The following is a 566,073-nucleotide window of genomic DNA, read 5'->3' as shown; positions in this document are numbered from 1 at the left end:
AAATTAAATTACACACACCCGAAACCTGCCCCCTGTTTCTTTTACAAACAGCTCTTACACAAAATGCCATTATCATCATTTTCACAATTTCAGTGTTACTTCAACCTCATAGTGTGGAAATATACAAAAATTACAGTAAAACATGTTTTATTAACTGCAAACAATGATCTTATGTGGGACTTTCAGTACTTCAGCATAACGTTTCCTCATGGTTTTATTTAGTCATGTTCTCAAATTGTTCCAAGATCGTTCAGAGAACGTTCTAAGAATGATATTTCAAATCATATCCCTTCTGTTCTCAGCATCAACAAAACTCTTATCTTGTTAAGTGTGATCAGGTGTGTTGGCCGCACCCACTGGTGCTTATTTCCTTTGAAATGGGGTCTGTTTGATTAGACAAAAATGATCAGCTTTGTATTCGTAAGAAAACCTAGAATGCTATCTCCATCCTGGTGGTGCAGTGGACTAATTCCATGACTAGTGAACAAAGATTATAGGTTCAAGTCTCACTGATGCTGTGTCACAATAATAAAGAAATGTGTGGAAATTAATTTCCATGTGTGCTTGGGGGTCAAACAAGTTAACCCATAAAGCTAAGCAATGTTATTAAAAGTCTTATTGAAACATTCAGTGAACACTTTAAGGAAGTTATCCAAATAACCTATCATTTCTGTTCTCAAAGCATCAATAAAACAGAAACCTAAAAATTAAAGATCTGTGATTGAAAAGGATTCAGAACTCCAGTGGAACAGCATCCTGTTACCCCCTCTCATATTTGTATTGCAATCTGAATTAAATGCGAGACATTGTCATAAAAACTTAAAACAATTCTAAGCATAAATCCTTACACATGAGGATTGAGACAAAGTAATATGACAATGTTGATTCAAATAGATTTCTAAGCAAACGTAAAATAGAGTATGATATTGGTATCTTTTCTCATCTAGTCAAAAAGTGCATTTGAACGCGGGAGGGTAATTATTTCGTTTCATGCTGACTGAAATAGCATCTGATAAATAGCCGTACCTTTATGTCCTGAAAGAGAATTTCTCTCTTGCTCTATGCATCTCTTCATTGGGGTTAGGAGTTCTAAGTTAGTATATTCATTCCAGTTATGTGGTTCTATCCACCTATTTACCATGGTGATGGTGGTGTCTTGTTTTTTCTGACCCCTATGTCGCTCACCGTGAGAGCTCTAAGGGCTCGATTCAATCGGTACCGCTGCGTTTACCGTGGATCAAGACTGTATGAATGGTGGGTTGACTAGAAATACATGAGAAAATTGATTTAGGGTAGGACGCAGATCTTCCCTGACAGTTCATTTCCACATAACACGACGGGGGCGATGACACAACTGAGGCCATTCATTTTCAATGGAGGGAAGCGAAGTGGGCGGGGGGGGACTGTTGGGTGATGCAAGCATAGACGAGAGAGTGTGAACAAGGTGGGAACAAAGTTTGAGAAAGCTGAACTTTATGCAAATACTCTGCAATATTGCGACACTATTGACCAATTGAAGCGCACTAGTGATGCGCGGGTTGACTCATAACCCACAGTCCCGCGGTTATATCTGCGGGGTTTAACTGTTTAACTGTACGCTTGCCAAGTAGCCTACACAGCAAATGGTCAAATAATGCTTTTGGGAAGAGCAGAAAAGGTAAACGTCAATCCACAGAGGCAAAAAGGACATGGTCGAAGTTTCATTCAATAAGATAAACGCTGTGAAAGGACAGTTGAAAATAAAGAGAAGGGAGGACCAGAAAAGTCATGTTTGGGAAAGATTTGGTGAAGTGGTAAAAGAGGATGATAAGCAGTGCCAGCGATGTTATGTGTGATGATTATGAGGCTCAATTAATATTTGACAGTCACAAGATGGGACTTCCCCTGCATCTTGAGAGAATGCAATGCTCAGTTAGATACCATCTGTAGAGGTGCTGTCTTCATCATAAAAGCATCATAAAAGCTAATAGTATTTCAAACACATAAGATTTCAGTTTGGCTTCGATTAATATTTCATCAGAAACACTTTGGGTCGTTTTCACAGCTTACCTTTTCCTTACAACCTGTAAAATTGATGTAATTTGGATATTTTGCACGAAAATCTTTCCTGTTTTTTGTTGTTGCTTTATTGTATTTTCTCCCCTGTCCCTAAAAATCTTTGCTTCGTGAAAGATGACAGAGAACTTCACCGATGTCAACTAGATTGAAGCATTCATTCAATCGATCAATTACATTCTGTTGAGTATGGGTTTATTTAGTCTTCTAGGGCAACATACACTGCTCAATAAAATAAAGGGAACACTAAAATTACACATCCTAGATCTGAATGAATAAAATATTCTTATTAAATACTTTTTTCTTTACATAGTTGAATGTGCTGACAACAAAATCACACAAAAATTATCAATGGAAATCAAATTTATCAACCCATGGAGGTCTGGATTTGGAGTCACACTCAAAATTATAAAGTGGAAAACCACACTACAGGCTGATCCAACTTTGATGTAATGTCCTTAAAACAAGTCAAAATGAGGCTCAGTAGTGTGTGTGGCCTCCACGTGCCTGTATGACCTCCCTACAACGCCTGGGCATGCTCCTGATGAGGTGACGGATGGTCTCCTGAGGGATCTCCACCCAGTCCTGGACTAAAGCATCCGCCAACTCCCGGACAGTCTGTGGTGCAACATGGCGTTGGTGGATGGAGCGAGACATGATGTCCCAGATGTGCTCAATTGGATTCAGGTCTGGGGAACGGGCGGGCCAGTCCATAGCATCAATGCCTTCCTCTTGCAGGAACTGCTGACACACTCCAGCCACATGAGGTCTAGCATTGTCTTGCATTAGGAGTAACCCAGTGCCAACCGCACGAGCATATGGTTTCACAAGGGGTCTGAGGATCTCATCTTGGTACCTAATGGCAGTCAGGCTACCTCTGGCGAGCACATGGAGGGCTGTGCGGCCCCCCAAAGAAATGCCACCCCACACCATGACTGACCCACCGCCAAACCGGTCATGCTGGAGGATGTTGCAGGCAGCAGAACGTTCTCCACGGCGACTCCAGACTCTGTCACGTCTGTCACATGTGCTCTGTGTGAACCTGCTTTCATATGTGAAGAGCACAGGGCACCAGTGGCGAATTTGCCAATCTTGGTGTTCTCTGGCGAATGCCAAACGTCCTGCACGGTGTTGGGCTGTAAGCACAACCCCCACCTGTGGACGTCGGGCCCTCATACCACCCTCATGGAGTCTGTTTCTGACCATTTGAGCAGACACATGCACATTTGTGGCCTGCTGGAGGTCATTTTGCAGGGCTATAGCAGTGCTCCTCCTGCTCCTCCTTGCACAAAGGTGGCGGTAGCGGTCCTACTGCTGGGTTGTTGCCCTCCTACGGCCTCCTCCACGTCTCCTGATGTACTGGTCTGTCTCCTGGTAGCGCCTCCATGCTCTGGACACTACGCTGACAGACACAGCAAACCTTCTTGCCACAGCTCGCATTGATGTGCCAACCTGGATGAGCTGCACTACCCGAGCCACTTGTGTGGGTTGTAGACTCCGTCTCATGCTACCACTAGAGTGAAAGCACCGCCAGCATTCAAAAGTGACCAAAACATCAGCCAGGAAGCATAGGAACTGAGAAGTGGTCTGTGGTCACCCCCTGCAGAACCACTCCTTTATTGGGGATGTCTTGCTAATTGCCTATAATTTCCACCTGTTGTCTATACCATTTGCACAACAGCATGTGACATTTATTGTCAATCAGTGTTGCTTCCTAAGTGGACAGTTTGCTTTCACAGAAGTGTGATTGACTTGGAGTTACATATTTTTTTGAGCAGTGTATAATGACAAAAGAGAAGCTACATGTATCTATTATAGACAAATCAGGAAAAAGAAAAAAATCCTGCACCCCCTGTCAGAAACTTTCTAAAATGTTCTATATTTGCGGGTTAGGGTTGGGTGTGGGCCTTAGATTTTCACTTTAGAGCATATAGTTGGGCTGTTGTGGATGGGTTATTAGAAACTGGGTTATGGATGGGTTATGACAAACCGCTGACCCGCACTCCACTAAAGCTTACTATAGCTTCCAGCATCTACTGTATTGGCTGATGATACAGTACCTAGCACTACCTAGCCTGCTTGCTAGCACCCACATGAGGGCCGAAATTAGCGTGGCTTTCCAAATTATCGTGTTATGTGGCCTGCTGGAGGTCTTCACTGAAGACAATGTGGCTAGTGAAACTACAGAAAGCCAGAATACTTATATATATATATATTTATTTTAATTTTACCCCTTTTTCTCCCCAATTTCGTGGTATCCAATTGTTGTAGTAGCTACTATCTTGTCTCATCGCTACAACTCCCGTACGGGCTCGGGAGAGACAAAGGTTGAAAGTCATGCGTCCTCCAATACACAACCCAACCAAGCCACACTGCTTCTTAACACAGCGCGCATCCAACCCGGAAGCCAGCTGCACCAATGTGTCGGAGGAAACACAGAGGCCAATTGTGCGTCGCCCCACGGACCTCCCGGTCGCAGCCGGTTACGACAGAGCCTGGGCGCGAACCCAAGGACTCTGATGGCACAGCTGGCGCTACAGTACAGCACCCTTAACCACTGCGCCACCCGGGAGGCCCTGAATACTTATATATTTTAATTGGGAACAGTAAGAGAGCGGTCGAAACGTGAACAATTGTTTCCCGGTGGAAAATGGGGGTCATTCTTATTCAATTTCAATTAGCGCTTATTTTTTTATTTTTTTTTAGTCCGGGGGAGGGTCATGTAATTTAAAATAAATTAAATGCCATATTGCTCAGTGTTTGACAGTTAGTTGCTTATTATATCTTGATGTGTGCTTGATGCTGCTCCTCATTCCTGATTCTCTACTGGGTGCGCAATATCAAGTGGTCTCAATCAAATAGCATGCTCAGAGAAGAGTAGCACAGGGCAAAGTTATATTTCTAATAAAATGTACTTCCTTCCCGAGTTTGGGATGGTGTATTTAATACTAGGCTACAGAGAATTACACGCTGCAATCAAATCAAATCAAATTTATTTATATAGCCCTTCGTACATCAGCTGATATCTCAAAGTGCTGTACAGAAACCCAGCCTAAAACCCCAAACAGCAAGCAATGCAGGTGTAGAAGCACGGTGGCTAGGAAAAACTCCCTAGAAAGGCCAAAACCTAGGAAGAAACCTAGAGAGGAACCAGGCTATGTGGGGTGGCCAGTCCTCTTCTGGCTGTGCCGGGTGGAGATTATAACAGAACATGGCCAAGATGTTCAAATGTTCATAAATGACCAGCATGGTCGAATAATAATAAGGCAGAACAGGTGAAACTGGAGCAGCAGCACAGTCAGGTGGAAGTTGAAACTGGAGCAGCAGCATGGCCAGGTGGACTGGGGACAGCAAGGAGTCATCATGTCAGGTAGTCCTGGGGCATGGTCCTAGGGCTCAGGTCCTCCGAGAGAGAGAAAGAAAGGAGAGAATTAGAGAACGCACACTTAGATTCACACAGGACACTGAATTCGACAGGAGTACTCCAGATATAACAAACTGACCCCAGCCCCCCGACACAAACTACTGCAGCATAAATACTGGAGGCTGAGACAGGGGGGGTCAGGAGACACTGTGGCCCCATCCGAGGACACCCCCGGACAGGGCCAAACAGGAAGGATATAACCTCACCCACTTTGCCAAAGTACAGCCCCCACACCACTAGAGGGATATCTTCAACCACCAACTTACCATCCTTAGACAAGGCTGAGTATAGCCCACAAAGATCTCCGCCACGGCACAACCCAAGGGGGGGGCGCCAACCCAGACAGGATGACCACAACAGTGAATCAACCCACTCAGGTGACGCACCCCCTCCAGGGACGGCATGAGAGAGCCCCAGCAAGCCAGTGACTCAGCCCCTGTAATAGGGTTAGAGGCAGAGAATCCCAGTGGAAAGAGGGGAACCGGCCAGGCAGAGACAGCAAGGGCGGTTCGTTGCTCCAGAGCCTTTCCGTTCACCTTCCCACTCCTGGGCCAGACTACACTCAATCATATGACCCACTGAAGAGATGAGTCTTCAGTAAAGACTTAAAGGTTGAGACCGAGTTTGCGTCTCTGACATGGGTAGGCAGACTGTTCCATAATAATGGAGCTCTATAGGAGAAAGCCCTGCCTCCAGCTGTTTGCTTAGAAATTCTAGGGACAATTAGGAGGCCTGCGTCTTGTGACCGTAGCGTACGTGTAGGTATGTACGGCAGGACCAAATCAGAGAGATAGGTAGGAGCAAGCCCATGTAATGCTTTGTAGGTTAGCAGTAAAACCTTGAAATCAGCCCTTGCTTTGACAGGAAGCCAGTGTAGAGAGGCTAGCACTGGAGTAATATGATAACATTTTTTGGTTCTAGTCAGGATTCTAGCAGCCGTATTTATCACTAACTGAAGTTTATTTAGTGCTATATCCGGGTAGCCTGAAAATAGAGCATTGCAGTAGTCTAACCTAGAAGTGACAAAAGCATGGATAAATTTTTCTGCATCATTTTTGGACAGAAAGTTTCTGATTTGCAATGGATAGGCTATCCCAAACATGAGCCCTGGCCTGCCCTACTCTTGCTGATGTAAACCCTTTTGTGCTACCTAACTAATGGCTGTTCCGTGTACGGTGGCACTTCAGGAAGCGAATCAAAGGCTTCTTCTCAAAATATGTTTTTATTTGTAGAAAAAATATATATATATCTGTGCGCACAGACTAGGCCTACTGATGTCCTGTACAGTTTGAGAGAGCGAGAGAGTGCGAAGATGAGAAGGAGGACCGGAGGTAAGCTTGACAAAGCGAAAACAGATTTTTAGACATTTTTGCTTATTTGTAAAAAATAAACAGGATTGTGTCGAGGCACAGATCTGGGGAAAGTTACCAAAAAAATTTGGCAGCGTTGAAGGTCCCCAATAACACAGTGGCCTCCATCATTCTTAAATGTAAGACATTTTCCTAGATCTGGCTGCCCGGCAGGGAGGTGAACAAGAACCCGATGATCACTCTGACAGAGCTCCAGAGTTCCTCTGAGGAGATGGGAGAATCTTCCAGAAGGACAACCATCTCTGCAGCACTCCACCAATCAGGCCTTTATGGTAGAGTGACCAGACAGAAGCCACTCCTCAGTATAAGGCACATGACAGTCTGCTTGTAGTTAGCCAAAAGACACCTAAAGGACTCTCAGACCAAGATTCAAATCTTTTATCTGAAAGCCAAGCGTCATGTCTGGAGGAAACCAGGCACCATCCCTACTGTTAAGCATGGTGGTGGCAGCATCATACCGTGGGGATGTTTTTCAGCGGCCTGGGACTGGAAGACTAGTCTGGATCGAGGGAAAGATGAACGGAGCAAAGTACATAGAGATCCTTGATGAAAACCTGCTCCAGAGCACTCAGGACCTCAGATTGTGGCGAAGGTTCACCATCCAACAGGACAACAACCCTAAGCACACAGCCAAGACAACGCAGGAGTGGCTTTGGGACAATTCTCTGAATGTCCTTGAGTGGCCCAGCCGGAGACTGGACTTGAACCCGATCGAACATCTCTGGAGAGACCTGAAAATAGCTGTGCAGCGACACTTCCCATCCAACCTGACAGAGCTTGAGGGGATTTGCAGAGAAGAATGGGAGAAACTCTGCAAATACAGGTGTGCCAAGCTTGTAATTTGGCACACCTGTATAATACGTTATCAAGAAGACTCGAGGCTGTAATCACTGCCAAAGGTGCTTCAACAAAGTACTGAGTAAAGGGTCTGAAAACTTATGTAAATGTGATTTCTGAGTCAATACATGTTAGAATCACATTTGGCAGCAATTACAGAAGTGAGTCTTCCTGGGTAAGTCTAACACTGAACCCAAACCAGCTGCGTGCGTGCGCCATCGTGCATACATTTATTTTGTCCCCCTACACCAAACGCGATCACGACACGCAGGTTAAAATATCAAAACAAACTCTGAACCAATTAGCTTAATTTGGAGACAGGTCAAAAAGCATTAAACATGTATGGCAATTTAGCTAGTTAGCTTGCACTTGCTCGCCAATTTGTCCTATTTAGCTAGCTTGCTGTTGCTAGCTAATTTGTCCTATTTAGCTAGCTTGCTGTTGCTGGCTAATTTGTCCTGGGATATAAACATTGAGTTGTTGTTTTACCTGAAATGCACATGCTCCTCTACTCCGCCAATTAATCCACACATAAAACAGCCAACCGAATCGTTTCTAGTCATCTCTCCTCCTTCCAGGCTTTTTCACCTTTGAATCAAATGGTGATTGGCATCTAAACTTTCATAGTATTACCACGACTACCGGCAAAACAGTTAGTCTTTCAATCACCCACGTGGGTATAACCAATGAGGAGATGGCACGTGGGTACCTGCTTCTATAAACCAATGAGGAGATGGGAGAGGCAGGACTTCCAGCGCAATCTGCGTCAGAAATAGAAATGAGTTCCATTTTAGCCCTTGGCATCGCAGACGCTCGTTGGCGCGCGTGAGCAGTGTTGGTGCAATAATTGAATAACATGGATTTCTAAATGTATTTTGCGATGCTCACGCACGCGACGTGTCCGGTCTGGTCAGCATGTAAGAGCTTTGCACACTCATACATACAATACTTTTCTTTCCTTCAAGTTCTGTCAAGTTGGTTGTTGATCATTGCTAGACAGCCATTTTCAAGTCTTGCCATAGATTTTCAAGCCGATTTAAGTCAAAACTTTAACCAGGCCACTTGGGAACATTCAATGTCATCTTGGTAAGCAACTCCAGCACAGGAGCTTGGTGGCACCTTAATTTAGGAGAATGGGCTCATGTTAATGACTGGAGCAGGATGAGAGGAATGGTATCAAATACATCAAACGTGGTTTCCAGGTGCTTGATGCCATTCCATATGCCGTTCTCCCCTCAGCAGCCTCCTGTGTTCTCCAGTGTATATTTGGCCTTGTGTTTTAGGTTATTGTGTCACGGTCTTCCTCCTCTTCATCTGAAGAGGAGAGGCGAGAAGGATCAGAGGACCAAAATGAGAAAATGTGGCGTGGTATGTGTTCATAGTGAATTTTAATAAAGAAAACACTGAACACTGAAACACTACAAAAACAGTAAACAAAATAACAACCGTGAAGCTACTGCGAGCTGCGCTGAAACAAGCCATCAACATAGACAATCACCCCAAAAAAAACAGTGCAACCCAGGCTACCTAAGTATGATTCTCAATCAGAGACAACTAATGACACCTGCCTCTGATTGAGAACCATACTAGGCCGAAACATAGAAATCCCAAATCATAGAAAATCAAACATAGACTGCCCACCCAACTCACGCCCTGACCATACTAAATAAATACAAAACAAAGGAAATAAAGGTCAGAACGTGACATATTGACCTGCTGAAAGGTGAATTTGTCTCCCTATGTCTGTTTGAAAGCAGACTTAACCAGGTTTCCCTCTAGGATTTTGCTTGTCCTTTAGCTCTATTTTGTTTATTTTTATCCCAAAAAACTCCCTTGCAAATGACAAGCTTACATGATGCAGCTACCACCATGCTTGAAAATATGAAGAGTGTACTTAGTGATGTGTTGTGTTGGATTTGCCCCAACCATAACGCTTTGTATTCAGGACATAAAGTTAATTTCTTTGCACATTTCTTTTGCAGTATTACTTCAGTGCATCTTTTAGAATATTTTTATTCTATACAGGCTTCCTTCTTTTCAATCTGTCATTTAGGTCAGTGTTGTGGAGTAACTATAATGTAGTTCGCCTATCACATCCATTAAACTCTGTAACTGTTTTAAAGTCACTACAGGCCTCATGGGGAAATCACTGAGCATTTTCCTTTCTCCCCAGCAACTGAGTTATAGTAAGGATGCCTGTATCTTTGTAGTGACTGGGTGTATTTGTTGGTACTGTTTATTGTTTTGTTCTGCGTCTTTTTCTAATAAAAAGAGAATGTATGCTCACCACGCTGCGCCTTGGTCTTCTTCTTTCAACGGCCGTGACAGAACTTCCCACCACAAACGGACCAAGCAGCGTGGTAAGGAGGAGCAGTGTGTTCAGGATTCATGGACTTGGGAGGAAATCCTGGACGGGAAAGGACCCTGGAGGCAGGCTGGGGAATATTGACCGTCCGAAGGAGGAACTGGAAGCAGCTAAAGCTGAGCGGCGGTGCTATGAGGAGGCTAACCATCGATGCAGGCACGAGAGCCAGCCCCCCCCCCCCCCCCCCCCCCCCACACGGGGAGTGTGGCAGAGTCAGGATTCAGACTTGAGCCAACTCCCCGTGCTTACTGTGGCGAGCATGTGACTGGTCAGGCACTGTGCTATGGGGTGATGCACACAGGGTGTCTCGAGTGAGCATTTACAGTGTGCTCTGTGCCAGTGTCCCGCATTTGCCAGGTGGAAGTGGGCATCCAGCCAGAACGGGTTGTGCCAGCTCTGCGCTCGAGACCGCCAGTGCATCCGGTGCCTCTGCCAAGGACAAAGCCTCCTGTATGTCTCCCTAGCCTGGTGAGTCCTGTGCCTGCTCCCAGAGCCAGGCCTCCTGTGTGTCTCTCCACTCCAGTGATGATCCATGGCAAGAAGCCTACAACGACGGCCTCCAGACCAGAGCCTCCAGCGACGGTCTCCAGTCCGGGGCCCGCAACGAGGGTTCCCAGTCCGGGGCCCGCAATGAGGGTTCCCAGTCCGGGGCCCGCAATGAGGGTGCCCAGTCCGGGGCCCGCAACGAGGGTGCCCAGTCCGGGGTCGGCGACGAGGGTCCCCGCACCAGAGGTGCCACCAAAGTGGGGTGAGCCAGTGGTGGAGCGGGGTCTGCGTCCCGCACCTGAGCCGCCACCGTGGATAGATACCCACCCAGACCCTCCCCTATAGGTTCAGGTTTTGCGGCCGGAGTCCGCACCTTTTGGGGGGGGGGGGGTACTGTCATGCCCTGACCTTAGAGATTCCTTTTATGTCTCTATTTGATTTGGTCAGGGTGTGATTTGGGGTGGGTATTCTATGTTCTATTATTTGTATGTTTGGCCGGGTAGGGCTCTCAATCAGGGACAGCTGTCTATTGTTGTCTCTGATTGAGAACCATACTTAGGTAGCCCTTTTTCCCACCCGTCTTTTTGGGAAGTTGACTTTGTTTATGGCACATAGCCTTTAGCTTCACGGTTTGTTTGCTAGTGTTTATTGTTTTGTTCTGAGTCTTTTTCTAATAAAAAGAGAATGTACGCTCACCACGCTGCGCCATGGTCCTCTTCTTTCAACGGCTGTGACACAGAGACTAGAAAATAACTGTGGACCAGTATTAAACCTTATAATGCATATATTGCTAATCTGTGGTCCAGGACCCTATACATGTAGTGGGGGAGTGTCTTATAGCCTTTCCCCTTCTATTAATACAACAATTTGGAGCAGCCCCTATCATGACCCCAAGGTGACCCCCATCATATTGATACACCTTAAAAAATGTCATTAATAAATTCACCAGTCCATGTAACTTATTAAGCACATTTTTGCTCAAGACATTTCAGCTTTTCATTTTTCATTCATTTGTAAAAAATAATTGAAAAATAATCTAAAAACATAATTCCACTTTGACAATATGGGTACTGTCCATTGGCCAGTGACACAAAATCTAATTTTAATACATTTTAATTTAAGACCGTAACACAACAAAATGTGTAAAAAGTCAAGTGGTGTGAATACTTTCTGAAGGCACTGCATTTATCAGAGCTTTTGACCTCACAATAATCTATATTATTCCTTCAGTCTCCATGCACTCCTTTAATATCTCAGTGTGAGTGAAGGGCTTGGTTTATGTGTTAAGTTAAAACCAGGGCTCGAATTGAGGGGGTATGTGAGGGTCTTGGCTTTTGTTAAGGAAAATGGCTAAAAGCATAGGGCTACCCCTTGTTAGCTTAAGACAATTATGTACCTGATTTATATAGTCATTTAGGTTAGTGAATTTACTTTTAGAAACATGAGTTTAGCCAGTCTTTGGTTTGAGGATCACGTGATGAGCTATGCATGCCTAGTTTGTTAATTTAGCTTAGTAGACCATATTCTATTCCTGTGCCCTAATCACGGTCAACACAAATCTACACTCAGTGTACAAAACATTAGGAACATCTGCTCTTTCCATGACATAGCTTTCACCTGGATTCACCTGGTCATTCTATGATCTCATATTAATGTCACCTGTTAAATCCACTTCAATCAGTGTAGATGAAGTGGAGGAGACAGGTTAAAGAAGGATGTTTAAGCCTTGAGACAATTGAGACATGGATTATGTATGTGTGCCATCCAAAGAGTGAATAGGCAATAAAAATATTTAAGTGCCTTTGAACGGGGTAGGTGCCAGGCTCACCGGTTCGACCGTGTCAATAACTGCAACGCAGCTGGGTTTTTCACGCTCTACAGTTTCCCATGTGTATCAAGAATGGACCACCACCCAAAGGACATCTAGCCAATTTGACACACCTTTGGATTGGAGCATTGGAGTCAACATTGGCCAGAATTCCTGTGGAACACTTTCAACACCTTGCAGAGTCCATGCCCCCAAAAATTGAGGCTGTTCTGAGGGCAAAAGGGGTTGCAATTCAATATTAGGAAGGTGTTCCTAATGTTTTGTACACTCAGTGTAAGTCCGAAAATCGATTTAGCAACCTAAGGATTTTAGCTTTAAAGCATGAACCGGCGACTAGATACTCTCGGTATAAACACCAACACTTGATTGTAACTCCTTGGGTGCCTGGTATGTATTCAGAACCCGTACAAGCCACACAAACATGATGTCCTTATCAACCCCTCCCCCTTCCCCTCCCAGTCCTGAGTGATGGAAGAGCCTCTTCTCCGACTGCTGCTCTTGCTCCCCTACTGATTATTATTAAGACAACTGTTGTGGACAGAGCATGGCAATCAAACAACTCCCCGTCTGTTCCAGCCAGGCCTGAGCTGTCCAGATAGCCGTTCCTCTCAGACCACCACGGCATAATTCACCAAGGCACTGCCTATTATTTGCTCTAATGTTGGCTATGGGTCGCCCATTCAATTATAAACAGGGATGCACAGCAGAAGGATTGTTTGTTGTTTCTCACTGGAGAAGTGGGTGTACATCAACACTTCATCAAACAAAGAGACTTTGTGCGAATGGTTCTTAATGTTTCTCAAACACTGCTGCTTCGATCATCCCCCTGAGGTATAATACGTTATTTATTTGGCTGGAAGCATTAAGAGTACATAATTGCAACTGATAAACAGAAAATAAATACAATAACAAACAGTACATGGGATTATAAGGAACATTTATTTATTTCAAAAAATGTGCCTATTACCACAGTTGGAACTACATGATAATGTCCCTTTAAAGATTTCCGGGATGACACTGTGCATAACAAAAGAAGGATCCTAAGAAAAGTGGAACATTACAGACCTCCTCAAAGTCAAGGTCAGAAGGAAGACATACAGGGCCTTCAGAAAGTATTCACACCTCTTGACTTTTTTCTGCATTTTGTTTTGTTACAGTGTGAATTTAAAATGAATTACATTTCGATTTTTTTGTCACAGGCCAATGCACAATACCACATAATGTCAAAGTGGAATTATGTTTTTCAAACGAATAAAAAAATAATAAGATGAAATGCCTTGAGTCAAAAAGTATTCAACCCCTTTGTTATGTCAAGCCTAAATAAGTTCAGGAGTAAAAATGTGAAACACATCAGTTGCATGGTCCTGCCCACTCTGCCACTCTAGAGAGACCCAAAAATTGAGCAACTACGAGAATAGTCCCAGTAAGCAAAATGATACTGAATGAAAAGGTGAAAATATGTATTTCCCAGATGATGAAATCAGGTACATTTTTGGTTCTGAATGAAAGTTGAACATACGTATTTTCCGAACATTGAAAATACTTATTTTCAGGACTGTAAATTAAAAAGACGTAATTTATAGACGTCTATGTTTGGGCCAAATCAAGGCTTGTCCAGACCGAACAAAATCTGAACTAAACATAGACGTCTATCACTGGTTCACATTTGGGCCGTGCTTACAGGGGTGTAGACTACCATGTCGGCCGTAATGGAATTTTATGAATTCCCATCTATGTAGTAGGGCCACCGTCTGTAAAATAAGCCATTGCATTGTCTTTCTTAGTCCTGATTCCTGTGACTAATCAATTTAGCTATTTAAGCTCTGAATATCAGCTATCCAACTTTATCAGTAGATGTAGCAATGTGTTTACACAGCAGGAAGTGCAGAAGTATTTTCTTTTTCGCTATGATCAGCTTTTACAAAATGTACGGAAACAAACTTCAAACCATTCATCATGACAACTTAGCCCACGGGATGACACTCCTGGATTTCAGTTGTGAGTAGCCTGATTGTCAATTTCATACTGTCCAGTTAACTTTGACATGTCCTGTTTTTAGGATATGTTGTTTGTGACCATGTCAGTCCATTTTGTATTTGATTGGATGCCATTTAGGTTGGGCTATTTGATTGGATGTAAAAAGTTTTCGTCTTATTACATTTTCATACATCTTATCTCCAGCCTGTAGGCTACAGAAAAGGCCACATATTCTTTCTACCATATGCTATATCTGCTTCATGTTAGATCATTTTTTTGACGGAATGTTGGTGGAGCACTGCAGCGATGTGTCTCTACAACAGCGCCTTGGAGAGGCGCGCTGGGAATGGACAAGATAAATAAGTGGGCACTGCTTATCCCAGGGCGGCATCAGCACTCATCTAAAAAGCCCATGTGCCACTGGTTGAGAGAAATTGACATTGTTTTTGGGCAGGATTCTGTGAAGTTTTATGTGTTGTTGGAGGTGCGTCTTGGTCAGTTTAGCTCAGAAAATGCAGCCCTTGTCAATCTGCCGCCAATCCTGCCTGATGAGTGGCCAGCCCAGCTCTGTGTGCAATAATAGTACTTAACATGATTTTAGAATGACTACCTCACCTCTGTACCCCACACATACAATTATTATAAGGTCCCTCAGTTGTGCAGTGAATTTCAAACACAGATTCAACCACAAAGACCAGGGAAGAAAGGCACCAATAGGTAGATGGGTAAAAAAAATGCAGACATTGAATATCCCTTTGAGCATGGTGATGTTATTAATGACACTTTTGATGGTGTATCAATACACCCAGTCACTACAAAGATACAGGCGTCCTTCCTAACTCAGTTGCCAAAGAGAAAGGAAACCACTCAGGGATTTCACCATGGGGCCAGTGGTGATTTTAAACAGTTATAGAGTTTAATGGCTGTGATAGCAGAAAACTGAGGATGGATCAACAATATTGTACGAACCTAGTTGACCGAATGAAAAGAAGGAAACCTGTACATAATACAAATATTCCAAAATATGCATCCTGTTTGCAACAAGGCACTAAAGTAATACTGCAAAAAATGTGGCAAAGCAATTAACTTTTTGTCCTGAATACAGTGTTGTGCTTGGTGCAAATCTAATTCAACACATTACTGAGTACCACTCTCCAAATTTTCAAGCATAGTGGTGGCTGCATCATGTTCTGGGGATGCATGTAATCATTAAGGACTGGGAGTTTTCAGGATAAAAAAGAAATGGAATAGAGCTAAGCACAGACAAAATCCTAGAGGAAAACCTGGTTCAGTCTGCTCCTCACCAGACACTGGCAGATCAATTCCCATTTCAGCAGGACAATAACCTAAAACACAAGGCCAAATCTACACTGGAGTTGCTTACCAAGAAGACAGTGAATGTTCCTGAGTGGCTGAGTTACAGTTTTGACTTAAGTCTACTTGAAAATGTATGGCAAGACCTGAAAATGATTGTCTAGCAATGATCAAAAACCAATTTTACAGAGCTTGAAGAATTCTGAAAATAATAATGGACAATTGTCGCACAATCCAGGTGTCGAAAGCTCTTAGAGACTTACCCATAACGACTCACAGCTGTAATCACTGACAAAGGTCACAAGGTTTTGACTCAGGAGTGTGAATACTTCAATAAATGAGATATTTCTGTATTTTATTTCTAAAAATATATCTTCACTTTGTTGTTATGGGGTATTGTGTGTAGATGGGTGAGAGCTTTTGAAATATTTAATCAATTTTGATATCAGGCTTTAACACAAAATGTGGAATAAATCAAGGGGTATGAATACTTCATAAAGGCACTGTAGTTCTGGAGAAACACAAAGACCTGTCTCAAACCATCACATTTTTTACTCTCAGCTGCTGAAAGCATCATCCTAATCGTTTCTATTTCAGAGCAAACGGTCGGTGGGCTTCAAAAAGTGTTTCCCTCACACTCGTTGTCACTGCAACCATCCCATCCCCCTGGTCATCGACTGACCTGTGTGGAGGCCAGGAGATTTAGCCCAGATTTGAGTTCAGACGAGGGCTGAGCTCATCAGAGGAGCTTGCTGCCCTCATATGGGTGGGTGCAGACACTGGTGCTGCCTTCTCTCCTCTGTCTGGATGTGGCTGGAATACTAAGAGTCTGTTTCAATAGAGACGGACCCCAGCATCTTGATTGCCCCTCTGATCCCGTCTCCCTTCTTCCCTCATGAATCTTTGAAGTGCTGCTATAGCCAAGGTAAATTCTAAACAAGACACATCAATCTCCCCACGGCAGCAATTGCACTGATTAATCAAGGATGTCATTCTTCTTCTGTTGGATGTTGGCTAGAGTGGATGAGTGACAACACCTCACACACACTGCGCTCTTAATATGCATATAGAATAGTATGGTAGTAAACGTATGTCGACTTAACTATAAGATGAAAGATCTGCTGATGTCAAAATAACTTTCAAAAGATAAATGGTTCAGCAACAAAATAAATAGAATTGTTTGACCTTGGTTTTATGGCGGACCGTTGATATAAGAGCAGCTCAGATCTCAAACTGTCATGAAATTGAAACATGTTTACTTCCATGACTCGGAATATCAGTCAGCATAAATGTACTTCTCCAGCCATGTGACCGCAGGCTTTTGCGAGAGAATGGTTGATAAAAAATGCCTTGTCATAAAAAAAAAGTTTGCCGCATGACGACAACAGAGTTTGGAACGCTCTAAATTCATTCCACTCTGTGTCACACCTGCTTTGAAAAACTTCTCCCTGGGCCAAAGGACCGCATGCATATTTTCAAAGGGAAAAAACAATCAATAAAACTACATCTCTGTATCATGCTCCAACTGTTGTGGTTATTTTGCCATTGGTATGTGTGGAGTCCAAGATGTATTGGCACTGCTTCACTTACTTTCTCCAAGCACACATCGAGAGGTTCCATAGAGAGAATGGAATGGAATGGAGACTTCATCTTTGAAGGAATCATCCACTTCCAAATGATATTAGCCCTTATCTGATTGAAAACAGTACCACATCAAACAACACATGAACAAATACTATAGCATACTATGGTCTAAATACTGTAGTATTACTATATTTATATACGATAGTATTCACTGTAGTGTTTTTGCAAACTTTACTCCTATATACTAGATTATTCACTGTAGGGTTTTTGCGGACATTACTTTAGTGTACTACAGTATTCACTGTAGTGTTTTTGTGGACTTTACTGTAGCGTTTTTGCAGACATGACTGTAGTATACTACAGTATTCACTGTAGTATTTTTGAAGACATAACTGTAGTATACTATAGTATTCACTATAGTGTATTTTCAGACATAGCTGTAGTATACTATAGTATTCATTGTAGTGTTTTTGCAGACATGACTGTAGTATACTATAGTATTCATTGTAGTGTTTTTGCGGACATGACTGTAGTATACTATAGTATTCATTGTAGTGTTTTTTCGGACTTTACTGTCGTTTTCACTGTAGTGTTTTGCGGACATGACTGTAGAATACTATAGTATTCAATGTAGTGTTTGTGGACATTACTGTAGTATAATGTAGTATTTACTGTAGTGTTTTTGTGTACATGACTGTATATTGTAGTAACACCTGCCGACTAGGGTTAGCTAAAATGGCACAACTACCAGACTATGCTAGTTACTGTTTAATGAAGGGAACACCTCACCCAGAGCATATTTATTTGTTAATTTATTTGTATCCCCATTAGATTTTGCAGAGGCAGCAGCTATACTCCCTGGGGTCCACAAAAAACGGAAAGTTTTTAAGTAACAAAACACTGATGTACTGATAGTATCACGTTCGTCGTATAGAGGAGACCAAAGCGCAGCGTGATTAGAATACATACTTCTTTTAATGAAAAATAAACACTGAACAAACTATACAAAACGAATGTGAAGCTATGCGACATGAGTACTGACAGGCAACTACACATAGACAATAACCCACATACTATCCAAGTCATATGGCTAACTAAATATGGTCCCCAATCAGAGACAACGATAAACAGCTGCCTCTCAGAACCAATCTAGACAACCATAGACATAAAAACACCTAGACCGGAAAACCCCCATAAACATACAAAAACCCCAGACAGGACAAAAACACATATCACCCTCGTCGCACCCTGACCTAACCAAAATAATAAAGAAAACAAAGATAACTAAGGTCAGGGCGTGACAGATAGACAAGCACAAACACAAACTTAAAAAACAACAATGCTAAATATATATACAGTTGAAGTCGAAAGTTTCTCTACGGCTGGCCATGCTTTCCACCTGGCTACCTCAACTGTCCGGCACTCTCCACAGCAACCCGCCCAAGCCCCCACCGTTTCTCCTTCACCCATATCCAGATAGCTGATGTTCTGAAAGAGCTGCAAAATCTGGACCCCTACAAATCAGCCGGGCAAGACAATCTGGACCCTCTCTTTCTTAAATTATCTGCCGAAATTGTTGCAACCCCTATTACTAACCTGTTCAACCTCTCTTTCGTATCGTCTGAGATTCCCAAAGATTGGAAAGCTGCCGCGGTCATCCCCCTCTTCAAGGGGGAGACACTCTAGACCCAAACTGCTACAGACCTATATCTATCCTACCCTGCATCTCTAAAGTCTTCGAAAGCCAAGTTAACAAACAGATTACTGACCATTTTGAATCACATCGCACCTTCTCCGCTATGCAATCTGGTTTCCGAGCCTGTCATGGGTGCACCTCAGCCACGCTCAAGGTCCTTAACGATATCATAACCGCCATCGATAAGAGACATTACTGTGCAGATGTATTCATCGACCTGGCCAAGGCTTTTGACTCTGTCAATCACCACATTCTTATTGGCAGACTCAACAGCCTTGGTTTCTCAAATGATTGCCTCGCCTGGTTCACCAACTACTTCTCTGATAGAGCTCAGTGTGTCAAATCGGAGGGTCTGTTGCCCGGACAGGCAGTCTCTATGGAGGTGCCACAGGGTTCAATTCTCGGGCCGACTAACTTCTCTGTATACATCAATGATGTTGCTCTTGCTGCTGGTGATTCTCTAATCCACCTCTACGCAGACGACACCATTCTGTATACTTCTGGCCCTTCTTTGGACACTGTGTTAACTAACCTCCAGATGAGCGTCAATGCCATATAACTCTCCTTCGTGGCCTCCAACTGCTCTTAAACGCAAATAAAACTAAATGCATGCTCTTCAACCGATCGTTGCCCGCACCTGCCTGCCCATCCAGCATCACTACTCTGGACGGCTCTGACTTAGAATACATCGATAACTACTAATACCTAGGTGTCTGGCTAGACTGGTAACTCTCCTTCCAGATTCACATTAAGCATCTCCAATCAAAAATTTAATCTAGAATCGGCTTCCTATTTCGCAACAAAGCTTCCTTCACTCATGCTGCCAAACATACCCTCGTAAAACTGACCATCCTACCAATCATGGACTTCGGCGAAGTCATCTATAAAATAGCCTCCAACACTCTACTCAGCAAACTGGATGTAGTCTATCACAGTGCCCTCCGTTTTGTCACCAAAGCCCCATATACTACCCACCACTGCGACCTGTACGCTCTCGTTGGCTGGCCCTCGCTTCATACTAGTTGCCAAACCCACTGGCTACAGGTTATCTACAAGTCTCTGCTAGGTAAAGCCCCGCCCTATCTCAGCTCGCTGGTCACCATAGCAGCACCCACTCCTAGCATAAGCTCCAGCAGGTATATCTCACTGGTCAGCCCCAAACCCAATTCCTCCTTTGGTCGCCTTTCCTTCCAGTAATCTGCTGCCACTGACTGGAACGAACTACAAAAATCACTGAAGCTGGAGATTCCCATCTCCCTCACTAGCTTTAAGAACCAGATGTCAAAGCAGCTCACAGATCACTGCACCTGTTCATAGCCCATCTGTATACAGCCCATCTATCTACCTCATTCCCATACTGTATTTATTTATTTTGCTACTTTTGCACCACAGTATCTCTACTTGCACATCCATCTTTTGCACATCTACCATTCCAGTGTTTAATTGCTATATTGTAATTACTTCACCACCATGGCCTATTTATTGCCTTAACTCCCTTATTTGACCTTATTTGCACTCACTGTATATAGACTTTTTTTCTTTTTTTTCTACTGTATTATTGACTGTATGTTTTGTTCATTCCATGTGTAACTCTGTGTTGTTGTATGTGTCGAGCTGCTATGCTTTATCTTGGCCAGGTCGCAGTAGCAAATGAGAACTTGTTCTCAACCAGCTTACCTGGTTAAATAAAGTAAATAAAATAAATAAAAAACACACACCTTAGTCAAATACATTTAAACTCAGTTTTTCACAATTCCTGACATTTAATCCTAGTAAAAAATTCCCTGTCTTGGGTCAGGTAGGATCACCACTTTATTTTAAGAATGTGAAATGTCAGAATAATAGTAGAGAGTGATTTATTTCAGCTTTTATTTATTTCATCACATTCCCAGTGGATTGTATTTATCATCATTAGTCATTTAGGTCAACAATGGATCATTCAGAGATCCTCACTGAACTCCTGGAGAGAGTTTGCTGCACTGAAAGTAAAGGGGCTGAATAATTTTGCACGCCCAATTTTTCAGTTTTTGATTTGTTCAAAAAGTTTGAAATATCCAATAAATGTCGTTCCACTTCATGATTGTGTCCCACTTGTTATTGATTCTTTACAAAAAAATACAGTTTTATATCTTTATGTTTGAAGCCTGAAATGTGGCAAAAGGTCGCAAAGTTCAAGGGGGCCGAATAATTTCGCAAGGCACTGTACATACACTAAATTAGTATTTGTTGGCATGGCCTTCAAATTGTTTAACTTGGTCAAACGTTTCTGGTAGCCTTCCACAAGCTTCCTACAATAAGTTGGGTGAATTTTGGCCCATTCCTCCTGACAGAGCTGGTGTAACTGAGTCAGGTTTGTAGGCCTCCTTGCTCGCACACACTTTTTTAGTTCTGCCCACAAATGTTCTATGGGATTGAGGTCAGGGCTTTGTGATGTCCACTCCAATACCTTGACTTTGTTGTCCTTAAGCCATTTTGCCACAACTTTGGAAGTATGGTTTTGGAGCAGTGGCTTCTTCCTTGCTGAGCGGCCTTTCAGGTTATGTCGATATAGGATTAGGTTTACCGTGGATATAGATACTTTTGTTCTTCTTTTGTTTTCCTCCAGCATCTTCACAAGGTCCTTGGCTGTTGTTCTGGGATTGATTTGCACTTTTTGCACCAAAGTACGTTCCTTTCTAGGAGCGGTATGACGGCTGCCTGGTCCCATGGTGTTTATACTTGCGTACTATTGTTTGTACAGATGAACGTGGTACCTTCAGGCGTTTGGAAATTGCTCCCAAGGATGAACCAGACGTGTGGAGGTCTTGGCTGATTTATTTTGATTACCCATGATGTCAAGAAAAGAGGCACTGAGTTTGAAGGTAGGCATTGAAATATATCCACAGGTACACCTCCAATTGACTCAAATGATGTCAATTAGCCTATCAGAAGTTCCTAAAGCCATGACATAATTTTCTGGAATTTTCCAAGCTGATTAAAGGCACAGTCAATTTAGTGTATGTAAACTTCTGACCCACTGGAATTGTGATACAGTGAATTATAAGTGAAATAATCTGTCTTTTAACAATTGTTGGAGAAATGACTTGTGTCATGCACAAAGTAGATGTCCTAACTGACTTGCCAAAACTATAGTTAATAACAAGGAATTTGTGGAGTGGTTGAAAAATGAGTTTTAATGACTCCAACCTAAGTGTATGTAAACTTCTGACTTCAACTGTGTGTGTGTGTGTGTATATATATATATATATATATATATATATATATATATATATATATATGTGTATTAGAGTGTGTCTCTGTGTGCTTGTGTTTACATGTGTTCCCTCGCAGTCCCTGCCGTGAGATGTTGTTTAATCTTTTTTTAAAGGTAATTTTGCTGTTTGCTTGAGTAATTGGAGATGGAAGTGAGCTCTGTATAATACTGTGCGTTGCCGTGAATTATTTTGGACTTGTGGACTGTGAAGAGAACCCTGGTGACATGTTTTTTGGGGTATGTAAGGGTGTTTGAGCTGAATGTTATTTGATTATACAGACAATCTGGAATTCTCATCAACCCTCAACCAGGAAATACTGGTATGCATGTTGTTGGTTCTGTATGTGCAGTTAAGGGCAAGGTGTCCTGCTCTGTTTTGAGCCAGCTGCAGCTTTGCTAGGTATTTCTTTGCTGCACTTGGCCACATTACCAGACAGTAATCAAGATGGGACAAGACCAGAGCCTGAACAACTAGTACAGTTGATTTTTGTGTGCAGAACATACCCCTCCCCATCTTCACAACAACTTTGTTAATATGACTTGACCATTATAATTGTCCATCCAATGTTATACCAAGGAGTTTAGCTTCGTCAACTTGCCCAATGGTCACATCCTTTATACACTCCAGTTGAGAATTAGGTCTTAGCGAACGTTTTAAACCAAATACAATTGTTTTAGTTGTGGATGTATTTAAGACCAGTTTATTATTAAATCACCCATTCTGATACTGTCTGTAACTCCTGATTGTGAATGTCAGTGAGCTCACTGGCTTTGGGTGCTGACATGTAGAGTGTGAAATCATCAGCATACATAGTCATTCTAGCTTTGTGTAAGACCAGTGGCGAATCACTTGTAAAAAATAGAGAAGAGTAATGGCCCAAGGCAACTGCCCTAAGCGACACCGCACTGTACACATCTGATATTAAAGAAGCTTGCATTGAAGAACACTCTCTGGGTTCTATTGGACAAGTAACTCTCCAACCATGTGATGGCCGGTCATGTAAAGCCATAGCAATTTATGATCAGTAACATCAAAGGCTGCACTGAAATCCAGCAATACAGCTCCAACTATCATCTTGTTATCCATTTATTTTAACCAATCATCTGTCATCGGAGTCAGTGTAGTACAAGTTGAGTGCCCTTCTCTATGTACGTGCTGAAAGTCTCACAGTAATTGTAATTCACGTAAACACGTTTAGCATCTCCAGGCCTCCATGCATACAAGCTGCTGATGCACGCCTTTGGAACATCCTACATTAAAAAAAGTCATATAAATCAAATAATGTACACCATCACAATAAATCCATTATTTATTTTAGGCAGGTCTAAAGAAACAATATGATATGAAGGAAATGTATTTCAGAAGAACAGAATATGAGTTGGCCTACTGTATGTTTTCTGGCTATGTGCCATGCCATAGGCTGTAGGCTTGTTCATTTAGCAGACAAGATATGTGTATATTTGTGCCGTTATTTTATATTACATGATTTTGAAGTAAGAATGTAATTTAACTGAGATTTATGAAATAGAAAGGATTTTTTATTTTTTTTTGCATTCCAGTGCAAGGTCACGCGTATGAAGTGGCTATGTTGAGCATAAAAGTGGTCATTTGAAACTTGTCCTAAACTAGATTTAGAGTTGTTTGGCAACTTTAGTTGTGAATAATGCAAACCTTTGAATGCCTTAGAAATCAAAAGATATATGGGCTTCATGATGCGACTTTAGGCTATTGATGATTTGAGAAAGCAGCAAAAATAGCTTGCGCTCGGTTCCTTACCTCAGGCTGCACACACAGTTTTTTTCTCTCTCTCATGAAGTGATCATATTTTCACATAATTTAAGCTTGTCTTTACTAATGTCTGAAAAATAGTTTTCATTCAGAATGTCCCATTATCAAATGGGCAGGAACCAGGGCAGGGGGGGGAAAAATACATGTCATCATGTCGGCCACTTTCCCGCAGGTAGGGTGACCACATTTAAAATACCAAAATGTGGGACAACAGGATGATTTTGCGGGACAGTGCAGCCTACATGAATTTTTCTGGGGCAGCAAACACAGAATATGCACTTAGAACTTCTTGCAATTGAATAACTGTTTTGTGAGCAAATTAGGGCAGATGGTGTTAAGAAACTATTTAGCCTTCCTTGTATTTTGTTTCAATCAAAGCACATTCTGCCTAGTAGCCTACATTTGGGCGCGGTTGAGTTTTCGCTGCATGAGATTTTGTTGTTGTTGGACTATTCATTTAACCATCCTAAATCTCATAAGAAATTAGCTAGTGTTTTAGGTGTCACAGTAACACTATACTTTGCTATTATATTTGTTTCTGTTATATAGAATACTAATGAATACATGTGTGATCTTTCAAGACATTGATTTAGCTAACTTTGGGCTATTAGATGAGTGAAAAGTGGCGGAGTGACACTCAGGTGCGCTCTGGCAACCCTGCATTGAACAAGCTAATTTAAGCGCACCAGCAGCACCTAACCTATTCTTTTTACTCTAGTGTAATTTGGTGACCTCGAAAGGAGAGACCACAAGTGTGGCTGTTTTTATGAAAATCTGGAAATATGTGACCAAATAAACACTTCTGGTTGGTCTCAGGGAATATAAAACAGTTAGGATGAGAGACATTTAAAACAGGATTGAGTGAAGTAGCAGCAAATATGTTGAATGAGCAACTAATGAGCGTTGAGAGCCTAACACATTTGACGGAATTAGTTTTGATTCAACACTATTACAAAATATAAATCCTGCTTGAGTAGCCAAGTGTATCGATAGCCCTGCATTTGTATTATTGTTAGCTTGTCGTGTCTATAATAATATGAAAGGAATATTTCACTTTTTCTGGTCATAGGAACAACATGAATTTGTGCATGAGGCAGATGTGGTGCGACTCGAGTTTCGCCATCAAGTGGAAGACAGTTGCTGCGCTCAAAGCAACTTTGAACTCAGAAATCTCTAACTTCCGACTTCAGTGCGTTCAAGGCAACTGGGAATTCAGGAAAAAAAAGAGCTCCAACTGGGAAAAATAGTTTTGAACGGTCATCCAACTAAGTCGGAAAAGCTGGCGTGATTGGACCTTGTATTTTTCCGAGTTCACAGTTGTCATGAAAGCAGCAATAGTCAGTCCTGGTCATTCTCACCAGAGGACAGGAAGGAGATAGCAGGGACCGTAAGAGGTGGACCCTCTGCTGCTCTTTCCCGCCCTCCACTGAGACTAATAGCTTGTTCCAAACAACTGGGAGCTCGGAAATCTCCGACTTCAGTGTGTTCAAGACAACTGAGAACTAAAAAAAAAAGAAAGAAAGGGATCCAGCTGGGAAATTCGGAATTCCAAGTCGGAAACTCAGGCATCTTTCTAGAGCACCGACTTTACAACCGGAAGATCACTGGTCATGATTTGACGCCCCCCCCCCCCCCCCCCCATGAACATTAGGAGGTACCATCAGTACAGTAAAATAAATAAGCTAATTATTTCAAATTATGCTCTGTAGTGCCTCTCAAGCCCTACACCAACCGATCTATTTTGTTATCAAAGCTTGAGCTTTGAAATAGCCTATAATATGATGTGAGAATAACAATATTGGCAGGCTAGGCATATAGCCAATATGCTGTGATAATGTTTTAGGCCTACTGCCCAAACCTCTTTCCGAAATAACTGTTTTTATTAGGTTAATGTTTTTTATTTTTTATTCTGTCATATTTGAAACAAATCTGAGCGGTAGATCTCTGCTTGTTTTTGACTGTGAAAGTGATCTCGACTCAGAAAGGTTGGTGACCACTGCCCGAGGGAAATGAGCGGCAAACCAGCAGACAGTTACCGCCCACCTTATGTTCTCAATAGAGAGCAACAACACTGCGTCTTCAGCTCTGTGATTTAGTCATCACTTGGAGGCAAAGCTTTTTGAGATGTCAGTCTGTTTGTGGCCCTCTAGGAAAACCTGAGAAAAATGGTTTCAATTTGGTCACTGCTTGAGGAGGAGGGGAAATATGGGCATATCCCCTCAGGCTAACTCTCAAAGCATTTCATGATGCTGTTACTTAGAGCAGCCACAGCATGACCAATCACTAGATAGAAAATGAGCACAATTTCAAATGGACTTAAAACCGTTTGATAAAGCTGCAGGGAGCTCTTATTTATGTGACTTTTACTCTTTCAATCACAATGGCCTCCACAGGGACATACGCAACTCTTTTATTTGGACAAAAGCCAACTTCTAAAGTTCACAAGGCGATTGATTAATTTGTGAAGTTTAGAAGACAAGAGATGGATACATCTGAAACACACACACACCAAGCACACACACACACACACAAAACTACAGGATTTGATTATGTTGTAGGGTAGAGTGGGGTAAGGTGAGTCAACCTTGTTTCTAGGAAACCATACACAAAATGTATAGTTTGACCAAATATTTAGAAGAGGTCATCATGAGTCTGTGAAGGAAGAAACCACATGGAAAAAGTGCTAATCAAGTTACCACTTTTCACCAAGTCAAAATGTATTGATTGTGTTGAGGTTTCATGATGTTGGTATCTACACCAAAGTAGATACTTCTAAGATTGTTCTGTACATCAACTGTGGTCTTTATAAGCGTCAACATGAGGTCCACTATGACAGTGCATAATTTGGGCCAATGGTTGAGCCAATGGCAAGTTAAGCAAATTTTAAAAAAAAAATCCCTTAGGTATAATGCAAGGCATTATCTCTGGAATATGAGGTAATAACAGGGCAAAGTACAAAGTGTTTGTGTGGTGTTAAAATATGCTTAAAAATGATTAAAAGCGATTGTGATTGTGTTGAATTGTGTTTGGGAAATAAAGATAGACATGGTTTAAAAAAAAGTTGTTTTAATATTTCATTCGGTATAGAAATGTGTAAGGGTCAAACTACACCACAGAAACAAGCTATGTTTTCAAAACTGTAATGTTTACATTAATTCAGATTTTTACAGGAATACACAATATTCTGAATTATATGTAGATATCTTTATTAGAAATAATAGTTATATATTTCCCTTGACGGAGAGATACTGAATGTAAAAAATGGCTCGACTTACCCCACTCTTCCCTAGAGACAAAGAAGTATGTTGCTTGTCAGTGAGGAGAGTAGGCCAAAGGGAGGGACTCTGGGGAGCTGCATGACAGAATGTGATAGAGACACTGAAGTCTGACTGTAGGACAGACACATGCAGTGGCAACAGCCCGTGTTGTTTTGAAGTGTGTTTACGTGCATATGAGCCTCTTTTGAGTGATGGGCTCTCCCCAACAGCCTGGGGTACATGCTGCCCTTATGACATTTTGTCGTGCTGTGGAAGGAACTGTATCCACAGGCAGAGTGAGATTTTCCTCATCAGTCACTTTACAGAGAGACACATGGTATGCATCCTAAATGGCACCCTATGTGGTGCACTAGTTTTGACCAGAGCCCTATGAGCCTGGTCAAAAGCAGTGTACTATAAACTGAATAGGGTACTATTTGGGATGGGCCCATTGTATGCATGAAGAAGTCCTCCTCAGCCAGCACAAACTCAGATTCAAATGGCAATTATGAATCAGCTCAAAGTTACAATTGGGATAATATATCATCTGTCCTCCATAAAGAAATGCATAAGCAGCTCCACAATTACTAGTTTGCAGTTGCAGCTACTTTCGATTGAGGGAAATTAACTGTAAATCTCTGTTTCTCTGTATAGGTGGACAGATACTCCACCCACACAGAGAACGCCTTGGATAGAAAGACTGATGATTCATTTATGTATTCCAATAAGTTGGTTATTTTCCACAGCTAGTCATTATGAAGGGATAGTGCCAACATCAGAGTAGTTGTAAATTACGTTCCATCTTTTATCTCTCACCAGAGAGTTAATTAGAAGAGTTGTGGAACCCCAAGTAAATGGCCTCCAATTCCCTACGGACCCTTCAAAAGAAGTACACTGTAAAGCAAATAGGGCGCTATTTGGGATATAGGCATGACGGAGTAAGCTTGATGGGTTTGTTTCCTGTAAGTTTCTCCATCTAAGAGACTGATCTCTGGTGTGGCTCACTCCTTCTTGTGTCACTCCAACGCAATAACAATGCACTTTGTTATAGAAATATCCCCACATTACCATGGTTTTAAGAGGACAGCCAGTCAGAATGAAAGAAGAACACACATGAGTTGAAGTGGTTGTTGTCATTGTGGGCTCAGAATGGCTCATGAAAAATTGTGATCATTTAACAGTAGCCTGGGCTCATTTGTGGTGCTGGAGGCATCTGGGGGAACAAAGAGGACTGCCCCTTGTAAATAAAAAGAGGGGCTAATGAGACAAAGAATTTCTTAGGTGCTGGAGAAGCAAATATTTTTATGAGATGAGTGGATCTGATGCTGCTGAGCTGTGGATCTTATATGGAGCTCAGTGATAGAGAGAGAGAGAGAGAGAGAGAGAGAGAGAGAGATGTATGACCACATTAAAGACACATATTTCCCACAGATCACACAGACCCACAAAGAATTTGAAAACAAATCAAACATTGATAAACTCCCATATCTGTTAGGCAAAATACCGATGTGTGCCATCACAGCAGCAATTTGTGTTCTGTTGCCATGAGAAAAGGGCAACTAGTGAAGCACACACATTATTGTATATACTACCTATATTTATCTGTTTATTTATTTTTCCTTTCATACTTTACCTATTTGCACATTGTTACAACAGCCAATAATATAACATTTGAAAGGTCTATATTCTTTTAATGTTTACAGATTTTTTTTATTTCCCTTGTTTATTTCCATTTTCTTTATCGTCTATTCCATCTGCTTTGGCAATGTAAACATATGTTTCCCATGCCAATAAATCCCTTAGAATTGAATTGAGAGCGAGAGAGAGCGAGGTGAGAAGGTGAGGGAAAACCCCACCCATCCTGAGCCTGCCTGTTCACCCCTCAAGCACTGTCTGCCAGGCTAAGGTCAAGCAAAGGGCAAATTTCCAAGATGCATTGTTGTACAAGTTATCTCAATTAGATGATATCTAGCAAGCTGAGATATGATGTGTCAATCAATGATGGGCTGCTGGTAAAGCCTGAGGACCTGTGTGGCTAAATGATTTGGCATTCTATACCATGCAGAGTCTGGGTCTTCAGGCTAAGCTCAAACCCTACATCCCAACCGACCATTCCGTTCCCCCACCTCTAGTCTCTTGGTCCTCAGGAGATTGGAGTCCATGCCTATCTTTCGAAAACCTCCGAAACCCTACCTCTTTGAAGAGTATCTTAAATAACTATCAAGTTGCCCCCCCCCCCCCCCACACACTTGATATTTAAGAGGGTGTCATTTTCTTAATATTTGTAGTTGAGACATAGTTAAAAGCATTAAAAAGCAAAAATGAATCCCTTTTTAACCATTAGATACCCGCATTTGGCGTGTGTTTTCTTTTGCCCTGTGTTTGATTTGTGTGCTTAAACGTGAAATGATGGGCAGGCTTCTGTTAAACATGAAACAAAGTAGTAGACTAAGGAATACGCCATTTGCCTTCATCAAGACAAATGTTTTTGTTGCATATTTTAGTCTGGAACCTGCCTAGGTTTAGGGGGGCGGGGGGGGGTTGTAACCTATTCTAAATGGCCCACTAGCAGTTTGCCAAAAAGCCTAAAAGAGACGAGATGCAGCTATTACTCCAAATCTGCAGCTCGTGGTTGGAACACATATTTCCCTACTTTAATCATCCAGTCCATTTAGAATGTTTGATAAAAGTGGCGTGATTTGGCAAGGAATGTAGCTTGTCTTGTTTGTGTATCTCATCAGTTAGATCTGTTTTTATAGGCAGTAATACCTGCAGATCTAATGGAAGGTTGGGTGCGCAGCACGTGTGTGTGTACGGGAGAGGTCGGATCGAAATTGAGGGGGGTCAGCACCCACTACTCAAAACATCTTCCCGCGGCTATGCACAGGTTTGACAACATACAACCTATAATACAGGTATTCATAGAGAGCTTATCATGTATGATGCTATATCTTATTTTGAATAACCATACCATGTTTTTGTTTGTGCGGTTGACTGTAGAGATCAAACAGTAGGGTATCCTTTTGATTCATAAACATTTCAACCTGTAAATACCTCTAAGTGAAACACATCCATAAGTTGACATGGTTGCCCCCACCAACCATAAACCTCAATTAGTACACTTCTGACCCCTTAACCATACTGCAGTGGGCTAAATCAGGGTCACACAGAGTGTTTCTTGGTAGTCTTAAACACATCTACTTTGAAACTAAATAATACACCTCACACACATATGGATATGGGTTTAAAAAATAGATAGAGTTGAAATGTATTGAATTTTTAGTTTGCATCCCAATATTACATCACAGAAGACTGAAATATAACAAAAATTGTTTGACATAGAAACACCGGATTGTACACTGTAGTTGATTAATTAGGAAACATTTGAATAACATTCCACCCATGAGGCCACTAGGTCATTTAACTACAGGAAAGGGCTACAGGCACATCCCCATTCAGTTCGAGTGCTCTGTTTGTGTCCTAAATGGCACCCTATTCCATATATAGTGCACTACTTTGACGCTAAAATAGGGTTCTATTTGGAATGCCGCCTCTGTCTTTACTCGTCTCCACCCTGCCGTTGTGTTCTTGAGCAGTCTAATTTATATATCTGCATACATTGTTAGTGCTCTCTCCTAGAGCTGGGACGATGAACCAAAATGAATTGACACCGACCAAACTTACCACTTATCGTGGACATTTAGCTGACATCTTTCATTATGATAAATAACCTATCGGGCCCTACTAGAGAAATGTGATGTATAAATGAATAAAGTTTGCTAATATGGGTGATTGTTGATGGGACAATTGATAGCTAAAACATTTAAAGTAGTAGTAGTAGTAGTAGTAGTAGTAGTAGTAGTAGTAGTAGTAGTAGTAGTAGTAGTAGTAGTAGTAGTAGTAGTAGTAGTAGTAGTAGTAGTAGTAGTAGTAGTAGTAGTAGTAGTAGTAGTAGTAGTAGTAGTAGTAGTAGTAGTAGTAGTAGTAGTAGTAGTAGTAGTAGTAGTAGTAGTAGTAGTAGTAGTAGTAGTAGTAGTAGTAGTAGTAGTAGTAGTAGTAGTAGTAGTAGTAGTAGTAGTAGTAGTAGTAGTAGTAGTAGTAGTAGTAGTAGTAGTAGTAGTATAGTAGTAGTAGTAGTAGTAGTAGTAGTAGTAGTAGTAGTAGTAGTAGTAGTAGTCGTAGTAGTAGTAGTAGTAGTAGTAGTAGTAGTAGTAGTAGTAGTAGTAGTAGTAGTAGTAGTAGTAGTAGTAGTAGTAGTAGTAGTAGTAGTAGTAGTAGTAGTAGTAGTAGTAGTAGTAGTAGTAGTTTAAGGTTAATATAAAAAAAAGAACCGTGTTAATGTTATTAATAACATTAATAAACTTATCGTTAAATATATAATTATCGTGATAATTCAGTCAATTTATCTTAATATAGATTTTTGTCCATATCACCGTGCTCTACTATGTCCTCAATTAGTTGAGTGAGGACTGAGGAGCCACCGCGAGCATGTGGTAGCATACTGTAGCCAGACTGGAGCATAGAATAGGAACAGGGCTGCCAACTTTTCAAGAAGGCTTGGAGTGAGATTTGCTATTTGAATTTCCTTGACCCCCCTGGCACAACCCCTAGATGGGGGACTGAAACATTTGACTGTTTTAAAGCTAATTTTCTGCAATAATACGTCATTTGACACGGCCTAGGCCTATGACCAGGTTGGATTTAAAAATGTTTTTAACCACAGGTCACCCCAGCTACCTTAAGTAGCCTATACGCAGCCAAAATCAGAAAGATGTATGTGGTCAGAGACCTACTAAAGCAGTACCGCCCCCTCAAGATTCTGAGCCTGCCTGGCAGGGTTGGTCTTACAGGAAATTGTCAAAGCTCCTAATGAGAACCTTGATGACCTTGAACCTAGCCAATGGCGATTTCGGTGGGTGCCACCACCCAGGCAGTGGCAGTACTGGCAACACTAGCTGCAGTAACCCATGGGGAGGGGGTCACACTTGAACATTCAGAGAAGGGGCATATTATTGTGGCTCTGGTGGCACAAAATCATCAAAGGTTTGACTGCACAGAGATGCTCGGGAATATGGTCACAACGGGGGGACCGCGTGTGGGTGTTTCAGGGGATGGGGGTAAATCTGATCTCCATCCCCTAGGGGGGTATATCTGATCTCCATCACCTAGGACTTGACAATGGTTTATCAAATCTCCCCATTTTTGCACATTTCTACTAGATTTGACATGCCTTCTCATACAGCTTCAACTGTATGTGCATTACTAAATCAAGGCCTTTCTTGAGTTGGGCTCTGGGAGGAAACAACTGTTGAACATCTGAGTTTATGGTTGTTTGTGGGGGAAAGGGGTTGAGTGTGTATGAATGTTTGTGTGTGTGTGTGTATGTAGCCCACAACTGTTGCTAGGGAGTAAAAATGTTAGGGACAATATAGGATGAATCACAATCATTGTTTGCAAAAATAATAATTGCTTGCCAAAATGTAATTTTTGTGACGGCAACACTGGTAAGAGGTAACAATCGTTTGCATGAACAACCTACATTATTACAAATATGAATTGTTAATTATGGAAATTAAGATAAGCAGGATTTTATAAATATATTTTTCTTAATAGCTATATATAATAAAAATCAGGGGTCGGGGGTGATCTCCCGGTCACTGGGATGACAACCCAACTCGGGATGGGGAGGGTTTTAGCGGGTGGAATAGTGGGGACCAGTTGGAGGTTTACTTAGTAGCAATGCATATATCATGGCATAGATATATGGACACTCAATCACTATGGTACTTTTTAATGGTGAGTTTACAAACATATATGATGAAAAATCGATTTGAAACTTGTATTTCATTATGTTAAATGGTGTAATAAGTATAGCCAGTTATAATTGTCATGGCTTAGCAGATAATAAGAAAAGACGGGCCAAAAGAGAAGGAATATAATATATATTGTTTACAGGAAACTCATTCAACAAAGTTGTGTGGAAAAAGGACTGTGGGGGCAAAAATATATTTCTCCCATGGGCAAAGAAATTCAAAAGGGGTGATGATATTAATTAACAGTAATTTTGATCCAAATGTACAAATTGTCCAAACAGATCTTCAAGGTACACGTAGGTTGGAGTCATTAAAACTTGTTTTTCAACCACTCCACAATTTTCTTGTTAACAAACTATAGTTTCGGCAAGTCGGTTAGGACATCTACTTTGTGCATGACACAAGTAATTTTTCCAAAGATTGTTTACAGACCGATAATTTCACTTATAATTCACTGTGTCACAAAAAAGGGGGAGACATGCAAGCCGAAGAACACCATCCCAACCTTGAAGCACGGGTGGCAGCATCATGTTGTGGGTGTGCTTTGCTGCAGGAGGGACTGGTGCACTTCACAAAATAGATGAGGGCATCATGAGGGAGGAAAATTATATGGATATATTGAAGCAACATATCAAGACATCAGTCAGGAAGTTAAAGCTTGGTTGCAAATGGGTCTTCCAAATGGACAATGACCCCAAGCATACTTCCAAAGTTGTGGCAAAATGGCTTAAGGACAACAAAGTCAAGGTATTGGAGTGGCCATCACAAAGCCCTGACCTCAATCCTATAGAACATTTATGGGCAGAACTGAAAAAGCGTGTGCGAGCGAGGAGGCCTACAATCCTGACTCAGTTACACCAGATCTGTCAGGAGGAATGGGCCAAAATTCACCCAACTTATTGTGGGAAGCTTGTGGAAGGCTACCTGAAACATTTGACCCTAGGTAAACAATTTAAAGGCCATGCCAACAAATACTAATTGAGTGTATGTAAACGTCTGACCCACTGGGAATGTGATGAAACAAATAAAAGCTGAAATAAATCACTCTCTACTATTATTCTGACATTTCACATTCTTAAAATAAAGTTGTGATCCTAACTGACCTAAGAAAGGAAATCTTTACTAGGTTAAATGTCAGGAATTGTGAAAAATGTATTTGAAATGTATTTGGCCAAGGTGCATATAAACTTCCGACATCAACTGTAGATGGATGATTTGAAATATGTTATTGGACCATAAACAGATATGTCTAATTAACCTATACAGTTCAAATAATGATGATCCATGTTTCTTTGAAAATATATATAAGAACTTTTCAACCCTACAAGCAATACTACTACTCTATTATTATGGTGGGAGATTAAAAATAAATACATCTATGGACCGTAAAGGAAATCACACTACAAACTATCACCCTCATGCACTTAAGGAAATGATGAATGTCATGCATATATTGGAATTAGTGGATATATGGAGGCTTAAGTACCCTGACCTAGTGAGAGACATACATAATAGAGGCTCAATCAAGCTAGTCGTCTTCAAATCAACGTTTATTTGTCACGTGTGCCGAAAACAACAGGTGTAGACCTTACAGTGAAATGGTTACTTACAAGCCTTAACCAACGGTGCAATTTTTAAGTACAAAATAGGTATTAGGTTAAAAAAAAATAGATAAGTAAAGAAATAAAAAATAAAAAACAGTAAAATGACAGGGAAAATAACAGTAGCGAGGCTATATACAGGTGGTACCGTTACAGAGTCAATGTGGAGGCTATATACAGGTGGTACCGGTACAGAGTCAATGTGGAGGCTATATACAGGTGGTACCGGTACAGAGTCAATGTGGAGGCTATATACAGGTGGTACCGGTACAGAGTCAATGTGGAGGCTATATACAGGTGGTACCGGTACAGAGTCAATGTGGAGGCTATATACAGGTGGTACCGGTACAGAGTCAATGTGGAGGCTATATACAGGGGGTACCGGTACAGAGTCAATGTGGAGGCTATATACAGGGGGTACCGGTACAGAGTCAATGTGGAGGCTATATACAGGTGGTACCGGTACAGAGTCAATGTGGAGGCTATATACAGGGGGTACCGGTACAGAGTCAATGTGGAGGCTATATACAGGTGGTACCGGTACAGAGTCAATGTGGAGGCTATATACAGGGGGTACCGGTACAGAGTCAATGTGGAGGCTATATACAGGTGGTACCGGTACAGAGTCAATGTGGAGGCTATATACAGGTGGTACCGGTACAGAGTCAATGTGGAGGCTATATACAGGTGGTACCGGTACAGAGTCAATGTGGAGGCTATATACAGGTGGTACCGGTACAGAGTCAATGTGGAGGCTATATACAGGTGGTACCGGTACAGAGTCAATGTGGAGGCTATATACAGGTGGTACCGGTACAGAGTCAATGTGGAGGCTATATACAGGTGGTACCGGTACAGAGTCAATGTGGAGGCTATATACAGGTGGTACCGGTACAGAGTCAATGTGGAGGCTATATACAGGTGGTACCGGTACAGAGTCAATGTGGAGGCTATATACAGGTGGTACCGGTACAGAGTCAATGTGGAGGCTATATACAGGTGGTACCGGTACAGAGTCAATGTGGAGGCTATATACAGGTGGTACCGGTACAGAGTCAATGTGGAGGCTATATACAGGTGGTACCGGTACAGAGTCAATGTGGAGGCTATATACAGGTGGTACCGGTACAGAGTCAATGTGGAGGCTATATACAGGTGGTACAGGTACAGAGTCAATGTGGAGGCTATATACAGGTGGTACCGGTACAGAGTCAATGTGCGGGGGCACCGGTTAGTCGGGCTAATTGAGGTAATATGTACATGAATGTATAGTTAAAGTGACTATGCATAGATGATAAGAGAGTAGCAGCAGTGTAAAAGAGGGGTTGGGGGGGGGACACAAAACAAAAAGAAATGTAGGAACTTATTCGAGAAACATCCACTGTAATATATTATAAAAAACAAAGAAAGATAGATGGAATATTGGGGAAAATGCACCAAATGATTATCTTCAACATAGAAATGCTACCAAAAAGAATTTACTGAAACTTGTTACAAATGATGGAGACACCCATGATTCACCAAACAATATTTTTAAAGAGGAAGTAAAGTACTTTAAGCATATGTTTTCATTTCAGTCTCCTCCATCTCCACTAACCGAAGCTAATTGTATGGATTTATTTCCTATTAATAATGTAAAATGAACATCTGTACAGATACTCATGTGAAAGCCAAATTACAGAGGAGTAACTTCTTGATGCCTTTAAGTCTAGGAAAACTCCAGGGCTGGATGGCATACCAGTGGAGGTATACCAAACTTTTTTGCATTAGCATGTTTTAAGAACTCCTATATAAATGGTAGATTATCGGACACTCAACAAGAAGGTCTGATTTCATTATTACTGAAACAGGATCCAAGTGGTAAATATAAAGATCCTGTCCATTAAAAAAATTGTAGGCCTCTTAAAAATTGGAGGCCTCTTAAAAATTGGAGGCCTCTTAAAAATTGGAGGCCTCTTAAAAATCGGAGGCCTTTGATAAAGTATGACTGGAGTTTATACATATAAATAAGGAAGCACAATATATTGGTGAGCATATCGGAATCGGACGATATTAGCTAAAAATGCCAACATCGGCTCGATGTCTAGTTTAACGCCAATGTGCAAAATCGATGTCAAAGCTTACGTATATAACGTCAGTAGATTACGTATTGATACCACGAAAAATAGTGCTACACAGAACAAAAGAAGAAAAAACACTAAGCGCACACTTCCAACAACTAAACAACTTCAAGTTGAGCAGTCATTTGAAAAAGTAACAACATTTCAGCGAGATATCTCAAAGGCCGAAATCCATTAATTCAGTATGCTACTTGCTATGGACGTCACGACTGATATTTGGACCAGAGATGTCAGCCCCATGAGCATGCTGAGTCTGACAGCACAGTGGGTCATATTGCATGCAGGAAAGCCATATTGCATGCTCAAAAATGTGCTGGTTCTCATACCGTTGCTGCCATTTCAATGGCATTTGAAAATATGTTTGAAATTTTGGAAACATGAACACGCTCCTAGCGCCATTTGAACTACTGACTCGAGAAATAAGCTAATCAACTGTATCTGCAGCAGATGTGATACCCTCTGTCATGGCATTGAAACACCTGCTCAACAAAACTGCCGACACAGACCGTGGGGATAAAACTTACAAATGACTCGAGGCTGTGAACAAGCGATTCGGTGGTATTATCTCTGAGTCTCTTTACTGTGTCGCCACCATGCTCGATGCTACTATAGGTACAAGGACCACTACTTCGATGCAGACAAGAAACAGAGTTTACGTGAAATGCTACAAACCCAGCTGGACAAGATGGAAACGGACAGACAGAGCTGAAACTTCACTGCTTGACATGTGTGATGAAGTCCTGGTTAAGAATGAAACAACTGAACAAATGAACAACGAAACAGCACAACAAGTATGTGAAAGAAATAGGTTTTGATTATGTTTTACTGGTAATAGGGACACATGTAAATGCCAACAAAATAACCTTTTTTGTGTGTATGTGTGTGTGTGTGTGTGTGTGTGTGTGTGTGTGTGTGTGTGTGTGTGTGTGTGTGTGTGTGTGTGTGTGTGTGTAAAACCTTTATTTAACTAGGCGGTAATTTGTTGGTAATTGTTTTCTTGTAATGCTTAGTCACGGTATGCTGGTATTTACCGGGTTTTGTTTGACCCATTTATTGTATTGTTCTGTTGACGGTGGTTTATGGATATTAAACAACACCGTTGTAAATCAGTTTTCGCTCTCCTGCACCTGACTTCTCTGCCACCTGTACGCACCACACTACAGTATATATAGAACTATATGGGGGATTGGAAATGATGCAGACAATTACATTGATGGAAGCTACAATCTATCCGCAATATTAAAGCTGATCCACCCCCAAAAATAATAATACAAAAAAAAGATGTATAAAAATGTGTGTATTCAAGATGCTTTGAACATTAAATCAACACAACAAAAAAAATTACGACTTTGTTACTTTGAGATTTTTGGGGGATGCAATTTGAAGCATGCAAATATATATTTTTAACATGTTGTTTTAGGTGGTTTGACACTTTATTCAGACAGTAAATAAATGAGATTGGGAGACAGGAAAATGATAGAAACATTGAATATCTAATGAATATCAATATTCAGGTGGGTTAGTTATGCCTACTAGTTGAAGATCCTTGCCATTACCTTACTCTACATAGACAAAATATGATGTGGTTCTGAGTCCCCTTACCATCTCTGCCTAGTACGCGCGCACTACTAACATTTTAAAAAATTGATTTGATTCCTGGAGCATTTCATATCCAATGCATATTTTAATGACTTATTCAAAACTGTCCATGAATGGCTGCAATAATGCATAGCCTCATATAATTCATTTTGAAAGACACAAGTAGGCATATCATATTTCAAACCTGTGATTACACTGGCAAAATTGTGAATAAGTGGAACAATAAAATAAGTGTGGGGAATAACTAGTGTTCTTGCTGACAAGCACAGTAATTATTCTACATTTTAGCCCATTGTTAAGAAAAATGATTGTTCCACTGATAAATAAATAAATAAAGTAAATAGATAATAAACTGAAGACAAGATGACAAAATCTGCCCCTACATCCTAACCAAATAATTGTTCTATTCATTGTCCTCCCTCTAGATTCAAATGTACACTTGACAAAATACTATTTGACAAAATAATTTTCATAGTTACAAATCAAGTCACCCTGCCAAATCTCCCTGCTAAAAAATACTACTGTAGGTATGTCTGTCTGCTTCCTTTTCGTTGTCACAGCCTATATGCCAATCACCAAACGAGGGGACTAATGAAAGTGTGGATTAAATTGACTTTAGTACATGCTGTCAAAAGGTACATGCTGTCAACCCTCCCTGGCCTTTGTGGTTGAATCTGTGTTTGAAATTCACTGCTCAACGGCGGGACCTTTCAGATAATTATAAACTCAGCAAAAAAAGAAACGTCCCTTGTTCAGGACCCTGTCTTTCAAAGATAATTTGTAAAAATCCAAATAACTTCACAGATCTTCATTGTAAAGGGTTTAAACACTGTTTCCCATGCTTGTTCAATGAACCATAAACAATTAATGAACATGCACCTGTGAAACGGTCATTAAGACACTAACAGCTTACAGACGGTAGGCAATGAAGGTCACAGTTATGAAAACTTAGGACACTATAGAGGCCTTTCTACTGACTGAAAAACACTAAAAGAAAAATGCCAAAGGTCCCTGCTCATCTGCGTGAACGTGCATTAGGCATGCTGCAAGGATGCATGAGGACTGCAGATGTGACCAGGGCAATAAATTGCAATGTCCGTACTGTGAGACACCTAAGACACCGCTACAGGGAGACAGGACGGACAGCTGATTGTCCTCGCAGTGGCAGACCACGTGTAACAACACCTGCACAGGATCGGTACATCCGAACATCACACCTGCGGGACAGGTACAGGATGTCATCAACAACTGCGAGTTACACCAGGAACGCACAATCCATCCATCAGTGCTCAGACTGTCTGCAATAGACTGAGAGAAGCTGGACTGAGGGCTTGTAGGCCTGTTGTGAGGCAGGTCCTCACCAGACATCACTGGCAACAACGTAGCCTATGGGCACACACCCACCGTTGCTGGACCAGACTGGACTGGCAAAAAGTGCTCTTCACTGACGAGTCGCGGTTTTGAATCACCAGGGGTGATGGTTGGATTTGCGTTTATCGTCGAAGGAATGAGCGTTACTCTGGATGGAATGGGCCTGTAGTCTGGAGCGGGATCGGTTTGGAGGCGGAGGGTAAGTCATGGTCTAGGGCAGTGTGTCACAGCACTGAGCGTGTTGTCATTGCAGACAATCTCAACGCTGTGCATTACAGGGAAGACATCCTCCTTCCTCATGTGGTTCCCTTCCTGCAGGCTCATCCTGACATGACCCTCCAGCATGACAATGCCACCAGCCATACTGCTTGTTCTGTGCGTGATTTCCTGCAAGACAGGAATGTCAGTCTTCTGCCATGGCCAGCAAAGAGCCCGGATCTCAATCCCATTGAGCACGTCTGGGACCTGTTGGATCGAAGGGTGAGGGCTGGGGCCATTCCCCCCAGAAATGTCCGGGAACTTGCAGGTGCCTTGGTGGAAGAGTGGGGATACATCTCACAGCAAGACCTGGCAAATCTGGTGCAGTCCATGAGGAGAAGATGCACTGCAGCTGGTGGCCACACCAGATACTGGCTGTTATTTTTTACTTTGACCCCCCCCTTTCTTCAGTGACACATTATTCCATTACTGTTAGTCACATGTCTGTGGAACTTGTTCAGTTTATGTCTCAGTTGTTGAATCTGGTTATGTTCATACAAATATTTACACATGTTAAGTTTGCTGAAAATAAATGCAGTTGACAGTGGGAGGACATTTCTTTTTTTGCTGAGTTTATGTGTGAGGTACAGAGATGAGGTTGTCATTCAAAAATCGTGTTAAACACTATTTCTTGCACACAGAGTGAGTCCATGCAACCAATTATATGACTTGTTACTCCTGAACTGATTTAGGCTTGTCATAACAAAGGGATTGAAAACTTATTGACTCAAGACATTTCAGTTTTTCATTTGTAATTCAATTGTAAAAAATATAATTCTACTTTGACATGATGGGGTATTGTGTAGAGGCCAGTGACAAACCAAATCTACATTTAGTCCATTTTAAATTCAGGATGTAACACAACAAAATGTGGAAAAAGTCAATGGGTGTGAATACTTTCTGAAGGCCCTGTTCGACCATTTTAAGTGCATTTATAAACCATTATTCAACCAAGATTAATAGGCTTACAATTTGGCAAAGCACAAATGACTATCTCACAATTTGAACCATAACTGTTTATTAATATGTCAAAAATAAATACATTTGATGGTAAAGTCATTGACCAATTGTCAAATGCAATGTTAAATGATTTAACAATTTAACGTTTTTTGTTGTTGATGTGAGCCGTTTGTGAACCCGTTTTTGCAATTGGGCCTGGGGATCATACTCCAGATCTGTATTGCAGAGTTGTGTCAATGAGGTAGTCGGTTTTCAATTTGGTAACACTTATCATGTGGTTTGTGCAGGCGGAAATATGGCACGTTGGGATGCTATTAGAAACTTGGTAAAATTTGTAACAAGCATTCGTGGTTACACCGCTGTAATTACAGACTGCAATTATCACTAGTTACATGTTGTTATTACAGTGTAACTATGAATTATTACACTGAATAACAATACTTGTTAGTGAAATTAAATATCTAATTACACTGTAATAATGACCCCATAAAAGTACATGTTACACCACAGGCTTTGCACACACTCCAGTGATTTTATTCAGTATATTCTGGGCTCTTCCTTAATCCACATATAGATTGCATTCGGAAAGTATTCAGACCCCTTCACCTTTTCCCCATTTTGTTACGTTACAGCCTTATTCTAAAATGGATTAAATACATTTTTCCCTCATCAATCTACACACAATACCCCATAATGACAAAGTGAAAGTAGGTTTTTTAGAAATGTTTGCAAAAAAAACCAGAAATACCTTATTTAAATAAATAGTCAGACCATTTGCTATGAGACTCGAAATTGAGCTTCAGGTGCATCCAGTTTTCATGAATCATCCTTGATGTGTTTCTACAACTTGGAGTCCACCTGTGGTAAATTCAATTTCTTGGACATGATTTGAAAATGCACCACGTGTCTATATAAGGTCCCACAGTTGACAGTGCATGTCAGAGCTAAAACCAAGCCATGAGGTCGAAGGAATTTATCCGTAGAGCTTCGAGACAGGATTGTGTCGTGGCACAGAACTGAGGAATGGTACCAAAACAATTCTGCAGCTTTGAAGGTCTACAATAACACAGTGGCCTCCATCATTCTTAAATGGAAGAAGTTTGGAACCACAAAGACTCTTCCTAGAGCTGGCTGCCTGGCCAAACTGAGCAATCAGGGGAGAAGGGTCTTAGTCAGGCAGGTGACCAAGAACCCAATGGTCACTCTGACAGAGCTCCTTCTCTGCAGCACTCCACCAATCAGGTGGCCAGACGGAAGCCACTCCTCAGTAAAAGGCACATGACAGCCCGCTTGGAGTTTGCCAAAAGGCACCTAAAGGACTCTCGGACAAGAAACAAGATTCTCTAGTCTGATGAAACCAAGATTGAACTCTTTGGCCTGAATGCCAAGCGGAACCCAGGCACCGCTCATCACCTGGTCAATACCATCCTTACGGTGAAGCATGGGGGTGGCAGCATCATGCTGTGGGGATGTTTTTCAGCAGCAGGGATGGGGAAAATAGTCAGGATCAAGGAAAGGATGAACGGTGCAAAGTACAGAGAGATCCTTGATGAGAACCTGCTCCAGAGGGCTCAGGACCTCAGTCTGGGGTGAAGGTTTGCCTTCCAACAGGACAACGACTCAAAGCACACAGCCTAGACAACGCAGAAGTGACAAGTCTCTGAATGTATGGGACAATTCTCTGAATGTCCTTGAGTTGCCCTGCCAGAGCCTGGACTTAAACCCAATCGAACATCTCTGTAGAGGCCTGAAACTAGCTGTGCAGCGATGCTCCCCATCCAACCTGACAGAGCTTGAGAGGATCTGCAGAGAAGATTGGGAGAAACTCCCCAAATACAGGTGTGCCAAGCTTGTAGAGTCATACCGAAGAAGACTTGAGGCTGTAATCGTTGCCAAAGGTGCTTCAACAAAGTACTGAGTAAAGGGTCTGAATACTTATGCAAATGTGATATTTCAGTTTTTTTTATTTTAATACATTTGCAAAAATGTCTAAAAACCTTTTTTGCTTTGTCATGTTATGGGGTATTGAGTGTAGATTGATGAGAGAGAATTTTAGAATGAGGCTGTAATGTAACAAAATGTGGAAAAAGTGAAGGGGTGTGAATACTTTTCGAATGCACTGTAGTCACGTAAGGAAGGCCATGTTTACTCCATAAATGTCAGCGCTATGCTCATCTGCCTCTGACGATGTATCACCAGCATACAACCTCATTCTCTCAAAGCAGTGAGCTGGACAACCACATAAAGTGAGATCCTGAAGAATTCCTGTTGACATTTATTCTGCAGTTTCCCCGCTTTGACTTTTGGATAGGTCATTTGGTGATGGGAACTAATAAAATGTCACTCAGAAGTAAATTGAAGAGAGAGTGGATGTGAGGGAGAACACAACCCAACAAGACAAGAAGCTCTGAGTGTTCTCACCATTTCACCATGTCTTTGCTTATTAACATATTCATACAGCGTCAGAGTGGAAGCAAAAGCCCAAAATTGCTTTAGATAAATTAAAACTGAATTCCAGCATTTGGTGTCATGCTCGCTCACTAAATTGAAAAATCTAATCATGGGGATTCCGGCAGTGGTCATTTATAGCCCAGTTTGCAGGACGGCGAACGTCATTTAGTGTCAGACACAAAGAGGGAATAGGGCACAGTGGTGGAGAGAGAAGAACATTCTTATTAACGAACTCTTGTACAACATCAATTAAGACCGATTAGTGCCGTTTGTGATCTTCTAACCAAACCCTGTTTTTGAAGAAGCATTTGCCCACTAATTCATGTCAAGAGTGGGCCAATTACAACACATACTGCCTCTGCAACAGTTTAAAAAAAACGTACTGGCATCATAATACCCATTTTGGAAACATAATGTAAAATGTAGTGCACTTATATAGGAATAGTGTGCCATTTCAGATGCAGCCACAGTGCCTGTTTTCTATGGGGAACAGCAGATCATGCCATTACAACTGTGATCTAATGAGAATAGCGTCTGTTTCATTAGGGTCGTGGTGAATCATCCAGGCAGCTTTAAAACACAAAGGTCACAAACAGACACATGATTATTCTGTCGGATGACTTCGTGCATTATTACATTTCCCCTCAGCACTAATATTGGACCTTTACACAAATTAAATCAAACTGTCTCTCTGTAAGCCACACAGACAAAGAGGTTTGAGTGTTAAGCCTGGCGTATGCTGCCCAGTCAAACAATTTTGTGACTTTTTTGCTTGTTTTGGTGTTCCACAGGTTTTTTCCCCGGCTGTTACTGCACACCAATTTTTTTCTTGTGGCAAGCCGAAGTTCGGTAGCCGAAGACTATGTCCCTTAGTCGGTAATTAGTCAAGAGTACTACTCCTAGTAGGAGTAGGAACTATGGATTGGATTCTTCAAATAATTGTATGTTGTCAATCAACGAGACTAGTTTTCATGCACATTTTTTCACTTCAGAAATACTGCACCAAACATCTTAGTTAGATGCAACATTGCACGATTAAGACCTCCCCTGCAAAAATGTCCAAATGAATTGCAGATTTCTTGACTTATCTTAGATTCATTCTGACTGTCACGACTCCGACCGAAGGACACTCCCCTTCCCGTTCGGGTGGCGCTCGGCGGTCGTCGTCACCGGCCTACTAGCTGCCACTGATTATTTCCTCCTCCTCCTTATGTGTTTATTGAGTGCACCTGTTTTGAGTTAGGTAGTTAGTAGTAAGGCTTTATTAGTCAGCCGGCCTGCATGGTTCCTTGTGCGGGATTAATTATTGTGACCGTCTGTTTGGTGTACTTGTGTGCACGTCTATGGGTTTTGTGTTTTCCCATTTTGTGGGTTTTTTCTGGACAGTTTAAGTCCCCCTGTTTGGGGCATTTGTTTGTTCATTACGCCCTGTGTTTTCGTGAGGGTTGGCTTATGTTCGCCGTTTCTCTGTGCATTAAAAGCACTCCCCTGAACTCTCTGCTTCCTGTGCCTGACTCCTCACCCACTACACTCAGACCGTTATACTGACTATTTTGAGGAAGTGTATACTGGCTGGGTTGTTGTTATGGCTTCTCAAGAAGGACCAATGGTAATATTGCCACTTTTTTCAAATTTTTCAAGCAAAGTGCTTTTAGGTGAGTTATGCGAGGTACAGACATTTGCTTTGCCATTTTTCCTTGAGGCCCACATTATTGGCCAAATAATGATCATTTTGAGCAACCCCACCAATTTAGGCAGGCCCACAGAGCTAAAGATGGACCGGCCCATCTGGCATTTGCCAGAACTGCCTTCTGACCATTCCATCTCTGACTCTGAGCTAGACAGCACCCGAATGCACCATCTAACGCACAGCTCTCTGGAGTGGACAGGAGGTTAAGCACACATTAGTGTGTCACATGTCAGTCCTCCAGAAGAACATGAGTTCCATTACAAGAACACTATAATGTACAAGGTTCCAGTTTGGAAGTCACGTTAGCACACAACAGGTCACTTAGTTTTTGTAATTAGAATGACATTTTCGCACTTGGTCTATACACCCTGTACTAGCTCTGGTCCAGGGTGTTATGTGAGGCTTGCTGAAGCTGAGCCTTCCTTAGTTTCAACAAGCCACACGTAACGCCCTGGACCAGAGCTAAACCTGTATCAGACATTCTAATATAATCGATCAATAATCGTTTGATTTCCTAATAATAACTATCCTTAGGAGTTACCAAAGAGAGGCTCAGAACTGCTATTACCACAACCATTCATTCAATGACGTGAAAGACGTTCTCATCCTGGGACATATTCTCACAACATGTTAACCATTGTCGGCTCAGGTGTGCACAACTGAGGGCTCTAGTCCTACTGGTTTTAATTTCTCCCTGCTGGAACTTAATTGTCACAAATTAGCGACAAGATGCCAACACCTGGTTTCTTTGATCTCAATCAGTCACCTGTTGAAAAGTAAAGGTGCACTATGCAGAAATTGCTCTTACCTTTTCCTGGTTGCGAATTATTTTAATAGTTTGCCTAATTTCAATTTAGGTGTCAAAACAAGCAAGGATAGTGCAGACAATCATTGTACCATCTAAACCGCTGTGAAATATATTTTCCATAACCAAAAATATTGTATTTTCTTCTGTTTGAAGCTGGTGTACAAAACCGAAAGTAAAAGACGTAAAAGCGAAAGTTAATAACGGGAAGCATAGAAATAGCACAAATAAAACAGATCTACCGCTTCTTAGACTTGTTTTCAATGAGAATGACAGATTGATAACTCACACTTCTATGTGAATTTGGTTGGGTCACCCAAAAAGATTCATACTGCAGCTTTAAGAACCAAAACCCAACAGACACTGACTGCTGAGTTCTACAGTCATCGTGGAGTATCCTTTTAACATGACTTATTGTTCATTACTTCGGATAACTGCAAGCATGCCAAAGAATCAACACTGTTTGCAGTGTTGACCTCCATCCATAAATCCTGATAATATTCCTCTTCAATATGACCCAGTGGGGTGTGGAGAGCTAAGGCGGACCCCTCATTACCTTACATGAAGACTGATAGACATGTGTAGCTTCTCCCGAGTACCCTGACTGTGGGCAATTCCTCTTTCACTGAGTGCATTCCAAATGGAACCCTATTCCCTTTATATTGCACTACGTTTGACCAGGGCCCTGGCCAAAAGTAGTGCACTATCAAAAGTAGTGCACTATAAAGGGAATAAGGTGCCATTTGGGATCCAGATACTGTGTTCTACTTCCACTAAGATGTCATATTTCAGCTTTATGTTGCTGTAGAGGGAAAATAATTTTGTCATCTTGGTGGAGATACAAAAACATGTAAAATGAAGATGAATGAGGATATGTCGGTCAAGTTACGCCTTTCCAAAATATATTACATTAAATGGGGGAAATGCATGGTTGGGTTCCTCAGTGATTTTTCAATGTCTGTATTATGATCTGAACTATACCTATGGGATTCTTTATTACAGGTGATGTTCTAGCATTCTGAAATCAAAGTTCGGATTAAACCTTGTTTCACAGGCCAGAGACAGACTTGATATCGCAATGCCATGAAGTTCAGATAAGAGTTAAGTTCACACCAATATGAATGTAATTCACATGACTGTAATTCCTACACACCAGTACCTCTGGTATAGATCGTCACACGTTTCATTTACTTGCTATCAAGCGTGACGAACGTGGTGGATCAGACGCTGTCACATAAATTGCACTAACGTCATCGCCACAACTCAGGTTGACGTGGGTTCTGGGCTCAAGGTCAGTGCTGTGATCTATGACATAGACCCAGGATGACTTCAACATAACAACCCTAGAGCATTGGCGTAAACCAACCGGGGACTGCTTTATGACTAAGTAAGAGGGATAACTACTAACCTTTTAGAGACAATGAGTAAGTGATATACTGTATATAAGAGTTTAGAGAAGTACAGTACAGTGCTTCTCCCCTTTATTGGCCTGTGCAGTATGTTTTATATACATTGAAGCCTTTGGTTTAAGATAACATATATAAATATATTTATTCCTTAAATTATTCTAAAAATAAATATCTCTTCATCAATGTATATTGAAACTTTGCAAAGTAAAAATACTTTGACCTTTTTTGATCACATTCAATTGACATTTGCTCTAGGTTAATAACCCTCTCAGTGACCCCTAATGAATGTGTTTTTAATGTTTAACTCAGGACGGTAATAGCTTTGTAGTAATTAAAAAATTAGAAAATACATTAGAGTTGATATACAAAACAGCTGCCAAATAAAATCAGTGATCTATTATGTAAAACCGAACAGCATCTGGAACAAGCAGACATAAATTACATCAATGACAGGGCAATGACATCAGTTTTATGTTAATCAGGGTTGCAAAAAGTTCCACTGGCCTTGGAGTCATCTACTATATTTAATCAGCTCAGATAGCAATTACACTATGTTAAAGGGATAGTTCACCAAATTACATATTGGTTACCTTACTCTTTAAGCTGTCTAAAGCCAAACCAAAACCAATATGTCATTTAGTAATTTGAGTGAACTATCCCTTTAGGTTACAGCCTAATAATTACTGCATGTAAAACCTTGATGAAAAACATGTTTTAGAGGAGCTATCTTTTTCATCATCAACATTATATTGAGCTTATAGCCTAATTGATTGAACCTTGATATAACAGCTGAGATGAGGGAATAATTTAGGCTATGTTTACACAGGCAGGACAATTCGGATATTTTTTTTCACTTAATTGGGTCTTTTGTCCAATCAGATCAGCTCTTTTGCCAATAATTGGGAAAAAATATACAAATTAGACTGCCTGTATAAACGCAGCCTCAGTGTCTCTTGTATGTAGAGGTTAAATACTCTACTCTGATAGGAGAGTATCTGCTCCACTTGACACTGATCTATAAACAGAGCTGGCTGGTGCATGCAACTCTAGGGCTACGTCCCAAAAGTCACCCTATTGCCTTTATAGTGCACTACTATGGGCTCTGGTCACAAGTAATGCACTATATAGGGCAGTGGTTCTCAACTGGTTTTGCCTCGGGACCCAAATTGAACCAGGTTGTCTCAGTCGTGATCCAATATTCACATAGCATATTGTTTTTGTCAAAATGGAATATGGAAAACTATGTTTAATACTATATCTATACTATATGGTAAATGTACCAATTATATGACAAGGGAACAACAGTCCCACTTTTTTCACTGTCAATAATTCCATTTTGTACATATTCTTGATGAAGAATTTTAAGCTCACTGTTACGTGTGCTCCCTCTCCTGCCTCTAGGTCACCAGGCTGCTCGTTATGGCGCACACCTGTCACCATCGTTACACACACATGCGCTTGATCAGATTCATCTGGACTCCATGACTTCCCTGATTACCTTCCCTATATATGTCACTCCCTTTGGTTCCTTCCCCAGGCATTATTGTTTCTGTTTCAGTTTCATGTCGGTGCGTTGTCCGTGTGTTCTTGTTTTGTATTATGTTACGTTTATTTATTACAACACTCACTCCCTGAACTTCCTTCCCGACTCTCAGTGCACTCGTTACACTCACTGGTTTGAGATCCGCTGATTAGCGCTTCTAATGACTCTATATTGAAAAAATACTGTGATTGAAGAAAAACTTTGTAAAATTATACTGAACGCAACATGGAACAATTTCTTAGTTTTTTACTGAGTTACAGTTCATATAAGGGAATCAGTCAATTGAAATAAATTCACTTGGCCCTAATCTGTGGAATTCACATGACTGGGCAGGGGCTCATAGATCCACCCACCCACTGGGGAGCCAGGCCCAGCCAATCAGAATAAGTTTTTCCCCACAAAAGGGCTTTATTTATCACCTATGTGAGAATGCTATTCATTGACTACAGCTCAGCATTCAACACGATAGTGCCCTCAAAAATCATCACAAAGCTAAGGACCCTGGGACTAAACACCTACCTTTGCAACTGGATCCTAGACTTCCTGACGGGCCGCCCCCAGGTGGTAAGGGTAGATAACACATCTGCCACGCTGATCCTCAACACGGGGGCCCCTCAAGGGTGCGTGCTCAGTCCCCTCCTGTACTCCCTGTTCACTCATGACTGCATGGCCAGGCACAACTCCAACACCATCATTAAGTTTGCTGATGACACAACAGTGGTAGGCCTGATCACCGACATAGATGAGACAGCCTATAGGGAGAAGGTCAGAGACCTGACCGTGTGGTGCAAGAACAACAACCTCTCCCTCAATGTGATCAAGACTAAGGAGATGATTGTGGACTACAGGAAAAAGAGGACTGAGCACACCCCCATTCTCATTGACGGGGCTGTAGTGGAGCAGGTTGAGAGCTTCAAGTTCTTGGCGTCCACATCACCAACAAACGAATATGGTCCATGCACACCAAGACAGTCGTGAAGAGGGCACAACAAAACCTATTCCCACTCAGGAGACTGAAAGGATTTGACCTGGGTCCACAGATCCTCAAAAGGTTTTACAGCTGCACCATCAAGAGCATCCTGACGGGTTGCATCACTGCCTGGTATGGCAACTGCTCGGCCTCCGACCGCAAGGCACTACAGAGGGTAGTGCATACGGCCCAGTACATCACCGGGGCCAAGCTTCCTGCCATCCAGGACCTCTATACCAGGCGGTGTCAGAGGAAGGTCCTAAAAATTGTCAGAGACTCCAGTCACCCTAGTCATAGACTGTTCTCTCTGCTACCACACAGCAAGCGGTACCGGACCGCCAAGTCTAGGCCCAAGAGGCTTCTAAACAGCTTCTACCCCCTTGCCATAAGACTCCTGAACAGTTAATCAAATGGCTACTCAGACTATTTGCATCACCCCCCTAGTCACTTTAATAACCCTACCTGCATGTACATAATTACCCCAATTACCTCGACACCGGTGCCCCCGCACATTGACTCTGTACCGGTACCCCTGGATATAGCCCCGCTGTCGTTATTTACTGCTGCATTTTAATTATTTGTTTTTCTTGTCTCTTACTTTTTTGGGGGTATTTTCTTAAAACTGCATTGTTGGTTAAGGGCTTGTAAGTAAGCATTTCACTGTAAGGTCTACACCTGTTGTATTCGGCGCATGTGACAAATAACATTTGATTTGATTGCAGACAGAAATACTCCTCAGTTTAATCAGCTGTCCAGGTGGCTGGTCTCAGACTATCCTGCAGGTAAAGAAACCGACGTGGAGGTCCTGGGCTGGCGTGGTTACACGTGGTTTGCGGTTGTGAGGCCGGTTGGACGTGCCAAATTCTCTAAAACTACGTTGGAGGTGGCTTATGGTAGAGAAATTAACATTAAATTCTCTGGCAACAGTTCTGGTGGACATTCCTGCAGTCAGCATAACAATTGCATGCTCCCTCAAAACTTGAGACATCTCTGGCATTGTGTTGTGTGACAAAACTGCACATTTTAGAGTGACCTTTTAGTGTCCCTAGCACAAGGTGCACCTGTGTAATGAGCATGCTGTTTAATCAGCTTCTTGATATGCCACATCTGTCAGGTGGATGGATTATCTTGGCGAAGGAGAAATACAAGAAATCTGTGGACAAAATTTGAAAGAAATAAGCTTTTTGTGCGTATGGAAGATTTCTGGGATCTTTAATTTCAGCTCATGAAACATGGGACCAACACTTTACATGTTGCATTTTTATTCAGTGTATTTAAAATATAGGTTAATTATTTTTTCTACACACTTTCATCCTGGTTTTAGTCATTTAAGTTCAGACTGGAGTATTTCATAATTTTTCCAAATTTGGGTTGCAACCCACCTGTTGAGAGTCGCTGATACAGGGATGCCATTTGGGACGCATCCTAGATGTGACCTCTAAGATATCAGGGTAATCCTTCAGGACATGGCCAATAAAAAGGCGATACAGAGAAGTAGAGAGGCCTGTGTGTGTGTGTGTAGCTGCTACATGACATTTGGGTCATTTTAACCCTAGAGGAAGAGGATAAACGATCAATCTTCAAGGCGCTGGCTGGTTATAACCTGGATATAACCTTGGTTAGTATCTAGAGTCAGATGGGGGATTAATCAAAGCTACACATTCATCACACATCACTGAAGCTCCCTGAACAAAAAGAAAAGGTGGACTAATGAATCATAAATACACATCGAAATGTCAGCTCTGATGGTCTATTCATTTAGTTTTTTGATTGTTTGGGTGTCCTATTGTGGCACAATGTTACAATTTAGAAAATACATTGTTTGGGTGTCCGAAACATAACCAAGCAAGACATCTTGATGGTAAAATATCTAAACAAAATTGTACTTTGGCATCACTCAAAGTTAGCTTGGAGCTCACACAGGGCAAGCAGAGGATACAGGTAGAGAGGATGGAATTTTATGTTAAACCTCGTTGAAACAGGGAAGTTAACTGGCACGATTAAGGGTCTCTTAAAAAGTTAATTGGATACCCCCCCGGGAAGAAACCTGGCGGTCTACATCACTAACGTGGATCTGAGAGATAAGGAGCACAACTCGAAGAAGGCGAACACACTCTAGGACTTGCTCTTCTATTTTGTCACAAAGCCCTGAGGGATTAACAAGAAATCACAGGAGGTTGGTGGGACCTTAATTGGAGAGCACAGGCTCATGGTAATGACTGGTTTCCAGGTGTTGATACCATTCCATTCCATTTTCGGCCATTATTATGAGCCGCCCTCCCCTCAGCAGCCACCTGTGCAAGAGATACAAGCTCAAAGCACCATGACACACCTGTATTTAAGGCTGTAGGTTATTAGAGGGAGAAGAACAAGTGAAATAATTGCAAATGAAATGTTCCAAGTTTCCACAGTTGCAGTATTGCTTTAAATCAGAGCTTAGGCTACTTCCTTACCTGATTATGTTCTGGTGTCCATAGCATTAGCTACATACTTAGCTTGTCCATGCACACTGTGCCTCTCCAGGGTGCTGTTGGAGAGACACAATGCTCCATCAAATTCATTTAACATAAATGATGTAGCCTACGTTAGAAAGAGTAGTAGCCTGTGTGTTTTTTCTGTAGCCCAAGCCCAAACCAATTGCCGACCCCTGCTGTACACTATTCTAGTTTAGCGGGGATAGGAGGGGGGTGGCAATTGTTAGGCCGATAAATAGGAGGTCACATACCGGGAAGAAATTAAGTCTACTTTCACCCCTGCCTATAGTTCAGTGTTCTATGTAATTATATGGAGTGTGCCTTAACAATGACACAAGTAGCAACCATGCACGTATTTGGCCCATAGAGATGTGTCTTATCTTAGTGCCTTGGCCATTGCATGTACATATGTGTTGAGGTATTTCTGCCTGCCTCCATTATATTTCTGTCTCCCTTTGAACCAAGACACATCACATGTCTAGGCACATAAAATAAGTCTGTTTTTTCGCTGCAGGCGGATCCCTGCCCTTCTAGCAACAGGATATGAAAGATGAGGAGATCACAGGCAGTGAGGCAGGCAGGGACACAGAGACAGAAACAATGGGAGTGATGCCTATCAGCAGAGCCAGGGCTTCTCAGAGCGAGAGAAGGTCATTCACCATGCACCGCCGTAAACTTAGCATACGTCCCAAACCTGGGCTCTGGTCAAAAGTAGTGTACTATATGTGGAATAGGGTGTCATTTGGGACGCAGACTTATTTTGTGTTTTGTGGCCATTATTACACTCAAAAACAAATAACCTGGAGTCCGAGGCAAGCAGAGCAGAGCACATCACAGGCAGTCTGCCTCGCCTTCGCTCCACGGCAATTTATGAGAGGATAACGACAGTGGGGACTGGGGAGGAAGATGCAGCACTGACACCGCAATGTTATTCAATAATTGCATCCAAACTGCTCACGCACGTCAACAGGCTAAGTGTAGCCAGGCGCTAAAATAGAACTTGGTTCTATTTGTGACGCTTGACGCGCTGCAAGTCCCGCCTCTCCCATCTCTTGATTGGTTTTTAGGAGCATATACCCACGTGGGTGATTGAAAGATGAACTGAGGTACTCACTCCAGTCCAGTTGGTGGTAGTAATGCACCTCAAAAATGGTAGCCAACCGCCATATAAAGTCCAAAGAAGAAGAAGAAGACTGAAGGAGGAGAGATTACTATAAACTACCTCAGTTTACCCTTTTATCTGTGGATTAATTGTTGGAGTAGAGGACCTTGTGCATTTCAGGTAGAATAATAACCCAATGTTTATATCACAGGACAAATTAGCTAGCAACAGAAAGCTAGCTAGCTAAATTGCCATGACTGTTTAATGCTTTTCGACATGTCCCCAAATTAATATAGTTGGTTCAGAGTTCGTTTTGATATTTGAACCAGCGTGTCCTGATCATGTCTGGTGTGGATGGACAAAATCAAAGTGCACGTGATGACGCACGCGGACGCTCCCAGTCTAGTCAGCATGTAAGGCTTGAGTTTAGACAGGCAGCTCGATTCAGATTTTTTTTCCACTAATTGGTCTTTTTCACATAAGATATTTTTCAGAGCTGAGCTTATTGGTCAAAAGACCAATTAGTGAGAATAAGATCTGAATTGGGCTGCCTGTCTAAACGCAGCTTTATAGACCCTATTCAGTCTGTCCACAGAGCCATCGCTGCTATGCACTGAAGTGTGTGAATTCCTCTCCCTCCCTAACTAAGCAAATTATGTCAGACTCTAACATATTTACTAAGAACAATTTGATAAGTGATGCTTTTAATCAGCAATTAGACTTTTTATTTGAAAGAAATTGTACTTTAATTGACCCTGGTCAGTCAAACGACCACTCTTCCCTCTCCCAGCCACGATGGAAAATCTGTCAATTTGTAGTGAATCTTTGTTTTCCTTTCAACAACTTTATACTTGTGATGTGCTAGACACTCTGCTTGCTAACCCCTTAAACTCGGGGAAATGGGCCTATAAGAATATGGCAAATGTAAATGTTTCTAACAGAATAACTATTAAAAGCATATGCATGACCATGGTATCAATTGAAAGAGAACACTTTGGAGATTATGGGGAAATTATCAGACCAAAGTGAGGACACAACATTTAAACTAACAAAAGAAAAGAATCCAAACTGTACATTTCAAAGCATTTGCCCATAACACAATTTAAAAAATACTCTGGATACATTCAATAAACATAAGAATATTCGTTGACATTTTGGAGTAGGTGCAAGACAGGAAAAAAAGGGTTTGAGTGAGAGGTCTAAGTGGGGTCTCCAAGTGGCCACAAACCTCTCCTATTGTTATAAGTGACCTTATAAGTGTTAAACTTTCAAAAGCCTACTTCAGACAAACATTGTCATTTTGATGCGCATAGAATGGAGTCATGAGTGCGTTCACGTGAGTGTTCTGCAGGTCATTTTTATTCACAATACGACAAACATAGGCATTCTCAAACATCTGACATTCTGTTCAGCACAACCCAGGTTATAACGCATGTCATCCTTGTAACTGTGGATCATAAAAGTTGATACTGTAAATTACATGAGTTTTCAAACGTGGAAATGTGAAGTGCACATTTGGACTCATGGGTGTGCGGTTTGCTTGAAGACATCAAAGCGGTATTTATTATAATTCTCAACATCTCATCTTTCAGAACACATCGACTCCTCTCGTTTTATAGCATTTCCCACACTCAGACAACAAAATATGTGTAAAGGTAGCCCAATTAGCGGGAAGTATGGGGACATCTTCCTATAATAAAAAAATATTTAAAAAAAATGATGTAGTAATGAAGTTTATAATGTCTGTCAGTCAAAACCAATACAGTGCTTTATTCAACACTCGGCTTAAATCTTTCTTAACCTCAAAATCTATTTGAAATGTGCATCAGTCGGGCTTCAGACCATAGCACCATCTCAGCAGCAACACTGGTTTTAAATGTGGTGAATAGTTTGGATAGAAAGAAACAGTGTGCTGCTCTATTCATTGGCTTGTCTAAAGCGTTCAACACTGTCGACCACTCTTTAATAATTCAAAGATTGTCTGAAATTGGCCTGGACCAGGCATCTTGTAATTGTTTTAAAAACTACCTGACAGATAGGACGCAATGTGTACTTTCTGATGGTGTTAAGCTGATGGTGTCTAGAACAAGATCCTTTATATTACAAAAGGTGTCCCACAGGGGTTGATTTTAGGTTCTGTACTTTTTACTGTCTATATACTGTATATAATAGTGGTCTATATGTAACAAAAAAAGTCACATATTCCTGTACGCAGATGAAACAGTTGTGTATGCTATTGCACCCAATCAATCATTCAACATTTATTTTATAAAGCCCTTTTTACATACAGCAGTTGTCGCAAAGTGCTTATACAGATATCCTGCCTAAAATCCCAAAGAGCAAGCAATGCAGATGTAGAAGCTCAGTGGCTAGGGAAAACACCCTAGAAAGCCAGTAACCTAGGAAGAAATCTAGAGAGCAACCAGGCTCTGAGGGGTGGATAATAAAGAGTACACGGTTGACCAGTGTCACGATCGTCGTATGGAGTAGACCAAAGCGCAGCGTGGTTAGAATACATTCTTCTTTATTAATGAAGAACACTTAAACAAAAACAACAAAACCACCGTGACCGCTATATAGACAATGTGCTAACGTGCAACATAACATAGACAATAATCCACAAATTAGCCAAAGAAGATGGCTGCCTAAATATGGTTTCCAATCAGAGACAACGATAAACACCTGCCTCTAATTGAGAACCAATCTAGGCAACCATAGACCAACATAAACACCTAGATGAAAACAACCCCATAAATCAAAAAAAATAACCTAGACAGTACAAACACCCTAGAATAAGACAAAAATACACATATCACCCATGTCACACCCTGACCTAACCAAAATAATAAAGAAAACAAAGAACACTAAGGTCAGGGCGTGACAACCAAGCTTTTTTCGGGAGCTGCAATCTGCTTTTGCTGCTTTGCAGAAAGCTTTTGTGGAAATGAGATTGGTACTTAATACAGATAAAACCAAGTACATGATGTTATCCAATTTACTTAAAAAAGTATCCGATGATTTATGTATATGTATATTGGATAGTGCCCACATTGATCACAGATAACTCATTCAACTTTCCTGCAAGTGCTAGCCTGTTATGGCAAGGCAATCCCCTAGGGGAACTCCACCCCCCCATTCAGCTGAAAAGGTGGCGCAGGGAATTCAAAAATATTCTTTTGAAATATTTAACTTTCACACATTAACAAGTCCAATACAGCAAATGAAAGATAAACATCTTGTTCATCTACCCATCATGTCCGATTTTTTAAATGTTTTACAGCGAAAACACAACATATATTTGTTAGACCACCACCAAATCAAAAAAAAAAACACAGCCATTTTTCCCAGCCAAAGATAGAGTCACAAAAGCAGGATTAGAGATAAAATGAATCACTAACCTTTTGAAAATCTTCATCAGATGACACTCATATGACATGTTACACAATACATTTATGTTTTGTTCCATAATATGCATATTTATATCCACAAATCTCGGTTTACATTGACGCCATGTTCAGAAATGCCTCCAAAATATCCGGAGGAATTATAGAAAGCTACGCCAGATAAATAACAGAAATACTCATCATAAACTTTGACTAAAGATACATGTTCTACATATAATTAAAGATACACTGGTTCCTAATGCAACCGCTGTGTCAGATGTTTTAAAAACGTTATGAAAAAAGCCTACCATGCAATAATCTGAGACAGCGCTCAGACGTAAATATATTTCTCCGCCATGTTGGAGTCAACAGAAATACGAAATTACATTATAAATATTCCCTTACCTTTGATGATCTTTCATCAGAATGCAGTGCAAGGAGACCTAGTTCCACAATAAATCATTGTTTTGTTCCATAATGTCCAATACTAGTGTCCAATTAGCTGCATTTGCTAGCACTTTCAGCTCACGTGCCCAAAAGCTGACGCTGGTCCAGGAGAACTCGGATGAAAACTTCAAAAATATATATTCCAGGTCGAATAAACTGGTCAAACTAAGTAGAGAATCAATCTTCAGGATGTTATTTTCATATATATCCAATAACGTTCCAACCGGATCATACGTTTTCATCTGCAGCCAAATGGAACGACGGTGACATCAACAGACAAATGCGCCACAGGGAAATTGCATTCTGCCAAGACAGTGACTATTTCCTCTCCCATTCGGTCAAAGTTCACACCAGAGGCTCCATTCCACGTTCTACTGAATGAGGACATCTAGTGGAAGGCGTAGGAAGTGCTAACATATCCATGTCTTATTTGGAAGTGAAGGGGCGATGACGTCAAATTTGACCCACATTCAGAATTTCACTTCCTGTTTGGAAGATTGCCTGCCCTATGAGTTCTGTTATACTCAGAGACATAATTCAAACAGTGTTAGAAACTTCAGAGTGTTTTATATCCAATAGTAATAATAATATGCATATATTAGGAGAGAGTAATATAGGACAGAGTAGGATGCAGTTCACCATGGGCACGCAATTCATCCAAAGTGAAAATACTGCCCCTATCCCCAACAAGCTAGACTATGGTAAAAACCATTTTTATGAATGCGAAACCATCAGATCCAGTTTACCACAGAACACTTTTCTTTATTACGGGCGACAGGTTTAGTACACATTATTACATCCTATATCAGAATGTAGGCTGGCCATCTCAAGTCTCATAGATTGGTCACTGCTCTCGTTTTTGTTAATAAAGCCCTTTTGCACCAACTTCCACTGTACCTTACTTCCTTGTCAAACTAAAGACTCACCAGACCCCATCACAGGGATGGCTAACTCTAGAGGTCCTGTTGATCTCTACAGAATTAGGTACATCTGCATTCAGTGTTTTTGCACCCGTGTATGGAATTATCTGCAGAGCTCGCTGCAACTTGATCTCCTGTTACCTCTAGGGCAGTAGAAGTTGTTGATGGAGGACCTCCGTGTTGAGGAATGTGATTGCTTTTCTTAAATTGCTTGTAAATAAATATTGTATTTGTAAATGTGTATGATTTCTCTACATCCCTTGAAAAAGAGGCCCTGCTAAAATAAAGGTTAAATAAATAACTAACTAAAACACTAATAGTAAGTCAGACTTAGGGTATCACTGCTATAGAACACAACAGTAAGCCAGACTTATTGTATCACTGCTTTAGGACAGGGGTCTTCAACCTTATCTTGCCCAGGGACCACTTCCCAGGCAAAGTGGAGACCAAGGGACCCCCATCATACGTTTTCAAGTCTTTTGTTATCATCAGGTGACTGATCGTGGAAAGAAGTAATCAACATTTTCAAATGAATAGATTTGGTAGATCATTTTTTATTCTTTTGACCTCCCCACATTATAATTGGAAGAGGAAGTGTAAACGCTAACATAGCCTATTAGCTAGAAATACATTTTTGCTAAGAGCCGCTGTTTAGATGGTAAAATGGCCAGTGCAGTTTCCTGTGTTTTATATATATTTCCACACTATGTGGTTGGAATAATACTGTGAAATTGTGAAAATTATGTTAATGTCCTTTTAGTGTAAGAGCTGTTTTTTTCAGCCTGGTTTGGTGGGATGGAGTTCTGGCCGTCCATGGTGACCATGCGGTAAATTGGTTAATACGACAAATAAGAAAGGGAGGTCCAAACCACTCTGCCAACGACAACTAATTTTCAGTTTTCCCCTCCCCACTCAGGCCACTCCCATACAGTCATAGCAAAATTCTTGCTTGAGAAATTGCTCTTTGCTAAGAAGCAATTTTTGTTTCTTTTTGACCATTTTAATAGAAAACAACCTCAGTAAGGTACCCAGAAATGATTTCACACAGAAATGATTTGATATTGACATAAAAAACAGCTGCATTGGACCTTTAAACAAAGGTTAGCCATGTGTTGGCAAAAATGTATGCGCAAGTCAAGAAAGCTTACCAGCAGCACTTGCCGTACTGGTAGCCTATTCACAGGTGCTTATTCAAAGCCTATGTCAGATACTCCAGTGACTGTAATTGGCTCCAGTGAGTGTAATTTGCTCAATATTAAGAGTTGAGAAGTTTACATAAGTAGAAAGACATTCTCCTCGTTTCTACTATAGGTATGTAATTCAAAATTAGTTTATTCTGTTGTTGCTAGCGATATTCATCAAAACATTGAGAGAAAAAAATCCACTGGCAGTAGGGGCAGCGGAACCCTGGTCGAATACCCCTGCTATCGACTTACAATAGTAAAAACAGTAAGTCAGATTTACTCTAGTGTTACTGATAATTAATGTCACTGACAATCTATACAATCATGTCTTAAAACTCCCTAGAGTCGATATCTGTTGTCGTGTCTTTGGCTATGCCGGATTAAGTGATATGACATGCTATTGTATAAAATCCTTTCTCCGTAATTAATATGACCTGATTGAGCTAACCATGTAAATGTAATTAACTAGAGAGTCAGGACACCACAAAATAATATTTATAGAGCTGTTATCTTCCGAATAAACTCTTAAAGACCTGGTAATATTTTACATCAATAACAGTCAATATTAATCGTCACTTTAATTCAGTCGTTGACGTTGCAGTCCCCCCTCTGGTGGTCGACCCGGGTAGGGTGTCTGCAAATGAAGAAGTCCGCTCCATGGCTGGGCAGCGGATGTCCGGATTGGGATCGCCGTTCCGGACCCGTCGTCTGGACGTCCAGACTGGAAGATCTAGGCAGTAACTTAGGCAGATGTTAACAACACACACACACTCATGAAATATATAATTACATTTCCTCCCAAATGAGCGGCGTTGTGGCACTAGCTGATTTTTGTATGGGGAAGTTGTTTATGGCTCTATCACTTTCTACGTGCCGAAGAAAATGAAACTGAAAATGAATGAAAGCATGAACAAAACAAAATATAGTTATGCCCCCTTAATCATCTAATTGGACTGTATTCTATCTACGTCCATGGTCTTGGCAAAATGACCCTATCATGGCATTGTCTAATGTCATATCTAGGACTTTCCTCATTTGCGGTGTGTTGCATAGGGTACTATCCTAAGTTGATAACTATATGATAAGTCTAAGGCACTAATTTTGGGTAGTCTACAGGGATGACCTATGGACTCCTGGGAAGAAAACTGGTGAGTGCTGTAGCTGTAGAGTTAAAGGCCTCAAAATAAATGTTCAAGTTTACTAAGGCTGGTATTTTGCTCGGACCCTTAAGTGATCCTAGCATAAATCCTAATTGGATGTTCCGTTGTGCATGTGCATTTATGCTTACGCAAGCGCACATGTCAAGGGAAGGAAACCAAGTATCCTGGCAGATTACAACTTGTTCAAAATGAGTCTGACGTAGCCAGGTAATTTTCAGGTCAATGCCTGGAGGTCAGTCAGAATGTGTCGTGATATCGTAATATCTCCTTGGATCGGATTCTGCAAGTGTTTTCTAAACGTCTTTTTCCCAAGGGGTGCTTTCGATAGATACCCCTCGTGAATGACTGCGTTGCAGCTAGCGTTAGGGGTAGACAGTGTGGTTGGTGGAGAAGGCACTGTAGCCTGTGACCATACCTGGTTGGTTTTCCAATCCATCAATGGGAGTAACCGATCCATCAAGTCTGCTCCAAGTAGCAGGGGAACAGTTTCGAGGCTGGTAACATACACAGGGTGGACAAGCGATACGTCCTTGAAGTGTAGTTTCAGCATGACTCTCAATGTGAGAGGAGAGATAGTCTGAGTGACCCCTCGAAGTGTAGTGTCGCATCGTTCCACTTTTAACCAATGTTTAGTTGGCTTCAAAGCCCTTTTTTAGATCATCAAACAATGTTTGAGAGATGAGTGATATTGTCGCACCCGAATCAATTAGAGCATGACAAGTTAAGCAGTCCTCCAGGACTGTTTCCAGCTATGGTTGTTTCAATTCGTGTTTAGTGAACATGTTCCCCACAAAGTGGAGTGGTCGTTCACAACGACGTGATGTGTCAATTCTGTTCAAGGTGGAAGCAGATCGACTTTTCAGATTTTGAGTGGGCTTGGCTTTAACGAAGCGTTTGACCTTTTTCTTCGCAACCTTTGTATCAGAGTCTGTAGACAAAGCCCGTGGGCTTGTTTCTTGATCAAGCGGGCCCTGGATAGGGTCTCGAGTGAGAGCGGGAGAGATTTTAATTTTAACGTCCTTGCTATGGGTGTTAATTCCTGCAAACCTGGTGTCCGGTAATTCCCCGTCTAGTCCTTGTGACTTATCTTTGACCCTCAAATGTTTCTCGCTTTAGTTCTTCACGTAGTGGAGCTTCTGGAGAACATTGGTCTACATTTTGATCATCCTTCAACCCTTTGTTACCCTTGTGCTCTGACACTTTGTGTGGGTTGGGTGCAGGAACGTAGTGAACAGGTCGATTGTAGCGGTAGTCGTTTTGATGGCGACATACTCTACAGTTATTTAGACCGCGGTGGTTATTGGAATTATGGTTTCGTGGTAGAAACTGTTGTTGTGCGTCATCTCTTAACGCTCCAATACTTGATAATGCACCCTCTGACTGGAGTGAGTGCTCCTGGTCAAACTTCAAAACCGAGTGGTCAGGGCTCTTAGCTCTTCGAGCTTTTGATGCCTCAAAAGCTGTGCTTGCAAGCTCTCTGAGTTGTAAGATAGGCAAGCCAACGTGGGCTGCAGGGTCCAAGTAGGTAATGAAGGTGGAATACATGTTTGACAGGAACATTTGTTTAAATGGTAACAGGTCTTCCATGCCTGTTTCAGTGAGTAGGCCAAAGTAAGCTGAACGAAGCCTATGATAGTAAGCTTGTGGGTGTTCATTCCGAGCTTGTTTGACCGTGTTAGCCAATCAGCTATCATGTTTGCGAGTTGCAAAACCACTGAATTCTAATTTCAAAGCTGTGGAAAGTTTAGTGTAGTCATTTAGCACGTGTTGCTGTTGTAGGCGAATGAACCTTGTCATGTGTCTATTCAACGGTCGCTTCAACAGGTAAACCCTGTCAGAACCCGTAGCGTTTGGGTAGCCATCCAACGCGTCCTGTATGTCAGCAAGGATCATCTCAGTATCGTTTGGCTGACCTGGGATGGGGTCAAAGGTGGGGAAATTCTTGACGAGTTTGTCAAGGTATCCCGCGTCAAGCGGGCGGAGAGGGTTGGCTTCATCCTGTGGGGAAAGTGGGGCCGAAAGGCCAAGAGGAGAAGCAAAGCTTTGGCTTTGTTGGCCAAGAGGCGCCATATTACTCAGAGCCGAATGGCCAAGAGGAGAAGACTAAGGGACACATGATGGAGGCAAGGTCTGAAACCTATCATCTTCACTCCTTTGAGTACCGGGCTCCGGTTGCTTGGATGGATAGTCACGCTGTAGAGCATCTGGATTTCCTCCAGATGGTACCTAAGGGTGGTATTCTGCTGCATTGCAGAGTCCACTTGAGCGCTTAGAGTAATGATTTTGGACACGTGAGTGTCGCACTTGTTCCTTTCGGTCTCAAACTTATCTGTCATGGTTTGCAGATAGAGGTCTTGAGTACGGAGCGAGAGATTCAGTGATGAGATTTCTACGGCTTGCTTAGAAATCAAGATTTCCATCTTCATCACCTGAGTTCTCTCATCATTCATTTGGTCAGAGACTTCAATGAGTTCTGCTGATTTGTCATCCAACTTAGTCATTGTGTTCATCAACTGATCGTCTTTGGTCTGCAGAATTTGGAGTAGAACATTGTTACTGAGTAAAGTTCAACAAAACTGCCTGCATGTTATCAAATTGTGCGCTCCTGTATGTAGATAACTCAACAGATTTATCTAGTTTGGAGTGGACTACCTCGTATTTAGTTTTGGCTAAATCGATTTGTTGCTGGAGACAACGATTTTGTTTAAGAGTTTGTGCTCGTTCATCGTCATAAGTATTTGCAATTACTTTTAATTGTTCAAATTTCAAACGCAGTTCCTCGACTAGCGGAATGTTTTCATTTGCTGCTTTTGTCAATAGTTGCTCAGTTCTCTCCATGAGAGATGGCATAATTAGGGTTGGTATTGCTGCTGAGGTCAGAGATGAATCCTTTTATGGGTGGAGGTTCACTAATTAGCGGAGGAGTGGTGACCACCTCCTTTGATAGCTTGCACATTATTAGAAAAATTTAGAGGAAAAATGTTCCTTGAAAATCTTTTTTTTTTTTCAAAGTTTGGGTTTGGAATTCATTGGAAGCTGCAAAGACAAGTTTAATCTATTTATAGATGTTGACGAACTAACAGTATCGTACCAGTAATGTGGAAGTTGGACGTGAATGAATTTGCAAAAGCTAATTTTATTAATTAATCAATGCCAATGATTAATCATACCTGGGTAGGCTATCTGGGTATTAAACTTTAATTAACCTGAGAAGTTGCTTCATCCAGGTTAATATGAGAAGTTTAAAAGTGTCTCATTTGATTGGAAGAACATTAAGTTATGTTCAACAATTTAATTGATTAAATTGAATGAGATGATAATCCATACAATCTCCATTGATTGGATATCATAAGTGTAAAATGTGTCAAATGTGGGGAACATTCACCACCACTATGGTACACTTCTCCCTAAGGCTGAAGCCACATGGGATTCCCGCTGGGGTGGGGCTTCTGTCAGTACTGGATTACTGAATGGTTTTGCAAAAACCAAATTTTACTGATTGATCAATTTAATGATAAATCAGACCTGTATAGGCTATTTGGGAATTAAACTTTAATTAACCTGAGAAGTTGCTTCATCTAGGTTAGTTTGGAAAAAGTTTACAATGTCTTATTTAGAAAACTCATCAATTTGGATATTATTTAAAAGATCTATTTCAGAATGTAAATGGCCAGATTTACACGTATTAGTTAAATTGGATAAGACATTGATATCCGTCTGGACATCATAAGTAATGACTTGAGTGTGACCTGAATAATTATTCATGAACGAATATATTAGGGCACACGTCAGCGGTCAATGATTTCACACGCTGAAATCAAATGGAAGTACCCGGTCCGGGACTTCCGTTCGGCAAGGCGGAGGAATTTCAACGTGGCTCAAGAAAACCAAAATGGCTATTTTCCCTTGTTAGCTTTAGCATCTGGTGCAAGCTAAACCCTCCGTTGTGCCTGAAAATGCAGCACATAGGATTCCCTTGACAAGGGAAAGGTTTTTACTTATAACGCATTATGTTCAAACCCTTTTCGCCGTTATTTGACGATGTTCTTCACAGGGGCGGGCCACTGATTGAGCAGAGCCCTAACCTTATGAATACCCAAATCTCTCATTTGGAAGCTAAAATTACATTTCATCTCTTCACCAATAATTTTATATTCAAACACTTAAATTGAACAACAATTCCATGTGAATCCGATAACTACAATGTGCAGACTTTCCACTGTAGAGTTTGTCATCTTATCATTGATGAGAATGTCTCAGATGACAACCGAACTGACATCATATGCATTAAGTACCACCGCATATGTTCAATTGGTCGGATTACCAGAATATAGTTAATTTCCCCCCACCTTCTGATGTTCCCAGAATCTCTATGTTAACCAAGGGATTTTCAAATTTCACATCAGTAGGGTAGAGAGGAAAAAGGGGGGAAAGAGGTATTTATGACTGTCATAAACCTACCCCCAGGTCAACGTCATGACACTGTGCTCCCGTGGAAATCTAATTAGCATTATAAATAGCAAAATCGGTCTGTTATCTGATTTTTTGCATGGGCCGCAATTCAACCCACCGCATCTGCGTTGGAAGGTGGCAGAGCTACAGCGGTGTTTGTCAAACCAGGAAACATCCCAAAAATCATCTTCTCACAAAAATGTCTGTAGCGTCGTAATGGTTTGGTGTACAAATTAATAACGACCCCTCTACTGAATGATGACTCTCACGAACACGTGTTTTGCTCTAGGATGCCCAGAAGCCTCACAAGACTTGTCTGAAGGTAGCCCTGTACCTTCAGTAAAAATTATGGAAGTACAGTGCCTTCAGAATGTATTATTCTTATTTTTTCAAAATTTTGTTGTGTTACAGCCTGAATTTAAAATTGATTACATAAATTTGTGTCACTGATACCCCATAATCTCAAAGTGAAATTGTGGTTGCTGAAAATTTGGGAAACAAAGCTGAAATGTCTTGAGTCAATAAGTATTCAACCCCTTTGTTAAGGCAAGCCTAAAGTTCAGGAGTAAAAAATTCATTATAAGTTGCATGGACTCATTCTGTGTTAAATAATAGTGGTTAATGAGGTTATGATTATTATGTTTTTTGTTATTGTTGTACTTTAACTCCTTTTTCTCCCCAATTTCGTGATATCCAAGTTGGTAGTTAGTCTTGTCCCATTGCTGCAGCTCCCCTACAGTCTCGGGAGAGGCGTAGTTTGAGAGCCATGCGTCCTCCGAAACACAACCCTGCCAAACCGCACTGCTTCTTGACACACACCTCGCTTAACCCGGAAGCCAGCCACACCAATGTGTCGGAGGAAACACCATCCAGTTGGCAACCGAAGTCAGCTTGAAGGCGCCCGGCCTGCCACAAGGAGTCGCTAGAGCGCAATAGGACAAGGAAATCCGGGCTGGCCAAACCCTCCCATAACTCTGTCGACGCCGGGCCAATTGTGCACCGCCTCATGGGTCTCCCGGTCACAGCCGGCTGTGACACAGCCTGGGATGCAGTGCCTTAGACCGCTGTGTCACTCGGGAGGCCCCTGGTTAACAAACATTTAATGCTTACCCCATCTCTGTACCCCACACATACAATTATCTGTAAGGTCACTCAATCGAGTAGTACATTTCAAGCACAGATTCAACCAGAAAGACTAGGGAGGTTTTTCAATGCCTCGCAAAGGACACCAATTGGTAGATGTTTCAAAATTGTAATAAATTAACAGATGCTGAATATCCCTGAGCATGGTGAAGTTATTAATTAGGCTGTGGAAGGTGTATCAATACACCCAGCCACTACAAAGATAATGGTGTCCTTCCTAACTCAGTTGCTGGAGAGGAAGAAAACTGCTCAAGGATTTCACCATGAGGCCAATGGTTATTTTAAACAGATACAGAGTTTAATGGTTGTGATATGAGAAAACAGTGGATGGATCAACAACATTGTAGTTACTCCACAATACTAACTTAAATGACAGAGTGAAAAGAAGGAAGCTTGTACAGAATAAGAATATTCCAAACATGCATTCTGTTTGCAACAAGGCAAGTAATACTGCAAAAAATGTGGCAAAGAAAATAACTTTTGGTCCTGAATACAAAGCGTTATGTTTGGGGAAAAAATCCAGGACAATACATCACTGAGTACCACTCTTCATATCTTCAAGCATGTTGGTGGCTGCATCATGTTATGGGTATGCTTGTCGCCGGAAAGGACTAGGGAATTTTTGGGCAGATAAAAATAAAAGGAATATAGCTATAAGTACAGGCAAAATCCTAGAGGAAAACCTGGTTCGGTCTGCTTTCCAACAGACACTGGGAGATGAATTCTTTCAGCAGGACAATAGCCTAAAACACAAGGACAGATCTACACTGGACTGGACATACCAAGATGACGTTGAATGCTCCTGAGTGGCCTAGTTAGTTTTGACTTCAATTGGCTTGAAAATCTATGGCAAGACTTGAAAATGGCTGTCTAGCAATGATCAACAATCAACTTGGCAGAGCTTGAATAATTTTTTTAAGAACAATGGGCAAATATTGTGCAATCCTCTTAAAGATTGTAATTTCCGCCAAAGGCGCTTCTACAAAGTATTGACTCAGGGGTGTCAATAATTATGTAAATTAGACATATGTATTTAATTTTCAATATATTAGAAAAAATGTCAAACATGTTTTCAATGTGTCATTATGGGGTATTGTGTGTAGATGGGTGAGAGCTAATCTATTTAATTTATTTTTTATTCAGGCAGTAACACAACAAAATGTGGAATAAGTCAAGGGGTAAATACATTTTGAATGAATATGGAAGCCCTTAAATGCCCAAAAAAGGGTTAAAAATGTGTAAAAAAATTGATATACTAAATTCCTGAGCTTTATTTTTATTTTTTATATATCTCAGATTTAGGACAGACACTTCAAAACAAACTTCAATTTTATACATTTTTGGACTATCTGTTTTGCCATGTATGAATGTTATTCAATGCGTTTCTATAGGCTAATAGCAGTTAGGCCAAATTCAGTGTTTTATGAAATTATTCATAAAACGTTAAAAAAATAATGCTAAATGTTCGTTGGTATTACCATCTTAAAACAATTCCATATGTTAGCTTAGTAGAATCCCAGTCCAGGGCCCTTCTGTTTGAGATATTACAATTCTGACAATAGAGCGATGTAAAATACAAATATTTTGGAAAGATCAGGTAAGGAGCAGGATGTTGCTTTTAAAATGTTAAATATATCAGCTAATACTTCCATAAACAGGTCTAATAAATCAAAGTCTAAAATCCAAAATATTTACATGGACTTTAATCTGTAAAGTGAAAGGGGAAAATCTGGAATACAAACATTTAGGCTTTTTTTCTATTCAAGTCCTTTTTTTTAGTAAAAATGTTGCTAATAGAATCAACAAATTAAAACGTGGATGTCTAAGCACAAACATTCTGTACATTCCTTCCTTACAGTAATATGTTCCTATAAATAGCTGCTCATACAATACTCAGCATGTTAATTCTACATTTACAGTCTGTAAATAAAAACTAATTAAAAATGTAATGCTTTTTTTCTAATGTCATCCACTGTAGTCTTTCTCACATTGCCACACAATAATAATTGGTTTAGCTTACTATACGAGCCACAACACTATTTTTAGATTCTTCCGAGGAGAATATCAAATGGAGCCACCACCTCATTCTCCAGCCCTGTCAAGTCCTGTCTTTTGATTCCTGCTAAGTTAGTCAAATCCTCCTTGACTAACTGCACCAACTTCTGCAGCCCTTTGAAGTAGAAAGATCTGGAGGTGGAATTACACGCGTGTGGCGGTGCCGCGTTCGTTCCTGGAACGCCAGTCTCAGGTCTGGGTGTTGTTGATGTTGGAGGGGGCGAGGAGAGCCCCTATCCGCCACATGTAGAGGGAGTACAGAGGGAAATCATCGGACAGGAGCAAGACGCTATGCTCCAGCCGGCCCAAAAGGGCCCTCTGCTCTGGGCTCCAGTGGTGCCCAGTTCCCCCTGTGGCCCCTGGAGGTCCTTGTCCGACCTGAAGGAGCTGCTCCAGGAGCCAGAACAGATAAAAGGAGTTCTCATACAGGGATATGTCAAACTGGCCGGGCCCCTCGCTGCTTTCCCCCTGAAAAACACAAACATCACAGAGGAAATTAAAGTAAACTACCTGGCTGGAATAAATACCAACAGCATCTCACACTTAATATTTGAACTCAACCTGCTCTCAGGTAATTTTACAGGCTTCTAAAAAGATAAATGAAAAATAATTATATACACTCAAACGAATTTAGAGAAAAACTGATGACAAAAAAATGGACTTGTGTGCAAAAAGTGTGCTTTGAAGCCTAATTCCAGTTGACTGGTATCACTGTGTGCGTGTATTTGTGTATGTGTATGAGTGCCATTTACGCTTGTGCTGTTTGTGTGAGTGTGTATGTGTGTTTGTGTGTGTGGAGTGAAAATGAGTAGAACAGCAGCCAGATGGCTGTCAGGTGAGGCTCCAGGCTGCTGGCTGTCTCCAGAGAGCTGACAGGATGTGAAATAGTCTCTCCTGCCTGACTCACTCGGACCCCATCTGGGTAGATCACGAACATACACCTCCTCTCCCTGGGGTGCTAATGGTATAGTCTCAATATGGCTGCTGCCATGAAAACTAAAATAAATAAATAAGATGGGTACAGTGAAATGTGTTGTTTTACAGGGTCAGCCATAGTTGTATGGCGTCCCTGGAGCAAATTAGGGTTGAGTGCCTTGCTCAAGGGCACAGACATATTTTTTACATTGTTGGCTCGGGTATTCGAACCAGCGACTTTCCGGTTACTGGCCTAACGCTCCAGCCGCTCGGCTACCTACCTACCTGCCTCCCGCTCCTCAGGTTCTGAGGCTTGTGTCACATCTCAGGTGGGTCCCGTAGTGTTAGAGGTGTATTCCCAAACCACAACAACCCGGGAACGTATGATCAATTATCTACGGTAATCATAAGGCTTATAAAGGTTATAGGTTATATCACAGAAAACAAGATCACACATTTTCCCATTAATAATGCAGCAGGTTGGGAAATTAAAATGTAGAGGAAGTCCTGAAATGAACTGCAAGACCTCTATTGGTGGCGGTGGGGGGTCTGGGTTCCTCTCCCCTCAGAAGTAACTTTCCACTTAGGTCCCATGGTAAATATCCCGCAATTATAACAGAGGAAGCTATTCAATGAGCTGACCAATACCACATGGAGAATAGCACCGAACAAGCACAATAAACAGCAGCAGATAATGCCTTCTGCTGGCTAACATTACATGAGTATTGTGCCAACATTGCAAAGACAAAATACGCTGAGGGGGCAAACTAAAGTAGCCTAGTAGTAAACATTTCGTGTAGCTCACAAACCCCCAGAACACCGATGGTCTGCAGATAAGAGTCCTCCTGAAGAAGGAAAACAGCCCAGACACACTGAGTCTAAAACAACTACCTTTTGGGCACCTTACAGCTTGAAGAGATTTTCAGAAGGAAAAGAGCCTTAGTCGTTTCTCTTTGGAGACCAATGTCCTCTAATCTTTGTGTCACTAAAACAACTCCCTGCTTTTTGCGCATCATAACCGATATACAGAGAATAACGTAACGGTGTAGAAAACCCATACAGTTGCTCCTGAACACTTCTCTCAGCCTTCTCTTACCCTATGTCAGAGACACAACTCCAAGACAAAAAAATACCGTCGGCTACACATATTACTCAAATGTAAGTCTAGATCGCTACGACACTCGCCCGACAGTTGGCCCCCTTGAAACAAGGCAGTGTAAACAGAATTGTCTCATTGACTCAACACTCATACAATATAAATGGTAATAGCAGAGCAATGTTTTTGAAACAGCTGAATTTTTTTTCAAATATTTGAAACTTTTATTGAGATTTTTTAACCAGAAATTTCAGTAACAGCCTGTTACATTCTGAAATTGTCGCAGTAGCTGCCGGCTGCACTGAGCCATGTGAAAGTATGGAAGCCCATCCACACCACCAAAAACGTGTAAAATGTTGGTCATACAAATAGGATATGTTTTTTAATTTGTAACATTGTGTGGTGATTTCAAAAGGTGGCACTACAGGTTCCCGAGTGGTGGAGGGAAATCGTTTTCCTGGGGCCCAGAGTTTTTCCTTATCTGGTACCTAATCAACTGCAGACCCTTGTTACAGTGTATGATAAGGTCATATGGTAAAAAAAAGAACAATCCTGGAAAAACTCCTAACCTTAGGGAGGATGAAAACATGAAAACCCTTTACACAGACAGTGACAACTGTGATCGGACAAAAACAAACATGGCTGGCTCACTGTATGCATGGTTGCATCCTGTAGGCCTTTGCATCTGTAATAAAACAGATACTCATACAGTATGTCATCACAATTGTGTTGATTGATTAATTCCAGCCAATTATTTGTGATTAAAAAGGACTAGGTTGCCTAGCCACCCGAAGTGTGAATATAAACCAAATTTGATCATTCACATTTTCTCAGAACACAAATAAATGGGCCTATTTTAGGCTATAAATACATAGCTTAGGCTATAAAAACAGGACGTTATTGTTACCGAAAAACAAAATACAAAACGAACGTAAAGTTCTGCAGGCTACACAGCAACTATACAAAATCAAGATCCCACCAACTAAGGTGGAAAAAAGACAACGATAGACAGCTGCCTTTGATTGGGAACCATTCCAGGTCAACATAGAAAATACAACAGATTGCCCACCCTAGTCACACCCTCACCTAACCAAATAGAGAATAAAAAGGCTCTCTAAGGTCAGGGTGTGACAGTTATGTTTGCCCAGATGCGTATATAGGCTTCTCTAGGTTACCTGCAGCTGTGGTTGTTATCAGTAGGCTACAGTTGGTCAGATTGAAGCACAGACTAATTGTGCAAGTTGACTATGGAAGTCTGTTCCCACCACAAAATCTATTTGATTTAATCTGACTTTGAGTTATGAGATAGTAAGTCATAATAATGAGATAGTAAGTAAAAAATAATGAGATAGTAAGTGAAAATAATGAGATAGTAAGTCATAATAATGAGATAGTAAGTCATAATAATGATACACGTTCAGGCGATCTGTATCACATTAATCCAATGTGCACTTTGCATCAGGCCCTCAACTTTCAAAGGACAGCCTTATGTACTGTAAATCCTATAGTCAATCACAGTGTGTGTGTGTGTGTGTGTGTGTGTGTGTGTGTGTGTGTGTGTGTGTGTGTGTGTGTGTGTGTGTGTGTGTGTGTGTGTGTGTGTGTGTGTGTGTGTGTGTGATATGAGTTGGTGCCTGCTTGATGACATCTGGTTCACATCTGATCAGATATGACTAATGCATTAATTCAATCCAATCTGTTAAAGGGGCAATCTGGGTTTGGTATATATAGCCATTGATTCTTGAAGAATGTAACTTAGAAATGCTTCATGAGCAACGTTCTTACTTACGCCATCAGAAACCAAAATATAAGCTTGTTTAACTCCATTGTTTGTAAACAATATAATTGTAAACAAACACTGTATAGCTTCAAAACATGGTTAAAACTATCATTTTGATCTCATGGATGGTCAGTCCTTGCATCCCTATGTGAGAGTCCTTGAGACTATGTACATATTTGAGAGTGGTTACATTTCTCCAGCCCCATTCCTCAGCTTTTTTTTGTTTTTCCTCAGCGGGACCACTTTATTGTTTGAATCACAGATTACTTTTCAAGTCCATGATCCAGACTCACTATATCATAATTATGACTTACAGATCTCATAATTATGATTTAGTATCTCATAATTATGATTTACTATGTCATAACTCGCAGTCAGATTCTTTTTTGCGGGGGGGGGGGGGGGGGGGGGCTTCCATAGGCTTCCACCGCTTATCGTGGTGAATTCACTTATATCCATGTTGTCTGATTTGTAGTAATGTAAGGTAGGCCTACTGTACTTTTATATTGGCATGAGAGGGTTAATCATTCATTTTTGATAGGCTAATGTTACTTGCTCTTTTAGCAACTCTGTGCTTTGGTCTTGAAGCTAAATGTACGAGAAAATAAATTGTCTGCACATACATGCTTGTGAATTGCTGCATTATTCAAGTGTAATATGGTTTGGTTGTATTATTCAATAGTGTCATACGTTTTAGAAGAACATGTTCTGCTATTGTTGAATTGTTTGCGTTTACTGGCTAGTGGCTACTGTGCCATTTACAGTCAATTTGAGCTGCAGACCAAGAATGTTGTGTTACCAGCCAGAACGAAAGGTGAGGGAGGCAAAGACTCTCCTTCATATCTCGTAGTGGGAATAGGACCTTTATTACCCTAGCAGAGAGCAGAGGTACTCGGGGAATTGGCTTTCCATTGTTTACAGGTCTCTCTGCCCCCAACCTATTCACACCTCTTCTGGATCTCTCTCCTGGTGTGGGTCAGCTGACCTTGGCCAGCCAATCAGCGGTCTAACCTGGTGGTGGTAACAGGCCCCCAATTCCTGCTGGTGCTTTAGTTGTTCCAAGGAGGGCAGGTTGAGTGTCTCTGTCCTCCATCACAATTCAGCAACTGGACCTCTCCCCTTTCCACATGGACAATCCTCTAATCTGGACTTCCTAACTGTGTGTTAGTGCAGTGGTTCCCAACCGTTTTTGGTTACTGTACCAACAACTGAATTTATCTCTGCCTGGATTACCCCTGAAGTACCCCCTCATGTATTTTACCAGACACCTATGGTCTCATGAGGCTTCTCATGTACCCACAGTGGATAGGCCAAGTACCCCCAGGGGTCCTAGAACCCCTGGTTGGGAACCACTGGGTTAGTGCATGGAATGACCATGTAAGTGGACACCTAGTGGGTTAGGGTTCAACTGCTGCATGTACCTTATCTATTCAAATGTAACATGCTACTGTATTACTGCCTAATATACTACTGCTACATCTCATTCAATGTAGTGTGTTAGCAGGCTAATGCATATCAGTGTTATAGCTAATGTTACATAGACCACATCTTCCCTACTGTTCCCCTTAGATTTTTATTTAGTCACATGCACATGGCAGATTTAGTGGCAGGGAGGAGAGTACACTCTTAATGGTGCTTCTGTAGAAGACTGAGGGCCCTTGGGGATAGGCCACATTTCTTCAGCCTCATGAGGTTAAAGAGTCACTGTTGTAACTTCTTCGCCACGGTTTGACCATTTTACGTTTTTTTGACGTTCTCCACGGTGGCCCCGTTCCCCCTGAAGTCCACAATCAGTCCCTTTGTTTAGCTGACGTTGAGGGAGAGGTTGTTTACCTGGCACCACACCGTCAGAGTGCCTACCTCCTCCCTGTATGCCATCTCACTGTTGTGGGTAATCAGGCCTACTGCTGTCATGTTGTCAGTGAACTTGATGATAGAGTTGAAAACGGTGTGAGGCCACACAGTCGTGGGTATGCAGGGAGTACAGGAGGAGACTGAGGACGCACACTTGTGGGGCCCTAGTGTTGAGAATCAGTGTGGAGGAGTTAATGTTGCCTACCTTCACCACCTGGGGGGTGGTGAAAATCAATATTTGCTGCACCCTGGAAGTATTTTGTTTGCAGAACTGGGGGGGGGGGGGGGGGGGGTCCGTCAGGAAATCCAGGACCCAGTTGCATAGGGAGGAGTTCAGTCCCGGGGCTGTGAGCTTTGTGGTGAGCATAAAGGGACACTGTGGTACTGAAGAACCGAGCTGTAGTTGATGAACAGCATCCTCACATATGCATTCTGCTTGTCCAGGTGGGTGAAGGCAGTGTGCAGTGCAATGGTAATTGGGTTGTCCGTGGATCTGTCGGGGCGGTAGGCAAATTGGAGACGGTTCAGTGTCGGGAGGGAGGCGCTGATGTAGTCTGACTAGCCTCTCAAAGCACTTCACGATAACGGAAGTGAGTGGTACGGGTCTGTAGTCATTCAGTTCAGTTACCATTCTTGGGCACAGGGATGATAGTGAACATCTTGAAGCAGGTGGGGATAACGGAAAACACAACAGGATATCCAAAAACACAACAGCTAGCTGATCTGCACTTGTTCGGGGGGCGTGGCTAGGGATGTCATCTGGGCCAGCAACATTGCGAGGGGTTAACATGTTTGAATAACTTGCATGCATCCTCCGTGGAGACGTAACCCTCATTGTCCTCAGAGGCTCTCATCGGCAGCTCAGAGTCGTTTTGCTTGAACCGTGAGAAAAAGGTGTTTAGCTTGTCCAGTAGGGCGACATTGGTGTCTGCAACGTGACTGGCTTTTTTTTTTGTAATCCGTGATTGTTAGAAGCCCCTGCCACATACGCCCTTGGGGTAGTTCTGGGTACAGTACAGTAGGGCTGGGCGATATGGGCAAAATATCACATCAAGGTATTTATAAATAAATAAATACGTATGCCATCCAAGGGTCAGCACATACATTCTAAGTGATTTCAATGGATCTTTCTCCATTCTGATTGTTTTAAACTGTTCCAATTAAACTGCAAGCTAAAACAATCCTCCAGGACTGCGGCGCAGAAGAAATGCCAGGCTGCGCAGAACTTCACCGAGTTCGCCTCATTAGTTTGCACTATATAGAGCAATGCTTTTTCTGTGATAGAATCAACATTATTTCAGCCCCCTTTCAATGTAACAAAACAAATCTAACTTTGTAAGATTGAGGTGGATTTTATTGTAGGCAGAGCCAAATCGTAAAGGAGTGGAATTCTATTGGCAGGTAGTTAGCCCACAAGCGGTCTTTCAATCTTCAATCACCCGCAAGTGAATGCACTTTTCAGATCAGCTCAGATCAGAGCCGGAGCATGTGCACATTTGTGGATATTCTTTGCTAGTTAGTGCGTTATTAGCCCAGTTATAGGTAAGTATAGGTCAGCAATAGGGAGTTACTGCTTCCTACTCAAACACAAAACGTGTAGGCTACATTTCAAGCTGTCTTTGAAAAGCAAGTCAGGCAAAAAGATTTTGTCTTAATTAACAGGGCAATGTTGTATTTTGAGACAGGCTTGAATGTACAAATAAGCCAATATCCTGAGGGGTAGCCTACATTGTCTAATTCTCTGTATGACCATAATAATCAATTGAATTTTGTAAAGTGGTTTCTTACATCATACAACACAATACAATGCAATTTACAGTCACCTATTTGGCCCATGGTGTTATAGACCAAAGAAAAATAAAAAATAATGAATTCATGTCAAGCTTTGCATAATGTAAAAAAGTCTAATGCAATATAGGCCTGCATTGAACACCACATATAGGCTGTAGGCTATATCATAGAAATCAAAAACTATTTACATGTGAAAATGTAATGGGATTTTCTCCATTGGATTTGTTTGTTGGCCACTCTGATAAGCCTACATTATGCTCAAATTGCAATAATAGCCTATTGGCTACTGTCTAAAACTGTAAGGGTACAGCCTCAGAGTTCACTGTAAAAACTTGCCGGAATTTGCACAAAATTCGAACAACGTTCAAGTTTCCATTCAGAAGATCTAAAATTAGCTAAGAAAAGACAAATTAGCCATTTACAGATGTAAGAAACACAAACTCATAGTGTAATTATAGAACGCTAGTGGATTTATATGAAGAAGCAAAGTGAAAACAGCATCGTTGTCACCAATATTGTTGCATGTGCTGTATTGACAATGCAGACTGAACGAACAAATGCGCCCCTTGAGTGACAGGGGGCGGGGCTAGGTCTGTGTGGGAAGCGGCATGGAGAGAGGAGAGAGATGACTCGAGTAGCTGAGCAAATTATAAAAAGGGACGTTACATACTGCGTATCACATTTAGCAAACCAAACATTCAAAAACTGTTATAGAAGGTAAAGTAAAAATGCAAACCGATCCGTTCATCAATACTGGTATATTGTAAAACACAGTATACCGCCCAACCCTACAGTATAGTATCCAGGCCATTAGCAGTATTCTCTCCACTGTTACTATAGGCCTGAAGATGGCTGCGGTGTTGTTATGCAACCCAAGATGGCTGCCTCCATGGCTTTTCCCTAGCATTGCTAGCCTCCAACTATGCTACGCTACTACATTAGCTGCTGTATTGCATATTGTTATTTAAATAATATAGCAGTACACTGCTATTATACAGTTATCTGCTGCTACTGTTATTATTACAAGTAATGCCACTGTGTAATACATGCTTTCCTTCTGTCCAATTACAACTTCCACTAGTCCCTTCTCTTTGTAATGCTGTTTGTGTGTGTGTCTGTTTGGTGTGTACTAATACATGTGTGAATTTTTTGTTTTTGTTTTGGGGGGTTGGGGGCCCCCTTGTCAAACATTTTCTCTTAGCCTCATGACATAATATGTAGAATAGCATAATAAAACCGTACATTTTTCCTACACAAAATGTGTTGAAATGCAGGAAGTACCCCAAATGCGGTAGTCCGGCTCTGCCTTCAGTGGTGTCAGGGCCTCCTGTACTGGATCTATCTGTCTGTCTGCAGGGATTCTAATCACAATGTGCTGTGACCTTGATAGCAAAGGTTTGAGATAATGAAGTGGACCCTGAACGGAATTCAATTGGCCGTGTTGATTAGACCTGCGGCTCGTTAAAGCTAGGAGACTACATACAGTCCCACTCTCTGACTGGAGAGTCAGCCATCACAATCTCAGAGATTGGGAGAGAAAAAGTATAGACAGCATGATAAAGCTGTGCTAAGAGGCCTAAAGGGGTAGTAATATAATGATGGACAGAGATTGATTCGTTGACAGAGCGGAGGCGAAACAGAAAAGCCCACAGTTTGATTCAGACAAGGAGGAAAAATAAGGGAATATCCCATTTTCTCCCTTCTCCAGAGCAGAGCTGCTCCCCTTCTCAGTGCTCACTAACGCAACAATACTGTGTACAGACTTCCAGTCAGCGGGCAGGCTCAGTATTAACGCTCATCTAAATGCATAGCCTGCGATCCACCAGGACTTTGGTACACACTGTGGTTGTATCCAAAATGGCACCCTATTCTCTATATAGTGCACTACTTTTGACCAGGGCCCATAACTATGGTCAAATGGCCTGTGCCTGCTAAGTGAGGGGTAGGGGTTAACTTCCAGTTAGCTCTCTTCTTCTGCGAACCTGCCCAGTCATGCTCTGCGCCCCTGCCCACTCTGAGCCCCTGCCCAGTCATGTGAAATCCATAGATTAGGGCCTAATGAATTTATTTCAATTGACTGATTTCCTAATATGAACTGTAACTCAGTAAAGCCGTTGAAATTGTTGCATGTTTTATATTTTTGTTCAGTATATATAAAAGTGTAATATTGGTATGCAAACTAAACATTTTCTACATTTCAACTCTATATTTAACATGGTACAGGTGTCTTTTTTTTAAAAGCCCATAACCATAGGTATGAGGTGTATATTTTTGTTTCAAAGTAGATTTATTTAAGACTACCAAGAAACACTGTGTGACCCTGATTTAGCCCACTGCAGTAAAAGGTTATGGCTCCAGTCTTGATTACTGTCTGGTAATATGATCAAGTGCAGCAAAGAAAGACCTAAGCAAAGCTGCAGCTGGCTCAGAACAGAGCAGCACACCTTGCCCTTAACTGCACATACAGAACCAACAACATGCATACCAGTCTTTCCTGGTTGAGGGTTGATGAGAATTCCAGACTGTCTGTATAATCAAATAACATTCAGCTCAAACACCCTTACATACCCCAAAAACATGTCACCAGGGTTCCCTTCACAGTCCCCAAGTCCAAAACTAATTCAAGGCAACGCACAGTATTATACAGAGCCAAGACTCCAGCCACCCAAGTCAAAGACTGTTCACTCTGCTACAGCACGGCAAGCGGTACAAGGGCGCCAAGTCTGGGACCCAAAAGGCTCCTTAACAGCTTCTACCCCCAAGCTATCAGACTGCTGAACAGTTAATCAAATGGCTACCCAGACTATTTGCATTGACCACCCCCCCTCTTTTGCACAGTCTCTCTTACATTGGCTCTATGCACACTCACTAGCTTCTACCCACACACTTATACATACGGCTGGTAGCCTAGTGGTTAGAGCATTGGGCCAGTAACCGAAAGGTTGCTGGATCGAATCCCCGAGCTGACAAGGTAAAAATCTGTCGTTCTGCACCTGAACAAGACAGTTAACCCACTGTTCCTAGGCCGTCATTGTAAATAAGAATTTGTTCTTAACTGACTTGATAAAGGTTACTTTGAAAAAAAACACACACTTTCTGCTGCTGCTCTGTTCATTATCTATCCTGAATTGCCTAGTCACTTTTACCCCCACCTACTTGTACATATTACTTCAGTTACTCCCTGCACATTGACTCGGTACCGGTACTCCTTGTATAAAGCCTCGTTACTGTTGTTTTATTGTGTTACTATTTCCTTTTGACATTTTTGCAAATTAGTTTTACTTTTTAACTCTGCATTGTTGGAAAAGGGCTCGTAAGTAAGCATTTCACGGTAAAGTCTACACCGGTTGAATTCGGGGCATGAAAAAAATACAATTAGACTTGATTTGATCGCATGAAACTTCTTTCCATCTACAATTACTTAAGCAAACAGCAAAATTACCTTTAAAAAACAGATTAAACAACATCTCTCATGGAACGGCGGGACTGTGAGGGGACACACACACACACAAATACACGCACACACAGACACCCTGGTAGTGTTCTTTGTATATCGTGTTTTAAATGTGTATCAATGTTTTGTTACTTGTCATGTTTTTGGTTTTTTTGTATTCTGTGGACCCTAGGAAGAGTAGCTGATGCTTCTGCAAAAGCTAAATGGGGATCCTAGTAAACAAATACATTAAAGGCCTTCAATTGATAGAGAAGGACAGAAAAAGTAATTATTTGGTGGTTAATATGGGCGAGGGTAAAACAGCCTCCAATGTGGCCTGAATGGAATTAATATGCACTGCGGGTAGACCACAGATAATGTTAGTGATGCTAAGATTCTAATATTACAGGTACCTGATCTCTGCACAAACTCAGTATCAAACTCTGTCCATGATTATTGGTATCCTGGATAAAGATGAGCAAAAAAGACTGTATAAAATAAATACAAATTCTGAGTTATATTTATACTAATAGAATTGCTCAGAGAAAGAGATTTGGTTTAACAAGTAATAATGAAAAATACATTATTGGCACCCGTTATCCTACCCTTGTGAGGATAACGACACTGATCCTTTCTCTAAAATGTTTAATGAGATTGGAGAACACATTGGGAGGGATCTTAGACTATTCCTCCATACTGAATCTTTCCAGATCATTGATATCCTTTGTCTGTTCTTATGTAGAGTCCTCTTCAATTCAAACCACAGGTTTTCAAAGGGGTTCAAGTCTGGAAACTGAGATGGCCGTTGCAAAATGTTGATTTTTGTGGGGGAAAACTCATTCTGATTGGGCCTATGCCCTCCCATGGCTGCACCCCTGCTCAGTCATGTGAAATCCATAGATGTATGGCCTAATGAATTCATTTAACTGTAACTCAGTAAAATATAATAAATTGTTGAATGTTGCGTTTATATATTTGTTCAGTATAATTTCAATTTTTTTGGGAGCATACAATATAGCTCAGTATTTGTATTACTTACATCATACAGTCTTATTTGCTCATCTTTATCAATGGTGCCAACAATTATGTACCTGACTGTATGCACAGGTGTCTGTTTGTATTGGAGGTTGGACAATTTATCCATGCAGTGTTTGCTCATTTCAGTACAGAGCCAACGACACTAAAGCAAATATAAATTTGCTCATCACTAACACTGTTCACTTAACTTAGTAGCCAGATCCTCAAAACACCAACCTTTGCGTGTCTGTGACAGATTGGCTGAACAAACCAAAATGCTAGAGTTAAAATCAAATGTCAAACAAAACCTGCCTGCAGGCAACACATTTGGAGGGTTGATCTTGGAAAATGTTTTAGCACTTGGAGTCTGAGATATCAGCAGCCAAAAGATGACGAGTACCCATTTCAAATCATTTTTAAAAAGGTAACTTTTGAACTCAATTTCAATCCATTTATTTGATGAACATTGTACTGTACTTATTTGCAAATGATGTTATGCAAGTCACTTATAAACACTATAAAGCAAATCAATGATCTGTGCAGGACATGTTATGAGGTGTAAAAAAACCAAAATCCTGGACCATAAATCAGGATAAGTTTCAATAAATCTCTTTCAGTGGAAACAAAACTACTGCCGAAAAATGGGTTCTTCCCAGGACTGTTGGTCCGGTATTTGTAATCCCATTCTATGTCACGAGGTCGGTGTGTAAACTGTGGAGAGCAGAGCCGAGCAGATGCTCTTAGTGAATCTAATATTTTCTGATAGCCATCTGACCGAAGCCTATTGTAGCCAGCACTACAAAGGCAGACAATACTAGCCCACACAGCCGTCATCACCTTGGCTCAAGATAAGGAAAACAACTCCCCAGAATTGATTTGTCTTCTGCCTCAGAGAAAGCTACAATGTGTTTCATAGCATCTCATTCAAGGCGGTGGACTGACAATACACTGATTTCTCCGACAGCTAATCGATCCCATCTCATCCGCGAGGGAATTCTCCGAGTTACATCTGACTGCATTTTGACCGCTTTTAGTGTGAGGACATATACCTTTTGTTACAAGATAAAAGAAACATCAAGTTCTTCAAGCTTGCCTCAAAAGCAACACCATTAAAATCTAGGCTATTCTCTTGAGGAAGAAAAGCATTTTGTAGTTCTTCAGAAAACTGTCTCTCGAGGTCTTTCCTCAGTCAGAACCATTGTGATGTAGTGAGTATACGGACGCTGACTCACTGGCACATTCACTGCCCACTACACTCATGAAGAGACCAAAAGTGACATCAACCTTCAGAGAGATTTATTACTTCACCTGGGTTGAACTGCAATATTCTGTCAATTTCCCCAAGAAATTTGGTTTGACAGACAGAAACCCCACAGGCTACAGCCCCCTCTGTCCACCCGCCCGCCTTGGGCCTGACACCACAGTATACCTTCTCCCCAGTTACCCATCTCCCCAGCCTGTCCTTGACCAGGCTCCTCTCTGCTCTATTTACCAGGTCTGTTTTTTGGGGGGTGTTTTTTAATCCATTTTTCTTTGTCCAGAGGGTTTACTTGTACATCAAGATGCCTCACACTACAGACACAGGAGATAGACTCCTGCCCTGTGGGGCGTTCTGGCTCAGATAAGGCTTTATTTTCTTCATCCCCAGTACCTCTGTGTGTAGGTCAATGCTGATGACACAGAGACGCTTGCTGCTGCTACGTGCTAAGCTGAAGGACAAAGAGGGCTGGTCTGCAGAGCATTACCATATCCTCTTCCCTGGTGGCTTCCTAGTTTAGGATCCCCATTAGTGGTTGCACATGTAGCAGCTATTCTTCGTGTAGCCCACATAAAACATAAAATACATGACAGACTACAGAACAGTTATAGACGAGAATAACATAAGAATATTATTACAATTTAAATAAAATGTTATATTGTCAAGGCACCAAAAGACAACAAAAAATATATACTATTTGTATACTATGTTCCATCTCACAACACAGACGTATGTAGAGCCTCCTGAACAGAATGCAAGATATCACAGAGATAAAAAAGTTGTCTACCATGATACACATTTGTTTGCCATCAGCAGAGTGTGAGAGTCTGTCGAAGGAAGTGGAAAAATGAGGCGATTTACCGACGCACTGGTGGCTCCTGGCTTTGTTTCATCATAACATGACTTTGATCAAACAGCTTCATTTTCCCTCTCGGTTAGAGATCTGTGCTGCTTTGAGGGGCCAAGTACGACTTTGATCCTTGGCTATTTAACGGTCCAGCAAAACCTCTGCTGCAGCTCTTAATCTGATCTTCCTTGAAACCGGTCACTGGCCCAGAAGGGAAAGCACCAACCGTGGAGAATAAGAGAGAATAGGAGAGAGCACAAAGAGAGAGGCGGCACTTTGTTACACACACACACACACACACACACACACACACACACACACACACACACACACACACACACACACACACACACACACACACACACACACAATCTCGTAAACGCACTAGGCAGATGTGTAATGAGAGACATAGCTCAGTCAGAATGGCCAGGGTTTTAATGAGCATCAGTATCATGAAGTGCTGAGAGCCATAAGTCACGTTTCCCTCAGACTCGTAGGCTTGCTGGATACGATATAAGCTCGGGTGCATGTCAGCTGGGGGGACATAAACAATGCTAGAATAAAATGACTTTTATGAGAGAGACTCACTTGGATATGAATGAACACACATGCTCTTTTTCTCCTTCTCTACATTCCAGGATATTCTGTAAAGGATAAATTGGCAAAGAGTGTTGTTTTTCCTCAGGTGCACTGCACACCACCCATTACTAGGCTATAAGAGTTTGACATCCTCATGAAAAGTCTACTCGTCAGTTTTTCCTTCTACCTTTTCCCTTTAAAAAGGGCAATTCCGACACTTTCTAACCAGTTATTACATTTTTTGTATACATGCACTACTGTAAGATTTGATACACATTGATGTTTTGTTTTTGTTAGTCATACCACACGATTCCTTGTTTACAGCATACTACGATTGCCAGGGTGCATTTCATCTCTCATGATGCAATGCTCCTCCTAGTTAGCCTGCAGTTAGCATAGCAAGCTGGCTATCAAGCCCAGACTAAGCTTAGTCTAAATCAATCACCGAACAGTCAATCGCGATCGACTGGTTGATCTCCAAGGCATTCCTAATCGATCGCAAAATATTTCTATAAAATACCCAACGATAAAGGCTGCTGTTGGCGGTAGGTGCACTTGTTTCAGCTGCCTTGCGCCGGGTAGGCAAAGTGTTCCCATTTTTAATCATTTCATGTGTCTGAAGGTAAACTCTGCCTACTCAGCATACCCGGACAGCAAATCAAATACACCTATAGCCCAACCACAACCCAATCGGATTGCTCAGATCAGTGTCTGTACACGGCAGCTTCCTCGAACAAACAGCAAAGGCAGTTGATACTACTGTGATTTTAAAATGTCTAGAACGATAAAGAGAGAGACTGTCACATGTCAATGAATACAGCTGTTATGAGTGAGTTCATGTTTAAGTCTATAAAGAAAGTACATTATTTCTCACTCAGCTGTGCCACAAATTATGATCTATTACCAGTGTGATCATAGAACTCAAGTTTTGAAATATAATTTTAAAATGATCTGAAAAGAACAACATCGGCAGGGCAAGCATAGCAGTGATAATGTATTTGGCCTATAGTATACTGCAGAAACGTAATCGCTACAGAACTGCTTTTAATTGGTCAATGTTGCAAAGGCTTACAGTGTATTCGGAAAGTATTCAGACGCCTTGACTTTTTCCACATTTTGTTACGCCACAGCCTTATTCTAAAATTGATTAAATTGTTTTTTCCCTCATCAATCTACACACAATACCCATAATGAAGAAGCAAAAACAGCTTTTTAGAAATGTTTGCAAATGTATAAACAAAAATGGAAATATCACATTTACATAAGTATTCAGACCCTTACTCAGTACTTTGTTGAATCCTCTCAAGCTCTGTCAGGTTGGATGGGGAGCATCGCTGCACAGCTATTTTCAGGTCTCTCCAGAGATGTTAGATCGGGTTCATGTCCAGGCTCTGGCTGGGCCACTCAAGGACATTCAAAGACTTCTCCCGAAGCCACTCCTGGGTTGTCTTGGCTGTGTGCTGTGTGCTTGTCCTGTTGGAAGGCCCCAGTCTGAGGTCCTGAGCACTCTGGAGCAGGTTTTTATCAAGGATCTCTCTGTACTTTGCTCCGTTAATTTTCCCCCTCGATCCTGACTAGTCTCCTAGTCCCTGAAAAATATCCCCACAGCATGATGCTGCCAAGTTTCCTTCAAACACTTGGCATTCAGACCAAAGAGTTCAATTTTGGTTTCATCACACCTGGGAACCTTGTTTCTCATGGTTTGAGTCCAATAGATGCCTTTTGGCAAACTCCAAGCGGGCTGTCATGTGCCTTTTACTGAGGAGTGGCTTCTGTCTGGCCACTCTACCATAAAGGCCTGATTGGTGGAGTGCTGCAGAGATGGTTGTCCTTCTGGAAGGTTCTCCCATCTCCACAGAGGAACTCTTGAGCTCTGTCAGAGTGATGGAGGCCACTGTGCTTCTACACCTGCATTGCTTACTGTTTGGGGTTTTAGGCTGGGTTTTTGTACAGCACTTTGAGATATCAGCTGATGTAAGAAGGGCTTTATAAATTGATTTGAAATTTGATATGACTGTGTTCTTGGGGACCTTCAATGCTGCAAACATTTTTTTGGTACCTTTCCCCAGATCTGTACCTCGACACAATCCTGTCTCGGCACTCTACGGACAACTCCTTCGACCTCATGGCCTGTTTTTTTTCTCTGACATGCACTGTCAACTGTGGGACCTTATATATACACACAGGTGTGTGCCTTTCCAAATCATGTCCAATCAATTGAATTTACCACAGGTGAACTCCAATCAATTGTAGAAAAATCTCACGGATGATCAATGGAAATAGGATGCGTCACTACTGTTGTGTCTTTACTATCATTAAATTGATGACGTTTTTAATCAAAGATTCACTGTAATTAGTAATACGCAATCAAACTGATTAATCATGTAACTGTAATTAACTAGGAAGTCGGGGCACCAAGGAAAATATTCAGGTTACAAAGTTATAATTTCCCAATATAACTTTTCAGATATTTTCATATCTGATCAATAGTCTTCTGATTAATGAATTATTTACTTTACCTCACGTTAGTCTCATTCCAAACGTCGTAAATTGTTGGTTATCTCCACGAACCCAGTCTTCACTATGAGTCATCCATTCATCAATTGTCTTAAATCATTTATTTATTACTAACTAAGTAATTCACAGAAATGCATAAACAAAATAACAAAGTAAATATGGTTACAAGAAATTATAGGAGAATGTGCCCTAGTGGGCTAAACCGGCATGGCGGCTTGTTAGACAAAAGGGAAGTGAGGGTCGACAAAGAAGTCACTACAGAGTTAATAATTATAACAATTGAAATGCTAATCCTTTACACATGAACGCTCACTCATTCGGGAACAATTGCAATCAATATATATATATATTTACACTCAGTGTGTCGTCTTGATCGCTGTTGAAAAGTTCATTTCTTTTGTAGAATTGTCCTTCTCTCTCTCTCTGTCGCGGTTACAGTGGATAGTTCAGAGTGACATTGTAGAATGGATGTTTCGGCGGTTGTCGTTCTTCGCGTTCAATGATACCGAATTCCTAGCTGCAGACTAGTAATTAATATCAAAGACTTGTTCTTATTCTGTCGGTATCGATAGTCTAAGAGTTTAACCACGTGGTATGGTTAAAAGATTCAGCAATGGTCTGCAACCTTTGTCCCCTCCTAATGGAGGAAAACATGGTCTACTGAGAATTTCTCAAAGTTGGGTTTTATTCGGAATTGCAGAAAAGTGTCTGTCCCAGGATGCCTGACCGTAACTGGGCTCATGGGCGGTCCTCTGATTTAGTTCAACTCAAAAGGGAAGCCTAGTGGTTAGAGCGTTGGACTAGTAACCGTAAGGTTGCAAGTTCAAACCCCCGAGTTGACAAGGTACAAATCTGTCGTTCTGCCCCTGAACAGGCAGTTAACCCACTGTTCCTAGGCCGTCATTGAAAATAAGAATTTGTTCTTAACTGACTTGCCTAGTTAAATAAAGGTAAAATAAAATTAAAATAACTATCCAAAATCACATTACACCATTTTACAAACAGTATCATACTCACTCATTCATCTTATACAACAATTAGATATAAACCTCATATCCGAGTCTATTATATAAACAGCATTATGGTAATGTGGCCGCACCGTCTCCCATGAGCTTCCCAAGTTGTAACAAACGGACCAGTTGCTGGATTCAAACGGACCAGTAGCTGGATTCTTCACCAATCTTTTATACCTTCTCCGGAACATGAAATTTGTTCGGACCTCAAGTTCTGTGAGGTGGAAGAAATTCCTTTGTTCTCTATGAAACTTCACTCTCTCTCTATACTGTGTGGCCATGAGGAGATCCTCTCCTCAGGAATTTACGACCTCTCTCTGACCACAGCAGCCTAGTTGAAGGAGGCAGGGAGAGGGGGGTGGGGCTTGCTGTACCCAAAGAGGGCAACTTCATGACACTACAGACCCGAGGCGGCGCACAATTGGCACAGTGTCGTCCAGGTTAGGGAAGGGTTTGGCCGGCAGGGATGTCCTTGTCCCATCGCGCTCTAGAGAACTCCTTGTGGCGGGCCGGGCGCCTGCATGCTGACAGTCGCCAGTTGTATAGTGTTTCCTCCAACACATTGGTGCGGCAGGCTTCTGGGTTAAGCGGGCAGTGTGTCAAGAAGCAGTACGGCTTGGCAGGGTCGTGTTCCAGAGGACGCATGGCTCTTGACCTTCGCCTCTCCCGAGACCGTAGGGGAGTTGCAGCGATGGGACCAGACTAAGTACCAATTGGATATCACAAAAAAATAGTTAAAAGTACCAATTAAAAAAAATATATATATCTAAAAACCTGTTTTTGCTTTGTCATTATGGAGGATTGCGTGTAAAAAATAATGCTGTAATGTAACAGAACGTGGAAAAAGTCAAGGGGTCTGAATGCTGTAGATCGCTGAAAATGACTAACCATTTCTTGCATTAGTCATCTCAGAGATCCTCCATGAAAACGTCACAGATGAGCACTTTCCTGTTTTGCTCATCACTAAACAGTCAATAGACGTTAAATCATACAATTATACAAAAATTGTGTATGACACCACTAAATACTTTGGAGTTATCCTTTAAGCAGTCCACATAGCAGATAAAATAACCTGTTCTTACTAGAGAAGAGTTGTGGGATATGTGGTATTGTCATCTACTGAAAATGTAATAGATCGGCCTGTAGATCTCTATGATCCCGCCGAGAGAAGTTCAACAGGCCTGAGATTGCAGTCTGCAGTCTGAGGAGCTATAAATAGTGTGACTGGTACGGAAGCTGTTCATAGACAAAGGTGTCTTTCTCCCGCAGAAGAAAAGCCATCTTCACTGGTCACTTTACCGCTGACTCAGTGAGATGTGCAAAAAAATTCACATTTACAGTGGTAGAAAAACAACAACGATGACCTCAATTGTTTTAGTACAAAAGTACTGTTATTAGTTTCTCTCTGATAAGAATAATTCACACAGAAGAATCATTTTTCTGTCTTTATAGGGACACCCTTTGTGTGTGTGTGTGTGTCACTGTGCATGTGTGTGGGAGAGAGGAATATTTGTCCTGAAAAGGCTCTTTGCAGTTAACCCAAGGCAGAAGCAGGGACGGTGTCCCTCAGAGGACGGCTGTACAAATATCCTGATACACTGAGGGTACAGGATGTCCTAAGCAGGGTCCTGACCTCACTCTACCACTAACTAATGGAGGACGGGTGGGGGAGCAGAGCAGGCATGAGTGTGTGATTCTGTGTCACTATGTATGTGTGTGTTGGGCTGGAATCTGAGCTGCTGACTCTGTTGTGGTAGGGCAGGCAGTGTCCCTCAGCTGAAATCTCTCATGTACATGTGCATTACTACGCCACAAATTCTCCAGTGTTAAATTAACACAATGCTTAGTGTAATGCCCTATTTGCATATTTCCCAGAGTGCCATGCCTTTTGAGTGAATTGTAGAGTTACGACCCCATGACTGTATTTGTCAGTGACATGGTTGTTGCAATTATCCATTTTCAGTCCTGTGATGAGATCCTAAGCAAATATGTTATCATTCAAATTAAATTATTTCACACAATACATATTTCATAAGGCTTATTTTGAGAGCTTTAGCCTAATAGAGTGGCCCGAAACTCATGATTTACAAGCCACATCGGGCCTGCAAGTCACATTATGATGGTGTGCAAAGTGATGTACAAGTCTTATTGGAATCCAGCCAGAGTGGGGATATCCAACATTTAGAATTTTAAATCACCCGCAACATGCATTCCGAATGACTGCCGGGTTGGGAAGACTAAGATATGAGACTACCTAAGCATCTAAACTGGTACAACCATTTCAGTAACGGGTGCAATAAATTGATGTAACAGATTGGATTAGTAGAAACATTTATGTTATTTATATTTGAGATGCATAAGATGAATTAATCAATGTACATGCAAACACATAGCATGAAACAAACCATTCTAAAAATCAACCTGCAACAGAGCATGCTGGGAAATATGATAGGCGTGGTCTTGGTTTAACAATGGTTATTAACACCAACACTAGGGTTATTTTACACCAACTAGTGTTAATTTAACACTTGAATCAACACTACATGTAACCGAAAGATTGCTGGATCGAATCCCCGAGCTGACAAGGTAAGAATTGGCCATTCTGCCCCTGAGCAAAGCAGTTAACCCACTGTTCCCCGGGAGCCGAAGACGTGGATGTCGATTATGGCAGCCCCCCGCACCGTTCTGATTCAGAGGGGTTGGGTTAAATGCGGAAGACACATTTCAGTTGAAGGCATTCAGTTGTACAACTGACTAGGTATACCCCTTTCCCTTACATGTTATACTGAAAATCAACACTAGGTAATACCGGCCAATTTGCAGTGTATACATAGGCCTTCAGGCTGCCATGGCGACATACAGGATGTTATGATGACGAGAAGGTGCTTTGCATCAGAAACTAGTCATTGATAAATGGTGAAGTGGGATGCAATGACATTTCTTTAAAAAGTCTCTAAATAACACATCTCAAACTGACAATGATCACATATAATTACGCTCTCAATTTTCAGTGTGCATCCTTCCCAACTCAGGAAAGATTAGCATACTCTCTCCAGAAATGAAAGGGAAAGCTGATTCTACTGAAAGCTTTGGCTAAAAATGTACAGATACAGATATCTCACTCGTGACATTTAGGGATGAAAAGTAAGTGGTCTGCTTACTGTAGATGGACAGCGTAATCCGGAGTGAAAATGTTCCCCCGAGCATTACACTGCAGTTTTCTGAGGCTAAACAGAACAGTTTTAGCTGCCATTGCCCTTTACAAGCCTCAGCTCTGACACTCATTTCCTCTGGCTCTAGCTGACATGATAGCTGACCGAGCTCTGCACATCTGATACCTTTCATTCATCATCCTGGAGCCAAACTTCATATTATTAAAAGGTAGTCATCCCTGACAATCCCTTCCCTCCCCAGACTTAAGACTGGGCTAGCTAGCACACTCTAATTAGACAATAAAAAACAGGTTTGCTGCTTGGACACCGAGTCTGATAGATCATATTCATGCTATGGGTTTGTCCTTGGAGTACCCCTGTGTAAGATGAAAAAGACAACCATCAGTAAATAGCATAGCCATATATCTAAATATATGGCTCCGGTAAAGTGTTTTACTAATTACAAAATGGCAGGGCCAGGGTGATAAATTGCTTCACAATAGCCACAGAACAACCATGATTTAAACTTGACATAAAGCACAGTCAGAAAAACAGTCCAGATTTGAATTTTTACTGCCCAGTGTTATAGTGTTATTGGAGAAGTGAGTGAGTGTTTGTACCATTTGTCCTATGGGCTGTGTGGGTTGTTTGTCTGTTTGGGTTGGGTGCTATGTGCTGTGACTGTCATGCCCTGTCACAGTGCAACACGGGCCCCTGATGGCTGGGCTTCTCTGAATGGTCCAAGGGCAGTGGCAACCCGCCTGCCCACCACCGGAGCCTGCAAACCTGCTGCCTGGCTGGGCTAAACTCTGCTTATGGAATAGTCACTAGGGTTGGGAGATGTCTGGAATGACACATCGACCTGTCCAAACCTTGTTACTATACAATTGTATCATCAGCATTTTTTTTTTTACCTCTGCATTTGTGCAAAAAGTGTTCGGTCTGAATGTGTTTTCAGTGGGTCTACATACAGCATGCCACTCCAGAGTCTATTAAAGCCAGAAAAGGTGAACATGCTTGTGTTCCTTGCCAGTAACCTTTAGGTAGGTTAATATATGATGAAAAGAAAAATAGTCAATGGTTCTTCATTGCATTATTTGTTTAATTTTCAAAGCCTGTATTCACAGATGTGTCTTATTCAAAATAAATGTAGCCTAGGCTAGAATACTCTGTTGTGTGCTTTAAGACTTATTTGCACTTTCATTTATTCGGTTCATTTCATACTTATTTTGATTACTTGTTTCATTTTGTAATTTGTAGCCACTCTTTTTATAGGCAACATACATTTTTTTATTTGTGCTTATCAAAAGCGCTGCTGCAGGTGGTTATGTAATGCCCGTAGCGCAATTCAAGGATTTGAATAAACACTTCCACAATAATACAAACATCTATTGAAACTTGTACTAGTAACGTTAACTGCTCATTTTATTGACAGTAGCCTAGTGTAGGGCTATATTATTTGCTGTTAACTTGGTTACTGGCCTCCTGGATTAATTTCAATGTTGATCGTGAAATGTATGCTTAGACTAACAAGTCACATGCAAATAAAAAATGGGGAATGGAACAAAAAGGGAAATGAAGATTTCAGAACAAGCCACACAATGGAGTGTCTGCTGCAAAAGGCCCATGATCATCTGACATTGGAGAGGTGAGCGAGAGAAATGTATCTGACGTTTTGTGCAGCTTTTGGCACTCTCCGCTCCGTCTACATTGCAGGCCTACTCGTGCGTTATGTTAATAGTAGGCTACCTACATAATTCATGAAAAAGGCTACGGCAAATAGGAATAGGTAGGTCATTTGGCGTGTCGCCAGGCTGTGAGCTGCACTGTTGTGCGCTAGCCGACTTCTGCTGTGCCAGTCATGTTCAAATAGGTTAAACTATCGTCTGAAAAAAAAAAAATGTAAACATATAAAAACTATCGTCTGTCACATCGTGATGTCGGTGCAATCGACAATGTCTGTCAAACGTCGTTGATTTCCGATTGTGTCGTAATATCGCCCAACCCTAATAGTCACTACTCCCGATTAAATAATAATGGCTTAAAGAAAATACTACTGAAGTAATCATTCTTTAATTGGTTGTCATCACTAGAGACTTGAGGCAGCACCACTCTTTAGTTCAGTATTAGGCTATATGCAGCCTACAGCATGTCTGTAGAAAAAACTATTAGAAATGCAATCATTCTCATAATAATCATGATTACAATGTCCATCGGGCAACAAACCAATTATACAACAATTTGATCCTAAATTACTTCTCAGAATACAACCAGATCCAATAGAGCTCTGACTGACTCATCGTTAAAACAATTTGGCATAATTGAGCATCCTCTCCATGTTGTCCTTAGAACTGTCTTGTTATTAGGTGTTACCAGACCGCTACATTAACAGAGAAGCAACTAGTGACATGGTTTTAAAAATGACATTTTAGGCCAACACACAGATCTTGTCCCATATACAACCATTACCAAGTCCTGACTTATTTGTATTTTTTTTTACCATGGGAAGGGTCTAGCAAACAGATGGGGATGCCTATCTCACCTCTAGCGGCCAAGGTTGTGTGTGTTTATGTTGCTGCAGTGTGTGTGTGTGTCGGTGGACTGAACTGATCATCCCGACCTCCATCCCAAAGGAGCAGCCCCCACAGCGTTACCCCTTACTGAGTGCATGAAGCTACAGAGGCAGGAGGAAACCATGTGGCTCTGTCACTCTGTGTGAAGGGTTAACGGAATCTTAATGCTCACATAAATCACCCTAGAAATACACCTCACCTGACTGGTCTGCCTTTATCACAGTCCCACTGCAGATCTGGGGGAAAGACAGGGGTAACACGCACAGACACATGGGAGGCTCAAACGCACAGGGAGGCTATCAGTCCGAGGATGCTCCCTGCATACAGTACCGTGCATTACCCAGCCACGAGGACGGAAAAGAAGAGACTGATAAATTAGTACTGTTTTTTTTTCTTCACAAGACCTTCGAGCCACGGCTAGCCTAAAGTGTGACAAGCAGGGCCTAAAATGAACACCCGCCACCTGCCAAAAGCGAGTTTTGGCATTGGTGGGTAAGAATGTCAGATTTACCAGCCACGTTACCGCGTGGTAACACTCCGGGTTCTACAGTGTGAGCAATTGGGAAAAAATTGTAAAGTATGGCCACAAGTGCGAGTTGTGATTTAGAGCAAAATAAATGCTGCTGTAGCTGTTTTCAAAGTATTTCTGCCGTTTTGTTTCATATCTAGTAAGGCACAAAGAAATCTGAATCCTAACGTTGTAGCTATCCCACCTCATGCAGCAACACTGCCTGTCTGGGGGGCCGTGAGTGCCCGAAATATTTGTTTTTAGAAGCATTGGGCACAGGCATATAAATTGGTCTAATTTACTCAAGTTTTCCTTGTGTTTCTTGGCTATTTACATTGTTTTGTTCACAAGCTCGGTTGCTTTTCAATGTTTGAGTTTGCTCCCACTGCTAGAAAAAATAGACATCATAGGTCACAGAATATTAAATCAAGCAATATACCACATTACTTCTTGATAGTAATACATTTAATGCTTAGAAACATTAATAAGCATGCTCATCTGTTTTTTGTGTGTTTCTTTGTGTAATTATGGCCCCAAAAATATTTTGGCTGGTAAGAAAATCAGTGTGGCTGGAAGATTTTATTATCTACAGTACCTGCCACTAAAACTAAAAAGTTAGTTTTAGGCCCTGCTGGCAAGTCTTCAAACTTTATTTCCCAGGACTCGACCACAGTTCTCGAAAATCATACAGTATTAACAGAAACTGCCCCACTGCATTGCAAGGCAAGATGCAGTAACAGAGGCTTGATGCCTTATACAATCCCACTCGCTGTGTTTTGATGGGCAAATCAGGGAGCCCTACTGATCCTTGACTTTGGCGATGTAATTTACAAAATAGCCTCCAACACTCTACTCAGGAAACTGGATGTAGTCTATCACAGCCTTCCGTTTTGACACCAAAGCCCCATATACTACACACCACTGCGACCTGTATGCTCTCATTGGCTGGCCCTCGCTACATATTCCCCGCCAAACCCACTGGCTCCAGGTTATATAAGTCTATATAAGTATTTGCTAGGAAAAGCCCCGCCTTATCTCAGCTCACTCCTCACCATAGCAACACCCACCCGTAGCACACGCTCCAGCAGGTATATTTCACTGGTAATCCCCAAAGCCAACACCTCTTTTGGCCGCCTTTCCTTCCAGTTCTCTGCTGCCAATAACTGGAACGATTGCACAAATCACTAAAGCTGGAGACTTATATCTCCCTCTCTAACTTTAAGCATCAGCTGTCAGAGCAGCTTACCGATCACTGTACCTGTACAGAGCAAATCTGTAAATAGCACATCCAACTACCTCATCCCCAAATTTGTCACGACTCCCACCGAAGGTGGCTCCTCTTCCTGTTCGGGCGGCGATCGGCGTCACCGGTCTACTAGCTGCCACCGATCCCCGTTTCCTTTTCTGTTAGTTTAGTTACACCTGTTTCTTGTTTGGGTTTTGGTTAGGGCTATTTAAGCCGGTTAGGCCCGTCTGCTTTTGTGCAGGCTTGTTCCTCTGTTAGTTTGTGGATGTGTATTTGTATTTTATTTTCTCCGGACTGTTTGGGTCCTGTTTTTGGGCCGGTCAGTTTTATGCGCCTAGTCTTTTTGGCGTGGCCGTATTGTACCGGAATAAATACGATTGTCCTAACCCTCTGCTCTCTGCGCCGGACTCCAAACCCACTACTCCTAGAAAACCTGACAGAAGTCCGCACCACTACATGGAGTCAGCAGGAGCAGCGGCCACTCCTCTTCCATCTATGGAGTAGCTCCTCTTCCATCTATGGAGTAGCGCATCCTCCATCATACGGCCATCCTCCATCGTATCGGGTCAGCGATGGACCAAATGATGGACCGATGGGAGAGGAGTGGTCTCTCTACCTCGCCTCCAGCACCACCTTCGACGACTCAACCCACTCCTCCGGTGGCGTCTGGCCCCAGTGCACTTCGTCTGGGTGCGACGGATTTTTGCTCCAGCTCGAGCTATACCTGGCTACCGTTCGGCCGACTCCCTCGGGTGAAGAGAGTGTGAGCGTCCTCGTCTCCTGCCTGTCGGGCAGAGCCCTGGAGTGGGCCAACGCAGTTTGGAATAGCCCAGACTCTGCAAGGGACCACGACACAGAGGGCCGTGTTCGACCACCCTCCATAGGGCCGAGCGGCGGATGAACAGCTGTTCCACCTTAGGCAGGAGACGAGGAGCACACAGGACTTCGCGCTGGAGTTCCGGACCTTGGCCGCTGGGGCGGGGTGGAATGACAGGACCCTGATGGACCACTACCAGTGTAGCCTCCGGGAGGACGTCTGCAGGGAGCTAGCTTGTCGGGACGCCAGTCTTTCCCTCGATGAGCTCATAGACATGTCGATCCAACTGGACAATCTGCTAGCTGCCCGTGGGCATTCAGAAAGGGCCCTGTCAGTTCCACCTCCTGGCCCTCCCGCTCCCATACCTATGGAGTTAGGGGGTGCCGCAGGGAGGGGGACCGGAGGAGGTGACTCCTCCTGCACTAGCTGTGGTCGGAGAGGACACACTTCCGACCGGTGCTGGAGGAGCTCGTCTGGGAGTTGAGAGGGCAGGCAGAACACTTCTCGATCACCCCAGGTGACTCAGCACCAAACTCACCCAGAGCTCCCTGTTGGTCATATGTTTTTATTAATTTCGTTTTCTGAGTTTTCTCCCTCTCTCCAACATAAGGCGCTAGTAGATTCAGGCGCAGCTGGGAACTTTATGGATCGCGGACTCGCCCGTAGGTTGGGGATTCCGCTGGTGCCGATAGATCCACCCTTCCCTGTGCACTCCTTAGATAGCCGACCGGTAGATCCAGGGCTGGTCGGGGAGGCCCACTGGACATGGTAACGCAGGGGGATCATAGGGAGTGGATTAGTCTCTTCCTTATCGATTCACCTGCGTTTCCAGTGGTGGTGGGGGTTCCCTGGCTGGCTAGTCACAATCCTAGGATTTCATGGAAACAGGGGGCTCTCCAGGGGTGGTCAGAGGAGTGTTCAGGTAGGTGTATAGGAGTTTCCATCGGTGCCACGTCGGTGGAGAGTCCAGACCAGGTTTTCACTGTGAGCATTCCCTCAGAATATGCCGATTTGGCTATTGCCGTCTGTAAGAAGGGGGCGACCAAATTACCACCTCATCGACGGGGGGATTGCGCGATAAAACTCCAGGTAAACGCTGCACTTCCCAGGAGTCACGTGTACCCATTGTCACAGGAGGAGACGTTGGCTATGGAGACATACAGTGGGGCAAAAAGGTATTTAGTCAGCCACCAATTGTGCAAGTTCTCCCACTTAAAAAGGTGAGATATGATGAAAATTACAGGCCTAGGTACACTTCAACTATGACAGACAAAATGAGAAGAAAAAATCCAGAAAATCACATTGTAGGATTTTTAATGAATTTATTTGCAAATTATGGTGGAAAATAAGTATTTGGTCACCTACAAACAAGCTAGATTTCTGGCTCTCACAGACCTGTAACTTCTTCTTTAAGAGGCTCCTCTGTCCTCCACTCGTTACCTGTATTAATGGCACTTGTTATCAGTTTAAAAGACACCTGTCCACAACCTCAAACAGTCACACTCCAAACTCCACTATGGCCAAGACCAAAGAGCTATCAGAGGTCACCAGAAACAAACTTGTAGACCTGCACCAGGCTGGGAAGACTGAATCTGCAATAGGTAAGCAGCTTGGTTTGAAGAAATCAACTGTGGGAGCAATTCTTAGGAAATGGAAGACATACAAGACCAATGATAATCTCCCTCGATCTGGGGCTCCACGCAAGATCAAAATGATCACAAGAACGGTGAGCAAAAATCCCAGAACCACACGGGGGGACCTATTGAATGACCTGCAGAGAGCTGGGACCAAAGTAACAAAGCCTACCATCAGTAATACACTACGCCGCCAGGGACTCAAATTCTGCAGTGCTAGACGTGTCCCCCTGCTTAAGCCAGTACACTTCCAGGCCAAAATAGTACATGAAACCAAAATATAACTTTTTGGTAAAAACTCAACTCGTCATGTTTGGAGGACAAAGAATGCTGAGTTGCATCCAAAGAACATCATACCTACTGTGAAGCATGGGTGTGGAAACATCATGCTTTGGGGCTGTTTTTCTGCAAAGGGACCAGGACGACTGATCCGTGTAAAGGAAAGAATGAATGGGGCCATGTATTGTGAGATTTTGAGTGAAAACCTCCTTCCATCAGCAAGGGCATTGAAGATGAAATGTGGCTGGGTATTTCAGCATGACAATGATCCCAAACACACCGCCCGGGCAACGAAGGAGTGGCTTCGTAAGAAGCATTTCAAGGTCCTAGAGTGGCCTATTCAGTCTCCAGATCTCAACCCCATAGAAAATCTTTGGTGGGAGTTGAAAGTCTGTGTTGCCCAGCAACAGCCCCAAAACATCACTTCTCTAGAGGAGATCTGCATGGAAGAATGGGCCAAAATACCAGCAACAGTGTGTGAAAACCTTGTGAAGACTTACAGAAAACGTTTGACCTCTGTCATAGCCAACAAAGGGCATATAACAAAGTATTGAGATAGGGTGCCTTGCGAAAGTATTCGGCCCCCTTGAACTTTGCGACCTTTTGCCACATTTCAGGCTTCAAACATAAAGATATAAAACTGTATTTTTTTGTGAAGAATCAACAAGAAGTGGGACACAATCATGAAGTGGAACGACATTTATTGGATATTTCAAACTTTTTTAACAAATCAAAAACTGAAAAATTGGGCGTGCAAAATTATTCAGCCCCTTTACTTTCAGTGCAGCAAACTCTCTCCAGAAGTTCAGTGAGGATCTCTGAATGATCCAATATTGACCTAAATGACTAATGATGATAAATACAATCCACCTGTGTGTAATCAAGTCTCCGTATAAATGCACCTGCACTGTGATAGTCTCAGAGGTCCGTTAAAAGCGCAGAGAGCATCATGAAGAACAAGGAACACACCAGGCAGGTCCGAGATACTGTTGTGAAGAAGTTTAAAGCCGGATTTGGATACAAAAAGATTTACCAAGCTTTAAACATCCCAAGGAGCACTGTGCAAGCGATAATATTGAAATGGAAGGAGTATCAGACCACTGCAAATCTACCAAGACCTGGCCGTCCCTCTAAACTTTCAGCTCATACAAGGAGAAGACTGATCAGAGATGCAGCCAAGAGGCCCATGATCACTCTGGATGAAGCTGAGGTGGGAGACTCTGTCCATAGGACAACAATCAGTCGTATATTGCACAAATCTGGCCTTTATGGAAGAGTGGCAAGAAGAAAGCCATTTCTTAAAGATATCCATCAAATCAAATCAAATTTATTTATATAGCCCTTCGTACATCAGCTGATATCTCAAAGTGCTGTACAGAAACCCAGCCTAAAACCCCAAACAGCAAGCAATGCAGGTGTAGAATCCATAAAAAGTGTTGTTTAAAGTTTGCCACAAGCCACCTGGGAGACACACCAAACATGTGGAAGAAGGTGCTCTGGTCAGATGAAACCAAAAATTGAACTTTTTGGCAACAATGCAAAACGTTATGTTTGGCATAAAAGCAACACAGCCCATCACCCTGAACACACCATCCCCACTGTCAAACATGGTGGTGGCAGCATCACGGTTTGGGCCTGCTTTTCTTCAGCAGGGACAGGGAAGATGGTTAAAATTGATGGGAAGATGGATGGAGCCAAATACAGGACCATTCTGGAAGAAAACCTGATGGAGTCTGCAAAAGACCTGCGACTGGGACGGAGATTTGTCTTCCAACAAGACAATGATCCAAAACATAAAGCAAAATCTACAATGGAATGGTTCAAAAATAAACATATCCAGGTGTTAGAATGGCCAAGTCAAAGTCCAGACCTGAATCCAATCGAGAATCTGTGGAAAGAACTGAAAACTGCTGTTCACAAATGCTCTCCATCCAACCTCACTCGAGCTGTTTTGCAAGGAGGAATGGGAAAAAATGTCAGTCTCTCGATGTGCAAAACTGATAGAGACATACCCCAAGCGACGTACAGCTGTAATCGCAGCAAAAGGTGGCGCTACAAAGTATTAACTTAAGGGGGCTGAATAATTTTGCACGCCCAATTTTTCAGTTTTTGATTTGTTAAAAAGGTTTGAAATATCCAATAAATGTCGTTCCACTTCATGATTGTGTCCCACTTGTTGTTGATTCTTCACAAAAAGTTTTATATCTTTATGTTTGAAGCCTGAAATGTGGCAAAAGGTCGCAAAGTTCAAGGGGGCCGAATACTTTCGCAAGGCACTGTAAACTTTTGTTATTGATCAAATACTTATTTTCCACCATAATTTGCAAATAAATTCATAAAAAATCCTACAATGTGATTTTCTGGATTTTTTTTCTCATTTTGTCTGTCATAGTTGAAGTGTACCTATGATGAAAATTACAGACCCCTCTCATCTTTTTAAGTGGGAGAACTTGCACAATTGGTGGCTGACTAAATACTTTTTTGCCCCACTGTATGTCACTGATTCTCTGGGACAGGGGTACATTCGGCCCTCCACGTCATTCGTCTCCTCGAGTTTCTTTTTTGTGAAAAAAAGGAGGGAGGTCTGCGTTCGTGGATTGATTATTGAGGTCTCAATTCCATTACAGTGGGGTTTAGTTACCCCCTACCTCTCATCGCTACAGCGGTATAATAATATCACGGGGCGTGTTTTTTCACAAAACTGGACCTCAGGAGCGTGTATAATCTGGTGCGTATTCGGGAGGGAGATGAGTGGAAAACCCCATTTAGTACCACATCTGGCCATTATGAGTACCTCGTCATGCCGTATGGGTTAAAGAATGCTCCAGCCGTCTTTCAACCCTTTGTAGACGAGATTCTCAGAGACCTGCACGGGGCAGGGTGTGGTGGTGTATATTGATGATATCCTTATCTATTCCGCCACACGCGCCACGCATGTGTCTCTGGTACGCAAGGTACTTGGGCGACTGCTGCAGCATGACCTGTACGTTAAGGCTGAGAAATGTGTGTTCTCCAAACGAGCCGTTTCCTTCCTGGGTTAACGCATTTCCACCTCGGGGGTGGTGATGGAGTGTGACTGCGTTAAGGCCGTGAGTAATTGGCCGACTCCGACCATGGTAAAGGAGGTGCAGCGGTTTTTAGGGTTTGCCAATTACCACCGGAGGTTTATCCGGGGTTTTGGCCAGGTGGCGGTTCCCATTACCTAACTGCTGAAGGGGGGGCCGGCGCGTTTACGGTGGTTGGCAGAGAGGGACAGAGCTTTCAATCGTTTGACGGCGCTGTTTACCGACGCTCTTGTGTTGGCACATCCTGACCCCTCTTTGGTGTTCATAGTGGAGGTGGACGTGTCCGAGGCTGGGGTTGGAGCCGTGATATCACAGAGCTCGGGCACGCCACCGAAGCTCCGTCCCTGCGCTTTCTTTTCGAAGAAGCCATTGGAGACATTGGCTTGAGGGGGCCAAGCACCCTTTCCTCATCTGGACTGACCACCGTAATCTGGAGTATATCCAGGCAGCGAGGAGACTGAATCCTCGTCAGGCAAGGTGGGCCATGTTTTTCACCAGATTTAGGTTCACTATCTCTTATCGACCGGGTTCCCTCAACACGAAGGCCGACGCGCTGTCCTGTCTCTATAACACCGAGGATCGGCCCATCGATCCTACTCCCATCCTTCCAGCTTCAAGGCTGGTGGCACCGGTGGTATGGGAGGTAGATGCAGACATCGAGCGGGCGTTACGGTTGGAACCTGCGCCTCCAGTGTCCTACAGGTCTTAAGTACGTGCCGCTTGGTGTCCGGAACACTACGATCCTGGTCCTGCCGTGTCCTCCCGTTGCCCGGTCTCCCTACGGCCCTACAGACTGCGGAGGCCCTGTTTACCCACGTCTTCCGGCACTATGGGGTGCCTGAGGACATCGTTTCTGATCGGGATCCCCAGTTCAAGTCCAGAGTTTGGAGGGCGTTTATGGATCGTCTGGGGGTCTCGGTCAGCCTGACCTCGGGTTATCACCCCGAGAGTAATGGGCAGGTGGAGAGAGTGAACCAGGAGGTGGTTAGGTTTCTGCGGTTGTATTGCCAGGACCGGCCAGGAGAATGTGCGAGGTACGTCCCATGGGCGGAGGTAGCTCAGAACTCACTCCGCCACTCCTCCACGAACATGTCACCATTTCAATGCATGTTGGGCTACCAGCCGGTCCTGGCACCGTGGCATCAGAGTCAGACCGAGGCTCCTGCGGTGGAGGAGTGGGTGCAGCGCTCTAAGGAGACCTGGAGGGCCATCCAGGAATCCTTACGCAAGCTGGTGGACGGCAGAAGAGGAGCGCTGACCGCCACCGCAGTGAGGGCCCCGTGTTCGCACCAGGGTACAGGGTCTGGCTCTCGATTTGAAACCTGCCCTTCCGCCTGCCCTGCCGGAAGCTGGGGCCACAGTGTGTGGGGCCATTTAAAGTCCTGAGGAGCATAAACGAGGTGTGTTATAGATTACAACTCCCTTCTTACTATCGTATTAACCCCTCGTTTCATGTGTCTCTCCTCAGGCCGGTGGTAGCTGGTCCCCTGCAGGAAGGTGAGGTGCCGGAGGTCCCTCCGCCCCCTCTGGACATCGAGGGGTCCCCGGCGTACACGGTACGTGCTGTTCTGGACTCTAGACGCCGAGTGAGGGGCCTGCAGTACCTTGTGGACTGGGAGAGGTATGGTCCGGAGGAGAGGTGCTGGGTACCGGTGGGGTACATCTTGGATCCGTCACTGCTAAGGGATTTTCATCGCCTCCATCCGGATCGCCCTGTACCTCGCTCCCCGGGTCGCCCTCGAGGCCGGTGTCGGCGCGCTGCGGGAGCCGCGCGTCAGGGGGGGTACTGTCACGACTCCCACCGAAGGTGGCTCCTCTTCCTGTTCGGGCGGCACTCGGCGGTCGTCGTCACCGGTCTACTAGCTGCCACCGATCCCCGTTTCCTTTTCTGTTAGTTTTGTCTTATTGGTTACACCTGTTTCTTGTTTGGGTTTTGGTTAGGGCTATTTAAGCCGGTTAGGCCCGCCTGCTTTTGTGAGGGCTTGTTCCTCTGTTAGTTTGTGGATGTGCATTTGTATTTTATTTTCTCCGGACTGTTTGGGGCCTGTTTTTGGGCCGGTCAGTTTTATGCGCCACTGTTTTTGGCGTGGCCGTTTTGCACCGTAATAAATACGATTGTCCTAACCCTCTGCTCTCTGACTCCAAACCCACTACTCCTAGAAGACCTGACAATATTGTTATCTTTTTGCTCTTTAGCACCCCAGTATCTCTACTTGCACATCATCATCTGCACATCTATCACTCCAGTGTTAATGCTAAATTGTAATTATTTCCACCTCTATGGCCTATTTATTGCCTTACCTCCCTAATCTTCTACATTTACACACACTGTACATAGATTTTTCTATTGTGTTATTGACTGTACGTTTGTTTATGTGTAACTCTGTGTAATTATTTTTGTCGCACTGCTTTGCTTTATCTTGGCCAGGTCGCAGTTGTAAATGAGAACTTGTTCTCAACTGGCCTACCTGGTTAAATAAAGGTGAAATAAATAAAAAATGACAAAAGCCCAGCCTACAGCTCTCAATGCACTGGCCTCTTCTCCACAGTTGCATTCATGTATTATTGTATAGAGAGCATATTCCAAGACTCTAAATCAACCAAAAATAAGTCTGTTATGTCACAATTTTCATGCAAACGTTCAACAGCACAGACAAGCTTGTAGAGCAAATTAAGCCTGTTGTTGTAATAATGTACCACAGTGCGACTGCAAGCCAGCAGCCCATTCTAAGTTCTGTTAAATGCACCTCAATCCTTTCAACCGCATCATTGTGGATGCGTTCCAAATGGCACCCTATTCCCTATATAGTGCACTACTTTTAACCAGAGCCCTATTGGCCCTAGTCAAAAGTAGTGTCTTATAAAAGGGTGTCATTTGGGACACAGACAGGGACAGCCATTCTCTGGGGGGTGAGGTACTATGCCGAGTAGAGCCCGACTGATGTGTTTTTGGGGTCCGATACCGATTCCAATATTTTGGGGGGTACAAAACTTACCGATACATCTGCTGATATACTGTTTTACGTGTAACTTTTCCACACAAATTCTCAGAAATTGCCATCCAAAAGACCAATTGTCCAAGAAATATGCTTCAAATGTTGATTTCTTGCATTGTGACAATAATGAAACATTGCTATCTAAGTGTTCGGATAAGCATGAGATTCCCTTTTTTCATCCTATTTATTGAATATTGGTTATCGGTGGAATTATCGGCCGATACCAATATGTTTGTAAAAGGCCAATATCAGCCGATATTGGTGAACCAATATATCGGTCAGGCTATACTAATTAGTCAGTCTGGTGGCTAAGTCTTCAAACGGTAGAGGTCTTTACCAGCAATTTATCCGACACTTTTTCTACATTGACAGCAGAGGGGTCAAGTGCAAGGGCATAATGGCTTTGAAGTGGCACAAGTACTATGAAGTATCAAGACCTCAATGTTAGAGGGGTACGAGGCAAGTCAACAGCCCCAAAAATTAAGTGAACAATTACAGGTCATCTGAATACATTATAACCAAATGACAGTGGTCTACAGTAGCAGCCACAGTGTAAATACCTCAACAACAATGGTCTCAGCAAAGAAAAGGTCCTATAGTATTTAATAAACCAATGTCTAGGACTTTGCTTGCAGACAAAATTATGTGACAGAAATTCTCTTTTCTCATTCACTTGGTACAGCAGCACTGTGTTCTGCTTTTTGCTCAGGGCTGCTTCAATAAGGGCTTTTCTCAATAGGATGAAGGAAAAACACACAAACTGTCTCTCTACAGTGGGAGTTGAGCGCCACGAGAAGGGAGAATAATCTGCTTTCAATTCCCTATTCATACATTTCTATTTTGCATGAGCGCTGGCGGCTGGGCTGTGTGTATACACAGGCTTTCAGAGGAGACGTACCAGTCAAACAGCATCACCCACCACACCTTGTAGGCTACCTGAGAGCAATGTTGTGACATGTAGGCCTGTGCAATATGCCCTGAGTGAGAAAGTTACAGACACTCAAATATCATACCACCAAGACATGCTAACACTATTACATTAAGAGGGGAGGTTAGCATTTTTTTTGGGGGGGGGGGGTATGATAGTTGTGTGTCTAACTTTCTCATTCATCATTATTCACAATTCATTCAGGATCCGTAATCATGGTGGCATCCACATTAATGAAGAGTTTAGAAACATATTCTATTACTATTTACAATAAAAACTGACTCCAAAATGACACAATACATTATATACCATTAATTTCGATTGGGCACAAAATAATCTGTTTGATGTAGTCATTGCGTGCAATGAATATGGGATGAAATACTTAACGTTTTACTACTTGAAGTACATTTGTGCCAATACTTTTGGTCCCCTAAAATGGGGGGAATTTGTCTAAAAAGTAATGTAATCCTTAACGGTTCACCCGATATGGATGAAAATACCCTAAAATTAAAGCTGACAGTCTGCACTTTAACCTCATAGTCATTGTATCATTTCATATCCAAAGTGCTGGAGTACAGAGGCAAAACAACAAAATACATGTCACTGTCCCAATATTGGCTCACTAAACATCATTAAATCCAATGATTTAACTCATCCTATACAAACCTGTAACATCCTCCCTTCCCCAACCCCAGGTCTGTGTGGAGAGCGCTGGCAAACAAGAGGTGTGTGTGTGTGTGTGTGTGTGTGTGTGTGTGTGTGTGTGTGTGTGTGTGTGTGTGTGTGTGTGTGTGTGTGTGTGTGTGTGTTTTTGTGTGCGCGTGTCCTGGTCCTTACCTGGCAGGTGATCCAGAGGTGTTCTGCCAGCCGGTTGATCTCAGACAGCACATGACGGATGAGCAGGGACCTAAGCAAGTTGCTCCCTCCCAGCAGGATCAAACACTCCGTCAGCCTCTCCTGAACCTGGAACTGATGCAGACCAGAGGGAAACACATCAAAAAACAGCACGGTAACACCACCAACCCCCATATTCCTTCACTTAACTAGGGCTGTCCCCAACCCCCAAAAAATCTTGGTCAACAAAAAGTTTTGTTCTTTCGACCAATCAATTGGTGTATTTTTGCATATATAGACACACCCTATGTGTTTTAATAAAACCAACTATATATATTGAGCTTGTCTGATGCTTTAAGCCGGTAATAGACTATACTAGAAGTCGGTAACCTTTCTCATTTTGCCAATATATCTTATTATTTATACTGATCTGTGTGCCAGTTATGGTTTTCATATGCACATTTTCGTGGAACATTTTCATTTAATTTAAAACATCGTCTTCATATCTCCAAATCATTGTTATGTGGTTAATTATAATTCTATCCTAATCTAAATGAAAATGATACAAACCTAAAAAGTGCCTTCTATTGCCATCGTCAACTATGTAAAAATAGCCTATATAAGGCAACAAATAAAACATTGCAACCTGCAGGTAGAAAATATCCTGATAAAGAAAAAATATCCTAAAAATCACATTTGCTATACATGGCCTGTCTGCAACGAACTTGAAACATTGTATCAATTATTAACTTGGATTCAGCCAGAAGCTTGCACTAGCGAACTTGCTATATAAAATATTCTGGGCCCTCAGTTTCCCATGCAAGTGAGTTTGAGACAGACACAGCTGTAGGCTATTTGCGCAAGGGATAAGAAGCAGTGCTTGACTTGGGCAGGAGCTCACCGGAGCTGAGCACTGGCACCTCAAATGTTCTACTCCTGTTCCTCTTATAGAATATTATCTCAAAAGTATTGTGGAGTTACTACATTGAGTAAATATTGTCATTGTCAATGGGTGGTCAAATAGCCCTTACACAGCCTGGAGGTGTGTTGTGTCATTGTCCTGTTGAAAAACAAATGATAGTCCCACTAAGTCCAAACCAGATGGGATGGCGTATTGCTGCAGAATAAAATCGCAAATTTGGACTCAGATTTCCACCGGTCTAATGTCCATTGCTTGTGTTTCTTGGCCCAAGCAAGTCTCTTCTTATTGGTGTCCTTTAGTAGTGGTTTCGTTTCAGCAATTCGACCATGAAGGCATGATTCGCGCAGACTGTGTGAATCATGGTTGAATTGCTGCAAGAAACCACAACTAAACGACACCAACAAGAAGAGACTTGTTTGGGCCAAGAAATATGAGCATTGGACATTAGACTGGTGGAAATGTGTCCTTTGGTCTGGAGTCCAAATTGGCGATATTGTGATGTGGGTGAACGGTGGTGTGGGTGAACGGGTGACACTGAATGGTGTAGGGGTGCTTTGCAGGTGACACTGTCTGTGATTTATTTAGAATTCAAGGCACACTTAACCAGCATAGCTACCACAGCATTCTGCAGCAATCCTCAATACATCTGGTTTGGGCTTAGTGGGACTATCATTTGTTTTTAAACAGGACAATGACCCAACACACCTCCAGGCTGTGTAAGGGCTATTTGACCAAGAAGGAAAGTGATGGAGGGCTGCATCAGATGACCTAGCCTCTACAATCCCCGGACCTCAACCAAACTGAGATGTTTTGGGATGAGTCGGACCGCAGAGTGAAGGAAAAGAAGCCAACAAGTGCTCAGCATATGTGGGAACTACTTTAAGACTGTTGAATGTTGAAAAAGCATTCCAGGTGAAGCTGGTTGAGAGAAAGCTATCAAGACAAAGGGTGGCTATTTGAAGAATCTCAAATATAAAATATTTCATTTGTTTAACCCTTTTTTGATTGCTACAGGATTCCATATGTGTTATTTCATAGTTTTGATGCCTTCACTATTAGTATACAATGTAGAAAATAGTCAAATTAAGAAAAAGCCTTGAATGAGTAAGTGTTCTAAATCTTTTGACCGGTAGTGTACACAATCCATGTCTCAATTGTCTCAAGGCTTAAAAATCCTTCCTTAACCGGTCTCCTCCCCTTCATCTACGCCGATTGAAGTGGACTTAACAGTAAGGGATCATAGCTTTCACCTGGATTCACCTGGTCTGTCTATGTCATGGAATACACTCAGTGTATAGCTAGGCTACTGGCAATTTGTTTTGAACAGCGTACAAGAACGGTTGTACTATAATATCATCCCTGCACAGTATGCAGGGCTATGCTATGCAATAGGCTACCGTAAACACTATGATACAAGATGTATTCCGATTTCAGACTATAGGCCTAAGGTTTTTCGATATCACAATGAGAACAAGCTGGACAAATTGTAGGTCTTCACATAAGATACAGGTAATAACTGAGCACTCTAAGAGAAAAGGGAGCCATGATAATAAGTGAGACTACTATGTGACCAGACAGAAAACTAAACTTTGTGCTATTCTCAGTTGAAATAAAATACTGTCATGAAATAATATCACCTTATAGTCTTGAGCCTTTTACGCTATGAGAGTGACATTTGACTGGTGCCTCTGGGGAGTCACGATATTCCATTTAATCTAGGCTAGAGTAGACTGGCCCCTAGACAGCTGTGAAGCCATTACAGACAGACAGGGTCAGGTAAAGATTCAGACATAAGGGCCTCAGCATTAACCATAGAATCTCAATCTAGTTCTGTCTTCTGTGGCATTACCATCATCACCCAGGTTGAGGGCTGCAGTCGGTGTAAATGATATCGCCTACCTATTTCACGTCTCCAGATGAAATACCCAGTCCAAATTATTTGACAGTATGTCAGCTATTGAGAGAGGCCTCTATAGCGTATTTCATCATCATCGTCTTGATGGTAACAGTTCATCTCTTTTCACATTGCTAGGGAATGAAGCGTGCATTTGAAGTCAAGATAGAGATTTAAGCCTAATAGAAAATTGCAGGCAGATTCCCAGGAGGCCTAAAGAAGCACAGTTTAGAACAGGAATAAAAATACAACATATTTTTCAATTAAGGATTTCCTCCTTGAGGATGCTGATAACCATTCAAGCTTTTGTTAGTTGTTATAAACCAAACCACCAATTCATAACATAGTAAACACATTAACATGTGTGAAATAGGAAGAAAAAAAATTATGCCCACATTTAGTTACTCAGCAGAATTAACTAACACAGCTCGAGCCAGCAATAGGAAGGGATCTGGTTTAATTTACAGTTTTTTTTTTAAATTGAAATTAATCAACTTGAATGAAATGAGGGTTATAAATATAAAGTCACATCACTGAAGGATCCTATTTCCACAACTGCAAATGACATCAATAAGCTCCAGTAGCATCAGCGTCATCCCAAAGCAGAGGAGACAGCTCCTATTACGCTAATTACAGGATGGAGCTGGAAATCATTTAAACAACTCCTTCGGTATCTCTGATGCCTCCATCTCAAAAAAAGAATACTCTGCAGCAGTGATGCTCCTCCTGCTGAAACGGCATACAGCCTACTCTTCCTCAGTCACTCAAGCTGTGTCAGTGATCAGCCTTCTGAGCAGTGAGCAGCCTCCATTTGCATGGAAATGACCCAAAGGCCGACTGCTGTTTGGCTTGATACAGGCAGCCGGAGTAAAAATTACCTGGCTAATGACTTTATTCACCGGCAATATCAGTCAGGCATGAGGTGAATAGAATTGTTTTTCTTTACAAACACAATCAAGGATGTCTGGAGTGATGTGAGTCACAAAAGGCACCCTAAGGACACTGGTCAAAAGTAGTGCATTCTATAGGGCAGTTCTTAATCCTGGTCCTGGGGAATCAGCAACAGAATGACAGAAACTGCATCCCAAATAGAACCATATTCCCTATAGCAGTGTTTCTTAATCCTGGTCTTGAGGACCCAATGGGGTGCACATTTCTGTGTTTGCCTTAGCACTACACACCTGATTCAAATCATCAAAGCTTGATGAGGAGTTAATCATTTGAATCAGCGGTGTAGTGCTAGGGCAAAAACAAGAATGTGCACCGCTTCGGGTCCTCAAGACCAGGATTAAGAAACACTGCTATAGGGAATATGGGATGTAGCCTCTGTTATTCTGCTGCTGATTCCACAGTCCTACAGACAGAACAGGGCTGAGGAGCTTAGTCCCTGTCACAGCAGTAGAGGACATTGCATCATGCCCTCCTGTCCCAAAGCTACAGCCCAATTTCAGCAGTCTGTGATTCATACACACAGAGGCACAGAGTGCTGCAGGTTCGTCCTGGTCCGGATCATTCACTGTCCTGTAAATGGCCATGTGAAAGAGAGTTACAGCGGTATTCTATGGTGCTCTCCTCCGAACAAGCCACTTTAGTTCGGACTTTCTTATTGTCGTATTTTACACCAGAAACTATTGGACCAAAGGAGTGAGGGCACCCGCTTAGAGTGAGTTTGAGAGCCTCCTAAAATTGTTTCCCTGGGCACTTGTTTGTCCTGTTTTCATTATAAGTGACTTAACAATCAATGTATTACGCAGTCCTAAATTGCAGGTCCACTCAACCATGCTGCACCACTTCACGCCAACATGTTGGCTTGTTGCTGATGCCCATGGGCACATGACAAGTTTAAAATATTTCAGAATTGTGATAGTTTGACACAGCCAATTGATCTCTATATTAAGATAAATCAAAGTTAGCTTTCCTCCCTTTTCTTTTTATGAACATGAGATTTTAATAGTCATGGCATAATGGCAAACATTTTACAGCAAACATTGATCCTATTTGTCAAAGCATTACACTTTGCCAACACTCAGCCAAACACCAGCTTAGTGCACAATGGAAAGGAAACTCTTCTCAGGGACTTTGTGAGGAGGGGTTTCATAAGGAAACTTTATGTCAATTAATTTGATATCATAACTTCTCTAACCTTTCAACAAAGGTCATTATTGAGTAGTTTGCACTTGAGAATAAACTGTCCCAGACTGCCTCAAACTGTGTTGTGTACCGTGAATACTGGTGATGTCACGCCCTGACCTTAGAGATCCTTTTTATTCTCTATGTTTGGTTAGGTCAGGGTGTGACTCGGGTGGGAATGTCTATGTTTTCTATTTCTTTGTTTTTGGCCGTGTGTGTGTGTGTGTGTGTGTGTGTGTGTGTGTGTGTGTGTGTGTGTGTTTCCCAATCAGAGGCAGCCATCTATCGTTGTCTCTGATTAGGGATCACATATAAGTTGTCATTTTCCTTTTGGGTTTTGTGGGATCTTGTTTTCTGTTCAGTGTCTGTACCTGGCAGAACTGTGCGCTTTCGTTATTTTGTTTGAGTGGGTTTTTTAAAATAATAAAAGTATCATGAACACTTTCCCCGCTGCGCTTTGGTCCACTCTTCTACCAACGAGAGCTGTTACAGGTGATGCAGAAACCATTGCAATGATTTAGGCTATTCCACTCTGAAATACTGGTGGCAGGTACAGGCAACATGGCTGTGAGGGTTTTGTACACACTGTATTACGATTGGGAAAACATTCTGTACTCTCTAGACTAGAGCAGCCGTGACTGTTCCTCCTTGACTGACATTAAGCTGACTTCTAGCTTATATGTTTTCCCTCTTGACTGACTGGTCATCAATCTACCGTCCCGCTAAATAACAGTAACCTTGAGGACATGCTAAAGACGCAGAGACCAAAGCGTGCTAGGTGTCACAAATGCTACTCTATTTCCTATACAGTGCACTACTTTTGATCGTGGACACTGGTCAAAAGTAGTCCACTAAAAAAGGAGTAGGGTAGCACTTGGGATACAGTGTTTGCAAATATCTAACGGAACTTTAGCCAGACATGTTTGAGAGCTCCCAATGGAAATCATTCTATACATTATTTACATTATACATTATTTACATTTACACTCACCCTCGGATCAATCCCCCCCACACACACACACACACACACACGAGTATACAAAATATATATTTTTTTTTTTACTCAGTTCGGGTCTCAACTTACTGTTGCGAGTTAGAATAGTAGAATACACAAGGTGCAATTTCGAAATTTGTGCATCAGCAGTTTTTCTCTTGTTATGTCAATCACCGAGAGTCACTCAACTAGCCCATATCAGCTAAAATGTTTAGATTGTTAGTCTAGCGGCCATATATCTAAACATAGTAATCATGGTCAGGGCATGTTGGCAGCACAATTGCAGCCCCTAGTGATGAATTCAGATTAATTGTGGTTCCCACCCCCATCAAAGTTGCCCATCCCTGACCTAGCCTATACGGACGGACAACATACTGTCTATTTGGGGATAATGGAAATGCTATGACACATTAGTCTCTGGTGACAGATTTGTTTCTGGGTTCCAGCCAAGACTAACATGCAAACTGCTGGCCATTCATATAATCTGGTAACCAAAATAACTATGATTCAGCAGCCTCTCAACCAATGGTCCAACTACTGGAAGTTGTTTGGTACAACAATCACCATAATGCTTTACGCCAGGTAAGAATCTTTCAAGCAGTTTTTCAGGAAATCCAAAGTGACTTGTGGCTAGATTTGTAATAACAATTGGCCTAAAAGCAACATATAACCTCCCACCTATTAATCTTCATTCGGAAAGGGACAACACGCCCTTCACAACTCAACTGTGACAGCATTTATTCAAGCCTGCTGACACTAAGGTGATTGTCTGTCCCCTCAGAAGCTAATAAGTATTGGTGCTGCCAGTCATATCTCATGATTAGTCATAACAGTAGGTGTGGTGGCGTTCCCCATTTTATCTCACTTGTTTCTCCATGCTCTCATTTCCTTCATCCTACAGTCTCATTGTATATTAATGTTACTGTGCATTAAAACAGAAAATTGTCTGTCTTCAATTTACACTGAACAAAAATATAGACGCAACATGCAACAATTTCAAAGATTTTACTGAGTTACAGTTCATGTAAGTAAATTAGTCAATTTAAATAATTTAATTAGGCTCTAATCTATGGATTTCACATGGCTGGGAATATAGATATGCATCTGTTGGTCACAGATACCTTAAAGGTAGGGGCGTGAATCAGAAAACCAGTCAGCTGGTGATATGATCATCTATAAACCTCAATGCCACTTTGATGACTGTCATTTCTTTCTGAGGGTAATGAAACATACAGGCTGTTATTCTGGACTGCATACTAAGAACCACTGAACTCATCAATCTCCGGTCAACTTGATATTACATTTAGCCATGCTATGATCATCCAAAATGTAAGTGAGACTAGGACTGAGAACCTCTCGCTTTGGAATTTAATGTCTGGTGTTACCTCCTAAAGGAAGTATATTTTAAACACCTACACAAATATAGTACTGTAAAATATATTGTCATTATTACACTACGATATGCATCATGTTCTCTTACCCTGTTGAGCTGGCCGTTGCGTAATAGAACATCAGTGAGCTCTTTCAGGGAATCTTCCATGCCTGTCACAAATAGCTGGGAGGGCTGTCTGTGGGAGAGCCAGTGATCCACTGCCTGGGCCGCCACCCGGGACGCCTGCAGGAGCAGTGAGCGTGGGGGCAGGGGTCTGTCATCCCTACTAGCAGACACCACACAGGACAGCAGCTGGCACACCGAGTCTGCCACCACGGACCTGTCCTTGTCCCTGTCCAGGCTAAACCCTCCAGCCTCCGCACCCATTGCCTCCCACTCCACCCTTTTCAGCCCACACAGGCTCTGGAGAAACTGCATGTGGAGCAGCATGGCCTTCCCACGAGGGTCTGCCTCACACAGGCTGGAGAATGGGATCTGGGGGGGTGTGGTGGTGACAGGTGGGAAGGCGGGCTGGGCACTGGGTTCTGCAGAGTCTTGAGTGGGCAGAAGTGTCTCTGTGTTGTTCTCCATCCCACAGCCGGAGTCCATGTCTGAGTTGAGCGGATCTTTCACCAAGCCCGGCCCCATGAAGTCCTGAGAGAGCAGGTCCATGAAGCCATCTCCTGCAGGTTGCACCAAGTAGGACATGAGCTTCATCATTATGCATATCTCATTGTCAGCTTCATTATAATCTGTGTCACTGAATTAAGCATTAGGCCCTATAATTAAAACACCCTCAGTTTTCACACAATTAGCTTTGTCATTAAACTCCATTCAATTATATCTCTCTCGCCTTTTAAGTAATTCACCACCACCTTGTGTAATTTCATATAGGTCTAATGCTTACTTGTTTTGCACATCAACAGGCCTTGTTTCCAAAGTAACCTTGTGTGTCCATGATGCTCAACTTCATTAATGAGCAAGCCGCTCATTGGCCACAATGGCCTTCAGTTCAATAATACAGTCGTGGCCAAAAGTTTTGAGAATGAAACAAATATTAATTTCCCCAAGTCTGCTGCCTCAGTTTGTATGATGTCAATTTGCATATACTCCAGAATGTTATGAAGAGTGATTAGATGAATTGCAATTAATTGCAAAGTCCCTATTTGCCATGCAAATGAACTGAATCCCCCAAAAACATTTCCACTGGATTTCAGCCCTGCCACAAAAGGACCAGCTGACGACATGTCAGTGATTATCTCGTTAACACAGGTGTGAGTGTTGACGAGGACAAGGCTGGAGCTCACTCTGTCATGCTGATTGAGTTTGAATAACAGACTGGAAGCTTCAAAAGGAGGGTGGTGCTTGGAATCATTTTTCTTCCTCTGTCAACCATGGTCACCTACAAAGAAACACGTGCAGTCATCATTTCTTTGCACAAAAAGGGCTTCACAGGCAAGGATATTGCTGCCAGTAAGATTGCACCTAAATCAACCATTTATCGGAGCATCAAGAACTTAAAGGAGAGCGGTTCAATTGTTGTGAAGGAGGCTTCAGGGCTCCAAAGAAAGTACAGCAAGTGCCAGGACCGTCTCCTAAAGTTGATTCAGCTGCGGGATCGGGGCACCACCAGTACAGAGCTTGCTCAGGAATGGTAGCAGGCAGGTGTGAGTGCATCTGCATGCACAGTGAGGCAAAGACTTTTGGAGGATGGCCTGGTGTCAAGAAGGGCAGCAAAGAAGCCACTTCTCTCCAGGAAAAACTTCAGGGACAGACTGATATTCTGCAAAAGGTACAGGGATCGGACTGCTGAGGACTGGGGTAAAGTAATTTCAGATCTCAGATGAATCCCCTTTCCGATTGTTTGGGGCATCCGGAAAAAAGCTTGTCCAGAGAAGACAAGGTGAGCGCTACCATCAGTCCTGTGTCATGCCAACAGTAAAGCATCCTAAGACCATTCATGTGTGGGGTTGCTTCTCAGCCAATGGAGTGGGCTCACTCACAATTTTGCCTAAGAACACAGCCATGAATAAAGAATGGTACCAACACATCCTCCGAGAGCAACTTCTCCCAACCATCCAGGAACAGTTTGGTGACAAACAATGCCTTTTCCAACATGGTGGAGCACCTTGCCATAAGGCAAAAGTGATAACTAAGTGGCTCGGGGAACAAAACATTGATATTTTTGGTCCATTAATTGACAGCAAGCCAGGGTGAATTGCAGAGGTCTTGAAAAAGAAGGGCCAACACTGCAAATATTGACTCTTTGCATCAACTTCATGTAATTGTTAATAAAAGCCTGACACTTATGAAATGCTTGTAATTATACTTCAGTATTCCATAGTAACATCTGACAAAAATATCTAAAGACACTGAAGCAGCAAACTTTGTGGAAATTAATATGTGTCATTCTCAACTTTTGGCCACGACTGTACACCCCACCTCGGCTGATAGCTAAGGTATGAAATCTAGGCTCCACTCCTCATGTAGACATTGTAATCCAATCCATGCAGAGCAGTCCTTTACTAACTGAAAATATGCTACATTTAAATGAGCATGAATCCTACTGTTCTTCAATTGAACAAAATAATAAAACTGGGAGGCTATTTACTGTGACAATACACTGCTGTAGCCCTATCCAGAGGCACAGATATCTCATTCTAAATGCATTGCTTTGGACCTATCCAGCAGACCTAACGTACAACGGGCCTACTGAGTATACTGTATTCACATGTGATGGACCAGAAGACACATTTTTATTAAATTAAATGTCTAGCATAGGGTATATGCTATTAGTCACAGAGGATGAATGAGACCCACCACCAGCTTCTGTTCCACTGGTGTTCTTTGGCTTTGAGAGCATCTGGGTGAGAAGGAGCTTTTGACGCATTCTGAGCACTTCCTCCTGCAGCCTCTGAGCTTTGGTCTTCCAGGCCTCAGTCTGGCTATTCAGCTTGTTGGCCAAATGTTCCGCATGCTTCCGACCACTTATCCCGGGAGGTTTACTCTTTATTATGGCAACAGCCACGACAAGTTTAGCTTTTCTAAGACCCCATTCCGCGGTGTCTGTCCCTGAAAGCAAGGGGAAACAATCATGTTGTTGTGTTCATTTAGCTAGCTAGCTATGCATCTTCTAGTCTCGTTCGACACCAGACACTCCTGCCTATGCGCAATTAGCCATCTTCCTCCACAATATTGGCGCTAACGTTAGCAGCTAACCGTCTGCCCAATGTTTGCAAGAAGTAGCTTAACTAGCTAGCCCATCAATGTCACGATAATTGGCTGCCTAACATTGGGGAATGGTAAACACACTTTGCGTTAAAACGAACAAGCAGGCAAACACAACATCACACTAACAAGCTAGCTAGCCAAAGTTAGCTATGCAATTTTACCATTGGTAGCCGGACTTCGCTCAATTTTGTGATCCATCATTCAAGCCGAGTTCATAAAAACCTGAGGCGGATTACCCCAAGGTATTGGTATTTTTACTAACTTCATATAGTTAGCTAACTTGGCTAGTCACCCTAGTTACTCTTGTTCTCGTTGTGTTGTGAAAATATCAGATATGATGCCTGCCTGAACGAGCACTTTCGGTGGCTAACTAGGCCATTGTTACCAGTAAGTTAGCCTCTCGCGCATGATGATCGCTGTCAATCATATGAAAGCGGGTGTGCATGAGACTGACCAAACCTGCGATATGTTTTACTGAACATATCCAGTACTTTCAATTTATTAATTGAAGTGTGACTATGAGTCCTGGATTTTGGCCCTTTGTCTCGCAACCGAACATCAAACGCCACTAATTTAGAACAAAAATCTATATAATTTGTCCTGTATTTCAGTCAGACATTCAGACCTCTCTTGCAGTCGCGGTGCGCATATTAAAATATATATCATAAGGATGTGGTAGCGTAAGCCAACTGGTGATGTTTAACGCATCTCCAATCTTTGTTGAGCTCTGATATGCTGTGCAGCGCAAGATGAGACGTAGGCCAACGTCATAGGTCTATCGTCAACCAATCATATTTCTCAAATCCTTTAGGGCTAAATTCCAGCTAAAGTTGGAGAGGACAGTTCAGCCTAACTAGTGTGCTTTTAGTGAAGAGCTACAAAAGTAAGTAAATAGCCATATTAAACTGAAAGATATGAGGTAAATTAGTCAAACATGTGAGGCTCTCCATGCTTATTAGATGCTCATTCAACATCTTTTCTGCTACTTCACTCAATCCCTTTTTTAAAGTCTCCTTTCCTAACTGTTTTAAAAACAACCAGAAATGTTTCCTTGGCCAAATATTCCCAGATTTTCATAAAACAGCCACACAGCTGGTCGGGCAAAAGAGTAGGCTAGGGGCGCTTCAATTGCTTGTTCGGTTCAGCGGACTGCGGGGGTGTAGTGCTACCATAGCACCCGCCACTTCTCACAATGGTGCTCGTTTAGTAAAGTTAGATCAAAGCTGAATCAATGTCTCGGAAGATCACATAATGATTAATTGGTGTTCTACATAACCAAATATAAAGGTATGACGTTACTGTTACACCAAAAACACCACCTTATTCTTATTAGGTTTAAGGATGGTCAGCTGAATAGTAAATATATATATATATGTATATTTACTTACTATTCAGCTGACCATCCTTAAACCTAATAAGAATAAGGTGGTGTTTAGACTCATTATATATATAATGAGTCTATCGGTAACATCTTTGAGAAATGATAGAGGTGGGACTACTATCACTATTATTCGAGTCACAAGAAAGTCACAAGACCCGAGTCTCAAGTCGAGTCCCAAGTAGAACAAACAGGTCAAGACTCGAGTCAAGCCCAAGTCATGCTTTCTAAGAGTCTCAAGTCTAGTAAAAAAATATATATATACATACAATGACTTGTTCAAATACACATCTTTGTCTATTTATTGAGGCTACCAGACAGCCCATTTCATTATTTTGTCTACAACACATTTTGATTAGCCCATGTCATTTTAAAATAGGGACCTTGTAACAGTCGTAAGGGCATGAAATCAGCAGAAGGCAATGCAAGTTGACGTGTTCATAGTGTAAATGTATTTATAGGTCTTGGTGATCCAATGGTAAAAACGCCATTTCATTCAAAATATACAAGTAGATTTACCAAATATACAAGGGCAATAGCCCAAAAGAAATAGCCTTAGGACAGGTTAAACCGGATACAATCTGAACGGACATATCTAGAGGGCAAGACTGAACAGCCTCCCCTTGAGAAACCAAATCGAATCTGTCTAACAGGAGCTCAAACAGGTAGGCCTGCATAATATAAGCACTTGGCCCCCAGGACCACACAAGTACCCAATTGACAATTACAACCAATACATTGGTTCTACAATGTAAAAGGCCATTTCCACATCCACATACATTGGTACATTCGTCTTAATCAGACTTAATGATTATTCATTATATTTCAACACCATGCATACATGGAACAATAATGTTCTCTTATTCAACTTTCTGACACCAAAGCGTGGAGCGCAGGCCACGCACTGAGGAGCGCGCTCCTTATGAACAACAACAATTACAGAATGGACACAGACGCACATAACTCTGGCATAACCCGGGAAATATAAACAAAGGAAACCATACATTGAATAATATAAACGTAACTTTTACCTCATGGGTCTTAGGAATGTGCATGTGCACTATAAACATCGAGCCCACTCAGAGCAGGGTAACAAATGGTTGGCTAAATGGAAATGTGTCGTAGGCCTATCAAACATGAAACAGAAATGTCTATGTAGGCCTATTAAAAATTGAATAGAAATATGTTACAATACACGGTACTGGGATGGAATGATGAAACGCTAGCAATTATTGTAGTATTAGATGGAACATAGATTCCCTATGCATTTAAAAATGGAAAGCAACAGCAAACATTTCAACAAGAGCACATAAAGCACCTTCCAGTGGTGGAAGTTTGGAGAGTGCATGTGAAGAGCCGCGCCTATGGTGCATCTTCGCCACAGTAATAATTTTAACAAAAAATGCCAAAATGTAAGCTTCATAAGTAAATGATCCATTTCAAGTAATTGTTACATACCAAATGACCAGTGGGTATATGCTAGTAATTGTTGTCCCATTGCTGGTGCGTTTGCAAAGTAAACAGTTAATATTCTTGGTCACCAATTTGTTTTGGAGCTGCATATTTCATTATTATGGCAATCCTTTCTTCCTACAATTTGACGTTTGTGCTGCAATGGAAATAGATCCTATAGCTGTACAGCAAATCAGCAATCTGTTCGCTAGCTCACCCGACCTGTGTTGATTGACAGTTTGCTGGTCCATTCAGACAACCGAGTGTGCGTTACACCAGCCAATCTGTTTTCTTTGCAAGGACGATGTTGCTGGCTACTGTCTCTGGCTGCATGTATAGTTATCCACGTAGAGTCTGTGCCACAAAATTAGTTACAAAACCTGGCCAGATAGTTTTTATTCTTAGGCTACACTGACCCTGAAAATTCCTCCTTATTGTCCTGCATTTGGGTATTTTAAATGTGTTCACCCTACTCTTGACTGACAAATCCTTCTCATGGACAGAGGAGAGCAGCAAGGACACTGTCACTGTCATACCAGAAAATGATGGAACAAGACCGTGGCCAGCTTCAGGTAGACCTTTTACAGTCAAATACATTAACATTGTAATCAAGTGAAGAGATAAAAGATGGCCTTCTCAAGTAACACAGAAGACTTTTGTCCCAGTCACAATGATGGTCTAATTTAGAGTAAATTGATCTGATGAAAGAAACGTATTGATTTGATCAAATAAATTAAATCAGTGATATTTAGGGTTCTCAGCACAAAGAAAGGATTCTAGGACATGTTTCAAACATTCAATCTAGCTTTGATAAATACGAATGATATAGCCTATTTTAATACAGATTCACTCGATTATGATTAATAATAAATTATTTAACTTGTATAGCACTTTACATTAGAGAAAATGATTTCAAAGCTCATAAAAAGCAAAACAAACAAACAACACATTTCAATTGAGATGGTAGAGACACTGAATGTCTGTATTTGGCTTAGGCTGAAAGCCTGGGAGTTAAGGCAGGTAGGATTGGAAAAGCATAGCTTCGACGGCGGAGGTACAGCCAGGAAGAAACAAAGACAGACTGACAAACAGGTCCTAAATGAGTACTTAATGATAATGTACAGTCACTATACATTAGTCATAATTAGCATTTAGGCTCACATCAATATCACAATCAGCTTTCGTGTTGCAAAGGCTAATTCTACACGATTGCAAAGTGTCTCTGTCAATAGAAATACAATAAGCAACCGCTTGACCTTATTTTTCTCACTAGCAGATAAGGATGATTATTCTCTTCAGCAGATTTCACCATCCTTGACTCTGTTCAAGACCTGGGTTGGGGAAAGAGAATGAACCCCAGATATAATTTCATTGACAATGACTGCCTAATAAAGATTAATAATGACCCACTTAAAAGTTAAGTTGAGTTTAGAATGAAGGTATAAAATGGAGTAAAATCCAAGAAGCTTAATAAACTATAAAATCCCCAGTTGGTGTAGAGACATAGTTGCTTCAACTTCTTTACACAAAGATAACTCAAACCTTTTCAATATGCATTGCACAATTGATTTCCCCTATTATAGTGACTTGAGGGATTGTGAGGATAACTCATTTGAACACTAATAGAGATCGTCTTCTATAATTTATGCACCAACATATTAATCATTTACAAAGTTAATAACAAAGTTCACAAAGCCCATCTCAGTCTCAACTCTCTATTTTCATCTTGTGGAGATACAAAAAGACAGACAGAGAAAGGCTATGTGCCATACTCAAAGATATCCAAAAAGACAGGCAGATTGGCAATGCCATTATGGTTTTACATTGATTGATCATAGGATACATCGTTAGATACAAAGGTCTGACTGGACGACCAATTATGCACCCAGTGGCCTAATGCAGACGTGTAGCCCCAGATCTAATCTCCAGGCCAGCAGACTTCACCACTAGCCGGCCTCCGCTCAGTACCCTGCCCTAAACTTTAGTCACTGTTACTAGCCAGTTACCACCCGGTCCTAAACCCTGCACCTTAGAGACTGCTGCCCTATGTACATAGTCATTGAACACTGGTCACTTTAATACATACTGTTTAACCGACTTTAAATGTACAGAATATACTGTGTTCTAGTCAAGGCTCATCCTATATAACTACTGCTGTATACACCTTTTCTAATCATATACTGTCCGTAAAGTCTATAGACACCATCATATACACATATATTTATATTCCGGATGCTCATCCCCATCTTTCTTAATTACTTTATTTAAATGTTTTGTATTTGTGTGTATTGTTTTGTATTGTTAGTTAGCCTATTACTGCACCGTTGGAGCTAGAAACACAAGCATTTCGCTGTACCTGCGATAACATCTTCAAAATATGTGTACACTACCAATTTGATTTGATTTTGATTTGACATTGGTATTCATTATACGCCCTACAACACCTGTATTTTCATTTTCTAAAGAACAGAGCACAACCAGTATCGTATAGACTATAATAATATCACCAACAACATGTCCAAGTACTATATAATCATCACAATGCGTGGCTTTCCTGGTTGAACTGATGACATTGTAACAAACTTCCGAAGAGGAGCTGTCCAAAGGTCCTTGCAGCGGACCGCCTGTGTGGAGCTATCCAAGGTGCTGATTGACACTTTTCTGGCGTTGCACTGCATCTCAATCAATGTTATGTGGCGGAATGCATTTGTAAATGTAAGATTTGTTTTATTATGTTATTAGTTAGGCCTATTTCAGATACCATAACAATATTTGCATGTCAAAATAGTTTAATAGCCCTTTTCTGGCTATGATTAATACTAAACCCAAGGGCATTATGACCCGGTGTATGAAACCACTTGCTCAGCCTTGAGAGACAGAGAGAGGAGGACCAGTGTGATATCTGTAGGGTTCTGCCAGCTCGAGCGTTCTCTATAAAACCAAGTGTGAAACCTCGCCCGCGCCCAACTTCTGAAGTGCCGCAGATCCAGCACAGTGGCTAGAAGAGCGGATTAACAGACTCAAAGAACAACAATAAAGAAAGCAAACTACTACAGATCATTATCATTCTTTAAATGTTTTTATCAATACTGTGATAGGCCTACATAATTAATAAATGCACGATTTATTGGGCAACCTAACGACAATCAATAATGGATAGAATGGGAAGGTTCTCATATCTACATTCCATTCAAAAGCTGAATGTATAACAAACAATAAAGTACATTAATGGGAAGTCAAGGCAAAGGATATTTCAAGAAGAAGGGTTCATATTTTTTTCTTGTGATTTTTGGATAATCAATGTGCGTCTGTCTGATGGACACCGAAGGGGATGGAGCTGCGCATAACCTGGAAAATGACAATAAATGCGACGTTTACGTTGGATAAGCAGTCCCTGTGCTCCTTTTTATGAAGGGTTTTCCTTCAAAGCTCAATGACATCTGTCAAAAGAGTGTGGAAGGATGGAGCGCGCCAGTCAGTTGAAGCCAACTTCTTTTATTTATGGAGAGTTCTGGAATATGTCAACCAATGATACCAATGTAAATGTTACGACTGAAGGAGAGGAGGTGGATAGTTTGGCTTTCCAAGCCGGTTTAGCATTTACATTATCTCTGATAACCTTTGCAACAACATTATCAAATGCATTCGTTATTGCTACTATTTATCAATCTAGAAAACTGCATACGCCTGCAAACTTTCTGATAGCATCACTCGCCCTGACAGACCTTCTAGTGTCCGTATTGGTGATGCCAATCAGCGCACTATACACGGTGAGTCAAACATGGACTTTGGGACAAGTTATGTGCGACATATGGTTGTCTTCAGACATTACGTGTTGCACCGCATCCATTCTTCACCTGTGCGTAATTGCACTGGACCGCTACTGGGCAATAACAGACGCGGTTGAGTACACCAAGAAGCGCACACCAGCGCGCGCAGCGGGGATGATCGCCACTGCCTGGGTGATTGCCATCTCCATCTCACTGCCGCCCTTCTTCTGGCGTCAGGTGAAAACGGACGAGGTTACCACTTGCAACGTGAATACTGATCACATTTTCTACACGATTTATTCCACTTTTGGAGCCTTCTATATTCCCACTTTGTTACTCATAGCCCTTTACGGTAGGATCTACGTGGAAGCCCGAAAGAGAATCTTGAAACAGTCGTCTAATAAACCGGGGAAAAGACTCACTTCTGCCCATTTGATAACAAACTCGCCGGGTACACATTCTGTGGCATCCACCACCTCTCTAAATTACGGGACGAACGAAGCCTCTTCTTGCGACGCTAATAGCTCAACTGCCAATGTGAACCATGTGAAAGTCATTGTATCCGACGCGCTCCTGGAGAAGAAGAGGATCTCCGCTGCCAGGGAAAGAAAGGCGACAAAAACTTTAGGGATCATTCTTGGAGCTTACATCATATGCTGGCTACCGTTTTTCATTTACACTTTAGTGGTTTCAGTCTGTGCGCCATGTTTCTATCCAGAATTATTTGACATATTCACTTGGTTGGGTTATCTTAACTCTTTAATAAACCCCATCATTTACACCATGTCCAATGAGGATTTCAAAAAGGCTTTCCACAAACTAATACGCTTTAGATGTTGCAGGTCCTGAAAATAAGCTACCTACCAGACAAAGGGTGCCAAACCCATTTCATTTTACTCAGCTACGTCAGCAGCACCACAAACTGCAGCTCTTCAATAATTACAGCATGTTAGCCTATTGCAGTATTGTATCTAGTATATTTTCAAAAAGCCCAGGAACATGATATTATACTTCATAAGCCTATCTACATGGCCTGCAGGCAAGTTTGGAAACTTGATTATTTTGCAAAGCAAAAATGTATTAATTAATCACTGACACCTATTCAGAAATAGGCTATATACAGTCTGCTACCTTCCTTATGATTGGCAGTCAGTCATGAGATTACCACCCATCCAGGCTAAACAATTCATATTCCAACCTAAACCAGCAATAACTTTTTTGCGTTTTTGGTATCAAGGTTAATATGTGTTGGATATCAATAGCTCTTTGACTTGGAGGAACAGAGGCTTGATATAACGTTTAATATTTAAACATTCATGGAATGCCTGCTGTATGACAGATTTAGAATCCGTCCCAAATGGTATCCTGTTCCCAACATTGTGCACTACTTTTGGTCAAAAGTAGTACACACTGTAGGGAACAGGGTACCATTCGGGACATATACTTATTGTAGGCTAACTCATGTGGGAATGATAAGCACAAATAGGTTCTGAGCCCTCTGGGAAGGCCCCTCCCCCTTAGGAAAATAATAGTCAGTCACGTCAAAAATCTTGGTGCCAACAGAGACCTTTCCTGTATGTTTACTATTGTTCTAACTCTTTAATGAGATTAGCATGGATTTTATGATTAAACACCATCTCTCATTTAATCTCATGGTCAATGTAAAAATAATCATTTGACTATTATTTTTATTGTGAATAAGGTTGTTTACTTCAAACTGGACTATAAGCTGACTTCTTGTTTTATCAAACAAGCCTCAATCAAAGTATCTATATCTGTATGCATTGTAACGTGTGTATTTTTTTGTGTGTGTAGTTTTTGTTATATTTTGCTATGGAGCTGCTTAAATTACCTGTGAGTTCACTCTGCTGCAACCTTCTGGGTATTACAAAATACTGCTGTTGGTAGAATTATACCAATCAAAGTCAAATATGACAGACAAGAATACAGACACCTAACGCATTTCTTCACCTACAGTGCCATTTCTCATAATGATAATGTTTCAAAGATGTCTCAGCATTGCCTTTACATTCCAGGCTGCATGTGTTAAGTGCTAGATAAAATTGAAAGAATTTACAGAAATAATAAGCTGTTGAAGATCCATTGAGATTTGATTGTTAAACATCACATTTTGACGAATACAACCACAGTAAACTACAGAGATGCAACAGCTAAGTACTCATGTAATGGAGGTTCTATTTGATCCAAATTAGCTAATGCTGTACAATAAAGCTTCTCTGCTCATAAGCAATGCACTGTAATTGCATTGGCTCTGCGAGTAGAGGTCCATCCCAGTGGAGTACAAATCACTTCTGCTATTGTGAAACACAAGAAATAAAACCTTCAATGGAATCTAAGGGTATGGCCATTTTCCTTGGGAAAAAACAAGATGGTAGAAGGATGGTAAAAAGGATGAGTTTGCACTTCATACGTCAGATGGAAATGCAACTAAAAAGCCCAAAGTATTAGATAACATAGCAGGTTATAATTCAGAACAGACTGTGGTAAAAAAAATGATGATGCTGGTCAACCGCTATATTCCAGCCAAAAATCTTGTAGAGGTGTGATATTGTTAAATCATGATGTTGAAATAGTAATAACATTTGTTTGCTGTATCAGTTTCTCATAATTGTGGAGAGGAGATAAAGCCATCTTTTGAATGCTGTAACAAAACAGATAACAAACTTAAAGGGATAGTAGAGTGTGTTATGACATACGCCAGGTGTTTACGACCTCCTTGAACACCCTGAACAACCATTTTAGCGGTACGTTAATAAGTTAATAATCTAACACAACTTTAAAGACCATTTGAATTATTGGACATCATTGATGAAAATGCTCCAGATGACATTTAATGAGGTTCACTATCACTGTTGCTTTTTAAAATATTTCTGTTCTCATCACTTCAAGGCACTTCTCACAGCTCGTTATTGCAAATCCTAATTGTTCAAAATAATATAGGCAATCATTCATTCATGTGAAAGTCAGAGACCGGATGTGTGGATGGTGGTGCATCCTTTTCTTTATTTTTTGCCAGAAGCTGCCCACTGTGTTCGTGTGTTTGTGTTTGTGTGTGTGTGTGTGTGTGTGTTCGCGTGTGTGTGTGTATAGGAGAATTAAAATACGCTGTGGGCACCTTCTAAATTGACCATTTTAGAATCGCACTGGGATTTTGGATGGATGGTGCCTTCTGTACATTGGATTCAGTTGTATTATGATATGAAAAATGTCATTTTCCCCCTTGTGGTACATTTTGCTCTCAGGTCAAAGCCTCTTTGCTTAGGGGAGACAGACTCTATGGCAACAATATTATTCTTACCCAGTCTAAAATTAATATCCTGCTCTGCCTCTGAGATCGATTAGGCCAACTTTGACACATTTAAAAGTCTGCACTCTGATGACTGTTTCCATGGTTCCTCGCATTGCTTTATCAAACAGGAACAGAGGTTCAGTGGGTAGTTGGTTATTTTGCTATTGCCAAAAAAACATATTGAACGGGATATGGATGAAGAAAGATGAAGAGGGGTGGACTTCAATTTAGAAGAAAAGGTACGCTCCAAATGCATTTTTCTACATCTGTACTTTTTGTTATGTGAATTTTGTGTAGATAAACCTCCTTTGCAGAGAGGAATCTGTATACATTTGAAAGTTAGATTACAAAGGCATCTAATTTGAATGTTTCTCTGGGTGGTGTGGAATGAGAAAGTATTGAGATATTGAAGGTTTCTCGTTTGGTATAAAATTGATATGAACAGAGTGAGATGAATCGAGAAACATTTCTGGTTACATACTGTATTTGATCTGAAGTTGATATGAAGAGGGCAATATTAATTGCTGCTCCAGATTCAATCCTGCCAGGAAGTTATTAGTCTCTGCCTTTAGTACCTATTTCTCTTGCATGGTCTACAAAGGACTCAGTTCATCGGGCTGTGATAGGAGTGAATGGTGGCTTGAGGAGTTTAGTTTCCAGCTCTGTACCCCGCCGATTGAATGGGAGCAAGGCTGCCTCCACATCAAACAAACAAAACACAGCTAAATCTTTTTGAAGAGCTCACCTTGATCACTGCCAAGATAGATATATACAGTGCTGTGAAAAAGTATTTGCCCCCTTCTGATTTCTTTTTTTTCTTCACATTTGTCAAACTTAAATGTTTCAGATCATCAAACAAATGTAAATATTACACAAAGATAACCCAAGTAAACACAAAATGCAGTTAAGTGATAATTGTATTTATTAAGGGAAAAAAGCTATCCGAACCTTCATGGCCCTATGTGAAAAAGTAATTGGCCACTAACAACTGCAATCAAGCGTTTGCGATAACTGGCAATGAGTCATTCACATCGCTGTGGATGGATTTTGGCCCACTCTTCTTTGCAGAATTGTGTTAATTCAGCCACATTTGAGGGTTTTCGAGCATTAACCGCTTTTTTAAGGTCATACCACAACATCTCAATCGGATTCAAGTCCGGACTTTGACTAGGCCATTCAGAGGTGGACTTGCTGTTGTGTTTTGGATCATTGTCCTGCTGCAGAACCCAAGTGCGCTTCAGCTTGAGGTCACGAATTGATGGCCGGACCTTCAGGATTTTTTGGTAGAAAGCAGAATTCATGGTTCCATCAATCATAGCAAGTTGTCCAGGTCCTGAAGCAGCAAAGCAGCCACAGACCATCACACTACCAGCACCATATTTGACTGTTGGTATGATGTTCTATTTCTGAAATGCTGTGTTACTTTTACACCAGATGTAACGGGACGCACACCTTCCAAAAAGTTCAACTTTTGTCTCGTCAGTCCACAGAATATTTCCCCAAAAGTCTTGGGGATCATCAAGATGTTTTTTTGCCAAAAGTCAGACGTGGCTTTATGTTATTTTTGGTCAGCAGTGGTTTTCGCTTTGGAACTCTGCCATGGATGCCATTTTTGCCCAGTCTCTTTCTTTTGGTTGAGTCATGAACTGTCACGCCCTGGTCGAAGTATATTGTGTTTGTCTTTATTTATTTGGTCAGGCCGGGGTGTGACATGGGTTTATTGTGGTGTGTTTTGTCTTGGGGTTTTATTAGGTATTGGGTGTGTGGCTTAGTGGGGGTATCTAGCAAAGTCTATGGCTGTCTGGAGTGGTTCTCAATCAGAGGCAGGTGTTTATCGTTGTCTCTGATTGGGAACCATATTTAGGCAGCCATATTCTTTGAGTGTTTTGTGGGTGATTGTTCCTGTCTTTGTGTTTGCACCAGATAGGGCTGTTTCGGTTTTCACTGTTTTGTAGTTTCTTCATGTATAGTTTTTTCCTTCATTAAAATATCATGAATCATCATCACGCTACATTTTGGTCCGACTCTCCTTCACCACAAGAGAACCGTTACATGAACACTGACTTTAAATGAGGCAAGTGAGGCCTGCAGTTCTTTAGATGTTGTTGTGGGATCTTTTGTGACCTCTTGGATGAGTCGTCGCTGCGCTCTTGGGGTAATTTCGGTAGGCCGGCCACTCCTGGAAAGGTTCACCACTGCTCCAAATTTTCTCCATTTGTGGATAATGGCTCTCACCGTGGTTCGCTGGAGTCCCAAAGCTTTAGAAATGGATTTGTAACTGTTTCCAGACAGATGTCAATTACTTTGTTTCTCATCTGTTCCTGAATTTCTTTGGATCGTGGCATGATGTTATGCTTTTTGAGATCTTTTGGCCTACTTCACTTTGTCAGACAGGTTCTATTTAAGTGATTTCTTGATTCAACAGGTCTGGCAGTAATCAGACCTGGGTGTGGCTAGTGATTATTGAGCTCAGCTTTCCAAAAAATATGATTAACCACAGTAAATTCATGATTTAACATAGGACCATGAAGGTTCGGATAATTTGATTTAAGGGAAAAAGCAATCACTTAAACTGCATTTTGTGTTTACATGGGTCATCTTTGTGTAATATAAAAATGTGTTTGATGATCTGAAACATTTAAATGTGACAAATGTGCAAAAAAATAAGAAATCAGGAAGGGGGCAAATACTTTTTCACAGCACTGTATATACAGTTGAAGTTGAACGTTTACATACACTTAGGTAAGAGTCATTAAAACGTGTTTTTCAACCACCACTCCACAAATTTCTTGTTAACTAACTAGAGTTTTTGCAAGTTGGTTAGGGCATCTACTTTGTGCAAGACACTAGTCATTTTTCCAACAATTGTTCACAGACAGATTATTTCACTTATAATTCACTGCATCACAATTCCAATGGGTCAGAAGTTTACATACACTAAGTTGACTGTGCCTTTAAACAGCTTGTCAAATTCCAGAAAATTATGTAATGGCTTTAGAAGCTTCTGATAGGCTAATTGACATCATTTGAGTCAATTGGAGGTGTACCTGTGGATGTATTTCAAGGCCTACCTTCAAACTCAGTGCTTCTTTGCTTGACATCATGGGAAAATCAAAAGAAATCAGCCAAGACCTCAGACATTATTTTTGTAGACCTCCACAAGTCTGGTTCATTCTTGGGAGCAATTTCCAAATTCCTGAAGGTACCACGTTCATCTGTACAAACAATAGTACGCAAGTATAAACACCATGGGACCACGCAGCCATCATACCGCTCAGGAAGAAGACTGGTTCTGTCTCCTAGAGATGAACGTACTTTGGTGCGAAAAGTGCAAATCAATCCCAGAACAAAAGCAAAGGACCTTGTGAAGATGCTGAAGGAAACAGATACAAAAGTATCTATATCCACAGTCAAACAAGTCCTATATCGACAAAACCTGAAAGACTGCTCAGCAAGGAAGAAGCCACTGCTCCAAAACCACCATAAAAAAGGCAGACTTTGGCTTGCAGCTGCATATGGGGACAAAGATTGTACTTTTTGGAGAAATGGCCTCTGGTCTGATGAAACAAAAATAGAACTGTTTGGCCATAATGGCCCTCGTTATGTTTGGAGGAAAAAGGGGGAGGCTTGCAAGCCGAAGAACACCATCCCAACCTTGAAGCACGGGGGGGCAGCATCATGTTGTGGGGGTGCTTTGCTGCAGGAGGGACTGGTGCACTTCACAAAATAGATGGCATCATGAGGTAGAACAATTATGTGGATATATTGAGGCAACATCTCAAGACATCAGTCAGGAAGTTAAAGCTTGGTCTCAAATGGGTCTTCCAAATGGACAATGACCCCAAGCATACTTCCAAAGTTTTGGCAAAATGGCTTAAGGATAACAAAGTCAAGGTATTGGAGTGGCCATCACAAAGCCCTGACCTCAATCCTATAGAACATTTGTGGGCAGAACTGAAAAAGCGTGTGCAAGCAAGGAGGCCTACAAACCTGACTCAGTTACACCAGCTCTGTCAGAAGGAATGGGCCGAAATTATTCACCCAACTTATTGTGAGAAGCTTGTGGAAGGCTACCGAAATATTTGACCCAAGTTAACCAATTTAAAGGCAATGCTACAAAATACTAATTGAGTGTAATGCAAATTCTGATCCATTGGGAATGTGATGAAAGAAATAAAAGCTGAAATAAATCATTCTCTCTACTATTATTCTGACATTTCACATTCTTAAAATAAAGTTGTGATCCTAACTGACTTAAGACAGGGAATTTTTACTAGGATTAAATGTCAGGAATTGTGAAAAACTGAGTTTAAATGTATTTGGCAAAGGTGTATGTAAAGCTCCGACTTCAACTGGAAATATAAATCATACTATCCAAACAATCACATTTTTCTGACGAGGCAAAAACAATCAATACCAGATACACTGCAACAGACCAAGTCAGGGGCCTTGTGGTTAGTGTCCACCCTGGGATTGGAAGGTTGGGAGTTCTATCTGGCCAAGTCCTACCATAGACCTTAAAATGGGACCCGATGCGTCCGTTTAGCACTCAGCATCAAGGAAATAGATTGGGGCTAAGGCCCTGCGACAGACTACCGTCCTGCCCAGAGGGTAAACTTGTACATTAAACTGTCTCATGATACTGAAACCGGCTCCTGCTCCTATGAGTATTTCTGGCTCGCACAAGCCAGCCAAGGCTACTTTTACTTTATACTACAAAAGACACTGAAGGTGTGAATGCAGAGATGGATGTGAAAATGGATTGATGTACTGTAGCTAGGTCCCGCTCCATAATATCCCTCACAATTACATAACTTCCCCATTCATCTTTCACAGCGGATTATCCTGTTAGAAATGGACCAGTAATCGCAGTGGTGTGATTATTTAGCTGGCCCACATGCCAAGCCTCTTCTGCCATAGTGACAGACAGCCAAGATTCAAACCCCAGTCACAGAAGCTCATGTAGGCTCGTGCAGCCCATCTATCACATGTGCGCCGAGCTCAATCTCTTCAGCTTCGCTGTCATCCAGCACTCAGTGCCTGTAAGAGATGTCTTTATCCTCCCCCCTCCTGCCTTGGGACGCTCGGATCAGCAAGAGTCATGCTATCGCCTCTTAGATAATCAGCTCCACTATTAGCCTACAGTATATAAACATTCATTAGCAGTACACCACCTATACTTGCTGTATTTTTCACACAACATGGTTGTTTACCATTTCCTCCAACTCATCACAAGTTCTAATTGCAGCTCTACATAACAACCAGGGAAATAACCACCTGACAGAGCAACAACACCTGCCAACTCTGCCACTCCATCTTGGGCTCTGAGTCACCACACAGGTGCATCGCTCACAGCAGACAGAATCTCTCCTCTCTGCTTGAGTGTTCCTATGTCACTGCTGGGCTGCATGGTGGACAGGGCTATTTTCTGCCACAGCACAAACAATAGCGCTCTGATGAAGCCAGGGAGGGGTCGGCTGAAGGGTGAGGGGGGAGGAGGGGACGAGGTAGAGAGAGAGCGCGCTGGGCTGCCAGAATGCTGACTGGATTTCTCTCCTCAGATCCCCATGCCTGTTTTATCTTAGGAAGGCCCCCGAGTCGTTGTAATGAGACCTTCGCCAGCAGCGTCGGGTCGATCCATCTGGCAAACAGAGCCCAAGCCCCTTCTATATCTGGCACCGCCACTCTGTGTGTGTCCCAAATGGCACCCTATTCCCTATTCAGTGCACTACTTTTGACCAGGGCCTGGTCAAAAGTAGTGCACTATATAGGGAATAGCTTGGTAAAAAAAAGTAGTGCACTATGTAGGGAATAGGGTGCCTTTTGGGATGCAGAAGCCTCTCTGTCCCACACAGCCTCTCTGATCCATAGATCAGTTAGAAGAGGCTGCCAACTCCCCACTCTGCAGCTCGGACATAACTTCCATAATTCCTCACAATTTATGAGGACTGTTCAAAAGTACTGATAGGAGTGTTTTGGAGGGCTTGTAATGCCATCATAGGGAGGAATCCCCAAATGTAAAGGCTTAATGCAGCCTATTCTTTCTTTGGAGTTGATAACAGGAAAAAAAGCAAGTTCAGGCTGAGGGTAATAGCAAGGCCAATGTGATGGTTTATTTACATCTTGCAACCTATCAGATAATTTTTGTTCCCAGATTTGTCAGCCGGCTGAAAGGCAGTCCCAAATAGTACCCTATTCCCAAACAGTGCACTATTTTTGACCATAGCCCAATCCCCAAAACAGCAGAACTGTTGTCAGACATCAAACTATGTGTATGGTAGAAGTGCACCATTTAAGAGCTTTAAGACAATTCAGCAATGTCATCTGTATGACACTAGTGTTTTGCAAAATTATTAATTTCCCTTGCCATTTTTCCTATTTTGTTGTATTACAACCTGTAATTTAAATAGATTTTTATTTGGATTTCATGTAATGGACATACACAAAATAGTCCAAATTGGTGAAGTGAAATCAAAAAAATAACTTGTTTAAAAAAATTCAAAAACTTTCAAAACGGAAAAGTCTGAGCACTGATGGAGGGATTGTGCGTTCCTGGTGTAACTCGGGCAGTTGTTGTTTCCATCCTGTACCTATCCAAGGAGGTGTGATGTTCGGATGTACTGATCCTGTGCAGGTGTTGTTACACGTGGTCTGCCACTGTGAGGACGATCAGCTGTTTGTCCTGTCTCCCTGTAGCACTGTCTTAGGCGTCTCACAGTACGGACATTGCAATTTATTGCCCTGGCCACATCTGCAGTCCTCATGCCTCCTTGCAGCATGCCTAAGGCACGTTCATGCAGATGAGCAGGGACTCTGGGCATTTCTCTTTTAGTGTTTTTCAGAGTCAGTAGAAAGACTTCTTTAGTGTCCTAAGTTTTCATAAATGTGATCTTAATTGCCTACCATCTGTAAGCTGTTAGTGTCTTAACGACCGTTCCACAGGTGCATGTTCATTAATTGTTTATGGTTCATTGAACAAGCATGTGTTTAAACCTTTTACAATGAAGAGGGACACCATCAAGCAAGCGGCACCATGAAGACCAAGGAGCTCTCCAAACAGGTCAGAGACAAAATTGTAGAGAAGTACAGATCAGGGTTGGGTTATAAAAAAAAATAAAACTTTGAAAATCCCACGGAGCACCATTAAATCCATTATTATAGAATGGAAAGAATATGGCACCACAACAAACCTGCCAAGAGAGGGTCGCCCATCAAAACTCACGAACCAGGCAAGGAGGCCATTAATCAGGGAGGCAACAAAGAGACCAAAGATAACCCTGAATGGGCTGCAAAGCTCCACAGCGGAGATTGGAGTATCTGTCCATAGGACCAATTTAAGCCGTACACTCCACATAGCTGGGCTTTACAGAAGAGTGGCCAGAAAAAAGCAATTGCATGATGTGTTCGCAAAAAAAGACATGCAGGAAATCCACCAAACATATGGAAGAAGGTACTCTGGTCAGATGACACTAAACTTGAGCTTTTTGGCCATCAAGATAAACACTATGTCTGGCGCAAACCCAACACCTCTCATCACCCTGAGAACACTGAAGCATGGTGGTGGCAGCATCATGCTGTGGCAATGTTTTTCATCAGCAGGGACTGGGAAACTGGTAGAATTGAAGGAATGATGGATGGCGCTAACTACAAGGAAATTCTTGAGGGAAACCTGTTTAAGTCTTCCAGAGATTTGAGACTGGGACGGAGGTTCACCTTCCAGCAGGACAATGATCCTAAGCATACTGCTAAAGCAACACTCGAGTGGTTTATGGGGAAACATTTAAATGTCATGAAACGGCCTAGTCAAAGCCCAGGCCTCAATCCAATTGAGAATCTGTGGTAAGACTTAAAGATTTCTGTACACCAGCGGAAACCATCCAACTTGAAGGAGCTGGAGCAGTTTTGCCTTGAAGAATGGGCAAAAATCCCAGTGGTTAGATGTGCCAAACCTATAGAGACATACCCCAAGAGACTTGCAGCTGTAATTGCTGCAAAAGGTGGCTCTACAAAGTATTGACTTGGGGGGAATGAGTAGTTATACACGCTCAAGTAAAAAAATGGTTTGTCTTATTTCTTGCTTGTTTCACAATAAAAAATATTTTGTTTCTTCAAAGTGGTATGCATGTTGTGTAAATCAAATTATACAAACCCCCCCAAAAATCTATTTTAATTCCAGGTTGTAAGGCAATAAAATAGGAAAAATGCCAAGGGGGTGAATACTTTTGCAAGCCTCTGTATGTGTAGCATGCAGGTGAAATTATGTGTGGGCTATAGCAGGCACACCCGCAGTAAGTTCATTTCCCATGTTACTCATCTCCCAGTGACTTTGCTGAGGCAAGATGAACCTGCCATCTTGGTAAATTAAAATAATCGACCCATCTACACTGTGCCGTAATCACGCCACTGAGATAGCTTCTGAGACTTATGAGTAGGCTAATTCTCATGTGACGCACAGCCCAGTGCCCTCACGGAGGCAAAATGAGCTCTCATCTGGTACATGACAATATTCTACCTGTGAACCCAGCCAACCAGTTGCAGCTATATATACAGTCAGTGTTATATGGCAGATTGCAATGCTGCAAGAGAAAAGCAACATAGCTACTAGACAGTCATGGCAAAATGAGCAATTACTGCAGGACCTCCTCTAGGCGTCCACGATCTCAGAACATTTAATCAAATGTAACGTACACAAGCAGCAGAGGATCATCGGCCCATAATCTTCAGGGTGAAGCTGGGACCGATTGCGAAGCAGTAGCAGCACCCATGCTGGAGTGAGTGGTTACATGTGGTTCATGTGGTTACATGAAATGCGAATGTGCCCTAGTGGGCTAAACCGGCATGGCGGCTTGTTAGACAAAAAGGGAAGTGGGGGTCAACTAAGAAGTCAAAGTGATAGTTATAACAATTGAAATGCTAATATTTGCACTTGAACGCTCACTCATTCAGGAACAATTGCAATCAATATATATATTTACGCTCAGTGTGTCATCTTGATCGCTGGTGAAAAGATCATTTCTTTTGTAGAATTGTCCATCTCTCTCCCTGTCGTGGTTATAGTGGTAAGTTCAGAGTGACATTCATTCGTTTCGTTATAGAATGGATGTTTCGGCAGTTGTCGTTCTTCGCGTTCAATGATACCGAATTCCTAGCTGCAGACTAGTAATTAATATCAAAGACTTGTTCTTATTCTGTCGGTATCGATAGTCTAAGAGTTTAACCACGTGGTATGGATAAAAGATTCAGCAATGGTCTACAACCTTTGTCCTCCTAATGGAGAAAAACATGGTCTGCAACCTTTAGCAGAACTTACCTCGTAATTGAGGTAAGCTCGGTCTGCTGATCGAAAACCCGAGTGGGGGTTTTATTCGGAAGGCAGAAAATGGCTGTCCCAGGACGCCTGACCCTAACTGGGCTCAGGGGCGGTCCTCTGATTTAGTTAACTCCAATCCCCTTTTTGAGTTTTCCTTCATTAAACAGTCCAAAATCATATTACACAATTTTACAAACAGTATCATACTCACTCATTCATCTTACACAACAATTAGATGTAAACCTCATATCTGAGGCTATTATATAAACAGTGTTATGGTAATGTGGCCACACCATCTCCCATGAGCTTCCCCAAGCAATCAGTTCATAGCTGGATTCTTCACCGATCTTTTGTACTTTCTCCGGAACATGAAATTTGTTCATACCTCAAGTTCTGTGAGGTGGAAGGAATTGCTTTGTTCTCTGTGAAAATATACTCTGTAACTGTAGCTACAGATTGTTACAACAGATAGTGTATTAACCAAGGAGTCTGTTTGAATATAGAAAATGCATTATTAAAATAAATACTTTTTTTGCTCTACGAAGAAATCCAACCGTGTTCAAATCTTCTCTTGTTGATCGAGACAGGTTAGTGTCCATCCCAAAGTTCCGCATGTCATGATGACAAACACCTGTCTCGATCAATGAGAGAAGACTTGAAATGGACAAGATGGAGGCGTACACATTGTTGGATTATTCATGGGGGAAAAGCATTTATTTTAATAACTGAGCATTTTCTCAATTATAACTGACCCCTTGCAACTGGGCACGGACATTTTATGAGAGGTATGTTTCCATGAATCAAGGAAAAAGACAGCTAAGGTTGGTTGAAAATGATGTGCTACACTAAACAATACCTATCCTGTAACTCCCAGTAATGGATACCAAAAATCTTTGGTTAAATCACATTATCTGGTGTAACAATCTTTAGCTAAGAGACCTGGTGATTAGCAGATGATCGGAGAGGTGGTCGTGATGGAACTGCCATTTCAAAGAAACATACAGTAAGTTCAGGGAACACTTGTTCAGCTGTGGAAAGAGTGTTGTTATGACCAAACTGCCATTCAGCTTCTCTTGAGTCATCTTCTACTTGAAATCCAGCATAATGTCCAATCCACCGAGAGGGATACAGTTCACGGGATACAGTTCTGCTACAATGACACACGCAGGCAAAGGAATTCTGTATCTCTCAAAGAATCTACTCCAGGAAGAAGCCCAGGCACAACACGGTATTGTCTACTGTCATTATCATAACCAATGTCAGCCCTCATTAATTATGTTACATAACTAGCTAGTAAAACTATTTGCAGTTGTTGATGTTACACGTTTGCTAAAAAGTTACACATGGCGCATAGTAACAAGTTAGCAGGTGCCAGGCTAACGAGTTAGCCAACTCCAGTCATGTGCTAACAGTTGCTGCTAAACCTATCTTTAAGTGGCTGGTTTTAATGTTATATCTTGTTGTTTTGTAGCCATATCTACGACTAAAAATAAAAGAGGTTTTACAATCGAGATACAATAGATCTCTGATTGTAAAACCTCTCCTATATTTAGCCATAGATAAGCCTACATGTTGTTGTTTAGCTAACTTAGCTAGCTAGACTAGCTAGCTAGTTACCTCGCTACCTAAGTAAGCAAACCGAAAATAATTTGATTTCCCCCACTGTTTCACAGTAGTATGTTAGCCAGCAATTCACAATATATCCGTCATAGGGTGAATCATTCAGTGAGCGAAGACCCGACCTGCCTTCCCCCTGGTCAATTATGTGTGAAACAAATCTTACTGACCAAGAAATGCCTCGGTCATGATGAAAACAAGCCCAGATTACCCCAGGGTGAAATTCCCCTTTAAGACCAAGGATATTATAGATTTGTGTTTTTATGTTAGTTTTTATTTTTATTTGAGATTCAGTTTAGATTCAGTTATAATTCAGATCTTATTTACATTTTTTAAAATTAAATTCTATAAAAACATTTCTATTTTGTTTTTATTATTTAGTTTTAGTTTCAGTGACAAATGTGTTGTATAGCTATTTTGTTTTTTGGGGATGTCACTTCTTGCCACTGTGGGGCAGTATCGCATAAGGTGATGGGTCAGGTCATACGTTAAGTTAGATTTAAAAGACCTACACCAGTCTCCTTTCACTTAATTTATCACCTGATTTTCTTAACAAAAGACACATCTCAATATGTGGTCCAGGTATGTCATGACATGGCACAATTGGGAGGTTGGCCTTTCCTCTTTTGTTCTTTTGTAACGGAGACGCAAGAAGCAGGTGCAGTTGTTGAGTTTAATAATAACAAACATAGATACAGAACAAGAGAAACGAAGCGTCTGGATAAGAAAACAGAACCAATACTGTCTGATGAGTGAGGCTACAGAGTGCCAGATAAAGGGGAAGTAATCAAGGTAGTGATGAAGTCCAGGTGTGTTTTTCAACAGGAAAAGTAATTTTTAAAATAGCTGGGGTGCTTCTTTAAAGGTAGACTCAGCGAGATGTCGTAAATGCAAAAAGTAACCAGTAGTAGTGGGTCAATTTCCGCAACAACCAGGAGAGTTGAAGCACGAGACTAAACTTCTCTGCTGTTTTGGTCCCGCAGATTTTCACATTGTAGCAGCGTGAAGAGCACCCGTGCATATGAGCAGATACTCTGTGTGACTGTGAAAGCAAAGTCTTGCATCGTGCTCATCTCAATGGGTGTGTTCCTCTGCTCAGATGTCGCTGACGCCTGCCAGATCTTACAACATCTGGATATGTATTTTACATTTAAAAAATAACTAAAACGTAAAACATAATTCATGGGGATTTTTGTTTTAGTTCGTTTTGGAGCCAAAGACAATAGTTTCAGTATAGTTTTCGTTTTTCAAACCGGTTGGTATATTATTTTATTTCAGTTTACAAAATATGTTTTTCATGATTAGTTTCAGTTTTAGCTTACCATAAAACCTTGGTTAAGACGTCTCAAGACATGTCTTGATGATGATGGCTGGCTGGCTATGACTGTGATTTATAGCCTAGTAGGCTCATCTTGACTAATGAAGGACACTCTTAGTCATTTTTGAAAGACATTGCCTCATTTTGGCTGTGCACATGTATGCCAAATAGTCTGATGAGCCTTTTGGAGGCCATCAGACCAGCAGAGGAGAAAGGGATAATTAAACATTCAGCTGGGTCATCACACCTCAGGAAGAGGTTTTTATGCTATGGTGGCTCATGAATTGACAACATAATTATCAGTGTTTTCATATGGAGAAGCATCAATGATCCATTGATGTGAAATCATGAGTCACGGCTGCCTAATAACAAACAACACTTTCTCTGCAGATGATTAAACTATTTTTAAACGATAACTAGATAGTTAATTAAAGTGAATCAAGAAAATACATGACCTATTTTGCTAGGTGGACAGTACTCTACAACCCTACAGCCAGAAGAGGCCATATGGATTAGTTTTGATTGATTTAATTTATTAGAACATATTTTAAATACATACATAAGGGCGCTCCAGCCGGTGACGCTTCAACAAATATATATTTTTAAATAATCGAGGATAACACAAAGCTTAAAAGCTTATTTCCTTTGTGGTCATTTTGAAGAGGGAAGGGGGAATGCAACAAGGTTAGATGGCAATTGTAGAGGCAACAGACAATGACAGACGGCAGAGTAGCCCAGTGGTGGCAGGGTAGCCTAGTGGTTAGGGTGGTGGACTAGCAACCAGAAGGTTGCAAGTTCAAACCCCTGAGCTGACAAGTTACAAATCTGTCATTCTGCCCCTGAACAGGCAGTTAACCCACTGTTCCTAGGCTGTCATTGAAAATAAGAATTTGTTCTTAACTGACTTGCCTAGTTAAATAAAGGTTAAAAAAAATACAAAATTGTTGTTTGTTTCATAATATGAGATAATTAGTACAATTCCCTTTCCTAATAAACAACTATGAACAGGTACATCACCCTTGTCTCACATACTTTTAATATATAAAACAATCAATCCCTAATACAGTTGAAGTCAGAAGTTGTGCATGACACAAGTCATCTTTCAGTCATCTTTCAAATTGTTTACAGACAGATTATTTCACTGTATCACAATTCCAGTGGGTCAGAAGTTTACATACACTAAGTTGACTGTGCCTTTAAACAGCTTGTAAATTCCAGAAAATAATGTCATGGCTTTAGAAGCTTCTGATAGGCTAATTGACATCATTTGAGTAAATTGGAGGTGTACCTGTGGATGTATTTCAAGGCCTACCTTCAAACTCAGTGCCTCTTTGCTTGACATCATGTGAAAATCAAAAGAAATCAGCCAAGACCTCAGAAAAATAATTTTAGACCTCCACAAGTCTGGTTCATCCTTGGGAGCAATTTCCAAATGCCTGAAGGTACCACGTTCATCTGTACAAACAATAGTACGCAAGCATAAACACCATGGGACCATGCAGCCGTCATACCACTCAGGAAGGAGATGCGTTCTGTCTCCTAGAGATTAACGTACTTTGGTGCGAAAAGTGCAAATCAATCCCAGAACAACAGCAAACGACCGTGTGAAGATGCTGGAGGAAACAGGTACAAAAGTATCTATATCCACAGTAAAACAAGTCCTATATTAACATAACCTGAAAGGCCGCTCAGCAAGGAAGAATCCACTGCTCCAAAGCTGCCATAAAAAAAGCCAGACTACCGTTTGCAACTGCACATGGGGACAAAGATCAGACTTTTTTCCCCCTCTGGTCTGATGAAACAAAAATAGAACTGTTTGGCCATAATGACCATTGTTATGTTTGGAGGAAAAGGGGAGGCTTGCAAGCCAAAGAAACCATCCCAACTGTGAAGCATATGGGTGGCAGCATCATGTTGTGGGGTGGCAGCATCATGTTGTGGGGGTGCTTTGCTGCAGGAGGGGCTGGTGCACTTCACAAAATAGATGGCTTCATGAGGGAGGAAAATTATGTGGATATATTGAAGCAACAAGACATCAGTCAGGAAGATAAAGCTTGGTCGCAAATGGGTCTTCCAAATGGACAATGACCACAAGCATACTTCCAAAGGTCTGGCAAAATGGCTTAAGGACAACAAAGTCAAGGTATTGGAGTGGCCATCACAAAGCCCTGACCTCATAGAAAATGTGTCAGCAGAACTGAAAAAGTGTGTGCGAGCAAGGAGGCCTACAAACCTGACTCAGTTACACCAGCTCTGTTAGGAGGAATGGGCCAAAATTCACCCAACTTATTGTGGGAAGCTTGTGGAAGACCTTCTTAAAATAAAGTGGTGATCCTAACTGACTTAAAACAGGGATTTTTTACTATGATTAAATGTCAGCAATTGTGAAAAACTGTGTTTAAATGTATTTGGCTAAGGTGTATGTAAACTTCCAACATCAACTGTATATACAAGACAATCACAATATGATACACACTAGGCACCAAAAGGCAGACCATATGCTATCCCGGGCATTTCCTTCTCAGCCACGTACTATAATCTTATGACTCACTTTTGAGACATGCTACTATTTAGCCTTTTTTTTTAAATGACGTTTTTGCCAGTTACCTACGTCATAGTCAAATGTTTATGAACTCTCAGGCTTATATTGGGCTTCAAGGACATTTACGCTCCCTAATAACTTCTCTCAGATGGTCTTTGAAACTAACTATAGGCCTACAGCCAATAACTAAGGATAGTTTTGCCTTTATAGTTTAGTTGCCAAGGTATAGACTATACCATACCAACTCCCATACCGACTCCAAAACCATCTTTACACAATATTTTCAGTTTAGGGAAGCATGATGAAGACAATCTAGAGTTGTGCTACATTTTATTGGTCACCATACATGATGTCAACATAAAAACATTATGGTGATGTGTAGAATAAATAAAGCATTTGAATTTCATTGAATTAAATTATACTTTCTTAAATTCAAATTCCTGTAGGGTGTGGCCAATTCAAATTCAAGAATTTATTTGGAATTAGAGAGCAATATCCAACTCAATTCAGAATTGACCCCAACCCTGATCACCAGACACTTCCTCGATCTAAAATATAATCTTATTCTGTCTGGAAAGTAGCCGAATTTGGCCTTTACTATTATGCTGGCCAATGTGAAATTCCTCCTGAGCTTCAATAACTCAGACAGCTTTTCAGTCTCGACATTTACTCAGACATCACTTACAAATAATATGAGAGTACAAACAAGATATTTTAAATGTCAAATCATTTTCATACATGGGCTATTTTGGTTGTACAAATCCCTCGCATGTACATCTCTGTATCCACAAGATATGATTGTCTCTCCATTTTTAAGTGGTGCTCCATTTTAAAGCTCAAGAGGTGGCAGGGTAGCCTAGTGGTTAGCGCGTTAGACTTGTAACCGAAAGGTTGCAACTTCAAATCCTCGAGCTGACAAGGTACAAATCTGCCATTCTGCCCCTGAACAGGCAGTTAACCCACTGTTCCTTGGCCATCATTGAAAATAAGAATTTATTCTTAACTGACTTGCCTAGTTAAATAAAGGTAAAAAAAAAAAAAATCATAGTTGCAAATCTACGTAGGGACTTTGAATGTGATTAACCACTTTCCTTCATATAAAATAAATAGTGAATTGGTCTTCCCAAGTGTATCTCCAAGTTGTTATATGTAGGGAGATTTTCAGAGATGTACAGTACTCATTTTCCCACTTTGAGAAATAAGTGTCTCATGGGTGGTTCATGAATTTCATAGCTTTGGGCCTGGAATGAAGAGTGGATCCATTGCCCAGTGTGCTCCGACTGAATCCCAAATTGCACCCTATTCCCTTTATAGTGCCCTTCCTTTAACCAGTGTCCATAGGGCTCAGTCAAAAGTAGTGCATCATATAGGGAATATTGTGCCATTTGGGATTCGCAGAGCGTGTTCTGGCTGCTTCATTTTCTATCTCTTCTCCTGCTTCACTCAGGAGAACTGTTGGCTTTGATTGCACTGGGCCAGAGATTCTAGACATAAACGTTGCCTCTTTTTGGCTGTGCACATGTATGCTAAACAGTTTGATGAGCTTTTTGAGACCCTCAGACCAGCATAGGAGAAAGGGATAATTAAACATTCAGCTGGCTCATCACGCCTCAGAAAGAGGCTTTTATGCTATGGTGGCTCAAGAATTGACAACATAATTATCAGTGTTTTCATATGGAGAAGCATCAATGATCCATTGAAGCGAAATCACGTGTCACAGCTGCCTAACAACAAACAATATGTTAATCACTTTCTCTGTGGATGGCTAAGGGGAAAGATTAAACTACTTTTAAATTATAAATACAGTATGTGTGGGCGTTCTAACAGGTACTGTACAGTGTGTCCTATTCACACTGACCTCCTGGGTGATGTACAGTATTTGGGATGTTTTTGTTTGAGAATTGCCTCGTTTTAATCCAACTCTGAATCTGTTTGTCCAACAGCTACTAGAAATACATCAATTGTATGTCTTTATGCCAAATCGTACCCTATTGTGCACCGCTTTTGACCAGGGGCCACATATCTCTGTTCAAAAGTAGTGCACTATGTAGGGAATAGGGTGTCAATTATCACCTTTTCTCTCTCTCAACCAATTGGCATAAATCTTGGGATGTATTTATATGCCAACGCATCTTTGTTCTCTCACTTCTTGTTTTTCAGCAATAGACAACTTCTCTCTCCGACTCGCTTCTTGCAGCAGAAGCACTCCGTCGAGTCACCCACTCGATCTTTGTTCAGGCACATTGGCATGCTTTTGCCTAACGTGGCTAGTCGTGTAGGCCACCACGCTTCGGAGAACACTTTTTCTGTGGGGGAATTATTGCTCTGTCAATTAGCCTACCTTCTTTTCTTTGCACTATATAAGCTGAAGTTATATTATCTATGACCATGGTCGGCAAGCTGTGAACGGTAGGCCTATTCAAACAAGTGAGAATGTTTTTCTTAACTCCGGTTACCCAGATGTTTCAATCTTGGTGGTTTTCCGACCCTCCTAATACAATTGCTGGGGAGTTCGCATTGTCCTTCCCCAGTCAAGGGTGCATTACTGTATGCGTCCCAGTCAAAACAGTTTGTTTGTGATGTTCGGCAGTTCGAGCACACATTCTTTATTGAGGTTTGTCGAAATTGGGAGCCGAAGTCTACGGCTCTTCGTCCCTGTGATTGGTCAACAGTAGGTATTCTTCAATAAAATTCAGATGTATTTTTATTTTTTAGGGGGTAGATCAGCTTTAATATTGCAGACAGATTGAATTAGATTAAAATAACAACCGTGGCAACAAAAAAAGTCTAAAGTAATTACAGGTTTCTTGATTTATCTTAGATTAATTCTGACTATTTTGAGGAAATAGTTTGAATTAGTATGCGAAGCACAGACGTTCGCGTCACCTAGCCGAGTTCTGCTAGGAGCAAACCGAACCTAGTACGCAGACATATTTAGTATCTCTGTACTTTTGTTTTTTAGTACTGCATCGCATGTCACGTGGTCCACTTTTTCACTCAATCATGCTGCATGGTCATCCGACGTTGATACATTTCATTAATCTCAGCTGAACCAGATGGATTTAGCTTTGTGATGTTGAAGCATGCACCGAACAGTGCGTTGAAAGCATTATTATGGTTGTATAATAAGGTGTGGCGGACTGGGGTGATACCAGTTATAGGCCATCGTATTGACATCCAAGGAAAAGATGATAGTGAGTAGGATAATGTATTTCTTGGAAGTTAGGGATTTGATGAGCGTAGCACAGAGTGAGTTCAGGAGAGGGAGGTCTGCCATGGATGCCCTGGTGACAGTTAGTACAGAGATAGCCAAGGCCCTGACAAAAAAAATAGGTAATGAGTGATGTGTATTTTGACATTGAGAAAGCTTACGATACCATGTGGAGGGAAGGGTTGTTGCTCAAGTTGAGTGCATTGGGCATTGAGGGTGGGGTCAGAATTGTCAATGTGGATTAAAGTAGACAATGGTACTCCTCAGGGAAGTGTGGTTAGTCCAGTGTTGTTCACCCTGATGAGAGATTACATATTTAAGGCGGTGGGACAGGCAGGGGCCTTGCTTGCTGATGATGGGGATGTATGGAAATATGAATTTGAAATATGTGATGAGGAAGATGCAAGAAGCTGTGGGAGTTGTGGAAGATTGGTCTCTGACAAGGGGGTTTAGAATGTCTATGGCCAAGTCCTGATTGATGGTGTTTTCTAGGAGGAAGGTTAAAGATGTTAGGCTGCATATATACAGTAAGGATAAAGGTTGGGTGTCTGAACTTAAGTATTTAGATATGTAGTTTGATAAGAGGTTGAGATTAAATTAAGTGTAGGAAGGTGAAATTGATTGAAATTAGGTGTAGGAAGGTGCTAAACATCACGAGGGCAGTGGCAGGATATGATTGAGGGTCAAATCAAAATAAAATAAAATGTTACTTGTCACATACACATGGTTAGCAGATGTTAATGTGAGTGTAGCGAAATGCTTGATAGACAAACGATGTTGTATATGTATCAGGTATTGATCAGGTCATCTTTGGATTATGGTTGCTTTGTATATGGATCGGCAGCCAAAATGGTACTAGAGTGCCTGGATAGGATACGGTCAAGGGCCCTTGAGATTGTGTGTGGGTGCCTTCAGGACGACACCTGTTGAGGCATTGCAGGTGGATAGTGGGGAACTGCCATTGAGGATAAGGAGGGACAAACTTGATTTAGCGTACTGGGTGAGGTTGAAAGGGAGTTCAGAAGAACATCCTGTGGTCACAGCAACTGGGGAATGCTGGAAGAAAGGAGTGTGTGAGCAGAGGGCATACGGGTGGACAATTGGGCAGAAAGTGGTAGAATATGGACTGGGCAAGAGAGAGAGATAGGGCCGGCAATTGCATTCGGGAACGTACCTCCATGGCTGTTTCCGAAACCAAGTGTAGATGTGGATATGATTGATGGTAGGAGAGAATGGGGTGAGGAAGTGAGACGGTGTGCGGAGAGATATCTTGATAAATCCGTTTTATTCATTTTTTAAAGAATATATACAGATGGCTCAAACGATCCAGTCAGTGGTAGGGTGGGTCAGTGGTGTTTATCCCAGATATCAATGTTAGAATATGTAAGCGGTTAACTGATTATGTATGCGGCCGAGTTGGCGGCCATGATTATAGGTCTGAGATGGGTGGAGGTGGTGAAACCACTCAGAGTGGTGATCCGCTCTGATTTGGCTGCAGTGTTGAGTAGTGTGAAGACGGGCAGGTCGGATAGGGGAAACTTGTTTGTGGATATGATGGTGCTGTTAATGGGATTGGAGTGGTGGTAAGTTTTTGCTGGGTACCCGCCCATGTGGGTGTGGAGGGTAATGAGAAGGCTGTTGTGGTGGCTTAGAGTGTGGTGAGGAGAAAGGGAGGAGATATTCAGGTCCCGTTGGGCCGCAGGCAAGTCAAGTCCTTGATCCGGGCAAAAGGACTCGATCTTTGGGATGCTAGTAGTAAGGGGAGGTAATTTGATCGTGTGCACTTGTCAGTAAAGTAAGATGTGGGGAGTATGGGATGTAGGACAGAGGAAGTTGTGTGGAGTAGACTACGGTTTAGGGACACAGGTTAGAATGTCACGTTGTGGATGATGGGCAGACATGATCAAGTCTGTGTGATGAGTGTTTAGTGGAGGAAACTGTGGAGCATGTGTTGATATTTTGTTAACTGTATGATGTAGATAGGGAGAGATTGTGTGAAAGGGTTAGAGAGGCTGGACAGGCTTGGGGTTTGGGTGGTTTAGTGGGGGGAGGAAAGTGGTGTCTAGGGCTCTATTTCACTTTCTTAGAGGAAGAGGACTAATGAAGACAATTGAATGTACTGTTGGTAGGTCGTGACTGGCCTCACACTCCAGTATGGTAGGTGGCGATCCGCCAACCCAATCTCAAAGAAGAAGATTTGGCTTTGTAAATGCACTGTTCATGCATTCTCTCTCAGGCTGTTTAATGGAATACACACGAGCATTTAGGTTCTCTTTACTTTCGGGATTCATAATAGGAATAATAACAATCTGCTTGTTAAACAATATGGTGCTTTTTGTCAAACTTTATTTTGCAGGGAGTGAATGGCCTAATATTTTCTCTGCAGTCAGACAGGAGAGCACAGGCTACTGTTAGTCGCAAGTATAAATCATGTATATATTTTTCTGATGACATTCATCTTCATATATTGTCACATTAATTCTAGGAAATGCATAAATACAGCTATAATGATTACATTATAGCTGTTAGGCTATTGTAGTGGCGTTTGTACATAATTGGTGGCACTTTTATTCACTCATTATAGGGCTACGTCTGTACTTATCATGTCATGTTGAATGAGCATGAATAGCACGCATTTGCAGTTTATGCATAATTCATTTCAGGTGTATAGCCTGCAAGCTGGTTACACCTAGGCCTCTCTCCTGCTTGATGTGTTTGTGCCGTTTCTCTACCCTGTTTTGCTCTTGCCTCTTTTAGTTCTGTCCTAAATGTATAGGAACGCCATAAATCACCAGTGTTAATTTCCATGAATTTGCCGTGCCTGGCCTGTGAAAGCCCCGACCGTGGGGCTGCGCAGGTGGTTTTGCTGCAGCTGATCTATACATGAAATGGAGTGGACTTGAACTAAAGTCAACCCGAGATCAGATCATCGAATGGGCATCCCTGAAACTCCTTGAACGCGTGCACGCATTCAATTCCTCATTGCTGCGACTTGCTTGCTAGTTGAGATTTCTGATTTTTTATGTCGGTTTGATAGCGGGGCACTAGTAATGTCTGCAGTTTTCAGTTTGGCTATTTGTTTCAAGTGTATTAGTCTGTAAATAAATCTCTTTGACAAAATTCAGCATCTCTCCCATGTCTTATTCGACTAGTAGTTGTTCTGAAATGTTTATTATGCCCTCTGATGTGTGCCACAGGAAGTATTAGACTCTAGTCACAAAAGGAAGTGGTTATTTTCGCAATAATATTTTTCAGAGCCCTCTACTGTTCTCTCTACCCATCCCTCAATCCCCCATCCCGTCATCTTCCCTCTTATGGATTTTCTTACTTTTTTAAAAACACTTTCTGTTATAGTTAAGAATGTAGGTACAGTAGTAATAATAAAATAATAATAACAATAATAAATCTAACATTTGTAATCTGGGCCAAAAAGAAAGTTATATACAAGTCAACATGAGTGCATATCCATAATCACAGTAAACTGTTGTAATAATAGAACAAAAGGGAGAAAAAAATAAATGTACAATAATATAATAAACAAAACTATGACTAAATGTGCCTCCATGAAGAATCCCCTCTCTCTTCGCCCTCAATAGGACACCCCCAGCACCTCCACCATCAAGCCTCAATAGGACACCCTCAGCACCTCCACCATCCCCATCAACCTCAATAGGACACCCCCAGACCTCCACCATCAACCCTCAATAGGACCTCCCAGCACCTCCACCATCCCCATCAACCTCAATAGGACACCCCCAGCACCTCCACCATCAACCCCCCCCCACCCCTCACCCCTCAACCACAAAACACAATAATGATAATAATAATAGAAATTTAAATACAAAATATATACCAAGATATAAACTCAGCAAAAAAAGGTACTTTAATTGACTCAAATGCGTTTATTTTCAGCAAACTTAACATATTTAAATTAGAGGAATGGCCGATTAATTAGGGCCGATTTCAAGTTTTCATAACAAAATCGGTAATCGGCATTTTTGCACACCGATTATATTGCACTCCACGCGGAGACTGCCTGGCAGGCTGACTACCTGTTATGCGAGTGCAGCAAGGAGCCAGGTAAGGTGCTAGCTAGCATTAAACCTATCTTATAAAAAAACAATCAATCAACATAATCACTAGTTAACTACACAAGGTTGATGATATTACTAGTTTATCTAGCTTGTCCTGCGTTGCATATAATCGATGCGGTGCCTGTTAATTTATCATTGATTCACAGCCTACTTCGCCAAACAGGTGATTTAACAAGCACATTCCCCAAAAAAGCGCTGTCGTTGCACCAATGTGTACCTAACACATAACACATAACAAGATTCAACAACTGAGACATAAACTGAACAAGTTCCACAGACATGTGACTAACAGAAATGGAATAATGTGTCCCTGAACAAAGGGGGGGGTCAAAATCAAAAATACCAGTCAGTATAAGGGTGTGGCCACCAGCTGCATTAAGTATTGCAGTGCATCTCCTCCTCATGGACTGCACCAGATTTGCCTGTTCTTGCTGTGAGATGTTACTCCACTCTTCCACCAAGTCACCTGCAAATTCCCGGACATTTCTACAAAAAAAAGGACGTTTTCGTCTTTTGAGCTTTTAGTCATGAAATCTATGCAGCCTACTCAATCACTTTTTATAGCTACTGTTTACAGGCCTCCTGGGCCATATACAGCGTTCCTCATTGAGTTCCCTGAATTCCTATCGGACCTTGTAGTCATAGCAGATAATATTCTAATCTTTGGTGACTTTAATATTCACATGGAAAAGTCCACAGACCCATTCCAAAAGGCTTTCGGAGCCATCATTGACTCTGGACCCACTCACTGTCACAGTCATACTCTGGACCTAGTTTTGTCCCATGGAATAAATGTTGTGGATCTTAATGTTTTTCCTCATAATCCTGGACTATCGGACCACCATTTTATTACGTTTGCAATTGCAACAAATAATCTGCTCAGACCCCAACCAAGGAACATCAAAAGTCGTGCTATAAATTCACAGACAACACAAAGATTCCTTGATGTCCTTCCAGATTCCCTCTGTCTACCCAAGGACGCCAGAGGACAAAAATCAGTTAACCACCTAACTGAGGAACTCAATTTAACCTTGCGCAATACCCTAGATGCAGTTGCACCCCTAAAAACATTTCTCATAAGAAACTAGCTCCCTGGTACACAGAAAATAGCCGAGCTCTGAAGCAAGCTTCCAGAAAATTGGAACGGAAATGGTGCCACACCAAACTGGAAGTCTTCCGACTAGCTTGGAAAGACAGTACCCGTGCAGTACCGAAGAGCCCTTACTGCTGCTCGATCATCCTATTTTTCTAACTTAATTGAGGAAAATAAGAACAATCCTAAATTCCTTTTTGATACTGTCACAAAGCTAACTAAAAAGCAGCATTCCCCAAGAGAGGATGGCTTTCACTTCAGCAGTGATAAATTCATGAACTTCTTTGAGGAAAAGATCATGATGATTAGAAAGCAAATTACGGACAAATTACGGACAAATTACGGAGTCTGCACAACTCTGCCAGGACCTAGGATCAAGAGAGACGCTCAAGTGTTTTAGTACTATATCTCTTGACACAATGATGAAAATAATCATGGCCTCTAAACCTTCAAGCTGCATACTGGACCCTATTCCAACTAAACTACTGAAAGAGCTGCTTCCTGTGCTTGGTCCTCCTATGTTGAACATAATAAACGGCTCTCTATCCACCGGATGTGTACCAAACTCACTAAAAGTGGCAGTAATAAAGCCTCTATTGAAAAAAACAAACCTTGACCCAGAAAATATAAAAAACTATCGGCCTATATCGAATCTTCCATTCCTCTCAACATTTTTAGAAAAGGCTGTTGCGCAGCAACTCACTGCCTTCCTGAAGACAAACAATGTATACGAAATGCTTCAGTCTGGTTTTAGACCCCATCATAGCACTGAGACTGCACTTGTGAAGGTGGTAAATGACCTTTTAATGGCATCAGACCGAGGCTCTGCATCTGTCCTCGTGCTCCTAGACCTTAGTGCTGCTTTTGATTCCATCGATCACCACATTCTTTTGGAGAGATTGGAAACCCAAATTGGTCTACACGGACAAGTTCTGGCCTGGTTTAGATCTTATCTGTCGGAAAGATATCAGTTTGTCTCTGTGAATGGTTTGTCCTCTGACAAATCAACTGTAAATTTCGGTGTTCCTCAAGGTTCTGTTTTAGGACCACTATTGTTTTCACTATATATTTTACCTCTTGGGGATGTCATTCGAAAACATAATGTTAACTTTCACTGCTATGCAGATGACACACAGCTGTACATTTCAATGAAACATGGTGAAGCCCCAAAATTGCCCTCGCTAGAAGCATGTGTTTCAGACATAAGGAAGTGGATGGCTGCAAACATTCTACTTTTACAAACAGAGATTGTTGTTCTAGGTCCCAAGAAACAAAGAGATCTTCTGTTGAATCTGACAAATAATCTTAATGGTTGTACATTCGTCTCAAATAAAACTGTGAAGGACCTCGGCGTTACTCTGGACCCTGATCTCTCTTTTGAAGAACATATCAAGACCATTTCAAGGACATCTTTTTTCCATTTACGTAACATTGCAAAAATCAGAAACTTTCTGTCCAAAAATGATGCAGAAAAATGTATCAATGCTTTTGTCACTTCTAGGTTAGACTACTGCAATGCTCTACTTTCCGGCTACCCGGATAAAGCAAGGGGTGATTGCAAGGTTTTACTGCTAACCTACAAATCATTACATGGGCTTGATCCTACCTATCTCTCTGATTTGGTCCTGCCATACATACCTACACGTACGCTACGGTCACAAGACGCCGGCCTCCTTATTGTCCCTAGAATTTCTAAGCAAACAGCTGGAGGCAGGGCTTTCTCCTATAGAGCTCCATTTTTATGGAATGGTCTGCCTACCCATGTAAGAGACGCAAACTCCGTCTCAACCTTTAAGTCTTTACTGAAGACTCATCTCTTCAGTGTGTCATATGATTGAGTGTAGTCTGGCCCAGGAGTGGGAGGGTGAACGGAAAGGCTCTGGAGCAACGAACCGCCCTTGCTGTCTCTGCCTGGCCGGTTCCCCTCTTTCCACTGGGATTCTCTGCCTCTAACCCTATTACAGGGGCTGAGTCACTGGCTTACTGGGGCTCTTTCAAACCGTCCCTGGGAGGGGTGCGTCACCTGAGTGGGTTGAGTCACTGATGTGATCTTCCTGTCTGGGTTGGCGCCCCCCCCCCCCCCCTCCCCCCCTTGGGTTGTGCCGTGGCGGAGATCTTTGTGGGCTATACTCGGCCTTGTCTCAGGATGGTAAGTTGGTGGTTGAAGATATCCCTCTAGTGGTGTGGGGGCTGTGCTTTGGCAAAGTGGGTGGGGTTATATCCTTCCTGTTTGGCCCTGTCCGGGGGTGTCCTCGGATGGGGCCACAGTGTCTCCTGACCCCTCCCGTCTCAGCCTCCAGTATTTATGCTGCAGTAGTTTGTGTCGGGGGGCTAGGGTCAGTTTGTTATATCTGGAGTACTTCTCCTGTCCTATTCGGTGTCCTGTGTGAATTTAAGTGTGCTCTCTCTAATTCTCTCTTTCTTTCTCTCTCTCGGAGGACCTGAGCCCTAAGACCATGCCTCAGGACTACCTGACATGATGACTCCTTGCTGTCCCCAGTCCACCTGGCCGTGCTGCTGCTCCAGTTTCAACTGTTCTGCCTTATTATTATTGGACCATGCTGGTCATTTATGAACATTTGAACATCTTGGCCATGTTCTGTTATAATCTCCACCCGGCACAGCCAGAAGAGGACTGGCCACCCCACATAGCCTGGTTCCTCTCTAGGTTTCTTCCTAGGTTTTGGCCTTTCTAGGGAGTTTTTAGCCACCGTGCTTCTACACCTGCGTTGCTTGCTGTTTGGGGTTTTAGGCTGGGTTTCTGTACAGCACTTTGAGATATCAGCTGGTGTACGAAGGGCTATATAAATACATTTGATTTGATTTTGATTTGAATGGCCCTAGCCCTCACCCTTCGATCCAACAGGTCCCAGACGTGCTCAATGGATTGAGATCCGGGCTCTTCACTGGCCATGGCAGAACACTGACATTCCTGTCTTGCAGGAAATCACGCACAGACCGAGCAGTATGGCTGGTGGCATTGTCATGCTGGAGGGTCATGTCAGGTTAAGCCTGCAGTAGGGCACCACATGAGGGAGGATTATGTCTTCCCTGTAACGCACAGCGTTGAGATTGCCTGCAATGACAAGCTCAATGCGTGACACACTGCCGCAGACCATGACAGACCCTCCACCTCGATCCCACTCCAGAGTACAGGCCTCGGTGTAATGCTCATTCCTTCAACAATAAACGCAAATCTGACCATCAACCCTGGTGAGACAAAACTGCGACTCGTCAGTGAAGAGCACTTTTTGCCAGTCCTGTCTGGTCCAGCGATGTTGGGTTTGTGCCTATAGTTGAAGTTGTTGCCGGTGATGTCTGGTGAGGACCTGCCTTACAACAGGCCTAGTGTACAAGCCCTCAGTCCAGCCTCTCTCAGCCTATTGCGGACAGTCTGAGCACTGATGGAGGGATTGTGCGTTCCTGGTGTAACTCGGGTAGTTGTTGTTACCATCCTGTACCTGTCCTGCAGGTGTGATGTTCGGATGTACCGGTCCTGTGCAGGCATTGTTACACGTGGTCTGCCACTGCGAGGACGATAAGCTGTCCATCTTGTTTCCCTGTAGCGCTGTCTTAGGCATCTCACAGTATGGTTATTGCAATTTATTGCCCTGGCCACATCTCCAGTCCTCATGCCTCCTTGCAGCATGCCTAAGACACATTCACGCAGATGAGCAGGGACCCTGGGCATCTTTCTTTTAGTGTTTTTCAGAGTCAGTAGAAAGGCCTAATGTCCTAAGTTTTTCTCACTATGACCTTAATTGCCTACCGTCTGTAAGCTGTTAGTGTCTTAACGACGATTCCACAGGTGCATGTTCATTAATTGTTTATGGTTCATTGAACAAGCATGGAAAACAGTGTTTAAACCCTTTACAATTAAGATCTGGTGAAGTTATTTGGATTTTTACGAATTATCTTTGAAAGACAGGGACCTGAAGAAATCATACACATACATAAGTCAAAAGTTTACATACACTTAAGTGTAGTCATTTAATGAGTCATTAAAACTCATTTTTCAACCACTCCACAAATTTCTTGTTAACAAACTATAGTTTTGGCAAGTCGGTTAGGACATCTACTTTGTACATGACAAGTAATTTCCAACATTTGTTTACAGACAGATTATTTCACTTATAATTCACTGTATCACATTTCCAGTGTGTCAGAAGTTTACATACACTAAGTTGACTGTGCCTTTTGGAAAATTCCAGAAAATTATGTCATGGTTTTAGAAGCTTCTGATAGGCTAATTGACATCATTTGAGTCAATTGGAGGTGTACCTGTGGATGTATTTGTTGTCGCAACCCCTATTACCAGCCTGTTCAACCTCTCTTTCATCTCGTCTGAGATCCCCAAGGATTGGAAAGCTGCCGCAGTCATCCCCCTCTTCAAAGGGGGAGACACCCTGGACCCAAACTGCTACAGACCTATATCCATCCTGCCCTGCCTATCTAAGGTCTTCGAAAGCCAAGTCAACAAACAGGTCACTGACCATCTCGAATCCCACCGTACCTTCTCCGCTGTGCAATCTGGTTTCCGAGCCGGTCATGGGTGCACCTCAGCCACACTCAAGGTACTAAACGACATCATAACCGCCATCGATAAAAGACAGTACTGTGCAGCCGTCTTCATCGACCTTGCCAAGGCTTTCGACTCTGTCAATCACCATATTCTTATTGGCAGACTCAGTAGCCTCGGTTTTTCGGATGACTGCCTTGCCTGGTTCACCAATTACTTTGCAGACAGAGTTCAGTGTGTCAAATCGGAGGGCATGCTGTCCGGTCCTCTGGCAGTCTCTATGGGGGTGCCACAGGGTTCAATTCTCGGGCCGACTCTTTTCTCTGTGTATATCAATGATGTTGCTCTTGCTGCGGGCGATTCCCTGATCCACCTCTACGCAGACGACACCATTCTATATACTTTCGGCCCGTCTTTGGACACTGTGCTATCTAACCTCCAAACAAGCTTCAATGCCATACAACACTCCTTCCGTGGCCTCCAACTGCTCTTAAACGCTAGTAAAACCAAATGCATGCTTTTCAACCGGTCGCTGCCTGCACCTGCATGCCCGACTAGCATCACCACCCTGGATGGTTCCGACCTAGAATATGTGGACGTCTATAAGTACCTAGGTGTCTGGCTAGACTGCAAACTCTCCTTCCAGACTCATATCAAACATCTCCAATCGAAAATCAAATCAAGAGTCGGCTTTCTATTCCGCAACAAAGCCTCCTTCACTCAAGCCGCCAAGCTTACCCTAGTAAAACTGACTATCCTACCGATCCTCGACTTCGGCGATGTCATCTACAAAATGGCTTCCAACACTCTACTCAGCAAACTGGATGCAGTCTATCACAGTGCCATCCGTTTTGTCACTAAAGCACCTTATACCACCCACCACTGCGACTTGTATGCTCTAGTCGGCTGGCCCTCGCTACATATTCGTCGCCAGACCCACTGGCTCCAGGTCATCTACAAGTCTATGCTAGGTAAAGCTCCGCCTTATCTCAGCTCACTGGTCACGATGGCAACACCCATCCGTAGCACGCGCTCCAGCAGGTGTATCTCACTGATCATCCCTAAAGCCAACACCTCATTTGGCCGCCTTTCGTTCCAGTACTCTGCTGCCTGTGACTGGAACGAATTGCAAAAATCGCTGAAGTTGGAGACTTTTATCTCCCTCACCAACTTCAAACATCAGCTATCTGAGCAGCTAACCGATCGCTGCAGCTGTACATAGTCTATTGGTAAATAGCCCACCCTTTTCACCTACCTCATCCCCATACTGTTTTTATTTATTTACTTTTCTGCTCTTCTGCACACCAATATCTCTACCTGTACATGACCATCTGATCTTTTATCACTCCAGTGTTAATCTGCAAAATTGTAATTATTTGCCTACCTCCTCATGCCTTTTGCACACATTGTATATAGACCCCCCCCTTTGTTTTCTACTGTGTTATTGACTTGTTAATTGTTTACTCCATGTGTAACTCTTTGTTGTATGCTCACACTGCTATGCTTTATCTTGGCCAGGTCGCAGTTGCAAATGAGAACTTGTTCTCAACTAGCCTACCTGGTTAAATAAAGGTGAAATAAAATAAAAAAAATAAAAAATTTCAAGGTCTACCTTGAAACTCAGTGCCTCTTTGCTTGACATCATGGGAAAATCAAAAGAAATCAGCCAAGACCCCAGAAAAAAATTGTGGACCTCCACAAGCCTGGTTCATCCTTAGGAGCAATTTCCAAATGCCTGAAGGTACCAAGTTCATCTGTACAAACAATAGTACGCAAGTATAAACACCATGGGACACGCAGCCGTCATACCGCTCAGGAAGGAGACGCGTTCTATCTCCTAGAGATTAACGTACTTTGGTGCGAGAAGTGCAAATCAATCCCAGAACAGCAAAGGATCTTGTGAAGATGCTGGAGGAAACAGGTACAAAAGTATCTATATCCACAGTAAAACCAGCCCTAAATCGACGTAACCTGAAAGGCCGCTCAGCAAGGAAGAGAAGCCACTGCTCCAAAACCGCCATAAAAAATTCAGACTATGGTTTGCAACTGCACATGGGGACAAAGATCAGACTTTTTGGAGAAATGTCCTCTGGTCTGATGAAACAAAAATAGAACTGTTTGGCCATAATGACCATCGTTATGTTTGGAGGAAAAAGGGGGAGGCTTGCAAGCCAAAGAACAACATCCCAACCGTGAAGCACGGGGGTGGCAGCATCATGTTGTGGGGAGCTTTGCTACAGGAGGGACTGGTGCACTTCACAAAATAGATGAGGAAGGAAAATTATGTGGATATATTGAAGCAGCATCTCAAGACATCAGTCTGGAAGTTAAAGCTTGGTCGCAAATGGGTCTTCCAAATGGATAATGGCCCCAAGCATACTTCCAAAGTTGTGGAAGAATTGCTTAAGGATAGGTATTGGAGTGGGAAAGTCAAGGTATTGGAGTGGCCATCACAAAGCCTTGACCTCAATCCCATAGAAAATTTGTTGGCAGAACTGAAACTGTGTGCGAGCAAGACCTACAAACCTGACTCAGTTACACCAGCTCTGTCAGGAGGAATGGGCCAAAGTTCACCCAACTTATTGTGGTAAGCTTGTGGAAGGCTACCCGAAACATTTGACCCAAGTTAAACAATTTAAAGGCAATGCTACCAAATACCAATGTAAACTTCTGACCCACTGAGAATGTGAAATAAATAAGCTGAAATAAATAATTCTCTCTACTACTTCCTCACCCATGCCAACTATATGTTACTTCTTGTGGGGTCTTTGCCTTGAAAGTAAGTATGAGAGTATAAGTAATGTACAATTAACCTACTGAAAGTATACTGACTGAAAGGCAAAACAGAACTGTCAAATTATATCATAGCTACGGACAAAAATGTTAACACCATGAGAGAAGAAATAGCAGTCACTCTCCTCCAAAACACTGGTATGTTCAATTTATAATTTAATATAATTGAATATGTATAGACTACTTGACATTATGTTTTGCTACCTGAGCCAACTGTGCCATTTCTGTGGGGAGGTGGACAATAATGAGGAAGACACTAACGGGGTAATTGCTTGTTCACTTCTAAAAGAAGGGGGGAGGAAAATACCCTTGCCGAACCCCCTGCTAATTTCCTTAATTTTGTGGATCGGGTCAAAAACTTTATGTGGCACACACTACTGGTCAGCCTTGCCGAAATTCTCCCCCCTCTACCTTTGGGGACAACTTTACCGGGGTGCAAGCACCAGTCACAACCATATTCACCATTGAATTGCTTACAGTAACGAAGGATTGGCCTGGCAATTGCATCTGAGGAACAAATCAAGGAGAAGACCTTTGTCCTCTTCAGAATCCAACTGTTATCTCTCCAAAGTAATGGGTTTTGGGCTAAATCGCAACATTCATCAATAAAAGGTTTTAAGAAGGTATCCATTCTGGGATTTTTCTGGGCCAAACCAAAGTCCTGCATCACATTTTCTTTCCGTTGTATGTAAGGCAATTCATTCATGGTAAATTGAAAGGGCCAAACTGAGTAATTTGAGGTGTTAAAAATGGGTACTCCTTTACAGGTCCAGGTTAATGTTAAATCGTCAGCAGATAGCCTCATCTCTTTCAGTAATGTCTGGTACATCTTTCCATCCACGACATCCTCGATTTCATATTATTCTTCCTTCACCGTTTTCCTCAAAATATATATTCCATGGTTCTCCAGTGTATCTCACAGAAGGTCCCTCAAAAGGTATTGACAAAAAATTAAAGTTTTGTTTCTCTGATGAAGAACATTCCACAATGTGAGCAATTTGTGTCTTCGGGTTGCTTCCAAAGTAATTTTGCCAGTTCATCACAAAATAAACAAGAGACAGCTGTCAGGGCTGGATTACGTTTTGAGGAGATATTTAGACGTTGGAACCAAGTTGGGGACAAGCAAATTCAGCAAGGCAAGTAGGTATATCAGGGAAGTTCCAGTCAGGTGATGAAGCAGAACAAAGGACATTATTGCCATAAGGAATTGCCTCTTTGTTACTGATGCTCCAGGGTAAATTATTTCTTCGTTCTGAAAAGAGTTAGATGCAAGGTATATTTAGACATTTGTTTAAGCCAGAAGGAAACATATAATACACCTGCAAAGGTAGAACAGATTGCTAAGGCCTGAGAGTTGTGTGTGTTTGTGCACCTGACACTAACCATCTCAGGGTCATCATCATAGTCTAAATGATCAGAGCCAGGTTGATTGGGGTATGTCTGGGGGTCCTAAATTAGGAATACATGGAGAAAACCAACACAGAACACTATGTAACAAAAATATTTGATAGAATACGTAACACTGACTTCACAAGGATGAGGCTAAGAAACAGAATGTGTGTGTGTGTGTGTGTGTATGTTTGTGCACCTGACACCATCTCAGACATCATCACAGTCTAAATCATCAAAGCCAGGTTGATTGGGGTGTGTTAGAGGGTCCTAAAAAATGAACAGAGAAAACAACACAGAACATTATCTAAAGAAATGATTAGCTAGAATACATGACACTGACTTCACAAGGGTGAGGCTAAGAAACTGAATGTGTGTGTGTATGTGAGTGTGTCTGAGGAGGGGGGAGGGGGGGTCTGTAAATACCAACCAATGTTGATTGAGGTTGGTAAGTAACTAGCTAGAAGCTAGATACGGAATACAAACACTGACAATGTACCATCTTGCTAGCAAGTTAACTAGCTACTGTATCTAGCTTTCAGATATACAGCTATTGTATACACACCAGTAACAGCATAGCATCAGCAATTGAACACCCCAAGCAGTAATATGGTTGAAGCTACATAAAAAAAATGAATCTCGTTTTCTAGAGCTCACACCTTGCTATACACCTTGCTATATTACAAGCAATATTACAACAACAATACCTTAATAATATCCCTGCATGGCCTGGTCTGTCGAGGGAAAAGGGAAGTATTCATCACGCATCCATTTTCTATATGGTCCCCTTATCACCCAGACTGGACGCATTTCTTACAAGAGCTAATTGTTGAAAACTGCTGGCGTCACGTCAACTGCTAATGAAACTGATTCCGTCGCTAGCGATAAAAGGCGCCAAGCTCTAAGTAACTAAATCGTGCGCATGGGCGAAAGTTAAAATATCACCAAACATGTATGCACTTGTGGAATTTTAAATTTTTGAAGAAGGGGTATCAGAAATTGTTCCAGTTGAAAAATATTGAAGAGTTTGATGGGACGTGCGACAATTTGAAAGAATGTATTGTTAATTGACAGCGCACAGGGAAAAGATATCCCGCCTTTGTCATGGCTCTGGATGGTAAGCTAACTAGCTAGCTACCCAGCTAATGACACAGTGTAACGTCGCTAGCTAACACGATATGGTTAATGTTATCAATCATTAAACTTGGTTATGAAAAAAGTAATACAGCCAAGACATTGGCTATAACAATAACAACTGATGTAGCTAACCCTAGCTTGCTAAGGAGCTAGTTATATCACTTATTAAGGTCACTTGTATGTATAGGTAGCATGCTAGTTAGCTGTTCGGCAGGCCGATCCACCAGCTAACGTTAACTAGCTGCTGGTTAGTACAAAAGCTAGCTAACACATACTAACTGGGCTGATTGCCAGGCCGTTGTTGTAAATAAGAATTTGTTCTTAACTGACTTGCCTGGTAAAGTAAAATAAAATATATAGCTAGCTAGTAAGCTAAGTTGCAAACATAGTTTATGATATTATGGGGCGAGGGGGGTATGCAACATGGTGAGTGGTGTGAGCCGCTCCTAGCTATCGCCTAACTAATAATGTTCATTTTTACTTTGTAGAAGATCACAAGAGACTAACGTTAGTAGAAATGTAAAACAAAAAAAAGAGGACCAGGTCAGAATGTGCAAGAGAAGAAAGGGAGAGGAATGAGGGAGAAAAGAAAGAACCTGCATTAGGTGGAAAAAGCAGAAAATACTACTCAAAGGGTATTGTAATGATCTGACTAGATCATAAAGGAACAATTGTCCAGACAGGGGGTTAGGTTTACGAATTTCCAACTGCCATTCCTGCTGCTCAGGGTCAAGACCAACACAGTTCCTCCCCCATATCTCCCTCACTGCAGACAGTGTCCTGTCCTCTCCCATCTGGGTAGCTGGGCTGGGGGGGCACGGCCCGGGCTCACAGAGGGATGTGTCGTGGAGGTCGCTGGGGGAATGTAACACACAGCCGTAGGTGACAGGGGGGCTGGGGAAATGTCACAGACAGATGTGGGGGAGAGAGAGCAGCCATGAGTCTCTGCTGCTTTAACTGTTGGAGTGAAGGGTTTCTTGGGTTGTGTGAATGTGACATTAGGGGGAGCCATGGTGACTGCCGGCCCTCCCTCCCTCAGTGTGCCCCCATTTAGGTCTAACTGGCAGCCTGTGCTCCTAAGAAAGTCCATGCCCAGGATACAAGGGTCCTACACAGCCGTGACCCACACAGGATGATGCACAGTCCTGCCCCCTACTGTCAGAGTCAGTATTCCCTTCCCTTTCATGGGTGCCCAGTGGACTCAGTGTGGACACTGAGTCCAACCTGGCACAATATCTGGCCTCACCAGGGTTACTGTGGACCTAGTGTCCACCAGGGCAGAGCAGGGACATGAAAAAAGTCCCCAACACAGGTCTGGCCCACCACAACAACAGGCTCCATCAGCTTTTGGCCATCAGCTTTGTGTTTCGTGTCGCCTGTAGCGACACAGCATGAATGAGTTCAGTCATTTCAGCCACCCATGCAGGCTTTTCCATCTCTGGGATGCTCTGCCCCCCAGCCTGCACAGTCGGTCTGTCTCCCTGCACCCCCACCAAAGCCCCAGTCCACACCAGCTCCCTCTCCAAAGCCATCTCCAAGGCTATCTGCAATGACTCAGGATGAGCCAGCAGGGTCTGTATGCGCAGCTCCATAGGAGAGAGCGCCTGTATGAACTGGTCCCATGCTAGCTCGCTCTGCACAGGGGGGGGGGGGGGGGCATGTGAGCGTATGCCCGCCGAGAGAGGCTCTCAATGTCATTAGCTAGCACCCGTAGTGTCCCTCCAGGCTGCCTGCATCTATTACTCAGTTCGGAGCGCAGCAGCCCAGGCTGTACACACTGTCCAGAGAGCCTCCTCAGTGCTCCCACTAAAGCCCCATAATCACATCTGTCCTCGGGGCTAATCAATATCAAACAGGCCAGAGCATCATCCGTGAGGCACAAAGACAACTGCAGTTCCCTATCTTAATTCGACCACCTCCCAAAATGAGCTAGCAGTTCAAACTGAGCATGAAAAGCTTCTCAATCTGCCTTACCGGATTAGTTTGTGGTCTTAACAGATACCGACGTTAACCCAACTTCACACAGGCTACTGTAGGTGGAAGCCCACGCCAAATAAATGAAGGATACCCTGTAAAACAACTGTGACCTTCTCTTGTGAAGGCCAGACAAAAGAGAGAGAACGATGGCTAAACCTGGTCCAATGCTCCATCCCCCTGCCCAACCCCACTCCACGCCACTCCGCCAACCACCAGGATGCCCAGCATCAGAACATTCCAGGCATTCCCGTGATTGGCAGATAGCAGGTTGATTGGCATGTCGGACCCAGCGAACACTGGGTGCTGGTAAGTACAACACAATCAACTAATAGCCTAACGCATAACACACGGCTGTTTGTGCGGGCGGCTACAGTATGCCTAGTTGTGAAATTGACTAGCTGTATCTTTACACAAAACCTGTCATTTCCTGACTGTATAGCTGTGTTACGCTACCAGAGTGTATCACAGAAAAAGAAGATGGCCAAGTCTGGAAAAAAACATCAGGTGGAACTAATGACCAGTATATCATGTCAAGTAAGTTTCTAACACTTTGAGCATTCGTTGTGCAATTTAAGTTGATGCATTAAAGGTGATTTTAACCCTGTCTCACCTATTTAATGTATTAACACTTTGTCATAAAAATCAGATTTATCCTCAACACAACCAAATACATTTAAACAATTTGCCACAAATAGTGTCAATTGGTGGATTTTGTCTTTAAAAAAACATGTCCCCTATTCATGTCTAAATTTGTAAGTGTTACAAACTTGTTCTTCCAGGCCAGACCTCAAAGTGACACAGAGAAGGAGGATGACCTGAGGAGGACCAGGAAATGCAAATGCAGCTAACCACTGCAAACTTTCAAATAAGGGAGCTCTAACGAGAAAATGCAGCACTCAGACAATCTCTCTGTGGCTGAAGGTAAGCTTTCCTGTTTGTGGATGCTCCCACTGAATATTCTCTCCCTGCATGCAAGTCCAGGTTTACTTGTGTATATACCCATAGATACTGTGATTAGGTTCAGTTGTAGGTGTATCTGTGAGTAGGTGCAGTTGTATAGTGTCTACCAATCTATTAGTTGAAGGCATATTGCATGCAAGTGTAATGATAGCCCATTATGTTCTATATTTTCAGAGTTGCCAGGTTTGCTCCAGGGGGTGACAAATCTAAAGAGGGAGAGAATGAGACACACAACTTCAAAGAGTGCCTGTGTGTTTGGTTTAAGCATGATGACCAGAATATGAGGAGTAAAGATTGAGAGTAGGAAAGATGATTAGAAGTTGGAAGGAGGTGGTTGAATGAACCTGTATTCACTTTCTCTGTCTGTCATACTGTGTGTTCCCAGACATGGCTGGTGGTCTGAGACCCATCTCCAAATGGTGAGAGAGGAAAAACAGTTTCTAACGGTGTGTGTGTTATAGATTGTTGCTGATTGATGATCAGAATATGAGGAGTAGAGATTGAGAGTAGGAGGGATGATTAGAAGTTGTAAGGAGGTGGTTGAATGAATCTGTATTCAATCTCTAACTGTGTGTCATACTGTGTGTTCCCAGACATGGCTGGTGGATCCACACCCTTCTTCCAACCCCCAAAAGCAGCACTCCAAGACATAGCCGTTACAACCCTCCCAGACAGCATGGTAGGGTGACTTCAAACCTTGAGCTGTAAAGCGGGGATGCAAACTAGTCACAATTTGAATACAAAAGCAGGTGTATTAACATTGTAACAATACAGCAAGCAGGAAAATACTGTATGCATGTGCAGTTTAGCTTAATTTAACATAAATGTTTAATGCATATTGTAGTACAATGATAATTTGTCTTATAAGTGTTTTAACTTATAGAGCGCCATATAGGATTATACAAAGCTATCTAACGGAGTACAGCAAGCAAACAACTTGAGTCATGGCAGAAAGGACTGCGAGAATGGTTTTATAATTCAAATACATTTACTTAAAGGGGTGGTTCATCGAAAAATACGTAAGCTCATTAGAACTTTGCCTAGGCATTAGCCTTTACCAGATACAATTTTTAGGTTAGCTGGATCAGTATTTAGACTTTTGCAATTTTATTTAAAAATGCGACATTTACTATTTTATTTAGAATGTATGAAAAACAATATGTATTTATCCTCACTTTATGCAACAAATGTTGTCTCGTCATTGAATTGCCGAAAAACAATCTGATTGGCTTCAAAACATATCACAAAAATCGACCTTCTAGAGCAAATGTTTTCTTCAGTTTGTGTCATCTGGTTGATACAAATCTTTGATCCAATCTTTGAACCAAGAAGTTGACTCTGACCCAAGTCGCGGCTCGGCGCGGATTAATCGAAAATTACTTCCTGGATTTTAATGAAAAAATTGCCGATATCATTGGGAAATATTAGGCTAGGTAAATATTTGATCAAAGTAATCTTATCAAGATTTTAACTACTATTTCAGTTATTGGAAGCACCGGTGGTGTCTTTCGAAGGTATTTATGATAAACTTTGACATTAAATGGGGTTTCTATGGGAGAGGGAGAAGTAGAATTCGCTGATGAGCTAAACTAAATACTGATCCATCCAACCTAATAACTGTCTCTGGTTAAGGCTAATGCCTAGGAAAATGTTCTAGTGAGATGTAATACATTTTTCGATGAACCACCTCTTTAACATAGTTGATGAAAACATTAAACAAGGATGTGAGATTTACATTTCAAGATAATACTTTATGAACAAGGCATTTATCTAAACATGAATCTGAGAGGTAGGCAGAGAACATATGCTTGACTAAGTCCAAAACTCAATCTAATATACTGTACTTAGAAAGGGGGAGAAAGATGGAAGGGGAGAGTGACAAAGCGAGGGAGACGGAGAGAGAAAGGAGATAAGAGTTGTTTAGTTACCACTAGTGCTGGGGGAGATAAGACTTCATCTACCATCAATGGCGACAATGTCAAAAACAATGTTTTGTTAAATTCGCAGTCGACTCGAGAAATTCTGTTTTCAGAAACTTTTTACAATCACATTGTTGATAACTACTACAGTACTGTACAAAGAGCACATTTGACCACATCTTCTAAAGACCCAAAATCATGTGTAACTGGCTTATTTTTTAAATATATTTGATCAAAGTTATTGTTTTATGATATTTTACAGGTGGAACTAAATGTTATTTCTCTGTACATCTGTTATGTTTCTTGCAATGAAGCATGATCTCCATAGATAATAGCCTATGTAGCCTGCCGCACCGGCTACATGCCAGGTAGTGGTTAGAGCGTTGTGCCAGTAACCGAAAGGTTGCTAAATCGAATCCCCTAGCTGACGAGGTAAAAATCTGACGTTCTGCCCCCTGAACAAAGGCAGTTAACCCACAGTTCCTAAGCCGTCATTGTAAATAAGAATTTGTTCTTAACTGACTTGCCTAGTTAATAATAACTTGCCTAGTTAATAAAATAATTATGTTGGCGGCATCAGGCATGTTCATGCCTTCCGATCTGGCCAGTTGTTTTGTGTACGTTTTTTGCTCCAAGTGAAATCATGGCATCTACTCCGCAAGGTTGCATCGTGATTCAACTTTACTCACGTGACGAAAGTTAACGTTTGCATCTGAATTAGGCTACATATCAATGGACTATTTTAGCTCCACGTAGTGCTGGGCGATATGGCCAAAATTCTATATCCTGATATAGGTAATTACATATCCCGATAACGATACATATCACCATACAGCACATTTTGTGTAAATTCAATTAATAAATAGTTGATATAAAATTACCACATGTAAAGGCCTATTTCTTATTACATTTTTAATTATACTCAACATATAAAAGGTACTTAGTCATATTTGATTATTTCTTACTTTATTTAGAACCTTTGTGCATATTTTCAATTAAGCATGTAACAAAATATTAATGTATAAAATCTAAAAAGGTAAATAGAAAACACTTCAACTATCCTTGCAAATAAAATACAGTAAATATAGGCCCAAAATATATATATTTTTTTGGGGGGGGCCTTGCCTGTTTTGCATATTATTTTGGCATTAATATGTGTCACATATCAATTTGCATTTGGTACCTTGGACCTAGTATTAGCACCAACTCACGAAACCCCCAATGGGGCCATGTCATTGGGGCCATGTCTTTGCAGTTGTAAGTTGTAACAGCAGCTGTTATCTCCTTCCATCTTTGTGATTCTTTGCCATATGGTGTGCCGCGGGCAAAAGCCTCTTGCAACGTCTGAGTCTGGGGTTTGTTTTTGATTTGAGCCCTCGACTGTACTGTTGGGTCTCATCCGTAGCCTCTCCGTACTGTTTCACTTGATTCTTGCGTAGGTGGTAAAAGAGGTTAGTGGTGTTTGAGCCGACCTGCGGCATATTTTGCAGAGGATGGTTTTCTGGTCCGAGTCAGAGTTTTCATACCCAAACCACGTCCATGTGACCGAAGTAGCCCTTCTTTTAGACACAAGCTCTGTGTCTCCGTGTTTTGTGTCACGTTCACTCTCCATGTTTGCTTGTGTTCCAAAGCGTCGTCCAATTGACAAAAAGATTGCCGTAAAGATTGTGATTTGCGACACAACAAAATAAACGATAGATGTTTTTCTATCGTCACACAATATATATATATATATATATATATATATATATATATATATATATCGTCATATCGCCCGGGCCCTAGCTCCACGTAGGCTTTTCCATCACACTACAAACGGGATCTTATTACATATGCACACTGGTTCGGTTCTGGATCAACAGATCATCTCGGACTCTGTCTGGACGATCTTAAGATCTCATTGTGTTGACAGTTCATCTCGGAGTCTGGGTTTTACTATGGATGCTTCCCATCCATGTACTTTGGGGGGGATTCTTCAGGCTCAGTAGTTTGCAGGTCATTGCGCTTGCATTTCGGTTTAATGGTAATAGTGGGCCTCAGCTCATAGGCCTAGAGACTGCTTCACGTAACAATGGTTGAAACGCACAATAGTCCCATTCATATTCAATCTGCATGACTTTTCATTGTAATACAACAGTTTTATTCATGATACTAAGCTACCTGCTACTATTCCTCTTCTGCTGTATATCAAACACTCAGACAAGGCTGTTTCACTCTGCATTGATGTTTTCTTGAGGCGGTCTTCTTACTGGTTTTCTTTATTGTGGTGAGCTTACAACTTCCACAGGGGCTTTCCTTCCTCCTCGTTATATATGTTTCTTGATCTGGTTTTACACCCTAGTCGCTATCTCCATACGCTTAAGCACTCTAATGGGTTTCGGTTGCAGCATTATTTCAGCTTGCATAAACACTGAATTCTGTCCTTGTGCTTATACATTGAAATATCTTCTTGCTCTACCTCTCTCTGCTTCTTCTTACCTTCTGTTTCGTAGCCCTCCTAAACATCCCTTGTCTTAACCTGGTGTCCATAACACCTCTACCACATACAACTGTGTAATCTTCCATCTCCACATTTATACTGGCCATTCATTCAGAATGGGGCTGCAACCTCAATCTCCAGCAACTAGGTGTTGGTCATTCTCTACCTATTCTTCATGCGTTAGTATCAATTAAAGCAGACTTCATCATGGCTTCACGGTCATGCATATAGTTAGTCATGCATATAGCTAGCTGGTGGTGGTCATTCATTATTGCATCATTCACATAATTCTAGCATCAAAACACACAGTTACATTAGTGTTTGAGTATCCAATCACACACATGCATATAGCTTGTGGCGGGCATTTATTATTGCACAAATGCAAGGCACTCAACAGGCCTGCATTGGGCCAGACACTCAGGGATTGTGCCAATCTGGGTTTCATGCACAGCAAGCGTGTAATTGTTGCACAGCAAGCGCGTAATTGTATCTATACAAATTGCATTACAGCATGCGTTGGTTGGATTCATCTACAAGCAGACGTACAGTACCAGTCAAAAGTTTAGACACACCTACTCATGGAATAATAGTGAAGACATCAAAACTACGAAATAACACGTGGAATCTTGTAGTATCCAAAAAAGTGTTAAACAAATCAAAATATATTTATATATTTGAGATTCTTCAAAGTAGCCACCCTTTGTGTTGATGACAGCTTTGCACACTCTTGGCATTCTCTCAACCAGCTCTCTTCAACCAGCTGCAATTCAATTAACAGGTGTGCCTTGTTAAAAGTTTATTTGTGGAATTTCTTTCCTTAATGCGTTTGAGCCAATCAGTTGTGTTGTGACAAGGTAGGGGTGGTATACAGAATATAACCTTATTTGGTCCATATTATGGCAAGAACAGCTCAAATAAGCAAAGAGAAACGACAGTCCGGCAGGCCAGCATTGGGCTGGACACATCTGGCATGTGCCCATATCTTGTCGCAATTTGGCAATCATGATTTGCTTCAACGCTCAGCTATCGGTTCCTTGTAAACTATACATATTACATTACAGAATGTGTGGTTGGGTTCGACGTACATGCAAATGTCTTATTGCAAGCAAACACATCCAATGTTTGATTCCGTCGCTGAGAGCGCCATGTCATATTGAACTATTGGCTAATACTTTCCATTACAGCACAATCTCACTTTTGTTCTATAATTCGGATGTTGTCTTTCATATCTAATTAATCCGTTTTTAATTTAAGATTCAACTGGTGCTTCATTGCATCCCTTTCTTCCTGGTGAAGGCCATCCCCAAAACTATTTCCCCAAAATGTTATATTGCATTTTGTCTCAGTAAGGCAGTCTGACTGGCTTGCTTTAACTTCATCCAGTAAGCATAATATATTCAGGTAACCTTAGCGAAAATAACAAATGATCAAGGTCAATGATTTAATTTGAAAAGTAACTCAATTTATTTTACTCTGAGTACTTTTTAAATGAGCTAGAGCAAGTGTACCTATTAAGCACACCAAAATCTAAGTTTAGACATTTTTTACGTATACAGCCCTAATTTGAAAGATTAAACTCTAATGTGAAGTTGGGCATTATAATTTATATACACAAAAGTATGTGGACACCCCTTCAAATTAGTGGAGTCAGTCGATTTCAGCCAAACCCTTTGCTGACGGGAATAAAATCAAGCACACAGTCATGCCATCTCCATAGACAAACATTGGCAGTATATTGGCCTTGCTGAATAGCTCAGGGACTTTCAATGTGGCACCGTCATAGGATGCCACCTTTCCAACAAGTCAGTTCGCGTCAAATTTCTGCCCTGCTAGAGCTGCCTCGATCAACTGTAAGTGCTGTTATTGTGAAGTGGAAACATCTAGGAGCCGCAACGGCTGAGCCGCGAAGTGGTAGGCCACACAAGCTCACAGAATGGGACCTACGAGTGCTGAAGTGCGTAAATATCCTCTGTCCTCGGTTGCAACACTCACTACCGAGCAACGTCAGCACAATAACTGTTTGTCAGGCGCTTCATGAAATGGGTTTCCATGGCCGAGCAGACAAGCCTAAGCTCACCATGTGCAATGCCAATTGTTGGCTGGTGTAAAGCTTGCTGCCATTGGACTCTGGAGCAACGGTGGAAACGAGTTCTCTGGAACGATGAGTCACGCATCACCATCTGGCCAACGGACAAATGGACTTTGTTTGGCGGCTTCCAGGAGCCGCTACTTGCCCCAATGCATAGCCACAACTGTAAAGTTTGTTGGAGGAGGAATAATGATCTGGGGCTGTTTTTCATGGTTCGAGCCAGGCCCCTTAGTTCCAGTGAAGGGAAATCTTAACGCTACAGCATACAGTGACATTCTAGGCAATTTGCTTCCAACTTTGTAGCAACAGTTTGGGGAAGGCCCTTTCCTGTTTCAGCATAATGCACCCGCGCACAAAGCGAGGTCCATACAGAAATGTTTTTTCGATCGGTGTGGAAGAACTTGACTGGCTTGCACAGAGCCCTGACCCCATCGAACACCTTTGGGATGATTTGGCACGCAGACTGCGAGCCAGACCTAATCGCCCAACATCAGTGCCCGACCTCAATTAATGCTCATGGCTGAATGGAAGCAAGTCCCCGCAGCAATGTTCCAACATCTAGTGGAAAGCCTTCCCAGAAGAGTGGAGGCTGTTATAGCAGCAAAGGGGGGACCAACTCCATATTAATCCCCATGATTTTGGAATGAGAAGTTCGACGAGCAGGTGTCCACAAACCTTTGATCATGTAGTGTATGACTTTACTTACACAATTCTTTATTGTGAGATAATATTTTTATTAAATATGTGAAAAGTCCAGACTGAGTTTAATGGGTATCAAATATACCCTGTTCCAAATAAGCCCACCCCTTAAATAATCCATTTAAATTAATTTACAAATGTTGAAACTTACAAATGGACATTGATGTAAATTCTAATTATAATCATCTCCCCTAAAGTTATTAAAATCAACTGATCATTACTATTCATCATGGAAGTAGCACTCATAACAGGGGGTTTCCAATTGTACCTGCAGAGATCCATTTGGGCCCAGGCTTTTGTTCTTGACAACCTGCATACACCTGATTTTTAAACTAATGAACTAATCATCGACTTGAATCAAGACTTCATTAGTTGAATCAGGTGTGCTACTGCTGGGTTAGAACAAAAACCTGCACTGGCCCTCTGTGGATAAGACATCATGCACAAAGATCGTAACACAAATATCTTCTAATTATCTGAAAGCTGGTTCACATTTGCTATAGTATTCTTTGTTAGTTCAACTTGGCTTCCTAAAGCCTGTCTGAAGACAGTTTCAAATCTCCCTGTTGTATTGCAAAGGTACAGTACCAAAAAATAGAAACATCTGGATGAATGATGGACAACAAGATGACATCGTCCCTATCCTAATTGCACTCTTGTCCCTCATTTGTTTCCGTGTTTGTCCACTACTTGTAGGTCTTCTATCCCTGATATCCTTCAACTCTGATCCTATTCTTCTCTCTCTGCCTCAACGATTACATGTCCACTCCAAACGTCTTGGAGAGTGTACAGAGGATTTGAATGGATTCTTAATTGATTTTAATCCTGGTAAATGCACCATGGATACAGTAGATGCATAATATGCATAACTGTAGTTTGAGTATAAATCTCAGATTTAAAAATATGTATATTTTTATACTCAGGTTTATTGAATATTAGGGATTAACACACAATCGCCATGTGTTTCAATGCAAACTGGGCTTAATAGGAGAATAACCAGTTTTAATTGGAACAGCAATGCTTTATTGTAAAAATAATAATAAATACAGAATAGCTAACTGACTTATATTAGGAAACCAATGGTCCGGTGTATAATCCAATGAGTATACAGAACCCATGTTCTTTGCATGACATAGACTGACCAAGTGAATCCAGGGGAAGGCTACGATTCCTTATTGATGTCACTTGTTAAATCCACTTCAATCAGTGTAGATGAAGGGAGGAGACACGTTAAAGAAGGATTCTTAAGCTTTATGACAATTGAGACATGGATTGTGTGTTTGTGCCTTTCAGAGGGTGAATAGACAAGACAACATATTTAATTGCCTTTGAAAGGGGTATGGTAACAGGTGCCAGGTGCACCGGTTTGTGTCAAGAACTGCAATGTAGCTGGGTTTTTCATGCTCAACACTTTCCTGTGTATATGAAGAATGGTCCACCACCTAAAAGGACATCCAGCCAACTTGAAGCATTTGGAGTCAGCATCCCTGTGGAACGCTTTCAAATCCTTGTAGAGTCCAGGCCCCGACGAATTGAGGCTGTTCTGAGGGCAAAAATGAACTGTCAATAACTTGATAAGGATATCAAATTGGCTTGGGAAAATAACTGGTATGGCTACAACAAGCAAATATGGAGTGGACTTAATGGGTGTGTGGGCTTAATAGGTACGCTTATTTTCACACCAGTAGTTTTACTTCTACTTGAGTAAGATGTTATTAAAGTAACAGTACTTCTACTTGAGTACACTCTTAGTGGGAAAAAAGGTGCTATCTAGAATCTTAGGAGAACACTTTTTTGTTCCAGATATAACCCCTTTGGGTTCCATGTAGAATCCTTTCTACAGAGGGTTCTACATGAAACCCAAAAGGGTTCCACCTGGAGTCAGAAAGGGTTCTACCTGAGTGCTGTGTGCTTTTCTCCCAGATACACTGATTACAGTGCGTTGTTCTTTAATTCATCAGTTTTTCAAACTTAGCTACGCATAAACTTAGTTTATGCGTTAAATAGTTATATATTTTTTTATTCCTTTTGAATTTCCTCCTTTCATGTGTCTGCAATATGAATTAACATCATAATGGTCCTTATTCTCATAGAGAAATTAGATTTCTGTCAATATTGACATTTGTAAAGGCAGTGCCTGACTACATCTTTTGTTCTCTCTGATCAGTGTTCTGCTGATATAAAAATGCTTTAGAATACATTTGATTTGATCTACATCTATCACGTTAAAATATTAAGATATGTCTAGATAGACAGATTCGTTTTTCAACGTACAGAAGAATCCCACCATTTCATCTTTGTGTGTTTTTCACAATATGACGTAGGAGTGAAATATTTTTTGTATACCAAATATCGAATTCATAGCATTCAAATTCAGTCATAGCATTCGAATGAAAGGTGAGTGTTTGATTGGAACTGATACATTGGGCTTATGAGACAAGTCCATATTGGATCTAATAAAAAGACTAACCAATGCTTTCTCAAGACATCATGGGCTCCTACTCCCTACCTTTTATTATGCGATATGTCCTCTGGCTTCGTCACAAGGCCACTCATCTCACAATATCTCTGCAAGTCCTTTTTATTCCTATTTATTGTTAATATGTTAGCATCATTCCGCTGAAACTGAATCATTCATAACCCCAAATAGGTCTTCAAACACCGAGGTAGAATTGAACTCCATTATATGCTCCCTGTCTGTGCTGTACAATCTAATCAGTGCTCATTATAACAGTGAAATCTGAGATTATTATAGGAAAAGAGAGGTATCAATATTTCGGATCGGTCCTTCTCCTCTGGCACACAAATTAAGTAGTGGTAGCAACACTCATTAGTACTGCAAAATTAGTTCTCGCTTCTCTGGCTGCCAGTGAAAGTCAAATGTGACAAGGCCCAAAGAATACAAATGTCTTTGATCATGGCTCATTTGAGAGAACTTCCATTTGGCAAATGAGAATCTAATCTTTGAAATCTCTGAACATGATCATCAGGTTAATTTCTTTCTTACTTTTTTCCCTAACTTTATTTTGATATTGTTGTTTAGGCCTAAGTCAGGTGCTCACTCTGGAAACAGCTGTGTTGCCACGGGCGATGTTCGTTCACTGATACTTTTTGCCTTACCTCCTCTAACCTTGGAATATAAATGTGTTTTAATATGCTCGTAACCAAGTCAATGACATGCAGTCACACTTGAACGTGGAAATGTGCAGTGCTTGAAAATAATTTGGTTTGCAAAACAATCAAAGTTTCTACAGCGATTAAAAACAAAGAAGATGAAAAAGTGTAATTTTCAAGTTTGACATCATTAACTGGACACGCATGCCATATGCATTACCCGTGTTACTCCTTTATTTGGTACCTTGTTGACCCCAGTTATTAAAATAAACCAGGTACAGATAGTTTATGGCAAGCATATTCAGCAGATTTCACAGGCTAACTACCTTTAGGTACACAAAACCTCTGTCTTTCCTGCAGATTCTAAGATACAATCACAGGAAACAATCTGCTCTTTGTCCACCAGTAAGGTACTGTGGCAGGACAAACAAACTAGGACTGAAACAAACAAGGAAAGAGACTGACATTTAGGAAGGTGACTTGAGGCCCCTCAGCAGTCAGACTTTGACTCAACAGTCTCATCACAACAGTCTCACCACAACCAGTGGTTTTGTTATTGGCTGTCATATGGGATGACTTTCTGCAACCTTGGTCATTGTTGTGATGAGGTGGAAAGGACAATGAGAGTTTACCTGGCATAGACTTAAAACAAAGAGGTCAGAACATTCTGAGAGAGATAGAAAGTAAATGTGAGCTAATTGTACATATATTTTGTTGGCACAGACAATTGTAACAGTGGAGGCTGCTGAGGAGAGGAAGGCTCATAATAATGGCTGGAATAGAGCAAATGGAATGGCATCTAACCATGTGTTTGATACCATTCTACTCATTCCGCTCCCTCATGTGGATTGTCTGCTACAGCAATATGCAAGAGAAATATTGAAGTGGAGTGGCTTGAAGTGATTTGTTCGAAGCCTTCTACTTTGTGATTGGGGTGTTGAAAAGGCTGAAACGGTTGACTGCATGCCCTTTTCTGCAGACATATCCTGAACAGCCAAGTGGTAGTCTGGCCTCTGAGATTGTTATGTCCAGCTTAGTTTGTCTTCTAACACTTGCAACAGTCATGCAATAGGCTACACTCTTAGAAAAACATGTTCCAAAAGGGTTATCCCAATAGGATAACCCTTTTTTGGTTTTAGGTTCAAAAAAACCTTTTGGTTCCAGGTAGAACCATTTTGGGTTTAATGTAGAACCATCTGTGGAAAGGGTTCTACATGGAACCCAAAATGGTTGTTCTTGGAACCAAAAAGGGTTTTTCAAAGGGTTCTCCCATGGAGGTTCTAGATTGCACCTTTTTTCTAAGAGTGTAGTTGTGGGCCAGGATTTTTCAGGTGATGTTATAGGCCTATATGAACCCATTGATTTGTGATATGAAGTGCATCTACTTTCTCCCCTGTCATAATTTAAAATATCAGCTCACAGCTTCATTGCATCCCTACCAGAGAGGCTGCTACACAGAGGTGCGGTACCTTAATCTCTCTGGTTCCTTGCCAAACAAAGTTTCAAGCACTGTCTCACTTTGAAAGTTAAGAGTTTGGGATGAAGAGTTGAGCCGCATTGAGTAGTAGAGGTCATGGAATACACTAACAATACAGGTACAAAATTCCATACAGAATACATTATGACTCACTTCACACTTAATTTCTATAGCTGTGCAACGATTACTCTGCCGGGGGAAAAAATAGAAAGTTAAACAAAGCTTTGATCTCTCCTCACTCCAAATCCAGAGAGCTTCCAGAATTGGCGGCCGACCAGATTGTTTCTGGCTAGTATACCCAATGTTTGTTGTTTACCAAGGACACTACAAAGCCTTATGAATTACCGCATAATGTATACCGCTGACAACGATCTGAAGAATCTGCTTTGTTGACTGCATTCAATTTGATAACCAAATTAATTTATTCAACACTTTTGTGTGTTTTTGTTTATGCTGTGCACAGACAGAATAAAGTACCACATGTAAAACCATTTGACCATTATTAGTCTGAAGACTTTCACAGTACTGTAGGAATAGTTTAACTCACCAAAGAGTGGATAAACAGGCAGCTGGATGTGCAAAGGCCAGTGTAAGGGTGAGTGTGTAGGGGTTACGTTTACCCCTATAGTAGCCTTCTGTTTAGCACACAGCGGAGCAGCGATTACTCTCCTCGACAGCTCCAAAATGCTAGAGATGGATCATGCAGACCTGCAGTCCCATTCATCTTCCCCATGATCATAGCAGTCACAGAATGAGTTATTAAGGCTTGGAGAACTGCTACCATTGTGCAGTGCTGTAGTAACAGACACAGCCAATCTTGTGTGTTTGTCCCAAATGGCACCCTATTCCCTACATAGTGCACTACTTTTGTGTGTCCCAAATGGCACCCTATTCCCTACATAGTGCACTACTTTACAGGGCCCTGGTCAAAAGTAATGCACAATATAGGGAACAGGGTGCCATTTGGGATGTAGTCTCTGTTTTGGGCTCTATTTGTGGCTGGCGCTAAAGGAGGTGGAAGTGTAAACTGGAACTTACGCCAGGTTTGGTAATTTACCTGTCTAAAACATCCATTTGCTTGGGTGGAGTGACTATTTGAGGTGTCTCCTCAAAAACAAGCACAAAACGGACAATTTCATGCAGCGCTAGAGTGAACTTTTAAAACCCACAAAAAGCAGGTATTAATGGTAACACAGTCGATAATTGCATGGATTTCGAGAGCGGAAGTGCAGCCTATCCAGCCATGACGCACAGTGTCCATGGAAGGAGAGATGTGACTTTTGTGCCTGTGAATCTCATATTTAGGAACATAAAAAACCTGTATACTTCATTTTGCTTGTTCAAGTAGGTTATCCATCCTCATTTTCAAAGACGCGCTCCTCGACGCGCTCCTCTAAACTATTCAAGTCCACTTATAATGACATATAAACTGCAGATTTTTGGAGAATGTTCCTTGCACAACAATAGGCAACAATACAATTGACAGAAGCGTAGTATTTTGTATGGAAGTGAAAATGTTATGCGTAAAAACATTTAGGCCTATGTGTGCACACAGTGCCAACGAGAGATGCGATTTATGATATCATGCTTCTGACCCCATCCTGTTTTAGAAATATTGTTTTTAAAAAAACAGGTTGCTTGTTTTTCATTTGATTAAAACATATTTGGGAGCAGTATAATGGTGAGAGGACATTCATTCTCTTTACATTGGATCTTTGTCCAGCTCATGTGAAAAGTTTGGATGTGCATAAAAGCTTCCATAGTTTACCTTTACCTGCTCCCACGGGGAGCAATTATGGTGCGTGCATTTGGACATTTAAAACAAGTTATTTTGATTCAAATTTTATTTGAATTATTCAGTCTTTTTAAGCCTTATCAATAGTTAATTTAATCTTATTGACAACATTTGGCATGTCCATGGCTCAGACATGGCAGACATACAGTAATTTACAGTAGGCCTGACCTCTACAGCAGTGCAAATGTTATGTTTAACAATATATTTCCATATTGAAGCCATGCAGCATGTAATTAGGCTTCTTACAGTGTGGACTGCAAAGATGTTTAACATATTTAGCAAAGATGGGATGGGCCTAACTGTACATACATTTTGTTTCTCTAGGCTATAACCTAAAGTCGATGTCCACGCCTCTGCGGAAATCGAATTAGCATAATACAAAACTCCCTAGAAAAATCTGTCAATTTAGGCTAGAGATGTTTGTTTTTTGTATTGGATGCGTCGCAGCGGTGAAAGGAAACAGCTGTAGAGTGGTGTTTGTCAGACCATGAGACCTCCCGGAAATCGGTCTTCTCACAAAATCGTTGGTTTGGCCGACAAACTATTATGACCCCTCTATAGAAAGATGAGATTCTCACGATACTCTTCAACCCCGATCCGGTTTGCTCTACAACCCCCACAAGTGTCTTGGGACTCTCGTCAGAAAACCCAATCTGCAAACTTCTGTCTGTAGCGTCAGAACAGTTTGGGCTTCAGAATAATATGACCCCACTGTGGGAAGGCGAGACTCTCACGAACACATGCATGTTGGTTGTTTTGTTCTAGGACGCCAACAGGCTTCACAAGACTAATCTGAAAGGTCCCCCGGTACCAGATGAAAAAATGAATGGAGGCATATATGGAGACTGTTTTAGTGCCAAAAATAAAGCGTTAAATACATTCTCTCAGATATAGGACAGACACTTCAGAACAAATCTGGGGGGACAATCTGTTGTTCCATGTAGTGAATATTTTATTCAATGTGATTGTATGGGCTAATACCAGTAAGGCCAAAAATACTTTTTCATAAAATATTTTTTATATACACTACCGTTCAAAAGTTTGGGGTCACTTAGAAATGTCCATGTTTTTGAAAGAAAAACACATTTTTTGTCCATTAAAATTGCATCAAATTGATCAGAAATACAGTGTAGACATTGTTAATGTTGTAAATAACTATTGTAGCTGGAAATGGCAGATTTTAATGGAATATCTACATAGGCATACAGAGGCCCATTTTCAGCAACCACCACTCCTGTGTTCCAAGTTGATCATTTTGATCATTTTAAAAGGCTAATTGATCATTAGGAAACCCTTTTGCAATTATGTTAGCACAGCTGAAAACTCTTGTCCTGATTAAAGAAGCAATAAAACTGGCCTTCTTTAGACTAGTTGAGTATCTGGAGCATCAGCATTTGTGGGTTTGATTACAGGCTCAAAATGGCCAGAAACAAAGAACTTTCCTCTGAAACTCGTCAGTCTATTCTTGTTCTGAGAAATAAAGGCTATTCCATGCGAGGAATTGCCAAGAAACTGAAGATCTCGTACAACGCTGTGTAATACTCCCTTCCCAGAACAGCGCAAACTGGCCCTAACCAGATTAGAAAGAGTGGGATACCCTGGTGCACAATTGAGCAATTGTGCACCATAGAGTGTCTAGTTTGAAAAACGGACACCTCACAAGTCCTCAACTGGCAGCTTCATTAAATAGTACCCGCAAAACACCAACGTCAACAGTGAAGAGATGACTCTGGGATGCTGGCCTTCTAGGCAGAGTAGCAAAGAAAAAGCTATCCCCCCCCCCCCCCCCCCCCCCATTGTCATTGTTGATGACTATGCAATACAGAAAAGACTGCAAATACACAACTTGAAGCAACCACATATTTAGCCATGTAACGTGTTCTGATTGGCCAGTGAGGGGTCAAGCCTTGGTACACCTACAACTTGTTTATTCATTAAAACCCAGCCCTTTCGCGCCACCGCAAGTTACTGCGCCCATAATTCCGGTTGTGAAAATATAAAGAATATTTCTGAATTCCCTCCCAAACCTATTCCGCTAAGATTTACCATAGCGTTAGGTTTATTAAAATACAGCCCTCTGTGTTCTAATCATAACATTATCACCTGCACCAAGTACATTAATCCAAGCCTCTCTGGCACTGTCTTGTCTTCTGCCTTTACCACAAATAGTTTATAACGTAGGTGAACAGGTCGAGAGACAAATTGGAGTAATCAAGGTGACAGACAGTGACATATTCTATCCCGCCTCGCACACGCTTGCCTTTATCTAGCTGGCGAGAACTTTCCAAGCCATATCTTCATACCATAAACACTACACACAATCTACATCGTTGTTAATGTCACCATATTAGCTAACATCATAGACAACATAGCTACTAGAACTAACGCATTAGTAAACCTGCTACAATCACCCAGTACAGTGTATAGCAAGCAGTTTAGGAGTTATACCGTTGGCAATAAATGAATCAAATCGAAAGCTTACATTGAGTTCCTTTGTTGGAAAGCCTTAGCCAGCTAGCTAACATAAATAGCATTCCTCTCTGTTAGAGCCGGAGGTTTGAAGAGGCTAAATTAGCTAGCTGCATTATATGTTCTTCTGTAATATATATGTTCTTCTGTTATACAGTGGGCTCCAAAATTACTGGCACCCTTGACTGGCAATGCACAAACAAGACTTTAAAAAGTTGAAACAATATAATTATAGAGATAAACTCAAAATACCAACATGTGAGAAATATTGTACTTTATCAATGTTTCAATGGAACCAACCAAAACCATACAATTATTTAATACAAAAGAAATGTAACCATAATCAAGGTTTCATAATTATTGGCACTCCTCATTTAGCCCTTAGTGCAACCACCTCTGGCAAGGATAACAGCATGGAGTCTTTTCCTGTAATGTTTGACAATGTTAGGGAACACATTTGGAGGGATTTTGGACCATTCCTATATGCAGATCCTTTCAAGATCCTTCACATTCTTGGGTTTGCGCTTATCAACTGCCCTCTTCCACTCAGCCCACAGGTTTTCGATTGGATTGAGGTCCGGCGAATGAGATGGCCATGGCAGAACATTGATTTTGTTGTCACAGAACCATTTCTGTGTGGATCTTGAGGTATGTGTCTGGTCATTGTCTTGTTGGAAGTCCACCTACGGCCAAGTCCCAGCCTTCTGGCAGAGGCAACCAAATTGTCAGCCAAAATTGCTTGATACTTGGTGGAATTCATTATGCCATCAATCTTAACCAGTGCCCCTTGGACCTCTGGAATTAAAACAACCCCAAAACATCACTAACCCACCACCATATTTCACCGTGGGTATGAGGTGCCTCTCCTTGTATGCATCTCTGTTTTGACGCCAAACATGCCGATGCTGTATCTGACCAAAACATTCAATTTTGGTCTCATCTGAACAGAGCACCTTCTTCCAGTCATAATTGAAATGATGTTTGGCAAACTCCAAGCGCTTGTGTCTGTGTCTTGGGGTCAGAGAGGGCTTTCTTCTGGCAACCCTTCCAAAGAGGCTGTGGATGTGGAGGTGGCGTCTGATGGTTCTTTTTTAAACCTGGTGACCCTAAGCCACCACCAAGGTCTGCAATTCTTTCACAGGGATTCTTGGGGATTTTGTTGCTTCTCTCACCATCCTCCTCCCTATCCTGGGGGGCAAAATGCATTTGTGTCCTCTACCCGTGAGGTTTTCAACTGTTCCATATCTATTGATTTTTTTTATAATTGCCCTGACAGTGCCCAGTGGTATATTCAATCGTTTGTGGATCTTCTTGTAGCCATTACCAGATTTATGAAGGTCTACGACCATCTGTCTCTTTTGAACTGCCAGTTCTTTTGTTTTCTTCATGGTGTTGGATGACAGCGGGATATTGCATGTGTGTTGCCTCATTTTTATACCCTAGTGAAACAGGAAGTGATGTAATGGCTCAATATAGTTCCCTAAGACTTAGATAAACTTAAATAAGTGGAATTTAATTTGTGGTTTAATTTTGGTAGATGTTATTTACAGTAATCTTTAAGGGTGCCATTAATTGTGAAACCTTGATTTGGTGGACATTGATTTTTAATTAAATCATTAAATTATTTATGGTTGGTTCCATTGAAACATTAATAAAGTACAGTATTTCTCACATGTTGGTATTTTGAGTTTATCTCGATAATTATATTTTTATATTTGTTTAAGCATTGTTTGTGCATAGCCAGTCAGGGGTGCCAGTCATTTTGGAGCCCACTGTATATATGTTATTCTGTGATGGTCTTCTGTAATTCTCACAAATGTTACATATTTATTAATTCAATGGTTCTCCCATTGATTGGTAAATATCTGGGCATTTATATCCAATAAATATCTGGGCATTTGGATTGACAAGGATTTCACGTTTAAAACATTTACTGATGATCTAGTTAAAAAGCAAAGATTTAAAGTGGGCTTCTTTTTTTTTGCATCAAAAGGTTGGATGGTCCTCATTAAAGTCCTTTTGATCACTTCACTATTCCCAATTTGTTTCCAAAGGTCTACTACACTAGCTTCCGACTTACCTAACTTCGTTGTGGAAGTATAAAAACACAAGTTACCAAACCTGTTCACAGGGTTGGTTAACTCTTGAGGTTCCACGGGTCTCCACCGAATTAGGCACATCCCACTTTTTAGTTTTAATGCACCTCACTGCTGGAACAATTTACAAAACTCATTTACAATTGGATGTTCTGGTGCCACTCGGATAATTTTAAGGAATTATATTGATGACCTAGTAACTGAGGAATGTAACTTATTTTTCTAAATGTAGTGATGTGCTGTATTTTAAATGTTATTTTACTTTGAATTGATCGCTGTTTTGTTTCATATTGTATTTGATTGTTGTGTATCTGTGATCAGGACACCCTTGCGAATGAGACCCTGGTCTCAATGGGTTTTCCCTAAATAAATAAAGAATAAATCAAATCTGTCATTAACCATATTTCCATCCACAGTTTTCATGTGAGTAAAGTCATATCGTGTAAAAAAAAAGAAAAGAAAAGAAAAAAAGAAATCACGACAGCTGTGATGGAAAAAGGAAGATTTGGTGTAATTTCATAAATGCCAACAGATCATCTGTTTGTTCGACATGGTGGGATCTTTTGTGTCTGTAAAATGTATTATGCTGGAAATGGCGGTGAAAACACTTTATGTGCAAATATTGAGAAAATAACCATCATCTCAAAGGTAATTTGGAGTCACGTGGTGATATGGTGTGTGGTTCTCCCTCTAGGACTCAGTAAACCATGCAGTTTCTTAGGCTACAGATGGAATAAGTTACGATGAACTTCACAGGGTATTGATAGTGCACATGAGCTTGATGCTGCTTTCCAATTCATATTGAGTGTCTTATTCTGGTTACTTGATCCATGCTTGACTGCCGTTTGACAAACATAAATATTCCTGATCTTATTCATAATAATTTCCTCATGTAGACTAGACAACCCGCTCTGTTTCTGGGAGCTGTCGGCTAGAGTGTAGGTGCCAAGACCATAGGCACATTTAACTCGTTTTTGTGACAAAACTATCGGTAGAGTTGAAAATGCGATGGAAACACATTGAGCTTTATAATTTATTTGGTACATGACAAGTACATTTTGTGTGCACTTCGTCATCACGCACAAATTTCTATCCACAATAAGTTCATTTGGTGGAAAAATACCACTGGTGGGAAGATGTGTCATTGAGCGGATTCTAGAATATTCACATAAAAATTTGTTGCAAAATGGATGGAAACCTAGCTACAGTAAGTTAAAAAAATATATATATCTCAACAAAGTAGCTATCAGTTATGTCGGTGCTAGTAGGAAAAGTCAAGTGTGAGTGTTAGTTCAAGAAAGTTAAGGTTGTTGTTTTTTGTGTTTTTTTAGGGGGTGAGGGGTGTACTGTGGGATTAGTCAACCTGTATAACAGCACTCTAAACAAAACCTTAAACAGCCTTGCCCCTGAAAAAGCACACAAAGTGTCCTCCCCATGGTTCACAGAGGAGCTGTGCAGCATGAAGACTAAAGCGTCTGTGGAGAAGTACTGAACTAACTGTACACCTACTGGCCTATAAATACCACCAGGCTTGCTATTTCAAAAAACTAAAAGCAGCCTGCTCCACCTTCTGCTCAGCAAGACAAAGGAGCTGATCGTGGACTACAGGAAACGGAGTGCCGAGCGCATCTACATCTACAGGGTTGTAGTGGAGCAGGTCGAGAGCTTCAAATTCCTCGGTGCCAACATTACTAAGGAATTATCATGGTCCACACACACCAACACAGTCGTGAAAAGGGCACAACAATGCCTCTTCCCTCTCAGGAGGCTGAAAAGATTTGGCATGTTCTCTCAGATCCTCAAAAAGTTATACAGTTACACCATTGAGAGCATCTTGACTGGCTGCATTACGACTTGGTATGGCAACTGCTTGGCATCCGACCATAAGGCGCTACAGAGGCTCGCAGACGGCATTCCAATTCATCTCAAAGGTGTTCGATGGGGTTGAGGTCAGGGGTCTGTTCAGGACAGTCAAGTTCTTCCACACCGATCTCAACAAACCCTTTCTGCATGGACCTCACTTTGTGCACAGGGGCATTGTCATGCTGAAACAGGAAAGGGCCTACCCCAAACTTACCACAAAGTTGGAAGCACAGAATTGTCTAGAATGTCATTGTATGTTGTAGCGTAATGTATCCTTTCACAGGAACTAAGAGGTGTCATGTAAAAAATCTTCCAAGCATGACATAGTTTACAATATTCTCTGTCAACATTGTCCAACTGTCTGGAAGGAGTAAAATCATGGATGCAGAACAACTTCCTCCAATTCAACAGCAGCAAGACAGAGTCAATGCTGATGGGCACCAACCCAACAGATCACCAACTCCTCCAGCATCCACCCTGCCATTGACGGTCACATCATCCCCCTCTACTCAATCACTAATTTGGGTGTGAAATTCGACCCTGCGCTCTCCTTCAGTGCCCACATTAGTCACGTCTGTAATCTGTAATTCTGCCCTCTTAAGAACATCACCCGCCTCAGACTCTCTTTCACCACATCTGGCTTCAGAATTGATTATTGAAACAAAGTACTTGGGGTACTGCCTGCAAATTCAACTCCAGCTCATCCAAAACAGTGCCACGAGGATTCTGACACTAGCAAAAAGTCTGCCCATATCACCCCATCCTTGCTAATCTCCATTGACTACCTGTTCCTCAAAGAATTGACTGTAAAATTATCCTCCTCGTGATCATAATGCTTATTACTGCCAGATTCAAACGTCAGAATCTCCTAAAAGAGCCATAAGATTGCGCATTAATGTTTCCTTACTACAAAATTCTACTCTGTGAACAATTTGAACTCATAATGATTAGCAAAAATTAAGTTGATGATTCTGTGATTTTCTGGGATGCCATTAAAGGTTTTATTAAAAACCATGCAACTACATTTGCTTCTGGGAGGATAAATCACAATTAAAGAAGATATCAGAATTGGAGAAGTTGTTAAAGTTAGAGCGTTCTCAACAAACACCTTTTTCAGACCAGGTAGTGACTACGCTGTTCAAAGCCAAGGCAGAACTAAATCTATTGTTTAGACAGAGAGCAGAATTTGCCATCCACCAAGTTAGACTCAACCATTACTTCCATGGTAATCGAACCAGTCTTCTACTGGCTAACAAGCTTCGCAGTAAATGAACATTTAGCGGATATTGCAACTATTGAATCTGTATCAGGTGAATTACTATCAGAACCCAAATTACTCAACCAAAGATTCTCCTGTTACTATAAAGAAAGATACCTAGGCAGTTGTACAAGTGAATGAATTCAACTGAAATGTGTTTTCTGCATTTAACCCAACCCCTCTGAATCAGAGCGCTGTGGGGGGCTGCCTTAATTGACATCCACGTCATCAGCGCCTGGGGAACAGTGGGTTAACTGCCTTGCTCAGGGGCAGAACAACAGATTTTTACCTTGTCAGCTTGGAGATTTGATCCAGCAACCTTTCGGTTACTGGCCCAACGCTCTTACCCGCCAGGCTACCAGCCACCCCTAAAGAGTTGTACACCTCTGATTGTAATTCCACAACAAGCCAGATAGTCATTATAAAAGGATATAATAACTCCTTTTCTCTCATCTGAGGAAGCCTGCTTGCTGTGAGCCTACATGAACTCAAAAGGGTATTGGATAACACGAAAAAAGGAAAATCCCCTGGTTGTGACGGTATTCCTCCCGAGGTCTATTTACGATTTTCGGAACCAATCAGATCCACTGTTACTTGAGATGATTAACACAGTCGTTCATTTGGAAGGGATGTAAAATACAGCACTAATTTCACTTTTATTTAAAAAAGGTAAGCATTTTATTTATTTATTTTTATTTCACCTTTATTTAACCAGGTAGGCAAGTTGAGAACAAGTTCTCGTTTACAATTGCGACCTGGCCAAGATAAAGCAAAGCAGTTCGACACATACAACAACACAGTTACACATGGAGTAAAACAAACATACAGTCAATAATACAATAGAAAAATATGTCTATACACAATGTGAGCAAATGAGGTAAGATACGGGAGGTAAAGGCAAATAAAAGGCCATGGTGGCGAAGTAAATATAATATAGCAAGTTAAACACTGGAATGGTAGATTTGCAGTGGAAGAGTGTGCAAAGTAGAAATAGAAATAATGGGGTGCAAAGGAGCTAAATATATAAATAAATACAGTAGGGGAAGAGGTAGTTGTTTGGGCTAAATTATAGATTGGCTATGTACAGGTGCAGTAATCTGTGAGCTGCTCTGAGAGCTGGTGAGGGAGATAAGTGTTTCCAGTTTCAGAGATTTTTGTAGTTTGTTCCAGTCATTGGCAGCAGAGAACTGGAACGAGAGGCGGCCAAAGGAGGAATTGGTTTTGGGGGTGCTGCTATGGTGACCTGCGAGCTGAGATAAGGGGGGACTTTACCTAGCAAGGTCTTGTAGATGTTTGGTTTGGTGACGAGTATGAAGCAAGGGCCAGCCAACGAGAGCGTACAGGTCGCAGTGGTGGGTAGTATATGGGGCTTTGTTGACAAAACGGATGGCACTGTGATAGACTGCATCCAATTATTGAGTAGGGTATTGGAGGCTATTTCGTAAATGACATCGCCGAAGTCGAGGATCGGTAGGATAGTCAGTTTTACGAGGGTATGTTTGGCAGCATGAGTGAAGGATGCTTTGTTGCCAAATAGGAATTTGATTCTAGATTTAACTTTGGATTGGAGATGTTTGATATGGGTCTGGAAGGAGAGTGTCCAGTCTAACCAGACACCGAGGTATTTGTCGTTGTCCACATATTCTAAGTCAGAACCGTCTGGAGTAGTGATGCTGGACGGGCGGGCAGGTGCAGGCAGTGATCAGTTGAAAAGCATGCATTTAGTTTAACATGTATTTAAGAGCAGTTGGAGGCCACGGAGAGTTGTATGGCATTGAAGCTCGTCTGGAGGGTTGTTAACAAAGTGTCCAAAGGAGGACCAGAAGTATACAGAATGGTGTCGTCTGCGTAGAGGTGGATCAGAGACTCACGAGCAGCAAGAGCGACATCATTGATGTATACAGAGAAGAGAGTCGGCCCAAGAATTGAACCCCGTGGCACCCCCATAGAGACTGCCAGAGGCCTGGACAACGGGCCCTCCGAGTTGACACACTGAACTCTATCAGGGAAGTAGTTTGTGAACCAGGCGATGCAATCATTTGAGAAACCAAGGCTATCAAGTCTACCGTTGAGGATGTGGTGATTGACAGAGTCGAAAGCCTTGGCCAGGTCAATGAATACGGCTGCACAGTAATGTCTCATCGATGGCGGTTATGATGTTGTTTAGGACCTTGAGCGTGGCTGAGGTGCACCCATGACCAGCTCTGAAACCAGATTACATAGTGGAGAAGGTACGGTGGGATTCAAAATGGCCGGTAATCTGTTTGTTAACTTGGCTTTCGAAGACCGTAGAAAGACAGGGTAGGATAGATTTAGGTCTGTAGCAGTTTGGGTCTAGAGTGTCACCATCTAGGATGCCACCCAGTGCTCTCATTATCACCCTCTATCTTTGATAAACACATATTAAACTATTTTCTAAAATTCTGTTGTCCCATCTCGGAACGTACTTACCCAAATTGGTACATCTGGAACAAAGCGGGTTTATTAAAAACTATTATTCGCGCACCACTCCCTAGCATACTACTCGCCAATGTCCAGTCTCTTGACAACAAGGTTGATGAAATCCGAGCAAGGGTAGCATTCCAGAGAGACATCAGAGACTGTAACGTTCTATGCTTCACGGAAACATGGCTCACTCGAGACACGCTATTGGACTCTGTACAGCCAGCTGGTTTCTTCACGCATCGCACCGACAGAAACAACCATCTTTCTGGTAAGAAGAGGGGCAGGGGAGTATGCCTTATGATTAACGAGACGTGGTGTGATCATAACAACATACAGGAACTCAAGTCCTTCTGTTCACCTGACTTAGAATTCCTCACAATCAAATGTCGACTGCATTATCTACCAAGGGAATTCTCTTCGATTATAATCACAGCCGTATATATTCCCCCCCAAGCAGACACATCATGGCCCTGAACAAACTTTATTTGACTCTATGCAAACTGGAAACCACATATCCTGAGGCTGCATTCATTGTAGCTGGGGATTTTGACAAGGCTAATCTGAAAACAATACTCCCTAAATTGTATCAGCATATCGATTGCGCAACCAGGGCTGGTAAAGCCCTGGATCATTGTTATTCTAACTAACGCATATAAGGCCCTCCCCCCTTTCGGAAAAGCTGACCAAGACATTTTGTTGCTCCCAGCTTACAGACAGAAACTAAAACAAGAAGCTCCCGCGCTCAGGCTGTATTGCAGCGCCAGCTGTGCCACCATAGACTCTGGGTTCGCTCCCAGGCTCTGTCGTAACCGGCCGCGACCGGGAGGTCCGTGGGGCGACGCACAATTGGCCTAGCGTCGCCCGGGTTAGGGAGGGGTTGGCCGGTAGGGATATCCTTGTCTCATCGCGCACCAGCGACTCCTGTGGCGGGCCGGGCACAGTGCACGCTAACCAAGGTTGCCAGGTGCACGGTGTTTCCTCTGACACATTGGTGCGGCTGGCTTCCGGGTTGGATGCGTGCTGTGTTAAGAAGCAGTGCGGCTTGGTTGGGTTGTGTATCGGAGGACGCATGACTTTCAACCTTCGTCTCTCCCGAGCCCTTACGGGAGTTGTAGCGATGAGACGAGATAGTAGCTACTAACAATTGGATACCACTGAATTTGTGGAGAAAAAGGGGTACATTTCAAGAAAAAAAGAAGAAAAAAAGAATGTGCATTGATGATGTCGTACCCATAGCAACGATTAAAACATTCCCAAACCAGACACCGTGCATTGATGGCAGCATTCACGTGAAACTGAAAGCGCAAACCACTGCTTTTAACCAGAGCAGGGTGACCGGAAACATGACCGAATACAAACAGTGTAGCTATTCCCTCCGCAAGGCAATCAAACAAGCTAAGCGTCAGTATAGAGACAAAGTAGAGTTGCAATTCAACGGCTCAGACACAAGAGGTACAGTGGGGAGAACAAGTATTTGATACACTGCCGATTTTGCAGGTTTTCCTACTTACAAAGCATGTAGAACTACAGGACACGTATGATCTCTGTAATTGCAAACAAAGGTTTCTGTACCAAATATTAAGTTCTGCTTTTCTGATGTATCAAATACTTATGTCATGCAATAAAATGCAAATTAATGACTTAAAAATGGATTTTTGTTTTAAATTCCGTCTCTCACAGTTGAAGTGTACCTATGATAAAAATGACAGACCTCTACATGCTTTGTAAGTAGGAAAACCTACTTTCCTACTTGTTCTCCCCACTGTATGTTGCAGGGTCTACAGTCAATCACGGATTAGGAAAGAAAGAAAACCAGCCCCGTCGCGGACCAGGATGTCTTGCTCCCAGACAGACTAAATAACTTTTTTGCCCGCTTTGAGGACAATACAGTGCTACTGACACGGCCCGCAACTAAAACCTGCGGACTCTCCTTCACTGCAGCCAACGTGAGTAAAACATTTAAACGTGTTAACCCTCGCAAGGCTGCAGGCCCAGACGGCATCCCCAGCCGCATCCTCAGAGCATGCGCAGACCAGCTGGCTGGTGTGTTTACGGACATATTCAATCAATCCTCTTGAAGCTGTTCCCACATTTTTCAAAAAGGCCACCATTGTCCATGTTCCCAAGAAAGCTAAGGTAACTGAGCTAAACGACTACCGCCCCGTAGCACTCACTTCCATCATCATGAAGTGCTTTGAGAGACTAGTCAAGGACCATATCACCTCCACCCTACCTGACACCCTAGACCCACTCCAATTTGCTTATCGCCCAAATAGGTCCACAGATGACGCAATCGCAACCACACTGCACACTGCCCGAACCCATCTGGACAAGAGGAGTACCTATGTGAGAATGCTGTTCATCGACTACAGCTCAGCATTTAACACCATAGTACCCTCCAAACTCCTCATCAAGCTCGAGACCTTGGGTCCCCCGCCCTGTGCAACTGGGTACTGGACTTCCTGACGGGCCGCCCCCAGGTGGTGAGGGTAGGTAACCACATCTCCACCCCGCTGATCCTCAACACTGGGGCCCCACAAGGGTGCGTTCTGAGCCCTCTCCTGTACTCCCTGTTCACCCACGACTGCGTGGCCATGCAGACGACACTACAGTGGTAGGCTTGATTACCAACAACGATGAGACGGCCTACAGCGAGGAGATGAGGGCCCTCTGAGTGTGGTGTCAGGAAAATAACCTCACACTCAACGTCAACAAAACAAAGGAGATTATTGTGGACTTCAGGAAACAGCAGAGGGAGCACCCCCCTATCCACATCGACGGGACAGTAGTGGAGGGGGTAGTCAATTTTAAGTTCCTCGGCGTACACATCACGGACAAACTGAATTGGTCCACCCACACAGACAGCGTCGGGAAGAAGGCGCAGCAGCGCCTCTTCAACCTCAGGAGGCTGAAGAAATTCGGCTTGTCACCAAAAGCACTCACAAACGTCTACAGATGCACAATCGAGAGCATCCTGTCGGGCTGTATCACCGCCTGGTACGGCCACAGCCGTAAGGCTCTCCAGAGGGTAGTGAGGTCTGCACAACGCATCACTGGGGGCAAACTACCTGCCCTCCAAGACACCTACACCACCCGATGTCACAGGAAGGCCATAAAGATCATCAAGGACAACAACCACCCGAGCCACTGCCTGTTCACCCCGCTATCATCCAGAAGGCGAGGTCAGTGCAGTAATACATGTAATACATGTATCACTAGCCACTTTAAACTATGCCACTTTGTTTACATACCCTACATTACTCATCTCATATGTATATACTGTACTCTATACCATCTACTGCGTCTTGCCTATGCCGTTCTGTACCATCATTCATTCATATATCTTTATGTACATATTCTTTATCCCTTTACACTTGTGTGTATAAGGTAGCAGTTTTGGAATTGTTAGGTTAGATTACTCGTTGGTTATTACTGCATTGTCGGAACTAGAAGCACAAGCATTTCGCTACACAAGCATTTCGCATTAACATCTGCTAACCATGTGTATGTGACAAATACATTTGATTTGATAAGACTCCTGAACATCTAATGAAATGGCTATGCATACTATTTGCATTGCCCCCCCCCCCCCCCTTTACGCTGCTGCTACTCTCTGTTTATTATCTATGCATAGTCACTTTAGTAACTCTACCTACATCTACATATTGCCTCAATTACCTCGACTAACCCGCACATTGACTCTGTAACGGTATCCCCTGTATATAGCCTCGATATTGTTATTTTACTGCGGCTCTTTGTTACTTTTATTTATTATTTATTATTTTTGTTGTATTGGTATTGTACATTTATTTATTTTTGTTATTCTATTTACTATTTTTAGTTTAGGCACTTTTTATTTTGAGATTATTCTTGTATATTGAAAAGCACTTTATAAATGTAATAGATTAATAGTATAATTAAGGTACATAAAAAGAGGTAGGTGTCACGCCTTGGTCATTGTATTTTGTGTTTTCGTTATATATTTGGTCAGGCCAGGGTGTGACAGGGGTTTATGTTATTGTATTTCGTATTGGGGTTTGTAGTATTTGGGATCACGGCTGATTAGGGGTGTTGTATAGGCTTGGCTGCCTGAGGCGGTTCTCAATCAGGAGTCAGGTGATTCACGTTGTCTCTGATTGGGAACCGTATTTAGGTAGCCTGAGTTCGCTTTGTATTTCGTGGGTGATTGTTCCTGTCTCTGTGTAGTGTTCACCAGATAGGCTGTAATAAGTTTCACGTTCCGTTTGTTGTTTTTGTATTTATTCAGTTATTTCATGTATCGTCATTTCATTCATTAAAGACATGAGTAACCACCACGCTGCATTTCGGTCCTCTCTTTCAACAAACGAAGAACGCCGTTACAGAATCACCCACCACACTCGGACCGAGCAGCGTGTTAACAGGCAGCAGCGAAAGGAGGACGTTATGGACAGCAATGGCACGGAGTATACGACGTGGGAAGAAATCGACAGGTGGGTGGCCGACCCAGAGAGAGTGCAGGAGCCCGCCTGGGATTCGCTAGTTCAGTGCGAAGAAGGCTATAGGCGAATGGAGTTGGAGAAACAGACACGGCGGCGCGGAGCGAAGCCCGAAAAGCAGCCCCAAAAATGTATTGGGGGGGGGCTCAGAGGGAGAGTGGCTGAGTCAGGAGATAGACCTGAGCCAACTCTCCCTGTTTATCGTGAAGAGCCAAGGAGGAGACCAGAACCAGAGCCGGTTTTGGAGGTGAGCGAAACAGAGACTGTGAAGGAGTTAATGGGGAAATTGGAGGAGAGAGAAATGAGGGAGTTGCTGTGTTGGTGCTTTTTGCATGGAATTCGCCCGACGGAACGTGTTGGGGATTTGATGGCACCTGGGTTAGCGCTCCATACTCGTCCTGAGGTGCGTGTTAGTCGGCTGGTGAAGTTGGTGCCAGCCTCACGCACCAGGCCTCCTGTGCACATCCCTAGCCTTGCACGTCCTGTGCCAACACTGCTCTCAAGATCTCCAGTACGCCTTCACGGTCTAGCCCATCCTGTGCCACCTCCACACTCCAGCCCTCCGGTAGCAGCTCCCCGCACCAGGCTCCCTGTGCGTGTCCTCGGTCCAGTAACACCAGTACCAGCACCACGCACCAGGCCTTCAGTGCGCCTCGCCTGTTCAGCGCAGCCAGCGCTTTTCTCCTCTCCTGCGCTGCTGGAGTCTCCCGCCTGTTTAGCGCAGCTAGAGCCTTTCTCCTCTCCTGCGCTGCCGGAGTCTCCCGCCTGTTCAGCGCAGCCAGCGCTTTTCTCCTCTCCTGCGCTGCTGGAGTCTCCCGCCTGTTTAGAGCAGCCAGAGCCTTTCTCCTCTACAGCGCTGCCGGAGTCTCCCGCCTGTTTAGCGCAGACAGAGCTGCCAGCCTGCAGGGAGCAGCTGGAGCTGCCAGCCTGCAGGGAGCAGCTGGAGCTGCCAGCCTGCATGGAGAAGCCAGAGCTGCCAGCCTATATGGAGCTGTCAGTCTGTAAGAAGCCACCAGAGCTGTCAGCCTGCATGGAGCAGCCAGAGCTGTCATTCTGCATGGAGCAGCCGGAGCTGCCAGCCTGCATGGAGCAGCCAGAGCTGTCAGTCTGCATGGAGCAGCCAGAGATGTCAGTCTGCATGGAGCAGCCAGAGCTGTCAGTCTGCATGGAGCAGCCAGAGCTGTCAGTCTACATGAAGCAGCCCGAGCTGCCAGTCTGCAAGGAGCTGCCAGTCTGCATGGAGCTGCCAGTCTGCAAGGAGCTTCCAGTCTGCAAGGAGCTGTCAGTCTGCAAGGAGCCGCCAGTCTGCCCAGCGCCGCCAGTGCCGCCAGTCTGCCCAGCGCCGCCAGTCTGCCCAGCGCCGCCAGTCTGCCCAGCGCCGCCAGTCTGCCCAGTGCCGCCAGTCTGCCCAGCATCGCCAGAAGTGCCAGTCAGCCAGGATCCGCCAGTAGTGCCAGTCGGCCAGGATCTGCCAGTCGGCCAGGATCTGCCAGTCGGCCAGGATCTGCCAGTCGGCCAGGATCCGCCAGTCGGCCAGGATCCGCCAGTCAGCCAGGATCTGCCAGTCGGCCAGGATCTGCCAGTCGGCCAGGATCCGCCAGTCAGCCAGGATTCGCCAGTCAGCCAGGATCCACCAGTCAGCCAGACTCTTCCAGATCTGCCAGTCAACCAGACTCTTCCAGATCCGCCAGTCAGCCAGACTCTTCCAGATCTGCCAGTCAGCCAGACTCTTCCAGATCTGCCAGTCAGCCAGACTCTTCCAGATCAGCCTGTCAACCAGTCTCTTCCAGATCTGACAGTCAACCAGTCTCTTCCAGATCTGCTAGTCAACCAGAATCTTCCAGATCTGCTAGTCAACCAGAATCTTCCAGATCTGCTAGTCAACCAGAATCTTCCAGATCTGCTGGTCAACCTGAATCTTCCAGATCCGCCAGCCAGCCAGGATCTACCGTAGCCTACTACCTACCTGAGCTTCCTCTCAGTACTGGGCTTCCTCTCAGTACTGGGCTTCCTCTCAGTACTGGGCTTCCCCTCAGTCCCGAGCTGCCCCTCAGTCCCAAGCTGCCTCAGTCCTGAGCTGCCCCTCAGCCACGAGCTGCCCCTCAGTCCAGTGGGGTTCTGGGTGAGGACTATTAGGCCATGGTCGGCGGCGAGGGTGGATTATCCCAGAACGCGAAGGGGAGGAACTAGGACATTAATGAAGTGGGGTCCCACCCGGACCCTCCCTATGGTTTTGAGGTGCGTCCGGGAGTCCGCACCTTAGGGGGGGGGGTTCTGTCACGCCTTGGTCATTGTATTTTGTGTTTTCGTTATATATTGGGTCAGGCCAGGGTGTGACAGGGGTTTATGTTATTGTATTTCGTATTGGGGTTTGTAGTATTTGGGATCACGGCTGATTAGGGGTGTTGTATAGGCTTGGCTGCCTGAGGCGGTTCTCAATCAGGAGTCAGGTGATTCACGTTGTCTCTGATTGGGAACCGTATTTAGGTAGCCTGAGTTCGCTTTGTATTTCGTGGGTGATTGTTCCTGTCTCTGTGTAGTGTTCACCAGATAGGCTGTAATAAGTTTCACGTTCCGTTTGTTGTTTTTGTATTTATTCAGTTGTTTCATGTATCGTCATTTCATTCATTAAAGACATGAGTAACCACCACGCTGCATTTCGGTCCTCTCTTTCAACAAACGAAGAACGCCGTTACAGTAGGTTTTCGGGAAAGATGGTCAGGAACTCCTCACGTCAGGGGGAAGCTCGTTCCACCATTGGGGTGCCAGGACAGAGAAGAACTTTGACTGGGATGAGAGGGGGAGCTGACCCCCTTTCAGGGCCGTAGCTACATATGAGGACATCATTATTTTATTTTTGATCTCTTTCGGGGTCTCAACTTACTGTTGAGAGTTAAGATAGTATAATACACAAGGTGCAATTGAGGTTTTCTTCCAGATTGGTAAATTTGTTTTGTTAGCCAGCTATCTAAACTTGTAGTAATCATTTCCGAATTACCGACCGCGCACGCAGGGCTCATACCCCAGGGGGCCCCCATTGATTTTGTTAGTCACTCTCACTCAGATATCATAATAACATGGCATAATGTTAAAATGTCATGTTAAAATGTGTAGAATTGCAGGTAAATTAGCTTTAACGCTGGAAAATGTTCTCCCCATGCCAAAATGTGTAGAATTGCAGGAAATTAGCTGTAAAACTGCTAAGAAAATTGTCCTGTAAAGCAACATTTGTTTACCTTTTGTTCATAAAACATTTTTCTGCTAACAGATCCCTCTGTACCTATTCAATTATATTTTTTAATCCCGGTGCTGACTTAATGTATGTTAATGTGTAGTAGCTAATTGTATAGATAATAGGCTATATGTTTGTAGATCGACTGAGGTAAATGAATCTACAGCAACCAATGTGATGACGGCTTGGGTCATTTTTGCTCGTTTTTGTTCTCCAAATAGCATTTTAGAGTTTTTAAACTGTATAGAATTGCAGTGAATGAGCTTTAACTTTCTTTACATTTCTTGGAATAAATATATGAGTATAAGAACAAAGGAGAGAGTTCACTTTGGTAGACTGGAGAGCCTCTGTGTGACAGAGGAAAGCGGTCCCAGTTGAGTGAGCCACCTTGAAGTCTGATTGGTTAGTGTCAAGGAGATTGCTCTGAGAGATATAACAAAAGAGTTGGTGATAGACAGCACTCTCAAGTGTATTGGCAAGAAACAGAAGAAGAAATACCGGTGTACTGAGCATGCTTTTTAGACCAGGACTTGGCTTAATCTGTGTCCAGGAAACCGCCCCTGAGAATTATGAATGTATTTTTTCCAATCCGGAACCTATGGATCAACTGGGATCTATTATGCTTTTCATTCAAATCAAGATAAATCCCCAACCAGTGATATGGCAAACTCATTTTAAAGTTTAGCAGTGGGTCTGTCTCCAGTACTTGGTCAGTAATGACAGTCTAACTTAGCTTCTTAGTTCAAAAGTCTTTGTCTCAAGGGCTATTAGCTCTATTGACATTCATAAATTGAGAATGGCACCAAGTGTTTTTCAGAAGTTGGGGGTGTTGGACTATAAATGAGGAACATATCAAAATAATTGCAATCTTTGATTTTTGGGTTTTGAATACGTAAATACTATTATGTTTTACTTGAATAGAAATTACACTATTAAATAGTCATGTTTACTGGAACTATTTAATTGACTTCTGAGATTGTTGGGGCAAAAGTGGTTTATTAGTATTTCAGACATAGCCGGCAGTATCAAGTCACATTTGCGCTTTTATAACCTGACTTTAAATTATGCAGCACTGTTCTTTTGCAAGTTTAAATAGCTGCTATGGCAAAATGATATTCTGATGAATCCAATAGTGAAACTGCTGCGAAAGCAAATAGAGTTCACAGACGATGGGCATTCTGGAATAGGATCGACAGTATCTGTCCATTGAACACTTATTCAATGGGCTTAACGCAGACATTTTCTCTCAAATTGTCTGAGTAAATGTGTTATCATGCATATTCCCATATCACCCCACCTTTCCCCATCAGTTTATAATGAAACTGACGGAGGTCAATTTTATATTTGACTCATCCCATTCAGTTCCTTCACAGAAATGAGGCGCCAACGCTTCTCATCTCTTGACAACAGCGCTGATCTTTTGATGATTCTCTATATTGAAGATCAGTCTCACATTTTACCTGCATTTGAAATGTTTTTTTGTCGCTTCTGTTCAGAGAAATAAAACTTGTTAAAAATAGACAGTTATTATTCTCAACTGAGCTATGTTTGGCCTTGCTAATGGAGAACTGAAGTGGGGTGAGATTAGACACACTGTTATGATTTTTCCTTCATTCTCACTTTTTCTACTTGAAAGTCTATCTCCCCATGTCATTACCAATATTTTTATGGCTCAACTAGCTCTTTAAAATATAATTGTGCCAATGCGTCTATCAGTCAAATCACCCAATTATAATATCCCATTGGCACACTTCCATTATAGCATATTCCTCTAATAGCTGCTATGATAACTGTGGCTCATTCACTCACTTCACATATTGTAGCAGTGTAATCAGTATGGGGACCAAACAACTCCCAGTGTATGTAATCAGGTTGTGTCACGCCCTGACCGTAGATTGCTTTGTATGTTTCTATTTTTCGTTTGGTCAGGGTGTGATGTGGGTGGGTATTCTATGTTGTATGTCTAGGTGTTGTGTTTCTATGTTTAGGCCTGGTATGGTTCCCAATCAGAGGCAGCTGGTTATCGTTGTCTCTGATTGAGAACCATACTTAGGCAGCCTGTTTTCCCACTATGGGTGTGGGTAGTTGTTTTCTGTCTCTGTGTCTGCACCAGACAGAACTGTTTCGTGTTGGTCTATTTTTTGTTATTTTGATTGTAGTGTTCTGAGTTCAAATAAATATACATCATGAACACGTACCACGCTGCACTTTGGTCCTCTTCACCTTCTTCAACCCACGACAGCCATTACAGGTTGGCCTGTGTGTGTTTCTGAGTAGTAATATTGTTAGAACCACAATTCAATAATGATGAGACTGGAGACAGGAATCAATTCAACCATTTATCTACAATCAACCAATCAAATGTATTTATAAAGCCCTTTTTACATCAGCCGGTGTCACATAGTGCTATACAGAAACCCAGCCTAAAACCCAAACAGCAAGCAATGCAGAAGCACGGTGGCTAGGAAAAACTCCCTAGAAAGGCAGGAACCTAGGAAGAAACCTAGAGAGGAAGTAGGCTCTGAGGGGTGGCCAGTCCTCTTCTGGCTGTGCTAGATGGAGATTAAAAGCAGTACATGGCCAGATGTTCAAACGTTCATAGATGACCAGCAGGGTCAAATAATAATAATCACAGTGGTTGTTGAGGGTGCAACAGGTCAGCACCTCAGGAGTAAATGTCAGTTGGCTTTTCATAGCCGGCATTCAGAGTTAGAGACAGCAGGTGCGGCAGAGTGAGAGAGAGTCGAAAACAGCAGGTCCGGGACAAGGTAGCACGTCCGGTGAACTTGCCAGCGTTCCAGGGAACAGTTGAAACTGGAGCAGCAGCACAACCAGGTGGACTGGGGGACAACAAGGAGTCATCAGGCCAGGAAGTCCTGAGGCATGGTCCCAGGGCTCAGGTTCCCCCGGGAGGGCAGGGAGAGAGAGAGAATTCAAGGGAGCATACTTAAAATTCACACAGGACGCCGTATAAGACAGGAAAAATAGTCCAGATATAACTCGAACCCTAGCCCCCGACACAGAAACTATTGCAGCATAAATACTTGAGGCTGAGACAGGAGGGGTTGGGAGACACTGTGGCCCCGTCCGACGACACCCCCGGACAGGGCATAACCCTGTCCGGGTTATAACCCCACCCACTTTGCCAAAGCACAGCCCCCACACCACTAGAGGGATATCTTCAAACCACTAACTTACTACCCTGAGACAAGGCTGAGTATAGCCCACGAAGATCTCCCCCACGGCACGAGGGGGGCAACAACCCGGAAAGGATGATCACGTCAGTGACTCAACCCACTCAAGTGACGCACCCCTCCTAGAGACAGTATGGAAGAGCACTAGTAAGCCAGTGACTCAGCCCCCGTAATAGGGTCAGAGGCAGATAATCCCAGGAGAGAGAGGGGAACCGGCCAGACAGAGACAGCAAGGGTGGTTTGTCGCTCCAGTGCTTTTCCGTTCACCTTCACACCCCTGGGCCAGACTACACTCAATCATAGGACCTACTGAAGAGACGAGTCTTCAGTAAAGACTTAAAGGTTGAGACCGAGTCTGTGTCTCTCACATGGATTGGCAGACCTTTCCATAAAAATGGAGCTCTATAGGAGAAAGCCCTGCCTCCAGCTATTTGCTTATAAATTCTAGGGACAATAAGGAGGCATGTGTCTTGTGACCGTAGCGTACTTGTAGGTATGTACGGCAGGACCAAATCGGATAGATATAGTGGGGCAAAAAAGTATTTAGTCAGCCAGCAATTGTGCAAGTTCTCCCACTTAAAAAGATGAGAGAGGCCTCATAGGTACACTTCAACTATGACACTTCAACTATGACAGACAAAATGAGAAAAAATAAATCCAGAAAATCACATTGTAGGATTTTTTATGAATTTATTTGCAAATTATGGTGGAAAATAAGTATTTGGTCACCTACAAACAAGTAAGATTTCTGGCTCTCACAGACCTGTAAGAGGCTTCTTTAAGAGGCTCCTCTGTCCTCCACTCGTTACCTGTATTAATGGCACCTGTTTGAACTTGTTATCAGTATAAAAGTGTTTCCTTCGACACATTGGTACTGGCTGGCTGGCTTCCGGGTTGGATGGGCATTATGTCAAGAAGCAGTGCGGCTTGGTTGGGTTGTTTTGTTTCAGAGGACACATGGCTCTCGATCTTCGCCTCTGCCTAGTCCGTACGGGAGTTGCAGCGATGAGACAAGACTGTAACTACTACCATTTGGATACCACGAAATTGGGGAGAAAAAACTTGAGTTTTACAACGTGCTCATCTCAACACATGCAACTCCCATGATGCTCTGCGGCACAATCCCAATACACAACTCCTCCTCCCCTCTTACATGGACTGTCAGGAGAGTGTTTTACAAGTCCATCTCTCGTAGGGTAACGGCGGTCAACCTGACTCTCAACGTCTCTAGACTTGCGTCTACACAGGTGAGTCTTGTCAGTTCAACCATTTACCTAGAAATTGCCCCTCCCCCCCTTTGATGCTTAGCCAGTAAAATGTCCCATTACAAGGTCAGCTTTACAAAGGAACAGGATCATTGACATTAATGAGAGATAATCTCAGGCTAGACACTAATTAAATGTATTACAAGTCTGTCCATTCATTCAGACATTCTTCATTAGGGTTTGACAGTGATGGGCTGGTGTGTACTTGGTAAATTACGATTAAGTTAATTAGCCAGGACTGTGCCTATTACACAACTATTTAGACCCACAGGCAATACTGCACATGGACACATCCATTCCTGCTGTGTCATTGAGGATGACACAGTATGCTCAATTCAACTTGTCTATTTGGCATGTCATATTTGCTATTGGTGTAATTTAAAAATACATATTCATTTTTATCAATTGACCTGTAAATGTAGAGATGTTTCTGTTGCATTTAAGCCATTGATAAACACAGACTACTATGTGTATGAAATGTTAGATGACTTGAATTGGGGTTTTTGATGAAAGAAGGCTTGGTGAAATTGTGTTTATCCTTATTCACCCCCCTATTGAATTACAGTCCTCCTCTGGCCTAGTACTCTGTATTCAAGTACAGTACAGTGAAGTCTGGAAACTCTTTAGGCAGAATGGGAAACAGTATAGGCATTTCTCATTCTAAACTAGCAGTACTAGCTACTGTAACTACAGATGGGGATTACAAATACTGTTGTGTGCAGAATATTGTGTGAATACTACTACTACTACTGTAACTACAGATGGGGATTACAAATACTGTTGTGTGCAGAATATTGTGTGAATACTACTACTACTACTGTAACTACAGATGGGGATTACAAATACTGTTGTGTGCAGAATATTGTGTGAATACTACTACTACTACTGTAACTACAGATGGGGATTACAAATACTGTTGTGTGCAGAATATTGTGTGAATACTACTACTACTACTGTAACTACAGATGGGGATTACAAATACTGTTGTGTGCAGAATATTGTGTGAATACTACTACTACTACTGTAACTACAGATGGGGATTACAAATACTGTTGTGTGCCGAATATTGTGTGAATACTACTACTACTACTGTAACTACAGATGGGGATTACAAATACTGTTGTGTGCAGAATATTGTGTGAATACTACTACACATTTCTCAGCAACAAATGTAGACAGAATTTGGACTCACAGGTGGTTCGCCTAAATGTTTCTTGATTAAAATGATAATACTTGAGTCCTCAAAATGAGGTGCTCATGTGTTGAAGAATTTCAAAGGTAAAGAAATGAGTGATGGGAATGTCAATACGCCAGCATATTGTTTTCTGCAGGTTTCCTCGTGGTTCTATTTAACGTCGTGTTCTCAGAACGTTCAGAGGACATTAAGAAACAATGTTCTTCTTTGGGAATTTCAGCATAATGTTTTCTGCAGGTTCCCTCGTGGTTCTATTTAAAGTCGTGTTCTCGGGAACATTAAGAAAACCTTCCATACAAAAACATTAGTAACGTTCAAACAATGTTCTAAGAATGTTAATTAAAAACTTATACATTCCATTTTCAGCATCAATAAAACTCTCTCTACCCTCTATCTTGTTGTGTGCATGTTTCCCGGTAGCGGTGCATGGGGTAAAAAAAAAAGGGGGAAGCTAAGCCAGGAAAAAAATGCCATATTACAACCTGTGTGTTGTGATAATTGCGTTGTTTGCTCTTATAACCTGCTAGTTCACATGCCTTGACAATGTGATATATAGGCCTAAACCGAGACAATAAGAAAGTGGGCAGAATAAATTCAACCACACCTTTGTTTCATCACAAAACCAGAGAGCAACATCTGTCCGGTGAAGTCCACAAAACATATTGCATGTAACAAACAGTTACATGATCAACAGCAATGTCAACCAAGTTAATGTTTCCGACATTTTCAGACCACTAAACAACTATTGATTTAGAACCACGGAAAGTTACTGCAAGTCACTGTCTCAACTATCCCAGCACCATTTCAACAGCATCACCTCTGCTTATTCTAAAACGGTGACTTAAAGATACCAAAAAAGATTTAGTCCAAACAATATAAGCAAAATATGATATGGCTTTCCATATTACTGATTCCTGTTTATGTGTGTGCGTGCAAGTAGAAAAAAAAGCAGACTTCATATACACGCTCCCTTAACAGCAGATCCATAAGTTCACTACAAAATTTCCCAACTGTTTCACATTTTCTTTTAGTTCAACAAGGTCACAACACATCAGTCACCAGGACAGTTTTATTGCATAAAACATGCTTTATCTAAAACAGCTGCACTATCATGCTACAAAAGCACTCACTCGATAGCGTGAGAACATCCGGACAGGATGGCCATAGCGTGAGAACATCCGGACAGGATGTCCATAAATGGGCATAAACACGTGACACATCAAATAGATCATCAATCACTTTCGGACACATGCTGTATACTGTATTCTCTCTGCCAGCTAGCCACCGGAGGACAATAACACAATGAGATGCAACAATTCAAGTTTTTTCTGTCAATGACGTTTGGCTTCAGATTTGGTGTGAAGCCAAATCCATACTTGCTTCCCTTGACACTTTTTGTTTGTTTGCGCCAGGACCATTCACAGCTTAGCTCACTCAGTTTAGCTTAATGCTGATTGGCTATTATTTTATTTATTTATTTTATCCTGGGTGGCCAAATGGTCGCTGGCTCTCCTTGCCTTCAGTGCTATGGGCGACAACAGTGTCATACTCTTTTTGACCAGACAGCATCAGATAGATGGGCTACACATACTGAGACAGAGGGGAAGGGTGTTTTCTCCAGTGAGATACATTCAGCCTCTTGCGAATTGAAGGACATTTATGAAACACAGACAGGCAAAATACATTTTGGGGGGAACCTGGCTTCCTTTGGCATCCATGAATACATGCCACTGGTGTTTCCTTTAAAATAGTGGTTGTTTGAATAGGAAAAAATTAGCAGCTTTGTATGAGTAAAGAATCATGGCATGTTAGCTCCATCCTGGTAGTGCAGTGGACTAATTTCATGTATAGAGAACAGCAGATAAGAGGGTTGAATCTCACTGACTCCGTGCCACAAAGCCTAAGCAAAGTAATTTCCATGTGTCCTCTCTGTGCTTGGAGTTCAGAACAGTTAACACAAACTAAGCTTGTGGTGTTATTAAAAGTCTTATTGAAACATGTTCTCAGCATGTTTTTTAATTACCTTCAAATAACCTAGAATTTCCGTTCTCAGAATGTTAATAAAACCTCCCAGGAAAATGTTCAGGGAACCATAGTAATACGTTCTCGGAACCTCCCTGCAACCTCAAAATGAATGTTCCCAGAAAACATTCCGTTTGAACAGTTAGGAAACATGGCTTCTTTCCCAGAACCAATGGGAATCCAAAAACATACGTTCCCTCAACTTCCAAGGAACCAAATGTGCTATCTTGGGCTATCTTGGGCATACTGGTTATCTGGTTATCTGGTTATCAGAGTCAGAATCAAAATGGTGCAATTGCTTTCCCCATTGATGTGCCCAAATATAGCATAAATCACCACTAAATGCATTTACCAGCACAGGAATCTAATGATGCGATTATCAAATGATTTCATGTAGGCCTACAGTAATATAGCTGGATTACCTCCGGGTGATGATGAGACATAGTGCAGCAATTAAATTACTACAGTTAGACAGATGGAATGGATGGAAGAATGGCTTAATGCTAACAGTCACATTGCTAATCACTGCAAAGGTGAACGTTGAAGGTCATCTCATTACACAGTCATTATCTGTCTGTCCAGTTGAAAAGGCATCCCCATCTTTGATATGTATAGACGAGTCATAACGAGTCATAACTTGCTTGCAGTACTAGACAAATGGCCTTTGTTTCTCCTCCCGTAGTGCTCATTTCTAATGATAAAATGCCCCAAGGTCATTCTGGGATTTAAATTGCAGGGTTGCTGCGTTGACACACTATAAATCTCCTGTCCCGTGTGGCTCAGTTGGTAGAGCAAACGTCAGGATTGTGGGTTCCAGTTTGGAGAAAAAAACATATGAAAAATGATCACTGGATAAGAGTGTCTGCTAAATTACTAAAATGTATATCTAATCTGGAGCATTTTATCAACCCAGGCGAAGGAAGAAGTAAGGGACTGACAGGGGGCATCTGCTTTCCCTCCATGGTGTTTCTGCTGTGATAAATATAACATATTGTTGATGTGTGATGTGTTATCAGGTGTGGACAATGATACTCAGACCTCTCAAACTCGTTAAATACTCTTTCCAGACGTTACTGTGACATTCAATAGGTGCGAATACACATGAGGAAACAGTATACTGGCAGGGCTGAATGGAAAGATCCCAAGATAGTTTAATTGTCATGTCCAATGCATCCATTTGGTTAGCAACATGTAGGCAACCATGAATCACTTACTGTGGCTTCTAGTCACTGTTATATACTGTAGCACACACTGTGCCCTCTATTGGCCACCATTGTCTCTACAGCTGGGGGATCTTCTCGGTGCTATGCTGCAGAAGGGAACATGTAATCTTCAGGCAGTCAATCGGTCCCTTATAACAAGAGAGAGAAGCTAAGAGTACTGCTAGAGAAAGTTAACATTTCATTTTGTGGTAGGATGTCTGACAGAAATCGTTTGTGGTCAATATAATCTTGTTGCTTCCTCTTGAAGTACCCCTGAATGACATCTTTTCAATGTATTTTCCAGACTTTGACATCACGTGCATTTCAGGGTCACGTGCATTTCAGGTGCTGAAGGAAAAGTTAGAAGACATAAAAGACCTTGGTTCAAATACGATTTAGGGTATTTCAATTACGTTTGGAAGTAAGTATTTAAACATTCTTTATCTATACTCTTGGAATGTATTGGCAAGCATTTGAAAATACTCAAATACACAGTATTTTCAAATAGAAATATGATCCGAGGTCTGTTGGTATTTTAAATAATGTACTTCGATTTAAGCATTTGAAAATACTTTCAAATAGTAGCCTTTTAATGTCAAAAAAAAAATCTAAATAGTTAAAATAGAAGTAGTTGACTCTGGCCACTTTATTTGAAAATGCTCAAATAAAAAGAAAGTATTTAAAGTATTCGATAACAAATAATCATGTCGTTGATACCTTCAAAAAATGATCTGCATTAAAACGTGTGCATATAGTATCACGTGCGTTTTTAGCAGCCACTAAGATCAATGTAAATCCCTTTCTATAGCCACCAGTTCTTGCTGGCGCATGTTTTAAGTGGTCTGCTATGGCACCCTTTATGTTTGTGTGTCAAGGGCCTTCAGATCCCACTTCTTTACTGCACCTGCAACATTAACAGGAAAGTATACCCCATTGCATGGCCGTGCACAGACCTTTCAGGGGGGCTGGTGCTCAACACCCGCACAGTAATTCACATCTCGAAATTCACAACATGCTAACTGCCTCTGTAGCGACAGTTCTACATGTTTTGTTGTTGGGTAGGCCTATTTATTTCAGAAACAACACACTCACTCAGCGCAAATTGTAAGAAAGCTAGTTACCGTGCCTCCTTAAGACATGACTGATATCAGGAAAAGAGGGTGGGCTATCAGCTGATCATGGATGTTGATGATTGATGTAAATCCTCTAGTTAGCTAGAACGCATGAGATGACATTTCTTTTAACCTTTGTAATAAAGCATTTCATGCGTATCATCGCATTTGTGTAGTGGCATAGAGCAGTAGTTGCACACATGGGACTATTTTTTGTGGCCTAGGGTCTGGGAAAGATTTGGCCTTGCATTTCATGCAATTCTACGTCATTATACATGACTGGAGAATTTGTCACAGTGGCGTGTATTCATCGAGGCCAAGGGAAGTCAGGCTCCCCCCAAATAGTGGAGGCAGCTGCTGTTCCCTTTGCGACTTGCAGTAACTCTCTGTGGTTCTAAATCAATAGTTGTTTAGTGGTCCAAAAATGATGGAAACATTAACTTGCTTGGCCAAAGCTGTCCAGTTTCACTGAGTCACCCAATGATGAGCAGTTTACTCGCTGCAATGGCCGTGATGAACTTTTGCCAAAAGCCTGCCTCTCTCTTGTTTTACTTTCAAAAACAATGTTTGCTCAATAGGCCTATTTGGAAGATAAAATATTTTGGTAGCCTACAGACAGATTAGAGTATTCACTTTTCAGCAAGAACCATTTGCTTTCCAACTTTATTTGTCACATGTGCCGAATACAACAGGTGTAGGTAGACCTTACAGTGAAATGTTTACTTACAAGCCCTTAACCAACAATGCAGTTTTAAGAAAAATAAGTGTTATTTGAAAATAAAAGTAACAAATAATTAAACAGCAGCAGTAAAATAACAATAGCGAGGCTAAATACAGGCGGTACCAGTACAGAGTCAATGTGCGAGGGCATCGGTTAGTCGAGGTAATTGAGCTAATGTGTACATGTCGGTAGAGTTAAAGTGACTATGCATAGATAACAAACAGAGAGTAGCAGCAGCGTAAAAGAGGGGTCTGGGTTGCCCTTTGATTAGCTGTTCAGGACTCTTATGGCTTGGGGGTAGAAGCTGTTAGGAAGCCTTTTGGGCCTAGACTTGGCGCTCTGGTATCACTTACCATGCTGTACAGAGAGAACAGTCTATGACTAGGGTAGCTGGAGTCTTTGACAATTTTTAGGGCTTTCCTCTGACACCGCCTGGTATAGAGGTCCTGGATGGCAGGAAGCTTGCCCCCAGTGATGTACTGGGCCGTACGGACTACCCTCTGTAGTGCCTAGCGGTTGGAGCCAGAGCAGTTGCCATACCAGGCAGCTGGTGCAGCTGTAGAACCTTTTGAGGATCTGGGGACCCATGCCAAATCTTTTCAGTCTCCTGAGGGGGAATAGGCTTTGTTGTGCCCTCTTCACAACTCTTAGTGTGTTTGGACCATGTTAGTTTGTTAGTGATGTGGATACCAAGGAACTTGAAGCTCTCAACCTGCTCCACTACAGCCCTGTCGATGAGAATGGGGGCTTGCTCGGGTCCTTCTTTTCCTGTTGTCCACAATCATCTCCTCAATGAAGGGAAGCGAAGTGGGCAGGGGACCGTTGGGCAAAGCAAGCATGGGCGAGGGAGTGTGAACACGTCGGGACCAAAGTTGGGAAAGCAGAACTTCGACTGACCAATCAAAATTCACTATAGTTTCCAGCTCCTACTGGATTGATATCTAGCACTGCCTAGCCTGCTTGCTAGCACTGACATGAGGGCGAAACTAGCGTGGCTATCCATATAATGGAGCACTGCTTTTTATTGGGCTACACACAATCCACAGCTAGGCTATTTTCCAAAAGAAGCTATTGGTCCTCTGTGGCTACATTAAAGGCCTACTCATGGTGTTGTAGGCTATTCTGAATTATTTCATTTATTTCTGAACAGAGAGCAGTAATTCCATAACTTTGGAAAATGTATTTCAATTTATCAGGGGTGCTGCAGCACCTCCAGCACGGGGCTATGATTTTATTACAAAATAAATTATGACGTGCTGCTGCATGTAGGCCATCAGCCAACCATTACCACATTTCAAGCCATGCATGTTTAGATACCGGGTGTGGCGCGTAATCTCCATACAGGGCAGACTGGGAAAAAGGCTAAACTGGGTGCAAATCAGCTCCGTGCAGAGCAGAACAACGGACGGGTTATGGATGGGGGGTGGCAAACCTGACGATGTCACGATGACTTGGAGGCAACAACACAAATGGTATACAAAAAAAGAATATGTATACCACCACCCAAAAGGACACTTGGGAGGGCAAAGGGGCAGGTGCTCGGGCAGGGGTAGACCTCTATCTGTGCACATACCTGCACTCATGAGTGCAGAAATGCTAAAACAATGGCTTGAATTACTGATACCCTAAAGGAGTAGGATGTAATAGAGCCTACGGTTCTAATGCAACAGTTCTAGGGGTAAAGTTCCACGTCACATTTCAGTTTATATTTCAAGTCACGGTAACTTCAGGAAACACGTCGTACCAGTATCAAGGTACAAAGCTAAGAAAGAAAGCAAATGCAAATAATTAATTCACAAAACAATGGAAAATGGTGGTAGTTACGTTCACTACGGAACAGATGTTGGTGTTTAAGAAGGGTATCTTAGACAGTTTTCCCCTCCCCTTTCATATACAATTTTGCCATCAGGCCATTTGTGAATATCCTGAAACACAATAAACTCATGGGATACAAGCAAGAATAGCCAAAAATGTCAAGCAAGCAAATTTAATAACAATGACTAGGTATAAGTGAGTGTGAGCTAAAGGTGTATGAAGTAGTGTATGAAGTAGTCACGTTTGAGTCAGATAATAACACTGCAAATGCATGAGCCTACTTGACTGTATAAGGGGCTGTGTAGAAGGGACCAGCTATTTGCTTTAACCCTCAAATGAATAGAAAAGATCAGGAAACTAGATGATTAGATGATCAAGTAACTACCTGTCCAGGATTTTGTTGGTGCAGTCTTTCACATCCCTCCCACCAATTTTGACCAGCAGCACAATCTGAGGGTAAGAATAATCTATACCAAAACAATGTTGTACCATTTCATGAACTACCAAAGATGATACATCATACAGTACACTCTGCCTTGATTGTGACCAATATTCAATTTGTGGTAGACACGCCATTTTTAGTTGTCTTAATTCGAAGAAATCAAACATTACCATGGCGTCTGAATTGTTTAGCTGGGCCTCTTGCTCCAGATGCTCCTCTAATTTCTAGCCTCCTGATATGAAAGGCTGAGTCGTCTGGCTTTGCGATTCCACCTATCCTCCAATATTGCCACCAGCTTAAACAGGACGCGTTTCTGGAATTATTTTACAATATTAATTAGTGAGACCGTAATTTAGCGGTAGCAGAACCACAGAGCTGGTACTCCTGCAGCTGGACGTTATCGTGTACCATGACAGCTCAAAGTGCATGGCGACTATTTGTCAGCACAACGTTTTACAGTTGAGACTAAACACACTACTTCTGCAATGTTCCTTAAGACACCATACTTATATCTACATAGCTGACATTTCCGCGCATTTCTATGTTCTGCAGTCAGACTGCATCACAAGGTTAAAAGTGCAGTCGGTCTCTACAGAACATAGCAGAAGTTGCGTTTAGTCTCCATTCTAAAATGTGCCAAGAGAGCCATGCACTCAATTATGGCATCTTTATAGACAGCTATGTAAGCAGTAGAACACTCCAAAAAGAAAAGATTCCCGGAGGCACCTTTAGGGGTTCAACAATGACGGAACACATTAAGGTGCTTCCAGGAACCTTTTCCTTGAGGAACCTTTTAAAAAGGTCCCTAAAATAACCTTTAGAAACCTTTTATGTCCCATGCTTTCTATTATGAATAATAATAATAACATTAACAATAATAATACAAATAACATTTAGTGGCAAGCTTGTAAAGTCACAAATTCATTTTATTGACTTTAAAAGTCACAGAAATCTCACTTGCAGACATCACAAAATCTCTGCTCTCCCTTATCCCTCTCTACAGAGATGGGAACTTTACACACTGTAAAAAGTACAAATAATTTAAAAAGTAAATGAAATTAAAGTTACTCTAGTCATATTTCAAACAGTAAGTTATCAACTGAGCCCAGTACACCTTACACAGTACTACTAACTTTGCATTTATTTGTTTGTCTGCTGGGAAATACATACCCTGTCTGTGACGTACAGCCCACTTGGATCTTCTTTGAAGAAGTAGGGGAGGAGCAAAATGGCTGCAGTGATCAGACCTTAACTTGGAGGGTGTGTAATAAAAAGTCTAGATTAGAATCAATATAATTAGAACGGCTCTATTCTGTTAAGGGTACATTTTACATGCAGTAACATAGATTTGTTTTAAATAACCACCGTGTGTAGAGATTCTGCTACTTTTTGTCTGCTTACAATGGCTGACAAATGAGTGTTGGGTACTGTTTTAAGATGTTCTTGGCGCCTTTTTGTTTCATAAAAAGTGATATTTTTTTGTCCTTTTCATTTTGTTTTGTAGAGAACTTCTGTTCTGTCTCTTTTTTTGGCACTCCACCTGCATCTTTTCAACATGTAACTTCTGACTGAAGGAATCCTCACCAGCCTCAATCTGACAATCTAATATTAATATGATCAAATATTGATACATACAGCCTCAAACAGGATCAAAGTCTACAGAAAAAGGCAAAATGTCCCGTATTCACAAAGCATCTCAGAGTGCTGATCTAGAATCAGGTCCCACCTGTCCATACAATTTCATTTGATATTAAAAACGGATCCGTGATCAGCTCTGCGACTTCGACACACTGAATACGGGCCATTTTTTGTATGCAGTTACCGTGGCTATTTTGGTTGGCTATTTTGGTCAGGTCTTCACTTTTGGTGTCATCAGGGGCTTTTTTTTTGCCTACCAAACCTCTTCTGCATTTCCTGTACTTGTGCAACGCGAGCAAGCGGCTGATGTTCTTTTCATTGTATTTATTATTTCTCATGCCGTGGCTTGACTCCTTCAAAAAATCAAATGTGGAGAGAGGAAATGTCATGACAGATTTTGGGACTGAGGTCAGAGGAGCAGACTAGAGATGGTCTTGTTATGCTGCTGGAAATGTGATGGTTTAACAATGTGAGAAGAAAATATCCAAGCCAGCACATTATGGTCTGGGTAGGCAAAATAGTGTAAAAAGGTTATTAGTGTGAATTAGTGTGAGTAGGAAAACTGAAGAATTCTTACATATCCGTTCCCTGTCTGGTCTCTCAACAAGGGGTACTTTTGATTGAGCGCTGTGCACACATCCATGTATTGCCGGGTACTGGGGTACTTAAACAACATTACATTTAGACTAACAATTATGTTTGTAATGCAAATGCCATTGATTGATGCCGTTGATTATCATCATGTAAAAGTTGAATATGTGCTATGCTATCTGATGCAGTGGCTATGACAACAGTATGGAGGAGAGTATGGAAGACAGGAGAAGGGCTCAGGATGACGCACACACACACACACACACAAGCATTATGATTCATAATTGAGGAACTTATATCATTAACATTAAGCAAAGACCTGCACAATCTGAGACCTCCACTTTGAGCGCACAATAGGGAGATGGCTGATTTGCTGGCTGGATGTTCTGTTGCTGGCTAGTTGATATGTCATGCTGAAGGCCAGTCGGTGGGTCATTTTGCTGGACAGATACTGGGTCATTTTTCTGGGCTGTTTGCTATAACTGTGACCTAACAACAACACAGTTGTTTTGTGTTTCAGGCTCAGAAAGGGAAAAAAAGAGCAGAGGATTGGAATAGGATCAATGTGACAGAATCAATGATGCAGATAACAGTCACACATCAAAAAAATGTATTGGTCACATACACATGGTTAGCAGATGTTAATGCGAGTGTAGCAAAACGCTTGTTCTTCTAGTTCCAACCATGCAGTAATATCTAACAAGTAATCTAACAAATTCACAACAACTACCTGATCCAGACAAATGTAAGGGATGATTAAGAATATGTACATATAAATATATGGATGAGTGATGGCCGTGCAGCATAAGCAAGATGCAGTAGATGGTATAGAGCAGTATATACATATGAGATGAGTGATGTAGGATATGTAAACATTATTAAAGTGCCGTTATTTAAAGTGACTAGTGATACCTTTATTAAGTCCATGTATTAAGTGGCCAGATATTTGAGTCTGTATGTTGACAGCAGCCTCTCTATGTTAGTGATGGCTGTTTAACAGTCTGATGGCCTTGAGATAGAAGCTGTTTTTCAGTCTCTCGGTCCCAGCTTTGATGTACCTGTACTGACCTCGCCTTCTGGATGATAGCGGGGTGAACAGGCAGTGGCTCAGGTGGTTGATCTTTTTGGCCTTCCTGTGACATCGGATGATGTAGGTGTCCTGGAGGGAGGTAGTTTGCCTCCGATAATGCGTTGTGCAGACGCACAAGGCTCTGAGGAGAGCCTTGCGGTTGAGGGCGGTGCAATTGCTGTACCAGGCGGTGATACAGCCCGACAGGATGCTCTCGATTGTGCATCTGTAAAAGTTTGTGAGTGTTGTAGGTGACAAGCCAAATTTCTTCAGCCACCTGAGGTTGAAGAGGCGTTGTTGCGCCTTCTTCTCCACGCTGTCTGTGTGGGTGGACCATTTCAGTTTGTCCGTGATGTGTACGCCGAGAATCTTAAAACTTTACACCTTCTCCACAACTGTCCCGTCGATGTGGATGGGAGGGTGCTCCCTCTGCTGTTTCCTGAAGTCCTGTCGTGGAAATTTCCTGTATTACCAAATCATGAGAGAGCAAACCACACACAAGTCAGAGTTATCATAAAGTCCATCTTTAATTATATGAGCTTCAACCATAGCCCTGTGACTCTCAGACAAATTCAGTGTCTATAAATGAATTCTCTGAGTGCTTACATATTGGCAACTGAGAACCTTTATAGCAAAGACACACATAGCCAAACAGCATTGGCTATAAATTATCGTTCAGTTTGGTCTGCTAAACTAAGTTCCTATCTCGTTCTTGGTACCACTTAGGACCAAAAACATTACCTCATCCAATGGCATATATCAAATACACCCCCTCGTGGACAAGATCACAGAGAGACTGGCACACAGACATTGTGGAGCCACCTAACTGGTTCCCCATTAATCTCACCATCCCTTCACATGGTTTAGGAATAGTTTACAGACACATTCACAGATAAGACTAACCCGACCTCTCCCCTCTCTGGGCCCAAATAATTTTTCCCACATAAGCATGCTTATGAAAATGAATAAAACATCTTATATATAAATGTTACCTGAAGAATTCTGATTCTGCCACGACAGTCCACGATCATCTCCTTTGTTTTGTTGACGTTGAGTGAGAAGTTATTTTCCTGACACCACACTCCGAGGGCTCTCACCTCCTCCCTGTAGGCCATCTTGTCGTTGTTGGTAATCAAGCCTACCACTGTAGTGTCGTCTGCAAACTTGATGATTGAGTTGGAAGCGTGCATGGCCATGCAGTCATGGAGTACAGGAGAGTGCTGAGAACACACACTTGTGGGGTGTGTGTTGAGGATCAGCAGAGTGGAGATGTTGTTTCTTACCGTCACTGCCTGGGGGCGGGACCCAGTTGCACAGGACGGGGTCGAGACCCAGGGTCTCGAGCTTAATGACAAGTTTGGAGGATACTATGGTATTAAATGCTGAGCTGTAGTCAATGAACAGCATTCTTAGAACCTGCCACATACGTCTCGTGTTTGAGCCGTTGAATTGTGACTCTACTTTGTCTCTATACTGACGCTTTGCTTGTTTGATTGCCTTGAGGAGGGAATAGCTTCACTGTTTGTATTCGGTCACGTTTCCAATCGCCTTGCCATGATTAAAAGCGGTGGTTTGCGCTTTCAGTTTTGCGCGAATGCTGCCATCAATCCAAGGTTTCTGGTAAGGAAATGTTTTAGTCACAAAGGGTACGACATCTCCGATGCACTTGCTAATAAACTCGCTCACCGAGCCAGCGTATACATCATGTTGTCTGAGGCTATCCAGAACATATCCCAGTCCACGTGATCGAAACAATCCCGAAGCGTGGAATCTGATTGGTCACACCAGCGTTGGACAGACCTGAGCAGGGGCATTTCCTGTTTTACTTTCTGTAAAGGCTGGGAGCAACAACATGGAGTCATGGTCAGATTTGCCAAAGGCAGGGCGGGGAGGGCTTTGTATGCATTTCGGAAGTTAGAGTAGCAATGATCCAGAATGCTAGCAGCCCGTGTCGCGCATTCGATATGCTGATAGAATTTAGGAAGTCTCTTTCTCAGGTTAGCTTTGTTAAAATCCCCGGCTACAATAAATGCAGCGTCAGGATGTATGGTTTCCAGTTTACATGGAGTCCAGTGAAGTTCTTCCAGGGCCGACGAGGTATCTGCTTGGGAAGATATACACGGATGTGACTATAATCGAAGACAATTCTCTTGGAAGATATTGCGGTCGGCATTTGATTGTAAGGAATTCTAGGTCAGGTGAACAAAAGGCCTTAAGTTCCTGTATGTTATTGTGATTACACCATGAGTCATTAATCATAAGGCCTACACCCCCACCCATCTTCTTACCAGAGAGATGTTTGTTTCTGTCAGCGCGAATCATGAAGAAACTGGGTGGCTCTACCGACTCTGGCAACATATCCCAAGTGATCCATGTTTCTGAGAAACAGAGAACGTTACAATCTCTGATGTCTCTCTGGAAGACAACTCGTGCCCTAATTTCATCCACCTTGCTATCTAGAGATTGGACATTGGCAAGTAATATACTTGGGAGCGGTGGATGGTGTGCCCTTCTGAGTCTGACCAGTAGGCCGCTCCGTCTGCCTCTCCTGTGGCAACCAAGTTGTTTTGGGTCGGCCTCTGGGATAAGATCCCATGTCCAGGGTGGAGGTTCAAACAAAGGACGTATTCCTGGTCGTAATGTTGGTAAGTTGTCATCGCTTTTATATCCATTAGTACTTCCCGGCTGTATGTAATAATACTTGAGATTTCCTGGGCTAACAATGTAAGAAATCATACATAAAATAGTACATAAAAAAACGAATAACTTCATAGTTTCCTAAGGACCTGAAGCGAGGTGACCATCTCTGTCGGCCCCATTTTGACTGACCCATTTACAGCTTTTAGATTCTCCATGAATTTGATTCAAACTTTGAACATTGGAACGAATTGTTCCACCATTCTTTGGTCCAATAACATCAATGTCTCTCCATCAATTTGGTGTACTGTGGCAAAAAAAAGATACAAAGGAAAAATAACATGTCAGTGTTCTGGTCAAAGCGTATCAGAATAGAACGCATATGAAAATGTGTGTTGTGCTAAATAAGTTAATAAATCAATCATTTTCACTAACTGCAATCCAGTGGTGGAGTGGAATGGACACTCTTCCCTCGGGGTTCCTGTATCCATCTAACCCATAGAAGTTGATCTCCTCGCCAGGCCTTACAACAACCATTGTTGACTGTGTTGAACCATGTACTGTATGCGTGGTGATGGCTGTTGAAACTGTCTGGTAGTAGTTCTTTACTACCCAAGCACCAAGGAAACGGCATATTCCTAGCACTTCCATGAACACAGGGATCTCTTCTGAATGAGCAGTGTCAATGACCAAATAGTCTCCTACAGTACATTGTATTGCACGTTGTTCATTGCAATAGACTTTGCATTGGTGACACATTTTGCTCTGATGGCTTCTCCGCATCTGGCACTTCATACTACACGGGCAGAGTTTGGATGTGCATGCAGTGGGACGTCTCGTGTCCGCACAGTGTGTTGTTGTGTTGACAAGGCAGTTGTTGTTGGTTTTCTCCCAGCATTGTCTGAGCTGTTGTCTTTTGCCAAAGTTTCCCACAATTGCTGAGAGCCTCTTGAAATATTGGGGTTTCACTTCAAATCGCATGGTGGACTGGTGGATCAAAGGCATAGGCAGGTAGCATTCTAGGGTAGTGGATGAGGTAGTGCATCTTTGGGATTGTCTTCCCTGGAAACAGCTCCTGGAAGAGAGCTTGAAATTCAGAGATTTGTTTCTGCCAGATATGGGATCCAAGATCTCATAGATCGTAGAGATCCCATTTTGTATTTGACTACCAGTCATTTGAGGGAGTAAATGGAAAAGTGTAAATTTTTCTGATGCACTTCCTTATAGATGGCCATTCTTCCTTAAGACTCTCTTGGATAGTGGCACAGGTTTAGAAGACACATCTTGTTTGCCATAAAACAAGTTCTCAATCTTATAGTTAATCTGGGCAAGAGTAATTTGCCTCTCTTGAACCAGTTGTTGCAGCACTAGTCTGAGCACTGTGGGTATGATGCCCTTATGAAACAGATAAGTAATTGGAGATGGCACATGATTCAGCTTAGGGAAGCAACAGGTTTTTTTTTGATGCCATACATCAATGCATTGTCTGGATTTTATTCCACAGCCTGCAGATGGTGCTTGTAGTTGTCTGGGTCACGCATGGTGAATTCCTCTTCAGTGATTTTTGAGCAAATGTCCCCCTTGGCAGCCAAGCAGAAGCGACAAATGCGACCAGAGGAAACGTTTTTGCTCAACCCTGCAACTGCATGTGTGGAGGGAATATCTGCTGAGATTGTTGTGATTGTGCCTCGGAATGATTCGTTTTCACCATTGCATGATAACGTAACACCCTGTGTTTCCAATTCCTGAATGTCACGTATCAAAGGCTTCAATACTTCTTCGTAAGTGATGACGTAAGTGAAGTCTTCCAGAATTTCATCATTATGTGGCTTTTGATCTTGATTCAAGGTGGCCCAGACCTGTTCATTACTTGCTATTTTTTGCAGTATGCTGACCAATGGGATGTGTTGAAATGACCTTGTTTTATGACCTTGAACCTTGAATTCCTCAACTACTACAGTTGTTAAGCAAGTCCCTGAGATTGTCATCTTCAGCCACATTTCTTTGCTTATTTGTAAGGTAAAACCTGAGGGCATCATTGTCGCGTTTCATAAATGCATAAAAAATAAATGGTTCTGAGGTCCCCAAATATGCTATTCTGTACCGTAGCTGGGATGCAGTTTTCTTCCCTGATTTTCAAAACAAAAAGATAGATATTATTTTTTAGACCTTCAATTAGCTGGTCAGTGTTGATCTCTGTGGCATGAACATGTTCAGCCTCTGGCAGAGTCTCTACACTGCTCACGTTATCTTCAATGGGTTCATCACGAGGGCAATTCTCATCTAAGTTGGCGCTTAAAAGCTCTTAGTGGTTTCGGGAGATGTGTGACCGATAGGCTCTGAAACATCTATTTGTTTTCCCACACCCATTAAGTCCACAGGTAATTAGAAAACATGGTTCATGCTGGTGATAAAGGCCAATATGTGTGAGTGGTCTGGACACAGAGAAAGTATGTTTGTTACAAATGGACAATTGAATAGAGTTGTCATTCTTCAGACAGATTGTTAACCTTGGAATGATGGTATTTGAATTATGGAGATCATTGGTATTCAGCCACTTGCAGACATCATCAAGGGACCAGTATTCCACAGCCTAACTTAAATTCAAGTTGACACTAAAAGCAAAAGTGAAATGTATTCGTTTTGAGGCTTAGACAAAACGTATACCACTCTTTCCAGAAAACCACCTGTCCTCCTAATGTATGGTTGTTCCATAACGACGCAGAGCTTGTCAGGAAAGGTGAAGATGTCTCTCTTATTTTTCCGACGCCATATTTCTTAGCACGAGACATTATGGGATTCTGCAGTCCCACATTTCAGGGTGGACTCAGATAAAACGATGCTCCAAATGAGGCATTAAGTTCTTCTTCAATGTCAACCTAAATTGCCCTATTAGAGTTCTCAATAAAGAGAGCCTATTTGGGTAGTTATAAAGGCTTCTTGATATAATTACATGTTAAGCAGCTTTAATTCTCCCGTCTCTGTCTAATCTAGCTAGGTTAATCCTTGTCCTTTTAATAGTACAAATAAACTGAGTAATCATGTTGTCTAAGGTGTTAAAGGTGTAGGCAGGTATGGACAGTGGAAACGTGTTGATGACAATTCAGTTTAGAAGCTTTAACCATCTACCCCACAGTGAGATTTGTAGCTTTTCCCAGTTCTTAAACAGGCACCTTAAGGAATTTTGTTCAAATATACAGAATAGAACATGAACATTTACCTTCCTCTAAGAAACAACATCTCTTCTCACATACAAAAAGAAGACAAAATGACACCAGACATTCACCATTTAGTTAGCATTGGAAATTACGAAAGGAATCACACAGAACACACAATAATCAAAGTGTATTTATTGAGGGAGGTTACTGGCGCTCTGAGAGGTGAATAACACTCTGGGAATCGTAGTACGCTGTACGCACTAGGTCAAAAATGACTAAAGAGTCGTGCAAAATATGACGAAAAAATTACAATTAACACCAATTGGTTATCAACGCTTACAGCATATCGACAGCATAATACGCTGATTATATTTAACGTTAGCTAAGTTTCTACAGTTTCTTTTTTTTTTTTTTTTTTTTTACAGTTTACCAGTAGCCTAGCCATCGCTGCGGTCGAATTTACCAAACACAGTTTAAGTAGAATAGTAGAATTAGAAATAAAGTTGAATTGAATGTTAATTTAGAAAAAGAAAAAGCTTACCCAGTTTAGTGCAAGACTTCCGTCTGTCTTGCAGCACAAGTACCACGCTACTTCTTCTTTCCATATGGTGTTTAACAAGCTACACCTGGTCTGCTGTAGCAACAATTTGTTGAGTATGCCTGTTCATTCAGTAATTTGATTGGATGGGAAAGATGTATTTGCTACTGCAGGAAATCTGGATCCGGAGAGAAATCAATCATTCAGCCTCAGAAGGTTCCTATAAAGGGCATTTCCCCACAACTTAAAAAAAAATAAGTGTAGGCCTATACTCATTCACTACAGTATTTCCCACAAATCTAAAAGCAGGATCAGTGGAATTATAGGCTAGTAGAATGAGTTTTCACCATATTACTTGGACTACCAGTCATGATGTTTCACGGTCATGGCTAACATTTGTAGAGAACGACAAACCCGGGTCGTGGCATGAAAGGCAAACGCCCTACTGGACCAATAATAGATATTGTTTGGGCCAAATCAAGGCCAGTCCGGACCGGACTAAATCTGAACCAATCACTGATGTCTTTTTTGGGGCCAAATTAAGGCCGGTAAAGACTGGATCAAATCTGAATGAACCATAGACGTCTATGTTTCCCAAGGTTGAACAGCACAGTAATAGAACAGTACAGTACAGTAGAGTATAGTACCTTACTGTACTGTACCATACAGTACAGTAAAGTTACAGTGCATTCAGAAAGTATTCAGACCCCTTGACTTTTTCCACGTTTTGTTAATTTACAGCCTTATTCTAAAATGGATTTTTTAAAATCCTCATCAATCTACACACAATACCCCATAATGACAAAGCAAAAACAGGTTTTTAGATTTAATTTTTTAAAATTTAAATATTAAATGAACATATGTACTCAGACCTTTTACTCAGTACTTTGTTGAAACACCTTTGGCAGCGATTATAGCCTTGAGTCTTCTTCCTCCCATTATTTTCTGCAAATCCTCTCCAGCTCTGTCAGATTGGATGGGGAGCGTCACAGATGCAGACAGCTATTTTCAGGTCTCTCCAGAGACGTTCGATTGGGTTCAAGTCTGGGCTTGTCCCGAAGTCACACCTGCGTTGTTTTGGGTGTGTGCTTAGGGTCGTTGTCCTGTTGGAAGGTGAACCCAGTCTGGTGCCAGGTTTTCTCCAGACATGACGCTTGGCATTCAGGCCAAAGAGTTCAATCTTGGTTTCATCAGACCAGAGGATCTTGATTCTCATTGTCTGAGAGTCCTTAAAGGTGCCTTTTTGACAAACTCCAAGTGGGCTGTCATGTGTCTTTTACTGAGGAGTGGCTTCCATCTGGCCACTCTACCATAAAGGCCTGATTGGTGGAGTGCTTCAGAGATGGTTGTCCTTCTGGAAGATTCTCCCATCTCCACAGAGGAACTTGGTCGTCAGGTTCTTGGTCACCTTCCTGACCAAGGCCCTTCTCCCGCGATTGTTCAGTTTGGCCAGGCGGCCAGTCTGGGTGGTTCCAAATGTCTTCCATTTAACAATGATGGAGGCCAATGTGTTCTTGGGTACCTTCACTGCTGCAGAAATGTTTTGATACCCTTCTCCAGATCTGTGCAATGACAAAATCCTGTCTCTGAGCTCTACGCACAATTCCTTCAACCTCATGGCTTGGTTTTTGCTCTGACATGTGCACTGTCTGTGGGACCTTATATAGACATGTGTGTGACTTTCCAAATCATGTCCAATCAATTGAATTTACCACAGGTGGACTCCAATCAAGTTGTAGAAACATCTCAAGGATGATCAATGGAAACAGGATGCACCCGAACAAAATGTTGTGCCTCATAGCAAAGGATCTGAATACTTATGTAAATAAGATTTTTCTGTTTTTCCCTTTTTCATTATGGGGTATTGTGTGTAGATTAATTAGGAAAACATTTATTTAATCAATTTTAGAATAAGGCAGTAACGTCATAAAATGTGGAAAAAGTCAAGGGGTCTGAATACCTTCCAATTGCACTGAGTGCAGTACAGTTTAGTTCAATGCAGAACACTAGAGTTTAATAGAGTAGACCACAGTAGAGTACAATACATTACATTATACTGTACTCGACTGTGCTCTACTGTACTTTACTGTAATCTGTGGTGCTCTACTGTACTGTCCAAACGTATGAAACATAGCCGTCTATGATTGGTTCAGATTTCGTCTAGTCCAGACCTGATCAAATCTGAACCAATCATAGACATAATGTGTTTGGGCCACATTAAGGCTGGTCTGGACTAGACCAGATCTGAACCAATTATAGACATCTATATTTGGGCCAAATATAGACCAGACGTCTGTGGACATTGAAATTAAGGCCGGGTCAAATCTGAAACAAACATAGACATCTATGATTGGTTCAGATTTGGTCCGGACCAAAAAGAAGACAGAGAAGACAGCCGGTCTGGACAGGACCAAAAAAAGATGTCCAAAAGACGTCGCCTGATGGTAAATGCTTAATGGAATAGTACATTTGACAAAAATCATACACTTTATTTTTCTCTGAGGCCTACAAAAATACCTCTTTCTGGGACGCTAACGAGAACATTTACACACTGAGAGATCAAAGGATACATTTTGGAACAAGATTACATTTTTAGAGACTGAGGGTGAGTCAGATCTTTGTCAGACAGAGTAATCCAGAGGCAGAACTGAAGTGCCTTGACAGGATTAGTTAGCAAACTTAGTTTGTTCAAGTTAAACTTGAACCAATGGAACACCACAGACCATAGCCAAATGATTCGCTACCCTGTTCTAAAAGGGAAAGAGGATGTTGGATTTGCGATGGTAAACGTGATGTTATATAGGGCGTTGTTCAAAAGTAAACCCCCGGAGGAGCTCTTTCGTTTAGACTGATGATAAGGATTTATTCTGTACCAATAACATGTACCTTTACCCCCCAACAAATCCCTTAATGAATATCACTTTAAGAAAGGCTATAATGCTTATTCCCTTCAGAACATGACTCAAGATGATTCTATATGATAAGGAAAGGCTCAACCAAGCATATGATATAAAACAGCCTCTATAACAGCGTTTTCATGTTGGCAAAGCCCTCAGGCAACATGGTTAGCCCCAGGGAGTGTAAACAGTGATGAGATGATGACTCATAATGCTATTAAAAAGGGTCAGAGGGGGACAACCAAACATAGGTTAGACAGCACTGCCTGATCATCCATGACAATGGAACAAAAGTTATAATCATTTTATGGCATGAAGTGTTCAATTGAGCAAAGTAAAAACATACACAGCATTGTAGTAGCTAGTGTTTCCATGCAGGTGTTAAGACTTGACATTTTAGCCCTCATTGTCAATGTTATCACGGAGGCAGGGTCAAACTGTATAGGGCACTAACAGGACAAAGGACAATAGCCATATACTATAGATTCCCGTGGAAAATCTATCTTCATATTTAGCTGAAATGCACTATAAGAAAGCTGTCCTTTTGAAGACAAAATAATGTCGCTTGATTTGGGAAATTGGCTTCAATCATGGAGATTATGGTTATAAGTGTATGGCTTAAACACCTTTATGTACAATCAAGTCAACTGTTATTGGTCACATACACAGATTTAGCAGATGTTATTGCAAATGTAGTGAAATGCTTGTATTCCTAGCTCCAACAGTGTAGTAGTATCTAACAATTCAGTTCAATAGTTACCAGCTACCATTTTCTATTAGAATGTTCTTTTTAAGTGACACTGCATACTCCATAACCTCTGAGGGGGCATTGACTGAGTGGTCCGTTGTGACAAAGCTCTGGAGAATGGAGAATGGAGTCTACCTACATGTGTATTTATACTACAGTTTGTACCAAACAAATATCAATTATTTTTAGCTCATCACTTCCTTTTGTTAAGGAGTCAATTTACACTTTGTGTGTTGCCTCTGTGAATAGGGCAATGAATACAGCATCTGAATATTAACGGTGATAGCTTCAGAAGGAGGCTACTTAATAATAAAATGTCAACCATCCAGTTGCCTTGGGATTACGTGGTTAATGGAATGGAACTTAAATGCTACAACTCACAATATTGAACCACACAGAACCACAATTGTGGGCTTGTTGTGTTTGTTCATACATTGTCAGTCAGACATTACATGTAAAAAATATTCTGACCAACGAGCGTAAGCTGTGCCTCCACTGGGTGGCATTTTGAATGGTCAGTGACATAAGTAAGTACTTGCAACTTTCCCCCACTCATCCTAATCAAACAGGTCACAGTTCATAGACACTCATCCTAAGAGGGGGCTTAGAGCGGCAAGAACGAAAATAACAGCGGCGGTTGGCAACCCCCCTGCTAGCTGACAGGAGTGCAGGGGGAAATCCACAGTTAAAGCACCCACTTTAAACCCTAGAGGAGACACAACACTGTCTGACGTACTGTACAGTACAACACACGGGGGAACAGAGTGCATTGTCTTGTCAAGGATTTACTGAAAGCTGCTGCAGTTGGGTTCCAAGTAAGCTTAAAGAGGACAGTAGGGATCTGGGTGACATAGTGAGTAGTTGATGGGGTGAGGAGGTAAAGGGGGGGGGGGTATCAGATGAGGATGGGAGTGGAGGATGAGGTGGGCAGGAGTGCCAGGGGGTGGCAGGCAGGTCTGGTTGACAGATGCTTCCACCAAGAAAGTCCCTAACAGGATGACGCTGGGGCTGTAGGGCCCATGGGGTAAAGACGGATTATGTCTGAGCAGTAGATAAACAGATTATTCCCGAAACAGTGTCTGCTTTTTTAACCCTGTCCCTCTTGTCGCACTTCGAGCGAGTCCACTATCCCTAGTTGGACCCAGAGAGCTTGCCTAGTTCCATGCCATGTCTATCAGATGCCACCCTCAAATTCTCACTATCTGCCGGGAAGCAATTCAAAGCCTTAGCCTAAATGACCAGCCTCCTACATGTGGAATCGATAGACACCCTGATACTAAATGATCCCAAGGACTGTATTAGCACCACATGAGATAAACTCCGCACCTGGATTTTTTTCTTATTCTAACTTGGCAAACAAAACGGTTCCGTTATGCCTTGGAAATGTGGACTCATTATTACGCTGTTCCTGGTCCTCTTCACTCTCCACGCCACTGCAATTAAAGGTAAGCTTCCAGCTCCATTTTAGTTCACAGAGCCATAAACCTTAAGTACCTGAAGGGCACTACACTTAATCTGTTTGTATGGGATCTCGCTGCTTTATATATCAAATGTTACACCCCTTATACAGTGGGTTAAATCATTTCAGTTTCATAGCTAAGACGATTTGACATTTTGGACATTGTGTGTGGAACTTTACAACGGCAATCTGCAAGATTACTTTAAGGGTAATTGGGTGTAACCAAGCATTAGAATGATCCAAAATGAGCTTTCTATCTTTACCACTGGTATATCACTGCTACCATTAAAGCTCTGACACAGAGGCCTACTGATTACGCTGATTATACTGATTCAACTGCAATATGTTTGCACAAAAGGTTTTGTAAGATACTACTCCCAGCCTTGCGTTTGAAACGCATGTATGAGATACTGCACCTTGTAAGGAGTGAATATGGCAGCAAGGAAGCCAGAATGTGATGGTGAATATGGCCGGCGTGATAGGAATATGACGGGCAGGATGAGCAGGTTGCATAATGGTGGCATAACAACAGGTTGTAGGCCTGCAGTTCTACAATATCTCATAGAGTATCTACTATACATACAGTGCTTCCCATCCTGATACTGGTGAGTTTTCCTAAGAGGTGAGCGTCACAACCTCTTTGAACTTTTGGCATTGTTTGAACAATTTAGAGCTCATTGTGGTTGCATAACCAGCTGGCACTAACTTGGTGACGTAATAATGGCTTGGAAGATATAACTGTTTTAAGGCTATAGAGACAAAGGGTCAAATTTAACATTAGACAAATGAATGTCTGTTTATTGTAGTTTGATTGTGCCGTGATCACGGTCCTGCACTATACCAGCAGAAATGTCTAAATAAGTAGGCTAATAGAGTGTGGACCATGGCGGTATCCATAGCAGTACCCACAACTTGATATCCACACAAAGTGCTCAGTATTTTTTGTTATATAAAAGAAGACAGATGTTTTCTTGTAGTATTAAATACACACAGGCGCAGGACGAAAGGCTGTTTCAAGGTCTTAAAGAATTACTCAAACTGTAAATATTTGCAATGAAAGGAAGTGACTCAATTTCGAATATCCACCCATGACCATGAAGTAATAATCATTTTCAGAATCATGTTGATCCTCAATTTCATGGATCTTTCCTGTCTGTGTACGACATGGAAATCTACTGGCAACATAAGACTGCGGTGGTCTCTGTTTCCTTGGTGATGAGTGCAAATCTGAAAAGGCTACGTTCTTTCATGGTTAGGGGATGTAAACATTACTCAGCTAGCACATTTAGTTCCTTTGAAGTTGTGGAAATGTATGTTTTTGGTTTCACATTGGTTGTGGGAATGAAGCCATAGGTTTCCTGACTGGTAAAACTGAACGTTTTTTAAACGTTCTGAGAACAATAGTGAACATTTTGCCTGTTCTGGGAAGCCTATTTTTAGGTGGCAGAGACTTTCTGAGAAGCTTTTAGTCTGGTTCCTTGAAGGTTTTCCTGGGAGGTTTTATCAACACTCCGAGAACGGAAATTATAGGTTATTTTGAGTTTTTTTGATAACTTCCTTAAAACTTTCACGGAATGCTTCATTAAGAGTTTTAATAACACTGCTAGCTTATTTGGGAAATTTGAACTCCAAGCACATATGGAAATGAATTTCCTTATGCATTAATGCAATCACATTTTTTGTTATTGTGATCCGGTATGAGTGAGATTCAAACCTATAATCTTCTGTTCTCTAGAACGGAACGGATATGTTTTTAAATAATATTCTTAGAACATTCTATGAACTTTAACAAAGTTTTCCTGTGGTTTTTCTGGAATGTTTTCTTAATGTCCTCAGGAACAATTTGAGAAAGCTTCTTTGAATAGAACCATGAGGAAATCTGTATGAAAATGTTATGGTGAAGTACTGAAATTCCTTAAAGCCGCAGAAGAACGTTGTTTCTTAACATTTTTGGAACAATTTGAGAACATGACTTTAAATAAAACCATGAGCAAACCGGTAGGAAACATCATGCTGAACATTTTTCTTAAATGTGCTGAACATTTTTCTTAAATGTGCTGAGAATGTTCCAAAGCCAAGCAACTATCCTGTACCATTCCCACGCTCTGACCAAACTCTAAGAAACATACGGTTCTCAGAACGCTTTGTGCTAGCTGGGATACTTTCTGCTGATAAGTTGAGAATTTCCCTCCCGCCACTACAGTAGAATTCTTCTCTCTCACAGCTGAGAGATCAGTCAATTATGTAATTGTATCACAAATAGAAGCCAGAGACATGGTTGAATATTGTATGCATTAATATAACAGAACTATTTCAGGATAGCCATGAGAGAAAAATGTGCTTTTCAACACAGGCTTTTCAAACATCGTACAGTACATTATACAATTTGACACATCTTGGAAATATCATGTTTTTAATGTATTTTTCCTTTTATCTTGTCTTTGCAGAGAGGAATAATCGGGGCTCTTTGCAGAGAGGAGTAATCGGGACAGAAACAGAAGCCATCAATTCTATGCACTTGGTTGAACTTCTGAAAACGACCAAACAAAACTCTAATGTCAGAACGGTATTTGACCTGGAAAAGCATCGGAGGAAGCGGTCCGCAGTCTTTCACTCTGGAGTGAGAGTCTGTCCTCAGGAGACCATCAATGAGGTCATTGCCAGCCATCAAGCCTACTACAGGCTCAGAGGTATGGGCCTCCCGTTCATTACAGACAATCATTACAGTTATGTCATCCAATGCTATCATGTTGGCTATTGCCGGGTGATATGTTTAGTATCCAGCTCTTCTGCCCCAGAGGGCATGAGTTGAGGCTCTGCCTGCTGCGTGGTGTGTAAAGCCTCTACTCAAACTAAATCGTGAAGGTTGTGGTATGCACCAGTGATAAACGTCTCAATTAGTATAGATTGTGGACCATAGCAGTGCCCAGCAATACCTACAACTTGATATCCAGGTGTGCACCAGAGAGAACATGTTGATAAGTCTACAGTCTACAGTAGACAGTGAGGAGAACTGAAGACTGGGCAGCAGAATAACAACAAAGTAATCCAGGGAGAAAACTCACAGCTTCACCCTGAGGCAGCATGCAATTCAAAAGCAGTGCACTATATAGGCAATAGGTTGTCATTTGGGACTTATTCGCTGCCTTTTAAAAACATAAAAGCACACCTTTGGGAATAGGAATTCAATTTTTTCCTCCAGAGGTTTTGTAAAGATGTTAAAAGAGCAGACTTTTATCTTTTCACCAGACATAAGACTTTGTGTCAATTCTACAACTCTTTTCGTGCTGAGAGTCTCAAAATAGGTGGATTGAAGGATAAGAACAAACTGAATGATTGCAGCAATAGTCTTGAATTCATTTCACATTTGAAAGGGTAACCAATCCGATAGCGCTGGGCCATCCTGAGGGGAGGATGGAGGATGGAGTGGGGAACTTGGCTAAGGACAGGTCAGGGGAAAAAATTCAGAATTTAGTCGTTCATCATGAGAACCATCGGTGTGTTCTCTTGACAAGATAAAGCCGCTGTTCTCCCAGCTTTTATCTCACTACTGTTGAACCCTCATGTATCTGAAAACAATCTGCTTTGTTTAGAGTTATTTTTCCTTTGAGACATCTCTATCACCCCCCAAATGGCACCCTATTCCCTTTATAGTGTTCTACTTTTCTTGACCAGGGCCAATAGGGCTGTGGTCCAAAGTGGTGCACAATATAGGGAATAGGGTGCCATTTGGGATGTACACTTGGACTTTATGTGGATCTCTATCTATTGGTAGAGGTGCTGAGGATCTTTCATTCTCACCGGAAGACTGTTCTGTCTTTGGTCAGTTTGTCAGGAGGCTGTGTGGGAGGCCTTCCGGATCTTCTTTGACAGGATCCCTGTCACTACAGAGTACACAACATGGGTTCACACATGTCAACACGAGTCTCTGTGTCTCGCTGACCTGGCCACTAACTTCAGCAACTCAGAGGAGCACATGAGTATGGTGTACAGGGTGAGGAACCAACAACACATGCCTTCCTTTTATGTTTTGTAGCAGTGAGACCAATAAATACTTTCATTATTTGAATGAGCATATGCACGTCTTTACTGAGGGTAAAACCATTTTCAATGGCCAATGGGTGAATTTATGATATCACGTGAAATCCATTTATTTTAGTACATTTCCTCAGGAAACAACAGCATTGTTTGTTGCACAATAGCCACGGGGAAAGTAATTGTAGGAACTCGTCTTTCCTCTCAGTATTAATTACATATCAGTCTCTTGAGTGAAGGGGAAACATATTCTTGTTATATTGCTCCCATTAATACAAAAAACAGCATCATATTAATCTCTAGTCTAGTCAATTTGGTTAATTTACATCTATAAGAGTTTATAAAATGCATGCATATTTGCAGACAGCACTCCCAAGTTTCAGTGATACTTTATATGCTACACAGTTTTGATGTATTATGTTATTGGTTTAAAGTCCAGATGATGTGTATGACTGATGCGATGATGTGATTTTTCTACTTTCGTAGAGGATGAATCTGCGAGACGAGAGGCAGTCGACTGGGTAAGGCTTAGAGACAAGGCAGTATGCCGCCTGCTGTCTGCTGATAGATGTCAACGGTGCTTCTTTCTCACACACACTCCAGCCCTCTTGAGTCCGGCTTTGAATTTGACCTGCCATATAATTCCAGCACTCCATGTGGTCCATGGGCCAGGGGGGGTCAGTCAGGCTCACTTGGGGTGACGATGTCTAATAGGGATTCTCCTGGAGGTTTATGTCCCTAGAGTTGGAAAATGTGTGATAGCATTGCAGCAATGACAGCTTTCTATGTGTTTATCACTCATCCATCACGTTCACATTTCCCATATGGATTTGACCCTATGACAAACAATGTCAACAAGTTATTGCTCACATATACCCCATCATTAAATGGAGGGTTTATATACATTATCATAATAAAACATTTTATTTTTGGGAAGTCAGGGGTGAATTCGGTGGGGGTAGGGTGGGGGCTGGAGGAAAAAGGTTGGGAACCCCTGATCTAGAGTACATATCTGAATGACCTGTATAAATTGCTTTAAAAAGGATACATTGATACATTTTTACTTTGTTGTAATATAACCAACTTTGAAAGCACCACCTACAACTATTGTTTAAAAATAGCCCATACTGTGCCATTGACATTAGAATGTAGGAAGCTTGGCCATAGAAGGTGGTGGGGCAGTTCTGTTTTTGAATTGTAACTTTGGTGATAGAACCAAACACACACACAGCTGGAACATAGTTTTAAACACATTTATAGATAAAGTACAGGGCCATTAAAACCACAAAAGCCTTTTCCCAATATGGCCGCAAAACAACTCAATGGGGTCTTATCGGATCAATTTCACATGATCAAACCAGCGTTAAACACCATAGTGCCTTCCAAAGCTCGACATTTTTCAATGCTAATTTGAATGGCATTGAGAAAACAGAAAGGTGTCAAATAATTTTGTTGAAAACATCCTTTCTTAATTTAAAAGTAATCCTAGAAGTACAACAGTTCCCGTTTTTTTGTAATCAGTTACATGTGACAGATTTAATGTCGTCCGTTACTCCCCAACCCTGGCCTCAACAGGCCCAACATTGGATGTTACTACATAGTAATGGAATGTAAGGGGCAGGTCTATAGTCTCCATAATGAAAACACTTAATAGGATAACAGTGTATATCATTTTAATCAGCCCACATCAATTAATATTTACTTCTACATATACATTTTTACATGTTTGAAGATGAAATATTGCAATTAAGGCTTGATAAATATGACCACAATTGTGTGAATAATTTAACATCTTTATAGCTGGCAGACGGTCACACACCTGGCTCATGTGGTTGTGTATTCTACATCACTATGAATACTTTAAGATATTATCGGGCATACTACAATTACATTTCATACAAGTATGTTAATGCAAAATTGATCCAATAAGACCCCATTGAGGTGTTTGGCGGTCATATTGGAAAAAGGCTTCTGTGGGGAATCCTGTGATTTTATAACCCTGTTCTACATTTACTGTGTGTGTGTGTGTGCAATTTGGTGGTTCTATCCCCAAAGTTACAACTCAAAACCATAGCAGCCCCGCAGCTAAGCTCAGAACATTCTAATGTCAATGGCACAATATGGCCTATTTTTAAACAATAGTTGTAGGTGGTGCTTTCAAAGTTGGTTATAATATTTATAATTTGAAAGGTAATTTCATCACCTTTTAGAAACACTTGGCAACATAGTTTCAAATGTATCAGGGTTTATTTTTTAAAGCAATCTATACAGGTAATTCAGATATGTACCCTAGAGGTTAAAGTCCATATCACGTGACATAATTACCATAAATGACCAAGTATTTACCCAGGTGGTTACTATATGCTGTACAGTACATCTGCTTTGGTATACTGTACATGTACATGCACTCTTGTATGGTGCTGCTGGTTGAAGACCATTGTATTCTTAAAACAGGTGGAGAGCTTGTGCATTGCCATGGTAATTATCTTGTAAAGTAATTGGGGGATAAGTGCTTGTTGTCAAATGCTGTTTTTCACAAACCATTAGCTTAACCACTCACAGCTGGGCTATTATGGACAAACATTCATCATTCATTATTCGTATGATATACTCTTTCACCTGCAGAGCAGAAGCAGCCGCAACCACAGCAGCACCAGAGGTCACTGAGATAGCAGGTATGGCAAGACACTTTATCAAAATGCACATATCAATAGTTAATCAATGATTTTATAAATCTGCCTTGAATATACAGTATGTTTGTCTTGCATATAGTATAATTCGATTGTAATGATCTGTTTAGGGAAAAACCAAAACAGCTTAAATGAACAGATTTGTATTCCTGCACAAACGTTTCGGGTATGAGCCCTTCTTCATGACATCAATGATCCGTTTAGGTCCAGAAGAGACCCAGACTGCTGCACCAGAACCACCCACTCCCGTGACCAGTGATTCCAGTGTCCCTGATGCTCCTGATGATACAGTTGAAGTAGAAGAAGAAACCGCTGCTGGGGAGGTAAACGCCATTGACAGTACCTTCAGAAAGTATTCACACCCCTTGACTTTTTCCACATGTTGTATGTACCCTAGAAAGACTCACAGCTGTTATTGCTGCCAAAGATGATTCTAACATGTATTGACTCAGGGGTGTGAGTCATCTGGGTAAGTCTAAGAGTATTGCACATCTGGATTGTACAATATTTGCACATTATTCTTCAAGCTCTGTCAAGTTGGTTGTTGATCATTGCTAGACAGCCGTTTTCAAATCTTGCCAGCGGAAAGTATTCAGACACCTTGAATTGTTCCACATTTTATTAAGCCTTATTTTTATTTTTTTTGCAAATGTATAAAATGTCAAAAACAGATATACCTTATTTACATAACTATTTAGACCCTTCACTATGAGACTCGCAATTGAGCTCAGGTGCATCCTGTTTCCATTGATCATCCTTGAGATGTTTCTACATCTTGATTGGAGTCCACCTGTGATAAATTCATTTGATTGGACATGATTTGGAAAGGCACACACCTGTCTATTTAAGGTCTCACAGTTGACTTTGCACGTCAGAGCAAAAACCAAGCCATGAGGACAAAGGAATAATCTGTAGAGCTCTGAGACAGGATTGTGTCGAGGCACAGATCTGGGGAAGGGTATCAAAACATGTCTGCAGCATTGAAGGTCCCCAAGAACACAGTGGCCTCCATCATTCTTAAATGGAAGACATTTGGAACCACTAAGACTCTTCCTAGAGCTGGCCAAACTGAATAATCGTGGAAGAAGGGCCTTGGTCAGGGAGGTGACCAAGAACTCGTTGGTCATTCTGACAGAGCTCTCGAGGTCTTCTGTGGAGATGGGAGAACCTTCCAGAAAGACAACCATCTCTGCAGTGCTCCACCAATCAGGCCTTTATGGTAGAGTGGCCAGATGGAAGCCACTCCTCAGTAAAAAGGCAGATGACAGCCCGCTTGGAGTTTGCCAAAAGGCATCTAACGACTCTCAGATCATGAGTAACAAGATTATCTGGTCTGATGAAACCAATATTGAACTCTTTGACCTGAATGCCAAGCATCACATCTGGAGGAAACCTGGCACCATCCCTACGGTGGCAGCATCATGCTGTGGGGATGTTTTTCAGGGACTGGAAGAATTGTCAGAATCGAGGCAAAGATGAACGGAGCAAAGTACAGAGAGATCCTTGATGAAAACCTGCTACAGAGCGCTCAGGACCTCAAACTGGGGCGAAGGTTCATCTTCCAACAGGACAAAGACCCTAAGCACACAGACAGGACAATGCAAGAGTGGCTTTGGGACAAGTCTTTGAATGTCCTTGAATGGCCCAGCCAGAGCCCGGACTTGAACCCGATTGAATATCTCTGGAGAGACCTGAAAATAGCTGTGCAGCAACGCTCCCTATCCAACCCTGACAGCGATTGAGAGAATCTGCAGAGAAGCATGCGAGAAACTCCCAAAATACAGGTGTGCCAAGCTTGTAGCATCATACCTAAGAAGACTTGATGCTGTAATCACTGCCAAAAGTGCTTCAACAATGTACTGAGTAAAAGGTCTGAATACTTATGTAAATGTAATATTTCAGTTTTTTATTTTATTTTTATAAATGTGCAAACAAACAAGTTAAGGGGTATCAATAATTTCTGAAGGCACTGTAGCTTAGGCTAGATGTTAAGATTGCTAACAGCTTGCAGATTGAAAGGAAAGCTGACAGAATGTTTGCTTGTGGTTGCCCAGCCCAGCTGTTGCCTTGTATGTCTCAGACAGAGAGGGTGAGCTGATAGCTTTTAGACCATATGGCTAAATGTTATCATCAAATACATTTTCTAACTGCTGTTCCTATTCATTAGGGCAAACCATTGTAGTGAAGTAATATGTATCATATGCATTTTATATACAGTATACCTTACATATGACCCATCATAAGACTATGCATTTGATATGATCAAAGTCTACTAAAACGAAATATCTGACTACATAAAGATGATTTCGCTTTTTTTGCAAGAGACTATAGTTGGGTTACAGTAATAAGCCATCGAGAAATGTCTGAGAATTGCCTAAGGCAGATATTTCATGACATTGTAAAACAGAATGAAATCCCACACAAGGCATAAAGCTTAAGTTACAAAACATTAACAAGCATTACAAGGCATTAGTCTAGGCAGATATTTAATGAACATTGTAAAACAGAATTAAATCCCATACAAGGCATAAAGCTTAAGTTACAAAACATGAACAAGCGTTTTACAAGGCATTATTCTAGGCATAAAGATGTCAGAGTTACAAAGCAAAGCATGAACAAAACAGGTCTACTCAGGCAGAAGGCCGAGCAGCCTACAAGAGAAACATCTCCAAACAACCTTTCTGTAGAGTGGATAACAGGAGCAAGTACTTCCATTCCATTTATACCAGATCTGAATTATCTGTGTTGAAAATCTGTTTTTTTGACAACCACAGACCAAACCAAAATGAATAAAACTAAGATATCCAATCAGATCGAACCAGCCAACATCCTCTAGGAAGGCGGTCACATCTATGTTTGATGACCTGAGGGGGTGGGCTGGGTATACTAGAGAGAAGACATCATTCCTGAGAGGACAAAAGAGATCCTTGCATACAGTGTCGTCAGAGTTCACTCTGACCATCTAGACTTACTACAGAGATCATACATCCATATAGATAGCATCAGTGTTCTCTTCAGGGTACAAGTTTCAGATCGAGACCAAACAAGCATCACTAACACACATTTCAATAGTTTATCCGTTGCATACTGTGTGACAGAGAGAGAGAAAGGCATTTTGGCCTCTTGATGGGGAAAAGATTGACTGGCCCTTGAGAATGTTCCTTGTGTTCCTGGGCCATTTGCCATGAAGACCCAGAGGTTACAGAGAGCACATATATATGTTAGGGCCGAGCCTACACCATAGCATAATGTTTTGCAAGGGAAAACTAAAATGGGTATTTCTTAAGTTCAGGTTGTCTCTCCCTATTTCAGTCTGTTTTCTTTCCTTTTGATGCTTAATGAATAGGACTTTTGGAACCTAATCAATAGGGCTCTTTTTGTACCTAATCAATAGGGCTCTTTTTGTACCTAATCAATAGGGCTCTTTTGGTACCTAATCAATAGGGCTCTTTTGGTACCTAATGAATAGGGCCCTGTTTTCTTCCACTGTTTGTAGGACTCTGAGCTGCCCAACATTGTTCCGGAGAACCATGTGGAGGAGATAGTGGAGTTCAGCATTGACCTGGTGGACCCAGGCTACAGGGAACTACTGGATGACCCTGACTCCCCCCAATATGTTGACCTCTCTCAACACCTGCAAGACCAGGTGAGATAATAACCATTGCTGTCATTGTCAAGCCAAATAGAATGGAAATGAGTGACAAGGAGTTGGCATGATGGGGCAAACGGACTGACACTCAGGCTAGTCGAGATACTGCACAGTAGATGGAAAGACTTATGGGAGGCCAGGCTCTGTAGTCTGTATACCCTCTTTATGTCCATCAGTAATGTAAATGTCCCCTAAGACCAATGGGCTATCCCATTGAGGTACAGTTTATTTAGTGTCTTGGTGTTGTTTTTTACATGTTTTTAATGTATGCACAGTGCCGCAAACAAAATTGACCATTGGAAATAAAGTCATTATCTTATCAAGTGTCACACGATCAACTAACAGATACTAACAGATACCTGATGCAGTAGAGTGTGATCTGTGACATGTTGCTACAAGTGCTCCTGTCCTCATGGGTTGTGGCCCTCTGAAGGGGTTCATGGTTAAAGATAATTATAGAATGCCACAGGATCATGAGTCAGAAGCAAAGAAAGCAGATTACTGAGTTGCAACTAATGGATTCTCAACCTAAATACACCATGGTTCAGTCCCGATCTCCACCCTTCTCCTGAAATATGCACTTGCACATTTTCTCCCATTGGACGTTACAATTGCGGAAATTCATTGGACTCGCAAAGCTGGGCACAGACGTCAATTCAACGTCTATTCCACGTTCGTTCAAAGAAATGTCATTGAAATGACGTGGAAACAACATTGATTCAACCAGTGTGTGCCCAGTGGCAAGTGTCTGCTAAATGTGTGTAACTAAAGGTAGAGATATATGAGTGTAAGTGTCCCGTTCATACATTCCTGACTTACAGTACTTTAGATATCCTCAGATTACATTATGAGAGCTGGTAACCAGTAACATTTGTGCCAACAGAAAATGGCATCATATTTGATTCTGTAATAAACTAGTTTAATTTAGTCCATCTTCTTTTTCAACAGATGCTCCATGTTTTTGACAAGCTCCCAGGATTTAAAGAGATCAGTGTTTTGGGAATCAGGTAAGTCTGTGGCAGACATGAATAATCACATCTGGTGCCTTCGAGCTTAATTCCAACATTTTGGAGAGCTAATGAAAAAAGCAATAGATTAGGTGAGACAGATGAAAGCCAGGTGAAAGCTGGTAGCTCCACCAGTAGAAGTGAAGCACAGCCTCTCACTGCGCTGAGAAATTCCTCTCAGACTCAATTTATTTAATCGGACCTTAACTACGTGTTGATTTGGAATGGACTCTGGATTCATTTGAATACCTAACAAGTCCATTCCCACCCAGCTGAAATGCAGTCAAATGCCAGGAACAGAAAATAGGGCCATCCAGGCATTCTGTCATGCTACAGGTTGTGCTCTTGGCTATGCTGACTGTAATAAGAATACTTTAGTCATTAGTGTGAACGACATGCATGCCAAAAATACATCTTTCCTTTGAAGGTCATTATATCTTTAAAGGTCATTATATCTTTACATTCAAATATAAAATAATAGATGTCACGAGTGAAAAGCACATGTTTGTGATGACACCCGACCAGCAATGATAGATGATAAATCATTATATCTCATACTAATGGCTGAGAAGTCATTATATCACATACTAACGGCTGACAAGTCAATATATCACATACTAATGTCCTCTTTTCTTCCCTCTCTCCAAATCTTAGCGAGGCCCATGGGAGTGAAGGGTAATTTAATTACTGTGATGAGAGCCATCTTGAGTGGTAGCTGCAGTTTCCCTCTGTGTCTGTGCTTGTCCCTGCCAGTCTGCTGCTTCGCTCAGTGTGTATCCGGATCTATCGCAGGACCCAGGGAGAGAGGGATCAGATAACCTAAGAGTAAATCCATTTCAATTCAATCACTTTTTGACAGTATCCCTTTTGATTTAAACAAAACTTTCTATACATGTTTGTCCATGGTAGAACTGGTCAGAAAGGGACCATTCAGGAGATAAAGGTGCTCAAAGGTGACCCCTTTTTCATACCCCACCATACCACGAGACGTCCATGTCTTCGTCACATCTTCAACCTATGGTTGAGTTTCTTTTTATAAAAACATTATCTAAAAATTTATAAACTCCCGATTTTTTTTCATATTCGCATATGTTGTAGCTTAGACCTTACTTTACATCATCTGAGGTTTTTGTGTTGTGCCCGCAAATGGTTGAGACACAACATGCTTCTAATGACTTGTTTGTGGTTCTAATTACAACCACAAAGATGGCCCCCGGTCCACCCACCATCGAATGTCAACTTAAATGGTCTATTCTATGATACATATTTCTATGATTTCAATAGGTTTCCTATGGAGAATTGAGAGTATAATTTAAAACAACAGATATTCCCATTCAAGTCAACCTTCTCTGATATGTGTGGATCTCCAACCATCTTTGTGGTACCGTTTGAAAGTTGACATTTGTATTTTATTCCCATTTTATTAGCCAAAACATGACACCCACCCTGGATTCAAGAGCATGTTGTGTCTCAACCGATGGCGGGCCTAACACAAAACCTCAGATTATGTCAAATAGGGTATAAGGTACAACATATGTGCATATTAAATAAATAATATCAGCTTTAACATTGCAGATAGATTGTGGCTTCTATCAATGTAACTGTCTGTATAATTTCCAATCACCCATATATATTATTTTGATAATGAATGTTTAAGAATTGTTTATTTTTTTAATCCAAAATTATTATTATTTTAAATCAATAAATAATACAATGGTTTAACAACCCTGTTTGTAAGCTTTCTAATGATGTCAACCTCAACCATTTATATTTTCCATTAATGAAGACATGAATGTGGGGTATGCAAAATAGGTCAACTTTCAGCATCTTTAGCGCCTGAATGTTTTGGCATTCAAGTCCAAAAAGTCACTTTCTGAGCACTTCTACGAATCACAAATATGTACGGAAGGTTTTGTTCGAATCAAAAGGGCTGCTTTAAAAAAGTGATTGAATTCAAATGGATTTTCCCCTAAACAAACAGCAACTCGGCAATAGAGATTAATAGAGAGTAATGGCGTCTTTTTGTAGGCACCAACTCACCAACAAAGCCTATGTCAAAATATATATATTTTTTATAAAGACCCGAAAATAAGGTCTGTGGTAAACATAAGCTTAGATCATATATATGTTTTGTTCTTATGCTATAATCTTCATCAGCTAACATCACTTTTTGTGAATTTTGAAGAATTTGTGAACTTTTTAAAAGTAATAGACTAAGGCTTCATAATTCATAAAGGTCATGTTAACTGACTGATGTTATCTCATAGAACAAAACATATAAGATCTCAGAAGCCTGTGTTAACCTCAGACCTCAGACATAAAAATGATATCCACAAGTTCATCTGACCCTGGGGAAGTAGATAGAGGGCCTTGTTGCCAAAATCACAAAGAATCCCTTTTGGGTTAACAAGGTTTTCATAGGCTTCTTCATTTTAGGATGGAAGGCATGTAAGTAGTACAATACAAAGCCCTGTGTGAATAGAATAATTGCGGAGTTGCTCCCTCTCTAATTTGCGGGCCCTGTGGTGGCCAGTGCTGTCACATGCAATAATATCCATGCCAGTTAGTGGCTCGAGCCCGCTTCACTAATCTGATTAAGGATACACAACTCTTTCGACCTTGGCATCTTCACTGTTCACAAAAACAAAAAGGAAAGAAATTGATGTATCAACATTGATGTATCATTGCTATTAATCCCATTGAACTAATATGTTTACCCTCCAGCTTCCGCATTGACAGAGCTGAATATTGATACATTTTTGATAGTGTCATTCAAATCTGCAAGAAAAAAGTGGTTGATTTCCATGCTCTGCATTTCAAGTACACTACTTTTCAATTGATTTTGTATCTTGACTCTCCAATTCTTAAACCTACCAGGGGATTGCTTTGTTTTTAGTTGATTTAGTTCATTGCTTAAAGTGTATATAGATCTGTATAATACAGTAATCACTAACTACTCTTATTTTCTCTCATACAATATATTCTTCTTTTTCAGACCTGGAGGAGTGACAGTGCACTATTCTCTGGTCTTTCAGACAATTTCAGAGGATGACACAGGGACTCCAGTGTCAGCTGTGCCCAGCCTGTGGGAAATGGTGGCCAAGGCTTTGAGTGAAGAGGCCTCTCTGCCAGTGGATCTACAGTCATTAAACTTTGAACCAGGTAGCCAAATCACTGTGAATAAGTTATGTTATATTTGTGAAATACATGTTTTGCATCATTGTTGTACGTCTTTCCACAGCAAAAGGGATTCCACCAACTACAACACCAGTTGAGGAAGCTGTTGAGGAAACGATTGAAGATGTAAGTACTGGCTTATTAATCTAGACTACCAATGGTAAAATACCATACTTTGCATTAACATGTCTTTTTTTTTGTCTGTTTCATCAACAGTCCATTGAGCCAGCTTTCCACAACGATCTGGACATATCCACAGATGAGCCAGAGATTGCCATGGAGAAACCTCGTCTGGATGTTCCACTTGGCCCTGTGGAAAAGGAATATGTGCTCATCACCTTCCTGGACTCTACAGATATTCCAGAAAAACAAGAAGAAGCAGCACCACCAGAGAGGGGAGATGTGCCCTACATCTACAAGGACACTAGTGATGAATTAGTGGAGAGTGAATCTGAAGCAACAACTGAACCAGAGGAAGAGGTGCCATTTATCACACACATGATTGAAACCATTCAAGCCATTGATGAGGGAACTGGTGAGCTTGTAAGAGACTATTTCCCAACCTCTCCTGCTGAGGAATACCCTGAGCCACCTTTTGGTAATTTAGTCCCTACTAATGGGTACCCTGTTTTACCCCATGAGGATTTGGATATTACCTCCGCCCATGAAATAAAAAGTATAGAAACTAATGATCCAGCTAAACTCCTTCCTAACTTGATATCAGAGGAGGAGGCTGTTGTTGAGAAGGAGGCTGAGCCTACTCCGACCACTCAGATTAAGCTTACCACAGTCATTGCCACTGAGGAAGAGGTATCTAACCCTGAATTACCTGTGACGACTCTCTCAGCCATCACAGATCAGCCTGCCACTGAAGCAATAGAGGACTTTGAAGTTGAAGATGATATTATCCATATTCCGATTGAAGGGGAAGAGGTTGAGGAACCAGAACCTGAGGAAGAGGTAGTTGGGATCTCGGAACCTGAAAAAGCAGTAGTTGTGGAACCAGAACCTGAGGAAGAGGTATTTGAGGAACCAGAGCCCAATGAAGACGTAGTTGAAGATCCAGAACCTGAGGCAGATGTAGATGAGGTCTTGGTAGTTAAGATCTTGGAACCTGAGGAAGAAGTAGTTGAGAACTCGGAACCCGAGGAAGAAGTAGTTGAACCAGAACCTGAGGAAGAGGTAGTTGAGATCTCGAAACCTGAAAAAGAGGTGGTTGTGGAACCAGAACCTGAGGAAGAGGTATTTGAGGAACCAGAGCCCAATGAAGACTTAGTTGAAGATCCAGAACCTGAGTCAGACGTAGATGAGGTCTTGGTAGTTAAGGTCTTGGAACCTGAGGAAGAAGTAGTTGAGAACTCGGAACCTGAGGAAGAAGTAGCTGAGGAACCAGAACCTGGTGAAAAGGTAAATGAGGTCTCGGAACCTGAGGAAGAGGTAGTTGAGGTCTTGGAACCTGAGGAAGAAGTAGTTGAACCAGAACCTGAGGAAGAGGCAGTTGAGGTCTCGGAACCCGGGGAAGAGGTAGTTAAGGCACCAGAACCTGAGGAAGAGGTAGTTGAGGAACCAGAGGAAGAGGTAGTTGAGCTCTTGGAACCTGAGGAAGAGGTAGTTGAGGAACTAGAACCAGAGAAAGAGGTAGTTGAGGAACTAGAACCCGAGGAAGAGGTAGTTGAGGTCTCGGAACCTGAGAAAGAGGTACATGAGGTCTTTGTAGTTGAGGTCTTGGAAACTGAGGAAGAAGTAGTTGAGAACCTGGAACCTGAGGAAGAGGTAGCTGAGGAACTAGAACCTGGTGAAAAGGTAGATGAGGTCTCAGAACCTGATGAAGAGGTAGGTGAGGTCTTGGAACCTGAGGAAGAAGTAGTTGATGAACTTGAACCTGGGGAAGGGGTAGTTGAGTTGTTAGAACCTGAGAAAGAGGTACTTGTGGAATTACAAACTGAGGAAGAGGTAGTTGAGGTCTTGGAACCTGAGAAAGAAGTACTTGAGGAACTAAAACCTGAGGAAGTGGTAGTTGAGGAATCAAAGCCTGAGGAAATGGTAGTTGAGGAACCAAAGCTTGAGGAAACGGTAGTTGAGGAAGAGGTAGTTCAGGAATTAGAACCTGAGGAAGAGGTAGTTGAAGAACCAGAACCTGAAGAAAATGTAATTGAGGTTTCAGAACATGAGGAAAAGGTAGTTGAGAAAACAGAAGAAGAGGTATTTGGGGAACTAGAACCTGAGGAAGCGGTTGTTGAGGAACTAGAACCTGAGGAAGTGGTTGTTGAGGAACTAGAACCCAAGGAAGCGGTTGTTGAGGAACTAGAACCCGAGGAAGAGGTAGTTGAGGAACTGGAACCTGATGAAGAGGTAGTTAAGGAACCAGAGCCTGAGGTAGAGGTAGTTGAGGAACCAGTCCCAGAGGATGAGGTAGTTGTAAAACCAGAACATGAGGAGGAGGTAATTGAGGAATCAGAGCCTGAGGAAGACATAGTTGAGGAACCAGAGCCTGAGGAAGAGGTAGTTGACGAACTAAAATCTGAGGAAGAGGTTGTTGAGGAACCGGTAGATGAGAAACTAGAACCTGCGGAAGAGGTAGTTGAGGAACTAGAACCTGAGGAAGAGGTTGTTGAGGAACCAGAGCCTGAGGAAGAGGTAGTTGAAGAACCAGAAACTGAGGAAGAGGTAATTGAGGTCTTGGAACATGAGGAAAAGGTAGTTGATGAACCAGAGGTTGAGGTTGTTGAAACACCAGCATATGAGGAAGAGGTAATTGAGGAATCAGAGCCTGAGGAAGACATAGTTGAGGATCCAGAGCCTGAGGAAGTGGTAGTTGAGGAACTAGAGCCTGAAGAAGAGGTTGTTGAGGAACTAGAACCTGAGGAAGCGGTAGTTGGGGAACTAGAACCTGAGAAAGCGGTAGTTGAGGAACTAGAACCTGAGAAAGTGGTAGTTGAGGAATTAGAACCCAAGGAAGTGGTAGTTGAGGAACTAGAACCTGCGGAAGAGGTAGTTGGGGAACTAGAACCTGAGAAAGCAGTAGTTGAGGAACTAGAACCTGAGAAAGCGGTAGTTGAGGAATTAGAACCCAAGGAAGTGGTAGTTGAGGAACTAGAACCTGCGGAAGAGGTAGTTGAGGAACTAGAACCTGAGGAAGATGTAGTTGGGGAACCAGAGCCTGAGGAAGAGGTAGTTGAGGAACCAAAGCCTGAAGAAGAGGTAGTTGAGGAACCAGAACCAGAGGATGAGGTAGTTGAAGAACCAGAATATGAGGAAGAGGTAGGTGAGGAACCAGAGCCTGAGGAAGAGGTAATTGAGGAACCAAAGCCTGAAGAAGAGGTAGTTGAGGAACCAGAACCAGAGGATGAGGTAGTTGAAGAACCAGAATATGAGAAAGCGGTAGTTGAGGAACTAGAACCTGAGAAAGCGGTAGTTGAGGAATTAGAACCTAAGGAAGTGGTAGTTGAGGAACTAGACCCAGCGGAAGAGGTAGTTGAGGAACTAGAACCTGAGGAAGATGTAGTTGGGGAACCAGAGCCGGAGGAAGAGGTAGTTGAGGAACCAAAGCCTGAAGAAGAGGTAGTTGAGGAACCAGAACCAGAGGATGAGGTAGTTGAAGAACCAGAATATGAGAAAGCGGTAGTTGAGGAACTAGAACCTGAGAAAGCGGTAGTTGAGGAATTAGAACCTAAGGAAGTGGTAGTTGAGGAACTAGACCCCGCGGAAGAGGTAGTTGAGGAACTAGAACCTGAGGAAGATGTAGTTGGGGAACCAGAGCCGGAGGAAGAGGTAGTTGAGGAACCAAAGCCTGAAGAAGAGGTAGTTGAGGAACCAGAACCAGAGGATGAGGTAGTTGAAGAACCAGAATATGAGGAAGAGGTAGTTGAGGAACCAGAGCCTGAGGAAGAGGTAATTGAGGAACCAAAGCCTGAAGAAGAGGTAGTTGAGGAACCAGAACCAGAGGATGAGGTAGTTGAAGAACCAGAATATGAGGAAGAGGTAGTTGAGAAAGCGGTAGTTGAGGAATTAGAACCTAAGGAAGTGGTAGTTGAGGAACTAGAACCCGCGGAAGAGGTAGTTGAGGTACTAGAACCTGAGGAAGATGTAGTTGAGGAACCAGAGCCTGAGGAAGAAGTAGTTGAGGAACCAAAGCCTGAAGAAGAGGTAGTTGAGGAACCAGAACCAGAGGATGAGGTAGTTGAAGAACCAGAATATGAGGAAGAGGTAGTTGAGGAACTAGAACCTGAGAAAGCGGTAGTTGAGGAATTAGAACCTAAGGAAGTGGTAGTTGAGGAACTAGAACCCGCGGAAGAGGTAGTTGAGGTACTAGAACCTGAGGAAGATGTAGTTGAGGAACCAGAGCCTGAGGAAGAAGTAGTTGAGGAACCAAAGCCTGAAGAAGAGGTAGTTGAGGAACCAGAACCAGAGGATGAGGTAGTTGAAGAACCAGAATATGAGGAAGAGGTAGTTGAGGAACCAAAGCCTGAAGAAGAGGTAGTTGAGGAACCAGAACCAGAGGATGAGGTAGTTGAAGAACCAGAATATGAGGAAGAGGTAATTGAGGAAACAGAACCTGAGAAAGAGGTAGTTGAGGTCTTGGAACCTGAAGAAGGGGAAGTTGAAGAACCAATGCCTGAGGAAGAGGTAATTGAGGAACCAAAGCCTGAAGAAGAGGTAGTTGAGGAACCAGAACCAGAGGATGAGGTAGTTGAAGAACCAGAATATGAGGAAGAGGTAATTGAGGAAACAGAACCTGAGGAAGAGGTAGTTGAGGTCTTGGAACCTGAAGAAGGGGAAGTTGAAGAACCAATGCCTGAGGAAGAGGTAATTGAGGAACCAAAGCCTGAAGAAGAGGTAGTTGAGGAACCAGAACCAGAGGATGAGGTAGTTGAAGAACCAGAATATGAGGAAGAGGTCATTGAGGAATCAGAACCTGAGGAAGAGGTAGTTGAGGTCTTGGAACCTGAAGAAGGGGAAGTTGAAGAACCAATGCCTGAGGAAGAGGAAGTTCAAGAACCGGAGCCTGAGGAAGAGGTAGTTGAAGACCCAGGACCCGAGGAAGGGGTAGTTGAGGTCTCGGAACCTGAGGAAGAGGATGTTGAAGAACCGGAGCCTGAGGAAGAGGAAGTTGAAGATCCAGAACCTGAGGAAGGGGTAGTTGAGGAAACACAGCTTGAGGAAAATATTAGTGAGCCACCAGCTGAAGAAATTAAAATCATCCAACCTGTGGATTCTTTAGAGGACACTCTATTTGGAGAGGAAACCTGGAAACCTGATCCTGTTGAAGAGGACAATATTGTTCCAATAGAAGACCAGTCAACTGAGGAGGACATGGAGGAACTGTTGCCTGAATACCACGGGTATGAGGACAGCTATCCTGAGGAAGCTGTTGATACTGTGGAAGAAACAGGTGAGGAATGTAGGTTATAAAGGCTGTTTTTGACCAGTAAAGAACAGATAACAGTCAAATATAATTAAACATTTTCAACTATGAATTTTGTTGCTGGAGGGGTGCAGTTGCATCACAACTAATAATTACAGGCCGGCCCAGGGAGGAGATGTATTAATGGTCTATATTTGGGCTGAATGCTGTGCTGCCTGCTGATTAATCTTTTGTCGTGTTTATCATTTTGTATGCAGTAAACACAAGGCTTTTGACAATTCATTCATTACCAATGCTTATACCGCTGAGAGATCCTTTATCAAATGATGCTGATTGATTTTTATAAAATAAATCTGACAAATATTATTCACTGCAAGGCCCCGGCAGAAATGAATGGCTCGCCTGGAACGGTTTCATTCCAGCAGTCATATAGGGAATGAAGCTTCACATTCAGTATAAAGCAGGATAATGTATTATGTATTGGACAGTTGGCAGGCATTTGCAGTATGGGTAAAACACACTTGTGATGGTTAGTGACTTATTGAAATATCCTCTCCTATTACAAAGATGACACAGCAGAGGTCAGTGAAGTGGAAGTGGCTCCATTGCCAGAGGAGAGTGAAGAGGAGATAGCAATGATAGCAGAACCCATCCCTGACTCTACGTCAACACCACCTGCAGAATCTGACACTGTGCCTGTGGTAGATGTAACAGAGTCACCTTCAGAGTTAGAGCTGATGGTGGAGGATACTGAGGAGCCTGAGGTGGTTGTTATCGATGAAGAGGCTGAAGAGGAGGTCGTAGAGGACTCAGAACCTGAGGGCGGGCGTGTGCAAGACCTTGCAGACGAACTTGATCAAATGGACCTGGTAAGCACAGAGCCCATTAACCTTCCAGAGGCCAGTGGATACTCATTGGCTCCTGAGGAGCACCCCGTCGAGACCACAGCTTCTCCACCACTGAGATACATGACCACTCCCTCCATGACCACGGCGAGTAAAGGCAGGGAGCTGGTGGTGTTCTTCAGTCTACGGGTTACTAACATGAGGTTCTCAGATGACCTCTTCAACAAGAGCTCTTCAGAATACAGATCCCTGGAGAACACCTTTTTGGAACTGGTGAGTGAGAATGAAATATGTTCATAAAGGGGGGAATTCCGTCCCAAGTTAAGCGTGTAAATGGAACATACAGTGGGGCAAAAAAGTATTTAGTCAGCCACCAATTGTGCAAGTTCTCCCACTTAAAAAGATGAGAGAGGCCTGTAATTTTCATCATAGGTACACTTCAACTATGAAAAAAAATCCAGAAAATCACATTGTAGGATTTTTTATGAATTTATTTGCAAATTATGGTGGAAAATAAGTATTTGGTCACCTACAAACAAGCAAGATTTCGGGCTCTCACAGACCTGTAACTTCTTCTTTAAGAGGCTCCTCTGTCCTCCACTCGTTACCTGTATTAATGGCACCTATTTTAACTTGTTATCAGTATAAAAGACACATGTCCACAACCTCAAACAGTCACACTCCAAACTCCACTATGGTCAAGACCAAAGAGCTGTCAAAGGACACCAGAAACAAAATTGTAGACCTGCACCAGGCTGGGAAGACAGCATATGCTATAATTAACCAGCTTGGTATTAGGAAATGGAAGACATACAAGACCACTGATAATCTCCCTCGATCTGGGGCTCCACGCAAGATCTCACCCCGTGGGGTCAAAATGATCACAAGAACGGTGAGCAAAAATCCCAGAACCACACGGGGGGACCTAGTGAATGACCTGAAGAGAGCTGGGACCAAAGTAACAAAGCCTACCATCAGCAACACACTACGCCGCCAGGGACTCAAATCCTGCACTGCCAGACGTGTCCCCCTGCTTAAGCCAGTACATGTACAGGCCCGTCTGAAGTTTGCTAGACAGCATTTGGATGATCCAGAAGAAGATTGGGAGAATGTCATATGGTCAGATGAAACCAAAATAGAACTTTTTGGTAAAAATTCAACTCGTTGTGTTTGGAGGACAAAGAATGCTGAGTTGCATCCAAAGAACACCATACCTACTGTGAAGCATGGGGGTGGAAACATCATGCTTTTGGGCTGTTTTTCTACAAAGGGACCAGGACGACTGATCCGTGTAAAGGAAAGAATGAATGAATGGGGCCATGTATCGTGAGATTTTGAGTGAATACCTCCTTCCATCAGCAAGGCCATTGAAGATGAAACGTGGCTGGGTCTTTCAGCATGACAATGATCCCAAACACACCTCCCGGGCAACGAAGGAGTGGCTTCGGAAGAAGCATTTCAAGGTCCTGGAGTGGCCTAGCCAGTCTCCAGATCTCAACCCCATAGAAAATCTTTGGAGGGAGTTGAAAGTCTGTGTTGCCCAGCAACAGCCCCAAAACATCACTGCTCTAGAGGAGATCTGCATGGAGGAATGGGCCAAAATACCAGCAACAGTGTGTGAAAACCTTGTGAAGACTTACAGAAAACATTTGACCTCTGTCATTGCCAACAAAGGGTATATAACAAAGTATTGAGATACACTTTTGTTATTGATCAAATACTTATTTTCCACCATAATTTGCAAATAAATTCATTAAAAATCCTACAATGTGATTTTCTGGATATTTTCCCCTCATTTTGTCTGTCATAGTTGAAGTGTGCCTATGATGGAAATTACAGGCCTCTCTCATCTTTTTAAGTGGGAGAACTTGCACAATTGCTGGCACAAATACTGTTTTGCCCCACTGTAATTCTCTTTACACGTATTCTGACCTTGAACTTAAGCATGAGAATAGCATTCTATTCATCTGCTATTCGTTTGGGGTGGAGATTAAGGAAATGAAGGTGTGAAATAAAAGAAATGAAGGTGTAGCAGAAGTGTCTACAGATACACTGTATTCTGACCTGGATTTAATTCCCTCGTAATTCCACAATCTTAATGCTTGATGAAGCGATGAATGAGGTCGAGCAACCTGTCTGTTCCAAGTGGAATAACATCTACTTTATTGTTTTTCAACAGAAATAACATTCTCCATGCACTGTAATTTACAAATTGATCAGCGCTATTGATAAGAGCTAGGTAAATTAGTAAACAGTTTGGATAAGGGGATTGTAAATATAAATGACAATTGTTTTAGATCTATTTTACCTTATGATCGCTGGAGACAAATGTGAAACCAGTCGTACAGTACGGAGGCAAACTGTAACATATCAACATATCACCTTTTCCACAGGGACATTTATGAAATGCTGGCCTTATAACCTTGCAGGGATGACATTTGGAGACCAAAGCTATAGGCTTCTGTAGCCATTAGCAAATGACATTATAACACCAAACCTACTCAGTTGATTTATGATTTGCAGAAATGTTTTAATTATATGTTCGAAATTTTACAATTTGTATTGTGTTGAATATTATCGGTAGCCTATCTTTCCTCGGTCACCTTTGTGTGGTTGTTCCTGAGGATCGCTTGCCATAGTGGATCATATTAGGCTAACGTACTACAAGCTGTGCAATAATTTGGGACATGTAGCCTATTTGAATCCTTACTGAACACAGACCGTACGTAGCAGTTTAAACCTGGAGATTGGACGGTTGTCATCACAGTTCCATGATTAGTGAGGATTATTAAGGTAGATTTATAGGACTACTGTTTCACCCCTATTGTACTCTTTTCTCACCTTCCAATATTTAACAGATTGAACAATTGAATATGTCAACTTTCAGGATGAATCGAACTACTGTATTTTTGATTCACCAAGATATTTAGTCTGTAAAGGTTCTCCAAACCTCTTTTATATTATTATTCATGAATATTTTCCTAACTCTAAATAATATACAAGATCAGAGTATGTTTTTACCGGACGGTAATGACACAGCCTGGGATCGAACTCCAGGCTGTAGTGTCGCCACAACACTGCGGCGCAGTGCCTTTTTTTTTTTAGCAAATGCATCAATTCAAGCTTTGTTCATTTTTGGAGTGACGTCTATTTAAGAGTGACGTCCATATTTAAAGGCCTGCGTTTTGCATGACTAGTTTTTCCTCCGACTAAACTGACGTGCCTGCTTTAACGTTGAGCGAATTTAGCAACGAGTCATAAGACAGCAGATTTAGCTTTCAGAATAAGATACATTGAAATGATGCAGCTGATGGGTATATTGTTTGTGAAAGCATATGCATAGCTAACCTGTCTTCACCTTTCTATTGAACTTGACATGTTAGATAGGAATACTCTATTAGCTGCCTTTAATGATTGGTTGTATCATCAACAGATATTTACTTCGATTAGATTTACTTAGTCGAATAACATGTCTCGCTTTCACGCTGAAACAACTGCACCGTTCCCCTCGGTATACAGTGCAGTTGTAACGGCGTTCTTCGTTTGTCGAAAGAGAGTCGGACCGAAATGCAGCGTGGTGGTTAATCATGATCTTTAATGAGGAAATGGTGACGATACATGAAATAACTAATAAATACAAAAACAACAAACGGAACGTGAAACCTAATTACAGCCTATCTGGTGAAACTATACAGAGACAGGAACAATCACCCACGAAAGACAAAGCGAACTCAGGCTACCTAAATACGGTTCCCAATCAGAGGCAACGAGAAGCACCTGACTGCTGATTGAGAACCGCCTCAGGCAGCCAAGCCTATACAACACCCCTAATCAGCCGCGATCCCAAATACTACAAACCCCAATACGAAACACAACACACAAACCCATGTCACACCCTGGCCTGAACAAATAATTAAAGAAAACACAAAATACTAAGACCAAGGCGTGACAGCAGTGACTCAGCTTACAGTTAAATACGTTGTAGAAGATGAGGGCTGCCATGTTGACAACCGAGCACGTAGACACTGGTCTGGTTCCTTTTGACGTGACAAGATGTGGGAGAGAGAGAAGGAGAGAGAGAGGGAGATGAAATATTTCATATGTCAAACCAATTTTTGTTGTTGCTGTCATTAACCCCATAGCTTCATCACTAAAAGCGTGCTGGTAACCCCTCAGCCTCTCCACATGTACAGACTCCAATTGAATAGTTTGTTTGGGCTAATTTCAGGCTTAAAAAATAACGCTATTTGTAAATTGAAGGGCCAGACTCTCTGAGAAGTTAATGGATTTGAAATGGACGGCTCATTGTAAACATATGCACGTTCTGTATGTGGATAAATGAATGATAGAGCCATTATGACCAGCTGCGTCATAATAACATGATACTTCAACACCAAATGCTCCATAGAGCCTGATCTGATCTATTCTATACTGCACCCGTAGAGCCTTAACTAGGCAACCTTTAAGGTGTTTCAACTCTTGAGGATATGTATTTTCGAAAGATATGGCACTTCACTCACAATTTGTGCATAATTAACATATAATTGCAGAGTGGGTCATGCTCTCTGTTTGTCTAAAATGGTAGCTTTGAATCCCTTTGACAAAACCAAGAAGTGAGAAAAACTATAAGGAAGATTGCTGTGCTGACAACAAAAGTCTGATGAACTGCCAAGCTCCGAGATCTCAACCAGCATCAAAGCTGTCCTAAGTTTTCCTCCAAAGATCAAAAACGATTCAATGTGCTGCCTGCCAGTAACGGTTCTACATTCAATATTTCCAATTGAAAGAAATCACTGAAGGCAAAGTTTCCCCCCCCCCCCGGACTTGTCTGATCTATGCTCAGGAGCTGAGGAATTACATCCTTTTAAATGGTTTATTCAACTCAGAGGGAAGGTGCTGGCTTAGACCTGGCTTAGACTTGGTTAGACCTGGCTTAGACCTGTTTAGACCTCAGACCTGGTATTATCACTTCATGGCTTGGAATAATGGGACACTGCCACACCGGTCACAAGTAGAGGATTTTAGTAAAAGGGCTTTGTTACACTTCAATGGTGTATAAAAACATGGGGAGTAGCGGGTAGAACTCTTTGAACTACCACATGGTTATTACGGACAGTGATTAAATGTCACTGTTATGAGAAAGTCGTTCAAGTCAGTGAAGGCCAATAATCTCTTTCTATGCCTAAGAGAAAAAAGTTAAACACATTTAAATGTCAATTGAAAATAATTTGTCCTCAACGCTTTAGTCACTTGTGGCTTTTCTCTTCTGTTTCTGTTCAGCTGCTGCCTTACCTGCAGTCCAATCTAACAGGATTCAAGAAGCTAGAGATTCTTAACTTCAGGAATGGCAGCATTGTGGTCAACAGCAAGATGAAGTTCACCAAGTCAGTGCCATACAACGTGACCCAGGCCGTCCACTGTGTCCTGGAAGACTTCTGCAACGCTGCAGCCATGAGACTCAACATTGAGATTGACAGTCACTCTCTGGACATAGAGCCTGGTACGAGACGAGGCCCGGGGTTGTGTCCCAAATGGCACCCTATTCCATATATAGTGCACTACTTTTGCCCATAGGCAGGGTCCATAGGTAGGGCCCTGGTCAAAAGTAGTGCGATGCATAGGAATAGTGTGCCATTTCAGACTCAGACCATGTTTCACTGCAGTTGCACTCATTTCAAGATGTTTACAGAACAGAACAAATATACTGTAGTAACAGTCTAATGAATGAGAACATTTTGCATGGAGACTTTTACAGCTTGAAAGAGTAAAGCACTTTTATCGTAGACTATAGATTGTCGAGAATGTAAAATCTATCGAATGCAATGGGCCATCATTGCTAGACTTTTCAATAACTAAAGTGCTAAACCTTCAAATTAAATTCAGACAAAAACAGAGGGAAAACCTCATTAAAATCGAACACTTTTGACTACCTCCCTGAGAAAAAAAAGGGGAGAAGACAGCGTGACAGCTACTTTGGTATTTCATGGAAACTGATCCTACCATTTCCCCCTTCCTCATTCTTTTTGAACAGCTGATCAAGCAGATCCCTGTAAGTTCTTGGCGTGCAACGACTTCTCTCACTGTGTGGTGAATCGGTGGTCACGGGAGGCCGAATGTCTCTGTGACCCGGGGTACATAGCTATGGACGGCCTGCCCTGTCAGAGTATCTGTGTCCTGCAGCCTGACTACTGCCAGAACGGGGGCCGTTGTGAGATAGTACCAAGGCATGGAGCCACTTGCAGGTACCTTAGAATACTTCAACTATCTGAACATATAGGATGCATTGCAGTAGGTTTCTATTCGTGTACCAAGATTTGTATTAAACCATACATTTTTACTGCTACCTAATATTCATAATATCCATTGTCATCACTTGTTTCTCTCACCTGTTACGTTGTTCTACTTGTTTATGTTGTTTACTTAAAGTGTTGCGAGGGAAGCAACACAACGTGACAATGTAATACCACAGTCAACACTACACATACTCTTCATGAACTGTATATTATGTGCTCTAACCAAGTGTCTTTCACCGCTTTTAGATGCCCAATAGGTAAAGTCTGGTACTTTAACGGGGAGCGCTGCACTGAGCTGGTGGCTGTGCCAGTAGACCCCTTCCTTTTCATAAGCTGCTTTGTGGGCTTCCTGTCCTTTGTTTATGCCGTGATAGCTCTCATGTCATTCATGTACACACAATGTAGACGAACCAGAGAGTCAGTGACTTTGGCGTGAGCAAAAGTATTTTCTTCACTGTGTGGATTTGTATGGTACATGTACTTAGCTGTACTATATGTATTCTTACTTCTACACTTGCGCTATATATATATATATATATATATATATATATATATATATATACACACACACATACATACATATACACTCTAGTTAGAGGTAACATAAATTTAGCTTTGAGAGCAGCACTGGTACTGTAGTCTTAATACTAGTGGACTTCAGTGACGTTATCTTGACGCTATAAGCTCACAGTCGCAGACATCCAGACAGTATCATGCTGACACTGGAACGTACAGAAAACATTTCTGTATAATCATTTTTTCCCTTAATATAATTTTGTTTAGACCCGATTAAACATACTCACCTTCTGAAAAAAAAGGTTTTATTTTGGGGGATTAAATCTTTAAAGTCACCACCACTCAAATCTTGGATCTTATTTAACATACACATACAAAGCTAATCATTATGCCTTTACTGGTATATGCTTAAAGATGTATTTCTGTATGGGGGCAACTTTTTAATGTTTATTCTTCAGTAAAGCCCATATGACAAGAATCAGAAACGTCCAAATATCCTTCACTAACTATGCTACCACTTAACTAATCCCTTGACACAGTATATGTAAAAACAGCGATAAAGTACTTACAGTGACAAAGTCGTGTTCAAGCAAAGGTTAAAGTGTCAGTGGCTTTAGTTCCCCCTCTGATCCAGTTAGTTCCATGTGAGAGCAGCTTTTCTGCTTGTCTGGGGATTTGAGGGCTTCAACCCTACAAGGAACCAGTCAACCCACCCACACAGACCTAGATTTTCCATCTCCCATTAACACAGTGTACATCCAAAATGGCAACCTATTCCGTATATAGTACTAATCTAGCTCCTAGACCAGACAGCACCACAAACAGTCAACAATATCAAGTCTTAGAACATGTAAAAGGTTAATACGTTATTTAGCTTTCCTGTAATCTTATTGTAATCTTATTGTAACTGGTTTAAGATTTCTCCGGTCAAGGATAAAGAGCAATTTTGTCTCAGCAAATCCATTCTATGAAACAATTTTATTTCGAAATTTTGAATTTCTTGAGATGCAGCAGCTCGTTTTCAAGGGTGTACCCCCCAAAAAAGGGAACACTTTACTTGACACCTAGCATCATAACAGTCATAACGGCTGACATAACCTGTCATATGATCATGACACATATTTAGACCTGTTGTGACATATAGTACAAGTCGAATGTTTGGACACAACTACTCATTCAAGGGTGTTTATTTATTTTAACGATTTTCTACCTTGTAGAATAATAGTGAAGACATCAAAACTATGAAATGACACATATGGAATCATGTAGTAACCAAAAAAGTGTTAAACAAAATCAAAATCAATTTTAAATTTGAGAATCTTCAAAGTAGCCACCCTTTGCCTTAATGACAGCTTTGCACACTCTTGGCATTCTCGCAACCAGCTTCATGAGCAATGCTTTTCCAACTGTCTTGATGGAGTTCCCACATACGCTGAGAAATTGTTGGCTGCTTTTCCTTTACATTGCGGTCCATCTCATCCCAAACGGGTTGCGGTCGGGTGATTGTGGAGGCCAGGTCATCTGACACAGCACTCCATCACTCTTCTCCTTCGTCAAATAGCCCTTACACAGGCTGGAGGTGCATTTTGGGTTGTCTTGTCTTGTTGAAAAACAAAATGATAGTCCCACTAAGCCCTAACCAGATTGGATGGCGTGGTATATCGCTGCAGAATGCTGTGGTAGCCATGCTGGTTAAGTGTGCCTTGAAATCTAAATAAATCACTGACAGTGTCACCAGCAAAGCACCCCCACACCATCACACCTCCTCCATGGCTTCACGGTAGGAACCACAAATGCGGAGATCATCCGTTCACCTACTCTGTGTCTCACAAAGACACGGTGGTTGGAACCAAAAATCTCAAATTTGGACACATAAGACCAAAAGAACAGATTTACACCAGTCTAATGTTCATTGCTCGTGTTTCTCAGCCCAAGAAAATCTCTTCCTCTTATTGATGTCCTTTAGAAGTGGTTTCTTTGCAGCAATTCGACCACAAAGGCCTGATTCAGTCTCCTCTCAACAGTTGATGTTGATGGGTCTGTTACTTGAACTAATTTATTTGGGCTGCCATTTGAGGCTGATAACTCTAATGAACTTATCCTCTGCAGAAAAGGTAACTCTGGGTCTTCCTTTCCTGTGGCGGTCCTCATGAGAGCCAGTTTCATCATAGCGATTTATGTTTTTTTGAGACTGCACTTGAAGAAACTTTCACAGTTGACTGACCATGATAATGATGGACTGTTGTTTCCCTTTGTTTATTTGAGCTGTTCTTGCCCTAATATGGACTATCTTCTGTACAGCTCCCCCTCCCTTGTCACAACACAACTGATTGGCTCAAACGCATTAAACTTTTACAAGGCACACCTGTTAATTGATATGCATTCCAGGTGATTTCTCATGAAGCTGGTTGAGAGAATGCCAAGATGTGTAGAAATGCTGTCAAGGCAAAGGGTGGCTACTTTGAAGAATCTCAAATATAAAATATATTTAGATTTGTTTAACAAATGTTTTTACTACACAATTCCATATTTATTCATTTTGATGTCTTCACTATTATTCCACAATGTAGAAAACAGTAAAATAAAAATGTTTTCACTGGAATGAGTAGATGTGACCAAACTTTTGACTGGTACTATATATTGTGTTATTTTATGGCTGATTATGACAACATAAGAGTGCCCAAAGAAAACCTACCACTACAAAGCAAAAACATTTTATTACACCATAGCCTACTTGTCCACAATATTTTTTATATATATCATTTTCTGAAATTGACCATATTAAGTAATCATTGTAATTGCACACACATTAATGTCAGAGATGCACCTACCCCAATGCTCTGTTGCTGATGACTGAGATGAATATGAAATCATATTGCAGGAGCAGGACAACACACCCTCTTTTATGATTATGATGGTCATAATGCTTCAAGAGTGTCATGAAGTGCATTTTTCTCAGTCTAAGTGACACAGGATGGCTATAATGCTTCCTGACAGTGCCATAAAGGTCATTTTCTTAATCCAAGTAAAGTGACAGGATGGTCATTATGCGTCATGACAATGTCATAAAGTGTATTTTCTACTTGGTATTTAAAATATGAAAAAAAAACATGACTTTAAAGAACTCATTACAGCTACAAAAAATGAGTTAAACTTTCAAATGAAAGGAAACTTTTTGGCAGGAAAAAAAGCATTTGAATAAAATGTGGGTTTTGAAACTTATGTAGGTGTCATAACCAGCCATAAAATAACGCAATATCACAATGTCTAAATATATGGGCCATGACAGTGTTAAGACAAGTTGTCAGCTGTTATGTCATTATGACATGGTTATGACCATGTCATAATGTGTTATGATGCTAGATGTCAAGTATAGTGTTACCCTACAACTAATAAAAACTACTGCTACAACTACGAATAAAACAATACTCATTACCTATAATATACAGTTGAAGTCATAAGTTTACATACACTTAGGTTGGCTTCATTAAAACTCGCTTTTCAACCACTCCATACATTTCTTGTTAACAAACTAGTTTTGGCAAGTTGGTTAGGACTTCTACTTTGTGCATGACAATCATTTTGCCAACAATGGTTTACAGACAGATTATTTCACTTTATCACAATTCCAGTGGGTCAGAAGTTTACATGCACTGTTGACTGCCTTTAAACAGCTTGGAAAATTCCAGAAAATGTGTCATGGCCTTAGAAGCTTCTGATAGGCTAATTTACATAATTTGAGTCAATTGGAGGTGTACCTGTGGATGAATTTCAAGGCCTACCTTCAAACTCGGTGCCTCTTTGCTTGACATCATGGGAAAATCAAAAGAATTCAGCCAAGACATCAGAATTGATTTGTAGACCACAAGTCTGGTTCATCCTTGGGAGTAATTTCCAAATGCCTAAATGTACCACGTTCATCTGTACAAACACCATGGGACCACGCAGCAGTCATACCGCTCAGGAAGGAGACTCGTTGTCTCCTAGAGGTGAACGTACTTGTGTGTGAAAAGTGCAAATCAAACCCAGAACAACCGCAAAAGGACCTTGTGAAGATGCTGGAGGAAAATGGTACAAAAGTATCTATATCCACAGTAAAATGAGTCCTATATCGACATAACCTGGAAGGCTGCTCAGCAAGGAAGAAGCCACTACTCCAAAACCGCCATAAAAAAGCCAAACTACGGTTTGCAACTGCACATGGGGACAAAGATCATACTTTTTGGCCATAATGACCCTCGTTATTGTTTGGAGGAAAAAGGAAGAGGCTTGCAAGCCAAAGAACATCATCCCAACCGTGAAGCACAGGGGTGCAGCATTATGTTGTGGGGGTGCTTTGCTGCAGGAGGGACTGGTGCACTTCACAAAATAGATGGCTTTATGAGGAAGGAAAATTATGTGGATATATTGAAGCAACATGTCAAGACATCAATCAGGAATTTAAAGCTTGGTCGCAAATGGGTCTTCCAAATGGACAATGACCCCAAGCATACTTCCAAAGTCAAGGTATTGGAGTGGCCATCACAAAGCCCTGACCTCCACCCTATAGAAGATTTGTGGGCAGAACTGAAAAAGCGTGTGTGAGCAAGGAGGCCTACAAACCTGACTCAGTTACACCAGCTCTGTCAGGAGGAATGGGCCAAAATTCACCCAACTTGTTGTGGGAAGCTTGTGGAAGGCTACCTGAAACGTTTGACCCTAGTTCAACTATTTAAAGGCAATGCTACCAAATACTAATTAGGTGTATGTAAACTTATCACCCACTGGGAATGTGATGAAAGACATACAAGTTGAAATATTCACTCTACTATTATCCTGACATTTCACAATCTTAAAATATAGTGGTGATCTTGACCTAAAACAGGGAATTTTTACTAGGATTAAATGTCAGGAATTGTGAAAAACTAAGTTTAAATGTATTTGGCTAAGGTATATGTAAACTTTCGACTTCAACAGTATACATATTTACAAATATCTTCATGGAGATGTTTCTATTAGTTAAAAACTAACGGTTAACATTTGAAAAAGAGCTTTCTTAAATTCACTCATTTTAATGCCTTGCTTTCTATAGGTAAATTATTCCAGTCATTTGGGCCTTTGTATCTGGAAGATCTTACTCCAACCTCGTGATGTACCCTTGGAATGTGGAATTGCTGCTGTTGTCGAAAGGAGTAGTGCGAGTCTTGTGAAGTTAGGTGTTCCTTAATATATACAAGGAAATGTAAGTTGATACACTTAAAAAAGAAATTGGTACCAATGCAGTCATCTCCTGTTTGGGAGTAACAGCCAATTTAGTTATTCATTGTGCAATGTGTCTTATAACGGCATCCAAGAATGAATTCGCAAAGATTGTTATAAATGACATCTAATTCGTAAAGTAAGGTCTTGGTTGTGTTTTGATAGTCTCCATAGTAACCCAACTGCTGCTTCCTATCCTAGACTAAGGTCTTTCTAATGGATACAATTAAACAATTCTTACAGTAGATCTGTATAGTAACCCAACTGCCTGATGTGGAGTTTATTCTTTGCCATGTACTCAACAGCATATAGGACTTTGTTTGATTTAAAACCAGTGTTAATATCATCTTAGAGTGTTGCTTGGATCTGCAAAATATTTTAACCTGATGTATAGGGAGCTCTGTAATAGCATATATGTATTCTGACAAATGAGGCAATTCAATTATGAATACTGAAGTTGTGATTTGTGTCTTATGAAAACAGACACGCATGGAACCAGTTTCAATTTTTGTTGTGAAACCAAAATGTTTATTCTATTAAGATAGAATAATGAAATAAATCAAATGCTTTTTAATTTATTTTTAAATGGCACCAGTTAGTTTGCCTTGGTCAGATGAAAAAGGTACATCATCAGTATGTTTCACTAATGCTGTAGTTGTAGAATGGTTGGGTCTAAAGCCAGATTGAAATTAAATGTATCTAGTACTGATACATTATGGAATGTATTAAATTTCTCAAAGACGTTTGCTATTATTGAACAGCAATTTAGGCCTACAATCAGGATATATTTGAAAATGATTGGTCTATAAGCAACGTGAAGGTAAAGTACTTTGTTTTCGCCATGAGGATACTGCACCATATTTAACTTGGTGTCCTTCCATCTCGCAGGTCTTTATAATGTACACTAGAAGCTCCTGACTAATACATCTTCTTTACAGAAAAACCTCGTTGCGCTTCACCCCATGTGACTTTGCCCCTTGGGATAATGTTTTTATTTTTTGCTGCTTCCTTTGCTCGTTTTGTCTCAATATCAGCCCTCTTATTATTTTGTAGATACCCAGAAAACTACACGTCTTCCAGGCCTGACAAATTCAGAACATCGAGTGTTGAATGACAACCCTCCGTATTGAGGTAAGGACTTGTTAGGTCATTTGTTCTCTCTGGACAACTTTTTGACTTTCATTTGACCTCCGTTTCTGACCCAGACAGAGAATGCCAAGGTATCAAATTACATTATCGCAACAAGAAAGGCGAATCAAACCATGACATAATTATTATTCAAACTGTTCCATTATATTTTGATAGTTTACGGGTGGATCTCAAATGGATTTAGAGCGGAGTGCATTTCTACACGACAGTAAGCCGGACAGACAAACACTTCACACAGACAAACTAAACCTACCAAAGGGAAGGCTTATCCCATGTTATTCACCTCTTGATGGAGGAGAGGCGGATTGTCAAGCCTGTTTATGAGCAGAAGCCGTTGTTGCTTTCGGAATGTAGGCTTTGTCGGTAGTCTGGCTTTGTGATTAGTCTGGCCTTCTTTGATCCTCTTTCCGGGTCAGTGTTAGTTGTTGAGGAACAGGGTCAAATTTAATTAAGAGTTAAATGAAAGGAAACGGAATGCAGAATTGAGTTTGTCTAACTTTCATTCAAAAGATAATAGAATTCAAAGCATCAGACTTGGGTTTATACAGTATCCCAGTTAGATTAATGATATACATTTTAGCTTGCACTGTACACAGTCTTTGTGAAAGGTAACTGGAATCTGTGTCTCTCTTTTTTAGACTTGGCAACTGCAGAAGAGACACAGGAATGTTAATAAACGATAGCTAATCGCAGATGCAGATCACAGACAATGTTGTGATTGCAGAAAGACATTGACCTGTTGGCTACTGATGGACAGACAGGCACTCAGCCAGACAACCCCTTCATTTGACCTTTCCAAAGCCTGTGTTTCACCAGAAAGGATACTCCCATTTTTCTGTCAAACAGACATTCAGGCGAACTCTGGACAGCCGTACTCGGTCATTGTCATCAGTGAACAAATGACTCGGGAACGACAGATGAATGTCAAACGGATGTGATCATTTTGCTATGGCATCCCAGGACAGCTAACTGCTTTTATACATATGTGCTGACATTTATTTTAGTAGTGAAAGTGTTAATGTAAAATGCCAGATGAAAAGTTACAAGAAATGTTTTCCTCATAATGAGGTACTTATGTTGCAACGTTGTATAGTGAATAACACGTACTGTACACCTGTGTGGGTGATGTTAATTATACATCTGTCTCTGTAATAATGTAATGGTGTTTCCTCAGTGTTGTAAAACTACTGTTCTGTACACGTCCGGGGAAATGAATTGCTCACCATCTTCAATAGGGCTTTTTTAAAAACTATTTCCTCACAGAACTCTATTTGTGTTGCTGTAGCATTGAGTAACAGAACATAAAACACGAGGAGCAATATCAATTGAGTGAAAGAATGCGTTTATTTCAACAGTTAGAGATCAGCATTAGAAAAAGTGACAGTGAAAAGGCAGTATTTGAGGAATGATTGTAACGCGTGGAGAGACACACAGAGCATATCGAAGCCAGTCAGTAATTGGTTGTACATTACAAGAGATATTCCAGGAGACCACACAGTACGTACAGTAGTATACTCTGGTGTTCAAGTCATAAATAAATACTTAGATCTAAACTGAAGACATGCCTCAGACACGCGCATGAGTGGATAGATCTCATGCATTCAAACAACCACGACGTCGCCTTTTCGCTTGTGCAGAGCGTCAAAAGGGAATGAGAAGAAGTGCTAGAAAACAAACCCCAGACTAACAATCAGCCTTACCTGAAGAGAGTAGTTCTAGTCTCACAAGAGATTGTCTCTAAAACACACAGTACTGTACATGACAAAGGCTGTCCTTCTCCTTGTAGCTTTGTTGAGGAATTATTGCTTCATTTTAAAGTAGTTATTTTTTTTTCAAGAAACATGAGTCATGTGCCCAAACCCCTTTGATTTTAGAGTAGAAAGATTTCTTTTGAAAATAAATGTGTACATTCCTGTAGAAACATTACTCTCTTTGTATCATAAAATATCCTGTACGTAAGTGTCTATTGAAATATGAGATGATATATCCAAGGAGAGGGAAGACTAGCTGAATACTGTATCTGAGCTTGAGGTCTTCTTGACCCCTCCTACTTCATTTCTCCATTCAGTTCTGCTCCCATACACACATTTGGTCCAACAGTATGACTTGAATGCTATTTGAAATCCTAGAGTATCTCAAGATTTGTATGGTTCACTTCTGGTAATCCACATCATAAATTAAATTTGATTAGCACATTATTTTTCTTCTTAAGACAATATTTGGAATATCAGCCTTGTGTGGACAACATAAAACAATGCATTTAAATTTCAACCATGTGGCTTTAGGAATGAATGGTTGGGGAATGTGAAAATGAAAACATCTTTCTTTAGCTTTCTTTCGTTCTCTCATTAGCATACCTAAATCACACATAAACAAAAAGTAAAGACTGAAGGAACAAAATCGACTCAATTACATTCTGTCTGAAAGTCAGAGGTAAAAAAAAAGAAAGAAGTTTACAGTATTATCAAATATAATCATTTGAAATAAATGTGAATTTATGTGCAAGTTACTGAAAATAATCCTTAGAAGAACCTGACGCTCAAGTATAACTGCTTCACATGAGAGATCATCATCACCCCGCCGCCACCACCACCCCCAGAATGCGTTGAAGCCCATTTCCACCCATGGATCAAACATCTCTTTTGTGCAAGTATTGTCCTGTAATAACTACATGAACAGAAAGTATTGGTTTACGTGAGATCAAAAAGCTGTTAAGACTGCAGAGAGAAAACGATGAGATGTCAGGTTAAACCACCAACACAGTAATAAACATCTACGATTTAATACTCTTGAAACTCTTATTTGGAGGCGCAGCTTTGAAAACAGTCCCTACTTCCTGTTAAAGTCATTTTTATTTATAAGGCCTCGTAGTTAAAGTAGCAGGAATATTAAAGAAAAACCTCACATTTGCTCAAGAAACAAAACTAGATGTAATTAGTGTCCGATTACTCTGCATAGGTTCACTGCAAATTCCTCTGCTCCCACCAACAAATAATAACCAACAAGAGAATTGAAAGCCGGCAAGAACATGAAGAAAAAAAATGGACAATGAACAAAAAGCAGTTCACTTATGACTTGAGTACCTCCAGTCAAAACATGGTACAGTATGCTTGAATGCCCGCCGTGTTCGGTACAGTAGCTAAATGCATTCTTCCCTTTGCTGTAGTGAGATAGAGGCCTGTGGTTTGGGACAGGGGATTTAGCGCCAGGGTGGAAGTTTCCCCTAGGTACAGATCTAGGATCAGCTTCCCCAATCCTAACCATTAGTGGGGAAAATGAAAAACTGACCCAGAATCAGTGACTAGGGGGGAAATTCACCCTACACCTTTTACTTGAGGAGGCTCTGCAGCATGGCTGTGGCATAGGTGGGGCGGGCCTGTCGGCTCTCGATAGCGCTCCGGAGGTACTGGATGCCCCCGCAGCGCTCCCAGATCTCCTCAAACTGCCGGGGCAGTATCTCAGCTCCCCTCTTCCTTGTCAGGCCTGTTTCCTCCAGGCTCAGTTCACACATCTCCATGTCATCTTTCCCTACAGACACACAGAGAAAACAGCAAAACAAGTTTTATGAGGCAGTAACAGTATGAAAAGAACAGACAGGCACATCCGCGCACAAAGAACCCCCCCCCCCCCCCAGGTCAGGTTGCTGACCGACCTGCCACCAGCAGAATGGGTTGCTTGTCCGGATGCAGCTCCATCTGCCTGGCGATCCAGGGCCCGTCAAAGTGGGCATACCACCAGCCCTTCTTCTTGTTCTGAGGGTCCTTGTACTGGTCCCCGGGCCTGATGAAGGGGATGCGGAAGTAGCGCTGCTGCCTGTTCATGGCCACCTCATGCTGCCTGGCTGGGATGGGCGGGGCTGGGTTCGCCTGGGCTGTTGGGGAAGGGGTTAGTTAGAGAGGCTAATGATGGCTGATTGCAATGGTAACAGAAACCAATAGGGATGGGAAGGAACAGGAACCAATAGAAATGAAAACAGGAACCAGTAGGAATGGGAAGAAACAGCAAGAACCAATAGGGAGGGGGGGGGGGGGGGGGTCACAGTATTAGCAGAGAGCAAATCAGTGACAAGCGGCATGTCAGATGTTTGTTACAGAGCCTGCTCGTATCAAAACGTAAAGAACATACATTTGCATATTCTACACAAAGTGGAGCATAAATAAATAAGGAAATACATAGGCCAAGCGATTGAAAGGGGTGGGAGGTTCTATGGCGAAAAGGACCAGGGAAAGATGGGGGGGGGGGGGGGGGGGTGCAGTAGCCTCAGTCCTGTTGACAGGCATGATACAGTACATATTTTCCTTTAGTTTAGAGCAACCTCTCCCTGACTCACTGCCACCAAACAAAACAGATCCTTTACTAAAAGGTGAGAAAGCCGAAAAGGTTGTGCCGTTAACTATGAGGATGACACTTTGCAACCAACACCATTGCGGTACAATTAACTAGAGAAACAATGGCCGCCCACTCATTCCCAACACCTTTCAGAGAGTATAATCAGTTGATTTTGTCCAGAGAAAAAGCTTAAAAAAGCTGCAACCGAGAGAGACTGACAATTTTTGGTGGGCGTTTGTTCCAATGACGTGTACACAATCTCTATGTGAATACACATCATTCCTTTTGACCATACTCCTTGTCAGACGCACTGTGAATTATTTTCGTTGCAAGGATGTCAGTCGATTTGTACGGCCAGCTACTCATTGTCTGATGCACTTCAGTGAATGAGAGGGTCTGAACTGACAGGAAAATGAGAATATACAGTAGATGTGCACCCAACAATCTCCAAGGTATAAGTACGTGTTGTGTTGCAAATCCCCCACTTTCTGCTCCAATGACGAGTCAACTGCTAGGTTTCTCTCCCAATCAGCAGACAGACGTGTTACACCGTCATACTCCCAAAAAAACGATGAGAGACAGTTTCCCAAATGGCACCCTATTCCCTTTATATTGCTCTACATTCATGTCATTTAGCAGACGCTCTTATCCAGAGCAATTAAGGTTAAGTGCCTTGCTCAAGTGCACAGACAGATCTTTTTTACCTAGTCGGCTCAGGGATTAGAAACCAGCAACCTTTCGGCTGCTGGCCCAAAAGTAGGGCACCATCTACGGAATAAGGTCCCATTTGGGAGGCGGGCACACATCCATCCAAACACCAGTTAGCCTAAGTGCCCTGAATGATTTTAGCTCCAATTGTCAAGCGTAGCCACATAACATTTGCAGCAACATCAATAACAGCAGCCATTTTAACACTTTGAAATCTCTTTGTGCCCATCCTCATTCTCTATCAGCTCGAGTTCGACATTTGAAAACACCATCCAAATCGAACACAGTCTGTAGCATCTCATACAATAGCCTACACTTACAAAGAATTCCAGGTGCACTTAGTTGAAACCCCTTCTTCTGTTATAAAATAACATGCACACCAAAGACGATTACATTTAGAAAGAAACCAGATGCTGTAAGATTCCTCACGCCATCACCAAGGTTATGTCCCAAATGGTACCCTATTTCCTATATAGTGCACTGCTGTTGACCAGAGCCTTATCCCAAAACAGAAAGTAAAACCCTTCCACACAGGCAAGTAGTGACCACCACACACAGACAGCACTCCCCTCCATTTCCCCATGGTTAATAGAGGGCTTAGCACTGGGCTGAGGTTAGTGGTGCTACTACATCATGGAGAACCACTTACGTGCTTGTCTCACATGAGGTGCGAGATCTGAAAGTAAACATGCCAGGTTACACTTACAAACACATGCAGTATGACACAGGTATTAAACAAAATCAACATGCAAGTAAACTACAAATTAATTTCCTAGAAAGACTAGGCTATTTTGAGCCAATCACCAATATCAATGCCTCTTCTTCATAGATATTAATGATAGCGCTATTACCATGTCTTTACATGCGTTTACTGTAGCCATGGCCTAAATGGATGAGACCATAGGCATGGAAGTACAGGGAAGGCCATTCACAAGCAAAACCATTCGATTGTAGGTTACATTATGCTTGGAGCCTGAAAATATGAGAGCGCTCCTCAGCCTCTGCCTTATTAAATGTGTCAGAGAGCAGGTAGGCATAGCTGGCACTGTGCTGTGTCTGACACTACGGGCTTTATTTTAACAAACCTAAGGCAATGGTAAATCTAAGCAGTGGCGGTAGCGCTATTGGTCCGGGCAATATTTTTGTTGTTTGTTGCTATTTTCACAGCCGTTATTATGAGCGCAATAGCTGGCGGTGGCGCGAAAGAGCTGGGTTTTGATGAATAAACAAGTTGTGGTTGTGACGAAGGCTTGGTCACTCACTAGCCAATCATGGCGTTCCATGCCTTAATACCGCATGCGTTATGGATAGGCTACTTGGCTAATGCATGGCCAGGACAAGATTGACACCAGATGTATTGCTGTTGAACCAGCTTTTGTTATAGTAGGGTAAGGGTAGCCTAAAGGTTTTTTTAAATTTTTATTAAACACGAAAAATAACTAAATGTTTCTAGATACTAATGTCACCGGATTATCTTCTCTCTCGTTCCATGATGGGTATTTAGTCTACATGGATGGGGTTTTATGCACATCCAAAATAATAAGAGGCGCTGGCTAAAATAATGTAATAGCCTACATAGATTTTTTTTTAAGTGATGTCTACTCACAGTTTTGCTGCTGCCAAACTTGATCTTTGAATAAAACTTTGGTGATCAAGATTCATTTCTAAGAAGTCTCACAATCCTCAACAAAAATGGGGGGGAAAAGTTTCTAAATAGGAGATTCACGGGCACAAAGCACATCAGATATTGCTACCCCTCCAACCTTAGCGCAAGCGAGCTCATATAAGACAGGTAAATTACCAATCCTGTCGCTAGGGTTTGAAAATAGAAGAGCGTCGGGATTTAACAGGTCGAAATTGCAAACAAGCACACGTTTGACAATAGCGCTGTCTTAACGCCAGATGAAAATAGAGCCCTAAGTGAGAAGAGGAGAGGTGGGGGCATAGCTACAGATCCTAGAATTATACATGTCATTATATGGGGGCTGTGTATGTGGTATGCAGTTGTCTAACAGCACATACAAAGTGGATCTGCAATCTGCGACACAGGAAAAATAGCTGTTTGTTGTCATGGCGACTCCATGTTTTGTACATGGAAAGGACCCATTTGCGGCTCAGTGTGAGACAGCATGGGGTGCTATGGAGAACAATAAGAGAAAAGGTCAGGCTGGAGGATGAGAGCAGGCACCAACAGGATGTGTCCCAAATGGCACCATATTCCCTAGATAGTGCATTACTTTAGACCACGGCCAACATGGGTCTGGTCAAAAGGAGTGCACTATGTAGAGAATAGGACGCCATTTGGGATGCAGCCACAGTATCAGTATTGCAGTAGAAAATATCAGTAGGGGACTAGAGGTCTGATATTGGGAGCAGAATAAAAAAAAACATGTATGCTTCCAAATCACGACCATCACAGCATGGAAAGAGACCCATAATAAGACTCCTACATTGATGTTGTACTGTATAACACTGTCTGAAACACCCTGTGGGTTGGGGACAAGGTGGCCTGTGGGGTCCCTTACCGTAGTCGGTGACTGATTTGGGGGCCCTCTGCTCAGTGTTGCCGGTGTCGTTGCCACGCTTCTTGTTCTTTGACTTCCAGGCGTGATAGACCTTCAGCCGGCGGTGGAACTCCTCTCGGCAGGCAGCCAGCAACTCAATATCTGTGGGTGGAGAGGGAGGGAGAAAGATAGAGAGAGGAAGAGCTATTGGAGCATGGCAGGTTCTAAAGTCGACCAGCACCACAAAGGACAGAGCTACACACAGAGATGGAGGACGACCAACAGAGAGACGATAGCTACAGCTAAAAGACTTTCATTACTTCAACAACAATTCAAAAGCCATAAAATAATAAAAAGACAGCATTATGGGTTTGTCTTTCTATGTCTTCATGAAATTCTAAAACAATTGCTGCTAGGGTTAAAACGCATTTAAACTGTCATCAGCAGACCCGCTAAGTGCCTTGGTAAAGTTTAATTCACAAAGATGGCTCCCTACCTACCAGATAAATGAGTCATTTCACTATCAAAAAGGTCTCCCTGCTCCCTGTAATGGGCACACTACTTAATATCAGCATGCTTAGTGAATACTTTCAATACAAATGCGTAAGCAACCCCAGATACCCCGTTTTTGGTAGCACATAAGACACATGGCTTGGGGAGCAGCGAATGAATGAGTCTGCGCCCAAAATGAAAGCCTATTCTAGGGTTCCCCAATAGGGTCAGGGGTGACTTAAACAACCCCCCCCCCCGTTGTTGGACATAAGACTAAAATTCACAGGAAATCAGCGTAGTGTTTCTAATTTAGGAAATCTGTTACCGAGTATTCAAGCGTGTAAATCAATAATCAAGGTTTGAAATTATTATGTTTTGGTCAAATACTATACCCGTTTTGGCTTCTTGTGGTCAATTTGCAGTATACAAATTATTTATAACAATCTGCTCAACTACAAAAAAATGGCCCGAGGATTAATGTAATGGAGGATCCCCGCCCTACATATTGCACAACATTTGACCACTGGTACCCCACTGTTTTACCAAATGACAGAAGAATTTGACTTTCATGTACAAGGAAGTGATCAAATAATAACGTAGGCATTAATAAATAACCATGGAGCAAGTTAAAGCTGTAAAATCACAATTCACTTGTAGACCGAAGCGAACCAGGCTCAGAAAACAGTTTGACAGTTCAATATTGCATAAGGTTCGTTAGGAGCGACACTGTCTCAGCAAAATGTCCCAGTCAAGATTCTTAACGTCAAAATGTCAGAGTCAAGTTTCTAAATGAGCTTCACCCAAACATTCAACATGGCTGACTTTCTTACCACAGGATGTGTTAATGGCGTCCCTCAGTTCGGCATACTTCCACTTGCTGAGCTCGTACTTCTTGGTGCCAGCAGCAGCAGCAGCTTTGGTGGCCTGAACCTGTGGGCCTCTGGCAGCACAGAAACAATCAAGACAGTGGGATTACAACCAAAACCAGAGCAGGCTCCGGGGTGAAGTTTCCCCTAGGTACAGATGTAGGATCGGCATACCCTCCCCCAATCCTTAACCATCAGTGGGAAAAATTCTAAACTGACCCAAGATCAGCGTCTAGGGGCAACTTCACCAGTGGAGCAAGAATGACAGGATCCATAACGAGAGAGATCAAAGGTCATAATCACATGATGACATATTGCGATTTTCATTGGAGGAGTTGAGAGCAGGATGATGTGGGGTGAAATGTGAAGTTTGTCAGGTGAACTGCAACTAGACAAGAGAAATTTAACAACCCCACACCAGTAACACAGACTATTCACAACCCAACTGTATGGAGCTGGAACGGCTCATAGGAGCAGGAGCCCATCTCCTGTTTCTGTAGCGTGAGGCAGCTCGATGTGCAACTACACCTCCTGGACAGGATGTTAGTCTATCACAGGGCCTCGCCCCTAATTTTTCTCTATAATGCGGAGTGCCAAACAGACACACATTGGGTCCCTCGTTTACAGTTTTTGGTATAACTCGGCCGGGAATCGAACTCCCAACCTCAGGCAGGACACTAACCACAAGGCCACTGAATTTGGTCATGGAGCTGCTCCAGTGCTGCTTTATTCTGTTGAACAGCCATTTAGCACTGTATGGGACGGTTTCCCTGACACAGATTAAGGACTAGGCTTAATCCATGTCGGGGAAATTGGCCCTGTGTGTCTTTCTACTCTCCAGCTGTGTGGCTGTTCCTTGCTAGTCTGATCTGTGGTCTCCTCCTCCTAACTGCTGACAGGGCTAATTACATCCTGGCTGGGATTTGCCCCTTTTAGACTCTCTGGATCTGAGGCTGGAGCGGGCCCTGGGCCACGCTCTAATCCTATTGGCTAATTTAGCCTCTCCAACCAGGGGTGCATGCCTCGCACCGTTGGCGGCTATTCCGGGTACCCAGAAGCACGCAACCCCGTCGACCTTGGGCCAGCAGGCCGGGGCACCTTCTGCTCCCACTTCCTGTGGCCATGTGTCGCAATGAGGCGTAGTGGGAGGCGGCTTGAACCAATTAGTAAACAGACAGCGTAACAGTGCCTGCTGGGTTTGTGGTCGACGGGCTCCAGCAAACATCTCTCATTCAGTCATTCTGACGGCTGGCCACATGGCGCCAGCTAATTGGGATCCCAATAAAGAAGAGGTCTACTACAGTGCGATATCAGTGGGCCAGGAATCAGGATATAGCTGACTTATATAATGTGTGAGTAACTATAATAGTTGGAACAAACATATAAGGCCACCATTATTTACTTACCAGTAGCAAAAGCTAGCTAAAGTTAAGTGATCGTCTGAGATTTAACAACTTTAAAAAGACTCCGGCTGATTTGAAAACCAATCATCCATCCATTTGCATGGTGAGGAGCCCTACCCCATTGTGTAGGAACACTCAACAATGGTTAATTGTGTGGAATTATGAAGAATTAGCCTAAATGATGATACATCTCTACTAAGAAGATTAGTATTGATACGCAGAATCACACGTTTTGATCCAGAGATTTGATCGTAACGATTACCTGAGATTTAATTCATGGAATTGAAAGGATTTCTACCCACCTAGACAGAAGCTCAGACATTTCCTTGGCCATTTCCTCCCTAAAAGGACATGATGAGCCCAGCATAATAAGAGTTAGAACCACTTTCAATACCAGCCAACTGTCACATTGATTGCAGTTGTAAGACAGGAGAGAGAAAGAAGGCGTGTAAAGAGAGAAAAGGTGTGTGTGCAGGTGCAGCCAGGAATATAATGCACTCTCCCTCCCTCCCTGGAACACTGCTGGTTTACTGGTCACTGTATCATCTAAGCAGGTCTCACATTGTGGCGTGACATACAGAGGCTGATCAGGCGGACAGTAGCCACGCGGTTAAGAGCGTTGAGCCAGTAACCGGAAAGTCGCTGGTTTGAAACCCTGAGCCGACTAGGTAAAAAAGAAAAAAAACGGTCTATGTGCCCTTGAGCAAAGCACTTAACCCTAATTGCTCCCGTACGTCGCTCTGGATAACTGTCTAAATGACTCAAATGTAAATCTGTGTGTGTGTGTGTGTGTGTGTGTGTGTGAGATCCTTTCCGCATGAGGCCGTGTGAACAGCCAAGAGCTCAGCATGTGAACTGTTGCAGCTATAAACAGAAATGCTTAGCTTCACTTGCAAATCTGTGGACGCCACCAACAAACTTAGATTTGATCTACAGGGCCACTGATTAAACTCACCACTCTGGATGTTGTCACTCCTGTTGTTTTAAGGATAAAAAAAAATAATTAAAAAAGACTAGCGCTTCTCTTCCCGGTTTGCACACTCTCAGGTGACGTAAAACAGAGAACGTGTACATTCTACTAGCTATGCTCTGCCTATAACATGTATTACTGTGTTTCCAAGCAATTTCTTATTACCGGATGAGAGAGAGCGTATTTCCAAAGAAATCTTTTAAACTGACAGGAACAGTGGCATGTAAAAAGAGAGTAACCACATGGCAAATCCATTATGACCCTTCAAAACACCCTTTCAGAGTGCACATCAGCATGTCTTTGATTCACAACGTGACACATCCATCAACACGTAGGTTAGTGACTTGGTGCAGTTCAGGGGCTTGTGGGAATGCTGTGGGGAGCAGAGGTCTAGTTGGCAGATGCTGCTACAGCACACAGTGGAATAGATTAGTAATATCAAGATAACGGTCAGTGCAGTCAGCCTAGCCGTTGCTTTTCCCACAATGCATTCTTTTCAGCCTCAAGGCCAAAAAAAAGAGATCAAAAAGCATGCAAAAAGAAGTGCAGATCCTTATAGTTCATTAATAGAAAACATAACGTGTGATATTCTACGTGCACCTCGTCTGAATTTAAAAGAAGAAGTGCAAGTGTGCTGAAGGTGTATTTACACAGCAAAGGTGATGTTTAAAAGGAACCTACATGGACATGCCCTTGAGCTTTTGAGATCCACCAGCTCCACTGCAACAAGAGAATGATGAGCATTACAACCGTACACAATACAATGGGGAACTGGAAGAAAAGGTGCTTCCTTTTCCTCTTTCTTTGATTGGCTAAAAGGACAGATCATTCCTCTGGCAATAATTTGAAAATAAATGGAATTGATTGATAGAGTGAGCTCAGTCATGTCTGGGAATCAAATTTGGAGGTCAAATTCCTGGTACACGTAAATGTACTTGGTGAATAAAGGTGATTCGGAATCAAAAGTCAGCACTTACTGAACTATGAGTTGGTTTAAAGATCATACTTAGCCTAGCATCAATCAATGGCTGTGTTTGCATGTAAGAGGTAAGGTTGGTTTAGCTGGCAGATTGCTACAGCATGCAGGGTAGTTATGTTTCACTGGTCAGGTTAAGGTTGGACGGGGGGGGGGTTAAGGGGTTTAAATCTTGGTGTCTTACGTAGCGCTCTCTGGGGATGATGGAACACCTGAGGTGCCGTTACTGGGAGAAGAGAAGAGAAGAGATTGGTTAGGCAGGCCTACAGACGGTCAGAGTCTCTCCCCAGGTCCAAAGTCCTCATCAAGACCCATCTCTGGGGACCCTCGCTCAGAGGGTAACAGATGGTCTATAGAGGTGTGTTAGCGGTGTTAGTGAGCTGTTACCTGCGCAGGCCTGCGTCGTTCTGGCTCTCCTCTGGGATGAGTTCAGCCTCGCTCTGGGCGATCCTCATGGCCAGCTCCCTGTCGCGTCTCTCCTGCTCCAAGATGTTCTGGCGCACCGCCTCTTCCTCTCGCTCAGCCTCCAGCTGAACATCCATCTCCGCCTGCAGAGACAGTTTACTTTAATATACGTGCTTACACACACACACACACACCCCCCAGGATGTTGTAATGCACAAATACACAAAGTACAGCATCCAATAACACACCCAAGGCAGCGTAGAATGAGCCCTGTGGGAGTGAGGCGAGTCAGAAGACAGCCTCATTTCCTCTGTTACGCTGAAGGTGGCATGTGGTTTTCTGATGGACCCAGTAATATGATGGATGGTCCTGCCTGCACCATGTCCTTATGAGCACATTTTCATAAGTCACTCCTTGCCCAAGCCAGACTCATGAAGGGCACCAAAGACGCCTTGTATGAAGTTGACGCATATAAACATGGGCATGACGTTTTACAGCGCTCTCAAAATAGCAGCTCATCGCTGCAGGCTCAGGATGACTGCAGGTTCACAAGATTGGGTGATACTCCCTTTGGCACCTTCAAATTGCCCTCGCGCCCTCCCCGTTTCGTCCTCCCAGTCTACATCTGCTCCCCCCGCCGCAGTCTCTATACAGTCTGTCAGGGACTTAAGCACAGAGATGTAAAGGAGGTGTCTATATGTGTGGCAGGGCCTGATTAGACTCGTTGCACATCCACTAATGAGCCTTTCCTCTGCCTGTCGATCCCTGAGGGACTGTTAGCTGTAGTCTATAGGAGCTGGCCACCATCCAGGGTCAGGAGATAAGCAGCCTTCAGGCGTGCAACTAGGGAATGGAGTCCACAGTACCAAGCCAAGCACATTTATCTTTTGGTCAAGTTTTCTACTGGGAAAAAATACAAGGGGCAGGGTTGAAAATATCACCACATTTTTTTGGCAATAAGATCAATGGAGAACTTGTGTTCAAAGAAACCAGTGGTGGAGAAAGTACCCAATTGTCATTCTGGAGTAAAAGTATAGATACCTTAATAGAAAGTTACTCAAGTAAAAGTTACCCAGTAAGATACTACTTGAGTAAAAGTATTTGGTTATAAATGTACTTAAGTATCAAAAGTAAATGTAATTGCTAAAATACACTTAAGTATCAGAAGTAAAAATTCACTTAAAATGTCTTATATTAAGCAAAGTAGGCAGCACCATTTTCTTGTTTTTAAAATATATGGATAGCCAGGGGCACACTCCAACATCATTTACAAAAGAAGCATTTGCGTTTAGTTAGTTCAGATCAGAGGCAGAAGAGATGACCACGTGTTGTCTTGATAAGTGTGTGAATTTGACCCTTTTCCTGTCCTGCTCAGCATTCAAAATGTAACTTTTGGGTGTCAGGTAAAATGTTATGGAGGTAAAATGTTATGGAGTTAAAAGTACAATGTTTTCTTTAGGAATGTAATGAAGTAAAAGTAGTCAAATTTAGTTAAGTATAGATACCCCAAAAACTACTTAAGTAGTACTTTAAAGTACTTTACACCACTGAAAGAAACACCTGGGTTGAGAGAAATGCCATTCAGGAAGACAACCGCGGAGTCATGAAGGTAGTCAAATTCCACGTGACCATTTAGTTCCGGTAATTAGACTTCTCCAAGCTCTAATGCTGCTGCTGGTCATTAGTAGTCTACCAAACTTGCTACCTGCCTGGTAGTCAGCACTCTATTGTCCCTAATCACTCTGACATCAATGCAAATGTAATCGAAAATCTAATCAAACTTCATGAGCTCGTGTTGCGCAGCATTTCTATAGGCTATGCATTTGTACGGGAAAACAGAGTGAAGGCCTCTATTAAATAAAAAGAGGACCCCATCAGCTTTCTATCGGCTAGGCCTACTATATTTATTTCAACTTTCCTAATATTAAGTACATTGCTTATCTTTACAACAGGAGTATAGCCTACCTGGCTGGCATGAAAATGAATCACGGGAAAAGTGTCCTCAATTTATTGTAAGTGCATAGATGACATGCATTTTTTCCGTTGCCCCTGCTTCGAGATTGGACCATTAGCACGCACCTTTCTAAATCCTCAAAATGTCACATATTATTTAGTATATGTAAAGACCAGAGTAAATCAAGAATAGTCGGATGGGTGACAATATTAGCCTATCACTTGTGAATGATGTCCAGCATAAGGCAAGAAATTACTTTTTCTAAATCAAACTGTGTTCGAATACCCATATTAACATACTGTATACTACGTACTTAATGAGTATATACTATTAGTTTATTTTTAGTGTTCTGTAAACGAACCGTATGTTTTCGGTTTAACTGTTAGCCTGTCAACCTGAAGTTGATGCTGTTGCTATGCAACATCTTACTAGCATAACAAATTACATTATACGACTTTGGGTGTGTTCTTAAATTCAATCTGGAGTGCCAGAGTGCGCTCGTAAATTCAGAGCGTTTGTCAAATTGTCAGTTTGTAAATTTGGAGCGTTTCGCGCTCGGAGCGCACACTGGACGCTTGGGTTTATTTGAGCGTTCTGAACTTAAAACAGCAGTCAAGCACCCAAGCTAACGTTGGCTAGCTTGCTACTCCCAGACACAAATGAGACCAATGACCATTTTACTCGCCCTAGCAGAGTTGGTTAGACAGTTTATGTTATCCAGAGCGTCGGTGACCAACTGTGATGCTGGCAACAATTTAATTACGCTTTATTTACTAGACGTTTACTGACACCGGCCATATTCAACCGGTGTTGTGCGCTCGTAAATTCATTATTTTGCACTGTCTGGTACACTCAGACAAGAGTGCTCTGAAATCGGAGTAGATAGCCAGAGCGAATTAACGAAAGCACCCGAATGTCCATTGAGAACGCACCACGACTATACCATTCAGCTAAGAATGGGAATAATCAAGTCAATAAACGTTGGGTAGCTAGATGTCCTATAGTTAATATACTGGGAAGTTTGATGTATAAGTATAGTAGCCAACTAACGTTAGGTATCTAGCTAACAACAGTATCATTACAGCAGTGTGTACCTACGTCGTTCGTAAGGACAGTGTTGCTAACAAATTGTCAGCCAATATAACGCGTAAGATAACTTACTTGAAAAGTTAGTACTTTTACGTTCAACATTTCTTAAATTCGTCATAATTAGTTAAAGCAATGAATTTGTATCCGCGCCTGTATCTCGACTACACATTTTCCGCTATGTTTTTCAAATCTCGAAACGAAGGGGCCCTGAATTGCATTATGGGCCCTAAAGTATGGACACAGTGTCCTCTGTGTGTATACTTCATATTTTGGCCAATTTAGTACGACAACGGGGAACTGCTACATACTAACTATATCCATAGTATGACCAATAAGCATACTATATACTCAATTCACATCACAAGTACTACGGTTAGTATGAGTATTCGAACACAGCTATAGCCTCACAGTTCATGTAGCCTATATGTTTTGCTTTGGTTTGGAAAATATCATTTTTTAAATTCAGCTTTGTTCTAAGCAAATCTTGTCTGATAAATTAACTAGTGTAGCCCACAGCCATTTTGGCATTGCCAGATCAGGACCTAACATAAGGACAACTCAGAGTATGCTATTCTGTTCTTCTGAAATAGACTCTTCCTATCATGCTTCTTTAGACCTGTCTAAAATAAATAATGGATTTATTGTGAAAGTAGAGGCTATATTACATGGATTTATTCAACTGAAAATGTAGACGTTCCAAAGGTCTGCATCAGTGGCATATAAGCCATGATATGATAAAAATGTGTTTATGTTAATTAAATGGTCAATTACCGTGAGACCGACAGTTATTTGCTTGACAATCACCAGCTGACGAAATTTCGTGACCGTCACAGCCCTGTTTCATGTAGTTATTTCCTCCCAAAACGCAAACATCTGCAGTGTAAATCATGCATATTCATACCAGTGTGTACACGGAAGCCAAATGTGATGTTGATGGGGTATCTAAAGGTTAAAAAGGCTGTTTGAGTAAGCACCAACCCTGTCCCTGGCTCAGGGTGGGCTCTAGGCCAGACACTGATTTAAGAGTGCAGTTTTCAGCAATAAAAGCTAAAAAGCCTGTAGATTATCCAGGGTCAGATCTCTGGGGCGCTTTCGTGCTATCCCTCTTCAGATGGACAACATGGGGAGCCAGATGGACAGTATATAAACATCAGAAGTCTAACCATCTCCACGGAACTGGAGTGAGTGGGTGTAGAGAGCTAGTCAGTGAGTGAGTTCGAGAGAGAGAGAAGAGAGCGCGTTCGAGAGAGAGAGAGCACGAGAGAGAGCGCAAGAGAGAGAGCGCGAGAGAGAGAGAGAGAGAGAGAGAGCGAGAGAGAGAGAGCGAGAGAGCGAGAGAGAAAGAGCGAGAGAGAAAGAGAAAGAGTGAAAGAGAGAAAGAGTGAAAGAGAGAAAGAGTGAAAGAGAGAAAGAGCTCGAGAGAAAGAGCTCGAGAGAAAGAGAGCGAGAGAAAGAGAGCGAGAGAGAAAGAGCGAGAGAGAAAGAGCGAGAGAGAAAGAGCGAGAGAGAAAGAGCGAGAGAGAAAGAGTGAAAGAGCTCGAGAGAAAGCTCAAGAGAGTTGGAAGATGGGGAGAAGAGCAGCACAGAAGTTTGGGGGAGTTCATCTGCCAGAGAACATTAAGTAAAGCATGTACGACACTCAGCGAAAGACATTGACAAGGAGAAACCAACCATGGAAGAACACTGCCACTAACCTGAAGCTTCCTCTCCTCTTCTTCTCTCTTCTTCCGCTCCTCTTCCTCATGTTTTCTCTTCAGCTCCATCTCTGCTTTCCTGAGGAAGAGGGAGAATAAGAAAGGCTATTAGGGACTGGTGTCACAGAGTCAAAGGTTGAACTTCATAATCAATACTGTAACATACAGCAGCTCCTCAGTACTAGTCAAGCTCATACAGTCTGTAGATCAATACCTTATCCATCCTGGTAGGACACTGCTACAGAATTAAGGGAGGTGAAACAGATGAATCAATTCAATTGGATTCAACCAATAAATAATCATTGGATTAAAAAAATCCAACCTACAGTAAGTGACCACTGGAAGAGCCCTGATAATTGCATTACGACATCTATGACTTTATCAAGGTCCTCTGACATGGTCATGCTCAAAGTGCCTCCGCAGTAGGTAGGCCTAATTATTAGACCATATCCATGACGGTGCCCTTCAGTTACCAGGCATATAAAGTTGGCAGAGTCGTCGGAGGTCCATAAAGTTTTGGTAGTCGTCTCTAATGCCTTAAATTAGGATCTAGTGACAGATACAATAGGCCATTAGTTCTGCTCAATGGTTTTATACACCAATGAAGAGGGGAGGACCCTAAGCATGACTAATGTATCTGACAACCTCTGCTCTCTTTTCATCCCTCCATCCCCCTCCACTCACAGGCGCCTGTCGTCTTCTTCCTGCTTGCGGCGCTGCTCCTCCTCCTCCCTCCTATTCTTCTCTCTCTCCATCTCTTCCTGGATCTTCTTCAGTCGCTCCTTCTCCTCCTCCTGCTTCTTCTTGTTCTGCATGGCGGTCAGCAGTTGCTCTGACCGGGTCACCAGGGCCTGGTACTCGTGGTCGATGTCCATGCGGGTCATGACTGTAGTCTGAGGAGAGAGTAGAGTCCCGTGAAAAAGGCATCAGCCAAAATTGGATTGAATTCAGTAAAGACCAAGTAAGAACAAACATGAGGTGCAGTATCCACCCAATCTCTACATTGAAGGGGGAGTAGGACATCTGTACAGGTAAGGTGAGAGATTTCATTTTAACCTCGAAAACAAACACACAATGCAAATAAAGCTACTCCTCTCCATTATTTTGTATGAAATTGTGCAAAATCTTGGCGCGTGTTGGAATAGTACTTCAGCTTTGCTGGCTTGGTCGAATTGGCGATTGAAGGGTCTAATTAGCCCCTACACACTTAATTTTCACTACCTCAGCTTTGGGACACTTCCGCAAATGGAGGGCCGAGAGGAAGGGACTGGTTTGGGATTCAGCAAGTGCCTCCTTGCAGCAAACAGAAATACGATACTGGAACACCTTCCCAGACCATCAAGACTCACGCCTCAACTAATTGGACTTGATGGCACGGGAGGGTATTCAAGTTCATATTTCTGTTGGGTGCCATCTCCGTCCCTGAGCACTAACATATCATCCCAATCAGAGCCCTACATTTGTGACTGCTGGCATTTACAGAGCTTCCACAGACAGTGGTGTAGGTTTGAATTAGAGGCAAACGTATTACAGAAACACACTGCTGCTGATGAATATTCATACACATCTGCCGTCAAAGTAACCTTTTATCAGGCCCTATTCTGCTCCGCAGCTGTGGGCCTGTGTTTGATGTGTTTCACTACCGCCCGAGGACACGGATACAGAGCGTCTCCTTACTCGGTTTTCATAACCCAAACATCCGTTGAATTATGCTTTGTCTACGATCAGACTCTGAAGTCACACTTAACAGCATTTGATGTTAGCTTCACCTTAAAAAGGCCCACTACTCTACAATAAAAAGTGTAACTTTTAAAAGGCTAACAAATCAGTTGGACGCAAAGGAATGAATTGTTTAACACTTTTTTTTGTATTATCAATTGTAAACATAACGACGGAGAAGGCTGACATTTTACGTGTTCCTACCCAATTGTGTTTTTTTGTTTGCAACTTATTTATTTTTTTACATAATGTTGCTGCTACCGTCTCTTATGACCGAAAGTAACTTCTGGACATCAACTGCGATTACTCAACACGATCTGGCAGAATCCTTTTTTCCCTTTGTCGAGCCCAACGTGAATGACATACTGCTTTCCCGGGAACAGGCCCAGATCCCCATCATTTGCATATATAGAAGGCAGAGAAAAAGGGGCCGGAGGGCATGCTGCCTTATGAGAATTCGCAGGCGATTGAATAAACCCCTGCCTTCCATTCTTCTAGCAAAGGTGCAAACTTTGGAAAATAAAATCGATGACCTACCCAGAAAATTTAACTACCAACGGGACATTCAAAACTGTAGTATCTTATGCTTCACGGAGTTGTGGCTGAACGACGACATAATCAACATACTGGTTATACGCTGTCTCGGCAGGATAAAACACCGGCGTCTCGTAAGTCAAGGGGCGGCGGACTATGTATTTTTGTAAATAATAGCTGGTGCACGATATCTAAGGAAGCCTCGAGATTTTGCTCACCTGAGGTAGAGTATCCCATGATGAGCTGTAGACCACACTATCGACCTAGAGTTTCTGTATTTTTCATAGCGGTCTACATAGAGGCTGGCACTAAGACCGCACTCAATGAGCTGCAAACAGGAAAACGCACACCCAGAGATGGTGCTCCTGGTGGCCGGGGAATTTAATGCAGGCAAAATTAAATTTGTTTTACATCATTTCTAACAGCATGCAAAAAAAAAAAATTCTAGACAACCTTTACTCCACACAAAGAGACGCATACAAAGCTCTCCCTCGCCCTCCATTTGGCAAATCTGACCATTATTCTTCTCCTCCTGATTCCTGCTTACAAGCAAAAATGAAAGCAGGAAGCACCAGTGACTTGATAAATACAGAAAAGTGGTCAGATGAAGCAGATGCTAAACTACAGGACTGTTTTGCAAGCACAGATTGGAATATGTTCTGTGATTCCTCCGTTGGCATTGAGTAGACCACATCAGTCATTTGCGTCATCAATAAGTGCATCGATGACGTCGTCCCCACAGTGGCCGTACGTTCGTACCCCAACCAGAAGCCATGGATTACAGGCAACATTTGCACTGAGCTAAAGGCTAGAGCTTCCCGCTTTCATGTAGTGGGACTCTAGCCAGGACTAAGATCGAATCGTACTATGCCAGCTCTGACGTTCGTCGGATGTGGCAGGGCTTGCATTAAACTACAAAGGGAAGCACAGCCGAGAGCTACCCAGTGACACGAGCCTTCCAGACGAGCTAAACTACTTGTATGCTCGCTTTGAGGCAATTAACACTGAAACATACATGAGAGCACCAGCTGTTCCAGAAGACTGATCACGCTCTCCGCAGCAGATGGGGGTAAGATCTTTAAAACAGGTCAACATTCACAAGGCCGCAGGACCAGACGGATTATATGTACTGCGAGCATGTGCTGACCAACTGGCAAGTGTCTTCACTGACTCTTTCAACCTGTCCCTGACATGGTCTGTAATACCAACATGTTTCAAGCAGACCAACATGGTCCCTGTGCCCGAGAACACTAATGTAATCTGCCTAAATTACTACCGACCCGTAGCACTCGTCTGTATCCATGAAGTGCTTTGAAAGGCTGGTCATGGCTCACGTCAACACTATTATCCCAGAAACCCTAGACCCACTCAAATTTGCATACCGCCCTAACAGATCCACAGATGCAATCTCAATTGCACTCCCACCTGGACAAAAGGAACAGCTATGTGAGAATACTATTCATTGACTACAGCTCTGCGTTCAACACCAGTGCCCTCAAAGCTCATCAATAAGCTAAGGATCCTGTGACTAAACACCGTCCCCTGCAACTGGATCCTGGACTTACCTGACTGTCCGCCCCCATGTGGTATGGGTAGGTAACAACATCCGCCACGCTGATCCTCAACACAGGGGCCCCTCAGGGGTGCATGCTCAGTCCCCTCCTGTACTCCCTGTTCACTTATCACTCCAACACCATCATTAAGTTTGCTGATGAAACAGACCAGCCTGATCACTGACAACAAAGAGACAGCCTATAGGGAGGAGGTCAGAGACCTGGCAGTGTGTTGCCTCTCCCTCAATGTGATCAAGACAAAGGAGATTGTGGACTACAGGAAAAAGAGAACCGAGCATGCCCCCATTCTCATCGAAGGGGCTGTAGTGGAGCAGGTTGAGAGCTTCAAGTTCCTTGGTGTCCACAAACAAACTAACATGGTCCAAGCACACAAAGACAGTTGTGATGAGGGTACGACAAAACCTATTCCTCTTCAGGAGACTGAAAAGTTTTGGCATGGGTCCTCAGATCCTCAAAAGGTTCTTTAGTTGCACAAAAGAGAGCATCAATGCCTGGTATGGCAACTGCTCGGCCTCTGACCGCAAGGCACTAGAGGGTAGTGCATATGGCCCAGTACGTCACTGGGGCAAAGCTTCCTGCCATCCAAGACCTCTATACCAGGCAGTGTCAGAGGAAGGCCCTAAAAATCGTCAAAGACTCCAGCCACCCTAGTCATACTGTTCTCTATGCTACCGCACGGCAAGCGGTACCGGAGCGCCAAGTCTAGGTCCAAGAGGCTTCTAAACAGCTTCTACCCCCAAGCCATAAGACTCCTGAACACCTAATCAAATGGATAACCAGACTATTTGCATTGCCACCGCCCTCTTTTACACCGCTGCTACTCTGTTATCATCTATGCAGTCACTTTAATAACTCTACCTACATGTACATATTACCTCAATTACCTCAACTAACTGGTGCCCCTGCACATTGACTCTGTACCAGTTACCCCCTGTATATAGTCTTGCTATTGTCATTTTACTGTTGCTGTTTAACTACTTGTTACTTTTATTTCTTATTCTTTTTTATTTATTTAACCAGGGAGGCCAGTTGAGAACAAGTTCTCATTTACAACTGCAACCTGGCCAAGATAAAGCAAAGCAGTGCGACAAAAACAACAGTTAAACAAACGTACAGTCAATAACACAATAGAAAAATCTATGTGCAGTGTTTGCAAATGTAGAAGAGTAGGGAGGTGAGGCAATAAATAGGCCAGAGGCGAAATAATTACAATTTAGCATTAACACTGGAGTGAGATGTGCAAGTAGAGATACTGAGGTGCAAAAGAGCAAGAGGATAAGTACAAATATGGGGATGAGGTAGTTGGGTGTACTATTTATAGATGGGCTGTGTACAGGTACAGTGATCAGTAAGCTGCTCTGACAGCTGACGCTTAAAGTTAGATGGGGAGATATAAGTCTCCAGCATCAGTGATGTTTGCAATTTGTTCCAGTCATTGGAAGCAGAGAACTGGAAGGAAATGCAACCAAAGGAAGTGTTGGCTTTGGGGATGACCAGTGAAATATACCTGCTTGAGCGCGTTCTACGGGTGGATGTTGCTATGGTGACTGGTGAGTTGAGATAAGGCGGGGCTTTACCAAGCAAAGACTTCTAGATGACCTGGAGCCAGTGGGTTTGGCGACAAATATGTAGCAAGGACCAGCCAACGAGAGCATACCGGTCGCATTGGTGGGTAGTGTATGGGGCTTTGGTGACGAAACAGATGGCACTGTGATAGCAAATTGGATGCAGTCTGAGTAGAGTGTTGGAGGCTATTTCGTAAATGACATCACCGAAGTCAAGGATCGGTAGGATAGTCAGTTTTACGAGGGTATTTTTGGAAGCTTGAGTGAAGGAGGCTTTGTTGCGAAATAGGAAGCCGATTCTCAATTTAATTTTGGATTGGAGATGCTTAATGTGAGTCTGGAAGAGGAGTTTACAGTCTAACCAGACACCTAGGTATTTGTAGTTGTCCACATATTCTAAGTCAGAGTGTGCGGGCAGCAATCGGTTGAAGAGCATGCACTTAGTTTTACTAGCATTTAAAAAGCAGTTGGAGCCCACGGAAGGAGTGTTGTATTGCATTGAAGCTTGTTTGGAGGTTTGTTAGCACAGTGTCCAAAGGGCCAGATGTATACAGAATGGTGTCGTCTGCCTACAGGTGGATCAGTGAATCACTGGCAGAAAGGGCAACATCATTGATATACAGTGAGGGAAAAAAGTATTTGATCCCCTGCTGATCGGTCGATAATTTTTAAATGGTAGGTTTATTTGAACAGTGAGAGACGGAACAAAAAAATCCTGAAAAACGTGTGTCAAAAATGTGTCTTTTATACAGGTAATGAGCTGAGATAAAGAGCACACTCTTAAAGGGAGTGCTCCTAATCTCAGCTTGTTACCTGTTTAAAAGACCTGTCCACAGAAGCAATCAATCAGATTCCAAACTCTCCACCATGGCCAAGACCAAAGAGCTCTCCAAGGATGTCAGGGACAAAATTGTAGACCTACACAAGGCTGGAATGGTCTACAAGACCATCGCCAAGCATCTTGTTGAGAAGGTGACAACAGTTGGTGCGATTATTCGCAAATGGAAGAAACAAAAGAACTGTCAATCTCCCTCGGCCTGGGGCTCCATGCAAGATCTCACCTCGTGGAGTTGCAATGTTCATGAGAACGGTGAGGAATCAGCCCAGAACTACACGGGAGGATCTTGTCAATGATCTCAAGGCAGCTGGGACCATAGTCACCAAGAAAACAATTGGTAACACACTACGCCGTGAAGGACTGAAATCCTGCAGCGCCCGCGAGGTCCCCCTGCTCAAGAAAGCACATATACATGCCTGTCTGAAGTTTGCCAATGAACATTGACTGATTCAGAGGACAACTGGGTGAAAGCGTTGTGGTCAGATGAGACCAAAATGGAGCTCTTTGGCATCAACTCAACGTCTTTGGAGGAGGAGGAATGCTGCCTATAACCACAAGAACACCATCCCCACCGTCAAACATGGAGGTGGAAACATTATGCTTTGGGGGTGTTTTTCTGCTAAGGGGACAGGACCACTTCACCACATCAAAGGGACGATGGACAGGGACATGTACCGTCAAATCTTGGGTGAGAACCTCCTTCCCTCAGCCAGGGCGTTGAAAATGGGTCGTGGATGAGTATTCCAGCATGACAATGACCCAAAACACACGGCCAAGGCAACAAAGGTGTGGCTCAAGAAGAAGCACATTAAGGTCCTGGAGTAGCCTAGCGAGTCAGATCTTAATCCCATAAAAAATCTGTGGAGGGAGCTGAAGTTTCGAGTTGCCAAACGTCAGCCTCGAAACCTTAATGACTTGGAGAAGATCTGCAAAGAGGAGTGGGACAAAATCCCTCCTGAGATGTGTGCAAACCTGGTGGCCAACTATAAGAAACATCTGACCTCTGATTGCCAACAAGGGTTTTGCCACCAAGTACTAAGTCAAGTATTTGACCCCTCTGCAAAACATATTTCCCTCATTAAAATGCTAATCAATTTATAACATTTGACATGACTTTTCTAGATTTTTTTGTTATTAGTCTGTCTCGCACTGTTCAAATAAACCTACCATTAAAATTAGACTGATCATTCCTTTGTCAGTGGGCAAACGTACAAAATCAGCAGGGGATCAAATACTTCCCCCCCCCCTCACAGTATATACAGCGAAAAGAGTTGGCCAGAGTATTGAACCCTGTGGCACCCCCATAGAGACTGCCAGAGGTCCAGACAACAGGCCCTCCAATGTGACACACTGAACTCTGAGAAGTAGTTGGTGAACCAGGCGAGGGAGTCATTTAGAAGCCAAGACTATTGAGTCTGCCGATAAGAATGCGGTGATTGAGTCGAAAGCCTTGGCCAGGTCGATGAAGAATGCTGCACAGTACTGTCTTTTATCGATGGCGGTTATGATATCGTTTAGGACCTCGAGCGTGGCTGAGGTGCTCAGAAACCAGATTGCATAGTGGAGAAGGTACGGTGGGATTCGAAATGGTCGGTGATCTGTTTGTCAACTTGGCTTTCGAAGATTTGATTTGTACAGCATTGTTGGCTAGGGGCTCGTAAGTAAGCACTTAACTAAGGTCTACACCGGTTGTATTCGGAGCATGTTGACTAATACAATTTGATCATTAACAGAACCTTAAAAATGAAAAGTTCATATACACAGCTCAGACAAGATGCATTTCTTCTCAAAATTCAGATCATAGCCCATGGACTGAGGCATCCTATTAAATCCAGCCTTGGCTCTGATGAAATATACCTCCCATCTTAAAAAAAAAGCCACGATGCCAATGGGTAGAGAGAGAAGGCCTGATTCAAATACAGTATAGCTGCCCAAAAAAAACATCAGATCCTGTGAATAAATAACAAACCCTGTATCATGCTACTCACAAAATGAACAACAGGGGAGTGATTTACAGCAGTCAAAGCTGCCCTCATTTAAAAGTCTTGAGGTTCCCCAAAAATTCATAGTCTGTACACTGAGCCTGCCATAATTGCACACCATCTGGCTGGCTGAAGCCTATTATTAACAGGTAGAGCTTCCCTCCAACTATCCACCATGTGTTAAATATTCCACACTGGGATGAATGTGTTATAGAAGCACTATGCCTGCATCCCAAACAGCATCCTATTTCCTGTATAGTGGACTACTTTCGACCAGGGCCGGTCAAAAGTAGCGCACACTATAGGGAACAGGGTGCTGTTTGGGACAAGTCTTTGACGTTGAGCGGATTCGATGCACATACTGGCGTAATGACATTCAGAAAACACAATGTTCAATGTAGAGAAATAATGAATTATGAAATATCTTGACAAAATACTATTTTTGGAGCATATGGATAGAAGTTTGACATTCAAAGAAGGAATGATGAAACAAAGGTGAACAAACATGTCTGGTGTCTGATCTCCCTTTAGCACACTTAAAACAGACTTTTGTTTTCTTAGAGAACTGACAAGAGGAGAAAGAAGGAGTTGTATAGAGGTTTTCAACGTCGAAACGTGGATAAATAATTTATTTGGAAATAGAGTTTCAACTAACTTGACGAAATAGACTTTTGTTTTTGGATTCATAGACAAGAGGAGAAAAGGGTTATGTAGAAGTTTGACTTAAAAAGCAGAAAGGAGAGGTTTCATAGAACTCAGAGGTTACAAGGCTAGGGGGGGGTATCATCTCACAGACCTTGATTTTGACCATGGTTGCATTGATGGAGGCATCCAGCTCTTGGATCTGCTTGCTCATCTCCTGCTTCCCCTCCTTCAGGCCGGCGATAACCTTGTTGAACTTATCCATCCTGTTCTTCAGGTTACGAACCTTCACCAGCCCATCGATCCTGTACCATACACACACACACACAGTTAGTCGAAGACAGTTGGTTTTCAAATAATTACAAAAAACGCATAGTAACCCATCACACTGGCCTAGAAGCTTTGGGCCCGGTTGTATAAAACACCTTTAGGGTTTGGATTGTGCACCTTCCATTGTTTAGCTAAGTAGCTAGCTGGTTGATGTTTTCCTTTGGGAACCAGAAGAGATGAAAGCAACATTCCCCTCCACAAATTCGGTGTACATTGATATCCATACTGAATGAAGCCGTTAAGGGACCTCACGGGTACAATTAACTTCCACTTAATTTAAGGGGGGGGGACTTCACCTTAAAACGTTTGGTGCAACTGATTTAAAGTTAAGGACAATTAAAGGGAAGGGAGAAGTAACTGAAGGTGTTTCATGCAACCGGGCTCTGTGGTAATCAGTACAGATCTCCTGGAGCTTTACAAAAGGTAATAAGACAGTCCTGTGGCACCAGCTGGTACAGATAAGACGTCTCCGTGGAGATGCATGCATCATGTGCTAAGCAGCCTGGCACCCCTGAGCTGTGAAAGTGCAGTATAATGAGGAAGAGAGGGGTATTAGATGATACCCACCGGGGCTTGTGCTTCCTCCTGCACAGCCACATGCGCACCGTCTTCTGCATCTTGATGCAGGCACTGGCGCGGTACATCATCTTATTCCTCACTGTGGGAGACATGGAGCGTGAGAAAGAGAGGAGAGAAAGAGAATGACAACGAGAGCCCAGACATGTGGCGCGCCGCTGCTAAATGAATATAGGGGACACGCTGCACAGTACACTCCAGTGGTAATTCACACAGAAAGAGCAGACGATATGGAAATGTTGCCTCAGTGAGAGGTAAACCCAATGGGTCAAAGACTATGTGCGACTGAGTGCATGTTCCAAATGGCACCCTATTCCCTTATTAGTGCACTACTTTTGACCAGAGCCCTATGCACTACCTAGGGGATAGGGTGCCATTTGGGACACAAACAAGGAGTGTAATATTGAGTACCATCCACCTTTTGCACTCAGAAGACTCAATTCGTCAGGGCATGGACTCTACAAGGTGTCGAAAGCTTTCCACGGGGATGTTGGGCCATGTTGACTCCAATGACTCCCAGAGTTTGGTCAAGTTGGATGTTGGTGGACCATTCTTGACACACACGGGAAAACTGTTGAGCTTGAAAAAGCCAGCAGCGGTGTAGTTCTTGACACATTCAAATCAGTGCGCCTGGCACCCACCTCCCAGTTCTAAGGCACTTCAATATTTTGTCTTGCCCATTCACCCTCTGAATGACACACGTACACAATCCATGTCTCAAGGCGTAAAAATCCTTCTAACCAGTCTCCTCCCCTTCATCTACACTGATTGAATTCACCTCGTCAGTCCATGTCACAGAAAGAGCAGGGGTTCTTCATGTTCTGTACACCCAGTGTATACTGTCTGGGCAGGTAATAGATCATATCTGAAGGACTGAGGTGAACGGTCTGCCAACACGTCCCCACAGCACGTTAGAGTAATGGAGGAAAAAGCAATATCTTGGTCCAGTATGAAGAGGTTTAAAGTGACTGATTTGAGAGTTTTATGAGGCGGTCTGATTATATCAGAGGACATCGCCACACAAAACAGATGGCCAGAGCCAGTTGGCGTTTTATGGTCAGAATTGGGTCGGAGCAACTGGTGCAAATCACTTTAAACCATTTGTCTCCTAAAACACGTGTTCACAAAGCATATCAGCATAGGCGAGCTGATCTATGATCAGGTCCCCCCTGTCCATATAATTTTATTCATTATGACTTAATTGTGAAAACTGTCCCTAGATCAGCACTCTTACTCAGACACTTTGAGAATACAAGCCCTGGTGTATAATGGTGATGTGGTAGGTAGCAGGATGTTACTCACATTTGATGACAGAGAGGGAACACCACTGGACCTTCTTCCAGCGGCTGCAGATGAGCCACTGGTTGACCTTCTTGACCAGCTCTGCCAGGTGGTCAGGGTCAGACTTCATGATCTGATCAAACTCCTTAAACTGAGGTGAGGACGGATGGAGGAAAGAGGAAGGAGGCAGACACGGGTGGGGAGAGAGAGAGAGAGAGAGGAGGCAGACACGGGTGGGGAGAGAGAGAGAGAGAGAGAGAGAGAGGAGGCAGACACGGGTGGGGAGAGAGAGAGAGAGAGAGAGGAGGCAGACACGGGTGGGGAGAGAGAGAGAGAGAGAGAGGAGGCAGACACGGGTGGGGAGAGAGAGAGAGAGAGAGGAGGCAGACACGGGTGGGGAGAGAGAGAGAGAGAGAGAGGAGGCAGACACGGGTGGGGAGAGAGAGAGAGAGAGGAGGCAGACACGGGTGGGGAGAGAGAGAGAGGAGGCAGACACGGGTGGGGAGAGAGAGAGAGGAGGCAGACACGGGTGGGGAGAGAGAGAGAGGAGGCAGACACGGGTGGGGAGAGAGAGAGAGGAGGCAGACACGGGTAGGGGGAGAGAGAGAGGAGGCAGACACGGGTGGGGGGAGAGAGAGAGGAGGCAGACACGGGTGGGGAGAGAGAGAGAGGAGGCAGACACGGGTGGGGAGAGAGAGAGAGGAGGCAGACACGGGTGGGGAGAGAGAGAGGAGGCAGACACGGGTGGGGAGAGAGAGAGGAGGCAGACACGGGTGGGGAGAGAGAGAGGAGGCAGACACGGGTGGGGAGAGAGAGAGGAGGCAGACACGGGTGGGGAGAGAGAACAGAGCAGTCAAAGGCACTTTCCCCTCTAAAACAGCCATCAGTATGCGGATGTTCCCTGCTCAGTGGAGATGACAATAGCGGGTGGATATATTAATTCAAAGCCATAACAGCAGTTCCTGTCTGGTCAGGGTCAATAGAGGATAACATATTGATTTACTCATAAGCACCAAACTACAGAGCTTCAATGTGAAATGCCAAACCGCACATTTACCATCACTGACCAATTCATCTGGTGCAGAAATGAATACCCACAGTGTTAGATGGCTTATCAAAATCCCTTTCCCCTCACAGTCAAATGACTAATGCGGATTCCTTTGAAGTGGATTCAGTCAGAGGAACATCGTAATGATGAGAACCAGCGCAATGACAACAGCACAGAGACAGATCGTGGAGTTCTCACCTTCCCAGGTCTGAAGAACACTCTGGTCAGCCCAAACTTGTAGTCGTTCTCGTTCAGACCCAGGGCTTTGAATAAAGCCTGCAGCGCAAATACAAGACGTCAATACATGTCATATCAACATGTCCAAACTGTGTTTGTAGAGGAGCCCAGAGCAGGGCCAGTGTGTGTGTGTGTGTGTGTGTGTGTGTGTGTGTGTGTGTGTGTCATGAGGCACTGACCTTGCAGAAGAGTCTTGGGTCCAGGCGAGTCAGCTTGGCAGGCATGTACTGCTTGTACATGTTGTAGAGCTCATGGAATGGCGCTCTAGAGGGGAAGCCTCCCTGCATGAGATCTAGCACAGACACCATTCCTACACAGACATACATAGGGGTCACTCCAGGCCAAAGAGATAACACAACATCTTGGCACTTGTAACTAATGGCAGCTTTATTGTCGAAGAGGGATTTCTTTCTTCTTCGAATTATGCATCAAATAACCTTAAAGAATCAAATGTTGCATCAGAAGTTGAGGCGTGACACGCCATTTAAATGTATTGTAAAACCATAGTTAAAGCTTCAATCTTCTCCCGTTCAATCAGAGGTAAACTTCACACATTTCTCCGATTTCATTCTTCCAATGTATCAAACTAACGTTTGCTGACTCCGCTCAGTCCATCACCCACTCAATATAGTTAATGCGCTACCATTTGTACTTAAACTCAGAGAACTGGCGCAGAGTCTCTCCCTTTATCTGTGGGATCACTAATGAGTTTGTAAAGATTACAAAAAAATATATAATCTGGCATCTCCAAGGACACAGAAGAAAAGCATGTCAAATGCAATATGCAAATTTACCAGGAGAATGGGACATTTCATTTGCCTAGCAGCCTTTAGTTTACAGGGCCAAGAAAGAGGAAAGTTCAGAAAACACTAAAGTAGAACAGCTCTTGGCTGTTGTCCCCAGCAGGGCCCCCCCACATAAAACCATCTAGGTCTAGGACGAAGAGGATTGCTGTGGAACTGGGCCCTGTCAAGTTCAGGTCACTGGTAGGAACTTGTGACGAACAAGCAGAAACGTAGATGCTATACAGTAGCTCGTCAACTGTAATTGTGTGCCAATTTCTGGAGAGAAAAGAAAACGGAGTTTTCAATAAAAGCATGTGAAATCACACCGGTCATTTTGCATTTGATTGCTTTCGGGCAGATTCAAAAATCCACATCTGTAGTCATGTCTCCCAGTGTAGTTGTACGCAAGTTAAATATAAACAAATGAATAATTAACGCTTTACAGTACGGTAGGGAAACTCATCGTCATCCAACACCAATGTAGAGTGTGTGTTAAATGGCACCCTATTCTCTTTATAGTGCACTACTTTTGACCAGGGCCCATAAGGATTAGGGTGCCAAGTTGATTAGTCCTTCTCTTTAGCACTAATATATATATATATATATATACACCGACCTGAGCACTGCAGCTGGGAGAGGATCTGGGCCCCTTCAAACTGGTGGCTAACCATCTTCAGATTGGGCTTGATACAGCGGATGAAACTGGAGCCCTGGGGGGGGTGGGGGGGGTGAGAAAGAGAGAATCATAAAGACCCTATTCAATTGAAGTGTTTCTATATGCAATTTCAAGCTGTTAAAAGCCCTGACAGCAGCCACACTGAAGATGGCCACAGCGCACTTCTTTGGTGACCCAGATTGGTTGGACATCGACTTACAAAAGAAAACATTTCCCTGGGAGATCGATAAAGTTCTATTATAGGAGACCTGATCTCAGCTCAAGTTAGATGCCCTGTGAGTGGGGTGAAGCAGTAAATCGTTGAGCACTGTAGTAAATACTAACCGTGCTGCGAAGCTTCTCCAGTAGAATGTTCAGCTGGGTCTGTCGAGGTAAAAGAAAAAGAGAACCTTTGTTTAGTGACACCGACAGACCTGTCTAGTCTAAGACGATATGAACACATGCTTACTAAGCGTGCTCGCTCGCTCTCTGCCTCCAGCTCAGAATCAACAGCTACTTAAGCAACAGTACAGCCGTGAAACCACGCATTGTATTGTTGAAGCGCATTGAAACTAAAACAAGAGGGTCTAAATACAACCCCGGTAGGACCACAGGAACAGACACAGACGGAGGAACGCATTGTGGGATGGCAGACAGAGACAGACAACCGCTTGCTGGCCCCTCTCGGTCACTGTTCTAGAGCTCTTGTTGCAAATCCCCTGTAATTTTCCCAACTCGTCCAGGTTTCTCAGAGATCCCAGTTCAAATGAATTCCTGGGTTTCAGGAATTATCCAACCAGTATATTTCTGGAAAACCTGGGAATTTTGCAACCCTAGTCTGCAAAGAGCTGTGTTTAACAGACTGATTGCTCTAGGGACCACCAGTGGGACATTGACACACCCACCCACCCATATAGTCAGCTGCTAACGCTTTCTATCTCACCTTGTAACTCAGAGCAGACAGGTACTACACTGCATCAGTGATCAGGCCTTAGTCAAGCTCAAAGACTTCTGATCTATATCACTATTTCTAAAGTAGCTGCCTTATTTACAGTAGCAGCATAATATTTACAGTAGCTACATAATATTTACAGTAGCTGCTTGGCAGGCAGTCATATTGGGAGCAACTGCCAACTGGAATGCACAAGTCTTGTACTTGTCAGAATTTCAATGAGGCATCGTAATTGGATCGATGGTCATTGATCCTGTCAGTAAAGACTGATCTGATCCTACAAGCTATGGATCTCGCAGTAGCAAAATTGACACTACACCGGCGATACTGATATGAATAACTTTTCGATTAATTGGAATTGAAAGCTGCCAACATCCAGATATCATTAGCAAGTGTTTGCCGTGGGCTGAATTCAGATTCAAACCCAAAGTATTCATGTTGTGTTGCAGGGGACAAATTGTGGAGGGAGGCAGCACAGAGACTAGACTGGGGAGGGAGGGGACAGGGGGTGGCTGGAAGCGGTTAGCTGGAGAACAGCAGGGCGTTCACTGCATTATTCACTGATGCATTGTGGGATTCGTCACACACAACAGCACAAGACGAGTTACCTTATTTCCCTGGCTGTTTCTACGAGTCATCACGATTGATTTTTACCCCCCCTATGTTTCTGCTTTTCCTGTCTGTATTTCTCCCTCTCACTACACAACTTTAAATCACAGCTATGATGGGGGGGATAGGCAAAGGATGGAGATACAGGAGGAGGAGGAATGAAGAACAGAGCAGAAAGGGAGGTGGAACAGTGGGAGGGAGAGGCATTAGGAAGAACACCACAGGTAACAGGAGAGAGAGAACACGAACTCTGTGGAAACTAAACGAAGGGTAGATTCAAATCAGACAACACCTTCAAAACACATTATGCAACCGAGAATCCTGTTCAAGCCCTCTAAAATTGCAATAACTTTTTGTTACGCTCTTTGTGCTCTTAACCTTTCTGCTTCTCTCCACTGTCTAGGTGCAGTGCAGTTCCGTGACAGCTAACAAGAAATGCCTATTAACATGACAAAATACTTCCCTCGGATTTCACTTCATAATTATTAATATAATAACACTTCTCACAGGATCAATATCACTTAGCATAGAGTAAGAAAGAACATGACTGTTATGACCATAAAGTAAACATGTTGCCTTGATGCTACTGTTTTGCCTATAAAAACACAGGATTAACATACATGAACATAGGCAATGGTGGGTGCATCCCAAATGGCAACCTACTCCCTATATGGTGCATTTCTTTTGACCAGAGCCCTATGGGCCCTGGTCAAAAGTAGTGCACTATATAGTGAATAAGGTGCCATTTGGGATGCCTACCATGATAAGCAGCGTAAGAATAAAGCGTGGTCAGAATAAAGCGTGGTCAGAATAAAGCGTGGTCAGAATAAAGCGTGGTCAGAATAAAGCGTGGTCAGAATAAAGCGTGGTCAGAATAAAGCGTGGTCAGAATAAAGCGTGGTCATAACATTCGTCCTCACCTTGAATTTGTTGCCGACGCTGATGAAGCTGAGTTTGCCTGCCTTCTGTTTAGAGTCCTTGGCGTTGTTAGAGTTCTCAAAGAGATCCCGGATGAACCGGTCTTTAGACTCACTCACCAGGCACTCCAGGGACATGTGCAGAGCATCATTGTTCTTCTCCACAAACTTGGTCTGCAAATCAGAGAAAATGTACAACCTTGAAGATACAGAAGTACCCCGTTCAGAAAAAGGCTACTCTGCTTGGGAAGATAAGTGGGGCACTTAAATCAAAATAAACATGCTTTGAGTTCCACCTGCTGGGTTTTGTGCAGGTCTCAAAGCAGGAGAATGTTTGGTGGGCGATGCTGCAGTATAGGCCTACCACAAGGATATGGTGGATAACATAAATATACATGATAAAAATCATTAAAAAAGGTGTGATGTTTTTTTTTGCCTTCAGACATCATGCTGAGTCATTGTGTGTGAACTTGAACATACTGTCTCATAGCACACCGCTCCTGCAAAGTGTCTGACAATGAATCCCTCGTCATCCCTCACGTTCCTGTGGACTTGCAGCTTGGATTTCCTGGGCACCTGAGGGATGCATCACACACCATCCATTTTAAATAAGTGAAACAAATGCAACCACTGAAGCATGACCTTTCAAATGGCTTAAAAGAAACAAATTACTTTACAAATGCTCAAATGCACACACACAGCCTATATCAGACAGAAAGGACATGAATCCTGATTAAAGTTCAAACTCACGGTTAGTCGGAAGTGGTTCTTGTGCTTGTTGTGTACGGTCTCTGCAAAGTGCTGGTCGCTTGGCTGAGGTAGACGATTCTCTTCATCCAGGATGTCCAAGATGCCCACCAGCTTGGCCTCCACAAGGTCTGTAAACAGACAGAGGTCAAAAGGTCAAGGTATCCCAAAATGACTATATCCAATCATATTTCAGTTTGAGCTATACTGTTGCTTCCTGTATTTCCTTAGGGGTTTATAGTCTTTGTATAGCCCAGGGCTGGATTACCAAATGCGGTAGTCCGACCATGCCCAGGGCCACTGAATAATGTATAATGAATAATGTAGAAGGACTGAGAAGCTCAGTTCTGGGGACTTTTTAAAAAGGGACATTCTGCTGCCACAACCTAAAATATAATGTCCACCTCCTATGAGTATTGTATGTGCTGCATTGACCATGCACACTGAACGCAAGTGTCTCGTTTTCAAGGAACAAATGCGCTCCGGGCTAGGTCTGTAAGGACAGCGGCATGGAGAGAGAGAGAGCGGAGAGAGATGACTCAAGTAGAAAACTATAAAAATGGAAACACGGCACATCACGTTTAACAAACCAAACATTCAAATACCGTTACAGAATGTAAAGAAACCAAAACTGGTCCAAGCATCAATACCGGTATATTGTAAAATACGGTATACCGCCCAGCCCTACTAGCACACAGCTCGGACACCCATGCATAACCCACCAGACATGCCACCAGAGGTCTCTTCACAGTCCCCAAGTCCAAAACAGACTATGGGAGGCGCACCGTACTACATTTAACTCTATTCCACATCAAGTAACTCACATAAGCAGTCAAATCACATTACACCTTAGAGAACAGTGTGGAACTGAGTCACACACACACATGCCTGAATTGTGTGTTGTGGTTAGTAGAGCAGTGGCTGGAGGGCACACACTTAATGTACTGTGAAATTTGACGTAAAATGTATTTTAATGTTTAAAAATTGTATCATAATGTATATTACTGCCTTAATGTTTGCTGGACCCCAGGAAGAGTAACTGCTGCCTTCGCAGTAGCTAATGGGGATCCATAATAAACACAAAGCTGGGATCCCCCTCTTTTTAACAAAGGCCATTAAAAACAGCTTTATGAATTGTTGTGCACTTGCAACTTGAATGCGCATTGAGGAATATTTATCTTGCATTAGAACGCACAATAAGCCGACTAGGTCAATAGATGTAATATTTTACTATGGGGTTGTCAGATTTCTCTATCCATTAGTCATTTTGTTTGCAGAGGAAAAGTCTGTGTGCTCTTCTAGCATCTTCAAAGTAGAACATGAAAGTGCGCCTTTCATGTTCCATATATTTTTGTTGTGGCGGCAATGATGTTGCCGTGGCGCAACGCCACAGCAAAATGTTTGCAGTGGAAACACTGCACTGAAGGTGTAAGAGATACAGAGAGCTCCAAAAGTATTGGGACAATGACCCATGTTTCGTTGCTTTGTCTCTGTACTCCAGCACTTCGGATTTGAAATGATACAAACTACAATGAAGTGCAGACTGTCAGCTTTAATTTGAAGGTATTTCCATCCATACCGGGTGAACCATTTAGAAATTACAGCACCCTTTTGTACATAGTGTACCCCGCCCCCCCATTTTAGGGGACCAAAAGCATTGGGACAAATTCAGTTACTGTACATGTGTATTAAAGTAGTCTAACATTTAGTATTTGGTCCCATATTTGTAGCTCGCAACGATATCAAGCTTGTGACTCTACAAAACTTGTTAGATCGTTGGGCCAGTAACCGCAAGGTTGCTAGATCAAATCCCCGAGCTGACAAGGTAAAAATCTGTCGTTCTGCCGCAGTTAACCCACAGTTCCTACTCATTGTAAAGAAGAATTTGTTCTTAACTGACTTGACTAGTTAAATAAAAGGTCAAATATAAATACAAAACAAACAAAAGCGCAAATTGCATATTCTCGGGATTTCGCAATGCTGCAAAAGCACAGGCATTAGAATCACAATAGACCGTCCCTTAGACAAATACACGGATTCAGTGACTGAGTTCATCAGGAAGTGTATAGGAAATGCTGTACCCACTGTGACTATTAAAACCTACCCAAACCAGAAACAGTGGACAGATGGCAGCATTTGCGCAAAACTGAAAGTGTGAACCACCGCATTTAACCATGGCAAGGTAACTGGGAATATGGCCGAATACAAACAGTGTAGTTATTCCCACCGTAACGCAATCAAACAGGCTAAACGACAGACAAAGTGTAGTCGCAATTCAACGGCTCAGGCACAAGATTAATGTGGCAGGGTCCACTGACAATCACGGACTACAAGGGGAAAACCAGCCACGTCGTGGACCCCGACGTCTTGCTTCTGGGCAAGATAAACACCTCCTTTGCCCGCTTTGACACAGTGCAACCGACGCAGCCCGCTACCAAGGATTGTGGGCTCTCCTTCTCCGTGGCCGACGTGGGTAAGACGTTTAAGCTTGTTAACCCTTGCAAGGCTGCCGGCCCGGCATCCCTAGCAGCGTCCTCAGAGCATGCAGATAAGCTGGCTGCAGTGTTAACGGACATATTCAATCTCTCCCTATCCCAGTCTGCTGTCCCCACTCGCTTCAAGATGTACACCATTTCTTGGGTACAGGAACAGAAGGTGGAAAGTTAAGTTCCTCAGTGCACACGTTACTGACAATCTGAGTGTCAGGGGATAATTGTCAGACTTCAGTCACCCTAATCAGACTCATCTCTGCTACCGCACGGCAAGCAGTACCGGAGGACCAAGCCTAGAACCAAAATGCTCCTTAACAGCTTCTACCCCCAAGCCATAAGACTACTGAAAAATTAATCAAATGGCCACCGGACTATTGCCCCCCCCCGTTTGTTTTACACTACTGCTACTCGCTATTTATTATCTACGCATTGTCACTTTACAAATTACCTTCAATAACCTGTACCCCCACACATCGACTTGGTACCGGAACCCTCTGTATATAGCCTAGTTATTGTTATGTCATTTTCTTGTTACTTTTAGATTTAAAAAAAAATGTTCTTTACTTAATTCAGTAAATATTAAACTATTTCTTGAACTCCATTGTTGGTTAAGGGCTTGTAAGTAAGCATTTCCTGCTAAGGTCTATACCGGTTGTATTCAGCGCCTGTGACAAATACAAATTTGAATTGTAACCACCTGCCCTCCAGGACACGTACAGCACCCGATGTCACAGGATGGCCAAAAAGTTCATCAAGGAGAACCACCCGAGCCACGGCCTGTTAACCCCGCTATCATCCAGAAGGCGAGGTCAGTACAGGTGAATCAAAACTGGGACCGAGAGACTGAAAAACAGCTTCTATCTCAAGGTCATCAGACTAGCCGGCTTCCACCCGGGTACGTAACCCTGCACCTTAGAGGCTGCTGCCCTATATACATACATTTGGAATCACTGGCCAATTTAATAAATGGAAAAATAGTCACTTTAATAATGTTTACATGCTGCTTTAATCTCATATGTATATACTGTATTCTATTCTACTGTATTTTAGTTAATGCCACTGACATTGCTCAATCTAATATTTAGATTTCTTAATTCCATTCTTTTACTTGTAGGTGTGTGTATTGTTGTGAATTGTTAGATTACTACTGCACTGTTAGAGGGAACACAAACATTTCGCTACACCCGTAATAACATATGCTAAATATGTGTATGTGACCAATAAAATTTGACATCGGTATTGACGCACAGACCGGTTTGGGTTTTTACTTTACCTTCTATAGCGGTATTTCAATGTTTGGTTTGCTAAATGTGATAAAATAAACATGGCAGTGTGGGATTTATTAGGGATTCCCATTAGCTGCTGTCTTCCTGGCATCCAGCAGCATTAAGGCAGTTAGATACAAATATTACATTTCATAACACATTAAGTGTCTGCCCTCAGGCCCCTACTCTACTATCACATATCAACACAAAATCCATGTGTAGAGTGCGTGTGTTGTGTGACAGGTCCGTTTCTATAGTTCACTCCACTACTTGAGTCGTCCGTCTCCCCCGCTCTCTTTCCCCGCCCCTAGTCACTCAAGGAGCGCAGTTGTTGCTTGGACCGCGAGACCACTTGTCTTTCACTCTTCAGTCTGCATGGTCAATGTAGCAGATGCAAACAAAGTGTTGACAACGATGCCGTTTTCCCCTTGGCATCTTAATAGAAATCCACAAGGGTTCTATAATTACACTATTAGTTTGTGTTTCTTACTGTGTGCAAACAGCTAGTTTGTCTTTTATTAGAAAGTGGCGGAAGGTAACCTAGTGGCTAGAGTCTTGGACTAGTAACCGAAAGGTTGCAAGGTCGAATCCCCGAGCTGACAAGGTAAAAATATATGTCGTTCTGCCCCCTGAACAAAGCAGTTAACTCACTGATCCTACGCCGTCATTGAAAATAAGAATTTGTTCTTAACTGACTTGCCTAGTTAAATAAAAGGTTTTTTAAAAATCGAATTAAAATAAGTGGCTAAAATAAATTGTGTTAGCTGCTAATCGCAAGTAAGCTAGCTAGCAAATACATTTACTGAGTTTTTACTGAGAAAACATAGCTAGCTAATACAGCCGGATACCAGTCAGCATTTTGTTTATGCAACAGTATCTTCTAAAATCAGACAGGAATATTTTAGCTAGATCGAGTTAGAGAAAACATTAACGTAGCTTACATCTAATTAGGGTCCGCTGGGAAACACTGACCAACACTTCCTAACCGGTCACAATAACTATAACTCCCAGGCCTTTTCATGTTAAACACTATTCAATGTGCCCATTATTATATTATAACTCTAGAATTAAAATAATTAGATATATTTTCATGATTGCAACAGTTCACCCAAGTATTTTGATCGAAATCACAAGTCAAATAGCAACAGCAACATTTGTTTAAAAATAAGGCCTCGATTTTTTTGCCCATATCATGCAGCCATCCGTGCCACTGTGGACATGATCTCAAAATGAGAGCAAGAAATGCAGACATTAATGAAAATTACATTTGTTTGAAGTTTGATTTAACAGTATAAAACAACCAGTATTGAGAAAGACTCATTGAAATCACTTAGAATGTATGTGTTGCCATGCTAAGGTCATGCACTACTTAAAGCAAATTTATAACCTGTTCTATTAAAAAATATAAAACTACAACAAACAAAAAAGTGAAATATTGTGATATAGGGTTGGACGTTTCTGGCCAAAATATTTGATGGAACACAAAGTCAAATGTCTGTTCTCAGAGAGTGAGTGTACAGGGCATGCTTTGCACCAACAGCTGATTCTCTTAAACGCAGACCCAATTCTATCTAGCGTTAACCCCGGTCACCTCCATTCCACTCTCTGGTATCCTGCCGCCGTACACCACACACATCTCAAAGAGAGGGGTTTAGGTGTGCTCTGCAACATAAATCTACCTCCCATCAACTGATTTATTTCTGTTGACCATGAAACATAACTTGGGGTCAGGGTCAAGAGTAGTGTGCTCAAAAGCGTAACCTCAGAGAAAACAGCTATTCCACCTTCCCACGCAAACGGAGGCCAAAAATCATCTCCAGTCAGAAGAACACTGAACGGCGACACATCGAGAAAAAAACATGGGGAAAACGCTGGAAACTAGGCGGAGGATAATGTATGTAGGGTAATAAACCGATGAAATGTGCATGTAATGATACGAAGACGAGACAAACCTATGCAGTCCTGATTGTCGACATAATGGACCTCATTTACTCCAAGACCCTCCTTCTGATACAGCTCTTGTTCCTAGAATTCAAAACACAACGGATCCAATAAGAAGCATTGGTAATGTCATTTATAATGACATTCAGAAAATAATTTACATCTGTTTACTTACACTACCGTTCAAAAGTGTGGGGTCACTTAGAAATGGGTTTGTTTTTGAAAGAAAAGCCATTTTTTGTCAATTAAAATAACAAATTGGTCATAAATACAGTGTAGACATTGTTAATGTTGTAAATGACTATTGTAGCTGGAAACGGCAGATTTTTAAGGAATATCTACATAGGCGTACAGAGGCCCATTATCAGCAACCATCACTCCTGTGTTCCAATGGCACGTTGTGTTAGCTAATCCAAGTATATAATTTCAAAATGCTAATTGATCATTAAAAAACACTTTTGCAATTATGTTAGCACAGCTGAAAACTGTTCTGATTAATGAAGCAATAAAACTGGACCTTCTTTAGACTAGTTTAGTATGTGGAGCATCAGCATTTGTGGGTTCGATTACAGGCTCAAAGTAAATCGGCATGGCCGCTTAATTAGGGCCGATTTCAAGTTATAACAAAATCGGTAAATCGGCGTATGGACGATTACATTGCAATCCACGGGGAGACTGCGTGGCAGGCTGACCACCTGCATATTTAGTTAAGAAATTTATGTTAGCAGGCAATATTAACTAAGGAACTTGTCACTTCTCTTGCATTAAACACAAGCAGAGTCAGGGTATATGCAGCAGTTTGGGCCGCCTGGCTCGTTATGAACTGTGCGAAGACCATTTCTTCCTAACAAAGACCGTAACTCATTTGCCAAAATTCTACATATTTATGACATAACATTGAAGGTTGTGCCATGTAACAGCAATACATAGACTTAGGGTTGCCACCTGTTCGATATAATATGGTACGGTTCCGTATTTTTCAGAACAAAACGTTTTGTTTTTGAAATGATAGTTTGCAGATTTGACACTATTAATGACCTAAGGCTCATATTTCTGTGTATTTATTAGAATTAATATGATTTTATATTTGATAGAGCAGTCTGAGCGGTGGTAAGCAGCAGCAGGCTCGTAAGCATTCATTCAAACAAGTGCTTTCCTGCATTTGCCAGCAGCTCTTCGCAATGCTTGAAGCATAGCTCTGTTCATGACTTCAAGCCTATCAACTCCCGAGATTATAGGCACTATAGTATTGCCAGCCTAAACTTCTTACCTGGGAATATTGACGACTCATGTTAAAAGGAATCACCAGCTTTCATATGTTCCCATTCTCTAAGCAAGGAACTTCAACTTTAGCTTTTTTACATTGCACTTTTACTTTCTTCTCCAACAGTTTTTGCATTATTTAAACCAAATGAACATGTTTCATTATATATTTGAGACCAAATTGATTTTATTGATGTGTTATATTAAGTTAAAATAAAGGTCTTCATTCAGTATTGTTGTAATTGTTATTATTACAAATATATATACAGTAGAAGTCAGTAGTTAATTTGCATACACTTAGGTTGGAGTCATTAAAACTTTTTCAACCACTTAACAAACTATAGTTTTGGCAAGTCGATTAGGACATCTACTTTGTGCATGACAAGTAATTTGTCCAACAATTGTTTAAACAGATTATTTCACTGTATCACAATTCCAGTGGGTCAGAAGATTACATAAACTAAGTTGACTGTGACATTAAACAGCTTGGAAATTTCCAGAAAATAATGTCATGGCTTTAGAAGCTAATTGACATCATTTGAGTCAATTGGAGGCGTACCTGTGGATGCATTTCAAGGTCTACCTTCAAACTCAGTGCCTCTTCCACTTGACAACATGGGAAAATCAAAATAAATCAGTCAAGACCTCAGAAAAAAATGTGTAGACCTCCACGAGTCTGCTCCCCAGAAAGAATACATTTCCAAACGCCTGAAGGTACCACGTTCATCTGTACAAAACAGTAGTACGCAAGTATAAACACCATGGGACAACGCAGCCGCAATACCGCTCAGAAGGGAGACGCGTTCTTCTGTCTCCTAGAGATGAACGTACTTTGATGCGAAAAGTGCAAATCAATTCCAGAACAGCAGCAAAGGACATTGTGAAGATGCTGGAGTATCTATTTCTACAGTAAAACAAGTCCTATATCGGCATAACCTGAAAGGCCGCTCAGCAAGAAAGAGGCCACTGCTCCAAAACTGCCATAAATAAAGCCAGACTACGGTTTTCAACTGCACATGGGACAAAGATATTACTTTTTGGAGAAATGGCCTCTGGTCTGATGAAACACAAATAGAACTGTTGGGCCATAATGACCATCTTTATGTTTGGAGGGAAAAGGGGGATGCTTGCAAGCCGAAGAACACCTTCCCAACTGTGAAGCACGGGGGTAGCAGCATCATGTGGGGGTGCTTTGCTATACAGGAGGGACTGGTGCACTTCACAAAATAGATGGCATCATGAGGGAGAACAATTGTGGCTATATTGAAGAAACATCTCAAGACATCAGTCAGGAAGTTAAAGCTTGGTTGCAAATTGGTTTTCCAAAAATGGACAACGACCCCAAGCATACTTCCAAAGTTGTGGCAAAATGGCTTAAGGACAACAAAGTCTAAGTATTCGAGTGGCCATCACAAAGCCCTGACCTCAATCCCATAGAAAATTTGTGGGCAGAACTGAAAAAGCGTGTGCGAGCAAGGAGGCCTACAAACCTGACTCAGTTACACCAGCTTTGTCAGGAGGAATGGGCCAAAATTCACCCAACTTATTGTGGGAAGCTTGTGGAAGGCTACCTGAAACGTTTGACCCAAGTTAAACAATTTAAAGGCCATGCCAACAAATACTAATTGAGTGTATGTAAAGTTCTGACCCACTGGGAATGTGATGAAAGAAATAAATCACTCTACTATTCTGACATTTCACATTCTTAGAATAAAGTGGGTATCTTAACTGACCTAATACAGGGAATGTTTACTAGGATTAAATGTCAGGAATTGTGAAATACTGAGTTTAAAATGTATTTGGCTAAGGCGCATGTAAACTTCCGACTTCAACTGTAAACAAATAGGCCGATTAATCGCTATTGGCTTTTTTTGGTCCTCCAATAAATCGGTATCGGCGTTGAAAAATCATTTTTTTTTAAATTGGTCGACCTCACAGCGTTATGTGAGCTCTTCAGTTTCTTGGCAATTTCTCGCATGGAATAGCCTTCATTTCTCAGAACAAGAACAGACTGACGAGTTTCAGAAGGAAGTGCTTTGTTTCTGGACATTTTGAGCCTGTAATCGAACCCACAAATGCTGATGCTCCAGATACTCAACTAGTCTGAAGAAGGTCCAGTTTTATTGCTTCTTTAAATCAGAACCACAGTTTTCAGCTGTGCTAACATAATTGAAAAAGTGTTTTCTAATGATCAATTAGCCTTTTGAAATGATAAACTTGGATTAGCTAACACGCGTGCCATTGGAACACAGGAGTGATGGTTGCTGATAATGGGCCTCTGCATGCCCATGTAGATATTCCATATACTTTACATTTGTTTGTATTATTTTATTTTTAAATCAGCCGTTTCCAGCTACTATAGTCATTTACAACATTAACAATGTCAACACTATTTGACCAATTTGATGTTATTTTAAATGGACAAAAAAAAAGACATTTCCAAGTGTCCCCAAACTTTTGAACGGTAGTGTATATAAGATCTGCTCCATTAGAATAGAGAACAGAGACTCAAATGTATTCAAATAAAGTCTGAGGGCAGAAGCTTTGTCTATTATAGCTATCCAGCAATAATACATTACGTTAGCAAGTTCACTAACCAATAGAAATGAATCAAGGTTTCCTTTGCTTGTCAGCTAAGTCCAGAGGGGGCATCGGGGTCTACAGACACAGTGGAAGAAGCTCTCACCTCTTTCAGGATGCGTTCGTTGAAGAACTGCTGCAGCTTCTCGTTACAGTAGTTGATGCAGAACTGCTCAAAGCTGTTGTGCTCAAAGTACTCTGGAAGAGGAAATGAAAAGATATTAAAAAAAGAAGACACTTCAGCTGTAAACCACAGATTCCGACTAATGAACTCTAGCATGCATGTGCAATGTGTGGTTTGTGTTATGTTGTGTATAATGTCCATGGCGAAATGTCTGTTTGATGTCGTTTTTATGGACAATTACGCTGCAAAACCATTTCCCGCCTGAGGGATAATAACGTTTACTACTACATCATACATCACGTAGATATAGCACATAGAGGGGATACAGACCGAAGCCTGCGATATCCAGAACCCCGATGAAGTTGGCGGAGGAGTCGAAGGGGAAGCACTGGTTGACCCTGGTGACCACGTGGTCAAAAAGCCGGCTGTACACAGCCTTGGCCAGGGCGTCCCGCGCGTTGTTTGCCTGCTCCACTTTCAATGGCACCCTGGGAGGGAGAGACAAAGAGAGCACATAATTCCTCCTTCTAGCACTGGTCCTCTGTAGCTCCGTTTTGCAAGCGCCAGCATAGCGGGTTCGATTCCCAAGACCAACCATGTCTAAAACGTATGCAAGCATGACAGTTGCTTTGGATAAAAGCAGCTGCTAAATAGCATACTGTATGTTATAACTGAATACTTGCCTTTTCTGCATGCAAAGTACATTTAAGTACATCTAATCTAAAATCTACCATGTAGTCCGCACAAGGGGAAATTGGATTTGTCAACAGCAAAGAAACATAGCGCTAAGGCACCGACACGCATACAAGAGACTTGAGCAACGGCGGCTGGTGAAATCAATAGCCTAACAATTCATAACAGAGGCAGAGTCAGTTTAAATAATCTTACGCATTCATCACCGTGGGTCTGCAAAAATACTGAGGGCCTGCTTGGTTTCCCAAACGGATAATTGGGTTATTGACATCTTGGGGAAAGAGTGATTGTGGTGTGATAAAGAGCCATGGCAATGAGAGAAAGTATAAGCGTCAAAGAGCTCTGTGAAGGTACTGCGATGTCCCCAGAGCTCGGACTGCGGTCAAGTGCTCAGCTGAATAATCCGAGAAGACCGAGAGAGGGCTATGAATGCAGCGGAGCGTGAAATGTACAACATGACTACCACGTGGACTGAAGATTCTCGTCAAGCTTTACCTTCGCCTCTTTGTTATGCACTTAAAAGGAAAACTCCACTCAAAAACTCTTTTGGTATTTTTAATCATTAGTCCACAATGTTTTGCATGTCAAGTTGAAGCTATTGGACTTCAAGATGCAAAGTGTCACTTGTCACATCAAGATGATGTAAAATGAATCAAAAAGAATCATTGTGATTAAGTGGCAAGTGACACTTGCCTTCTAAAGTTTCTCCTTTCAGGCGGAAGAGAACCAGGATAATGCAAGTACAAGTAGCACTTAGCCATTAAGTACTTCGAGCACTGCTATGTCCAAAAGACACCTCTAATGTCTTGAAGTGAGAGTTGATTTAGAGATTCTCCTCACATACACCTTCACCCCTCACACCCACACACAAACTCTTCTGGCAGGACTTATCCATTAACTCGTCCCCCCTGTGGATCTCCATTTAACACATCCCACAAGACAAGAACTCCCCATTATGATACCAGCATCACACCACCTCTTCTTACACCTTTGCCCCCTTAAGCTCTCAGTACACCTGGGCCCTCGCTCGCCCTCTCTCAACCACAAACCATGTTTCATTTATATTCTCCCAGCCAGTGAGAAACTAACGGTCCACAGCTAAAACATTTAAATACCAGGGTTAAGCCCTGGCCTCTCATTTACAAACCAAGAGGTATGAAATGCCAGAATACTAACAGTAGCGGGGGATGTGTGTATTCCCTATGAAGCTCAAGGTTATCCACCTTGCTCAATGATCTCCACAAAATTATCTCCAGCAGCATGTTATCAGGAAGTTGAGGGGCACACATCTTATTTAAATCACCGTTAAGAGTCTGGTACTGCACTGCGCATATGGGCAGGTTGAGAGAGTGGACTGACCCCACCTGGCTTTGCAGAGATGCCGAGTCCGCCAGTGAATTCAACGTGGTGGGGTCATCACGATTAACATCTCCCCCCCCCCCCCCTCTGCCTCGCACATAAACACCTTAAAAGCTAGTCACTAAACAGGCTAACATTTAGTTACGGCTTTCCCCCTTACATAAGTCATAAAAATAGGCCGCTTAGTGGTGGAGCCACAGACCAAGAGAGCCGGTTGAAATCCTTACCCACCCTTTATAAGTCACATAATGTAACTGTACTCACACATTGTGATTGCTGCTATTAATTAAACAGAAATTAAACAAGCCACGGCACACCACTAATTAATTGCTTAATATTACGCCCTCAGAGGCTGTGTCCCAAATCGCACCAGATCCCCCACATTGTTCTTTTCACCAGAACAATATGGGCCCTTGTCAAAAATAGTGCACTATGTAGGGAAGAGAGTAGGACTCACCCAAAGACGCAGCCAGGCCCGTATAAAGCAGCAGTTAAAGCTTAACTACTGTGGTAAAGTGTCTCTCGCCACAAATGAGACAAACATTAGTGAGGGAGGACATAAGGGTAATTGCACATAGCGACTGGCTTGGCATTCAGGCTGGAGAGCTGAGGGAGCGCCAAGCTGCCCATACAACAATCACTGTCAGGCATAAGACAGGTTGGGCCACGGCTAAATGCACACAGGGCCTTGCCATAGATCAAGAACGAGGCATGCATCCCAAATGGTTCACTATTCCCTATATAGTGCACTTCTTTTGGCCAGGACTCATAGGGGTCTGGTCAAAAGTAGTGCACTACAGAATATAGGGAATAGTGTGCCATTTAGGACACATGCAGGGACTAGGGAAGGGCCCGTATTCATTCAATAGTGGCTAGTTCCTATTTTTACTCAGAGGCACAGCACTACTGTTAGTGACAACTGCAGCACACACACAATACAAATGCACACACACACGCATGTTGGTTCCTATGGTAACTGGCATGTGAACAGTAAGGCATTTGTTAACAGAGCATGAGTGCTAATCATGTGGACCTGACACCATCTGCACAAAGACAAGCCTTCCAATACATATATAGGCTAGAATCACCATATTGACACACATACTGTCTCACATCGGAACGTTTAGGAATTCAAACACATGTCACATGCAATTAAAGAACACATGCGCTACCTGTTATTTTGCCTGTTCTCTCATAAAAGGCAGTGCATGGTTCCCAAAAAACACACTATAGGTCCTGGTCAAAGTAGTGCACCATATAGGGAATAGGGTGCCATTTAAGATGCACCCGCAGTCCTCTCTCCATGCAAGGCCGTTGAGAAGGAAGTGACTTAAAACAGAAATGCTATAGCGCTATACAGTACCAGTCAAATGTTTGGACACCTACTCATTACAGGGTTATCTTTTCAATTTTCTACATTGTAGAATAATAGTGAAGACATCAAAACTATGAAATAACACATATGGAATCAGGTAGTAACCAAAAGAGTGTTAAATCAAAATATATTTTAGAATCTTCAAAGTAGCCACCATTTGCCTTGACAGCTTTGCAGACTTGGCATTCTCTCAACCAGCTTCATGAGGTAGTCACCTGGAATGCATTTCAATTAAAAGGTGTGCATTGTTAAAAGTTCATTTGTGGATTTCTTTTACTTTATTTCTTGATGTGTTTGAGACAATCAGTTGTGTTGTGACAAGGTAGGGGTGGTATACAGAAGATAGCCCTATTTGGTAAGAGACCAAGTCCATATTATGGCAAGAACAGCTGAAATAAGCAAAGAAAAAAAGACAGTCCATCATTACTTTAAGACATGAAGGTCAGTCAATCCAGAAAACTTCAAGAACTTTGAAAGTTTCTTCAAGTGCTGTCTCAAAAACCATCAAGCGCTATGATGAAACTGGCTCTCACGAGGACCATGTCATAGTTTTGATGTCTTCACTATTATTCCACAATGTATAAATTAGTTTAAAAAAATAAAGGAAAACCCTTGAATGAGTACGTGTGTCCAAACTTTTGACTGGTACTGTATGTAATAATAATAATGTTCAAGAAGTCATTATATGGTGACTTACTTGATAACTGTTCCTTTGGCGCCCCCTGCTGTGGTGAGCATGACCCTGGAGGTGAGGCTGACTCGCAGGTCCGACTCTTCCAGACCCAGCAGCTCAGCACAGTACTCCACAGTCTGGCTCGACTGGTTCTTTATGGTGCAGCCACCTGGTGGGCCAGACATACGGAGTAGTTACGTTGTAAGTAGCTAGTGAAGTTGTTAGCAACGTTGTAAGGATGACGTGTAGAATGATGTTGGCGGTTAGGAAGAATGTCAGTGATTTTTATTGAAGACTGAGTAAGCTCTGACCCTGGGTAAAGATGCATACAGTGATTGCACATATTGTGCATTACAGCACGGTCTTGACATATGACATAGATTACAGTTCAATACTGCCCATATCGATACTTAATAACATTATTCCGGTCATAGAGTCATTGATTCTGACAGACCGTCAATAAGGAAACAGCACGATCAAAGTCTGATACTCTTGCTAGCTGCGGGACTATTGAGTTAAAAAAAAAAATAACAAGCTACGTACAGCAATCCAGCTTCACCCTAATCTGGTCTCAATAGTATTAGGACAAAGCCTACAAAACAATTTCACATGATTTATCAGCACAGACGTAACCTTTTTGCCAATCTATTTCATAATGAAACAGGCTTCATTATTCCTGAACCATAGCACCCCATCACTGCCTAACGCTATGCATTTCATTAGTCTCCAACCGTGCCAGGGTTGGACAAGAGGTAGCTACAGATTTTACGCCAACGTGATATAACCACAAGGTTTTTGGTGTCCATTTTCTGGACATTACAGGAAAGACCCGTACAAACCGCCGCAATAGATTTTTCAGCTAACCATTTCCTGGCGGTACTGTCTTCATTCTCTTATAAATGGCCGTTTCCAGTTGCAGGTGGTTCTACAAAAACCAGCAAGGAGGTTCCTCGCCATTTTAGCTTCCCAAATCTAACATTTCCCAGCATCTTCGCAGGTACTAGTCGTTTCTATGCGACGCGGCCACGTGTAGAAGACGACAGTGCGACCAAAACAAAGATCTACAGGCACATCTCAATGGACACAAAACATGGATTTATTCATATATTTCAGAATGTATGTGTTTTTTGTAGAACCACATGCAACTGGAAACTGACATTTCTAAAAGATACTTTCTTTTTGTCCAAATCGAGAAATTAAAATGGCCAAAAACAGGTCATTTCAAAATTATATGGCGTGGTTTGTGTGGGGCTTTCCTGTAACTGAAACCCAACAATCTTTGATTATATCACATTATCTGGCATACGGTCTGTAGATTGACAATAAGCAGGTGAGCCGGGAAAGTAATGAGCTAAAATGGCTAGTTCAAGGGCGACACAGGATAAGGAGAACAGTTTCGGGAGGAGACAAAGGAGGGGATAATGGGAACTGTTTAAGGGTGACAGGAAGAAGGGGGACATTTTAGGGGTGACAGGAATGTGATAAGGGGGATGTTTGGTTAGGGCGACACGGGAAGGAGGTGATAAGGGGTACAGTTTGGTGGTGACGATGGAAAAAGGGAGACAGTTTTCCGTGCGACACCAGACTGCGCTTCTCTCAAAAGGAGCTGAGGCAGGATATCCTGTGTTTCATGTCAGGGACAGGGAGCAGCAGGACGGTTCCCATCCTCATGATCATCATCTTCTCTGACTGGACTCTTTGCTTCAGGTCACTGTAAAAACGCGCCACGGGAGACTCCCGCTGAGTACAAACTACTCGTTTTAAATGCTGCCATGCTGTGCCGCTCTCACTCTCAGAGGGGGAAAAAATAGAATTGAAAGGCAGTACGTTTGAGTTTCACTCTGATGTTCAAAAGGAATGGTCTATTCTCAAAGTGTGACCTTCCTCTGGGTCGTCTGAAACAGCATGTTGTGTAATGTGAAGTCAGTGGGTGGAGGAGAGCCTAAGACATTCACATCCTAATGAATCAGCCTTGCCAAACGAAATAATACACTTGCCCTAACAACAATAATAAACATCTATGAGATTATTCTGTATGATATTATTATAACCGTTGGGGACTTAGAAAGAGACATGTGAAACATTTCATCAATTAAGCCAATGGCTTTGTATCAATAATAAATGAATGGGAGGAGAATGACAAGTCCCAAGTGCCCTTGTGTCGGTGGTGAATAAAAGACATTTCAGACTACAACAAGAGGCCACGTGGGCCTTTAGAAGAAAGCTGAAGATTAAAGTAATTGATCACAGAGCAGAGTTTCCTGGGGACAACAGAAAAATGGCGCACCTACTGCAAGGACACAAAAGAAGATTGAGGGGCCGCGACCACAAAATGAGGGGCCGCGACCAGAAAAACATTGTGGTCGCGGCCCCTCATGAGGAGTCAAAATTTCCCATACCTGGACTAGACAGATGACTTATTGAGGCAACACCACACAAATGAGGAAAATGCAAAAGGTATCTGCCAGCTCTCTGACAAAATGCTACCACTTCCTCAGCATCCCTTAGACGCCCTGGTGCTTTACTCATATTGTCACTGCACTGAAAGAGAGACAGCTGTGTCTTTGTTGTTGGTTAGTGTACCAAATAGTGAGTGGCGTGATATACTCTGACATCTTATAAGCCAGCCATCTGTTAAGAAAGCTTGCAAACAAGCATGCAAAAAAAACCAATGAGGAGTCAGTGAGAGCGAGCGCGAGACCCGGCTCACATGACGTGGAAACTATAATGAGCGCTAAGCGGAAGAGAGGGAGGGAGAGAGAGACCGAGAACCTGCTCACCTGATGTGGAAACTATAGTGAGCCGTGAACGAGTGAGAGACAAAGTGAGAGTGTGTGAGAGAGAAAAAGGACAGTCAGACAGACAAAGAGACGGACAAAGACCGACAGACACCCTGCTCACCTGATGTGCTCCCTGCCTCCTCAAAGTCAATGTTGCCTAAGTGCAAAACCCCGGCCACCACTCTGAACAGGTCCAGCTTTTCCGTGTCATCCAGGCCAATCTTCTTCATGGCCCCGCACATCCTGTTGAAGTCCCCCTGGTCGTCCAGCAGAGGGTCCTTCAGGGGCCCAGCTTTCAGGTGCTGAGGAACCACGGGGAGAGGATGGGTCAGTGACCAGGGTCACAAGCTCTTTACAGAAGGGGTACGGTCTCAAAGATTGAAGGCTTGCATTGTAGCCGTGTTAATGGTGTGCCCCAACGTCAATAAAATGACAAACATATTACCCCATAAAGTAATAAAAAATACCATCCATCTCCCTCACTGGCACGACTTTTTGTATAGATCTGAGATGAGGCAATGCTATTGGACTTTAAGCTAATTGGGCTGATTTTTTAAATGGAATTAGCACATTAAACCTGCATGGAAGACAAAATACATAACATCTCCTGCTCGCTGCGGTAGGAATAGGAGCAAGGATAGTAAGGTAGAGCCCACACCTGGAAAACCAGCAACACAAAGAAGAATGTTACAGTACAATGGTATACTGGCATTGCAATAACAACATACAGTAGCTTCAAACACCAGATTAGAATGGCAGATAAATGGCTTTCATGATAATTGGGCTTCCCTAATATAAAACCTTTTTTTTTTTTTTAAGACGTAAATTTGAATGGGTTTGTAGCTAATGAGACACTCATACGAATCCATCTCATCATTCAACTCAACACTCAAATTTTTTTTTTTCATGAAAGCAATAAACTGACATTCTGTAACTGAAGGTGGTTGCACTGGTTTATGAATGAACTCTAAGGCAATGAGTAATACGTTTCTGCATACAACAGTACAGAGCAGACATGGCCTTGTAAACAACAACCATAAGTTACAGGAGTGAGTAAGAGTGGTTTATTCTTCTCTACAGTAAAATTGATGGCCTAAGGTGATATGAAACGCAAGCCATTACAATAATGGAAACCAAGCAGTTTATTAAAAGCACAATTATACAGTAGCTGCTTGGCTGCATTTCATGTACCGAGTAAAAGTTCCTTGGCTCCAAACTTTCCAGTAACTTTTGGATATCAAATAGAAGGAGAATATTGCCCCGAGTGCCAGTTTATTTATTTAGGTTTATTTGGCAGGGACGATGCACAACAAAAAAATAAGTCTCAGAGCACTCAAATGCGTCCCACCAGATTTCGCTAATAGCTACTTTGCATCTGTAGTCCTCGACTACACCATTAAAAAACCCATTGTACTCTGACATTCTGGTCCAACTTTACGCTGGACACAAAATATGTGGTCCTTTTGACCTCAAGTCTTGAACTCCAGAGAAAAATCCCATCATGCACTTAGAGAGAAAGCATGCAAGGAATCCACCACACTCAGCACCAAAATCTCAAAAATTCACATCATAAAATATAAAAGAAATAATTCTTGTAACAGCACCAAATCTATAATCACCTGATCATCCTGTATTATATAGAGCAGAAGCAGTGCAAAGAGACATACAACCTTGATCAACAACAGTGACAGTAAACATAGTATAAAACGAGGGGGTCCGTCCCAAATAGCACCCTATTCCCTAGTTACTGCACTACTTTCGACCAGGCCTCACGGTGAATAGGGTGCCATTTGGAACACAGACAATGAGCATAAAGGCCTTATTCAGCATTGGTCACAACATGATTCTCTCTAATAGGCCAAACCCAGCATTTATCATGAACAGGTGCTTCCTGTGATCAAAAAGGTACAATCCTCCATGATCATATAACAAGCTTACACACCCCTCTGGAGACTGCCTTCTCCTGGTGTGAACCTAAAAAGGGGCCAAAGGTATCACCTACATATACTGTTCCTAACAGTCTAAAAGAGTCATCTGAAAACCATCTGCTTAGGTAAAACAGACGCTGAAAAACTCCACCCAAAAAGTATTCTTTGTTTGCTTACTGTGTAGTTTTAACTATAGAAATGAAAGTTTATACTAATTGTATGGTTTTAACCTACATGGTAGTATAACCTCTAGTAAAACATACGGCATCAGCAGCACAATTACAAAACATGATATTATCGGATTGAAAACGTCCACACTCAGCGCCACGCTATTTTCTCCCACTGATCTCCCTGACTACATAGAATGGATTAAATCAATGTCCCTCAAGGGGAGAGTAAGAGAGGCATACTGTTGTCCAGGGCATTTCATAATAACAATAAGAATTCATTACACTTGTGAGTCCTGAAGGGGTGTTGCAATAATGGAGAACTTATGCATAATTAATCAAAGGGAGAAGGCAAAGGGAGAAGGCAAAGCAAGGAACTCATTTAGACTGAGCATAAAGAATTCTCATTGATACGGTACTTTCATCTATTCATACGGTCCTCATCTCATTGACTCCTTAATTAAATTGTTTGCATCACATCTCAGATAAAGTTTCCATAGGTGTGTGTGTGTGCGCGCGTATGCATGTATAAATAAGTTGGTTTATCTGAACAGAATGAAAATAAAACAATTGCTAGGCAACTGGTGGGAGTTCTAAAACTTGTAAAAAAAAATATATTTAAGTGTCTCGTTCAGTTAAAATAAAAAAATAGAGTCACTACATCATTGCATCCGCAGACCAAGAACAACGATCGTTATTTGACTGAGCCGGTCGTTTAGTAAAAGGTAAAAGATATTGTGACAGATTCAGAGAGCAAGATCGGGATTAAAGAGTACGTTCTGTTATATTCTCTCAGCACAGACAGTCGTGCCTAAATGCATTTCCAGTTAGTTCTGGAGATGACAAACCATCTGTCATTAGACAGCCAAAAACTAAGCATCAGTGTGAGGATTTTCCTTTGTGGTTATCCAGATATCTGGGAATACCCAGAGTAGGTAAAGACAATCAATATGGAAGGTACATGAAGGAGAGAAAGAGATTAAGACATGCACTGTACCTCTGGGCTCTTGCGGTTCTGAAGGATCTGTTTGTCTGTGTCCTTGTTTGCAAAGAAGCGAGTGCATCCTCTGTTCAAATACTGCAACACAGAGAAATATAACAGAAGATCGCATGGATCAAGATACTGCCGTATGATATATATGCAACAATATCAAAGATTTTAGTGAGTCACAGTTCATAAGGAAATCAGTCAATTAAAATAAAACGAGGCCCTAATCTATGGATTTAAAATGACTGGGCAGGGGCGCAGCCCAGCCCAGCCATGGGTGGGCCTTGGAGGGTTCCAGTTTGGAACCAGCCAATCAGAATTAGTTTTTCCCCTACAAAGGGATATATTACAGACAGAAACACGCCTCAGCACCCTCTCAGACGACCCCGCAAGTAAAGAAGCCGGATTTGGGGGTCCTGGGCTGGCATGGTTACATGTGATCTGCGGTTGTGAAGCCAGTTGGACGTACTGACAAATTCTCTAAAACGACGATGGAGGTGGCTTATGGTAGAGATATGAATATTAAATTCTCTGGCAACAGCTCCGGTGGACATTCCTGCAGTTAACATTCCAATTGCATGCTCCCTCAACTTGAGACATCTGTGGTGTTGTGACAAAACAGCACATTTTAGTGGCCATTTATTGGCCCCAGCACAAGGTGCACCTGTATAATGATCATGGCGTTTAATCCCCCAAAAAATTATGCCACACGTCAGGTGGATGGATTATCTGGATATGCGCTCAATTTGAGAGAAATCTTTGTGCGTATGGAACATTTCTGGGATCTTTTATTTCAGCTCATGAAACATTGGACCAACACTTTACATGTCGCGTTTATATTTTTGTTCAATAGTTATAACTGGCCCTAAATCTATTGAATATCCCATCAACCATGGTACAGGATGGTTTGTCAACACATCAAACAAAATGCATTAGCAGTAATATGGGAAACTAGGACTTTTGAAAGCCATTGGTAAGTAATACAGTGCATAGTAAAAGTCTATACACCCCTTGCACAGTCTTCACATTTTGCTGCCTTAAAATTACATTAAAACATTTTAAAATTAGATTTTTGTTCCTACTGATGTACAACCTACTCCACATTTAAAAAATGAAACGTTTTTTTGAATAAGAATCTTTGCACAACATATACACATCATTCTTTGTCAAAATTGCTCAAGCTCTGTAAGTTTGGTTGGGTGTCATTGATGACAGAACCAGTCAATCATTGTCTCTGAAATTCAAGCACAATTAAGTCAAGCCTGAGCCAGGACCAATCAGGAAAACTCAACACATATTGGAAAGCCAGTCTGGTGTGTCTTTAGCATTAAAATGTGTGTAATTGTCCAGCTGAAAAATTGGACTCGATCCCAGGTTTAGGTTTTCAGAAGACTGAGGCAGGGTTACCTCTAACTTTTTGTCTGGGCTTTACTACTTTCATGTTTACTTTTATCCTAACAAACTCCCCAGTCCCTGCAGGAGATCGGCATACCCGTAATGAAGTCTTTGTTTTTTTTACACTCTGCTCCAAATCATCCATTCTGTTTGCAACAAGGCTGCAAAGAAATGTACTTCATTAAAAACAACAGTCTTGGGTCAAATCATGTACAACAAAACAGAGTGAAACACTCTGGATTTTCAAGTAGTGTGGTGGCAGCATCATGTCATGCATATGCTTGTCACTGGCAAGGAATGGAACATTTGTCAGGATAAAATATGTAAAAGGAGCAAAGCCCAGGTAAAAGGTTTGAGGAAAACCTGCCTTAGTCTTCCGAAAAGCTAACCCTGGGATAGAGTTTGATTTGTTATTGGAACAATACAGTTTTAAAATTACACACAGTACCAGTCCAAAGTTGACACACCTACTCATTAATGAAATAATACATATGGAATCATGTAGTAACCCCCCCAAAAAAAGTTAAATTAAAACATGTTTTATATTTTAGATTCTTCAAAGTAGCCACCCTTTTCACACGGTATTCTCTCAACCAGCTTCACATGGAATGCTTTTCCAACAGTCTTGAAGGAGTTCCCACATATGCTGAGCACTTGTTGGCTGCTTTTCCTTCACTCTGCGGTCTAACTCATCCAAAACCATCTCAATTGGGTTGAGGTCAGGTGATTGTGTAGGCCAGGTCATCTGATGCAGCACTCCATCGCTCTCCTCCTTGGGCAAATAGCCCTTACACAGCCTGGAGGTGTTGGGTCATTGTCCTGTTGGTCCCACTATAAGCCCAAACCAGATGGGATTGTGTATCGCTGCAGAATGCTGTAGTAGCCATGCTGGTTAAGTGTGCCTTGAATTCTAAATAAATCACAGACATTGTCACCAGCAAAGCGCCCCCACACCACATCCTCCATGCTTCACAGTGGGAACCACACATGTGGAGATCTGTTCACCTACTCTGCGTCACAAAGACGCGGCAGGTGGAACCAAAAATCAAACATTTGGACTAAGACCAAAGGACAGATTTTCACCGGTCTAATCTCCATTGCTTGTGTTTCTTGGCCCAAGCAAGTCTCTTCTTATTATCGGTGTCCTTTAGTGGTTTCTTTGCAGCAACCACCAAGGCCTGATTGACACCGTCTCAGTCGATGTTGAGATGTCTCTTACTTGAACCCTGTGAAGCATTTATTTGGCCTGAAATTTCTGAGATTGGTAACTAATGAACTTATCCTCTGCAGCAGAGGTAACTCTGGGTCTTCCGTTCCTGTGGCGATCCTCAGAGCCAGTTTCAACATAGCGCTTGATGTTTTCTGTATCGAGTGACCTTGATGTCTTAAAGTAATGGACTGTCATTTGCCTTTGCTTATTTGAGCTCTTTTCGTAATACGGACTTGGTCTTTTACCAAATAGGGCTATATTCTGTATACCACCCCTACCTTGTCACAACAACTGATTGGCTCAAACACATTAAGGAAAGAAATTCCATAAATTATTTTAACAAGGCACACTTGTTAATCGAAATGCATTTCAGGTGACTACCTCATGAAGCTGGTTGGGAGAGTGCCAGGAGTGTGCAAAGCTGTCATCATGGAAAAGGGTGGCTACTTTGAAGAATTTAGATATAAAATATATTTTGATTTGTTTATTAACACTTTTTTGGATACTACAGAATTATGTGTTATTTCATAGTTTTGATTTCTTTACCATTATTCTACAATGTAGAAAAAAAACTAATGAGTAGCGGTGTCCAAACCTTTGACTGGTACTGTATGTCAAAGACACACAAGAATGGCTTTCCATGAGGTGTTGAGAGTCCAAGTGGTCCTGCCTCAGAACAGACTTAAAAAAAGGTTTGAATATTGCTGTCCATCAATGACTCAGCCAAATTGATTGACCTTGAGCAATTTTGACAAAAACAATGGTTAAATGCTGCCCTGAGAGTTGTGCAAAGTTAGTAGAAGTTCATAAAAAACTATTACAGCTGTAATGGTTACGAAAGGTGCTTCCACCAAGCATTAACTCTGGTGAGTGAAGCGTTGAGCAATAACTACATTTGTTTTTTTAAATTTAATTGGAAACATTTCGATAATTGTAGGACAAAAAAAACAAACTAATGTATTCCCTTTTGAGGGTTCATGTGAAGGTAAACAAAACGTAGCGATTGTATTTCCACATCACTGTCGCTCTATTTCCATGTAAGTCTGTGTGGCCTGCACAGGCGTTCCACATGATGGATTACACTTCGCTGTGAGCGGATTTGCTGTTTACTTGGGTCTTGATCATTCACCATTTGTTCATGGCAAAGAGTGTATTTGGCACAAAATACGTTATTCCTCTCCGTAATTGCCTTTGTGCGACTTTTAATGACTTCTCAGTCGCTTGCTCCCTTCCTGCCTGTCACTAGAGATACGGGCCTGATGAGCGCGACGACAATGTCCCAGGTGGGTAGGAGAGAATAACAAAACAGAACCCGGTTGCTTATCTTGTTTGTAGGAGACGAGTCATTTTCAGCTGGCCAGATGGAACGGAACAAAGACTTTAATTACAGAGATAGGCCTTGAGGAGGATTGTATGTGTCGCTCTCCTCTTCCCAGCCCTGTGCTCTAAACTCCAGACAGGGCATATTCAGTAACAACACTATAGAACATAACAGACATCTTACAAAGCTCCACACAGCCCTGCTGCTAACCCCACTGGGTCTCTGCTGTGCACAAAAGTAATTGTTGTGATCAATACATAAAATGTCATTTTCCGTTTCCAGATCATCAGAAAAATGGTAGGACAGATAAGACTATTCGAGGAAGCAAGGGACCACGGTCGAGCAGAAGTACCTGGCTTACTGCCCAGAATGCTTCGCAGGGGAGATAAATCACAGAAATACAGGGAAACTATGGCCAAACGCAGTACTTAAAATGACACAAATGAGAGGAGGCTGATGAAGAAAATTCTGACATTAAAGTGATGCCCAGCTGAAGAGAGGGGAGATGTAGGCTACCTTTGGAGCCACGCTGAAATGATGTGTCTGCAGCAAGTGATGTTGAAGGTACTGAAATCCCTTCTTTTCCCTGCAACTTCCTTCCTGTCTAGCTGCTCAAACTCTGTTTCAATTCCATGCAATGCTAATCTGCACTGGATGTGAAACAGAGCACATGGGTTGTCTGGGTGCTGATAATTCGATAGAATTTCTAACGGTCAATAGTAATGTCCAAGTTGAGATTTCACTGCATCCCTTAGTTTGACTATCTCCATTATAGTGGATGCTGTTCCTGTCAGGAGCTGGAGTCAAAGCACTTCATCTTCCTGATCAACTACTGGTGGTCTGCAGGGGCGTGCAGGTAGTTCACCATTATTTTGGAGTATTAATGCTATTCTGCAATTTTACATTCATTTCTACAATGACAATTGTTTATAATAAAACTTTTTTTTTTTAAATAAAATAATGCCTTTAAATCTATTACATTCCCTGATAAAATATCTTGGTCAATTTTAAGAAATGTGGCAGTTGATCGCAATTTGGTGGTCCTCAGAACAGAAAAGGTTGGGAACCACCGGGCCTAAAGAGCCCTGGCGGGGAACTTTAAAAAGAGGGGACCAATATTGGACAAAGCAGGAGGGGAGTTTGTACAACTTCCTTAAAAACCTGCCAGTTAACTACAACATAATTGGGTGTCTTAAAAGAATCTCATCCCCCTGACAGGGATCTTTAGACCAATGATGGACAGAAATGGCAGGCACGGAGTTAGTACAACTTCTCTAAACAACTGCCAGCTAATAACAGCAGAATTGGGTGTCGATAACACTGAGTCTGAGGGGAACCAGACAGGGAATTTTAATAAAGGATGAACGATAATGGACAAGGCAGGAAGAGAGTTTGTACAACTTCTCAAATAATCTGACAACTGACTATAACAGAATTGGCTTTCATTTAATTAAAGCGCAATGAAATTGATTGTTACATTTGTGAAGTTTATGGCAAGAAAATAAGCCCTTCTTTAAGGATGGCGGAGACTGCCATCTAGTGGTCTCAGAGGTATGGCGCAACAATAAAAATGAATCCAAACAAGTATCGTGACTTAACATAAAATGATGCTATGAAAATGTCAATCCTAAACACCAAAACGAGTGAGTTTCCTTAATATTAACGAGGAGCTGTTGAGCTGACTGCTTGAGGTGGAGGAGCTGAGTCCTCACTCTCTCACACTGATACGAGGGTCAAGTAGTGTATTTGAAGGGATCGCCCTTAGCAAGGAGCTGCGCAGATTCACAAATCTCAATCGCACGATGACTCGTTATTTGAGATGCAAGGTGATTTGTAGATCAGCGATTCTACGGAGCGCCTTACTCAGGTTGATCTTCTTGAGCGCACAAGGCTCCAAGGAGCTAGCAAAAGGTGAGTGAGTTTTAGGCTGGCCGATAGGCCCCACTTACCCTGAAGGCATCTGGGGATTCCAGATGGAACTTGGTCCTGATGTCCTCGGAGGCTCCGGCACACAGCCGGTAGAAGATGTGATAGTTCCTCTCTTCCTGGCTCTGCTGGCAGATCCTGGACTTCTCCAGCAGGTAGTGGGACACAAAGCCTCCCACCACAGTATTCTGACCAGACAACACCAGTTCAATTAGCAGCAGACGTAGCCAAAGCAAACACTCAAAAGTATTTGAACATTTTCAAATAGTATTTAAAACACTATCATGGGGTTGTCTGTTGACAGTGCTGCTGCTGTACCTTTTCGTTGAAGTGGATCTCTACAAACTTCCCAAAGCGACTACTGTTATTATTCCTGACAGTTTTAGCATTCCCAAAAGCCTCCAGCAGGGGATTGGCTGTGGGATTGATAAAAAGAAATCAAAACACAAATCCATACAGTGTGGTATTAAGTCATGCTGCTGGGAAGTGAGATTTATGTACCTTCAACTATTCTCTCATCAATATCTTGACCTGTTCCATAGGACATTGTTAAGTAGCTACAGGGCAGAAGAAAAAAAACATGTCAGAGTTCATGTGAATATTCTGACTGCACTTCTTTACACAAACCAATAGAAACAGCCTGCCAGATCAGACTGGGGTACGTCCCAAATAGCACCCTACTCCCCTATATAGTGCACTACTTTTGACCAGTTCTGGAAAATAAATGGTGCACTACATGAGGAATAGGGTACCATTTGGGACACAGCAGAGAGAAGGTCATGACTTTACCGAAGGACAAACTTGGTGTTTTCAGTCTTTCCGGCACCAGATTCCCCAGACACGATGATGGACTGGCTCATCTTCAGCACCCTCATGTCCCTATAGGCCTTGTCAGCTGACAAGAGACATCCAGCCATTAGACAGTTTATTTACACTCTCCTTTACCTCAGTGACACAAAAAATGTATCTCAATGGGATCATAAATTAAGTCTACAGTTGCAATAGCCATGCAGAAGGTACAATGAATGCTCCTTGTACGTCCAAATGATTAGTGTTTACATCAGTAACACACACACACACACAAACATAATCCAAATGGGATCCTCAAGATGGATGGTTGCATTAGCAAAGTCAAACTGTACATTGAATGTCAACTGGAAATAGGTCGCGAAATCACACTGAAAATATGCCAAGACAGAGGAAGGCCAAAAAGATCATCAAGGACATCAAACCACCCGAGCCACATCCTGCCCCCCCCCCCCACTATCATCCAGAAGGAGAGGTCAGTACAGGTGCATCAAAGCTGGGACTGAAAAACAGCTTCTATCTCAAGGACATCAGACTTAAATAGCCATCACTAGCCGGCTACCACCCGGTTACTCAATCCTGCACCTTAGAGGCTGCTGCCCTATATACATAGACATGCAATCACTGGTTACTTTAATAAATGGAACACTAGTCACTTTAATAATGTTCACATACTGTATTCTATTCAACTTCAGTATATTTCTGAATTCCATTATTTAACTTTTAGATGTGTATTGTGATTTGTTAGATAGCTCCAATGGTGCAGTTAGGAACACAAGCATTTCACTTTGACCACAATAGCATCTGCTAAATGTGTATGTGACCAATAAAATTTGATTTGACAGAGCTTAAGTGTATTGTGAAAATGACTATAGACTGCCCTCCAGTGGACAAATGTGAAAGTGTAATGCATTGTCAGCCCAACAGTGGCACAGAGACAGCTGTGTCTGCATCCCAAATGGCACCCTATTCCCTACATAGCTCCCTAGTACTCACCGATAGCGTAGACGTGGGGCGGCAGGGTGCCCAGGGACCTCCCATGGTACTGTTTAATGGTCTCTGGAGCGTAGAGCTTTGGGAGGTCAACATACGGGTTCACTGCAATCAGGATATTGGCTACAAACGTCTGGGAGAAAAAAACAAAAGGGAAACCTGAAGTCAGAAATACTCTAGCACAGAAAGTAGTTTTTAAGCAAGATACCGTACTAGTGCTGAGCGATTAGTGATTTTTGGGTTCGGTTCAGTTTCGCACATTTTTAAAAACAATATAATGCACCATACATTGTGGGTTGAATGATGTAACACAGAATAAAACAATTAATAAGTCCCATGATGGTAGTGACTGCCCATAACGGCACTTATTAACCATAATTTATTCACATTACTTAACTGTATTTTCTTAATGTATATTATATTTATTTTGTTTTATGACTTTATTATTTCATTCCATGTCAACATCTCATCTCTAGAATGTTAGTAGTTCTTCAACATAAGGCATACTGACTGCTGAATACCAACTATCAAATCACTTAAATCATGTATTTTCAGGTAGAGATACCAAGCAAAGCAACAGCACGTTCTGTCTCTTTTCTCCCTCTCCATGTCTGCCCCACACAGACCGGACACGTAGGCATGCAATGGATTATGGTTATTGTAGTTTAATATTATTCCTGCCATGTTGGAAACCACTACTCCTGACTACGTCGCACAGTTCAGGCTTCATCAGATTTCTCTAGAGAAACTGCGCATTGAGCTCACAGGAAAAAAAGAAACATGGAATTCAAATAATTTAACTGATGTCAGCAAAATAGTTGTTTAAAAAGCAAAGAAATGACCAACATTTCAGTTAAATGCTCAATACACATCAAATGCTTCTGGGGTAAACACTTCTGATATAACACCCAGCTTTTCCTCAAGTACCTAACAAAACATGAGTCACATCACTGCTAAAAGGAATTGTCTCACTGCATTTCAGCCAAACACTTCCATAGAACACAGCAAGGCAGTTTCTCACTGCAGCCACTAGATGTCACCCGTTGGAAGACAAGTGTCCCATGACTCTCCTCTCCCCACCAGCTGGCATCCATGTCCCCCTGTCTGCCTGCCTGGCTGTCACCTCAGAGGACCTAATTAAGTTCAGTGGGGAACAGGATAGCGCTCCCAGGCTCTGCTCTGCTCCCTGGCCAATTACAAAAGGGGTAGACTGATGACAAGCGCTAGCTGTGTCTGTGTGTGTATATGTGTTGTGTCCCCTCCCTGATGGACGGTGTGACGGCCTTGTCGTTGTCACTCTGGGCTGCCTGTCAGGTGGCTGCTGGGTGGGAGGGTAGTTACAGTGACACGCGCTATAACGGTGTGTGTGCACGCGTCAATGTAACGGCCCTCACTCCCATCAGCCACTGGACATGCAGCCCAGAGTGACAACGATAAGACCGTCACGCCGTCCATCGGGGAGGGAACACACCACAACACACACATGCAGTAAAGTACAGCAGGCGTAGAGAGACAGAAGTGGCTGAGGCGACAGAGCTTTAACATGATAATGAGTAAGTGTTCGATCGGCCTTGCCACTACTGGTACAACCTGTTGGAACAAGACTGATGGGGAAGACAGCAGGATACACACTACCGTTCAAAAGGTTGGGGTCACTTCGAAATGTCCTTGTTTATGAAATAAAGCAAAAAAAATTGTTCATTTAAAATAACATCAAATTGATCAGAAATACAGTGTAGACATTGTTAATGTTGTAAATGACTATTGTAGCTGGAAACGGCAGATTTTTAATGGAATATCTACATAGGCGTACAGAGGCCCATTTTCAGCAACCATCACTCCTGTGTTCCAATGGCACGTTGTGTTAGCTAATCCAAGTTTATCATTTTAAAAAGTGTAATTGATCATGAGAAAACCCTTTTGCAGTTATGTTGGCCTTCTAGGCAGAGTTCCTCTGTCCAGTTTTTGTTCGTTTGACCATCTTAATATTTTATTTTTATTGGCCAGTCAGACACGGCCTTTTCTTCGCAACTCTGCCTAGAAGGCCAGCATCCCGGAGTCGCCTCTTCACTGTTGATGCCGAGACTGGTGTTTTGCAGGTACAATTGAATGAAGCTGCCAGTTGACTTGTGAGGCGTCTGTTTCTCAAACTAGACACTAATGTACTTGTCCTCTTGCTCAGTTGTGCTCCGGACCCAAAACTTTTGAACGCCAGCGTAAATACAGGTTAGGTCTGTTATAAAAGTACTTACATAAATTTTGTCTTTACTATACCGCACGCGGATGTTGTTCAGTAGAGTGGCTTCATTCAAGTACATCAAAGAACCTGAAAAAACAACAGTAAATCACAAGCTGTCAAGAATAGGATGGATCAAAATGGAAAACACAATGTCACAAAATGGCATTCCTAAATCCTCAGTTGATTTTTTTTTTTTGGGGGGGGGGGGGGTAACAGTTTCAGGGTTGTAAATTGAGTTCATTACTTCATATGGTGCTGCAAAATCACTTAGGTGCCCATTAGGGCAACTTTATGTGATGGTAAGAAACATAAACTTGAGCTGGAGACTGCAGACTTATTGTAAAACAATAGCAGTGTTTGTGCTATAAACTCACAGTTGTCTTCCACATGTTTGCTGACATCATCCTCAGCTGGGAACACTTGGTTGATCTGGGCCGTAAAGCTCTGTCAAAACAAGATGGACGTGAAACAGGATTGAAATCTGTTCAATTGAAGCATTTCACCATGCTGTTCTCTTTCCAATGCATTCAAGTTGAAGAGTAGTTCAACGAAGTACATCAATAAAAGTATGTGGCCTAAAATACCAAATAACGCATAAAGGAGAGACACACACACACACACACACACACGTGTAAATAAACCCATTAAGTCTACTTTGATTCCGATCAATGTGCCTGCTTTTTAAAAATACAAGTCAGTAACCTTTTCCAAGTCTGTTAACGTGTTCTTTCAGCAATCCCCAAGTTTCCCCAACGGCCACTCAAAAATACTGACTGTTCAGAACGCCTTTGCTTCAAAAAGCCCTGGTGTATGCAGCAGTGAGTGACAAGTCAAGGGACAATGAATAATTCATTATTTGGAGAGAGGCAGAAACAGGATCTGGGAGCAACTAGTGAGGCGCTGTGGAGACTGGCTGCAAGCTGCAGCCCCTCCCCTATTCAGGCCCATGGTTGTTGGTCAGCACCTCCACTGCAGAGCACAGCCACCATGCATTATCAGTACACGTGCATGGCCCAGGACAAACAATACGGCTAGCTACATGTTCCCATAGGCAGGGCTTGAGATGTGAGGCTGGTGTGTTTAACTCATAGCATGTGCTTTTAAGGTAAACACATCTGGCGAGTACTATGGGTTATTTCAGAATCAAAAGCACACTGCAATTGCAAGTTAGCGTGACTCCGTATGTGAGAGCGCACTAGCAGTTCAGTGTAGTTGATGAGTTTCCTTACTCAATCTACCAATAGGTTCCCTTCTTCGCGAGGCATTGGAAAAACTCCCTGGTCTTTGTGGTTAAATCTATATTTGAAATCCACTGCCCAACTAAGGGACCTTACAGATAATTGTATGTGTGGGGTAGAGATGAGGCAGTGATTCAAAAATCATGTTAAACACCATTACTGCACAGAGTTGTTCTCAACTAGCCTACCTGGTTAAATAAAGGTTAAATATAAAAAATTAAGTGTGTGAGTCCATGCAACTTATTAAGTGACTTAAGCAAATGTTTTACTCCTGAAATTATTTAGTCTCGCCATAACAAAAAGGGGTTGAATACTTGACTTAAGACATTTCAGCTTTTAATTGATTTCAAAAACATAATTCAACTTTTGACATTATGGGGTATATTTGTGTAGGGCAGTGATTAAACATGTCAATTAAATACATTTTTAATTCAGGCTGTAACAATTTTTTGGGGGAAAAGGTCAAGGTGTATGAATAGTTTCTGAAGCTATGCAGTGCATTCATGTTTATGCAACTATGAACAAACACAGTAGACTACTTGGATAACCAAAGCTAGTGAAAGATGGCTTGGCTGCACCTTTCTCCTTCTGCATGGATACATTCATCTTACCAAATTCAGAGACGCCAACTGTTTTAGCGCCTAATGACGGTGGTATCTTCTGACAGAGGGAGTTTTGGAAAGAGCCCAGACGCTTGCTGTAAACATTAACACTTCTTTCTCGCAGATGAAAGATAAGTGCCATATGTTGTTTTCGAAAGCCGTATCCGCAAGCGATGATTATTGACGTTTCTAAACATTAAAGCGCATGTGAACTACAATCCCGGCGCTGAGTTAACTGGTAAAAACTGTAGGGAGGAGGCAGAATGCAGCCTGGTGTTTGAGAGCTACATTCTCCTGGCCTGCCCCTAAAACAGCACCAGCTAAAAGCCTTCTGCAATTTCACCTTGTCCATTCCACACGTGACAAAAACATTTCTTCACCAGGTGGAAAAGAATTTACATGTTTAACAAATATTTTATAAGTTCATTTGGGGAACATAAGTGGGGTGACCTTAGGCGGGTTGCAATGTGTGTAGCTAGCTAGGCCAAGCCAGACATAGCATTACGTCCCAAATGGCACCCTGTTCCCTAAATAGTGCACTTCTTTTGACCAGCGCTCTGGGCACTATGTAGGGGATAGAGTGCCATTTGGGACACAACCAGCCCGTGCCAGCTCCCTCCTGCGGGCCATGGGGACCTGTTGGCATCTCCTCTTCTGGGCCAGCAATTTAGGTATCGTTTCAATTGGCATGCTAATCCCTATTTAGTCCACTACTTTTGAATGTATTGCACTATACAGGAAATAGGGTGCTATTTGGGATGTGTCCTTAGTGTCTCCAATAGAGGCACTGCAAGAAGTTTTTAAAACATCCAAGAGTGGAGATGCCAAGGTGACGTACAGTCAGTTCATTCTTCCTGCACAGACATGTGCCACATTCTGGGCCCAAACTGGCAGGATTCCAAAGCACTGAGCCACATGGGGTGACTGAAGGCAAGAGTAAAAGGAGAGTGAGGTGGGGAGGGACGGACGGTGAGGCAATGCCCCCTTGAATTTAAATACATCCCTCACCCCTCCTCCCTCTTTTCACAGACACAAAGGCAGAGCGAAACAGTGAAAAAAAAACTGCATCCCTATTCCCTTTATAGGGCACCCATTTCAAACAGGGCTCTCGTCAAAATGAGTGCACTATATAGGAAATGGAGTTCCATTGGGGACACATGACCTAACGTTGTGGGCCAGTCAGCCATTGTTGCTCAGGCTGTGTGTGTGACATGGTGTCATGCACTGAGCAGCCCCTCTCTCCTGACAGCGCCCCCCCCCCCCCCCCCCCAGGGGTCTGCCAGGCTGCGTACGCCGCTGCTGCTCTGAGCGGGCTGGGTGTGGAGGAAGGGAGCTGTAGACTGGCACTAACTGGCTGCTGCAGGAACAGAAGACACATTGTGCCCCTCAGACTGTCTGTTGCAGCACAGAACGGACCATAAATGCCAGAGAACAGACACATCCCTTACAAATGACTGGAACACACACATACACCGCTTCCTTCATAACAAAAGATCTGACGGAGTCTGATGATTTATGGGCCGGATGTAAACACTAGAAGTGAGCAAATTGAGGAGGACGTTCACTTTATGACAAAGCCACACAAGGAAGTACGAGTTACCATAGAAACTGGGTTTCGCTAACGTCAAGAGCTTTAGCGTAATACATTATCTAGTGAATTAGCAGTGGCTGGTGGCGTCGAAGGGAAAGCCTACCTGACTAGGTAAGAGCCACTTTACCTCAGACACTGGGGCTTCATTCTGTACCAGTGGAGGGTAGGATCGATAAACGACTAAACTACAGCCTCTGGGAGATTTGATGTTTCACTAGTGTGTTAGCTGTTGGAGGGTCTTCGTGTCAAGATATGTTTCCATTAACTTCTCCAGGGATTTTTGGTCGACTTTTAAAAAGTTAATAGAAAATAGATGTGACAATTGACTGTCGGTAAAAATAATTTCAAAACTATTTTACAAAAACCTAGTGTCAAATAAGTGGTTGAAGTGTTTCCATTATCCATTTATGCGAGGAATCAGCAACTGGCCCCATTGCTTCCCTTTTGAAGGTCCTCGGATCAATTCCCTGCCCCACCCAAATTAAAAATACATACCTTACTTGACCAAAAGTATGTGATCATCTGCTTATCGAGCACCTCATTGCAAAATCTTGGGCATTAATATAGAGTTGGTCCCCTCTTTGCTGCTATAACAGCCTCCACTCTTCTGGGAAGTATCTCCATTAGATGTTGGAACATTGCTGCGGGGACTTGCTTCCATTCAGCCACAAGAGCATTAATGAGGTCGGGCACTGATTTTGGGCGATTAGGCCTGACATGCAGTTGGCGTTCCAATTGAGGTCAGGGCTCCAGAGAGCACGTTTACAATGCTCAAAAGTCCAATGGCAGCGAACTTTACTCCACTCCAGCTGACGCTTGGCATTGCGCATGGTGATCTTAGGCTTGTGTGCAGCAGCTCTGCAATGGAAACCTATTTGATGAGCGAGTGTGGCCGATTCCACTTCACAATAACAGCACTTACAGTTGCCCGGGGGGCAGCTCAAGCAGGGCAGAAATTGGACAAACTGACTTAAGTGGCATCCTATGAAGGTGCCACGTTGAAAGTCACTGAGCTCTTCAGTGAGGCCATTCTACTGCCAATGTTTGTCTATGGAGATTGCAGGGTTGTGTTCTCGATTTCATACTCCAGTCAGCAACGGGTGTGACTGAAATATATACACACACACTGAGTATACCAAACATAAAAACACCTTCCTAATATTGAGTTCGCCATTGCACACTCCCTTCTGCCCTCAATTCATCAGGTCATGGACCCTCCAAGGTGTCGAATGCGTTCCATAGGGATGCTGGCCCATGTTGGCCCCATTGCTTCCCACAGTCGTGTCAAGTTGGCTGGATATCCTTTGGGTGGTGGACCATTCTTGATACACAAGGGAAACTGGAGAGTGGAAAAACCCAGGAGCGTTGTAATTCTTGACAAAAACCGATGCGCCTAGCACCAACTACCATAGCCCATTCAAAGGCACTTAAATCCTTTGCCCATTCACCCTCTGAATGGCACCCATCCACAATCCAGGTCTTGTCCTTCTGTAACCGGTCTCTTCCCCTTCATCAACATTGACATTGGATTTAACAAGTGACATCAATAAGGGGTCATGGACTGCAAGCTTTCACCTAATCATGATCTTAATGAATTGTATACACACTCTGTGTGATAAAACACTAGCTAGCAAACTTCTGTACATTTGACCTTATTTTAGCACCCTAAAAATGTAATACTTCCAGGTCAACTATAATATGAATACCATTGTAAAGCACCATTTCTCACCTTTCCAACAAAATAAATGAGACCTTAATGCTGCATGTCTACGGAGGACTGAAAAAGGCAATGGAGCTCTGCCAGGTCTTGTTAAAAAGGGGGGAGGGGAAAGCGAAGGCTACTGAGTGATGGTAAAAAGGGGTGGAATATGTTGTGAGGGAAAACGTTTTCACAAGTAAACCGTGGCTGTCGCGGCTTTTGAGAGTCATGACGGCTTGCAGCGATGACGCAAACATTTGACTATTGATTGAATTAACTATTGATGAATCCACGAGTAATTAACTCACCATTGATCATATCTTGTTTTTAATTCTGCGAGAGAAGTGCTACTCCTGGTGGAAAGAGGTTGTACGGCACACAACGAGTTGCAGAATGCGTGCCAAAACGTCACGATGTAGAGTACCGCGTCAGAGAGGTCAGTTTTCTCATAGTTTCTCCAGTACTAGTGGTCCATTACCAATCAAAACTTGAATAGAAATGTAGTTTACTTGTAGTCAACTTACTGTTGAGAGTTTGAATAGTAGAATACACTAGGTGCAATTTCAACATTTGGTTATGCATCAGTAGTTTCTCGTGTTAGGCTAATTGAGTGACTATCAATTACTGACATGTCAACTAACATTTTTTATATAAAAATATATTTTGTTAGTCTTACTCATATGTTAATACCTGCAAACATCTCTCTACGCCCCATGGCAAAATGGGCACGCAAACCCGCCAGCAACTGCGCCCCCTCAAGATGAGTTCAGATTTTTTTGTGGCCCCCGCCCACATCAAATATTTGCAATTTCAAAATATTACCAGGTATCAAGGTATTGCCATGGTCCGTGCCATGGGGAAAGTTGCACTCCTGTAGATTGAAATAATTGGATGGTGGAACTTGCATCCAGAAAAGCAAAGCAATTCAGGCATTCTTGAAAGTCAGTACAAGATTTTACAAAGCAGTACACCTTCAAAATAAATTGCAGAGTGGAGGTCCCTCCTTGTCAATCATAAGTTATTCAAAAAACTGTTTCCATCAAAATTTGTCACAATAAATTTAGAAGAAAATCCACCTGTCGAACAGCTATAGCTGCAGTTAACATGTCACAATGTTTTTTTAGGGGGGGGAGGACATTGCTTTTGTCACCTTAACCTGGTGCAGTAGAAACCTGCCTACTGATGGCCACCACCACAATTACGCAAATTCTCTATGTGCAAAATGTTACAGCGATGGATGTCTGTTTTCGCAAGGGTGTGTGTATATTTGCAGGACATATGATCGCCTACCTTTTGCCCCTGTTTCAGCGGCTCGATGGTCAAGCTGTTGGCTCCTATGTCCACTATGGTCCCCAGCTGGAACCCATCTGCTGGATGGGGCGCCCACACCGGCTTCCCATCCTCCATTGGACCGCTTGAAGAGCACTGCAACACAAAAGGAAAGAAACAGGGGACTGTTAGAGGCCTGTTCACATTCCTAAAGCCATGAAACAGTTATTCAATTTTGAAGAAAAAAAATAGAAAAAAAATAGAATGAGGAGTGGGAGGCCCCGGTGCACAACTAAGCAAAAGGACAAGAACACTAGTGTGTCTAGTTTGAGAAACAGACACCTCACAAGTCCTCAGGCAGCTTCATTAAAATAGTACCCGCAAAACACCAGTCAAAGTCAACAGTGAAGAGACGACTCCGGGATGCTGGCCTTCTAGGCAGAGTTCCTCTGTCCAGTGTCTGTTCTTTTGCCCATCTTAATCTTTTATTGTAATGGCAAGTCTGCAATATGGCTTTTTCATTGCAACTCTGCCTAGAAGGCCAGCATCCCGGAGTCATCTCTTCACTGTTGACGTTGACTGGTGTTGTGGGTACTATTTAATGAAGCTGCCACATTACCAGCATGGCTAAGTGTGCCTTGAATTCTAAATAAAACCAGTGCGTCACCAGCAAAGCCCCTCCACACGTCACAGTAGGAAACTGACTCCGCAGCTCACAAAACACAGCGGTTCGAACCAAAAAGGTCAAATTTGGAATCAGACCAAAAGGACAGAGTTCCACCGGTCTAATGTCTATTGCTTGTGTTTCTTGGCACAAGAAAGACTCATCTTCTTCTTAATGGTGTCCTTTGGTAGTGGTTTCTTTGCATTAATTCAACCATGAAGGCCTGATTCACACAGTCTCCTCTGAACAGTTGATGTGTCTGTTACTTGAACTCTGAAGCATTTACTTGGACTGGTAACTAATGAACTTATCCTCTGCAGCAGAGGTAACTCTGGGTCTTCCTTTCCAGTGGCGGTCCTCATGAGAGCTTCATCATAGCGCTTGGTTTTTGCGACTGCATGTTTTCCCATATTGACTGACATTCATGTCTTAAAGTAATGATGACTGTCGTTTCTCTTTGCTTATTTGAGACTTGGTCTTTTACCAAATAGGGTTATATTTGGAATACCACTCCTACCTTGTCACAACACAACTGATTGGCTTAAAAGGATGAAAGAAATTCCACAAAATAACTTCAGGCACACCTGTTAATTGAAATGCATTCCAGGTGACTACCTCATGAAGCTGGTTGGGAGAATGCCAAGAGTGTGCAAAGCAGTCATCAATACAAAGGGTGGCTACTTTGAAGAAAATATAATATATTTTGATTTGTTTAACTCTTTTTTTTTTTATTACTACATGATTCCATATGTGCCATTTCATAGTTTATGTCTTCACTATTGTACAATGAAGACAACAGTAACAATAAAGAAAAACCCTGGAATGAGTAGTTGTGGGGACCTTCATTCAGTCATTACCTCGATCAATTCAGCCCTGTGCCAAGAGCCGAGTCTGCTTTCCACATTACCCTAAAAAAGGGACTCACTACTCCAGAAATGTCCCTTTATCCAATCAGGCATAACAAAACAGTCTTTGCTAGTAACTTATTGGCTGGGCTGTAAAATTTACCTGCCCTTGTAAGTTTTACACATCACATCCTCATGCTGATGTGTACTCTTGAGAGAGATAGACCTAGTATTTCCGATGGAGTTAGCCTATAAAAGACTATTTTCTTTTGTCTGTCCATAATATTTTGCTGCACTTGGCCAATAACTCTTTGGCATCTGGCTAACGTCACTCTGACCAGTCTATTGAGGAGAAGGAAGTTCTCCCAATGCGAAGACACGTGACAGAGCTGATGATGCAGGATCATTTGAAGTCAAAGCTTAATTCCTGAAACCACATCAGGAGGTTGTGGGTACATGGAGTATTGCTACAGACCAAAAGGTTGCACGTTCGAGTGACAGAACTGTAGCATTTAAGCTAACCCTTTTCCTAACCTTAAGCAATCTTTAAGCTAAATTAACCCAGTTAGACATTACCTCAACACATACTACCACGTACTATACATGCCCATGCAGTACTCTAATATAGTCACATGAACCAAATGCGTTACTAGAACTGCCTGGAGGGTCGTTCCACCTCAAAAAGCACAAGAAAGAAGACTGACCCCCACCATCTCAGATTGTTCCAAAATCGTTCCCGTTCTTAGAAACGGTTAAGATTCTTGCAGCATTCTATCGAAATAATTTGATCTGAGAAATTAAAATTGTTTGCACCCAAATTGGCACTTAATTTAGAGGATTCATATAATATTAAACTAAATATAGTACCTAACATCCGATTTGGACCAAACTTTTTTCTAACAATGACTTAGACATGAGGAATCCCAAGAAAGTCAAAGGTCACCCATGTAGTATGCAGCTGCGGCTCTGATTTTTGTTTCTCCATCCTGTGTAAAATGTATTCTCAGTGAATTTGGAGAAGTTGATTTTTTTCCCCTATTCAGAGAACTTAGTTAGATTTGTCCCCTCCAACACTAATACTACCAGGTTCTGAACACCTAGACGCTGTTCCTGCTATTAAGTGAAAAATAGTTTGAAGAACCCCCCCCCCCCCCCCCCCCCCCCCGCACACATTGTTAAAGTGATAGTTCACCCAAATTACAAAATTCGTATTAGTTTCCTTACCCTGGACAAGATGACAGCAATCCATGATTTGGTTGTTGGGCACTTTCCAAATGCCAACTTTCTAGCATGTGTCAAATTCAATACAAGTCAATGGTACCTAAACTCAGCAAAGAAAGCATCCTCTCATTGTAAACTGTGTTTATTTTCAGCCAACTTAACACGTAAATATTTGTATCAACATAACATGTTCCACAGACATGTGACTAACAAATGGAATAATGTGTCCCTGAATAAAGGGGGCGGAGTCAAAATCAAAAGATGGCCACACCAAATACTGACTACCAGCTGTATTAAGTACTGCAGTGCATTTCCTCCTCCAGGCTCTTCACTGGCCATGGTAGAACACTGACATTCCGGTCTTGCAGGAGATCAGTCACACTGCTCATTCTGTGCGTGGTGGCATTGTCATGCTGGAGGGTCATGTCAGGATGAGCCTGCAGGAAGGGTACCACGAGGGAGGAGGATGTCTTCCCTGTAACGCACAGCGTTGAGATTGCCTGCAATGACAACAAGCTCAGTCCGATGATGCTGTGACACCATCCCAGATCACGAAAGACCCGCCACCTTGATCCCGCTCCAGAGTACAGGCCTCGGTGTAACGCTCATTCCTTCAACGATAAACACAAATCTGTCCATCACCCATGGTGAGACAAAACTGTGACTCGTCAGTGAAGAGCACTTTTTGCCAGTCCTGTCTGGTCCAGCGACATTGGGTTTGTGCACATAGGCGACGTTGTTACCTGCGATGTCTGGTGAGGACCTACCTTACAACTGGCCTACAAGCCCTCAGTCCAGCCTCTCTCAGCCTATTGGGGACGGTCTGAGCACTGATGGATGGATTGTCCGTTCCTGGTGTAACTCGAGCAGTTGTTGTTGCCATCCTGTACCTGTCCCGCAGGTGTGATGTTCAGATGTACCGATCCTGTCCAGGTGCTGTTAAACGTGATCTGCCACTGCAAGGACGATCGGCTGTCGGTTCTGTCTCTCTGTAGCGCTGTCTTAGGCGTCTCACAGTACGGACATTGCAATTTATTGCCCTGGTCACATCTGCAGTCCTAAGGCACATTCACACAGATGAGCAGGGACCCTGGGCATCTTTCTTTTGGTGTTTTTCAGAGTCAGTAGAAAGGCCTCTTTAGTGTCCTAAGTTTTCATAACTGTGATCTTAATTGCCAACCATCTGTAAGCTGTTAGTGTCTTAACGACCGTTGAACAGGTGCATGTTCATTAATTGTTTATGGTTCATTGGACAAGCATGGGAAACAGTGTTTAAACCCTTTACAACAAAGACCTGTGAAGTTTTTTGGATTTTTACAAATTATCTTTGAAAGACCTGGTCCTGAAAAAGGGACGTTTCTTTTTTTTGCTGAGTTTATATGAGCATTTACACACTTCATGTCCAAATCATCCGAATGCATTAAAAAAATGGATCGTGGAACAACGATGTTACTTTAGATGACTTGGATATGAAGCGTGAAAATTCTAATATTTAGGTATCATTTTCTTGCAATGAATGTGACACAAATGCTAAAAAAGTTAGCATTTGAAACAGTGTCCAACAAAACCACCGCATAGATTGCTGTCAAATGAATCCTATAAATAAAAATGCTAATTTGAGTGCAAGGAATTAGCTTAATTTCTCAGAAATCAAATTATAACTCAAAATAAGGTTTCTGTAATACTTGTCTTATCCGTTTCCAACTACAGAAACAATTTCAGAAAAATCTGAGATGGTGGGCATCATGGATTGCTGAAATGACATGGAAAGACACTGGAGCCATGCAGAGCAGAGCGAGGCAAGACTGAACCTGATACCCACCCACAGAAGCCTACACACTGCAACTGAACATCTGACAGTTTAGCTTCAGCAGAATTATTGAAGGTTCAATGAGCACCTAAAAATGCATGTAGGCCCATGTGTTCACAAGCAGAATTGTGGTCACATTTTAGCTCTCCTTCTGTACGTGTCAGAGAGTTCCATCACAGGGCTGACTGGCATACATCACGCATGCTCATCATCACATCCATTGGCATGTGAAATAAAAATCAGAAATGCAAACCAAGCACTGACTGGACATCTGCGAATGGCGTTTTCCGATGCAGCTATTAATGATGGTGGGAAGGACTCAGTCTAGCGTACAGACCGCATGATAAATCAGGCAGATAATCACATATGGCTGACAACAATTCCTCCCTCCTGGTAACTGAGGGGACAGTAAACACAGTGATCGAAGCCATCGGACTCTGTCTGCGTCCCAATACTCTAGTCAGTGCCATTTGGGTTGCAGTCTCCGTTTATATGACGGTAACACAGTAATAGAGTCACGCCTGATCATGTGATTTCAACATGCCGTTCTGGAGCGAGTACGAGTTGCTACTCTATTCAAGCAATCCATTAAAAGATTCCTGAACGCACTTTAGGTATGCCAGTCAATCTTCACAGCTCACGCCATTGATCAAAAAAGAAAATGTCAGGCACTCCGGCACATTTGAAATAGGTTGAGCAATGTGCATTTGAAGAAAATATGTTACCAATCCCTGGGCAGAGGAAAGGGCACGCCGAGACTTATTTGCCTGGCCTTGTGACAAGGGCTGCACCTTATTCCCTGTGTAGGACTAGTGCCCAGCCTGGCCTAGATGGCTGTGGTAAAAAAAAAAAGAATAAAAAAATAAAAAGTAGTGCACTATATAGGGAACAGGGTGCCATTTGAGACACAGACAAAGTCCTGCTGTGATGTATTGCTGCATCATGGCAACTCCAGCGCCTGGCAACTAAAGACATTTTTTAAAAGGAATTTCTTTTTTTGGGGGGGGGGGGCATGACACGCTGGCTCGACACACCTACTAGGACAATGCTTGTGTAACAAGGAGGTATTTGCTTATCAGCCCACGTCTCTTACGATTTACATAATAACCAAAAGAAGAGACATCAAGGCCAGTAATTGGTTTCGGACATGAACAACTTGAGCAATGCACGGCTCTTTTTCAGTAACATTCAAAATGTAGGCCTAACTCAAAGAAGCTCAGCATACAACATAGAAAATGACATGGCAACTTAAGGGTTGACTTGTTGTTCAGCTCAACGAAACTACAAAATCTTGCTTTACTGTCATAATGAGCCCAGCTGGAGTCAGGTACATTAGCAGCAACAAGGCGACATACGCACTACCGTCATGCAGAGTTCGCACAGCCTTATGCCATCATGATGAACCAGTTGCATCAGTGATTGTGTTGGGTGTACGTGAAATGTCAGCTGCCCCCAAAGTATCTTGTGAGCGCACAACAAAAAATGTAAAATTCTCAAAGGTTTTAGTGAGGAATCTGCACCGTTCTGCCAGAGCTTGGTGTTTATTATCAGATGTATTAGGTAACAAAATTTGACTTATTGGATATAAAATGTTAATATGTTAGAGCAGCAGCAACCAAATTAGGGGTCGCCTGATATGAAAATGAGGTTGCAGGAAAATTTCCCAAATCCAGAGAAATTAATATATACATACAAAGACAATGAGTTCTGTGTGTAAGTGTGTGTGTCTCAATAATCATTGTAAAATGTGATTACCCTTAACGAAAATTATTCAAATCTAAAAGAATCAAATTAAACCAACCAATGGGAAAAGGCCACTTGACCGTTGCCCTTGGAATCATTCCTACAGTTCATGGCTAGGCTCGCTACAAAACACTATGACAGAGACTTACATATTACCGCCCAAAATGTATATGGTGAAAATAATGTGTGGGGAGGCAGCGGCACAGAAACACACATCAATACCTTTTTGTCAGATATCAATTCTTCAAGTGTTAACATTGCTGGCAATCAACTGAACAAGTCAAGAACTCCATAGCTTACGCTCTCCAAATGGATGTTAACTGTGAGGGAGGCTAAGACTCCCATGCATTGACCTCTGTTTGCTATACATCTCGGTGGAATACTATTCACAAGGAAATATTGTTCGGTCTCACAATTCACAAGCATGAAACGGCACAGGGGATGTTCAGTGTGCTGCGTGGCTATATTGACGAAAAACAGATCCCATGGGGTTGAACGGTGGGCTTCCGCAACAGATGGGGCTCCATCTAAGGCGGGACGGCATCTGCACTCTAGTTATGAATGGTGTCTCCCTCTGTCATATGGAGGGGCACTGTATGATACAACGAGAGCAACTGTCGGCAAGAGCGTATCACAGAACTGAGATTTACTACAGCAGGTAACTTCGATTGTAAACCACATCAAACCACATCCACTGCCTGTTAGTGGGATCAGAACATGATGATGTTCTATTGCACGCTGACCAGGCTACACACACCAAGGCTTGGTGGTTATCAAGAGGGAGGGTTGGAAAGATTTTTCACATTAAGAGGGGAACTGTTGTGATTCACAATGGATGTAAAAAAAATAAGTAAACATGGGCTGTTAATCATGATTTTCATGTTCTGAATCATCAAATCATGAAAATTCCTCCCATTGGCTGTTAATCACAAATGTCTTCATATGGTTGGGGTCATGAGAATTTTCATGATTGACGATTCAGAACATGAAAATCATGTGTCTTGGTAAAATGTATTTTGTTCCATAGAATGTCATCACCAAAGCACGTTTTCACCCACTCTGGGCAGAGTGGGTGGACACGCTACTCTCGCTCTTCTGAAGATGCCACAATCTGTCAAAACAGAGGGAGGCAAATATGGGAGAAGAGCTTAGGGAGGATGCCACGAGGGGTGTGTGTGTGTGTGTGTGTGTGTGTGTGTGTGTGTGTGTATTTGTTTTGGGAGACATAGCCAAGCCTATTCACTCTAACCAAAATGGTATTTAAGAAAAGGTACAGTTCTGTGAAGACAGTTAACCAATGGTATTCATTTGAACGTTCAGGCCAAATGGCAGCTGCTAGTTGAGGTTTCTTGTGTGTTTCTGAAGAGGAGCTGGAGATCAAGGCGGACTGTAGCCTTTCCATTCTAAAGAAAGCAGTGTCTACCTTAGCAGAGGAAATAGTTGAAAGGCAGTGTTTGAATGGGCTGTGAGTTATGCATGTCGGGCCTACTCTTCACTCTGCCACAGCGGGAACAAAACAGAAGATTGTTGGAGTATTGTCTGTACTGTCCGCTGCACAGAGCTGACTGTCATGGTAAAGCAAAGTCACGTGGTGGAGAGACAAAAAAAAAAAAAGAGAAAAAAAAAGACGTTGCATCCCAAATGTCACCCTGCGCACTACTTTTGACCAGAGACTAGGGGCCCTGGTCAAAAGTAGTGCACTATTACAGAGAATAGGGTACCATTTGGGACACAGACAGCTTCTGAACACAAAACCCTGTGATGGGTTTAGAAACAATGGGCCTGGAGGCTGTGTTGAACGTGCCAAGAAGAGCTGAGCCTTCAAAGCCTTGTGAATCTGCCTGCAAAGTCTTTCAATTTCTATGACACTCAGCCTTTCTTTCTATGGCTATGCTTAGCTCTATAAATACAGCACATTACTGGTATGAACTATCGTTTCCTGTTTAATGTGTTTAACATGATTGGATATCAGATATATCAATTATTGCAGCCTGCAAAATGTAAGCTAATGGTGGTATGAGCTCAGAGTGGGAGAGGCCTACTCCAGCAGATTAGTGGACTTTAATAACACATGTCATGCTTAACAACTCTGGTAGAACTTGCATCACGGAGTAAGAGGCAGGTGGAGGTGGTTTGTCGAGACATGACCTATGTCCCAGAGTGAGAGAGACTATAAAAGTATTGCTTCCCTGCCCTGAAGGGTGCGTCGGTTTGCCCTAGAACACAGTCTGTACATACCTGACAAAAACAGGTTTTGAAACTATAGGGCCTAATGATTTAAGTTAACACCTTACGGATACATCTTGTTATATAACTATGTAGGGAATTCAATTTCTCACTGTCATGCTCACACAAAAGAAATGTTTTTCGTCAGAAAGGGTTCCACCCAAAGAAATAGAATGAGTAGAACAGGTTTCAAACCTCTAACCTTGGCAATTGGTCTGGTAAACTCATTCTAAGGTTCCTGACTGCAGGTCAGAAATAGGGCTTTCATCCATGCCCTGTTAACTGGAGCTGACATAAGCTCAGCAGGAGAAGTTCACTGATCCTGGTTCCAGCCAGTCTAGTCTAGGAAGGTAATGGCTACTAGGGGGTCAAGCTCACCAGACATGAGTCTAGGGTTTAAAACAAGGGTTTTAAACTCAGGGAGGTAGCCAACAGTACCTGAACTCGGCCTGTATTACTGCTCATGTTCTCAATTTGACAACATTTCTCCAGTTTGTGTGCCCAGTGAGCGATTGACCCAGTATAGGCAACTGTACAAAAGCTGAAGCACTACTCTCCTAAAGCAAAGCCTTGCCCAAACTAGGAGTGTAAAAGGATAAGAAGATTACCAGCTTTTTGCTATTGAAGTGGACAGGAATCTCCTCCCCTCCCGAGTCCCCCCCCCTCCCTCCCTCATTCCTAGAGACTCCATTTTGTGAACTCCCTCCCAGTCCAGTGAATTTGGTTTTGATGAGGTCAGCAGATGCAGTGAATCCAAAGCTTAACTTCAACCTACAACCCCTGTTACACAGCTTAAAGATTGACAAGAATCATCTTCAAGTCTAACCCCATTAAAAAAAGTTTCTCAGAGGGACTCTACAACTTAAAAGTTAAACATTGGACAAATTCTACAGGTCTAGTAGATCGAATCAATTCCTTCCTATTGGGCCTAATTCCTATTTCATACAGTTGTTTAGAGGTGTTGGGCATACAGTGCATTCAGAAAGAATTCAGACCCCTCGACTTTACACAGTTACTTTACAGCCTTATTCTAAAATGTATTAAAATAGTTCTACACACAATACCTCATTATGACAAAGTGAAAACAGGTTTTTAGAAATGTTCATTATTTAAATAAAATTACATTAGTATTCAGAGCCTTTACTTAGTACTTTGTTGAAGCACCTTTGGCAGCGATTACAGCCTCAAGTCTACTTGGGTATGAAGTTACAAGTTTGGCACAGCTGTATTTGGAGAGTTTCCCCCATTCTGCTCTACAGATCCTCTCAAGCTCTGTCAGGTTGGATGGGGAGCATCGCTACACAGCTATTTTCAAGTCTCTCCAGAGATGTTCGGGTTCAAGTCTGGGCTCTGGCTGGGCTACTCAAGGACATTGAGACTTGTCACTTCCTGGGTTGTCTTGGCTGTGTGTTTAGGGTCGTTGTCCTGCTGGAAGATAAACCTTCGCCCTAGTCTGAGGTCCTGAGCGCTCTGCAGCAGGTTACCAAGGAACTCTGTACTTTGCTCCATTCAGCTTTCCCTCGATCCGGACTAGTCTCCCAGTTCATGCTGCTGAAAAACAATCCCACAGCATGATGCTTCCACCACCATGTTTCACTGTAGGAAAGGTGACAGGTTTCCTCCAGACACAACACTTCAGGCTAAAGAGTTCAATCTTGGTTTCATCAGACCAGAGAATCTTGTTTCTCATAGTACGAGTCCTTTAGGTGCTTTTTGGCAAACTCCAAGCGGGCTGTCATGCGCCTTTTACTGACAAGGTGTGTGCCGTTTCTAAATCATGTCCAATCAATTGAATTTACCACCGTTGGACTACAATCAAGTTGTAGAAACATCTAAATAATGATCAATGGAAACAGGATGCACCTGCGCTCAATTGAGTCTCATAGCAAACGGTCTGAATACTTATGTAAATAATGTTTTTGTTTATTTTTATAAAATTTGAAAAACATTTCTTAAAAAACCTGTTTTCGCTTTGTGGGGTAAATTTGTGTAGACTGATGAGGGAAAAACTTTTATTTAATCCGTTTTAAAATCAGGCTGTAACATGACATGTGGAAGGGAAGTGGTCCGAAAACTCTCCGAAAGCACTTTAAATAACAATTGTCCAAATTCAATCCAACTTTAATCCACAAAAAGATTAACAAATGTTTTGCCCCTAATGAACTGAGCAGCATTTCTGCCTAAGCACAGACGAGAGGATTTGATCCTGATTGCACTGCACTAGATCTAGGATACATCCACTGGTATTTTTAAAAAGTCAAACTGACTAAAAAAAAGGGCCAAGGTGGCTTACAGATTACACATTATTACCTGAAATTAAAGTATCAGTAAAACATTTTAAATGAGCTTAACATGTTCAGTGTCAATTCACTTCTAATGTGCCCAGCCTTATTGGCACCACAGCTTCCAGGAGCTTTTAAACTCCTCTGGCAAGAAGCCCATCACTATTCAAGTTCATATTAAAAAAAAAAGCACACACTCTTATTTTATTTACAATCATGCTTCGAGTCGTGCGCCATAATCTTTGATTCCATCGTCACATACAACGATTCGTGCCAATCTTCCATTGACATTCTGTATGCATAGGCAAATTTTGGTGCGAGTCACTCAAATAAGGATTCCTCTCACTGAAAACGAGACAGAACTGGGGCCCTGTCTGTGCAGTCGGTCTTTTGTCAACTAACCCCTAAGATAACTTCCTCTACCGCCAGTCCCTCGAGACATACACAGACAAAATCTCTTCCCCACAATCTAGTCTTTTCAGGCGTACAGTAATCTCTTTGCTGTGTGAACACCACTGATTATTCTACGTGCACATCCCAAACGGCACCCTATTCCCTTTAAAGCGCACTACTTTTGACCAGGGCCCATAGGTCTCTGGCCATACGTAGTGCACTCGGGAATAGGGTGCCATTTGGGACAGAGACTCTACAGATGCCCACAATGAATAGAGTGGAAGCCTCAGTGGCGCCACGGTCGGAAGACACTCCAATAGCAAGAGGCACACCGCCAACCAAAGAACCAGGAGAGGAGTCCCCACTTCCCCCAGAGGCAAATCAATCTTATCCAGCTAAAGAGAACATGGAAAACACATGGAGATACTGACTGGAGCCAAATGGGACTGGAAGGAAAACCGTGGTGTCCTCTCTCACACAAACACACACTAGGCCCAGGAAACCCTGACCGACAAACCCACAGTAGGGTCTGGAGGCCCCAAGCTGCTTATCCCACTGTGTTTCTTAAAAGCACTAGTTGAGTATCAGCAGAGGTACAGGATGGATAGCAACACAGTGGAGAGCTAAGTTTAGTAAAAAAAAGCTATACATGATTAAAGGCGAGAGAGACACGTGAATAAATGGATGCTGTGGCGAAATGCAGATTTATTTATTTTTAAAACAGTGAACGCTGAATGCTCATCCCATGGGCGAGGCAAAACCTTTTCCACTACTCTATCTATAGAACCAGAATATTTCTGTGTAGAAGAATAGCCAAAAAAAAACAGTCAGAAAACATCTCAGGGAAGCACATCTGCGTGCTCGGCATCTTCACCAGGATCTTGACCTGACTGCAGTTCGGCGTCGTAACAGACTTCAGTGGGTAAATTCTCACCTTCGACTGCCACACTGGAGAAGTGTACTCTTCATGGATGAATACCGGTTTCAACTGTACGAGGAAAATGACGTCATGTTGACGAGCAGTTTGCTGCACAATTTCTGAAAGCTGAAATTGTTCCAGTTCTTCCAGACATGCCACCATCCATTGAGCATGTTTGGGATGCTCTGGTTGGACAACATTCCACTAACAACCTGATGAACTTCATGCGAAGGAGATGTGCTGAGCTGCATGAGGCAAATGGTGGTCACACCGGATACTAACGGCCTTTCTGCTCCAAGCCTCTTATCATTTAAAAGGCATCTTTGACCAAGAAGCAGATCTGTATTCCAAGTCATGTGAAATTCATATAGATTAGTTAATTAGTTGACTTCATGAGGAAATCAGTCAATTGAACTGTTAACTTAGTCAAATATTTGAAAAATGTTTGCCTGTATTTCTGTTCAGAATAAATACCTAATGAGCCTTCAGGGATGGCAATGGAAGGGATCAATAATGCAGTCATATATTACAAATGGAAACTCCTCATGCTTGAGTCAACAGCAACTTTTTAGTCTAAACTCATAGCTTAGAGCACTAGCTGGCTGCAGACAGTGAAAAGAGATGGAAATAAATGGATTTCATAGGCCTCTGTCTAGCCTGTGTGTTGTGGCTGTGTGTTACTAGGGCTATTCAGCCTTGGGCATTGGTATAAAAACTATCGAGCTGATAGTCAAATATTGCCGAGATTACACACTTCCTAACAGCAACAACCCTAAAACATACGGGTACTGGGCAATTTCCATGGTAACAGAACCACAAGGAGACAGGTTTTTACCACCTTACACAAAACATCCACAGAAAATTGCCAAAGAACAGTGCATATGGACGTGAGCATCTCCCTCAGTTTTTTTGTTTTTTTTTGACACCAAGTTTCCCAAAAACTCTAAATGTCTACACTGAATTAAGATGTCAGCTGAAAGAATGGGGTGTCAGATGACACCTTGAGTTTGAAAAAAAAAATTAACACCTGATAAGTGAATGACATCGTGAGTCCCTGATGTGTACTATACAGAAATGCATACTTATAGTACACAAGTACACAAAAAAAAGGTAGAAACAGGCCATATCCTCCTTTTGAATGTTTGGGTATTATTTGACACATTGGCTATTATTCTAATTCTAAAACGAAACGTTGATATTAGTTGGCAAGGGTCTTAACGTCAACATTATTGGGTTGAGGCATTTAGAATAGAAAACAGCTACCAGAAAGTGTTCAAAGTGAAGATCCCTACTCCATCTGTTAAACCAGAAATCAAAATGGCTTTGCTTATTCAAAATCTTTAGGATTGGGAAAAAAGTATATGCCTTCATTTCTCAAAAATAGACCCTTTGCTTTCATTTGACACAATCGTATGCGCCCTTATGAACTTCACATGTTGGTGCTCATGGGTCCTTTTACATGGAAATGGCCTATGTTAACTGTAGCGTGCACTGTAGTCTAAACCATGTAGGCTATTGTCCTTACAGCAATAGTACAGACTATCTGGTACAGAGACACACAGATAGAGGCTAACTCCATTTATGAGGGCAGCCTTGGCTTGAGGTTCCAAAGGTCAAAAACTTGTGATCTCTGGCATCCGGGACAAGGTATAATGCAATGCATGTTACACTCCCTGCCTTAGTTATGTCTGGGTTCATTTGCATGCATGTTGCCAGCTAAATCACGTAAGGCATTAAGTTTGGCAATAAGGCCAAGTTCACAGCTGAGCTATGGAGGGATAAAAACAAATGAACGGAAGAATCGAGCCCACACCCAAAACGCAACAGTCTGATGTGGTAAGTGTCATGCCAAATGTGCCATGGGCAGTACAGAGGCTCAGCCATTTTGTTTAGGAAGTGAAGAAAGAAAACATTCCATAATGGTATCGTATAGATATGTGACAGATTGGGGAGGGGTCTTAATTAGAAAGATGAATACAATTCCACACTTATTCACAATGGGAATATGGTCATATTACCTATGACCTCTAGGGGGCAATGAAGTTCTATCTACCGCAGTCCGTCTGAATCTCAAACTGAACAATTCGCCCATAAGCCCTTTATCGAGTGGGCACTTGCTGTTTTGTTCGATAGTGATCACTAGTCCGCAAGTGTTTGGGCCAAAATGATCATGGAGACGATGCACACTCGATGTCTCAACTGCCACTTATCAATATTTCAAAATCCATTCGCTAGCATTGCTTCCCGCAACCCGTTGTGCATGCCTCACTCGCTATGAAACACAGATACTGGGGCAGAGACAAACTTGCCCTGAGAAAGTTGTAAAGTATAAATCAGTCACCAGTGATTTCATCAGCTGATTTAGTTTGCTGTAGCCTGTCCGCTGCGAGGTAAATTCCCTGACAAACACAGAGATGGAATTTTAGCTAGCTAGCCAAGGATGTTGGGCACTACACTGATATAGAGTGTGTAACTTGTCACTTATTTACTATTGTTTGACAGCTTGCTGATGAAGTTGTCGACATGTTTCCAAAGCAACAATCGATATGTTGTAACATTGGGCCCACTAAAAGCACAGGCAGCAGTATTGACTCAGGGCAGAGCAGGTTGTTTCGCTACTGTTGCTTGCCTTTCTCTGCCATTTTTCCAACGATTACGTGCAGAGTGCTTTATATCCATGGCAAATCATTTGAAAGATGTCTCGTACTAACGTTACAGCATTGATGTGTTAAGTATTTGCCGGTTAGTGGAAGTTGTGTGATAACTGCGCTGGGATTTTTATTTTGTGGAAGAAAAAGTTTTGGTTAGGGATTTTTTTTATTTATTAATGTTAACATCCCAATTGGATTTAAAGGTGAATGTTTACACCCCTAAACATCTTCAAACCAGAACATAATTTGTTTTAAGTGCTAATAGCACAATGAAAGAAAAACTAAATACTTTCCTTTTACAGCTCCAACATCCATTGCCCCTCAATCTAAGTATCTTCCCCTGTACAACAAAGCTAGTTTGGTGGACTTATGATGAATATGTGTGCGCGCACGTACAACAGACACAGCACCTGGAGAAGAGGCTCGATAGCCTACACCGCAAACTGTGTAAGGTGACACTCCTCATCACACTAAACTGAGACTTCAGTCTGATCACTGGGACATGACTAATTCAGCTCACATTACACTAATTACAAAGGTGATGGGGTCTGGAACCTTACATAGGAGCATCATACCATCCAGAAACACGATCCATTTGTGCAGTCCCGTCCCCATTCTGTCATCACTGGCACCCACCGCACTACTGTGGTGGTTAGCCTTAAATCTGCTTTGGTTATGGGTGGAGTCAATGTCTGCGTCCCAAATAGCAACCTATCCCCTATATAGAGCACTACTTTAGACCAGGACCCCAGTCAAATGTAGGGCACTATCAAGGATGCAGCCAACGCCTGATGAAAGGGTCACAGTAACCCTGGCTAGGCCAAAGTGTGGGATGTTGTTTTAGGAAAATATCTCCAAGTTTCACAATCAACACAGACGACAGTAATCAAATAAGTAACCAGCGAGATTGCATTTTACAGCCTCAAACCTTGTTTTACAAGCAGCGCCAGTAAATCCAAAGGCCTTCATACAGGGTATGGCGCCATATCATATCCCAAGGCCAAAATGTAAAAGTAGGCTACAAAAAAGTAAACTAAAATCATTCCAATCCGAATTCAAATGAAACGGCTGTTAAGCATCTAGCAGGGCTGGCTTTAGGACCACGCGGAGCATTGCCGGGAGAGAAGTTGCCAGCCTGCCACGCCTTTCATTTTTTTAAATTAAAAAGCAGAGATGGGGCCAGATGGCTGACCAGCAAATTAAACTGTTTAGGCAGTGCGCCGATTGCTTGAAATGTAACACGGCATTTGAACTTGGCCTTTATAAGCCTCAACCAGATGTTTTAAGCACCGGTTACTTTCAATAATAATGTCAGCATTGGAGGCGTGTCAAATAGGCTAGTGGCTTCCCCTAAAGTAAATTTAATAAAATGTGCCAAGATAATTACTCATGTCTAAACACAAATAAATAAAATCATTCAAAATAATACACCGGAGAGCATGATTTGGCCACAGAGGATCATTAGTCTTTTAAAAGTGACCTGTGGATTGTTTTAAGCGTGCAATTTGGGCAGCGCCTGCCACAAATCGTCTATCAAATAGCTAATTGTTGAGTTGCAGAGGTCAATGAAAAGCAGGTAAATAGACCTAGCTCAATATTTTAAAAACACAATTGTAGGAAAAAAACTGTTTGCTGTAAAGATAATACTAATCTGTCTCTAGTCATCTTACTTCAACTCCCAATTGAGCGCACAGTAGCCTATCTTACTGGCACCAGTGGACAGCATCAGCCATATCCCAGGGAGTGCATGCATATTCACTGTCTTCTTCATTGGATCAGGGCCACTGGAAAGTTTGCCAGCTGAACTGACACCACTGCCTTCTTATGAGTCAGGTTAACTTTAGTGAACGATCCTCCCCTTCCTCCTCTGAGGAGCCTCCACTGGGTCTAGCCATTATGGTCTTCAGAATGTAAACAAAACAAGTTAGTTCAGGAGCTGGGTGTTGAAGTGAGCATTTCATGAAAAGCACTTTGAAGTTTTAATTCCCTCAACATTTACTAGCAGGATGTCACAGGTACTACACCTCTGTGGCAAAAAGCAGCAGTATCACTGTGACATGACTCATACCAATTCACTCTTGTAAAACCAGGTAGGGAAATGACCAAAGATCATAGTCCCTCGAAAAACAATGACAAATAATGTTCTGTGGAAAACGTCCCTCCACAAACAGTGGGACCAATGGAAAATTGTCAACTTGAAACCTCTAGTTCTTTCCATCATCAGTGGTGTGTCTGTCTGGTCTAGTTGTCAGACCCGAGAACAGGGCTGATTACATTGCACACACTGAACTCTTACGTAATCATTAACAGAAAGGGTAGAATTTTCAGGACAGTAGGCTACACATGTGAAAAGAGCATAGGCATTAGTTATTACGATCATAACGAGAGCACGCACACCTGTGTGTCCACATATGACATCTCTGTTTCTATTTTCAACACTGTGTACTGTAAGATATATGCGGGCCTAAACCCATACTTCATTAACACTGTGGACAATGAATACACAAACCGGTACACCACGGCCAGGGGACAAGTAAGGGTTCCATTAATCCTCATGGAGTCGCGTTGGTGATGCGCGATTGACAGGATTCTATTGGAATATAACTATTCCTTGGAACGGTTATAAAACAACCGTCTGGCATGCTCTACAGCTGGGAAACGACTGAACTGAAGAGTGGTGTAACGAACCAGTGATTCCCACATTGTTCTGTCCTGGAGTGTTTGTCAAATGTCGAATTTTCCAAATATATGTTCACATCATTCGAAACCTGTAGTTTTTTCTGAAAGGGAGCATTGCTTTCAGCGACAATGGCAACACAATTCCACGATGCAGCGTTTACGGTTTTCGAAAGCAATGATACATTTGATGTCAATCGCTTTCTGTGTTGACAGCCTCCATTGGCATCAATGTAGCCTGCTAACGTTAGCCAGCCTCGGAAAACTACCACCATTTCCAAAGCTTTCAACAATTACATTGGATTCAGTTTGTGGAGGAAAAAGACAGTCGCGGACGTTACCTACCTCGTATGCGTTTCAACCTGTGCAGTCGGACACTAATTGTCTATAAAACATGTAAAGTTTCCACGATAGACTGCCGGGTGCAGATCCAACCTCCGAGCTCTCCCAGAGCTCCCCTTCCTGCAGCAGCACCCTCAGAAGTCCTGGTGTGTATTCATTACGGTAACCATTTACCGTTTAAGAACCAACCGGAAGCAAAGAGAGCAAAACGAGAGTTTCTATTGGACAAATTCAAGTAGGTTCCGCCCGTTTCGTTTCGTTCGCTTCCGTTTAAGAAACGTTTTGCAACAGAATAGGCGGAATGAATACACCCCAGGGAATTGCTCGTGACGTCATGAGCATCACAAGCAGTAGCATCCATTGACCATTGGGAGCGCTTAACACTGAGTGTCAGTTGAACACATTTAAAATTCTTCACCGAGTATACCAAACATTAGTATCACCTTCCAAATATTGAGTTGCACCCCGACCTTTTGACCTCAGACCAGCCTCAATTCGTCAGTGCATGGACTCTACAAGGTGTTGAAAGCGTTCCACAGTGATGCTGGCCCATGTTAACTCCAATGCTTCCCACAGTTGTGTCAAGTTAGCTGGATGTCCTTTGGTTGGTGAACCATTCTTGATAGACACGGGGGGGGGGGGGGGGGGGGGGAACAGCATCTTTGCAGGTCTTGACACAAGGTGCCTGGCACCTACTACCATACCCCATTCAAAGGCACTTACATCGTTGGTCTTGCCCAATCACCCTCTGAATGGCACACATACACAATCCATGTCTAAAGGCTTAAAAATCTCCTCCCCTTCAGCTATACTAATTGAAACAGATTTAACAAGTGACATCAATAAGGGATCACAACTTTTACCTGGTCAGTCTATGTCATCAAAAGAGCAGGTGTTCTTAATGTTTTCTATATCCAGAGTACGTATCCCTTATCTTTTTTAAACTGTCTATGCATCTACTGTTATGTGGCTCAATAGCCATAATTATTTCCAAGCAATTATGCTGGGTTGCTAAGAAAAGGGAAGACAGACAGCATTGCAGACCAAGTTTCCACACAACACCACGACTTGAGCATCATACATTTTTGAGTGACCTAGTAACATTAAACTGGTGAAGTTTTCCCCCCTAAAGAAGTCATCCAATACCAGATTGAAAGCTGATAGCTACATATCATTAGAGAATCACCTGAGAGGAGGCCAGGGCTACATCTGCTTCATGTTTCTCTACACACAGACAATGGGACAAAATGGTGCCTCAAGTGTACTCATATCACCTCACCGGTGGGTCCCAATAATGTCTCATGTCTCCTGAATTGTTTACTACTTCCCATAATTCTAAAAGCATTGGATTGGTGGAGGTATTGGCTAGTGGTAGGTTCCACCATGTTTCTTATTCCACTAATTTACTTTAAAAGGTACAGGGAAGTGAACAAGTGCACACAATGGGAGGAAGGAGAGCCTACCAGATGAGCTAAATTACTTATTTCCCCCCTTCGAGGCAAGTAACACTGAAATATGCATGAGAGCACCAGCTGTTCCGGATGACTGTGTGATCACGCACTCCGCAGCCGATGTGAGCGAGACCTTTAAACGGGTCAACATTCACAATGCCGCAGGGCCAGACAGATTATTAGGACGTGTACTCCGAGCATGCGCTGACCAACTGGCAAGTGTCTTCACTGACATTTTCAACCTCTCCCTGTCTGTCTGAAATGCCAACATGTTTCCATGGGCAACCTGCCCAAATGACTACTGACCTGTAGCACTCACATCTGTAGCCATGAAGTGCTTTGAAAGGCTGGTCATGGCTCACATAAACACCATTATCCCAGAAACGCTAGACCCACTCCAATTTGCATACCGCCCCAACGGATTCACAGATTATGCAATCTCTATTGCAATCCACACTGCCCTTTCACACCTGGACAAAAGGAACACTTATGTGAGAATGCTATTCATTGACTACAGCACAGCGTTCAACACCATAGTGCCCTCAAAGCTCATCAAAAAGCTAAGGACCCTGGGACAAAACACCTCCCCCTGCAACTGGATCCTGGACTTCCTGGCGGACCGCCCCCAGGTGGTGAGGGTAGGTAACAACACATTGGCCTTGCTAATCCTTAACACAGGGGCCCCTCAGGGGTGCGTGCTCAGTCCCTTCCTGTACTCCCTGTTCACTCATGACTGCACGGCCAGGCACGACTCCAACACCATCAATAAGTTTGCCGATGACACAACAGTGGTAGATCACCAACAACGATGAGACAGCATATAGGGAGGAGGTCAGAAATCTGGCTGTGTGGTGCCAGGACAACAACCTCTCCCTCAACATGATCAAGGATAAGGAGATGATTGTGGACTACAGGAAAAGGAGGACCGAGCACACCCCCATTCACATCGACAAGGCTATAGTGGATCAGGTTGTGCGCTTCAAGTTCCTTGGTGTACACATCACCAACAAACTAACATGGTCCAAGCACACCAAGACAGTCGTGAAGAGGGCAAAACAAAACCTTTTCTCCTCAGGAGACTGAAAATATTTGGTATGGGTCCTCAGATCTTCAAAAGGTTCTACAGCTGCACCATCGAGAGCATGGTTGCATCACTGCCTGGTATGGCAACTGCTCGGCCTCCGACCGCAAGGCAGTAAAGGGTAGTGCGTACGGCCCAGTACATCACTGGGGCCAAGCTTCCTGCCATCCAGGACCTCTATACCAGGCCATGTCAGAGGAAGGCCCCAAAAAATGGTCAAAGACTCCAGCCACCCTAATCATAGACTGTTCTCTCTGCTCCCGCACAGCAAGCGGTAGCAGAGCGCCATGTCTAGGTCCAAGAGGCTTCTAAACAGCTTCTATCCCCAAGCCATAACAATCCTGAACATCTAATCAAATGGCTACCCAGACTACTTGCATTGCCCCACCCCCCTTTACACTGCTGCTACTCTGTTATTATCTATGCATAGTCATTTTAATAACTCAACCTAATCAATTACCTCGACTAACCCGTACTCCCTGGATATAGCCTCGCTATTGTTATTTTATTGCTGCTCTTGAATTATTTGTTACTTTATTTCTTATTTTTTTAAGGTATTTTTCTTAAAACTGCATTGTTGGTTCAGGGCTTGTAAGTAGGCATTTCACTGTAAGGTCTACCTACACCTGTTGTATTCGGCACGTGACAAATAAAACTTGATTTGATATATTTGGGACATAAGATATAGAGGGGAAAGCACACATATATTACGCTCCACACCTGGTGAGGTGAGCTAGTTCATTGGCCACCTTGCATGACGTAGATACCAAATGCAAATCCAGGTTGTGCTGGAGGAAATGAGTTTTTGTTTGTCTATTCACCATCCCACTAGGGCAAGCCCGCATGAAAAACAAGGCTAGCTGTGCAAACAGCATTATGGTCTATACACCATGGAAACTATGGTGACTGGCAGAATAGGTCTGGATGCACTTGACATTTCAGAGGGACAATAGATACTGTTCGTCCCATTGCAAAGGACAGTGCGAGGATGCATTGATCCTACTTCAGCTTCTAAAATATTTACACAACATTGTCTGTGACCATAACCGCAGTAAAGACTTAAAAGGCAGGTAAGGCAGCTCCAGGTTATTCACTCCTTGTCTGCATCCCAAATACAGTGCACTACTTTTGACCAGAGTACAATGGGTCCTAGTCAAATGTAGTCCATTATATAGGTGCCCTGGTTGGAAGTGGTGCACTATAAAGGGAATAGGGTGCCATTTGGAAGGTAACATTGGTTTCTAAGAACCTGTTGGGAGGGAGGGTCGGAATGAATGCAACGCTTCTATGAACTCAAAATGCTACACACGGAGAGGAAAGCCATGCTATTTTAACATACTTGTTCTTCACATACAGTATATTTAAGATCATTGTGATTACTTTTTTTCAGTTATCACAATTATTTTAAAAAGATAATAAATTAAGCCTATGAATATGCCGTTAACTGCCAAAATAAAGGAAACACTTGAGTAAACGAGGGATACAAAGTATATTGAAAGCAGGTGCTTCCACATAGGTGTGGTTCCCGAGTTCATTGTGCAATTAAAACATCCCATCATGCTTAGGGTCAAGTATAAAAATGCCAAGTTGCCCATTATTTTAGCTAGCATGGCTAGAAGATATCTCATTGACTTTGTCTCAGTCATAAGGGCCCAGTTTAAAGTTATATATCTGGATTTCGCCTATTGGATAGTATAAAATACATAGAAATAGAATAGAACGGACAAATTATTGACTTGAATGGGGACTTTTGTTCTATTCATTCCATTTAATACTATCCGATAGGTGAAATCCAGATAGATATCTTTTAAAAACTGGGATCAGATCTCAACCAAATTGAACACTTATGGGAGATTCTGGAGCAGAGCCTGAGACAGTGGTTTCCACCACCATCAACGAAACACCAAATGATGGAATTCCGTGTGGAAGAATGTTGGTGCATCCCTCAGTTTCACACTTGTAGAATCTATGCCAAGGCGCATTAAAGCCATTCTGGGTGCACTGGCGGCTCATGGTGACCCAACGCCCTATTTAGATACTATATTGGTGTTTCCTTTATTTTGGCAGTTACTTGTAAATGAAACTTTTTGAGCTAGGCTAATAAAAAATAAAATAGTTGATCTTCCTTTGCTCAATATAACTGTATAACGCTGTATTAATGACAAGACCCAATCATCCCTAGATAATGATGGATAATAGCAGTCATTTGTTCAAACAATAGAGGACAGGCAGATCTAGATGACCATCTTTTCATCCTATCAACCCTGGGCGACCAGATGATGAAACCAGGCACAAATGCACTTCTACAACAGCGATATTGAATATGGGATGACATCTCATGGAATTACATGAATTCTATTACAGTAACTAAGGCAAATTATGTGCTCTTGCATCTCTGTGTTTAATGCTCAAGATCCATCCACTCACATAAAAGAGACTTAAAAAGGTTCAATGCAGCCATTTTTATCTCAATATCAAATCATATCTGGGAAACAAGTAAGTACCTTACTGTGATTGTTTTCAATTAAAAATGGTCAAAAAGCAACAAATAGCTTCTTAGCAATGACCAATTTCTCAGGCAAGAATTTAGCTAGGACTATATGGGAGGGGTCCGAGTGGGGAGGGAAAAATGGTAAACTAGCTGTGACGTCTTCATCCCATCAAACAGCTATTACACTATAAGGGCATTATACAGTATTATCATATAGTATTAGTCCAACCTAGTGTGGAGAAATATGAAACACAGAAAATCATGTTTTTGACTGCACTGGGCCTTTAACAAGCACTGGCTAAGCAATTCATGAGAGGTACTGGGATTTTGAAAATGATACTTTCTTCCAGACCGGTATGGCTATAAATGACAAATAACAGCAAGTTCTCTACACAACTCAGTCAGATGCATAAAAAATATGATACAAGAGCGGAACAGTATATTCTGCACCCGAAAAAAAGAACATCTATGAAGAAAACAGATATGGATGATGATCATCCATGTATAGCACGGCATCAAAAACAGTAAATCTCAAAGGCAGCAAAAACATCCAGCATATGTACACGTTTTATTCAATACAAATGTAAAATGTTTTGTTTTGTTGTAAATGGAAAGAATAGGACAGTTAGGAAATAATGGGGGGGGGGGGGGGGGTAATCCAGCAGCATGTAATCAGGCCCTGGCAGCAAGAGGGCAGACGGACCGACCTCCAGGCTTGGCCAGGCAGCGGGAGCCCCACCCGATAGATAGGACCGTCATGTCAAAGTAAAAGAGAGTAGGTAGGTAGCAGTGTCAGACCAGACAATGCACCTCAGGGGCTGACGGGAAAGTTCTGAATCTGTATCTCTACACCTTCCTCTGTATCCTCTCCTCCCACCTCCTGTTCTTCAGGTGAGCCTTTGGCTGAGCCCTGGCCCGCCTCCTTCTTCTGTTGGGATTGGATCTTTCGAATGAGCTCCTTGATCTCCTCGCGTTTAGTTTTCATCCGTTGCTGCAGGAACCATTCCGCCAGGTTCACGGGGAGATGAAAGCTGGCAAGTGGACTCTGAATGGAGGGCAGGAAAATGTAATTATTATGGATTCACTCCTAAGCAATGTCCTATCTATTTTTGGAGTGTTGTAAGGTCGAAAATGAGCTTCAAAATCAAGAGTCGATAAAAGCCTGGTTTGGTGCGATTGCTTTAAAACAGTAGCTGGTATCCGTATTTGGGATTCACTTCTGGCTAGCAGTAGTTGTTACAGTAAATCAATTCGGTAAACATTGGCAATCTATTGGCAAGCTTTGCCTTCAGCCTATGCTCTCACCTCAAAGAAGCTCTCCACATACTGCAGGATGTAGACTCCACAGTCGCTGAAGTTATCTTGCTGAGGCACACGCGGGTTGGAGCCCTTCATCTGATCCTTCCCAAAACTCCTCTGACTTCCTTTCCTCACCTCCCACTCCACCTCCAGGTACCTGCAGTTACACACGCAAATCACACAAACAAAAACACTAAATATAAATGGCTTGGGAAGGTTTGCTTTGGTGCGCCAATGCGTGTAATACTTAGATGATGTACAAATTAGGCAAACTAAATGTACAATATACAGAACAGTATGAAAAATTTGACTTACTCTCGTAATGTTTTAACGACTGAAGATCTGGCAGGGCCACGCAACGAGTCCATGATGAGAATGCAGGGCCTGAGAAAAACAAAAATCACTCAGCAAATGCTTAAACATTGTGATTCTGAGGTAAATGTGAATGGACAATCACCTCAAATCACACTAGCCACAAAGGTGTCAGGAGAGCAATATCGCCATCTACTGGCACAAGTAGAACATCCTCTCCTACTCACTGTTTGCAGATGGTGGGTTTGGAGGTACACTCTGAGCTCTCAGGGGTAACCGGGTCCTCAGCAAGTGCACCATCCTCACTGCACTCATCCTAGACAAAAGGAAAAACAACGTGACACATAACATCCATTTAACTTCCTTGGAAATGTCACCAAACAGAGAAGCAAATTCCACCGTTACCTGGCAGGAGCTTTGATCATCTGAAAAGGTATGGGTGTCATCACCATTGCCACCTCCTGATCCATAACACACACTGATTCTGTGCAGACCATCTGCAAAACATAATTTAAAAAGGCCAATGAATCACAGATTAATTTCCCATCAGTTTCCAAGAAATCGCAATCAATGTTGATTTGCCATATGCGCAGGATACAACGTAGTGTATTGTACACAGTGCAATGAAATGCTACTTGCAAGTAGTGACGTCTGCCTGTGGCTTACCTGTGTACTGTGGCTGGGCGCTGACCTGTCCATTCACCCTGGCTCCAGAGGTCTTAGGAGGCTCTTGGCCCCCATTGGGACAGGTGGACACACCCTTTGGCTGCTCGCTGTGAGAGTGTCCCCCTGAGGAGGCCTCGGTGGCACTGAGGGAGAGCTTCTCTGAGGGGGTCACGGGTTCCTCTCTGTCTGGGGACAGAGGCTCAAAGTGGTCTGGCTCTGGAGACAGGGGCCGGCAGTGGTCAGGGGGGCTGCCCTGGGGGGCAGCCTGTGTTGGCCCTGGTGCTGACTCCGGGGCCTGGAATAGGGGGTTGGCCACAAACTGAGGGCCCTGAAGGCCTGGGAAGCAGATCACTGCCAAGTACCAGTGGGCTCTGAAACACATACAGCAATGGGTTTGGTTAATAGAGACAGTTCTGTCTACCATCTTTGTCTATTATTTTGCAAGAAAACAGTCAATTAATTTCCATGTTGAAATTCGCATCTCAAATGGCAGGTAGCCTAGAGGTTAGAGTGTTGGGACAGTAACCGAAAGGTTGCTTGTTAGAATCCCGGCAAGGTGGAAAAATCTGCCGTTCTGCCCGTGAGCAAGGCAGTTAACCCCCACAACAACTGCTCCCTGGGCACTGATGACATAGGCGTTGATTAAGGCAGCCCCCCGCACCGCTCTGATCCATTTGGCTTGAATGCATTCAGTTGTGCAACTGACTAGGTATCCCCTTTCCCTTCCTTATATAGTCGGGCTCCGCTCAAATATAATGCACTACATAGGGAATAGGATGTAATTTGGCTGCAGGCAGGGGTATTGAGCAGCACTCACGACTCGTTAATGGGAACAAAGATGAAGTCCTTCTGGAACAGGTCTACATGTCGGGTCCACGTCTTCACCCGATTGTGCTTCCTCTTCTGGATCCTGGCAAACAAGAGACATGGTTTACTGAACTCTGTCTGAAATGTGTTCCCCTTGCCTGGTCCCGCATCAGTTTGTGCCGTCTTGACAACTAAAACAATGTTTGCCGTGATAATGACCAAATGAGTTGGCAAAACAGCACATATAGATCTGGGGGCTGTTGGGCCGCTCTGGGCAGAGGAGAGGAGACTCACGTTAGGTTGGTGGTGTCTGGGATGTTTCTCCTCTCTCTTTGGTTGAGCCTCTTGTAAAAGAAGGAGCTGAACACGTGACTCCTTTGTGAGTCTTCTTTTTTCAACTTCTCCAAAACTAAATATCTAAAGGGAAGATGCACACATAGAAAAACAGTTAATCCACTCCCCTTCTAAGGTTGGCAAAATTCCCAGTATACCACAAACGCAGGCACTTTGTGTTCCTATAGAAAATCAAACCTAGAATGTGACTTCAAAAAACAACAATGGGAAATATACAACGGAACGCGAAAACCACTAACTTTAAATAAAAGTCTATGATGACGTCGTTTAGGAACTCTCCATCGTTAAGGCAGTGGAGGTCTTCGTTAGTCACCGACATGCCCCCCTTGGCTGGAGGAGGTGGGTACACCATCAACCTACAACACAACCATCCAAATTACCATTAGGAACAAACACTTTAGAATGATACTTAGGAGGACAGGGCACATCGAAGTGAAATGGTTTGCAACAGAATATGAGCGTTAGCCCCTTCCCATTTCAGCCCATTTTCTTGAACATGACCCAGGTGTAGGAGATAGATAACCCTCGTACTTTACGATTGGTCCAGTGAAGGTGGGTTGGAGCTCAGCCATATCATCGTCTTCCTCATCGAAGAACGTGCTGGTCTGCTGCCGTGTGGCCATGCGTGTCCGCACTGTTGGTGGCGGTGTGTTGTTGGCTTTACCGCCATTGTTGTTATTATTCTTTACCTACAAGAAAGTGATGCAACCAAAATATCATAGTTAAGGGATTGTTTAAAAAGAGACTGTTTGTTGAAAACCTGAAGCCAAGGAAAGGCAACACCGGTAACACATATTTTCTTAGCTAGTCTCAAAAGGCTCCAAGATGCTAATCTTCCATTTAGATAAAAGCCCACCTTCTCTTTTGTTGCTTTGTTGTAGTTGACCAATCTGATGTTAGCTTCATCAAACGGCAGTTTAGTGGGGAACTCGTTGAGCTTGTTGACTCGGCCGATCTCCTGTAGAATCTCCTCTAGAATCATCTGCTCGTGCAACGACAGCCCGTTCTCAAAGATCAGCACGATGTACTTCTCGTCAGAGTCTGAGGTGAGTAGGGAGAGCAATAAGACTTATTGACATTTTGTAGACCGTGAGGTCACAGACCTGATTTAGCAACAACAACAAAAAATATGTCATAGAAAATTATTCTCCAAAACAGGGGGACAACGTTGACAAGTTTGGTAAACAAAAAACACATTCATCCCATCTATTTTACAGACTACTGACGTTACAACTGACAAGGATGCTTCACTTATGGATTGGCAGTCCTCACCGTTGCTGGCACAGTCGTACCACAGGCCTCCCTTGTCGCGGGTCATCTTGAGCTGGGTGCGAAGCCGCAGACATTCCTCTTGGGTGGTCTGGAAGAAGAGCACGGGTAGCTTCCTCACGCTGCACCACTCACAGCTGATAAGCCCAGACGCTTGCAGACGCACTTTCTCCAGAGAATCCACTTCAGGGCCTGGGATACAAAGCACTAGAACATCACATGCCGTTAGGTTTGCAGAATTTCAGTAACGTTTCCACAATTCCCAGGTTGTCCAGAAATCCTGGTTGGAAGATTCCCTGAAACAGGAGGGAATAAGCAGGAAATTCGGGATCCTTCAACTACGATTTCTAGAAAACATGGGAATTTTGGGAAATGCATTGGAATTATGCCACCCTTCATACTGTACAAGAGTGTGAGTATAACGCATCTACAACATTTTGTCATTGGAAAAAAAATGCCTAAGACATTTTATGTTCTTATGTCTCTCACCTTCAGTTTCAAGTTGAATGTAATCGCCCGTAAACTGAAAGACAGAGATAGTTGAATGATACATTATGTCAGTAAGACAATTAGTATAAATAATTTCAGCTTTGACCATATTGCTATAGACTATTGTTTTTGGCAACATTTTTGATAAGCACAACTGAGTGTCTGTACAGAGAGAGAACAGAGTACAGGAGCGGAGTACTTACAATGACAGGTTTGGTCACCATCCTGCGAAGAGTTCCTACTCTCACGCTCCTACAGTCCAGGATGATGCTGTCCAGCTTGTAGGGGGAGGTCTTCTGTTTTTTCCTGGGTGTAGAGTCATCAGGTATTTGGTTTCCAAACTGAAAAACACACGGTCAGCCTTGAAATCTGACGCTTCATATCATTCATTCCTCTTAGCGACCAATCATGTACAGTACTCGTCTTGCCAACAATATCAGATTCTTCCTCAACTGGTCATTTAGATTCAGCTGCCTAATTAGTTTGAAAGCTAAATGTCACGAGCGGTATGTTTCTAAAAGGAAAACAATCCTGAACACACAAAAAGTACATTAGGAGACTTAATCGTTAGTCCCACTCCCAATGGCCAAAAACAACTATCTTAGTGAACAAAGAAACACCCAGTAATATAATTTGCTGCCAAGCAAAACAACCCACAATGTTACCTTGAGAGAGCAGATCAGGAACATTGAGTTCTCAAGGACATTCTGACAGACGGGGTCAATAAATCCAAACTGAAATGTTCCAAAACAGCGCACTATCAGACTGGCTCACTATAGCTGGGCCCGTGTACTAAATGTGGCCAACCTTTGAGAGGAGAACTGCGGAAACATCCTTGAGGGATCAACAACATTTCATTACGTATCCACACAAGTCCTATATCCTATACACAGAGGCTGGTGCAGCATATAACGCGGCCGCTTGCAGCACATATACACTACCACAACATGGGTACAAATCCCAACACGACTCATTTCATGCTATCCCAGTCTGAATAAAATGAAAAAAAATCCTTTAAAATGTATACGTTTTGAAAAAAAATAAAAAATCCTTTAAAATGTATGCGTTTTGTACGCTCAGTGTATTTCAAAGAAGCGGACACACACCTGATCTTTCATTCGGTTCCTTTTGGGTAGCGAGATTCTGCTGTCGACATCGGCGAAGAAATCAGAGGTGATCTCCTCCTGCTCCTCTCCTGCGCTACTCTTCACTGCCGCCTCGACCCTGCCTCCGGAGGGCGCTGGCGAGGAGTGGGCCGAGTCAGCGGGCAGCGGGGAGACGCTGTCCAGCCTGTTGACGCTACCAGTGCTGCCGTCGTCGGCTTCATCCTCCTCATCGTCGTCACTGGACAGCACGACTGGAACACACACACACATTACAGACATTTCATGACTGAGAATGAGTCACTCGCTCCACCATAGTTGAATGTAATTCTTTCAAGAAGAGCAGGAGATTTAGATTTTGAAAAGTGGCCTTCGTTTGCAAACAAATGTGACCTTGTGTGAGAGAGGTAAGATATACAGACAGGTGCTACTGGTTGTGAGGTGTGTGGTTTACTAGCAAGAACATTCTGTACTGCCAGTTTAAATGAAAACTTCCTGCACTACCTTACACAATGCAAAGCCCTGAGGTAAACTCTGACAATAACCACCGTAGAGAGATGCGAGAATTGAGTACTTAGCAGGTCGGGATGGACCAGTAGACTTACTGGGGTCGTTGATCTTGTGTAGCTTGGCGGCCGCCGTCCTCCTGCCTTTGTTGGCGGCGACTTTCCCGGCGCAGCAGCTCCCCACTAGCCCAGCCCCGACGGGTCTCCCGTTGTGTGGCAGTAACAGGCCGGCCCGGGTGGTAATGCGTACCGGGATGGGCGGGTTCATCACAGTGTCCACGCGCAGCGGCGGCGCCCTCAAGGTCGAGGCCGAACCGTAGAAGCTGTTCTTCCTCAGCTGTAGATTGTTGGCTCCTGGGGAGGGGTGCTGGTGGGTATGGGGTCGGATGGGGGGTCTGGGCGTGGGGGACGTAGGCTGGGCTGCAGGGGGGTGGTGGAGGTGGGGGGCCTCCAACGCTAAGGGGTTCCCACAGTGTTCACACATGATGCTGTTGTCACTGGATTTGCTACACTTCCCGCACACAACGTTTGGATGTAGGGCCTGCAGAAAAGACAAGATACAATTTAGTTTCAGCAGAAGATACATTCACATTCAAATACTTAGATTTTCTTCTCAACACTATTTGTCAGGGGTATCGTCTTAAAACCAGTCTGCCCTTTTGGGTTGAAATGGTCAACTGATAAACATGCTTCTTTCTAGTCAGGTATTTATTCCTCTCTGGCTCTAGGCCCAACACTAAAGGTATGACTCAGACAGGAAGGAGCAGGCTGGATGGTTTGATAGTTGACTAGCAAAGCCTGAGAGAAAGGCCCAGTGGGGAGTAGCTGCCACTCCAGCCCAGCAGGGTCAGAGTCCTCTCATATGGAAAGGCTGCATGGTAAACACTAAACAGTCAAATCTAGATGAACACAGAGACATGCACTTACTAAGCAGGTACAGGTCCTTTTCGACCTTCAGGGCCTGGCCTATACATAAAGCGTCTCAGAGTAGGAGTGCTGACTTAGGATCAGCCTCCCCCGTCCATATTAACATATCCATTATAATGTAAAGTAAAAACTGATCCTAGATCGGCACTCCCTACTCCGAGATGACAAAGTGTATAAGCTACGACTCCTACCTCCTCGGTCTGAACCTGCGAGGGAAAGCTACAACAGCCCTCCGCCGAGGCTCTCCGACTGTGCTGCTGGACACGCCGTTTGATGCTCGAGTTGTCGTTGGCTAAAAAGGAAACAAAAGAGAACACGGAAAGGAAAGATATTACTTATCTGTCATATACAGTGTGCAGTAACAACTAGTTGAGAACCAGCCTAATTTTCAACACAAACAAAAATTGCCAGAGTGGAAAAAATTACCCTTGGGGAAAAGTTTCACACGGATGCAGTGTTCCAATGTTCCAAGGTCACCTTAATATTTCACTGTGCAGGAGTTGGTTGGCCAGGCACAGTGTGCTTTATTAGCCTGACTGCCTGTGTGTGCTGCTTTCCTCCCCATGCTCATTTGTGACCGCCAGGCTCTCTCTCTCTCCTTCCTCTCAGAGGAGCTTTGCGGGCGGATTAATCTGCGAGGCCTGCTGCAATCCCCCTCTGGCAGACACAGGCAGGAAGCTCAGCCCAGATCTGCTGCCCCGCAGACCCTACAGCCTTCACTGCCAGAGAGTGAGGCTGCAAAGCCACATCCAGACACCCTCTACCACCTAGATACTTTTACATTTGTGTCACAAACATTATGTATCGAAAATCATGATGTTGGCTGCATGAATTGTCCACTAGAGCTGTTGCCAGATAATTGAACGTTCTTTTCTCTACCATAAGCCACCTCCACATTGTTTTATGTAATTTGGCAGTACGTCCAACCGGCATCACAACGTATAACCACCCTACCACAGGATCTCAACATCAGTCTTCACCTGCGGGATCCTCTGAGACCAGCCACCCAGACAGCTGATGAATCTGTGGGTTTGCACAACCCGAAGAATTTCCGAACAAACTGCCAGAAACCATTTCATGGAAGCTCATCTGCGTGCTCGTCATCCTCATCAGTGTCTTGACCGGACCGCAGTTTGGCATCATAGCCGAGTTCAGTGGGCAAATGCTCACCCTTGATTGCCACTGGCATGCTGCAGAAGTGTGCTCTTCACGGATTAATCCTGGTTTCAACTGTAACGGATGGCAGACTGAGTGTATGGCATCATGTGGGCGAGCGGTTTTCTAATGTCAATGTTGTGAACAGAGTGCCCCACGGTGGCGGTTGGGTTATGATATGGGCAGGCATAAGCTAAGGACAACAAACACAACTGCATTTTATCAATGGCTACTTGAATGCACAGAGATACCGTGCCGAGATCCTGAGGCCCATTGTCGTGCCATTCCTCTGCTGCCATTCCCGCATGTTTCAACAGGATAATGCACGGCCCCATGTAGCAAGGATCTGTACACAATTTCTAGTAGACATGTCACCCATTGAGCATGTTTGAAATGCTCTGGATTGACGTTTACGACAGCGTGTTCCAGTTCCCGCCAATATCAATGGTGATACAGGAAAGGGCCTTCCCCAAACTGTTGCCACAAAGTTGGAAGCTAGCACGACCCATGAAAAACAGCGCCAGACCATTATGCCTCATCCACCAAACTTTACAGTTGTCACTATGCAGTCGGGCAGGTAGTGAATCTCCTGGCATCCGCCAAACCCAGATACATCCGTCGGACTGCCAGATGGTGAAGTGATTCATCACTCCAGAGAATGCATTTCCACTGCTACAGAGTCCAATGATGGCGAGCTTTACACGACTCCAGCCAACACTTGGCATTGTGCATGGTGATCTTAGCCTTGTGTGCAGCTGCTCGGCCAGGGAAACCCATTTCACGAAACACCGACTAAAAGTTACTGTACAGACGTTGCTTGAAGAGGCAGTTTGAAACTCAGTAGTGAGAGTTGCAACTGATGAAAGACATTTTTTACGCGCTGCGCCCATCAACACTCGGTGGTCCTGTTCTGTGTGTGGACTACCACTTTGCGGCTAAGGCGTTATTGCTCCCGGACGTTTCCTCTTCACAATGACAGCACGTACAGTCGACCGGGGCAGCTCTAGCAGGGCAGAAATTTGATGAAATTACTTGTTGGAAAGGTGGCATCCAATGACGGTACCACGTTGAAAGTCACTGAGCTCTTCATTAAGGCCATTCTACTGCCAATGTTTGTCTATGGAGATTGCATGGTTGTGTACTCATATTTTTTTATCTTATCAGCAACAGGTGTGGCTGAAATAGCAAAACTCCACTAACTTGAAGGGGTGTTTGCATACTTTTGTATATACAGTGCATTCTGAAAATAATGCGACCCCTTGACTTTTTCCAACAAAAACAATCGTTACAGCCTTATTCTAAAAATGGATTCAAGGATGTATTTATTTATTTATTTATTTATTATCTACACACAATACCCCATAATGACAAAGCAAAAACTGGTTTTTAGAACGTTTTTCTCATTTATTAAAAGTAAAAACCATAAATGCTTAATTTACATAAGTATTCAGAGCCTTTCCTATGAGACTCGAAATTGAGCTCAAGTGCATCTTGTTCCATTGATCATCATTCAGATGTTTCTACAACTTGACTGGAGTCACCTGTGGTGTATTCAATTGATTGGACATGATTTAGAGAAGGCACACACCTTGTCTATATAAGGTCCCACAATTATAAGTGCATGTCAGAGCAAAAACCAAACCATGAGGTTGAAGAAAGTGTCCGTAGAGCTCCGAGACAGGATTGTGTCGAGACACAGATCTGGTAAAGGGTACAAAAAAAATTCTGCAACATTGAAGGTCCCCAAGAACACAGTGGCCTCCATCATTCGTAAATGGAAAAGTTTGGAACCACCAAGACTCTTCCAAGAGCTGGCTGCTCTGCCAAACTGAGAAATCGGGGGAGAAGGGCCTTGGTCAGGGAAGTGACCAAGAACCCGATGGTCACTCTGACAGAGCTCTAGAATTCCTCTGTGGAGATGGGAGAACCTCCCAGAAGAACAACCATCTCTGCAGCACTCCACCAATCAGGCCTTTATGGTAGAGTGGGTAGACGGAAGCCACTTCTCAGTAAAAGGCACAACAGCCCGCCAGGAGTTTGCCAAAAGGCACCGAAAGGGCTCTCAGACCATGAGAAACAAAATTCTCTGGTCTGATGAAACCAAGATTGAACTCTTTGGCCTGAATGCCAATCACCACACCTGAAAGAAACCTAGCACCATCCCTACAGTGAAGCATGGTGGTGGTGGCAGCATCATGCTGTGGGGATGTTTTTCAGTGGCAGGGACAGGGAGACTAGTCAGGATCGAGGGAAAGAAGAACTGAGCAAAGTACAGAGAGATCCTTGACGTAAACCTGCTCCAGAGCACTCAGGACCTCAGACTGGGGCGAACGTTCACCTTCCAACAGGACAACGACCTTAAGCACACAGCCAAAACAGTCTCTGAATGGCCTTGAGTGGCCCAGCCAGAGCCCGGACTTGAACCTGATCGAACATCTCTGTAGAGACCTGAAAATAGCTGTGCGGCAACGTTCCCCATCAAACCTGACAGCACTTGAGAGGAACTACAGAGAAGAATGGGAGAAACTCCCCAAATACAGGTTTGCCAAGCTTGTAGTGTCATACCCAAGAAGAATCGCTGCCAAAGATGCTTCAACAAAGTACTGAGTAAAGGGTCTGAATACTTATGTAAATGTAATATTTCACCACATTTTTTTTTACATTATCAAAAATTTTCAAACCTGTTTTTGCCTTGACATAGGGTTTTCTCTGTAGATTGAGGAAAAAAACAACAATTTTATCAATTTTAGAATAAGGCTGCATCGTAACAAAATGTGGAAGATGTCAAGGGGTCTGAATACACTATATCTGTGACCAACAGATGCTTATCTGTATACCAAGTCATCCATAGATTAGGGCCTAATCAATTTATTTAAATTGACCGATTTCCTTATATGAACTGTAACTCAGTAAAATCATAGAAATTGACTATATTTTTGTTCAGTGTCGCTACTTAATTGTTTGAAACCTGAACGTTTTACTACATATTATGGAGACATGTTTAATCTTGCTTCAAAGTAGCCTAGGCAAATTCCGAGGCAATTCTTTTATACAGACATCCATATGCTATTGGTTTTTTACTTTCTTTTGTTGTCCAGTGGCCAAATGCACATCCGCGTGTAGCCTACTGCCTTGTGCGTATTGCTGCGCTAAAAAAAGTGAAGAAATGATAGTTTATCAACATTTTAAGCTAAATGTTCTGATATGTTGCAGATTCATTGCTTCAACTTTTTTTGTTTGTTAATGTTGCCTAGGCTTACTGGTTATATGAATTTGGGATCTATCGTCCCATAGCCTGTTTGGGCTATTTGTTTCTCGACAAGCTGACCAATAGAATAGGTAGACTTTTCTACAACGGGGGATAGTAGATTGGCATAGGCTCATATGCTGCACGTCTTCAAGGCTAGGGGAAGCTAAGCATTCCCTTAGTAAACTGAATTAAATTGGCAAAATTATATAGCCTAATTAGCCTACTCCTGTCGATACATAAATAAAGACCATATGTCAAAATAGGTTACTAAAGCATGATTTGGTCACAGAGGATCATTAGCTTCTCCTAGCCGTAAAAAAAGAGACACTTTTTGGATTTTTAAGAATCGCATTGCCTACAGTCGGGAGGAAAGGCAACCCACGCAATTTTGTCAGCGTACACTGCAAATACCAAATAGATGGTTGTTGAGTTGTGACTGTCAGTGAAAAGTACAGATGCCCAGCCAGGCATATCACAATATTTCTACATTCAATCACAAGAAAACATAGCCATTTGCTTTCCAAAAGAAATGACAATGAAAAGACTAATCTGTCTTTTAGTTGAGAGAACAACAGGCCTATAGCCTATCATATTGGAACCAGCGGAGAGCAATAGCCATATCCCTGGTGCACACTGCACATTTTCACTATCATTGTTGGGTCAGTGCCACTTAAAAGTTTGTTTTTGGACAATAATTACCTCCTCCAGTTTAGATGGACGTCATATTCTAGTTGTGTATCCCCTTCTCATAGGCCTATTATATGGACAAGAAATGTTTTGATTGTCAGTGTTAGAGTAGGCTACCCTGTCATTTGTTTTATTTAACAAGATTCTGCTAATGTCTCCAGTCATATAAAGTTCAGTAGAATCGCAAGAAATGTGTTTCACGTGCAGAGAAAGAAGAAACGTACACGATATGGCCTATAGGCCAGGCCTCTACGCGCTCAGCCATCCATTGAACTGTCTTTTTTTGCCAACAGTGATCGAGTTATATTATTACCCTAAATTTCGACGATCCAATCTACTCATCACATTACGAATAGTAGGCTCTTACATAAGTCTGCAAATGTGATGATGCATGGAATGCTTTATTATAAAAGGCGCATTTGTACGGTGAAAAGTTATTCTCCAAACTTTAAACTGCCGTTCCGTCAAAACATAAGCTAGCGATTTTGCTACTCGTTACTCATTTTGTCGTCTGAGGAAAATATAAATGTGGACAGTTCTTCGAACATCCTCAAGGACACATCATTGCATCCTCGACTTGCATATTCCGGGAAGATTATCTACCATAATCTAAAATGTGACTTCTGTCATTCTCAGAACGGTGATTGGACACCCTAATCAGGTTACGCACCCACTGCACATGGGTCCGGTACATTACTCAAATGTCCTGTAAATTGAAATGCTGCCGGTCAAATGTCCGGCGCCACATTTTCATAACGGAAACCCTGAAATACAGTGAATGTAAGGGCACAGTGAATGTACCTGGGCTCTCTGGACAGGTGAGAATGATGCTCTCTACTTCTACTGGCTGGATCTGCTGCTGGGTGGTGCTGTACTCTTTTCTGCGGGAATAATGGCACAGTTTGGTCAGAAGCACAGCCATATATCTAGATATGTCTAAATCTATGGCTCTGGTCAGAAGCACAGCCATATATCTAGATATGTCTAAATCTATGGCTCTGGTCAGAAGCACAGCCATATATCTAGATATGTCTAAATCTATGGCTCTGGTCAGAAGCACAGCCATATATCTAGATATGTCTAAATCTATGGCTCTGGTCAGAAGCACAGCCATATATCTAGATATGTCTAAATCTATGGCTCTGGTCAGAAGCACAGCCATATATCTAGATATGTCTAAATCTATGGCTCTGGTCAGAAGCACAGCCATATATCTAGATATGTCTAAATCTATGGCTCTGGTCAGAAGCACAGCCATATATCTAGATATGTCTAAATCTATGGCTCTGGTCAGAAGCACAGGCATTTAAAACAAATACTTTGTTTGTCAACAGCCATAAATGAGGTAAACAACTCAAATCCGCAGTGGATCATTGGAGATAAGCAAAATATGCAATATGAAGTGTAGGAGCGCTAATGAAGCTATTTCACAATGGAGTAAGGCTATGATGAAACACATGACATGGGATATTCCATGCAAACAGACTTCAGTCAGTGCCCTACAGATCCAGACCAAAGGTGGGTGGATGCAGGTTGAGCAGGGTATTAAGTTAGCTAAAAAATTACAAATACACATAGGCACAGGCACTACTGCTTTGACTACAGCATGACATGAAATGCAAAGTCAGAACAGGACAAAGAGATCAGACCATTCAGCTCACTACAAGTGGTTGCAGCACAAAGCATGGCTGAGAAAATCCACTGGGTTCAATGTCTTACCTTTCCTTTAAGTCAAGGTTGCTTAAGAAAGGAAAATGGAGAGAGTAAGTCTCGTCTACCAATACAATCAAGTCTAACACAATAATGGTGATGATCCGTGAATAAATGGGCTGCACCTCCAACTTGATGGCAATTAGCCAAACGGAATTGATCAAACCCTTACATAAAAAGGGAGAGTAACATGTTCTCTCGTCGATCGACTGGAGATGCAGCCCTACCTGGCAACTTGGGAGAAATCAAGCGTTCCGACATACAAAACCAGAGTCGCTTTCAATGCTTTGTTATGCAGTATGACTAGAGTGTGACTTCTGTGAGGGCTCATACCTTTGGACAGGTTTCCTCATTGCAGCAGGAACATGGTGGGTGTGCTGAAAGTGTCTCCCCTGTAGAACGACCCCTTGAGGCGTTGTTGGGCTACCGATTAAATAGTCTGTTCTGTTCGGCATTGGTGACGTCGTTGCTACCGGGTATGGGATTTCACTAGAGAGGAAAGCAGAGAAACAACATCCGCCGGGTTTCACTGAATACAGGTCGAATTGGTTCATTATGATATTTGCCATTGTCATCAAAACGTTCCAACTTGGACAGGAGAGATACTAGCAACAATGATGTGCCATACCTTAGCCTCTTGCCAGTTCCTAGTTTGTTTAGAGCCCTTATGTGATTATTTGTATTTGGCCTGTTTTCGTATGTTTTCAGGGGATCCGCAGAAGAGAAGTGCCTAAGAGCGGGGGACTGGTGGAGAGAGAGACAACAAAGAAGAGAATTAACAAAGAGGATCTGATTACATAAAGTATGTTGCAGTGCATTTAGAGAGCATACAGCATACATGCTGAGAGCATACAGTATATGCCTGAGTGATGCTGCATTAAACGCTGATACAACCCGGTAAAGTTATGGCAAAAACAGCACTGAGCTGATGTTCTTATTCACTGTTCAGTTGATACAAGAGAAACAGGTTTTGAATATTTAATAATAATACCCCAAAATAATATCAAATTCACAATAAATTTCCTCGGATTAAATGTTCTGTGGATTTTAACAGTGCAGTTAGCATCAAAATGTCACAACATTAACTTTTCACCAGCAGCAGCGCAAAACATTTTACTGGTACAAAGCTGGAGTCCTCTGGATGGCTTTGCCATACAAGATTTGACAGAGCAGGAGAGAAAGAAAAAGAAAGGAGAGAAAGAAAGAATTAGACAGAAAATAATAAGGACACATAAAAAGGGAGAGAGGTGAGACAGAACGGCAGAGGGCACCAACAGGACAGAGCAGAAAGCCTGTAGCGAGCAACAATGCCATAAATGTGAGTAACGCAGAGGGGTGCAAGATAAGGCTTTCCTTAGTGAGGGAGGTAGCCTACAGTACCTTCTGCCCCTCTGGGGATGAGTGCTGCTGTCCATCCATCTCCTTCGTGGTCACCACTGATGTGCAGCTTAGGAAAAAGAAGAGAAAAAGGGGTGGAAAGCATGGTTAGATAATGCCTTGGTTTTATGTCCACTTTAGCTCAAACCATTGGATAAACATATTGGGTACTTCCTTAAGTTACTGGATTACATCAATTATTGAATTACAATGTCATATGATGTCATATGTAACCGCATGATTCTGTGATACATGTAGTTTTACAGTAACATCACTGTCAGTTTGTATCCCTGGTGTAAAACACTTCTGCAGTCTAAACACTTCTATTACAAAACAGTCTGCGTGTGCATGTGGCCATATCTGTATATTAAGCTGGTGGCAGGAGGCTCTCAGGTGGGAATACTAATAAACAGAACAGAAAGAATCTTTGGGTCTGTCAGTCTGGTGGATACGGCGGGTGGCAGGGTGAAATTGATGCAATGCAGCGATGCTGAGTGCTGAAATGAGGTACGGAGGAGAAATGCTTACTCATGTCTCCTCTCCTCTTCACTGCCTTCAGAAAGAGAAAAGCTCCAGTTCTGCTTGTACCCTCCATCTCGCCTGGCCTCTGATCTATCCAGAGCTTGAATATAATAAACCACAACTTGCATGAGTTCAGTTATACGACGAGAAAGTGAGGGCATCAGTTGAAACGATCATGTGCACTTCTAGGAGTTGCAGTAATCATTTCAACACTGCTTGTATTAGCACCACATGCATAATTCAAATCATCAAAGAGAACTTCGATTAATGAGTAATTCTAAAACTAGATAATGAATCTGATGTTAAGATGAAGCCAAATAGCCTCAACCTAAAGTCAAGTCAACAAAGAAATAACTGAAAACTCCTTTTATGTTCTTTGATGAATAAAGCTTAAATCGTGTCTGCGATAAAACTGTAAGCAGAGGAGACACAGCGGCAGCTGACAACAGAGCAGGTGTTTGCCAAGGAGCTACTCCCCCCTCTCTGTGGACGACAAGACTAATTTCCTATGGTGACTCTCATCATAAATGTGTAACAGGCTTAGAGGCGTAGCACCATGCTGCTCGAAAATGAGACACGGTGGAGTCGTAATATCTCACGACAATCACAATAGCTGGTTTAGAGACGACAAAAACAGATTTTGGATGGCGGTATTTCACAAAAAGTTATTTGCATGATGCTTTGAGTAGGTGTGTTTTGTGCAATCACATAACTGTAGGCCTCTCCATATCAATATCTGAGGATAGACATTTCACCACTGTAGGAAACCATTTCAAGGAAGCACTTAAAATGTTTTCCAATAAATACTATGTGGCACAGCAGCAGGGTACACAGTGAAGCTGTGGATGTGGCAGTTAGCCAAAGGGTCTATATTTTGCTGTCAAAAACTGTCACTGTAAGTGTTTAGGCTAACAGTTAAAAATGTATCTATACCGGATCTTAGTACACCAACTGTAGCCTAGATAATTAGGTCATGGCTTGACCACTGAGCTCGTTCCATTTTCACCCGACTAGCTATGATTTGATTTCTTAACACTGTAGGCTATCCTTACAGTGTTATGAAATCAAGGCTTCCACCCTACATGTGTTAGCCCACCTTCTTCATAACACCATCAGTAGTCTAAATGAATTAGGCTGGTCAGTCATAGATAGGCACAGCAGTTGAAGGATTGCTTTGAGTCTGGCTCAGTGGTTCAAACCCATGGCTCAATGACACAGTCACTGCAGCTTTGTTCCCTTCTCAACACTGTGGGCACTGTTGCCAGACAGACTGCAGCAAGACAGCCCATGCTAGGTACAGCAAGATATTTCCCACTTAGCTGACCCACTGTAGCCACTTAAAGTTATTTATAATTGAAGATTTTCATGTTTTTTTTTTGCGTTTTCTAGAATTACAATTAGACTCCCTTTAGAATCTGTCTATAAAGCTAGTAATTTAGTAAAGAAATAACTAATAAACACAGTTATTCCAGGGGTTGCCTTTATCAATATGCCTTTGGGTTGCATACTGTCCTCATGAACTACTTCCTTGCTCCAGTCTGTGGCACAGGCAATGACTAACTTAGGCCTATTACTTAATTGGTCATGACTACGAGTGTTAACCGCAAAATATATTTAAAGTGTTGGTCTTGTTAAGAGTAATGTGCAAATTATATACCGTAGCTATACCTATAGCCTCAACTCCCCCACCCCCAACACACTGAATTTGGAGACACCACATTCCACACTGGCATGGTGCTTACAGAAGTGTTCCCTTCCTTGTTTTTGAGCTAGTTAGCACTTTGATATAAGCATGCATATTATGACGCATATGGTTTGTCCTTATTGGGTTGCTGGCTATTTACATGAACACCATCAGACTAGCTACTTTGTTATGCGCTGTCTGAAATGGAAACTGACAACCCTTCTCTGAGCTTTAAGACCTTGAAAAGCAGAAATAATGTATTATTTATAACTAACGTCAACTTGATTGCTAACCAACAAATAACGTTAGGTTGATCCACTGTTAAATATTATCAAATGAAAAACAAAAGGACATGTAAAAGTATAGCTGACATGAAGGCCTGTCAACAATTATGTCTATGTAGCTAACGTTAGCCAGCTAGGCCTTGCTGTCTGACTGTTCAATCTTGACCATTATCTACAGTACATAAGTCCACAAGTAAGTTACAACTTCACCCCACGGCACAGCAAGTTATAATTTATGTAAACAAATTACTCCTGTAAAATACTGCGCAAACTTATGTCAGTAAAACCGTGTCCCATTTCCTACATTTGAGGGTAGTTAGTTTAGCTAGTAGGTAGTCAGCTAGCTTCTAGGTAGCTAGTCAGACATACACGGGCTAGCTAGCTTAGTAGCTAGCATAACTACAGACGGCGTTCAGTAAAGCAACGTGACTCGGATAATTCCATTTTAATCGTGCCTATTATGTCGTTTTTGTTTCTGAAATGTCCATTCACGGTGAACAATGTAGCTTCAGATGTAAGTTATGTGAATAAATGTAGCCAGCTAGTTCCGCAGGGAATAGCTCACTTTAGCTCGCTAGCTAATTGCTAGCGCTTTCGAACAGGATTGAAACCAAATTTGAGGCACGCGCGCTGGATCCGATGTCTCATTTAGAGACACGGGAATGCGATCGCTAACAAACATTGCCGCCTTGCCTTTACAATTAGCTAGGTTTTTTTTCAAGTCTTACTTTACCTTCAAAAAAGCTTATGTTGTGTGCCATGTTTAGTCCATGTTCTCTTTCTCTTTCAGATGGTGTTTGCTGCTCACCAGCGACCCAATCTCGCAGAGGGCTCGCGAGTTGGCTTTTGTGGTTCTACGCACAACGCAGAATGTGTCGATTATCTTTTTTTCAGCCAACAAACAGTTAAATTGCCAAATGTACCGTAATGGTCTCAGAATAATTGTGCTAGCTCTACCACACATTGTGCCCAATCGATTGTTACAAAGTACCTAGCTAGTTGTAAATGGGGCAAGAATAATTTGTTAGAAAAGCCCAACGTTATTGATTTGCCTATTACTCAGCGGTGCTAGGTAAAAACATTTATCAAAACAGTACATGTGGGTCTACTTCGGCACCTCTGCTGCTGTTGCCTCATTGTAGTATTATTGACCTGTGAATGTAAGGGATGGCTAAACAACTGCAAGTAAGTTGAACCACGGTTACAATCATCTAATGTGATAAGCTGCTTGAAACTAAGTGCTTATGTACGAAGTGACAAAATATGATGTATTGACGAAGACAAGAAAAAAGCTATCTTCCCATCCCTACTATTCAGCAGTGTTCGCATAACTGATTTCATTCAGAAATACCACCTCCCTAAATTCCCATTCCCAAACCACAGAGAACTGCTAGGTGGCGACAACTCTCCAGTAGAAGCTGAACCATCTCTGAGTACAACACCCTCTCATCATGTCACATAGCCGACTCACTTCTCAGTGCTGTATTGTTGCTCTGAATGAAATCATTATACCCCAGAATAAAAGAGCTGCTGTACAAATATATGTAATAACTTTCCATTTATTTATCTTAAATAATCAGATACACATTTGTAAAGTGGCATGCCCTGAAATGCCTCCTGGTTGTTGTAATTGGATGCAGCCATTTCTCCAATGCATAGGCCTACTATATCATATGCTCCCACTGTAAAAACCCAAAGTCAAGTAGCCTATTCATTGTCTCCACCGAAACTCCATTATGGTAAAGCCAGTGGCATGAAAACACAATTAAATATTCATAGCCTAACAGCCTGTACCATTGACGTGTGATATTAACTGAAAGGGTCCTATGTTCCCCATAATACAAAACAGATGAGGGCTTTCATACGTAAGGCTAAATAGACTAATGTAAAGGGGGGGTCTCCTTATTTAATGCACAAATCTCTGCTAATGTGTTATTACTGAAGCTCCACTACTACTAACGGATGATTAATGATTTCCCGAAACAAATTTTGTGTGTTGCAAAATCTAACTCCACTGCTCTAGCCAGCTCCGCACAAGCTAGACATTACACATATCGGAAACATTATGTTACATTATGTTGCAGCTCAATAGGATATTATTTTGTTTGGCACGTTATGGTGCGCTAATGACATTAGCATGAAATCGCTCACCAGAAAAACTGCAAAACAGATGTTGCATAATTTATATTTTGCAATAAAGAGGACAGAGATCTAGCCTTTAATGGAAGTCACAAAACATCTGTTTCCAGGCACCTAGAACGAACCGTGTAAATGTGTAAATAATTTGATACATTTTCCTTTGCCAAATGTGACACGCTACAGATGCTGAACCCATCTCTTGTGAAGATAGATATATGTAATCTACAGAGGGCAAAATATCATTATGAACCTCTGAATACCCATGGGGGAAAAACCTAATATCTAAAACAAGTGTTGAACCTCATCCAAATACGTAGGATTCAGTACAGTGTATCCAATGTTGCTTTGATTTTACTTGCCAATAAAAAATGACATGGACCTTGATTTTACAAGCACATTTTTTTTAAACCTTTATTTAACTAGGCAAGTCAGTTAAGAACAAATTCTTATTTTCAATGACAGCCTAGGAACAGTGAATTAACTGCCTGTTCAGGGGCAGAACGACAGATTTGTACCTTGTCAGCTCGGGGATTTGAACTTACAACCTTGCGGTTACTAGTCCAACGCTGGATTGTGTATGTGTGCCAATCAGAGGGTTACAAGCACATTTAAACACCTCCCCAAAATAGGTCTGGGTTGCTATGTGACAGAGAGCTGCCTTGCTGCCTATTTGCTCATCCTGCCTTACCGTGGATGAGTCTGTTGAGGGCCGTATCAAATTCTACACTTAGCATTTCTCACAATGGAACACACCAATGTATCTATTAGCTAGATTGAATGACAGAGCTTGATTCAATGCACCTTGCAGTTTGATTTGGCTTGATTACAAAGAGGTCGTGGAGAGTTATACACATACATTTCTAAATGTATTGTCAATGGTAACGACATGAATCGCTCACTGTATTTCTTTGATTGATCAGAGGAACTGTACAGTTGCAAACGATAAGATCTTGAGCAAAGGTATTGGGTCCATACAAAAAGCGAAGGGCTCTTACGTTGGATAAGGTAGACCAACATTTTGAAAATTACTTCAAAAGGCACTGACTTGATCAGTATCTTAGTAACCCCAGATGAAATGCCCAACAGAGAGGTCCTGACCATGATAACCATCTCGGAGCATTAGGGAGCAGAGAGAAGGAGAGGCCCTGACTCAATTGTCAGTAATGTGCAGTGCTTTGGTTTCCGGCTCCCTGTGCATTAGGAGAGAATGGAAGACTGTAACCATAGACACAGTTATGATCACACCATCACCCTTCGAGTTCCAGAAAGATTTAAAAGAATTATACAATAAACTTTCAGTTGTCATTTTACTGTTGTTATGGTACATGTCAGGATGAAGATCGAATGTGGACATAATAATTAGGAAGGATATTAGGATAGAATTGTAGGGAAACAGCCCCCCTTTTGCCCTCAGAACAGCCTCATTTTGTCGGGGCGTGGACTCTACCATACCCAGTTCAAAGGCATTTTTTGTCTTGCCCATTCACCCTCTGATTGGCACACATACACAATCCATGTCTCAATTGTCTCAAGGCTTAAACATCCTTCATTAACTTGTCTCCTCCCCTTTATCTACACTGATTGAAGTGGATTTAACAAGTGTCATCAGTAAGGGATCATAGTTTTCACCTGGATTCACGTGGTCAGTCTATGTTATGGAAAGAGCAGATGTTCATATTGTTTTGTATACTCAGTGTATGTCATCTACACAGAAGAATTATCTCTAACCACTAGATTACTTAATAAAATACTTAGACTTTGAAACAGTTTGGTCACTTTCACAGCCATGTCTCAAGTGACTCATGTTATCCACAAGTGCAACACTGAATCTTAATGACCACCATCAGCTCTGGGCTAAAAATATAGAAGGATCCATGTTTTAAAACAACAACATCTCCTCTCACACCAACTTTATGACTTCATTGGGGCGTGTGGTTCAAGTATAATGAGTTGTGCATTAATAAGACCTCTGTGTGAACATATACTGTACATCTGTTTCCGAGGTATTGAATAGCATTAGGGGTTGCGTCCCAAATGGAACCTTATTCCCAATGTAGTGCACTACTTTTGACCAGAACCCTATGGGCCCTGGTCAAAAGTAGTGCACTACATAGGAAATAGGTTGCCATTTGGGAGACAGACAGACTAGATACCATATTTCAACAAGGAGACCTAGCAACTTAGCACCTGTCTGAAGTTCCAGCTTTCATGTGTCATTATAGAACCGACTTGATTGATTGACCTTTAGGCTAGTTTTATTGGAAAGAGTTGACAAAAGGTTGGGATTACTCCTTTCTATATCAATGGTGACTGGTAATGCCGCTGGAGTTACTCTCACAACGAATGCTTGCTTATGTTTCTTAAATGCCATCACTTTAAAGAAAGACGTGTTGTTCAAGTGGCTCCGGTGCGAGAGCCATTGTCAATTACAGCGTGAACAAGGTCATACAACCTTAGACAATGACATTTACAACACTTTGGTGTCAACAGAGCCTATGTTTGTTAAGGCTAGATGTCACGCTTGTAACACTACCGCAGCAGAAGTCTCACAGGAGTGTATCACTGCTTCTCATTTGTAATGCTTTGTTTTGACTTGGTTTTATTGGGAACAAATGTTCTCACATTTATGGCTCTCAATAAATCATTTTTGTTTGAAAAGGTTAACTTGGCCCCTGTACAGTATCAGTGGTCTAATCCTTCTAGGAAAAAAATGCTGAGCAAGCAAATGGATGCATAAAGTGGAACCACCTTTACACAAAAACAATAAACTAACTTCTCATACTCAAATGATTGAAGGCAAACTGGTGATCTTATATTATTTACCTGCGATTTTCTCATTTGCTTCTTAGAAAAGATGACTGTGAATTGACTAACCAGGCAGAGACTGAGCCCTCCTTGCTAACCCTGCCTCTGCTCTGGCGGGAGTGGTGGAGCTGGACTTCCCCTGCCTGCTTCAGAGTGGGATAGTTCAGCTGTCAGAGGGGCTTGGGAAAGCTTCCCTCAATCTGCTCAGCTGCTAACAGCCATGAGTGACTGAGAACACTTGTTAAATATAGCCCAGGCAGACTCTGCTACACTCAAAGCTCTACACTCTCCTGCCCAGGAACAAAAGGGAAAAGGCAGGGTCCTGGCACCTGACAAAGGCTATATTCCACATTTCTACCCTCCTTTCCATCTTACTTTGGATATCTCCGTTTGAAGGAAAATCGGACTTTTCAGACAAAAGCAGCTCTGACCACCTCCTCTTGTTTGCTTCTCTCTCTCTCTCTCTCTCTCTCTCTCTCTCTCTCTCTCTCTCTCTCTCTTTTCTCTCTCATCCTCTCAGTTTGTGAAAGACTCTGCCGGCCCAAACTTCTGGAGAGGACAAAGCTTGGTGTTCATCTTCAGACGCCTCTTGCATTGCCTCTGTTGCCTTGACAGGAGAGAAGAGGGGAAACAAGTTATTAAAAGAGAAAAGTAAGAGGTGAGAGTATAGATCATCTACATTTGATATGTCTCTTTTTGACACACACAGTCAAGGTAACTGAAGAACACAGACATTGAGGAGAGACATTTTACTCTGGGACTTGATTCTCAGTAACTGAGATATTCCTTTTTGACCTGTCGTCACCTGTGATGTGGTACCATTGAGAACAGGTAAGGGGAAATGATTCTGCTATTCTTCATAGATTTGAAAAGCTTTTATTTTCCTCGCAAAAATGAACTTGTATGGACTACATTTTGGGACATTTAGATGTCCAATTATATGGTTTCTAGTTCGTAAAGTGGAACACATTGTGAATCAGTGAGTTGGGAAAGAACATTAGTTGCTGCCATCAGACGTCCGGTCCAGACTCAATTCAGGAAATGGTACATTAGGAGGCATTCATTGATTACATCTTTTACCAGAAGAACGCTTTAGCTCTCTCTCTAGAGGATATATTAAATGTACTAATAGCTGAGTAACAACACAGGGAATGTAGAGAAAATGACGCAATAATACAATGATAAATCTGGGTCTAACATACTGTAGTTGCTCAACTTTCTTTGGACTGAGGAGATTTGTATCTAAACATGTCAACTTGTTCACATTGGATGAAAGTTGAAATTTGGACAAGGTAAGTTGAAGTAATTAACATTAAAGAATGTCTCTCTTATTAATAAGCCTGTATGGCTCAGCTGGTATGGCATGGTGCTTGCACTGCCAGGGTTGTGGGTTCAATTCCCAGGGCCACCCAAATGTAATATGTACGCAAGCATGACTTAGTCAATTTGGATAAAAGCGTCTGCTAAATGGCTGATATTATCACTACCATGTCTGTCCACTTTGACGTTTTCCCATGTCAAAACAATAGATGTTCCCAATGGGTTTTATTCTGATAAGAGGTTCCATGAGAGACCCCACTGTTTGAAGGCACACAGTAAACAGCGATGCTATCCCATCCTCTTACTGTTATTCCAGTGGTAGCCATTAGATGTGTCCTCTGCCAGCCTGTGGTACCACACATACATACTCAGGCAGCACATGTGGGTGGCACCTTAATTGGGGAGGACTAGTTTCATGGTAATGGCTGGAGCAGAATCAGTGGAATGGTATCAAATACATTAAACACATGTGTTTGATACCATTCCATTTACTCCCTTCCAGCCATTATTATGAGTCGTCCTCCCCTCTGCAGCGTCCCCGTGCCAGGCAGTCACATCCCTAGGGACTAGGGAATGTTCCATTAATAACTTACAATAAAAACAGTGGAAAAAGTTATTTTTAATCCGATCAAAAGATTTTTCCCTCTGTGATGAAACAATAAATGTCTGCTGTCCGTGTGGGTAAGGGAGGGCTTCAGTGGCGTTTGCATCATCAAGCCATTGTCATCGGCTTTAGGAACTCCACATAGCTATCCTGTGTGTTATGTGGAGGATGATCAAGGGTTAAAAAAAAAAATCTATTGTCTTTTGGAATGGACAGGTCAGAGGTCAGTTTGTTTAGAAATATTTTGGACAATGCCAATAGCGTTCAGAACAACTGAAGGCATAGTGAGGTCCCGTTGCATATCAATGACCATTTCTCAAAGGGCAATTTATACGGATATTATTCTTGGACACTTTTATACTTCCTCCTTAGCCTCTATTAACAAGCCTGAATTACTTTAATGGAGTATACCTTTCTGGACAGATTATTGACAGGTTGGGTAGTTATCGGGTATTATGTATGAGAAACTAAATTACTGCCTGCGGAGTCTCTCTTTTGTCCTCCCCTCCAGTCTGTAACTCAAATGATCACACTGCATTCCCTGGTGCTCTTGTAAGTTTCTCTGGCAGCGGTTGTCTTTAAATCATCTGCTTCAGTTTGTGCCTGTGGCATTACTTCACCGGCAGCCAAGGCCCAAGTGATAAGACAGTGAACCATGAGATCACTTAGCTAATTCAGCTCAGCAATCTCCCATGGAGGGAAACAGCAGGGTCTGTCCTCATGTTGTGTTTCATAACAACAGCTCCGCTGTTCCCATGACAGCAAAATAAGGGACGAGAGAGAGATGGATTACATTTGTTTGGGTGCTTTGCCTTGTTGACGTTTTTGAAGATGAGTCTTTTCCTGGAGGCAGAACTGAGCGATTTTCGCTAGCTGCAAAATCTAAATTGCCGATATTGTACAAATTCATGAAAACAAAAATGTCCTTCATGGTCTTAATTTAAGGTTAGGGTTAGCAGTGCGGTTAAGGTTAGGTTTAACATCAGATTTTATGGCTGTGTCAGCTAGTGACCACTCCCGAGCTGCCTCCAGAACAAGATTCATGACGAAAAACACTAACCTGCTTGCCAGATGATGACACAAAAAAACACTGTCTGAGATCACTAAATATTGTGAATTAAATAATACTATATATCATCTCTACCACAGATCGTTATGTGCACTTCATAAAAATAGTATATCATGAAAAATATTGAATGGAGATTACAGATGAACTTGTTTGACTGAATAACCCATTGTCAGCATTATGCTGTGGGTGCTTTTACATCCCACAAGGGTGTGTCTCTTTTAAAACGACCAAGGGTAACCATGCATTACCACTATGCTATTTAACATTCCATATAAGCCCACACTTAGTGAAATCATCCAGCCTGCCCACACACTGAAGTAGAGCTGAAGGTGTGGTGCATGGGATGGACAGCATGCATGCTCACACACACACACACACACACACTGATTTGGAGTGGCGCTGGCCTCACACAATGTCTCTAGATTATTCTCTCATTATCAGCTTGAACAGCTGCATCTGAAGCACCCCACATCATTCCCAGCCCTTGCTATTGTACTGCTCCTAACAAGGGGAATCAAAGGATTTCAAATGATAGCTGGTCAGCTGGTTTACATAATTCAGCTTTGTAAGAGCAGATGTACTCTATGTATTTAATTCCAAATGCTCACCCCAATGGAGGACCATTTGTTATTTGGGTTCAGAACATAACACGTCTCTCAACTCATCTTTACTGATATAAAGCCTTTAAAGCATGTTTACTGTAAGATAAGGCTGATCTACCTACAGACTGTTCTGTGAGCTGTCTTTTTTTCTAATTGTTTGTCCTGACTTTCCTAGATGTTATGACAGCATGTGTTTTCTGGGAAACGGATGACAAACAAATAGTTGAGTGGTTCAGGCTCAGGGAGAAAATAGTCTGTAAAAATCAAAATAATAAAACACAGTCAGCATTAAATCTCTTCCCTCTCTCATAGGGTCTCAAACTCTCACACGTTCTTCTCTCTCTCTCTCTCTCTCTCTCTCTGTTCTCTCTCTTCCCCCTCTCTCTCGCTCTTCGCTGTCTCTTTGTCTCTCGCTTTATGAGGGAAGTGACTTCATCGTCATTCCCCCAGAAAGGCATTTGAGACTGGCCAGCTTGAGAACTACATCTGGCTAATGGTGTCAGTTTGCTGGATCCATAACCACTGATTCGGACTCAGCACAGAGGCTTGTGAAGATAGAAGCCAACCTGCCATATCTTTTGCTCATTCATTTTCACTGCTGATTGAACATGTCGGACTGAGGATTGACTCGGACTGTGAGAGTTTTGATGAGGACAGGGAAGTCAAGTCACGGCCAATCTTCAAGACACCCTATTATGCTTGGCAATGGAAATAGGACTATTGAAATAACGCCACAGTTATAACAAGTTATAGTGGTATTTAATTAAGTGTCCTATATTCCATTTCCTTTTATGATAGCAATAGTTTTGAATGAAACATTCCCTTTCAGCACTGTGCCTCTTTTAGACTCACATCACATTGTGATTTGTTATTCCGCTTTAACATGTAGCCCAAGGCTTTGGATTGACCTTGCAGCCGAACCTCCTCTTTTCAAGTAAGATCCACTCATGTGGCTTTAGTCCTGGATCCAGTCTGGTTTCTGAGAAGCCCGAACCCAGGCCTGCTTTCTGCTAAAAAACCTAATAAAAAAAACCTGGCCTGGCTTCTTTGTTGTGTGCAACTTTGAACTTGCTCAAAAGTCTGATTTCTATTTTTATACCAGCTTTCACATGAACCTTGCTGCTCACTCATTTGTCTGACTTCAGATACCCTTGTAAGGTGGCAGATAATGATGTCATGTAATGTTGCCAAAGGATGTAGGTCACTGACTCAAATGTAAAGACACTAAACCCTTCTACTGTATGAATCTCAGGTGTCCCTTCTATGACTCAGACGGCCAGATAGCTTTCTTATACCATGCTCATTCAAGGCTATCTTGACAACCAAGACATTTTAGGAACCATTAATCTTCCTATTTGATTTTCGGATAAAAGTAAAGAATATATTCTAACTCCAGTGTTGGAAGCCGTACATATCATTTTAGAGGTATATGTATGAGTGTGTGTGGGGGTCCAACACTAGCAGGTGGGTTCTGCATGTGCCACGGGCCAGGGGGTAAGTTGTCAGTAACGAGGTTACATTAAGATGGCTATATTTATGTCATCTGCATGAAATACTACAGATCGGAACCCGACACGGTGATATTCCACTCTCGGCTGTATACGTACATCAGCACTTGAGGCAGTAAATGTTTGATATTAATAGTGGACGTTGTACAGTACAGTGAGGTCTGTAATATTACATTTACACAGTGGTAAGATGTCCATAGAGGTTTAGTCAAATGTGTATCAGTGGTCGGGAATGTTTTATTTGGTGTTGGAGCTAGGAACACAAGCATTTCGCTACACCCGCAATAACATCTGCTTAATATGTGTATGTGACCAATAAAATTGGATTGGATTTGATTTGAAATTTTATAGCCTCTATGAATAGAACTGCATGGCCATCTGGTTATATGCATCTGTTTAGGTTACATGTACTGTATCGTTTACTGCTATGGTTTGTTATGTGGAATAACACAGAATAAAACATTCCCGACCACTGATACACATTTGACTAAACCTCTATGGACATCTTACCACTGTGTAAATGTAATATTACAGACCTCACTGTACTGTACAACGTCCACTATTAATATCAAACATTTACTGCCTCAAGTGCTGACGTACGTATACAGCCGAGAGTGGAATATCACCGTGTCGGGTTCCGATCTGTAGTATTTCATGCAGATGACATAAATATAGCAATCTTAATGTAACCTCGTTACTGACAACTTACCCACTGGCCCGTGGCACATGCAGAACCCACCTGCTAGTGTTGGACCCCCACACACACTCATACATATACCTCTAAAATGATATGTACGGCTTCCAACGCTGGAGTTAGAATATATTCTTCACTTTTATCAGTTAAATGGTAAATATTAAATGGTTTCTAAAATGTCTGGGTTGTCAAGATAGCTTTCTTATACAGTGCTCATTCAAGTCTATCTGGTAGTCTGAGTCACGGAAGAGACTCCTGTGATTCATAGACTAGAGGGGTTTTGTGTCTTTACTTTTGAGTCAGTGACCCACAAAAATATTGTGATCAGATTACAGATACTTTTGAAAAACTAGATGATTACTTCGAGGATTACTGTTAAATTCAGAAAGGATATTTGCGAAATAAAATCTTCTCGATGACATTCAAATCAGCATAGAAAAAAGCCGCACATTTAAATTTGTTCAACGTGAGCGAGTCTGACTTAAGTCAGAGACCACTATGATGACACACCAAATGTGTTTGATGGATCGCGGGAAAAGAGCAGGAATGGGCTTTTGTAGGCTACAGTCCAAGCTACAGTGCCTTTTTCCTATTTTGTTGCATTACAACCTGTAATTTAAATTGATTTTTATTTGGATTTCATGTAATGGACATACACAAAATAGTCCAAATTGGTTAACTGAAATTTAAAAAATAACTTGTTTAAAAAAATAATTTAAAATAAAAAACAGAAAAGTGGTGCGTGAATATGTATTCACCCCCTTTGCTATGAAGCCCCTAAATAAGATCCAAGCAACCAATTACCTTCAGAAGTCACGTAATTAGTTAAATAAAGTCCACCTGTGTGAAATCTAAGTGTCACATGATCTGTTACATGATCTCAGTTTATATACACCTGTTCTGAAAGGCCCCAGAGTTTGCAACACCACTAAGCAAGGGGCACCACCAAGCAAGCAGCACTATGAAGACCAAGGACCTCTCCAAACAGGTCAGGGACAAATTTGTGGAGAAGTACAGATCAGGGTTGGGTTATAAAAAATATCAGAAACTTTGAACATCCCACGGAGAACCATTAAATCCATTATTAAAAAATTGAAAGAATATGGCACCACAACAAACCTGCCAAGAGAGGGCCACCCACCAAAACTCATGGACCAGGCAAGGAGGGCATTAATCAGAGAGGCAACAAAGAGCAAAGATAACCCTGAAGGAGCTGCAAAGCTCCGCAGCGGAGATTGGAGTATCTGTCCATAGGACCACTTTAAGACATACATGCAACAGAGCTGGGCATTACAGAAGAAAAAAAATTATCAAACATGTTTGGTGTTTGCCAAGGCATGTGGGAGACTCCCCAAACTAATGGAAGAAGGTACTCTGTTCAGATGAGACTAAAATGTAGCTTTTTAGCCATCAAGGAAAACACTATGTCTGGCGCAAACCCAACACCTCTCATCAGCCCGAGAACATCATCCCCACAGTGAAGCATGGTGGTGGCAGCATCATGCTGTGGGGATGTTTTTCATCTGCAGGGACTGGAAAACTGGTCAGAATTGAAGGAATGATGGATGACACTAAATACAGGGAAATTCTTGAGGGAAACCTGTTTCAGTCTTCCAGAGATTTGAGACTGGGACGGAGGTTCACCTTCCAGCAGAACAATGACCCTAAGCATACGGCTAAAGCAACACTCGAGGGGTTTAAGGGGGACATTTAAATGTCTTGGAATGGCCTAATCAAAGCCCAGACCTCAATCCAATTGAGAATCTGTGGTATGACTTAAAGATGTAAAGATTGCTGTACATCAGCGGAACCCATCCAACTTGAAGGAGCTGGAGCAGTTTTGCCTTAAAGAATGGGAAAAAATCCAAGTGGCTAGATGTGCCAAGCTCATAGAGACATACCCCAAGAGACTTGCAGTTGTAATTTCTGCAAAAGGTGGCTCTACAAAGATTTGACTTTGGGGGGTGAATAGTCAAGTTTTCTGTTTTTTCTGTCTTATTTCCTGTTTGTCTCACAGTAGAAAATATTTTGCATCTTCAAAATGGTAGGCATGTTGTGTATATCAAATTATACAAACCCCCCAAAAATCCATTTTAATTCCAGGTTGTAAGGCAACAAAATAGGAAAAATGCCAAGGGGAGTGAATACTTTCGCAAGCCACTGTATGTCTTCCAATGGTGCGACTGCCGTCGGCATCCAAAGATGATCCAATTTGAATAAACGCTTGGAGGTAAGGATGGCAGCAGTGGTGAAGTCTATGGCGATACGGATATCACTTATTATTGATATCTATATAGCGCATTGACATGAATCACACTGCTGCTCTCTTATTTAGCTATTTGCACCGTACGGATTGTGGTTGTTGTGGATGGCTGTTCACAAATCTAAATGTGTATTTGAACCCAATAATGGTTGAATTCAAGAAGTTTAAGCCGCCTATCAATCATTATTTTTTAAACCAGTGGACAGCCAGTGAAAAATGCGCTCTTGCAAGAGCTGCAGTGTGGATCCCAGCCTATGGAATAAAAGTGAGGCTTTTAGAGGTCATCACTATTATTCTACAATGTAGAAAATAGTCAAATATAGAAAAATCCTTGAATGAGTAGGTGTGTCCAAACTTTTGACTGGTACTGTGTATATATATCAATTCATTCTTGAAGAATATAACTTAGAAATGTGCCTCATGAGCTTAGTTTAACTGTCACACTCCATGAGAACCCAAAATATAAACTTGTTTTTCTCCAATGTTTGTAAACATTGTAAATGTAAACAAACACTGTATAGCCTCATAACATGGTTCAACCAATCATTTGCATCCATAGCTCTGTCTATTAATCTGAGAGTGGTTACATTTTCCAGGCCCATCCCTCAGCTTTTTACCAAAACAGAGGTGGGGCGGCCATTTTGTTATTGATACATCTGTGGATTTTCCCTTTAAACAGCTGCACATTATCAAGATATCAAAGTGTCACCAACAAAAAGGTCAACAATAGGCCTATCGCAAATGCAGCACATGGTATTTATTTTTCACATGTAAATAGCACTTTTCAGTAGTGCACAAAGCATGCCATTCCATGAGCGCAGCATTTATTTTGCAACTTGTATCAATGAGCCCAATCAGTCCTCCATGAAAATAAAATCATAAACAACAGAGTAGGACTGGCTTATAAATCCTTAGTTTAGGGGTTATGCTCAGGTAAAACAATTTAGCTAATCTATACTTCCATATTTCCAAGTCCTATTCTTGAAGATCAAGTGGTATACCATTTATTGGCATGACTGGAATTGTGATGGACTTTGGTTTTTAATGTAAAGATATAATTTAATCGTATTATTATATGTAGTAGAAAGCAATGGGTTAGAAGAAGCCTACATAACCAACCCATAAAGTAAAATTTAACATCCATATATGGCCAGCTATGTAAACTTTAACATTGATTCATCCTGCAATAGATGTTGTTCAACTGGTAACATACTTTGTCTTCTTCTTATACCTCTTAAGGGGGAAGTAATCTAAAAGTAACTGCATGTAATCAGATTACGTTACTGAGTTGGGGTAATCCAAAAGTTATGTTACTGATTACATTTGACAGGTAACTAGTAACTGTAACAGATTACATTTAGAAAGTAACCTACCCAACCTTGGCTCTGAGTGACTGAACCCTTGTAGACAGTTTTCCTTCCTGCTTCACAGTTTTTTGTTTTACCACCCTGATCTGAACCCCCCCCCCCCAGTCACCTTTGACCCTACCCTGACCTTTTGTCACAAACTTCTCTGGGTTGGTAGGTAGCAATGGTAGGAGACTTCAGGAAGTGCCTGTTTTCCAATGAATTTACAGAGAGCTGTGACATTGAAAAGACAGATTGACCTCCTCCTGAACCTATAAACTCTCAGTGGTATTCACCTTACAGTGGGAGACTGAATATAATATACTGTAGCTAATCACAGGCTACCCAGAGGTAACCGAGGTTTGGAATGCACAGTGTCTCTCACTGACAGAGTCATAGGGGTTTGAATTGAGTGGTATTTCATTAGAGGTGACATCAGAACTTTCTTTTAGTTTTTATAGCTTTGTTTGGATTGTTTTGTCCCTTGGTTTTTACCGACAGTGGCAGCTGAACTCATGAATACAGCATGGTGTGAAGCAGACTCCCAGAGGAAGATTACTCAATCGTCTGATAAACGAAGTGCAAAGCTGCATTAAATTGCACACAGCTCTCTCTACTGTCTACCCCATACATGGTTGCCAAGACAACCACAGCATAATATTTTGCTTTTGGAAATGAGGTGAAATCTACTCAGCATATTGTCACCAGTAAAATTCTCAGAGGAGTATAGATGTGGCAAGTGTATGGTCCCGTTACACAAGTCGTTTTATGCTGCTTTTTCTTCCCTTTACTCTGAGTGAGTTGCTGCAGCAGGATAGGATTTTCGGTTTTCAAAATCCTATCCCCTATGTTCGTCTTCCCACATTTAGTCACATTGGGAGTCTTTAGACGCATGCATGACTGAATTGAAATTCTATTTCAAAGGGACATTTTTGAAGAGCTACAAAATCAAGTAGTGGTGGATTTGGACAGCTGCCGGCACCTGCCAGTACCTCGTTTTACTGGGGCTAAGTTGGCTAGTCTGTGAGACCGTCCACAGGGAGCCTTCACCACATTCAAGTAGCCTTGATTGGACGAGACAATGTGTCAGATCTTCCTCTGTAACTATACAGGAACCAAATTAACCAAAGAGTACATCTGAAAGGCGTTGTGTGGCAAAAGGAAGTGTTGGACGAGCTGAGAGCAGACACGCTTGAAGTTAAGCACGTGTATCCTAATCTGCATTCTAAAAAATATCTTAAACCTTCCATAAATCACCCAGGCCGGCCCCCATTGATAGAGGGCCGTAGTAGGGTGCTCCCATAATGGGCATGAATATTAGGAAGCCCGGTAAACACTCTCCCTTTCACTGCAGTATGTGGTAATGCACCGTGAGAGAAACTAGCAGGTGGACCTGCCATAATACCAAGATGTGATGCTGTCAGCCTGCCAGAGAGATGTTTATACATATCATATAACATATCAATTATGAGAGTCATTGCTGACTGCCTAGGCCAACACCACCAGTCTTTGTTTCCCTGATTAGCTGCGCTGTCGTTATGCCCATGGAGGAGTGTGTTGTTAGAGAAGGCAAGAAATTATATCAATATCCGCCATTTTATTTCTATAAATAGCAGCGGTCTTTGAATATCAAAGGATGTTGCATACCTCTCGAAAAAATGTGTGCAGAGGATCGTAGGAACGAATGAGCAACTGTGTGATGTGGATGTACTGGCGTGTGTGAAAACCTACAGCTGTGGAGTAAAATAGAAGTACTGACAGCTGATTAGAATGCTGATGGCTTATAAAGTGATCACCTTCTGGCATTTCCACTTCTGGGTCCCACTGCACAAGTTGAGGGACGGGGCTCCTATAAATACTCACTGAAAACTTCACCAGCAGACAGCTGTGCATGCCGCCCGGCCAAAGGCCCAGCTCAAAAATAGGGACCCTGCCCTTATTTACCTTCCTATTTTCATGGGCAGAGAATTCACATAGGGCGCATGCCAAAGTGCAGCCTATTCCTTATGCCCTAGTCAAAAGTTGTGCACTGTGTAAGGAATAGGGCTCCATTTGTGATGCGCTTATGCTCTACCATCAGCTATGGGCCACAGCTGTCCCAGGTTGTAGCAAGGCTCAAGTGTAAGTTGAAGAGACCAGCCTGGCACGATCACATCCCCAGAAATATTTGTGATGATCAACATGTGATATTGGGCAACAGGAAAGTTGAGCATAGTCATTAGTAATAAGGGAAAGTGTGATTCAATGTGTGAACTGATACCATGTTTATAGTGAGGCTTTGCGTATTAGCCTACCATTGGATAGTGCCTGTGAATCAGTGGAGGCTGCTGAGGGGAGGACGACTCATGATTATGGCTGCAACGGAGCGAATGGAATGGCAGAAAACACATGGAAATCATGTGTTTGATACCATTCCACTACTCCGCTCCAGCCATTACCACGACCCCAGCCTTCCCAATTAAGGGGCCACCAACCTCCTGTCCTGTGAATCCACATTTAAAGGGAGTTGTGAACAACAGTATTACCAACCACCATTTTTGTTTTCTGTTCTAAGTTTACTGTTATTGAAGGGTGGGCATGAGACCTAGAAGATCATGTACAGTAACTTGTAGTGGGTGACTTTATATGGCATGAATCCACTTCAGAATATCATCATAAATATTATTGCCACTCTTTCCCCTGAGCCCGTTTTGAGATATTCGATACAGAACCTTTAGGTAAACATTCCAATGTAATATTCTGCCTGCTGTTACCCTGGGCTTGTCATGGCTTTATTTTCTTATACACAACTCTTCGTTTTGGTTCGAATCAAACTGACACTCAAAATGAAGACAGCTCCATGGCTGCACCCGATGGAGTGCTTGGCTTCTCCCCTGAAACAACTATTAATAACGCCCAACACTAAAGTGGCTGCTACTATTTGGCTGCCAGGATTCTCTCAGCCTGAGTCACACGCTGCTTTCATCAGAGACTGTGCAACCTTGGGGAACTTTGGCCCCATTCATATGCAATGGCCTCATCGTGTTCTTTTCCTGAGCACCCCCGCCGTGTCGCTCCCTCCCTCCAAGGTTATGGATCCCCTGTGTCTGTGTCTTCTGCCTGGGCTGTTGTGTTGATGATGTGACCATCGTCATAACTGGCATTGTCCCAAAGCTTGACCCCTGATATGAGAGCAAATTATTTTGATTCACACAGAACAAATCAGTTATCTATCATCCAAATTCAATTAAAATTGCCCATCTGTTATGACTATATTCTGGGATCTTCAATTTCACAGCATATCGGCTTTGATTATGATGCTTCTGATGGCGATGCAGACTTATTACAGACATAGACAACAAACATTGGTCTGATCAATGTCCAAACAAGGCCAGCCAGGCCAGGCATACTGTAGCAGCTCCGCTGGTGTGACATGATGGAAAGCGTGACTCTGGCTCTATAGATTCTAGGACAATGGAAACAATGGATCTGATTTGGCACAGTAGGAGGCGAGAGCTCTTGGCCAGGAAACATCCTCCCTGCAGTAAAAGCAGTAACTAACCCACTCCATATACTGTAGTTAGAACTATGCTAACCTCATCCCTAGTCTAACTGCACATAGCGAGGAAGTGTATGGTGAAAGAGGTTACAAGTTACACTAGAATACTAAACAAGTCATGGTAGTCATGTATTTGTATACGTTAGTTCACATAGCCTACCATTCAAAGTCACACATGTTTTTTGATGCATTAACGTCACACTGAATATATTTGTTTATCCAGGTTAGAATAACACAGTTGCTATTATAGCTACTTGCTTTATAATATTCCTTTGATTCCAGATGTTTTTAAAAAGTCCCTATGAGAACATTCATCTAGACCATTCTCACTCCCAGAGTTGGGTCCCCCACCTAAGTATAGCAATTTAAGAAACAGAATAAGGGAGCAGTGTGAAATACAAGTACAGCGGGAATGACATAGGCCAAAGGGCATTAGTTAGAGGTGAGAGGTTAAGTTTTGTGAGATCACAGGGGAAATTCTGAACACGTCGCTTTTCTGCTATTGATTACAAGTCTTGAGGTCATATTTAAATGTGGCTGAAATGACAGAAATGTTATTTACTCTCTATTGTACAAGCTTTCTTGCTGGTCTATGTTGTATGCATGGCCGAGGGAGATCTCCACTGAGAAATGTTAGCAACACTTTCAACTTGTTCAAAACATATGCCATGAAAGACATAGGCATATACTTAATGCTCAGAGAATATTCATTTAACAAAAACATTATTCTAGGGAAGTGTTATATAAGGTTTTGAACCCGGAAATTGTGCACTATTGTGTACAATGTCATCCATTTTGTATGATATGTTACGATTTCCAATTCGTACAATAGGTTACAAATTTGTAAGTGCTTAAGTACCCGTCACTCTCTTTAAGAAGTGATCTCATGGCATATTATTTGTCATTCAATACTGTCAAATGATTATGTTGCTCTGCAGAGATAATGACGCACTACATGACTCAGGCTTTGTAAACAAAACATGATCCTGTTATGCCAGGAGTGGAGGAGCCACTGACTATTACCTCCCCAATGGCCACTGTGATCAAAATAGCTGCTATCCAAAGCCAGGGAAGGAAACTGATAGAATCCTCATCGTCTCTAAAGAATTTACAGCCACCAAGAGGGCAATTTCAAGTTATTTCTTTGGATAACATAGTGTGAACTATTTGGGCTGTGGATTCAGTGTCCCTGTTGTCTGTCTCCACCCTGCAGGTGAGAATGCGGTCCAGGTGCAGCACAGCCATGGAGGGCCCAGACGACGGACAGATAAACCATGTCACCCAGCCCACCAAAGCCTTCCCAAAAGAGGGGGAGAACACACCAGAGCTGGTGAAGAGGAAAATGAAGGTCCAGAGAGAAGAGAAAGAGGGGAAGTCAGTGGTGTCTGGATCAGCGAAAAGGCCCCAGACAACCACAGAGAGCAGCAGAGGACAAAAGAAGGCAGCAGGGCTGACAGATCTCTCTAAGGAGGACCTTCTCCGTCTGCTGGGAGTCATGGAAGGAGAGGTGCAGGTGAGAGGTTCTCCACTAACACTGTGCTGCTGTGCCCTGGTCAAAAGTAGTGCAATATATGCAGTGGCATAAAGTACTTAATAAGTACTTTAAAGTATTTTTACTTAAGTTTTTATTTTTACTTATTTTTACTTCGTTTTTTGGGAGTATCTGTACTTTACTATTTAGATTTTTGGTAACTTTTACTTCACTACATTCCTAAAGAAAATAATGTACTTTCTACTCCATACATTTTTTCTGACACCCAAAAGTTTGACAGGAAAATGGTCCAAATCACACACTTATCAAGAGAACATCCCTGGTCATCCCAACTGCCTCTGATCTGGCAGACTCACTAACTCACTAACAACAAATGCTTTGTTTGTCATTTATGTCTGAGTGTTGGAGTGTGCCCCTGGATATATGTAAATCATATTGAAACAAGAAAATTGTGCAGTCTGGTTTGCTTAATATAAGTTGAAATGATTTATACTTTTGACTCTTAAGTACATTTTAGCAATTCCATTTACTTTTGATTCTTAAGTATATTTAAAATACTTTTACTCAAGTAGTATTTTACTGGGTGACTTCCACTTTTACTTGAGCCATTTTCTATTAAGGTATCTTTACTTTTACTCAAGTATGACAATTGAGTACTTTTTCCACCACTGTATAGGGAATAGGGTGCCATTTGGGATGCAGTCAGAGAGTTTCTCCACTGTCACTGTGCTGCTGTGTGCTAGGTAACAGCTAACATTGTGGTAAGTGGTTTGTGTTATATTTGGCAGGTGGTAACATTTCAGCCTCATCATCTCAGTCTGTGTGTCTGGCTTGACATGTTACTGTGACCAGGAGTGCGTAACCCAAGAGTCATGATGCTGACTCACTGCTGTTGAGAGTCAACCTCAGCATCAGCAGCCATTAACTCTGGTACCTTCCCACGCTGCCCCACTCTGTGGGTCCTAATGAAAGTGTTAAGCCTGCTGTTCAATATTTTCTTAATGGAGTTCCATTTATAATCAAGCCTCAATAGAGTACCACAGTATGAGTCATAAAACCCACAAAACCTAGCGGTCAAACAGGGAAATGGTTCCAATCGTTTTTCCACTATTCATTTTTCCAATAGGGGATTTTTAGAAACACTTAAAATAAGGGCTGTGTTTTGTGTAGGCTCACCCTAGCGTGACGTTTTGATAACCGTGTAAATCTCTCTTGAATTTGATCAATATATTCGGCTGTATTTACTCATAAAAGACACACCCTCGTCCACTAACCCTCACCTTATGCCCTTGGGGGAACCCCCGTCAACATCTTGGTGGACGGTCCAAATGATTAGCCAAGCAAGTGAAGTTTGCGATGTAAGCCCACGTTTTTAGTCAAGTTTGCGAGTGGACAAAAATGTAAACCTCAACGTCAACATACAAGTGTAAGTAAAAACGAATGTAAATAAGTTCGAAATTGTGCTACTATTGCACATGACGGCTCAAACACGTCTCGTAAAAGTAGATGTTTTTGTTTGGTTAGCTTTTGGAAATTGTAGAAATTAAATATTTTCCTTCAGAAGTTCCAGCTAGGCAGGCTAACATTATTTAGCATTTGCTAGCCATTATACAGTAGGTGTATATTCATAATTATATATTTAATGTAAGTAGACATGCAATCATAATTGACTGTAGTGCATATAAAGCATCGACAAGCTACTGGTGGCTGAAAACACAATCATCGCGGGATGAATGAGTGCCGAATTTCCGGGCATTCCTTCCTCCTTCGCCCCTTTTTTTATTATGAATTGATTTTATTCATAATACAAACATTTCCTCTTTGCCCCTTGCCCTGAAAGTGTATACTCGTCAGACGTCATGAGACGTCATCAGAAGTGTCCACTTAATTTGAGGGCTGAGTGGATAGGGTGTCTTGTGTTTGGACTGCAAGCCTACACAAAATACAGCCATTATTAAGTGTTTCTAAAAATCCCCTATGGGAAAAATTAATGGGGGGGAAAAACAATTGGAACCATTTCTGTGTTTGGTAGCTAGGTTTTTATGACAACTACTGTGGGGCTCTATGGAGGGAGTGATGCTGCTGCCATCAGTGCACCCTCATCTCTTTCTACATCCAGCTTATTTGTTTAGACATGTTGATGACTTTGCAACTTGGGATAAACACACGTCCTCCTTTTACACCTTATGTTGAAATCCAACATGCTCGGAATGTATTAACATTCAAGGTCTTGTGAACACAGAATGGTCTTGTTCATACTAAATTACTTGCTAATGATATTCTAGAACAGTGGTACGGCAATAATTAAACTCTATTAATCATTTATAAGGAGCGAGATAAAGAAGGGTCTTGTCCTTCAGGAATGTATAAAGATGTCCCAAATGGCAGCCTATTCCCTAGTGCACTACTCCAACCTGGGCATATGGGGTCGGTTGAGAGAGAACTTTTGGATTGCATTTGTATGAGAGGAGACACTCAGGGGTCTAGCTAAGGAGAACAGCACCCCCCTGTGGGGAGAGTTGAGCTCACAGTGCAGGAAAACCACTGAATGTGCTGTTTATTTTAAATAGTTGACCCACCCTTGGTCACTTAAATATTACAATGATCATACTTCAAAATAGTTGTATAGGGTCGCCCATGTATATTCTCTAACCCAGGGCTCTCCAACCCTATTCTTGCACACCTGACTCTAATAATTAGCTGGTTGATAAACTGAACCAGGTTAGTTATAACTGAGGTTGGAGCGAAAACCTACAGAAGGGTCTCTCCCCAGGAACAGGGTTGGTGAGCAAAACTGAACTTTTACCAATAGTTTCCTTTGACGGAGCTGGCCGTCACGCCATACAGAAGTTAAATAAAACTGAAAAGTTATCAAAAAAATATAAATATTTATTAAAAACAGATCAGAGGATAAAATATACAACAACAAAAAAGGCTACAAAAAGAATAACACTTGAACCTTAAGCTACATCGCATGTCTAGCCTCTTACCACATTGTCAAGAACTCCCCAAACTTTTCTCAACCTCCATTTTTAAAGGAGAAACACAGTCAGGTGTGGGCAATAACCAATTAGGGGTGTGGCCCACAAACCTGCATACAATTAACTAGACCAATTGACCAACCAAACAAACTGAAGGACATGTAGTTGAAAGATTAAGTGGACTTACATGGATAAAAGTATGGAATACTGATAAACCTGGGCCCAGTTCAACAAATGCAGTTCTCACAACACATTTAAAACAGTTAAAGGGGGAAGTAGTATCTTCACTAGGACACAAGCTTCACATTTCCCAACTCAAAAACAAAAGCAACCTCCAAGTGTCACTACTCACAACAACAAAGCCACATCTGTCAATTTCAAGTGGTTCAAATGTCATAGAGAATAAAGAAGGTAAAAATAATGTTATTGTCTTTGTCCCTGTGTAAATGGTTCTTAGGTTACCTAACGTGTCCCCCCTGCTCCTTCTGTCCGTAGGCCAGAGAGGATATCATCCACATGCTGAAGTCAGAGCGTCCGCGACCCAAAGCCCTGGAGGCCCATTACGGCTCAGCTACCCCCATCAAACCCCTCCAGGCCTTGCAGAGAGACAGCCTTCTGACCAACACTACAATGCTTGGGGATAACGTCTATGAGATGCCCATGCAAGAGGTGAGTACCACTATAGACAGTTTGATCTCATTGACGAGATATAACATAGTAAATGTAAATCTGGGACACTCACATTTGTATTATGTTTGGTATGCTTACATAAGGCAATCTCATCACAGATGATTTTAGCTAATTCGCAACTACGTATTACTTTTTAGCTACTTTGCAACTACTTAGCATGTTAGCCTACCCTTCCTCTAACCTTAACCTAATTCCAGGTTGCTATAGAAGTTAATATCAAAATAAATATAGATGAACTATAATTCGCTATACAGTGTTGATAAAAAGGTAAATGTTTTTAATGACTATACTGGATAGATAAGTGTTTGAATGACTCAGACATGGTGTGTGCTCCAAATGGCACACTCTTTCCTAATAGCGAATAATTTTTTATCATATGAGCCCAGGTCAAAAATAGTACACTATATAGGGTGCAATTTGGAATGAAAACATGGTGGATGTCATTTGAAAACCTTCTAATATGTTGATCAGTTGGACCGGCTGGAGGACAAGCATCGCGAGACGTACAGGCGTATGCTGGAGCAGCTGCTGCTGGCCGAGAAGTGTCACCGCCGCACGGTTAATGAGCTGGATAGCGAGAAACGCAAACACACAGACTTCATGAACAAGAGTGATGACTTCACCAACCTGCTGGAGCAGGAGAGGGAGAGGTGAGAGAGAGTTGCATGTTCCTTATTCCATGTGTGTAAGTACAGTGGCGTACTGCAGTTTTGCTAACTTTCTGCAATTCTACATATATTGCCATGGGGCAGAGAAATGTACAGTTTTATAGCTTATAGCTTAGCTCATGCTATTCTACATGTTTTGCAATGAGGCTAAGAGAATTTAAAGCTAATTTCCTGCAATTCTACACTGCCATGAGAACTTTTGCAGTTTTATAGCAAATCTCATGCTATTCTACACATTGCCATAAGTCAGAGAAAATGTTCCTGTTTTAAAGCAAATTTCCTGCAACACGTTTTGCCATGACTATTTTACACATTTTCCTATGGCTTATGGTGTGTTTATATATTTTTGAGGTTTGGGGCCCCCGGAGCCCCTGCCCCCCACCTTGTGGTAGCTGCAGTACGCAAATGAGTAATTACATCATGTTACAATTGGTTGTGTGCCTCTGTCACTGCACTCTGCAAATCACAAGGCCCGCATTGCTCTAAAGTGCGACCATTTTGATCTCATATACTCCTGACAATTTATTTTGGTAGCACCAGTGCGACCAGGAAAGAAATCACCCAGATAATATTTGTTGTAATGATGGGCTTCACTGTGCAGTTGTTTCCAAGTGCCCTTGAGAGAGAACCTAGTGCAGATTCATACAATGTCTGTCTACCACTTTGTGTCGCCGGTTAGCTAAAGGCTTTCCCCTAAAACAAATTAATGTTAACTGCAAAGTAGGCTTACCTGGAAGAATTATATGATGATTTGTATCAATCGGGTGGTGTTTTGTTTTGCAAACTCTGCTATTGCGCATGCAGTACAGAAACACTGCCGGCCAAACACCAGTCTCTTGAGGTGCTCAATTGAAATTAAAGAGCAACTATACCCTTCAAAATAACATTGTATTTTTTTCCCCAGACCGCAGAAGGTCTCCTGATGTGGTTTAAGCATTGTTGTCCTTTTATAACAATGAAAAGGTGATTTTTTTTTTTTGAGAGGGAGAACCTGAAAAAAAAAATGGGGAAATCAGGGGGAACAAATCTGAGTGCTGGTGGACCAAAAAGGTAATTCTTTAGGCCCTGTTCATAAGCCATGTCACGGGTCGTTACAAAACCAATCAGGGGCATTTGTTAAAACCTTATCCAGTCATGATACCTCATTAGCTAACTAACAACCAGGTTACTTTACTGGTATACTGTATCAAAACATTTGGGGGCACAGAAAGAAAGGGAAAGGGATAGCTTCTTTAGAAGACCAATGATCATAGCAATGAATGACTGATCTCTTGCATGTCATCGCTCACAACTTGACGCTCTTAAAGCGAGAGTGCAGCATTTAATGTAACGCATCTCCATATGTAGTACTTTTACACAATGTAGAAACCTAATATTCCATGAATTACTTTGTAAATTTCATGACAGGTTTTGGTATCAACATTTTTATACAGCGTTATTAGTTTATAGAGCATAACATGCTTCAAAGGTAGCTAGAATTCAAATCTGTTCGATATGCTAAATCTCATTCCCAAAGCATATGTTCTGGTGCTCCTAGATTTTGTTGTGCTCCTAACCTTAAGTTGGGAGCACCAGTAAATGTTTTTGATTTAGAGCACACGGGGAAGCAAGCCCAAACAATACCAGACAAAGACCCAGGGACTAAGAGACGCTGAGGCAGTTTCAAAGAGCCCTGATGTAGCGTGTAGACACCCAAGCTAGAGAACCCCTCAAAAGAGCTTGAACAGAGTCGAGGCTCAATAGAGTGATGAATTGACTCAACCAAAGAAAAAATGAGTGCCACTCTGTTAGTTAAGTGTCCTCACATTAGACCACAATGACGTAACAATTGTTATTGAACACAGCACATATGTAGAAGAGGTACTGACATGAAGTATACATTGTTACAACTATGATTTCCAGTAATATGGCAGCATTACATAGAATATCATTATTTTATGGCATTGCTGTTAAAAAGTTGACACCTATTTGCCTTCATAGATATATAACTGTCACAAGCTGCGATTTACCCATTAAATCATTTTAGCTTCCTTTGATACCAACAGTTTGATTATGGCTTTAAAACAAGGATGAAGAAGAGATTATTATTTTTATTTTTTAATCCGATACCAGCAAGATGTTCCCAGGTGGAATTTATGAGGCTCATAACAGAGGTGGTATCCAGATGTCAAATCTAACCTGGCCCCCAGTAGTGCTTCAGTGGTACCCAATTCCCCATGTAGTGCACTCCTTTCTACCTGGGCCCGTACGCCATGGTCAAAAGCTTTGCACTATGTAGGCAATAGGGTGCCATTTGGACGCAGGACTGTCTGACAGTACCTCAAGACCTGCAAGTCAGGACGGAACACTGACATCATCTCTACCCAACACTAGAGACGGATTCTTATCAGATTACTATCTGATCATCCATGACGATGAATGGTTCCTCACCATCAGAACACTGCTAGCTCACACAGTACTATGCACAGCTAGTTCTACTCCAGGTGTAAAACATTCCCCAATTGAAAGACCTCATACCTCACTGAACCATTTACCCACAACATGAAAATATCGAAGAGTGTTTTGACAGTGGGTTGCATGCTAATTGATTAGTAGTCTTACGTAAGGAACAGATGGATGTTCCTATTTGAGGAACAAATGTTGTGTGTGTGACCTCGTCCATGAGCGAAAACCTGCCCAGCATTGCCAAATTAATCGCTGTGTATTTAAATCATTTCTGTCATTTATAATTGACCTTGTTTTACTTGTGCTAGAATTAATTGGCTGTTCATATGTTGTTAAGGACATTAACATACAAATGTGACCACTGAAGGTATCTGGGAAATTCCATGGTAAAGTTAAACAAACCATACAACTCTACACATTGACTATATTTCCAAAATGTACACTGAGAATTTTACAAAAACACAGTGCCTTCAGAAAGTTTTCACACCCCTTGATTTTTTTCTATATTTAGTTACAGCCGAAATATACATCTGATTACATTTATATTTTGTGTCACTGGCCTATACACAATACTCCATAATGTCAAAGTGGAATTATGTTTTTAGACCATTTTATTCAACCCCTTTGTTATGGCAAGCCTAAATAAGTTCAGGAGTAAAGATTTCCTTAACAAGTCACATGTACTCAGTCTGTGTTCAATAACAGTGTTTAACATGATTTTTGAATGACTACTTCATCTCTGTACCCCAAACATACAATTATCTGAAAGTTCCCTTAGTCGAGTAGTGAATTTCAAACACAGATTCAACCACAAAGACCAGTGAGGTTTTCCAATGCCTCTCAAAGAAAGGCACCTATTGGTAGATGGGTAAAAAAAAAAGCAGCCATTGAATATCCCTTTGAGCATGGTGAAGTTATTCATTACACTTTTGATGGTGTATCAATACACCCAGTCACTACAAAGATAAAAGCGTCCTTCCTAACTCAGTTACCTGAAAGGAAGGAAACTGCTCAGTTTTCACCATGAGGCCAATGGTGCTTACAGCATTTAATGGCTGTTGACTGTGATGGATGACAACTGAGGTTTGATCAACAACGTAGCAATTAACTATGTCCTGAATTCAAAGCGTTATGTTTGGGGCAAATCCAACACATCACCGAGTACAACTCATCATTTTTTTCAAGCATGGTGGTGGCTGCATCATGTTATGGGTATGTTTGTCATTGGCAAGGACTAGGGAGTTTATGATAAAATAAACGGAATAGCGCTAAGCACAGGCAAAATCCTAGAGGAAAACCTGGTTGTCTGCTTTCCAACAGACACTGGAAGACAAATTCACATTTAGGCAGGACAATAACCTAAAACGCAATTAAGTGATAATGCCCGAGAAGCCAGTGTTTGGAAGCTATTGGCATGGGTGTTGTGCTATCTTATTAGGACACTGTTCAGAGGAGCTAGCTAACAACACAACTTCAAACTGAAGCTGGAAAGACTGCAAACTAGCTGTTTTCAATTGACATTTCTTTCTATATGTCCATAAAAATTATGCCATCTGATTCATGATTTCGACTGGGTGAGAAACGCTGCCTGCCTTTCTGTCACATCCCGACTCCTGACCCCTACATGGTCATTACTATGGGACAGTTGGAGATCGAATTTGAATATTGAAACAATGTTAAATGTCAGAGAGACCTACAGCAAGGTTTATACAAAGCTCTGCTGTTAAACTAAATGTTAGTCGAAAAGAAATGTGAGTGTCTAGATGCTTTTTATAGTGGAGATTACGTTTAGAACTTCCCTGCCTGGGCTGATGAGACAGTGGATTGCGCAGTCAGATGGAACAGAATAAATAGGCATTTTAACGTCATAGATTTAGCCGGTGGTAACTTGTGGAATAGACACCGGCTGGAATGCTCTTTCAACCAATCAGCATTCAGGATTAGACCCACCCGTTGTATATGGCCAAATATACACTGCAGTTGCTTACCAAGAAGATGTTGAATGTTCCCAAGTGGCCTAGTTACAGTTTTGACTTAAAATAGGCTTGAAAATCTATGGCAAGGCTAGCTGTCTAGCAATTATCAACAACCAACTTGGCAGTTCTTTAATAGTTATTTTAAGAATGTGAACATTTTGTACAATCCAGGTGTGCAAATCTCTTAGACTTACCCAGAAAGACTCAAAGTTGTAATCGCTACCAAAGGTGATTCTTACATCTATTGACTCAGGGGTGTGAATACTTATGTAAATTAGATATTTCTGTATATCATTTAACATAATTTAGCAAAACATTTTAGAAACATGTTTTCACTTTGTCATTATGGGTTATTGTATGTAGATGGTTGAGGAAAAAATTGATTTTGAATCCAGGCTGTAACAACAATGTTGAATACATTCGCACCTGATGACCTGTTCATCCTCTCCCTGTGCCTCAACATGGGTGGCGCTCTCACTCTCTCTGACCCCTGCCATGACAATCAAATGAAATCAGAATGCAGGCAACAACTGTAGAGATGAGGAATTTAACTGATAGTGTCCTTAACTCAAATTCTCACATGATGACTTGTTCGTTTTTACCCTGCCTCAACACGGGCAGGGCTTTCTCTCTCTCTCCACTGTCTTTGAACCCTGCAATAATCATGACCAAATACCATTATCATATGACACAAATGTCTGGCCTTAACAATGATGGGGTTAGCTCATTAACATGAATTAAGTTCTGCTTTCATTAGATAAATTATTGATTTACTGTCGGGAAATATAGCTGGCTAGCTGACTACATAGTACCAGTCTATTATAAATTGTTCCACGTAACTAGCTAGCTATTTAGCCATTCATTTATTTACTTAGTCCTCTGCACTCCCCCCAAAAATCTTATGTCCTGTATTTTTCTCTTCTTTGGCATTGACATCTCTACTAGCTACTTTTTCACAAAGGCAAACACTGACTCGCTGAGTGCTGTTCATCTGAAGCTGCAGTTGAAAAGGGGAAGATCCAGATGCAGTGATAGCTTACCTAGCTAGCTAATGTTAGTCTAGCTAAAATAGCCAACCTAGCATTAAATCACTCGGTATAAAACCATTTTTAGTATCTCATAACCAATAGTTTGCTAGTTACACAACATGGCAATACATTTATAAAATGTTCATAAACTTTTTTACTAATTTTCAACATTCAAAACATGTATGCACTCGTGAATATAGATGCCCAGGGCTTGAGAATAACTTTTTTCATCACCATCCCAGAATTGTCCCGAAGTGCAATTTCAACTATCCCAAACTGAAGATGAACATCCCAAATGAAAATACTTTGTTTATTTTAGTTTTGATTTGCCAACGTGTCTACTCTAGACCCTAGGTCATTCAGTGACTTAAAAGGCAAATAAGAGTACTACTGAAATAAATACATAGGACTGTCAACGGAGCCAGAAATTCACACACATGTGCCTCTAAAAAGGCCAATTAGAATAACATTCAAATCTATTTTTTAACTGACAAAATTAAAGGAAAACTTGAGGAAATGAGGGATACAAAGTATATTGAAAGCAGGTGTGGTTCCTGAGTTAATTAAGCGATTATGCTAAGGGTCATGTATAAAAAGCTTTCAAACACTTGTAGAATCTATGCCAAGGCACTTTGTTGGTGTTTCCTTTATTTTGGCAGTTAGCTGTACAACAATTAAAGTGTAGCCTAGGTGATGTCCACACCGATACTGATATGAGGGAGGTGCCAGGAAATATAGCCACACGTTCAGGCTTTTAATTACATAAAGGCTAAACTGCAGTAATGTTTGACAAATATAATGTAGGATTATTAACATTAACATTTAATGGCTAAATTCTGACATGCGAGGCATGGTTAGTTCACAAGAGTGGAAAGGTAGGCCACTGGCCAGTGCGTGTTGCACACTGCACACATCACCCACCCTGTGATATGAGCAGAGGCAGTCAACATTTTTAAAACTATTTAACCATAAACTTGATTGGATATAACCTGGAAGTTCTATGCAATTTTATGAAACATGTCTTACCTTGTTTGAGTACACCTAGCCAAAATCAGACCATAGAAATGTTAAGGGAATTATTAAACCAGCATTTGTATCACGTTCTATTGGTTTTCAAATCAACCTTCTTTCATTGTCCAGCAGCCAAAGAGACAATCCGAATCATATTAGCAAACCATGCTAGTTGTTGCATCTTTAGATCTCCCCTCTTTCTAAAATTCTAACATATTTTCATCTCTGTTACAGGAAACCACTGGCATATGCAGTGTGCTTTCCAGAACAGTGTGTTCCCGCTAATTGCGTTTTGGAACAATGCACACACGGCGTAGCCTACTGCCGTGTGCATTACTGCACTTATAACATGAAGAAATAGTTTATCAAAATTATTTTGCTAAACGTTCTGATCTGTTGCATCAGTCTCATTGCTTTAAAATGTATCAGTAAGAACAAATTTAAACAACATGCAACAATTTCAAAGACTTTGAGTAACAGTTTATATAAGAATAAGTCAATTTAAATAAATTCATTAGGCCATAATCTATGTATTTCATATGACTCGTCACAGATACCTTAAAAAAAGTAGGGGGGTGGATCAGAAAACCAGTCAGTATCTGGTGTGACCACCATTTTTGCTTCATGCAACGCGTCACAGCTCCTTCGCATAGAGTTGATCAGGCTGTTGATCGTGGCCTGTAGAATGTTGTCCGATTCCTTTTCAATAGCTGGATATTGGTGGGAACTGGAAACCGCTGCCGCATCACCGCAGGAAGAATTTTGGGGACGTGGGAGCTGAGAATATTTTGGCCCACGCTACAGATGTCTACAGTATCAGTCCACTAATACAGGACCAGTAAAGGCCTTAGTGAACTACTTTGGTTCGTCTTTTTTTTCACGAGGAAAAGCATTCCTCATAAAGCTGGTTGAGAGAATGCCAAAAGTGTGCAATGTTGTCATCAAGAAAAAGGGTGGCTACTTTGAAGAATCTAAAATCTCATCGTCCGGGTTAGATGAGGGTTTGGCCAGGTGGGATGTCCTTGTCCCATCACACTCTAGCGACTCCTTGTGGCGGCCAGGCGCATGCACGCTGACTTCTGTCTCCAGCTGTACGGTGTTACCGCCAACAAATTGGTGCGGCTGGCTTCCGGGTGTGTCAAGAAGCGGTGCGGCTTGGCGGGGTCATGTTTCGGAGGACGCATGGCTCTCGACCTTCCTCTCCCAAGTCCGTACGGAAGTTGCAGCGATGGGACGAGACTAACTCCCAATTGAATATCATGAAATTGGGGAGAAAAACAGGGTAAAAAGTACAAAAAATGAATGAATAAATAAATGCTCGCATACACGCTGTCTGCCATCTGCCCAGTACAATTGAATTCTCCAGCGTGTCTGTTACGATGCCAAATTGCAATCAGGTCAAGACTATTTTGAATACAATGAGCACGCAGATGAGCTTCCCTAAGATGGTTTTTGACAGTTTGTGCAGAGAATCTTTTGTGCTAGCCCACAGTTTCATCAGCTATCTGGGTGGCTGGTCTCAGATGATCCCACAGGTGAAGAAGTGGAGGCCCTGGGCTAGCATGGTTACACGTGGTCTGGTTGTGAGGCCCGATGGATGTCCTGCCAAATTCTCTAAAATGACGCTGGTGGTGGCTTATGGTAGAGAAATTAACATTTAAAATTCTGGCAACAGCTCTGGTGGACATTCCTGCAGTCAGCATGACAATTGCACTCTATTGTGTGACAAAACTGTACATTTTAAAGTGGCCTTTTATTGTCCCTAGCACAAGGTACACCTGTGTTTAGGAGAAATGCTCACTAACATGGATGTAAACAAATGTGTGGCCAGTTTGAGAGAAATAAGCTTTATGTGCATATGGGGAAACTTCATGGATCTTTTATTTCCGCTCATGAAACATGGGACCAACACTTTACATGTTGCGTTTATATTTCTGTTCAGTGTAATTGGTAGGTCAACCTTTTACTTGCGGACGTGATCTACACTGCCAGACAGTAAATCCTAACTTTAACCATTAGTGGGGGGAAATGCAGAACTGACCCACGATCAGCATCTAAGGGCAATGTCACCCTACTCCTGTTCTCAACCTGAGATTCACTTTGTTTTTCTGTGCTGAGAACATGTAGAATGGCTGGTTCAGTGAACTGGTGAATGAATCGAGGTTTAGCGGTCTGTCGGACGTAGCATGGAGATGAAGGCAGATGACCTCAGTCATATTACCTTGTTGAAATGGCCAGTATTAAGCAAGTTGGGAACATCGAGCTGACCAACCGTACGTACATTTAGTTAAAGCCTTTAGCTAGGTTTATGTGGATGGAGCTTCTAGCAAATAGTAGAATGTTGAAAATATGAAATGTTGTAATATTAGATTTGGAGGTTTTATATTCATATTTTGTTTGAGTGGGTCACATTCAGAAACATGTGAAATGAGACTTGTGACCTCTGCACAATTCAAATGCATGCCAATTATTATAATCCACCTCCAAATGTAGTCCCCTCAAATGCATTACTCAGTTGGTTAGTAGATGTCCATCTGGTTTTGAAAGGTTTTTATAAAGTAGCGTTCTACTTTATAAATTCGAGCTTTGTCTGGGAGTCTGTAGCAAGCTATATACTTGCATGCTCTTGTGCTCGCTGATGCACAGATTTCCAGTTGCCCCCCTGTCACCGATGACCTCCCCCCGCTCTGCTTGCAGCACCGTGTGATAACACATTCCTCCCAGCTGCAGTCATCTCAGAGATTCCCTGCAGGTGATGTCATAGTGGACAACCCTGAGTACCTGTGATAGGATGCCAGTCAGTCCACAGAGGAGTGAGAGAACTTTGCTAAGCCACTTAGATCTTTGTTTGCGTTTCATTCACCATGGTGGAACCTCTCCCGCTCCTTTTCTGAGGTCTTTCAGTCAGTCGTTCTTCTTACGAGGAAATGGATACTGTATATTTTCTCTGAATTAAAATATATTGATATCACCATATCTGTTAATTAAACTGAAACAAAAAAAATCCAACAAGCTAATTCTGTTCCAGATGAGGTAATTGGTAATTGGTATGACATTAGTTCAGTCTCTGCTGTGGGCTTAGCTTGGCCACAGACAGTGTGGAGGTTTTGGACATTCTTTGCCGTCACTGATAGGCCTCTGTCAACAGAGTGACTATGAATAGCCCTGACCACCAGGAAACATGCTGGTCACCTGCTAAAGGACTTATTCATAATGCCACGATAATCAGTGAAGTGACACCTGGCTCATATTCTTAACACTATCATCACCACTGAGAATGGGGGGAATAAAGGGAGTATCTTGTTGCAGAACTATATGTCATATCATAATTGGGCCTATGGGCTCTGGTCAGAAGTAGTGTACTATAAAGAGGAAAAACATGCCATTAGGAATGCAAACCAGATTATCTGGATACCTTGAAGTATGCCTGTATACTCTTTCCTGAAATACTGGGGTAGCTAATAGTAAATCTTTTTCGGTGGGTCATGCAACCTTTGACTCCTGTATTGCTGTTAATCTGGAGTATTTTCTACTTGACAAGCTGCCAGGCAGATTGTGTGAGGGCCACCCTGGACCTTGTGACACAGGTTTTATGACCAGTGACGACATCCGTGTGGTATTTGCATGATTCCACTTTAACAAGACCACAAGTGTTGCTCTCAGCCAGGAGTTATGGTCTGTGTCTGGAATGACACCCTAATTCCCTAAATAGTGCACTACTTTTCATCAGGGCCCATAGGGGTGGGTGAGCGCCGTTATTTTTTTTTTTTTTAACCCTGCAGTGCTGTAAATATCTGAAACCACTCTAGGATTGGGCTTCTGGTGCAGCAAATTCATCCTGTTGTGAAAATGTACAAGTCCACTTTTACCTTACCACCTTAGGATCTGGCATCTTAATTATTACAGTTTCATTTTTTTATTTAAACTTTATTTAACCAGTTATGCCAGTTGAGAACAAGTTCTCATTTACAACTGCGACTGTAATATGGATGTAGCAGTAGCATCCTACAAAGATCGAAATTTGGATTTACTTCTCTTTGCATTCAAGGGGCAGACAATTATGAACTAGACTGGCACTAGTGTGACATTGTTCCCAAAACAACTTTCCCCTTGCATTGTTGCCTTGTTTCTATGGGAACATGGTTGGTTGCAAGATGGACAAGAAACAATTGGGTCGGGCAAGACAACAGTTTGTGTGTTGGAAGTGGAAAGAAGCCCTGCTAACGTAGTATAATTCTATATACATTTAACTTAAACTTAAACTTAAAGGCTGCTGCAAATCTACTGAAAATCTCACAAATACAATTCCCCTTCTCTGTTGGAGGAGAAAGGGGGAGAAAAGAGAGCAGGGGAACAGGAAAGATAGTGTGAAAAGCCTCCCCCCTGGCTTGAACCCCTCCTCTGTGGCCAAACAAGGGCAGCACCATTCTGTGGCATAAATGGGAGGAGGGATGACATCACCACCAGCTAGTGGAGCAGGGATAATTTTACACAATTCACCTTTCACTGTCCATCGATGACATGTTTGGAATTTGATGGCCATTTCCTCGTGGATTGGGGGCCTTCTCACGACACAGTGAGAGGGAGCAGATGCCTGCCTGAATACAGCTCAGCACTATCTAAAGCACGCTAGGCAAGGACCTAGTTAATCCATCCCGACCAGTACTGGGTGAGTTTGAGCTGTTGAAACTTTAAGAAACAGCGTAGTCTGGCTGTTACAGTATCATGTGCATTGTTAGACCAGCTGCTGGTGGAAAATTTGTTTGTAATGCAAAGCAACAGCGGACAATGATCCGGACTCGCTCCTGATTATGCACTGAGTTTCTAGTGTGGTTGTGTGAGAACCATATGGAAGGGACCTGTTGCAGGCAGCAGACACTCTCTATAGCAGTTGCACAGAGAGATAGACTCCCGCAGAGATTAGTTAAACATCTACTCACATTATTCCGTTAAGGTTTACTCTGTGTTAAGGACACTGGTTGTGTTTTTTTTTTTTACAGTTCAGCTAGCATGTCTCTGATATTGTGGTACTTTGCTCAGTGTGAAGGGCAGTGTTGCCCCTGTTGGGGGAATCATATGAGGGTTCAGGCTCCTAATCTGCCCCCCACCCCCTCCTTTGTTTCCTCTTCTATCATGCCTTTGCCATTTATTCTGCTTGCCTACCTCCCATCCGGGATCTCACCACTGCCCATGGGGTTTTGGGCTGGGGATAAGGAACTCATTCTGAGTCTGGTCAGGCTCCTCTACTCTGGGAAATGTTACTTAACTTTGGAGATTTGTGAGACATTGTAAGAGTTATAATACTTTTGTATTTTTATTGAAATGCTTTTTTCCCAGACTATTTGTAGTTTACGAACTCAAAGGTTCAATATTTGTAAGTACTATGTAGCAGTGTACAGGAACAGGCCTACATTGTTCCTGTACACTGTAATTACATCAGCAGGAACAATGTAGTAGATACAGTTTCACGGCCTCCTCATACAGAGGGGGATTTATTATGTATTATTATTATTATCATCATCATCATCATCATCATCATCATCAGGTGAAACATCTGAATAAAGCCTATCAAATTGAAATGTAAATTCTCAATCACACTTCATTGCTCTGTCTGTCACTTTCTCCCCCTCTCCTCTTCTCGCTCTCTCCCAGATTAAAGAGGCTGCTGGAGCAGGAGAAGGTGTACCAGGCTCGTAAAGACAAAGATCACAGCAGGAGGCTAGAGAAGGTCCGTGAGGAGCTGGTCAAACTCAAGTCCTTTGCCCTGATGCTGGTGGATGAGCGGCAGCTCCACATTGAGCAAATCGACCAGCAGAGCCAGAAGGTCCAGGACCTCAGCAGCAAGCTCCAGGAGCGAGAACAGCGTCTGGCCGCTGTACGCGGCACTGCCAAGGAAGACGGCCAGAAGGTCCTCAGGCTAGAGGCGGAGCTGGAGTGCAAAGCTGCCAAGTTCACCCAGGAGCATGAGGAGATGACTGCCAAGCTGGCCAACCAGGATTCCCAGAGCCGTCAGCTCCGCCTGAAGCTGTCAGGCCTGGCCCACCGGATCGAGGAGCTGGAGGAGAACAACAAGGCACTACAGAAGTCAGAGGAGGACCTCCTCGAGCTAAGGGACAAGATCAGCAAGGGGGAGTGTGGGAACTCCAGCCTCATGGCGGAGCTGGAGACCCTGCGCAAGAGAGTCCTGGAGATGGAGGGCAAGGATGAGGAGATCACCAAGACAGAGAGCCAAGCCAGAGAGTTAAGGAAAAGGCTGCAGGACGAGGAGACCACCGGCCGGGAGCTGAGGCTGGAGGTGGAGAAACTGCAGAAGAGAATGGTGGATCTGGAGAAACTGGAGAGGGCTTTCAACACGAGCAAATCAGAGTGTGCAACACTTCATATTAACTTAGAAAGAGAGAAAGGACTGGCAAAGGACTTGGTTGGTGAGCTGGACATGGTGAAAAACCGTGTGAAAGAACTGGAGAACTCTGAGTCAAGATTTGAGAAGGCAGAGATGGGCCTAAAGGATGACCTGAAGAAGCTGAAGTCATTTACAGTGATACTAGTGGATGAGAGAAGGAACATGACTGAGAGAATAAAACAGGAGGAGCAAAAGAGCGATGATTTAAATAAAATGTTCAAAACTGAGCAGAGTAAAGTTATGGAGGTCACAGAAAAGTTGATTGAGGAGAGCAAAAAGCTCCTCAGACTGAAATCAGAAATGGAGTTAAAAGTGACATCTCTTACTAAAGAGAAAGATGAACTGAAAAGTAAACTAGCAAGTGAAGAGGAAAAGTGCAGGGATCTTAGCTCCAAGGTCGGTGTAATGAAAAAACGAATGGATGGGCTAGAGGAGGCAGAAAAGGTATTGTTAAAAATCAGAGCCAATAAGGACAGCAAGAGACCCCCAGACGAGGAAAACAAATTCAAGGAGCTAACGCAGGAAATTGAAAGGCTAAAAAACCGTCTCAAACAGCTTGAGGTGGTGGAAGGTGACCTGATGAAGACAGAGGACGAGTACGACTTACTGGAGAAGAAGTTTCGAATGGAGCAGGACAAGGCCAATGCCCTCTCTCAGCTGCTGGAGGAAATGAAGAGTCAGACTGCCAGGAACAAAGCCATAGAGAAGGGAGAGGCGGTGAGCCAGGAGGCTGAGCTGAGGATGCGCTGCAAGATGGAGGAGGCAAAGACCAGAGACCTGCAGGCAGATGTCCAGGCCCTCAAAGAGAAGATCCACGAGCTGATGAACAAGGAGGACCAGCTCTCCCAGTTGCAAGTGGACTACTCCCTACTCCAGCAGAGATTCCTGGAGGAGGAGGACAAGAAGAAGAGCTTGAGCCAGGAAGTGATCAACCTCGCCAAAGAGCTGGAGGTCACCAAGCGCTACAGCCGCGCCTTGCGTCCCAGTATGAATGGAAGGAGGATAGTTGACGTCCCTGTCACCTCCACCGCAGTCCAGACAGACGTGGTGGTCAGTGAACCTGTCGAGGAGGACACACCTGCAGTGTTCATCAGGAAATCTGTCCTGGAGGAGAACCATATCATGAGCAACCTGAGGCAGAGGGGTCTGAAAAAGCCTGTAACTGTGCTGGAGCGCTACCCCCCAGCAACCACTGAGCTGAGCATGAGAAAATCATGGATCCCCTGGATGAAGAAGAAGGATGCAGTGACGATCACTCAGACCACCCCAGAGAAGACCCCAAACCCTCAGGACAACGGGGACTCCTCCCCTCGTCCACCAGAGCTGTCCATGTCACAAAAGCCAGGCCAGCCGTTGCATATTCGAGTAACCCCCGATCACGAGAACAGCACTGCCACTTTGGAGATCACCGGCCCTCGTGCTGAGGACTTCTTCTCCAGTGCCACCATCATCCCCACATTGGGCCTGCAGAGGCCTCGCATCACCATTGTTCCCAAGCCCACTACCGTGTTCTCAAAGAGCAAGCCGGGTGAGGGCGTAATGGGGGGGCCTGAGCGGTGCAAGTCTCCAGTCACCATCACCACCATCTCCAGGGCCAAGTCCCCAGATAGGAGTAAGGGCTCCTCCTACTCAGACTCGAACAGACCCCTCTCCCCTGTCTCCATCATTACAGTGAGCACCACTCCTGTGACGGAGGCCTTTGCCTCCGCATCCCCAGAGCCCCATGACATGAGCACCATGGGCCGGGCTGTGTTCAAAGTGACCCCAGAGAAGCAGGCATTGCCTATGCCCGTCAGAAAATACAACTCCAACGCCAGCATAATCACCACCACGGAGGACAACAAGATCCACATCCACCTGGGACCTCAGTTCAAGAGGCCATCAGACGTCAGCAGTAGCAGCCCCACAGTGACGGTCAGGCCCCTTAGTGTGAGCACAGAGAGCAAGGAGGCACCCCCAGGTACGGTGCTGCGCTCCCCGCGTCACCCCAACAACATCACCACCGCTCCTGGGAAGACCACCCCCAACAAATTGACCAGCAGCATCACCATCACCCCCATCACCTTGGCACCGACCAGGCCAACTCAGTCTGTGGTGAGTAGTCAAAATCTAGTATATTTACATAAGTTCTTTCTGCCGTTCAGCTCTCCCTCTCCCTTTTATGATGATATGAACACCGGCTGTCTCACTAACAGAGAAGCTTTGTATTGTATATTTTATGTAACCATTTTCAGCTGGTATGCTGAATACATTCTATATTGTTGTTAGTAATAGTTTTTCAATTACATGACTTTCTTTTCAGACAAACCATCTAAATGATATCCAATCTCTTATATTTCAGTTGCTTCTGAAATGTTTCAAAATGATATCAGGTGGTGTCTGCTCCCTAGATAGCACTCTTTCCAGGTATACCAAAATCAAATGCACTCCTTTTACCGATGACCAATACTAACACTGGAATGAATTGACACGCATATCCCTACCTTAAAGGCCCCTCTCAAAGGGTCTTGTGTTGACACACCTGTTTCTACTGGCACAAACTGACATGTTCCTCCCTTTTTAACTGAATATGGACCAGTGATGACCAATTTGGATGTTTGACTTCTAAAGTGGGCTGACCCGCACATCAGCAATATGAACAGCATACTGTAATGTATAATCAATCTCCTCTCCCAAGTTCTGTTAACTCAATGTAAATCATTTTTGTGACGCTAGCTTTGAAATGCTCTTTTCTTAATGCTGTGAAGGGTTAAAGGTGAGCTATGGTAACATTGTGGTTTTTCATACAGCTAGATTTAAAGAGGCTCTGTATGGATGGAACCTTTTTGAAGGATAAGAAATGCAGCACTTTAATTCTAATCACAATCGATATCCAATATGGCCAACTCTTGTCATCCCTCTTGAACCTGTTTAAACTGATTTGTAATGTAATTCTGCACCACTGTTCTAACAAGTGTTAACTTTTTTTATTAGTATTTTTATATATTTATTTTTTACTTCTGTTTATTTAGTAAATATTTTAAACTCTTTCTTGAACTGCATTGTTGGTTAAGGGCTTGTAAGAAAGCATTTCATGGTAAGGTCCACACCTGTTAAATTCGGCGCATGTGACAAAATTTGATAACAAATTCAGGATGGCAAGCTTTCACCAAATGTACACTAAATCTTTTTTTTTTTTGTGCTAGTTTACGATAATACTTTAAAAAACCTTTTCTGTCTGCACTTGTCTTATGTTGTGTGATTCCTTTCAGCCCGGGGCGGATGTGCAGTCAACTCGTGCCGCAGCCACACGAATCCCTATGTCAAAAGGTATGAAAACAGGCAAGGCAGTTGTGACAGGTGTCTCCACTGTGACACGGTTAGAGTCGCGAGCCGAGTGCCAGTCAATGAAAATTGAACTGAGGAGGTCGACAGTCTGCAGCTCTACCTCCACAGGGGGAGGGAAGTGCTGAGGGCCACACGCTGCCATGGAAATGTGGCCCCGCTTATCTGTCTATGGACTCAGTCACCCATCATTCAATTCTGACCAGTCTGTTGCCAGCCAAAAACATATAGAATAGGATAGGTGTTGCAGGCACCTTAATCTGCTCAGATACAAACAGGAACACAGAATAGCTATATCAGACATGTCCCTTTCCTCCTTTTTAAACTTTGGGGTAAAAAGCATTGAAATTGTATTGTAATTATGAATGTTTTCCCCAAAAATATTTTTATATCCATGTTGAAATGCTTTTTGTTTTGATTGACATGTTACTAATCCCTCACCTGGGTTGTCACACTGAGTTGTTGATATTTCATAATTCATGTTAATATTCTTGTTTATTTCACAATTTCTTATGGAGGTTTCCGAATACGGTCGCTCTAAAGGGTTTTGCATATAAAATACATTTAGGTTGTCATCAACATCACTAATTTGTGGCACCAAATTTAAAAATGAATAAACATTATTTGGAATAAAGTATGACACTGTTTGTTTGTTATTCATGTAGAGAAATGACAATGCAAAATCTTCTTGATGTTCACTAAACAAAGAATTTAGTGAATGCAGGCGAGTAACAATCATGGAAACTTCCATAGTGCTTTATCCATACTGCTTTGTAGAGTCCTACATCTATAAAATTGCTTACTGCATGTTTGGCATACTAAGCAAAATAAACAAAAGCCTAATCTGTAATCTTGCTTGTTCCTAATACTAGTACTGTATATCCATACAAAAGGAATGAAATAGTTAATCAGAATAAAAATGTGAACTAGACTTTTCATACCTGATATTGGAGTAGGCTTTCATTTACTAATGTAAAGGTTTCCACACAGTTCACAGCTGCAGAGCCACAATCTGTGGAAGTACATACAATCCATCACATATCAAAGGTTTGATAACCTAACGAGCAAATACAATTAAAAACAAAAGTGACCTGCACTTCAAACCGTTTGTTGATTGCGGAGTCATGCAGAGGTGCTAATGGCTTTTCCTTGTTTAGTCATTGAACTTTACTCAGTGACTACATCCCAAATGGCAACCTATTATCTACACTGAGTGTACAACACATTAAAGCCACCTGCTCTTTCCATGACAGACTGACCAGGTGAAAGCTATGATCCCTTATTGATGTCACTAAATGCACTTCAAATCAGTGTAGATGAAGGGGAGGAGACACTTTTGGTCAAGACACTGATCTGGGGAAGGGTACCTAAAAATGTCTGCAGCACAAAGTCCTCAGTGCCCTCTATAGTCTTATCTTTCTTAAATGGAAGAAGTTTTGAACCACCAAGACTCCTAGAGCAGGCCGCCCAGCCAAACTGAGCAATCGGGGGGAGAAGGGCCTTGGTCAAGGGAGGTGAATGTCCTGCAGGGAGCTCGCCCCCAATGATGTATTTGGCTATCCACACCAACTTCTGTAGAGCCTTGTGGTTGAGGGCAGTGCAGTTGCCATACCAAGAGGTGACGCAACCTGTCAAGATGCTCTCGATGGTGCAGCTGTTGAACTTCTTGAGGATCTGAGGCTCCATGCTGGAGGTTGAAGGGGGGAAGTTGTGCTTTTTACACCATGGTGTCAGTGAGATTGGTCCATGTCAGCTCCTCTGACGTGCACAATGAGGAACTTAAAAGCTTTTGTCCCTCTCCACTGCAGCCCAGTCGACACAGATAGTTCTGCTGGCTTAAGATATGTTCTGATGTTGGACTATAGCTCCCTCACCTGGACAACAGCTTTATCTGAAATTGCAGAATTGGCGAGTCAAATAACTGAGCAGTCTTTCTGATCACTAGATGTAATGTCGTTTCTATGGTACATGATTCATGAAGTCTACATTTACCTTGACTATGGACTTACAGTAAGGTCCACTACATTTGGCTAGCGACCATTGAGGCCTACAGTATTTCCTCCAAATGGCTCCTGTTCCAAAAACTAATTAAACAAGGATGTGAAAAGGAAGCGCTGAGGGAAAGCAGGTCACAGGTCTGGATCTCATAGCCATGCACCACTTGATTAAACACCCTCTAGACTAGAGCAATTAAGAAATACTTATTTTTAACAAGCAGCCTTCCACTCTCTAAACCGATAATACAAACCACAGCCTACTACTCCCATGGGAATACATCCTACTATCCTAATGAGCGGATGAACAAAGGTTTACATAAGTGAAATGAGGCAGGAAGCAAAATAACTTGCTTATGTCATGGTGCATGGGAGGGCATTCCTGAATATTCTGTAGAGCCAGCTACAGATGGAGGGTGATGGGTACCAGACCCAGCTCCACCTTCTCTGTGGGGATGTCCCAAATGGCACCCTATTCCCTATATAGTGCACTACTTTTGACCAAGGCCCATAAGGCTCTGGTCAAAAGAAGTGCACTACATAGGGAATGGGGTGCCATTTGGGACACCCACACAGAAGAGAAGGTGGAGTTGGGTTCATGTAGGGTCTCCCTCCGAAGAGAAGCATCTGGAAACCAGGCCAGGGACAGTAAACATGAGATAGCTGAAACACAGATTCACAAGTGAATTCCACTGTCACTCAGCTGCATCCTGATCCTGCAAATGGTCGGCTGCCTTCACTCCCCTGGGGTTGTTTGATTGACAGATTTTGGTGGATCAAAGTGTGGATGAATCTAATTTTGCACATACAAAAATCAGTAATGTTTATAAAATGTGTTATAAAAAAAGCTAAACAATGCTCTAATTGTGTCGGTTGATTGACAAACTCATTCTTGTCCCTGCAAATGGCACCCTATTCCCTATATAGTGCACTAATTTTGACCGGAACCCTATGGGCCTTGGTCAAAAGTTGTACACCACTGTACAGTGCCTTGCGAAAGTATTCGGCCCCCTTGAACTTTGCGACCTTTTGCCACATTTCAGGCTTCAAACATAAAGATATAAAACTGTATTTTTTTGTGAAGAATCAACAACAAGTGGGACACAATCATGAAGTGGAATGACATTTATTGGATATTTCAAACTTTTTTAACAAATCAAAAACTGAAAAATTGGGCATGCAAAATTATTCAGCCCCCTTAAGTTAATACTTTGTAGCGCCACCTTTTGCTGCGATTACAGCTGTAAGTCGCTTGGGGTATGTCTCTATCAGTTTTGCACATCGAGAGACTGAAATGTTTTCCCATTCCTCCTTGCAAAACAGCTCGAGCTCAGTGAGGTTGGATGGAGAGCATTTGTGAACAGCAGTTCAGTTCTTTCCACAGATTCTCGATTGGATTCAGGTCTGGACTTTGACTTGGCCATTCTAACACCTGGATATGTTTATTTTTGAACCATTCCATTGTAGATTTTGCTTTATGTTTTGGATCATTGTCTTGTTGGAAGACAAATCTCTGTCCCAGTCTCAGGTCTTTTGCAGACTCCATCAGGTTTTCTTCCAGAATGGTCCTGTATTTGGCTCCATCCATCTTCCCATCAATTTTAACCATCTTCCCTGTCCCTGCTGAAGAAAAGCAGGCCCAAACCATGATGCTGCCAGGTCTTGGTAGATTTGCAGTGGTCTGATACTCCTTCCATTTCAATATTATCGCTTGCACAGTGCTCCTTGGGATGTTTAAAGCTTGGGAAATCTTTTTGTATCCAAATCCAGCTTTAAACTTCTTCACAACAGTATCTCGGACCTGCCTGGTGTGTTCCTTGTTCTTCATGATGCTCTCTGCGCTTTTAACGGACCTCTGAGACTATCACAGTGCAGGTGCATTTATACGGAGACTTGATTACACACAGGTGGATTGTATTTATCATCATTAGTCATTTAGGTCAACATTGGATCATTCAGAGATCCTCACTGAACTTCTGGAGAGAGTTTGCTGCACTGAAAGTAAAGGGGCTGAATAATTTTGCACGCCCAATTTTTCAGTTTTTGATTTGTTAAAGTTTGAAATATCCAATAAATGTCGTTCCACTTCATGATTGTGTCCCACTTGTTGTTGATTCTTCACAAAAAAATACAGTTTTATATCTTTATGTTTGAAGCCTGAAATGTGGCAAAAGGTCGCAAAGTTCAAGGGGGCCGAATACTTTCGCAAGGCACTGTATATAGGGAATAGGTTGCAATTTGGGACGTAACTCTTACCTCTATTTGAATAATGACCCTCATGTCTTCATTGGTTGGTCTGAGTGAGGATGCAATGGCACAGTATCACTCATGGTCCTTTTATTGATTTCTTGTCCCCACAGGAAATATTGTGCACCATGTGATAGTTGAGCCCAGATGATGAGACTGTAATGTGGAACTCCTTCCTTCACCTATGACAAGTGCCCTGCATCCCTACTCTACTCTTACAGTGTGCCACCGCAACCATAGGGCCAAGCCAACAGACGACAACCATCGGAAAACAGTCAGAACTCCGCATGCAGACTGTCATGGAGATTATTTCTAACCTCAGGGCACCTAACAAGGCTCTCTTCTCAATTCTGTGGGCTTTCGAATAGTATTACCTCTTGATTCTGGCTTACATCACTATGCGAAATAGCCACATGGAGTTGTATAAAAGGGGTATGCAGCGTGTACTCTACAGTAGCTCTGGTTCAGGCTGTTACGTGCGGCTTGAGCGTTCTTCAATGGAAGTCTTGAAGACTCAAGCCGCACGTGACGCCGTTGACCCGAGCTAACGCTGCAGCGGTTTGTGTGAGAGGACAGATACCAGTCAAAAGTTTGGAAACACCTACTCGTTCAAGGGTTTTTCTTTATGTTATTTTACAATTTTCTACATTGTAGAATAATAGTGAAGACATCAAAAGTGTTACACAACTGTTACACTCTCCCTGCCTCCTCTGTGTTTGTGCTTTTACTTGCAGATTGGGGACAGGTGGAGCTGATTGGTCGTTAAGGTGACATGTTTCAACTGGGTTTGGGTTCAACTAGGAGATAAAGGTTCCTGGTGCCCAGTCCTGGCTCTCTCTCTCCATAAGCCCCATTTTGTTTTGTGATCTGGTTGATTATGTTTTTTGATTAGGTGCACCCTTTAACACTTACACACATTTTTTACCTTCGTCTTCATTACACCCCTCACATGCCTACTTTCATACTTCACAGGTTAGTTTGGTGGAGAGAAGACCATGAAGTCTCTTTGTCCTGTATTGTCTAGAGACACTTTGTTCTGTTCCTTGTTGGGTCATCGGATTATGGAGGTGAGTTGTCTTTGCAATGTATGACGGTGAGAAGTTGAGGCAGACATAACTCATTGCCCAGAGATATGGTCTTTCACCCTGTTAGATATAGCAGTATGTTCACACTGGGGGCAAGTTGTGTCATTTATTTTTGTGTGGTGACAGAGGTTAAAGCAGTTGTCTCTGGAGTACATCTGTGGTTCGAGGTTGGTTACTAGCAAGCTGGTTCCTCCTTCGTGCCAGCGGGCTCTAGTGCATCAATACCTGCTGCAAAGCCAGCGACGACTAGGGTTAAGTTTAACAATAGGATTTGTGAAAACTCAAGTAATATTCATCTGTTTTTGCTATGTACTAACCTGTTCATTTGGTAGTAGCATTATGGCTTCTATTGCGGATTTTGTCCCGTGTTCCTTCTGAGGAGTTGCTTATGCAGTTTACGAAGGAACAGCTTTTGAAGTTGAGTGAGTATTATGAGCTCAGTGACAAATGTCTCAAGGATCCAGTAAGGTCTATTCTGTCAGCTAATTTGCTTTCAGCTGGTATTTTCAAGGCAGAATTGAGTGAACCAGCTGTCTTGGCTGTACCACTTGCGTCTAGTGCTGGTTTGACATTTGAGCAGAAAAATTAGTTCCCTTTATTGCAGCTAAATCATGACAAAGATCTGGAACTGTTTAAACAGCAAAAATAACTTGAAAGGTTGAAGCAGGATAGAGTAAGCTAAACTGCGGTTGCAACATCAACGGTTAGAACTTGTCAGAGAAGGCAAGCTTTCAGTTGAATTTTCTTTTGAGAATGACGCTAGTGTGTTTTGACCAGTAGGGCTCACTCATCTCTTAGCGCTACAGATAGCGATGATTACTTAAAGGTTAAGTTTGCAGGACAGTAGTTTTATGAGTTGGTTCCTGAAGTGTATTGACAGCTTTTCAGAATGTTGAAGAAAGGTGAAAAACAGTCCCATGTTGAATTTTCACAGGATTTGTTAACTCAATTCAATCTTTGGTCTACTAGTTTTGAAGCTTTGTACAAGCTGGTTGTCCTCAAACAATTTAGTCTGTCACTTATCGTCTTGCTACCTATATAAATGAACATCAAGTACGGACTGAAGCTGCTGTTTTGGCAAATGCGTACGTACTGACCCCCAAAGGCTGTTCCCCAGAGGAACAGTTAAAGTGAATTTCGTTCAGCAAATTCCTTTGGTTCTGGTAATGACTCATTTCCATCTAGATCCGAAAGTGTTGCATGTGGACAGAATGATGTTAGTAATATCTGTATTATGGTAAAGGCCACTGGAAGAACTAATGTCCTGTCCTTGGTAAAAAAAAAAGAAGGTCAGCAGATTGGCCAGCACAAATGTAAAACCTGTTGCGTTAGCTGAGCCTGTTTGTGCTAATCCTGTTGCTCAAGAATTGTCCTTGTCTAAGTATGTATTATTCGCCATTTGTCAGAGGGTTATGTTTCACTATTGGGAAGTCACGTGCCAGTAGAGATTCTGCGAGACACGGGTGCCTCTGAATCGTTTGTTTTGGAGTCTGTTCTGCCTTTTTCTCTGGAGATGGATACAGGAACCAGTGTCCTGATTCAAGGGATAGATTTGAATACTATTGTCTGTACCCTTGCATGAAGTCAAACTTATATCTGACCTAATGCAAGGTGATGTTTCCCTTGGGGTGGGTCCCTTTCTGCCTGTTGACTTGTGTTCATGTGATTTGGGTAACAACTTAGCCGGTTGTCATGTCTGGTGTGACGCATCTCCTCTGGTGGTTTCTCATAACCCGCTTAAAACCTACAGAGATTCCCGGAGGTATTCTCTGCATGCGCTGTGACTCGTGCTATGAGCTGTGCTGACACTACGGTCAAAACGGAACTTACACAACACATAGCTGAACAGTTTGATAATCGTTTAAGTAGTGCTGCCCAGGGGTACTACATTCAAGATCAGTTGTTGGTGAGGAAATGGACACCTCACAGCAGAAGTTGTAGATCGTGGTTCCTTCTAAGCTTCGAGATCAAATTTTGAGAACTTCTCATGACGTTTCTGGTCACTTAGGGGTTAGTAAAACTTATGATTGAGTTTTGGGTCATTTTTATTGGCCTTGTAATCGGAAATGTCTTTCTTTAAACATCTAAATATGCCATGTTTTTCAGCTGACTGGGAAGCCTAATCAGATTTTAAGGCCAGTCCCGCTACAACCTATTCCTGTTACAGGCCAGCCATTTGAGCATTTGATTATTGATGGTGTTGGACCCTTACCCTGTTCTAAAGCTGGTAGCACCTACATGTGAACTGATTTGTCAGGCTAGATATCCTGCAGCCTATCCACTATGTCTGTTGTGAAGGCTTTGTCACAGTTCACCTCAATTTTTTTTGAATACTTCACTTCAACTTCACTTTGCACATATTTGCACAAGTCTTGCAACAAATGCATATAAAACATAATCAGGCCAGTGCTTTTCATGTGCAGAGTCAAGGGGCCCTTGAGCGTTTATCAGACTTTGAAGTCGCTTTCACGCGAGTACTGCACTGAATTAGAATGTGACTGGGATGAGGGGTTACCCTGGTTGCTGCTCACTGTTAGAAGTATCACGAGGGCACGGGGTTCAGTCCTAATGACCCTGTTTTTGGTCATACTGTGCGTGGTCCCCTTGCTGTAATAAAGGAGGATTGGATGGTGGTTGAGCGTCCCCCAGATTTGTCATGTTAATGGTTTCTGACACAGAAACAGAAATAGCTAAAGAAAAACTGGCATCCTCTCAGGTGAAGGGGGTAAAAAAGGTTGTTTGACCGGTGAGTTGCGCTGTGACTATTTAGTCCAGGGGACCAGGTTCTGGCCCTGCTGCCCGTTATCGGTTCTCCTTTTCAGGCCAAACCCATACACAGTTCAGATCGAACAATTGCCGAACCACAATCTGATTACTACCCCTGAGCGCAGAAAGGCGAATCCGCTCTGCCATGTCAATTTGCTAAAGCCCTATTATACTGGTTTGTCTTCTGAATTGACTAAATCATAACTGTGCTAAAACTGACGTGGTTAATTCTGTTCTTTTGGTGGAATCCGTTGATCTGAGGAGAGCCACTCCACCTTCACAAACAGTGGCAGTGTGAGGAAGAAGGGATGCCGGGCCCTGATGGTATTTTGCAGGGTAGGTTGACGATTTCAGAGTTCCTTTGCAAACTTGGAGTTTGTTGGGTCACCTGCCTTATTGTCAAGCAGAGTTAACTGATTAGATCACTGATTTTCAGTCTGTTTGCTGACACCTTCTCGTACACATTTGGCAGTGCACGATATTGATGTTGGGGATGCTGTCCCTATTAAACAACGTTTGTGTCATGTCTCATTGGAAAAGCTATGTCACTTGGACTCAGATTAAATACATGCTAGTTAATATCGCTGTACGATCATTCTTCAGTTGGGCCTCCCCGTGTCTCTTGGTGAGCAAGCCAGATGGTTCTCTTAGATTTTGCACTGACTACTGGAAGGTTAGTGTGACACAACCTGACTGTTACCCACTCCCACGGATTGTTGTCATGGGCATCCGGTGGGCCTCTTTGGTTTGTATAGTATTTGTCTGAAACTTTTAGTTCAAGTTTTTGATCTGTTGTATATGTGTGGTTTTGTTTTTGGGTCGTTGTTAGTGCCCAATTTTTATGGGAGGGGGTGTTACGCCCCCCTCGCTCTCCCTGCCTCCTGTGTTTGTGCTTTTGCTGATTGGGTCATTGAGGTGACAAGTTTCAACTGGGTTTGGGATCAACTAGGAGATAAAAGTTCCTGGTGCCCAGTCCTGGCGCTCTCTCTCCACAAGCACCATTTTGTTTTGATCTGCTTCATTATGTTTTTTGATTAGGTGCACCCTTTAACACACACATTTTACCTTCATCCATGCATCTTCATTACACCCCTCACATGCCTACTCTCATACTTCACAGGTTAGTTTTCCTTTGTAGTTTTATACTTAATTATTTAATAAATATTTTTGTTACTACTTAACTGCCAATGTCTGGACTCCCTTTGTCGCCAGGTTGTGACAACTCAATTTTAGATTCTTCAAAGTAGCCACCCTTTGCCTTGATGACAGGTTGCACGCACTCTTCCAACATATGCTGAGCACTTGTTCGCTGCTTTTCCTTCACTCTGCGGTCCAACTCATCCCAAACCATCTCAATTGGTTTGAGGTCGGGTGATTTGTGGAGGCTAGGTCATCTGATGCAGCACTCCATTGCTCTCCTTGGTCAAATAGCCCTTACACAGCCTGGAGGTGTGTTGGGTCATTGTCCTGTTGAAGAACAAATGATTGTGGGACTAGGTGCAAACCAGATGGGATGGCGATTCGCTGCAGAATACTGTGGTAGTCATTTTATTTAGAATGCAAGGCAGTGTCCCCACCAAAGCACCATCACACCGCCTCCACCATGCTTCCCAGTAGGAACCACACATGGGGAGATCATCCGGTCACCTACTCTGCATCTCACATATATATGGCAATTCGAACCAAAAATCTCAAATTTGGACTCATCAGACCAAAGGACAGATTTTCACCGGTTTAATGTCCATTGCTTGTGTTTCTTGGCCCAACCAAGTCTCTTCTTATTGGTGTCCTCTCATGGTGGTTTATTTACAGCTATTTGACCATGAAGGCCTGAATCAGTCTCTGAACAGTTGATGTTGGCGTGTCTGTTACTTGAACTCTGAAGCATTTATTTGGCCTGCAATTTCTGAGGCTGGTAACTCTAATGAACTTTTCCTCTGCAGCAGAGAACTCTGAGGGAAGCAGCTTCATCATAGCGCTTGATAGTTTTTGAGAAGTTCTTAATGTTCTGTATTGACTGACCTTCACGTCTTAAAGTAATGATGGACTGTCATTTCTCTAGGGCTATATTCTGTATACCACCCGAACCTTGTCACAACACAACTGATTGGCTCAAATGCATTAAGGATAGAAATTCCACATGTTAACTAAAGGCACACCTGTTAATTGAAATGCATTCCAGGTGACTACCTCATGAAGCTGGTTGAGAGTGGCACTTTGTTTACTACATGATTCCATATGTGTTAATAGTTTGACTTCGCTATTATTATACAATGTGGAAACGAGTAAAAAATAAAGTTAAAACCCTGGAATGAAATGAGTAGGTGTCCAAACATTGGACTGGTACTGTACATATTGGGACCATCTTAATGACTGCATTGACTACTCCAAAAGTTGCATTGCATGCGTGCCACAAACTTTCTCATCATAAAACCAGAACAGTGAATCATTCTAATAAATTTGTTTTTAATAAGATTTTATGAAAAACAAGCACTAAATGTTTTAAGAAATACATTTAAAATGGAATGATATAAAAAAAGATGACGCATTGCTGTTGAACCGGACTAGGTTATAGTAGGCCTAGAGTAAGGGTAGCTTACAGAGGGCTTGGGTTTTAAGAATGTGAAATGGGGAAAATAAACAATTGTTACAGGAGAATAAATTCTAAATACGAGGTTCACCGGTATTCACAGAAGCTCTCATTCCATGATGGGCATGTAACCTACGTCATGGAAGGGGTTTTACGCACGTCCAAAGCATAGCTAAAATAATTTAGGCCTGCTTATAATAGATTAAAAGGGAGCGTCAGCTCACTGTTTTGCTCCTCACAAACTTGATATTTGAATAAAGCTTTGGTGATTAAGATTCATTTCCAAGCGGCCTCGAGCCAAACACTTTATCGATAGTGTTGACAGGACAAAAAGAAAGGACTTAATCAAATAAAACAAATGGTGAAAGGTGTTATGTTTATAAATATGAAGTATACAAGCCCCAAATCACATGTTCCTTGCGTGTCACAGCTGGATAAGTTGCGACTCTGCTGTCAAAATGTATGCCATAACCTACTGTTAGACAGGTACATTGTCAAACCTGGCATTAGGGCTGGAAAATAAGGAAGTCCTGAGCGGACAAAAATATATATTCCCTCGTTAATGTCTATCACTAAATAACAAAAGTAATTTTGTCGATCACAAGATAGCTTGTTACATAAAACAGGCATCGAGGCATTCAGTTACTTTTCGATTGAATGTTAAAATGGGCTAAACGAGTGCCCTAAGCGACAGTGTGTTTTGATCGTTGGTGCCAGGCGCGCTGGATCCAGTATCTCCAACGGCCGCCCTCCTGGGCTTTTCCACTCACGACAGTGTCTAGGGTTTACCGAGAATGGTGCGACAAACACAACATCAGCACCAACCTGGGGGTGACAACAGCTTGTTGTTGAGAGGGAGGTTGAAGAAGAGCAAGTATCGTGTAAGCTAACAGATGGGCCACAAACTGACGCAGTACAACAGTGGTGTGATCCTGGTCATGGATGGGGTATTGCAGCATTAGACCACACCGGGTTCAACTCCTATCCGCTAAAAACAAGAAGCAGCTCCAGTGGGCACACGATCACCAACTCTGGATAATTGAGTGGAAAAACTTTAACTGGACCATGACAGCGAGTTCAGTTTACATGAGTCCCCAGACCTCATCCCAATAGAGCATCTTTGGGATGAGATGGAATGGTCGGTTCGCAGCATGAATGTACCACTGTCCAATCTGCAGCAATTGCGTGATGCCATCACATTAGCATGGACCAACATCCCTGTGGAACCTTTCAGGCTGTTCTGGAGGGAAATGGGAGTCTGACCCGGTACTAGACGGGTGTACCTAATAAACTGGCCAGTGAGTGCGGGAGTACTTTGGAACAGAATTCTAAAATTAAATTAACTGGGAGCTGATTTGCTGGTGTTTTTACAGTATTTAATGCCCCAAATAAATAAAGTAACTTCGAGGTGCTAATAACAATCAAATTCCACCTGCAGTCTGCCATTTGGGGAACTCTGCATTATGCCCTAAATGGTCATTTATGGTTATTTATCAGCTGGTTATTTGTTTGCAACAATTAACCTGACAATTCAAATGGATTGTCATTATTTGAGTCTCCTACTAGACCGATAAATGGGTTTGGTCTAATTAAGGTCAGGGAAAATATTCAATATCAATTTATTGGGGAAAAACATGAGTGATTAAAATAATTATCATTCATTGACTTAATCTCCTGAATTGAATCAGACATTAGCTATAGTTTGAAACGTTTCTTTGTGGCTAATATTATCATTATCATGTTATGTAATCACTTATTTTCGCTTCGCAGTAAGAACTTCCTGACTTGGGTTGTCGGGCAAGCCATCTTAATATAAAACAGTTATATATGGAAAAATAACATTTATAAAACTAGCACATATATCAGAGCGTTTTCTCAGACTTGCCTCAGCTAAACTGTTAGCTTCTTCAGCTTCAGGGAGACGACCTAAAATAGCTGACACACTGGTTGTTTTCGGTCAGAAACCATGATGGCGTCGAGCTACAACGCGCAGGAGGAAGACTGTTACATCGCCGTACCTGTGGGACCATCAATAATGAAAAGCCCGGTAACAGTTTAAACCACGATTACCTGCTTGGCAACCCATTCTGACAGCGGGCACAGTTCTCCCAGCTTTCTTCGTTATCTGGTTTATCTTCATCCCCATTGGTATCGGACTCTACATCACGTCTAACATCAAGGAGTTTGAGGTAAGGGGGCAGGTTCACTAGTTCCCACTATTCTGGGTACCAGTCTTTAGCTAACATTCCACTCCTTGCCATTGCCAAGGTGACTCACTTCGGCAAACTCAACGTGCAGCTTGATTTACGGCGGAGTAGGTTGTTGGAAATAACATTAAAGTAATATTCTCCATGACCACATGTGGAGCCTCGAAATTAGCGTTATAAGTGAAAAACATTTAGCTGTAAGCAAGTCGTTTTTTTTTATGCTTAAAGTGGAACTGACAGCCTAAACTTCTTTGCAGATATGAAACAATCATATCAGTCAAATATCAAATTCTCAGTATGCTTAAACCAACTTTATAAGCGGTTTAAAAAATGGATTGATTCAAAATGCCATTATATAGAGTAAGCCGTTGGCAGAATCTATGGATGCAGTTAAATGCATTAATATAATTGATCAATGCATTTCTTGGTAGTCCAATAAATATTGCTATCGGGTTCTAAATCACAGCTGGCCTGGTACATTGTTTGCTGCCTCCACCCATTTAGGATGCACTGTTTCAGTTTCAATTACATTTTATTTTATAAAAACACGGTTTTAACTGACACTGGAAATGTCAATGCGATGATCGCAAATCAGTCATAACGTGGCTAATGGGCTAGCGCACATGTGTCAAACACACGGCCCGCGGGGCGAATAGGACACACAAGCGTAAATGAGTAATCTACTTTATGTAATTACAGCCTGATGCGCTCACGTAGGTGAGTCTGTCGAAAGTAGCTAACAAACATCTAAATTCTCAACCTAAATTCATACTGCAATTACAACCACAAAACCGCCATGCTTTGATTTTTAAAGTGGAACTGATAACATTTTAGCAACATGAAATCTTATAAAAATCTGTTCATATACACCCCCAGGAAGAATGACACCCTTTTTAAAGTCTTCTAACGAGAGCACTTAGATATGGTCATTTTCACGTTTCATAGAATGTTTGGGAATTACTATTAGTAAGGCATTAGTAAAGATTATTTAGTAATATAGATTGAGAAAGTGGCCATGCTTTCGCAAAATGAAGACACTAAAGTAAATAAAACCTGTCTTGTCCAGGGCCGGACTCTACGCAGACCGGTGACCCATAGCCAAGCAGAGCTTCAGTAGGCCCATATGCAAATAATCAATTTGCTACCGTAGCCTGACATTCACTTTGAACTGGACTGTGTAAACAGGCAGTAGCAACAGTGCAACTTTAGAATGTATTCGCTAAAAGCCACCTCCAATTATTTCTGCAAATATGTATATACCACGGGAGTCCTCTTATATTTGGGAACTTCAGTCCTATTGATTATAAAAACATGTAGGCGTCTCCCTCAGTTGCCTATACACATTAACAACTAATGCTAGCCAAAGTGAGATCTTCTAAAAATCTAAAAAGGGATAATTAGATAAGCGCTCAAGCTAACTAGTTCGCCGTCAGTTGCACTGAAACGATTGGGAATAATAGCCTGCTTGTCCTTCTGCATCTTGCCTGCCAATGCATTCTTGTTCCAACCCACGTTTTGACAACTGAATGAGAACTTGCCTGCCTGACCATTTGATCAATGCCAAATACATTTGATTGACAACTAAGAGGTATGCTAACTATGGATAACAGTCGTTCAAGTTCAGCATCGCTAGCAAAGCGATTCACATTTCTTGCTAGCTAACCAAATGACACCTGCATCTCTAGCTGTAGCCACCGAAAACACACGAGGGGGAAAAGTTGGTCACTCACCAACTCTTCAAATAACATCATCCCAGCAGCTAGCTAACTAAAGTTAAACTCTGTTAAAAGCTTGCTAAATAAATAGCTAGCTACATAAATAGATTGACACCCCTGAGCTAGCCTAACTCAATCAGCGCACAGGCATATTGGAAAAAAACAGAATTCGCGGGCCAGATATAGCCTATTTGTTTTTGGGTCGCGCAACTGCGACCCAAACTGGCCATTGATTTATTAGAAATTATATGGCCCTTTATAATGTCCACTTATCTACATAAGATACTGTATATAGCATATTAAAACAAACTAAATAATATTGGCTGCTATGCTTGCAGATGTGCATAATATTTCTTTTACTTTACCTTTATTTAACTAGGTAAGTCAGTTAAGAACAAAATCTTATTTTCAATGACTGCCTAGGAACAGTGAATTAACTGCCTGTTCATGGGCAGAACAGATTTGTACATCGTCAGCTCGGGGATTTGAAGTTGCAACATTCCTATTACCAGCCCAACGCTCTAACCACTGGGCTACCCTGCCGCCCCAACCACTGGGCTACCCTGCCGCCACAATATTCTGCGACCCTAATCAAAAAGTATTTAATAATTCAAAATAACAAAAACATAGAAATAGTTGTAATATTTAAACTTAAAACATGTTGAATTTTTTTTTTGCACTGCATGGATCACCGGTGCAGTTGAATCGCTGCCTGCCTAGGTTACTGCTCAAATATTACTGTAAAAGGCCTACATGTTGCTCCTTTTTATGGTGTTTTGTTGCAGGTTTAGTTTTGGTTTATTGTCAAGCTTTAAAATATCGATGACACTGCAACATTTTAGTAGCCTGGCTAGGACTGCATTTGTCTGTACACTTCCCCTCCACTGCATGCACGCACGAAAGCAGTGCAATTGAAGTTGAATCTGGTTACCACTGTTCTCAAGCTTATTATTATTATTATTATTATTATTATTATTATAGAATGTTCATATTTGGAAATGGCAGAAAGGCAAGTCTGTTTGGCAATGAAAAGGAGTGGAATGTTAGCTAAAGAGACTGGTATGTAACTTTTGGGCAACCTGACAATTCACATTGACAGATCTATAACATGCATTTCTTTCTCATTGAAAGCATGTTCAACTGTAAATCTGTTCTATGGGCGCTATTTCTATGCTTCCCATTAAGTTTAGATATTGCGTCTTACTTTTGGTTTTGTACACCAGCTGAAAATACATTTTTGGTTATGGAAAATATTTCACAGCTGTTTGATGGACAATGATTCTCTACACGTGTTTAGTGTAGAGATTTGTTGCAGCAGTCTGCTGCAACCTGATTGACTGAATGCGATACGCAACATCCGGGACTAGCATTCCTAGGCATTATCCTCTCTAGCATGGTGGTGGAAAATGGTGTTTCATAAAGAGAACATATTTTCCCCAGTTCCCCCTCACCATTTAAATATAGTTTAGGAGGACACTGAAACCTTTGCAGCCTGAATGGAGAATGTTTTCGGTATGAACCGGTCCACCAGGGATATGAGCGTACAATGCGTTTGGACTGTAAAATGAAACAACTCATTATCGCCATCTGCCGGCCTTTGGGATAACCAGCAACCTGCTCCTATGTGGAGCACGCTAGCTACTCAACAAGCCCAAAGGGAAGGGGTCCCAAACTAGCTACAGATTGTAACACCAGAATTTCATTTAACCAAGAACATTTGGTATCCATTATCCTGGGAGTTACAGGTTAGGTACTGTTTGGTGTAGCAAAGCACATGTTCGACCAACCTTAAGTCGATGATAGTCTTTGTCCTCGAGTCGTGGAAACGGTCTAATAAAATGTCTGTCCAATTGCATGGGTTCTGTTTTGAGTTTGGAAAATGCTCCATTATTAAAATAAATGAAACATTTGCTCCCATGAAGTAATCCAACAATGTGTACGCTGCCATCTTTAGGGTGGACCCACCTGTCTCAATTAGTGAGCGTAGACTTCAAATGGACAAGATTGCAGCGTGCACAGTCTGATTACTTCATGGAGCAAAACTTTTTTTTATTTGACATATTTGCTTGTTTGAACCTTCACCACTTGTGTATATATATGCTTCTACCACTGTCATTTTAAATTATTGGTATCAATAAAGAATATGAACTTGAACAAGTCCTATCAGGGTTATGTATTTGATGCCAGGTGCACCATTAAAATAATGTTAATGGCTCAGTCATTGACTTTTGACTGATCATCAGCATTACATGTTCAGTTATTTGCCATATCCCTCAAATTGTCAAGATGTCATGTTCTGTGCTATGACCTACATGCAACATTACCCGTCTGCTTGTAATGTCCACAGAACCCTAGTAAGGAGTGTGAGCCTTACGCTTGTAATGAAAACATGCCCATTGTGCCGTCGCCAACAGCATTTTTTAGGTCAGAATTACAAGGATTGAAATAAGAGCAGCTCCGTTTAATCAGGATCTTTATCCTCACACTTTGGCGCTGTGTTACATTGACCCTAATGGCACAAGAATCCAAATTCCTCTGAAGGGCATCGCTTGGTGGACAGACAAGCATGTGAAGTTCAGTAACCCAGGAGGCAGCCCCAACCTCACAAGTGTTTTCCAAGGTAAGCACGCATTCAGAAGAATTGTTACCGTTGATAAGGAGTCTCACTGTCTTTTCCTAGGAAACTCACGGTCACCACTTCCTCCCCCTGGAACAACCAAGCCGATCAACTGGCGCAAGCCTATCTATGAGCTGGACACAGACGCTGAAAATAATGACTTCATCAATGAGGACTTTATTGTGTGGATGCGCACAGCTGCCTTCCCCATCTTCTGTAAGCTGTACTGTATTATCCAGAAGAACGTGACGCCGACTCTTCCCCGGGGCAACTACACCCTGGAAGTCACCTACAGTATCCTTTCACAGGCAGCTGTTCAAATGATACAGCTGTACAGGAAGTTTGGGTTTGTGGAATGATGGCTTGTGATGTAGTATTCCATTTTTTTTTCTCAAATCATTCATTGTCATAATAGGTCAGACAGACCAGTTCGATGTCCAGGCGTGTGCAGTAGGTGGCCGTTCCTTCACTTGCTATAACAATAGATACCACCTGCTGGATGTAGATGAATGCTGGCTTTATTTGTCGTTTCCACTAATATAAACTAACATATTCATAATGAGTCCACATTTATTTTTTTGTATGATGCGTTAAGATCATTATTGCTAGAGTTCTTCGGTTAGTCAGATGTTAAATGCTTCTGAAGTTTAAAATTTTTCAACATTAATGAGTTGATCCCAGACTATCCTGTTCATAGCTTTGAAGGGTGTGATCCTGAGCACCGTCTCCTAGATGGGGGGGGGGGGGGCAAGAACCCTTTCCTGGGCGTCGCCTACATCACTGTGGGCTTCGTCTGCTTCTTCCTGGGGGTGGTCCTCATCCACCACAAATATGGTAGCCGCAACCACAGCGCTGATATCCCTAACTAAAGATGTCCTATAGGTATGTTGCATGCTGGCTAGCAGAGGATGCGGACATAGCCAGTGGCTAATTACAAGCTCTGGTGGTACGCTTGTGCCTGGCTTGTGTACTGTATGTAAGAATGGCCTGCTTGTCAAAAGTGCTGTGCAAGTATTGGATGAGTAGATGTCGGAAAAGTTACGATAAAGTGAAAGTTCTCTCGTATTTATTTTTCACGGTCAGGAAGTGATGTAGTTATGTACTGTAAGCAGTTTTGCTGTCAAGTCGTTAGTGACAGTAAGTTGAATTAGAATTCTCACGTCGATGTAGCGTCATTCAATCACAGATCATTTTTATTGCAGAAATATGTGCATGTCAGTCATGGATGTTTACATCTCTGAATAAGTTATTTAAAAGAACGTTTGCATATTGCCAAGCAAATCTGAACAGTCTGTTAGGCTAGAATTGCTTCAAGAATCAAGTCTATAGACTTTGTTTTCATACAAGTAGGTTGTGTGTTACTGTACAGTAGTTTGAGGCACATTTTTCTGGGGTTTTTACTCTGCAGATGGGGGTCTAGCTTGTACAAGGATGTGCACTCATTTTCGGGGCAAGTGTTATGGATTGCTTGCGTTGTATCTATTTCTACTCTCAGTATATACAGTAATGATGTTTAGCTGCCTGGAATGTGCAGAGCTTGAGTCAAGTTTGTCATATTACAAAACCTTGAAAATGACTTTCTCAGGGACCAAAGCTTTATTCATGTACACCAGCCTGGGTGCCAGGCTCTTTGCTCTCTTGCCAACTCCCTATGGAATTGTCATGCCAAACTTGCTTGGCAATGGAGTAGGGAAGAGCACAAACGGATCTGGGACCAGGCTACTGTTCATGTTAGAACCTCCATTTGTTTTCTTACTAAGACTGCAGCAAATTGAAACATGTTTTGCACTTTAGAGTTGCCATGGATTTATTACCTGGAGATTCTCTGTTGCTTCACAAATAAAATGTCTGAACTACTCATTTTTAGTCACCTGCTTTTATTTAGAAATGTTTTGAGATGTACCTTTTGTTGCGAAATGGAAAAAGTGAATATGTATACAAATTTGTGAGAATCTTAAGGCTTTTTTTATAGCTCAGAAATGGAGAGAATGGTGGCTCATGTTGGCTACTCTCCAAGTACCCACTCCTGACCATTATGTGGCAGCATGCACAAGTGTTCGTGATGCGTCAGTAAATCCTTTCAAAGAAGAAAATAGTGGATGCGCAGTCTTCCGGTGTCCTTGTACGACCATACGACGATTGACGTGGAGCTATGTACCGACACATTCAAGTAAGATGCGGTTTAGTATGGTTTTGAGTGGAGTTCTTAATATAATTGTATTCCATGCCATCGGTCTGCCTTTTTTGTTAATGCATTAATGCAAGGTCACGAGAAGCCAGCATCACGAGCCTTTAGCGGGCATGTGAGGACATATCCTATCAGACTTGCGTTGAGTGCACGTAGCTTCTCTATAGTTTACGTTCTGACGAGTCTTTATGGCAGACTAGCTAATTTGTTGAATATTCAGATAGACAGCGGCCTATTCCAAACCAGCGTTGATGTTAAAATCTCCAGATCTGTGAAACTGCGATGCTGGTGTGGGGCTTAGAAATGGATGCCTCTTTTCCGTTAATTGACAGGCGCTCCAGCAGGTGTCGCGGCGGACACTGAGCACCAGTGCGCGCAGGCAGGTGGAGAACAAGGTCCCACATAAACAGAAGCATTTCCAGGTACTTGGCAGTTTACACTTAAAATGTCTATTTCAAGCTCAACATTAAAAACGTACTCAGATTTCAGTTCAATGTCAAGGAAAATGTCGTTTCAAATCAATTACAATGTGATGTGTTTAAATGACTGGTGACATGTCTGCTCCTGTAGTTTCTTTTTACACGATGAAGCCTGAGATGCTTATAGTTGACAGATAAGTACATCTGAAAGACAGCTCACTGGGTTGGCGTTACTTATTTGCATGTAGAGTAAGTGTGGCTCCTGGTCAAAAGTAGTGCATTAAATAGGGAATAGCATGCCATTCGGGACATAGACCATGGCATGAGATGAGAAACCCATGATCAAGGGAGGGTGATGCGACTGCCTCATTGGCTGCTTTTCAATAACTGCAAACAGGTGCATTGCAGATCTTGCTGTCAATGAAAATGGCAACATGTTGCATTCTGTGGCTATCTAGACTAGTCCATTTTGGGGGTATTAATGACCACTCAACCACCTAGAACAGAGTTAGCTGTAGATGCACCATTGAGGCCCTTTGTGCCACTAGAAGCTGAAAGGAATGGCAAATAAGTTGATGTCCACTCGGCAAATACCACAGCTTTGGTGGGCTTAAAGGAAGTAGGCTGCTTATACTGCATGTTGCTGTGCATGACATGAGTTTGATACAGTATGTTTTTCTTCACCAGGAGGACAATGGGATTCCAATTCATTTGAAAGGGGGTGTCAGCGACGCCATCCTGTACAGAGCAACAATGGCACTCACCATCCTAGGTGAGTACAGATGGACTCAATGGTAAAATATATATATATTTTTTTTACTCCATGGAGACACCAGATCTTGGTATATAGTATGGTTGTGAATTACCACTAAGTTGTTCAACATCCTTTGTAATAACACTATTTAATTAGTAATTATGTTTTATGTTATTGCAGGATCTGCATATGTCGTATATGAACTGGTTTGTGCCGCTTTCCCCAAGAAGAAGGAGTGACTCCAGCTGCTGGGCTTACCTGTTCTACATGACACCCTATTAGTTGTAAAAAGTTGTCTCTGTGTCATCGGGGTTGATTTGGCATGTCATAATGGCTTTTGTTTCATGTTCATGGGATCAATATTTATTTGTTTTTAAACTGAGAATATTAAATATGCCTCTCATTACCAAGTGGTCTGTTCTTTTTGTGTGTAAATTTTATATTTTAAGTACGGGACACCATTAACGTCGGTAGGATGGCCGCCCGCTGCGCACTATCGCCTCTGACCACAGAACATTGGTTGTCATTTTCTGTTTTGTGCCAACAATTTTGCATGTGGTATCGCCACCGTTTGTTGAAACCCAGCAGGTGATCTACTGGGCATGGCTGAAGTTTGTTGGTTTCTCTTGTCCTTTAAACTACACTGAATAAACAATGCTCACAATAGTCTGTATGGAGGAATGTTGGTGGTAGCCTACATCTGGATATCTGGTAAGTGTTCATTATCATCAACGCAGCCAGAGGAAGAAAGGCGTTAACAATGTTGTTAATCTGGTTTGCTACTGACTTTCTCGTGATGGGAATTATTATCCGTGCTGTAAATGGAAAGTAATCTTGTCTTAGAAATTTCCTGAATGGATATACACACTGATCTTATTAACAGCATCAAAGAGAACAATTATGCCCCAATTTCAAGGTGTTAACTTCCTTGTTCAGGGACAGAGCAATCGATTTTTACCTTGTCAGCTCGGGATTTCGGTTGCTGGTCCAACGCTCTAACCACTAGGCTACCTGACTACACTTTCCCCACTGCACAGTTTGGCTGGTTTAAAGCCAGTCTAAGATTACTAGGCTACATTTGGCCAAGAGCAGTCTTAAATGTATTCATCATGATACATTGTAAATAAATTATATCTACGGTCAGAAAATGATGCTCCTTTTTTTAAATGTCCCTTGAACTCTAGCCTATAGAAATCAAGACTATATCATGGGAAAATGTCATGAGATGCAATTTGCTGTATATTTAAAAAAAAAAATGGTGATAGGCTATGCGTGCACGTTACGAAGTTGAGTAGCAGAAAGTGTTTTATCAGACCTTTAACTCGTGAAATGTAATGGTTTTTTTTTATGAACTTATTTGCCCAAGGAACCAGTACTGCAGGAATTTTCTTTTGCATGAGCATTTTGCCTCTTGAGTCACTAGAGGGCTATGTCTTCAAGGGAATGGATTGGGTCTCACATTATGATCGTTCTATGGTCAGGTAACTGAATTCTGTCATTATAAAATAGTTTAAACGTGACTCTCTTTTCATTCCATTAACATGTCAATTATCAACAATGTTCATTTGGAAAAGTTACTCTTCCAAATGATCTGTAGGGCTATAATCTGTATTTCATAAATGAGGGTTTATTAGACTACTCCAATAGCCTATTTTTGATAGGCAGGACAAAGGGTTTGTTTTATCTTGGCCTAGGCCTTAATTCAGTTAGGCCTATCAATTCACTTTTTTCACAGAGAAGGAACCAGGACAGAAAGCATCACCCTTTCCCCGTGCCTTGCCTGTATAATTCTGATTGGACTGTTAAGAATTTATTGACATTTTCTGAGTTGAATCCAAAGACCTATTAAATACTTCAATAACATAATACGTTTATAAATATTTATCTACTGACATAAGCACATTAAATTAAAAGGACATGGTTACTGACTCTTAAACTTGGTCACTTAATAAATGGTATTGGGCTGTTGAGGATTTTTCCATTGTTCCATTGTCAAACAAAAATAACGGCTTAACGGCTGCCAGTAAAACATCTCCCGGTTTCCAAACGCAGATGCGTATCCCTTTAATTTGCAGTGGACTTGTGGATACAGCACATAGAGGGGCATCATTGCAAAGGAATGCAGAAAACTATGCAAAGTTTCCAAAAGTAATCCCCACACTTTGAGAGGCTGCACATGTCAATCCATGGCAGGGTTCCATGCTCGCTGGCTGTCGTAAGAGCCTACGATGTAAAAGGGAGAGTTGGGAACAGCCCCCTATTAAGTAGCAGATTGTGTAGAGTCTTCCCACTTGGAAAAAGGCTTCTTATCTGGGACCTCCGCAAGAGGAGCACTGAGTTTTCGTCTGTGCTTAGGCTACTTGATTCTCCTCAAGTTAAGCTTTTATCCATCATTAGGCAGAAGAGGCATATCCAAAGAGGCTTTACTTTTTCATATTCTGAGACGAGAGAGAACATCATTTCCACAGGTCAGTATTGAATTAATTGAGTATGGATTGGACTATTGCTTAGGCTCTCTGAGTGGAAGATGGGGAGAGTGAGGTGAGTTGTGGTCATCCGGAGACCAGGGAAGTAGGCTAGGCTATCCCAAGATTGGCCTCTGGGCAAGTATTTTTGCATTTGCATATTGTTCATTTGCCTTATCATCACGGTGTCATGTTGGTTTGAAATTAAATGTAGCCCATAATTCTAGCCCAACAACCATGACGTAAATGCCGTGCGTGTTGGAATATTTGACTGCTTCTTCGTGAAATAATGTATGTGATGTAAAGTAGAATTTAAACTTGAGTAGAAACAACATATTGATTACTTGTTAGCGTATTCAGTTTTCGCTATAACACTTAACATCAACATGCAATGCAATGCTGGATAAAGATGGTCAAGTTTTTGAAGTCGTTTGCATCTGGCGCACCTGCATTCTGGTGCCTTTGAACCTTTTATTTGGATTTTGTGTTGGGAGACCACGGAATGCTATGCATTGTGTTTTCATAGGGTTTCTACAAGTTTGTGAAAGTTATGGTTTTTGTGTCTTGCTAGTGAGGAACAGCATTTCCATCTCCATCAATTGTAATGTATTCCTCAAGGCACGTTTTGATTTAGTAGGGACAGCCTTTTTGATCAGATACTACAGCAGGCTCACTTATCCCATAGAAAAGTGTAGACCTACCAGGGACTATTTTCCATTGGTAGCTGTGCATTTAAACCGCATTGAAACTTGATTGTGTGTTTTTGAGGATATTTTTTAATGCTATTTAAGATGAAACAGTATGTTAATTTATAAAGCCAATGCAGTTGGACGTTCAATGGTCTTGCCATTTGTCTTTTAAATTAACTACCCACTCTCAAAGAGTGTCATATATAAGTATCCCCTCCCTTGGATTTTTTTCACATTCTGTTGCTGTATAAAGTGGCATTGAAATGTATTTATTGAGATTTTTTCCCCATTGATCTACACAAAATACTCCATAATGTCAAAGTGAAAATAAAAATTCAATACTAAAAAAAGGAATTAAAAATGAAACACCTGGATAGTGCAATATATGCCCAGTGTTCTTTTCAAAATTCTTCAAGCTCTGTCAAAGTGTTTAGGGATCATAGATTTTCAAGCAGATTGAAACATTATTTCACCAGAGTGAGTCCATGTCATTTCTGTGATTTGCTAAGTCAAATTTGACTCCTGAACTAATTTAGGCTCGCCTAAAAAAAAGGGTGAATACTTTTGCAATATTTGAGTTATTAAATCTTTATTCATTTGTTAACATTTGTATAATTTTCCTTTCACTTTCACATTATGGGGTATTTTGTTTAGATCAATGACAAAAAAAATCACAACTAAATTTAAGTCAAACCCACTTTGTCACACAACAAAAAATCCAAGGGGGGTGAAAACTTATGATATAATAACCACTGTATGTTTAAGAGTAGGCTGATGGATGATAGGACATCTGCGAAAAGGTACAAAAATGTATACACTCACTACCGTAAGTCGCTCTGGATAAGAGCGTCTGCTAAATGTCTAAAATGTCACATTTTGCTTGTGGTCATTAAAGGTAGACTGTGTGTTGAAGGATGGCGCATTGCTGAGATCCTTGTGTAATTGACCGTGCCTTTTGTAGCCTCATTCATGTTCTGCTGAGCCATAGAGAGAGAGCGAGTCGAAATGAAGATAAGGCTGTCTCTGGCAGCGGCTGCCTTCCTTGCAGTGCTACTATCCTCCGTCGAGGCTCAAGGTAAAGTTACCCCTCACCCGCTGTCCTGTCCTCTCTCCCCCCTCCAATGTTCCTACTATTAATTAAACACATCTGATCCGAATGAAAATTGTGCAGCCCCCCCCCATCTCTGTAGCTAGTTGTATCCGTTTTTTAACTCCTCAAGGTAAAATTACAATACTTTCACCAATGCATTTTTATTTTATGAATAAATGTTTGCTGAAATTAAATGTCTACAGTATTTGTATCTCATGTAGGCCTTTGCCTATAGGCCTATTTCATCGGTATGGATTCTTGTATTTTTGTTGTTTGAATAGGTTGGCTATTTCATTTGTCTTTTGATCCAATTTTCTCTGCCTATTAATTGTGACAGGTTGAATCAACTCAAACAAGTAGCCTAGGGTAGGTAGGCTAACCTTTTACTTAGTTGTCACTAGTTACCACAAACACAAAGTCTTACTTCTCACTCAACCTTGCCTATTTCTAAAATGTATATTCTTAAAATCTGGTTTGAAACCTAACCATAACCACACTGATAACCTTATGCCTAACTCTAACCTTAAATTAAGACCAAAAAGCAAATATTTGTTATCATGAATTTTTACAATAGCCCATTCAGACTTTGTGGCTGTGGTAACTAGTGACAACCCCTACACTTCCAAACATCACACTTTAAACTTTTGAGTACAGTTTATGGAATGCACAATTATATTTTTTAATCTAAAACTGGTTCAAATTGATTTTAAAATCTAAAAGGGTTCCTAAAGGGTTTTGCGGCTGTCCCCATAGGATAACCCTTTTTTGGTTCCAGGTAGGACTTTTTGGGGTTCCATGTAGAACCCTCTGTAGAGTGGGTTCTACATGTAGAGTGGGTTTTGGTTCTTCAATTGGTTCTCCTATGGGGACAGCCGAATAACCCTTTTTGGTTCGAGATAGCACCTTTTCTTCTAATAGTGTAGTAGGCTAGTCTGGAAATTAGTGAAGGGGCAACTCCCTAAGCATGATAGTTGTAGTGAAGTCTTTCTTGCACTAGGAGGGGCACTTGCTTGACATTTTTTTAATAGGAATTTGTCATCAGTACCTAGTTCCTCGAGCAGGCCCAACTCTCTGGTGAAGGGAAGAAATCTGTTTAAAAAAATAAGTTAAGTAATGATAAGGAGCCAGATAATGATAAAGGAGCTAGGTAATGATGAAGGAACAAGTTAATGATAAAGTAACAAGTTAATGATAAAGGAAATAAGTAATGATAAAGGAACTAGGTAATGATAAAGGAGCTAGGTAATGATAAAGGAACTAGGTAATGATAAAGGTGCTAGGTAATGATAAAGGTGCTAGGTAATGATAAAGGAGCTAGGTAATGATAAAGGAGATAGGTAATGATAAAGGAGCTAGGTAATGATAAAGGAGCTAGGTAATGATAAAGGAGCTAGGTCAGCATGTTAAATGTGCAACCAGAGGGAAAACAATTCTAGACCACCTTTACTCCACACACAGAGACGGGTACAAAGCTCTCCCTCGCCCTCCATTTGGCAAATCTGACCATAACTCTATCATGATAAAGGAGCTAGGTAATGATAAAGAAGCTACAGTAGGTAATGATAAAGGAACTAGGTAATGATAATGGAAGGTACAGTAGATAATGATAAAGGAGCTAGGTAATGATAAAGAAGCTAGGTAATGATAAAGGAGCTAGGTAATGATAAAGAAGCTAGGTAATGATACAGGAACTAGGCAATTATAATGGAGCTAGGTAATGATAAAGAAGCTAGGTAATGATAAAGGAGCTAGGTAATGATAAAGGAACTAGGTAATGATAAAGGAACTAGGTAATGATAAAGGAACTAGGTAATGATAAAGGAGATAGGTAATGATAAAGGAGCTACAGTAGGCAATCATAGAGGAACTAGGTAATGATAAAGGAGCTAGGTAATGATGAAGGAACTAGGAAATGATGAAGGAACTAGCTAATGATAAAGTAACTAGGTAATGATAAAGGAACTAGGTAATGATAAAGGAACTAGGTAATGATAAAGGAACTAGGTAATGATAAAGGAGATAGGTAATGATAAAGGAGCTACAGTAGGCAATCATAGAGGAACTAGGTAATGATAAAGGAGCTAGGTAATGATGAAGGAACTAGGAAATGATGAAGGAACTAGCTAATGATAAAGTAACTAGGTAATGATGAAGGAACTAGGTAATGATGAAGGAACTAGGTAATGATGAAGGAACTAGGAAATGATAAAGAAGCTTGTTCATGATAAAATAGCTAGGTAATGATAAAGGAGCTAGGTAATGATACAGGAGCTAGGTAATGATACAGGAGCTAGGTAATGATACAGGAGCTAGGTAATGATACAGGAGCTAGGTAATGATACAGGAGCTAGGTAATGATAAAGAGGCTTGGTAATGATAAATAACTAGGTAATGACAAAGGAACTAGGTAATGATAAAGGAGCTGGGTAATCAAATCTAATTTTATTTGTAAGGAAAACGCTCTTATCATGATATAGTAACTAGGTAATGATTAAGAAACTAGGTATTGATAAAGGAGCTAGGTCATGATAAAGGAGTTAGGTAATGATAAAGAAGCTAGGTCATGATAAAGGAGCTTGGTAATGACAAGGGAGTTAGGCAATGATAAAGGAGCTAGGTAAATGATAAAGTAACTAGGTAATGATAAAGGAACTATGTAATGATAATGGAGCTAGGTAATGATAAAGCAGCTAGGTAATGATAAAGGAGCTAGGTAAATGATAAAGTAACTAGGTAATGATAAAGGAGCTGGGTAATCAAATCACATTTTATTTGTAAGGAAAACGCTCATCCTGAGGCGGCCCTCCTCGTGGCCAGGGACTTTAATGTAGGGAAACATAAATCAGCAGTGCAACCAGAGGGAAAAAAATTCTTTACCACCTTTACTCCACACACAGAGACACATGCAAAGCTCTCCCTCGCGCTCCATTTGGCAAATCTGACCATAACTCTATCATGATAAAGGAACTAGGTAATGATAAAGGAACTATGTAATGATAAAGGAGCTAGGTCATGATAAAGAAGCTAGGTCATGATAAAGAAGCTAGGTCATGATAAAGAAGCTAGGTCATGATAAAGGAGCTAGGTAATGATAATGGATCTAGGTAATGATAATGGAGATAGGTAATGATACAGGAGCAAGGTAATGATATAGAGGCTTGGTAATGATAAAGGAACTAGGTAATGATAAAGGAACTAGGTAATGATGAAGGAGCTGGGTAATGAAATCAAATTTAAATCAGTTTTACCTGATTTCTATCAGCAGTGCAACCAGAGGGAAAACAATTCTAGACCACCTTTACTCCACACACATAGTGACGATTACACAGCTCTCCTCTCGCCCTCCATTTGGCAAATCTGACCATAACTTTATCATGATATAGGAACTAGGTAATGATTAAGAAACTAGGTAATGATAAAGGAGCTAGGTCATGATAAAGGAGCTAGGTAATGACAAGGGAGTTAGACAATGATAAAGGAGCTAGGTAATGATAAAGGAACTACGGTAGGTAATGATAAAGGAGCTAGGTAATGATAAAGGAGTTAGGTAATGATAAAGGAGTTAGGCCATGATAAAGGAGTTAGGCCATGATAAAGGAGTTAGGCCATGATAAAGGAGCTAGGTAATGACAAGGGAGTTAGACAATGATAAAGGAGCTAGGTAATGATAAAGGAACTACGGTAGGTAATGATAAAGGAGCTAGGTAATGATAAAGGAGTTAGGTAATGATAAAGGAGTTAGGCCATGATAAAGAAGTTAGGCCATGATAAAGGAGCTAGGTAAAGACAAGGGAGTTAGGCAATGATAAAGGAGCTAGGTAATGATAAAGGAACTACGGTAGGTAATGCTAAAGGAGCTAGGTAATGATAATGGAAGGTACAGTAGATAATGATAAAGGAACTAGATAATGATAAAGGAGCTAGGTAATGATAATGGAAGGTACATGTCAGTGGGTGGGTGTAGCTGGTGCATGGAAGTCAGGCGCAGGAGAGCAGAGATGAGTGGACAAAGCACTCTACTCAGGCAATTATTAAAACAGGACGCAACCGCGTCACAAAAACAAATGCCCAAAGAACAAGTGAGGCAGCACAAAGTACCGGCTGCCACAAAGCACAGGTACAAAACAAAACCCGGTGTACACCAGCTGGAAGCGTACCAACCTGACAATAAACAATTTCACACACAGACATGGGGGGGAACAGATGTTTATATACACAACAAGTAATGAGGGAATGTAAACCAGGTGTGTGGGAAAACAAGACAAAACAAATGGAAAATGAAAGGTGGATCGGCGATGACGGTGACGACGACCGCCGAACGCCGCCCGAACAAGGAGAGGAACCGACTTCGGCGGAAGTCGTGACAGTGTAGTAGATAATGATAAAGGAACTAGGTAATGATAAAGGAACTAGGAAATAATACAAGAACTAGGTAATGATAAAGGAGCTAGGTAAAACAATTAAGTGAAGGAAATAACACATGTTTTGCCCGTAAGGGATGTAATAGAGTAAAAATGCTAATAATAATGCTAAGTAAAAATGAACCGAGAACTCAATTGTCTCCTCTTTCATTTGGAGAAAAAGGGGACTTGATTTTCCTTCTTGTCTGATGGAACAGAAAGACAAAATATGAGTGTCCCTAAAATTATTTTCCAAAAACGGAGAAAAAACATTCTTCAGAAGCTTCCATGACCATTCATATAAATTACAGATTACAGCACTGCCTTCTCATTAAATCAGGTTACAATCAGGCTATAATATTCTGTTAGCATATCATATAGACCCCGTATTTTTTAAGAGAAGGCCTCTCTTTTTAGGAGACTGTAGCCTACACACTCGGACCTTGATGACCAGAACTAGAGGTCAAAAACATAATTCATAGTAGCACCCACCTCCCACATTGGTAGGTTCCTTGTTGAATGGCTTGACATGTTGAGACCAGGATGCTCACTGACCAAATCTTGAACTACTTGAAAAAACCAGAAACAAAGAGAAAGAGTCATAACTCCAACAAAACGTTTTGGCCCATCTTTGAGGTTTGTGTGTGTGTGTGTTTGCGTGTGTTTGCGTGTGCATATGCCTTTGTGGACTGTGTGTACATGCGCGTATGCCTGTGCTTGCTTGTGGTGTGTGTGCTTTAATTAAGAGCTTCGTAACAAAGAAAACGTGGGTAGTACTGTATGGTTTTGATGGGTCCATTTGGAAACAGAGAAGGAGCAGACCATGGCCCTTGAGTTGATCTGCCAGGTTGGTGGTTCTCATTTTTGATATCCTGTACTGGACAAGCTTCGCTCAGGTCATTTGCTGTGCAAATTTGCATTCAATTTGTCCTGAGTCATGGCTTTTCAACAATATTTTAGAATGATATTCTTGATCTCCACCAGCTTCCCTTTATTTAGAAAACCCTTATTTAGACTAGAACCCCATACGTACACTGCTATGCACCACTGCACTATCCACAGACACATTATCTTGTTATAGTTAATCAACAAGCAGATTAATCTTAAACCACTACTCATACTTATCATTTACTGTATTTGTCATTTTAGACATCTTTAGACATTCTGTCATTCCTATATAGGCTATTTAAAAGGATACTCACGGATACCATTTTTATGTCTCTGCATCCAGTATGAAGGAAGTTAGAGGTAGTTTCTCAAGCCAATGCTAACTAGCGTTAGCGCAATGACTGGCTACTAGCATGCTAGCAGTTACCATAGACTTACAGTCATTGCGCTAATGCTAGTTAGCAATTGCACTAATGCTAGTTAGCAACTTCCTTCAAACTGCCCGTGGAGACATACAAATGGTATCCATGGGTTCACCTGACTCTGGGGAAGTAGATAACGGCCTTCACTGCCAAAGGCATCCCTTTAATACTTTACTCTTGTTAATGCTGTTTTCTCTTACTTACTTAAACCCATCCCCCAACAGACGAATATCATTTTAAAATATTTCAAAAATATGTTCTCTGGTCCGTCTTGTACATGGAAACTTTTGTCCGGTTCTTTAAGTTGTTATAAACAACTTTTCATGTACATGTGCATGATCTTCAGACAGTCCATTCACTGTGACCAATCACATTTATGGTTTGTTTTACTTTTCTATTTGATTTGTGTTTTCCTAATATATTTTTTACATTGTGGATTCTCACTACTTAGCGCTAGAGGGGTTGGAAAAGATGTACCCAATGGTCTTAAATGGCGTTGTGTATTCTTTTAAGAGGTTTGCAATGGATGGGAGTCATACACATGGGTCAATCAAAAGCAACAATGTACTGAAGGCTATGTATGACTGCATGTCGGCCTTTACACAACCATGGTATATGAGGTATGAGAAGACTCCATTGTAAAATCCATTTCCACAAGTTTTATGAAAGGCACATGTTTTTGTCAGGTGACTCAGTTTAGGCATGACCTTATCAGCATGCAAAATGTTAGTTAGTCAATGTAAACAAAAGTCATTGTGCCCGTGGATATTTTTTTTGCCACCCTTTGTTATTCTCCTCACTATATTGTATGTGCTTGAGTTGTTGACTGTGGTCGGACAGCTCAAACGAATGTCATTTTTCTCCAAAATGGCTGCTCGCGTCTCAATTGTTATGTTGCCTTGTCACCTCTTGCTGTTTGCCCCAACAATGAATCGGATAACTTCAACCTTGAAGTGTTGATTGTTGGGATATGTGTTACCTACACCTTATGTTTAATCATAAATACATTTATTTTTGCAAAAGCTGGAGTTAACATTTGCAACTTTTTTTTCACAGTTGAACCACCTTCAGACTTGAGATTTAAGATTTTAAATGAGAACACAGTACAAATGACATGGAATGTTCCACTAACACGGATAGAGGGATTCAAGATACAAGTGGCCTCAGACACAGGTGGGTGGTCTGTTTTTTTGCAGGCCATCTCTCTCAACTTCACTACCTTTACTGCAACATTACCTGTGTAGCAAGCTATCACTGCCATTGACATGAGAAAACACTTAGATTTCCTGTTTTCACCAATTCATTATGGGATCCACATATTAAACATTTCATGCACTGAACTCCTAAGATTGTTAAGGCATAAATTGCTTGATTTTGAGATTCAGAATTGTTAATTTCCTTAACCCTTAACTTTGAACTTTGAACTGTATTATTTCCATAGACGAACCAACAAAACATGTATCCCTCCCTGCCACTGCCACTAAGACATCCATCACAGATCTGACACCAGACAAGGACTATGTAGTAACAATCATTGCATACTCTGGGTCAGAGGAAAGTTTGCCCATCTCAGGACAGCTCACAAGTGAGTCGTTTACTTTCACATCTTATGTAGACTATACTGATGAATGAAGTGAGTCACTCACGGTCACAGACATTTGTTTAGTCTACTGGTGATTGATTCAGACTAGAGAGAGGAATGACACTGAATTACTGCATGGCCTTTATCACAGAGACTGCATCCCAAATGACACCCTATTCCGTATGCAGTGCACAATTTTTGGGGGGACCAGAGCCCTATGGGCCCTGGTCAAAAGTTGTGCATTTTATATGAAATATGGTGCCTTTTGGGACACATCCCGCCCCCCGCCTCTTATTTCAAATCAAATTGTATTTGTCCCATACCGTGATATGTTTACTTAAGAGCCCTTTCCCAACAATGCAGTTTAAAAGTAAGAAGATTATCAAATAGATTAAAAGAAAAGAGTAACATAATAATATAACAATAACGAGGATATATACAGCCTATATACTAGGAGTACCAGTACCATGATAGTGTACTGGGATACAAGGTAGTTGGGGTGATTGATTGACATGTAAGTAAGGGGTAAAAAGCAGAAAGTCCAGGTAGATATTTAATGAACTGTTCAGCAGTTTTATGGCTTTGAGGTAGAAGCTGTTCAGGAGCCTTTTGGTCCCAGACGTGGCACTCTGCTGCCACTTGGCGTGCGTTCGCAGAGAGAACAGACCATGACTTGGTTGGCTGGAGTCTTTGACCATTTTTAGGGCCTTCTTCTGACACCGCCTGGTATAGAAGTCCTGGATGGCAGGGAGCTCGGCACCAGTGATGTACTGGGCCATACACGCTACCGCCTGTAGTGCCTTGCGGTCGGATGCCAAGCACTTGCCGTATCAAGCGGTGATGCAGCCAGTCAAGATGCTCTCAATGGTGCAATTGTATAACTTTTTTGAGGATTTAGTCTACTGGTGAATGATTCCAAATGTATAGAAAGAGGAAGGACAATCCATGGCCCTAACACAGAGGCAACCCCTCTCCCAAGTCTAACAGTGATTAAAGTATGCTGTAATGTAATATGAACTGCTTGGTGGGGAAGCCTCTTTGGCACCGGTCCTTAGTTCTGATGCTAGAGTCCTAAGCAGCCCAGTCCGGGTCTTTAGAGATTACTGAGAAAACTGCCGTAACTAATTGCATCAGTCCATTATAATTTGGGAGCTGGCTTCGCCTGCCTGCTCGTTGTGACCCCTAATGGATTTTATTTTATTAGAGACAACCTCATCAAATGTATACACAAAGTATATCTTTATGTATAAATTCGAGAAAACATTCCCCCCCCCATGCTACTAGTTGACTCTTTCACATTAAGGTGTTGTGGGTAAGGTTAAATATATATATATATATATTTTTTTTACTCACATTGTTCTTTGTCTCATTGCTTGTGTTTCAGTCCAATCAAGTGGCACAGCACAAGGAGGTCCCAGGAAACCACAGGTCACAGACTCAGTCAGTAAGTCCATTGCGTCATTGTCCTTTTCTTTTTCTGACACTTCACAGTTAACAACATTTTCCAGTTTGTTCATAGGCTTTTTTTTATTTATCTTATTGTGCCTGTTCTCTTTCCGTTGGTGTGTGGTCGACAGCACAGTAGAGGGAGTTTCCACACTTTATTCTATTCAATGCCCCATTGTATAGCCAAATCTGTTTTTTTTAATGATATAAATCTCGAAAATATAGATCATGACGTTGCTGCCTATCATAGTCAGGCTGTCAATCATGCTAAGTGAAGGAGTTTGCACATGCTCAGTGTGGGGGTCAGTGGTGTGGAGCTAACACCTGTGTCAGGGGGCAGGACCTGGAAGAGAACACAGCCAGGTTGAGAAAAGTGGAAACCGTTATGGATACAGCTCTTTACAAGAGCTCTGTGGCCTCCCCCAGCATGCTTACTGCTACTTGGGGAAAACCTCTCTCTCAGACGTTATTTCTATCCAGAAGGCATACCTTGAAAATACCCTCCAGGTAACCCCCTATTCACCCACTGTACCTTCACTGCACCTTTCGTAGTGTTCCCAAAGACTGTACCCGCTATGAGGGCTTACATCTCAAAGTATCACCCTAATAGTTTATATAACCATTTGAGCTGGATGGTGGCTGCTGGGCTTATATCAATCAGATTATTCTTGACTGCACTGTTGATGCCACTATCCCTAACCCAGTATCTGGTCTCGTGAGGATGGTGAATGACCACCGGCCCGTCAAATAAAAGTCTGATGAAGAGCCTGATGAATACAGTGCTGGTTTTGGTAGTGGCAATGGTATTCTGTCAAAAGGGATGGCTATAACATCAACATTTTTATTGCATTCTTTCTTTGTCACCTTAGGGTCCTATCTGAGCATTTGCATTTGCCAATAAGAAATATTAATTGATTTGCCATAGTTCCTGTCTAGTATATGAGTGTTAAGAGGATAGTTTTCCTTGTTTTCTTCATACAATAATGTTAAAACGCCTGGACCAAAGTTTGCACCTGGAGGCTACTTTCATTGTTCACTGTATATATTTGCCCAGCAGCACTCTTCACATTGTTTTCTTTGGTCAATGATACAGCTATCGGGGACTTGTAAAGCTACGGAAACAGGACATGCTTCTCCTCAGCTCAAATAATTTGCCTCTCCCATTTTTTCCAGTCTATGCTACTTTTTTCATTTTCCTTCTTCTCTCCTTCTCTCTACCACTCCTTCTCTCCCAGAGTGCTCATTCAGTGCCATCACAGATTTGGTGTTCCTAGTTGATGGTTCATGGAGCGCTGGAAGAGACTTTAAATACATCCGTAACTTCATCTCCGCCATGGCGGGTGCCTTTGAGATTGGGGAGGACAAGACCAGGGTGGGCGTGGTCCAGTACAGCACTGATACCAAGACAGAGTTTAACCTCAACCAGCACGTGAAATGGGGCGAACTCCTCAGAGCCATCAACACACTGCCTTACAAGGGTGGCAACACCATGACAGGTACTTACCCATCCCATGTACAGTACCTGGCTATACAATAGACAATCATAACATAATACTAACTGACAAAGCCATAGTTCGTCATTAACAACTCTCTGAGGTTGGTAGAGTGAATCAAATGAGCAATGTTATAACCAAAAGGGACGTCATGCCACTTTGTTACAGGTGAGGCCATGGACTATTTGCTGAAAAACGCATTTACTGAGGCAAACGGTGCCAGGAAAGGCTTTCCGAAGGTGGCCATGATTATCACAGATGGGAAGTCTCAAGACCCTGTGGAGAACATCGCCAAGAAACTTAAGAACATGGGGGTGGAGATCTTCACCTTGGGTATGTGACTACAGGCTACCTTTCTGTCATCTAACCTTGTTTATGTCTTACTGATACTGCTAATCCTGTCTATATATATTCTATAGTCATGAGAGTAAATTGACGTATTCATATCACAACGTAAAGGATCCTGAAACCTACAAGTTAGAATGGTATGAAATGTGTTTCACACATTTTGACCATGTTGTCATTCTTTCCAACTGAAGTTATGACATGGCCTGTTGAAAAATGTATATATTCCATAGTGAATCCGGCTGGTTATTCTTAAAAGTGGAAAAGAAGGAAAGACCTCTTGCTTCATTTCATATCTTTATAGATCACTTGTTTTATTCAGTATAATAAGAACCTGAGAAACTATGCCGCAATTAATTCCTACATTCGGAATCATTTTCATGTGCCTCCATTGACTTTAACAAGGAGTGTTTGGACTTTATTGGTTTTAACTATGAATGAGTAAACCTTCTGAAACTGTCGGGAGATCAGAATTACAATGGTGATATGGAACATTTTCCCCAGTTTTTATAAGAGACCATATACATTTTACACCACTTTTTTGTTCTTTGTCCAATTTAGGGATCAAAGGAGCAGATGAGGACGAGCTAAAACAAATAGCTTCAACCCCCTACAGGACCCATGTCTATAATATTCTCAACTTTGACCTTATCAAAAATGTGCAGAAAGAGCTCATTACCCATGTGTGCTCGGGGGTGGACGATCAACTCAACTCGCTCGTCAGCGGAGAGGAAGGTAAAATGCAGTTTTACGACTCAAATGTTGGAAGTGGTTTTGGCGTGGATAAACTTTGAAGAAATGATTAGAGATGAAGGAATTAATGGGGGTGGATCAAAACTTTTCCAGCTAGGGAGAGGAAGATCACTTCCTAACAAATTCCCCTCCTGATTTCTTTGTTGTGATTGTTCATTTACAGTTATTGAACCAGCATCAAACCTCAGAGTCATGGAGATGGCCTCCAAGTCTATGAGGGTGACATGGGACATTTCCTTTGGAGATGTCTCGGGTTACAAGCTCCAGCTGATCCCCATGATGGCCGGCAGCAAGCGCCAGGAGCTGTACGTAGGCGCCAGCCAGACCTCAGTGATGGTTACGGGCCTGTCTCCAGACACAGAGTACCAGATCAGCCTGTTTGCCCTCAAGGGCCTGACCCCCAGTGAGCCCATCATAACCATGGAGAAGACTGAGCCAGTCAAAGTGTCCCTTGGTGAGTATACTCTACAACAATATCTTAAAGTCATACTGTATGTCAGTCATTGTTGTAGTTATTCAGTGTCTGATTTTGTCATGACATGACAGATATTTTTGTGTCCTCTTCTAGAATGTTCTCTTGGAGTAGACGTGCAAGCTGACGTTGTCATTCTGGTCGACGGCTCGTACAGTATCGGACTGTCCAACTTCGCTAAAGTCAGAGCTTTCCTGGAGGTGCTGGTGAACTCCTTTGACATCGGACAGGACAAGATTCAGATTAGCTTGGTTCAGTACAGCAGGGACGCTCACACTGAGTTCTACCTGAACACCCACCACGACATGAGCGCTGTGGTCAACGCCGTCCGGACGTTCCCCTACCGTGGCGGTTCCACCAACACCGGAAGGGCCATGACCTATGTCAGGGAGAAGATCTTCTTGACCAACCGAGGATCGCGGCCAAACGTCCCCCGCGTCACTATCCTCATCACAGACGGGAAGTCGTCCGACTCCTTCAAGGACCCGGCCACCAAGCTGAAGAAAGCAGATGTAGAGATCTTTGCCGTGGGCGTGAAGGACGCTGTGAGGTCTGAACTGGAAGCCATTGCTACCGAGCCTGTGGAGACCCATGTGTACACCGTGGAGGACTTTGACGCCTTCCAGAGGATCTCCAAAGAGCTCACCCAGGCCATCTGCCTGAGGATTGAGCAGGAGCTCCTCAATATCAAGAAGAAAAGTGAGTAGGACCCTCTCTATATCTGCATGATGTAGTTATTTCTGTTAGTCAGTAAACCCATGCCAACTGTACTCAAGTGAAGATAACAATAATAGTAATTAGGTGGGTGCTTACATTTGTCGTATTCCACACATGTACATGTGTGAATTGGACATTTGTTTTTGGCATATCCCACTCCCCCTGAGACCCCCTCGGAGAGTGGGGTCAAAGCCAGCGATCAGCCATTATTGATAGCGATCCTGGAGCAGTTAGGATTAAGTGCCTTGCTCAAGTGCACATCGACATATTTATCACCTAGTTGGCTCTGGGATTTGAACCAGCGACCTTTCGCTTACTGGCCCAACTCTCCAAACCGCTAGGCTACAGTAAGTAAAGGAATTTCTGAACTAAATAGAATGTCTTGCAAACAAGAAATATGGGGGACATTTGTGTATGCCATATATTCTCAATGGAGATAATGGCCCAGCACCCAGTATTTCCAAAGTCTAAGATGTTAATGGAAGTGTCTTAGATACAGTATGTTTGCAATACAAAAATAAATGCTAGCATTCTTTGAATTACATAGTAAAAGTAAATCCAGGGCACTTCAATTAATATAATATGTTACTTTTCGTATGGTATGTATTCATTTGTGGAAGGCCATCATCCATGTGACAAATTACAATTCGTATGATATGTTATGAATTGCAGTTCATACAATATTTTACGAATTGCGATTCATACAATAAGTTATGAATTTTCAAAACGTATGATATGTTACGAATTCCAATTTTTTTGCTTGGCTAGGTGTTAGGGTAAAGGGTTAAGGGTAGTGTTAAGGCTAGGTTAGCTAGCATGCTAAGTAGTTGCAAAGTAGCTCAAATGCTAAAGTTGTTTGTGATGAGATTCGAACAGTGTGTAAAGTGTGAAGCTAACATCTGGCACAGACAGTATCATACACAGCGCCATATGGCAGCAAGCAAGGAGCACAGATTTCCAATGTATAACTTACATCCGAAACATTAGTCGCTTTTTACGTTTTTGATTTCTTGATTTTGAGCAAATAACCATGTTTTGAAATACCATTACATGAGTAATTTGATGAATTGGATGAATTGTGGCAAAAATGTTCACCTTTTTAAATATTTTTTTTTTACACTTTATTAATCAATGTAGTTTTGATCAACTGCTTCTATTTGGACAATTCGGAGAGAATAACTCTTGAAAATGACTCCACTCTACCTTGGTCCTGTTGGTCCATGACCTGAGAAGTAGAAGAGAAAATTGTATACAACATATGCTTGCAATTACATCTGTCACAATACACTTTTCCAAAGTTATCATCTTCTGTTTAGCAATGTGTTACACACATGTAAAAACTCTTGCCCTCTCAGGGCAGTAAAGATGACTTGCATGTGGAAATATAATACCAAATATTAGGCGCTCTGCATTACATGGCCAGTGTATTGCGTAACTCACACAAGGTTTGGTTACCCATGATATATTCCTTACATAATAATCTATTATGACAACATAAATAACTGTACACATAGAAAACAATACACTAATGGAATAGAGATGTTTGAGTGTTATTGAGGCTCCATCCCAAATGGCACTTGAGTCCCTATACAGTGCACTACTTTTGACCAGAGCCCTATGGGAGGCTGGGAATAAGGTGCCTTTTGGGACGCATCCTGAGTGTTGTGACCTAACGTGTAGTCATCTACCATCTCCTCCAGGCTTACTCCCACCGAGGTTGTTAACTTTCTCTGAGGTTGCCGCCAGGAGCTTCAGAGCCACTTGGGAGACCGATGCCCTCAATGTCCTGTCCTACCTGATCCAGTTCAGACCTGCTGCTGATGTCAACGGGGACTTTGTGTCCATGTCCTTGCCCGGGGACATGCTCACCACTCTGCTGCCTCACCTCACGCCCCTCACCCACTACGAGGTCAACGTCTTTGCCCAGTACACCGAAGGAGACAGCTTCCCTCTGAATGGATTCGAGACCACACTAGAGGGTCAGCACCGTCAGACCAACAGATAAAGAATTTGATGCCAATGCCTTAACTTCTGTTCTAATATTTGTCTAACCTCTAAATTCCTTATAACCTCTAATCCCACCGTCTTTGTTGCAGAACAAGGACCAGTGCGTAACCTGAGGGTTTCAGAGGAAACGACAGACAGTTTCCGGGTGTCGTGGGCGGCAGCGCCAGGGGCGGTGGTACGGTACCGTCTAACCTACGTACCAGTCAGGGGTGACAGCACAAGACTAGAGACAGCCACCGTCGGCGATGAGACCACCATCGTGCTGCCAGAGCTCTTCTCCTTGACAACGTACCGTGTGATGGTGGCTGCAGAGTACCAGTCGGGCACTGGTGCTGAGATGAAGATCGATGGCACCACCAAAGAAGGTGACTAGATCTCTGCTTATGTAACAGGCATCTCTGCGCTTGCTTAATAGTATAGCTTTACATCGCAGTCCCTCACTGTGCTCAGACTAGGGCTCCTCTGCCTTGCAACGTCTTAGCCAATTATGTTATAGAAAAGCTATTTGAGACCTTTCATGCTGGGGACTGAGGCTAGGAATCCTACTCCCTTATACCATTCCTCCTGGGGTGTGAACTGAACATGCCTGCCTTTTGTTTCCGACAAAGTGTTCATTTTTTTCATTCATTTTCATTCATTTTTCTACTGAGCTAATTTTCCACCCCAAATTACTGTGTCATTAGATTTTTGGCAGAAAGGCATCACAAAGGGGTTGCAATCTAAGGGGGGATTTTTTTCGATGCACGGAGGTGTGTTTGTGTGTGTGTGTCCAGTAATGCTGTGGTTTACAGCGTTGGAGCCAAAGGAGCAAGGGGAAATAAACAAAAATGTGCTCTTATTCACCACGGCAGCCACATTCTTCTGAGTGATTATCAGCTCTCAGAACAGTTAGTGCCCATGGATGTTCCAGCTCCTTTAAATAAGGCAGCTGTTTTACTTCCAGAGCCTTTGAAAGGGTAGAACGTATCCCAGCCTGTGCCTCTTTGGCATTCACCACCCAGCTGTTTCAGAGATGGATTTGTGTTTTTACCTCAATCTTCTTCACAATGTTGCCCTTATTGTGCTATCCACTGAGTACCTTTCCAAAAATCTAAAGGTTTCTGTAATTATATGACTTAAGATTTGCATTAATGAAGACTTGTGGTCTTTACAATCTGTCTTGTCTCACAACAGACTGTAATCAGGCTATACTGGACACCTCAGCTAATTGGTCATATGCCATAGCCTACACACAACAACTTCAACTTTGATTGGCTCCTCATTGACAGTGTGGCTTTTCCCGCCTCTTCTCTCCCAGCGCTGGGATCTCCTCGTGACCTACAGGTCTTTGACCAGACCGTGTCCACCATGAGGCTTTCGTGGGCGGCGGCACCGGGCCGCGTCCTCCAGTACCGTATCATTTTCCGTCCGTCGGCGGGTGGCGAGAAGAAGGAGGTGTCTGTGAAGGGAGGGAACACCAACACCCTTCTGAAGGACCTGCTGCCTGGCACGGAGTACGATCTGGCGGTCAGCGCACGCTACTCCTCTGGCCTAGGAGACCCTCTGGAGGGGAAAGGATCCACACTGGAAGGTAAAGCAGAGAGTTGTTTCATTGGAGTGCAGCTAGAGTGGTGTTTGTGAGACAAGGGCGGATCCCGAAAAACAGTTATTCTCACAAAAACGTATGTAAAGTCTGAACGGTTTGACCTACAAGCTATTATGACCCCACTATGATGAGCTGTGACTTTCACGAACACGCTCTGCTTTGCTATATAATGTTCACAAGCCACACAAAAATCGTTAGAAGGTAAGGGGTTCGTCTACATAGAAGATCATAGGAAATCTGAGGACATAATGTCTATAATACTGTAATAAGCTCACATACACTACCGGTCAAAAGTTTTAGAACACCTACTCATTCAAGAGTTTTTCTTTATTATTCCTGTTTTCTACATTGTAGAATAATAGTGAAGACATCAAAACTATGAAATAGCACGTAAGTAACCAAGTAACCAAAAATGTCTTAAGCAAATCAAAATATATTTTATATTTGAGATTCTTCAAATTGCTACCCTTTGCCTTGATGACAGCTTTGCATACTCTTGGCGCTCTCTCAACCAGCTTCACCTGGAATGCTTTGCCAACAGTCTTGAAGAAGTTCCCAAATATGCTGAGCACTTGTTGGCTGCTTTTCCTTCACTCTGCGGTCCGACTCATCCCAAACCATCTCAATTTGGTTGAGGTCGGGGGGTTGTGGAGGCCAGGTCATCTGATGCAGCACTCCATCACTTTCCTTCTTGGTAAAATAGCCCTTACACAGCCTAGAGTTATGTTGGGTTATTGTTGAAAAACAAATTATAGTCCCACTAAGCCCAAACCAGATGGGATGGCGTATCACTACAGAATGCTGTGGTAGCCATGCTGGTTGAGTGTGCGTTGAATTCTAAATACATCACAGACGGTGTCACCAGCAAAGCACCATCACACCACCTCCTCCATGCTTTACCGTGGAAAATACACAGGCGGAGATCATCCGTTCACCCACACCGCGTCTCACAAAGACACGGCGGTTGGAGCCAAAAATCTCCAATTTGGAATCCAGACCAAAGGACATATTTCCACCTGTCTAATGTCCATTGCAACTTTTTTGGTTACTTTATGATTGCATATGTGTTATTTCATAGTTTTGATGTCTTCACTATCATTCTACATTGTAGAAAATAGTACAAATCAGGAAAAACCCTTGAATGAGTGGGTGTTCTAAAACGTTTGACCGGTAGTGTAGCTGATGTCACAAACGCCACATAGTTGTTACTGACTAGCTGGATATTCATTTCCAACTGAGATTTTTTTCCCTCTACTTTTAGTGTTCGTATAAATTTGTATCATGTTTTTGCTTGGCAGACCTTATTGTTCATTGACATTTGTCAATAAAACTCATGAATGCAACTGTTTATGCCAAATGTTGTGTTCTACTTGTAGCCTTGGTTGTCCAGAAAATAACATGGTATACAAATTCAATGTGAGGCTAAATCTAAGGGCAGAGCAAGCAGATGAATGAAGTAGCGAATTTCAGCTTTTTCACTGTGCGAATCCCTGGGACCAATTGGGTTGGAGAGAGAGAGGGAGAGGGAGCGGGAGAGTCAGCGAGTCAGCCATCTGGTTTTCCTATAGCTGCTTTAGTCAGCTCAGCTCCATCCCTCTGGAGGCTGGAGATCATGTTGTGTGCTTGTGTTTTGGCTGGCGGTCAAGCTGGTTGCCCCGGATCGCTGCCACAATAACACAGCTACTGTATCACACCCAGTGGTGCTCACCTAGTTCTTTACCTGCCACCGTGGCCCATTTTCAATGGAATGGACTTTGAAGTAGCATCAGAGCTGACATAAAGCAGAACCACTAGGTGATATTAGACTGTTTTGGCAACAGTCACACATGCAATGCAGTAGGAAGGAGCAAAAGAGGAGTCTTAAACGGAGAACATCTCATCCCTTTTGCCTTTTCCACTGAATCCTTCCCTTTTACATTCATAAAAAAAATGCCAAGAGCTTGACGTTAGCCAGCCTTCCGTCTCCAGGCTTTGCACAATGGTGCATATTTGACTGGACCTTGACTTGGTGTGACTGGGAATGGGCCATGGTCCTTGAACGTGTTTGAGCCTGTCATGGATGCCGGGGCGACTGGGGGAGGCCCCGGGCCCCCTGCTGGCAGAGTTTCTTCTCTCCTGAGGGACGTGGAGGAGTCGCAGAGTCTCTGAGTTAGTTAGTTAGTTTTCTGACACAGCATCTGGGACTCTCTCTGCTTTCGCTCACGCCGCCAAGCCGACACACACTGATCACTTTGTGCTGGGCTCCACTTGAAGGCTAGGGACTCAACCACTGGGAAGAACCTATGGTATGTTTCCATTCCCAACTGAAAACAGTGGAATTACTGGATTTGGTATGTTGCAATTTCTCCCACTGTAACAATGTTGTGTGAATTCCTAAAACAAAACTGAACCGTAGTGATATATTGTAGAAGGCACGTACTTTAATGATGAATATGTACAGTATCTAGCTGCAAATCCTTATAAACAGAGCAAAATCCAATAATGTTGGCCCCAGTGAGGTAGTGGGGATTTGGAGTAAATATGACCAGGGGAGTCCATGTTGTGATTATTTGTCAGGCCCTATGCCTGGACACACTTAAGGGGTAGTGGACCCTCGCCCTGCTCCGGCCTGCATCCCAAATGGCACCCTTGTGCACTGTATAGGAAGTAGGGTGTCATTTTGGCCATACCCTAGGCCTGCCTATGGTGGTGACCCGCAACACACTCCAGCACAGCTCCAGTCCCTATTGGGGGAAAAGGATGTCTTCTGACTTGGAGTTCACATTCCTTTTTAAATCGACGGAGCACACTGTACGTTTTCCCCCTACTAATTTAATATTTCGATGTGGTAGGAGGAGGACAGAATAATTGTAAGAAAACAAATGAAAAAGGAAAAGTGGTGAGATAATGAATGTTAAAGACAGAGGCGGCGTATGGAAAGTGTTACCTGGGAAAATAATTCAAAGCTGTGCAAACGCTGGCCGCCTCCATACTGAGCACTCACCATCCACTTTCATCAGGGAGTGGTGATGACGAGGAGCCCAGACTGCCGGGAATAAAAAAGAACCAAAGCGAGGCATGGAAATTTAATCAACAATGAGCATAAAGGAGGTTGCAGGCCTAGTCAAGAGGTGGTTTACTCTTACTGGGACTCAGGCTCTGTAGCTATATACTGTAGTTGTCTTCCTTTAGGATAGATAGCACCTTAGAATCCACCCTCGCAGTGAGCTGAACGTTTCCTCCCTCCCCTATCTGGCATTTGTCAGAGTTTATAAAGGATTCAAGCTGCTGTTGACTGATCCTCAGGGATGCCGTGAAGACAAACATGTAGTGGGCAGACTGCACTTCAGGACAAGCACTCTCCCTTCTATTGGACCAGGGTCTAAAGAATATGAAAGCAAGGTTCAAACCTCAAACATTAAAGCTCCAGCTTGTTTTGACTGTGGTACTGAACTTTTAGGCTCTTTTGGCTTAATATCAGTGGTGGATACAAATGCACAGCAGATTTCTCAGATGGTTAGAGTTTTGTCTTGAGTCTTGAGGAGATTGCAACGTGCTTGATATGTCAAGGCTATTTAGAATGTCAAAGGCCTGAACAAAATCAATGCCGCCTGGTGTTGGAAGGCTACAGTGAGTGCAGATAAAATAGAACAGAACAATAGTGTATATATTTTGTTACATTTCAACAATTGACTCATTTGATTGGCTTAACATTGTTATTCAATGTTATGCAGGCAGCCGTAAAATCACATGGTTGTTTATTCAGAAAATATTCCAAGCCAAAATAGTGGATTGTTTTTTTTGAGAGAAATGGTAAGTGTAGTGTTTTAAAAGAAAGTGAGTTGAATTTACTGTGGTTTTGTTCAGTTTTGCCTTATAATAGGGTTGAGTGGGTTTCAGGCCGGGCCGCCAAGCGCCAGATTCCCTGCGAGAGCCGCCTGTGGCTTGATATTTCGAAAACCTCCAGACTCCCTCCCAGACATTGAAAGTGAGAGCCAATGGCAGTGGCTGCTGCTGTGCCTCTGTGGTGGAGACGGAGAGCCTGCCCATGTGGACTGAGGCAGTACATGTCCAGTAAAATGAAGGAAATTAGATTTTAGCCGGGACTGGAATGGGTTGCTTCAGATTATATTATGTTTGATAGATTCTTTTTGGCGTGGCAGTTGGAAAGACTTTTCCTGAAATCAGACGCAGCTTACTTGTTGATCTATAAAATTAAACACATGCTTAAAGTTAACATCTCTCCCTGTACAATTCTTTGTCAGGAAAAAAAAACAAATCTTTCTTTCCCTCCTGAGGTATAACAGTACTTCCATATGTTTGTTTTTCAATATGAAAGAGGACACATGTTCACATGTTGATTTGATGGGGCACCGGACGTTTGCGTTTATCGGTTAGCTTGTTTGGCTTCAGTGGTAAGATGAGAAAACGACAAAGGGTAATGGTTTAAGTCAGAATCTGCTCGATGTGCTCGTGGTGGCATGGTTAGATTGGTCACGTGTCTTACCAGTAAATATCCACCAGTAGTCCTGCTCTGGGCTATCCTAAAACGATTAAGAGATTCTATCTCGGATCCACCACACTATGAACCGAACACAGGTTTTGATGATTCATGAAAATGTCATCTTGTATCCGGAGAGTAATACTGGCTGTGGTCCACTATAATCGGTTGACTGTGCAGTGCACTATCCATTACAATCCCAATATGTCCATTGGCAGAAAGTGAAGTGTTGTATGTCTAATGGCTACTCTCTGTTACATTGTAGTTACATTGTTTAGTTAGATCACTCGACCAGACATGTTTCATTATTATCAAAAACAGACAGAGTTTGTACTACTATGCAATGTTTTACCTCTATTCAACTCATGACCAATGTGGTGAGTTTGTTTTGCATCGCTCGGTTCCCAGGGTCGGTGAGCTATCGCCCTTAGGAGCAAACTCCGCCCGGCAGTGGCACAGAGTGATGCAAAACGAATGCGCCCAATGTAACATATACAATGGCGATGCAGATAGTCACCGCCATTCACAAACCCCAGTCATGTCTTTAGTCCCTATAGACTGCTGGCTCTGTGCAGCATAAGCTCCATGTGTCTTTTTGCAGTAACATGAGCCATATGTTAATGAAACACATCTATTTGTGAAGGCAAACAGGCTTCCCTTGTCTGCTTTATCAGTTAGGAACAGTGGTGAGAACCCACAACATGACCACGCTCTCGCATAGACACATAGCTCCTGTCAGTGTCCTCCCTCCCTCCATCACTCTCTCCATCCATCCAGTATATCAAGCAGATGTGCACTGTTGACCTTTAGTTTATTGGGAGTCTCCTATAAGTCAGCCCATATGTCACAGGTCCAGTCGGAGTGCGAGGCATGTTTGTCATCCGAGGTAGATATGTGGTATCTCTGCTGCCCTTTTGCCTTTATAGATGTGACTAGCTGTTTAACTATGCTGTCCTCTGGACACGGGTTTCAATGCTTTCCATTTTGAGTAGTGCCATTGGCCAGATGCAGTCAGTCAAAATGGATGCTTAGATACAGCTGGGCTGTGGGGATTTGTCAAAGGCACTGAATTTCTATGTTGTTTGCAAAAGTGCATATTGTTTACGGTTCTAAGCACCCTTTTTACTTGTTTATGCAAGATGATTTAGTGTTGAGCATTTTCTCTTCCTTTACTGAGAAGTGCATAAGGGCCTATCCGGATAGTGTGGTGGAACGTTCATTGACTCTCATTAACCAACCATTGTATCCCGTATCCTCTCCCAAATCCTCACCCAGAAATCTGATCTTTTTTTCCCCTTTGTGTTTGTTTCAGAACTGGGCTCCCCCAAGGACCTTGTCACCAGCGACGTAACGGACACCAGCTTTGCTGCGTCTTGGACGGCTGCCCCTGGAAACGTGAAGATGTACAGGATCCGCTGGAAGTCGTTGTACAGTGACGAGTCAGGGGAGAAGACGGTCCCTGGAGATGTCACCAACACTGTCCTGGATGGTCTGACGCCTGAGACCCTCTACCAGGTGTCTGTCGTGGCATCCTACGGCAGAGGAGACGGGGACCCACTGACTGGACAGGAGACCACCGATGGTAAGACTTATTACACATCATCCTCCGTTCATTCTGTCTGTGGCCAGGGAAGGCTCTCAGTGTTGGATGTCAGAGGTGGACATAATAGCAGCATCCCAAACTGCAACCTATTCCCCATATAGTGGAACACTTTTGACCAAGGCCCATATGGTCCTGGTCCAAAGTAGTGCACTAAGTAAGGAATAGGGTGTCATTTGAGACACAATCAATGTCTCTTCACTGCTAGGGATTACCAAAGTAATGAGTCACTGAAGTGGTGCTAGTTGTGGTGGTTTGGATGTATCCATGAAGCATTTTGTAGATCTGTCGAACGGTTTGAAACTCTCCTTGGGCCATCACATATATTTTCATACAATAGCACTATGCCAGTGCCAAGATTGATTTTTTTTTTTAACAAATTGATAAAATATGAAAATATTCCATTCTAGTGCTCATCATCCTCACTCTCTGGAACTATTTTGTCTTGGTGTCGGGTATTTTGAAAAAGGTCATTTCTAAGACTCCCTTTTAAGCTGTGGTTTGCAGTGGAAAGCCGAGGTGGTGACAGTTATTATGCATTATGTGTTCTAGAATCTAAGATAACCTCACTTTTGTGGAGGGGATTTTTAAAATTTGAATTATGCATTTGTTGGCACATGGTGTAATGTGTCCTGTATACTGCTGTTAGGGTGCGTGGGAGCAGTATTTAGACACACTATCAAATCCAACACACATCACTCTATCCTACACATGGGAAATCACATTGATGGAAATGTCCTCAAACACTTGAGGAACCAGTGAGATGGTTTGATTAGACATTTGTAGATATGGAACGTAATTTAGTTTATTGACTCTGGCAGGCCAAGTCAAGCATATTTTGAACAGTAAATAACCTTGAGACATTCTCAGGGGACCTCACCTTTCATATCCGTGCTTACCTCATTACGTTTGCACAGCGGAACCAATGGATCTCCGGTAACAGGGTTTACAGGTTCATTCAGGTCAATCAACACATTGAGAAGTTGGAGGTCATGTTTTTTTTCCGCCAATAACAATCCTCCTAGTGAACGAATGAAGACTAGTGGTCCGACTTTTTTTCCTGGGATAATTAACTGTTTGGAAGGATTGCCTTTGGTTTGACTATTCTTGCGTGCTGAAATGGTGGAACAAATGCACCTTATTACATGGTCTATGGAGCTTAGCTTCATTCACAATAGGGGAAAGGCAAAGTTAAAGGTCCAATGCAGCTGTTTTTTTAGATCAAAATATCAATTCATTTCTGGGTAACACTTAAGTACTTTACTGTGATTGTTTTAAATTAAAATGGCAAAAAAAGAAACAAAAATAGCTTCTTAGCGAAGAGCAATTTCTCAAGACAGAATTTTGCTAGGACTGTCTGGTCGCGGTCTGAGTGAAGGGTCCTAATTGGATTAGCCTAATGGGAGGGATATGTTACCTGAAAACTAGCTGTTATTGGCAGAGGTTTGAAACTCTGTCTATTATTGGTCTATTGACTTATACCGCCTGGTGATGTCACCAGACAGGCCAAAACTCCATACCACCAAAATAGGCTGAAATTTCTGGCGGCCTTTTCAAACAGCTCTTACACTAAAAGGGCATTATCATAATTTTAAAAATGTTATATTATTATTCCAACCTCATAGTGTGCAAATATACAGTTGAAGTCGGAAGTTTACATACACCTTAGCCAAATACATTTAAACTCAGTTTTTCACAATTCCTGACATTTAATCCTAGTAAAAATTCCTTGTCTTAGGTCAGTTAGGATCACCGCTAGATTTTAAGAATGTGAAATGTCAGAATAATAGTAGAGAGAATGATTTATTTCAGCTTTTATTTATTTCATCACATTCCTAGTGGGTCAGAAGTTTACATACAATCAATTAGTATTTGGTAGCATTGCCTTTTAATTGTTTCATTTGGGTCAAACATTTCGGGTAGCCTTCCACAAGCTTCCCACAATAAGTTGGGTGAATTTTGGCTCATTCCTCCTGACAGATCTGGTGTAACTGAATCAGTTTGTAGGCCTCCTTGCTCGCACATGCTTTTTCAGTTCTGCCCACAAATTATCTATAGGTATGAGGTCAGGGCTTTGTGATGGCCACTTCAGTACCTTGACTTTGTTGTCCTTAAGCCATTTTGCCACAACTTTGGAAGTATGCTTGGGGTCATTGTCTATTTGGAAGACCCATTTGCGACCAAGCTTTCGCTTCCTGACTGGTGTCTTGAGATGTTGCTTCAAAATATCCACATCATTTTCCTTCCTCATGAAGCCATCTATTTTGTGAAGTGCACCAGTTCCTCCTGCAGCAAAGCACCCCCCACAACATGATGCTGCCACCATCGTGCTTCACGGTTGGGATGGTGTTCTTCGGCTTGCAAACCTCCCCCTCTTTCCTCCAAACATAATGATGGTCATTATGGCCAAACAGTTCTATTTTTGTTTCATCAGACCAGAGGACATTTCTCGAAAAAGTATGATCTTTGTCCCCATGTGCAGCTGCAAACCATAGTCTGGCTTTTTTTATGGCAGTTTTGGAGCAGTGGCTTCTTCCTTGCTGAGTGGCCTTTCAGGTTATGTCGATATAGGACTCGTTTTACTGTGGATATAGATACTTTTGTACCTGGTTCCTCCAGCATCTTCACAAGGGCTTTTGCTGCTGTTCTGGGATTGATTTGCACTTTTCGCACCAAAGGAGGTTCATCTCTAGGAGACAGAATGCGTCTCCTTCCTGAGCGGTATGACTGCTGCGTGGTCCCATGGTGTTTATACTTGCGTACTATTGTTTGTACAGATGAACGTGGTACCTTCAGGCATTTGGTACCTTCATTGCTCCCAAGGATGAGCCAGACTTGTGGAGGCCTATAAAAAAAATGTCTGATGTCTTGGCTGATTTATTGAGATTTTCCCATGATGTCAAGCAAAGAGGCACTGAGTTTGAAGGTGGGCCTTGAAATACATCCACAGGTACACCTCCAATTGACTCAAATTATGTCAATTAGCCTATCAGAAGCTTCTAAAGCCATGACATCATTTTCTGCCATTTTCAAAGCTGTTTAAAGGCACAGTCAACTTAGTATATGTAAACTTCTGACCCACGGGAATTGTGATACAGTGAATTATAAATGAAATAATCTGTATGTAAACCATTGTTGTGAAAATGACTTGGTTCATGCAGAAAGTAGATGTCCTGACCGACTTGCCAAAACTATAGTTTGTTAAACTTCTTAGGGCTGCAATCCCGTTAACGGGATGATATGACAACAGCCAGTGAAAGTGCAGGGCGCCAAATTCAAAACAACAGAAATCTCATAATTAAAATTCCTCAAACATACATTTATATTATACCGTTTTAAAGGTAATCTTGTTGTTAATCCCACCACAGTGTCCGATTTCAAATATGCTTTACAGCGAAAGCACCATAAACGATCGTTAAGTCACCACCAAGCCACAGAAAAACACAGCCATTTTTCCAGCCAAAGAGAGGAGTCACAAAAATTACAAATAGAGATAAAAATTAATCACTAACCTTTGATGATCTTCATCAGATGACACTCATAGGACTTCATGTTACACAATACATGTATGTTTTGTTTGATAAAGTTCATATTTAATATAAAAAAATCTGAGTTTACATTGGCGCGTTACGTTCACTAGTTCCAAAAACATCTAGTGATTTTGCATAGCCACATCGATTCAACAGAAATACTCATCATAAATGTAGATGATAATACAAGTTATACACATGTAATTATAGATATACGTCTCCTTAATGCAACCGCTGTGTCAGATTTCAAAAAAACTTTACGGAAAAAGCAAACCATGCAATAATCTGAGACGGCGCTCAGAAAAATAATCAAATTAGCTGCCATGTTGGAGTCAACAGAAACCCGGAAATTACATGATAAATATTCCCTTACCTTTGATGATCTTCATCAGAATGCACTCCCAGGAATCGCAGTTCCAAAATAAATGCTTGATTTGTTCGATAATGTCCGTTATTTATGTCCAAGTAGCTACTTTTGTTAGCATTAGGTACACAAAAACTTCTGACAAAAAAGTTATATTACAGGTCGGAGAAACATTTCAAACTAAGTATAGAATCAATCATTAGGATTTTTTAAATCATAAATCTTCAATGAAGTTCCAACCGGAGTATTCCTTTGTGTCTACAGGAGCAACGGAACGCAGGGCGATATCATGCGGAATGAGCTTGACCAGGAAATGGCTCTCTGCCAGTAAACTGACTCATTCAGCTTTTATTCAGTCCCACAACACAGTAGAATCCTCATTCAAGTTTCTAAAGACAGTTGACATCTAGTGGAAGCCCTAGGAAGTGCTACTTCATTCATATCCCAATGTGAATTCAATAGGGCCTGAGTAGAAAATCGACCAACCTCAGATTTCTCACTTCCTGTTTGGATTTCTTCTCAGGTTTTTGCCTGAGATATGAGTTCTGTTGAGTTCTGTTATACATCATTCAAACAGTTTTAGAAACTTCAGAGTGTTTCTATACTAATAATAATATGCATATATTAGCAACTGAAACTGAGGAGACTGAGGAGCAGGCCGTTTACTCTGGGCACCTTTCATCCAAGCTACTCAATACTGCCCCTGCAGCCATAAGAAATTAACAAGACATTTGTGGAATGGTTGAAAAACGAGTTTTAATGACTCCAACCTAATTGTATGTAAACTTCCGACTTCAACTGTATCTAAAACACAGAAAAATCAAGTTTTTGACTTCACTGGGCCTTTAAGATAAACAGATTTGGGGATATGAGTCAAACTCTCGTTTTGATCATTTTTCTCAACATCCTCGCTACGAATCGAACATTCTCCTCCTCTCTGTCCTCAGTGTCTGCTGCTGCGAAGGCTCTGACTGTGTCCGATGAGACCGAGCGAAGCATGAAGATAACGTGGATGGCGGCACCGGGGAAAGTCATCAACTACCGAGTGACATACGTACCCACCGATGGCGGCAAAGAGATGTTCGCCAAGGTTCCTGGCACCTCCACCTCCACTGTGCTGAAGCGACTGACGCCCATGACCACTTATGACATCACGGTGCACCCCATCTACAAGCGGGGAGAAGGAAAAGCAAGGCAAGGAGTAGGAACGACACGTACGTTGGTCCATAATTCAACCCCAATGAGATGAGAGACAGTAGGGTGCAGTGGGAAACACTGTGGGAGTGGGACAGGTATCTTTCACTAAGGACACCTCAGAGACTTGGTTAATACACACATATATTTAACACAAAGTTAAATAAAGGTATAAAAGAATATATATATGAGAGAGAGAGAGAGAGAGAGAGAGAGAGAGAGAGAGAGAGAGAGAGAGAGAGAGAGAGAGAGAGAGAGAGAGAGAGAGAGAGAGAGAGAGAGAGAGAGAGAGAGAGAGAGAGAGAGAGAGAGAGAGAGAGAGAGAGAGAGAGAGAGAGAGAGAGAGAGAGAGAGAGAGAGAGAGAGAGAGAGAGAGAGAGAGAGAGAGAGAGAGAGAGAGAGAGAGAGAGATCTTACCACTTACTAACACATGGAATGACATTGGGTTCTTAGACGCCGGAATGGCACCATATTCCCTTTGTAGTGCACTACTGTTGATGTGCATATGGTTCTGGTCAAAAGTAGTACGCTCTATAGGGCATAGGATGCCATTTGGGACCCATGCTGGGACTCAAGACTTGTATTATGGACTAATGAGAAACTGACTGGAATGTGGGTTGGCTGATCTCATTGAAATATGGCTAGCTTTGCCAAAGATGAAGTTACGATCTTTCTTCATGAGTTTGAACTGATATGTTTGCTCTGTTTGTCCCCTTGTAGTGTCACCTTACAAAGCTCCCAGAAACCTGAAGACCTCGGACCCTGGCAAGACCAGCTTCAGAGTCTCCTGGGACGCAGCCCCTGGAGATGTGCGTGGCTACAAGGTCACATTCCACCCCAGTGGCAATGATATCGACCTGGGAGAGCTGCTGGTTGGGCCCTATGACAACACTGTGGTATTAGAGGAGCTCAGGTGAGAGACAGGAAGTTATAACCCCAGACAGGAAGTCTTCTGCCTTGTGACATTTCCTATGTCCCAAATAGCACCCTATTCCATATAGTGCACTACTATTGACTATAGTCATTTGAATCTCATCTCTCCATCTCATCAGGGCCGGAACCAAGTACTCTGTAGCAGTGTTTGGAATGTTTGATGGAGGCCATTCTGCTGCACTGGCTGGAGAGGAGAAGACTACCCTCTCCGATGCACCCGAAGTCCCATTGGAACCTTGGAACGGTAAAACCTTACAATACCATAACGTAACCGACTACAGATAAACAGACATTTGTTGCATCCTAAAGGGCACCTCATTTCCTAGCTTTGACCAGAGCAGTGCACTATGTAGGGAATAGGGCGCCGTATTGGAGGCAGCCACAGAACAACCACTCAGATATACACACAGACCAAACCACAGACACACAGTGTCCCAGCCACAGCCCATCTCTGTTCCCATCCGTTAGTAGAGCAGAGGACCGGCTTTTCCACTGCGAGTTAGAGTATGACGCTAATCATCCCATTACAGGGAATTATGTGTCTGTCTAAACTAATCCACATCACAAACTCATTGGAATAAAGCACCACATCACACTGCCATCAATTCTAATCACTTATAGCTGTTTGGCTTCAATGGCCTTTTTTCTGCCACATATCATGTTAAAAGCACTTTCAAAAATCCCTGGAGCATTTGGTACCCTGATCACGCTTTAAAGCATGTGCCAAATGCAATCGAACACTGGCTGAAACTAATTCTGGACCTGCGTGAGTAGCGGGTCCAAGATCCAGGACCAGAGTACCAGGTACTGTGACGCGACAGCGCGAGTCGGGTGAAACTTTTTGGCCTGTTATAAACAAGCTAGCTCGCTAACGTCATGGAGAATGTGCGTCTTGCTAATCGCACGAGAAACAATTATTTTTCTGGTCTCGTGAAAGCAAAACTTATTCTGTAGAATTCTCACAAACGCTCCAGGAAACTGAACCAGGGTACCAAATTTCATATGGTGCATATGATACTTATCACAGCATGGTGATAAGCAAGACATTATGCTATTTGTAGGATGAATTAATTATGGGTGATATGTCTTGACCTCCTTTTTCTTGCAGTGCCACTGTGTGATGACTTACACTCCCCCACAACTCTAAACGTTCAGCGTGCCAAACATGTTTGTGTATCTTTTGCCACAAACAAATATTTCTCATCACTTTGCCCATTTGACCCAGCAGCCATATTGTTTCTTCCTTAATCCTTCCTGACATGCAAAAGTTAATATTTCTCATTTTTACTTCGCAAAAAAAAAAAAGTTAGTTATGGGGGGGAAAAAAACGTTTCTCTGCTTTTAATTAGAGATGTTTTACAACCAGGAGAGTATGCAGTGCACCCGAGCTGCCGCGGGAGCAGAGCTCTATGCGGCTAGGAAAATGTTTCTCATAAAAGACCCTAAGAGAGCTGCTGACCTTGGCCCGAAATTCCTCTCAGTAACGCGGAGCAGACACACAGTGACACACTGCCCACCGCACCGATCAGAGCAGAGCTAGGGACGTTCCAGTCCATCATGACCAGACTTAAGTCGTTAAGACTCCTCTACAGTGTCTTACTGTCTCAGTTGATGACAGGTGGTTTTGTTGGGGAATGTCTCATAGACTTACATTGAGCTTACAAGCGTTTTGTTTACCCGCGTTGTGTAACTCAAACAAACTGCTTCCATATATAACGAGATACACATTTTACGAGGGGCTATCCCCCACACATCGTCAAGCTCCTGTTTCTCCATGCTGCAGTAAAGAAAGTGGGTAAATGTTTGTTTTCTCCTCTAACCTGTTTTCAATTGCAGATACAGTGGGCAGATTGCATAGCTCCGTGTCTGAACGACTCTGGGTCCTTTTGCTCGGCTGCAGGACGAGCGAGCAACCACCCTTTCACCCCCACAGGTGTTGAGGAGCGAGCACAGCAGGAATGTGCAATAACTCGGGGAGAGGAGTCTCTCGTATATCGTCTGTGAGCTGGTTGCTCTTGTTGTTCAGAGGCAGGGGGCAAACCCAACGACAGAAACCCCACAAGCATCCCGAAGAGGCCACAAAAAGCTTTTTGGATATACACAGAAAAAAAAGAAGATGGACCCCCAGGGGAAAGAAAATAGTTGACCCCCCCCCGCAAGATAAAAATACTGCTGCAAAACATGTTGAAGCAATAGATAGTTTATTGTAGAAACATTATTGTATAGTACGTATAGTTTTTTAGTATAGTTATTGTGATATTTGTAATGCCTTTCTGCCTCCTGCTTGTTGATGTCTGTATTTGGTGTGTGTATTTTGCCTGTGCATGTCTGTCTGAAACTGTTTTTTTGTATTATTTTATTGTTCTTTGGCACCCCTCTCCTCGTCCCTTCCTACACACATCCTCTCTACTGTCACACTACATGGACTGTACTAAGTGGTCACATCCGAGGGGTGTCCATGGTATCAGGCCTCCCTTTCACGGCCCTCTCCTCCACCCCTTACAGAAGCCAAGTGTAAGAGCCAGGCCAAGGCTGACATCATCCTGCTGGTCGATGGCTCATGGAGTATTGGCCGTCTGAACTTCAAAACCATCCGCGCCTTCATCGCTCGCATCGTTGGTGTCTTTGACATCCACCCTGATAGAGTCATGATCGGTAATCTTTCTTTTGATCAAATCCCATTAGCAATGTGTACGATGGCATAGGTTCATCACCCAACTCAATTGAGTTTGATCTGGAGTTGATGCCATAATTGAAAATCAATGTTATATTCTGAACAATCACTTTGATTGGAGGTAGGTATAGTATCATGCTGTGTTGTGTGTGTCTCCAGGTATGGTTCAGTACAGTGGAGACCCCAAGACTGAGTGGCATCTGAATGCCCACCCAACCCGTGACGGGCTTCTCAAAGCTGTGGCTGACCTGCCCTACAAAGGGGGAAACACCATGACAGGTGACGTATCATCAAATGAAGGGATAACTCCGAGCTGTCATCTGTTTTAAAAAAACCTAAGCTAACTTAACTTACTTTAACTTAAAATAACTTCACTTAACTTCATGATAAAAGTCCAAGCAGATGTTTTTTTTATCTCAATATCAAATAATTTCAGGCTAACAATTAAGTACCCAGTGTGATTGTTTTAAATGAAAATGTTAAAAAAATATTTAAAAATTGCTTCTTAGCAAAGAGCAATTTCTCAACCAATAATTTTTCTAGGACTGTCTGGGAGTGGTCTGAGTGGGGAGGGGAAAACTGAAAACTAACTGTTATTGGCAGAGAGGTTTGGAACTCTCTTTCCTATTGGTCTATTAACTAATTTACCGCCTGATGATGTCACCAGGAAGGCCAAAACTCCATCCCACCAAAACAGTCTTTTCAAACAGCTCTTACACTAAAATGGCATGATCATAATTTTCATAATTTCACAGTATTATTCCAACTTGTGGAAATGATATAAAATAATATACTGCAACTGGGCCTCTAAACAATCTCTCGAATGTCTCTCTGTAGGTATGGCCTTGAACTATATCCTCACAAACAACTTCAAGACCAACGTGGGACTGCGTAAGGACTCGCGCAAGATCGGTGTGCTCATTACTGACGGCAAGTCGCAGGACGAGATCATCACCAACTCCCAGGTGCTGAGGGATGAGAACATAGAGCTCTACGCCATCGGTGAGTGACCCTCCTAGTGTATAACTCAAAATCTGTCATGGTTCAGCTAATCATCAGGTCGTGACCATGTCAAGTGAAAACAGACATTTTACAATGAGAAGGTTTTCAACGCTTGGACTGTATGAAAAAGACGGATGAAAAGACAATATTTTTGTCCAGACCCCACATAAGTAAATATTGTGGTGTTGTGTGACTTTTAGGTGTGAAGAACGCTGATGAGAATGAGTTGAGAGCCATTGCCTCAGACCCAGATGAGATTCACATGTACAATGTGAATGATTTCTCCTTCCTGCTAGACATAGTGGATGAGCTCACCATCAACCTCTGTAACAGTGTGAAGGGTCCAGGTACTGTAAAGCCATCTCTCTCTTTCTCTCTCTCTCTCTCTCTCTCTCTCTCTCTCTCTCTCTCTCTCTCTCTAATTCTCTCTCTTTCTCGCTCTCGCTCTCTCTCTCTCTCTCTAATTATCTAACTCCTTCCCAATCATTGAGAGAAACATGGATTTGTGAAGCAATGCTCAACTTGAAGTTTTGCTATTGTAAAATGATTCTCCTGAGTCAAGCTGTGTATTATACTTGGTACAGCGGTTAGGGGTCTTTCTAATCTAAGATGCCAAAAGCAGCACAGATGGCAGAGAGCAGGCATTAGAAAGTAATTTAATCTGTCACCCAGAACAAGCTGTACTGATCTCTCCCATCAGTCGCATAAATGGATTAGCATAGAAGGCAGAGAATAGCAATAAGAGCAGCGTGATTGATGAGACGAGCCAATGAAAAGACAGATTGAACGCCAACACTTGGATTTTGTCTCGAAGGTTGCCTCACACACTTGATAAATTGAGTTTCTTCACTTATGTTACATAAGGTCCACCCATTTGATGGAAACTTTTGATTTTTGGACACACTCCTGTCCTTAAATCAAATTTAGGAGGAAACACAATGGTGATTTACTACACGGGGAGGGAAACTATTTCCTCAAGAAGACTTTGGTCTGATATATAGAAACAGCTCCAACAGCCCTGTGTCAACGAGGCTAAGGTGTTCGGGACAGATTTGTGAAAGTGTTCAGGTCATGAAATATTTGACGTGTTTGCTCACATTCTCGCCGCTTCTCGTGCAGGGGGTCTAGACCCGCCCACTAACCTGGTAACCTCTGAGGTAACCCACCACTCATTCCGTGCTACCTGGACCGGTCCTGAAGGTCCTGTGGAAAAGTTCCGCGTCGACTACATGCCCGTGGTGGGAGGAATCACCGAACAGGTAAGTCTATAGCCTACAGTACTGTACCTCACTTACCTCACCTCTCCAAGCTCAGCACATCTCTCCACGTTTACTGCATTTGAACTGAAGAGTGTCAGCTCTCACACCAGGTTTAGATACAGTACACCCAAAATCGAATCAAATCAAAGTTTATTGGTCGCATACACAGGTTAGCAGATGTAGCGGGTGCAGCGAAATGCTTATGTTACTAGTGCTAACAATGCAGTAAAATGGCAAACAGTACACAATAATAATAATAATAATAATAATAATACAAATTGAATGAATAAATCAAGAAATGTCGGAACGAATCCAATTAATATCCAAATAGCACTGTAGCAGTAATCCAAATGCAATCTATATGTAAATACACCGGATGAATTTACACTATATACTAAGACTGTTATGTACAGCATTAGATACTGTATATCAGAGTGATCTATGTAAAGAATCCAGTGTATAAACAATTGAACTAAAATGGAATGTACAGTAGTAGAAATAATAGAATGAGCTATGTTGAGAATGCAGTATATGTAAGAGGGTACTGGCGGCAGAGAGGTCAGACGCAGGAGAGAGAACTGTGTTTCCAACGGCGCAGTTTATTAAACAAAAACTCACCGGGAAACATAACAAATATAACAAATGGGTACAATGCCCTACGCACGCCAGGACAAACGTTGCACAAACACTTACAAATAATAATCACCGACACAAGACAACAAGGGGAAACAGAGGGTTAAATACACAACATGTAATTGATGGGATTGGAACCAGGTGCGATTCAAGAAAATGAAAAGAGGATCAGCGATGTCTAGAAGGTCGGTGACTTCGACCGCCAAACGCCGCCCCGAACAAGTACAAAACCCCACGTCAAGGGTAGCAGGGTAGCCTAGTGGTTAGAGCGTTGGACTAGTAACCGGTTGCAAGTTCAAATCCCCGAGCTGACAAGGTACAAATCTGTAGTTCTGCCCCTGAACAAGGCAGTTAACCCACTGTTCCTAGGCCGTCATTGAAAATAAGAATTTGTTCTTAACTGACTTGCCTAGTTAAATAAAGGTAAAATAAAAAAATTGATAGAATTGCAGGAAATTAGCTTCAAATGTTCTAATGCCTGAGCTCCTGCTGCTCCTATAAAATATTAGCTCAAATGTGTTGTTGAACTCCTCCACCTAAATATAAACAGTACCAAACATGAGTACCGGCACCTATTTCAGAATACAGTATATACATATGAAGTCTATCAGTGAAGTGAGAATGTTATAGAGGAGTAAATATCATACCCCCCCCCCCAAAAAAAATATTCTAACCTCTTTTATTGGTAATGGTGAGAAGTTAGCATGTCTTGGTTGGTATGAGTCTTTGTGCCTCTGTAACGTACCATTATTCACGATTCATTCATCATTATCCATGATCATGGTAGCATCCCCAATAATGTAGAAGTATTCAGAAACATATTATATTGTTATTTACAATACAAGTTTCTCCAAAATGACACAATTCATTGTTTACCATACATTTTTATTTGGGCACAACATAATATGGAACATAACCAAAACAAACTGCAAATGCATCCAACAAATTTGCAGAGTCACAAGCTGGATGTAGTCATTGCGCGCTAGGAATATGGGAACAAATGCTAAACCTTTGACTATTTGAATACACATGTAAGTAAATTTGTCCAAATACTTATTACCCCATGAAATGGAGGGACTAGATACATAAAGTGCTTTAATTTCTAAACATTAAAACAGACATGTTTGAAAATACCCTCAAATTAAAGGTGACTATCTGTACTGTCGCCTAATATGAAACATTTGATTGAAATCCAAAATGCTGGAGTGTAGAGCCAAATTAAATGTGTTGCTTCCCTGTCCAAATAAATATGCAGACGAGTGTGTAACAGAGAATTGGCTCTATTATTCCTTTTGTTCTGAATTCCTCTCTCAGACCTCTATGGTTCATCTTGCCAGAGGTGATCAGGGTCACTTTGGCAACGGCCTCATTTCACTCTGTTTATCCAGGAGTTTCTGAAGGAGGAACTGCCTTCTATGCTGCCTAACGGGAGATGTCATGGTTATCAAGTGTTATCCACAGTGAATTGTTTGCTTAAATCCACCTAGTTGTCATCATCGATCCGTTTCATCATGTTGATCAGATTCATTTGGCTCTCTTCTCACCCTTGAGAAGTGGACAACAGTGGCTGAGACAGACCTGCATTCAGTTTCACATTTATGTCCTTAGAAATACAGGAATGGATCTATTCCATGCTTTGCTTTCATTGGCCCTCGTCAGGGTTTGGGTGGTTGTAGTGAGCCCTGTCTTAAAGCGAGACTAAATAGTTTCCACTAGGCCTCAACCTAAGACCAGACCCAGTCAGTTGAATAATACATAGTATTTTAAGCACTTTTCTCGACTCCCAAAGACATTTTTCATACACAATAAAATCAGCAGGATAAAAAGCAAGAAGTATATAAAATTAGACTAACCGTGAGGACAGACTAACCATGGAGTACACTAAACATGATAACAGATTAACCAGGCAAGTGAACTAGACAGAGGATAAAAGCTAAGACAACAGAGAATGCGGGTAAGCCCGTGTGGAATTGAGGTGTGTCTTTAGTGTGGAATTGAATGTGTATGGGTTGGAGGTTCTGACATGGAGAGGGAGGGGGTTCCAGTTTTGGGGGGCTGAACTGCTTAAGCCAGGTCTCACATGGAGCAGAGCCTGGTGCGAGGGATGGTGAGGATGGTCATCCAAGTTTTCAATTCACGGAGACAGTCTACAACAGAGGGGGGTGACATCGTGGAGTTGGGGTTTGTGTGGATGTGGATTCGTGTGTCATCTGCATAACAGTGAAATATGAGTAAAAATTGAGAGGATTTGGCCAAGGGGTAGCATGTAAATACTAAACAGCAATGGACGTAACACTGGGCCTTGTGGGACACCTTGTGATGCTGGGGAAGACCTGCAGTTGCCAATGTAGACAAACTGTTGTCTATCAGAAATATAGGAGTGGAACTAGGCAAGGAGTGTTCCGGAAACTCCAAGAAGCCTCTCCATACGGTCAGTTAAAATATAATGGCAGACAGTATAAAATACTGCAGACAGGCCTAGGAGGATAGGGATGAAGATGTTGACAGCATCAGCAGCACAGAGGAGGTTGTTCACTACCTTTACCAAGGCAGTTTCAGTGCAATGCATAGCCCGGAAGCCTGACTGAAAGGGTTCGGAAAGTTCATGAGAGGCCATGTTTTGAAGGGGAGGTTTGAGATAGGCCTGTAGTTTAGACTTGTTACAAAACTTCTCCTGCTAGAAACTGATTCTTGGCTTATCCATCCATACTCACCTCATTTCAAATGCTTGCGTTGGACCCCAAAAAGCTTCTTCACACAAGTAAATCAGATTTGACATTGAATTTGATGATATATGTGCTCCGTTATTTTGGATAGCCCTCTGACATTTTGAAGAGAGAGTAGTATGAGAAGATTAGTTTTGTTAGTTTTGTTTTGGGGTTTCCTAAATGTGTGCTGTATTAGTTGGGACATTTGCCTTTGACCTGCTGTAATTCCAATATAATCCCATGACGAATCTGCGGTTGCTGTTTATTTTCTGCTCAGCTTTTTGGACCATCCTCCTGTTGTACTTGGATTTTGAGGCAGAGTTTCCTGCATAACGACCGTGTTCCTTTGCACTCCTCAGATGATTGTCGATGGGGCGGTCACCACTGTGGTCCTGACCAAGCTGACCCCTCTGACGGAGTATGTGATCAACGTCTTCTCTGTGACCGGAGGGGAGACTAGCGAAGAGCCACTGAAGGGCACTGAAACCACCTGTAAGTGTTGCAGCCGTGCTGCTCCCTTTCCTCTCTGTCTTGTATTCCTCTTCCGCCGTTTCCTCACACAACCTCGTCCCAATTACCCAGAGTAAACCTTGTAATCACTTCCTAGAAAGGTGGCCCGGGTTCAGCCAATCCAATAGCCTTATTTGGAAGTTGAATGACTCAGCAGAGCTGCAGATGAGATGAGTTTCGCAAAGACGTCTGTCGGTTGCCCTCAGGGATGATTAAAAGGGAACTTTAATGTAGGGATAGCAACACCGCTCCAATGAGTTCCACTGGTGTAGGAGCTCATTTGTTTCATTACGGTATACGATGCTGAAATTAACTACATCCCCATGCCCTCCATGCTTATTAGGCTGTTTTTAAATGGGTTGAACATGGATGGAACTTTATGTTGCTCTTGGAGGCGTATTAAACAGGGTTGTTTACACCACCAGGGTTATATTGGGTGTATATCTGATTGGTGGCAGTAAAGTGTTAAAGTTCCCATAAGGTTTCCCTTCTCATGAGGAGAATAACCATTGTTCTCTCATTTCTGGGCCTCATTAAAAGCGTCTTAAGAAAACTGACATAATTTCACATGATGGTTAAATACACTGACCACTTTCATTGTTCCATTTGTACTTAATAGTGGACGTTGTTACTTTTTGAAATGTGTCCCTTTGATTTACATGGTGGATGTGCTAAGATATTTCTCACTCCCATAAAGCATGGTTATTGTTTTGCCGCCCGCCACTTGGACAGCGTAATAGTAGGGTGAGATCACCATAGTTTCCTTTATTTGTCGGTTTAAAGCTAAGACGTTGATCAGTGGTGGAAAAACGATTAAATTGTCATACTTGAGTAAAAGTACGGATACCTTAATAGAAAATGAATCAAGTAAAAGTCACCCGGTGAAGTTCTACTTGAGTAAAAGTTTAAGTATTTTGTTTTAAATATACTTAAGTGTCAAAAGTAAATGGAATTGCCAAAGTATACTTAGGTATCAAAAGTCAAAGTATAAATCATTTCAAATTCCTAATATTCATTTATTACATTTTTATTTACAGATAGCCAGGGGCACATTCCAACGCAATTTACAAACAAAGCATTTGTGTTTAGTGAGTCCGCCAGATCAGCGGCAGTAGGGATGACCATGCGATGTTTGTTACGGTGAAGGAGAGTCGGACCAAAATGCGGCCTGGTTATTTCGATACCTCTTTTATGAAGATGAAACACGATCAATACAAAAACGTAACGTGAAAACCGGAACAGCCTAAACTGGTGCAAACTAACACAGAGAATATGGCTGCCTAAATATGGTTCCCAATCAGAGACAACGATAAACACCTGCCTCTGATTGAGAACCACTCCAGACAGCCATAGACTATACTAGATAACCCCACTAAGACACAATCCCAATACCTACAAAAACCACAAGGCAAAACACACCACATAATAAACCCATGTCACACCCTGGCCTGACCAAAATAATAAAGAAAACACAAAATACTTAGACCAGGGCGTGACAATGTTCTTTTAATAAGTGTGTGAATTGGACCATTTTCCTGTAAAAATGTAACGAGTACTTTTCAGTTCCAGGGAAAATGTATGGAATAAAAAGTACGTTATTTCTTCAGGAATGTGGAATGAAGTAGAAGTTGGCAAAAATATTAGTAAAGTACAGATACTCCAAAAAAACTACTTAAACTACTCGTACTTCAAAGTATTTTTACTTAAGTACTTTTCACCACTGACGTTTGCAACCCAAGTGGCACACTATTCCCTATAATAGTGCACTATTCTTGACCAGGGCCCTCCTGTGTAATCTGTTAGTGTGGCTCAGCCGTAAACACAGAGATGTGGGTGGCTGGGTTGTGTTGTGGATGTCAATAGGCTAGAGTTAGGTGGGTAGCTGTGGTTGTAGGTTTTCCAACATTTCCAGAAGATGGACGGGGAATCTGCTCTCCTGATGTTAGGGTGGAGCTTGTTCCACTATTGGGGTGCCAGGATAGAGGAGAGCTTCGACTGGTGGTGACTAACTGTGGGTTTCCTACCTGCTCTCTCCGCAGTGCCACTACCCGGGGTGATCAAGTTGACTGTGTACGACGAGACCATGACCACCTTTAAGGTGAGGTGGGAGAAGGCTGAAGGGGCGACAGGATATATGCTGCTCTACCGTGCCATCAATGCCACTGTGCCCACTGTGGAGAAAGAGGTGAGTAGGAGAACAAACACACCTGCACATACGCGCACACACACACACACACACACACACACACACACACACACACACACACACACACACACACACACACACACACACACACACACACACACACACACACACACACATATATATCCTGGTGGAGGACGCGTTGGATAGGAGCTCCATGTGCATGATCAGCATATCCCCATCCAGTTTATAACTCCTTGAAGCCAAGGCCTCTGTTAGCGGGGCCTTACTCATTCCAGATGGCAATATGATGATCTCTGCACAGAGCAGGAAGTGGACGTTTACAGTGGTGTTCAGGCAAGGCCTACAAAAAAACAGACCCTTTGGACCCATAGGGTAATGGGAAGGACTAGCTCATGCTGACCCTGTGCAGATGATTTTTTCACCAGTGAAGTCATTGAGATGATATTAACCAAAGAAAATCTTAACAAATGCTGGATATTTTGAACTGCAGGCTTCTGTAAGGGCTGGCAAGACATAGTGTACCCTTTAGAGGGATTTCACTATGGACTGAAGGCAGCAAGGCAGGCATACCAGTTAGCGCTGTGAACCAGGTGTTCAAAAAGTGTCCTTTTGACAAGTCCTGTCTTGTTGTTTTGTTCCCCTTTGTCGTCCGGCCTGCTCTAACACTCTCTCTCCCTCCTCTCCTTCTCTCCCTCTCCCCTTCCCCCCCCTCTCCTTCTCTCCCTCTCCCCTTCCCCCCTCTCCTGCCTCCCCTGCCGTGCAGGTACGAGTTGGGGCAGATGTGAATGATGTTCAGCTGAAGGATCTTATCACCGACACAGCGTATACACTCACCCTGTTCGCCCTACATGGAGTGGCAGCCAGCAACCCCCTCATAGACCAAGGAGTCACCTGTATGTTCCTCTTATCTCTGTCTCTCTTTATTTCTCTCTCTTTCTCTGTCTCTCTTTCTCTCTCGTCTCTCTCTCTCTTTCTCTCTCTTTTTGTCTCTCTCTCGTCTCTCTCTCTTTCTCTCTATCTCTCTCTCTCTCTTTCTCTCTCTTTCTCTCTCTTTCTCTCTCTTTTTGTCCCTCTCTCTCTCAATTTCAATTTTTTTTTAGGGGCTTTATTGGCATGGGAAACATATGTCTACATTGCCAAAGCAAGTCAAATAAATAATACACACAAGTTAAATAAACAATAAAAAATGAACAGTAAACATCACACTCACAAAAGTTCCAAAAGAATAAAGACATTTCAAATGCCATATTATGTCTATATACAGTGTTGTGACGATGTGCAAATAGTTCAAGTACAAAAGGGGAACATAAGCAAACATAAATATGGGTTGTATTTACAATGGTGTTTGTTCTTCACTGGTTGCCCTTGTTGCTGTGATGCCACACGGGTATTTCACCCAATAGATATGGGAGTGTATCAACATCTCTTTCCCCCACCATGACCCTATAGAGCTGTGTACTACCTTACAATACATAGATGGGTCTAAGACTCACTAACTTTCACTCCCGTGCCCCCCTCTACCACACGCTCTCTTTTCTCCCTCTCTATCTCTTTCTCTTTCATTCCTCTTACCCAGTGCCCTTGCCACCATCGGGTAATCTGAGGATCACTGGTGTCACCCATAGCGCCATGAAGCTCAGATGGGACGCATCCCCGGGGAAAGTCCTCAAGTACATCATCACCTACAAGCCAGAGGAAGGAGAGCTCAAAGAGGTGACACGAGCACCACACATTTAAACAGGCCTGTCGCTAATATAGAATATTCCTTTCAATCTGAAATGTTTTGAAACACAATCTCTAGCTACAGCAATAAATAACATGTATGGTTAAGCCCTATGGACCCTGGTCAAAAGTAGTACACTATGTAGGGAATGGGGTGTCATTTAGGACACACAAATACTGTCCTCAAGGTTCTACAGTGGTGCCATGAGGTCATGGGAAAAGTGTTAGTGAGGAACTCAACGTTCTCTATGATCGCTTAGCTGTTTAGGGAAGGCCACTGAAGTCAGGGGGTTATAATAGCAGCCCTTTCAGTAGACTGGGATCTTGACTCCATGGGCAGGCCAGCACACGTCGATGTGGGGAAAGAAGCCTACTGGCAGTCAGAGAAGACCCTGGCCCCAGCACCCAGCCACAGGCTCAGAGATATATCACTGGCGTCACTCGTCATCATTTCTCACTTACATTTAAGAGACCGCCAAGCTGTGAAGAAAGCTCAAAATTGATGTTGAAGGAGGTGTCTCTTTGGACACCCCTGAAAGAACCTCCAGAAATGACTGATGGATGAGCTATGGGCCTCCACTGGATACATCCAACCAGCTCCTCTCATGGATAACATCTGAAGGCTGCTGTCTCCAAAGTAGCCTCTCTCTGTGGATTTATGTTCTGAGGTCTGCCCTGTCGGTTGCCACATATTTTTCCTCCACGTTACAATTGGAGGACTGTCGCTGTTATGGACACCTTTTTCTTGATTTTCTTTCTCAAAGTTTGAAGTGGAAACTGAATTGAAAGAGACATTTATCCGCATTCCTGCTGGAAGCTTTTTGACTTCAAGGGTTTTTTCTCCCATTAAACATCCTCTGGAATTACCAATATAGCCGTAGGACTTTTCTAAGGACACGTACTATTATTCATGAGGCTTTTCTCAAATATGCTGATGACGTTTAGAAATGACAAGGAAAGAAATTGTAGAGATGAAAGAGGGGGATTTCACTTCGAGAACATTGTATTGGTTAACATCAATGTTCAAAATGGGACAATCTGAGTTTATGTTAATGTTAGTAATGGGAGTTCATGCTAGTTGTACAGCAAAAATACTGTTGTTAATTGTTTGTTGATCCTATAATCCTAATACCCCTTTTATGCCAGGTTGAAGTCAATGGTGATATAACATTCCTGCCTCTTACCAACCTCATCTCTCAATCTGAGTACGACGTTGCTGTCACCCCAGTTTACGACGAAGGCGTTGGAAACTCTATGCTTGGACAAGCCATTACAGGTACACAATCGTTTGTCTGATTTATTGTTTGGCTGACGAGCAGTAGATTAGAGATGAGTGTGTCTGTAATGGTGAGAATTGAGTGTGTCTGTATGGTGAGAATTGAGTCTGCAGATCCCCCTTGGATTCAGCCTCTCGTCTTTCTAGATGAAGCCCAAACATGAAGCCACTGTTCCCTGAGGAGGAGGGGTGTGTGTGTGTGTGTGTGTGTGTCTAGTTAATTGTGTGTTTGTGTGTGTCTGCTGTCACTCACTGCATGGGGCCTTCTTCATCATTAATCACAGATGATTTGAGGACATTTTGTTTTCCACACACTCACACACAAAAACCCATTTGTCGACGATTGTTCCACAAAATGGACTCGCAGCAAAAATGTTCCTCACATGGTTCGCAGCCCTTCTGATGAAATGGCTTTGCCTCATCTCTCAGGACTTCCTCATAATAATCACGTCTCCCTCTCTCACGTCTCTGTCCATGTGTACAGATGTTGTTCCTGCCCCGCAGAATCTGAAGTTGTCCGAGGTGACCCAGACCTCGTTCAGGGCCACCTGGGAACACGGGGCCCCTGACGTGGCCCTCTACCGAATTGGCTGGACCAAGAAGGGAGAGAACAACTTCCAATATGTACGTTGATCAAGTGGCTAGCCGACGGTGATTGTTGACTGGACTATCTACCGCTATAGAGCGGACAGGATTGAATGGAGTGGTGAAATGTGACTGTTTATGCTTTCTCACTCACTCTCTCTTTCCCTCTCCCTTTCTCACTCCCCCCCCCCCCACCCCTCCCCTCTCCAGTCTATCCTGAACAGTGATGAAACGTCCCATAATCTGGAGAACCTGGATCCGGACACCCTGTATGATGTCACCGTCACGGCCATCTACCCAGACGAGTCAGAGAGCGAGGACCTGATTGGCAGCCAGCGCACATGTAGGTTGACCCTTCTCTTCTTCTCCTCTGTCATCCTCCTATCAATTCCATTCATGTTTTCCAGTTAGACCACAGATGTGGTCCACAGCGTATTGAAATAACCTGTTGTTCTCTTAACGTTCTCTTTTTCCAGTGTTAAAGATGACCACACCTGGTATGTTATTTGAAACGGAGAAGGACATTGTCATTGTAATATTCATGACTATAATTATTATGGTAATGTGAACGATAATGACAGTGTTGTTGATGGAAAACACACTTTAAAAAATTATAATAATCTGCATGTGCATTGATGTGCCTTTAAAGAGCTGCAAATGCAAAAGTGTGACTACTGACCCCGCAGGGACCGGACATTCCACCACAGACACCTCATTGTCAACCATTCGTCATAATATCATTTCTCATGTCATTTAATGTTGTTTTTCATGCCATAATGTCGTCCTTCCTCATGTCTTTAATGTCAAGCCTCATCATGTCACAATGTCTTCCTTATCAATGTCCCCATCATTAGAAATGCATGTGCCATATTTAATGGTAACCTTACCGGCTGCTTCACTCTCCCTTTGTGTCGCTTATGTGTACTTCATCACCAAATCATGTGTTCTCGTCACCAAATCACGTGTTCCCATCATCTCACCCCCCCCCCCCCCCCCCCCATCATACCGTCATTGCTTCATCCAGCTTCATGACCCCCAAGTGATCATTGGGAATTGGTAAAGGCTGTGTCATGTGCCCTGCAGCCAATTTGTATACATTACCACTGTCTTGGGTCAGTGTATTGATTTGTAATGTGTTCCTAGCTCCCACTGGACCTCCGCAGAACTTGCAGGTGTTCAACGCGACCACGGTCACTCTGACAGTGAAGTGGGACCACGCCCCAGGTCCCGTACAGAACTACAAGATCTCCTTCCAACCTGTGGCAGGAGGCAAAGCTCTCTCAGTAAGTCACACACCCTCCAGTAGTTTCTTGAAACATTTGAATAATTCTAACTAATAGTGTATTTTGAGCAACTGATACGCTTTGGCCGCCCATGACGTCCTGACTATTAAATCCTTTAACTTGATGAATTATGCCTTCTGGGTATAATATCTCTCAGTTTACTCACCTATAATTTAGAGTAGGTTGTTCTTACTTTCTGGTCTGTAAGTGAGCGGTGATGTTGGTTGTTATCAGTGTAATTTCTCCAATGTGCCTGAAGTAGTTTAACCCCAATGATGAAAACGGGAAAATCTGTGCATCAGTACTTCTTAAGGCCAACAGATAAACAGCCCAAAACCTTAAAGGGATAGTTCACCCAAATTACAAAATAAAATATTGGTTTTCTTAACCTGTAAGCAATCTATGGACAAGGTATGACAGCAATCCATGCGTTGGTTTAGTTTCCCTGGCACTGTTTCCACATGCTAACGTTTGAGCATTTATGGCACAAATCTCATTCAAATCATGGGACCGGTGTTAGCATTTTTTTGCACATCATGTTAAAATCATCTGTAAGTGACTTTCAGCAATACATTTGAGATACTTTTGGATGATTTGGTCATGACGTGCAAAAAAGGCTAATATCGGTCCCATGACATCAATGGGATTTGTGCCACAAATGCTACAACGTTAGCATGTGGAAATAGTGCCAGGAAAACTAAACGAAAGAATGGATTGCTGTCATACATTTTCCGGAGACTGCTTACAGGGTAACGAAACCAATATGCCATTTTGTAACTCAGCCAAAACTATGCCTTTAAAGTCAAAGGGCTAAATCCGTGTGCATAGAAGTACTGAAGCATTTCTGAATTGGTTCATTGTAACATGAAAAACCTTGCCTCTTGGGACCCACTAGTGGTCTCCCCCCCCCCCCCACTGACAAGAGTAGTAAGTAGTAGTCCCGTGTGGCTCAGTTGGCACAGCATGGCGCTTGCAACGCCAGGTCTGTGGGTTCAATTCCCACAGGGGACCAGAACTAAAACGTGTAAAATGTAAATGTATTAACAACAGGCTCTTTTGTCTTCCTGCACATCGTTAGTTTGACATTTGATCATGACATTGTCTTCCTATCCGGTCTGTTTGTGTACTTACTGTATCTGGCAGCCAAGCCCACATTCCTAACTGATAACTTAATTGTGAGCAGCGACGGAAATTGCATGGGAATTCCTTTCGGGAACTTTTTTAGGGGGGGGTCTTTTTCGGTTGACAATGCGCTATTATGAAAAGAATTTGGTTAGTTAAACAATTTTCCTAAGTGTCTCTGAGAAGTTATGACAGGGCACCCCAAACAAGGTGTCAGTTCTCTAACTGTGATCTCAACATGACACCATTGGGACAGAGCTGTTGCATGTACATCTGATCCCGTCATAGCACATTATTGCTATTATAGTACTGTGTCTCTGTACACTTAAAACAGTATGGAGACATCTGCTGCTGTGGGTCTGAAGACTTGTTGATTTAACATAAGGCATATAAGCCAGGCATGACGTTCACACTTGGGTGATATGAGGATCCTCAAGTGCCTTTCTCTGATATGATGGTTCACAAACAGTGGATGTGTTGCTTAGGTGAGCTGCGAAGTAGATATGTCAGATATAAGCAAATGCAATGGAAATTGCATCGTATGTCTTTCCGCTCAATGGCTTTAGCGCTTCCTGCTGTCAATAGTTGTTGCTTACTGTAGTGCCCATTAATCGGCATGATGTTGCAACGTAAAAGGCTTCCATGATGTCCAGTGTCCCTCAAGACCATTTCGTCTTCCCTTTATATACTACTTGTTGATGAACAGAGTAGTGTGAGAAAGGCAATTGTTTTCTCCTAAGGTGTTTGAATGAGCAACTCTGTTCACACAAATGGCATCAGGTAAATAAATGATTCATGTATTGGTTGATTATAGAGAAACTCAATTGCTGCTTTGATAGAGTTGGAGTTTACATTGGTCACGTTTGGATGGCTTCCCCGGGACAGTGTCGAAGAACTCTGCTTGGCCTCAACTGCCGAGGTAGCTAGCTAGTGAGCTTCAGGACATTTTGTCTCAGAGCCGAGGAAAAGCGCTAACCATTGAAACAGTGTTACTTGTCATCCATCTATCAGCCCCTTTTATAATGTATTGCTCTTTAAACTTTGAAGTGAGATGTTCTATCCTCCCAGAGACATAGAAAAGACTCTGACTGTTGACATGTTGTCTCCCAAACAGACCCAGGTAGGAGGGAAGAAGAACAGTGTCATCCTCCAGAAGCTAACGCCTGACACTCCCTACTCTGTCACCGTGGCTGCCATTTACCCCAGCGGAGAGGCCAAAGACATCTCAGGCCGAGGAAAGACCAGTAAGTGGACCTGACGACAGGATCTCTCGAACCCGTATAAAAGGCCAGAGAACACCCACAACATTCCCCCAATAGATGTATAATTTTAGAGTACAATCAATAGAGAAGATAAGACGATTTTGTACAGGATTTTGACGTCAGTTCAATCAATATAATAACAAGAACACACAGTCATATGTTTGAAACCCCATATTAAAGCCATTTGGTTTTACGCAGAGCCTCTTGGTGGAGTAAAGAACCTGCAGGTGATCAACCCCACCATGACCACCCTGAACGTGAAATGGGAGGCGGCCGACGGGAAAGTGAAAGAATACAAAGTCATCTATGTACCTGCTAACGGTGGAGCTGAGAGCATGGTAGGCATGGTAGGAAGTCTCTCAGCTTACAGTTGGCTGACTGTAGAAAATACTCCCAACAATTCACATCCCAAAATAAGAATTAGCATATCACTGTATTGTTTGATATTGTTTGTTTTATGAATCACAAAATATGGTAAACAACTACAGTATCTTCAGTCAAACAGGGTTGCATAAGCATGTTGGCCGTCGTTAATAGTTGGGTTGTGTTTGTGTAATGTAAAGGAGACTGTGGATGCCACTTCCACCACCACGGTTCTGAAAGGCCTCCTGCCAGACACCCTCTACACCGTCTCACTGGTGCCTGTCTATGAAGTGGGAGATGGACAGAAACAGTCTGAGAACGAAAAGACAAGTAAGACGGGCTGACATCTAAGTCTAAAGATCGTTAAAGATCTTCTAAAGATCACTTATTCAGTGATCTTTTCAGGGACTGATAATGGCCTTTTTAAAAGCCGATTTATGGAGTGAATCCATAAATAACCACCAATGCGGAGGATAACTCTACATTGAGTCTGTATTTGAACTTTATACAGACTCCTTGCAATACCAAGTTCAATCAGTAGAATGTTTCAGGGACTGCCTAATGGCCTTAAAACCCATTAGTATCATCAATGGAGAGGATAACTCTTCATTGCTGGATTTGAACTTCATACAAACTTGATAAGATAGTACTTTATTAAGTTCTATCAATCCATATAATGTGATATTATTAAAGCCTCTTTTGGCGTATCCAGGGCCCCTGGGTGGAGTGAGAAACTTGCAGGTGACCAATCCCACCATGACCACTTTGAATGTGAAATGGGAGCCAGCCGATGGGAAGGTCAAGGAGTACAACGTCTTCTATGTACCTGCTGCTGGTGGAGCTGCTGAGGCCTTGGTAGGACGAGTACTGTAGCTGATAGTGTAGAAATGGTTGTTTCCCCATCGCTTGTGTCGTGGAAATTCTACAGAGGGACACTCAAAGTCAAATTGAATGAATAATTGTTTTTGCACGTTAGCTGGAGAGGTTCCAACAAACTTGATGCAACATAGTACACGTCTGTCAGGAGCTCCACGGGGGCTGTCCGTTAGTCCTCTAATGTACTGCGTACACAGACAGTTATATTTGCATGATTCAGTTTATTCATTATTCGCAATTAATTCATCATTCATGTTTGGTTCATGCATGTGACCGACAAATACTGGTTCATGAATGTGACAGACCAATACCTCACAAGGCTTCTTCTCTCCAAGCTATAACCTTGAAACTGAGATATTCTTTTGTTCTCAAAACAAGGTTCTGGGCATACTGCCAAATTGCAGATGCTGATAGTGAGGATTCATTCAGTCAGTCCCTTGCATGAACACAGAAATTGGTTATTAGAAAAGCACAAACATAACATTTTCCATCACACTTGCCATATAAAACATGTATAGTTGGCATGTTGGTAGTGGGCAGTCATTAATAGTTGGGTTGTGTTTGTTTAATGTAAAGGAGACTGTGGCTGCCACTGCCACCACCACAATTCTGAAAGGCCTCCTGCCAGACACCCTCTACACCGTCTCACTGGTGCCTGTCTATGAAGTGGGAGATGGACAGAAACAGTCTGAGAACGGAAAGACAAGTAAGACGGGCTGACATCTAAGTCTAAAGATCGTTAAAGATCTTCTAAAGATCACTTATTCAGTGATCTTTTCAGGGACTGATAATGGCGTTCTTAAAAGCCAATTTATGGCGTGAATCCATAAATAACCACCAATGCGGAGGATAACTCTACATTGAGTCTGTATTTGAACTTTATACAGACTCCTTGCAATACCAAGTTCAATCAGTAGAATGTTTCAGGGACTGCCTAATGGCCTTAAAACCCATTAGTATCATCAATGGAGAGGATAACTCTTCATTGCTGGATTTTAACTTCATACAAACTTGATAAGATAGTACTTTATTAAGTTCTATCAATCAATATAATGTGATATTATTAAAGCCTTTTTTGGCGTATCCAGGGCCCCTGGGTGGAGTGAGAAACTTGCAGATCACCAATCCTACCATGACCACCCTGAACGTGAAATGGGAGCCAGCTGAGGGGAAAGTCAAAGAATACAAAGTCTTATATGTACCTGCTGCTGGTGGTGGTGCTGAGGCCATGGTAGGTAGGGCTGGGAATTGCCAGGGATCGCACAATACGAAATCACAATACTTAGCTGCCAAAAACAATGTATACTGCAATTCTCACGAGAGAGAATTGCAGAGAGACAAGAGAAAACAGTTTTTGATCAGTCAGGGAAATAAATGTGCTAAACGCATGTTGGCTCACTATTTAAAATAAGATAGAAAACAAGCTATAGGATGAAACATACTGGAATTCTGGAGCAGGTACAGCCAACTACAGTAGCAAAAACATACATACAGTGCTTTCGGAAAGAATTCAGACTGTTTACTTTTTCCACATGTTGTTACGTTACAGCGTTATTCTAAAATATATATATTTTTAATCCTCAGCAATCTACACACAATACCCCATAATGACAAAGCGAAAACAGGTTTTTAGACATTTGTGCAAATGTATTAAAAATTGAAAACTGAAATACCTTATTTACGCAAGTATTCAGACCCTTTGCTATGAGACTTGCAATTGAGCTCAGGTGCATCCCGTTTCCATTCAGCATCCTTGAGATGTTTCTACAACTTGATTGGAGACCACCTGTGGTAAATTAAATTGATTGGACATGATTTGGAAAGGCACACACCTGTCTATATAAGACACCACAGTTGACAGTGCATATCAGAGCAAAAACCAAGCTATTAGGTCAAAGGAATTGTCCGTAAAGCACCAAGACAGGATTGTGTCGAGACACAGATCTGGGGGAAGTTACCAAAACATTTCTGCAGCATTGAAGGTCCCCAAGAACACAGTGGCCTCCATCACTCTTAAATGGAAGCACCAAGACTCTTCCTAGAGGTGGCCAAACTGAGCAATCAGAGAGAGGGGCCATGGTCAGGGAGGTGACCAAGAACCAGATGGTCACTCTGACTGCGCTCTAGAGTTCTTCTGTGGAGATGGGAGAACCTCCCAGAAGGACAACCATCTCTGCAGCACTCCACCAATCAGGCCTACATGGTAGAGTGGCCAGACGGAAGCCACTCCTCAGTAAAAGGTGCATGACAGCCCGCTTGGAGTTTGCCAAAAGGCACCTAAAGACTCTCAGACCATGAGCAACAAAATTCTCTGGTCTGATGAAACCAAGATTGAACTCTTTGATCTGAATGCCAAGCGTCACGTCTGGAGAAAACCTGGTACCATCCCTACAGTGAGGCATGGTGGTGGCAGCATCATGCTGTGGGGATGTTTTTCAGCGGCAGGGACTGGGAGTCAAGTCAGGATCGAGGCAAAGATGAATAGAGCAAAGTTAGGAGAGATCCTTAATGAAAGCCTGCTCCAGAGTGCTCAAGAACTCAGACTGGGGCGAAGGTTCACCTTCCAACAGGACAACGACCCTAAGCACACAGCCAAGACACTCGCAGGAGTGACTTCGGGATAAGTATCTGAATGGCCTTGAGCGGCCCTGCCAGAGCACGGACTTGAACCCGATCGAACATCTCTGGAGAGAACTGAAAATATATGTGCAGCAACGCTCCCCATACATCCTGACAGAGCTTGAGAGGATCTGCAGAGAAGAATGGGAGAAACCCCCCAAATACAGGTGTGCCAAGCTTGTAGCGTCATACCCAAATCGACTCGAGGCTGTAATCGCTGCCAAAGGTGCTTCAACAAAGGACTAAGTAAAGGGTCTGAATACTTATGTAAATGTGATATTTCAGTTTTTTTATTTGTAATAAATTAGCAAGAAATTCTAAAAAGCAGTTTTTGCTTTGTCGTTATGGGTGTAGACAATTTAATCAATTTTAGAATAAGGCTGTAACATAACAAAATCTGTAAAAAGTCAAGGGGTCTGAGTACTTTCCGAAGGCACTTGGGTACAAGCTTGGCACACCTGTAGTGGGCAAGTTTTTCCCATTCTTCTCTACAGATCCTCTCAAGCTCTGACAGTAACAGTCAAATGTTTGGACACAGCTACTCATTCAAGGGTTTATCTTTATTTTTACTATTTTCTACATTGTAGAATAATAGCGAAGACATCAACACTATGAAATAACATATATGCAATCACGTAGTAACCAAAGAAGTGTTAAACAAATCAAAATATGTTATATTTTATATTCTTCAAAGTAGCCACCCTTTGCCTTGATGACAGCTTTGCACATTCTTGGCATTCTCCCAACCAGCTTCATGAGGTAGTCACCTGGTATGCATTTAAATTAACAGGTGTGCCATGTTAAAAGTTCATTTGTAGAATTGATTTCCTTCTTAATGCGTTTGAGCCAGTTTTGTTGTGACAAGGTAGCTGTCATCAAGGCAAAGGGGGGCTACTTTGAAGAATCTCAACTATAAAATATATTTGGATTTTTTTAACACTTCTTTTGGTTACTACATGTTTCCATATGTGTTATTTCATAGTTTTTATGTCTTCACCATTATTATTCTACAATGTAGAAAATAGTAAAAATAAAGAAAACCCCTGGAAGGAATGGGTGTGTCCAAACTTTTGGCCGGTACTGTATGTGTGTACATATATATATATATATATATATTTGGTAACTTTTTTACAAAACGAGCCAAATATCAATATATTATCTCTCTCAAATTATTTTGCGATTATATAAATGGCGATTTTTCTTTTCTTCTCCCCCTCATCACTAATTACGACTAGTACTCTAGCTGACAGTGTTGTTAGAAATGGTTGTTTTCATGCCATATAAAACATGTATTGTTGGCATGTTGGTAGTGGGCAGTCGTTAATAGTTTGGTTGTGTTTGTGTAATGTAAAGGAGACTGTGGATGCCACTTCCACCACCACAATTCTGAAAGGCCTCCTGCCAGACACCCTCTACACCGTCTCACTGGTGCCTGTCTACGAAGTGGGAGATGGACAGAAACAGTCTGAGAACGAAAAGACAAGTAAGACGGGCTGACATCTACGTCTAAAGATCGTTAAAGATCTTCTAAAGATCACTTATTCAGTGATCTTTTCAGGGACTGATAATGGCCTTCTTAAAAGCTGATTTATGGAGTGAATCCATAAATATCCACCAATGCGGAGGATAACTCTCCATTGAGTCTGTATTTGAACTTTATACAGACTCCTTGCAATACCAAGGATAACTCTTTTTTTGCTGGATTTGAACTACATGCAAACTCCATAAGATACGATGGTACTGTAATAAGTACTATCAATCAGTATCAAGTTATATTATTAAAGCCCTGGTTGGTGTGTCCAGAGCCTCTTGGTGGAGTGAAGAACCTGCAGGTGACCAACCCCACCATGGTCACATTGAACGTGAAATGGGACGCGGCCGAGGGGAAAGTCAAAGAGTACAAAGTCATCTATGCACCTGCTGCCGGTGGAGCTGAAAGCATGGTAGGACTGGTAACTGACAGTGTAGAAAGTGTGGTTACTGTCAAGGGTATGAGTACTCATAATCCTTATACACTCCTGTTTGACTGAATATAGTTGCTTGTCATATTTTGTGATTTATATAACCTTAGTTATTGTTATGTTGGGAGTGGGCAAACGTTAATACTTGTATTGTGTTTGCATAATGTAAAGGAGACTGTGGCTGGAACCAACACAGTCCTGAAGGGCCTCACATCAGACACCATTTACACCGTTTCAGTCGTGCCAGTCTACGAAGTGGGAGATGGCAAGAAGATGTCTGAGAATGGAAAGACAAGTAAGCCTGGCTGACATCGGAAGAGGGACGGAGATAATGATACTTTCAGAGTATCATAAGTAGAGGGTAGCTCTTCATTGCTGGATTTTAACTTTAACTTTGGTGTGTCCAAGGGCCCCTGGGTGGAGTGAAGAACTTGCAGGTGATCAACCCCACAATGACCACCCTGAACGTGCGCTGGGAGCCAGCCGATGGGAAAGTCAAGGAGTACAAAGTCTTCTATGTACCTGCTGCTGGTGGAGCTGCTGAGGCCATGGTAGGACGAGTGCTGTTGCTGATAGTGTAGAAATGGTTGTTTCCCCATTGCTTGCCATATAATAACACATGTATGTTGGGATGGGTAGAGGCTAATAGCTGGGTTGTGTTTGTGTCATCTTTAGGAAACTGTGGCTGCTACTGCCACAAGCACTGTCTTGAGAGGCCTCCAACCAGACACCCTCTACACCGTCTCACTGGTACCTGTCTTCACCGAGACAGAGGGCAGAAGGCAGTCTGAGAACGGAAAGACAAGTAAGACTGGCTGACATCCAAGCAATCTTTCGCCATGCGTGAACCTTGATTGTAACCAAGACACACTTCCACCTTTTCAGAACAACTCAGATGCCAGGGCATGCATAAATCTCATTAATTGTCATTAGTACCCACTCTATGCTGTATTATTTGTATTCACTTTTTATATTTTCCTTTTACGGTATGGAGGTACGGTACCTCATTGCTGCCCGAAAGAGAACTTTTTTCTTTGTCCGGCCATTTCTTTCTTTTTTTTGGCAGCAATAAGCTTCCGTAAACTGTGAGTTTTCAATGTAATATGATTCTATTTTCTATAGTTTTGGTTCTAATGTTGTTTTCCTCACCAGGACCGTTGGGGGGAGTGAAGAACCTGAAGGTGACTGAACCCACCATGACCTCTCTGAAGGTGGACTGGGACCCAGCAGACGGAGCCGTGCGCCAGTACAAGATCTTCTTCGTTCCTGTGGCTGGAGGAACACCAGAGGAAATGGTGGGTCTCTTTCACCTTATGACCTCATAAATAGCGTTTAGGAAATTAAACTGCGATAAAGCATTTCATCTGCAATCACCTTTTTCTCTCGTGTAAATAGGAGCAAGTACCTGGAAGCACCACCGCCATTGTTCTGAGAAACCTCAACCCTGACACACCTTACACAATATCAGTGTTGCCTATCTACCCTGTCAGGGACGGGAAACGCCAGTCGGAGAATGGAAAGACACGTGAGTAGAAACATCAAATGAACTGGTAGCCTATACAGCCTATTTTGCAAAGTGATTTGGGAATATTGGAAATGTGAAATATGGTTTACTTGATTTTCTCCAATAATCACAGAATCATATAATAATCATAATACCACACTTATATCTCTATTCCCAGTGCCTTTGGGTGGAGTGACCAATCTCCAGGTCACCAACCCTACCCACACCACCCTCACCACCAGCTGGGACGCAGCTGACGGCAATGTGCAGGGCTACAAAGTAATCTACACTCCCGTCGCAGGAGGCCTTGAGATTGTTGTGAGTATTCTACTGTACTCCGATCCACACTGCCTATCTCCATAAGCCTATAACTCATCACTGATACGGTCATGTTACATTTGTTGACAGGGTAATCCCCCTGAGCTCAGCCTAACACAATGGTTTCCAATCCTGTGGGAGGGAAGAATCCAGCTTCCTTGCACGGCATACTTTGTGGAGTGGGCATTTCGTCAGCCCAGCATGAGGAGTAGTGTTGAGGAGTTAGCATTGAGGACTTAGCATTAGCAGTTCGCCTGCTGTGTTAAGCATGACGAGAGGCCGCAGCAGAGTAGTAACGCCGTTGTAGCCTAGCGAGGATGGAGTTCAGGCTGCGTAGGAGCTAACAGAGTGTGAACAGCTCTGTGATCACAACTCTAATGTAAGGGACTTTTTGTTTGGTTTGGCTTATACGGAACAAGATACTCTAAAGCAGGTATTCCCAAAGTGGGGTATGCGTGTTTTTAACCATCTAGTGTTCAGCAAAAATAACAACACAATGTCAAATACAGGTGGCCTAGTCAAATAATGAACATCCAATCACATTAACCGTTACTCTCTCGCGGGAATTCCACTAACGGTCCATATGTAGCCAATCATAGCGGCTGCTCATTCCGTTTGCTCGAAAATGTATTAATGTTTAAAAAAAATGTAAGGCCCTAGATTCTACTACCAGCAGTACTACACCTGCACCTGTTGACGACACAAGTTGTTCTGCTTCCACGAGCACATCCAGTGCTAGCATCAGTAATTCTACATATGTCGTTAGCCCAGCTAGCATGGACACATGCCAGCTGTGAATCTGATGCAGCCGAAGAGCTACTGCTCTCTTACCCGGAAAAGCACCGAACAACAGACAGGGACGTTGGACCATCGAAGAGGTGCAAATATGATGAGAACTATCATTGATTTGGGGTTCACTTATATTGGGAGTAATGCCTTTCCTCAGCCACAGTGTGTTGTATGTGCAAAAGTTCTATCTAACAACTCGATGAAACCTTCACTCTTGCGCAGACATTAAGAAACAAAACATGCCAATTTGAAAATTAAGCCACAGGAATTTTTTTAGGGAGAATTAAGACGACTTTCGAGTAGTAAGATATGTATAAAAGCAGCAGATACCATGAATAAGAAGGGGCAAGAAACGTCTTATATGGTGAGCTACCGAGTAGCTAGGACAGGCAAGCCCCATACTATTGTGGAGGACTTAATTCTTCCTGCTGCCGCGGATATGGCTGGGACAATGCTGGGGGAAAAGGCCATAAAATCTATGCAGACAATGACTTCATCAAACAACACTGTTTCACGACACACCAGTGACATGGCAAGAGATGTTTTGAAACAATTACTGCTTCGCATACAAGCCGGTGAATTCTATGCGTTACAGCTGGAGGAGTCAACAGATGTGGCGGGTCTGGCACTGCTCCTGGTCTGTTACGTTTATGGGGGGTCAATTAAGGACGACATCCTCTTCTGCAAACCACTGGAAACCAGGACAACAGGAGAGGATGTTTTTAAAGTACTGGACAGCTTTGTGACATCAAATGGACATGGTGGTCAAGATGTGTTGGTATCTGTACTGATGGCGCAAAAGCCATGACAGGGATATAGTGGAGTGGTAACGCGCGTGCAAGCAGTTGCTCCCGACGCTACTTGGGCACACTGCAGCATCCACCGAGAGGCTCTTGCTGCCAAGGGAATGCCTGACAGCTAGCAATATGTTTTGGACAATACAGTGAAAATGGTTAACTTTGTTAAAGCAAGGCCCCTGAACTCTCGTGTATTTTCTGCATTATGCAGTGATATGGGCAGCGAACATGTAACGCTTTTACAACATACAGAAGTGCGCTGGTTATCAGGGGTCAAAGTATTGACATGTTTTTTTTTTTGTTGAGAGACGAGCTTAAAGTTTTCTTAACTGACCATAATTTTCACTTGTCCGACCACTTGCATGATGACGAGTTTCTCACACGACTGGCCTATCTGGGTGATGTTTTGCTCACCTGAATCATCTGGATCTAGGATTACAGGAACCCTCCGCAACTATATTCAATATGCGGGACAAAATTGAGACTGATTAAGAAGTTGGCGCTCTTCTCTGTCTGCATTAACAAGGACAACACACAGGTCTTTTCATCATTGTATGATTTTTTTGGGGTGCAAATTAACTCAAGCTTACGGATGATGTCAAATGTGATATAGGGAAGCACCTGAGTGAGTTGGGTGCACAATTACACAGGTACTTTCCCGAAGCGGATGACACAAACAACTGGATTTGTTATCCCTTTCATGCCCTGCCTCCAGTCCACTTACTGACATCTGAACAAGAGTGCCTCAACAAAATTGCAACAAGCGGTTCTGTGAAAATTTAATTTAATCAGAAGCTACTGACAGGTTTCTGGATTGGGCTGTGCTCAGAGTATCCTGCCTTGGCAAGTCGCGCTAAGACACTGATGCCCTTTGCAACCATGTACCTATGTGAGAGTGGATTCTCGGCCCTCACTAACATGAAAAACGAAATACAGGCACAGACTGTGTGTGGAAAATGATTGAAGACTGAGACTCTCTCCAATACAACCAAACACTGCAGAGTTACGTGCATCCTATCAAACACACACTTCTCATTAACCTGAGGTGAGGTATTCACAATATTCTATGAGCAAATAAGGTTTTATATGTAAGATGGTTTAATGAAGAGCTAAATGATTGATTATTATATTATATATTATTATTATTATGGTCCTATAAGAGCTCTTTGTCACTTCCCACGAGCCAGGTTGTGACAAAAACTCATTCTTATGTTTAATAAATGTATCGTATAGTGTGTGTGTGGCATGCTTACAATGATGGCAAAAAACAACATTAGAGAGTGCGCTGACCCTGGTGCTAGAGGGGTTATGGAGCTGGAGGTTGATTGCTTGAATGGGTACGGGACTATATCTGTTTAGAATTGGCCTGAACAGTGTGGCGTATAGCTTTCGCTCAAAATCAAACCTGTCAAAATAAACTCCACAGAAGGGTGAGAGAAACTAGAGGAGGACATGTAGTTTTACAGATCACAGAACAGTGGTGGTACATGGGCCTTCTCGTGTGGATCTGGTGTATGAGATATAATTGCGTCCTAAATGGTGCCCTATTCCCTATATATTGCACTACTTTTGACCAGGGCCCAAAGGGCTCAGGTCAAAAGTTGTGCACTATGCACGGGAATAGGGCGTCTTTTGGGATGCAGCCATAGTGTTCCAGTATGTCTGTTGGAGCTTCTGTTGGTGTGACACCATCGATTTTTTTCCTTTGTAGGAGGAAGTCTCAGAGAGCACAACCACCACAGTTCTGAAGAGCCTCTCTCCCAACACACAGTACAGAGTCACTGTGCTGCCAGTGTACCCGGAAGGAGATGGTCAGACCCAGACCAAGGATGGAACAACAAGTGAGTAACGACAACCTATTGCACGATGCTCTCAGTGACTGGTGATAGTTACGGGCAAATTCTACAGTGAAAGACATGAATTACTTAAGCAATAAGGCCCGAGGGGGTGTGGTATATGGCCAATATACCACGGCTAAGGGCTGTTCTTATGCACAGCGCAAAGCGGAGTGCATGCATATATAGCTGTGGTATATTGGCAATATACCACAAACCCCTGGTTACCAATGTAATTAGCGCAGTAAAAATATATATTTTTGTCATACCTATGGTATACGGTCTGAAATACCACGGCTTTCAGCCAATCAGCATTCAGGGCTCCAACCACCCAGTTCATAATGTGTATTAGCTCATCTGCAGACATAATCAATAGGCATATAGTAGTAGTAAAACATAGTTGTGCAACAGGTGTATCATTGTTTTCAAATGGATGTGATGGCTAAGCTGCCCTGTTTCCTCTTGGTGCTCAGAGCCCCTGGGCTTCGTGAAGAACCTGCAGGTCATTGAGCCCACCACCAGCACCCTGAACGTGCGCTGGGACGCAGCTGAGGGGAACGTGCGCGAGTACATCATCGTCTACATCCCAACTGCAGGCGGGGAGCAGGAAGTGGTACGTCCGGATCACCTCACCAACACAACACCCCTACTAACGCACTAAAAATTGTGTATTCCATTGGAGACTGGTGGAGGGTGAAATCCATTACAATCAGCCCATCCTTCCATTTAAAGTGTCATAAGCCTATGGTGTATTCCCCTATAGCTAGTCAACATGGCTCAGGTGTAAGTAAGCCCCGTTTCTGACTGATATTCTCCCTTCTTCTTTCTTGAACAGGACCAGGTGTCTGGAACAACGACCACCACTGTTCTGAAGGAACTGAATCCAGACACGGAATACACTGTGACAGTTGTGCCTGTTTACCATGAAATGGAGGGTCTCTCTAGGTCTCAGAATGGAAAGACAAGTGAGTTGAACTGAACGGGGTGAAATTATTCAAAGACCATCTAAGCAACAGATCATTTTCAAAATGTCTGCTACTTGTTCAACTTGTACAGTAAGTGTGATGCTATAACATTGTCTCTTTTGCCTCAGATCCTTTGGGTGGAGTGAAGAACATGAAGGTCATCGACCCCACCATCAACAGTTTGTCTGTTCGCTGGGACCCGGCTGTCGGCAACGTGCGCAACTACAAGGTCTTCTACGTGGCCCAGCCAGATGGGAAGGAGCAAATGGCACGTCTCCTATTCATCTCTCCAGCCATTTTACGGTCAACTTAGCCATGTTTACACTATAAGTAGATTATGGAATTGTTATACAGTACTAACATTGATCTGCACTTGCCCTGAACAGGAGCAAGTCTCTGGAGGCACCAACAACCTTATCCTGCGTAATCTGGAGTCCGATACCCAATATAACGTCTCTGTTGTCCCAGTCTACCCAGACGTGGACGGCATAATGCAGTCTGAGATGGGAAAAACAAGTGAGTGAAGCATTTCAATACTTCTTTTTTACTCAGAAACCACATGCTATAACACTAGTGAAGAATGTAACTGTCAACTATCTAAAAATGATTGACACATGAAAAGATGAGCAAAAATACAATGATATTTTTTTTTTTTACTAATACGATTGCTCAGAGAAAGAGATTTTGTTTTTAACAAGTAATATTTATTTTTCTCAAAAAGTTAGAATTGAAAATGATTGCCACCCCTGTTTTCAATACCAATTAATGCTTCAGCTTGCGAGGATAACGGCAACTTTTACTCAAATGTTTTTTGGGGGAAAACACATTGGGAGGGATCCTAGACCATTCCTCCATAAAGAACCCTTCCAGATCCTTCATCTGCGGTTATAGACTGCCCTTTTCAATTCAAACCACAGATTTTCAGTCTGGAGACTGAGATGGCCATTGCAAAATAATGATTTTGTGGCCAATTAATCATTTGTTTGTGGATTTTGATGTGAGCTTGGGGTTATTGTCTTGCTGGAAGTTTCAACTTCTTGGCAGAGGCAACCGGGTTTTTGGCTCAAATATTCTGGTAATGGGTAAAGTTCAAGATGCTGTTGACCTTAACAAGGGCATGAAAATAGAGGTATTTGGAAATGCATACCAGTGGTGGGTTTGTCATAGAAATTACAATGCAGGAGCAGAAAATAACCCCATACCTACTATAGAATATGGTGGTAGATCTTGGATGTTATGGGGCTATTTTGCTTCCACTGGTCCTTGGGCCCTTGCTCAACAACAGTATCATGAACTTTATCCAGTACCAGGATATTTTAGCCAAGCACGTGGTTGCCTCTGCCAGGAAGCTGAAACTTGGCGGCAAGTGAATCTTCCAGCAAGAACATTACCCCAAATAAAAAGAAATGATTAATTGGTAACAACATCAATATTTTCCAATGGCCATCTCAATCTTTTGAAACTCATTGAAAAACATTGAAACCCATTGAAAACCTGTGGTTTGAATTGAAGAGAGCAGTCCATTAGCGCAGATGAAGGATATCAAGGATCTGGAAGGATTCTCTATGGAGGAATGGTCTAATATGTTGTCCAACTAGAAAAACATTTAGAAAAAGGCTCAGTCCCATTATCCTCGCAAGGTGAGGTATTGAAAGGTATTGAAAACAGAGGTGTCACGAATTCCGACTTCCAAATTTTTGTATTACTATAAAATAATATAGTTTCCCAATGTCTTTGGAGCATATTTCAGTGTTTTAAATTATTTATTTTACACTGTCATTTTTGCTCATCTTTATCAAGGGTATTAATCATTTCAGACCCCACTGTATATGCTTCCATATCAGACTCAGTAACAGCTTGAGCATCTTGGCGCCATTTACTTACAGGGATGTTGTTGTGTTATTTCTTCTTCAGAGCCTCTGGGTGGAGTGAAGAACCTGCAGGTGACTGACCCCACCACCAACTCCTTGAGGGTACGCTGGGAGCCAGCTGAGGGGGATGTGCGCCAGTACACTGTCATCTACGCCCCGCTAGCAGGAGGGCCTGAACTCACGGTACAAAGTCAACACTTCCTTTCATAGTGCATCAAAGCGATATCTGCACACTCACTAACTTGCGCACTATAAACATGTACGGTGAATAATTGAATATGCTATGCCTTTAGTAGTGTGGTTTTACTTTACATTCTTGTTAATCCGAGAACTTTTTTTTCAGACCACAGTTTCTGGGATGTCAACCAACACCGTTCTCAGGAACCTTGTGCCAGACACAGAGTACAAAGTGACATTGGTGCCTATGTATGGCGATATTGAAGGGAAGAGAACTTCTGAAAATGGAAAGACAAGTAAGTCATGACTGAACAAACTACACAATACAGGTACAATACAGTGAGAAAAATACAAATGTGCAGCAAAATCGAAACAGTGATTTGATGCTCAACTCGTTGTTTGGTGACTTGTCAGAGGCATTGGGTGGGGTGAAGAACCTGCAGGTCATAGACCCGACTACTAGCTCCTTGAAGGTGCGCTGGGAGCCAGCGGAGGGCAACGTGCGCCAGTACCGTCTCTTCTACGTCCCTGCCTCTGGCGGAGCCGAGGACATGGTAAGACCACCAACTATCTGTGCCTTAACATCTGATACTGTACAGGGTATCTCTTGACCAATCAGAATTGAGTCGAGTACGGCATCCATATTAGGAATTTGTTTACTTCCTAATACGGATGCTGCAGCATTCAACCAATCAATGGTATAAACATTGATAATGCATCTCAAACACCTCTCTGTGAACAGGAGCAAGTGTCTGGTGGCACCACCTCTACCGTCCTGAGGAACCTTCTCTCAGACACGCCCTACACCATCACAGTGGTCCCCGTCTACCCCGAGGGAGAGGGCCTGCGCCAGTCTGAGACTGGAAAGACACGTAAGTTATCAACTGAGTGACCTCAAGTAATCCATTTTGTTCTTATTGGGACAAAGATGTGCTTTATTGAGTTATTTTGATTCAGTAACATCTTTTATCTGAAGCCTGTTTGGTTTTTCCAGAATTTGCCCTCATAGGGAAACATTGTTATTCAGGTCAACGTCTAACAGTTGGGTAGCCCTGCCTGTGTCTGTGCAGTTTTTGCACCAGGTTGTGTGTATCGGTTTTGTTTCTGCTCAAATGGCTTGCCATGCTGAGTCAGCAGAAATCCATCCCAGAGAAGTTAATTGGAAAGCTGTGATACCAGCGGAGCATATCAGTATTACAGAGCTGATGGTGCGTGATGGTTCCACGGGAGGTTCCAGAGACTCCGTTTGTGCAAGGCTAATATGAAGACGTCCAATGGAAGTCAAGCATTTTATTTGATCTCGCTATGTCCTTGTCAGTTTCAAGTCTTGAGACGGACACAGATTTATGATCATTGATTCACATCTGATGTGCTCTGATCCTCGGCCAAATGTGAAGAGATGTTTGACAGAGTAATCTTCCTAAAGACACCATATGCATGTGCACTTGTACACGTGTTCAGTATAGAATGAAGCTCACTGTTGGACAAATAGGTTCTACTTTGCTTCTCAATAAGGTGGCTGGGTCTGTCTAACTACTACATCTAGCTTTATTGGGCTAAAGTGCGGAATGCCAGAGGAATATGAACATCTGTTTTAGTTTAAACGGGAAGTTCAGAGTTTTTTTCATAAACCCAAACTGTGTTGCTTCTCTCTATGTGCTGTCTACATAGACACTATAAAATCACTTGGAGACTGGAGAGTTTGCACCCCTCAGCATTTGATTTATTATATATATATATATATATATATATTTTTTTTTTTACTGAGCTACTTCCTATTTGAAACTTAGCAGTCAAATAATTCTAACATTTTCTTGTGGTATCTTTACTTAATTCCTAGAGAGTCAAATCAAAGTTGTTGTTGGTTTGGGTTGTAAAGATAGCTAAACTTGTTAGGGGAAGTCAATCTAGCAGTTGCCCTCTCCCCTTTTGATTTTCTATGACCCTCTGTGACCCCCAGTTCCACGCACCCCTCCTAAGAACGTCCAGGTGTACAACCCTACCACCAACAGCCTGAACGTGCGCTGGGGGCCAGCCTCTGGCCAGGTGCAGCAGTACCGTGTCATCTACACACCTCTGTCCGGAGAAAGACCTGCAGAGACGGTAAGTTCAATGGATGCATCTCAAATAGCACCCTATTCCCTATGTAGTGCCCTATATAGGGAATAGGGTGCCATTTGGGACATACTAGCTATCTCTCTCCAATGTGGTGTGGTGGGAAGTATGTTCACGCTCCCGTTCACTCTCCCTCTCTGCTCAGACCACTCAGAAGGAAAGGGAACGTAAGCAATGAAATAGTAGAAAATGGTTGCTGGGCTCCAAGTTTAGCAACGATATCGAAAAGCCTCTGGGAGAGTGTTGTAGGAAGTCTGTTTGTAATGAGGTTAGTGTTTATTATCATTAATGCGGAAATCCAGACTATTTGGCTTTTAATTATCTGAATATCAGGATTGGTTTCATGCACCGATGTACATATCTTGGATTACAGGTGAAAGATGGAGCTAATTGCCCAACAAACAGCTTTTACTGTATCACTAGGAGTTTGGATAATGTGGATGTGCACATACGCGAGAGATCTGCAAATTCTTACATTTGAAGAATTGGAGGACATATACTGTGTTATATACAGAGATGTTCTGCTGAATCCCCTGATAAGCTGTAGACGAGGGTAGACCACTTTAAAGAGCAGCTGTGTTTAGCATGATGTAATAGCATTCCCTCGGACATGCTAATGGATAATGGGCTGCATCGTGATAGTGATTACCCTGATGAGATGACGAGTCTAGGCTCCACTGTTGTTAGGAACAGGGGTGAGATACATGTTGAGGCCTGTTCAATGACAGAGCGCTGGTCTCTTGCTGTTGGTTGCGTCGTCTTCATTTGCCTCCATAACACTAACTGTTTATCAGTCACTTTTAAGCAAAATGAATGCATTTGTTTATCTTTTTAAACCTCTTCAGGGCGTTGTTAGTACTTCCCGCTAGCCTTTGCACTAGGCTCCTTCCAAGGAAACACTAGCAGGGATTCACAGTGAGCTCATTATGTCCGTGTCTAGTGCCAGAGTAGTATGGTGGAAGAAGCTCATTTGAGGGTGCATCTACGGGCCCTGGTCAAAAGTAGTGCTCTAAATAGGGAACAGGGGGCCATTTGGGACACGAAACCAAGATTCCTCTCTTGTAAGCCATCATTGTGATCTATGTCCTGTGACCTCGCCAAAGGTCTTGGTCCCGGGGAACATCAACAACGCGTTCTTGGATTCGCTCATTCCCGACACACCGTACTCGGTCAGCGTCCTGGCTCTGTACGCCGACGGGGAGGGACCACCGGTGAAGGGAGACGGCAAAACATGTGAGACTTGAATCCAATCAATCTGACTTTGTTGTATACATTGGTACTACTGACTCATGCGACTTTTGTTTACATTGATACTACCGGCTCATGATCGTGTTACTCACGCTTCCAGGCATACTTGCTTATACTCTAGTCTACATTCAAGCACGTCCGCACACACATACACGTAGCTATATACAACAAACACACGGTGTAGCGGTGGTTGCTAGGTGCATGTGTGTGAGTGTAACCCAGTGTTGTTGCAGTGCCCCGTGCTGGACCTCGGAACCTGCGGGTGTTTGATGCCACCACCAACACTCTGACCATTGGCTGGGACCACGCTGAGGGAACCGTGCAGCAGTACAAGATAGCCTACGCCCCCACCACAGGAGACCCCATCACTGAGTTTGTGAGTTCAAAGTCATTCTCAACAAACTTTCATGTAGCACAGGACTTAGAGTTTGACTCGAGGGATGAGTTGAGTTTATGGCCTAAATATGTCTCGTTTTATATGTAGCTGAGTGGCAAATCAAATACACATCCCATACACTAGCATTAACCCTTCTGTTCAACGTGATAATGTTACTACTGCCAAAGCACTGAAGGCATACAAAGGCATATCACTCGCAACAGTTAATTGCTGATTAATAAGATGAATTAAATGCTCGGTAAGATCAACATTATCACTGGAAACATTACGTTACCTTACAGTCTATTATTAATGACTTAAACATTTTGTGTTAACAAACTCTACTTAACTAGAGAAAAATGTAAGGAGTCTTTTAGCATGCTGAATTTGAAATGAAAGGTTACTTGAGCTAAATCGTCCCAATTTTTTTTTTTTTAAGAGGACAGGAAACTTTCATTATTAGCCTCCTGGTTACCCCTGTTTTCTCTATGCTGCAGTGACGTAGGAGCCAGGCTAGCAGCGACACATAGCTTCCATTAGCAATTGCATTCTTTTGTGTGTTGAGGCGCTTTGCTCCGCTAGGAGCTGAAAGGACTATGTCAAGTGTGTTGAGAAGCTGTTTTTGAAGGAACTGACAGTTCTTTCTGGTGGTGTTTTTCCTTACAGACTGTTGTCCCTGGCAACAGAAACAATGCCATCCTGCAGAACCTGCTTCCTGACACTCCCTACAACATCACTGTGGAAGCCATCTATGCTGATGGAGCAGGGGGATCGCTGAACGGGCCCGGACGCACAGGTAAGGCGGTTAGAAAAGTGGTCAGGAAGTGTTCAGTCTGGTATACTGAACACCTAATGGTCTAGCTAGTTGTACATAATTTCCAAGCCTGATGAGCTGGGAGTGAGACCTGTGCACAGGAGTGGAAAATACTTTAAAGAGCCATACAAAATAGCCAACCGATTCCAACATGTTTCAGTTTGAAGAGTTCGGAGGATTGGGGAATTCACAGTAGAGCAACTGGGAAAGCTCAACGACTGGCGAACATTAGTCCCGAGTTACACAAACAATAGAAACTTTATGTCTTGGCTTGGACCGAGGCACCACTGTGCCAGCTAGGCAGTTTGGATGGGCCTCGCTCCAATGAGGAGCTTACGCCGCACCCGACTACCCACCCATCCACTGCCCAGCTCCCTCAGCAAGACCATGGAAAAATCTATCCAATCTAAACACATGTATTACTCATAATAGTCTTCATAAACACAGGAGGAGGAAAAACAGCAGTAGTCTAGCAGCAGGCCGGGCTGTGTGCTATGGTAATGTGGTGGCTTACTGCACTGAGGGTTAGCAAGACTGGAAATGGTGTCATGGCCCTACTTGCTGTTGAGGGTAATTGCTGTGACTGATTGAATGTTGACATGTTTCTGCTCACTCTGTTGCTCTGCCTTGGTTACAGTTGGCCTGCTGGAGCCCAGGAACCTGCGTGTTTCGGATGAGTGGTACACTCGCTTCCGTGTTGCCTGGGACCCTTCGACGTCTCCGGTGCTCGGATACAAGCTGGTCTACACGCCTGCGGGTGAGATGACGTCCGACTCTGTGCATGCAATCATGAGCAGGGACCCATAACACGCTCGGAAATAAAAGTTACAGCACTTCACAATGTCACGTTTTGTCATACCGTGTTTTACTCGTCAAAGGTCGCAGTGCAAAGCCAAAGTTTGACAGCAATGACTAAGTAAGGATCCAGAATCATTTGCATGAAATCTAAGGGCCATCTTTACATTTCAAATGAGATGACTTCAGGTTTAGATAGGTCTGCTCTTCTCCTTATCCTCATGAGTAAAGTAGAGATTGTGTTGTAGTGTAGCTGTTATTAAAGTAGAGATTGTGTTGTAGTGTAGCTGTTATTAAAGTAGAGATTGTGTTGTAGTGTAGCTGTTATTAAAGTAGAGATTGTGTTGTAGTGTAGCTGTTATTAAAGTAGAGATTGTGTTGTAGTGTAGCTGTTATTAAGGTAGAGATTGTGTTGTAGTGTAGCTGTTATTAATGTAGAGGTTGTGTTTTTTTTGCCTGCAGAAGAAGATCAGAGTAAGAGCTTGGACGTGTTTGTGGGTGATGTGACGTCATACACCCTCCAGAACCTCCTCCCTGGCACCACCTACGATGTCAAAGTGTTTGCCCAGTATGATGCTGGCATGAGCGGGGCCCTCGAAGGACAAGGAACAACACGTATGTATCTGATCTACACAAATATCATCTTTCTGAATCATCAATGTCAACCATCCCCAAATGGCTCCCTATATAGTGGATTACTTTTGACCGGAGCCCTATGTGCCCTGGTCAGTAGTAGTGCACTATGTAGGGAATAGGGTGCAAATTTGGGACTCGGTCTTGAAGTCAGTCTGAGAAATGTCTTCTTGTGTTCTGCTCCAGTCTACCTGAACGTCACCAACCTCGAGACCTACAACGTTGGCTTCGACAAGTTCTGCGTCAAGTGGAGTCCTCACAGGGCTGCCACCTCCTACAGGATCAAGCTCAACCCTCTGGACCGTAAGTCTCAGCCAAACGTTCATTTCAGATCGCACCTTTTAAGCTTGGCTACACGAGAGACTCTTTTTCTACCCTGAAGAATTGCTCCATTATAATTGAGTTTATGCTTCTTCTTATGTCTGAAGCCATAAAGGAGACTTCAGAAGGAGCATCAACACATGCTGTAGTTGGTGTTAGTCAGTCACTAGTCAGAGATGGTATAGATCCCCATTGATCAGAGCCACACCCTCCTCTGTGTCCAGAACATTGGAATGGTACGGTGCTGGCTGTTGAGATTGGGTCTAGACATTCACACGACTGTTTATCCTCAGTCCGCCCCTGTGTTTATCTCTTGAAGGAGAATGCATCAATGTGGCGTGTTCCCGAAAGCATCCGACCACCAAGTGTTAGTTGTCTCTGTCTGAAAAGATGACATCCTTTTTATTACTGTCGGCCTTTGAATCCATCTGTATTAATGTTCACATGTAGACCTAGGGCTGTGACTGTCATGACATTGTGTCAGATGGCGACTGTCATGACATTTTGTCAGATGGGAACTGTCATGCAAATAACTGCTGTTCTCATGGTAAATGACCGTTAATTAACGTAAACATGTTTAGCATCTCCATGCCTCCGCGCATACAAGCTGCTGATTTGGAACATCTACATTTTTCCAAAGTCTAATAAATCCACCATCACAATACGCCCATTATTTCTTTTAGGCAGGTCTAAAGAAACATTATGATATGGAAAAAATGTATTTCAGAAGAGCAGAATATGAGTTGGCCCTACTGTATGTTATCTGGCTAGGTGCCATGCCAATGGGAGCATAAGCTGTAGGCTAGTTCATTTAATAGACAAGATATGCTCATAAATTCTGTGCCTTTTATTTTTTATTATATGATTTTATAGTAAACTTTTACCATTCCCGAGCGAGTGCGCATATGAGCTATGTTGAGCATGAAAGTGCCCATTTGAAACAGGTCCTACAGTGCTAGATTTAGAGTTATTTGGCAACTTTAGTTGTGAATGACACAAAACTTCAGAATGTCTTATAAATCCAAAACATATATGGGCTGCTCTATGCAACTATATTGGTGATTTGTAAAAAGTCACAAACAAAAAGGCTTGCGCTCTGTTGCACTGGCTGTTCCCTCATCAAGTGAAAATATTCAAAGTCATTAGACTATTCTCAATGTAATCTTGTCTTTATTAATGTGCTGCATTTGTTTTGATTTAGAATGGGCCATTATCATCCGTCTGCACTCGAATAGCGAATGGAGGCTGCGCTTTCCCTGTTGTCCCTTTTTCAATCATTCTGATAGACTACTCCGGTTTCACAGCAGAGAAATGTGCTTAAACTGTTTTACATGTTCAACTTCAAATTCATCCTCTCCAGCACCATCCCAACATCAACGTATGTGAAAATGTCACATTTCTGTGTTTGGTTGAAAGAAAGGTAGAAGATAAGTGTTTCCAATGACATAATCAGTGTCCATCATGTGCTTTCACCAATGATGAGGAGGCATTGCCTACTAATTGTCTAGTAATTGGTTGATGATGTCATTGGAAACATTTATCTTCCTCTATCTTTTTGACTACAAAACATAGAAAAGTGCTATTTCCACATACAGTGCATTTGGAAAGTATTTCATACCCATTGACTTTTTACTCATTTTGTTACGCTACAGCCTTTTACATAAGTATTCAGACCCTTTACTCAGTACTTTGTGGAAGCACTTTTGGCAGCGATTACAGCCTCGAGTCTTCTTGGGTATGACGCTACAAGCTTGGCACACCAGTATTTGGGGAGTTTCTCCCATTCTTCTCTGCAGATCCTCTCAAGCTCTGTCAGGTTGGATGGGGAGCGTCGCTGCAAGGCTATTTTCAGGTCTCCCCAGAGATGTTTGATCAGGGTCAAGTGCGGGCTCTGGCTGGGCCGCTCAAGGACTTGTCCCGAAGCCGCTCCTGCGTTGTCTTGGCTGTGTGCTTAGGGTCGTTGTGCTGTTGGATGGTGAAAATATCGCCCCAGTCTGAGGTCCTGCGCGCTCTGGAGAAGGTTTTCCTCAAGGATCTCTCTGTACTTTGCTCCGTTCATCCTTCCCTCGATCCTGACTAGTCTCCCAGTCCCTGCCACTGATGGAGGCCACTGTGTTCTTGGAGATCTTTAATGATGCTGACATTTTTGGTACCCTTCCCCAGAACTGTGCCTCGACACAATCCTCCTCGGAACTCTACGGACAATTCAGTTTCATTTTGGAGGATCCAATAGGTTAGACCAATTATTATACATATTAAATCGTAAAAAATAATATTATTAATTCTGCCGTGCGTAATACGCGGTAGACTATTAGGCTATGTATTGTATGACAACAATCATTATTTTGTTTCGCAATTTTTTTTCAGTAGAGGTATAAACTGTTAAAAACAAGACGCAGTATCTCAAGGATTTAAATATGAACATGGTGATCACTACCCATGACATATTTCCAAACTTAAGCAGGCTTTGCTTGTGTCAGAAAGACAACTGTGGTAGAGAATAGAGAACACTCACCGAAAGTCAACAGTCCCCAAGGTAGCGACCTTTTTAAAGATGCTTCCCAGACAGACTTGAGCTTCCAAGTCAGTATTGGAATGCCAAGTGTTTGTTACTGAAGTGGAATGCGGTTGAGGAATGAGGATCATAGCATACATCTCTGCGCAATAATCTTGGTCTTCTACCTTGAGCAGCAAGGGGTCAGCTTAGGAGAAGTGATTGAGGGGATATTTGCCCTTATATGGCCATTGTCTTGGTCTCATGGTTCATTTGACCAAAAATACCACATTTTGGAAAACGTTCTCCATTTTCCCCAAAACAATTCATATTGAATTACATGTGTAGCGTGACAACACCGATATTACATCTATTTGCCTTACCGCAGCACTGTCATGGCCCCAGCTGAATGGCATTAACTCTGCTTTTTGTACTCAGAGAAGACCCGTGATTTTTACGAGGAGCAACGTTTCAGGCGGCGGCCTCGGCAGTCAACACATGTCAACATGTTTCTCTTCTCAACATATGTCAACATGTCTCACATTTCTCCTTGTTTTATCTGTGTGTAGCCTCCAGTAAAGGTCAGCAGGAGATCACCATTACTGCAGCTCAGAGCCAGTACTGCTTCAAGGGGCTCTCCCCTGACGCTCTTTATAGCGCCACCGTGTTCGTTCAGACCCCTAACCTCGAGGGCCCTGGAGTCAGCGCCAAAGAGAGAACATGTGAGTATTTACATTTGAGTAATTTAGCACACACTCTTATCCAGAGTGACTTACAGTCAGTGCAATTACCTCAGTAGTCTTCAGCTTTTTACAAAAGTGGTGCCGATGTGCTATCTGAATTTGTCATTTCTTTGTTGATGTTCACTGACACTTTGTTGTCTCTTTCTCAAAGTGGTCAAACCTACTGAAGCCCCAACGCCACCCCCCACTCCTCCACCACCACCTACCATTCCTCCTGCATGGGCAGGTAAGAACCAATGGCGCTATGATGACTACGACATACAGTATCCATCACCTCCATATTACCAAAGCACCAAACGGCACCACATTCACCAATGCTATATAGAGCATTTGAAGCCTTCCTTGGAGCCCAAACAAGGTGTCAACTGCAAAGTCATCGACATTTGAATTTGAGTGTGTTTTAGTGCGATTAGTTGCGAGTCATAAAAAGCCAGGTTCAGAAAACATGCAATGCCATCAAAAATCTCACTATTTGGCAGAAGCAGAGACCTGCAGAGATATTTCCTCTGGATCAGAGTGGTGCCAGTGTTAAAGTAATGGCCGCCACATGCTCCACACAGACCCTCCAGGGTTTTCAATGGGAACTCACCCATTGACTAATGACTGACCTAGGTGTTGAGAAAGTCCAAAGAAGCTGTTTGTTTGATAAGGTATGGTGTAAAAACTTGTTTATGGATTCTGACTTGGAAGAAGGGGATTGCGAGAGATACAAAAATAAAGTGCTCTATCACATCAGGCAGACATTATCTCGAAGCCTTTATAGTAACCAAATGTTCCTAGTTTTTTTTCATTTTCTTCAGGAAAGTGTGATCAATTAAACCAATAATTGCCATGTATAGCTTCATTATGTAATTTCTTTCTCTCAATGATTTTGTTTGTGAGATTCATGCAGGCTTTTTTTTGTTTTTGAGGTTGCCGACTCTCATTATCATGCCTTTCTCTGTTATCGGGCCTGGTGTTCCAGGCAGCCTAGAATCTGGTGCCTGCCATGGAATCTTTTAAGTGCAGTTCACTGAGTTCTTTTTCTTTTGCCTCAGTGTGCAAAGGTGCCAAGGCAGATGTGGTCTTCCTTATTGACGGCTCGTGGAGTATTGGAGAAGACAGTTTCCGGAAAGTGGTGCAGTTCGTCTTCAGCATGATTGGAGCCTTCGACGTCATCGGATCGACAGGAATGCAGGTGTGTAGTGCTATGAATAGAGGGATAGCACATTGTAATAGTGGAAAAAGTAAGCTGTAATTGTTAGTCAACTTGGCGAACTGTTTAGAATAATAGGTGCGGTATGAAATCGTACTATAACTCCTTGTAATGCTTTCTACTTTGGAAACAGGTGTCGTTCGTGCAGTACAGCGACGAAGCAAAGACAGAGTTCAGGCTGAACTCTTACTCGGACAAGGGCAACGCTCTCGCTGCTCTACAGCTGATCCAGTACCGAGGAGGAAACACTAAGACCGGTGAGGCTCCCCAAACCCAGCTTCCATCAACTAGGCTGTCTCCCAAATGCCCCCCCTATTCCCTATATAGTGCACTTCTTTTGCCCAGGGCCTTATGTAAAAGTGACTTTGCAATGGACACCAACATGTTTCATCGGAGCCAGGCATATATCCACCCTTTGAGTATACATTGTTGTCTATCACCTTAATTAATCTACCTTTCTTTGTTCTTGATCAGGCGCTGCTTTGATGCATGTCAAGGAGAAGGTGTTCGCCCCAGAAAATGGAATGAGGAGGAATGTCCCCAAGGTTGTGGTAGCTGTCACAGACGGTCGCTCTCAGGATGAGGTGAAGAAAAACGCTGCCACGCTGCAGCATGCTGGTAAGGGTTACTCAATTTGCTGCACAGCAATCTTCAAGTCAACCCATTGTCAGTCATATCCCATAATGCTTGTAAATGTTGTCATTGAGGTATTAGCAATCTGTAGCATTTTAGCATCACCCCATGCACATAGTGCAGTTGGTTTTCTGAGAATGCATATGCTCCTTCTCCAGGTTACAGCGTGTTTGTGGTTGGTGTTGCCGATGTGGACTTTGCTGAGCTGCAGAACATTGGCAGCAAGCCAAGTGACAGACACATCTTTGTTGTGGACGACTTTGACGCCTTTGCAACTATCCAAGACAACCTTGTGACCTTCATTTGCGAAACAGCGACGTCATGTAAGCTATTTTGTTGTTTGTTATTTTGGATACCACTTATAGTATTTAGCTGTAAGCGATTTCATTTATCGCCCAAGATAAAATTCTAGAAACAAATTGAACTGTTGCTAATCTTTGATATTATCTTCACAGCTTGTCCCCTGATCTACCTGAATGGATTCACATCGCCTGGTAAAAATGCTCAGATGATTATTTATGTACATCCCAAATTAGAACCGTCTGCAGAAACCGCATGCATCATTCCCTCATTGGTTTGAGAAGTTCTAGAACTTAAAATGAGTTCTTCACCTTGTGCTGTAGGCTTCAGGATGCTGGAGGCGTTCAACCTGACAGAGAAGACCTATGGCTATATCAAGGGAGTGTCTATGGAACCTGGTTCCTTCAACAGCTACACAGCCTACAGACTCCATAAGAACTCCTTCCTGACCCAGCCCACCACGTGAGTCGGCGATACCATTGTCTTGGATTACAAAATCACCAGGTTTTTCAGAAGTCCTGTTTGTAAATTTTACACGCTATCATTGTCTTTGGCTTTGAATGGTCAATTATTGTGGTTGTACACTGCATAGCCAAATGTACGTGGACACCTGCTTGTCGAACATCTCAATCCAAAATCATGGGCATTAATATGGAGTTGGTCCCCCATTTGCTGCTATAACAGCCTCCACTCTTCTAGGAAGGCTTTCATTAGATGTTGGAACATTGCTGCGGGGACTTCCATTCAACCACAAGAGCATTATTGTGGTCGGGCACTGATGTTGGGTGATTAGGCCTGGCTCGCAGTCGGCGTTCCAATTCATCCCAAAGGTGTTTGATGCGGTTGAGAACAGGGATCTATGCAGGCCAGTCAAGTTCTTCCACACCGATCTTGACAAACCATTTCTGTATGGACCAAAGCTTTGTGCACATGGGTATTGTCATGCTGAAACAGGAACGGGCCTTCCCCAAACTGTTGCCACAAAGTTGGAAGCACAGAATCATCTAGAATGTCATTGTATGCTGTAGCTTTGAGATTTCCCTTCACTGGAACTAGTCCGAACCATGAAAAGCAGCCCCAGACCATTATTCCTCATCCACCAAACTTTACAGTTGGCACTATGCATTCGGGTAGGTAGCGTTCTCCTGGCATCTGCCAAACCCAGGTTTGTCAGTCGGATTGCCAGATGGTGAAGCGTGATTCATCACTTCAGAGAACGAGTACAATGGTGGCGAGATTTACACCACTCCAGCTGCCGCTTGGCATTGTGCCAAGGCTTGTGTGTGGCTGCTCAGCCATGGAAACCCATTTCATGAAGCTCCCGACGAACAGCTATTGTGCTGATGTTGCTTCCAGAGGCAGTTTGGAACTCTGTAGTGAAGGGTCCCGTTCTGTGAGCTTGTGTGGCCTACCACTTCGAGGCTGAGCCATTGTTGCTCCTAAACGTTGCCACTTCACAATAACAGCACTTACAGTTGACCGGGGCAGCTCTAGCAGGGCAGAAATTTGACAAACTTGACTTGTTGGAAAGGTCCTGTGCCACGTTAAAAGCCACTGATCTCTTCAATACGTGTCATTCTACAGTCAATGTCTGTTTGTGACATCGGCTGATGTAAAAAGGGCTTTATAAATACATGTGATTGATTGATTGATCTATGGAGATTGCATGGCTGTGTGCTTGATTTTATACACCTGGCAGCAATGGGTGTGGCTGAAATAGCCGAATCCACTCATTTGCAGTGTATTTCTGCACTGCTTTTGTGAGCTAATGGATTTAAGGGATAATTGAGTTGCAGCACATTATAATGATAGTCTCAGACTCTGAAATCGTGTCTCTGCTCGAATCCAGGAAGACTGAGGAGATGTAGGTCAATGCAGGGAGTGCAGGTGTTAAGAAATGACTTGTTTAAACATTACCTTTTTGTGGGCCTTTCCCATGCAGTAAAAACTGTATTAATGTTGGTTTGGCACTTGGAGATGACACGTCATACTCAACTATGTTCAGACAAAATGTTAGACCCCATTCCCCTCTAAACTAGGTCAATTAATGTACGATGTCCTGCTTATTCGCTTGTAATTGGCTGACCCAACAGGTCCCAACATGTCAGAATATGGACTGCCCTATAGCAGTGTTCTAGCTCAATCTGAAGGTCTGGCGTGCTGCTGGGTTCACTCATCCCACATAGCTCCGAGACATCCAACTACACTGGCTATCTCCTACACATCTCGTACATCTCTAAGCGTTTTATCAGCCACACACACAGTAGGCCTATCAAATACTGTATATCTCCAGTCAGCTTAACCTTCCGCCACAGAGTTTTACCTCTGCTTGCGACTCTATGGGAAAACATCAGCCACATCACGGTGGTTCATAGGCATAGAGTAATACTGTACACATGTATATTAATGGTGAATTGATTATTGTGTATTTTGTCTTTTTTTTTTTAAATGGTCAGTCTAATTGTTGGGGTTGTGTGGGGGTTTGAACAGGGAGATCCACCCAGACGGACTACCTCACTCCTACACCATCATCATGATGTTCCGTCTCCTCCCGGACACACCCAACGAGGCCTTTGACATCTGGCAGGTGTCCACCAAGGACGACAAGCCTGAAGTCGGGGTCACCATTGATCGTAAGGCTCTGTAGCTCTGGGGATTTGAAGGGGTCGAGTACATAGGGTTTTACAATGAGGGCTACAAGATGTTACTGGTGTTGCATCCCAAAATGACCCCCTACTCCCTACATAGTGCACTACTTTTGACCGGAGCCATATGTACCCTGGTCAAAAAAAGTAGTACACTTCATGGGGAATAGGGTGCCATTTGTGACACAGCCATTGAGGAAGGAGGAAGTAGTGTTGTGTGAGGAGGCGATATCATATCCAGCAGCTGTAGATAGATTTATGTTGTTCTGTCTGATGTTCTCTCATGGGAGCAGTGAAGGGATCGTAATGGGCTCCAGAGCCCAGGGCTGCTTTGGTCTCCCTCAGTAACCACACTCACCCTCCTCCGGTTCCAACATCCTGTATAAGCTATCTTCAGCTGGCCTTTATAAAGCCCCGGCCATGTTGTTTGTGATGCAGCTTTGACAAAGCATATCTGCCTTATGATACACTGCCCGTTGATGACAATGGTATTGGAGTCCTGTTTCTAGTTTAGGAGCTTTGCATGACACCAAGTCCTAATGCGACGTTGGAGAGCTATCTGTAACCTCTTTCTCTTCTCTCCTCAAACTCGTTTTTCTCTATTCAGCTTCCAGCCAAACAATTTCGTATTATAACAAGGATACGAGGGGGGAGATCCAGAGGGTCACATTCGACAATGATCAAGTGAAGAGAATCTTCCATGGAAGCTTCCACAAGGTAAACCCTGACTTGCCTGTCTGCGTGACTGTTGCGATTGGAGGAATATACTGGGTGTAGTGAAGTTAATGGCCAGATTATGGAACATTCAAGGGGGCCTGGCGACTGGACTTGAGGTATGGCACGTCAATCACACTTGTCTCCTTTCTTCTTGCCGTCAGCTTGCATGTCCTGAGGATACACAGATAATGAGAAGAGATACCTGGCATTCCTAATACATTGTATATTACAGGAGGTGTACCTCCCGGTACAGCTACAGACATGTGTTCTGCAGAACTGTCTGCTCATGCAAACAGATGGTCTTTGGCTGTAAGTTGTATAAACCCCAATGTTACATGACGCATAGATTGACGTTATTGATGGTAATCAAAGCCTCTCAAAGTAATCAAGCGATAGAAGAGGCCATTGATCTTTTACCCGTTTGTTTGGACTTTGAAGCCAATCAAATGACTGGTTCATGCTAAGCTGAAGTGGTCATGTTTGGTCCAGCTCCAACTCCACATTGGGCTCTAATTCGATGGCTGTTGGTTTCCCGGGAGAAACTGGACTAAGTGGGGCAGAGAAATCAGACTCTGTTGGCATATTTGATCTCTTGGATCTCTTGGATTAGCGCATTAAGTTGTAGCCTGAGGGAGGGAGACCATTAATGATTAACCATAGGCAGTCTGTGTATACTCTGTGCATTAAGAGCTATATGGAAGCACTTCCCGTTGTTACTTACTGGAGTTTCCATTTACCATAAGGTCAGAGCCGTGTGCTCATAGGGGCTGTGGACATAGTCATTTAACAACGCTATCACAAACGTTCACTAGAATCTATAAGTCCTCTTGCGGAGACCATTAAAATGTACTGCTAGTCGCTGCTTGGCGTGCTAGTCTGGAAAATATTGGGTCACTGCTATAACTATTAAATAATTACATCAGAGAGGCAGTGGAATGCCAGGCTGGGGGGAGGTTTTTCTGCCTGCCTTTCGCTCGCTCGCTCTCTCTTTCTCTCGCTCGCTCTCTCTTTCTCTATCGCTATCCCATTTTTGGCTCTGCTGCCTTTTCTCTGCCTGGATGTTGGATGCAAGCCTTGCCTCTGTTGCCTCTGGTAGCCGACCGCAGGGGAATTCTCGCCGTTGCTGTAGGGGCGGCGACTCTGTTCTGCGGTTTACCTCCCAGCATGGTTATGTATGCTGTATCTGTCCCAGTCATCCAGCATGGTTATGTATGCACTATCTCTCCCAGTGTTGTCCAGCTGGGCTCAAAAGTAGTGCTCTAAGAATTTGTTCTTTACTGACTTGCCTAGTTAAATAAATAAACATGTAAATAAAGTGTAAGGAATAGGGTGCCATTTGGAAACCAAGCTAGGAAATGTCCAGCTCCCACTTGGGGACAGGACCTCAACCACACTTCTTACAGTGACAGACTCACAGACAGACAGTAATGAGTAGGGATTGAGTAGGGTAAGTGCTTTTCACTTGTCATTTCCCTCAGTCAGTGTAGCGGTTGAAATTTTCCTTTGCAGGATGCATAATGTATTTTTAAGAAGTAGATGACCGTGTCAGTTACAGAACTGGTGACTTATAGAACCCACTCTTCTCGCCCTGCCGCCAGAATATGCAGCATAAACAAACACAATTTAGACGGGCTAGCTTGAACCCAGACTCTCACTCCCTTATTTGATTGATGTCCTGGTTTGTTTTCTTAGCCAACTCTGGCAGGTTTAGGATAGTGTTGTGTGGTGAGGAGGGCTATGGGCTTTTAAACAGCCGGGTTGCACTGCTTCACCGCAAGGCTGATTTACCTCGACCTAAGCAGTCAGGAAATTGCTAATTCAGCGTTTGAAAGGTCTTAGTTACCGCCGATGATACAAAATTCCCTAAAATAGGTTTAACAGATGTGCTCCACTGAAGGAATTGGGAGCCTCTTGTGTGTATATTGGGTCAAAATACAATTCCATTATATCAGTCAGTAAAAAAAATCCTCACTGCTACTATTGTATAAGCCACTTGTTTTCAAACTTTTCTTACCCAGGGACCCCTGCCTAGGCAAACCGGCAACCCAGGAACCCCCATCATATCTTAGCAAAAAATACAATCACATTGTGTCTTATTATCAGGTGAATGATAATGGCAAATAAAAGTAATCAACATTTTAGAATGAACAGATTTGGTAGACAGTTTCATTATTTTGACCTCCCCACAGTTCATTGGAAGAGGAAGTGTAAACTCAAACATAGTCTATTAGCTAGATAGATAAAGGTATCTTGGCGGTTTAGAGAAAATTGTACTGAAATTCACACACAAAAAAAATCCTCAAACATTAGAACAAAGTCAATAGCCATATGCCCTGAATGCATTTAAATATATATATATATTCTCCCTGACTGTCTAGCTTTTATTTGATTGTTAGTTTTCTAAAAATATATACATAGTTTAATATATTTTATGGGTCGGTAGTGGGGGCAGCTTTAATAAATCCTCTTAAGGATCAGCCCCTTTTTTTCAAAATGACATCCAAATCTAACTTCCTGTAGCTCAGGACCTGAAGCAAGGATATGCATATTCTTGATACCATTTGAAAGGAAACACTTTGAAATTTGTGGAAATGTGAAATTAATGTAGGAGAATATAACACATTAGATCTGGTAAAAGATAATACTTTTTTAAAAAGTGTTTTTTTTTGTACCATCTTTGAAATGCAAGAGAAATGCCATAATGAATCATTCTAGCCCAGGCGCAATATAGACTTTGGCCACTAGATGGCAGCAGTGTATGTGAAAAGTTTTAGACTGATCCAATGAACTACTGCATATCTATTTAAAATGTTGTATCAAGACTGCCCAAAAGTGCCTAATTGGTTTATTCACACATTTTCAAGTTCATAATTGTGCATTCTCCTCAAACATTAGCATGGTATTATTTCACTGTAATAGCTACTGTAAATTGGACAGTGCAGTTAGATTAACAAGAATTTAAGCTTTCTGCCCATATCAGATATGTCTATGTCCTGGGCTTTTTTTTGGTTTCTTACAACCTCATGCTAATGAGGTGAGCACGAGGACGGGTCACCGATTCTGTATTAAACTTACTCTTGAAAGTTGTAGTAGTAGAATGCACAAGGGGCAATTTCGAAATTGGGTAGTACATCATCAGTTCCTCTTGTCATGTTAGTCATTGTATACCTTAGAGAGCTATTTATAATTTGTCAGAAGTGTCCAGATCTAGAAATAGTTTTTTTATTTAGTTTTGTTAGCCCATAGATATTGTTGTAATTTTTAGTCACTCAAATATATCATGAATACACATGTGAGAAAGTTTGCTTTAAAATAGCAACCATTTCTATAAAGAAAAAAATATGTAATTTGCTCCAATTACTGTAATTTTCTCCATATTAAAGGGGTAGGTCGAAATTTTGGCATTGAAGCCTTTTATCTACTTCCCCAGAGTCGGATGAACAGGAACAGCCAGCATGCTAACTGTTCCTGTAGACTTCCAGTCATTGCGCTAAAGCTAGCTAGAAACTACCTCTAACTTCCTTCATATTGGATGCAGAGAAATAAAAATGTTATCCATGGTGTTATGTTGCAGCTAGCAAAATAAATCTAAATTGCGGACCCCGTTCAGTACCCATTTGGTGCAATATGCAGACAGTCTGTAACCCAGTTTGAAGACCCCTGGTATAAACCATCTCTATTTGCCTGTTTCTGATGACAGTTTGAATGCTTTGTTCTCTCGCCAGTAACCCTTTCTTTCAACTAAGATTACGGTAAGCATATAGTAGGTTTAGCAGACCCTCAGGAATCAAACTCTAAAGCAGTTTCTTAAACCATGATTAATAGCCGTTTTGGAGTTTGTTTAAATATCCACAAAGATGATAAATGAGTGTTGACATACCCTGACAGTATGGACTCTGCTTTTCATCATGCTGAAAGTATCAAACATTTAATTCGTTATCAAAAACCACTGTCTTGTGTTTGGATAATACAATAACAACCTAATGCATATTGTACCAAATACTCAAATAAAGGCATATGGATTTCATGGAAGCTTGAGTCAGTGAGCAAAACGCAAACCATATGTAGACCAAATGGATAGAGAACACCCAAGACTTGTGAATGAAAAGGCTAATACATGTTAGGAGATGGTCATGTCAGAGAGAGAGAGAGAGAGGATATGGTCATATGATAGTAGAAGGTCTGGGAGGAGCTGTATAATCTGTCCCAGTCACTGACCAGAGGTCAAGGGGAAACTCCGACGTCTGTAACTTGGATGTCACATCAGTGAGCTCACCAGGAATTCCATCTTTACGGTCCTGCCTGCTGCACACAACATTTTTTGGGGTTACGATAGCATCTTAGTATCCCTTTTCTTAGAGTTAAAGGTTTTGTGTGTTTGATTCTTGATGGGCGACAAGGTGAGATTTGTTGTATTGCTGTTTCTGAATGGCTCAGCCCAAGGTCTTAAACTGGAGACAGTCTGAGGCTGTGTAGAGCATTCCTAGAGGTGCTGCATTTCTTCTTCACGCTAGAGCGCTGATGATGATGTCATTTCCTTGAGCCGAGTTGCTTTCTCACAGTACCGTTGCCTTATTTACCCTCTTGCTGTCCAAAATAGACTCACAGTTTCCATAAATTACGGAGCGTGCTCCGCTGTCTGTCTGCATGCTCTCCGAGAAGAATCCTGAGATATGAGTTTCCTCTGCTCGTGGTCGGCTAAACATAGCTGTACATTTGTCGACCACAATGAATTAAACAGTGTGTGGTTGTCAAACCTCTGGGGCTGACTCTATGGCTCGGTACTGTACAGTATCATTTTTGCATGCTCAGTAAGAATGTGGTTACTGGGCTACAGCTGAACTCTCCAGAACAGCAGCTAGCCTCTCAAAGCTTGGCAATATAGGGAAAGGGTGAAAAGGGAGACTTCTTATGCCGCGCCACAAAACAACATCATCAGAAAATGTGGTGAGGTCGATCTGAGTCAGGACTAGCAGCGCAGTGTGTACATTGACTCTGTGAAACACAGTGGTGGAAACACTCATCCTTGGTGTGCACCACATCACTTTAAACCCATCACCGCAAAGTAAACGAGACAGATGATTGGATGGCGGTGCTCTGTAAATCAGTAGGCAAGCAAAACAGCTGATCCGGCATTGCCTACTGTGTTCTACCACACTCGCTCAATCTTACTGATGATATGACATGCTATATGACTAATGTTATGTATTTAACAGTGAATGGAGATGACATCGATGGAATTTTGGTGATTATCTTATCCTGAGCGTATCTTACCCTGTGTGCACTTTTAGGATACTCTATATCATCGGAACACATTGAAATCATGTTTGTGTGCTGCTCTTGTTATTGGACTCTGGCCTATCTCTTTTGGAGAGATTCAAGGCACAACACATCAAGGAGAGGAAATAACACATCCAAATACACCCTGTGTCTCTCTGTGCTCTGTTGCCAACCCCAGATAACCCAATGATTTGCAGAGTTTTAGCATAGACAGCAGACGTTCCTAGACGAAAGTATGTCCTGGACGAAGAATGTAACAACTATCAATCTTTTCTGTCTGCAGCTCCACATCCTTGTTTCCCCCACCAATGTCAAGCTGAACCTCGACTGCCAAGAGGTGGCGGACAAGGAGATTAAGGAAGCTGGAAACACGTCCACGGATGGCTATCAAGTTCTGGGCAAAATGTCCAAGTCCATTGGCTCCAAGGGTGAATCTGCAACTGTAAGTGAACTGTCATACAACATCAAAGGATATGGACCTACAAGCCTACTAGCATGACGGTTTTAGTGCTCCTGTGTATCTGAGTGCTGTTATGACAGGAGGAAGCCTTGAAGCTCACTCCCTCCAACACAGTGCATCCCAAGTGGAATGTGCCTGTTATCCCTATCTGATGCTCTGCGGGCTCTCTGTCTCCACGTTCTCCTTGTTTTCTTATTTTATATTTTGGGATGCGGAGGAAGTATGTAAAGTTTCCTTCTTTTTTCCCCCTGTGTTCCACAGTTCCAGCTCCAGATGTTCGATATAGTGTGCACCCTGGGCTGGACGAGCAGAGACAGATGCTGTGACCTTCCGTCTATGGTGAGTAAGAGGAGCCTCAGTGGACCTCCGCTGAAATTTCCCCAAGGTACATATCTAGGATCAGCTTCCTCTCCCCCCAAAATCCTAACCTTAACCATCAGTGGGGAAAAATGCCGATCAGTGACTAGGGGCAACTTCACCCTACACCTGGACCTCCCTGGAGGGGAGAGGCGGGACAACTTAACAGGCTGCAAAAAAAAAGCTCTTGAGCAGTCTGTAAGCATCTTCACTGACCCAAATCCATAGTCCTCTTGACACCTGTTGAGCCTCTGAGTGTGTGTGTGCTTTCGGCCTGGCATGAGTGTCCGTGACTGAGATCAAGTCCAGTTGTGTGTGTGTGTGTGTGTGTGTGCATGCGTGTGAACATGTGCACATTAGACAATGCATCTTGCTTGTCACACCTTTTAACACGGCAGCAAACAGACGCATATCCATCGAACATCTCTGCTTTAGGACATGCTTACCTCATCCTGAACACGTGAAGAGGAACAATGGAAAAACAAGCCTGTATTTTCTGAGCCATGTCTTGGATTCTAATGCTGTCCTGATAACTTGTATAACAGATATGCAGTAAGAGTGAAACGGAATCCCTATAAATCCGATTCCAAATGGTCAAATCATGTGCAGACAGAAAGCTTCGTATATTTCACTCTACCTAAGTGAATGGCGAGCTGCTACGTATGGCATGATTAGCACTTGACTAACCACCCCTAGGCAGTTGTTCTCTCTAATATGTCAAAGTCGAAGCTGAATGAAAAAGTGCCTCATTACAGAGCACATTTTGGCAGCAGAAAAAGAACGTTCATCAGTTAGAACAGGAAATCTCATTTTTTTTCTTCTTAAATTATTCAAACTCTTGGAAGATGGATGTTTCAATGGATGTTTGTGAGGCACATTCATTTTACAATCCTAGTTGGCCATTCTATAATTATGGTCTCCTGTCCTGACTGTTAAAGAACCATGACTGTGTTTAAATGGCCCAGCTGCAGCTTCAAACACCTTTTGTCAAGGAGAGAGTGTTGCTGATTTGCAGATCCGCTGTCCCAGAGCCCGGCCGGTAGGCGGAGAAGCAACGCCTGTCGACTGTAAAGGCATCACAACTTTGAACGGCCTTCAACAATACGTACATCCAACAGAAAACAACACCAAACTGTCAAGACAATGCCCCTGTTTGATCTGGACTTTCTCCCTTTTGTTCCGCCAGAGATATCCAAGAACACGCCTCTGTTTCAACAAATCAGAGCTGCACAATCACTGTCGGTTGGACACCCAGAATGTGTTTTAATGTGTTTCATGTCTTGTGGGTAGGGCTTACAACAATGGACTTCCTGGAAACTCAGGCTGTATAGGGTTGCATGCCAACACATCTGCCTGTTTAGAGTTGTTCTATAAAATATTGTTCTTATCTAGTGAGCATGTACTTCATCCGTTTGTCTTCCTTGAGATATACCGTACTGCTGGTACAAACTTAATAACATTTAATCAATCAAAATAAGCCGTATTATCCTGTAACCTCCTGACCCTTCCTCTGCTTACATTTACATTACATTTCAGTCATTTAGCAGACACTTTTATCTGGAGAGACTTACAGTCAGTAATGGGTCTGTGTTTTAGCCCAACTCCTTCTAGTTATCGCAGCTCAACACTTCTCTTTGTCTGTTCCCTCCCCTGTTATCAGAGAGAAGAGTCCAAGTGCCCGTCCCTCCCCAACGCCTGCACATGTACCTCGGAAAGCACAGGACCCCAGGGAACACAGGGGGCAGTGGTAAGCACCAGATACATCCACTACACTCTCTATTTGTCTCCAAATAGCACTCTGTTCCCTATTTAGTGCACTACTTCTGATCAGGGCCCATAATGCACTACATAGGGAATAGGGTGGCATTTAGGACTTGTTTTCCTTCCATCTCTATGCTGCAGGCCAGGGTTTCCAGTGAACTCATTGATCTGCCGATCGGAAAGTATCTTTTTGACACATTTTGATTTATGTACTGTACAGTTGCCTCTGACATACATGCATTCATTTATGTAGGACTGACTGTACAATTGCACACAACAAGTTGGCTTGTATTTCATTTTAAAAGGGCAAGCCAGAAAGAAACTACAGTGATGATTATGAAGCACCCAGGGAGGGAGTATCCATCATGAGTATGGGTCTGAGCTTCTGGACACCCGGTGCTAACTTGACAAATGATCTTCCTTCACCAGGGCGCACCCGGTAGCAAAGGTCCCCGGGGTGAAAGAGGAGAGACTGGCCCGGCTGTAAGTACCTCACCTCTCAGATTCCCTCTTTAGGACTGCAGGGCTATAACCGACGGCAGGCAAGTCATAAAGTGGTCAAGGCATTTGACACAGTTTGGAGAATGTGGGATATTGGAGACTCCTTAAAGCTTTTTCTGCTCTTGATGAAAACTGAGAACTGTTTACAGTTTCATGGCTTTGAAGAGGAAGGAACACATCTGAATTCACTTATTAGGAGTATGTCAGTCTTCTCGAAATTTCAGGGTGGCTTGGTTTGACAGTGTAGGCATTCCACGGTTTCTGGTGCCTTCTTCCAGAGATTGCAACAGTAGCGTGTTTGACCGCACTGCTATTTTCAGTCTGGAGATCTCAATAGCAACATTCTTTCCAGGTCTAATTGATTCTTATCTCTTGTCTTTGTTCCTCTGATAGGGTCCAATTGGACCGCGTGGAGATACAGGATTGCCAGGACCTATGGGTCTGCCTGGCCCTCAAGGATCTAGCGGGCTGTCTATTCCAGGAGAAGCTGTGAGTCTCACTCTTACACTGAACACTCCACACTCACACATTCCACACGCCACATACCCTCCCCTCTCCCCAGCCACGGGCGTTGCTGCTGCGCACGGCTCGTTTCCAGCAGTTACACGCAAATCCCACGATGCCGCCACACACCGAATAAGAATCATTTTGTCCGTTCATTATGTAAGGAAATCACAAGCTGCAGAGTAATTGTGGCAGAGCCCTGTTGAGCCTGCGTTTCTTCATGTCTAGGGATATGTTAAACCAGCCTAATCTCAATGCATCTCAATGCAGCTCAGTGCTACATTAATCACCACTGGGATTTCCTTCGCTGAAAAGCACCCAAACTCAAGACGAATGTTTATCCACTTCTTCACCAAAAAAAAAGGAATTTGCCATTAGACTGTTCAGACATCACCAATACACTTCCACACATCTCGCACAGAACCTTCATCACAGCGTGTTTATCTTGGGTTCAAGACAGATTGGCACAACACATTTTCTTAGATCTGTCACCTGAAGGTTAGTGAGTGTTGAGTTTGGAGGAAGTATTATGTCGTTATCCACTGAGTGTGAATGTGTTTCTCCCTCCGCTGTTTCAGGGCCGCCAAGGACCGAAGGGAGAAGCTGGTGATTCTGGGCTACCTGGACAGAAAGTGAGTGCTGCTTTGGCTCACCGGCCTGGCTGTGGTTTAGAACAGTAAATCGGGGATAATTCACAGGGTACAGATATTCTGCTTCTCTGGCCTCTCTTCATGTGGCAAGCCACAGACAATATTTCATATGAGGAGAACTCACAAAGAGGCAGGTTGAGATTCCCAAATTTGTATTGAATCTTTCTTGAAGTTAAGAATAACTGAGTGGAAAACAAATCACCTTGATATACAACGCTTCTTAACCATGGGGCTTCTGGTTAGGCTGTGCACATTAGGCCTTCCTCTTTGTGTCAGTTGTACTGTGGTCCATACAAAGCGGATGCGGTGATATAGAATGGAATAATGGAAAATCCAGTTTCATGAACACCCGTCTTTTTTCTTTAACATACCAAACCTCTATGATAGATGGCATCGCTACACAGAACATAATGGTAAACGAGCCTTACTCTGCTCCCATAACATAGCTGGCTCTTCTACTTCATCAATATTGACAACATTATGCGAGCCCGTCAATGATTTCCAGGCCTCGCCTGTGACGTTTTACGGAGCAACAATGCACTTCCATGTGTCGTCATACGTCTACATTTTAGAGATCCTCTGAGATGGTTTCCATGAAACTCACAATGCCATAAACAAAGAGCCCCCTCCAGCCCTCATACATGAAATGGCATCTTTGTATTTCTAGAAAAAGACTGCCCCTTTTATTTACGGATTTAAAAGGAGAAGCCCCCTGTGTGTCTACCAGTAAACTCAGAGTCCTTCTATGCAGAGGAGTCAATTGGGAACAAAGCCTTCCCCCTCCCTACAGTTTTGTTTTACCTCAGTTTAGAATTCATGCCGGTTTGTTGATGCCACAAGACACTGGAGAAGGAATGACCAAGTGTAAAATAATGATCAATTCCAAGATAAAAGCCTTGGTGAACCCATCGCTTAAATAGATTGTGGGTAGTGTTTGCAGGTGAACATGATAGAACAGATGATATAGCAACATGCATTTAACGACTTGCAGAGTATGCAGTCCTGATTTATAATGGCCAATAAAAACGGATCTGGAATATATTATGTTCCCTGTACATTTTATGCGAAGCATCAAAGGCCAGAGAGGATTTGACAATACAAAAGTGAGCAGAGTTTCAGAGGAAATTTGAAATAAATGGGAAATGTGCTGTTTGACACACAGGAAACTGGTGGTTAAATAAACAGGTTTGAGTTGGTTGGTCCAAAGGTATGTGTCCTGTGTTAATGTGAGCTGTGAGGAAGAATTGAAGAAAGTCCAGCTCTCACGTGGGTTGTGTTTCCGCCTTTTTTCCCAGGGTCCACCTGGGATAGCTGGGACCATCGGCCCAATCGGACCTGCTGGACCGAGGGTAAGTAAAATCAATGGGCCTTTGTCTAATGATCATGCAATGTCATCTGTCAAATGAACTTCATCCCATCAGCTCAACTTGTTTAACTCTATTGTCTGTGTGTTGTGAATGCAGGGACCCCAAGGAAAGGAAGGACAGGCTGGATCCAGAGGTCCAACAGGCCCAATGGTATGCTCAGACAAAGTAAAGTCAGGGAGATAAAGACATTTAAGAACTGTCAAACTCAGCCTCCTAAACTATAGTAAAGACAGACCAGAAGTTTCTTGAGCGTAATCTGAGTGGTTATTTTGTTTGTGTTACTGTATCTGATTGGTTCTTTTGTTTGTGTCACTGTATCTGATTGGTTCTTTTGTTTGTGTCACTGTATCTGATTGGTTCTTTTGTTTGTGTCACTGTATCTGAATGGTTATTTTGTTTGTGTCACTGTATCTGAATGGTACTTTTGTTTGTGTCACTGTTTCTGATTTGTTCTGTCCGTTGTTTGTGTCACTGTATCTGAATGGTACTTTTGTTTGGTGTCACTGTTTCTGATTTGTTCCGTCCGTTGTTTGTGTCACTGGATTGATTGATTGTTTAATTTGCAAGTTAAAAAAAAGACATACTTAAAAATAAAAAAGTAAATACAATTTTAAAACTTGACAGGGATAACAACAAAGTCGATGACTTCCCATTGTGGTTCCTTGAAGTGCATGGTGCAATACATGTATTTGATTGGTTGTTTTTGGTCTCGTCACTATTCAGGGACCTCCTGGATCTCCTGGAATGCCTGGGGTTTCAGGAAAACCAGGAAAGCCTGGTGACACAGGTGTTTCGGTAAGCATCCACCTCACCAAATCTCATAATACAGTTCTGCATGTCATGCAAACCACTGAAGGGCAACGTTTTTGTGTCATACAGTACATACATCTGTATGCAGTGAGATGTAACGGCCTTGTACTTTCATTTCATTTCAGGGAGCCAATGGTATTAAAGGGGACAGAGGAGAGAGGGTGAGTAACATCTCCAGGGTTCTAGCTCCAAGTTGTGAACCACAGTAAATCTCAGTCATGTATATTCATCACCAAGCCTTCCTCTCTGTTTGTTTCTAGGGCGACTTTGCTCCTCAGAACATGATGCGATCCATTGCCAGACAAGTGTGTGAGCAGATAGTAAATGGTGAGTGGGCCTTTTTTTTCAGCACTACATTTGTAAGTACTTCTTTCACCAGAGAGAAATCAAAATGTCTGTTGCCTTCTCAGTGTTTATGTTTATCATTGTTTTTTCAGGACAAATGAGTAGAGTCAATTCCATGCTGAACCAGATTCCCAGCGGTTACCGTAGTAGCAACAACCCAGGTCCCCCCGGACCCGCTGGGCCCAGCGGTAACCAGGGTCCCCGTGGAGAGCCTGGACAGGCAGGCAGGAATGGATTCCCAGGAAGTTCAGGACAACCTGGCCAGCAAGGAGAGAGAGGTACGTCGTCAGGATGTCCATGACTGTCAGGAACCCAAGATTTCCCCTATGTTAACTGATAAAGCTGTTTATCAATAGGTTTAGCTCTAGGGTGTCAGACTCAATTCCCTGGACGGCAGTATGTCTGCGGATTTTCTCTCCTCCCATGTACATGATTAACCAATTAAGGTAATTGATTATTTAGATATTCCCCTCACCTGGTTGTCGAGGTCTTACTACAAATTGAAAGGAAGTAATAAAAACCAACAGAGACATGGGCCTCCAGGAATTGACACCCCTGGCCCAGCTGTTCAGTATCAGTAGGCTTAACTAGAGTGCCTTGCTGTGTGGTATTGTCACGGTTGGAACGAAGACGGGCCATTTTTCCATAGACATACCAATTCCGTCTTAGAATTGCTGCGATAGCAATGGAATGAAGCCTTCACCGACTTTTCCAAAGTCTCATCTTCACAACATATTCCATTCATTTCAGTGGTTATGTCTGTATTTCTGTGTGTCTTTCCATAGGCCTGTCTCAGACTGTTTTCAGTGGCTCAGGAAATGTCAATTCCTGTGCGCTCATAGTGGTTGCATTAGGATTTACTCTTTGAGTGTGTGTCCTTGTCTTTGTCGGCCGTGAGTGATTTTCTATGTTTCCCAGGCCCTGCAGGAGAGAAGGGTGATCGAGGGACAGCAGCAGTCGGACAGCGAGGACAAAGAGGACTACCTGGTTAGTTTCACATTTTTGCTCCAGATCCATAACAATCCAGTCTTTGTCTTTTGTCCTGCATTGCGTCACATCTGTCTTAATGGCAATACTTCTCATTCATTAAGCTTAATCTCTCCGAGTGATTCGCAATGGCGTCATATTCTTTGGTAGAATCAGGGGAAATCAATCATTACTTTGCTCTAGCTGCAGTAATGGGGGTCATTCTGGCCACATCTCTCATTTTAAGCTGGATGTGTCACTATGAATTGAACCATTTCTCCCAGTTTAAATCTCCTTAGCTATAACTAAAGGCTGCTTAACCAAGCGTTGCTAAGCTCAGAGGTGTTGCCTGAAGCAGTGCTGGGGCAGCTGTGTTTAATAAATGACCAACGCTGCCGTTCAGCATTTTCCCAGTTAAACACTCTGCCTTCTAGGGGATTTATGTTGTCTTTGTGTGTGAGGTGCTCGTACGCACAGATGTTGAAATACATTTTCTATTCACAGGTAAAATGTAAACAAAAATGTAGTATTTTAAATGATTTTTTACTTAAGTACTTTACACCACTGGGTTTATGTACATCACAGATTTAATGTACCAAACAGATTAGCAGCATCAAACATGATATGGATAGTAACCAGAGTTGGTCCATTTCAGTTGATGTGCTCACCTTAGTCTTCATCCATTCTAACGTCTTGAGCAGTACCACAGTCATTACAAGCTGTCGCTGATCTACGATTTCTGTCGGCACACTGGACCAGTGCGCTGACAGAGATCATAGATTGAGTTCTGAAACCAGAGATCAGACAGTGTGAACCCTGTAATGGAGCTACAGGAACAGATTCCAGCCAAACTGCCTGCCAGGCCATCCAACAATAATATGAGCTTGTCTTGCCAGGGGCCATAGAGTTGCAATACAGCTAATACAGACATCCGTTCCCACTGTAATTCAGCACGCTTCACTATAGCCACCCACTCCCACTGAAATGCAGCACGCGTAACTATACAGCATTGGGCTTCAAGGTCTACAAGGTCAAGACTTGGGAAGTGGTCTTGAATCAGGGAAAGGGTAATGCCCAGATTACAGGGGAAGATAGCTGATGGTGAGTCATTGTTCAGGGGCCAATCAGATGTATTTACTGAGGTCTTTCTCTCATGGTCACATAAACAACACATGTTTAAAGGACTTAGAGGACCATGGATGAGAGACTGAGGGAAACATTCCAAGCTTAGCTTTTCTAAACGTCTAGACGAAACAGAGGGGGAAAAAGGATCAACGAATGAATCCAGGGTTTTCCTTCTTCAGTAAAAAAAAAGAAAAGAACAAATATTTTCCAAACCGTTGTGGCAGAAACAGTTACTACACTTATAGCTCCCACTGATGTCACGGTGATGACATGCCGATGCCTTCTAATTGGTCGATTGTGATTTCTCTCTCCACAGGCCCAACAGGCGAAGCTCGGACCGGCCCTCCAGGCCCCGCAGGCTCCTCCGGGCCCCGCGGTCCTCCTGGGCGCCAAGGGTTCACAGGTATTAGGGGTCAACCTGGCACTCCTGGCTACTGTGACTCTTCCCAGTGCGTCAGCATTCCGTACAATGGACAAGGATACAGAGGTACATAACTGGAAAGGTTGATGGGCATGACATCCTCAATGACTGCATGTCACCGAAGCATGAAACATGAGTGAAACGCATGTGTAGTTACTACATAGTTATTACGTAACATAAGTGAGTACAGTATAGGCTGACAAAATGGATATATTCCAGAAACTACTATATATAAATTGTGATAGTTCATTTGTTAACATTTGGAGAGAAAGTAAATATTCCCATACCAACTGAAGACTAACACCTCGTTTGACCTATTTCAGGTTCACCATAGTAAACTTTCTAAATCGCCTGTGCTGCTTTCACTTTGAATTCCTGAGAAAAAAAAGGCCTGCTTGCTCACGCGCTCTAGAGCTGTTTGAGGATAAGCCACCAAAGGATAAGATTAACAAGCTATGTTGAGAAAGACAAGAACAACGAGGACCGGTACTAACAACATTGTAGAGCAACTAGATCAAACAAGCACCGGTGATGACAACAACATAGTTGCCTGTTTGCATCTTGAAGCCAGAGAACGAGCAGACAAAGACCTTCTATCAGGTGGAGAAGCATGTGCAAACAAACAAACAAACACCAAATACTTCAACAACAACATTAACATGGTTACTCTTGAGGTGAAATCTGTAAATAAACTAATGATGCCTTGTAAATGATGTTTAAATCGCATCCACTCAATGTGGTTTTTAACACCTGTAGTTATGCTTTTGCCTTGTAACCTGCTGCTTGGTGAATGCCAACATGAATGCTTCTTTTTCTACCACGTCCCAACAAGGGATGTTTCTGTAGCATAAACACACGCAGACTCCTCAGGGCCATATTGAACCACGTGCCTTTTGTGCCGATGTGACCTTGAAGGTTTAGCTTTTCTACCTATGTACCCGGCAGTAGCATTCTGAGAATCGTCATTCATTATGCTGTAGCATGCATTGATTCCAGTACCAGCTGGTTACCTCTGTTATGTTATGAGGAATGACCTCCCAATTCCAAAATGTATGAATAGGCTGGTGGTAGAACTCTTACTTGATCTTTTGATCTTTTGTGTTGATATTTTATAAATGAATGAGTTGCAGCAAATGGCAATGATGATTCTGTTCAATGATTAAACCCACCCGCCACTCAAACTGTACTAACATCACACAGCTATAGAAAATGCACTGAACGATTGAACCCACCCACCACTCAAACTGTATTGACATTGTATTATTAACATCACACAGACATAGAAAATGCACTGAACGATTGATCCCACCCACCACTCAAACTGTATTAACATGGTGTAATACTAACATCACACAGATGTATAAAACGCACAGAATTGTTTACTTTCTATCAGTGCCTTTTGAAAATAACATATGGAGGGATATGACCGCGTCCACTCAATTGTCATTTCACCAGTATACCGTATGTCCAAGCCTGAAAAGAAAACCTAACACAGCAATTCATTTTTGTGCATGTTGAGCCTGACATACTCTGCAAATTACACTCATGTTCAATTGGCATAAAACACTATTTCCAAGCAGACCCATATCCACCTGAGCCTGAAACCTACGTAGTCCCAATACCCGAAGAAGAAGACGACTCACAAAACGAGCGTCGAAAGAGGTCACTATCAAGAATGGAATCCAAAAGTATAGGTTCATAAAAAGAGGATGTCCTTTTTTTTTGTTCTTGTTTTTTGTTCTTGCTGTGTTCACATATGGTGTCATTAAGGGCTATGCACATTCCACTAAAAAGGGGTTTGATACCTCTATATTTGGAAGTACCTTGAATCATATGTTGGGGGAGGAGGAAGCAAAAACATGACAAATCTGTAAGCTTGCTGTCTTCCCTATTGTGTATTTTGCTTGTAACATATCTGCATTAAGTGTTATTGAATTGCAGTGTTGGACAATGCACTCTTCATGACAAAAACCATCATTCAAAGGTATTAAAGGAAAGCAAATGTTTGTTCACACAGTGTTGGGGCATCCAACAAAAAAAAAACGCCTCTTTTACGGTTCATCCAAAATTAGGGTTCATCCAAAATGGCTGATTATCAAAATGTTGTTTTATTCCTATTTTATACTTTTGCCTTTTTTCTCACTTGAAAGATGGCAATTTGTTCACCATCTACCTACAGTTTTCATCTTCAGTACTGCAGTTAAACATGGCTTCCATTTTGTAACTTTAGACAAAATATTTATCCGTTTTCTTATATCAACTCACAGCTGATTTGACCAAAAGGTGGAATTGCATGTCTGTGGTGTATATTTAGTATGGTTTGTTAATCAGAATATAGTTGTTGTCATTTGTTGTTTTATTAATATCGAATGCAGTTGGAATTTGTGTGCAAGACTATGGATATGGTATTGCTGCTTCGTGTTTTAACTGCAAATTGTCAATTCCACTGCCTTATTTTCTTATTTATTTCTGAAACACAAGAGGCATTTTTCAATAAAACTACTGAAAATGTACTGTCGTGTCAATCATTATATCACACCAGCTAAATAGATGATTTAAAGATGGATTGTTTTCAGGGATATGAATTAAAACATCTACCACAATCAAATCTAGTCAACTATAATAACATTTACTTTGTTCTGGGACAAATCTGCCTATGAGGACAGGATGTCAACTCATTTTGATTGGACGCCCTGATGGCAGAATTATTTTGTTTGGTCCTAAAGACAAAGGTCAAGAGAGGTGTGGTTTAGTTTGAACAAAGAAAAAGTCAAGTGGCGAGAGAGAAAATCGCAGCAAGATTAAAAGTCCAGTTAATGTCTAAATTGTTAAACCATTATGCATTTCTAATCATGTTTTTTTCTGACAAATTATCAGAGTAGAAGTGTCTGACTTCTACTTTGTAACGTGAGGACAAGTTTAGCAAATTGAGCTACTTCTTTGCCATGAGATTGAAATATGGAAGGAATGAGGGGACTAGGAACAGATAAGACGAATTTGGAAAGGTACTTAACTTAGTATAGTGTAGGCAAGAGAAAATGAGCATGCTACTCTGAGCATTTTCTTTTATATGCCACTTACAGTGCCTTCGGAAAGTATTCAGACCCCACTTTTTCCACATTTTGTTACCTTACAGCTTTATTTTAAAATTGATTAAATGGTTTTTTCCCCTCAACCTACACACACTACACCATAATGATGAGCCAAAAAAAAGGTTTTTAGAAATGTTTGCTCTTTTATAAAATAAAATAAACTGATTTCACATTTACATAAGTATTCAGACCCTTTACTCAGTACATTGGTAGTGATTACAGCCTCGAGTCTTCTTGGGTATGACGCTACAAGCTTGGCACACCTGTATTTGGGGAGTTTCTTCCATTCTTCTCTGGAGATCCTTGCAAGCTCTGTCAGGTTGGACGGGGAGCGTTGCTGCACAGCTATTTTCAGTTCTCTCCAGAGATGTTCAATCATGTTCAAGTCCGGGCACGGACTGGGCCACTCAAGGACATTCAGGGACTTGTCCCAAAGCCACTCCTGCGTTGTCTTGGCTGTGTGCTTAGGGTCATTGCCCTGTTCGATGGTAAAACCTTCGCCCCAGTCTGAGCTCCTGAGCCCTCGGAAGCAGGTTTTCATCAAGGATCTCTCTGTACTTTGCTCCGTTCATCTTTGCCTCGATCCTGACTAGTCTCCCAGTCTTTGCTGCTGAAAAACATCCCCACAGCATGATGCTGCCGAAAAACATCCCCACAGCATGATGCTGCCACCACCATGCTTCACCGTAGGGATGGTGCCAGGTTTTCTCCAGACATGACGCTTGGCATTCAGTAAAACCTTGGTAAAACCTTCGCCCCAGTCTGAGCTCCTGAGCCCTCGGAAGCAGGTTTTCATCAAGGATCTCTCTGTACTTTGCTCCGTTCATCTTTGCCTCGATCCTGACTAGTCTCCCATTCTTTGCTGCTGAAAAACATCCCCACAGCATGATGCTGCCGAAAAACATCCCCACAGCATGATGCTGCCACCACCATGCTTCACCGTAGGGATGGTGCCAGGTTTTCTCCAGACATGACGCTTGGCATTCAGGCCAAAGAGTTCAATGTTGGTTTCATCAGACCAGAGAATCTTGTTTTTCGTGGTCTGAGAGTCTTTAGGGGCCTTTTGGCAAACTCAAAGCTGACTGTCATGTTCCTTTTACTCAGGAGTGGCTTCCATCTGGCCACTCTACCATAAAGGCCTGATTGGTGGAGTGCTGCAGAGATGGTTTTCCTTCTGGAAGGTTCTCTCATCTCCACAGAGGAACTTGAGAGCTCTGTCAGAGTGACCATCAGGTTCTTGGGCACCTTCCTGATCAAGGTCCTTCTCTCCCGATTGCTCAGTTTGGCCGGGCGGCCAGCTCAAGGAAGAGTCTTGGTGGTTTCAAACTTCTTCCATTTAAGAATGATGGAGGCCACTGTGTTCTTGGGGGACCTTCAATGCTGCAGAAATGGGTTGGTACACTTCCCCAGATCTGTGCCTCGACACAATTCTGTCTTGAAGCTCTATTGACAATTCCTTCGACCTCATGGCTTGGTTTTTGCTCTGACATGCACTGTCAACTAAGGGACCTTATATAGACAGGTGTGTGCCTTTTCAAATCATGACCAATCAATTGAATTTACCACCGTTGGACTCCTATCAAGTTGTAGAAACATCTCAAGGATGATCAATGGAAACAGGACACACTTGAGTTCCATTTTAAGTCTCATAGCAAAGGGTCTGAATATTTATGTAAATAAGGTATTTCTGTTTTTTATTTGTAATCATTTAGCAAACATTTCTAAAAACCTGTCATTATGGGGTATTGTGTGTAGATTGCTGAGGATTTTTATTTATTTGATCCATTTTAGATTACAGCTGTAACGTAACAAAATGTGGAAAAAATCAGGAGGTCTGAATACTTTCCGAAGGCACTAATTAATTTCATCTGACCAATTTGCGCACCACTTTTCCTCATCAGATATTTTCCTCCTGAATCATTTGCCTGAGCCCTGAACATAAATCGTAATGGCTAAGTACACAAGTCAGGCTCACAACTTTGTATTTGTTACAATCGTCAGGTCAGAACCTATTAGCTACATGGAAACACCTCATCAGCTCTGGCTTAACTGCTTTGGAGTTAATTTCCATTTTGTTTTAAGGGTACGTTTAGCATGGTCTGAATCACACAAGCTACTTGTTGCTAGGAACTTAAATACATCCATGTAGGCAACTGGAAGCCGGGAAAATATAGATGATATTTTTCAACTGGATGCCATGTGTCCCAGTTATATCTGATGGTTAGATGACATGGATGTGCACTGCACCATTCCGTTAGATGTAGTTCAAACATTTGGACTGAAAGCGCTTTCCTAAGGATACAACTGAAAATATTTAAGGAAGTTCACTACGTCTACATGCAGCTCTGGCATTTTTCATCAGCACAGTTCTGGTACTTCACTGAAAAGGGATGAGCAGGGAGGGAAGAGGAGTGGGCTTGCTGCTTTCGCACCACTCTTATCAATAATGAGCCTTTGATGTGAATCCCTGACTTAGACCGTTGCTAGAGAGGTATGCAGATTAAGATGCTGCTCTTTGATGCTGGTACATTTCTCAACAGAATCCCTGCAGAAATAGTTTCAAGTCAACATTTTCTCTGATGATATAGCCAAGGTCAGTGAGAATAAAAGCAATATCATGTGCCCTCTCCTTGAACCTGTCCACCAAAAAGCTAATCAAAGGGACGACTCGAATTCACATCCAATTGTTTAAACAGCATCCTTGGTCCTTGAAATATTCATGATTTATGGCCGACCTACATTGTAAGCACTACATGGTAGGAAAAGAGTGTGTCATCATCGTCGTGTTATGGATGCATAATATTACTGACTCTATAAAAAGTAATCCACCTCTCAAAAGCCAGGCGTGACTCACCTTTTTGGGGTCAGAGACGATACTATTGGCACAGGTGCTCTGACTTTGAGTGCAGCACGTTGTCTCACAGACGCCAGGCCAGATGAAGGAGAAGCCGTTTGCACATTTGCAAACCATTCCCGATGCAGTTGGGTGCATCCCAAATGGAACCCTATTTCCTTTATAGTGCACTCCCTTTGACCAGGGGCCATAGGGCTAAAAGTAGTGCACCATATAAGGAATAGGGTGTCATTTGGGAAGCATTCCCGTGTCTGGTGGACTGTGGGGTCTGCCACTGGGGATCACGTTTGAGCTGGTGCTCAAACCTCTCACATCTGCAGAATTATAATCAAACACTTGACGCCAAATTTGTCAGTGCGGACTTCTCTGATTAATGGAACTCGGGTACTGTAGTGTTGCATACACACAGGGCTCGAGCACTTAAATCTGTTTGAAAGTGAATAATACCGTAGTGTCACAATGACTCGAGTGTGGATGGAGAAATGAACAAAAGTATAAAGTTACCACGCTTCACCTGGTCATGTGTGAAAAACAATATTGAATCCATACGATTGAACCCTGTTGCTTTTAGCAAAGACGTTAACGTTTCAAGCCATTCAGTCACAGGAGAGCAGCTTTCAACACAATGTAGAGACCCTTGTTTTATATGTCGCTGTGACGTGCAAGAAAAACCTATCTTCTGTCTGGCTTTTGAAGGCACTTAGCAGAACTATAAACACACAGAATCTCCCTGGCTAGGGATGACCTCATGGATAAAGAGGCAGCAACAGCTAGGAGATAGTCTGGCAGAGGGGCTCGTCTGCACAACACGAGGTGTTCCTTGAGCAGCCACTCCTTTTCCTGATAGTTGCTTAATCTGCCTCCCTCACCACCCCCACAGAGATGATCCCACATGTATATTATGGTGAGGTTTCTCCTCATTCCTTTCACCTTCTCCTCTGTTTACTTACATTCCAATAGAGAGTTCCAACGCGGAGTCAGAGAATGAGCACCTGGAATTCAAAAGAACAGAAGAACTCAACATGGTTCTGTAGCATCGGCTCTTTTTCCAACTGATATGGTATCGCCTCAGTTCAATCGCCGACAGAGTCCATACACAAACTCCATCATCACATAGAGACAGTCAGGAAAGAGCAAAGATGAGTGTTTAAGCCGTGATATGAGATGCTCCTTCAAAACATGTAGTTACAGATGTTTTCCTGAGAAGGCCAAGGGAAAGTCCATGTCAATTATGTAATTACCCACACAGTAAATCATACTTTTACACAGTAATAAGCTATGCAGTGTCATTCAATTGGTTGTTATACCATCATAATATGGCAGTGTAGTAAATTAAATGGTGAAAGCATATTTCACTGTTGCGTGTTATGGCAGAAAAAGACAAGAAGGTCAAATCAAAGTTTATTGGTCGCGTATACAAATTTGCAGATGTTATCAGAGGTGCGGTGAAATGCTTATGTTTCTAGCTCCAACAGTGTAGTAATGTAATTTAACACAATAACAATAAACACATAATCCAAATGGTAAAAAGAAAATATGAAGAAATATCAGAGCGAGCAATGTCAGAGTCAGGAATTGAAATATATCACAGTAGGTTGGTAGCACCTTAACTGGGGAGGACGGGCTCGTGGTAATGGCTGGAGTGGAATTAGTGGAATGGTAGCAAATACATCAAACACATGGTTTCCATGTCTTTGATGCCATTCCATTTACTCAGCAGCCTCCACTGAAATACAGTGGGGAGAACAAGTATTTGATACACTGCCGATTTTGCAGGTTGTCCTACTTACAAAGCATGTGGAGGTCTGTAATTTTTATCATAGGTACACTTCAACTGTGAGAGACTGAATCTAAAACAAAAATCCAGAAAATCACATTGTATGATTTTTAAGTAATTAATATGCATTTTATTGCATGACATAAGTATTTGATACATCAGAAAAGCAGAACTTAATATTTGGTACAGAAACCTTTGTTTGCAATTACAGAGATCATATGTTTTCTGTAGTTCTTGACCAGGTTTGCACACACTGCAGCAGGGATTTTGGCCCACTCCTCCATACAGACCTTCTCCAGATCCTTCAGGTTTCGGGGCTATCGCTGGGCAATACGGACTTTCAGCTCCCTCCAATGATTTTCTATTGGGTTCAGGTCTGGAGACTCTGGCTAGGCCAATCCAGGACCTTGAGATGCTTCTTACAGAGCCACTCCTTAGTTGCCCTGGCTGTGTGTTTCGGGTAGTTGTCATGCTGGAAGACCCAGCCACGACCCATCTTCAATGCTAGGAGGTTGTTGGCCAAGATCTCGCGATACATGGCCCCATCCTCCCATCAATACGGTGCAGTCGTCCTGTCCCCTTTGCAGAAAAGCATCCCCAAAGAATAATGTTTCCACCTCCATGCTTCACGGTTGGGATGGTGTTCTTGGGGTTGTACTCATCCTTCTTCTTCCTCCAAACACGGCAAGTGGAGTTTAGACCAAAAAGCTCTATTTTTGTCTCATCAGACCACATGACCTTCTCCCATTCCTCCTCTGGATCATCCAGATGGTCATTGGCAAACTTCAGACGGGCCATGACATGCGCTGGCTTGAGCAGGGGGACCTTGCATGCGCTGCAGGATTTTAATCCATGACTGCGTAGTGTGTTACTAATGGTTTTCTTTGAGACTGTGGTCCCAGCTCTCTTCTGGTCATTAACCAGGTCCTGCCGTGTAGTTCTGGGCTGATCCCTCACCTTCCTCATGATCATTGATGCCCCATGAGGGGAGATCTTGCATGGAGCCCCAGACTGAGGGTGATTGACCGTCATCTTGAACTTCTTCCATTTTCTGATAATTGCGCCAACAGTTGTTGCCTGCTTGCCTATTGTCCTGTAGCCCATCCCAGCCTTGTGCAGGTCTACACTTTTATCCCTGATGTCCTTACACAGCTCCTGGTCTTGGAGCTGAATAATTTTGCACACCCAATTTTTCAGTTTTTGATTTGTTAAAAAAGTTTGAAATTTCCAATAAATGTCGTTCCACTTCATGATTGTGTCCCACTTGTTGTTGATTCTTCACAAAAAAATACAGTTTTATATCTTTATGTTTGAAGCCTGAAATGTGGCAAAAGGTCGCAAAGTTCAAGGGGGCCGAATACTTTCGCAAGGCACTGTACTTGTTCTCCCCACTGTATATACTGTGTATATATGTGAACAGACAGTATATGAATATAGGATGACTATGGGACTAGAATACAATATATACATATAAAGTGGGTAAAACAACATGTAAACATTATTAAAGTGACCAGTGTTATAGGTCAGCAGTCTCTAAAGTGTAGGGTAGAGTACCGGGTGGTAGCCGGCTAGTGACAGTGTCTAAGATTCAGAGCAGGATGCCTGCTAGTGATGACTGTTTAACAGTCTGATGGCCTGGAGATAGAAGCGGTTTTAAATTATGAGGTAAATGGTGATATACTGTCATCTTGTGTGTTCTTGATTATACACCACGAACAAGTATAGATCATAGTTTAGTGTCAATTCAGCTCTAAATACTGTTAATACTGAAGAGTAAGGAACTTTTATGGAGATTTTGGAACAGACGCTAACCCTTACTGTACAAGGGAATCTTTTAGGGTATCCACAGTACACATACTACATAACGCATATTTGAAAGAAAGTACTTGAGAGAACCTGTGCTTTTTGTGTTTACGTCAGAAATCCGTCTTAGATTATAGCTAAGCTTGCATTCATCATACTCGCTTACATACCGCATGCATTTACTAGCTCCACATAGCTGTTCACGCACGGTTGGAGTGCCAACTGAGACACTGTTCTTACTGAGACACAGTCCATTGAAAATTACTCTCTAAACAATCTCCCCTGACTCCACATTTCTCCTCTACAATGTCTCTAGAGATAAGGTACAGCATTACACGGCTCAGCAGACTAATTTTCTCCCCGTTTTACAGTAAATGCTCGGTAAGACTCCTTAGTCATTTAACATACAGACATCATTACAACAGACAGTAAATTGTTCAAGAAGAGTGAGAGTTTCAATTAGAAACCTTGAGTTAGGCATGCTATTTATACAGCCCTGTGCATTGAGTTTCACCAGGAAACAAGCTCTGCTGTCTCTCCATGGCTCCCGGGTGGCGCAGTAGTCTAAGGCACTGCATGTCAGTGCTAGAGGCGTCACCGCAGACCCTGGTTCGATCTTGGGCTGTACCACAACTGGCTGTGATCAGGAGTCACTTAGGGAGGTGCACAATTGGGCCATTATTGTCCAGGCTGGTTTAGGCAGTCATTGTAAACTGACATGCCTAGCTAAATAAAAGGGTAAAAATAAAATACATTTAAAAGATGTTTGGTGAGATCATTGTTCCATTACTACACGGGGTCACATTTATCATGTTCCTCGCATTAAAGGCTTTTGTGTGACTTTTACTTTGAAAAAGGGCAAAAGTAAATGACAATCCCCTTTTTCATTATTATTATTATTATTATTATTATGGACAGAACTTTATAGAGCGAAGCAATAAAGAGTCAAATGTATTAATTTTGTTTGTCTGCAACTTGCCTGACCTGCTATCAAGTCAGGCACTAAATACATTCCTATGGAATTATATTGTTATATTTCAAAAACTTTGAAGTTAGCTCCATCTTACTCTTACACCACTTCTTGTCAATATTTAGAAATGCATTCAGCACTCTGTGACCAAGCACATGAGGTTGAAAATAAAGCCACAGAAACATTACATTGGATTAAAGGCCCTGTGCAGTCAAAAACGTGATTTTCTGGGGTTGTATATACATTTACACACTAGGAGGTTGAAATAATGCTGTGAAATTGTGAAAATGATGATACTGCCCTTTTAGTGCAAGAGCTGTTTGAAAAGACTGACTGAAATTTCAGCTTGTTTTGGTGGGATGGAGTTTTGGCCTGTCTGGTGACATCACTAGGCTGTAAATTAGTTTATAGACCAATAAGAAAGAGAGTTCCAAACATCTCTGTCATTAACAGCTAGTTTTCAGTTTTCCCATCCCCACTCAGACCACTCCCAGAAAGTCCTAGCAAAACTCTTGCTTGAGATATTGCTCTTTGCTAAGAAGCAATTTTTGTTTCTTTCTTTTTGACTATTGTAATTGAAAACAGTCACAGTAAGGCAGTTAATTGTTACCCAGAAATATGACATAGAGATAAAAATGGCTACATTGGTACTTTAATGCTGCAATATGAAGTTTTTGGATGACCTGATCAAATTCACATAGAAATGTGTGATATAGATATGTCATTCTTAGTGAAAGCCTAAGAATTGGTATATCTTTTCTGTGTGCTATTTCTATGTTTCCCCATTCTTAAGTTTCATTTTTGCGTCTATTACTTTCGGTTTTGTACACCAGCTTCAAAAAGCTGAAAATACAATATTTGGGGTTATAGAAAATATATTTCACAGCGGTTTATATGGTACAAAGATTCTCTACATTGCTTGTTTTGTCACATAAACTTAAATTAGACAAAATATTTAAATTTTTGCAACTAGGAAATGGCAGAGCGATTTCTGCGTATTGCACCTTTAATGTTTTTATGTAGGTAGACATTATTGAATGGAATGGTGTAATGACAGGAAGCAGAACATCCTGGAAGAAACTGACTATAAAATATATATAAGAAGACAAATGATGACCAGTTCTCGAAACATTGATTATGTTGCTCCAACACAGATTTATTCTGTAGTTGAGAAAGTTCTGTGCCTACCATATATGTCCAAAGATGCAAATATTGAGCGGTTGCTCCCCCAGGATTGCCTTGTTTGCCTGAGTAGAAAAGTATGCTTGAATAATTGTGCATGACCACCACTTATGCCTTTCAAATAAATAGCTATTTTGGTGCTAAATCACTTGGAAGAAGCTGTTAGCCAAATAGCAACAATTACTGATCTTTGTAGGAGACATATGCTGTGCTACTCTGTGACCATATGCCACCAGGCTAAGCAGGTCTTAGTACAGCATTCTTTCTGTTTTAACATGCGCACACTTACAGGTGTGATGGTATTATGACAACTGTGAAGAGTACAGTATGTGAATCATTAATCATTTCATGCCTGTCGTTTGTCAGTTTCGTCAGTTTCAGAAAGCTTTCAAAAGTTAACCAAACATGACATAACCCTATTGTTTAGCAAGTGTAAGTGTTACAAATGTACTGCACATCCAGAGCCAACAATGCAATTAACTTTGTAGTGTGAAAGACACATGTTTCTACTGGCACTGATATCACTTGATGACATCATTATCTGCTCTTAGGTCTAGGCCTAGATTCAATCTGTATCGTGGAAGATCCGTGCTACAGCGCAAATTATATTGAAAGGCAAAGCTGCATATATATGTTGGCTCAATTGGATATCACCTTTACATTTTAATTATGCTATATCATGGATCTTCCGCAAAACCGATTGAATTAAAAATGTAAATATTTAAATTTAAAGGCAATGCTCTCGCGTTTGTGGAGACTGCATTCACTGAATCGGAAATTACATTTCAATCACGCTATAACACAGCTATAACACATGCTATAACACAGCTCTTCTGCGCTACAGATTATATTTCAACTATAGTTACTGTAAGGTTTGTATGGCCCTCTCTCATTGGTTTTGCCGATTGCAGTGGCACATTGCCACAGGGAATATAAATGGATCTTGGACATGATCACAGTGATGACATTGTAAAGCTGTGTGGTTGACAAAGTCAGGATGTCTCTGAAAGGATGAATTCAACTGGAAAGACTCAAAAGCCAGAAAATATTTAATATCATCTGATTTGTACCTGACATTGATTGCGTTTTTAATAGTAAACCTTGTCTTGCTTATAGATCCTCATGCATTAGGTTAAAGAGGGACGTTGCTATCACAAAGAGAGACTAGCATCTTGATTAAACTGCAGTGTACATTGTTCATATATTTCTTATTAGTGCCAACAAATGTAATGGCTCTAATCAGATAATTAAATGCACAGAGATCAGCATTTCTGTTGGTTTAAGGAGTCTGCAATCAAATCGAATCTTATTTGTCACATGAGCCGAATACAACAGGTGAAATATTTGCAAGCCCTTTCCCAACAATGCAGAGTTAAAAAGTAAGAAATATTTGCAAAATAAAAAAATGAAATATTAACATAATAAAATAACAATAACGAGGCTATATACCGGTACTGAGTCAATGTGCAGGGGTACGAGGTAGGTAAGGCAATTAAGTTAGGGGTAAAGTGACTGGGCAATCATGTTAGATAATAAACAGAATAGCAGCAGAGTATGTGAAAGAGTATGAATGTGTGTGTGTGTGTGAGCATACAGTAGGTATTGTGTGTTCTTGCGTGTGTTGGAGTGTCAGTGTAGTAGTGTGAGTGTGTCGGTAGAGTCCAGTGAGTGTGCATAGAGCCAATGCAAACGAGTCAGTGCAGAAAAAAGGGCGTCAATGCAAATAGTCTGGGCAGCCATTTAATTAACTGTTCAGCAGTCTTATGGCTTGGGGGTAGAAGCTGTTCAGGAGCCTTTTGGTCCCAGACTTGGCATTCCGGTACTGCTTGCCTTGCCACCCAGTCTTTGACAATACCCTCTGTAGCGCCTTACGGTCGGACGCCAACCAGTTGCTATACCAAGCGGTGATGCAGCCAGTCACGATGCTCTCAATGGTGCATCTGTGCAAATCTTTTCAGCCTCCTGAGGGGGAATAGTCGTTTTTGTGCCCTCTTCAACACCGTGTTGGTGTGTTTGGACCATGATAGGTCCTTAGTGATGTGGACACCGAGGAAATTGAAGCTCGCGACCCACTCCACTACAGCCCGGTCGATGTGAATGGGGGCATGCTCGAACCCCCATTTCCTGTAGTCCACGATCAGCTCCATTGTCATGCTGACATTGAGGGAGAGGTTGTTGTCCTGGCCCCACACTGCCAGGTCTCTGACCTCCTCCTTATAGGCTGTCTCATCGTTGTCGGTGATCAGGCCTACCACCGTTGTGTCAACGGCAAACTTAATGGTGTTGGAGTCGTGCGAGGCCATGCAGTAGTTGTTGAACAGGGAGTACAGGAAGGCACTAAGCACGCACCTCTGAGGGGCCCCGTGTTGAGGGTCAGTTTGGCAGATGTGTTTTTGCCTACCTTCACCACTTGGGGCGGCCTGTCAGGAAGTCTAGGATCCAGTTGCAGAGGGAGATTTTCTGTCTCAGGGTCCTTAATTTAGTGATGAACTTGGAGCGCACTATGGTGTTGAATGCTGAGCTTTTGTCAATGAACAGCATTCTGACGTAGGTGTTTCTTTTGTCTAGGTGGGAAAGGGCCGTGTGGAGAGACTGCATCATCTGTGAATCTCTTGGTGTTGATGTGAGCCATCACCAGCCTTTGAAAGCGTTCCTGGGCATAGGGATTATGGTGGTCTGCTTGAAACATGTAGGTATTACAAACTGGGTCAGGGAGAGGTTTAAAATGTCAGTGAAGACACGTTCAGAGTACGCGTTCTGGTAATCCGTCTGGTTTGTGAATCTGGACCTGTCAAAGTAAAGAGAGGTGCTGGAGAAAAAATAGCAAACATTTAACAAGCAGTAAGTAATTGGATTATTCTAGAATGTTTGTTTGATTATTCACTCTTTTCCTTATAGTGCACTACTTTTGATCAGAGCCCTATGGGCCCTGGTTAAAAGTAGTGCACTAAATAGTGAAGTAGAGTCTATGTTCATTATGGGGTTAACTTAAATTAGCTGCTGTTTCACTGTATGTCTCATAAGATCTCAGTGCAAGCAAAGCATTTTGCCGCTCTGCTCCTCTGTGAAGATCAAGGTAACATCCCAAATGACAGCCTATTCCCTTTATAGTTCACTACTTTTGACGAGGGCCTGTAGGCTCTGGTTAAAAGTAGTGCACTATATAGGGAATAGGGTGCCATTTGGGATGTATCCCAAGTTCCAGTCGCTTTATAAGCCCAGTGTGAAACAAACAAGAACCATTTACAGCCTGTTAATTATGTCACTGTCACAGTAAAGAATGATTCACACATGAAGATCAAACCTAGTGTTTGACTAGGACCTCTGAGGGCAAATGCACAAGTTCTGCTGCATCACTGGTGTGTGTACCTGGGCTACATGTTCAAACAACTTAGATATGGGTAAGAGTAAGTGCGTATCATGAAAGGCTTGGACTGTGCTAATGTGTTTGGTCATTCAAGTGACCTTATTGTCCCATAAAATGACCAGAAGTACAGAATATATTTCAGGACATTCTCAGTTGATGGTCCTAAATGGACTTTATAAATATCAAGACTGACAAGCCTTTGCATGTTCAAACTGAATGCAATATGCACAGTCTGCAGACAAATTACACAAATATAGATATATGTATATGTGTATATATATGTATATATACAACAATAGCAAAGCAGGCATTGTGACGTAGAACAACGAGCTGGGAATAGAACCTTCGGAAGGTGAGTTGGTGCCACAGTGCTCAACGGAACTAATAGGAGCTGGCAGGGTGAAAAATGCCCTAAAATAATGCCTGTTTTTTCATGATTACTTCAAAACTAGGGCAAGCAGCTGGGGCATATGGTAATATTATGAAACTGGGATCCACGACAGATGCAATGGCCTCGTTTTTATCAGAAAAAAAGCATTGTTAAAAATGTAATGTGTTCAGCCTGCTGTAATGATATGCTATGCGGTTCGCAAGGCTAGCATAGCTAACAAATTGTCAGACAACATAACGTGTAACATAACTGAATTGAAAAATAATTACTAATTACCACTAAATATTACATTGCTCAACATTTTAACGTTTGTCATCATATGTAAAGCAATGAATTTGTATCTGTATATTTATTCAAATCTGAAAATGTGAAGCCACACCCATATTCTGAAGAATTGCATTATGGGCCCTAAAAGCACAGGAATAGTTTCCCCTGCTTGTATACTTCGTATTATGGCAAATGCAGTATGACATTCGGGAACTTTTGGCATACTAACTATATCCATACTATGACCAATACAACATACTCAATTTAATTGCAAATAGTATGTGTAGTTTGTGTATTCGAACACAGCTCTTGGCTACTGTAGACAAAGTTTGCTATATGGTGGTATTCAAGCTGAGGTTAATCAATAACAGCAAACAGATATTTTGATTAGCTAGGTAATGTTAGCTAGTTAGCTAATGTTAGTTTGCTTGTCCGATAGCCTCTGTAGCTAGCTAACAGTAGTCAGCTGAAAGCCAACTAGCTAACAAACAGGCAAAGGGTCTCGACAGAAGCTAACTAACGTTAGCTAGCTCACATCCTAATGCCAGTCCTAAATTTTTCCACAAAACATAGCTAGCTAAGCTAATCAGTTAAAAAGCAACACCAAACTTGAGGAAAATTGTCACGATGCTACCTTACAATGTAGACAATGGGCTTTTGCAACAGTAGCTAGCTACTACTCCATAGTACAAGCTAAGGTAAGAGCTAGCCACATTTTACTATCAGACATTGCACAACTCAAACTGCTGAGAAAACAAATTGCACTGTTCCCCCCCCCCCCCCCCCCCCCCAATACTTGTTATTAAATGTATTCTCATAAATAATAAGGTGAACAGTAGGACAAATTACGTTTAAACTGATGCCGTTTTCGATGCCTCGGTTGGGCAGATAGGAGTGCACAGTTTCATTTATTGTTCCCATGTTCGTTGCGCAGAACTGTCAATGTGATAAGGGCCCTGTCATTGTCAGTTACAATCAGGGTAATTACCAAGGTGTTACGCAATTGGTAAGCTTTGACAAATCAAATGGGTGGGTATAAAAAGGCATGCAATAACAATACGTAATGGCGCACAATGGCTGCTTTGGCACTGTTGGAAGATTTGGGGAATGGAAGAATTCGGAGAGAATTTTCAGAGACCAGCAAGATTTACTGGACAATGATGACTGGCTTATGAACCAGTTTCGATTACCAAGAGCTTCTCTCTTGGATCTCTGTGCTGTAGTGGGCCCAGCTTCACAGAGAAGCACCCGCAGAAAACAAGCCATGCCTGTCCCACTTCAACTCCTTGGCAACCTCGTTAATAGCGTCGATGGTGTCTCTTTGCATTTGTAAGATTGCATCTGTGAGAACACAGACGCTGGAGGGTTGTGAGGTGCAGTGGAGACCCCGGGGCTGGGCGCACTCAGCTCCTGCTCAGCTGCAGCACCACCGACCCCGCTGGAACACGCAGCACCTAAAAACAATAGAAAATGTCCCAATTATTTGTCAAATGTTTAAACTTGAATGCATTTAGTTTACTCTTCAAATGAGGGAACACTAATTACATACATGGATCCTCCGGTGCGTCATGCATATCCGTGTCCCTCTCCGTCACTACTCCACTCAGGAGCGATTCCCCTATAACACAGCATGTCGCTTGATTATCCGGTGTCCCCATTCCCCGCCCATGGCACCAACACTTTGTCTGTGTACGGCTATGCGCCTTTTGGCCTCCACTTTTTTTTCATTTTTTCTGAGAGGTTCCGACCTTCTGAGCCAGCAGCATACAGAGTGGCATTACGTGGTTGGACGCTAACGCCTTTTTGGTATTTGTAATGCCCACTCTGTGTCCACCAAACAATATTTTTTTTCTTGCATCAGTCTCCCCTACAAGAACTTCCATTTCACACTGGGTGAAATTGCTTTTTTTGCCTTTCTGTCGGGATTTGCCTTTATGAAGTCAGTATGGATGAATATTAATTAGGGGCGCTTCACTGACTATTTATAGGCAATTTATAACTATGGGCGTTAAAAGGGTGGTGGTACAAGACGCTCGCACACGTGCGCAAAATTTCGAGTTGATTGTGATTTATAAAGGGAAACCGGCTTGGGACGTGCATGCGCACTGTGTTATAAATCAGAATATTTTAGTGCGTAAGCACTTTCTGTGTTTTGTCTGTATGCCACCTTTTGACGTGAATCCTCCGCACAGTTTTATAAATGAGGCCCCAGACCTTTTAGCAGAGGCCAAATTAAAGGTTCCAATAGCACTGCCAATTACAGACTTTTGGTTGCAAAAATGTGGAAATGTTTAAAGAGCGACTGCCCCTAAAAAAACACAAATCCCTTAAAAATGGCTATATGACATCGATAGGAGTCAGAAACATGTTACCTCGTTTGGAAATCAGTGTCTTGGTTTTCTAACAACCTATGTACTTATGTGAATATTGTCATTTTGTTTCTCATTTTCCATTATGTTTGAGAGAAAAAAACAGAATTGTGCTTTTTAGAATAAATCCTTTTTAGATTGAGTCTCAAAATGTACTACAAAATAGGATACGAGTTTGGATCCTCAGTGTGTCACAATCAGTAAATGAAGGTTGAGTTTGGATTACAATTATGTGAACAAATCATGCCCCTTTTTTTGCCAAGCTTCACTCATGTGCAAATCACCCCTACGCCCACTTTGCTTCCCTTCATTGAATTTGTTTTAAAGGATCACGGACATTTGAGACTGAAAAGCCTTCTACAGATTGACCAACTATGGTTTGCATGCCCTGCCGACGGACCCTATAATGAGGAATAGGTGGTTGGAGTTTGTTGGTCCCCAGTACAATTGTGGTGAGTATACCGGTAGCATGGTCATAGACTGCAGGTTATGTACCTGGTTATGTATATTTTAAAAGTTGTATTCAAAAACACCCTGCTTGATGAACTAGTAGCCTAATTCCCCAGCCAAGCAGATGCAACGGATACCGTCATTCTGGTTGTGAAGTGTATTAGCAAAAATCTTTGTCCTTTCTTTAGAACAAAATGCAATTAATAAATTGGCTGTCTATTACATCACCCTGTCACAGGCCCTCCTAGTCAACACCACCTCATAAGATTACCTGCTGCAAGTGTTTGAGAGATGTCCTGTTTGCAGCCGAACACGCAGCACAGAGAAAAGCAGCAGGGGGCCCCTCATCAACATCATGCAGACATGCCCTCACTGTGAGCCTCATGTTTGCAAGTATCCTGCCAGCAACCTTCACCTGTCAGCGGCAACAGCTTTCACAGGCTCATCATTTATACAAATACAGAAGGCAACCCACTTCATTACTTGGATACATTTGATAACCCAATTCAGAGACATCATTTATGTAAACTGACATTATTTGTTGCTTATTTTCTACTTCTTACATGCATATAATGTCCAGGGCATAACCTAGCCTGATGGCTGTGTTCCCCATTCTATTTCACTTGACATTTTATGATATCTGAAGTGAAATAAAAAGGTGAAAGCAGCGATCAGGTTGGTTCCACCAGGCTACTCATAACCACCATTCATAATTTAATCGGTGCTCTGTGTGTGTGTTTGTGTGTGTGTGTGACCAACCAGTATCTTTGATGAGGGGCCAGAAGCTGATCTATGCTGCTCTGGTAAAGACCTTACCTCCAACCTCACCTCTTGCCTGCTCGCCAACAGTCGTCGTGGGGAGAACAGAACAGAGTTAAGTAGGTTTAGTTTGACCTGTTCAAACTTCAACTTGTCCGTCAGATATCACCCATCCCTAACTGCCATTGGTAACAGAACAGTGACTGTGTGTGTGTTCACTGGTGTATGTGTTCACCGATGCATGAGATGCAGAGAGACCTGGTACTCAACATTTCCACTCACAGGAAGGTCTGACCACACTGACATGTTTTCCAAGGTAGCCCCATTACCACCAGACAAAATGCTGATAGGCACAGTATCTGTACCGGCTCACAATTACAATGAAAGGTGCACATTGTTATATTAGCCGAACACTGATTCTATGGTATTATGTAAAGGGTTGTTTACTCTACATGGAAACGTTACTACATTTGAAAGTTATCAAAACACTTAGTTTACAATATCTATATAAATTTAGCCATTGCATTCTTCTGACCTATTCAAAGCAGCTCACCATACATTTGCCTGTATTTATTGAACTTCACCTGCAGGAGGTTTGTTTGTTGTGGCTGACTGGGTGGAAACAGCTTTGGGCAAGGTTCTGACAGATGGGTATGTTTTGGTGGTGTCAAGGACACACCCAAGAAACCCATATCAAACCACGCCCCCAAGCCAACACACGTTTGGCTTCTGTCATGGCCACCTGCATTTCTTAAGCAACCCAAAAACGAGGAAAAGTCAGGAGGTGCAGTTCCCCTTTAAAAGAAAATCATCTTCCGGTGTAGAAACCATGGAAATTAAAAACAAAAAGTAAAGTTTTAAGTTAGAAGTAGGCATTGGTCTGTAGCTGAAAAAGAAAGCAAATTCACGAGCACCACAATGACTACTCCATCCATGCTCTACTAAGGTTTTCAAGCACAAAGCTTTGATCTACCACAGTAGCTATGTTGGTCTGTTGTATTTCAAACGATGTGTATGCAGGTTGCTCAGGATTCAAACCTTCTCAAACAGCCTAATTTATACTCTTCAGTGGAATAATGGACTATACGGTGTCCTGCGATTAATATATATATATACTACCGGTCCAAAGTTTTCGAACAACTACTCATTCAAGAGTTTTCCTTTATTTTTTACTATTTTCTATATTGTAGAATAATAGTGAAAACATCAAAAAGTGTTAAATAAATTAAAATATATTTTATATTTGAGATTCTTCAAAGGCCACCCTTTGCCTCTCTTGGCATTGGTGTGATGGTGTAGAGGTGCTTTGCTGGTGACACTGTCAGTGGTTTATTTAGAATTCAAGGCATTCTTAACCAGCATGGCTACCACAGCATTCTGCAGTGATACGCCATCCCATCTGTTTTGCGCTTAGTGGGACAAAGTGCAAACCAGACAATGACAGGACAATGACTCAACACACCTCCATGCTGTGTAAGGGCTATTTTACCAAGAAGGAGAGTGATGGAGTGCTGCATTAGATGACCTGGCCTCCACAATCACCCGACCTCAACTCAATTGAGATGGTTTGGGATGAGTGGGACCACAGAGTGAAGGAAAAGCAGCCAACGAGTGCTTAGCATATGTGGGAACTCCTTCAAGAATGTTGGAAAAGCATTCCAGGTGAAGCTGGTTGAGAGAATGCCAAGAGTTTGCAAAGCTGTCATCAAGGCAAAGGGTGGTTACTTTGAAGAATCTAAAATCTAAAATATTTTAATTTGTTTAACACTTTTTTTGTTACTACATGATTCCATATGTGTTATTTCAGAAATCAGGAATGCAGACAGGCTCTATAGACCTCTACATATGAGTGTCTGTGTCCAACACACTACCACCTTGTCACGAATCCCGTTTCCTGAGTCTGAGATTTGCCAGTGTTCTGTCCTGGAGTGTTTTTTCCGGCGTCCTGGAACGCACCCTGTCTGCCGGGCAATGTAGCCAGTTGGGAGTTCTGATTACCCGCACCTGTATCCCATCAACTATCTGCACAACGGGTCCTGATCATCATCTCTCCTCTTCATAAGCCCGGACCTGACAACCATTCCCTGCCGGATCGTTAGCCATGAACAGTATGTTGTGCCATAGTATCAGCCTCAAGTTGGATAGAATTTGTTTTGTTGTTTTGTACGTCTTGCTTGCCTTAAACTTACCTCCGTTTGTTCTGTCTTCAGTTACTCACCCGGATCATTTACCCCATTCCCGCCTGGTCGTCGGAGGATTCCGCTTCCCCATTGGATCCACCTATATACTCTCATCAACTCACCACCGCTGCCCGCTACGCCACCTGGATATATCTACCCATTCACATTCACTTGTAAATAAATACTCACCTTCTTCCTACTCTCCTTGTCCTGGTCTGCTTCTGGGTTCAATTTTGAAGAAACGTGACACACCTGGTGTTATGTTGGGCACCTACTGATCAAAAATAGATGTAATGAAATATTTTTTTTTCTTAATGACATGTACATGTATTGCTAAATAAAAAGGTTTAAAGAAATACAGACAGACACCACATTACTGCAAGACAAAACAGCTCACTCGCTTAATCAAATGATGGTCTTGTAAGTTTAAAAGCAAAGCTTATTTTCAGATCATTTGAAAACGTTTGAAAAGGTAGTGGAATGCGATTAGTCTGGTGTGTGACGAATCCAATACTTTAACTTGATTGTGATACAAATCACATTATTGTGGAAGCACCTCCTCTAATGGTATGAATTAGGCAGTTTGAGAAGGTTTGAATTCTAAGCAACCTGCCTACACATTATTTGATGTACAATAGACTAACACAGCTACTGTAGTAGGTCAAAGCTGTGTGCTGGAAAACCTTGGTAGTGCATGGGTGGAGTAGGCATTGTGGTGTTCATGTGAATTTCCTTTATTATTGAGCTTCAGACCAATGCCTACCTCTCAATTAAAACTTAGTTTTTTGTTTCTAATAGGGATCAGTGTAACACAGTTTATGGTAATTTTCCCTCTTAAGTCTTGAGATGTATCCGTCAGAGAAACAGAACATGTTGATTGATCCATGCGATTTGTTTAACAGCAACCAATTTCTAATCTAATTTCTAATCATTGACTTCCGGCGCCGACAGAGATGGCCGCCTCGCTTCTCGTTCATAATCTAGACTTACTTAGTGAATTGTCTGCAGGTCACTAAAGTGAGTGTCCGTTTGTTGATCAAATGCCTCACGAGAGCAGCCTCCCTCTATCAGTCCAAAAGGCAACTTTAATTACAATTCCATTGCAATGACTTCAGACCCAACTGAAGGAAAACATGTCCTTGTACTTATATTAATGACTGACTTGACTAAATGAGTTTGAAAGGAGTTTTGCAGCTATTCCAAAAGAAAAGCCAATTGAGCTAGTATGGGGCAAATACTTTCGAAGTACAAGTACAGAGAAATGTTTAAGCGCAGTCACATTGACAGACCTCAAAACCAGACTCCTCATTACTGATTACCTTAATATGGCATGTTTATTAAAAGAGGACAGACGCAAGCCCAGTGTTTCAAATGGCACCCTATTTATTACATATAGTGCACTAATCTTGAACGAAACCTTATGGGCCCTGGTCAAAAGTAGTCCACTACATAGGGAATAGGGTGCCATTTGGGATGCATGTCTTGATTTCTTCCTTTATTAAAAAAAACAAATTCAAAATAATTACTTCTCAGCCACATCAGAGGGTCCCATGTAAATATACAAACAATCTTTTCAACGTTTAACGAAGGCCATATGTATGTCACAGACTGGTTTGGTGACTTATTCAAATCAACACCTCCTTTATTAAGACAAATGTTTTCTTTAGAGCCAGGAATTCTAAATGTGTTGTCCATTAAGTTTTATGTCTTTGTTACCCATTCCTGCCCCTGCATGTGAGCCCTTCTCCCTGTGCCATGAGACTGTGCCATTAGTGCCTTCAATGGGCTGGGGAACATAGGGGCATTGGCTAAACTGTAGCTACTACAGTGCAGGTTGCCCCAACTAGCAGCTCATGTAACCCAATATTGCAAGCTCTTACAGGGGTGGACTGGGAAAAAAGTTAGGGCCTGGCATTTCAGCCACACAAGGCTGAAACTCAGAACAGCCTGAATTCTTCAGGGCATGGACTCTACAAGGTGTCGAAAGAGTTCCACGGGGGATGCTGGCCAAAGTTGACTCTAATGCTTCCCATAGTTGTGTCAAGTTGACTGGATGTCCTTTGGGTGGTGGACCATTCTTGATACACACGGGAAACTGTTGAGGGTGAAAATCCCAGCAGCGTTACAGTTCTTGACACAAACCGGTGCGCCTGGCACCTACTACCATACCCCGTTCAAAGGCACTTACATCTTTTGTCTTGCCCATTCAACCTCTGAATGGCACTCATACCCAATCCATGTTTCTAAAGTCTCAATCCTTCTTTAACCCTTCCCCTTCATGTACACAGATTGAAGTGGATTTAACAAGTGACATTAATAAGGGATCATAGCTTTCACCTGGATTCACCGGGTCAGTCTGTCAGGGATAGAGCAGGTGTTCATAATATTTTGTAAACTCAGCGTATAATACCTTATAACAGCCTAACTACACATGTCAAATTAGTCATGCCAAGTGTTCTCCCCTGCCCACTTACCTAAGTGTTTAAATATTAGGCTACATATAATTCAATAGAAGAAAACAGAGAGAGAGAGAGAGAGAGAGAAGGAGAGAGAGAGACTGCCAGTTCCTTAATGTTTTGGCCGTATAATACAGCCAAAGGCTACAATAAGGAACTGGCAGTCTCTCCCCATCACTCTCTCTGTTTTCTTCTACTGAATTCAATATGCAACCTTCTGTGTTTGTCAAAGAACAATGCCGGTACTAGTTTATGTGGATGCGGATAGATTTCCAGCGTTGTGCTTCGTTTGACATACATATGCATATCTTTTTGCAAAGAAGTGACGGGTCTTTGAAATAAGCGGGAGATAGGCAGGACTTTTCAGCCTTCAGTGGCGGTGGCTATGTAATGTAATCCGACACAAGAGTCACTTGTTAAAACAGCTGATTAACCCACTCGCTGGGCTGAAGAGACTGAGATTCAGAAGCATATAAATATTGATAAAATAATTTAAATACACAGACAGTTCCCGAATTGACCTTGTATTTAGTTTTTTTTTAAACACACTGTATAACTGCCTAGTAGATGGCTATTGACAGTTAATTTCACACATTTAGCAGCGTCGGCCTCAATATCTATTTTTTTTGGCACCACCTTTCAGTTTATCTGTGGTGGAATAGCCAACTTCCCAAGTACACTTTGCTCTCATTTAGTGCTGTATGGTCCTGCCTGACAAAAATGCATACATTTACACGTGTTTTTTGATGTGTCACTGAGCCTCTTTGAGCATCAATGAGGCAACTGGGAGGGTTCAATGAAAGGAAAGAGAATCCAACCCTGACCACCCTATCCCTAGCTCTACAACAAGTGTCATCAATAAGGAATCATAGCTTTTACCTGCATTCACCTGGGCAGTCTACACTGAGTATTACAAAACATTAAGAACACCTGCTCTTTCCCTGACAGACTTACCAGGTGCATCCAGGTGAAAGCTATGATTCCTTATTGATGTCACTTGTTAAATCCACTTCAATGAGTGTAGATGAAGAGGAGGATTTTTAAGCCTTGAGACATTTGAGACATGGATTGTGTATGTGTGCCATTCAGAGAGTGAATGAGCAAGACAAAAGATTTGTGTCTTTGAACGGGGTATGGTAGTAGGTGCCAGGCACACCGGTTTGTGCCAAGAACTGCAATGCTGCTGGGTTTTTCACTCTCAACAGTTTCCCTTGCATATTAAGAATGGTCCACCACCCAAAGGACATCCAGCCAACTTGACACACCTGTGGAAAGCATTGGATTCAACATGGGCCAGCATCCCTGTGGAATGCTTTCGACACCTTGTAAAGTCCATGCCCCGACGAGGCCATTCTGAGAGGGTGGGGGGGATTGCCGTCTGGAAATTGCTGGCGTGCATTGTCCTCATATGTACCTATTTTGCTACCAACCATGACTGGCCAGCCCATGTGGCACCTGAACTGGACTCGAATTAAAAAATATATATATATAACAAATGTTTATTTAACTAGGCAAGTCAGTTAAGAACAAATTCTTATTTACAATGACGGCCTACCCGGGAACAGTTGGCTTACTGCCTTGTTCAGTGGCATTTGAAGAATGAGCTTCATGCATTCATGCATTGGTCTTGGAAACTGCAGTAATCCCAACATTCCGAGAAGGACATATGCCATTTATTGCAAACAAGAGGCACTTTAGGATGGTTAAACCTGCTGTATGTGATCGTTTATGTTGGCTGGGTTTTGACTGTGATACAGTTGCTTGATCATCTCCACCTCCTCTGCAAACCGTTTACTGTCCATCAAAGCCCAGGGATCATCTTCAAATGTATATGGGTGTGGAGCTGTGCTATGTCCCTCACAACCAACGCTTCTTAGTCATAGTCTATGACCTAGCTACACTAACCAAACTCTAGGTAACCTCAGGTCTCTCTCCACATCTCCTGCTGGCCGTGCCCCAGTCCGTAATCAATGTTAACCACCCATGTTTAATATGGGCCAAATTATCATCCTATAGTACCTGACTTCTGAAAGGAATATAAAGAAATATGCAGGATGTCACCTGCAGGACTTTTAGCCACATTCAACATAAAAAAATAACTCTACCCACAGGCCAATTAGACATTGGAAAGATCTTTAGACAAGTCTGTTTGTGACAGCCCTTTCACAGACTTTCCTTCACAACCAGACAACCAACCATTCCACTACTGGAGTATCCCCAGCATCATTCAGGCTGGGATAACATTCCAGCTAATAAATGGGCCTCTTTTGTATGCAAACTGCATCTGCTGACTGCCTATGGTGAACTGTAGAAATGGAAACGGATCACCCCTCAGCCCCAATAACCCACCAGTCACACAGGAAAAATACTACCCTTGTTGCTGCAGCTTTCCCAGAATGACAAGTTAGCTGTGCAAACTGGTCAGGCCCCAGAACTACAACTGGCTACTTTGTCTCCTCACCCTCACCCTTTAAGGATGCATTCATGTCCTGGTCACCTCAAATACTTTGAATCAACCTTGCAAACTTAGTTTTAGTGGGGAAAAGAGGGCTTTACATAAACACTACTAGAGTAGCTGACTGTTGTATTACGGTTGCTTTGTAACTTGGTTACGCTACTATGTGCTTGTGTCGTGAAAGGCTTGTTATTCTACTTTGTGGAATTGCCCATTGTTGATATGCTGTAAGTGTGTGAATGAGATTAAAACATGAATACACATTGAAAAACATGTTGGCTCTGCTGCTCCCAAGTCGTGTGGTGGACTAAGGCACTGCATCTCAGTGCTAGAGGCGTCACTACAGACCCTGGTTTCGATTCCAGGCTGAATCACAACCGGCCGTGATTGGGAGTCCCACAGGGTGCCGCACAATAGGCCCAGCGTCGTCCATGTTGGGCCGGGGTAGGCCGTCATTGTAACTAAGAATTTGTTCTTAACTGACTAGCCTAGTTAAATAAAGGTCAAATAAAACATAAATAATATTCAGACAACAGAGGCATGGCAGTGCCACTCATAGTCCAAGATATACCAATAGCCTTATGAAACCATTTTAAAGACAGTGTAACACAATGCAAAATGAAGAAGGGCAGGCTAAGGTGTTTAAATGTAATCATGTTGGCCATATTGTATTCAAAATAAAATTGATTAACATCAACAGTCTTTATAGGTGTGAGTGTTATACACAATTCTGTAAAAATTCCTCTCATTTACAAAATTCATATTTACATGGGTTTCAACCTCCATCAAATGCTATTATGGAAGCTATATTTGATTTTGGATGTCATATTGGATTTGAAGCAAAATATAAAGATTATCAATGATTGACACTTTTACTTAAATTGCAAGACTAGGGGCTAAAGATACAATATCCGTTAAAGGAACCTTGGATCCCAAACACATTTAATTTCGATGTCTGAGCCCACTTGTTTCCTTGGAGCCAGTTACAATAGCCCGAACCATATGCAATGCAAATTAGAGCTTGGGTTACATGACAACATGTTTAAATGCTTCTTCAAGGCCTTTTGTTTTCCTGCCCTCACAATGTTGAGTTGAGACATAAAATGGCCGTTCATACATAATGTGTTTGGTTAAATGCATTACTTAATCCAGCCCCTAGCAAGGAATAGAGTGCCATGTTTAATTATCATAATTCTTGTGCAACCGCTAATGGGTATGAAACACCTGCTATGTGTTTTATAGTGAAAGCTAATGCATTCGAAGGCTCTCCACGACATGATGAGAGACTTTAGGTAGTTCTGAGCAATTCCTCATCCATTGCAGGGTTCATGTAATGTCCATTATGCAATGCTCTCCTGGGCATCGTTACACTCCGACTACATTTAAGTTCACATTGACTCTGTGGCAACTTCCTAAAACGAATACAGCCATATTGTACATTGCCAGCTGTGAGTGAATAGGGATTTTTTATTGTGGGAATCGATTTCCTAGATTTCCAAGTGTTGGAGCTCTCCAAGCCCTCTGGGTCTCCCTGCGGTTCAATGACGGTGAAATGGGCAACACTGTTTTCAACATGTTTTAATTTAAGCGCCTGAAACAGCACATGTGTATTTCACCCTTGTCCAGTATGAACAGAACAAGAGCAGAAACACTCCTACTCATCTGGAGATTTCGGAGGTCCGCCCAGCCAAGACAGAGACGAGACATGGGAAGCCTGCTGCAAGCTCCAGTTTTTGGGTTAACAACAGCATTTGTTGTCATGGAGACAGGATGACATTGACTAATTTGAGGGGAATTTGGACATCTTTAACCACTGAGTGAAGAAGTTCCACTTCCCGTTACTTCTTGACGTGACTAAGAAAGAATAACTTAGTCTAAAAAATGAGACCCAGGCTGTTCCTTTTTGATTGATCTGGGTAATGAAGTCCTGACGTCAGCCTGTGTGTGAGAACTGCAGCACTTGTACGGAACATTTTCCGCATTAGCACTGTATTAGTGTTATAGATTGAATTAATCATATTTAGTAATATAGACCTATATTCACAGGGCAGATGGAGGCCAGGTGTCACACATTCGACTGAAATCTAAAAGTTTATGTTGAATGTGAGGTCTGGTAATGCTGGTAAGTTGAAACAATCCCCATATTATGAAGGATTGTGGTGTGGATGGAATATGGAATATAGAATAATCAGTGTCACTCTGAAAAGGGGTTCAAGTAAAGCCACACTTTTTGATGGACATACGCTTCCTTTCTTATTATTTGAGGGTAACCAACAGTGACTGGAGTATAGACTAATCCGACCGGGAATTGGAATCAATTGCGAAGACAAGATTCAGAACAGCCATACACGTGGCTAGCCAGTTTTGAGTTATGGTTTTATACTTCATATTTGGTTGAATTAATATTATGAATGGTATGATAGCAAAAACAATGGAACAAAATATGACAATCCAATTGAGTCAATACAAGAGAAAAGCGTGAAAGAACAGAAGTCTATAGAGTAAAGGCCATGGCCCGTATTCATATTGCATCTCAGGAGTGCTGATCTAGGATCAGGTCCTCCCTGTCTCATCGGGTCCTCCCTGCTTTCTAGCATTTGTCTCAGACGAATCTAGAGGGAGATCAATGCAATCTTCCATAGATATGTTGTATTTTTTCCAGAGGAGACCCTGATTACTAGTTAGTCAAACATTTAAAGGATCAGATGGACCATTTCATCAGATAATATTTACAGGACTTGGCTTCCATTACTTACAGATTTTACAATGCCCAGAGAATTCCTCCCTAGCTAATGTCAGGCCTTATTTAATACCTTACTTCAAGCATGTATTTTTTAAGTGAAAAGAAATGTCTGTGTTGCCTTTATATACTGGAGTAATATACACTACCGTTCAAAAGTTTGGGGTCACTCTAGAAATGTCCTTGTTTCTAAAAGAAAAGCACATTTTTGGTCCATTTAAAATAAAATCTGAAATACAGTGCAGACATTGTTAATGTTGTAAATGACTATTGTAGCTGGAAACGGCTGATTTTTAATGGAATGTCTACATAGACGTACAGGGGCCCATTATCAGCAACCATCACGCCTGTGTTCCAATGGCACGTTGTGTTAGCTAATCCAAGTTTATAATTTTAAAAGGCTAATTGATCATTAGAAAACCCTTTTGCAATTATGTTAGCAAAGCTGAAAACTGTTTAAAGAGCCAGTTGTGCTGTTCTGTGAAGGGAGTAGTACACAGCGCTGTACCAGACCTTCAGTTTCTCAGCAAATTTTCACATGGAATAGCCTTAATTTCTCAGAACAAGAATGGACTGACGAGTTTCAGAAGAAATTACTTTGTTTCTGGCCATTTTGAGCATGTAATCAAACCCACAAGTGCTGATGCTCCAGGTACTCAACTAGTCTAAAGAAGGCCAGTTTTATTGCTTCTTTAATCAGAACAAAAGTTTTCAGCTGTGCTAACATAATTGCGAAAGAATTTTCTAATGATCAATTATCTAATCCAAGTTTATCATTTTAAAAGGCCAACACAACGTGCCATTGGAAGACAGTAGTGATTGCTGATAATGGGTCTCTGTACACCTATGTAGATATTACATAAAAAAATCAGCCATTTCCAGCTACAATAGTAATTTACAACATTAACAATGTCTACACTGTATTTCTGATCAGTTTGATCAAATCAAATCAAAGTTTATTTGTCACGTGCGCTGAATGCAACAGGTGTAGACAGTGTTATACAGTGCTATGCTTACTTACGGGCTCTAACCAATAGTGCAAAAAAGGTATTTGGTGAACAATAGGTAGGTAAAGAAATAAAACAACAGTAAAAAGACAGGCTATATACAGTAGTGAGGCTATAAAAGTAGCGAGGCTACATACAGACATCAGCTAGTCAGGCTGGTTGAGGTAGTATGTACATGTAGATATGGTTAAAGTGACTATACATATATGATGAACAGAGAGTAGCCATAGAGTAAAAGAGGGGTTGGCGGGTGGTGGGTGGGACACAATGCAGACACAACGGTTAGCCACTATGCGGGAGCACTGGTTGGTCAGCCCAATTAAGGTAGTATGTACATGAATGTATAGTTAAAGTGACTACGCATATGATAAACAGAGAGTAGCAGCATTTTAATGGATTAAAAAATTTGCTTTTCTTTCAATAACAAGGACATTTCTAAGTGACCCTAAACTTTTGAATGGTGGTGTACCTTCTTATTCAAGGGATCATGGCCTATACTCTATAGACTTTTGTTCTTTCACTGTTTGAGAAAAAACGAGACATGTATTACGATGGGATATGGCCAAAGCCCGTATTGCAGACATGCTCTCTGAACCCAGGGTAGACCCAACAGTGTCATTCATCAGAGGCTACGACACTGAGGACAGTATGCGCCAACGAAGGTGCAGTGACATCCAATCGGTAAAACCTCAGAAATGTATGAGGGGTGGCCCAACATGCCCAATAGGTGGGTAGTAGGTGCCCAATAGGTAGAGCCATACCTCTGGTGGAATGAGCCCTCAGGCCCACCGGGGGCTGTAAACCCTTGCTATTATAAGCCAATATAATAGCTTCCACTATCAAATGGGATAGCCATTGATTGTCACGACTTCCGCCGAGGTTTGCTCTCCTGCCCGTTCGGGCGGTGCTCGGCATTCGTCGTCACCGTCCTACTAGCCACTACCGATCCCTTTTCGTGTATCTGTTGGTTTTGTCTGATTGGTTTCACCTGTGTGTTGTTTAGTTAATTAGTGTCTGTATTTAATGTAGGTTGTCCCACCCTTGTTTTGTGCGGGATTGTTTATTTTGTCATTCATTTTTGTCTGTCGTGGTTTTCGTGTTTTCTTATTCTCCGGTTTGTTTGTTATCCTATGTTGGATAATTTCACCCTGTGTTTGTTTGGGTTGACCGTGTTTGTTTGTTTACCGGAGAATAAACTTCAAGATCGCATTCTGCTCTCTGCGCCTGATTCCACCCACCTTGATTAGACGTGACAGAATCCCGCACCACCATGGAATCAGCAGGAGCAGCAGCGTCTCCTCTCCCATCGATGGAGGAGAGGGTCCTCCATCATACCAGCCTGATTCACCGGATTGGTTCTGCTATGGACCAAATGATGGAGAAAATGGATCGATGGGAGAGGAGTGGCCTCCCCACCTCATCTTTAGCAACCCCTTCTCCAGCACCTCCTGTTTCTGCGACCACATCTAGCTCTGGGGCTCTTCGGCTGACACTCCCACGGGAGTTTGACGGATCGGCGGCTGGGTGCCAGGGTTTCCTCCTTCAGCTGGATCTATACCTGGCTACCGTGCGTCCTGCTCCCTCTGGAGAGGAGAGCGTGTGCGCCCTCGTCTCCTGTTTGACTGGGCGAGCCCTCAAGTGGGCCAACGCAGTGTGGAATGGTCCGGACTCGGCTAAGGATAATTACCCAGAGTTCACCCGCCGATTCCGAGCTGTTTTTGACCATCCACCCGAGGGTCGGGCGGCGGGTGAACGGCTGTTTCACCTGCGTCAGGAGACGAGGAGCGTACAGGATTTTGCCCTAGAGTTTAGGACTTTGGCAGCAGGAGCAGGATGGAACGACAGGGCCTTGATTGATCATTTTAGATGTAGTCTCAGTGAGGACGTCCGCAGGGAGCTGGCATGTCGGGACGCCACATTCACTCTGGATGGACTTATCGATCTGGCTATCCGTCTCGACAACCTGCTGGCTGCTCGCGGGCGTTCGGATCAGGTCCTGTCGTTTCCAATCCCCAGTCCCCCTGTTCCTATCCCTATGGAATTAGGAGGTACGGCTTCAAGGGGGACCGGAGGAGGAGTGTCCTCCTGCACCAGTTGTGGTCGACGAGGGCACACGTCCGACCGGTGCTGGAGGAACTCGTCTAGGAGTCGGGAGGACAGGCGGAACACTGCTCGATCACCCCAGGTGAGTAAGCACCAAACTCATTCAGAGCTTCCTGTCGGTCATGTGTTTGTATTGATTTCTTTCCCTGGTTTTTCCCCCTCTCTACAGCATAAGGCGCTAGTCAATTCAGGCGCAGCTGGGAATTTTATGGATCGCGGGCTTGCGTTAAGGCTAGGGATTCCCCTGGTGTCGTTAGATCGACCTTTCCCCGTGCACTCCTTAGATAGCCGACCATTAGGGTCAGGAGTAATTAGGGAGGCTACGGTGCCGCTGGACATGGTAACGCAGGGTGATCATAAGGAGCAGATTAGCCTGTTCCTTATAGATTCAACTGCGTTTCCAGTGGTGTTGGGGGTTCCCTGGTTAGCTCAACACAACCCGGTGATTTTCTGGCGACAGGGGGCTCTTAAGGGGTGGTCAGAGGAGTGTTCAGGTAGGTGTATAGGAGTTGCCGTTGGTGCGACTACGGTGGAGAGTCCAGACCAAGTTTCCACCGTGCGCATTCCCTCTGAATATGCCGATTTGGCTATCGCCTTCCGTAAAGGGAAGGCGACCCAATTACCACCTCATCGTCGAGAGGACTGCGCGATAAACCTTCTGGAAAACGCTGCACTTCCTAGGAGTCACGTGTATCCAATGTCCCAGGAGGAGACAGTTGCGATGGAAACATATGTTTCCGAATCGCTGGGACAGGGGTACATTCAGCCCTCCATATCACCCGTCTCCTCAAGCTTCTTTTTTGTGAAGAAGAAGGATGGAGGTCTGCGTCCGTGTATTGATTATAGAGGTCTAAATCAATAGTGGGGTTTAGTTACCCACTACCTCTCATCGCTACGGCAATGGAATCATTTCACGGGGCGCGATTCTTCACAAAACTGGACCTGAGGAGCGCGTATAATCTGGTACGTATCCGGGGAAGAGATGAGTGGAAGACCGCATTTAGTACTACTTCTGGTCATTATGAGTACTGCGTCATGCCATACGGGTTGAAGAATGCTCCAGCCGTTTTCCAATCCTTCGTAGATGAGATTCTCCGAGACCTGCTCGGGCAGGGAGTGGTAGTGTACATTGATGACATCTTGATCTATTCTGCCACACGCGCGGAGCATGTGTCTCTGGTGCGTAAGGTACTTGGGCGACTACTGGAGCATGACCTGTATTGCAAGGCGGAGAAATGTGAGTTTTTCAAACAGTCCGTTTCCTTCCTGGGGTATCGTATTTCCACCTCCGGGGTGGTGATGGAGGATGATCAGCCGTGCGTAATTGGCCGACTCCGACCACGGTGAAAGAAGTGCAGCGGTTTTTAGGGTTTGCCAATTACTACCGGAGGTTTATCCGGGGTTTTGGTCAGGTGGCTGCTCCCATCACCTCACTGCCAAAGGGAGGACCGGTGCGCTTGCGCTGGTCAGCAGAGGCGGGCAGAGCTTTCAGTCGTCTGAAAGAGCTGTTCATCAATGCGCCCGTGTTGGCGCATCCGGACCCCTCTTTAGCGTTCATAGAGGAGGTGGATGCGTCCGAGGCTGGGGTTGGAGCCGTGCTGTCCCAACGCTCGGGCGTGCCATCCAAACTCCGCCCGTGTGCTTTCTATTCGAGCAAGCTCAGCCCAGCGGAGCGAAACTATGATGTGGGGGACCGGGAGTTGTTAGCTGTAGTCAAGGCTCTGAAGGTGTGGTGACATTGGCTTGAGGGGGCTAAACACCCTTTTCTCATCTGGACTGACCATCGTAATCTCGAGTACATCCGGGCAGCTAAGAGACTAAATCCACGTCAGGCTAGATGGGCCATGTTTTTTACTAGGTTCCAGTTTACCCTCACATATCGACCAGGCTCCCAAAACACTAAAGCTGACGCACTGTCTCGCCTCTATGATACCGAGGAACGGTCAGTAGAGCCGACTCCCATCATTCCACCGTCATGTCTCGTGGCACCGGTGGTATGGGAGGTGGATGCTGAGATAGAGAGGGCCTCACGGTCAGAGCCGGCTCCTCCTAACTGTCCAGTAGGGACAAAGTACGTGCCGAGGGTGGTCCGGGACAAGCTGATTAGGTGGGCTCATACTCTTCCCTCCTCGGGTCATCCTGGTATCAAGAGGACAGTGCAGAGTCTGAGAGGGAGATACTGGTGGCCCACACTGGCTAAAGACGTGAGATTTTATGTCTCCTCCTGCTCAGTGTGTGCTCAGAGCAAGGCTCCTCGGCACCTACCTAGAGGGAAATTACAACCCCTCCCCGTTCCACAACGGCCTTGGACACATTTATCGGTGGATTTTCTCACCGACCTTCCCCCGTCCCAGGGAAGTACTACGATCCTGGTCGTTGTGGATCGGTTTTCTAAGTCCTGTCGTCTCATTCCGTTGCCCGGTCTTCCTACGGCCCTGCAGACTGCTGAGGCTTTGTTTACCCATGTCGTCCGGCACTATGGGGTGCCTGAGGACATCGTCTCTGATCGGGGTCCCCAATTCACGTCCAGAGTGTGGAGGGCGTTTATGGAGAGACTGGGGGTCTCGGTTAGCTTAACCTCAGGTTTTCACCCCGAGAGTAATGGGCAGGTGGAACGCGTTAACCAGGATGTGGGCAGGTTTCTGCGGTCCTATTGTCGGGACCGGCCTGGTGAGTGGGCTAGGTATGTTCCATGGGCCGAACTAGCCCAGAACTCCTTACGCCACTCCTCTACTAACTTGTCTCCTTTTGAGTGTGTGTTAGGCTACCAGCCGGTCCTGGCTCCATGGCATCAGTGTCAGACCGAGGCTCCTGCGGTGGAGGAATGGGTACAGCGCTCCAAGGACACCTGGAAGGCCGTTCAGGACTCATTACGGTTAGCGGGAGAACGGCAGAAGAGGAGCGCTGACCAACACCGCAGTGAGACCCCCGTGTTTGCACCGGGGGACAGGGTCTGGCTCTCGACCCGAAACCTGTCTCTCCGCCTGCCCTGTCGGAAGCTGGGGCCGCAGTGTGTGGGGCCGTTCAAAGTCCTGAGGAGAATAAACGAGGTGTGTTATAGGTTACAACTTCCTAGGTATTACCGTATTAACCCCTCGTTTCATGTGTCTCTCCTCAGGCCGGTGGTGGCTGGTCCCCTGCAAGAAGGTGAGGTGTCTGAGGTCCCTCCGCCCCCTCTGGACATCGAGGGGCCCCCGGCGTATACAGTTCGAGGCATTCTGGATTCGAGACGCCGGGTGGGGGGCCTACAGTACCTCGTGGACTGGGAGGGGTACGGCCCGGAGGAGAGATGCTGGGTTCCGGTGAGGGACATTTTGGACCCTTCTCTCCTGATAGAATTTCACCGCCTCCACCCGGATCGCCCCGCACCTCGCCCTCCGGGTCGTCCTCAAGGACGGTGGCGGCGCGCTGCGGGAGCCGCGCGTCAGGGGGGGGGTACTGTCACGACTTCCGCCGAGGTTTGCTCTCCTGCCCGTTCGGGCGGTGCTCGGCGTTCGTCGTCACCGTCATACTAGCCACTACCGATCCCTTTTCGTGTATCTGTTGGTTTTGTCTGATTGGTTTCACCTGTGTGTTGTTTAGTTAATTAGTGTCTGTATTTAATGTAGGTTGTCCCACCCTTGTTTTGTGCGGGATTGTTTATTTTGCCATTCATTTTCGTCTGTCGTGGTTTTCGTGTTTGCTTATTCTCCGGTTTGTTTGTTATCCTATGTTGGATAATTTCACCCTGTGTTTGTTTGGGTTGACCGTGTTTGTTTGTTTACCGGAGAATAAACTTCAAGATCGCATTCTGCTCTCTGCGCCTGATTCCACCCACCTTGATTAGACGTGACATTGATGACATAGGGGCCAATACTTGCAGGGAGGCGCCCAGAAAATGAAGAGTTGGTCGGTCTTGCGTAATGCTCTCGTTCTATCCACGTAGATATGCAAAGAACGTACAGGACATAAATGATGAAGACACTCTTCTCCGGCAGAAGTGAAGGGCGACGGGTGGAAAGCCACAAGCTCTAAGGCGAGACTATTAGAACTATTGCTGACCTTAGGTATAAAGGTGGTGGTAGGTAACAAGGTCACCTTGGATAACCCCGGGTCAAACTGTAGGCACGGATTGTAAACTGACAGAACGTGTAGCTCACTCACATGTTTTTCAGACGTAAGGGAATCACTGGGAATCATCCGGACCTCAGAAATCTCCCTGCTACCGTATGAGTCCAGGGAGATATCTGGGGTGAGATACGTTCAAGACACGCACCTGATGTACGTGCACCCAGTTACATACTGTATTTGTAGAATATTCTAACTCCGGAAAGGGTATGTCAACATGCTGACATATCTAAGCCTTTATACTTAGCATGAACAAATCCACATATTTTGAGAAATGTATCATATCTATAGTCATTACCTGATCATTTTTGTATCCGTACAAATAAAAATCATAATTTTAATAGATATCCTTAAGTAATATTCATCCTCGTATGTCTGATTGAAAATGGGCTAAATCCGACTCATGAAATGTCCAGCTCCCAAATTATTTTACCTGTTCAGGTGTTGAAAATCATTGTGCCTCTTCACATGAAGGTGATATATCTGAACTTACATTTGCAACATATTCAGTAGTAGGCTATACAAGGCACAGAAAGGCAAACATCGTAATACTTAATCCAAGTTGCTATTTCCGAAGCACATCTATTTCTATTTAAAAAATGCTGCATAGCAAATCCAGAACTCCAATGACAACACATTTTGTGTAAAAATGCAAACGTAGGCCAATCTTTGTATTTTATTTATTTAACAGAAAATTTAAGTTGTACACCCCTTTAAGTTGTACATCCCTTGGGTCGTCAGCAGCGGTCCCTCGCAGTCCAGACCCAATGTGGTGGTAGTGTTAGTCTGTGATCCACTCCAAACTGAAAATGTATTAATCATGAATAAAAATTGTGTCGATATTGCAAGAAAATAATATAATTTCACAAAACCATACCACAAGGTAACTACTCTACCTACTTCATTCATGATGAGAAAAATAACTGGAACAAGCTAGCTAGCTAGCTAAGTTAGTTTATTATATTATATTATGCGCTTAGGGAGACTGGAGGAGGTTCCATTTCATGCACCATCTGTGGCCGCATAGGGCACACTGCCGGTCGGTGCTGGGGAGGTTCCTTTGGGAGTCGAGGCAGCACTCTCGAGTCACCCCAGGTGAGCCGGCACCATACTCACCCAGAGCTCTCTGTTGCCCACATGTTTTTGAACATTACTTTTCCTGAGTTTCCCCCTTATTCCCAGCATAAGGCGCTCGTCGATTCAGGCGCAGCTAGGAATTTCATTGACAGATCATTTGCCCATAAATTAGGGATCCCCATTGTTCCAGTGGATATGCCCTTCCCCGTTCACGCCCTAGACAGTCGATCAGTAGGGTCCGGTTTGATTACGGAGGTCACCGCACACCTGGGCATGGTGATGCAGGAGGATCATAAGGAGAGAATCAGTCTCTTCCTTATTGATTCTCCTCCGTTTCCCGTGGTGCTAGGTCTTCCCTGCTGAGTCTGTCATGATCCCTGTCACGAGAGTGCTCGGGGAGGTGTTTAGGGGATTCCGTTGGTGCTACTACGGTGGAAAGTCCAGACCAGGTCTCCACCGTGCACATTCCCCCTGAATATGCTGATTTGGCTCTCGCCTTCTCTAAGAAGAAGGCGATTCAATTACCACCCAATCAACAGGGGGATTGTGCGATAGATCTCCTGGTAGACGCCACACTTCCCAGGAGTCACGTGTATCCCCTGTCACAAGCGGAGATGGCGGCTATGGAGACATATGTCTCCGAATCCCTGCGTCAGGGGTACATTCGGTCTTCCACTTCACCTGCCTTCTCAAGTTTATTTTTTGTGAAGATGAAGGAGGGAGGTCTGTGCCTGTGTATTGGCTATCGAGGTCTAAATCAAATCACTGTGAGGTACAGTTACCCGCTACTTCTCATCGCCAATGCGATTGAGTCAATGCACGGGGCGCGCTTCTTCACAAAACTAGATCTCAGGAGCGCGTACAACCTGGTGCGTATCCGGGAGTGAGACGAGTGGAAGATGGCATTCAGTACCACCTCAGGGCATTATGAGTACCTCGTCATGCCGTATGGTTTGATGAATGCTTCATCAGTTTTCCAAGGCTTTGTAGATGAGATTTTCAGGGACCTGCACGGGCAGTGTGTAGTGGTGTATATTGATGACATTCGGATATACTCCACTACACGCGCAGAGCATGTGTCCTTGGTGCGCAGGGTGCTTGGACGATTGTTGGAGCCTGACCTGTACGTCAAGGCTGAGAAATACCTGTTCTTCCAGCAGGCCGTCTCCTTCCTAGGGTACCGCATTTCCACACCTCAGGGGTGGAGATGGAGAGTGACTGCATTTCAGCCGTGCGTAATTGGCCGACTCCCACCACGGTAAAGGAGGTGCAGCGGTTTTTAGGGTTTGCCAATTACTACCGGAGATTTATCCAGGGTTTTGGCCAGGTGGCGGCTCCCATTACCTCACTGCTGAAGGGGGGTCCTGTACGTTTGCAGTGGTCGGCTGAGGCATGCAGGGCTTTTGGTCACCTAAGGGCTCTGTTTACCTCGGCTCCCGTGCTGGCCCATCCAGATACTTCTTTGGCTTTCATAGTGGAGGTGGACGCATCCGAGGCTGGGATAGGAGCCGTGCTCTCTCAGCGCTTGGGTGATCAAAACTGACCACCCCAACCTGGAGTACATCTGGGCAGCGAGGAGACTGAATCCTTGTCAGGCAAGGTAGGCCGTGTTTTTTTTACCCATTTTGTGTTTCCCTGTCCGACAGACCATGTTCCCAAAATGTGAAGGCAGACGCATTGTCCTGGCTGTATGACACAGTGGAGCGGATCATGGATCATACTCCCATACTCCCGGCCTCCTGCCTGGTAGTGCCGGTCGCGTGGGACCTGGACACGGACATTGAGCAGGCGTTACATACAGAGCCCGCTCCCCTCCAGTGTTACCCTGTGGTGTTACCCCTCACAGGGTAACACCACGATCCTGGTCGTTGTGGATCGTTTTTCTAAGTCCTGTCGTCTCCTCCCTTTGACCGGTTTCCCTAATGGCCCTACAGACTGCGGAGGCCGTGTGTAACGTCTTCCGGCACTACGGGGTGCCTGAGGATATAGTGTCTGAACATGGTCCCCAGTTCATGTCGAGGGTCTGGAGGGCGTTCATGGAACGTCTGGGGGTCTCGGTCAGCCTTACCTCGGGTTTTCACCCCGAAAGTAACGGGCAGGTGGAGAGAGTGAACCAGGATGTGGGTAGGTTTCTGAGGTCTTATTGCCAGGACTGGCCGGGGGAGTGGGCGGCGTTCGTTCCCAGGGCAGAGATGGCCCAGAACTCGCTCCGCCACTCCTCCACTAACCTCTCCCCTTTCCAGTGCGTACTGGGGTACCAGCCGGTTCTGGCGCCTTGGCATCAGAGCCAGATCAAGGATCCTGTGGTGGACGACTGGTTCAGGCATGCGGAGGAGACATGGGACGCCGCTCATGTTCACCTTTAGTGGGCCGTGCTGCGCCAGAAATCAAGCGTAGACCGTCACCGCAGTGAGGCCCCGGTGTTCGCATCGGGTCTGGCTCTCGACCAGAAACCTGCCCCTCCGCCTGCCCTGCCGGAAGCTGGGTCCGCTGTTTGTGGGGCCATATAAAGTCCTGAGGAGACTGAACGAGGTATGTTACAGGTTACAGCTTCCCCCCTATTACCTTATTAACCCCTCTTTCCGTGTGTGTCTCCTCAGGCCGGTGGTGGCTGGTCCGCTCCAGGAGTCTGAGGTGCGAGATGTTCCTCCGCCCCCTCTGGACATTGAGCGTGTCCCGGCGGATTCAGTTCGATCTATGCTGGACTCGAGGCGTCGGGCAAGGGGCCTTCAGTACCTCGTGGAGTGGGAGCGGTACGGTCCGGAGGAGAGATGCTGGGTTCCGGTGAAGGACGTGTTGGACCCTTCAATGCAACAGGAGTTCCACCGTCTCCATCCGGATCGCCCAGCACCTCGCCCTCCGGATCACCCCCGAGGCCGGCGTCGGTGCGCTGCTGGAGCCACCGACAGTGTGGTGAAGAAGGCGCTACAGCGCCTCTTCAACCTCAGGAGGCTGCAGAAATTTGACTTGTCACCTAAAACCCTCACAAACTTTTACAGATGCACAATTGAGAGCATCCTATCGGGCTGTATCACCGCCTGGTACGGCAACTGCACTGCCCACAACCACCGTGTTCTCCAGAGAGTCTGAACAATGAACAACTTATTTCATGTTAGATCAACTTTAAAATATGAAATAATTGTAAAACTTGTACTATTTACTTAATAACCTAATATTTGTTAACAGTACTCAACAACATTAAGTGATAAGATATCTTATTGACATGAGTTAGTACCACTTTTATGATTTGGGTTCTACTGACCGTTAGAGATGTTTGAGTAGCCACCACTCCATTTCTTTAATGAGTTAGGCAGTTTTAACATTGTATCTACAGAACAAGTTTGTGTTGAAATGCTAAGGCTAAGGTAGACAAACAAGCAGAGGAGTTTTGCTAATTATGTATTTAAATGATTTGTGATGCTAAACCAGGGTTTGTAATGTCATTGAGCTATCAGCCTGCAACAGTTCACTCACCAAACTGTGAAAATGTATCAAGCAAGAGTAACACAGTTCCTGGGTCCTGGTGAGGTTGAACTTCCATAGCTAGTGTTATTTGAAGCGGGTCAGTCTGCCAGGCTTATTTTATGGAAACTAATGCAGATTTTTTTAACCAGATTTTATGAGGGAAATACAAACAGGGTGCTTTACTTTCAGTTTATGTCATGTCAATTTTAAGTCTGTGCAACATAATCACTCAGGAATACATTACATTTCAAAAAGAGTCACGGAGATGGTAAGATAGTAGTATACATAATCAATCCAAGGCTCAGAATTGCTACACCTTCCAAATCAATTAAAGAACCAAATTACTTTGACTCTTTCCACCAATATAGGAGAAAATCGCGAATAGGTGATATTTAAAGAGTGACGTGGCATCTCATTCCGTTTTGGTTCTTTGAGGTGAATGTACAAGAATATTGAAATACCAGTAGCCTATAATTTACTTTAACAGAACTTCAGAGCTTCTCTATATCCAAAACTGATAGTACATTGTCAGCTTCCATTTCAAACACAAATATTTGTACCTCATTTTATTACTGCTTTTTAACAAAAATATGATTTTCACCAACTGCTCACCAACAGTAATTCAAGGAATAAAAGCATATGATTCCCGGAAAAAAAAGTGACAGTTTGTACTCTTCACCCCTTGGAGAGGAGTGTTCAGCCAGTTGTTTGTTTCCTGAAGAATGCTCTCCCCCTCGAAACGTCTGATGGCTTTACTACTTGTTGACAGATGCACTTGGCTCTCCATCAAGGGTAGAACTCCAAGAATATGATGGAGTGGCTGGAGCGGGACAGGAGGGGGGGGAGCTCCCTGTTTTCCAGGCTTCCGCCAGATCAGATCAGACAGGTTTCGGTACTACTACTCCCTCTGTCTGTGTACAATGACCAATGACACTGTGTACCTAAATACAGTAGTCTGCCACCCCACCCCCTCTCTCTCTCACACTCACTCTCCCCCTATAGTTTCCATCATCACTGTCTTGAATAAAATCCATTCATTTTATGTTTCTTACATGATGTAGAATATTACAACATCATTGGTTATGGTTAGGCAGAGCATCATAGGTATAGCTTTTTGACATACTGTACATCATTCTCAATAAGAAAAAGACCAATGTCAGAAAGGTGATTTATTGCTTTACACTTCCAGTGCTGCAACTTGTCTCCTGATTGTAATTCATACAAGACCTTAAGGGCACATTCAGTCTACATGAGAAAAATTTACTTAACAGGAAAATATATTATTTTTATATCCCTTTCATTCCCATACTCTATTGCAACTAGATTTATGGTGCTGGAAAGAATTCCCTATCCTGAGGAATGAATAGAGTTTATCTGCAGTGAACCGCTGTTGAGCTGTGGAATGATTGGTCTCAAAGTAAATACAGATGATCGTTTGAACTTTTAAGCAATGGGCAAAATAGATCATATTTGTCACTTTATTATTTATTTATTTAACCTTTATTTATCTAGGCAAGTCAGTTAAGAACACATTCTTATTTACAATGAAGGCCTACCGGGGAACAGTTGGTTAACTGTCTTGTTCAGGGGCAGAATGACAGATTTTTGACTTTGTCAGCTCTGGGATTCGACCTTCCGGTTAGTTCCTGAAGTTCCTGAAGGCTCAATATTCAATTATTCAGTTATTTTTTATTTAAAAGTGCTACTTTAATGAGTCACCAAGGAAAGTGTATGATTAACATCACGCTTTAAGACCTATGCCATTTGAGTAAATTTGGCGGTAAACACTTCCTTGACGCCTAGTGTCATAACACGTTACGACACGGTCATAACCATAACAGCTGACATAACTTGTCATAACCTGTCATAATATGGTCGTAACACTGTCATGACACATATATTTAGACCGTTTGTGACATATATTGCATTATTTTATGGCACACCTACATAAGTGTGTCTAAATCCACAAAACCTACCACACAAGATAAAACATTCCTTTACCCCATAGCCTACATTTTCTGAAATTGACCATATTAAATGATCATTGTAATTGCGCACACATTGATGTCAGACATCATATACCTACCCCAATGCTCTGTTGCTGATGACTGGGATGCAGGAGCAGATTTCAGCAGCATGACAAGACACCCTCTTTTTGACTGATGACTGACATAAGGGTTAGGATGGTCATAATGCTTCAGGAGCGTGTCATAAAGTGATATTTTCTTAGTCCAAGTAAAGTGACACAGTATAGTCATAATGCTTCATGGTGTAAATAAGTGTATTTTTTTACTCCAAGTAAAGTGACACAGGATGGTCATAATGCTTCTTGACAGTGTCAAAGTGTATATGATTTTTTTTTATCATGACTATAAAGAATTCATTACAATAACAACAAAGGATTTAAGATATACACTTTTTTTTTAAATACATTTGAATAAATGGTTTTAACACTCTTATGCAGGTGTCATAACCAGCCATAAAATAACCTAATATATGTCACAACAGGTGTTAATATATAGATAGGGTCATGACAATATTATAAGTTATTTAAACTGTTATGACATATTATGACATGGTTATGACTGTGTGTCAAGTAAAGTGTTACCCATTTGGCTTTAGACAATCATTGGTCATCCAATATTTTTTGTTCCTCTCTGTCTCATCCTTTTGAGACCATGCATTCTAAGAAAAAAAGGTGCTATCTAGAACCTTAAAAGGTTCTCTGGTTGTCCCCATAAGAGAACTCTTTTTGGTTCCGGGTAGAACCATATTGTGTTTAATGTAGAACCCTTTCTCCAGAGAGTTCTACATGGAACCCAAAGGGGTTCTCCTATGAGGACAGCCGAAGAACCCTTTTGGAACCCTTTTTTTGGTCGTAAGATATGGGGAGTTAGCGTATTGAGAAACACACATGGTTTCGAGGAATGGCACCTTGACGAATCCACTTCATTGGGGATACTGTAGTAGTCAACCGCTCCTTCATCATGAGTCATGACTGCCAGAAAGTAAGGGGACCACCTTCCAAAGAATCAGTAGCTGGGTATCATTCCATGAAGTAGCTAATGGGGTGAATAATAGAGTCTGGACAGATGTTGGTGTTATAGAAGGGGTGCTTGGGCCCGGCTAACTAAGTGAGCCCAAGTCCATTTCACTCTGATTAATTGCATGGTAGAAAACGTTCTCCTTCTCTCTCCAAGGCTTGTTAGTGAGTAACCAGTGAACGCTTGGCCTACAGCTTTGTGACTCACTGACTGCAGTTACTGACTGATTCCTGGAAAACTGATTCCTGGAAAATAAATAAACCTAGGCTACAAAGGGTGATCTGAAGGATACTGACTTGACAGGAATATTGACCATATGATACATTTACTTGTCTGTGCACTGTTCGGAATCCTGCGAGTCATCCCTGTGAGTTGTCACAATGTGCTTGCTTGGACCTTCAGAAAGTTGGCAAAACACATTTTTACAGGACTTTGAGTGAACGTGTGACGTGCGGCATTCATCATGTTTAGAGCTGTCGTAGTTACCCCTAGCAATATTATTGATTGTTACTACAAAGGGTCGTCAGCATCATGTTTTACAGACAAAGCTAACATGTAGTCCAGCCAATAAAAACCTTCTAAAAACCTATCTGAAAGTTGTATGCCACACGGGGTGTTAAATTGGAGGGGAAAACCTTCCACACTAGAGGGATAAATGAGTCTTACATTTTTATTTAATCTCTGCTGAATTCCTCCTTCACCATTTCCAGTTGACATTGATTTTCCAAATGCTTTCTCCAGCCCTACAATTGAAATGACAAGAAACCATGTGTCCCTTATGCAGTCATTACAGTCCAGCCGTGTGAGTCAGTAGTTCTGACTGGGAGGAATGCTCCTTCACTGGGACAGTCATACCTCCCACAGCTTACTGTGTTGAGGTGAAACTCACTCTTCTACTGCTACCGAAGAAGGACTCCTCCGAGGATTGCCATATGCTCCTCACGTAGCTAGGGCAATAGGATTTTGAACATCTGGCTTATACAGTTCTGTTCTTAGAGGTACTGTATGTCTTCATTGGTAGGTGAGGACTTCATTTGACACACCACAGTCCCTGAGAAGTATTTGTCTATTTGCTTCACTCTTGGCAGTGTGTTTGTTGAGTGAGGATTTCAAGGTTCTTCAGGGTCATTTGAATGCTCACACTCACGTGCACTTCAGCAATATTTGAAATACTGTGACAAACATACAAATTATGCTTGCATTGAATAGGTCTTGATCACTGCGTCGTCAATTTAAAAAGTCCTTGAATTTATTAAGTGGATCATAATGACTTTTGTACTGTGGTTTCTTGGCGTTGGCAGTCAATCGTTGTTTCCCCCCGCCCACCTCCTGTCTCTGCCATGTTTACCCACCCACTTACACACACCGATGGCCATGTGGTCCACATTTAGATGCTCACTGTAGCAATTCGATGATGATACAGAGCCAGGTTTCAGCATATATCTTTGGTTTCATCCCCATTTTTAATTTGACCCTCCAGGCTCTCTGTGCACAACATCTCAGATTAGAACAGACATTGCACAACTGAGCCTTACTGCATCTCCATCTCTGTTTCTACTTACGCTCCTCGCATGACTGTCCAATTACTGGATCAGATCTGTTGTCTTCCACAATGCAGCGCATTGTAGACATCCACAGTTACTTTAGTCAGTGACTCGTGCTGAACTGTGTCTTAGCGGGAGTAGGCAGTGGCGCCGCCAGGGATTTTGGGCCCCATGGAAAGATATCACATTGGGCTCCACCACCACAGGCCACACCAACCCTGCACAATTGCTGTAACCACACACGTCCAGAACCCAATCTACCCATTCAAAGCTTTAAATAATTCTAACTTTGCAGGCCTGCAACTCTCTTGTAGTCCAATGTTTACCACATGATATTTACTGACAGTGAGCTGTGAAAATATAACACTGTGCAGACATGCATGCAACATTCTGCATACAGTGGAATTCACTATTTGATGCAAGACTGATTCCTGATATTGACTGATATCAGAAATGTGCTAAAGGCCATCTTTTCCACTCTAAATGTAATTTTAATGGTAAAATTCTTGAACAAAAAATAATCTTAACATTAATGAATAACTTAAATATACA

General features: G+C 42.4%; 8 protein-coding genes across 34 annotated transcripts; 5 read left to right on the top strand and 3 right to left on the bottom strand.

Annotated features, from left to right (window-relative positions):
• Window positions 1-67,208: 67,208 nt before the first annotated feature.
• On the bottom strand, window positions 67,209-115,455 carry mei4 (meiosis-specific, MEI4 homolog (S. cerevisiae)). The gene is made up of 5 exons (XM_020454742.2): window positions 114,982-115,455; window positions 114,410-114,661; window positions 111,698-112,272; window positions 104,281-104,412; window positions 67,209-68,613 (listed from the first exon to the last, which is right to left on the bottom strand). The coding sequence occupies exons 1-5, from the start codon at window positions 115,019-115,021 to the stop codon at window positions 68,335-68,337; spliced, it is 1,278 nt and encodes a 425-aa protein (XP_020310331.1). The 5' UTR covers window positions 115,022-115,455; the 3' UTR covers window positions 67,209-68,334.
• Window positions 115,456-120,755: 5,300 nt separating this feature from the next.
• Window positions 120,756-123,726, top strand: LOC109866139 (5-hydroxytryptamine receptor 1B-like). Its single transcript, XM_020454690.2, has one exon. It carries the CDS (start codon window positions 121,112-121,114, stop codon window positions 122,267-122,269), a length of 1,158 nt encoding a protein of 385 aa, XP_020310279.1. The 5' UTR covers window positions 120,756-121,111; the 3' UTR covers window positions 122,270-123,726.
• Window positions 123,727-219,478: 95,752 nt separating this feature from the next.
• On the top strand, window positions 219,479-255,543 carry LOC116356177 (interphotoreceptor matrix proteoglycan 2-like). 4 transcript variants are annotated; one of them, XM_031800261.1, is made up of 18 exons: window positions 219,479-219,792; window positions 222,254-222,496; window positions 223,634-223,800; window positions 224,328-224,362; window positions 226,467-226,516; window positions 226,736-226,854; window positions 230,028-230,177; window positions 231,129-231,187; window positions 231,842-231,862; window positions 234,183-234,349; window positions 234,429-234,490; window positions 234,581-238,345; window positions 239,081-239,756; window positions 240,297-240,847; window positions 245,855-246,074; window positions 246,606-246,816; window positions 253,675-253,752; window positions 254,409-255,543. In XM_031800261.1, the coding sequence occupies exons 1-17, from the start codon at window positions 219,720-219,722 to the stop codon at window positions 253,733-253,735; spliced, it is 6,630 nt and encodes a 2,209-aa protein (XP_031656121.1). In that variant the 5' UTR covers window positions 219,479-219,719; the 3' UTR covers window positions 253,736-253,752; window positions 254,409-255,543. The 4 variants fall into 4 exon arrangements, with proteins under 4 accessions (XP_031656121.1, XP_031656120.1, XP_031656119.1 ...); XM_031800260.1 differs by having other exon boundaries at window positions 238,901-239,756; XM_031800259.1 differs by having other exon boundaries at window positions 238,811-239,756.
• myo6a (myosin VIa) lies at window positions 255,096-341,995 on the bottom strand. Of its 7 annotated transcripts, XM_031800262.1 has the most exons (36): window positions 341,845-341,995; window positions 324,091-324,225; window positions 318,045-318,114; window positions 317,684-317,757; window positions 315,435-315,564; window positions 314,421-314,526; window positions 314,133-314,188; window positions 313,950-314,047; window positions 313,655-313,819; window positions 307,789-307,869; window positions 304,818-304,998; window positions 301,941-302,085; window positions 298,147-298,304; window positions 297,799-297,890; window positions 293,861-293,933; window positions 288,155-288,282; window positions 287,885-287,980; window positions 287,408-287,578; window positions 285,272-285,310; window positions 284,888-284,981; window positions 283,666-283,796; window positions 283,448-283,525; window positions 282,223-282,352; window positions 280,912-281,002; window positions 280,169-280,319; window positions 271,845-272,053; window positions 271,161-271,239; window positions 266,406-266,566; window positions 266,203-266,244; window positions 265,724-265,762; window positions 264,375-264,413; window positions 262,634-262,743; window positions 261,333-261,473; window positions 259,457-259,483; window positions 257,423-257,641; window positions 255,096-257,298 (listed from the first exon to the last, which is right to left on the bottom strand). In XM_031800262.1, the coding sequence occupies exons 2-36, from the start codon at window positions 324,205-324,207 to the stop codon at window positions 257,099-257,101; spliced, it is 3,921 nt and encodes a 1,306-aa protein (XP_031656122.1). In that variant the 5' UTR covers window positions 324,208-324,225; window positions 341,845-341,995; the 3' UTR covers window positions 255,096-257,098. The 7 variants fall into 7 exon arrangements, with proteins under 7 accessions (XP_031656122.1, XP_031656125.1, XP_031656124.1 ...); XM_031800265.1 differs by lacking the exon at window positions 264,375-264,413; XM_031800264.1 differs by lacking the exon at window positions 259,457-259,483 and having other exon boundaries at window positions 341,845-341,994.
• A 4,758-nt stretch (window positions 341,996-346,753) lies between these two features.
• LOC109866321 (SUMO specific peptidase 6) lies at window positions 346,754-366,237 on the bottom strand. Of its 7 annotated transcripts, none has more exons than XM_020454940.2 (24): window positions 365,999-366,154; window positions 363,304-363,397; window positions 362,779-362,845; window positions 362,027-362,142; window positions 361,732-361,887; window positions 361,408-361,428; window positions 360,490-360,569; window positions 354,788-354,888; window positions 353,769-354,210; window positions 353,167-353,417; window positions 352,264-352,401; window positions 352,061-352,094; window positions 351,575-351,763; window positions 351,159-351,343; window positions 350,834-350,991; window positions 350,542-350,658; window positions 350,243-350,365; window positions 349,959-350,051; window positions 349,142-349,512; window positions 348,881-348,972; window positions 348,703-348,791; window positions 348,479-348,547; window positions 348,170-348,320; window positions 346,754-347,909 (listed from the first exon to the last, which is right to left on the bottom strand). In XM_020454940.2, the coding sequence occupies exons 1-24, from the start codon at window positions 366,024-366,026 to the stop codon at window positions 347,676-347,678; spliced, it is 3,399 nt and encodes a 1,132-aa protein (XP_020310529.1). In that variant the 5' UTR covers window positions 366,027-366,154; the 3' UTR covers window positions 346,754-347,675. The 7 variants fall into 7 exon arrangements, with proteins under 7 accessions (XP_020310529.1, XP_020310528.1, XP_020310530.1 ...); XM_020454939.2 differs by having other exon boundaries at window positions 351,575-351,778; window positions 365,999-366,153; XM_020454941.2 differs by lacking the exon at window positions 361,408-361,428 and having other exon boundaries at window positions 351,575-351,778; window positions 365,999-366,237.
• Window positions 366,238-370,404: 4,167 nt separating this feature from the next.
• On the top strand, window positions 370,405-426,159 carry LOC109866623 (filamin-A-interacting protein 1). Of its 8 annotated transcripts, none has more exons than XR_004204634.1 (11): window positions 370,405-370,867; window positions 384,367-384,666; window positions 388,122-388,295; window positions 388,788-388,966; window positions 401,097-403,941; window positions 405,099-405,156; window positions 422,456-422,686; window positions 423,125-424,562; window positions 424,913-425,002; window positions 425,687-425,771; window positions 425,934-426,159. XR_004204634.1 is itself a non-coding variant. In XM_031800191.1 (9 exons), exons 2-8 carry the CDS (start codon window positions 384,373-384,375, stop codon window positions 423,259-423,261), a joined length of 3,918 nt encoding a protein of 1,305 aa, XP_031656051.1. In that variant the 5' UTR covers window positions 370,405-371,040; window positions 384,367-384,372; the 3' UTR covers window positions 423,262-423,274; window positions 424,365-424,473. The 8 variants fall into 8 exon arrangements, 4 of the variants coding, with proteins under 4 accessions (XP_031656051.1, XP_020310975.1, XP_020310976.1 ...); XR_004204633.1 differs by having other exon boundaries at window positions 370,405-371,040; XM_031800191.1 differs by lacking the exons at window positions 424,913-425,002; window positions 425,687-425,771; window positions 425,934-426,159 and having other exon boundaries at window positions 370,405-371,040; window positions 423,125-423,274; window positions 424,365-424,473.
• Window positions 423,125-426,159, top strand: LOC109866624 (cytochrome c oxidase subunit 7A2, mitochondrial). Its single transcript, XM_020455391.2, has 4 exons — window positions 423,125-424,562; window positions 424,913-425,002; window positions 425,687-425,771; window positions 425,934-426,159. The coding sequence occupies exons 1-4, from the start codon at window positions 424,545-424,547 to the stop codon at window positions 425,990-425,992; spliced, it is 252 nt and encodes an 83-aa protein (XP_020310980.1). The 5' UTR covers window positions 423,125-424,544; the 3' UTR covers window positions 425,993-426,159.
• Window positions 426,160-428,036: 1,877 nt separating this feature from the next.
• Window positions 428,037-522,575, top strand: LOC109866180 (collagen alpha-1(XII) chain). Of its 5 annotated transcripts, none has more exons than XM_031800542.1 (86): window positions 428,037-428,221; window positions 429,869-429,982; window positions 436,764-436,880; window positions 437,149-437,292; window positions 438,674-438,733; window positions 439,971-440,231; window positions 440,397-440,561; window positions 441,135-441,308; window positions 441,490-441,780; window positions 441,895-442,497; window positions 444,216-444,494; window positions 444,612-444,887; window positions 445,820-446,092; window positions 451,900-452,169; window positions 457,029-457,295; window positions 457,996-458,188; window positions 458,328-458,452; window positions 460,714-460,863; window positions 461,042-461,161; window positions 461,720-461,884; window positions 462,085-462,231; window positions 463,004-463,143; window positions 466,844-466,976; window positions 469,034-469,179; window positions 469,925-470,054; window positions 470,738-470,874; window positions 472,030-472,159; window positions 472,644-472,783; window positions 472,955-473,087; window positions 473,221-473,241; window positions 473,888-474,027; window positions 476,264-476,393; window positions 476,610-476,749; window positions 476,975-477,104; window positions 477,487-477,629; window positions 478,227-478,356; window positions 478,739-478,881; window positions 481,623-481,752; window positions 482,073-482,212; window positions 482,402-482,525; window positions 482,639-482,781; window positions 482,906-483,035; window positions 483,383-483,525; window positions 483,626-483,755; window positions 483,913-484,052; window positions 487,350-487,479; window positions 487,947-488,086; window positions 488,309-488,438; window positions 488,567-488,706; window positions 488,825-488,954; window positions 490,353-490,492; window positions 490,653-490,782; window positions 490,901-491,040; window positions 491,229-491,358; window positions 492,447-492,589; window positions 493,705-493,834; window positions 494,083-494,225; window positions 494,892-495,021; window positions 495,677-495,796; window positions 496,297-496,449; window positions 496,654-496,770; window positions 499,852-500,004; window positions 500,177-500,251; window positions 501,063-501,202; window positions 501,354-501,477; window positions 501,695-501,838; window positions 502,012-502,176; window positions 502,309-502,347; window positions 502,477-502,615; window positions 504,644-504,786; window positions 505,406-505,515; window positions 511,079-511,237; window positions 511,517-511,594; window positions 513,273-513,359; window positions 513,803-513,856; window positions 514,268-514,363; window positions 514,957-515,010; window positions 516,324-516,377; window positions 516,492-516,545; window positions 517,119-517,190; window positions 517,331-517,366; window positions 517,466-517,532; window positions 517,643-517,828; window positions 518,469-518,537; window positions 519,958-520,128; window positions 521,643-522,575. In XM_031800542.1, exons 2-86 carry the CDS (start codon window positions 429,913-429,915, stop codon window positions 521,762-521,764), a joined length of 12,033 nt encoding a protein of 4,010 aa, XP_031656402.1. In that variant the 5' UTR covers window positions 428,037-428,221; window positions 429,869-429,912; the 3' UTR covers window positions 521,765-522,575. The 5 variants fall into 5 exon arrangements, with proteins under 5 accessions (XP_031656402.1, XP_031656404.1, XP_031656403.1 ...); XM_031800544.1 differs by having other exon boundaries at window positions 520,386-522,575; XM_031800543.1 differs by lacking the exon at window positions 473,221-473,241.
• Window positions 522,576-566,073: the final 43,498 nt, after the last annotated feature.

The sequence above is a fragment of the Oncorhynchus kisutch genome, linkage group LG21 (assembly GCF_002021735.2).
Source record: "Oncorhynchus kisutch isolate 150728-3 linkage group LG21, Okis_V2, whole genome shotgun sequence".
Taxonomy (NCBI): Eukaryota; Metazoa; Chordata; class Actinopteri; order Salmoniformes; family Salmonidae; genus Oncorhynchus; species Oncorhynchus kisutch.
The sequence above is the reverse complement of the archived record's forward strand: the minus strand, read 5'-3'. Positions and strand labels throughout refer to the sequence as shown.

What these genes read in the sequence shown, in the direction of transcription:
- LOC109866321 (XM_020454939.2), bottom strand. Translation starts at nt 366,026, where the DNA reads ATGGCACACAACATAAGCTTTTTTGAAG. An exon ending in GGAACTGGCAAGAGGCTAAG is followed by an intron (nt 361,888 to 362,026) that starts GTATGGCACATC and finishes TTTCCTCTCTAG; the next exon opens with TGAAATCCCATACCCGGTAG. An exon ending in ACACAAGATCAACGACCCCA is followed by an intron (nt 353,418 to 353,768) that starts GTAAGTCTACTG and finishes TGTGTGTTCCAG; the next exon opens with TCGTGCTGTCCAGTGACGAC.
- mei4 (XM_020454742.2), bottom strand. Translation starts at nt 115,021, where the DNA reads ATGATGGATCACAAAATTGAGCGAAGTCCGGCTACCAATG. An exon ending in CAGTGGAACAGAAGCTGGTG is followed by an intron (nt 112,273 to 114,409) that starts GTGGGTCTCATT and finishes TGCAACCTGCAG; the next exon opens with GAGATGGCTTCATGGACCTG. An exon ending in ACCTCTGGATCACCTGCCAG is followed by an intron (nt 68,614 to 104,280) that starts GTAAGGACCAGG and finishes TGTGTTTTTCAG; the next exon opens with GGGGAAAGCAGCGAGGGGCC.
- LOC109866624 (XM_020455391.2), top strand. An exon ending in ATAAACAGAAGCATTTCCAG is followed by an intron (nt 425,003 to 425,686) that starts GTACTTGGCAGT and finishes TTTCTTCACCAG; the next exon opens with GAGGACAATGGGATTCCAAT. An exon ending in AATGGCACTCACCATCCTAG is followed by an intron (nt 425,772 to 425,933) that starts GTGAGTACAGAT and finishes ATGTTATTGCAG; the next exon opens with GATCTGCATATGTCGTATAT.
- LOC109866623 (XM_031800191.1), top strand. Translation starts at nt 384,373, where the DNA reads ATGCGGTCCAGGTGCAGCACAGCCATGGAGGGCCCAGACGACGGACAG. An exon ending in TCATGGAAGGAGAGGTGCAG is followed by an intron (nt 384,667 to 388,121) that starts GTGAGAGGTTCT and finishes TTCTGTCCGTAG; the next exon opens with GCCAGAGAGGATATCATCCA. An exon ending in CACCCTGGAAGTCACCTACA is followed by an intron (nt 422,687 to 423,124) that starts GTATCCTTTCAC and finishes ACCGTCTCCTAG; the next exon opens with ATGGGGGGGGGGGGGGCAAG.
- LOC109866180 (XM_031800542.1), top strand. Translation starts at nt 429,913, where the DNA reads ATGAAGATAAGGCTGTCTCTGGCAGCGGCTGCCTTCCTTGCAGTGCTA. An exon ending in ATCCTCCGTCGAGGCTCAAG is followed by an intron (nt 429,983 to 436,763) that starts GTAAAGTTACCC and finishes TTTTTTTCACAG; the next exon opens with TTGAACCACCTTCAGACTTG. An exon ending in GAGGAACACCAGAGGAAATG is followed by an intron (nt 483,526 to 483,625) that starts GTGGGTCTCTTT and finishes TCGTGTAAATAG; the next exon opens with GAGCAAGTACCTGGAAGCAC.
- myo6a (XM_031800262.1), bottom strand. Translation starts at nt 324,207, where the DNA reads ATGGAGGATGGGAAGCCGGTGTGGGCGCCCCATCCAGCAGATGGGTTC. An exon ending in AAGAGGAGAGGAAGCTTCAG is followed by an intron (nt 266,567 to 271,160) that starts GTTAGTGGCAGT and finishes CTGTCTCTGCAG; the next exon opens with GCGGAGATGGATGTTCAGCT. An exon ending in CAAATCAGTCACCGACTACG is followed by an intron (nt 259,484 to 261,332) that starts GTAAGGGACCCC and finishes GTTTACTTTCAG; the next exon opens with ATCTCGCACCTCATGTGAGA.
- LOC116356177 (XM_031800258.1), top strand. Translation starts at nt 219,720, where the DNA reads ATGCCTTGGAAATGTGGACTCATTATTACGCTGTTCCTGGTCCTCTTC. An exon ending in ATCAGTGTTTTGGGAATCAG is followed by an intron (nt 231,188 to 231,841) that starts GTAAGTCTGTGG and finishes TCCAAATCTTAG; the next exon opens with CGAGGCCCATGGGAGTGAAG. An exon ending in GAGGCCCATGGGAGTGAAGG is followed by an intron (nt 231,863 to 234,182) that starts GTAATTTAATTA and finishes CTTCTTTTTCAG; the next exon opens with ACCTGGAGGAGTGACAGTGC.
- LOC109866139 (XM_020454690.2), top strand. Translation starts at nt 121,112, where the DNA reads ATGGAGCGCGCCAGTCAGTTGAAGCCAACTTCTTTTATTTATGGAGAG.